The following is a 576716-nucleotide window of genomic DNA, read 5'->3' on the forward strand; positions in this document are numbered from 1 at the left end:
TAAGATTTCTCCAGAGATGTTCAATCGGATTCAAGTCTGGGCTCTGGCTGGGCCACTCAAGAACCTTCACAGAGTTGTCCTGAAGCCACTCCTTTGATATCTGGTCTCTTAGGGTCATTGTCCTGCTGAAAGATGAACCGTCGCCCCAGTCTGAGGTCAAGAGTGCTCTGGAACAGGTTTTCATCCAGTATGTGTCTGTACATTGCTGCATTAATTTTTCCCTCAGTTCCTGCCGCTGAAAAACATCCCCACAGCATGATGCTGCCACCACCATGCTTCACTTTTGAGATTGGTATTGGCTTGGTGATGAGCACTGCCTGGTTTCCTTCAAACATGATGCCTGGCATTCATGCCAAAGAGTTCAATCTTTGTCTCATCAGACCAGAGAATATTGTTTCTCGTGGTCTGAGAGTCCTTCAGGTGCATTTTGGCAAACTCCAGACAGGCTGCCATGTGCTATTTACTAAGGAGTGGCTTCCGTCTGTCCACTCTACCATACAGGCCTGATTGGTGGATTGCTGCAGAGATGGTTGTCCTTCTGGAAGGTTCTGCTCTCTCCACAGAGGAATGCTGTAGCTCTGACAGAGTGACCATCGGGTTCTTGATCACCTCCCTGACTAGGGCCCTTCTCCCCCGATCACTCAGTTTAGATGGCCGGCCAGCTCTAGGAAGAGTCCAGGTGGTTCTGAACTTCTTCCATTTACGAATGATGGAGGCCACTTTGTTCATTGGGACCTTTAAAGCAGCAGGATCCTGTCACTCAGGAGGAGGCAGTAGTACAGGCAGAGTCACCGGGGGCAGCCTAGAGTTATGTAAATGGGGACTCCCTGCAAGGCCATGTCCCATGTATGAGGTCATGCCCCCTTGTGGGCACTTATGGGAGGACTATTAGCCACACTGGGTGTCAGTGATCCTAGTACAGCCACTGCAGATGACTTTGTGATTGGTGAACACCCAAGTGATAAGAAAGTGTGTTGTCTAGATAAATTCCAAGGATTATTCATCCTGCTCATGAAGGTACAAGGATAGACAACCATCTCAGGCACACTGCATAGATTATACTGGATGGAGAAGACAATGCCTCGATGAGATGACAATGGAAGAGCTACAGAATACTAAAGCGAGATACATGATCCTTACAAAATTATCAGATCCATGATTTGTTTTTCCTACCCTCGAGAGTACATGGTGAGGCAGTCATATTGGATGCACTACAATATGTGAGATAATCAATAAATGGAAGTAAGATATACTGAATAAGAGTAAAATTTAAAATAATTAACAAGATAGCCACTAAATAAATTGTTTCATGTGTTGTTCATCCTGCCCATAAAAGTACCAGGCTAAGCAGCCAGTTGGGGCTCACTTCATGGGCTACACTTGGCATGATGAGAAATCTGTAGAAGTGTAATATACAGTGGGGAATCACAGAATAGAAAGAGAGAGAAAAAAAAGGACACAGTTACAGCACCCAGAAGGGGACAGAGTAGTAATGGTTGAGAAGGAACCATGAATATGGAGTGATATAGAAAATAGTCAGCATATTGCATGTACAATTACAGAACATCCATTGACCCTTATTAAGTTAGAGGAGGCTCTTATATCGGACTCCTCTGTGAAAAGCCTGCATCCCGATGGCTTTAGGTTTACCTACTTTAAGACTTTCCAGACCTCCTTAATCTCTAAAATGCTCTTGGTCTTTAATGCAATTACAGGAGACCGTTACTTCTCACCACAAACCTTGGAGGAACACATTATTGTAATTCTTATGGCATGTAAGGGCCAAGCTCAATGTTCCAGCTAATGGCCAATTTCACTAAGTTATATTGGCATTAAATTGTTAGCATAAAACGTATAGTCAACTGGCTTAAGATCTTGCTCCTTACTGTTATACACCCAAGTTATTGACCTTATCCATTTGTCCTCCAGTAGCTCTGTCCCAGTAATCCTGAATTCTACTGATGCCAAAAAGCTTTTCCACAGGATTGACTGGCTTGGGTCGTACTTGCCTCTATGGGATTTTGGTTCTCTATCCTCTTCCCTCACTTCTAGCCTTAAGTATCTTAGGGTCATTCTTAATGAAGATCCCTCCCACTTATATGTGGATAACTTTAGGCCCCTACACCAGACTCTTTGGACATAGCTAAGGAGGGCAAACATATTTTTTTCTTGTCTGTGTAGAGTTAGTGTTGTACTGTAAAAATTAATATTACTATTCTGAGAGTTTTGTATTTATTGCAGATGCTCTCTATCCATATACCTAAGCATTGGTTTTTGGAGTTGCATAATCTAGTGAGGGACTTTGTTTTAAGCATGCTATAACTTTCAGGCGCAGACATATTATGAGCTAGAAATACATTGGGGATAAACCCCTGGTATCCCCCAGCACACCGAGCTGTACCTGTATCAAGACATGAAAGACTATATAGATATATATACATACATATAATAGAAATCCAGAGGTTTTAGTTACATACAGTTTGCAAACGTATGATAAGCCACCAGGCCCTGACAAGGCTCCTCTGATGCTGGTGGTCCCTAACTCTAGGTCTGGGCCTCGGGTGTAGAACCCCACAAACCAGCAAAGGCCATCTAACCCCAGGGCAGCACAATGCAAGAAGGTAAAGTGTTAGTATGTGTTAATAAAGGAAAAACAAAATCTGTATACAAAAATTAATATACTAATGAAAGTGTCATTAAAAGACCAGAAGGTTCTACACCCCAGGCCCAGCACCCCCTTAACACATTTATTAATCCTTCTGGTCTTTTAATTACACTTTCACTAGTATATTAATTTTTGTATATAGATTTTGTTTTTCCTTTATTAACACATACTAACACTTTACCTTCTCGCGTTGTGCTGCCCTGGGGTTAGCTGGCCTTTGCCGGTTTGTGGGGTTCTACACCCCAGGCCCAGACCTAGAGTTAGGGACCACCAGCATCAGAGGAGCCTTGTCGGGCCTGGTGGCTTATCATACATTTGCAAACTATGTAACTAAGACCTCTGGATTTCTATTATATGTATGTATATATATCTATATAGTCTTTCATGTCTTGGTACAGGTACAGCTCGGTGTGCTGGGGGACACCAGGGGTTTATTCCCAATGTATTTCTAGCTCAGACTACCTCCTCCCTTTCATGCACCTGAACTGTATTTCCTAATTGATTTGAGCAACTTACATTTTGTTCTGCAGACATATTATGATGCAGTTATGCTTTGCCAGACCATGCACTGGATGAGGTCGGAGAGTGCTAGTCCATTTGGAGGGCCATTCTGTGCCCTTTCAGCATACATGTGGGGATCCAGGGTGGCCATTTTTGCTCACTCGACAATAGGTCCTACCCTGAATAAATGGAGGAGGCACCCCTGGATATCCTCTTCTTTTTTCACTTCAGACCCCTGCTTTTTGGCAACTCTGACTCCCACTGTTACCCCAAAAGCTTTATATTATATGTGGGTACAACAGCATGTTCTCCGGGTCAGGCAGATGGTGGACTCTGAGAGAGTACTTTCCTCCTTGCAGACTAAATGGGCACTGCTGGATGCCGAGATTTGGCGTTACCTCTAACTCGAGCATTTTGTTCAAAATCGGAAAATACAAATGGCCTGCAGCAGACCATTGACTCTTTTCGAGGATATGTGCCTGGCTCCTTAACGCCAGCCACATTTCCTCTCTATAGGCTATAAACTGCTAATCAAGCATGCATATCCTGAGCCCCTTAAATTTATTAGTAATGGGCAATGAGATTTGCAGGTTTTATCCCCACAGATTGGCATAAGATATTTGTTAATTCGTTTGCTAGCTCTGTCAGTTACCCAGCCGTAGAAACCCAACCCAATACAAGGTGTTTTCATGCTTGCACAGGTGTCCCCAAATTCTAGCCAAAATGTTCTCCAGTGTTCTGACGGTTGTTGGTGATGTAACTCTACAGAGGGCTTGCCGGTACAAATTTGGTGGGAGTGCATAGCTTTGTGCCCCTTCTGGGAGAAGAATATATCCCTTTCTGCATCAATCCTGAGTTGTACAGTACCTCCGGACCCTTCCTTCTGATCCCATGGTTATTTATAAAATATAATCTATCAAATTCCTCAATAGTGCTGCAAAGGCAGTAATTGCAGGTCACTTGAAGTCCATGGCCTAACCTTCCTTGAAAAAATGGTTTTCCAGAGAAGATCTCTATATGGTTATGGAAACCATTGTCTGGGAGTTGAGAAAAATAGGCAATTTAATGTGACCTGGTGTTCAATAGCAGTGGTTGTTTAACTTCTAGGTACACTTGGAATGGTACCTGCCCTGCGCCCCAACCTTCTCTCTCCCATCTCTTTCTCTTCCCCCCTCCTCCCCTGTCTTGTCTTTGTTCTCTTTTTATGGTTTCGTTGTATGCAAATTGTTGATTCAATGGTATGTCCTCAGCTATATCACTTTATATATATATATATGTATATATATATATATATATATATATATATATACACAAGCAAGCTCTTATTTGGGTTGTTGTATCATTATTGGACTTTTGTCTGTAGATTGTTATATGTTAGTCTAAAATCAATATACATATAGTGCAAAAAAAGTACAGAATATGATAACAATAGATTAATGACAAAGTTGACATTCTACAAAATGAGTGAGGATAGATTGCAATAATAATAGTAATTATAATAAAGATTCAAAATGGTATTCAATAATAGGTAGAATTGACAGAGGATGCTGTGGGAGGATGGCGTAACAGCATGCATGGGTTACAGAGTTTGAAAAATTGTTTAACTTGAAACGAGAGATTAAGCCAAAGTCTAAACCAAGATCAACTCCTGTTAAAGCACCTTATGTTTTAGCCAACATGATTCAGATGCAGGTTTAAAGATTATGCAATTACTGAACAGTAAGTAGGTGATACTGATTGCTCTGTGTAAGACCCCTAGAGCCAGTAAGATGGTCTTCTGCCTATAACAGCCAACTGTTGTTCCCTTAGTGTTAGATGTACACACAGGTACTTAGGATGCCATCAGGACCTAAACCTTCAGCAGTAGGTGCTTACACACTTGATTGGAGACTGCAGGAGTAATGACTAGAGTAGTAACTGCAGACACAGTATGGCAAGGAAAGGGTTAACAGGAGAATGACTTTAGGATCCTAGATGTATTCTGGAATCAGGAGCTGGGTGTAGCAAGGTTTTCTCAGTGTAGTGATATGCAGACTGTGGATATGAACTTTACTATAAGAGTAATGTGAATCCTAAAGAGCAGCAAAATGCTTGGATGCAGTTCAAGTACAGGGTCGGACTGGCCCACAGGGGTACAGCGGAAACCCCCGGTGGGCCCCACTGACTGTGGGCCCACCTTCTCCAGGGATCAAGTACTAGACTATGCACTTGAGTTATACATATGTCTATACTGCAGAGGGCTATGATGTATTCACTTCAGAGCATTGCTGCTGTTATTATCATGCTTGCACTAGCAGTATTTACTATATATATTCATAAAGGGAACCATGCACACTCTAATGGCTAGCCAAATTTTCTGGAGTGGCTGACCACACCCGTAAGCATTGGCCCCTATTACTGCATTTCCCCACTCTGACACTGTTTAAGGATATAGCACAATGGCTACTGCTGTTTGTAATGAACATCCACGGTATTGAAATCACTCAGTACTTTTATTAGAGTAGAGTTATAATGTATAAAACACAAACCCACAGTAGTAGTCTAAGGCTGAATGATATACAAAATTTATACAGCAATCCAATGAGAGATTGCAGTGGTAATTAGCCAGGAATCCTAGGCAAGGCACAGGTGAGGTCCACAGCAATAGTTAATGCACTGAGCACATAGCAAATACTTAAAGCCGCAAGGACAAGAAACTGTAATGTATAATAGAATAGGGGAACTTAGCTGAGGAAATCCTTATGAACATGGCTAGGCAAGGCAGGAACTGTTTCTGAAACAGGGACCAGCTGACAAGGCTTTCTAACAAGAAACTAAACACTGGAACAGGCACTAGAATGGAAACAGAAACGGTCACCAGCATGGAGGTGCAGGGCTGGCTGCCTTTTACCAGGAGCATGTGCCAATTGGAGTGCACCAGGCAGGTGAGCTCCCTTAATAAAAATTTGATGCAGCTGAGAAGCTGCATGTATTAACATGCGTCCTGGCTGCTATGCAAACAGCTGGGACCAAGGTTCACAGCAGCTGCCCAGAGTTCCGGTTACAACCACCAGGACCAGCAACCCCTGCGGCTGATATGATGTGGCATCCCGGTCACCTAGTAACAGTCTGGAACAACTACAGGAATGAGCGTGTCAGTGAAAACACGGGAGTGTCTCGCCGAACGCAGGGCGTGTTTGTGGCATCAAATCAGGAACTAAACGGACCGAGCTGATCGCAATCTAGGAGTAGGTCTGGAGCTACTCAGAAACTGCAAGAAAATATTTAGTAGCAATTCTGCTACTCTTTCGTTCGCTATTCTGCTAAACTAAGATACACTCCCAGAGGGCGGCGGCCTAGAGTTTGCAATGCTGCTAAAAGCAGCTAGCGAGCGAACAACTCGGAATGAGGGCCTATGTACTGAGCATTGGGATTCTGACCATCAAGATCCTTACCATTCTGATACCATCCAAAAGATGTAGTCAACCAATTATCCACATTTAAAACCTTTATTAAGATTTTCTCTTTCATCCAATCTGGGGGGCACTGTACCATGGAGATTGCAGGCCGATTGTAGGAACTGGTACTTAATAAACTAGTATAACTCTGAGAGTAGCTCCTTCCCTCTGAGCAAACCATGATCTCCAGTATTTAAGTGCCCATGTACGCTAGTCTCTTTTCATTAGGGCTGGCTGTACTTTAGATTAGTTTTTTATTTATTTGTAATGTTTCTGATTTTTTTTTACATAGTCTGGACCTGTAGCCAGCCGGTGCTTGTGTCCTTCCAGAGAGTAGCAGTTTGCTGGCACAGCATGGCACCGCCATCTTGTGGGTTAATCCGCGGCTTCTCTCTTGATAATATGAGGAGTGCGTGTGAGGACAGGCACCCATAGAATTCCTAGGCAATGTTTTGCTACATTGTAGAGATGGAAACCACAAGGTCACTAGCAGGGCCGTCTTAACAGCAGTGCAGGCCCCTGGGCACAGCAATGCACTGGGCCCCCTACTGATCCTCCAGCGGTAGGGATGGGGGGTTCTATCAGCAGCAGCATTGATGTCCCATGGGCGGTAGGGGGTGTTCTATCTGCCACTCAGTATGTAGGACCTGGAGCAGTAATTTCTGCTAATTACTCCTTTACTACACAGATGGTGTAAGATGGGGTGGGAGAGAGAACACTAAACTGTAGAAGAGGCATTGGGATGAATGAAGGGGCCCTGGTACATAACTTCCAGGGTGGTAGGGGGTGTGTAATACGTAGTGGAGGGGTGGATAGTGGAGTGGACTTAATATTCATCCTTTTCCGGTGGGAGGGTAGCTTGGTTGACTGCAGATATCTCCAGTTCCTGGAAATAGATTTCTTAGCTTTGAATGCGATAAAAAACTAGAGAGTCCCACCTTTCAAGAGGTTCTGGGGACTTGGGGATCAGAGTTCAGGAGCTGGCGCAATCCCCTGGCAAAAATATAAAACTGCAAACCAGATGTGTGGAGCTGGAGCAGGAATCAGCTGCTTGAAGGCTTATATCTCCGGTTCTGGGCATAATAGAGACAAGATGCCAGTGTCCACTGAAAGGGGAGAGTCCCAGCTTTTGGAGAATGCACTTAAAAAAACTCTAAGTCAGACAAAACCCGAGATATCTGGCTGGGAATAGCAATGAACAGTCTTGGATGGGGACCACTGCTTCGAAGTCAGATATCTCCGGGTTCCCGAGGGCCAATTTTAAAAAATCTGGTACCCCTGGAAAGAGGGGACCCTCAGCTATCAGCCTAGGTCCCTTAGACTCCTGGGGCCCTTGGGCAAGAGCCCATTGAGCCCATACGAAAAGACGGCCCTGGTCACTAGAGGTAAAGGTTGTGGTTTTCAAAGGGTACAATGTAGCAGAACTTTCCGTATACTTTCAATGGTGATTTCCCACCATTGAAATATATTGGGATGGGTTTGAGTAACAGCTTAGCTGCAGAACCGGATTAAGGGCCACATGGGCCTGGGGCTGAAAATGTTCAAGGGCCTATACTGATAAGGGGAGGAGCTGTGACCAGTGCTGTGTTGGTGTGGCTAAAGCCATGTGGGTGTGTACATCCGCTCCGCTATCAGCCCCGTTGTCTCCCTTAATACATTAAATAATAAAATTGCATATTTTTTAAAGAAAACTAGATATACAATTTTAATACATATGATTTATGGCCGACTTTGTGACCATCTAGGCAGCCAATCACGGTGCAGCTTTTTACAATGGAGCCCTGGCTGGCATTTTAATGACAGTCACCCAGGTCCCGCTCAGTCATGTAGTAGAAGTAGATGTGGTCACAAATCCACTTCCACATGTCTGGCGGTGTGTGCGTGTATAGTTTCTTTTCTTTTTTAACCCCCTGGATGTCTACTTGGAAAGAAAAGGACTAATCTACACAGGAAATAGATGAGTATTTATTTTTTATTTTTTCTACAAGTGTCGTTGATTTCTACTGGAGAAGAGGACCAAGAGGGCAGCTGGGGATGTAGGTAAGCATGTGTGAGTGTGTGTATGTATGTCAGTGTAAGTGTGCGTGTATACTTTATTAAAGTTGTATTTTGTATGGTTTGCATGTCCTGTGTTTATTGTAAGATTTATTTTACAGCAAGACTGCAGGGACCAGCGTGCCCTTTAATGCCCTACATGCTGGTACCTGTGGTTCTATAAGTACCAGCATGCGGGGGAGGCTTGCTGGGAACTGTAGTTATACCTGTAAAAGACAATATTAAATCCTTTTTTACACTTTAAAGCTATGAACCTGGCATTCCCTGCTAAGGGATGACGGGCATAGCCCTGGTCTTTAGCCCTGGCTTTGGGTGTCCTGGAGGGGGGAGGGCCTCTATTGGGGTGTCCCCACTCCCACAGGATGCCCCAACCAGAGATAACTAGCTGGGGGGGGGGGTAATACTACGGCCACAGGGACTGTCTGGGTGCATAACCTCCTTGGCTAGTGGAGCCTGGTGCTTGTTTCAAAAATATGGTGGACCCCTATTTCTTTTCTCCCCCTGTATTTTTGGAACCAGGAGCCTGGTGCTGGTTGTTAAAATACAGGAGGACCTCAGTCACATTTCCCCCTGTATTTTATCATCCAGGAATAACTGGAAGAGCCCAGTGCTTTTTTTTTTTTTTTTTGGGGGGGGGGGGGGGGGGTAACTCCACATCATCTTTATTTTTTTTATTTTTTTTATTTCTATTAATTTCTATTTTTTTCTTACCTTTCTCAGATGGGATCATGCATGGGTCTCACTGATCTGTGCATGCTTCTGTCAAATTCGCACAATGTAATGAAGCTCACATTACAATGTGCGAGTTTTCATATGAGAAAACTCATACTCATTCACGCAATGTACTAACCTTAAACTTAAAAACTTGCAGGTTATTACATTGAGCGAGTTTTGAAACAAGCTCGCATACTGTAGGTCTTGAAAATCAGCCAAATTGTCTAAGGCCGCCTTCAGGTTTGCAGGCAAACCCAAAAAAGCACACTAATGGGCAAAACCATGTTGCACTGTAGGTGGGTCAGATGTAACATGTGGAATACCAGCGGCGAGCGCAGCGTGTCCGCTCGCCATGCTTCGGGCCCGGTGGCGACCTCATACTCTCACACTCAGGAAATTCATTACAGCCTCCTGCTTCTGTACTCCCCAGTGAGTCTAAACCACTGTTGATCCTAGTGTGCCTGTATGCTACTTATCCTCTCTGCTCAGACATTCTTTATGCTTTGTTATCTTGCTGCGACTGGTTCAACTACCCCACCAGATCTACCAGTGGCTCCAAGCACTTCACTGACATTTGACCCCTGCACACGTCTGGAATTTTGTTGTTGCCAGGCTGCTCTTAATTTCTTTTGCAATACTCTGATAATCTTTCACAGCCTCCTCCACTTTTTTCACTCCCTAGCAGGCCTAATCCTCTTTTGATCCTGGTAAGCCCACATCCCATTTCTCCTTCATGCTTCTAATCCTCCCCAGTACCAGACCTACATCCAACCTAGCATTGACTCTTACAGGTTCTCCTCGCTGCACCAAATTCAGTCACCTCTACAGACCCTCCTGCAACTCCAGGCATTGCACCAACTACTGACACCTGCATATTCCTTGGACATTGCAGGTACCAAGGGCCTAATTCAGACCTGATCGTAGCCGCAACTTTGTTAGCAGATGTGCAAAACCATGTGCACTACAGGGTGGGGCAGATATAACATGTGCAGAGAGAGTTAGATTTGGGTGGGGTGTGTTCAAACTGAAATCTAAATTGCAGTGTAGAAATAAAGCAGCCAGTATTTACCCTGCACAGAAATAAAATAACCCACCCAAATCTAAATTTCTCTGCACATGTTATATCTGCCCCCACCCCCCTCCACAGTGCACATGGTTTTGCCCAACTGCTAACAAATTTGCTGCTGCGATCAACTCTGAATTACCCCCCAAGTCTTCTCCATCCTGCTGTGGTCCTTTAGCTTTATTTTCCAACATCCCTTCAGCAACTTCAGCTACACTCTTCTTCCTATGCTTCAAGATTTTGTCATCCATTTGATCTGGCATCTTTATGCATACCTTCAGCAACTGAGTAGATACCCAACCTCCTGCGAACCTCTACTCACTCAATTCTCCTTTGACTATTCTGCATTTATAACTATTTACTTACCAGTGATCTGTCTAACTTAGTCCCCCTGCATCCCTTCCTTTTTTCTCTTCTAATGGCTTTTCTGCATTTATTTCATACCCTTTTAGCCATTATGCTTTCAACTCGTTGTGCTACACTTCTGATCCTATCTAAATACAGTACCTTCCAAGTACAGGACACCCCCCCCCCCACCCCCCCCAACACCACCACCACCACTCTCATAGAAGACATGTCCTCTCCTTCTTCTCTACCCTTCCAGACCTATTCCTTTCTTACTTCTTCAGCTGTAATGCCTTCATCTACTTCAAATTTACCTTGTTATTCCAATATGCTGCCTTTTCTCTGGATAAAAACCTCCTATCCTTCTTTCATCTTACTGTCTGTCCTCCTTCTTCCCTCCCACATAAATGCTTCCTACTTCAAGGTTAAAATTAATTCCATTCATCACAACATCTGCCTATGCCTCTATCTCCTCCCATTGCCAGCTCTCCTGTCACCCTTTCCTCTTTTTCCTCTTCAACCCATCCCCTTGACCCAGCATCCTCCCATCTCCTTCTACTCTCACTTTCCAGCTTCTAGCCCAACTTTTCAACCTCACCCTCTGCACTGGCACCTTTAGCCTTCAAACACATGCATATCACACCCATTGTCAAGAATCCAACTTGGCACCACTTCTTCTTCAAGCTATCTCTCCATATCCTTCCTTTCCTATCCAGACTTCTCAAACAGTTTAACATGCATTCTCACTGCTCACGTTCTTCTTGATCTTTTACAGTTAGGCCTCTGCCCTCTCCACTCAAAGACTGCCCTCACCAATGTGACATATTATCGAATGATTGCTATGTTGAATTGATGCTTCTTCCTATTCCTACTCCTTGTACTCTCTGCTACTTTTTAAAAACTTGATCTTCCTCTACTCCTTGACATCCTTCATTCCATTAACCTTTCTGGCACTGTCATTTTCTGTATTACCTCATGTGCCTGCTCCCCAGCTCTTTTACTGGGCTGGAGACCCGAAGGCTCTGTTCTTGGACCATTGCTTTTCTCTCAACATCTCATTTGCTTTTTCAGCCTTCACTATCATCTCTGACCTTGTCAAGAAATACTCTTCTACCTGTATTTTGTATTGGATGTATTCAGCATCTTGACATTCATTATATCAGAAGGATTATATTGCCTCACTATGGGGCTAAATCAGACCTGATCGTAGATGTGCTAAATTTAGCACATCTACGATCACTTTCACAGACATGTGGGGGGACGCCCAGCACAGGGCTAATCCGCCCCGCACAGGCACAAAAGCTTAGCTGGCAGGGAGCTACCCGTCGCTCTCCAGGTCACAGCAGCAGCGCGTGATGTCACGCAACCACCACGGACCGCCACCTACACGGTCTGGGTATGCCTACGTTGCACAGACTGCACCCCCAAAACAGCAGCCCAATGCCGCCGGCCCACCCCCTCCCGCCCGCCCAGAGAACGCCTCTGCCTGTCAATCAGGCAGAGGGAATCGCTGGGCTGAGATGCCGATTGCATCTCTGGCATGCGCCGGCATACTGCCGCACCTGCGCATGTGCAGTTCAGACCTGATCGCCCGCTGTGCGAAAATGCATAGCAGCGATCAGGTCTGAATTAGCCCCTATGACAACAAGGTAAGAATGCATCTTAAAGAATTTTAACCGTATCGGCAGTGTAACTGTAAACATGGTGATTTACTTGCATGTTTAGACTTAGACTGACTTTATCGTTAAAATATTCTAACTGCATTTTAACCATGCCTATGACAGATTCCCACCGATTCAGTAACTGAACGTAATTTACAAATGATTTCCACTTTTTATAAATTGACCACTAGGTGAAATTGTTTCTTTTCTATCAACTTACCACAAACATTGGTATATGAGTTGTGTGGAATTTAAAGAAGATAACATTTTTTTGCATTAATAGATTTGCATACAAGGTAAATATCATTACTGATTGCGTCATCAAAATTAGCGTTTGTAAACCATTTCCCTTAATTTCTCCTAAAAGAATAACTTGCTGCATGAGTCAACTGACTCATACCGGCTAATTACTTTTTCTGCAATGTGCTATCTGTACACATTACCACTTATTACAGTAAACCATTTTCACTGCTTTTGCTGTGCACCCAGGGCCGGCAACAGACATCTTGGGGCCCGGTACAGTGATATCTCTGGGGCCCCCTCAGAGCAACGGAATTTGCTGTGCAATATAGTAAACTGTTATTAAATAAATATATATTTATTAATGTACAGTATACAGTTATATAAATATGTATATCTCTCCTTCCCCCCCCCCCCCACAAACACACCACGTTCTGTCTCTCCCCAATAACTCCATGATGATTCCCTGCTCACATCCCTGCCGGACACTAAGTGGCATATACTTGGGGCCCCTCTAATCCTTGGGGCCCAGTACAGGTGTCCCCTTTGACCCCCCCCCCCCCTGTCGCCGGCCCTGTGTGTACCTATTGGGTATGAGAAAAAAACTGCATAGATACATTGCATTGGAGTGCCTTTGGGACCATTTGTGAGGCACATCACAGAGAACTGAATTGCCGCATCATTATAGACACACCCCTTTTTGTTCATTTGACTTTTATAGATGCATTTCCAGTGTAACAGCTTCCACTAGTTAATAACTGTAGAGAACGTTGATTTTGGTTACAAGCTTTAGTAACATTTATTGAAAACTAGAAGAAAAATGCGCTTCTAAATTGAGTATATCCTCTTAAAGGATATTATAGTTGTTAAGTCTGTAGTTGTTGATAACGTAAACTGTCGTCACGTAAATTGAGTTTTGTTGTTTAGCTTTAGCTGTAATTAAATTGGTTATATATTTAGTCTAGTTGGTGATTGTCACAGTATTTATTTCCCTTATATGTGACTCCTATACTAACTGGTAATTAATTGCCCTTTATTGTGTTTGTCTATTGCACTATTAAATACTGATGACTATTAGAGTAAATCCTATAGTCGGTAATTTGTTGTGCTTGTCTGTGCATTTGAAGTTGCCAAAACAGTTTGTTTGTTTATTGTGACAGCCTTGAATGATACTTATGTGTTGTGCCACTGAGATGTCATAATACAGCATAAGCCCCCTCAATTAACGTGTTAGCTTAGTGTCTTGAAAATGGTTGCTTTATAATTGGTGTCACTTTGTTGCACATTTGAATGAAAGCTCTCACATGGAGAACATGTTTTAAGAACTCAGCTGTTATCCAGCAAAATTTTATGTTGGATAATGGCATGATTAGAGCAGCAGTCTCTCAGAGAATAAATCTTCTGAGTAAGGATGAAATAAATGGCACACTAAGGTCAGAAATGTTTCAATTCTGCCTGCATGGTGCTTTTGATTGTCCAAAGATATAAATCCAGAAGGGAATTGACATCTGTACTATAAACCTTCACTGCTCTGGTCAAGACTTGTTTGGTTTATTGAGCTCTTTTGGGAATCTAGATCACAGTCCTCTTGCCATTATATGTAATGATTTCTTCCAGAGAAACCTAATGAAGGTGTTTATGTTTCTGAGGACTATGAAAGGAGACTTCCAGATCTGATATAACCCCCTTTTTAACATTTTTCATGAGAGCAATATTGCAATATACGTCTTGGTTTAACAGTTCCCAATGGCCAAAATCCACAACATGTGAAAATTACTCAAAGACGTTGATTTCGGAAAATGGTTTATTGTGATTGCGTTTTAGAACGGAACATTGACAACTATTAAAATCATGAATTATTTTCCCTTTGATGCCTTTTCATGTGTGATTAATGTCAGGCACATTAAACCAAAGATTTTGTTCTCCCCCTTGGTACTATGTAATGCTACATAATTCAAACGCAATTTAATATCAGCAAGATATAAACCGTGTATATAATCACAGATAAATAATATAGACAACATGGCAATTTAGGTCTTAGGCTGATTAACCACACAGCTTTAGATGTCTCATATCCCATGACACTAGTGTTATAGTAACATTCACAACTCATTTTGATGTGATGCTTCTCTAAAGTAATAACAAAGCCTCATAAGCTGTATAAATATTGGACATATTTTGCTGTGCACTTTTGTATCTTAAGCCCAATTCAATACAATTGAATGGTGGAATACAGCTAAAACTCTAGGTGATTGAAATATCTTAGTTGATATAGGTATTGCTCCTATGGATTGCTGCATATTGTCTTGTAGGGACAACAGTCTTTTACAGGCTTGCTGATTGGAATTTACTAAACCACAAAATCTGCAGGGAAGAAATGTGTGTCTGTATACTGCTTCCTTCTGTAATATCACTTACAGCCATTACTAAATCCCTAGTGGGGTTTCTGGGTTTTTTTTCCCTTGGGAGTGTTTCATAAAAAGTCATTTCAAAAGCTGAATATAGAAAGAAACTGATGATGATTATTATAAACATTTACGCATATAGCACCAGCATATTCTGTTGATGCAATGGGGAACAAAATAGTAATAAAACAAGACTGGTTAATAACAGACAATGAGGTAAGAGGGCCCTGCTTGAAAACTTGCAATCCGTAGGGAAATAGGCATTTATGCACAAGGATAAGTGCTACATATTGCATATTGGTCCAGTCAAGTTGCAGAGGTTCTTGATGGACTGTATGATTCAGTTACACAAGAATGTTGGCCCATGGTCAGCTGGAATTTAAAGTGAAGAAAGGGGAAATATGGACAGTTATGTGAGGACTGTATAGAGGGGAGGTAATAGCTTACGGAGGTTATGTGGGTGGTTCTGCAATTTGATAAACTTGCCTGAAGAGGGTAGTTTTTAGGGAATGCTTGATGATTTGGAAGATAGCAGTAGTTCCCAAAATTTGGGGGACATGTACTAAGCAGTGATGAAAGTGGGGAAGTGAGCCAGTGGAGAAGTTGCCCATGGCAATCAATCAGCATTGACGTAACATTAATACGTTGCATACTATAAACGTATACAGAGCAGCTGACTGGTTGCCATGGACAACTTCTCCACTTTTATCACTGCTTAGTACATGTCCCCCTAAGGGATCTATTTAATAAGCTTTGCATGGAGATAAAGTGGACTGAGATACAGTAAAGTACCAGACAACCAGCTCCTAACTGTCATTTTTCAAACCCAGCCTGTGACATGGCAGTTAGGAGTTGATTGACTGGGTACTTTATCTCCTTCCGCATTATCTCCATCCAAGGCTTAGTAAATATACCCCTTAGCCCTCAAGGAGCACTTCATGTTTTCTAGGTCACTTATGGATTTCTAAAATGTTGATAATACACAGTGCATCTGCTGGATGACCTGGAAAACGTGAACTGTTAGTACTCCTTGAGGACCAAGTCTGGGAACCACTGGGCTAGAGGTAAGTCTTATTGTGCATGGAAGGACATTTCAGAGTGGGTACAGCCCAAAAAAATGTCCAGTAACTATGAAATCACAAGGTTTCAAAAAAAATTTCAAAAGTGTACTTTCCACAATAGTAACAATATCTAACCTTTTATCACATGCCTTAAAAGCATACTTGCCAGCTCTTAGAATGTCCAGTAGAGTCCCAACTTCTATGAGTTCTTTTGAACTCTCAAAAGAGAGGACCAGTCTAATGTAATCACTTCCTGAGTGATTGGCTTCTTTAAAGTGCATTAGATGGGTCTGGTGCACATTAAAGCCCCTCCAACACCAGGATCCAAACAAATGCATATGGTTTTGTCCATGTCCACACATCAGCTGTTTTTTGTAGCATGGTATATTGAAACAACAGCAATCTGGAAGATGTCTTACAAATTTTTAATAATAGTAATGTTATTTATATTGCGATGGTCTTCCACAGGACTCAAAGTCGCTTTACAGTCATCAACAATATGAAACATTATGCAGAGAATTTAGAATTACAGCAAGTACAAAAATACACAGAAATAATGAAGACAAAAATAACCCAGTGAACACTATAGGCATAATTGCAGGGTTTGACGCAGACATTTTTGATAATAGCTTCCATGGGTTATCCATTCCACCCATAAAAGATACTGTACCTGATGGGGCAACAATCTTGTACGCACTACATAGGCTTACCCTGGGTGGAATTGGTAACACCTAGAAGAGATGACACAAAATGGGTGCTTAGTAGGGTCCCAACATTACCATCAGGTCCATGTATTCTCCGGCAGGGTCCACAGGTTATCCACAGGATAACATTGGGATATGATGACACGACATCGGATTTGCACCAAACGGTCAAAGATTTCGACCTCCCAGCATGCAACAGGCCAGTCCATATATCCCCACCTCCTGGCTCAGACAAATCAGTTTTTTGTTTGGTGTGGCAGGAGCCGGACCATGGTCAAGAGGGCTGCTGTTTTTTAGCAGCCATAAGCTGTTTTATTTTATTTTTATAGTCTTACTATTTTTCTTGAGTGATCTTTCTAAAAAGCGTCTTATACATACCTTAGAAAGAGTCGCTCCAACAACTCCCCGCCAGGTCGCAACAACGCTTACCCACGAGTACAATGCTGTTTCGGCGGGTGTCTGTGTCGGATGTACTAGCAAGTCCAGCAGATGTTACCAGGCTGTGGCCAGAGCACGGGGAGAAGGTAAGGCATCGGTTCTGCTTAGAGGGGGATTATGGACACAGCCGCACTGTTTTGGGAGGAGACTACCAAACAGTCGCTGATGTGGCTGCCACCTAGGGTGCACCAGCGCCAGGTCCTAGGGATCATAGGCTCCAGGGGTAGTATGAGGCCACGATCCCTAGGGTTGATGTCAGCAGTGGGGGGTCAGACGCTCCCCTGGTTGCCCCTCCTCCCGGTTCATGACCAGTTTCCTCAGAGTCTCCTGCCATGAACTGATTTCCCGCTTCTGTCTGAGACGCTGTGTATCTTGGGGGACCCAGTCACAGCATAGGCAGCTGTGACACAGGTGTGTCAGTGTTCACTTGGGTGTTGGTGTTCACTGTAGGTTCACAGGGGCAAGTGTGTACACTATCATCCACTCAGTGTTTGCTAACGTATTGATCGGTCCTGGAAGCGGGGTGAGTCTCCCTGTATCCCACTCTACTGAGCACGGGTAATACAGCACTAAGGCCCTCATTCCGAGTTGATCGCTCGCTGCCGATTTTCGCAGCGCAGCGATCAGGTAAAAAAACGGCAAAACTGCGCATGCATATGGGCCGCAGTGCGCACGCGCAACGTACTTTCACACAAAAGTATGTCATTTCACACAAGGTCTAGTGACTCTTTTCCGTCACTCTGTTGATCGGTGAGTGATTGACAGGAAGTGGGTGTTTCTGGGTGGTAACTGACCGTTTTCTGGGAGTGTGCTAAAAAACGCAGACGTGTCAGGTGAAAACGCAGGTGTGCCTGGGGAAATGGGGGAGTGGCTGGCCGAATGCAGGGCGTGTTTGTAACGTCAAAGCAGGAACTAAACAGACTGAAGTGATTGCAAGGAAAGGAGTAGGTCTACAGCCACTCTGAAACTGCATGAAAAAATTTCAGCACTGTTCTGCTAACCTTTCGGTCGCACTTCTGCTAAGCTTATATACACTCCCAGAGGGCAGCGGCTTAGCGTTTGCACTGCTGCTAAAAGCAGCTAGCGAGCGATCAACTCGGAATGAGGGCCTAAGTCTCTATCTACCTTTTGAGCATGAATAGTTGGATAAGTGCCTAATGCATACAAGTCTGATAATTATTATTGTTGTTTTCTTTCTCTGTAGTAATGTTTCTTCTACGTACTTGAAATGTGTTTGTAGTTGATTATGTGCTCATATTGCTTATTATACTAATGTATAACCTGTGACTGATTGCTAGTGTGATTGCTGACTTTACTATAATTATGTCAGTTTTTCTGTCTATTCTGATCCTCAATGCTGGTGCAAAGCAGGGTGGGGTCGGATTGTATGTCACTTTAACAAAATTTAAAGTGATTACAGTCACAAATTGTGTAGTTGCACTGTACAAGTGTGTGATTATTTTTCATGTCTAAGAGCGACAAGGGTGAGGAAAATACACTCACAGTAGCACCAAGACTCATGTCATGTTTATCTTGCAAAGATGGGTTAACCTCTCAGTATCTGGTTCAGAATGGTTTGTATGTAAATTGTTTTAGCTTTCACTAAAATCTCTTGAAAAATCCAAGGCAGACACAGGTGCAAGTTGAACCCCCATGGGCTACGTTTGCACAGACATTATCCAGTATAGCTGAGCGGATAATTCCAACTTCTGTACCAGGGATAGGTTACACTATTAACCCTTACATGCATCTTTCCAGCTGGGGTTTATTACATCCAGCAGGGGAAGCAGCAGTCTCTCAACAAAAACAGGCTGAAAGGCTGGTGGTAAGTAAATCACATAGACATGAAACAACATCTTCACAGTCTACATATGTTTCAGATGAGGATTTGTCGGAGGATGAAGACTCTTTACACTCCGGTTCTGCATACGGAGATGAGGAGGAAGGTCTCAGCTCAGTGGACATATCTGAGTTAATTAATGCGATGAAAGCAATTCTATATTTAGAAGAATCAGCAGAGCCTGTATTAAAATCTAAGGCACTTGTGTTTAAATGTCCCAAAACAGTTAGGACTGAGTTTCCTGGGTCAGAACAGCTGACAGAAATTATGGAAGAGGCTTCGGTTACGCCCAGTAAGAAGTTTAGAATGCCAAGGAAATGGAATTCTAATTACCCTCTTCCGGCTGGGTTCCGTTTAAAGAGGGAGATTGCTCCCAAATTAGATACGCATGTCATTCGATTAGTGCAAAAATCTACATTACCTCTGCCTTCAACATCATTGAATTATGTCATGGATAGGAGATTTGATGCTTTTCTCAAAAATTTTTTTTCCTTGTCTGGGGCAATCATAAGACCAGCCATGCCTTCAGTCTGGATGGTGAAAGCAGTGGCTGCCTGGGCTGATGCATTGGAGAAGGATCTTTCAATGGCTTCTAGAGAGCAAAAATCTCATGTTGCACATATCAAACTAGCAGCAATGTTTTTGGAAGAAGCATCCTTGGATATAGGTACAATTGCCTCTCAGGCATTAGCTTTAGCAGTAGCCGCTTGCAGTGCAGTTTGGCTACGTACATGGGTATCTGATTCAGAATCCAAAAGGTTTTGGAGTCTTTACCTTTTACTGGAGATATTCTTTTTGATAAAGAATTAACCAGTATTTCTTTTTCATCCACTAGGGGTCACTGGAGTACTCTTGGGATATGGACGGCTTCCACCGGAAGAAGGCACTGAATAAATTAATTTTGAGACTACTCCTCCCCTCCATATCCTGCAGCACTTCAGTGTTTTTTCTGTGCTCGACACAGTTAGAAGGCATAGTGGAGCTCGTCCACAAAGTATTGGAATTTTTTCTAAGTTTTTTTTTTTCTTCAATTTCCACGTCCTTTCCCCCCTTCTAACAGGCGTGGGTCAGGGACAGTGGAAGCGGCTGAGTAGCCGTGAGTGTCGGACCTCTCTGTAAAGAGCTCCCTCACTCCACTTGCAGGCTGCCTGCAGGAAAGCTGGACGGAGCTTGGATGAAAGCCCCGTCATAGACTTTTGTCACGGTCCAGGTATGTTGGGTTGGGGCGGTCAGCGCTGGCTGCCGCTCCACTGTTGGGGATTGTTGGGTACTCACCGCTGCCCGGAGCGCGTGTACATGGGCCGCTTCACGGGCCATGCGGCGCGCTCTCACTCTCCGGCTCCCAGCATCCTAAGAGACCGCTGTTCCCTGCGCAGCAGCAGCGCTGCTTGGCTACACAGACACGCCGCTATGCTGTGTGTGGCGGGCGGGAGCACGTGTGCATAGGCCGCTCCACGGCTCTGTGCAGCACGCTCTCTGCTTCCGCCATCCGCCCGCAGCAGCCGAGGAGTTCCGTTGTCCGGGGTCTACAGGACAGGCCGCTCACACGGCCCTTTGCAAAACTTCCACAGGCCCAGACCCGGTGCTGTACACGGAGGTCGTGGGAGTGGGGGGGGGAGACTTTAACAGTATTTGGCACTGTCAAGCTTTTAGGAAAGACTTGGTGCTTAGTATGTTTAATGTTCTCCTGTCTGTTCCAGGTTTCCTATTTTACATCTCGGCTAAGAGTGGTACTAGGGGAATTTTGGGGTCAGTTTTCGTATTGCTGGCAGGCACTGCACTTGCCTAGATATATACCAGGAACTTTGGTGTTATTACTGAGTCGTGCAGTCTGTCTGTGTGGAGTTTGTATTGTCTGTCTTCATAATGAGTAAGACACCAGCAAAATCTAAGAAACATTTGTCATGTCATGTCTGTAAGAGTGTGTTGCCTGATGGATCCACCACATGTACAGCATGTGTTGTTAATACAGCCATAAATACGATTTCCATTCCAGAAGTAAAGCCAGCATCTCAGGACCCTCCATGGGCTTTACTTGCAGATGTATTAGTTGGTTTACAATCAGAGCTGGCCGCCTCTCGTGAAGAAAGAGAGGCGGCAAGATCTGAGTTTAAGATGAGACCATTTGAGTTACCTGGGGAGTCTCAAACTGGTCATAAGTCCACCTTGAGTGGAAAAGATAAGTTTCCTTTTCCTACTAATTTTCCTGTCTCTGGGATACTAGATCTCACTGAACAGGAGTATGAGGAGGGCGAAATAGAACAACAGTCAGAAGGTGACGACTTTGACAGCCCAGGTATTGACAATCTCATCAGAGCAGTTCGTCAGTCGCTGGAGTTTACGGAAACTGAGGAGCCACTGACGAATGATGAAGTAGTCTTTACTAAACGACAGAGATCTCCGATGTGTTTCCCTATCTCGGAATCTCTTAATAAAATGTTACTGGAGTCACGGAAAAATCCGGACAAACGGTTTTCTATTCCTCGTAGATTTAAATCGAGTTACCCGTTTCCAGAGGCCATGACAGCTACATGGGAGAACCCACCATTGGTGGATTCATCCGTATCTAAACTTACGAGGAAGTTAACCATACCAGTACCAACTGCTACTACGCTTAAAGACCCTGCAGATCGTAAAATAGAGGCTATGCTAAGGTCCATGTATACAGCAACTGGAGTGCTGTTAAGACCTGGGTTGGTTGGCATTTGGGTTACTAAAGCCTTAATGGTATGGATAAAAGAGCTCAAATCGGCTCTGCAAGAGGATCATCTTATACTTCTCGCGGATCAAACCTGGGAAGCTGCTGAATATCTATGTACAGCTTCTACTGACGTCTGTCAGCTTACTTCTCGCCTGTCCTCATCGCTAGTCACAGTACGACGAGCACTTTGGCTGCGTTCGTGGCAGGCGGAGACGGAGGTTAAAAAAGGTATAGAGGCATTGCCTTATGATGGCGAGAAACTTTTTGGTCCTGAATTGGACAAATGGATTTCTGAGGCTACTGGAGGGAAGTCTGTTTTTCTTCCATCGCCTACAACTATACCTAAACGGAAATATTCTGGTCCGGCGTTCAAATCCTTTAGAACTCAGCCCTTTCGTGGGCAGGGAGGAGCAGTCACGCCGGGCAGAAGAGGTCGGGGACGTAGTGCCCGACAATCCAATGCACGTCGTCAAGACACCAAGACCACTAACAAACCAGTGGCATGACGGGCTCCCAGCCCATCTTGGATCTCCAATTGTGGGAGCACGCCTTCAGAGCTTTCAGGGGGCGTGGCTGCAGACGTCCACAGATGGGTGGATCCGCAATTTAGTATTAGAGGGTTACAAAATAGAGTTCGATTATCTTCCGACAGGAAGATTTTTCACGACAGGACTGCCTGTGTCGGACGACAAGAAAGCAGTTCTGCAGGTTGCCATTCAGTCTCTGCTGAATGCTGCAGTGATAATTCCGGTCCCTGTGCAGGAACAGGGGCAGGGTTATTATTCCAGTCTGTTTCTGGTACCAAAACCAGATGGCTCAGTCAGGCCAATATTGAACCTAAAAGGTCTCAATCATTACGTCACTTACCACAGATTCAAGATGGAATCTCTCAGGTCAGTAATTGCAGGGTTAGAGCCACAGGAATTCATGATTGCACTAGATCTCAAGGATGCGTATTTGCACATTCCGATCTGGCCACCTCACCAGAGTTTCTTAAGGTTTGCGATAAGGCGAGACCATTACCAATTTCAGGCTCTACCGTTTGGCCTCTCATCAGCGCCTCGGGTATTCACCAAGGTAATGTCCGTGATGACAGCTCATCTCAGGTCCCTAGGGGTAATAATTGTTCCGTATTTAGACGATCTACTCATAAAGGCTCCGTCTCAACAATTGCTTCTCCAACATGCCTTACTAACGTACAATGTACTAGTTCAGCACGGTTGGATAGTCAGTTTAAAGAAATCACATCTAATTCCGTGTCAACGACTTCAATTCCTAGGGATGATTCTCGATACAGTAAAACAAAGGGTTTTCCTGCCACAACAGAAAGTACAGGGCATTCGTCATCTGGTGCAATTAGTGCTCAAGCCACGCACAGTCTCAGTACATTTGTGCATTCGCCTTTTAGGCACAATGGTGGCGGCTTTCGAAGCACTTCAGTTCGGAAGATTTCACTCACGTCCGTTTCAACTGGAGGTGTTAGCACAGTGGTCGGGATCACATCTGCAGCTGCACCACAGGGTGAGGTTGTCACCACAAGTCAGGGTGTCTCTTCTCTGGTGGTTAAAAATACACAATCTATCTGCAGGGAGACGATTCGGCGTCGCGAATTGGATAATTCTGACAACAGACGCAAGTCTCAGAGGTTGGGGAGCTGTAGTTCAGAGTTATCGGCTCCAGGGCCTCTGGGCGGATCACGAAAGATCGCTATCCATAAATGTTCTGGAACTCAGGGCGATTTACAATGCTCTAAGACGAGCGGTGTACATGTTTCGTTTTCAGACTGTTCAGGTGCAGTCAGACAACGCGACGGCAGTCGCATACATAAACAAACAAGGAGGAACGAGAAGCCGCATGGCTATGCGGGAAGTAGCTCGGATCCTCAGATGGGCCGAATATCACCAGGTGATATTATCGGCAGTGTTCATTCCGGGAGTGGACAACTGGGAGGCAGATTTTCTCAGTCGTCGGGATTTTCATCCAGGAGAGTGGGCATTAAATCCAGAAGTATTTCAGATGTTGATCCAGAAGTGGGGTTACCCTCAGGTGGATCTAATGGCATCCCGCCACAATCATCAGGTGTCAAGATATGTGTCCAGAACAAGAGATCCAGGGGCAGTGGCGGTGGATGCTCTCACAGCCACGTGGCCATACAGCCTTGTGTATCTGTTTCCACCGTTTCCGCTGCTCCCGTTGGTGCTAAAACGGATCAAGAGAGGGTTCGTCACAGTCATTCTAATAGCGCCTCATTGGCCTCGGAGGGCTTGGTTCTCGGATCTCCTCGGGTTACTCGCAGACGATCCGTGGCCACTCCCACTACGTCCGGACCTGTTACAACAGGGTCCGTTCCTTTACCCCGATTTAGCGCGGCTGCGTTTGACGGGGTGGCTGTTGAAAAGGCCATCTTAAGGAAAGAGGGCATTCCTGAGTCTGTTATACCAACCATGGTACGAGCTAGGAAGCCGGTTACGGCAGCTCATTATTATAGAATTTGGCGTACTTATATAGGTTGGTGTGAAGCTCGGAAATTTCCGACATCGTCTTTTAAATTATCCCGTCTTTTGTTATTTTTACAAATGGGGTTAGATGGAGGACTACGTCTTTCCACACTAAAGGTGCAGGTATCTGCGTTGTCAATTTATTTTCAAAAGAAATTGGCCTCGTTGCAGTCAATACATACGTTTCTACAGGGTGTAAAGAGGATACAGCCTCCTTTCATTCCACCTACAGCACCATGGGACTTGAATCTGGTTTTAGATTTCTTACAGTCCGATTACTTTGAACCCTTACAACAAGTGGATATTAAATTTCTCACTTGGAAAACGATTTTTCTTTTAGCCTTAGCTTCGGCTAAGCGTGTTTCAGATTTGGGTGCCTTGTCATGCAAGTCACCGTATTTAATTTTTCATGATGACAGAGCGGAACTTCGGACGAATCCCGTTTTTCTACCAAAGGTAGTGTCGTCTTTTCACATCAATCAACCAATAGTAGTTCCTGTGTTAACAGGAGATTCTGGAACGTTGGATGTGGTTCGCGCATTGCGCATCTATGTTTCCCGAACGTCTACTGTGCGTAAGACAGATACGTTGTTTGTTCTCTATGACGCAGCTAAGAGGGGTTGGCCAGCCTCTAAGCAGACCTTATCCAGATGGATCAAACTGACTATACGTCAGGCTTACCTTTATGCTAAGTTACAGCCACCTACTTCAGTAACAGCTCATTCCACACGTTCTGTGGGGACGTCATGGGCAGCGAGTCGTGGGGCTTCTACGACACAGCTTTGCCGTGCGGCTACTTGGTCGTCAGTGCACACGTTTGTGCGCTTTTACAAGTTTGATACGTTCGCGGCATCAGCATCTAGCTTTGGCCGTTTAGTGTTACAAGTGCCAAACAGCTCTCCCGCCACGGAGGAGACTTTGGTACATCCCAAGAGTACTCCAGTGACCCCTAGTGGATGAAAAAGAAAATAGGATTTTGGTACTTACCAGGTAAATCCTTTTCTTTGAATCCATAGGGGGCACTGGACGCCCACCCAGAGCAGTTTACCTGTTTTAGGAGTCCAGTGGTTCTTATGGTAACACACTTTCACGACTGGTTTAAATTTAACAAGGGTTAATCAGTTATGGTGTCAACTGTTTAGTTGTCTGTTACGTTGTGTCAACTTTATTGTTGTCTGTGAGACTATATGTAATTCTCCTTTTGTCAATCTCTCTATCGATCCTGTTCGGCTCAGTAAAAAACACTGAAGTGCTGCAGGATATGGAGGGGAGGAGTAGTCTCAAAATTAATTTATTCAGTGCCTTCTTCCGGTGGAAGCCGTCCATATCCCAAGAGTACTCCAGTGCCCCCTATGGATTCAAAGAAAAGGATTTACCTGGTAAGTACCAAAATCCTATTTTTGGACTCAGAAGCAGACTCCAAGAAAATGAAGTTTCCTTCCACTCACAAATTCAAACCTAAATTTTCAGCTTCTCTGCCTTTCAGTCTCAAGGAAAAGAAAAGGGAAAAGGTGATGGTAAACAGTCCAAATACAACAAGTCTGGTAAGACTAAAAAGCATTGGGCTACCAGAAGACCGACTTTCAAATCAGAAGATAAGCCATCAACCGGATGGTGCAGGCCTCCACCTTCTTCAATTTGCACAGATCTGCCAGCAGTCTACCACAGATACCTGATTGCAAGAAGCGGTATCTCATGGTTATGCATTTGCTTTCAAGAAACACCCTCCTCAAAGGTTTTTTTGTACCAGCCCGTCTTCAGTAGAAACAAAGGCCAGGGCTTTTCAAGAGGCAGTTCAGAAATTGCTTCAGTCCAGAGTAATCATTCCAGTTCCGCCTGCACAATGTGGACAGGGTTTTTACTCCAACCTGTTTCTAGTCCAGAAGCCAAATAGGTCATTCCTGCCCATACTCAATCTCAAAGTGCTGAACAAGTACATTTTCTTGCCTCGGTTTTATATGGAGACTTTGTTTGACCATGGAGCCAGGGAATTTTATGGTATCCCTGAATATCCAGGATGCTTACCTACATGTTCCTATAGCACTGTCCCATCAGCACTATCTCAGGTTCGCTATCCTCCAACAGCATTTCCAGTTCCAGGCCCTTCCATTTGGATTGGCCACAGCCCCCAGAGTATTCACCAAGATTATGGTGGTGATGGCTGCTTATCTCCGCCAGCAGGGGATAAGAATTTTCTCCGGCAGGGTCCACAGGTTATCCACAGGATAACATTGGGATATGCTGGAGCGACAGCGGATTGGCCCCAAACAATCACAAGCTTTCTGGCCTCCCAGGATGCACCGAGCTCATCCATATAATCCCACCCACCGATTCAGTCAAATCAGTTTTTCGTTTGGTGCGACAGGAGCCGGACCATGGTCACAGGGCTGCTGTGTTTTGCCAGCCCTGAGCTTTATTTCATTTATTTTAATAGTCTTACTATGTTTTAAGTGATCTTTCCTAACAGCGTCTTACACACATATTGGAAAGAGTCGCTCCAACAATTCTCTGCCGGGTCGCAACAACGCTTACCCATGGTACAAGTGCTGTCTCGACGGGCGTCTGTGTCGGATGTTGCTAGCAGGTCCAGCAGACGTTACCAGGCTGTGGCCGGAGCACGGGGAGAAGGTAAGGCATCGGTTCCACTTAGAAGGGAAATACAGACACAGCCGCACTGTTTTGGGAGGAGACTACCAAATAGTAGCTGGTGCACCACCACCACCACGGGTGCTCTAGCGCTAGGCTTTAGGGATCATAAGGTGCCAGGATTGGTTTGAGGCTGCGATCCCTAGGGTTGATGTCAGCAGTGGGGAGTCAGATGCTCTCCTGGTCGCCCCTCCCCCCAGTTCATGACCAGTTTCCGTGCGTCTCCCGCCATGAACTGATTGCCTCACTTCTGTCTCAGATGCTACCACGAGGGGACTCGGTCGCAGCATAGGCCACTGCGTCTGTATACGCTAAGGTTTACCGCTAAGAGACTGGGTCGCAGACATGAGCGTCTGCATGCACTAACGTTCACTGAGCGTCTGTGTCCTCTAAAAGTTACCGGAGTGGCAGTGTACATTAGTAGCGTCTGGATCCACTCAGCGGTTGCTTAACGTATTGATCGATCCTGGAAGTGGGGTGAATCTCCCTGTATCCCACTCTACCGAGTAAGGGTTATACAGCACTAAATTTCTATCTACTGTTGTAGTATGAATAGTTAAGTTTAATGCCTATTGCATATGAGTTTTGTACGATACTGTGATTTTCTCCGCAATTGCATCTGAATACATTGAAATAACTGTATAATACAGAAAACAGTAAATGTACGCCTACATACTTGAAATGTGTTTGTAGTTGATAACATGCTCATATGACTAATATATAACATGTGGCTGACTGCTAGTGTGATTGCTGACTTTATATATGTTTGTCAGTGTTTTTTCTGAACCTCAATGCTGGTGCTTGGGTTGGGGTCAGATTGATATCACTTTTATGCATATAAAGTGTTTTCAGTCACAGATTGTGTAGTACTGTAGAAAAGCTGATTGTTTATCATGTCTAAGAGCGGCAAAGGTGACGAGGTTACATTAACACTAACACCAACACTTAAAACATGTTTATCATGCAAGGTGGGGTTAATAATTCAATCTTTGGGAAATGAGGGGTTATGTGCAAATTGTTTTTCGTTCCAGCAGATTACAAGGCAGATCCCTGTTCAACAACAAATAGATCCACCTTGGGCCATATTTGCACAAACTCTATCTAGTATAGCTGACAGGTTGGTCCCTGAAGCTCCAACCACAGGAATAGGGTACACTATTAACCCATACATGCAGCTCCCATCTTATGGTATAGCCCCAACAGCTTCTACAAGTCAACAAGCTGATAAACCAAGGGTAAATATATCATCAAATTCACAGGCTACACAGGATGATGTAACAGATGATGACTCCATATACTCTACTTCACCATATGAAGAATCAAATGGAGGGTTTCAGCTCAGAAGATATAGCTGAATTAATTGGAGCAATGAAGGCTATTCTGTCTCTAGAAGATTCAGCTGAGCCAATAGTTAAAACTAAAGCATCTGTGTTTAAACGTCCCAAAACAGTTAGGGTTGAGTTTCCAGGGTCAGAGGAACTGACGGAAATCATGGAGGAACCTTGGGCTACACCCAATAGGAGATATAGAATAAAAAAAATGGGATTTTTACTACCCTTTTCCAACTGGGGACTGTTTAAAAAGAGAAGTGCCTCCTAAGGTAGATATGCACGTCATTCGACTAGTGGGAAAATCTATTTTACCCTTGCCACCTACATCATTAAATGATGTCACAAACAGAAGAGGGGATGGTTTTTTGAAAAACATATTTTCTCTGTCGGGCAGTCATAAGGCTTGCTATGGCCTCAGCCTGGATGGCAAAAGCGGTTGTTGAATGGGCTAAAGAATTGGAAAATGGGCTCTCAGAACCTACTAGGGAGCAGGAGTCCCATATAGCCAATATGAAACAGGCTGCGCTATTCCTAGAAGAAGCAGCAATGGATATGGGTACAATTGCTTCTAAAACATCAGCCTTAACGGTAGCTGCTCGCAGAGCAATTTGGCTACGTACATGGAAAGCTGATTCAGAATCCAAAAAGGTTCTGGAAGCTTTATCTTTTGTTGGGAACATCCTTTTTGGCAAGGAATTGACAGATATTCTGCAGTCAGAAGCTGAATCCAAGAAAGTCAGGTTTCTTGGCAGCTATAATCCTAAGCCGAAGGGTTCGGGATTTCGGCCATTTCAGTGGCAGGGTAAAACAAAAGGTAAAAATGAATCGAAACAAACCCAGTACAATAAGTCTGGTAAATCAAGGAAGCAGTGGGCCACTAGAGGGCCAGCTTCCAAACCAGAACAGAAACCATCAGCCTGATGGTGCGGGCCTCCACTTGGGGGACTCCAAGGTAGGGGTCCATCGTTTTCAGTTTGCACACATTTGGCAGCAGTCGACAACAGACGCTTGGGTGCAAGAAGTGGTAGCTCAGGGTTATGTTTTCCCTTTCAAGAAGCAGCCTCCTTGAAGGGTTTTTTGTACCAGCCCATCTCACATAGAGGCGAAGGCCAGGGCCCTGCAAGAAGCAGTTCAGAAATTGCTTCAGTCCGGGGTAATTATTCCAGTACCCCCGGCACAACGGGGGCAGGGATTTTACTCCAACCTATTTTTGGTCCAAAAGCCGAATGGGTCGTTTCGGCCCATTCTCAATCTCAAAATGTTAAACAAATACATTTGGGTCCCACAGTTCCACAAGAAGACATTACGCTCCATAGTTTTGGCCATGGAACCAGGGGATTACATGGTATCTCTGGATATACAAGATGCTTACCTGCATGTGCCAATAGCATTGTCCCATCAGTGTTACCTCAGGTTCGCTATCCTCCAGCAACATTTTCAATTCCAGGCATTACCCTTTGGGTTAGCCACAGCCCTCAGAGTATTTACCAAGGGGGTCATTCCGAGTTGTTCGCTCGCAAGCTGCTTTTAGCAGCTTTGCACACGCTAAGCCGCCGCCTACTGGGAGTGAATCTTAGCTTATCAAAATTGCGAACGAAAGATTAGCAGAATTGCGAATAGACACTTCTTAGCAGTTTCTGAGTAGCTCCACACTTACTCGGCATCTGCGATCAGTTCAGTCAGTTTCGTTCCTGGTTTGACGTCACAAACACACCCAGTGTTTGCCCAGACACTCCCAGAAACTGTAGCGTTTTTTCGCACACACCCATAAAACGGCCAGTTTCCGCCCAGAAACACCCACTTCCTGTCAATCACATTACGATCACCAGAACGAAGAAAAAACCTTGTAATGCCGTGAGTAAAATACCTAACTGCATAGCAAATTTACTTGGCGCAGTCGCACTGCGGACATTGCGCATGCGCATTAGCGACTAATCGCTCCGTTGCGACAAAAAAATAACGAGCGAACAACTCGGAATGACCCCCCAAGATCATGGTGGTTATGGCAGCTTATCTCCGCAAGCAGGGGATAAGAATCTTTCCATACCTCGACGATCTTTTAATCCTGGCACAATCCCAGGAATTGCTCTTGAGCCATCTCCAACAGACAATAACTTGTCTACAGAAACACGGATGGCTCATAAATTGGGCAAAGTCGTCTCTGATTCCATCACAATGGATGATTCACTTAGGTGCTGTATTGGATTCAAGTCTGCAGAAAATATTTTTACCTGTGGAAAAGATATCCAAGGTCCAATGATTCAGGAATTGTTGCACAGTCAAACAATATCAGTTCACACGGCAATGCGAGTGATGGTATTGATGGTGTCAACATTCGACATGGTGGAATATGCACAATTACACTCAAGACCTTTACAACATTTGATTCTGACCAAATGGAATGGAGTACATCAGACAATAAAGAAACAAATGATCGTACTTCCAGTAAAGGTAAAAAGGTTGTTAGCCTGGTGGCTACAGACATTCCATCTAGACAAGGGGAGACCCTTTTGGATATCAGATTGGGAGATCCTGACAACGGATGCCAGTCTTCAGGGCTAGGGAGCAGTGTCCGGGAAATCATGGTTCCAGGGACAATGGACCACAGAAGAAAGTTGCCTGCCAATAAACCTGTTGGAACTCCGGGCCATATACATGGCACTGATTCAGGCAAAGGACACTCTTCAAGGAAAACCAGTGCAGATCCGCTCGGACAATGCAATGGCAGTAGCGTACCTCAACCATCAGGGAGGAACTCTCAGCCAAAGAACAATGAAGGAGGTAAGTCACATACTAAAGTGGGCAGAACGCCATCTTTCAGCATTGTCCGCAGAGTTCGTCCCAGGAGTCCTAAACTGGGAAGCAGACTTTCTCAGTCGACACACCATTCAAGCAACTGAATAGGCTCTACATCTGGAAGTATTTTAGACTCTAGTAGACAAATGGGGGTTGCCCGAGATAGATCTCATGGCGTCCCGTCTGAACAACAAAGTTCCGGTATACAGGTCAAGAACAAAAGACTTCGGAGCGATCTTTGTGGACGCTCTGTCAGTGAAATGGGAATTTCATCTGGCTTACCTGTTTCCTCCAATCATCCTGATACCCAGGGTAGTGAGGAAAATAAAACAAGCAAAGAGGACCGTGATTCTAATAGCTCCGGCTTGGCCCAGAAGACATTGGTACATAGATCTGCAGAGGATGTCGATGGATGCTCCAATTCTACTCCCTCAATGTCCAGATCTATTAATGCTGGGTTCCTGTTATCACAGGCATCTGGATCGGCTGTCTTTGAAACCTCTATCCTGAAGTCAAGAGGTTTTTCACAACAGGTAATTCAAACTATGCTTAGAGCAAGGAAACCCTCCTCTGCTCACATATATCACCGAATATGGCAAGCCTACATTCATTGGTGCAGTGAAAGAAATATGGATCCAAGATCTTTCAGAGTATCCAGAATCTTGGATTTCCTTCAGGCAGGAATGGATAAGGGTTTGAAGGTGACTTCCTTGAGAGTTCAAGTTTCATCATTGACTGTATGGTTTCAGAAGAAAATTGCTACTTTACAAGAGGTGCGTACTTTTTTCCAGGGAATGCTGCGCATTCAACCACCTTTTGTTCCTCCTGCTGTACCTTGGGATTTAAGTATGTTCCTCAAAGCCCTTCAAGGGGCGCCGTTTGAGCCACTTATGAAAGTGGATCTTAAATGGTTAACAGCTAAAGTACTCTTTCTACTGACTATGGCATCAGCCAGAAGAGTATCAGATTTAGGAGCACTGTCGTGTAAGTCTCCTTTTCTGATTTTCTATCCAGATAAAGCAGTTCTCAGAACTAAGTCTGGTTATCTTCCAAAGGTCGTCTCAAAGTTTCACCTTAACGAAGAAATTGTAGTCCCGGCTTTTCAGGTATCGGGACTGTCTGCGGGAGAAGCGTCACTGGACGTTGTCTGTGCATTAAGAATCTACGTAGATCATACCAGTGCCATCAGAAAGACAGATTCTCTCTTCATTCTCTACGGATTTCACAAGAGGGGATGGCCTGCTACTAAACAGACGCTAGCAAGATGGCTTCGAATGACTATTTCAGAAGCATACTCTCAAGCTGATCTCCCTGTTCCGGCTAATGTCTCTGCTCACTCTACACATAAGGTAGGTCCTTCATTGGCAGCATAACATGGTGCTTCAACAGAACAGATATGTAGAGCAGCCACATGGTATTCCATTAATACATTCATTAGACATTATGCCTTGGATACTTTTGCCTCTCATGACGCTGAATTCGGGCGAAAGGTTCTCCTGTCTAATCAGGAGCGTCCCCACCACTAAAAATTTGCTTTGGGAAGTCCCAATGTTATCCTGTGGATAACCTGTGGATCCTGCCGGAGAAATATACGTTATGGTAAGAGCTTACCATTTATAACGGTATTTCTCCTATGTCCACAGGTTTCCACAGGGATCTCACCCTGACACACCTGATTTGAGAATCTTTATACTCACTACCCTCTTCCCTCTTGTGTGGAAGGGTGTGCATGTGTGTTCTTCTCGCCTGAATAGGGTTCTACATAATGCTCCTGCCTAAATGCTTTGGAAACAACTGATTTGACTGAGTCGGTGGGTGGGATTATATGGATGAGCCCGGTACATCCTGGGAGGCCAGAAAGCTTGCGATCGTTTGGTGCCAATCCGCTGTCGCTCCAGCGTATCCCAATGTTATCCTGTGGAAACCTGTGGACATAGGAGAAATACCATTATCAACGGTAAGTTCTTACCATAACGTATATTTTCCATACCTTGATGATCTCTTAATCCTGGCACAGTCTCAGGAATTACTTCTGTGTCATCTGCAACAGTAAATAGCTTGTCTGCAGAAGCACGGATGGCTCATAAATTGGGCAAAGTCGTCTCTGGTTCCATCACAGTGGATCATTTGGAGGGCTGTATTGGATTTGAGTCTTCAGAGAGTAACCTTACCTCTGAACAAAATATCCAAAGTTCAGTCAAGGATTTAGGAGCTGCTACACAGTCGAAAGGTATCCATTCATGCAGCAATGTGTGTGATGGGATTGATGGTGTCAACATTCGACATAGTAGCGTATACTCAGTTTCACTCTAGGCCTCTGCAACATCTGATCCTTACCAAATGGAATGGTTTTCATCAGACAATAAAAACGCAGACTATGGTCTTTACTCTGGAAGTAAGGAGGTCATTAGCCTGGTGGCTACAAACATCCCATCTGGACAAAGGGAGACCCTTTTGGATATCAGATTGGGAAATTCTGACAACAGATGCCAGCCTTCATGGCTGGGCAGAGCGGTATCAGGAAGGATTTGTTTCCAGTGGCAGCGGACCAAGGAAGAAAGTTGCCTGCCAATAAATATATTTGAACTTCGGGCCATATACATGGCACTGATTCAGGCAAAGAACATCCTTCAGGGGAAACCAGTTCAGATCCGCTCGGACAATGCAACTGCAGTAGCGTACCTCAACCATCAGGGAGGAACTCGCAGCCAGAAAGCATTGAAGGAGGCAAGTCACACGTTAACGTGGGCAGAAATTCATCCAGCCTTGTCCGCAGTATTTGTTCCGGGAGTCCTAAACTGGGAAGCGGATTTTCTCAGTCGACATTCATGCAAACGAATGGGTTTTATACCCCGAGGTCTTCCAAACCCTGGTAGGCAAGTGGGGGTAGCCAGAGATAGATCTCATGGAATCCCATCAGAACAACAAAGTTCCTGCATACAGGTCAAGAACAAAGGATCCTAGAGCGATCTTTGTGGATGCCCTGTCAGTGAGATGGGACTTTCATCTGGCCTATGTGTTTCCACCAATCGCCCTATTTGACAGCGTGGCTCTTGAGACTTCCATCCTGAAGTCAAGAGGATTCTCACAAAAGGGAATTCAAACAATGCTCAGAGCAAGGAAACCTTCTTCAGCTCGTATTTATCACCAAATATGGTGAGCCTATATTTAATGGTGCAGTGATCAGAAGTTTGACTCTAGGTCTTTGAGTCTCCAGAGTCTTAGCATTCCTTCAGGCAGGAATGGATAAAGGTTTAAGGGTGGCTTCCTTGAGAGTGCTAGTGCCAGCATCATTGACTATATGGTTCCAAAAGAAAATTGCTAACCTACAGGATGTGCGCTTTTTTTTCCAGGAAATGCTGTGCATTCAACCTCCTTTTGTTCATCCTACAGTGCCTTGGGATTTATGTTTAGTCCTAAAGGCCCTTCAGGTTGCCCCATTTGAACCACTTAAAAGAGTGGATCTTAAATGGTTGACAGCTAAAGTTCTCTTTCTACTGGCCATTGCTTCAGCTAGAAGAGTTTCAGATTTAGGGGCATTGTTATGTCATCCTCCATTTCTGATCTTTTATCCAGATAGAGCATTTCTCAGAACTAAATCTGGGTATCTTCCTAAGGTGGTGTCTAAATTCCACCATAACAAAGAAATTGTAGTTCTGGCCTTCCAGGGACCGGACCTTTCTGCGGGAGATGCATTGTTGGACGTAGTCTGTGCCTTAAGGATCTACGAACAGTAGATCATACCAGTGCCATCAGAAAGATAGATTCTCTTTTCATTCTCTATGGATTTCACAAGAGAGGATGGCCTGCTGACAAGCAGACACTGGCGAGGTGGCTTTGTATGACTATTTCAGAAGCATATTCTCAAGCTAATCTCCCTGTTCTGGCTAATGTCTCTGCTCAGTCTACTCGTAAGGTAGGTCCATCATGGACAGCATAACAAGGTGCTTCAGCACAGAACAGAAATGTAAGGCAGCCACATGGTATTTCATTAACACATTCGTTAGACATTATGCCTTTGATACCTTTGCCTCTCAGGACACTGAATTCAGGCGAAGGATTCTACTGTCCAATCAGGAGCATCCCCACCACTAAATTGCTTTGGGACATCCCAATGTTATCCTGTGGATAACATGTGGACCCTGCCGGAGAAATATTTGTTATGCTAAGAACTTACTGTTGATAATAGTATTTCTCCTAAGTCCACAGGGATCCCACCCTGATGCACCTGATTTGAGGATCCTTTTACTCACTAACCTCTTCCTTCTTGTACGTAAGGGTGTGCATGTGTGTTGTTCTTGCCTTAATAGGGCTCTCTATGATGCTCCTGCCTTGAGCTTTGGAAAAACAACTGATTTGCCTGAGCCAGGAGGCGGGGATATTTGGACGGGCCCGTTGCATGCTGGGAGGTCGAAAGCTTTGACCGTTTGGTGCAAATCCGCTGTCGCATCATCATATCCCAATGTTATCCTGTGGATCCTGTGGACTTAGGAGAAATACCATAATCAACGATAAGTTCTTACCATAACAAATATTTTTTTTCATCCAATCTACACAGGCATTACACAGGAATTACACAGGGTGGAAGTACATGGTGAAAAAACAAAACAAAATAAAACTTGGTACGAAACAGTGAACAGCGTATTCAGCAAACAGTGAGGGGAAAGTGGTAAAAATAGGAATGGGCAGTAGGTCAGCAATCCGATCGGTCTCCTCCCCCACAGTGCCAGTTACATTGCACCACTGTGTCAGATACATGCCCCACAGTGCCAGTTACATTGCCTCACTGTGTCAGATACATGCCCCACAGTGCCAGTTACATTGCCCCACAGTGCCAGTTACATTGCCCCACAGTGCCAGTTACATTGCCCCACAGTGCCAGTTACATTGCCCCACAGTGCCAATTACATTTCCCCACAGTGCCAGTTACATTGCCCCACAGTGCCAGATACAATGCCCCACAGTGCCAGTTACATTGCCCCACTGTGCCAGATACATGCCCCACTGTGCCAGATACATGCCCCACTGTGCCAGATACATGCCCCACAGTGCCAGTTACATTGCCCCACTGTGCCAGATACATGCCCCACAGTGCCAGTTACATTGCCCCACTGTGCCGGATACATGCCCCACAGTGCTGGATACATGCCCCACAGTGCCAGTTACATTGCCCCACTGTGCCAGATACATGCCCCACAGTGCCAGTTACATTGCCCCACTGTGTCAGATTCATGCCCCACAGTGCCAGTTACATTGCCTCACTGTGCCAGATACATGCCCCACAGTGCCAGTTACATTGCCCCACTGTGTCAGATACGTGCCCCACAGTGCCAGTTACATTGCCTCACTGTGTCAGATACATGCCCCACAGTGCCAGTTACATTGCCCCACAGTGCCAGTTACATTGCCCCACAGTGCCAATTACATTGCCCCACAGTGCCAGATACAATGCCCCACAGTGCCGGATACATGCCCCACAGTGCCAGTTACATTGCCCCACAGTGCCAGTTACATTGCCCCACAGTGCCAGTTACATTGCCCCACTGTGCCAGTTACATTGCCCCACAGTGCCAGTTACATTGCCCCACAGTGCCAGTTACATTGCCCCACTGTGCCAAATACATGCCCCACAGTGCCAGATACATTGCCCCACAGTGCCAGTTACATTGCCCCACAGTGCCAGATACATGCCCCACAGTGCTGGATACATGCCCCACTGTGCCAGTTACATTGCCCCACAGTGCCAGTTACATTGCCCCACTGTGCCGGATACATGCCCCACTGTGTCAGATACATGCCCCACAGTGCCAGTTACATTGCCTCACTGTGTCAGATACATGCCCCACAGTGCCAGTTACATTGCCCCACAGTGCCAGTTACATTGCCCCACAGTGCCAGTTACATTGCCCCACAGTGCCAGTTACATTGCCCCACAGTGCCAGTTACATTGCCCCACAGTGCCAGTTACATTGCCCCACAGTGCCAGTTACATTGCCCAACTGTGTCAGATACGTGCCCCACAGTGCCAGTTACATTGCCTCACTGTGTCAGATACATGCCCCACAGTGCCAGTTACATTGCCCCACAGTGCCAGTTACATTGCCCCACAGTGCCAGTTACATTGCCCCACAGTGCCAATTACATTGCCCCACAGTGCCGGATACAATGCCCCACAGTGCCGGATACATGCCCCACAGTGCCGGATACATGCCCCACAGTGCCAGTTACATTGCCCCACTGTGCCAGTTACATTGCCCCACTGTGCCAGTTACATTGCCCCACAGTGCCAGTTACATTGCCCCACTGTGCCAGATGCATGCCCCACAGTGCCAGATACATGCCCCACAGTGCCAGTTACATTGCCCCACAGTGCCAGATACATGCCCCACAGTGTTGGATACATGCCCCACTGTGCCAGTTACATTGCCCCACAGTGCCAGTTACATTGCCCCACTGTGCCGGATACATGCCCCACTGTGTCAGATACATGCCCCACAGTGCCAGTTACATTGCCTCACTGTGTCAGATACATGCCCCACAGTGCCAGTTACATTGCCCCACAGTGCCAGTTACATTGCCCCACAGTGCCAGTTACATTGCCCCACAGTGCCAGTTACATTGCCCAACTGTGTCAGATACGTTCCCCACAGTGCCAGTTACATTGCCTCACTGTGTCAGATACATGCCCCACAGTGCCAGTTACATTGCCCCACAGTGCCAATTACATTGCCCCACAGTGCCGGATACAATGCCCCACAGTGCCGGATACATGCCCCACAGTGCCAGTTACATTGCCCCACTGTGCCAGATACATGCCCCACAGTGCCAGTTACATTGCCCCACAGTGCCAGTTACATTGCCCCACTGTGCCAGATACATGCCCCACTGTGCCAGTTACATTGCCCCACTGTGCCAGATACATGCCCCACAGTGCCAGTTACATTGCCCCACTGTGCCAGATACATGCCCCACAGTGCTGGATACATGCCCCACAGTGCCAGTTACATTGCCCCACTGTGCCAGATACATGCCCCACAGTGCCAGTTACATTGCACCACTGTGTCAGATACATGCCCCACAGTGCCAGTTACATTGCCTCACTGTGTCAGATACATGCCCCACAGTGCCAGTTACATTGCCCCACAGTGCCAGTTACATTGCCCCACAGTGCCAGTTACATTGCCCCACAGTGCCAATTACATTTCCCCACAGTGCCAGTTACATTGCCCCACAGTGCCAGATACAATGCCCCACAGTGCCGGATACATGCCCCACTGTGCCAGTTACATTGCCCCACTGTGCCAGATACATGCCCCACAGTGCCAGTTACATTGCCCCACTGTGCCAGATACATGCCCCACAGTGCTGGATACATGCCCCACAGTGCCAGTTACATTGCCCCACTGTGCCAGATACATGCCCCACAGTGCCAGTTACATTGCCCCACTGTGTCAGATTCATGCCCCACAGTGCCAGTTACATTGCCTCACTGTGCCAGATACATGCCCCACAGTGCCAGTTACATTGCCCCACTGTGTCAGATACGTGCCCCACAGTGCCAGTTACATTGCCTCACTGTGTCAGATACATGCCCCACAGTGCCAGTTACATTGCCCCACAGTGCCAGTTACATTGCCCCACAGTGCCAATTACATTGCCCCACGGTGCCAGATACAATGCCCCACAGTGCCGGATACATGCCCCACAGTGCCAGTTACATTGCCCCACTGTGCCAGATACATGCCCCACAGTGCCAGTTACATTGCCCCACTGTGCCAGTTACATTGCCCCACAGTGCCAGTTACATTGCCCCACAGTGCCAGTTACATTGCCCCACTGTGCCAGATACATGCCCCACAGTGCCAGATACATGCCCCACAGTGCCAGATACATGCCCCACAGTGCCAGTTACATTGCCCCACAGTGCCGGATACATGCCCCACAGTGCTGGATACATGCCCCACTGTGCCAGTTACATTGCCCCACAGTGCCAGTTACATTGCCCCACTGTGCCGGATACATGCCCCACTGTGTCAGATACATGCCCCACAGTGCCAGTTACATTGCCTCACTGTGTCAGATACATGCCCCACAGTGCCAGTTACATTGCCTCACTGTGTCAGATACATGCCCCACAGTGCCAGTTACCATGCCCCACAGTGCCAGTTACATTGCCCCACAGTGCCAGTTACATTGCCCCACAGTGCCAGTTACATTGCCCAACTGTGTCAGATACGTTCCCCACAGTGCCAGTTACATTGCCTCACTGTGTCAGATACATGCCCCACAGTGCCAGTTACATTGCCCAACAGTGCCAATTACATTGCCCCACAGTGCCGGATACAATGCCCCACAGTGCCGGATACATGCCCCACAGTGCCAGTTACATTGCCCCACTGTGCCAGATACATGCCCCACAGTGCCAGTTACATTGCCCCACAGTGCCAGTTACATTGCCCCACTGTGCCAGATACATGCCCCACTGTGCCAGTTACATTGCCCCACTGTGCCAGATACATGCCCCACAGTGCCAGTTACATTGCCCCACTGTGCCAGATACATGCCCCACAGTGCTGGATACATGCCCCACAGTGCCAGTTACATTGCCCCACTGTGCCAGATACATGCCCCACAGTGCCAGTTACATTGCACCACTGTGTCAGATACATGCCCCACAGTGCCAGTTACATTGCCTCACTGTGTCAGATACATGCCCCACAGTGCCAGTTACATTGCCCCACAGTGCCAGTTACATTGCCCCACAGTGCCAGTTACATTGCCCCACAGTGCCAATTACATTTCCCCACAGTGCCAGTTACATTGCCCCACAGTGCCAGATACAATGCCCCACAGTGCCGGATACATGCCCCACAGTGCCAGTTACATTGCCCCACTGTGCCAGATACATGCCCCACAGTGCCAGTTACATTGCCCCACTGTGCCAGATACATGCCCCACAGTGCTGGATACATGCCCCACAGTGCCAGTTACATTGCCCCACTGTGCCAGATACATGCCCCACAGTGCCAGTTACATTGCCCCACTGTGTCAGATTCATGCCCCACAGTGCCAGTTACATTGCCTCACTGTGCCAGATACATGCCCCACAGTGCCAGTTACATTGCCCCACTGTGTCAGATACGTGCCCCACAGTGCCAGTTACATTGCCTCACTGTGTCAGATACATGCCCCACAGTGCCAGTTACATTGCCCCACAGTGCCAGTTACATTGCCCCACAGTGCCAATTACATTGCCCCACGGTGCCAGATACAATGCCCCACAGTGCCGGATACATGCCCCACAGTGCCAGTTACATTGCCCCACTGTGCCAGATACATGCCCCACAGTGCCAGTTACATTGCCCCACTGTGCCAGTTACATTGCCCCACAGTGCCAGTTACATTGCCCCACAGTGCCAGTTACATTGCCCCACTGTGCCAGATACATGCCCCACAGTGCCAGATACATGCCCCACAGTGCCAGATACATGCCCCACAGTGCCAGTTACATTGCCCCACAGTGCCAGATACATGCCCCACAGTGCTGGATACATGCCCCACTGTGCCAGTTACATTGCCCCACAGTGCCAGTTACATTGCCCCACTGTGCCGGATACATGCCCCACTGTGTCAGATACATGCCCCACAGTGCCAGTTACATTGCCTCACTGTGTCAGATACATGCCCCACAGTGCCAGTTACATTGCCCCACAGTGCCAGTTACATTGCCCCACAGTGCCAGTTATTTTGCCCCACAGTGCCAGTTACATTGCCCAACTGTGTCAGATACGTGTCCCACAGTGCCAGTTACATTGCCTCACTGTGTCAGATACATGCCCCACAGTGCCAGTTACATTGCCCCACAGTGCCAGTTACATTGCCCCACAGTGCCAATTACATTGCCCCACAGTGCCGGATACAATGCCCCACAGTGCCGGATACATGCCCCACAGTGCCAGTTACATTGCCCCACTGTGCCAGATACATGCCCCACAGTGCCAGTTACATTGCCCCACTGTGCCAGTTACATTGCCCCACTATGCCAGTTACATTGCCCCACAGTGCCAGTTACATTGCCCCAAAGTGCCAGTTACATTGCCCCACTGTGCCAGATGCATGCCCCACAGTGCCAGATACATGCCCCACAGTGCCAGTTACATTGCCCCACAGTGCCAGATACATGCCCCACAGTGCCAGTTACATTGCCCCACTGTGCCGGATACATGCCCCACAGTGCCAGTTACATTGCCCCACTGTGTCAGATACATGCCCCACAGTGCCAGTTACATTGCCTCACTGTGTCAGATACATGCCCCACAGTGCCAGTTACATTGCCCCACAGTGCCAGTTACATTGCCCCACAGTGCCAGTTACATTGCCCCACAGTGCCGGATACAATGCCCCACAGTGCCGGATACATGCCCCACAGTGCCAGTTACATTGCCCCACTGTGCCAGATACATGCCCCACAGTGCCAGTTACATTGCCCCACTGTGCCAGATACATGCCCCACTGTGCCAGTTACATTGCCCCACTGTGCCAGATACATGCCCCACAGTGCCAGTTACATTGCCCCACTGTGCCAGATACATGCCCCACAGTGCAAGTTACATGCCCCACAGTGCCAGTTACATGCCCCACAGTGCCAGATACATGCCCCACAGTGCCAGGCCCCACTCAGTGCCAGTTACATGCCCCATTTGGTGCCAGATACATGCCCCACTGTGCCTGTGCCCGTGCCCCCCCCCCCGTTCACTCACCGGACGCTTATGTGAGGGGAGGAGAGCGCAGCGCCTCTCCTTCCCCTCACCGCCTCTCCTTCCCCTCACCGCTCCGTCCAGGTCTCCCGTCCCGTCTCCGGCGGCTGTGTCTGGCGCCGGTTCACTAGCCAATCAGAGCTCGCGGACCGGCAGCCAATCAGGAGCCGGTCCGCAAGCTCTGATTGGCTAACGCCGGAGACCGGACACAGCAGCGCTGCTGGCAGCGGCGGTGAGGGGAGGGAGAGACACTGCGCTCCCCTCCCCTCACATTTAGGGTTGACGGGGGCGAGTGGGGCATGATGCCCTGGCCGCCGGCGGCGCCCCCTCTCCTGGGCCTGCCAAGGCACCCAGGGCACGTGCCCCACTCGCCCTACCCTAGATAAGCCTCTGGCTCTGACCCCTCTGCTCGTCGATTACCTCTAGAGGTAAGTGATGATGGTCATGCAGGCCCACAGGCTGACCCAGGGTTCTCAGCTTGTTGGGTGGTCCTGTAGCTGGTGTAGGCTCTGTAATGGTGCTTTTCCCTGGAGGCAGTAATGGGATCCAGTCTGGTCAGCTGAGGTGAGCAGAGGTCACAGGGCAGTTGCACCAGCAGATGGAGCATCTCTGGTGCTGTAGGAGGCAATGCAGGCCTCATATTCCGAGTGTTCCTAGTAGTCGCATGAAGGACCCTAGTGGGCAGAAGAGAGGATCTGGCTGGGCTGGCAGGTGGGAGCTGCAACTGCCCATGGAGACCAGTGCACCAGGGTCCGGCAATCAGAGGTTGGGTTCTGGACCACGTAGAGCCTGTGCACTGGCAGCCAGCAGGAGCTGGGCGATGGGACACAGGGGTTGCATGATGCCAGGGCTGCCGGTGAGGTAGCAATGCTGGGGGGGGGGGGTTCAGCTGCCAGAGGATCAGTGCTGCCGGGCTTAGTGCTCGGTGCGGGGCCTTGCTGGGTTGCAGCCAAGGGGGGTGCAGGGATGGCCCCGATAATCATATTGAAAGCTGCATTCCAGGAGAGAGCCCCAGGCACAACTTCTCAAGTTGCAGCTGGACATTGGGATCATTCCGAGTTGATCGCTCGCTGCCGATTTTTGCAGCACAGCGATCAGGCTAAAAATCGGCATTTCTGCGCCAGCGTATGGGCCACAATGCGCACGCGCGACGTACGGGTACAACGAACGATGTGATTTTGCACAGGCTCTAGCGAAGAATTAAGTCGCACTGACGGCCGCAGAGTGATTGACGTGAAGTGGGTGTTTCTGGGTGTCAACTGACCGTTTTCAGGGAGTGTTTGGAAAAACGCAGGCGTGCCAGGGAAAATGCAGGCATGGCTGGGCGAACGCTGGGCGGGTGTGTGATGTCAAAAAAGCCAACCCTCCAACGTTAGAATCAACGCACACGAAGAGTAACTACAGGGCTGGTCTTGTTTTGCACAAAATGTTTTTGCAGGCGCTCTGCTGCACAAGCATTCGCACTTCTGCTAAGCTAAAATACACTCCCCAGTGGGCGGCGGCATAGCGTTTGCACAGCTGCTAAAAACTGCTAGTGAGCGATCAACTCGGAATGACCCCCATTATTACTAGATAAATCATCTTATTGTGACATACTCCGTCATCTTTCACCTTTCAGTCTCAGTTTCCCTGTTCTGCAAATCATACATTTTAAAGGACAAAGCTCCAATACCCCTTTCAGTGGTTATGCTGAATTTTTTGAGCCCAAATTACATATTAATACATAGCTACCCAAACTCAGTCCATATTTAAAGTTATTCATGCTTGATCACAGGCAACTTAATTAGCCATTTTTATTTAACCATCTGTTATCAAGCATGGATGTTCTTAAAACCTGGACTGGTCTTGAGGTCCAAGTTTGGGAAACACTGTATTAATGAATTGATGACCGCCTTACTATATATGGCTCCTCCCACAGACAACAGTAGTTAATACAAAAATTCTGTCATTTTCTTCCTGAAGGACTTCTGAAAAGATTATTAGTGGGAATCTGCCAATTCTATCTGTTATCCCTATCATCCTACCCTTCCTCTTTAGTGTGATATTGAGTTATAATCCAGTAATAGGCTAGACTGCATATATTGACATGGGATAATAAAGTACATATAGTGAATGTAGTGTGTTTGTAATATATATGAAGTGTGAATCTGCATGTAATAATGGAATAATTGTGCGATATGGCAATGAGTATATGTTCCAGTGACATGCAGTGAGGTCAGAGGCTGGGGAGGCACAAGTGGTGGTGGGTCTGTCTCACCCCCTACACAATGTAAGTCTTATGTCCCTGCACTACATCCATGCAAACACAGGGAAAACATACATACAGTAATAGCCAGGTCACAGCCATCACCCACCCTAGTGTTGTGAGTAAACTGGTGGATACTAACTTCTGGTTGAGGTGTACCCCATTGCCCCCTCACCTGCAGAAACAGCCGGCATGGTTGCAGCAGGTTACACAGGGCAATACAGTCATCAGTGATACAGTCAGCAGCACCCAGGGAGGGGGAGCAGGAACATATATGTACACTACGTCTCACCACAGATGCCACACACACACACACTAGTCCCCACACTCACTACAGATGACACACACACAGTCCTGTCCCCACACTCACTACAGATGCCACACACACACGAACACACAGTCCTGTCCCCACACTCACTACAGATGCCACACACACACGAACACACAGTCCTGTCCCCACACTCACTACAGATGCCACACACACACACGAACACACAGTCCTGTCCCCACACTCACTACAGATGCCACACACACACACGAACACACAGTCCTGTCCCCACACTCACTACAGATGCCACACACACAGTCCTGTCCCCACACTCAGTACAGATGCCACACACACACGAACACACAGTCCTGTCCCCACACTCACTACAGATGCCACACACACACGAACACACAGTCCTGTCCCCACACTCACTACAGATGCCACACACACACACGAACACACAGTCCTGTCCCCACACTCACTACAGATGCCACACACACAGTCCTGTCCCCACACTCACTACAGATGCCACACACACACGAACACACAGTCCTGTCCCCACACTCACTACAGATGCCACACACACACACGAACACACAGTCCTGTCCCCACACTCACTACAGATGCCACACACACACACGAACACACAGTCCTGTCCCCACACTCACTACAGATGCCACACACACAGTCCTGCCCCCACACTCAGTACAGATGCCACACACACAGTCCTGTCCCCACACTCACTACAGATGCCACACACACACACGAACACACAGTCCTGTCCCCACACTCACTACAGATGCCACACACACAGTCCTGTCCCCACACTCAGTACAGATGCCACACACACAGTCCTGTCCCCACACTCACTACAGATGACACACACACACACACACACACACACACAGTTCTGTCCCCACACTCACTACAGATGCCACACACACACACACACACACACACACACACACACACACACACACACACACACACACACACACACACACACACAGTGTCCAGGTACTAGCAGCTACTCACCCCTGTCACTGTGCATGGGTGGCTGCTACTGGCACTTTCGGTCCCTGTTTCCCTCCTCCACTGCCATACTGCTCAGCTCCGATCTTCTTGCAGTTCTTGGATTGGTCACATAATCAACCCGAGCTGCCCATCAGAGCTCAAGCACGCCCCCACTGTGAGTCATGCCTTCCATTTCGCTGTTCTGTGCGGTCTGATTGGCCGCTGTGTAGCCCAGTCCCACTGCACAGACAGTGCCTGACAGTTTGTGAGATGAGGCCTCATCTATATCTCTCCCTGCAATTGGATGAGCCCTGCAAATATGTCCATTTTATCTATAATTATGATTGCGTTAATACAAAGAAGATGCTTATAAGTAATACATATCTTCTTTGTATTATCCCAATCATTTTTATAGTGAGCACTCTGAGTATGATTGGGAGCATGACAAGTGAGGCTCTGCCTCTCCTGACTGCACATCCCTGTTATGTTGTAATATTGGGACAGTGTACATGCACAATCTGGGATTGTGGATGTTCAGATGGATAGGTACTGTGTATATAAGATATTACAATTGATGGATATTGTGATATGGAGGCTACTATATGCTGTGACTGCATATAAAGGAATATATGAAGACCTGAGTTTGCGTTGCCATGAAGCATATGGCAGTGTTTTCATATTATGCATAAAAGTGTATTTATATGAGACAGTGGGGCCAATTCAAGACTTGCACAGAAAACTGTCACAATTGCATTTGCATTGTGTACATGAAAGTAAATGTAGACATTCACCCCATGTGAAGACGCTGTGGGGCCCGCACAAGCCTTAATCGGGTCCTGTTGGTGTCTTGTACTGGAAGCAGTGACGTTAGTGCTATGCTGAGCGTTAATAGTGATTCTGTGCATTTGTATTTAGTGTAATCATTGTGTTACTGTGTTTTTGTATTTGAAATGTAAAAAGTAGTTTGTTATTAGGTACCATGTAGTTTGTTGTATACATATTATTGCATAAGTGGAGTAATAGCAGTATAATAGCACTGTACAGTGCATCCGGAAAGTATTCACAGCACTTCACGTTTTCCACATTTTGCTATGTTACAGCCTTATTCCAAACTGGAATAAATTCATTTTTCCCTCAAAATTCTACACACAATACCCCATAATGACCATATGAAAAAAGTGTTTGAGATTTTGCTAATTTATTAAAACTAATAAAACTAAGAAATCACCCCCAGGGGGTAGTGGCTAGGGCTAACCTCCGAGGGTGGCTGCTAAGGCTAACCCTCAGGAGTGTCGGCTAGGGCTACTCCACCTTGTGCCTAACCCTAACCCCCCTTGTGTCTAGCCCAAACACCCCCGTCACCACCCCTAACTCTAAAGTCACCCCGATACTTTCCTTCGTTATGTCGGTGGTTGGTCTTCCAGCGCCGGTCTCCCGTCACATGACCGCATGATACTGAACGCATCCCACATACACTTTGTCAAACAGAGTTATTTCAGAGTAGAAAATGAATGATATTTCTTGGGTAAACTCTAAACTACCTTTGTGAGCGGTTAATCAATTAGTTTATTAAATGGTCATTTGCATATGCAAATCTGCCTTATTAGTCTTTCAGTTCTATTAGCATGTCTTTTAACCATAAGCTACTACTTTTCATATCTGAATGCTAGGGCTTGTCAAATGTCCCTTATCCCTGGGATGGGCTTATAAAATGATTTGAGCAACTTTCATTCTGTTTGTCACTGTATTTTGGTGGCATGGATTGGATCAATAGTTGGAGGGTATTATACCAATCTTTTTAGTGTTATACTGGAGGATCTTGGGGTGTCTCCAGGTTAGATAGCTCTCAATTTAGAAATACATAAATATATGTCCCAGATTGGGTGCTATTATATTGTAGCGTAGAACAGAGCAGTGCAGCAGAAAAGAGAAGCCTTACTGTGGCCTGGTAGCTTTCCATATATTTGCAAATGTATGCAACTGAGATCTCTGCAGTGTGCTGGGGAATTGTCTGCTTTTTTTTCTAGTCTATATTAACCCCTCCCTTACACACACCTGGGATGAGTTTATAAATCGATTCTTGTGCAACTTCCATTCTATTTATCATTTTATGCCTAGCACCAATATTTCACTCCATTCCCTGAGCTGAGTCCTTTTCCAGACTACGTCTGGCATATGTCTTTCCATATCAACAACTCTTTAAAATTAACCGTCCCTTTCCTGGGAGATTGGGGGGGTTAGTATTTCTCAGTTATCTGCATGGAAGAAGGAGGAACATTTAAAATAACTAAGGGGGTACCCCCTAATTGTGTTTTAAGTATCTGATCGGTAAGTAATATGGGAAAATTGTTAGAAATAATCTTCTTAATTTTAGAGGATGAATTGTGAGAAGTGTGGCACTTCCTGCTGAAATCCACAGTTATGTTCTCTATATTCTAAAAGTTCCATCCTGTCAAGCTGATCTACCTGTTTCCAGGCTGAGCTGATAAGAGCCATGAGATAACCCCTATCCTGTAGAGATGAAGATAATTAATCTGCTTGGATCTCATAATTTTGAAGTTCACTGCAGTTGCCCATAGGGATTGTTGTTGACCCACGGTTTATAGTGCAGACTATCATAATGTAAAAAATTAAAGAAATCAACTTCCTTCCTAAAGGTTTTTGTCGAAATAAAACCGTCTATTATGGAAAGGGAGATACCAAGGAAAGATGGAGAACCTGTCCAGAGTGCTAGTGAATTGTAAATTAAAATCATTATTATTAAGACGTGATGCGAAGGCTGAAAAAAGTTTACTTATACAAGCGAATCTGACTGACACCTGCTTGCTGTTATAGCAACTCAATCATTTAATTGCGGTTATCCAGTGAACAACCATATTAATTACCTATTTTCTTACAAATGTTTTAACTGTGTTTTTTTAATTATGCTCATGATTTTCAGTGATATTATTGTGTCTAATTGTTAGACTTATTAAATATTTTCTATCTATCTATCTATCTATCTATCCATCCATCCATCCATCCATCCATCCATCCATCCATCCATCCATCCATCCATCCATGTCAGCTCTCCATTTACTTTGATTAATTTCTGTTCCCACGAGCGCTGCTGCTTTCCTTTTCTTCTTTGTAAAATCATTCAGTGTGTATAGTCAATATCGTTGGCTCTGGACTCTGGGAGCTTCAAGGGGAATTATTAAGCTAAAATCTTTGATAGACAGAATCACACCGTGTGTAGGCCTCTTAAAAACTTTACTAGTGTGAAAAGGTCACTCGCGATCTTAGCATAGAATCTTGTGAACTAATGTATTTTTTTTACCTATTACTATGGTATGTAATGTGCTGCCTTAACAGTTACTGATAACCTACTAAGGGACTGGTTATGCTTTCCATTGATTTACAGTTGTTTCAGTAACTAGCATCAAGTGTAACTGCACAAATCTGATTGCAGGGCAATATACTTAACTAAAGCTGGACATACACCTAAAGATTGATTGTCAAATCTGACTGGTTGGAAGGAAAATCTGGTAATGTATTTGAGCAAATGACAATTGGCCATTTGCTCCCAAAGAATGAAAAACAGACAAAAATGGTCAACCTGACAAATTGGTTAAATCCATTTAATTTAACCAATTTGTATGAACAACAGTTTTTGTCACTTTTACGTCATTTTGGAGCAAATAGTCAATTGTCATTTGCTCCCATACATTACCAGATTTTCATCCAACCAGCCAGATTGGACAATAAATCTTTAGGTGTATGGCCAGCTTACGTTTTCACTGACCATGTAAACCTTCTTTAGACAAATAACTCTGCAGCTGGACAGCAGTTAGGGTCTTCTATAGGTCCCTAGTCTTGATAATTACAGTACATGTGTTTGACATATATCAAGGTTATAGGGAATCTATTAACTTGTCAATGATTCAGCAAATAATCATGATACAAGCTATTACATTTGGAAGCCAAGAACGATGGAAATCGCAGTGATTTGCATCGACTTATAAGTTTGTACATTAGCTATGTAGATGAGTTAGTCCATATGCTATGTTCTAATATTTCACCCATTCAAATGCAAAGTATTTCAAATTGGGACAATGCTATCTTCTCACCATGAGAACACAATCAGCATTATTTAACAAATATCTGGTGGGGGTTTACTAAAAGTGCTGTGAATTACTAGAGTGAATACATTTTTTCAACTACTTAGTAATAACAAGCTAGAGGACGTAGTTATCAAATAATATTAAGGATCTCCAAATGTGGAGGGATCGCAGCAGACACCTGTGATATGTACCACAGTTCATCCATTTTCAAAAGTAGAAGAAGCCCCATAGGATTTATGGCAACTGTTGGGCTGCTGGATTTACCAAGCTCCAGATGCGATATGGTGTCGGCTTCTGTAGCCCATGGACTACAGATTGCATAACTTCCCAGGTCAGGGTTCTTTAGAAACCCTCCCAGGCAATGGCATTTGTGCATGTTCATCCCAATAGAGAGGTCAAGTGATCACATTAGAGATCACTTTGCTTCTTACACATCGCAGAGGCATGCTCCCCTTGTTGCATCTGTCCCTACATGTGTATTATAATACATATGGGGGGTACATCATTTCTTATTGCTGTGAATAGCAGTGATAAGAAATGATAATTATCAGTAAAAGCCTATTTCATAAATATGCCCCATAGTCTTACCATGTATGTGTTCGTTGCCAACTTGTAAATGTTATCTTTTTTAGTATAATTTTGGAATCAAAAACTATGCATTAACCTCAATTTAAGGAGATATATTTCTAAAGTAATAATCACATGACAAGTTATCCGAGCAGAAATACATTTATCCTAAGCTATGCAGTAATCTAATTTTGAAGAATGGAACATAACATGTATGTTCAAAAAGGGGAGCAAAAATGTATTTAAAGCACAATATTAAAATAGTACATGAAATACAGTTTAAGAAGGGGATGTCATCTGAGTGGTGCATTCTTTGGAAGACATCACATTGCCCTAACTCTGCACAAATTCACTGATATGAGAAACTACTAGATTTAATTTCATTTGTAAGTAATCACATCCTTAGTCCTGTAAATTATAATACTGCAAATAATTTAGTGATTCAGTTAAACCAAAAGTCATGTTATTAAAATAAGCACTACTCAAAGAAATAAAATTCAGCAAAACAGTACTTAAAATGATAGTGTTCTCATCCACAGTACTGACTTCCAATGGCTCGTATTAATATGGTTTTGTAATAAACTAAGGGGAACTTAGACAAACAAGCAAAGAATTACAGATATGACAAGTATATACAGTGATGAGGTATATTAACAATTTATAAAGTACAAAAGGCTCCTCTTAATATTAAGTCTGATACAGAGGGGAATGCAATGTCCATGTCAGATGCCATTGAGCATGCACCAAAGCTGAGCTGCACACTTGCAGCGATTGAATAGCACACGTACAGAGAATTTACAGATGGAGCCGGGCTCATCTAGTGCGGCTCCATCGTGATCTGCCACCTAGCCCTGCTATGGGAGTGTACAGAAATGCTCCCATTGTTGTGGATGGGAAAAATGCGCATCTCACACGCATGTGCATCCCATTCACAGTCATAGGCGCGACTAGACGGGCGCGCTGCGGCTCAGACGGAGTCATGATTAGCGTGGCTCCATCTGTATTTGCAAATTGAATTACAAGTAGTCAGCATTTGGAGGAGGTAAAGTGGGTTGTTAAAAAAACACAGGTGTTAGAGACTGTTTTATAGGTGTGCCCTAGTCAATTAGTTCTCTAACAAAGTAGTTTGCTGTTGGAGAGTCTTTGGCATCTCAGGAGAGACACTCGTTCTGAAACATTATAGGCTTGCTCCGAAATCCAAAAGTGCAACCAATGTGTGCCACATGTATTCGCTTATGTACGGGAGTGGCAGATGTGAGATGCCAGCAATGGGCATCTCTGTGCACGAGACGGCGGCTGAGCCATTAGCATATTTTCACAACTTCACTGCGTGCAGAATCACAGCTGCACATGCAACAGCCTGCACCTCTGAATCCGGCCCATTGTCAAGAAACATTCCCCATGTAAAGGAATAGCAGAAATGGCTGCTATTATTTTGAAAATGTATTCTTGAAAACATATACAGCCAGGGTCGGACTGGCCCACAGGGGAACAGGGGAAACCACCGGTGGGCCCCACTGTCTGTGGGTCCTCCTCCTTCTCTAGGGATTAGGTTCCAGACTCTATCCTAGTGCACTTGAATTATGCATTATACTTATGTAACATTATACATCACAAGAATATGGTTTATTATATACAGTATTTACCAAGGGGAACAAAACATGTACTCTGTAACGGTTAGCCATACCTCTGTGATGGCTGGCCACGCCCCAGTGGAGCCTGGCCACACCCTTAAGCATGGCCTCTACTACAGCATCCCCCCGGTGGGCCCTTCATGCCCCAGTCCGACACTGTAAACAGTATGTTCATAACAGTATGCTATAAGCCCAACAAAGTCCACTCAACATTTAAATGTTGAAGACTTACATTTTACCTTTTTTATTTTTTTATTTACTTTTCAAAAATATATAAAGGTACCAAAAGAAAATAAGAGGTAAAAAATATAAGGGAGGTATAGGTATGAGATACAGTATATCAACAAGAACAGGAACGCACAATTGGTTAAAAAGAATATAGAAAAAAAAGAATTGACAATAATCAAATATAAAAATAAAAATAAAAAAAAACAAGCAATGGTCAGTGGACCTGGGAAATGACCACGCTAATGAGCTGAGAAATAGGGGTCCTTGATAGAGAACGCATGCCAAGATAACTACTGTATTTCAACATAGAGAATTTGGCAGAAGTGGAATAAGAGCAAATCAAAGTTTCCATCAGTAAATTGTATTTCATTTTAGAAATAATTAAAGTACAGATGTAGCCATGCGGCATGTTGCATCACGGCATGCTGAATGGCAAATAGTCGCAGCCTGGCATGCCATGCAGTAAGCCAAACTGCACAATGCTGCACCGCAGCAAAGATGAGCATGGATACATACTGTATGTAAGTGATGGAGGCTTGTCATGTTTCCAGTATTGTGCAATAGCTGCCTTCATAGCAATAAAAAAAAAAGACCTAAGAGGCATCTGTAGTGTACTGGTATGTGATCTGGAAAGATGAGTTTAAGGGCCATGACAGGAGACAGAAACAACCACATACCCGTGACTTTCAAAATAAGGGATTCTACCCCCATCCTGGCGTATGGTCAGGCACTCGCAGAAAACGTGAATAATCTAACAGGGGTCAAATAAATATGATGGAACAATTTCATATACATGTTGACTGAGACATGCACTTAGACATTTTGAATACTGAAAGAAAGAATGGAAACCATTTGTTCAGTTCCTAGCACAAGTTTAAGTCTCATTACCATTTTAAATGAGCAGGAATCTTGTCAGGTTGATTTGAGAACAACAGTAGGGAATACCAATAGGATAAGCCACCTTACGTAGACAAAAATAAGTGCAAATGATTTGTGCTGGAATGGTATCGGGGGGGGGGCTCCCAGACTTTTGGGCATCAGGAGATATTTTTAGCAAGTATAGCTCTTTTATTGTTCCAGAAAAATTTGTTAAAAACAAGCGAGGGGGAAAGAAATCAAGGGATGGAACGAAATATATAAATTTTGGGGCGAAACGTACCACTATTCTGCCCAGCCAGGAATCCTCATGGTTAATCCAATTCTTCAATAATGATATAAGTTGTTTCAACAAAGGATGATAGCTAAGTTAAGTTAAGATAACAGAGTCCTCCTAAATGGTCATTGAAATGCCTAGGTATTTAAGGAGAAAGAGACTGACAATTATATTAATACTGAGTTTGCAAAAAGAGCAAAAGATTGGCTCGAACATTCAGAGGCAAGACTTATAATTTATTTACATTTGGCTTAGAAAAGGAGGCAATTGATTATTAGTGGTATCAAGCCCTCTAGGATAGGGAGAGAGGTTTCCAGGTTTGTGACAGAGATGAGGACATTGTTCGCGAAAACCCCCCGATTTTATGTTGCGAACCGTTAATTATAGGGTCGTTTAAGTCAGGAGAGCAACGAATACATTGTGCGAAGAGTTCAATTGCTAAAACTAAATGAAAAAGGGAAAGAAGACATCCCTGTCTAGTGCCATTGGTAGTTGTAAAGAAGGATGAAAAATATACGTTATGGCAAGAACTTACCGTTGATAACGGTATTTCTCCTAAGTCCACAGGATACACACGAGAACTTTGGGATATGATGAAGCGACAGCGGATTTGCACCAATCGGTCAAAGCTTTTCGGCCTCCCAGCATGCAATGGACCCGCCCATATATCCCCGCATCCTGGCTCAGACAAATCAGTTGTTTTCCCAAAGCTTAAGGCAGGAGCATCATAGATAGCCCTAATCAGGCAAGAAGAACACACATGCACACCCTTCCGTACAAGAAGGAAGAGGTTAGTGAGTAAAAGGATCCTCAAATCAGGTGCATCAGGGTGGGATCCCTGTGGATCCTGTGAACTTAGGAGAAATACTGTTATCAACGGTAAGTTCTTACCATAACGTATATATTTCTCCAGCAGGGTCCACAGGTTATCCATAGGATAACATTGGGATTTCCCAAAGGAATTTAGTGGTAGGGACACTCCTGATTGGACAGGAGAATCCTTTGCCCGAATTCAGCATCCTGGGAGGCAAAGGTATCCACTGCATAATGTCTAATGAATGTGAAGACCATGTGGCTGCCTTACATATCTGTTCTGCTGAAGCACCACGCTGTGCTGCCCATGATGGACCTACCTTTTGAGTAGAGTGAGCAGAGACATTATCTGGAACAGGGTGATCAGTGTGAGAATATGCTTCTGAAATCGTCATCTGAAGCCACCTCGCCAGTGTCTGCTTATCAGCAGGCCATCCTCTCTTGTGAAATCCGTAGAGAATGAAGAGAGAATCTGTTTTTCTGATGGCACTGGTATGATCCATGTAGATCCTTAAGGCACAGATCACTTCCAGCGATGCATCTCCTGCAGAAAGGCCCGGTTCCTGGAAAGCCAGGACTACAATTTCTTTGTTAAGGTGAAATGTAGACACCACCTTGGGAACAAACCCAGATTTAGTTCTGAGAACCGCTCTATCTGGATAAAAGATCCGAAATGAAGAACGACATAACAATGCCCCTAAAACTAATACTCTTCTAGCTGACGCCATGGCCAGTAGAAAGAGAACTTTAGCTGTTAACCATTTAAGATCGACTTTATTAAGTGGTTCATATGGGGCAACTTGAAGGGCCTTTAGGACTAAACTTAAGTCCCAAGGCACTGTAGGAGGAACAAAAGGCATTACCCGGAAAAAAGTACACACACCTGTAAGTTGGCAATTATTTTTTTTGGGAACCATACATTCAGTGGTGACACTTGCACTCTCAAGGAAGTCACCTTCAAACCTTTATCCATTCTTGCCTGAAGGAATGCTAAGACCCTGGAACTCTGAAAGACCTAGGGTACATTTTCCATTCACTGCACCAATGAATATAGGTTTGCCATATTCGGTGATAAATTCGAGCTGAGGAAGGTTTCCTTGCTCTGAGCATTGTTTAAATTACCCGTTGTGAGAATCCTCTTGACTTCAGGATAGAGGTCTAAAGAGCCACGCCGTCAAAGACAGTCGATCCAGATGTCTGTGATAACAAGGACCCTGCGTCAGTAGATCTGGACGTTGAGGGAGCAGGAATGGAGCATCCATCGACATTCTCTGCAGATCTGTGTACCAATGTCTTCTGGGCCAAGCCGGAGCTATTAGTATCATGACACCCTTTCCTTACTTTATCTATCTCACCACCCTGGGTAATAAGGTGATTGGAGGAAACACATAGGCGATATGAAAGTCCCATATTACCGATAGGGCATCCACAAAGAGCGCTCTGGGATCCTTTGTTCTTGACCCGTATGCGAGAACTTTGTTGTTCTGACGTGACGCCATGAGATCTATCTCTGGCAACCCCCATTTGTCGACTAGAGTCTGGAAGACATCCGGGTGTAGAGCCCATTCGCTTGCCTGAATGGCGTGTCAATTGAGAAAATCTGCTTCCCAGTTTAGGACTCCCAGAACGAACACTGCGGACAAGGCTGGATGATGAAGTTCTGCCCACTTTAGTGTGTGACTTACTTCCTTCATAGCTTTTTGGCTGTGAGTTCCTCCCTGATGGTTGAGGTATGCTACTGCTGTCGCATTGTCAGAGCGAATCTGAATTGGTTTTCCTCGAAGGATGTCCTTTGCCTGAATCAGTGCCATGTATATAACCTGAAGTTCCAATATATTTATTGGCAGGCATCCTTTTTCCTTGGTCCATTGCCCCTGGAAACAAAACCTTCCTGACACTGCTCCCCAGCCCTGGAGACTGGCATCTGTTGTCAGAATTTCCCAATCTGATATCCAAAAGGGTCTCCCTTTGTCCAGATGGTATGTCTGTAGCCACCAGGCTAACGACCTCCTTACTTCTACCGTAAGGACCATAGTCTGCGTTTTTATCATCTGATGAAACGCATTCCATTTGGCAAGGATCAGATACTGCAGAGGCCTCGAGTGGAACTGAACATACTCCACCCTGTCGAATGTTGACACCATTAATCCCATCACATGCATTGCTGCGTGAATGGATACCCTTTGACTGTGTAGCAGCTCCTGAATCCTTGACTGAACTTTGGAAATCTTGTTCAGAGGTAAAAATACTCTTTGAAGGCTTGAATCCAGTACAGTCCTCAAGTGAGTCATCCGCTGTGATGGAACCAGAGACGATTTTGCCCAATTTATGAGCCACCTGTGCTTCTGTAGAGACGTTATTGTCTGTTGCAGATTACAGAGGAGCAATTCCTGAGACTGTGCCAGGATTAAAAGATCGTCGAGGTATGGAAAAACTCTTATCCCCTGCTGGCGGAAATAAGCTGCCATTACCACCATAATTTTAGTAAATACTCTGGGGGCTGTGGCTAACCCAAAAGGTAGGGCCTGGAACTGAAAATGCTATTGGAGGATAGCAAACCTGAGATAGCACTGATGTGCTATAGGAACATGTAGGCAAGCATCCTGGATATCCAGGGATACCATATAATCCCCTGGCTTCATGAACAAAATGATGGAACGTAAAGTCTCCATGTAAAACCGAGGTACCCAAATGTACTTGTTGAGCACTTTGAGATTGAGTATGGGCCAGAATGAACCATTTGGCTTCTGAACTAAAAACAGGTTGAAGTAAAAACCTTGTCCTCGTTGTGCAGGAGGTACTGGAATGATTACCCCTGACTGAAGCAATTTCTTAACTGCCTCTTGCAAAGCCCTGGCATTTGTCTCTACCCGAGATGGGCTGGTAAAAAAAAACCTTGAAGGCAAATGCATAACCGAGAGATTTCACTTCCTGCACCCAGGCATCTGTTGTAGACTGCTTCCGGATGTGAGCAAACTGAAAAAGTCATCCCCCCACCTTGGAATCCCCCAGATGGAGGTCTGCACCTGCCTGATGGCTTATTTTCTGTTTTACCAACCGGCCCTCTGGTAGCCCAATGCTTTTTAGTCTTACCAGACTTCTTTTATTGGGGCTGTTTGCCATCACTTTTCCCTTTAGCTTTTCCTTGAGACCGAAAGGGACGAAAAGCTGGAACTTTAGGTTTGAATTTGTATGTGGAAGAAAACTTTACTTTCTTGCAGTCTGTTTCTGACTCCAAAATATCTGTAAATTCTTTATCAAAAAGAATATCTCCAGAGAAAGGTAGACTCTAAAACCTTTTTAGATTCTGAATCGGCTTTCCATGTATGTAGCCAAACTGCTCTGCGAGCGGCTACTGTTGAAGCTGATGCCCTGAGGCAATTGTACCCATATCCAAGGCTGCTTCTTCCAAGAACATTGCAGCCTGTTTTATATGTGCCATATGAGATTTTTGCTCTCTAGTTGCCATCGAAAGATCTCCTTCCAATGCATCAGCCCATGCAGCCACTGCTTTTGCCATCCAAGCTGAAGAAATGGCTGGTCTTATGACTGCCCCAGACAAGGAAAAAATGTTTTTTAAAAAACCATCCACTCTTCTATCCGTGACATCATTTAATGATGTTGAAGGCAGAGGTAATGTAGATTTTTTCACTAACTGAATAACATGCATATCTACTTTGGGGGCGACTTCCCTCTTTAAAAAATCCTCAGCTGGAAGAGGATAATTGGAATTTCATTTCCTAGGAATTCTAAACTTCTTACCTGGTGTAGCCCAAGCCTCTTCCATGATTTCCGTCAGCTGATCTGACCCAGGAAACTCAGTCTTAACTGTTTTGGGATGTTTAAAGACAGGTGCCTTGGATTTTAACACAGGCTCTGCTGATTCTTCTAAGGATAGAATGCTATGTCCACGGAGCTGAGGCCTACCTCCTTCTCTTCATATGCAGAACCAGAGCTTAATGAGCCTTCATCCTCCGATGACTCCTCATCTGAAACGTGTAGACTGTGAAGGTGTAGATTTACTTACCACTGGCTTTTCAGCCTGTTTCTTTTGAGAGGCTGCTGCTGGAAGTGATAAACCACTGGTGGGAAGCTGCATGTAAGGGTTAATTGTGTAACCTTTTCCTGGTACAGAAGCTGGAATTATCCGCTCAGCTATACTGGATAATGTTTGTACAAACATAGCCCAAGGAGGATCAACTTGCACCTGTATCTGCCTTGTACTATTCAAGAGACCTTGGTGAAAGCTAAAACAATTTGTAAACAAACCTGGACCAGATCCTGAGAGGTTAACCCAGCTTTGCAAGACAAACATGATATGAGTGTTGATGTTGCTGTGAGTGTATCTTCCTCACCTTTGCTGCTCTTAGACATGATAGATAATCAACACTTACACAGTGTACTACACAATTTGTGGCTGTAATCACTTTAAGACTCATTAAAGTGACATACAATACAACCCGACCCTGCTATACAACAGCATTGAGGATCGGAATAGATAGAAAAAAAACTGACAGAATTATAGTAAAGTCAGCAATCACAGTAGCCATAGGTCACATGTTATACATTAGTATAATAAGCAATATGAGCACATCATCAACTACAGATACATTTCAAGTTTGCAGGAGAAACATATTACTGCATTACTTTATAAAAGTTTTAACCATATTCAGATTCATAGCGAAACAAACCACAGTAATATTATCAGACTCATATGCATTATGCACTTATCCAACTATTTGTACTCAAAAGGTAGATAGAGACTTATTGCTGTATAACCCATACTCAGTAAAGTGGGATATAGGGAGACTTACCCCGCTTCCAGGATAGATCAATACATCTGCGAATGCTGAGTGGATCCAGACGCTATTAGTGTACACTGCCGCTCCATGAACCTATAGTGAAGACAGACACCCAAGTGAACACTGATGCACCAGTCATACAGCCGCCTATGCTGCGACTGTGTCCTTTAGTACACAGCGTCTCAGACAGAAGCGGGAAAATAGTTCACGGTGGGAGACTTGGAGGAAACTTGTCATGAACAGGGGGAAGGGGCGACCAGGAGAGCGTATGACTCCCCACTGCTGACATCAACCATAGAGATCGTGGCCTCATACTACTCCTGGAGCCTATGATCCTTGAGGGCTAGCGCTGGTGCACCCGAGGTGGCAGCCGCGTCAGCGACTGTTTGGTAGTCTCCTCCCAAAGCAGTGCGGCTGTGTCCGTATTCTCCGTCTAAGCGGAACCGATGCCTTACCTTCTCCCCATGCTCTGGCCATAGCCTGGTAACGTCTGCTGGACCTGCTAGTATATCCGACACAGACGCCAGCTGAAACAGCACTGTACTCATGGGTAAGCATTGTCGCAGCCCAGCGGAGAGTTGTTGGAGCGACTCTTTCTAAAGTACGTATTAGACGCTTTTTAGAAAGATCACTCAAAAAAATAGTAAGACTATAAAAATAAAATAAGAAAGCTTGTGACAGCTAAAAACCAGCAGCCCATTGACCGTGGTCCGGCTCCTGCCGCACCAAACAAATAACTGATTTGTCTGAGCCAGGATGCGGGGATATATGGACAGGCCCATTGCATGCTGGGAGGCCAAAAAGATTTGACCGATTGGTGCAAATCTGCTGTCGCTTCATCATATCCCAATGTTATCCTGTGGATAACCTGTGGACCCTGCCGAAGAAAAACCCCATTACAAAATACCCGAGCACTTGGGGCTGAATATAAAGCTAAAATGGTGTCCAAAAACCAACTTGAAAACATAATTTAAGCAGAACCACCTTCATATAATCCCAATCCAGCTGGTCAAAGGCCTTTTCTGCATGTAATGAAAAGGCCAATAGTGGAGTCTCCTTACCTAAAGCATACCCAATTATATTAAGGGCTCAACACATGTTGTCGACCCAAGACAAAGCTCACTTGATCAGGGTTGATCAAGGAGGGCAACAGTGGGTTTAACCTATTGGCCACCATCTTAGCATTTAATTAAATATAATATCAGTATTTGATAAAGCAATGGGCCTATAGTTTTGAACATAAAAGGGGTCTTTTCCTGGTTTAAGGATGGTCATAATATGGGATTCATGCATTTCAGAGGGGATTAAAGCTAAAGACGAGCCTGCCTTAAATGAACAATAAAGTGTACCTCGCTTGCGCAGGAAAAGAGCAGCTAGAAGAAATCACCAGGTGCTATCATCACCTGGATATGGACTAAAAACAATTAATAAAGAAACTTTCAGCGCTCCGCTGATAGATGAACAGTGTGTATGCTATTAACATAGAATCAAAACATACAATACTACCCTGTTGGAATAGAAGAAATGGGTTAATCCTTCTGTGAGGGGTAGTGGGCATGATGTTTTCTCCTTAGGTTCCTTATCAATATTGAACTTCAATGTGGAAGAGTGTAGTCTCTCAGACATTCACATAGAAAAGAAAAGAAATCACACATAGTATAAAATCCGTAAAATATTGTTTGTAGATGTAAAAAATGCTGGTTTACAGTAATCCCGTTTCCTTATGGGTTGATGATATCCCTATGGTATTTAGAGGTTCACCCCGTGTGGTTCAAACAGAAAAGGGACCACTCACTTTATATCTTACTTTTAAAGTGAGACCATCAAACATATAAAGGGATCTTTATAATGTGGTGCTCACATGAATGTTTACTACTTTGCTTAGTGTGGCCTGCGCATCAGGGTTTCTTTATCGTCAAAACTGCTGTTTATCCAATAGCATTAATTATCCAAATTGTGAAAGGCTTTACACAATTTATAAAAAAAAAAGGTATCCAGTTTAATAAGGGACTCCTTGATGTCAAGTGTCCATCTTTATAAGGGACCACAGGTAAAGATGTTTAAAGTCCCAGGAAGAGTCTTACCAGTTGGTCCCAAAGATGAAAGTCCCCAAAAAAGTAACTGGATGTGGTCTGCAAGCACTGCACCAACAAGTTTGACCAGAGGGTCTTTTCCAAGGTGGTGCTCTCTATGTCTCCCAGAAGTGAATTTATTCCATCTGTGGTCCTGCCTCCATCCTCATTGAATAGTGGGAGAATAGGATTTAAGTTACTTTTGTAGATTGCCAATAGACATCTTCTAGGCTTGTATGCAGTCCAGTAATAGCAGTTCAGTGTAGCATTTTACTTTGATACCAGTGTGGATCTATACACATGCTAAACCTCTCAACATTTTCTGTGGAACTCTCTATGGATCTCCAGATATGGCTCCTACAAAAGAGAGATGTACGCCGGACACTTTCCGGGTTTTGGTTTTGGATCTGGATCTCCGTTCGTGTTTTGAATCTGGATTGGTTTTGCCAAAACCACCCTTTCGGGTTTTGGTTTCAGTTCTGGATGTTTAAAAAAAAAAAAAAACCCCCAGCTAAAATCACAGAATTTGGGGGTAATTTTGATTCTACGGTATTATTAACCTCAATAACATTTATTTCTCCTTCATCCACTAGGGGCCACTGGAGCGTAGTTACAATGGGGAAATAGTAGGCAGTAATTGGGAGCTGGCACTTTAAAATTCTCACACTGTGGCTAGCTCCTCCCCTACTATCTCCCCTCCAAGCCAGTCTTAGTTTAGTGCCCGAGGTAGCTGGTTCACTTGGGTTTAGCTGAAGAATTTTTTCTTTTTTCTTTATTATTTTATATTTCTTTCACACACTCACAGACTGGCAGCTCTGCCACTGCCAGTCTGCACCGCGGGAGCTGCCGGCGGGGTCCCATCGCAGCTGCGTGCGGCTCGGGATGGGCCCCGGCTGAGGGAGACACTGAGCTCTCCTGAGTTGGCCGGACACCGCTGCGTGCGGCGCGTGTCGGGGCCACTCCATCCAGCAGAAGATTCCGGCAGCATGGCAGCGGTGAGTATCAAAAATGGCCAGACACCGCTGCGTGCGGCGCGTGTCGGGGCCGCTGGGTCGAAACGCCTGACGGAAGGAAGCTGTGAGTACAATCTCCCCCTCCAGACTGATGTATGTTTTTACATTTTTCAGTTTCAGTGTTTTAATACATGGATGGACAGGCTCCCCTATACTCTCCAGTCAGACAGGCTGGAGTGCATAAAAGGCTTACTAATTTGAAATTGGCGCCATTATGTGGGGGGCGGAGCTTCAGCCCGCTCTGTAAGCGGGCTCCGCGCTCTTCACTCCCCGGCTGCAGCATACAGGCAGCCGGGTGATACATTTACATATATCATATATCTGTGTAATAATTAGCATAGCTCTCATGGCAGAGTGGTAACACCTATGGTTACGATGCCCACGAGCTAGGGTTCGATTCCAGCAAAGGACACACTCTCCCCGGCCGCAGCATACACACTTACAGGCAGCCGGATGATAGTGCGGTTTTAATTTGAAAGTGACCGGAGCAGGGGGGCGGAGCTAACTCCCGCTCCGTTCGGCGGGCTCAGGCTTTCCGCTCCCCGGCCGCACATCGCTCCCCGGCCGCAGCATACAGGCGGCCGGGGGATGCATGGGCGCTTTCCGCTTACTATACAGCGGATTTGAATTTGGCGCCGAAGCGGAGGGGGCGGAGCTAACTCCCGTTCTGTACGGCGGGCTTTCTCCGCTCCCCAGCCGCTGCAGCATGACGAGACGCCGCTCCACAGTCCCCCGCTCCCCGGGCCACTGAAAGCTCTTTTCCTCTCCTGGCTGTGCAGGGAGGATTCTTTACATGTATAAGGTATGAGGGGGGTGAAGCTTATTCCCCCCCCGGTGGAGGCTCCCAGCTCTCATTGTCTCTAGGCAACACACCTGTCTCTGGAGTTTGTAGCTTTTCTGTGTAGTGTGCTGCAGAAATATTGTTACATCTTGCTTTGGCTACATTCCTCCTGCAGGGGAGTCCTCTGCCCCATTTCAGACATTTAGATCAGGGAATCTGCACTATTACAGGAGCTGGGACTCAGCTCATTGATAATTAAAAATCTACTGTGCAGTATTTCTTTACCCTACAAATACACAGTATTTATCTACCCTATTAGGTGCACAGTAATTATCTACCCTATTAGGTGCACAGTATTTATCTGCCCTATTAGGTGCATGGGTTCACTGTGGTGTGTGTATATAGATATATATAGATATGTTTGTATATATATATATTTAAGTGTGTGGGTATGTATATAGATATATCCATACAATACCATATATAGGGGATAAAACAAACACTTCCGCAATGTTTTCTAGAAACAGAATACCCCACCTTGCCACATAACATTTTCACCCATCTTTTCTCACAGGCTGGTCACCATTTTGAAAAGCCAGCGGAACCTCCGAGAAACATCGGGTGCACCTTAATTAGCGGTACACTACATACAGGGCGGGGTGTTGCCTTCCCTTTATTATTCCTTGGTGTCACTAGTTACTAATGCTATTTGTAATTGGGGAATGTGTGTAAGGCATCAGACAAATAGCGCTGTGGCTCAGTACGCTAGTAGCGGGTATCTGAACAGGGGTTTGAATCCAAACAAAACTTTAAGGAGCGCTCCTATAGCCTAGGGCTAAGACTCCTGTCCCACAGCGCAGCGTTACTGGTTCAGGTCTCCGCTGCTCCAGAAAGTTTATTTGAATCGTGTCGGTCACTACACATTATAGTGCAGACCTTACATAGGGCTGTGTTTATTTAACCCACCTTTTCTCCTTTCGTTTGTCTCACCTGGGATAGTCAAAGAATTCCCTCTTAGGTGTGAAGTATGCGGTGGAGCCATCTGCAGAGCCCTCCACGCACCTGCAGGACACTCCTGTTTGAACAGCTCAGATTATACAGGTAATGTCACTGGTAACCAGAGACCTTGTACGTCATTTCACCTCTCCAGGTTTCTAAAGGAACCTTGTTAACCTTCCATGTTACAATACTGATGATGTCTGTTTTCTGTGGAGTCTGAACCTGTGTCTCAGAATATCCAGGTGCATTATACAGCAGTTCGTCTGAGACTGCAGGTAAAGGAGGCGGACACGTCAAGTCCATCAGGGTTCGACGCCGATGACGAAATGACAGCGACTGGTCCAGTTTCGGATGAGCTGGGCAGGCTCCGGTAGACGGCCGGCAGACACCCGAATACACAATTTCAGGTATCAAACAATGTTTGTTTTCCTATCCTTTCCCCGCAGACGGCAGGAAAGGGTATCAGAACCTCTCCAGGGTATACCCCTCGATGTATCGCCGGTCCAACAAGCTGCCGTTTTCCTGAGGCAACCTTGCTCAGGGATCCATCGAAGACATATACGGCAGCAGGGTTCTACCTTGTCCGGAGCAGGTAGGTTGTGGAACAATTGTCCTCTAGGTTACAGGATGTTTCGCATCCGGATCAATTGATACTTTGGTACGGGTCAGAATCACGATTCTGCTTTATGTTCTTTGGAGGTCTCCACGTCTGCAGTCTCGGAACCTGCATTTTCGCTTTGGGCTGTCTTAACCCGACGACCTCTGGGGCTGCAACAGTGACAGGTGAACATGAAATCCTACGGGGCAGATGGTTCAGGGGAAGGAACTTTCTGCAGGATTTCTTGAACCATTGGAGGTAAGTCCACTTTGCTTTCTCCTACTTCTGCCCCAGCTCCAAGACAGACCTTTACCGGTCTTTCCTTTAGATTTTTACCGTGCCCTTTCAGGCTTCCGATTCCACACGGGCGATATCTCTGTCGCCAGGGGATCTCAGAAGAAAAAAAAAAAAGATGAAGCAGAGGTTCAGCATCCTCGGTCCAGTCTGATTTTACATCATCCTATACACACACTAAAGGTCAGACTTTCCTACCACCTGGAGGGTCCCAGGGTAGGCGCAGGTCGGTGGAAGAAGGCTTGGGCGGTTACAGACTAGATTTGGGAGTACAACCGTCTCGGGAGTCCCTCGGCAGGGGTCGACCGATTTACGATGACAAGAGAGTCATAATGCAGGCGCGCTCCATATGCTTCTAACCGCAAAGGGTGTTGATCCCTGTTTTTTACATATCATTTGAATCGGGACAGTTCTCAGGCCTTTGTTTTCTTTTCACGTTCCGAAGCCAGTTGGCTTGGCCAGGCCTATTCTGGCCTTAGAATCCTTTCAGTCTGTGATTGCTAGTTGAACAAGAAAGGGAGTTTTACGCGTCCCTTGTCTTCAGGGATGCCTGTTTACTGATTTCCGTTGGGTTTCCTCATCGGGCTTTACTCAGTCGCATTACAGGATTCTCATTTTCACTGTAAGTCCTTTTCTTTCGGTCTCTCTTCCGCTCCCACAGGGTTCAGGAAGATCACAGAATAACTCTTTTTCAAGGGGTTGACGTTGGTTCCCTAATGGGACAATCTACTGCTACTATCCCACTCTGTACATTACGTGGCTTCTAAAGATCCGATTTATGCTCCTCATAAACGTTTTCTCAACAGGGTCCGTCGGAGGATTTTTCCTTCCTCGGTACCAGGTACTCTATTTCTTCAGTCAAGCTGCGACGCAATGAGTGGTCGCCTACATTCCCCTCTGAGCGGGGGACAACAATCTTCTTTCCAGATCAGGCCACCAGGTCAGACTCCTGGGTGAGGGAACATTCCCCGGAGTTTTGTCAGCTGGTCTGCTGTGGGCGGAGATTTCGAATCGACCTCAGGGCGTTCTGACTGACTCTTTAACCCTTTACTACTCACCGACGTGAGCTCTGGTGGCAGTAGCCGAGGATGCCCTCAGGGCTCCTGGGAGTTTCTGGTTATTCTATCCTGCCTCCTTTTCTATTTCTACCTCACTTTCGGTAACACAGGAAGAGAATATGCGTGCTAGTCCTCTCGGTGGCTCTGGTTGGGCCACCCATGACTTGAAGATACGGCTACAACTGTTGTCGGTAGAGGAGCCTTGGCTCCTACCTCGACTGGACTGTCTACTTCAAGAGGGTCCTTTTCTTTGTTCAATCTTACACTGGTTTCATTTAACCATGTGACTGTTCACGAGCCCTCAGAAGGGAGGAGTTCCCTAGTTCGGTTAGGCCTACTAGGCCCCGATTTCAGAAGTCTGTTACCTCTTCTCGCTTTTGCCACTTTTGGAAAGCTGTATGGGACATAATAAGGATAAAAGGGGGTTTTCCCCTTCTTTCAGTTACCATTCAGCCGTAATCTTTGGTTTCTCTGGGAGGTTTTGCTCCGCTGCGCTTCAAACCACATTGACCTGAATTTTCGGTCCCTGCCTTTTTCGGTTTTCTTCCAAAAGAAATTAGCCTGGCGCCCGTAAGTTCGGGCTCTCTTTCAGGGAGTACTCTATTAGCAACTCCCCCGGCTGAGCTTCGGCCTCAGCGGTCGTTTCTCCCAAAGGGCATGTCCGTTTTTCATATAAATCTGACACTAGTGTTTTTCAGTCCTCTTTGACTGTTGTCAGGGCTCGCTGACTCTCTCTACAGAGGTCTTAGGCTATTCGACGAAGGGTTTTTTCTTCTTTATTCTGTACGATGCTCCCGTACTAAATAGCCAGGGTCCCAGCATATGCTGGGCTGTTGGATACAGTCTTCTTGGCGGTTGCTCGGGAGCCTCCGTTTTCCATTTCAGCGCACTTTACGTGCGTGGTGGGACCTTCGTGGGCAGCTGCCCGTGGGGTCTCCATGAATACTTTATGTCGCGCGGCTACTTGGTCAGACCGACATTCGTTTTGTTAAATTCTACAAGTTTGACACTTTTGCGGCCTCTGCATCTCACTTTGGCCGAGCGTTTTTACAGGACTCTCAGCGCTCTCCCACCCGTTTTGGGAGCTCTGGGACGTCCCCATTGTAACTACGCTCCAGTGGCCCCTAGTGGATGAAGGAGAAATCAGGATTTTGGTACTTACCGATAAATCCCTTTCTCCGATTCCACAGGGGCCACTGGACGCCCGCCCAGCGCTGTTCCTCCTTGTTTTTTGCTTAACGGTTTGCAGATCACCATATGACTGCTTGTTGAGTTCGGGCTAGCCGGTTGTTTGTTAGGCTCTGTTCCAGGTTGGGTTTGTGTTATCCTGGGTTACAGGGCGTCATTAACCTCCTCTACCTTACGGTTTGTTTATTACAGCTCTCCTCGGGCACAGTTTTACGTAGACTGGCTTGGAGGGGAGATGATAGGGGAGGAGCTAGCCACAGTGTGAGAATTTTAAAGTGCCAGCTCCCAATTACTGCCTACTATTTCCCCATTGTAACTACGCTCCAGTGGCCCCTGTGGAATCGGAGAAAGGGATTTATCGGTAAGTACCAAAATCCTGATTTCCACTCATTTCCAGCCTATTCTGAACAACTCACACCTCACAATATTGCTTTTAGGCCAAAAGGTTGCCCCGAGGTCGCTGGATGACTAAGCTAAGCGACGCAAGTAGGCAGCACAAACATGTGGCCCATCTGGGAGTGGCAATGCAGTGGCAGACAGGATGGCAGTTTTAAAAACAAGGTTCCAAAGAGCACATAATGCAAAGAAAAAAAAAGAGGTGCAAGATGGAATTGTCGTTGGGCCCTCCCACCCTTATGTTGTTTAAACAGGACATGCACACTTTAACAAACCAATCATTTCAGCGACAGGGTCTGCCACACGACTGTGGCTGAAATGATTGGTTTGTTTGGGTCCCCACCAAAAAAGACGCAATTAATCTCACCTTGCACAAACTGGCTCTACAGAGGGAAGATGTCGTCCTCATCCTCATCCTCTGATCCCTTACCACGTTCAGTGTTTATATTCTCATCCTCATCCTCACAGAGAAATAATTCCACACTGAAGAGGTGGGTTTTTTGGTATTTTGCCTAGGCCTGACGATGGGCTTTTTCAACCCATGGCCAACAACTGTCTCCACTGGTGCCTTATTCAATCAAACCACATTCCATCAGAATTCTCATGGCCAACTTCCTCCTTGGCGCCAGCTACACCAATATTCTCCTCATCCTGGTGTACTTCTACAGTGACATCCTCAATCTCAATATCAGCAACTGGACTGGCGGTGCTCCTCCCAGCACTTGCAGGGGGTATGCAAATAGAGGTAGGAGCCTCCTCTTTCCATACAGTCTTGGGATTTGTGATATCTCTGAATGCACAGATGTTTTTTCCTGTGCTTTAACAAGCTTAATTTTTTTCATTTTTTGAGAGGGAGGAGTGCTTCCATCCTCATGAGAAGCTGAGCCACCAGTCATGAACATAGGCAAGGCATTAGCCTTTCCTTGCCACTTCATGACATGAATGGCATATTGCCAATTTTATGTTTCTCATCATATAATTTCTTTTTTTTCTGATTATTAATTTTTGCTTCTTGGATTTTTCATGCCCTCTGTGACATTGGGCTTCGACCTTAGCAGACGACGTTGATGGAATTGCATAATCATTGTCATGGCTGGTGGCAGCATCAGCTTCAGCACTAGTACTAGGAACTGGAAGTGATCTTCCACTACTTTTTCCTCCAAACTTTTTTTCTCCATTTCACAGGACAGCACCCCTTTATTATTACAGCACACAGAACAGTGCCCCTTTATTTTCACAGCACCCCTCTATTTTTACAGCATACAGGACCAGTGTACTTTTATTTTAACAACAGCACCCCTGTATTTTGACAGCATACAGGGCCAGTGTACTTTTATTTTAACAACAGAACCCCGGTATTTTTACAGCATACAGGACCAGTGTACTTTTTATTTTAACAGCACCCCTGTATTTTTACAGCATACAGGACCAGTGTACATTTATTTTAACAGCACCCCTGTATTGTTAAGGCATACAGGATCAGTGTACTTTTATTTTAAAAACAGCACCCCCATAATTTTTACAGCATACAGGACCAGTGTACTTTTATTTTAACAGCACCCCTGAATTTTTACAGCATACAGGGTCATTGTACTTTTATTTTAAATACAGCACCCCTGAATTTTTTCAGCATACAAGACAGGGCCAGTGTACAATTATTTTCACTGCACCCCTGAATTTTTACAACATACAAGACAGGGGCAGTGTACATTTATTTTCACTGCATCCCTGAATTTTTACAACATACAAGACAGGGACAGTGTATATTTATTTTCACTGCACCCCTGAATTTTTACAGCATACAAGACAGGGCCAGTGTACATTTATTTTAACAACAGCACCCTTGAATTTTACAGCATAGAAGACAGGGCCAGTGTACATTTATTTTCACAGCACCTCTGAATTTTGACAGCATACAAGACAGGGCCAGCACACCTGTATTTTCACAGCATACAGGAGGACAGTGCCCCTGTCCCCTGTACAACATAGTGACAGACAGAACAGCAACACCCATGTACAGCTGCAGCACCCCTAACAGCACATGAAACACCAGTGACAGCCAGGACAGCACCCCTAACAGCACAGGGACACCACAGTGACAGGAATAGCACCCCTACAGAGCACACACTGACCCCACCTGACACCACCACCCACAGAGAGAGACAGAGGTCTGTCTCCCTCACTCTCCAAGTCTGGAGTGAAAATGGCAGCGATGAGCGGCTGTTTATATGGAACCCAAAATCTGCAAGATTCTGACAGCGGAATGATGATGTTTTGCCTCGTTCTGTTTTCCTAGTCTTGTGGGAAGTTCCGAGCCAGACTCCGAACCGGGCTCGGAACGTGACCTTTTGGGGGGGGGGGGGGGGGGGGGGGTTTGGTTCTCTGAGAACCGAACCCGCTCATCACTACTTCAAAGGACTTAGCAACCAGAACCAGGAGTGAGTAGATCAATAATCACTGCACTGAGTATGGGGGCAGAACCACACATGGAATAAATTCACTTCTGAGAGACATAGAAAGCACCAAATTGACAAAGACCCGCTGGTCAAAACGCGTTGGTGTAGTGCTTGCAGACTACATCCAGTGACTTTTTTGGTGACTTTCATTTTGGGACCAACTTGTAAGACTCTTCCTGGGACTTTAAACATCATTCCCAGTGGTCCCTTATAAAGATGGACACTTGACATCAGGGAGTACCTTGTTAACAAACTGGATGCCTGTTTTTATCATGTGATTTTGTTTTTTTATGTTTTTTAATAAATTGTGTAAATCCTTTCACAATTTGGATAATTAATGCTATTGGATAAACAGCCGTTTTGGCGATAAACAAACCGTGATGCGCGGGCCACACTAAGCAAAGAAGTAAGCATTCATGTGAGCACCACATTATAAAGATATCTTTATACGTTTGATCATCTCACTTTAAAAGTAAGATAGAAAGTGAGTGGCCCTTTTTCCGTTCGAACCACACGGGGTGAACCTCTAAATACCATAGGTATATCAGCACTCCATAAGGAAATGGGTTTACTGTAAACCGGCATTTTTACATCTACAAATGATATCTTAAGGATTTTATACTACACTCTTCCACATTGAAGTTCAAAATTGATAAGGAACCTAAGGAGGAAACATCACGCCCACTACCCCTCACAGAAAGATTAACCCATTTCTTTTAATCCAACAGGAGAGCCTGCCTCAAATGTTTGTAATAGAATCAGTCTATGCTCATCTTGAAAAGTACTATAAAAGGCATTAGAAAAGCCATCTGGGCCCGGTGCTTTGCCTTTTGTTATAAAAGATTTAATAGCAGTTTTAACTTCAGCTTCTGTCAACATTGAAGATCCCGACATTGGAGGGGTTAAGTATTTTTACCCTACCATAACCATAAGGGGGTGGCAGCTAGGCTAACCACCCACTCTTGTTTCTAACCCTAACCCCCCCGCCAGGCCCTAACCCTAAGGTGAGCCCCAATACTTTATAATGTCCATGATATCACGGGGACATTGTTGCAGTGACAGCCTATTACCTACCCCATGTGCATGATGGCTGCGACATTAGCACATCTGACTACTGGACAATTATAAAATAGGGTACCTATATCATATATAATTATTATATATGGTACCTATATCATATTCATCAGTCATATGTTCCTGTTTTAGAATGTTAATGAGAGAGAGATGGTTTCCCCATAAGGCATAGCTGAAGCGCAGACAATAATCAAATAAATGCAATTTGAGAAAATGTCAAATACAAGTTTAAGATGCATTTAAATGTATATAGCATCATTCTATTAGAGCTTTTAGGGATATTTTAAGATACAATATTCTTCCAGATTACAAATGTTCTATTACAGTTAAGCTTCAGCAATTGCATATCATGAAACACATTTGAATAAAAGTAAAACTTCAAAAATATTTTCCTCCAAGTGATTTAAACAGACTCCTAATGTATTTATACATCCTCTTGTTTCTTAAAATCACCAAGCTTTAACAAGCTGCACTTTTATTCAGCTAATAAACCAGGAAAGCTCTTTCAAAAATTGGTTCAATTGGCAATGAACTAAAGGCTAAGTTAGACAATAATGCAAAAAAGTTACAGTTGAGTTAACCTGGTTCTCTCTTTGCACATAATGTATGTATCAATTACTTAGTGATGCATTATATAGTGTAATCTAATTCAACATGTCAAACTTTTCAACCCAATTTATAAATGAAGCTGCATCAGCATGTGCATCATTTGCAGAAGTAATTCTTACCATCTCCAGAAGTCAGTTTCCCTGAACAACTGGATATATTTATTATATCTGCAGCACTGAGGGATTCAGTTTGCTCACTGAGCAAAACAAATGCTTAAGCATCCACATTATAAAACTAGGTTTGCTTGAAACTAATAAGTCAAATAACGTGATATGTGGGCTGGCAGTGTGTATGAGGATTCTGGTCAATGCCCGGCATTTTAATAATTTGTGAGCTTAGTTCTATATCATGATCATTGAAACTGTTCTGTGTTTTTTCATGTCAAAAAATTAAATGAGTTATACTCTTTCCCTGCTATGTACTGTATGATTCAGTTACATAGAATACAGTGTAATTTCATGTATTTCTTAAAAAAAAAACATTACAAATTAGTTAATACAGGTTGAGTATCCCTTATCCAAAATGCTTGGGACCAGAAGTATTTTGGATATCGGATTTTTCTGTATTTTGGAATAATTGCATACCATTATGAGATATCATGACGATAGGTCCCAAGTCTAAGCACAGAATGCATTTATGTTTTATATACATCTTATACACACAGCCTGAAGGTAATTTTAGCCAATATTTTTAATAACTTTGTGCATTAAACAAAGTGTGTGTACATTCACACAATTCATTTATGTTTCATATACACCTTATACACACAGCCTGAAGGTCATTTAATACAATTTTTTAAATAACTTTGTGTATTAAACAAAGTTTGTGTACATTGAGCCATCAGAAAACAAAGGTTTCACTATCTCACTCAAAAAATTCTGTATTTCGGAATATTCCATATTTCGGAATATTTAGATATGGGATACTCAACCTGTATTCTAAAGCTGTTGTCCACATTTGATGTTCTCACGTAGAAATAAACTAGATGCTGTTAAGCCCCATACACACTAGATGAGAAAGTAAAAGATCTCGCTCAGAAGAGCCAATCTGAGTGAGATCTTCTGTGTGTACACTTAATGTTGTTAACGATGTGCACTCCCGTGCATCGTAAATGACCCCCTCCCATAAACATGTACAGATGAGGGAGGCACTTGTTAACGTCAGCCATGCTGCAGATGCAGCATGGTCGTCGTTCCCCCCGCTGCCCCCCCACCGTCGCTCCCTTCAGCGCTGGCATCGGCAAGTGTGTATACACTTGCCTATGCCAGCACCACGCCCGGTCCCTGCCACCGCCATTATCAGCGTCGGTGGGGGCTCCACTAGTGTGTACTGGGCTTCAATGGTGGGGGCTCCACTAGTGTGTACTGGGCTTCAATCTTTTACTCTTTCTGTCTCATGTAGGAGTGTACTAAATATGATTTGTGATTTTATTTATTTGCTTTACACAGAGATCTAGTTTTTTTTAGACAGATCTACTGCCATACAAATTCATCAGCTGAAAATAACATTTACAGGCAAGCACCACTTCTGAGACAAAAAGTAACATTTTGCAGTGAAGTGGCTTCAGTACTTTGGGGCTTCACTGTACATACACCAGCTCCCAGACATAGGGGGTGATTCCGAGTTGTTCGCTCGCTAGCTGCTTGTAGCAGCATAGCACACGCTAAGCCGCCGCCCTCCGGGAGTGTATCTTAGCTTAGCAGAATTGCGAACGAAAGATTAGCAGAATTGCGAAAAGAAATTTCTTAGCAGTTTCTAAGTAGCTCGCGACTTACTCACAAATAGCGATCAGTTCAGTCAGTTTTGTTCCTGGTTTGACGTCACACACACGTCCAGCGTTCGGCCAGCCACTCCCCCATTTCTCCAGACACTCCCGCGTTTTTCCCTGGCACGCCTGCGTTTTTCCGCACACTCCCAGAAAACGTCCAGTTTCCGCCCAGAAACACCCACTTCCTGTCAATCATACTACGATCACTTCAACGATGAAAAATCTTCGTTCGGGCGTGAGTAAATCTACTAAGTTTTGTGTTGAAATACTAACCGCATGCGTATTTTTGCCTTAATCGCTCCGTTGGAAAATCGTCAATGAGCGAACAACTCGGAATGACCCCCATTCTCAGCAGAGTGAGGATCCCAATAGTGTGGACCAGCATACCTTGGGTTTCCCTCTCCTTCAGGCACTGTCACAGTCACACTCCATGAAGTTTTGGTATTTCTGCAAATGGTCTCAAATTAAAATAAACTATCCTGCTCTGTGGGCTGCCCAATGCCAGTCTCTCTCTGGCTAGCATGAGAAGGTGGGCTCTGGCTCACTGGTGTCTCCCATAGGTAAAGCGCAGAACCATATACAGTATAAGCAGCACTGCACAGCACACCAAAGAAGTCAGCATGCTCACTTTCTTGACATACTCATTATGGATCTCAACAGAAACCACTAGAGAGCCATGAACTTCTACAACTACAAGAGTGATTTGCAACACCAGGAGACTTTTGACCAACTGCAAGTTGCTTTTTGGGAGGAAGCACCATCCAGAGCCACTATGTTTAAGAGGTTTGCAGAATTTTGGCACAGGAGATGGTCCCTGGAAGATGAGGCCAGCCTGTGTCCTCCTTCACTGAGGACAATGTTGGTGCTGTGTATGCCATAGTCAAGGTGGATGCCAGGGTGACCATGGCCCAGTTAAAGAGATAGGCATCTCTTAGCAATCCATCCACTTTATACTCCATGAAAAGCTTGGCCTTTGCAAGGTTTCTGTATGCTTGGTGCCCCATTAGCTAACTTGACAGCAAAAGGAGGCTTGTGTGACTTGATGCCACAATATTCTGGCCATGTTTGATGGACTCAAACTCTGTCTGGGAGATTGAGTGGCGATGAATCCTGGATCTACAGTTTTGATTCCGAGACCAAACAGCAGCCAGCACAGTGGACCCCAGTTGGAGGTGTGCTGCCAAATAATTTCCGATGATAGCACAGTGTGGCTGTGCAGATGGTAACTGTTTTTGTGACCAAGACTGGTCATGTAACTATCATACCATTCGTGCAGCAGCACACCATGACTGGGGACAGGTATGCCAACCAAAGCTTGCCGTAAGAGCTGGAAGCCATTTCTATGTGCCGTCCAAGAACTCACCCTTGTGGTACCCTTCTACATCATGACAATATACCTGCCCACAAGTCCAGGAGAGTGGTGGATTTTCTGACCTGTGAACGCATACAGGAGATCCAATGTATAGTCCAGACTTGGCCCCCTGCAACTTCTTCATGTTTCCACAAATCAAGTGCAAGATGCACAGGATTCATTTTGAGTCACCAGAAGCTGACATGGAGAACTTCTTCCAGCATGTAAAAGACATACATGCTTTCGGGCTGGTCCAGCTGCTTTTTCAAGTGGTTTGAGCACATTCAACTTTGTGTAAACTCCTCTGAAAAAATAATAGCATTTTTGTTGCTTTACTGCACATGCACAGCTTGCCTTGTAGTCCATAGAGGAAGGAAAAAGAGGATCAATGCACACAACAGGGGACTGATCAGCGCACAGCAGCAACAGCATACCTGTCTTGGTAAGTTTACTTACCTCAGTACTTGTAAGTGTCCGTGAGGTTTCTGCTTCGATGAGTGGGGTGAAGGCGGCATCGGCAGGGGAATATCCCAGAAGCCGCAGGTGGGTGCACTTGTTGGCTGGAATCCCATATTAGCATTTGTTTGAGCGGGGACTGAGGAGCCAAGATCAGCCAACTTTTTTTGGTGAGTTTATTCAGTAGCGGGCGGGCCCGCCCAATGGGTACCAGCAGTATTACTGATGGCAGCCCGACTCTTTTTTTTAATGTTACAGTATTATTTTCTTTTCTTGGAATGACAGGCTGCCTGAGGGGATGAGCAGAATGCTGCCTGCTGGAGGGGTTAGGAGCTGGGGAGTGGGCATATAATCACCTGCGTTCCGTCAGTTCCAATTGGAGAAAGAATGCAGTTCCATCTCCTCTGGCTCACCTAACCCAGAATGTGAGCCCAGAGCCGCACGGGTATGCCGGGCGCCTGGTGGCCTGGTGAGGTTCTGTTACCAGCGGCCATCAGCACCTTCCCCTCAGCGGCAGCCGGAGCTCACTCCTGAGCTCTGGCTTTCAGCTGTGTGTGGCGCTATGGGAGAGACGTCATGATGTCTCTCCCATAGATCCGAAGAGCAGGCGGCCAGGTGAAGGTCAGCGGTCTGGAAGCAGGAGTGTGGCTGGTGAGTATTGTGGGTTTTTTTTTTGTTTTTTTTTTTGTGTGAAGCCTACTAGGGAGCAGCTTCTACCTGGGGCATCTATACTGGGCATAACTACTGGGGGCATAACTACAGGTGACAACTGTACTGGGGCAGCTTCTACTGGGGGCATCAGATTAGTCACTTTTGAACACTGAAGGCGCAGTAGATTTACCATTGGAACAATATATATATATATATATCCGGCTGGGTCCACAGGTTATCCACAGGATAACATTGGGATATGCCGGAGAGACAGCGGAAATGGCATCAAATAATCACAAGCTTTCTGGACTCCCAGGATGCATCAGAGCTCCTCCATATAATCCCACCCACAGAATCAGTCAAATCAGTTTTTTGTTTGGTGTGGCAGGAGCCGGACCATGGTCACAGGGCTGCTGTTAAGGGCAGCCCTAAGCTTTTATTATTTTATTTTTATAGTCTTACTATGTTTTTGAGTGATCTTTCTTAACAGCGTCTTAAACGCATGCTAGAAAGAGTCTCTCCACCGGGTCGCAACAATGCTTACCTCCGCGGTACAGTGCTGTCTCGGCGGGCGTCTCTGACGGATGTTCTAGCAGGTCCAGCAGATATTACCAGGCTGTGGCCGGAGCATGGGGGGAAGGTAAGTACATTGTTTTCCTCTTTCTAGGTGTTGCTGGCCACAGCCGCACTGTATTGGAGGAGACTACAAACAGTGGTTTATGCGCCGCCACTCTTAAGTGCAAAAGCGCTATGCTTAAAGAATCATAGGCACCAGGACTAGGTTGAGGCCACGATCCCTAGAGTTTATGTCAGCAGGGGGAGTCAGATGCTCTCCTGGCCCCCCAGTTCATGACTAGTTTCTGTGTGTCTCCCGTCCATGAACTGATGACCTCACTTCCGTCTCAGACGCTACCACGAGGGTACTCGGTCGCAGCTTAGGCCGCTGCAGTCATGTACACTAGAGTTGTCGCCGAGACTGGGTCGCAGACAGGAGCGTCTGCATACACTCATCGTTCACTGAGCTTCTGTGTCCGTTATCAGTTACCGGAGCGGCAGTGTACACTAGTAGCGTCTGAATCCACTCAGCATCTTTCGAGCATATTGCTCGATCTTGGAAGTTGGGTGAGTCTCCCTGTATCCCACTCTACTGAGTAAGGGTTATACAGTACTAAGATTCTATCTACTGGAAAGTACGAATAGTTAATTTTGGTACACAATGCATATGAGGCCTGTACAGTACTGTTGTTTTCTGCATATTATGTCTGAAAAACTTGTTGTAATAGCTGTTTAAAAACAGAGATACAGTAATTGTACTCCTACATAGTAGAAAAGTATTTTTGTGGTTGATTATATTCTCATATGACAATTTTTAACATGTGACTGACTGCTAGTATGATTGCTGACTTTTTATATGTTTGTCAGTATTGTTTCTGAACCTCAATTCAGGTGCACAGGTTGTGGTCAGATTGATATCACTACTATATCTATATAGGTGATTTTCAGTCACAGAGAGTGTAGTATTTGTAAAAAAAACTGATTATTTACCATGTCGGTGATTGGCAAAAGTGACGAGGAATCAGGGACTTATACACCCTTAACATGCTTATCTGGTAAAAAGGGTTTTTGCATGGAATAGCCCAGTATCTTACTTATGAGGGGCAACGCCCTGCAAGAAGGGGTGTGGTCGCACAGACCTTGTCTACAATAGCTAACAGATTAGCACCTGCAGTTCCACCCCTGGCAATAGGTTACACTATTAACCCATACATGCAGCTCCCTCCTTATGGTTTGGTTCCAGCAAGTAGCCAGGGTAAAACCAGGGTAGATACATCCATGTTACAGACTACACAAAATGAAACAACAGATGAGGATACAGTGTATTCAAATACCCCATATGATGATCCATCGGAGGGTTTCAGCCCAGAGGATATAGCTGAGCTTATTGATGCCATGAAGGCTATTCTGTCTCTGGAGGAATCAGCCAAAGCAGTGTCAAAATCTAAAGCACCTATGTTTAAATGTCCAAAAACAGTTAGGTCTGAACTTCCAGAGTTAGAAGATCTGATGGAAATTATGGAAGGACCTTGGGCTAAGCCCAATAAAAAGTATAAGATTCCGAAAAATAGGATTCTTACTTTCCTTTTCCAGCTGCGGACTGTTCAAAAAGAGAAGTTCCTCCTAGAGTAGATGCACATGTCGTGCGACTTGTGCGTAAATCTATTTTACCATTGCCATCTACCTCACTGAATGATGTCAGTTAGAAGAGTAGATGGTTTCTTGAAAAATATTTTTTCTCTCTCAGGGGCTGTTGTAAGGCCAGCTATGGCTTCAGCCTGGACGGCGAAAGCAATGGTAGAATGGGTGGAGGAACTAAAGAATGGCCTCTTTGCTTCTACTAGGGAGCAGGAGTCTAATCTAGGCCGTATAAAACAAGCTGCGCAATGTTTGGAAGAAGCAGCAATTGATATAGGTACGATTGCTTCTAAAGCATCAGCCTTGACGGTAGCCGCTCGCAGAGCAATTTGGCTACGTACTTTGAAAGTGGATGCAGAATCACACACACAAAAAATTTTTTTTGGAAGCTTTGCCTTTCACTGGTGATATTCTGTTTGGAAAACAATTGACAGATATTCTAAAATCAGAAGCTGAATCCAAGAAGGTCAGGTTTCTGGCTAGTTATAACCCTAAGCCTAGGGGTTAAAAATTTCGGCCATTTTGATGGCAAGGCAGAGCGAAAGGGAAAGGGGCCAATAGACTGCCAGCTTCCAAATCAGAACAGAAGACATCAGTCTGAGGGTGCGGGCCTCCGCCTGGAGGACTCCAGGGTTGGGGGCCGACTCCTTCACTTTGCACACATATGGCATCAGTCGACGACAAATGCTTGGTTGCAGAAGGTGGTATCTCTCAGTTATGTTTTCCCTTTCAAGAGGCAGCCTCCTCAAAGGTTTTTTTGCACCCACCCGTCTCATATAGAGTCGAAGGCCAACGCCCTGCAAGAAGCAGTTCAGAAATTGCTTCAGTCTGGGATAATTATCCCAGTTCCCCACACACAACGGGGACAGTGTGTTTACTCCAATCTATTTTTGATTCAGAAGCCAAATGGGTCATTCGGACCAATTCTCAATCTCAAAATGTTAAACAAATACATTTGGGTTCCAAGGTTCCACATGGAAACGTTATGTTCCATAGTTTTGGCTATGGAACCAGCAGATTACATGGTATCTTTGGATATACAGGATGCTTACCTACATGTGCCCATAGCACGATCCCATCAGTGTTACTTCAGGTTGGCCATCCTCCAGCAACATTTGCAGTTCCAGGCTTTGCCCTTTGGGCTAGCGACAGCCCCCAGGGTATTAACCAAAATTATGGTGGTTATGGCAGATTATCTCCGTAAACAGGGGATAAGAATTTTTCCATACCTCGACGATCTTTTAATACTGGCATAATCCCAGGAATTACTCTTCAGCCATCTCCAACAGATGATAGTCTGTCTACAAGGACACGGATGGCTCATAAATGGGTAAAAATTGTCTCTGAATCCGTCACAACGGATGGTTCATTTGGGGGCCATATTGGATTCAAGTCTACAAAGAATAATTTTACCTTGGAAAAAGATATCTAAGGTGCAAGAATGACTCAGGAGTTGTTGCACAATATCAGTCCATGCAGCAATGTGACTGATGGGTCTGATGGTGTCAACATTCGACATGGTGGAATATGCACAATTCCACTTCAGACCTCTACAACACCTCATTCTGACCAGATGGAACGGAAGACATCAGACAATAAAAAGACAGACGATAAAGCTTCCAGTAAACGTAAAAAGGTCACTAACCTGGTGACTTCAGACGGACCATCTAGACAAGGGGAGACCCTTTTGGATAGCAGACTGGCAAGTCCTGACAACAGATGCCAGTCTTCAGGGCTGGGGAGCGGTGTTCGAAAGTTTCTGGTTCCAGGGAAAATGGACCATAAGGGAAAGTTGCCTGCCAATAAATCTGTTGGAAATAAGGGCCATATATATATGGCTCTGGTTCAGGCAAAGGACATTCTGCAAGGGAGACCAGTCCAGATCCGCTCAGACAATGCAACAGCAGTAGCGTACCTAAATCATCAGGGAGGAACTCACAGCAAAAGGTTAATGGAGGAAGTAACTCACATACTAAGATGGGCAGAAATCCACCTTCTGGCATTGTCCGCAGTGTTTGTTCCAGGAGTGCTGAACTGGGAAGCAGACTTTCTCAGTCGACACACCATTCAGGAAATTGAATGGGTGTTACACCCCGGAAGTGTTTCAGACTCTAGTAAACAGATGGGGTCTGCCATAGTTAGATCTCATGGCGTCCCATCTGAACAACAAAGTTCCGATATATGGGTCAAAAACAAAGGATCCCGGGGCGATCCTTGTAGACGCACTGTCAGGGAAATGGGAATTTCATCTGGCATATCTGTTTCCTCCAATCTCCCTGTTACCCAGGGTGGTGAGGAAAATAAAGCAAGCTAAGGGTGCTATAATTCTAATAGCTCCAGCTTAGCCCAGAAAGCATTAGTACACAGATCTACTAAGGATGTCCATGGAAGCTCCAATACTGCTCCCTCAACGTCCAGATCTACTAATGCAGGGTCCTTGTTATCACAGCCATCTGGATCGTCTGTCTTTGACGGCATGGCTGTTGAAACCTCTATCCTACAGTCAAGAGGATTTTCACAACAGATAATTCAAACTATGCTTAGAGCAAGAAAACATTCTTCAGCTCGTATTTCTAATCGGATATGGCAAGCCTATATTCATTGGTGTAGTGAAAGGAGTATGGATCCAATATCTTTTAGTATCCAGGATCTTGGATTTCCTTCAAGCAGGATTGAATAAGGGGTTAAAAGTAGCTTCCTTGAGAGTTCAAGTATCATCATTAACTGAATGGTTTCAGAAAAAGATTGCAAACCTACTTTCTTTCAGGGAGTGTTGCACATTCAACCTCCATTTGTTCCTCCTGCAGTTCCCTGGGATTTGAATCTGGTTCTTAAAATCCTTCAGGGGGCTCCATTTGAACCACTTAAGACAGCAAATCTTAAATGGTTGACGGCTTCTCTTTCTACTGACGATGGCATCAGCTAGATGAGTGTCAGATTTAGGAGCACTGTTGTATAAGTCTCCTTTTCTGATCTTTTATCCAGATAAGGCAGTTCTCAGAACTAGATCTGGGTATCTTCCAAAGGTGGTCTCAAAGTTTCACCTTAATGAAGAGATTGTAGTCCCGGCATTTCAGGTATCGGGACTTTCTGCGGGAGAAGCGTCGCTGGACGTGGTCCGTGCGTTAAGAATCTACATAGATCGTACTAGTGCCATCAGAAAGACAGATTCTCTCTTCATTCTCTACGGATATCACAAAAGAGGATGTCCTGCTAGTAAACAGACGCTGGCAAGATGGCTCTGAATGGTAATTTCAGAAGCATATTCTCGTGCTGATCTCCCTGCTCCGGCTAATATCTCTGCGCACTCTACATGTAAGGTAGGTCCTTCATGGGCAGCACAACATGGTGCTTCAGCAGAACAGATTTGCAAGGCAGCCATAGGGTCTTCCATTAACACATACATTAGACATTATGCCTTGGATACTTTTGCCTCTCATGACGTGGAATTCGGGCGAAAGGTTCTCCTGTATAATCAGGAGCATCCCCACCACTAAAAATGGCTTTGGGAATCCCAATGTTATCCTGTGGATAACCTGTGGACCCAGCCGGAGAAATATACGTTATGGTAAGAAGTTACCGTTGATAACGGAATTTCTCCTATGTCCACAGGTATCCACAGGGATCCCACCCTGACGCACCTGATTTGGGGATCTGTACAATCACTAAACCTCTTCCCTCTTGTATGGAAGGGTGTGCATGTGTGTTCTTATCGCCTGAATAGGTTTCTACATAATGCTCCTGCCTAGATTGCTGTGAAAACAACTGATTTGACTGAGTCAATGGGCGGGATTATATGGAGGAGCCCCGATGCATCCTGGGAGGCCAGAAAGCTTGTGACTATTTGGTGCCATTTCCGCTGTCGCTCCGGCATATCCCAATGTTATCCTGTGGATACCTGTGGACATAGGAGAAATTCCGTTATCAACGGTAAGTTCTTACCATAACGTGTATATATATATATATATATATATATATATATATATATATATATATACAAACAGAAAATTCAGCACTCACCATAGCGAGCTCACTTATCCTCACAGTATCAATAAATAATTGATGGGGGTTTAGTTAGTGAACTGGCCAATGCACGGAAGCCTGCAAACCGATCGCCAAGGTACCCCAGCTTCTTTGTGCTTTCATATGAAACTTATATTTCAGTTAATCACTTAAGCCACTTGATCATTGAGTTTCTCCTTTCTTTAACCATTTTTCATTTTACTGGCCTTACAGTTATCAGGCCATTGAATAAATGTGGCTTTTAACATTTTAACTGGTGTGAATGTTTGAAAGAATTTACCTGGTTCAGCCCTTGCTATGTCCTGTCAACGCCTGCAACCCCAAATAGAGAACGCAACTTGGGAGGAGGCAAAGAATTTGAGAAGAGGTGGGAAATGATTCTAACCATGTTTTGTGTGACTGGAGTTATTTTGGTGTAGTTGATTTTGGTCTTGTATTTCTGATGCAGGAATGGTTTGATGTCCCTCACAATTCAGTACAGTGAGATCCAGTGTCGGACTGGGGCATGAAGGGCCCATGCTTAAGGGTGTGGCCAGGCTCCAGTGGGAACGTGGCCAGCCACCACAGAGGTTTGGCTAACCATTACAGAGTACATGTTTTGTGCCCCTTGGTAAATGTATAAAAAACGAATTCTTGTGAAGTATAATGTAACATATGTATAATGCATAATTTAAGTGCACTACGATAGAGTCTGGAACCTGATCCTTAGAGGAGGAGGAGGGCCCACAGGCAGTGGGGCCCACTGGTGGTTTCCTCTGTTCCCCTGTGGGCCAGTCCGACCCTGGTGAGATCTACTCAAGGGGGTAAATTTGCTAAGGTACAGTTTAATGAAACTGACTATTTTTCAACCTTTTTTCAGGTGGTTTCCAAACTATTAGATTTTCATATCACTATGGTACACATCAAAATCTTTTTTTTATTTTTTATTACATGGTAAAAATACAAACTGAAATTTATCAAGCTGTGGTTTGGTCTATGATGCCAAGAAATAATAGACCTGCAAAACTGTTTGACTGTAGTGGGTGGGTCTGTGGAGGCCTCACAGAGTATATAGTTTTATGTCACAATCAGAGACTACACAAATGTTTTCCTCAACTGTGCAATGCTCCTGCATCTTTATGAGCAGATGATTTGGAGTCTTTAACATCACACTACAATACAGTGTCTAAGCTACATCATGGACAGAGTGCAGACAGTGGTCTTTACATGATCGACTGATTTGTAAAATACGGAGGAGGCATTTGGTGGTCAGGTCAGACAGAAAATCAGGTAAGGAATATAAGTGTTGTGTCCCAAAAAACTAAGGAATATAAGTGTTGTGTCCCAAAAAAACTATACTTCCCTGTAAAGAACAAAATGTAAAACATAATAAACTACAGTATTTATCTTTCCCTAGCTTAAAGCATGGCTTATTTGATAGCTGCAGTCAATTGACCACCTGTCAGGATCCCGGCGGTCAGGATACCGATGCCGGAAACCCATCACCAGCTGAAATACCGGCGGTCGGAATCCTGTCCTACCGGCTGGTTATCCCTCTTGGGTGGTGGTCCACGCCGCCATCTGTAGGGGAATAGAAACCTAAGGTTGCCACTGGGCCTGAAGCGTGGCGAGCGGACATGCTTCCTCGCTGTCGGGCTCCCGGCGTCAGTCTCATGACCGCCGGGATCCTGACCACCTGGATCTTGTACTGATCCCACTGTGGTATCTACATCTGCCACTCTTAATGTGTGTGTAGCACATTGGGGGGCATACAGGGGCATGGTGGCATGATGGAGCAGTTGCGTTATCATCATCATGGGCCTGGCCCCTGCTATAAATTGCTGAGATTAGTGTCATTGTAAATCAAAGGGCAAGGCTAGAATGACATGATTCAGCATGAAATGCGGCATGGGCCACACACTGTACTTGGAAGTAAGGTGGTACTGGACAGATGCATGCAGACTTTGGGAGGCTTGAATAATCTTCCAGGTGGTCGATAGTGCCACCCAAGATTCGGAAGCTTCCTGGCCATTCTGGGAGATTAACAAATATGTTGTAGTGTTAATAAGAAAGTCTGTTCTACTGATGTATTATAGCATTGTTCAGATGCAGATTATGCTGATAAAGTGAGATATTAATAATACCAAAAAATTATTTTTGGGTTCTATAGTTTTCTGTTTAACCAAAACACAATAATATTGACTAACCTTTGTCAAAGAGTAGAGCATCCAATTTGCAAAGTTTCCTGAAAGCTAATAAACCATTAATGGCCAAATTATATTCTAATTATTATTATTTTTTTTAAATATCACAAATATATGTTGTTCAATAACATAATCAACTGATCCTCCTTTTCTAATTTAAGAGGTTTGCTCTTCTGTGAGTACCCCAGTCTGGCCACTTCCTCTGCCATTCAAATCCCCATTCCACCATCCCCCATACATACACTCAGTAGCGAATCTTGCCACGGGCAAGCAGGACTTTTGCCCGGGGCGCCGCCTTCCGGAGGGCGCTGGCGCCATCCGGAGGGCGCCGCACCGTGGCAAGATCCGCCACTGCTGCCCGCTGTGTCCCCCGTCCGCCTCCGCTGCCCGCTTCCCGGCCCGCTGTGTCCCCGCCTCCTGTGAAGGGAACTAGACGCTAGTTTCCCTTCGTGGAGAGTACCTTTGCTGAGCGGTGCGCGATGACGTCATCGCGCACCGCACAGCAAAGGTCCTCTCCACGAAGGGAAACTAGACGCGTAGCGTCTAGTTTCCCTTCGTGGAGAGGACCTTTTGCTGTGCGGTGCGCGATGACGTCATCGCGCACCGCTCAGCATTCAAGCGGCGCTAGTAATGTACAGGGGGCGTAACTGACCACGCCCCCTGTATTAGGCCACGCCCCGTTTCCTGCCCGGGGCGCAGAGCGGCCTTGAACCGGCCCTGCATACACTGTGCCTGGAATAACCGTAGCTGAAGTTTAAAGTGGGCTGGCCATACTGCTTCTGTTGAACTGGGGACAACAGGTACAGTAAGTAAGCAAAAAAACTGTGATGTAATTATGAAGCTGGGCTTTGAAAAATTGAGTTTATCTCCCCCATTGAGGCTCAGGGGTATATATACTAAAGGTTGATTTCCATTTGTAGAAATGTCAAATAGATACAAGGCGATGTGGTATTCCAGGGCTTAAAAACACAGTTACTAACTTTTAAAAATTAATATGAAAATAATCTTTTAGTAAATGCGTGTTTTAGTTATTGGAACCCAACATCGATTGATATTGATTTTCATCTATTTGAAATAGATGGAAATCGACCTTTAGTAAATAAACCCCTAAGAGCTTTCCTGCAGAATAATTACACTCTAGCACATACTGTACCAGAGCTATCCTGCAGAATAATTACACTCTAGCACATACAATAGACAGTAGTATACTGTGAGAAAGTACATAGGGCATGAAATGGCTAAATGATGAGGCACAAAATGATAGGATGAGTGGGCAGGGGATATGCTATGATATGACATGGGATTAGAGTTGAGCGGGTTCGGTTCTCAGAGAACCGAACCCTATCGGACTTCACGTCATGAGCCCGGATGGAGTAAGGCTTGCGTTTTCCCACCTGACTCGGAAACCAAAACGAGGCAAAACATCATCATCCCGCTGTCGGATTCTCGCAGGGTTTGGATTCCATATAAACAGCCGCGCGTTGCTGCCATTTTCACTCTGGCATTGTGAGTGTAGAGAGAGGACCTTTCTCCATCCTCAGTGTCCGTGTCTTGTGCTGCATCTGTCCAGTCAGAGTGGGTGTGTCCTCTGCTGCCATAAGTACAGTCCAGTGGTGCTGTGTTGTGCTGCATCAGTCCAGTGGTGGTGTATTGTGCTGCATCAGTCCAGTCACAGTGGTGATGTGTTGTGTTGCTATATGTCCAGTGCTGCTGTATAAGTCCAGTCCATTGCAGTGGTGCTGTGTTGTCCTGCATCAGTCCAGTGGTGGTGTCCCTGTGCTGCCAGCCTGCCATATATGGCCAGTGGTACTGCCGTATATGTCCAGTGATACTGCCGTATATGTTCATTGATACTGCCGTATATGTCCAGCGGTACTGCTGTATAAAACCAGTGACCCTGCTGAATAATACCAGTGATCCTGCCATATAATGACAGTGATCCTACCGTATAAGTTCAGGGATCCTGCCGTATAAGTCCAGTGGTGCTGGCTTATAAATCCAGTCCAGTGATAATGCCGTATATGTCCAGTGATACTGCTGTTTAATTCCAGTGATCCTGCCATATAATTCCAGTGGTACTGGCGTATAAGTCCAGTCCAGTGATAATTCTGTATATGTCCAGTGATACTGCCGTATATGTCCATTGATACTGCCGTATATGTCCAGCGGTACTGCCATATATGTCCATTGATACTGCCGTATATGTCCATTGATACTGCCGTATATGTTTCAGCGGTACTGCCATATATGTCCAGCGGTACTGCTGTATAAATCCAGTGATCCTGCCATATAAGTCCAGTGATCCTGCTGTATAATTACAGTGGTACTGGCATATAAATCCAGTCCAGTGATCCTGCTGTATAATTCCAGTGATCCTGCCGTATAATTCCAGTGGTACTGGCATATAAATCCAGTGATCCTGCCGTATAATTCCAGTGATCCTGCTGTATAATTCCAGTGGTACTGGCATATAAATCTAGTCCAGTGGAACTGGCATATAAATCCAATGATCCTGCCGTATAATTCCAGTGGTACTGGCGTATAAATCCAGTGATCCTGCCATATAATTCCAGTGATCCTGCCGTATAATTCAAGTGATATTGGCATATAAATCCAGTGATCCTGCCATATAATTCCAGTGGTACTGGCGTATAAGTCCAGTGATCTTGCCTTCTAATTACAGTGGTACTGGCGTATAAGTCCAGTCCAGTGATAATTCTGTATATGTCCAGTGATACTGCCATATATGTCCATTGATACTGCTGTATATGTCCAGCGGTACTACCGTATATGTCCATTGATACTGCCATATATGTTTCAGTGGTACTGCCGTATATGTCCAGCGGTACTGCTGTATAAATCCAGTGATCCTGCCTTATAAGTCCAGTGATCCTGCCATATAATTCCAGTGGTACTGGCGTATAAGTCCAGTGATCCTGCCTTCTAATTACAGTGATCCTGCCATATAATTACAGTGGTACTGGTGTATAAATCCAATCCAGTGGTATTGGCGAATAAGTCCAGTGGTACTGGCATATAGTTCCAGTGATACTGCCGTATAATTCCAGTGATCCTGCCGTATAATTCCAGTGATCCTGCCATGTAATTACAGTGATCCTGCCGTATAAGTCCAGTGGTATTGGTGTATAAATCCAGTGATTTTGCCGTATAATTCCAGTGATCCTGCCGTATAATTCCAGTGGTACTGGCATATAAGTACAGTGATCCTGCCGTATAATTACAGTGATCCTGCCGTATAATTACAGTGGTACTGGCGTATAAGTCCATTGATCCTGCCATATAATTCCAGAGGTACTGGTGTATAAGTCCAGTCCAGTGGTACTGCCGTATAGTTCCAGTGGTACTGCCATATAAATCCAGTGATCCTGCAGTATAATTCCATATAAATCCATATATTTCCGTATAAATCCAATCCAGTGGTGCTGCCATATAAGTTCAGTGGTGCTGTCCTGTGTTGTATATTATTTACTCCACATAAAGGGGTTATTAATATTTAATCCAAATAATTTTCACAGGGTTTGCCCTGTGTGGTGTAGAGGTACGATCTCCTTTCCCGCATATTGTTATATAACTCCAGAAAAATAATGGAGAACAAACATTTGAAGAATAACATAGGGATAGATCAAGAAACACTTCCTCCTAGTGCTGAAGCTGCTGCCACTAGTCATGGTATAGACAATGAAATGCCATCAACGTCGTCTGCAAAGGCCGATGCCCAATGTGATAGAGGGCATGTAAAATCCAAAAAGCCAAAGTTCAGTAAAAAGACCCAAAAAAAGAAATTTAAATAGTCTGAGGAGAAAGGTAAACTTGCCAATATGCCATTTACGACACGGAGTGGCAAGGAACGGCTAAGGCCCTGACCTATGTTCATGTCTAGTGGTTCAGCTTCACATGACAATGGAAGCCCTCATCCTCCCACTAGAAAAATGATAAGAGTTAAGCTGGCAAAAGCACAGCAAAGAACTGTGCGTTCTAAGATGGTATCACAAATCCCTAAGGAGAGTCCAAGTGTGTCGGTGGTTGCGATGCCTGTCCTTCCCAACCCTGGACGGGAAGTGAAAGTGCTGGAAGGAGCACCCACAGTCCAGTTTCTGATATTCAAATTGAAGATGTCACTGTTGAAGTACACCAGGATGAGGATATGGGTGTTGCTGGCGCTGAGGAGGAAATTGACAATGAGGATTCTGATGGTGATGTGGTTTGTTTAAATCAGGCATCGGGGAGACACCTGTTGTCCATGGGATGAATAAGCCCATTGTGATGCCTGGGCAAAATACCAAAAAAGCCACCTCTTCGGTGTGGAATTATTTCTCCACAAATCCGGACAACAGGTGTTAAGCCTTGTGTTGCCTCTGTCAATCTGTAATAAGTAGGGGTAAGGACGTTATCCACCTAGGAACATCCTCCCTTATACCCCATGTTTACACTGTAAAAGAGGAGATTAAGAGGGGACATGATCAACATTTACAAATATATAAGGGGACAATATACAGATCTTGCGCAGGACCTGTTTTTGGTTAGATCAACACAGAGAACTCGTGGACACTCGCTCAGGTTAGAGGAGAGGAGATTCCAAACAATACGGCGTAAATGCTTTTTTACGGTAAGGACGATACGTGTTTGGAATTCCCTGCCTGAGGGAGTTGTAATGGCCAACTCAGTCAACACCTTTAAGAATGGGTTAGATAAATTCCTAATGGATAAGGATATCCAGGGTTACGGGGCATAGTCACGCACTATGGTTATTATAAAAAAGAGGGGTTAATCGCAACGGCAGTCAGCAACTTCAGTCAAAATTTTATACAAAATAATCGTGCATAGGAGACCACAAATAGGTTGAACCCGATGGACAATTGTCTTTTTTCAACCTTAGATACTATGTTACTATGTTACTATATGTCACCTGCAGCACATTCATCAGAAGTCAGTGTCAAGTTGTGAAACTTTGGGTAGGAGCGTAAGCAGTCCACTGACACCTAAATCCCTTCTTCCTCTTGTACCCAAGCTCCTGCAAGCCACACCACCAGCTCCCTCAACATCAACTTCCTCCTCAGTCAGGAACATCAGTAGACCTGCAGGCCATGTCACTGGCAAGACTGAGGAGTCCTCTCCTAACCGGGACTCCTCCGGAGGTTTCTTTAGTGGTACGCCTGCTGTTGCTGCCGCTGCTGTTGTTGCTGTTGGAAGTCGATCGTCATCCCAGAGGGGAAGTCAGAAGACCACTTGTACTACTTCAACTAAGCAATTGACTGTCTAACAGTCCTTTGTGAGGATGATGAAATATGACAGCAGTCATCCTTTTGCAAAGCGGATAACTGAGGCCTTGACAGCTATGTTGGTGTTAGACGTGCGTCCTGTTTCCGCCATTAGTTCAGTGGGACTTAGAGAATTGTTTGAGGTACTGTGTCCCCGGTATCAAATCCCATCTAGGTTCCACTTCACTAGGCAGGCGATACCGAGAACGTACAGAGACATCAGAAAAAGTGTCCTCAGTGTCCTAAAAAATGCGTCCACTTAACCACGGACAAGTGGAACAGGGCAGACTAAGGACTATAGGACTGTGACAGCCCACTGGGTAGATGTATGGCCTCCCGCAGCAACAGCAGCAGCGGCACCTGTAGCAGCATCTCACAAACGCCAAATCGTTCCTAGGCAGGCTACGCTATGTATCACCGCTTTCCGTAAGAGGCACACCGCTGACAACCTCTTACGGAAACTGAGGGAAATCATTGCACAATGGCTTACCCCAATTAGACTTTCTTGGGGATTTGTGATATCGAACAACGCCACCAATATTGTACGTGCATTACATCTGGGCAAAATCCAGCACGTCCCATGTTTTGCACGTACAATTAATTTGGTGGTGCAATATTTTTTTTAAAATGACAGGTGTGCAGGAGATGCTGTCGGTGGCCCGAAAAATTGCGGGCCACTTTTAGTATTCAGCCACCTTGTGCCGAAGACTGGAGTGCCATAAAACACACCTGAACCTGCCCTGCCATCACCTGAAGCAAGAGGTGGTAACGAAGTGGAATTCAACACGCTATATGCTTCAGAGGATGGAGGAGCAGCAAAATGCCATTCAAGCCTATACATCCACCTACGATATAGGCAAAGGAGGGGTAATGCACCTGACTCAAGCGCAGTGGAGAATGATTTCCGTCTTGTGCGAGGTTCTCCAATCCTTCGAACTTGCTACACGTGATGTCAATTCAGACACTGCCAGCTTGAGTCAGGTCATTCCCCTCATCAGGCTTTTGCAGAAGTAGCTGGAGAAATTGAAGGAGGAGCTAAGACAGAGCGATTCCGCAAAGTATGTGGGACTTGTGGATGGAGCCCTTCATTTGCTTTGCCAGGATTCAAGGGTGATCAATCTGTTGAAATCAGAGCACTACATTTTGGCCACCGTGCTCGATCCTAGGTTTAAGGCCTACATTGTAGCTCTCTTTCTGGCAGACACAAGTCTGCAGAGGTTCAAAGACCTACTGGTGAGAAAATTGTCAACTCAAGCGGAACGTGACCCGTCAACAGCTCCTCCTTCACTTTCTCTCTCAAATGGGGCTGAGAGGAAAAGGTTAAGATTTCCTAGCCCACCCGCTGGCGGTGATGCAGGGCAGTCAGGAGCGAGTGCTGACATCTCGTCCGGACTGAAGGACCTGCCAACGATTACTGACATGTCTACTGTCACTGCATATGATTCTGTCACCATTGAAAGAATGGTGGAGGATTATATGAGTGACAGCATCCAAGTAGGCATGTCAGACTGTCCATATGTATACTGGCAGGAAAAAGAGGCAATTTGGATGCCCTTGCACAAACTGGCTTTATTTTGCCTAAGTTGCCCCCCCTCCAGTGTGTACTCCGAAAGAGTATTTAGTGCAGCTGGTAACCTTGTCAGCAATCGGCGTAGGAGGTTACTTCCACAAAATGTGGAGAAGATGTTGTTCATCAAAATGAATTATAAATTCCTCCGGGAAGACCTTGACCAGCAATTGCCTCCATAAAGTACCCAGGGACCTGTGATGGTGGATTCCAGTGGGGACAAATTAATACTCTGTGAGGAAGAGGATGTACACAGTGAAGGGGGTGAGGAATCAGAGGATGAGGTCGACATCTTGCCTCTGTAGAGCCAGTTTGTGCAAGGAGAGATTGATTGCTTCTTTTTTGACGGGGGCCCAAACAAACCAGTCATTTCAGCCAAAGTCATGTGGCAGACCCTGTTGCTGAAATGATTGGTTTTTTAAAGTGTGCATGTCCTGTTTATACAACATAAGGGTGGGTGGGAGGGCCCAAGGACAATTCCATCTTGCACCTCTTTTTCTTCTTTGCATCATGTGCTGTTTGGGGCCTAGTTTTTTAAAGTGCCATCCTGTTTGCCGCTGCATTGCCACACCTAGATGGGCCAGGTGTTTTTGTGCCTCACACTTGTGTCGCTTAGGTTAGTAATACAGCTACCTCATTGCACCTATTTTACTTCTTTGCATGATGTGCTGTTTGGGTACTAGTTTATTTAAGTGCCATCCTGTCTGCAACTGCAGTGCCACTCTTAGATGGGCCAGCTCTTTGTGCCGCATACTTGTGTCGCTTAGCTTAGTCATACAGCCACCTCGGTGCAACCTTTTGGCCTAAAAACAATATTGTGAGGTATTCAGAATAGACTGCAAATGAGTGGAAATGAATGTTATTGAGGTTAATAATACCGTAGGATCAAAATTACCCCAAAATTCTGTGATTTTAGCTGTTTTTATGTTTTTTTTTAAAAATCACCAAGATCCAAAACCAAAACATGAAAGGGTGGTTTTGGCAAAAGCAATTCAAAACCAAAACACGAGAGTGCCCGTCGCACATCTCTACTTGGGATGCTCAATGTGTTTTTTTAGCTTGCCCAATGTGTTTTTTTAGCTTGCCCCCCACTTGCTGTCCAGCTCTTTACCACATTTGGCACTTCAGTACTGGGGGAAGTTATAGCTTGTTCTTTCTCCAGTTCCTCAATGCACCTCTGGTTCTGACCAAGACCAACACAAAGCATTTGAATACATACTCATTCCACCCAGCACTGCACGGCACCAACAAGTATTATCTTTTTCCTACAGTAGTTCACTGTCTGAAGGACCAGCATGTTTGTATATGGTTGAATTCCGTAACTGTATCAAGGATGATTATCCCATAAGATTCAATGCCCTTCAAATTGCAGGATATCACATTCATATTTCCAGCACATAATGAAATAAGAATTCTGTTGTTTATACTCTCTGAATAAGCAAGTAGAGCAAAAGTGTTCTTCATTATGTAGTTTTTATGCAAGTACCCTAATAGGCCCTGCTTTTTTAAATCTTACTTATGCACAAATAAATTGATTTAATTCAGTGGGACTGGTTTCCGAGCATGATTTTACACAAAATTCTCACATGATTTTACCTTGAAATCCTCAAACCAGGGGCGTATTAACAGAGGAGGAGGCCTGTGTGCATCTCCCCCATCCGGGCCCCCTCTTCTACTGCCGGCGCCGGCAGCGCAAACTAGTCTGAGCACTAGAGGGGCACAAACTCTATTGTGCATATGCAAATCTCCATGGAAGTGATGCGGTGGCCATTTTCCCATAGTTTTACTTACTGCGCATGCCCAAAACTCCAGGAAAATGGCTTCCATGCCATTTACCCGGAGATTTGTGGAGAGATGCTGCCACTGGCGGGGTACTCCTGAGAGATGAGTACTGAAAAAATTGGTGCAGCTATTATAGATACACTGCTGCCTTATACCGGGTTGGGATTGAAATGCACGCGGGCGGAAATGCTGGCGTTCAGAACACCGACCACGGCATTTCAATGTTGAGAATCCAAACAGGGGGGATGTAAGTATACTTACCTCTCCCCTATGGCCCCTTATCCCTCCCTTTTAGCAGCTTAAACCTAATCCTCTCCCCTCCCCACCGCAGCCTAACCGTAGACCTCCCGGTGGTGCCTAAACCTAACCCCCAATCCCTGCTGCCTAAACCTAACCCTGCCCCTCCCACAGCCTAACCCTCCCCAGTGGTGCCTAAACCTAACCCCCATCCTCGCAGCCTAAACCTAACCCCCCTGCCTGCTGTCTAGCCCTAACCCTCCCCCGCAGTCTAAACCTAACATCCCCCCGCACTGCTTACCTCTCAGACGGACTGGCATGCACTTAATCGGGATCCCGGCGGTTGGGTTTTCAATGCTGGGCTTGTGACCCTATTCGGGATCCCGACCAGGGGCCTAATTCAGATCTGATCTCTGGGCTGTGTTTTTTGCTGCCCTGCGATCAGGTAGTTGCTACTTACAGGGGGAGTGTATTTTCACTGTGCAAGTTTGCGTTCCTATGTGTTAGAGAGCTGCACAAAAATCAGTTTGTGCAGTCTCTGCGCAGCCCAGGACTTACTTATTCACTGTGATTGAATCCTGATAATTGGGACTGGAGCGGACGTCAGATACCCTCCCTCAAAACGCTTGAGCACGCCTGCGTTTTTCTGGACACTCCCGGAAAACAGTCAGTTGCCACCCACAAACGGCCTCTTTCTGTCAATCAGCTTGCGAATGCCCGTGTGAATGAATCCTTCGCATGATCCTGTTGCTGAGCGCCGATGCCAGTTGTAGCCGCCCGACGCGCCTGTGCATGGCGGTGCATACGCAGTTTGGGTCTGATTGCCCGCACTGCAACGATCAGATCTGAACTAGGCCCTAGGTCCCCTCAAATCATCACATTGACTTCCACTGTTTTCTGAACTGAACCTGTATTACAACAGTAATACAATAAGGTATAGGAAAACCCTAATATAGGGCCCAGTGGCGTAACTACTGCCCCCGCAGTCCTCGCGGTGGCTTGGGGGCGAGGGGCTGTGGGGGCGCCACTGATTACAGCAGACTGACATGCGGACGAGCGCCCGCATGTCAGTCTGCTTTCTCCTTCCCGCCGCCGCTTGTTGGAGGGACACGGACGGCACAGCGTGTGCCTCTCCTGTGTCCCTCCTGCATCATCTCCGGCGGCCGCGGGTCTAATAGGGGGAAGTGCCATCCGTGAGCTCTAATTGGCTCACGGACGGCACTTCCCCCTATTAGACCCGCGGCCGCCGGAGATGATGCAGCAGGAGGGACACAGGAGAGGCGATCTGTGCCCTCCGTGTCCCTCCAATAAGCGGCGGCGGCGACGGCGGCACTGGGGGGAATATCTGGCACTGGGGGGGGGGATGTCTGGCACTGGGGAATATATGGCACTGGGGGGGAGATGTCTGGCACTAGGGGGGATATCTGGCACTGGGGCATATATGGCACTGGGGGGGGGGGATGTCTGGCACTGGGGGGGATATCTGGCACTGGGGGGGGGATGTCTGGCACTGGGGCATATATGGCACTGGGGGGGAGATGTCTGGCACTAGGGGGGATATCTGGCACTGGGGCATATATGGCACTGGGGGGGGGATATCTGGCACTGGGGGGGGGATGTCTGGCACTGGGGGGGATGTCTGGCACTAGGGGGGATATCTGGCACTGGGGGAATATCTGGCACTGGGGGCATATGTGGCACTGGGGGGGAATATATGGCACTGGCGGCATATCTGGCACGGGGGGAATATCTGGCACTGGGGTCATATGTGGCACTGGGGGGGGGGTATATGTGTACCTGGCACATGGGGGGGGCTATATTTGGCACCGGGGGCATGTGAGTACCTGGCACCGTGGGGGAATATCTGGCACTGGGGTCATATGTGGCACTGGGAGCACAGCCCTAGCAACAAGGACTACCTCCTAGCAACGAGCATGACACCCAGTGCATGAAACACCTGACAACGAGCATGACACCCAGTGCATGAAACACCTGGCAACGAGCATGACACCCAGTGCATGAAACCCCTGACAACGAGAAGGTAATTGAAAAGTAATTAGAAGCCTTACTGTAGGACTTAATGTGTAATGGGCATTACGGTGTGTGGCATAATGTATCACGGACATTGCGGTGTGTGTCATAATGTGTCACAGGCATTACAGTGTATGGTATACTATATCGCGGGCATTGTGATATGTGGTATAATGTCTCAGGGTCATTGCAGTGTGTGGCATAATGTATCACGGACATTGCGGTGTGTGTCATAATGTGTCACAGGCATTACGGTGTATGGTATACTATATCGCGGGCATTGTGATATGTGGTATAATGTCTCAGGGTCATTGCAGTGTGTGGCATAATGTATCACGGACATTGCGGTGTGTGTCATAATGTGTCAGGCATTACGGTGTGTGGTATACTATATCACGGGCATTGTGGTATGTGGTATAATGTCTCAGAGTCATTGCAGTGTGGCATAATACATAACGGGCATTGCGGTGTGTGGCATAGGGTATAACGGGCAGGGCATTGCGGTATGTGTCACAGGCATTACGGTGTATGGTATACTATATCACGGGCATTGTGGTATAATGTCTCAAGGTCATTGCGGTGTGTGTCATAATGTGTCACAGGCATTGTATGTGCTATAATGTATCAGGGGCATTGCAGTGTGCAGCATAATGTATAACGGGCATTGCGATTCCTGTCATAATGTGTCGGGGGCATTACGGTGTGTGGCATAATGTGTCACAGGCATTACGGTGTGTGGCATAATGTGTCACAGGCATTACGGTGTGTGGCATAATGTGTCGGGGGCATTATGGTGTGTGGCATAATGTGTCATGTGCATTATTGTGTGTGGAATAATGTCTAAGGGCCATTGCAGTATGTGGCATAATGTATACTGGGCATTACTATAAGGAGGAAAAATGACAAATAATGTAAGGGGCATGAATCAGGATTATTTTTCTTTCCTGTGGTGGCTAACGTCTGGGCGTGCAGGTTGCAAAACTGGGGTATAAGGTAGTCTTTTCCTGCAATACCACGCCCCTTTATGAGAAACCACGCCCATTCCAACAAAAGCACGCCCCTTTTTTGCAGCGCGCGCCTTCGGCGCGCGCATATTTATCCCTTTCTTGCTCCCAATTATGCGGCGGGGGGGGGGGGGGGGGGGGCGCCAAAGAATTTTTTGGCTTGGGGGAGAAAAATTTCTAGTTACGCCACTGATAGGGCCTGAGTTCTACGCTAAGGCATTCACAGCTGATAATTTGTACGAAGCTAATGTGTGAAAATGTGCTGCTGCTGCTGTATGGAATTATATTCAGACACTCCCAAACGGCAACAAAAATACAAGCGGCTGCATACAAATGCAGCACTGGTCACAGAACCTACGATATTCAACCAACTGAATAACCATGGGAACAGAGATGCTTGTGCCATGTTTTATATGCATGGGATCACAATCACCACTTGAGACGCCTCCCATAAACTGTTGCTGCCACTTCCCATTACCTCTCCCACATGGTCCCTTACTGTCAATCAATTTGCAAATAAATCCTCACTGCGAGCGACATCGCTAAGGTACCCTGCGCAGTGCGGCTAAGACGCATACAGTATGCCGTTTACTGATAACACCTCAACACCATAAACAACAGCAATGTATACATCTCTGAATCAGGCTCATAGTACACAGGCTACTGATGGTAAGTAAATTTGTGCCTTTATTGTTAAATATTTGTATGTATTTCTGACTCCATGTTTCTGTTCTCTTAGATGATACAGCAGCTGAAATGGTCTACAGCAGTACATAAACACAGAGATTCCACAATGGAATGTTGCTGAAGGTCCCTGAGAACTGGCAAACTGTTATGTTGGATTGGAGCTCGGTTTGGTTTTTGTATTCATACTTCCAATAGATTATTTAATTGCATGTTCTCAGCAGCGATGATGATGTATCACTGGCAGTTCCATGAACATGAAATGAGTTGAAAACAATGACAAGAGCGTGAGAAACACATTGCAAGAATAATGTCACTAAAATGATCACCATTAAGTTATCAATGTCAATAGAATCCATTTAGTTTCAACTTCTATTGATATTCATATCCATTCAGCTACAGTTGTTACTGGCAGATATTCATTATCTGATAATTATCACTTAGAAACATATATTTGGGGTTACATATAAATTAATGACATCTGCTTTAATTACATATAATTTAATGACATATATATGGAATTACATATCCCTTGCAGACATCAGTATAAAGGTAAAGTTGTAAGACAGACATAGATATGCCTCACTTCCCCCAATATGGGTGGCAAATAAAATAAATAAATATATAACTTTTTTTCTACAAAAATCCATACAGTTTTGTCACACTAGACAATAATGCAATATTTATTTGAACAAATGGAAATGTAATAATCTCAGTACGACTCTTAAGGGTGGTACTGATGGGAGAGATGTGTGCTGAGCGATCTTAACTCAGACCGCTCAGCACACATCTCTCCCCCCGCTCAGCACAGTGCGATGTGCTGAGCGAGGGGACGGACGGACGGACGGGCGCTCACTTCACACAACGGTGAAATGAGCGACCCGATAGATTGAGCCTGCATGCAGGCTCAATCTAGCACCGGCGATAGCAATGCGCGGGGCTGCGCATCGCTATCGCTGGGGGGCATACACACGGCAGATCCATGCTTAAAATCTAAGCAATCCAGTCAGATTGCTTAGATTTTAAACACTGATCTCTCCGTGTGTACCCCCTTTGTAGAGTTTTAATCCTGTTATTATTAATTGTTTCATTGTACAGTATTTGTCAATAGACTTTGCTCATTGTGAGTCCAGTGCTTCATTAAAGTAAAACAGAGCGAGTAACTATGGGCCTTATTCAGACCTGATTGCTTCTCTGCAAATTTGCAGATGGCTGCGATCAGATAGTCACCACCCATAGAGAGTGAAAACCTGCCACGTGCAAGTGTGTGAATGCATGTGTATGCCATGCAAATCCGTTTGCAACTCACCATTGAATGATTTCTCCAGTCTGTGTGTAGCTCAGGACTTACTCCTAGAGTGCGATAGAATCAGGCTGATCGGGGCTGGAGCTGACGTCACACACCCTCCCAGAAAACGCTTGGGAACGCCTGCGTTTTTCGTGACACTCCCAGAAAACGGCCAGTTACCACCCACAAACGTCCACTTACTGTCAATCACCTTGTATATGTGGCACCCCACCAAAAGAACCTTCACCCCTTGTGCCCCTTACCCTACTGGATGCAGCCCTGGCTGGACACTATTAATACTACAGCAAGGAAAGGGTTAAATGTGCCTTAAGTGTTGCTTCTGGCACTAGGACACTGACCAATCAGCAAGAGGCGTATGGATCACAAGGAGAGAACCGGCTTGTGCTGTGGCAGTCACAGCCGAGTGCTGGGACAGTTGGCAGTTGAGTGGCGGCCATCTTAGAGAGTTGTACTGACAGGAGGAGCTGAGAGACAAGACCGGTACTGCTGCTGCTGTGATTCCAAGCCAGGGTGGCAGGACAGGTTCCTTGAGCAGGTTAGTTCCGGAGACCCTGGGAGACAGCTCTATAGTGACAGAGCCCACCATACTTTGAGCAGCAATGTGAGTGATAGCAGCCAGCAGGCCCTCTGAGAGAAGTAGCTGGCTGGAGGAAGGAGTAGCCTCATTGACCGTGTCTATAGCGCAAACGTCCAGAGAGGTATTATTGCCATATACCTGACTACCGCACACCACTGCAAGTTAGCACAGATTAATAGAGAGACCGGCCAAATAGAGTGTGGGTGTCGCAACAGCATTTAGAGGATAAGCAGCATATGAATGAGATATTATTCCCCTGTGAAATAGTATTATACCGTGCTGAGGAGTCATAGTTAGCCATCGCAGCATAGAACCCTTGCCTCCCAAATAGACAGACTAATGGGCCCTACACATTGCGCGATCCGTCGCTGAGCTGCCCGACGGCGGATATGGCCGACGGGTGACCCGGCAGCGGGGGGGCAGTGACGGAGGGAGTGAAGTTTCTTCACTCCCCCCGGCTCCATAGCAGTGCAGACAAATATGGATGAGATCGTCCATATTGGCCTGCATGCACAAGCGATGGGGCACCAGCGATGAACGCGCATCGTTCATTGCTGGTGCCTCCACACTCAAAGATATGAACGGTGTCTCGTTCATTAATCAACGAGATCGTTTATATCTTTGAGTATTATTGCCCAATGTGTAGGGCCCATCACCCTCACAGCAGTGCAGAGACTGTAATTAATGGATAACTTCCATCTGTGGATTTGTAGTCATCTAACACGTCCATTCTACTGTTGTTTCATCTTACTCTCAAGTAAAGGAAGCTTTCCATGCAAGTTATAGCAAGCTAAACTGGATACAAATAATTTGTCAGGTCACCGTTAGTACCCATTGTGTTATAGCACAGTACAGCCTAACAGAACTAATTACTGTCATCTTCAGACAAGCGCACCCAATTTGCCTCAGAATAGATTCCTGCTACCAAGAACCTCAGCTAGTGCTTAGATCTATTTGGAATTGGTCAGCATCAGTTAACATTGTGTAATACAGAGTTTGATTCCACCACACCTAATAAAGAATTCCACAGAGGATTTAATCAGGATTACCCCTAACAATATACAAAGAATTTATGCTGACTGTGTATCACATCTAATGCCGTTAATTAACAAAGACTCTATGTGCACCAACATTATGGCCATCTAAAACTGCACAGTATAGACTTTATGGGGAGGTAATATTGATTGGTATAGTTTTCAATATAGATATATATGTATCTATTGACAGCGTCTGCTTCATATAGTATTGTTTTTGTATAAGTTGCTTATTGCAATTGTATCCACTGTTCCTGCTTAATGCTAGTAATTTTGTTGCATTTAACATAAAAGCATGGTCCTCCTCCAGGACAGAAAACTACTGAGACCACCGGTTGCAGTGTAATAAAATATCTTTATTTCTTTGTTGAACAATTAATGTTGAGCTATACCGCTGAACTAATTGCTATTAGAATCAATGTTGTAAATAGCAGATGTTTAGTAAGGGCATTGAACTGACCCCATAGTGTGTATCTTACTTAATTCTCTCTGTACATTTACATCTGCCCCACCTGCAGTTCAACATGGTTTTACCAAGGTACATTGGCCCTAATTCAGACCTGATCACTGTTGTGCGAAATCGTACAGCGGCCAATTATTAAATGACTGCGCATGCCTATGCACCGCAATCCCGCGAGCCCAAACAGCGACAGAATGGTGACAAAATTTTGATTGCTAGGTGTATATGTGATCCTCCCTTGGAGATAATAATATAAGTCCCTTTGTAAGTGTGATGGTGTGTACACTGTGTATTCTGACAGCCCTGGGACAGACTAAGGACTATATGACTGTGACAACCCAAAGGCGAAGATGTATTGCCTCCCGCAGCAACAGCAGCAGCGGCACCTGTAGCAGCATCTCACAAACGCTAACTTGTAACTAGGCAGGCTCAGCTATATATCACCGCTTTCCGTAAGAGGCACCCCGCTGACAACCTCTTACGGAAACTGAGGGACATCTTCGCACAATGGCTACCTCATTTAGACTCTCCTGGGGATTTGTTATATCGGACAATGCCACCAATATTGTGCGTGCATTACATCTGGGCAAATTCCAGCATGTCCCATGTTTTGCACATACAATTAATTTGGTGGTGCAGATTTTTTTTTTAAAATGACAGAGGCATGCAGGAGATGCTGTCGGTGGCCCGAAAAATTGCGGGCCACTTTCGACATTCAGCCACCGCGAGCCAAAGACTGGAGTGCCAGCAAACACTCCTGAACCTGCCCTGCCATCACCTGAAACAAGAGGTGGTAATAAAGTGGAATTCAACACTCTATATGCTTCGGAGGATGGAGGAGCAGCAAAAGGCCATTCAAGCCTATACATCCACCTATGATATAGGCAAAGGAGGGGGAATACACCTGACTCAAGCGCAGTGGAGAATGATTTCCATCTTGTGCAAGGTTCTCCAACCCTTCGAACTTGCTACACGTGAAGTCAGTTCAGACACTGCCAGTTTGTTTCAGGTCATTCCCCTCATCAGGCTTTTGCAGAAGCAGCTGGAGAAATTGAAGGGGGAGCTAAGACGGAGCGATTCCGCAAAGTATGTGGGACTTGTGGATGGAACCCTTCATTTGCTTTGCCAAGATTCAAGGGTGGTCAATCTGTTGAAATCAGAGCACTACATTTTGGCCACCGTGCTCGATACTAGGTTTAAAGTCTACGTTGTCTCTCTCTTTCTGGCAGACACAAGTCTGCAGAGTAAATTTGATATAGTTTGCTGCGCTGTGAAGAAAAAAGCTGCTCAGGTTGTTAATTGGTGATTGTTTGTGCTAATGTATGATGTTCTGTAGAAATACTTAGTAAAATAAAAATATTTAAAAGAAAAAATAAAAATAAAAAAATAAAAAATTGATGAAAAAAAATTAATGAAGAAAAAATTGAAATATTTTTGGTGAAAATAAAAATAAAAAATAAAAATAAAAATAAATAAGACAAAATAAGATAAGAAAAGGGGGGGGGGATGGGGTAAGGGTGAAGTGCAATGTTTACAGCTCCTTTAGGAATAATTTGGAGCTTTAGGACACTTGATCAGAAGGGCACAGTCTCTTGGGGTATAACTATCCCTGACTTACCCTATTCTTCTGGTGTAAGCATAACTGGAGGTTCCGATATTGGTGGCAGCAATTGGGCTGATGGGCAGGCTGGCCTTTCCTGCCTGTTAGGCCGTAGCTGCCTTCCCACGTCCTCCTCCCGCTAGCCGCACTGTAGCCGCTGCTCCGTCTGATCCGCCGTGACCGGAAGTTCGGGTCTTTACTTCCGGTAGTACGAGTGCTAGCGGCGGCGGAGTTAGTGTCCTTAAGGTTGCTTCTTATTTTCTTCTCCAACGCGTTTCAAATCCAAGTTCGGATTCTTTCTCAAGGAGATGTTAAAATCTTTAAGGTTGTTTATCCTTTTTTATATGATAACTTTATTAAAAAAACAGGAAGTGCCCGTGACCGGAAGTGGGTTTCCCGGCGGCATCCTCATGGTAAAAAAGGCGGAAGAGGGGAATATGTATAGATTATTCCCCAATTTTAAAAGGTTTAAAAATATATAAACCATTGCACTTGTAGGAAGGAAAAAGGGGGAAGGTATGTGATGAAAAAAATAAATAAAGATAAAATCAATATAAAATTAAATAAAAAATAAAAATAAATAAGAATAAAAATAAATAAATAAATTATAAATATGAGAAGTTATTAAGTATGTGTGTGTGGAAAATTACAGGAAGACATTTAGTTCTATGTTAATATTTAGACCGTGTGGTTCTAAACTCTTAATTTTGTATATCCATTCAGTTTCTGTTTTCTTTAGTGTTTTTACGATATCCTCTCCTCTCCAATGGGCTTCGATCTTTTGAATCCCAATGAATTTTAACCCAGTGGGATCTTGATTATGTTTTGTCAGAAAATGAGCTGAAACACTGTGTGTTTTCAGTCCTCTTTTTATATTATATACATGCTCTGCTATCCTTATTTTCAGTTTTCGTTTCGTTTGCCCCACGTACTGTTTTCCACATGTACATTCCAGGATGTAAATGACCCCTTCTGTGTAGCATGTTACTTGATTTCTAATTTCAAATTCTTCTTTTGTTATGTTGGATTTGAAAGTGGTTGTAGGTTTGATTGAAGTTTTCTGATTCCTACAACCAATGCAGGTCGTGCAATGGTGGAATCCTTTAGTTTTTGTATGGTTTTTTGACTCTTGTGAAATCGGTAGGAAACTGTGAGTCAGCTGTTGTTTTAAGTTGTTGGCTTTTTTGTAAATTATTTTTGGTTTGATGGGGATAGATTCCTTTAGGTCCTCATCAAGAGAGAGAATATGCCAGTGTTTTTCAAGGATTTTTTCAATGTCTTTATGATTACTATTGAACTGTGTTATGAATGTTACAGGTAGTTCTTTTTTGTCTTTCTGTTTGAAGATGAGTAAGTCTTTTCTTTCCAAGTTTTTGACCTTTTCTAATTGTTGTTTCAAATGATTTTCTTTGTATCCTTTTTGAAGAAATTTGTTTTTCATTTCTTGTGCTTGTTGTCCAAATACTTTTTGATCAGTACAGTTCCTTTTTAGTCGACGAAATTGTCCTCCTGGGATATTTTCTATCCATTGTCTGTGGTGATTGCTGCTATGTGAGAGCATATTGTTTCCGTTCACTTTTTTGAAATGAGTTCTAGTAAGAATTTGATTTGCTTCAATGTAGATTTCCAAATCAAGGAAAATTACTGTATTTTCACTGTGTATGGTGGTGAATTCAAGATTCATATTATTGTTGTTGATGTGCTCTTTGAATTGTAATAGAGCGTCTTGGGTTGTGCCCTTCTGATCAAGTGTCCTAAAGCTCCAAATTATTCCTAAAGGAGCTGTAAACATTGCACTTCACCCTTACCCCATCCCCCCCCCTTTCTTATCTTATTTTGTCTTATTTATTTTTATTTTTTATTTTTATTTTTATTTTCACCAAAAATATTTCAATTTTTTCTTCATTAATTTTTTTTCATCAATTTTTTATTTTTTTATTTTTATTTTTTCTTTTAAATATTTTTATTTTACTAAGTATTTCTACAGAACATCATACATTAGCACACACAAGCGCTCGTTTCAACAAAAATTTCAACAAGTCTGCAGAGGTTCAAAGACCTGCTGGTGAGAAAATTGTCAACTCAATCGGAACGTGACCCATCAACAGCTGCTCCTTCATTTTCTCCCGCAACTGGGGCTGCGAGGAAAACGATAATTATAGATTTCCTAACCCACCCACTGGTGGTGATGCAGGGCAGTCAGGAGTGAGTGCTGACATCTGGTCCAGACTGAAGGACCTGCCAACGATTACTGACATGTCTACTGTCACTGCATATGATTCTGTCACCATTGAAAGAATGGTGGAGGATTATATGAGTGACAGCATCCAAGTAGACATAGTAACATAGTATCTATAGTATCTAAGATTGAAAAAAGACAATTGTCCATCGAGTTCAACCTATTTGTGGTCTCCTATGCATGATTATTTTGTATAAAATTTTGACTGAAGTTGATGACTGCTGTTACGATTTACCCCTCTTTTTTATAATAACCATAGTGCGTGACTATGCCCCGAAACCCTGGATATCCTTATACATTAAGAATGGGTTAGATAAATTCCTAAAGGTGTTGACTGAGTCAGCCATTACAACTCCCTCAGGCAGGGAATTCCAAATACGTATCGTCCTTACCGTAAAAAAGCCTTTACGCCGTATTGTGCGGAAACTCCTCTCCTCTAACCTGAGCGAGTGTCCACGAGTTCTCTATGTTGATCTAACCAAAAACAGGTCCTGCGCAAGATCTGTATATTGTCCCCTTATATATTTGTAAATGTTGATCATGTCCCCTCTTAATCTCCTCTTTTCCTGTGTAAACATGCCTAGTCTTTCAAGCCTTTCCTCGTATTCCAGCGTCTCCATACCCTTAATTAGTTTGGTCGCCCGCCTTTGAACCTTTTCTAGCTCCAGGATATCCTTTTTGTAGTAAGGCGCCAAGAATTGTACACAGTATTCAAGGTGTGGCCTCACAAGTGATTTATATAACGGGAGTATAATACTCTCGTCCCTATCATCAATTCCCCGTTTAATGCATGCTAATATCTTATTAGCCTTCTTTGCTGCAGTCCTACTTTGGGTACTACTGCTTAGTTTGCTATCTATGAGGACACCTAAGTCCTTTTCCAATACAGAATCCCCTAATTTAACCCATTTAGTAGGTAGGTGTTATTTTTGTTCTTGTTACCACGGTGCATTACCTTACACTTGTCTGTATTGAAGCGCATTCTCCATTTCGCTGCCCAAGCTTCTAATTTAACTAAGTCGTTCTGAAGTGACTCAGCATCCCCCTCCGCATTTATAACTTTACACAATTTGGTATCATCTGCAAAAATTGACACCTTGCTCTCTAGACCTTTTGTTAGGTCATTAATGAAAATATTGAACAATAGCGGTCCTAATACTGAGCCTTGCGGCACACCACTTAGTACTTCAGTCCAAGTTGAAAAATATCCATTAACCACAATGCGCTGCTCCCTATTATCTAACCAGTTTTTGACCCAAGTGCATATTGTGCTTCCTAGCCCTGATTCTTGTAGCTTGTAGATAAGTCTCATGTGTGGTACAGTGTTGAATGCTTTGGCAAAATCTAAAAAGATTACATCCACCTCTTTACCCTGATCTAGGTTTGCGCTTACTGTTTCATAAAAGCCAAGTAAGTTGGTTTGACAGGATCTGTCCTTCATAAACCTATGTTGATTCCTTTTAATGACCTTATTGACTTCAAGGAACTTCTGAATACTATCTCTTAGAATACCTTCCAATACTTTCCCCACTATAGATGTTAGACTAACTGGTCTATAATTACCTGGATCAGCTTTACTTCCCTTTTTGAATATAGGCACTACTTCCGCTGTAAGCCAGTCTTTGGGAACATGTCAGACAGTCTGTATGTATACTGGCAGGAAAAAGAGGCAATTTGGATACCCTTACTCAAACTGGCTTTATTTTACCTAAGTTGCTCCCCCTCCAGTGTGTACTTCAAAAGAGTGTTTAGTGCAGCCGGTAACCTTGTCAGCAATCGGTGTAGGAGGTTACTTCCACAAAATGTGGAGAAGATGATGTTCATCAAAATGAATTATAAATTCCTCCGGGAAGACCTTGATCAGCAATTGCCTCCATAAAGTACCCAGGGACCTGTGATGGTGGACTCCAGTGGGGACAAATTAATACTCTGTGAGGAGGAGGATGTACACACTGAAAGGGGTGAGGAATCGGAGGATGAGGATGAGTTTGACATCTTTCCTCTGTAGAGCCAGTTTGTGCAAGGAGAGATTGATTGCTTCTTTTTTGGCGGGGGCCCAAACAAACCAGTCATTTCAGCCACAGTTGTGTGGCAGACCCTGTCACTGAAATTATTGGTTGTTAAAGTGTGCATGTCCTGTTTATACAACATAAGGGTGGGTGGGTGGGAGGACAATTCCACCTTGCACCTCTTTTTCTTCTTTGCATCATGTGCTGTTTGGGAACTAGTCTTTTTAAAGTGCCATCCTGTCTGACACTGCCGTATAAGTCCTGGGGTACTGCCATATAAGTCCAGTCCAGTGGTGCTGTCTTGTGCTGCATCAGTCCAGTGGTGGTGTCTTGTGCTGCCATAAGTCCAGTGGTGGTGTCCTGTTTATTATTTATAATATATTACAGGTTGAGTATCCCTTATCCAAAATGCTTGGGACCAGAGGAATTTTGGATATCGGATTTTTCCGTATTTTGGAATAATTGCATACCATAATGAGATATCATGGCTATAGGACCCAAGTCTAAGCACAGAATACATTTATGTTTCATATACACCTTATACACACAGCCTGAAGGTCATTTTAGCCGATATTTTTTATAACTTTGTGCATTAAACAAAGTGTGTGTACATTCACACAATTCATTTATGTTTCATATACACCTTATACACACAGCCTGAAGGTCATTTAATACAATATTTTTAATAACTTTGAGTGTTAAACAAAGTTTGTGTACATTGAGCCATCAAAAAACAAAGGTTTCACTATCTCAGTCTCACTCAAAAAAGTCCGTATTTTGGAATATTCCGTATTTCGGAATATTTGGATATGGGATACTCAACCTGTATAAATAATATATATTATAATATATAATAATATTTCTTATTTTTACAGGGTTTGCCCTGTCTGGTGTAGAGGTACGCTCACCTGTGCAGCATATTATTATAATAGCTCCAAATAAAATGGTTGCTATTATCCAAATTACTTTTACAGGCTTTGCCATGTGTGTGTGTGGTTGGTTTAGGGGTATGCTCTCCTGTGCCACCAATATTGTGCATGTATTACATCTGGGCAAATTCCAGCACGTCCCATGTTTGTGCCGCACACTTGTGTAGCTTAGCTTAGTCATACAGCTACCTCATTGCACCTCTTTTTCTTCTTTGCATGATGGATGCTTGGGGACTAGTTTTTTTTAAGTGCCATCCTGTCTGCAACTGCAGTGCCACTCCTAGATAGGCCAGGTGTTTGTGCCACACACTTGTGTCACTTAGCTTAGTCATACAGCTACCTCATTGCACCTCTTTTACTTTTTTGCATAATGTGCTGTTTGGGGCCTAGTTTTTTTAAGTGCCATCCTGTCTGCCATTGCAGAGTTACTCCTAGATGGGCCAGGTGTTTGTGCCACACACTTGTGTTTCTTCGCTTAGCCATCCAGCTACCTAATTGCACCTCTCTTTCTTCTTTGCATCATGTGCTGTTTGGAGCCTATTTTTTTAAATCTGCCATCCTGTCTGCCACTGCAGTGCCACTTCCAGATGAGCCAGGTGTTTGTGCCACACACATGTTTCATTTAGCTTAGTCATCCAGCCACCTTGGTGCAACCTTTTGGCCTAAAAACAATATTGTCAGGTGTGAGGTGTTCAGAATAGACTGGAAATGAGTGGAAATTAATGTTATTGATGTTAATAATACCGTAGGATCAAAATTACCCACAAATTATGTGATTTTAGCTGTTTTTATGTTTTAAAAAAAAAATCATTCAGAACCAAAACCAAAACCCGAAAGGGTGGTTTTGGCAAAACCAATCCAGATCCAAAACACGAGCATGGAACCAGAACCAAAACCAAAACACAAAACACGAAAAGTGCCCGCCGCACATCTCTAGTTACTGTAGGTCATCTAAAGAATAGGGAAATGATTATATTTAAACCAGCATCTTGAGATAGATAGGTGTCACATGGCTGGTTACTCCAAGCAGAGAAATATTTGGCTGGAGTAGCTATAAGTCAGATGGCAGAACTGTCCAAGCCGCTTAGTCCTAGAGGACTGGTTGTGAGACACAAAGATGATGTCAACGGAGATGGTTGAATCATCTAGAAATTATTGCACACTGATATAAGTCAGAACTTAATGTCATCCAAAACATCTTTTCTTTGTCTAGATTGGCATGCAATACACTAATTAACAAGCTTTAACTTTCACAGAGATCTTGATCCACCCATGTCATTAACTCTCCCAGTTGTAGACTCTGTTTACATATACATATACTTGTATCTTAGATCCAGTGTTAATGGCTGAAATATCACTTATCAGCACCATAATCTCTTTTTTGTTGCTGTACTTTTACATTTTATATCCTTACTGCTGCACTTTGCTGTGTACAGTACCATAAGTATGTATATCTCTGCTCCCACTTCTGGTCTGGTAGTCATAATAGGTGTGGCAGATCTGGAGCCACATCACACATACCGCCGCGATGGTGGGTGAATTGTGGGTAACATACACACTTGAAACCCATTGGCCATATTAGGACTGATATAGCGTGCTTGCAGTATAGATACAAGCCCCAGTGGCAGTGTTGGGTTTGGCCAAGTAGTATGTTTGAGAGGACAGAAAGAAAGTCCAGGCATTCACTTTCACTTCTGGAAATCACTGAGCGACTTCTGGTTTGGTTCTTGAACAATTTTCTGTAGTTTTATGGTACATATGGTTTATTTTTTAAGCTTTTATGATAACATACATTAATTGAGCACCAATGTATATACTTCTAAGTGTGTGTTGCTGACATTACCTATGGCATAGGGTACTGTATACACCACTTTCAGATTGCAGGATATCCTGTTTTGGCCATTTTCCTTTCCAAAATTGGTAAATAATTATGTTAATAGGTTGCCCGATATATACCCAGTCTGGCTCAAGAGATATCATTACCCTTGAGGAAGTCAGAAGGTTGAGACGTGGTCTTCCCTAGATGCAATGCATTGGGTACTATGGCTACATATGGGTATTCAGATAAGCTATCCTTTCATTAACACAAAGTATAGGCATTTGCTTATGGTCCTGTGTTCTATGTTGTAAACTGTATTTCACTATGCTTGTTTTATGTTTTTTATGTATTTTTGGATGTATATTATAAGTCTTTGAAAAAAACCATCACATGATCGAGGTCTAAGTGGGGATCACGCCAGGATTTGAGATAATCTGTTAAAAATGTATGAGGTAAATATATTATAGCGGCACGGATCGTGCCACTATAACACTTCCTGCTTTGTCTCATTACCGAGGTGAAGCAGGAAGGGACATCGGCAAGATGTACTAACATCTTAGCTGCCAAAGCAGGGGAGCCCGCACAGGATCTCGCTACTCATGCACCAGCGCTGTGTCCCTGCTGTGGTGAATGGGCATCACCACCTGCAGCTGTCAAAGTCGACAGCTGGAGGTGTCGGAATGGTTAGCGATGCTGACCGTTCATACATTGCCCGTGCTTATCAGCCTGCTATCTATTAGAGGAGAGAAGCGGTATAGCGCACATAGAGGCAGATGTATTAACCTGGAGAAGGCATAAGGAAGTGATAAACCAGTTATAAATGCAAGGTGATACATGCACCAGCCAATCAGCTAACTGTTAATTTACATATTGGAGCTGATTGGCTGGTGTGTTTATCACCTACCATTTCTCACTGGTTTATCACTTCCTTATGCCGTCTCCAGGTTAATACATCTGCCCCATAATGTTCACTGATACAGCTTCTCCCCCATAACCACGGGTAATACATTTACCCATATGTTTGGTACAGCTCCACTATTTGAACTTTGCACACATTGGTGGTGTTCATCATCTATTGCACTAGGAGGTGCTCCTGTCATTTTTTTTCATTTTAGATTGGAGGAGAGACAAGGAGATTGGACATCCCATACCAGTGAAGTCTCCTGTGCACTACACACTTTGGATGGACATGTAGATTATTTCTGCTGTTATGCACTATTATAGTGTCAAGATTGTTTGTTTGTTTATATATATATATATATATATATATATATATATACACACATTGATGGGCGGCACTCACAAGTCTTTTACCGGAGAATGATTCAGACGGACAGCGTCACCGTGTTCAACGTTTCAGTCACTTTAAGACTTTTTTTCAAGAACAAGTGTACAAAGCATGTGAACATACCTTAAATAGTATAGTCTGATCCGAGCGCCATGCTCAGCTTCCGGCCGCCGCCAGTCCCCTCTGGATGACGTCATCACAGTGCGCGCTCTCCCATTCACGCCCGCCAGACGGGCCGAGCGTCACCCGACGCAACCTCCACTTCCGGCGCAAGTGGTTGGAATGCATCGCTAGTGGCGCCTCTCTCTGGGGAAGGAGACTTCAGGGAGGGCACCCGAGCGATACTTTGTTTGGTCAGTTATGCGAGTGCCGACTCAATTGCTTGATTTTATATATATATATATATATATATATATATATATATATAAACACCCCCAGGGACCCTTACTGGTTTTATACAAAACCAAGCTACAGAACCTAAATTAGTTCCTTCTGTCTCCCTGGGATTTTTCTAAAGTCTGCTGTAGACATTTTCCAGGTCGTTGCAAAATACGGAACGGATCCCATTTCCTTTTTGGCTGGTCTGGCACTCCACTCCAGACCATCTGGTGTCTCTCTCATCACAATATATATCTATATATCTATATATATATATATATATATCTTAGAGATGAGCGGGTTCGGTTCCCTGAAAACCGAACCCACCTGAACTTCACACTCCGAGTCCGGATCTGAGTCCAGCTCGGGTTGTCCCACCATACTCGGAAACCAGAACGAGGCAAAATGTCATCATCCCGCTGTCGGATTCTCACAGGTTTTGGATTCCATATAAGGAGCCTTGCGTCGCCGCCATTTTCACTCCAGTCCTGGAGAGTGTAGCGAGAGGATGTGTCTCCTCAGTGTCTGTGTGGGACAGTGACGTGGTGCGTGGGGAGGTGATCTGCTCTTTTGTATCATTCCAGTGGTGCTGTCTTGTGCTGCATCAGTTGAGTGGTGGTGTCTTGTGCTGCATCAGTCCAGTTACAGTGATGGTGTCCTGTGCTGCCATAACTCCAATGCTGCTATATAAGTCCAGGCCAGTGGTGCTGTCTTGTGCTGCATCAGTCCAATGGTGGTGTTCTGTGCTGCCATAAGTCCAGTGGTTATGTCATGTGCTGCCATAAGTCCAGTGTTACTGCTGTATAAGTCCAATCCAGTGGTGCTGCTGTGTAAGTCCAGTCCAGTGGTGCTGCCACATAAGTCCAGTCCAGTGGTGCTGACATATAAGTCCAGCGGTACTGCCGTATAAGTCCAGCGGTACTGCCGTATAAGTCCAGCGGTACTGCCGTATAAGTCCAGCGGTACTGCCGTATAAGTCCAGCGGTACAGCCATATAGATCCAGTAGTACTGCCATATAAGTCCAGGGGGTACTGCTGTGTAAGTCCAGCGGTACTGTCGTATAACTCTAGCGGTACTGCCGTATAAGTCCAGTAGTGCTCTCCTGTGCTGTATAATATTTACTCCAAATAAAGGGGTTAATATTTATTCCAAATAAATATTACAGGGTTTGCCATGTGTGTGTGGTTTAGGGGTACGCTTTCCTGTGCTGCATATTATTATAATAACTCCAAATAAAAGGGTTATTATCCAAATAATTATTACAGGCTTTGCCATGTGTGTGTGGTTTAGGGGTACGCTCTCCTGTGCTACATATTATTATAATAACTCCAAATAAAAGGTTTATTATCCAAATCATTTTTACAGGCTTTGCCGTGTGTGTGTGGTTTAGGGGTACGCTCTCCTGTGCTGCATATTATTATATTAACTCCAAATAAAAGGGTTATTATCCAAATAATTATTACAGGCTTTGCCGTGTGTGTGTGGTTTAGGGGTACGCTCTCCTGTGCTGCATATTATTATAATTTAAAATAAAAGGGTTATTATCCAAATAATTTTTACAGGCTTTGCCGTGTGGGTGGTTTAGGGGTACGCTCTCCTGTGCTGCATATTATATAATAACTCCAAATAAAAGGATTATTATCTAAATAATTTTTACAGGGTTTGCCCTGTGTAGTGTAGGGGTATGCTATCCTGTGCTGCATATTGTTATATAACTCCAGAAAAATAATTGAGAACAAAGATATATAAGTCCAGGGGTACTGCCGTATAAATCCAGTGGTACAGCCGTATAGATTTAGTGGTACTGCCATATAAGTCCAGGGTGTACTGCTGTGTAAGTCCAGCGGTACTGCCGTTTAAGTCCAGTGGTGCTGTCCTGTGCTGTATATTATTTACTCCAAATAAAGGGGTTAATATTTATTCCAAATAAATATTACAGGGTTTGCCATGTGTGTGTGGTTTAGGGGTACGCTCTCCTGTGCTGCATATTATTACAATAACTCCAAATGAAATGGTTATTATCCAAATAATTTTTACAGGCTTTGCCCTGTGTGGTTTAGGGGTACGCTCTCCTGTGCTGCATATTATTATAATAACACCAAATAAAAGGGTTATTATCTAAATCATTTTTACAGGCTTTGCCTGTGTGTGGTTTAGGGGTACGGTCTCTTGTGCTGCATATTATTATAATTTAAAATAAAAGGGTTATTATCCAAATAATTTTTACTGGCTTTGCCGTGTGGGTGGTTTAGGGGTACACTCTCCTGTGCTGCATATTATTATAATAACTCCAAATAAAAGGGTTATTATCTAAATAATTTTTACAGGGTTTGTCCTGTGTGGTGTAGGGGTATGCTATCCTGTGCTGCATATTGTTATAGAACGCCAAAAAAATAATTGAGAACAAAAATTTGGAGGATAAAACAGGGAAAGATCAAGAACCACTTCCTCCTAGTGCTGAGGCTGCTGCCACTAGTCATGACATAGACAATGAAATGCCATCAACGTCGTCTGCCAATGTCGATTCCCAATGTCATAGTAGAGGGCATGTAAAATCCAAAAAGCCAAAGTTCAGTAAAATGACCCAAAAAATAAATATAAATCATCTGAGGAGAAACGTAAACTTGTCAATATGCCATTTACGTCACAGAGTAGCAAGGAATGGCTAAGGCCCTGGCTTATATTCATGACTATGTGGTTCAGCTTCACATGATGATGGAAGCTCTCATCCTCCGACTAGAAAAATGATAAGAGTTAAGCTGGCAAAAGCACAGCAAAGACCTGTGCATTCTAAGATGGTATCACAAATCCCCAAGGAGAGTCCAAGTGTGTTGGCAGTTGCGATGCCTGACCTTCCCAACACTGGACGGGAAGAGGTGTCTCCTTCCACCATTTGCACGCCCTCTGCAAGTGCTGGAAGGAGCACCCACAGTCCAGTTTCTGATATTCAAATTGAAGATGTCACTGTTAAAGTACACCAGGGTGAGGATATGGGTGTTGCTGGCACTGAGGAGGATGTTGACGAGGAAGATTTTGATGGTGATGTGGTTTGTTTAAATCAGGTACCGGGGGAGACAGTTGTTGTCCGTGGGATGAATAAGCCGATTGTCATGTCTGGGCAAAATACCAAAAAAGCCACCTCTTCGGTGTGGAATAAGGACGTTAACCACCTTGGAACATCCTCCCTTATACATCACCTGCAGAGCATTCATCATAAGTCATTGTCAAGTTCAGAAACTTTGTGAAATAGCGTAAGCGGTCCACTGACACCCAAATGATGTGGTTTTGTTTGTTTGAATATTATTTCTCTGTGAGGATGAGGTTGTAAACACTGAAGGGGGGAGTGGGGAGTCTGAGGATGAGGACGACATCTTGCCACTGTAGAGCCAGTTTGTGCAAGGAAAGATTAATTGTTTCTTTTTTGGTGGGGGCCCAAACAAACCAATTATTATAGCCACAGTCGTGTCGCTGAAATTATTGGTTTGTTAAAGTGCGCATGTCCTACTTATACAACATAAGGGTGGGTGGGAGGGCCCAAGGCAATTCCATCTTGGACTTCTTTTTCTTTTTTGCATTATGTGCTCTTTGGGGCCTAGTTTTTTAAAGTACAATCCTGTCTGAAACTACAGTGCCACTCCTAGATGGGCCATGTGTTTGTGCCGCCCTCTTGGGTCACTTAGCTTAGTCATCCAGCTACCTCATTACACCTCTTTTTTTTCCTTTGCATTATGTGCTCTTTGGGGCCTAGTTTTTAAAACTGCCATCCTGTCTGCAACTGCTGTGCCACTCCTAGATGGGCCAGGTGTTTGTGCCGCCCACTTGGGTCGCTTAGCTTAGTCATCCAGCGACCTTGGTGCAACCTTTTGGCCTAAAAACAATATTGTGAGGTTTGAGGTGTTCAGAATAGACTGGAAATTAGTGGAAATGAATGTTACTGAGGTTAAAAATACTGTAGGATCAAAATTACCCACAAATTCTGTGATTTTAGCTGTTTTTATGTTTTTTACAAAAATCATCCAGATCCAAAACCCGAAAGGGTGGTTTTGGCAAAACCAATCCAGATTCAAAACACGAGCGGGGATCCAGATCCAAAACCAAAAAACCCATTTGGTGCAGGTTTGGATAGACTATGTACAGTTCTAGCTATTACTACTTGTATCAAAGATAAATATATACTCATGATCATAAAAACATGTCACAATTCCAATTAAAGATGCAATAACCATTCACCCACCATCTTGTGCACATATACTGTAGCAGACCAGGGACACTTACATCCTGGGAACATGAATCATTGTAAAGAGCAGAATAATATCTGTACGAGAACAGAATGTGGTAGTAAACAGCCTTTAAACAAATTTAATGAAGAATGCCATAAATGAATCTGTCTGTCCTCGAGCTTAAACATTTACAAAGCTTTTCTAAATTGACTTGAGAAAGCTTTTAGTTTAGTGTATATGTCCATGAATAAACAATTTTGATTTCTGCTTTGTTTAAGTATTAGTACACATGAATTATGCACTAGTAATATAGAAATATAATAACCAATTCAGTGAGCCAAAAACTGAGAAAGCATTAAATTATCCTAAGACATATTGCTTATAATAGTATCTCTAAAATGGTTATTAATATTTGCTCCATGATAACTAGATCATTTCCCTTGAATGAATATGGTGTGTAATATTATTTATCATATGTGTACTAAATATATTAAAGTAAAACACTTTGTGCATAATAAATGTAAATTACATTTGTAATCATAAAACATTGTAACATACATTTGGAAAGTTCTGATTTTATGTAAAGAGCATATAGTAATGATTTTATTCTGGATAGGGGACTGCTATGTTGGCCATTGTTCTGATTTCTTTATGAACGGAGGGGGGTTCGGCCTGATCCAGCATTGTAGTTCTGCCACTGTTTATACATGTTTAGTAGGTTTACTCTAAAGTAGCCCAGCTCTGGAATTTATCCTGCCTCTACAAACATGCCACAGTCTGTTGGATGTTTGATTACTCTTACCTCCCATCGTATGTTTGGAGCATGTGGTACAAAAAAAGGGGCAGACTAGATATGCCTAGTGGTTCTTATCTGCCCTCAAGTTCTACAGTATGTGTCTAAGTAACCACCACTTTACAGTGGTAAGTGCTAAACAGAACGTACCTCCCAACAGTCCTGACAGCTGGGATAAAAGTTCTACTGACTAGACAGTGAGATGGTCCCTTAGAATTTGGATAAGTGGGAGATGTGCCACTTGCAATTAAAACCATGAAATAAATGTAAATATGTTGGGCTTCTCAGGTAAGTTTTCTATGTATATATTGCCAATGACATTGTCTGTATCTAGCAGACCAGCTATTATTTTCTTCTCAGAACAGGTAAGGTTTTTTTTTCTTTTAGCCTCACATGTAAAAGAAATATGTATAGTCCTCTCATGTTAGGCCAGTGGGGTTTTTTTGTTAACTAAAGGTTAGTTATGCTTGCATGCTCTGATATTAGATCATATTCAGTACTAGATGTATCCCAATTTGTTTAACTACAGTACTTTGAACACCCAAATTTCTAGGTAACATACTGTATATAGAAAAAATATACAAAAATTCACAGAAACATTTTGCTATTTCTCTATAATATGTTAATATATTTTAAACTCTTTACTGGAAACATTCCTTATCTTACTCTTATTAATTATAACGAAAAAACTAGAGATGTGCATGGACCCCCATGTTTTGGTTCTAATTCATCACTGTGTTATGGTTTTGCTAAAACAAAACCACCCTCAAGTATTTTGGTTTATATTTGGTTTTTGGTTTGATAAAAACATCTAAAATCATGTAATTTTTCTAATCCAAAACCTGAAATTTGAATTTAAAATCCAAATTCAGAATCGCTGGAAGAATTGCACATCTAAAAAAACAAACAAAAAAAACTGGGCCTGATGTCAGTGAAGTCCAAGTTGGCCAGAGGTGTGGGTTCCCAGCTGAACTCTTACATTTTTTTAAAGCGGCAAGTATGTACTAGGCAAAACCATGCCTTGTACATGATTGCCTCTTTTAAAAAACGCCAGAGTTTTGCCAGGAACCTGCACCTCTGGCCAACTTCATTACATCTGGCCCAATGAGTTTCACTGAAATTAACTGTAGAATTAATTGCACAACCAAAACTGATGTCAGAAGTGGATTGGCCATATAATTTCCTGGGACATTTCAGGTAGGCCTGTGGCCTCATGGGTCTTTCAGGTGTTTTTGTTTTATAATTGTTATTATTATTTTAATTTTTTTTTCATTTTTCACAAAGGGACAGGTACCTGCCGGGCTGCCCATACTCACTGTGGCAGTCCCTGCTTATTAGTGGCTAGCCCTAGCATTATTCTGCTACCTACTGGTTGCCCTCACCAGATACTAGTCACCTTCTTATGGGTTGGGTATGTGTTACCGGTGGCTGGGATCCCGGCGGTCAGCATCCCAACCCCGAGATCCTGGCCGCAGATTGCTAGCGGGGTGGGTGTGTGTGAGTGCAACAAAGCCCCTTGCAGGCTTACTGCGCTCACCACACCGCAGGCTCGGTGGTGAGCTACGCTTGCTACAGGTTCTATTCCCACTCTATGTGTGTTGTGGACACCAACGAGTGGGAATAGTCCATTTTAGTTGGCGTGCCGACTGTTGGGATTCTCAGTGTTTGGGATGCATGGGGAGGTATTGTAACCGGCGGTCTCCTTACTGCTGGTCACATAACTACATCCCCTTCTTATATGTGGTGTTGATGAGCACTGGGCTGATCCATCCACTCCCACCCCCTCCCGCTCCCAGATTGGTTGTGTGCAAAGAGAGTGTCTGGTACAGGGATTGGCCTACTGCTGGGCTGGCACCTCAATATTGCCATTGTGGCCCAGCACCACAGTAACAATATATGTTAAGCTCCTCAAAGTGGCGCTCAGCAATCACTTATCTCACAATCCGCTTAACATGAATGAGTGTGAGTGATAGCTGAAAGTGGAAGTTGGACTATGGAGGATGTAGAAGGAGAGAATAAAGGTGGATGATAGAGTAGGAAGATATATGAAGGTGGATGAAAAAAAGAGGATGGAAGATTAGGAAGGATAAAGGAAGAAAATAGAGGAGGATAACTTCATGTACATTATGTCCCACAGTTTTTGGTTTCTATTGTATGAAAGAGCCTTGATGAGCACAATCCATAGTGCTGATTGTGATTCTGCAGTGGACTGAACCATCGTAATGGAGAGACCTAATTAAAGCAGACATGAAATGCAGCTTGGTTCAGATATCTCTTGCTGGTAATTAGTTGTATGGATAAGTTACTAGGGGTGGTCTTCTGTATGCCGAATGTAGGGATCCCGGCGCACAGTATACTGGCATACCGACAACTATTCTCCCTCGTGGGGGTCCACGACCCCCCTGGAGGGAGAATAAAATAGTGTGGCGCGCATAGCGCGGCGAGTGCAGCAAGCCCGCAAGGGGCTCCTTTGCGCTCGCCACGCTGTCGGTATGTCGGCGGTCGGGCTCCCGGCACCGGTATGCTGGTCGCCGGGAGCCCGAGCGCCGGCATTCTATACTACACCCAGTTACTAGAACACTTTCTGAATTATGTGTGTTCCTCACTATATTGTTGGCAGTATCTATGGTGCTCTCTGCATTGTATGTGAGTCACTCTGATACTTTCTATATTGTATGTGATATTTTCCCTATTTTATACAGTTACTGGGATGCCCTCTGTATTGTGTGATGGTCTCAGAGGTGCTTTCCATATTGTATTATTGCCATTATTATGCACTGTGTATTCTACATTGGGATGTTCTCTGTATTGCATGACAGTTACTAAGATGCTTCCTGTATAATATGTGTTATCTATCAGTCTGCAGGATGCAATTGCAGAGTTCGGGGTACCTTCTAGGAAATATAGAGTCTACCATTTATAAATTCTGTTTAGCTGATGTTTGAATGGCAGTCTCTAAACTACTATCTATATTGTATATTGGTTATTAGACTTCTCTCTGTTTTGTAGGTCAATAGGATGCTCTATGGTTTTGGTTCGGATGGGACAATGCAATGTGATGTGTTTTTCATTCACACTAATAAGGAAATGTATATAACCCCATCTACTTTTGTGTTGGCCCTGTCTACAGTTGATGTGGTCATGCCTACTACATGAAGCCACTTTCTGAATTTTTTCTAAGTTCCCAGATCCAATGGCTGACTGATGTATACTGTATATTAAATCAATAGCCCTGCAGTACAGTTGTAGGCCCATTAATCGATGGGTTCTTACAATTGCAGTGATTTACATACAGATATATAATTGGCTCATTTTCAAATATTTCCAGCATACCTTCTTTTTAATTTATCAGAAGCATAGAACATATTTTGTTGATGTCCCATTTTTTTATGCTACATGCCTCTAAAGGCCCATACACACTTGACGATAAAATGAACGACGTCGTTCATTTCAGCCCATATCAACGACGTCGCTCATTATATCGTCAAGTGTGTATGCATCCGACGACCACCGATGCGCGGCCCCGCGGGGCGTTAACGACCCTCGCTTATCTGTGGAGCATGTATGCTCAATTTCCACTATGGTCGTTACCGACCAGAGACGTCGTTGAATGTGTATGGTGTGAAAGACCAACGACCAACGACCAAGCCACTGTTCACCAGCCCTGTTCCCAGCTCATTATTTTAATAAACTGTACAGCTTGGATGCTTCAACGATGAATGGTCTATAGGGCCCTACTCACTGGCCGACCCGCCGCCGAGCTGCCCGACGGCGGATACGGCCGACGAGCGACCCGGCGGCGGGGGGGCAGTGACGGGGGGAGTGAAGTTTCTTCACTCCCCCCGTCACGCGGCTGCATTGAAGTGCAGGCAAATATGGACGAGATCGTCCATATTGGCCTGCATGCACAGCCGACGGGAGACCAGCGATGAACGAGCGCGGGGCCGCGCATCGTTCATCGCTGGAGTCTCCACACTGAAAGATATGAACGAGTTCTCGTTCATTTATGAACGAGATCGTTCATATCTTTCAAAAATTCGGCCAGTGTGTAGGGCCCTTACGGTCTTTGGTCTTTCGTCTTTGGTCTTTCGTCGTTGGTAGTGTGTATGCTCATGTCGTTTGCTCAGCTGTTCAAGGGAAGTTCAAGGGAAGTCGTTAACGACGGTCGTTAACGACGTGTGCATCGTCAAGTGTGTATGGGCCTTTACATACATGTTTATCTGAACACAAAATAAAAAAATTCCACACATCAATACAGCAAATGTGATAAAATGCAATTTAAATGCAGTAATTTCCTAATATTCATCAAAATATCTTTTTGAATTCTGCATGCAACTGAATGATGTGCACATATTATTGGAAAAAATATATAGTGTGCAATATATCTAGATAATTTTGAACCCTGCTAATAACTTTAAATCATGTCTAGCAGTTATATGCATTTATATCCACACAAAACATTATAAGATTAAGTCACCGTTCTAAAATGTACCCTTTTATACTAATCCCAGTAAACTTCCATTATCATGCTTTTGATCTCGCAATCAAGCCTCTCTTGCTTGGCCAATTACAATATTTGTAACGGGTTAACCAGTATTATGTTTAAGATGCTTAGGAGGGACAAACAAATATATTTTTCTGTTTGTTACTTACAATGCAGTAAAAAAGAAAAATTAAGCATTCCAGACAAAAGGCGAAACACATTTACAGCACATTATGCATTTATATAAAGGAACATTTTTTCTGAAGATTATGTAAATATTGCACTAATAAGAGGTTTTAGAATTCAAAATGCCACAAAAGGTTATGACCTGAAGCCCTGATAATAGATGACTGAGGGCGTACACTAAGCAGCTCTGAATGACAGCTACCACAGGGTATTTTGCATGTGAAATAACCTCAAATGAAGGACCTATGTTTTTTTCTTTTCAAGTATATGACACTAATGAATGTAAAAAAAGGGAGCTTTTTCTGCAATGAGTGTTATTTACATCTAAACAGAAAATTAGTGGAAATGCCTCATTGTTCTGTTTACAGGCTGTGAAGTGGGGAAAATAAATGTGTTATGTATCTCTATCTGTGTGCCTGTCCATTTCTATAATAAATAGGAATGATGAAACAATATATTACTGTCTCTCTCTTAATGAAGGCTAGACATATAATGTTATTGAAATACATTATGTTTGAGTAATTTTCGGGTTTCATTTCAATCTCTTTATAGTATGATTTTAGCATGTAAAGTTGCAGTCCATGATAAGAAGAAATGAACGTTAGCAGCTTCACCTATCAATTTGATTTGCTAATTATTGGGTATGTGAAAGCTGAATTTCTAATGAGGTTGATGATATGAAATTCTTGATAAATTAAACTGCTATTATATGGAACAGTCTGTGATTGGCACAGTGAGCTTATGGAGTCTAAAGCTACTGTGTAATAGTTATGAAAAAAATAATAAAATATTAAAATTGTCATTACAGCCAACAGCATGTTTAAACCATTCACTTTGCCCACCAAAATGGCCAGTTTTCATTAGTTAAAATAAGTATTTAGAAAAGATGAGCAAAAGCTTTAATATTGCAAGGTGTTTACAGATCACAGTGTTTGGAAGAAAGCTGCTTACCCAGAATAACCTAATATACAATCTATGGCGCTGTGTACTTTTGGAGGTTCTTCTTCATATCAGTCTCTGCTCTGTACCAGGGAATAGGTTCTTCTATTGATAAGGAAGAATAAGATGTCTTGTTTTATTGCTGAGTACTTTGCTCTGCAGTTAATGTGGATCTCCTACTCCAACTAGATCATTAGTTAGTGGAAGCATCAACATTAGCCCTCATATACTATTGACTGAAGGTGACATGCATAAGAGGTGGCACTTGCATTTTGACATAGTGTTGAGTCCCAGTACATTTAACTAGAGATGAGCGGGTTCGGTTCTCCGAGATCCGAACCCCCCCGAACTTCACCTATTTTACACGGTTCCGAGACAGCCTCGGCTCTTACCGCCTTGCTCGGTTAACCCGAATGCGCCCGAATGTCATCATTCCGCTGTCGGATTCTCGCGAGATTCGTATTCTATATAAAGAGCCGCGTGTCGCCTCCATTTTCACTCGTGCATTGGAGATTGAACGGAGAGGACGTGGCTGCGTTCTCTCCCTGAAAATATCTGTATCTGTGCTCAGTGTGCTGCAAATATCTGTGCTCAGTGTGCTGAAAATATCTACGTTCTCTGCCTGAAAACGCTCCATATCTGTGCTCAGTGTGCTGCAAATATCTGTGCTCAGTGTGCTGCATTGTGGGGACCATCAGTATATAATTATAGTAGTACAGTACAGTAGGCGATTGCTGTATCTTGCAGCTCTGTCGAGTATACTATCCATATCTGTGCTGCATTATTGTGAGCAGTATATAGTAGGACAGTGCAGCATTTTGGTGACCAGCAGTATACATATAGTTCAATACAGTAGGCCATTGCTGTATCTTGCAGCTCTGTGTCAAGTATACTATCCATATCTGTGCTGCATTATTGTGAGCAGTATATAGTAGGACAGTGCAGCATTTTGGTGACCAGCAGTATACATATAGTTCAATACAGTAGGCCATTGCTGTATCTTGCAGCTCTGTGTCAAGTATACTATCCATATCTGTGCTGCATTATTGTGAGCAGTATATAGAAGGATAGTGCAGCATTTTGGGGACCAGCAGTATACATATAGTACAGTACAGTAGGCCATTGCTATAGATATATTACTGGCATATAATTCCACACATTAAAAAATGGATAACAAAAATGTGGAGGGTAAAATAGGGAAAGATCAATATCCACTTCCACCTCGTGCTGAAGCTGCTTCCACTAGTCATGGCTGAGATGATGAAATGCCATCAACGTCGTCTGCCAAGGCCGATGCCCAATGTCATAGTAGAGAGCATGTAAAATCCCAAAAAACTAAAGTTCTGTAAAATGACTCAAAAATCTAAATTAAAAGCTTCCGAGGAGAAGCGTAAACTTGCCAATATGCCATTTACGACACGGAGTGGCAAGGAACGGCTGAGGCCCTGGCCTATGTTCATGGCTAGTGGTTCAGCTTTACATGAGGATGGAAGCATTCATTCTCCCGCTAGAAAAATGAAAAGAATTAAGCTGGCAAAAGCACAGCAAAGAACTGTGCATTCTTCTAAATCACAAATCCCCAAGGAGAGCCCAATTGTGTCGGTTGCGATGCCTGACCTTCCCAACACTGGACGGGAAGAGGTGGTGCCTTCCACCATTTGCACGCCCCCTGCAAGTGCTGGAAGGAGCAACCACAGTCCAGTTCCTGATAGTCAAATTGAAGATGTCACTGTTGAAGTACACCAAGATGAGGATATGGGTGTTGCTGGTGCTGAGGAGGAAATTGACAAGGAGGATTCTGATGGTGAGGTGGTTTGTTTAAGTCAGACACCCTGGGAGACACCTGTTGTCCGTGGGAAGAATATGGCCATTGACATCATAAATAAATTTATTATTAAAAAACATATAAAAACTGTCACAATTCAGTGAAATAAGCCCAATATCCTGTATTATAGTAAGCTCATATATTATGTATCAAACAATCATAACACAAATGGTAACAATGTATACGTATATGATAGAAACTCCTTAGGAGAAAGAAAACCACCTATATTCTGGTGGAGACTGCAGCATTTATAATTAGATGACCCTCATTGTGTTAAGCTCCATGCATGGACTATTTAGTCATGTAGATTTTCTTTAGAAGTCCATCCGTTTTTAAATGATGTAGGTGTAGTGTGATTATAATCTAACCACCATTTGATAGAGAGCTTAAATGCTCGCAGTGAGTTACTTCCAACGGAAATTACGGTTTATTGGGTAGCTCTAATGGACATGCTTCCATATGTAGATGACTTTAAGCTGTAATTGCTATTTGAAAAAGTCCCGTATGTACGGCTTACCCAAACCTTTCCGTGATGAGAAGATTGATTGCTATCTCCTGTATATCGGTGGGCGCCGGCTGCCCACACTCAGGTCCTGCTGTGCGTCGATGTCCGGACGCTGATAGGGAACCAGATGGAGATCAACCTTCAAGTGCTGGTGTCGGAGCGTGGATGTAAACCTGTATTGCATAAGCTCGTAGCTCCGTCTGCGGGAGCCGCCGAACACCCTTGTGCACTGATGTAGAAGCGCGGCTTGATGTCCCCAGGCCGTGCGCTTATGTTCTATTAGCGGGAGCCGTTGAACACACTCCTTGTGTGTGGATGCTTTGACGTGGACGTGTGTGGACGCCCGACGTCGATCCGATATCCTGAGCTCCTCAAAGCATCCACACACAAGGAGTGTGTTCAACGGCTCCCGCTAATAGAACATAAGCGCACGGCCTGGGGACATCAAGCCGCGCTTCTACATCAGTGCACAAGGGTGTTCGGCGGCTCCCGCAGACGGAGCTACGAGCTTATGCAATACAGGTTTACATCCACGCTCCGACACCAGCACTTGAAGGTTGATCTCCATCTGGTTCCCTATCAGCGTCCGGACATCGACGCACAGCAGGACCTGAGTGTGGGCAGCCGGCGCCCACCGATATACAGGAGATAGCAATCAATCTTCTCATCACGGAAAGGTTTGGGTAAGCCGTACATACGGGACTTTTTCAAATAGCAATTACAGCTTAAAGTCATCTACATATGGAAGCATGTCCATTAGAGCTACCCAATAAACCGTAATTTCCGTTGGAAGTAACTCACTGCGAGCATTTAAGCTCTCTATCAAATGGTGGTTAGATTATAATCACACTACACCTACATCATTTAAAAACGGATGGACTTCTAAAGAAAATCTACATGACTAAATAGTCCATGCATGGAGCTTAACACAATGAGGGTCATCTAATTATAAATGCTGCAGTCTCCACCAGAATATAGGTGGTTTTCTTTCTCCTAAGGAGTTTCTATCATATACGTATACATTGTTACCATTTGTGTTATGATTGTTTGATACATAATATATGAGCTTACTATAATACAGGATATTGGGCTTATTTCACTGAATTGTGACAGTTTTTATATGTTTTTTAATAATAAATTTATTTATGCTGTTGAATGGTAGCGCTTCACCGAGTATTCTTTGTTCTGCAACTTTTTTTGGTTGAGGATCAGCACCTCAACCTTGGGAAGCCGCAACCAGTACAACAGCACTTATATTTTAGGTGTCCTATAGCCATTAAACTAGCGCCCACCCACTTTTCTTCTTTTTTGTTTGGCCATTGACATGCCTGGTCAAATTACAAAAAAAAATTACCTCTTCGGTGTGGAATTATTTTAACAGAAATGCAGACAACAGGTGTCAAGCCGTGTGTTGCCATTGTCAAGCTGTAATAAGTAGGGGTAAGGATGTTAACCACCTAGGAACATCCTCCCTTATACATCACCTGGAGCGCATTCATCAGAAGTCATTGACAAGTTCAAAAACTTTGGGTGACAGCGGTAGCAGTCCATTGACAACTAAATCCCTTCCTCTTGTACCCAAGCTCCTGCAAACCACACCACCAACTCCCTCAGTGTCAATTTCCTCCTTAGACAGGAACGCCAATAGTCCTGCAGGCCATGTCACTGGTAAGTCTGACGAGTCCTCTCCTGCCTGGGATTCCTCCGATGCATCCTTGAGTGTAACGCCTACTGCTGCTGGCGCTGCTGTTGTTGCTGCTGGGAGTCGATCGTCATCCCAGAGGGGAAGTCGGAAGACCACTTGTACTACTTCCAGTAAGCAATTGACTGCCCAACAGTCCTTTGCGAGGAAGATGAAATATCACAGCAGTCATCCTGCTGCAAAGCGGATAACTCAGGCCATGGCAGCTGTGTTGGTGTTAAACGTGTGTCCTGTATCCTCCGTTAGTTCACAGGGACTTAGAGAATTGCTTGAGGTATTGTGTACCCGATACCAAATACCATCTAGGTTGCACTTCTCTAGCAGGCGATACCGAGAATGTACACAGACATCAGAAAAAGACTCACCAGTGTCCTAAAAAATGCAGTTGTACCCAATGTCCACTTAACCACGGACATGTGGACAAGTGGAGCAGAGCAGACTCAGGACTATATGACTGTGACAGCCCACTGGGTAGATGTATTTCCTCCTGCAGCAAGAACAGCAGCGGCGGCACCAGTAGCAGCATTTAGCAAACGCCAACTCGTTCCTAGGCAGGCTATGCTTTGTATCACCGCTTTCCATAAGAGGCACACAGCTGACAACCTCTTATGGAAACTGAGGAACATCATCGCAGAATGGCTTACCCCAATTGGACTCTCCTGGGGATTTGTGACATCGGACAACGCCACCAATATTGTGCGTGCATTACGTGTGGGCAAATTCCAGCACGTCCCATGCACATACATTGAATTTGGTGGTGCAGAATTTTTTTTAAAAATGACAGGGGTGTGCAAGAGATACTGTTGGTGTCCCGAAGAATTGCTGGCCACTTTCGGAATTCAGCCACCGCGTGCTGAAGACTGGAGCACCAGTAAACACTCCTGAACCTGCCCCGCCATCATCTGAAGCAAGAGGTGGTAACGAGGTGGAATTAAACCCTCTTTATGCTTCAGAGTAATGGAGGAGCAGCAAAAGGCCATTTAAGCCTATATATCTGCCTACGATATAGGCAAAGGAAGGGGGAATGCACCTGACTCAAGCGCAGTGGAGAATGATTTCAACGTGCAAGGTTCTGCAACCTTTTGAACTTGCCACGTGAAGTCAGTTCAGACACTGCCAGTCTGAGTCAGGTCATTCCCCTCATCAGGCTTTTGCAGAAGCAATTGGAGAGATTGAATGAAGAGCTAAAACGGAGCGATTCCGCTAGGCATGTGGGATTTGTGAATGGAGCCCTTCATTCGCTTAACCAGAATTCACGGGTGGTCAATCTGTTGAAATCAGAGCACTACATTTTGGTCACCGTGCTCGATCCTAGGTTTAAAGCCTACGTTGTATCTCTCTTTCTGGCAGACACCAGTCTGCACATGTTCAAAGACCTGCTGGTGAGACACTTGTCAACTCAAACGGAACATGACCCGTCAACAGCTCCTCCTTCACATTCTCCTGCAACTGGGGCTGCGAAGAAAAGGCTAAGAATTCCGATCCCACCTGCTGGCGGTGATGCAGAGCAGTCTGGAGCGAGTGCTGACATCTGGTCCGGACTGAAGGACCTACCAACGATTACTGACATGTCGTCTACTGTCACTGCATATGATTCTGTCACCATTGAAAGAATGGTGGAGGATTATATGAGTGACCACATCCAAGTAGGCACGTCAGACAGTCCGTACATATACTGGCAGGAAAAAGAGGCAATTTGGAGGCCCCTGCACAAACTGGCTTTATTTTACCTAAATTGCCCCCCTCCAGTTTGTACTCCAAATGAGTGTTTAGTGCAGCCGGTCACCTTGTCAGCGATCAGCGTATGAGGTTACTTCCACAAAATGTGGAGAAGATGATGTTCATCAAAATGAATTATAATCAATTCCTCCGTGGAGACATTCACCATCAATTGCCTCCAGAAAGTACAAAAGGACCTGTGATGGTGGATTCCAGTGGGGACGAATTAATACTCTGTGAGGAGGGTGATGAACACAGTGAAAGGGGTGAGGAATCAGAAGATGATGATGAGGTGGACATCTTGCCTCTGTAGAGCCAGTTTGAGCAAGGAGAGATTGATTGCTTCCTTTTTTGGTGGAGGCACAAACCAACCAGTCATTTCAGCCACAGTCGTGTGGCAGACCCTGTGGCTGAAATGATGGGTTTGTTAAAGTGTGCATGTCCTGTTTATACAACATAAGGGTGGGTGGGAGGGCCCAAGGACAATTCCATCTTGCTCCTCTTTTTTTTTTTTATCTTTGCATCGTGTGATGTTTGGGGCCAATTTTTTTAAGTGCCATCCTGTCTGACACTGCAGTGCCACTCCTAGATGGGCCAGGTGTTTGTGCCACCCACTTGGGTCACTTAGCTTAGTCATCCAGCGACCTCGTGCAAATTTTAGGACTAAAAATAATATTGTGAGGTGTTCAGAATAGACTGGAAATGAGTGGAAATTATGGTTATTGAGGTTAATAATAATGTAGGGTCAAAATTACCCCCAAATTCTATGATTTAAGCTGTTTTTGAGGGGTTTTTGAAAAAAAACCACACCCGAATCCAAAACACACCTGAATCCGTCAGGGAGGTTTTGACAAAACGCGTCCAAATCCAAAACACGTCCGCGGAACCGAATCCAAAACCAAAACACAAAACCCGAAAAATTTCCGGTGCACATCTCTACATTTAACATGAAGATGGAATTATGTGGCGTATTTTCTTCTAAAGCTGCTCTGGTCATGCCCCAGTGCTTATTCCTAAGCCATTCATTAGGGATAATGGAACAGTTGTACTATATATAAGGTGTTCTACCTTGAACTTTGACTTACAAATATTATAAAAATATTACTACTTATGGTCTGTAATCATTTGCAAAGGAAATTATTGTAATGAACGTCCTTAATCTCAACATCTCAAAAACTGAAGTCATTATCATTACCCTCTTCCACTATCATTTATTTTATGATTACCTATAGTAAAGAAAAACTCCAGAGAACAGTAATGTATAATAAACATGCTTTCTTCTCTCAACTCGCAGAATCAGCAGAATTATGGATACAAATCTGCAGAATCATGAATCCCCCTCAGTACAGTGGAGACCCTGAGTGGGCCGCAACTATTGATGTACCGTGCACACTCTGACCTGACATCTATCAGATGCGGTGGTGCAAACAATACTGTGATCCTTCTTTATGTGCATGTGTGCTTCTATGTATATTTATTGTGCAGTCCCAATTCAGATTTTGGAAATACCTTTATGCAGTTAAGCTGCACATAATATTTTCGGTTTGAGAGTTCTTTAAAAATGCTCATGGTGATAACAGTAACAATTTTCCATCTTTTACTTTAGAGCCATCCCCACTATTAATTTTAACTTTTCCATTTTTGTCCATTTTGCCTCCTAAGATCATGCTTAGTTTCATTCATGTCTTTAATAATTATATAAGTTAACATACAGTAGGAGTTGTTTTACTAAATGTGTCATTTTTGTGTGTTTGAAGAGCAAATAGAAATGCACTTTCCCACAAAAGTCTCCAAGTCATCATCTTGGCCTACAAATTCATGCGCTATCAAGAAAGAGAGGAGCACTATGAGTACTTGTGCAATTGTAGGAGAGTGAAACAACATGTGATATGAAATACTCCAGATTGCACCCATCCAATCAGATACCTTCAAGTCCTTGAGTTGTTCATCAGGGTTCAGAATGCTTTCATTAAAACACATTCAAAACTATTGTAAACTGTCCAAAAAGGTGCTATTTATAGTAACCAGAGCAACTTTTTCTTAACATTGCTGGCACTGCAACTTCAGGTCCCTTAGAGGGAGTTTCCAGTTGCCAATAACCCCCCATGGTACTGAAAATTATTGTATAGTCTTATGCAGGAACTTCAGCATAAGACTGTGATGACTGGAGACAGAAGAGGCAGAACTATTTCAGAAATAAGCAGAACAGATCAATTGTGTGCAGTGTATCTCCTTTATGTCATCATTAGGCACACAACTTAGAGGCGTGGTTATGCCTGATGCACAGAGAAAACAGTATGAGCACTCATGGGCTTGTCTGATTTGTCAGCCAAGTTTTAACACTAATAATGTGATTGTCCCTAAGTCCTGCCTGTGCTTCTGTCTATTCTGTGCATTCCATTATGTGTGTCCTCTAGTCGTGACATTAGCCCTTTTACAAGCTACAGTAAATTACTTTTATTGCAAAGAGTGGCAGTCCACCACCATGCATAAATATCTCTGTGATATTGGCTGTGATTGTATATTTGTAAGTTTACAGTATTGGTTCCAAGGAACCACTCTACATAACCATGAACACATAAACAATAACATTTTACTTGCTGTCCAATCAGGGGCATCTACCACATGGTGAATGCAGCAAATACTACAGTATATATGGTAAATGTATATTGCTGCATACTTACATACCTGAAACATACATTGTATGGAGGATACAGTTAGCTTCACTGCAGGTAAAATGTTATTTTATAGTATGAAATAAAATATTTGATCATTCTAAATATACTAAATATACTCACCTCTGATGGTGTGATCAAACATGAGCATAAACTGCTACCTCTGGGCTGCTTGTAGGTTGATCATGGGTATTTAATTAATTAGCTCTGGGCAGAACAGACTGTCTGACTCAGCCCGTAGGTAGAATCTGGCCCCGTGAATAAGCAAGACTTTGGGACACAACTATATGCATGTGAAACAATTTAACTACAAAAAAAGTGTCTGTTTTAGCCTTATTGTGGCAGTACTAATGCCCTACATTAAGCATTTGGAAACCTCTGCAGAAATTCTTCATTTGCCCCGTTAACAAACAGATGGGTCCACGGTTATCTTGGCTAGTTTGCTGTGCCTAGGCACAACTTGGTTTATTAACATAAACCCTGCATCTATTGTTCTTAGCTGCAATACAATACAGAGAACAATACAGCAGGGGATTAAATAATTACAGCAGGGGATTAAGTCCGACTGCCCAATCTCAGTTAATCATATTAAAGGTCAAGATAAACATGGACCCATCTGTATACTGTATAATGGGAACAAAAAAGCTCTCAAAAACTAAAAAGTTCCATTATACAGTACAAAAATGCAGTGGTCACTCTCTTAGAAATGTCAGGACCCAGTTAGTGGTTAAACAATAGCAAAAGCTTTAAGACATTGATTTACAATAGAACATTTCATTATGTGGCAATTCAAATATTATCAGCTAAATATTCACTGTAATTACTTGGGCTGAAATCGGTAATTATTCATGTGTTTTACACTGTACTTAAAAGTGGTTAGTTGTAGAAAAAGCGCATTATATGTTAGAAATCTCACTTCTAATATTGGAATATGTAGGTATTTAAACTGAAATGTAATTTTTAAAGACTAATTAATATAAGAAGTACAATGCTATAACTATATTCTCTGAATTGGTGGTAAAATATGGAAAATATTGCTAGCTTAATTAAATCTGCATGATAAAAGTATTGAAGCTTTTAATGTGTCTCAGAGGTTGTCTGGCACATGCTAAGGTGCGAGTTCAAAGAGAGAATAATGAAAATCTTGGCATTAAAACCCTTGCTGCCTTTAGATTTCTTCTTTTCTTCATTCAGTCAGGCCTGCAATTATATCTTTTAATACTGATAATTTCCAGGAAATAATACCACTAAATCTTTAATGTAGTATTTTTTTAAGTAAAAAATACAACCTGTGCATGAACATTTACATGGGTGAGGTTCATGAATCATACACGTCTAAGGGAAGGGCTTTTTAGTGTTGAAAGCAATGCATATACATTCTGGTCCTTGTTATAGATGAGTCATTTCAATGGCGGAGTTTATACCCACAAACCTACTGCTCATTATAACACTGCATTTGTTTAAACTCCTTAAAAGCTAATGACTCATTATACCTGAATGTTAAAGAACATATTCAATATAACAGTAAATAAGAAATAATCACAGACAACAGTGCTTACATTTAAATGTCAATTCATTTATTGACCGTTTAGTATGATGGTGCAAAAGGATGGTAATAAAACTAAAACCCAACTCACACACCAACATTTTATGGGGTACAACTCTACCTTAAACTTGGACCCATCCAGTTAGATGGTGTTACCTTACCCTGTAGGGCAGGCAATAAAAACAATGTAACAGTAAGAGTGAACCCACAACAAAAACACTTATACACAGCAACAAAGCTGTTTAATTCCACCAAGACAAAACCAATTAAACAAATGAGTCAAAAATGGAACCAACTGAAGTGAGAGGTCAAGAGAAATGTCTTGAACAAAGAGACCATACTAATATATTTGATCCCTGCCTATATTAACTACCAAACCCCTAATAACAACTACTAAATCCAGCCCATAACATACATTACAGCACCATTGGCTGCTAAGATTCTAACTTACACCAACACAGACACTACTTAAAGAATACTAACACTGTGTAAAATTGTCGAGAGGCGGAGTCATTCGTTGCTAAGTACAGCCTTCAGCTATTGTTATGTATGTAGCCAGGGCCCATTGAAGGGTACTAGGAACCCTAGTTGCCTCATCCTGTGCTCCACTCTCAGGATTCTTCCCCCAGTATTTGTGCCACTCCCCACTGCCTTATCTTTTGTGGTCTAAGCAGGGGAAGATGAAAAGGCTTTAGGGAGAGAAAGTGTTGCTGCTTCTCCTTGATTATAGCCTTTATAAAGTGTGCTGGGTGTTAGGATTGAGTGCTGAGAGAGAAAAAATGGAGAAGTTGTCCATAGCAACCAATCACCTTAAAACTGTCATATTATAGACTGTGCTAGATAAATTATAGCTGATTGATTGATTGATTGATTGATTGATATGGGCAACTTCTCCACTTTATCTATCTGGAAGGTTTGATACATCTCCCTTTAAGTGACAGAAGACTTTAACTAACTTATGCCACTGATACAATGACAAATGTAATAACTTGCCTCCAAATATTTTGTCAATTATTTTTTCATATACTGTATTAACATCTACAGTTCCACAATGTTGTACTTAATTGTATAAAGTTTATTAAATAAAGATGATCAATTTGCACAATTTAAATCATGAATACATTTCCAGAATGAAAATACTTTTCTAAGAATTCTTTCAATAAACGTTCCAATTAATTTTCATAAACTAATGTGGTGATGCTAGCTCTGAAGTCCAGTAAGGCAAATTTCTATGCACCACAAACTCTGGAAGTGGAATCCTAACGATAATGTCTGGCTTCAGCAATGTTCTCGGTAGCCTTTTAGTTTGATAACTGGTTACCTTTGAAGACAGTGGCATAATTTTAATCGTTTTGAGGATAACTTGTGTGTCTAATAAGTTGTAGATGAGACTAGGTTTCCTATGCAAATTAGCACTGCTGAATTATATGTAAGAGTGACAGAATATTAGATGGCAGCTGGTCTTTTGCTAATTATTTCATAATTAATTTATTAAGAGCATGAAATTGTGAATTCAAATTTCAGCTACTGCTTTGGTCCTGGTGGTTGAAACTATGAATTTAATGAATAAATGTTATTAATATGAATTAGATCAACAAAAAGAAGGAAAAAATACACTGATCTCTATAATATGCAATATTCAATTCTACAACAAAATCTAATTGATGATGCTATCTGCTGAAAACGATCATGGGGAAACATCAAATGTCCATCATAGTTTCAATAAGAACAAAGCTGGATAACTAAACACAGATACTTAAATTATATTTTAGGAATAGATTTAAAGAAAAACACAGCAAAATCAGTGCATTTCCTATAATTAAAAGAAAAAAATAATAATTTCCTATCCAAAACTCCAGCACAGATAATCAAGTACCTAGTTAATTAGAACACAGATAATTGAGGTTTTAGTGTGTTGTAAAAAGGAAAGGAATAGCATTTAATGAATAGTGTACTGGTAAAAACACCAGGCTAGTTGCTCGAATACAGTTTACCAATCAACAACCACATCTATAAATAATCACACAGTCACACTGCATGTTTATCTGGGAAATAGTATGGAAAATGTATATATTATTATTTTATGTATAATGAAAATGAATAAAATGTGTTGTGTTATTGGATATAACGAACAGTCTACAGTGAAGTAAGGGGGTTATTCAAGTTTGTTAGCAAACCAAAAAAGCACACTAATGGGAAAAATCATGTTGCACTGCAAGTGGGGCAGATGTAAGATGTGCAGAGAGATTAAGATTTGGGTGGGTTATATTGTTTTTGTGCAGGGTAAATACTGGCTGCTTTATTTTTACACTGCAATTTAGATTCTATTATTAACATACCCCACCAAAATCTAACTTTCTTTGCATATGTTACATCTGCCCCACTTGCAGTACAATATGGTTTCTCATACGTCCTAAAGGATGCAGGGGTCCACTTCAGTACCATGGGGTAAAGACGGTTCCGCAGGAGCCATGGGCACTTTAAGACTTTTCTAGAGTGTGAACTGGCTCCTCCCTCTATGCCCCTCCTCCAAACCTCAGTTTAGAAAATGTGCCCAGGCAGACTGGTTGCACTCCAGTGGAGCTATACTGAGTTTCACTGAAAAGACTTTGTTAGGTTTTTTATTTTCAGGCAGACTGCTGGCAACAGTTTCCCTGCTTCGTGGGACTTAGGGGGAAGAAGTAGGAACCAACTTCCTGAATAGTTTCATGGCTCTGCTTCTTGCTGACAGGACACCATTAGCTCCTGAAGGGTACTGAACACTAGCTGCGGCTATGTGCTCACTCCCACAGCACGCCGTTACCCCCTAACAGAGCCAGAAGTCAGAACACGCGTGAGTATTATCACCGGAGATCTGCAAGAGGGACCTCCGGTCATCGTGATGGCTCAAGGTACAGCGCAGTGAGTGGGAATGCTGCGCGGACATGCTACTCATACACAGCGCACAGCAGGGTGCAGGGCGGGGGGGTGGGGGGCGCCCTGGGCAGCATGAAAACCTACTCTTACACTGGCAAAAAGTAGCATATTATGCCATGGCACAATCCTACACCACCGCCAGTATAAATATTACCTCATGTTTGCTGAGGAAGAATGTGCAATTGCAGGGGGCAGGGCTTATTCCTCAGGCAGCCAGCACACTGCTCAGCGCCATTTTCTTCCAGCAAAAAGCAAGGGAAGAAACGCTGATCCTCCTCTCAACTTATGATTTTAGTATCGGAGTGCAAAAAGGGGGGGGGAAGTGTATATTGTGGTATTATAACCTATTATTGACAATATATATAGAGCAGAAAGGCTCTGTGTACAAAGTACACGACACAGGGATTTTTTATTTAAGCGCTGAGTTGTGAACTGGCAATGTTTTTTCTGTCTCTCTCTGACAGATTTTACTGTGGGTCTGTCCCCTATAAGCCCTGGAGTGTCTGTGGTGTGATTGTGCACGTGTGTGACATGTCTGAGGCAGGGAGCTCTTCCTCTGTGGGAGCCATGTTAGGGACACAGAGTTATAATGTGACACCAAGAGCCTGACTGGGTGAAAGATTTATGTGATAGTGTGAATCCTATCAGTAAGAGATTGGATAAGTCTGAGTCTCATGCAGAAAACTGAAAATAATCTGTTGAAGATGTGATTTTTAATAGTTCTGCCTTTAATCTACAGGGGACCCCTCTGGGTCACAAACTTTTGCAAGTATGAATTGATACCGACACGGATGCTGATTCCTGTGTCGACACTAGTGATTCCAGGGGAATAAGTCCTAAGTTAGCGAAAAACATTCAAAACATGTTTTTAGCTATAAAGGAGGTATTAGAAGTTACGGGGGCCCCTCCTTTACAACAGGAGCAGGCTTACTTTAGTAAAGAAGTAATGTAACTTTCTCTCCACCTCATGAGCTGAACAGTCTTTTGGAGGGAGTCTGGTTTAACCCGAAAAGAAATTTCAGTTTCCCAAAAGATGCCAGGCAGCTTAGCTTTTTTCCATGCAGAGGACAGGAAAAGGTGGGAGTCACCCCCCATTTTAGACAGTGCCCTGTCATGGTTAAAGGAAAAAGGTGTTTCTCCCTGCGCCTGGGATGGCTTCACTTAAAGAGCCGGCAGACCGCAAATTGGACTCTATGTTGTAATCTATTTATGTGGCCAATGGGACACTACTTAGGCCTACCGTTGCCTGTGCGTGGGTGAGTGGTGCTATTGAAAAGTGGTCAGAAAACTTGTCATTAGACATTGACACAATAGATAGAGACGAGATACTCCTAACGTTAGGTCATATCAAAGACGCTGCTGCGTACATGCTAGAAACCATGAAAGATATTGGTCTCTTGGGATCAAGAGCCGCTACCATGGCAATCTCAGCATGGAGGGCGTTGTGGATTCGCCAATGGAAGGCTGATGCAGATTCCAAAAGGAATATGGAGGCTCTCCCGTATTAAGGTGAGTCCTTATTTGGAGATGGGCTGGATGCTTTAGTTTCTGCGGCTACCGCAGGTAAGTTGACATTCTTGCCTATTGCTCCTGCGCCGGTGAAAAAGACACATCACTCTCAGATGAAGTCATTTAGGCCCAAAAATTACAAAAAAGGGTAAAGGTTCCCCTTTCTTTGTGGGTAAAGAAAGGGGAAAAGGAAATAAAGTCCACAGCGTCTCCAGGATCACAGGAGCAGAAATCAACCCCTGCTTCTGCCAAATCTTCAGCATGACACTGGGGCTTCTTTGCGGGAGTCTGCTCAGGTGGGGGCACGTCTGAAACTCTTCAGTCAGTTCTGGGTTCAATCTGGCCTAGACCCGTGGGTCATACAAATAGAGTCCCACGGGTACAAACTGGAGTTTCAAGACATTTCCCCAGGCTGTATTTTCAAATCGACCTTACCAGCTTCTATCCCAGACAGGGAAGTGGTGTCAGCAGCAATACAAAAATTGTGTCAGGATCAAGCTTTTGTCCTGGTTCCCTTGTTACAACAAGGGAAAGGGTTTTATTGCAACCCTATTCGTGGTTCCGAAGCCGGACTGCTCGGTCATACTGATTCTAAACCTGTATACTCTGAATATCTACCTGCAAAGGTTCTAGTTCAAGATGGAATCCCTGAGGGCAGTGGTTTCCAGTCTGGAGGAGGGAGACTTCATGGTGTCAGTAGACATAAAAGATGCCTACTTACACGTTCCCATTTTTCCTCCACATCAAGCTTATCTGAGATTCGCAATACAGAATTGTCATTACCAATTTCAGACGTTGCCGTTCGGACTCTCCACGGCACCAAGGGTGTTCACCAAGGTGATGGTGGAGATGATGGTCCTCCTTCAACAACAAGGAGTCAATTTAATTCCTGACCTGGAAGATCTCCCGATAAAAGCGAGATCCAGGGAAAGGTTGGTGCAGAACATGGCACTCTCCCTAACAGTACTCCAACATCACGATTGGATCGTAAATTTTGCAAACAATTGGAACCAACAACAAGATTGTCCTTTCTCGGGATGATACTGGACACAGAAGTACAGAGGGTATTTCTTCCAGTAGAAAAGGCTCTGGAAATCCAGAGAATGGTCAAACAAATTCTGAAACCAACAAGAGTGTCGATTAATCAATGCATTCGGTTGTTGGGAAAGATGGTTGCGGCCTATGAGGCCATACAGTTTGGCCGATTCCATGCCAGAGTATTCCAGTGGGACCTATTGGACAAAGTGGTCCGGATCTCAGCTGCACATGCATCAGAGGATAATCCTGTCATCCAAAGCCAGAATTTCACTCCTGTGGTGGCTACACAGTTCTCACCTCCTAGAGGGATGCAGGTTCGGGATTCAAGACTGGATCCTGGTGACCACGAATGCAAGTCTCTGAGGCTGGGAAGCGATCCCACAGGGAGAAAGCTTCCAAGGAAGATGGTCAAGTCAAGAAACTTGTCTTCACATAAACGTTCTAGAGTTGAGAGCCATTTACAACGGCCTTCTACAAGCGGTACATCTTCTTCAAGATCAACCCGTACAGATCCAGTCAGATAATGTAACAGCAGTCGTGTACATAAACTGCCAGGGCGGAACAAAAAGCAGAGCGGCGATGGCAGAGGTGACAATGATCCTCCTCTGGGCAGAAAGACATGCATAAGCTCTGTCGGCAATTTTCATTCTCGGAGTGGACAACTGGGAAGCAGAGTTCCTCAGCAGACACGTTCTCCATCCACGGGAGTGGGGCCTCCACCAAGAAGTCTTCACAGAGTTGACAGGTATTTTGGGAATTCCTCAAATAGACATGATGGCATCTCGACGCAACAAGAAGCTTCAGAGATATTGTTCCAGGTCAAGAGACCCTCAAGCAATAGCAGTGGATGCACTAGTGACCCAGTGGGTGTTTCGGTCGGTATATGTCTTCCCTCCACTTCCACTGATACCAAAAGTTCTCTGAATCATAAGAAGAGCAAGAGTTCGAGCAATCCTAATTGTCCCAGACTGGCCAAGGAGGGCTTGGTATCCAGATCTTCAAGAGTTGATCATAGAAAATCCTCTGCCTCTTCCTCTCTGCGAGGACCTGCTGCAGCAGGGGCCGTACGTGTTTTAAGACTTACCACGGCTAAGTTTGACGGCATGGCTGTTGAGTGCCGAATCCTAGCCCGAAAGGGTATTCCCAAAGAAGTCATTCCCACTCTTATTCAGGCCAGGAAAGGAGTAACGTCTAAACATTACCACCGTATTTGGAGAAAATATGTGTCTTGGTGCGAAACCAAGAAGGCTCCAATGGAAGAGATTCAGTTAGGATGTTTTCTCCATTTTCTCCAGGCGGGTGTGGATGCGGGCCTACGCTTAGGTTCAATCAAGGTCCAGATTTCGGTTTTGTCCATTTTCTTTCAGAAACAATTGGCCTCCTTTCCAGAGGTTCAGACTTTCGTGAAAGGGGTTCTGCACATCCAACCTCTATTTGTGCCTCCTGTGGCACCATGGGATCTTAACGTGCTGTTACAGTTCCTTAAATCAGACTGGTTTGAGCCTATCCAAGAGGTCGAGTTGAAGTTTCTCATTTGGAAAGTGGTCATGCTGTTGGCCTTGGCATTCTCAAGGCTGGTGTCTGAGTTTGGGGCCTTGTCTCACAAGAGCCCTTATTTGATCTTCCATGAAGATAGGGCTGAGTTAAGAACTCGTCAGCAATTTCTTCCAAAGGTGGTTTCTTCTTTCCATATAAACCAACCTATTGTGGTGCCAGTGGCTACTGACTCCTTCGCTGCTTCAAATTCACTGGATGTGGTCAGAGCTTTGAGGATCTATGTCGCAAGAACAGCTAGGATAACGAAAACAGAGGCTCTGTTTGTCCTGTATGCTCCCAACAAGATTGGGTGTCCTGCTTCTAAGCAGACTATTGCGCGCTGGATCAGAGGTACGATTCAGCACACTCATTCTATGGCAGGATTGCCGATGCCGAATTCAGTGAATGCCCATTCTACTTGGAAGGTGGGCACATCCTGTGCGGCTGCCCGGTGGGGTCTCGGCATTACAGCTTTGCCGAGCAGCTACTTGGTCAGGGGCAAACACGTTTGCTAAGTTTTACAAGTTTGACACCTTGGCCGATGAGGACCTACAGTTTGGTCAATCGGTGCTGCAGGGTCATCCGCACTCTCCCGCCCGTACTGGAGCTTTGGTATAACCCCATGGTACTGAAGTGGACCCCAGCATCCTCTAGGACGTATGAGAAAACAGAATTTTAATACCTACAGGTAAATCCTTTTCTCCTAGTCCGTAGAGGATGCTGGGCACCCAGCCCAGTGCGTACTTTACCTGCAGTTGTTATTTTGTTAAAAATGTTTTCAGCATGCTTGCTGTAATGTTAATGCCCGTCGGCATGTGTTTTGTTGAATGCCATGTGTGTGGCATGGTTGAAGTGTGAGCTGGTATGAATCTCACCGTTAATTTAAAAGTCTCACTGGGCACAGTTCCTATACTGAGGTCTGGAGGAGGGACATAGAGGGAGGAGCCAGTTCACACTCTAGAAAAGTCTTAAAGTGCCCATGGCTCCTGCGGAACCATCTATACCGCATGGTACTGAAGTGGACCCCAGCATCCTCTACGGACTAGGAGAAAAGGATTTACCGGCAGGTATTAAAATCCTGTTTTTCCCCAGTAGTGTGCTTTTTTGGACTAGACGATCTTGACACATGCCCCCAAATTGGAAAGTGAGGCGTCTGTCAAGAGTAGACTTTGAAGCAGCTAGAGACCCAAAGGGCTATAAGAATGGACAGTTTTAGCAGTTGGTGAGGTACATGAGGGAGCTGCTGTGGCATCATTGCTGACAGTCAATGGTTTAGCAAGCTGTTGGCTGAGCAATAATTCACCTGTGACACCATTGACTGGATACATGACCACTGATCCAACAAAGAAGATAGGAAATCTCTGTCCTCTGACAGATATCGTGGCCTTGTAACTCCCTGCCAATGGCAGCAACACCCCTCCATTTTGGGAAATAGAGGAAGTCACCATACCCTCCCAAATGGGTATAGATTGTCAGTCACTGACAATCTGCTGCCGATCTGCATCTGACTTTGAAGACCTGTATTGCACATGCGCAGTACGGGTCTGGTGCATGTGCAAAGTACTGAACATCAGTACTTTGCGGCATGCACCACACATGGACCTGAATCAGGCCCTGGGATTGTACAACTTAACCTAGCTGTGTATTAAGTATGTCATGTAAAGATAAAAATACTGTGAGGGGGCTATAATATTTATTGAATAACCAGACATTCCTTTTCACCGGTGAATCTTCTTCTTTCCTGCAGCACCAAAGATGTTGACAAATTTCAAATCATTGTATAAACTCCTTATATTCTAGTGTCTTGGCTGTTTTTATCGCATCTGACCATTTCATTGTGTTAAGTTACTTAAACTTAATTTACTAAAGTGAACCTTTCTACTTACTAATCTGACCTTTGATTTATTAATTCTTCCTTTGTACTTTTGTTATTTAAACACTTTTTTTTTGGAATGTTCTGTTGCCAGGAATTGAAGGATTATTCTTGAAGGGAATATTCACAGTTATTGGTCATGCTTGAACATACAGTAGGTAAGTTTAAAGGACCATCATTGTTTTGACAATAAGGGAAGAATTCAATGAATCTAAATGTGCCACCAGACATCACAAACTATGGACATTACTAGAGATGTGCGGCGGACACTTTTTGGGTTTTGTGTTTTGGATCTGGATCTCCGCTCATGTTTTGGATCTGGATTGGTTTTGCCAAAATCACCCTTGCGGGTTTTGGTTTTGGATCTGGATTTTTTTAAAAAAAACAAACAAACATAAAAGAGCTAAAATTACAGAATTTGGGGATATTATTGATCCTACAGTATAATTAACCTCAATAACATTCATTTCCACACATTTCAACTCTATTCTGAACACCTCAGAATATTGTTTTTAGGCTAAAAGATTGCACCAAGGTAGCTGGATGACTAAACTAAGCAACACAAGTGGGCGGCACAAACACGTGGCCCATCTAGGAGTGGCACTGCAGTGGCAGACAGCATGGCAGTTTTCAAAACTAGACCCCAAAGAGCACATAATGCAAAGAAAAGATGGAACTGTCCTCAGTTCCTCCCACCTACCCTTATGTTGTTTAAACAGGACATGCATGGTTTAATAAACCCATCATTTCAGCGACAGGTGGCTCACCTGGAAAAAGCTCGCCAAGTTCTCCGAATCATAGCTAGCTACAAACATACTACCTCCATATTTGATGATTTTTCACTTTAGGAGAAGACGCAAGAGGAAGAGGACAGTGTCAAAAAGATGATTTAAAATTAGAGAGGCACACGCAATTTTGAACAACACACAGGCTTTCACCTCCACTTTTATATTGGTGTGGAACAGAAAGGACTTTCTCTGACGTCCTAGTGGATGCTGGGAACTCCAAAAGGACCATGGGGATAGCGGCTCTGCAGGAGACTGGGCACAAAAGTAAAAGCTTTAGGACTAGCTGGTGTGCACTGGCTCCTCCCCCTATGACCCTCCTCCAAGCCTCAGTTAGATTTTTGTGCCCGAACGAGAAGGGTGCAATCTAGGTGGCTCTCCTGAGCTGCTTAGAGTAAAAGTTTAAATTAGGTTTTTTATTTTCAGTGAGTCCTGCTGGCAACAGGCTCACTGCATCGAGGGACTAAGGGGAGAAGAAGCGAACTCACCTGTGTGCAGAGTGGATTGGGCTTCTTAGGCTACTGGACATTAGCTCCAGAGGGACGATAACAGGCCCAGCCATGGATGGGTCCCAGAGCCGCGCCGCCGTCCCCCTTACAGAGCCAGAAGAGCAGAAGAGGTCCGGAAAATCGGCGGCAGAAGACGTCCTGTCTTCAATAAGGTAGCGCACAGCACCGCAGCTGTGCGCCATTGCTCTCAGCACACTTCACACTCCGGTCACTGAGGGTGCAGGGCGCTGGGGGGGGCGCCCTGAGACGCAATAAAAATACCTTAGATGGCAAAAAATACATCACATATAGCTCCTGGGCTATATGGATGCATTTAACCCCTGCCAGAATACATAGAAAAACAGGAGATAAGGCCGCCGATAAGGGGGCGGAGCCTATCTCCTCAGCACACTGGCGCCATTTTCCCTCACAGCTCCGTTTGAGGGAAGCTCCCTGGCTCTCCCCTGCAGTCACTACACTACAGAAAGGGTTAAAAAAGAGAGGGGGGGCACTAATTACGCGCAGTATTAAAGATACAGCAGCTATAAGGGGAAAAACACTTATATAAGGTTATCCCTGTATATATATATAGCGCTCTGGTGTGTGCTGGCAAACTCTCCCTCTGTCTCCCCAAAGGGCTAGTGGGGTCCTGTCCTCTATCAGAGCATTCCCTGCGTGTGTGCTGTATGTCGGTACGTTTGTGTCGACATGTATGAGGAGAAAAATGATGTGGAGACGGAGCAGATTGCCTGTAATAGTGATGTCACCCCCTAGGGGGTCGACACCTGAGTGGATGAACTGTTGGAAGGAATTACGTGACAGTGTCAGCTCTGTATAAAAGACAGTGGTTGACATGAGACAGCCGGCTACTCAGTTTGTGCCTGTCCAGACGTCTCATAGGCCGTCAGGGGCTCTAAAGCGCCCGTTACCTCAGATGGCAGATATAGACGCCGACACGGATACTGACTCCAGTGTCGATGGTGAAGAGACAAATGTGACTTCCAGTAGGGCCACACGTTACATGATTGAGGCAATGAAAAATGTTTTACACATTTCTGATAATACGAGTACCACCAAAAAGGGGTATTATGTTCGGTGAGGAAAAACTACCTGTAGTTTTCCTGAATCTGAGAAATAAAATGAGGTGTGTGATGATGCGTGGGTTTCCCCCGATAACAACTGATAATTTCTAAAATGTTATTGGCATTATATCCTTTCCCGCCAGAGGTTAGGGTGCATTGGGAAACACCCCCTAGGGTGGATAAAGCGCTCACACGCTTGTAAGGGCTCTACCCTCTCCTGAGATGGCCGCCCTTAAGGATCCTGCTGATAGAAAGCAGGAGGGTATCCTAAAATGTATTTACACACATACTGGTGTTATACTGCGACCAGCAATCGCCTCAGCCTGGATGTGCAGTGCTGGGTTGGCGTGGTCGGATTCCCTGACTGAAAATATTGATACCCTAGATAGGGACAGTATATTTTTGCCTATAGAGCATTTAAAAGATGCATTTCTATATATGCGTGATGCACAGCGGAATATTTGCCGACTGGCATCAAGTCTAAGTGCGTTGTCCATTTCTACCAGTAGAGGGTAATGGACACGACAGTGGTCAGGTGATGCGGATTTCAAACGGCATTTGGAAGTATTGCCTTATTAAGGGGAGGAGTTATTTGGGGTCGGTTTTTCAGACCTGGTGGCCACGGCAACAGCTGGGAAATCCACGTTTGTACCCCAGGTCGCCTCTCAACACGAGAAGACGCCGTATTATCAGGCGCAGTCTTTTCGTGGACAAGCGGGCAAGAGGTTCCTCATTTCTGCCCCGTGACAGAGGGAGAGGAAAAAGGCTGCAGAAATCAGCCAGTTCCCAGGAACAGAAACCCTCTCCCGCCTCTGCCAAGCCCTCAGTATGACGCTGGGGCTTTACAAGCAGAATCAGGCACGGTGGGGGGCCCGTCTCAATGAATTTCAGCGCGCAGTGGGCTCACTCGCAAGTAGACCCCTGGATCCTTCAGGTGATATCTCAGGGGTACAAATTGGAATTCGAGACGTCTCCCCCTCTCCATTTCCTAAAGTCGGCTTTACCGATGTCTCCTTCTGACAGGGAGACAGTTTTGGAAGCCATTCACAAGCTGTATTCCCAGCAGGTGATAATCAAGGTACTCCTCCTGCAACAGGGAACGGGGTATTATTCCACACTGTTGTGGTACCGAAGCCGGACGGCTCGGTGAGACCGATTCTAAATCTAAAATCTTTGAACACTTACATACAGAGGTTCAAATTCAAGATTGAGTCACTCAGAGCAGTGATTGCGAACCTGGAAGAAAGGGACTACATGATGTCTCGGGACATCAAGGATGCTTACCTTCATGTCCAAATTTACCCTTCTCACCAAGGGTACCTCAGGTTTATGGTACAGAACTGTCACTATCAGTTCAGACGCTGCCGTATGGATGGTCCACGGCACCCCGGGTCTTTACCAAGGTAATGGCCGAAATGATGATATTCCTTCGAAGGAAGGGAATTTTAGTTATCCCTTACTTGGACGATTCCCTGATAAGGGTAAGATCCAGGGAACAGTTGGAGGTCGGTGTAGCACTATCTCAGGTAGTGTTGCGGCAGCACGATTGGATTCTCAATATTCCAAAATCGTAGCTGGTTCCGACGACTCGTCTTCTGTTCCTAGGGATGATCCTGGACACAGTCTAGAAAAAGGTGTTTCTCCCGGAGGAGAAAGCCAGGGAGTTATCCGAGCTAGTCAGGAACCTCCTAAAACCGAGCCAAGTCTCAGTGCATCAATGCACAAGGGTTCTGGGTAAAATGGTGGCTTCCTACGAAGCAATCCCATTCGGCAGATTCCACGCAAGAACTTTCCAGTGGGACCTGCTGGACAAATGGTCCGGGTCGCATCTTCAGATGCATCAGCGGATAACCCTGTCACCAAGAACAAGGGTGTCCCTCCTGTGGTGGTTGCAGAGTGCTCATCTTCTAGAGGGCCGCAGATTCGGCATTCAGGACTGGGTCCTGGTGACCACGGATGCCAGCCTGCGAGGCTGGGGAGCAGTCACACAGGGAAGGAATTTCCAGGGCTTATGGTCAAGCCTGGAGACATCACTTCACATAAATATCCTGAAGCTAAGGGCCATTTACAATGCTCTAAGCTTAGCAAGACCTCTGCTTCAAGGTCAGCCGGTGTTGATCCAGTCGGACAACATCACGGCAGTCACCCACGTAAACAGACAGGGTGGCACAAGAAGCAGGAGGGCAATGGCAGAAGCTGCAAGGATTCTTCGCTGGGCGGAAAATCATGTGATAGCACTGTCAGCAATTCCGGGAGTGGACAACTAGGAAGCAGACTTCCTCAGCAGACACGACCTCCACCAGGGAGAGTGGGGACTTCACCCAGAAGTCTTCCACATGATTATAAACCATTGGGAAAAACTTGACAGGTATTGCGCCAGGTCAAGGGACCCTCAGGCAATAGCTGTAGACGCTCTGGTAACACCGTGGGTGTACCAGTCAGTGTATGTGTTCCCTCATCTGCCTCTCATACCCAAGGTACTGAGATTGATAAGATGGAGAGGAGTAAGCACTATATTCGTGGCTCCGGATTGGCCAAGAAGGACTTGGTAACCGGAACTTCAAAAGATGCTCACGGAGGATCCGTGGCCTCTACCTCTAAGAAGGGACCTGCTTCAGCAAGGACCCTGTCTGTTCCAAGACTTACCACGACTGCGTTTGACGGCATGGCGGTTGAACGCCGGATCCTGAAGGAAAAAAGGCATTCCGGATGAAGTCATCCCTATCCTGATCAAAGCCAGGAAGGATGTAACCGCAAAACATTATCACCGCATTTGGCGAAAATATGTTGCGTGGTGCGAGGCCAGTAAGGCCCGACGGAGGAAATTCAACTGGGTCGATTCCTACATTTCCTGCAAACAGGAGTGTCTATGGGTCTGAAATTGGGGTCCATTAAGGTTCAAATTTCGGCCCTGTCAATTTTCTTCCAAAAAGAACTAGCTTCAGTCCCTGAAGTTCAGACGTTGTAAAAGGGGTACTGCATATACAGCCTCCTTTTGTGCCTCCAGTGGCACCTTGGGATCTCAATGTAGTTTTTGGGTTCCAAAAAGTCACATTGGGTTGAACCACTTAAATCTGTGGAGTTAAAATATCTCACATGGAAAGTGGTCATGCTGTTGGCCCTGGCCTGGGCCAGGCGCGTGTCAGAATTGGCGGCTTTATCCTGTAAAAGCCCTTATCTGATTTTCCATTCGGACAGGGCGGAATTGAGGACTCGTCCTCAGTTTCTCCCTAAGGTGGTTTCAGCGTTTCACCTGAACCAACCTATTGTGGTGCCTGCGGCTACTAGGGACTTGGAGGACTCCAAGTTGCTAGACGTTGTCAGGGCCCTGAAAATATATGTTTCCAGGACGGCTGGAGTCAGAAAATCTGACTCGCTGTTTATCCTGTATGCACCCAACAAGCTGGGTGCTCCTGCTTCTAAGCAGACTATTGCTCGTTGGATTTGTAGTACAATTCAGCTTGCACATTCTGTGGCAGGCCTGCCACAGCCAAAAATCTGTAAATGCCCACTCCACAAGGAAGATGGGCTCATCTTGGGCGGCTGCCCGAGGGGTCTCGGCTTTACAACTTTGCCGAGCAGCTACTTGGTCAGGAGCAAATACGTTTGTAAAATTCTACAAAATTGATACCCTGGCTGAGGAGGACCTGGAGTTCTCTCATTTGGTGCTGCAGAGTCATCCGCACTCTCCCGCCCGTTTGGGAGCTTTGGTATAATCCCCATGGTCCTTTCGGAGTTCCCAGCATCCACTAGGACGTCAGAGAAAATAAGAATTTACTTACCGATAATTCTATTTCTCATAGTCCGTAGTGGATGCTGGGCGCCCATCCCAAGTGCGGATTGTCTGCAATACTTGTACATAGTTACAAAAATCGGGTTATTATTGTTGTGAGCCATCTTTTCAGAGGCTCCTCTGTTATCATGCTGTTAACTGGGTTCAGATCACAGGTTGTACGGTGTGATTGGTGTGGCTGGTATGAGTCTTACCCGGGATTCAAAATCCTTCCTTATTGTGTACGCTCGTCCGGGCACAGTATCCTAACTGAGGCTTGGAGGAGGGTCATAGGGGGAGGAGCCAGTGCACACCAGCTAGTCCTAAAGCTTTTACTTTTGTGCCCAGTCTCCTGCGGAGCCGCTATCCCCATGGTCCTTTCGGAGTTCCCAGCATCCACTACGGACTATGAGAAATAGAATTATCGGTAAGTAAATTCTTATTTTAACCAAGCAAATATATAATCACCACATTACTGTACAAACTGAAAAACTAGGGTCCAACGCCTCCAAATTTGTACCCCTTTCTCAATTTTCAGTGATTAAGATAATCTCAGATTTAATGCTGGGATGCAAATAAACTGGTATATACCACAGGATCAAGATTTGATATTTTCCCCTGCATGGAGTCTGTAGATTTATTTTGTGAAAATCTTGTGGGTTTCTTTTTTTCCATTTTTTTATTGCATTTTTATTTACTTCTTTTGTGTCAGATGCCTTATTTTCATTTTTCACAGCTTCGAGTTACACATGTGTGAGCATACCTGTGTTTCCCAGTTACACGCATGTGAGCATACCTGTGTGCCTTGTTTATTTTATTCATATTTTCTTTTTAAATAAAGCAGCCCTTAGATGTTTTTGCAGCCCCTTGTGAGCCCCCACAGCATCCCAGGCCCAGGCAAGTTGAGTTTGGGTGGGTTCGGTACAGTACTAAGCAGGACTGTGCAGTGAATATTTGTTATTCAGCCCCTGCCTGAGTGGAGCTTACCACTCTACAGTCGAAACTCATTTCATTCTGCAAGTAGGACTGTGAGAGGAAGCAATGCTAACCTCTGTGCCCACAGCATGCCTCAGCCTGGCAAGCCAGACATCTTCCTGGCTGTAAGCCACCCTGAGACTCCATACTGGGCCCTTATTCAGTAACTGTTTGTGCCTCACAGGAGCTCCTGGCTCATCTAGTGCTACAGTGCAATGGAAAGCTGATGCAATGCAAGATCACTGAAACTCTGTTCTTCTAACATCGCAAGGTCTTGCAATAACTGTACGCAGCCTTTGCCTTATACAATTATTAAGGAGAAAACTTTTACAAAATAAAGGAAAAGAACACCGTACAACAAATGCACATCTTGTAAATAATCCCAAAATGTGGAATATTAATCATAAATCAAAATTAAGGTTGACTAATTGGAGCCATTCATTTGAGTCCCTAACATGAAATGATTTAATGAAAGAATCTCTCTCTAATGCTGGGTATACAGTGCACACTAGAAGATATGTCTACTAGAGATGAGCGGGTTCAGACGGGGCACCCCTGGAATTATATGGTAGACATGTAGATATAGGTGTGATTGGAAAATCTAGTTTTCTCTGGCAGTTGCCAGAGAAAATGAAGTAGAGATGTTGCCATGTCACGTTCCGCTGGATTATGATTCTGTCTCTACTGAGTCTGACTGACTTTGGCCACAAATGTGGTCTCTCCCCACTTTATTAAAAAACACTTAGTCAAAATTGCAAATTCCTTTTCCACCTTTGCGGCTATATGTTTTAATAAATCTGTTTGTGATGTTGAAGCTTGTTTCATATTCTGCTCTAGGCTTTAATTTAAACCTAGGATCAAGTACAGCAGCACCCCTGGAATTATACAGCAGTGCCTCTGGACTTATACAGCAGATAGGCAGCACCACTGGACTTATTCAGCAGACAGGCAACACCCCTGGGGAATTACACAGCACAGCAGACAGGAACCACCACCCCTGTACTGATGGGGCAGAGGGGCAGCACTCCTGGAATGATGTGTCAGACAAAGAAAAGACGTGCAAGGATCGCTGGATGACTAAGCTAAGTGACACAAGTGGGCGGCACAAACACATGGCCCATCTAGGAGTGGCACTGCAGTGGCAGATAGAATAGTAGTTTTAAAAACTAGGCCCCAAACAGCACATCATGCAAAGAAAAAAAGAGGTGCACCGAGGTCGCTGGATGACTAAGCTAAGCGACACAAGTGTGTAGCACAAACACCTGGCCCATCTAGGAGTGGCATTGCAGTGGCAGACAGGATGGCAGTTTTAAAAACTAGACCCCAAACAGCACATCATGTAAAGAAAAAAGTGGTGCAAGATGTAATTGTCCTTGGGCCCTCCCACCCACCCTTATGTTGTTTAAACAGGACATGCACACTTTAACAAACCAATCATTTCAGCGACTGGGTCTGCCACACAACTGTGGAAGAAATTATTGCTTTGTTTGGTACCACACCAAAAAAGAAGCAATTAATCTGTCCTTGCACAAACTGGTTCTAGAGAGAATATGTCGTGCTCATCCTCATCCTCTGATGCCTCACCCACCTCAGTGTTTACATTCACAGAGAAATAATTCCATACCGAAGAGGTATTTGCCCAGACATGACAATGGGCTTTTTCATCCCATGGACAACAACTGTCTCCACTGGTGCCTTATTCAAACAAACCACATCGCCATCAGAATCTTCATCGACAACTTCCTCCTCAGCGCCAGCTACACCAATATCCACCTCATCCTGGTGTATTTCTACAGTGACATCCTCAATCTCAATATCAGCAACTGGGCTGCGGTGTTCCTCCCAGCACTTGCAGAGGGCGTGTAAATGGTTGTAGGAGCCTCCTCTTCCCATACAGTCTTGGGAAGGTCAGGCCTAGACATTGCAATTGCAGACATACTTAGACTCTTCTTGGGGATTTGTGATTTCTCTGAATGCACAGTTGCTTTTTCCTGTGCTTTAACAAGATTTTTTTTTTGAGAGGGAGAAGAGTTTCCATCTTCATGAGAAGCTGAACCACCAGTCATGAACATAGGCCAAGGCCTTAGCCTTTCCTTGCCACTTCGATTTTTTTTTTGGTTATTCATTTTTGCTTCTTGGATTTTACATGCCCTCTATGACATTGGGCATCAACCTTAGCAACCAATGTTGATGGAATTGCATCATCAATGTCTTGACTGGTGGGAGCAGCAGCTTCAGGACTAGTACTGGGAACTGGAAGTGGTTCCTGATCTTTCACTATGTTTTCCTACAAATTTTTGTTCTCCATTTCACAGGACAGCACCCCTTTATTATTACAGCACACAGAACAGTGCCCCTTTATTTTCACAGCACCTTTGTATTTTTACAGCATACCAGACAGGGCCAGTGTACATTTATTTTCACAGCACCCTGGTATTTTTACAGCATACAAGACAGGGCCTTTATTTTAAAAACAGCACCCCTGCATTTGTACAGCATACAGAACAGAGCCTGTGTATATTTATTTTTACAGCACCCCTGTATTTTTAAAGCATACAGGACAGGGCTAGTGTACCTTTATTTTCACAGCATAAGGACAGGACCAGTGTACATTTATTTTCACAGCACCCATGTATTTTTACAGCATAAAAGACAAAGCCAGTGTACCTTTATTTTCACAGCACCCCTGTATTTTTACAGCATACAAGGCAGGGCCAGTGCACCTTTATTTTAACAACAGCACCCCTGTATTTTTACAGCATACAGGCCAGGGCCAGTGTATATTTATTTTCACAGCACCCCAGTATTTTTACAGCATACAAGACAGGGCAAGTGTACCGCTACAACACCCCTGTATTTTTTACAGCATAGAGGACAGAACCAGCACCCTGTATTTTTACTGCATACAGGACAGTGTCCCTGTACAGCACAGTGACAGAACAGCAACACCCATGTACAGCTGCAGCACCCCTAACAGCACATGACACCACAGTAACAGGACAGGGCAGCACCCCTAGAGCGCACACACTGACCCCATCCAATCCACCACCCACAGAGAGAGACAGAGGTCTGTCTCCCTCACTCTCCAAGTCCAGAGTGAAAATGGCGGTGACGCGCGGCTCTTTATATGGAATCCAAAACTCACAAGAATCCAACACCGGTATGATGACATTTTGCCTCGTTCTGGGATCAGAATCTGGCAGGAAGACCTGAGCCGGACTCTGATCCGGGCTCAGATCCTGAAGTCCGGGGGAGTTTGGATCTCAGAGATCTGAACCTGCTCATCTCTAGACATTACTATGTTTTATGGTAGACAGTTTTTGCAACCAATATCTTTGCAAAGTGTCTTCGGTCAACTGCTCTAGTGGCACTTCTTTGCTCTAATACAGATTTAAAGACAAAAGTCAACACATTACACCAAGATGGGATGGGGGTGTGTGAAAAATAGACATAGGGGACAAGAGGGAGATAGATGGGAAGGTGGGGAAGGAGGACACTATATACTATATCAACAGCTTGTTGCTAGGCAAATGAGTGATCTTAAATACTAGTATTCATATACCTGAGCATGCTGACAATAGTTTCAAACTAAAGAAAGATATATTCAGTCTTCAAGAAGCATCAATTATCAGAGTGCACCTCAGTTTAAGCTAGAAGACTGCTTAAAGAAAGTAATTAAAATTCAAAGGCAACTTTGATAGAACTACAAATGTGTGTGAATAAATACAGGCCATGTGTATATAGATGATATATTCTCACAAACATTCCATAAATAATGCTTGGATTATAACATAATTGAGTAATTATTCAAAAAGTCTAAAGTAAATCATCTAGAGAGTATAGAAGAATCAAAAGATGCTGAATGTTGACGTATTCCTTTAGTAATTCCAGTATACAGTGAGAATGCCTGTATACATTTATTCTCATTCTTTTTGTTAAAATGTAAAAAAAAATCTGCTGAATTACATTTATTCAGTAAAATATCCTACTCTTTCCCTAAAACAATTTGTTTTAACCAGAACATTCTCCGTATCCTTTCAAATGTGAAATGGATTTCTTTAAAATGCCCTTTTCAACTTACGACTCTACATTCAGATTGGTTTTGTCCATCTTTTCTACAAAAGTAACAGATTAACATTAGCTTTTAATGCCGAACGCATAATACAATGTCAGGAAGAATGGCTAAGTGTGCCATACAATAGTGCATTATGAAAGGTTTTGATGTGTGGTTCAGTTGCAAACTATTTTTTCAACCATATCTCTTTGGTGCATTACCAGTTTGATATACTGTACAATGACTGTAATCCACGTAGTTTTGCTTTAATTGCTCTTCCAATAATTAAGTTACTTTACCTCTGTTTCATTTAAAAGTACAAAAATACAACAGTTTTCAATAGAACCTTTTAGGTACAGTAGCTTAATTGGTAGAATCTCAGTTTTTGTTACCTTGTTGGCCTTTAGGGTATTTTTTGCAATTCTTTATTGGTCAAGATTGCAGAAAATAATGCTATTAGAAGAAAGAAGACCATATTGTATATTATAAAACCAAGACACAAAAGGCCTGAGCTGCACAGTTGTTTTAAGTCTGCACGAGTCGTGCCCAGCGCATGTGTCCTGATTGCTAGTCAAAACAGTAATTGAAACAACACAGAGAAATAGTAGAGTACTCTCAGGTTTAGGGTCACTCTACATCCTGGTATGAGTTAACACTTTACTTTTATTAGTGAAATCTAAGAGCGTCTATGTCTGGACTAACACATGCATATACTGTATCCCAAACACTAATATCAAATGTATAAATAATATTACTGTAATCAGTGATTGATTCCAGAAAAAAAGAGTTACCAAAATCAGAAAAACTCAAAACATGTTGGCAATGTTTTTTTTAAATATAAATATAGTGTTTAATCATCCCGAATAATTGCCTTCTATTGGATCAAACAGAGATACATGCAGTGGCGTAAGTTCGTCACAGTTGCCCGGAGGCAAGATAAATATTGGTGCCCCCCCTATTTCCTATAGTAAGATAAATATATATATATGTGTGTGTGTGTGTGTAGTGTTCTGAAAAAAATGTATATACTGTATTTATACATTTAATTGTGTTTATTTTAAATCACACATTTCTTAGCAGTCATACCCAGGATTAGAACCCATGACCTGTTACACTAACAGCAGACACTTTACTGATGGAGTTATTTGCTCCTGTAGAGGAAGCATGAGAATTCTAACTATATGATGTTACGTGTAATTGTCAGAGAAGTATCTTCATATGGTTAAAATTCTCTTATTTCCTATGCAGGAGCAAACAGCTCCATCAGTAAGGTGTCTGCTTCCAGTGTAGTAGGTTGTGGTTACTAATCCTGGGTATGACACTTGTAAAATGTGTATATTCAGTATAATAAAGAGGGTGTGATTTGTAAGGTGCAGGGACCAGTGAGGAAGTTGGCCACTGAAAAGACAGCAACAGCTATTAATTAACTTAATTCAATGGTGTCACAGAATGGGAGGAGAGGTGCCCCCCTTCAGAGCAGGAGCCCTGCGGCAGATGACTCCGTTGCCTCCCAGAGTTCTGCCTCTGGAAACATGTACACATGCTAATCATATACTGTAGATCACCATAAATCTCAAAAGGATTCAAACAGTGAGGAACCACATATAAAGTAATACTTCAGCAGTTTGGTTAAGGGCCCTTAAGTTGATCGCTCGCTAGCTACTTTTAGCAGCCGTGCAAATGCATAGTCGCCGCCCACCACAGGGGAGTGTATTTTTGCTTTGCAAGTGTGCGAACGCCTGTGCAGCCGAGCGGTACAAAAACATTTTGTGCAGAACAAGACCATCCCTGTAGTTACTTATCCTGTGTGCGATGAATCCAGCAACGGAGGTCCCAGAATTGACGTCAGACACCCGCCCTGCAAACGCCTGGACACGCCTGCGTTTTCCCTACCATTCCCAGAAAACGGTCAGTTGACACCCATAAATGCCCTCTTCCTGTCAATCTCCGTGCGTTCAGCTGTGCAAATGGATTCTTCGCTAAAACCATTGCACAGCAACGATGCTCTTTGTACCTGCACGACACGCGTGCACATTGCGGCGCATACGCATTTGCAGTTTTGTCATTTTTTTACCTGAACGCTGCACTGCAAAAATCATCAGCGAGCAATCAACTCAGAATGAGGGCCAATGTTAGGTAACAAAAACAAAGGATAGCAGTAAATAATTAAGCCCCTGGTGTTATGGGAGGTAGACAGCTGCTGGAGAGCGTGCTGAAATTGCAATGTCCTTTCATACAATGGTCTTAGAAACAGATAGGTAAAATCTTATTGTTCAAGTTATGGGGGAGCCAGGGGTAGGCACTTGAAGGCATATTGGTTCCAGAGTTTGACTGCAAATCTGACCTTTGGTGGGAGAGATGATATGATGGGTCTGTGTGATAAGTTTTAAGCTCCACAGATGTATAAGTCAAATTTTTTTCTGGTTGTTCAATATCTATCCAGGAAATCATACCACGTGGAGCATTAGAGGCCACAATTTGTGAGAAAAAGCCTTAAAAATGGTAAGATTTTACTAGAGAGGAGCAGGTTTGGTTCCCTGAGAACCGAACCCCCCAAACTTCACGTCCTGAGGCCGGATCCAAGCCCGGCTCGTGATTTCCCGCCAGAATTGGAAACCAGAACGAGGCAAAATGTCATCATCCCGCTGTCGGATTCCAGCAGGTTTTGGATTCCATATAAGGAGCAGTGCGACGCCGCAATTTTCACTCCAGTCCTGGAGAGTGTAGCGAGATGACGTCTCCTCAGTGTCTGTCTGTGCGGGAAAGTGGTGTGGCAACCTGCTCTTATGTGTCATTCTGGTGGTGGTGTCTTGTGCTGCATCAGTCCAGTGGTGGTGTCTTGTGCTGCATCAGTCCAGTCACAGTGGTGTGTCCTGTGCTGCCATAAGTTCAGTGCTGCTATATAAGGCCAGTGTAGTGGTGCTGTGTTGTGCTGCATCAGTCCAGTGGTGGTGTCCTGTGCTGCCATAAGTCCAGTGGTGGTGTCCTGTGCGGCCATAAGTCCAGTGCTGCTGCTACATAAGTCCAGTGCAGTGGTGGTGTCCTGTGCTTCAATAAGTCCACTGGTGGTGTCCTGTTCTGCCATAAGTCCAGTGCTGCTGCCATATAAGTCCAGTGGTACTGCCATATAAGTCCAGTCCAGTGATACTGCCATATAAGTCCAGTGGTACTGCCGAATAAGTCCAGTGGTACTGCCATATAAGTCCAGTGGTACTGCCATATAAGTCCAGTGGTACTGCCGTATAAGTCCAGTGGTACTGCCGTATAAGTCCAGTGGTACTGCTGTATAAGTCCAGTGATACTGCCGTATAAGTCCAGTGATACTGCCGTATAAGTCCAGTGATACTGCCGTATAAGTCCAGTGATACTGCCGTATAAGTCCAGTGGTACTTCCGTATAAGTCCAGTGACACTGCCGTATAAATCCAGTGGTACTGCCGTATAAGCCCAGTGGTACTGTCGTATAAATCCAGTCCAGTGGTACTGCCGTATAAGTCCAGTCCAGTGGTGCTGTCTTGTGCTGCATCAGTCCAATGGTGGTGTCCTGTGCTGTATATTATTTACTCCAAATAAAAGGGTTATATACTAATATTATTATCCAAATAATTTTTACAGAGTTTGCCCTGTGTGGTGTTGGGGTATGTTCGCCTGTGCTGCATATTATTATAATAGCTCCAAATAAAAGGGTTATTATTATCCAAATTATTTTTCAGGGTTTGCCCTGTGTGTGTGGTTTAGGGGTACCTCACCTGTGCTGCATATTATTATAATAGCTCCAAATAAAATAATTTTTATTATTCAAATTATTTTTACAGAGTTTGCCCTGTGTGGTGTAGAGGTACGCACGTCTGTGCTGCATATTATTATAATAACTCCAAATAAAAGGGTTATTATTATCCAAATTATTTTTACAGGCTTTGCCGTGTATGGTGTAGAGGTACGCTTGCCTGTGCTGCATATAATTATAATAACTCCAAATAAAAGGGTTATTATTATGCAAATTATTTAAACAGGGTTTGCCCTGTGTGGTTTAGGGGTATGCTCTCCTGTGCCACCAATATTATACATGTATTACATCTGGGCAAATTCCAGCATGTCCCATGTTTTGCACATACAATTAATTTGGTGGTGCAGATTTTTTTGAGAAATGACAGGGGCGTGCAGGAGATGCTGTCGGTGGGCCGAAAAATTGCGGGCCACTTTCGACATTCAGCCACTGCATGCCACTCCTAGATGGGCCAGGTGTTTGTGCTGCACACTTGTGTTGCTTAGCTTAGCCATCCAGCTACCTCATTGCACCTCTTTTTCTTCTTTTCATGATGTGCTGTTTGGGTCCTATTTTTTAAATCTGCCATCCTGTCTGCCACTGCATGCCACTCATAGATGTACAAGGTGTTTGTGCTGCACACTTGTGTCGCTTAGCTTAGCCACCCAGCTACCTCATTGCACCTCTTTTTCTTCTTTGCATGATGAGCTGTTTGGGGCCTAGTTTTTAAAACTGTCATCCTGTCTGCCACTGCAGTGCCACTCCTAGATGGGCCAGGTGTTTGTGCCACACACTTGTGTCGCTTAGCAAAGTCATCCAGCTACCTCGTGCAACCTTTTGGCCTAAAAACAATATTGTGAGATGAGAGGTGTTCAGAATAGACTGAAAATAAGTGGAAATGGATGTTTTTGAGGTTAATAATACAGTAGGATCAAAATTACCCCCAAATTCTGTGATTTTAGCTGATTTTGTGTTTTTTTCAAAAATCATCAAGATCCGAAACCAAGACCAAAACCTGAAAGGGTGTTTAAAAAAAAAAAAAAAAATCCAGATCCAAAACACAAGCGAGGATCCAGATCCAAAACCAAAACACAAAACACGAAAAGTGTCCGCCGCACATCTCTAGATTTTACATCTGGGAGGTCACTCCTTCCTCTGTAAATAGATTTTTTAAATATATTTAGTAATATTTTTGGAGGTCTAGTGCTCTAGATGGCTCTCTGGACCTTAATTAACATATTAAGCAAGACCAGTAACTTTGGAACAGATAAAACTATATGGGCATAATGTTCATTTTGACTGCAATTACCTAGACCAGCCACAACTTAGCTCTACTGTTGTAATTCAGTGAAAATTGTTATATGTCCTAGGGAGAAACATATACAGTATGAGCATGATCTCAATTTTTTTTAGCCACAGATTTCATTATACCAGGGGTTAGGGAACTTTTTAACCTTTTACCCCAAAATATATTTAGATACGCCGACATTGCCCCCTTGATTTGAAAGGAAGGAAATCATATAGTATTGTGCATATATACTGGTTATCACTGTTTATATGGCATTTCTGAGATACTGTGTGTATATATATATATATATATATATATATATATTAGTGATGAGCGGGTTCGGTTCCTCGGAATCCGAACCCGCCCGAACTTCACCTTTTTTTTTACACGGGTCCGAGCGGCTCGGATCCTCCCGCCTTGCTCGGTTAACCCGAGCGCGCCCGAACGTCATCATCCCACTGTCGGATTCTCGCGAGACTCGGATTCTATATAAGGAGCCGCGCGTCGCCGCCATTTTCACACGTGCATTGAGATTGATAGGGAGAGGACGTGGCTGGCGTCCTCTCCGAGTCCGTTGTATTATATTAGAACTTAGTTAGTTATAATTGTGGGGAGGCTTGGGGACGGGGAGCAGCTGTTAGGGAGTACAGTGCAGGGTTTTGAGTTTAATCCGTTGTTTCTCTGCCTGAAAAAAAAACGCTCCACCATATCTGTGCTCACTCAGTGTGCTGCACTGCTGCATGATATATCTGTGCTGAGTGCACTGCTCACACTGCCTAATTGTGGGGACTGGGGAGCAGTTATAGCAGGAGTACAGTGCACAGTTTTGCTGACAGTGACCACCAGTCCAGTATACGTTTGTCTGCCTGAAAAACACTGTGGTGTTTTTTTTTTTCTTTCTTCATGCTAGTTTGTTTAGCAGTCTGCTGACACTGCAGTGTCCACCAGGTCCGTTATACAGTATATTATATATATAATTAAGCACTAAGCAGCAGAACGGTAGGCCACGGCTGTACCTACCTCTGTGTCGTCACTCGTCGTCCATAAGTATAAGTAATACTATACTATCCATCCATCTACATTGTATACCTGTGGTGGCTTTTAGTTGTGCGCAAAATATGGAGAACAAAAATGTGGAGGTTAAAAAAATAGGGAAAGATCAAGATCCACTTCCACCTCGTGCTGAAGCTGCTGCCACTAGTCATGGCCGAGACGATGAAATGCCATCAACGTCGTCTGCCAAGGCCGATGCCCAATGTCATAGTACAGAGCATGTAAAATCCAAAACACAAAAGATCAGTAAAAAAATGACCCAAAAATCAAAATTAAAAGCGTCTGAGGAGAAGCGTAAACTTGCCAATATGCCATTTACGACACGGAGTGGCAAGGAACGGCTGAGGCCCTGGCCTATGTTCATGGCTAGTGGTTCAGCTTCACATGAGGATGGAAGCACTCATCCTCTCGCTAGAAAAAAGAAAAGACTTGCGGCAAAAGCACAGCAAAGAACTGTGCGTTCTTCGAAATCCCAAATCCCAAAGGAGAGTCCAATTGTGTCGGTTGCGATGCCTGACTTTCCCAACACTGGACGGGAAGAGCTTGCGCCTTCCACCATTTGCACGCCCCCTGCAAGTGTTGAAAGGAGCACCCGCAGTCCAGTTCCTGATAGTGAAATTGAAGATGTCAGTGTTGAAGTACACCAGGATGAGGATATGGGTGTTGCTGGCGCTGGGGAGGAAATTGACAAGGAGGATTCTGATGGTGAGGTGGTTTGTTTAAGTCAGGCACCCGGGGAGACACCTGTTGTCCGTGGGAGGAATATGGCCATTGACATGCCTGGTCAAAATACCAAAAAAATCAGGTCTTCAGTGTGGAAGTATTTCAACAGAAATGCGGACAACAGGTGTCAAGCCGTGTGTTGCCTTTGTCAAGCTGTAATAAGTAGGGGTAAGGACGTTAACCACCTCGGAACATCCTCCCGTATACGTCACCTGCAGCGCATTCATAATAAGTCAGTGACAAGTTCAAAAACTTTGGGCGACAGCGGAAGCAGTCCACTGACCAGTAAATCCCTTCCTCTTGTAACCAAGCTCGCGCAAACCACACCACCAACTCCCTCAGTGTCAATTTCCTCCTTACCCAGGAAAGCCAATAGTCCTGCAGGCCATGTCACTGGCAAGTCTGACGAGTCCTCTCCTGCCTGGGATTCCTCCGATGCATCCTTGAGTGTAACGCCTACTGCTGCTGGTGCTGCTGTTGTTGCTGCTGGGAGTCGATCGTCATCCCAGAGGGGAAGTCGGAAGACCACTTGTACTACTTCCAGTAAGCAATTGACTGTCCAACAGTCCTTTGCGAGGAAGATGAAATATCAGAGCAGTCATCCTGTTGCAAAGCGCATAACTGAGGCCTTGACAACTATGTTGGTGTTAGACGTGCGTCCGGTATCCGCCGTTAGTTCACAGGGAACTAGACAATTTCTTGAGGTAGTGTGCCCCCGTTACCAAATACCATCTAGGTTCCACTTCTCTAGGCAGGCGATACCGAGAATGTACACGGACGTCAGAAAAAGACTCCACAGTGTCCTAAAAAATGCAGTTGTACCCAATGTCCACTTAACCACGGACATGTGGACAAGTGGAGCAGGGCAGACTCAGGACTACATGACTGTGACAGCCCACTGGGTAGATGTATTGCCTCCCGCAGCAAGAACAGCAGCGGCGGCACCATTAGCAGCATCTCGCAAACGCCAACTCGTTCCTAGGCAGGCTACGCTTTGTATCACCGCTTTCCAGAATACGCACACAGCTGAAAACCTCTTACGGCAACTGAGGAAGATCATCGCAGAATGGCTTACCCCAATTGGACTCTCCTGGGGATTTGTGGCATCGGACAACGCCAGCAATATTGTGCGTGCATTACATCTGGGCAAATTCCAGCACGTCCCATGTTTTGCACATACCTTGAATTTGGTGGTGCAGAATTATTTAAAAAACGAAAGGGGCGTGCAAGAGATGCTGTCGGTGGCCAGAAGAATTGCGGGCCACTTTCGGCGTGCAGGCACCGCGTACAGAAGACTGGAGCACCACCAAAAAAACCTGAACCTGCCCTGCCATCATCTGAAGCAAGAGGTGGTAACGAGGTGGAATTCAACCCTCTATATGCTTCAGAGGATGGAGGAGCAGCAAAAGGCCATTCAAGCCTATACATCTGCCCACGATATAGGCAAAGGAGGTGGAATGCACCTGTCTCAAGCGCAGTGGAGAATGATTTCAACGTTGTGCAAGGTTCTGCTGCCCTTTGAACTTGCCACACGTGAAGTCAGTTCAGACACTGCCAGCCTGAGTCAGGTCATTCCCCTCATCAGGCTTTTGCAGAAGAAGCTGGAGGCATTGAAGGAGGAGCTAAAACTGAGCGATTCCGCTAGGCATGTGGGACTTGTGGATGGAGCCCTTCATTCGCTTAACCAGGATTCACGTGTGGTCAATCTGTTGAAATCAGAGCACTACATTTTGGCCACCGTGCTCGATCCTAGATTTAAAATCTACGTTGGATCTCTCTTTCCGGCAGACACAAGTCTGCAGGGGTTCAAAGAACTGCTGGTGAGAAAATTGTCAAGTCAAGCGGAAAGCGACCTGTCAACATCTCCTCCTTCACATTCTCCCGCAACTGGGGGTGCGAGGAAAAGGCTACGAATTCCGAGCCCACCCGCTGGCGGTGATGCAGGGCAGTCTGGAGCGACTGCTGATGCTGACATCTGGTCCAGACTGAAGGACCTGCCAACGATTACTGACATGTCGTCTACTGTCACTGCATATGATTCTCTCACCATTGAAAGAATGGTGGAGGATTATATGAGTGACCGCATCCAAGTAGGCACGTCAGACAGTCCGTACGTATACTGGCAGGGAAAAGAGGCAATTTGGAGGCCCTTGCACAAACTGGCTTTATTCTACCTAAGTTGCCCTCCCTCCAGTGTGTACTCCGAAAGAGTGTTTAGTGCCGCCGCTCACCTTGTCAGCAATCGGCGTACGAGGTTACTTCCAGAAAATGTGGAGAAGATGATGTTCATTAAAATGAATTATAATCAATTACTCCATGGAGACATTCACCAGCAGCAATTGCCTCCACAAAGTACACGGGGATCTGAGATGGTGGATTCCAGTGGGGACGAATTAATAATCTGTGAGGAGGGGGATGTACACAGTGAAAGGGGTGATGAATCGGACGATGATGATGAGGTGGACATCTTGCCTCTGTAGAGCCAGTTTGTGCAAGGAGAGATTGAGTGCTTCTTTTTTGGTGGGGGCCCAAACCAACCAGTCATTTCAGTCACAGTTGTGTGGCAGACCCTGTCGCTGAAATGATGGGTTGGTTAAAGTGTGCATGTCCTGTTTATACAACATAAGGGTGGGTGGGAGGGCCCAAGGACAATCCCATCTTGCACCTCTTTTTTCTTTTTTTCTTCTTTGCGTCATGTGCTGTTTGGGGAGTATTTTTTGGAAGGGCCATCCTGCGTGACACTGCAGTGCCACTCCTAGATGGGCCAGGTGTTTGTGTCGGCCACTAGGGTCGCTTAGCTTACTCACACAGCTACCTCATTGCGCCTCTTTTTTTTCTTCTTTGCGTCATGTGCTGTTTGGGGAGTATTTTTTGGAAGGGCCATCCTGCGTGACACTGCAGTGCCACTCCTAGATGGGCCAGGTGTTTGTGTCGGCCACTAGGGTCGCTTAGCTTACTCACACAGCTACCTCATTGCGCCTCTTTTTTTTCTTCTTTGCGTCATGTGCTGTTTGGGGAGTATTTTTTGGAAGGGCCATCCTGCCTGACACTGCAGTGCCACTCCTAGATGGGCCAGGTGTTTGTGTCGCCCACTTGGGTCGCTTAGCTTACTCACACAGCTACCTCATTGCGCCTCTTTTTTTTCTTCTTTGCGTCATGTGCTGTTTGGGGAGTATTTTTTGGAAGGGCCATCCTGCGTGACACTGCAGTGCCACTCCTAGATGGGCCAGGTGTTTGTGTCGCCCACTTGGGTCGCTTAGCTTAGCCATCCAGCGACCTCGGTGCAAATTTTAGGACTAAAAATAATATTGTGAGGTGTGAGGTGTTCAGAATAGACTGAAAATGAGTGGAAATTATGGTTATTGAGGTTAATAATACTATGGGATCAACATGACCCCCAAATTCTATGATTTAAGCTGTTTTTTAGGGTTTTTTGAAAAAAACACCCGAATCCAAAACACACCCGAATCCGACAAAAAAAATTCGGTGAGGTTTTGCCAAAACGCGTTCGAACCCAAAACACGGCCACGGAACCGAACCCAAAACCAAAACACAAAACCCGAAAAATTTCAGGTGCACATCCCTAATATATATATATATATATATAGACAAATATGATATAGCGCTGATTATTGCCTTACAGAGAAAATATAAGATATGTGTATAAAGATACACTAGGCGTGTGTCCATATATTTGAATCACAGCAACTTCATGTGGATGTTGCCAGAAGCACTAGATCCTCGTTATAATAGTGGGACCGCAGCTCCCCTTCCAACAATCCGAACTCCTCCGGAGAAAAAGTATCTGTCAACAAAGCATATATAGGGGGCGCTCCATAGTGCATGAAAGTTTTATTTTAAAAATAATACACAGGGTATTTTAAAACCAATTGTAAATATTCGTACCAGAAGGCAACCAGTGTGGGCTGGTTACCACGTGATTCAAGTAAGAGTGATCAATTGGAAAAGCAGCAGCAAGTGTCAGGCGATCATACCGGATACCTCCACCCGACGACGGCTGGTCTCCCCAGGCTCTCGGGCAGGAATCACACACGTCCCCGACTCCTTGCTCAGCGATACCAACGATCAAGTACGTCACCAGACTCCGCCCCAACGCGTTTCGTCATAGACTTCGTCAGAGGCCCTCTGACGAAGTCTATGACGAAACGCGTTGGGGCGGAGTCTGGTGACGTACTTGATCGTTGGTATCGCTGAGCAAGGAGTCGGGGACGTGTGTGATTCCTGCCCGAGAGCCTGGGGAGACCAGCCGTCGTCGGGTGGAGGTATCCGGTATGATCGCCTGACACTTGCTGCTGCTTTTCCAATTGATCACTCTTACTTGAATCACGTGGTAACCAGCCCACACTGGTTGCCTTCTGGTACGAATATTTACAATTGGTTTTAAAATACCCTGTGTATTATTTTTAAAATAAAACTTTCATGCACTATGGAGCGCCCCCTATATATGCTTTGTTGACATATATATATATATATATATATATATATATAACATTTGTTTTATTATTATTATTATTTTTGCCATTTCTTTTTTGGCAATGAATGGGTTAATTAACACTTTCTCCCCAAAACACCAGAATGAATGTAAGAAAGATGGATGATGGGGGAAGGGGGAGGGACACGACTTTTAGGAGACAGATGGTCACATCCTCACCTCGGTAATGTCAGTGGGAATTTCCTACTGTTATGTAGGCCAATGTCTTATCCTGCGGAACTCTGTTAGCGGTCAGCCACAGAACACTTCAAGTTCTGTGTGTGGGTTGGCGGGCCACGGGTGGGAGGACAGGACAGCGCAGGACGAGCAGGCGTGAGGGAGCATGGTGTCACGTCAGCACATCAGACTGCTGCCAGTAACACAGCACAGGCTGGCCAGGAGCACAGCGCAGGGCGGGCAGGAGGGAGCGCGGTGTGACGTCAGCACGTCACATCGCGAGCTGGCCGGTGCTGGATGGGGGAGTGTCTCGGCAGCGCGACCGTCCATTACTCCCAGGAATTAAATTTTTACCCCATTTGGGGTAATATACCCCTGTTCCCTGACCACTGCATTATACCTATAGATGTGTCCTCTCTCACCTCATATCCATACACAGTTTGGTGCAAAAAAATAGTCGCCTTTTATATGCCCGTAGCTGGTCGCAGGGCAGCGTATTTGGTCAAAAAGTGGTGTATAGTGTCGCAGTTTATGGTACTGAGAATGCAATACCTGTGTTCATCCAGCAGGTGTCTCTTTTAAAAAAAAATCCATTGCGCATGCGTGAAGTTTCTAATAAAGTCAAATGATCCTTGAGGTACAGTAACTACTTTTTTTGGGGGATGTACAGTACATTTATTACCCTGTTTTACTCCTGTCTGCGTTTTTGTTTTTTTTGTTTTACAATTTACAATTGTACTCTGTTATCAATATCAATATTATTTTATGCTGGATATAATGTATAGTATGATACCACGATAACACCTCATTTTATTAAATTCAGTGTCAGTTCGCTGCACTCACACAGTGATGACTGTGTGTCTTCTGCAGCAACCTGAACTGTCTTCTACAGTAGCTCTAAAAAGTAAATGCAGGCTTGGGAAAACAAACAAACAAACAAACAAAAATATTCACTGCAATCAGTGAAATCACTTTTTGTCGCTGCTTGTGTGAAGCACCCTAATACAGTAGGTGGTTGTCTTGGCCTTGTGGTATGGTCATTACTTAGCATATCCGTAGCCTTCAACTTGGGTTTCAAGTCCCATTGAGGACAGAGCAGTACAATTTTGAAAAACAATTTATCATTGTATTCTGTTATCAATATTATATTATGTTTGATATACAGTATTTTTTATTACTGCAAGTATCAGCACGATAACCCCTCATTTTATTAAAGTCAGTGGCGGTCAGTGTGACTTGTATTGTGCACTCTGTTCTGCAAGCGCCTAGAGGCTATTGGGGGTCATTCTGACCCAATTGCACACTGCAGTTTATCGCAGCAGTGCGATTGGGTCAGAACTGCGCATGCGCCAGCGCCGGTGCATGCCAGATGGCCGTTTCGTGGGTGCAGTCCGACCAATGCAGGCATGGCCGGACCATGCGGGGGACATCACACACAGCCGCTGCGGGCCGGGGAGCAACGAGTAGCTCCCGGCCAGCACGCTAAAGCTGCGCTGGCCGGGAGCTACTCCTAAAAGTGCAAAAGCATCGCCGCTGTGCGATGCTTTTGCACTTCTGCGGGGGGGGGGGGGGGCACTGACATGCGGGGCAGGATAGCCCTGTGCTGGGCATCCCCCCGCATGTCTATGATCATGATCGTAGCCCTGCAAAAGTTTGCAGGGCTATGATCAACTCGGAATCACCCCCACACAGTGATAACATGCCTTTGAAATGAACAGTGGGGCTGAAGGGCGGTCTATTATGTGATCATTGAACTACAAGTTTGAGCACAGAAAGAAGTCTGTGTAGTGCTTCTTCTACAGCACACTAGTGACAATAACTTTGTCTATGTGTGCCGATTTACGTCATGTTGATAAAGCTGCTATCGACAATGTCAATAGCATTTTAGCGGCCAAGCTATCTCTATGGCATTGCATAGAAATGAAGGGCGAATTTGTGTCTTAACTACTAAATGTTATACTGTATTGAAGATAATATAACATTGATTATAAAATGACATTGCTCAATGTCTCAGGCTTTAACGGATCAATCCATATGAAGTGGTCCAATCATGAATTTTCTGGTTGCTTGACCATTTTTAAAAAAATATATATATTTTTTGTCAGTAATCTCCCCTATATGCCAATAGTTCAAAACCACTAATATTTTCTTTTTTACATGCTTCCTTTTTAAAATGGTGGCCATCTTTAAATTATGGCAGACAGCGAATGCAAATATCTCAGGACTGGGATGTGGTAGGTCCTTAGGACAAAAACCATTGTTATCAGCCAAGTTTGGGCTACATTTGTGGTGGTTTGATGCATAGATTACCTTATTTCACTTTAATGGTGAAAAAGAAGGCCCAACAAGAACCAAATATTTGTGAAAATATGATTTTTCAGGGTTCCATTATCTCAGCTTGGAAAGTAATATCAGGTTCCAGTTTTTGTGAAAGGTACACACACGGTCAAGTCACATTATTATGACCACCAGCTAATAGCCAGAGTAACCACTTCAAAGCCCCATGTACAGCAGGGTACGCTGAACTGTCATTTTAGACACACATCTGGTAGTCCCCTAGATTCTTTTTGATGGTGAGCTGGTCCACTGTAGCATGTCAGTCGGCCCTCACGCACCTTTTGTAGCCAATGTTTACCTCTCACATCAGTGCACATGGTGCACCGCAGTTGCCATGTTGGTAAGGTGCCATTTGTCCAGTCACAATACACCGTCACCACAGCAGCACATGATCAATTCACAAATTGTGCTGTCTCAGAAATACTGCCATCCTTAATCCGAAAGCCGATCATCCCTCTTTGCAACTTGGATAAATCGCCCCTTTTACCCATGACAGCAATGAGTTATATGTGTGCTGACGGCCTATCACACACCTTATATACCCACCAAGCCAGTGCACGATACGTGGTGTACTTCACGGGTTACGTGCTGCTGACATCAAATGTAGATGGTCACAATAATGTGACTCGACCGTATATATACTAGTAGTTTGTTACCAAAAATGCTGAAGTCTGAGATTTGTGTCCTACTGTTTTTATTAGATTTTGAAAATTATTTTTTTTCTAAATTTTACCAAATTTAAGCCTAAAAATCTTGGTTTGGCAAAATAGGAAAAAAAAATCATTTTTGGCAAGGTCAAGGTGCATATGATTCTAGGCTACTGTGAAACTGAAGTGGAACTTGAGTTATATATTAAATTACTTTCTAGAATATTACATTTTTAAATAAAAAAATGTATTAAATATAATTGTTAAAGAAATATGTATTTTATTTTATTTTGTTCCCGAAATATGATTGATTAGTTTGCTTGGAGGTTATATTGCTGAGTAGGGGACAGCTTTTGCCTGTAGAGACAGGCACAGCGTAGAGCAGGCTGAGAGGATTCGACATGTCTGTGCATGTTGAGGCATGAACTTAGTATTCCAGCTAGTCTGTTTTAGCAAAACTAAATGTCGAATACAAAGACCTGCTTGACATTATGGTTTGTGACATCACAAGTTACAGATGTATGATGGGAGAGTGTGATCAATGCCCAGGAAAGCAAGCTTTACTTGAATTGTTTAGTGAATCTGAAAAAAATGATGGGTTTCTAGAAAACATTTGCTACAAGCAGTGGGTCACTGGTGACAGAACTGAGATGTTAACTTTGATAAAACCTAAAGATAACTCTTGTGAGAATCTTGCAGAGAAGCTTGATGATTTGAAAAAAAAAAACACACTACTACATTTCTAAGTTCAGTCTCAGTATCTGAAAGATAAAAAGTCTAATTAATCCTGATAATAATAGCTGATTGTGTTGAAAACTTCTCTTTTCTCATTAAAGATGAGATTTAATCTCATCACTGGGTAAATTCTCCATCCCTTTGTGTATTACTACCATGAAGAGGGTCAACTGAGGCACTAGTGTGTCTGCATTATTAGTCTACATGGACCACAACATGGTGGCTATACATATGTTCCAAACTAACTTGATCAACCACATCAAAGCAATTGTCCCTGAAGTGAAGATCATCTATTTCTCAGATGGTGCCTCAAGCCTGTACAAGATCAAGAAGGATTTTTGTGAGTTGCACTTCTTTGCCATCTCACAAGGGAATAATACTTGTGGTGGCGTGGGTTGAACCATGAAGAGGGAAGCCACTAAGGCAAGTTTCCAAAGACCAGTAAATAATCAGATTCGAACACCAAATGAATTCTTCAACTTTTGCTCACAAAACATAAAAGGAATGATCTACTTTTATGTTCCAAGTCACAAGGTTCAGCTCGACAGCTGCCAACAAGTTCCTTGGACCACGAGCTACCATTGATTTGATCTTCTGTCAGAGAGCAGGATTAAATACTACTTAACTTCAACCTCTGCAGAGTATGAAGAAGTCCAAGTGAGCAACTCTATCCCTATTAGGGTCAAGACACAGATGCCTGTTTGTGTATGATGGACAGTGGTGGCTGGGGGAAGTGGATGAAATCAGCGTGCAGAAAAAGGACATTCACATGGTTTTCTACATACCAACAGGACCAATGACTCAACCTTGCTTCCTATGAAAAATTTTATGAGGAAACTGAATGCAGTGGAGCAGACAGCATCAACTGGACGATCACACAATATTCAACCTAAATTTTCAAAGATTTCCCACCTGCTGAAACACCAAATGTAATTCCTTTTGAGTACATAAAAATTGATTATTATTAAATATATTAATTAGAGATGTGCACTTGAAATTTTTCGGGTTTTGGGTTTGGTTCCGCGACCGTGTTTTGGGTTCGACCGCGTTTTGGCAAAACCTCACCGAATTTTTTTTGTCGGATTCGGGTGTGTTTTGGATTCGGGTGTTTTTTTCAAAAAACACTAAAAAACAGCTTAAATCATAGAATTTGGGGGTCATTTTGATCCCAAAGTATTATTAACCTCAAAAATCATAATTTCCACTCATTTTCAGTCTATTCTGAACACCTCACACCTCACAATATTATTTTTAGTCCTAAAATTTGCACCGAGGTCGCTGTATGACTAAGCTAAGCGACCCTAGTGGCCGACACAAACACCTGGCCCATCTAGGAGTGGCACTGCAGTGTCACGCAGGATGGCCCTTCCAAAAAACACTCCCCAAACAGCACATGACGCAAAGAAAAAAAGAGGCGCAATGAGGTAGCTGTGTGAGTAAGGTAAGCGACCCTAGTGGCCGACACAAACACCTGGCCCATCTAGGAGTGGCACTGCAGTGTCACGCAGGATGGCCCTTCCAAAAAACACTCCCCAAACAGCACATGACGCAAAGAAAAAAAGAGGCGCAATGAGGTAGCTGTGTGAGTAAGGTAAGCGACCCTAGTGGCCGACACAAACACCTGGCCCATCTTGGAGTGTCACTGCAGTGTCACGCAGGATGGCCCTTCCAAAAAACACTCCCCAAACAGCACATGACGCAAAGAAAAAAAGAGGCGCAATGAGGTAGCTGTGTGAGTAAGATAAGCGACCCTAGTGGCCGACACAAACACCTGGCCCATCTAGGAGTGGCACTGCAGTGTCACGCAGGATGGCCCTTCCAAAAAACACTCCCCAAACAGCACATGACGCAAAGAAAAAAAGAGGCGCAATGAGGTAGCTGTGTGAGTAAGATAAGCGACCCCAGTGGCCGACACAAACACCTGGCCCATCTAGGAGTGGCACTGCAGTGTCACGCAGGATGGCCCTTCCAAAAAACACTCCCCAAACAGCACATGACGCAAAGAAAAAAAGAGGCGCAATGAGGTAGCTGTGTGAGTAAGGTAAGCGACCCTAGTGGCCGACACAAACACCTGGCCCATCTAGGAGTGGCACTGCAGTGTCACGCAGGATGGCCCTTCCAAAAAACACTCCCCAAACAGCACATGACGCAAAAGAAAAAAAGAGGCGCAATGAGGTAGCTGTGTGAGTAAGGTAAGCGACCCTAGTGGCCGACACAAACACCTGGCCCATCTAGGAGTGGCACTGCAGTGTCACGCAGGATGGCCCTTCAAAAAAATACTCCCCAAACAGCACATGACGCAAAGAAAAATTAAAGAAAAAAGAGGTGCAAGATGGAATTGTCCTTGGGCCCTCCCACCCACCCTTATGTTGTATAAACAGGACATGCACACTTTAACCAACCCATCATTTCAGTGACAGGGTCTGCCACACGACTGTGACTGAAATGACGGGTTGGTTTGGACCCCCACCAAAAAAGAAGCAATTAATCTCTCCTTGCACAAACTGGCTCTACAGAGGCAAGATGTCCACCTCATCATCATCCTCCGATATATCACCGTGTACATCCCCCTCCTCACAGATTATCAATTCGTCCCCACTGGAATCCACCATCTCAGCTCCCTGTGTACTTTGTGGAGGCAATTGCTGCTGGTCAATGTCTCCACGGAGGAATTGATTATAATTCATTTTAATGAACATCATCTTCTCCACATTTTCTGGAAGTAACCGCGTACGCCGATTGCTGACAAGGTGAGCGGCGGCACTAAACACTCTTTCGGAGTACACACTTATGGGAGGGCAACTTAGGTAGAATAAAGCCAGTTTGTGCAAGGGCCTCCAAATTGCCTCTTTTTCCTGCCAGTATAAGTACGGACTGTCTGACGTGCCTACTTGGATGCGGTCACTCATATAATCCTCCACCATTCTTTCAATGGGGAGAGAATCATATGCAGTGACAGTAGACGACATGTCCGTAATCGTTGGCAGGTCCTTCAGTCCGGACCAGATGTCAGCATCAGCAGTCGCTCCAGACTGCCCTGCATCACCGCCAGCGGATGGGCTCGGAATTCTGAGCCTTTTCCTCGCACCCCCAGTTGCGGGAGAATGTGAAGGAGGAGATGTTGACAGGTCGCGTTCCGCTTGACTTGACAATTTTCTCACCAGCAGGTCTTTGAACCCCAGCAGACTTGTGTCTGCCGGAAAGAGAGATCCAAGGTAGGTTTTAAATCTAGGATCGAGCACGGTGGCCAAAATGTAGTGATCTGATTTCAACAGATTGACCACCCGTGAATCCTTGTTAAGCGAATTAAGGGCTCCATCCACAAGTCCCACATGCCTAGCGGAATCGCTCAGTGTTAGCTCCTCCTTCAATGTCTCCAGCTTCTTCTGCAAAAGCCTGATGAGGGGAATGACCTGACTCAGGCTGGCAGTGTCTGAACTGACTTCACGTGTGGCAAGTTCAAAGGGCAGCAGAACCTTGCACAACGTTGAAATCATTCTCCACTGCGCTTGAGACAGGTGCATTCCACCTCCTATATCGTGCTCAATTGTATAGGCTTGAATGGCCTTTTGCTGCTCCTCCAACCTCTGAAGCATATATAGGGTTGAATTCCACCTCGTTACCACTTCTTGCTTCAGATGATGGCAGGGCAGGTTCAGGCATTTTTGGTGTTGCTCCAGTCTTCTGTACGTGGTGCCTGTACGCCGAAAGTGTCCCGCAATTCTTCTGGCCACCGACAGCATCTCTTGCACGCCCCTCTCGTTTTTTTAAAAATTCTGCACCACCAAATTCAAGGTATGTGCAAAACATGGGACGTGCTGGAATTTACCCATATTTAATGCACGCACAATATTGCTGGCGTTGTCCGATACCACAAATCCACAGGAGAGTCCAATTGGGGTAAGCCATTCCGCGATGATCTTCCTCAGTTGCCGTAAGAGGTTTTCAGCTGTGTGCGTATTCTGGAAACCGGTGATACAAAGCGTAGCCTGCCTAGGAAAGAGTTGGCGTTTGCGAGATGCTGCTACTGGTGCCGCCGCTGCTGTTCTTGCGGCGAGAGTCCATACATCTACCCAGTGGGCTGTCACAGTCATATAGTCCTGACCCTGCCCTGCTCCACTTGTCCACATGTCCGTGGTTAAGTGGACATTGGGTACAACTGCATTTTTTAGGACACTGGTGAGTCTTTTTCTGACGACCGTGTACATTCTCGGTATCGCCTGCCTAGAGAAGTGGAACCTAGATGGTATTTGGTAACGGGGGCACACTACCTCAAGAAATTGTCTAGTTCCCTGTGAACTAACGGCGGATACCGGACGCACGTCTAACACCAACATAGTTGTCAAGGCCTCAGTTATCCGCTTTGCAACAGGATGACTGCTGTGATATTTCATCTTCCTCGCAAAGGACTGTTGGACAGTCAATTGCTTACTGGAAGTAGTACAAGTGGTCTTCCGACTTCCCCTCTGGGATGACCATCGACTCCCAGCAGCAACAACAGCAGCGCCAGCAGCAGTAGGCGTTACACGCAAGGATGCATCGGAGGAATCCCAGGCAGGAGAGGACTCGTCAGAATTGCCAGTGACATGGCCTGCAGGACTATTGGCATTCCTGGGGAAGGAGGAAATTGACACTGAGGGAGTTGGTGGGGTGGTTTGCGTGAGCTTGGTTACAAGAGGAAGGGATTTACTGGTCAGTGGACTGCTTCCGCTGTCGCCCAAAGTTTTTGAACTTGTCACTGACTTATTATGAATGCGCTGCAGGTGACGTATAAGGGAGGATGTTCCGAGGTGGTTAACGTCCTTACCCCTACTTATTACAGCTTGACAAAGGCAACACACGGCTTGACAAATGTTGTCCTCATTTCTGTTGAAATACTTCCACACCGAAGAGCTGATTTTTTTGGTATTTTGACCAGGCATGTCAATGGCCATATTCCTCCCACGGACAACAGGTGTCTCCCCGGGTGCCTGACTTAAACAAACCACCTCACCATCAGAATCCTCCTTGTCAATTTCCTCCCCAGCGCCAGCAACACCCATATCCTCCTCATCCTGGTGTACTTCAACACTGACATCTTCAATCTGACTATCAGGAACTGGACTGCGGGTGCTCCTTCCAGCACTTGCAGGGGGCGTGCAAATGGTGGAAGGTGCATGCTCTTCACGTCCAGTGTTGGGAAGGTCAGGCATCGCAACCGACACAATTGGACTCTCCTTGTGGATTTGGGATTTCGAAGAACGCACAGTTCTTAGCTGTGCTTTTGCCAGCTTGAGTCTTTTCATTTTTCTAGCGAGAGGCTGAGTGCTTCCATCCTCATGTGAAGCTGAACCACTAGCCATGAACATAGGCCAGGGCCTCAGCCGTTCCTTGCCACTCCGTGTGGTAAATGGTATATTGGCAAGTTTACGCTTCTCCTCCGACGATTTTATTTTAGATTTTTGAGTCCTTTTTTTACTGATATTTGGTGTTTTGGATTTTACTATGACATTGGGCATCAGCCTTGGCAGACGACGTTGCTGGCATTTCATCGTCTCGGCCATGACTAGTGGCAGCAGCTTCAGCACGAGGTGGAAGTCGATCTTGATCTTTCCCTATTTTTGGAACCTCAACATTTTTGTTCTCCATATTTTAATAGGCACAACTAAAAGGCACCTCAGGTAAACAATGGAGATGGATGGATACTAGTATACTTATGGATGACGAGCGACTGCCGACACAGAGGTAGCTACAGCCGTGGACTACCGTACTGTGTCTGCTGCTAATATAGACTGGATGATAATGAGATAAAATTAAAATATATATATATATATCACACTAGTACTGCAGCCGGACAGGTATATATTATGTAATGACGGACCTGCTGGACACTGTCTGTCAGCACTGCAGACTCCTAAAGTAAGCTACTAGTATCAAGAAGATAGAAAAAAAAAAAAACCACGGGTAGGTGGTATACAATTATGGATGGACGAGCGACTGCCGACACAGAGGTAGCTACAGCCGTGGACTACCGTACTGTGTCTGCTGCTAATATAGACTGGATGATAATGAGATAAAATTAAAATATATATATATATCACACTAGTACTGCAGCCGGACAGGTATATATTATGTAATGACGGACCTGCTGGACACTGTCTGTCAGCATTGCAGACTCCTAAAGTAAGCTACTAGTATCAAGAAGATAGAAAAAAAAAAAACCACGGGTAGGTGGTATACAATTATGGATGGACGAGCGACTGCCGACACAGAGGTAGCTACAGCCGTGGACTACCGTACTGTGTCTGCTGCTAATATAGACTGGATGATAATGAGATAAAATTAAAATATATATATATATCACACTAGTACTGCAGCCGGACAGGTATATATTATGTAATGACGGACCTGCTGGACACTGTCTGTCAGCACTGCAGACTCCTAAAGTAAGCTACTAGTATCAAGAAGATAGAAAAAAAAAAACCACGGGTAGGTGGTATACAATTATGGATGGACGAGCGACTGCCAACACAGAGGTAGCTACAGCCGTGGACTACCGTACTGTGTCTGCTGCTAATATAGACTGGATGATAATGAGATAAAATTAAAATATATATATATATCACACTAGTACTGCAGCCGGACAGGTATATATTATGTAATGACGGACCTGCTGGACACTGTCTGTCAGCACTGCAGACTCCTAAAGTAAGCTACTAGTATCAAGAAGATAGAAAAAAAAAAAAAAACACGGGTAGGTGGTATACAATTATGGATGGACGAGCGACTGCCGACACAGAGGTAGCTACAGCCGTGGACTACCGTACTGTGTCTGCTGCTAATATAGACTGGATGATAATGAGATAAAATTAAAATATATATATATATCACATTAGTACTGCAGCCGGACAGGTATATATTATGTAATGACGGACCTGCTGGACACTGTCTGTCAGCACTGCAGACTCCTAAAGTAAGCTACTAGTATCAAGAAGATAGAAGAAAAAAAAACAAACCACGGGTAGGTGGTATACAATTATGGATGGACGAGCGACTGCCGACACAGAGGTAGCTACAGCCGTGGACTACCGTACTGTGTCTGCTGCTAATATAGACTGGATTAATTAAACTGGTGGCACTGGTCACTGGTCACACTATCAGCAGCAAGTAGTACTCCTCCTATATGCTCCCCAAAATTTGTGTCTCTCTCTAGTACTCTAGTCACTCTAAACGGAGAGGACGCCAGCCACGTCCTCTCCCTATCAATCTCAATGCACGTGTGAAAATGGCGGCGACGCGCGGCTCCTTATATAGAATCCGAGTCTCGCGATAGAATCCGAGCCTCGCGAGAATCCGACAGCGGGATGATGACGTTCGGGCGCGCTCGGGTTAACCGAGCAAGGCGGGAAGATCCGAGTCGCTCGGCCCCGTGTAAAAAAACCTGAAGTTCGGGCGGGTTCGGATTCCGAGGAACCGAACCCGCTCATCTCTAATATTAATGCCCTGTTATTGAGAAAAATAATCCTGCAAGTTTAGACATAAAGTCCAGTATTAAAAACGTATATGGAGCCTGTTAAAAATGTTTTTCTATTTTTTGTATCAATAACAACTTCATTCTGCCTTCAGCCTCAAACTTTACATTTTCACAGTAGTTTAGAATAATATGGACCTTGACTTGAGCCAAAAAGAAATTAGAGATATTTGCATTTATGTAAATGTATAGAAACACAAAAATCACTGTCTGCCTAGACTTAAGATGGCCCCCATTTCGAAAAGGAAACAAGAAAAAAATGTTAGTGGTTTAGGCATATAGGAGAGATAACTGACAAAATTATTATTTTTTAAATAGTCAAGCAATTGGATGGATTGACCCTAATCAGGTTCGAACCCCAGGTGATGTCTATGTGAAGTATTCACAATACTCACTAACCCATGCAGGCTAGCCATAAGGCTACTTACACCTGTTATCTACCTTATGTGTACCGATGAGCACCATGTTGTGCAAGTTCCTATCGAACGTCAATGTCCAAGCTGCTAGTTACAATGTGTAATGCATTTTAGAAGCCATGCCATCTCTGTAGCATAGAAATGAAGGGTGAGGGGAGGTGTGGAGTCATGCAGTGAAATAAGCACAGGACCCACAGTCGTAACTAGACTTTTGGTGCCCTGTGCCAGAAAGAGAACTGGCACCTTCTGTTATCCCTGTCACTGAAATGATTGGTTTGTTAAACTGTGCATGTCCTGTTTAATATATACAACATAAGGGTAGGTGGACAAGGACAATTCCATCTTGCACCTTATTTCTTTGCATTACATACTTTTTGGAGCATTTTTTGGGCATAGTTTAAAAGACTGCCATCCTGTCTACCACTGCAGTGCCACTCCTAGATGTGCCATGTGTTTGTGCCACCCACTGTCGCTTAGCTTAGTCATCCAGCTACATCGGTGCAACCTTTTGGGCTAAACTGGATAAAAACAATATTGTGAGCTGTGAGGTGTTTAAAATAGACTGGAACTGAGATGAAATAAATGTTATTGAGGTTAATAATACTGTAGGAACAAAAACAGACCCAAATTATGTGATTTTATCTGTTTTTATGATTTTTTAAAAGAAAATATGAACCAGAACACACACGGGCAGTTTTGGCAAAACCAAAACACAGGAAAATAAAACACCAAAACCCAAAAAATGGCCAGGCACACATCTCTATTGGGTGGGAGGGCCCAAGGACAATTCCATTTTGCACAGCTTTCTTTTTGTTGGTGAATTTTGGAATATTTGCAGCTCTGTTGTGCAGCTATTAATTTCCTATGCTTTGCAAGCCTTTCCTTACCTATTAAAATTGTATTCTTTTTTTGGTTATAAAAAAATGTGTTTCAAATTAGTACTAGTCGGATTAGTACAAATACCCCCAACATTTTTTGTCTATGCAATGAAGACCGTCACCAATGCCCCCAATGATTAATTTAAAATTTTAGACTCAAACAAATTATATGAAATTACTAATTAATCATTCAATCCACTACATACATACATACATACTCTACCTCCCTTAGTCTCCTGATCTAGTGATTGATAAAAGATAGATGAAAAACACCAAAAAAGTGCAAAAGACGGGACTTTTTCTATGTATCCTCACCATGATTGTTAGTTTTTTTTTTTGGCGCCCATTCTCCTGTGGGTGGGTGTGTTCCCATATCCTGTTTAGCTAATTAGCCTCTGGTATAAAAACCAAGTTGTACTGCTTACCACCATGCTTCTGACGAAGGACCCCAGTGGTCCGAAACGCGTAAAGCAGGTGGATTTCTTTTATGCTGCACTTTCTTCCTCTTTGGAACATCGTAAGGATACTGACGTTTCTGGTGTATGGACCGTCTGGTTCCGATTTCCATTGTCGTGAGAGTCATCTATTCCTTCAGAGGTTTTATGTGCCTTATTGCTTTTTGTACATTGTGAGTGTAACCTTGTAATAAATTTTCTTGTTTTAAGAAACAGTGTTGCACTAAATATTTCTCCCTCTTGAGTTACATATACTCCAGTGGAGGAAGAAAAGATTTTTAAGATGTTTCTCTATTTGTTGAGGATGATGAGCAAGCTTATCACTTACCAAATGTGAGTGTGATACTATATGCCAAGGTGACTACTTAGATGTAAACAGTGTTGCACTAAGGGTATTCCTTTTTTCCTGCCCGAGGTACATTCTCTGGAGTAGGAACCTTGAAAGAAAACTACAGCTTTGAAAAGAATCCTTTACCTTTATTGAGAAAAAAGGATTGTGTTGTTTTAGAACATTCTTACCCTATCTGTGCCACTGGGTCTCTCTCTTTTTGTGTATTCTAGTTATTGATAAAGATGTGCGCCAGACCATGAAGATGATTTGGTTTCATTTTTTTTAAAATGTACAAAAAAAGCGAAAATCACATGATTTGGGCCTTTTTTGTACCTAGAGTATTATTAACCCCAATACATTCCCAGGCAATTTTGAACACAGTACAAACAATGTAAAATATAGATACAATATATATTTTTAGATGTTCAATGTAGGATCAGTTTCTGAAAGACTTTTGACCTGGAAAGCAACCTGTGACTCTCCAGCTGAACTACAACAATGGGTGGAACTACAGGATTCATGCTGCTTGCCAGGCCTTCTGGGAGTTGTTTGTCAACAATGGGTGGAGTGCCTCAGGTTGCCTCAGCCAGCTTTATGAAAGGTATGTACCATGTAAATATGTATGTTTTTGACCAATATATCAAACCAATTCTTATTAATTAAACATGTTTCCACTTTTATTTATTATTTATTTATTTCACTTTATTCCTGGCAGGAAGTGAAATTATGCTCCCTGTGACTCCCTGACATGGAATACAAAACCTGCAAGATCTGATGCTTGGATGATGATTGCCTTTGCTCGATTTGGAATCTGAGTCTGGTAGGAAAACCCAAGCCGAGATGCACATGTTTAGCTCTTCCTCCCTCATACATTTGCTTTGGAATAAAAATATTACATTTACTGTTACTAATCAATACTTCCTTCCTACTTTACAGGCCTTCCACTACACACATATTCTATCTCCATTTGTTAAGTGGATACTTGATAGTGGGTGCAGTGGCATTTTGTAGGCCAAGAATGAGCTTTTTTGTAATGTCCTGGTAAAGCCAAGGTATTGTCTTCCTGTCTGCCACTGCAGTGCCATTCTGTTTACTAGATGTGCCATGTTTGAAGTTGAACTGCCATGTGTTTGCTGCTCACTGCTGTCGCTTAGCTTAGTCATACCGCTACCTCAGTGCAACCTTTTGGCCTAAAGTGGATGAAAACAATATTGTGAGCTGGTCAAAATTGACTGGAAATGAGAGGAGATTACTGAATTGTGGCCTGAATTTTTGTTCCTACAGTGTTATTAACACTGTAGGAACAAAAACAGGCAACAATTCAGTGAATTTAGCTGTTTTTATGAATTACAGAAAGTGTAAAAACATACAAAAATAATTAACACCAACTAAAACCTAGAGGCTAAAACCTAGTAATTTTGGGTAATAACTTCTACGGTTTATATATTCCACCCATGAAAGGTTCAGGTGAGGTATTCATGTTGTCCAAACTACGTAGGATTACCCTGGGTGAAATAGGTCTTGCCCAGGAAAAAGTGCACAAAATGGTTAGTTGCAGAATCCTAATGCTATGGGGCATTTCCCAACTTAACCATCTGCTCCAACAATTTTTCATCCCAATCACAAATGTACCAGGAGAGGCAGCCATGTTGGATGCACAACAATGGTTATTTTGTGGGTGAGAAGCAATACAAGTCCCAAAGGCACATATGGGAAAGTTGTCAACTGTTTATTAGTATGAATAGATTTGCATAAAGAATATCTCACCCATGGAGGAACCATCCAAGGCAGCCATCAGGGGTACACTGCGCAGGTTGCATGCACTTTGTTTAGTGTCAGTGTAAATATACAAACTCCACACAGTTAGGGCTATGGTGGGAATCAAACCCATGACCTCAATGCTGGCAGGCAGTAATGCTAACCATTACAACATCCATTGTTGTCCCAGTACCTGAAAAGTCAAAGAAAAATCAGATTTTATAAACCAGATTGATGTTACATACCCATTTTAAAATTAAATTGTTAAAATTCAAAGCTGCAGGTAGATAGAGTCAGGATAAAATCTGTAAGAACATACATAAACAGAATGGAGGTAAACTAACTTTTGGCATGAATAGTCATCACGGTTGCCTACATTCACTTGCCCATTTGGGAAGGCCAACATTGGGGCTAATTCAGTTATTTTAATCATGGCCACCACTAGTTGGTGCCCAACAGCAACAATTAAATTGTTCTGCCATTTGGACATCCAGCAGCCACGTAGCTAACATTTTTTCTTACAGCCTCCTGAGGTGCAAGAAAAAATGTGTGCAAACTTCGCACTTTGAGCATTAGTTTGGACGCCCAAAGCAGTACTTTAGATGAGTTTAGCCATTTTATGTGGCTAAACCTGATCTGTTTGGGTGCGACATGCATGATGTGCATGTGCGCCAAAACAACATTTGAATTGTGAAGAATTTCCCCCAATGTCTTTTAGGATTTGCAGTAGAAGGAAGACTTTTCAATTCAGGTATTTCCTTTTGGATTAGCCACAGTTCCTAGAATTTTTACAAAATACATGGCAGGTTACCTAAGAGCTATGGGAATAAAGGCTGTTCACTATTTAGATGATATGATTTTCAAAGTAGCGTTAAAGGATGCTCATCAGGCATATCTGCAAAAGGGAGTGGACTACCTACAGTCCCATGGCTGGGTTATCAATTAACAAAAGTCCAAGATAATTCCTAATCAGTGCATGACATTTTTAGGCCTTGTGTTCAATATCCAAATACCAAGGGTCTTCTCGCCAAAAGAAAAGATCAGAGACATTAAACATTTAGTTCAAAAACTTTTTAAGGACAGAAGTCTTTCAGTTCTTAGTTGCATGGAGTTACTACGAATAATGGTGTCCTTGTTTGAAGGAGTCCAGTATGCAGGAATGCATTCCAGCATGTTCCAATTAAACATTCTAAAAGCTTGGTTACATTAAAACTATCAGCTATTGTCTCAGTTGATTATCCAAGACAGTCCCTCATATGGTAGATATGCTCAAAAAATTTGAACAAAGGCAGGCATTTCCTCATCCATCATTGGTTAGTTATCATGACCCATGCCAGTCTCTAGAGATGGGGTGGGAGAGTTATACTGATCCATCCTTTTTAGAGACTTTGTTCCAGAAAGGAAACAAGGATTCCAAGCAATGTTCTAATACTAAGAACTCTAAACCCATCAAAGAGCACAATATATTATTCAGCGAGGCTTACAAGAATCCAATCAGACAACGATACAGCAGTAGCATACATAAATCATCAGGGGGTATAAGGAGCTCTGTAGTGATGAGATAATCTTTTCAGATCCTATCCTGCCAGTCCATTCTTCCAAAGGAATGACCTCTACATCCAAAAGTCTTCAGCAGTCTGGTAAAGAAGTTGGATCAACCAGAGATAAACCTAATGGCTTCTTGATTCAACAACAAGGTGGCCAAGTTTTGTTGCAGTCATTTGAATTTCCATGCTTCCTCTAGTTCTTAGAAAGTTAAAAAAAGGAAAAGATTCCAGTAATATTAGTAACACCAGAATGGCGTTACTAATATTAGTTACTCAGGCCTTGAGTTGGGTCTTCCGTTCCTTTAATGCACAGGGATCAGCCTTTTAATCTATTTTTAAAAGAGATTGTCTCTGATCCCAGCAGTTAGACTTTTTTACAGTGCATGTTACAGATACAGTCATCATATAGACATCCCATAGAGCCTTGGGTTCTAAATCTTGTACTGTCAGTGCTTCACTTTCCACCTTTTTTAACCTTTTGCAGAAGTTGGCCCTGAAGTGGGTAACTTGGAAAACATATTTTCTTGTAGCTATTTTGTCAGCTAGGATAGTGTCAGAATTAGGCGCTTTATGTTATAGACCTCCATTTGTGGTAATTCACGAAGATAGGGCAGTTTACGTATGTTACTGTACCTTATTGTCAACATAAAGTAGTGTCTTCATTTCAACATATTCAATATATTGTAATACCAGGTTTTGCTAAATTAAGCAAAACAATGGATCAGGGTCAGTTGTCTCTGTCAGACATTGTAAGAGTGTTAAGAACTAATCTGGAGAAATCAAGTATAAGAAAACCTTATAGTTTGCTTATTCTTAATGAAACTAAGAAAATAGGTTGACCAGCATCCTAGCAGATAGATTTGGGTCACATTTCAGCAGGCATAGGAGAGGGCTAATGACCTTTCTCAGCTAGGATCTCAACTCATACCATTCGCATGGTATGGAGCTTCTGTGGAGCAGTTATGTAGAGCAGATACATGGTCCACTGGGTAAACAGTGATAAGGCAGCAGCAGAGAGAACTCTCTTCGCAACCCTGGCCCTCCTTCCCATAGCAAGGAGTGGGGGTTCAGGAACAATCACCATCTGAAGATGGCATTTGTACTCGCTGGCACACTCCAAAACTTTAGTTTTTCGGAGTTTGCTGAATATTAGATGGCCCTAATAATGAATGGGCTTGTTACATAGAAACATTGAAACATAAAATTTGACAGCAGATAAGAACCACTTGGCCCATCTAGTCTGCCCCTTTTTTTTATCCTTTAGGTAATCTAAACCCTTTTTGAGCCTTAATTCTTTGTAAGGATATTCATATGCCTATCCCAAGCATGTTTAAATTGCTCTACAGTCTTAGCCTCTACCACCTCTGATGGGAGGCTATTCCACTTATCCACTACCCTTTCTGTGAAGTAATTTTTCCTTAAATTTCCCCTGAACCTGCCTCCCTCCAGTTTCAGTGTATGTCCTCGAGTTCTAATACTTCTCTTCCTTTGAAGAATGTTTCCCTCCTGAACTTTGTTAAGACCCTTGGTATATTTGAAAGTTTCTGTCATGTCCCCCCTTCCTTTCTCTCCTCCAAACTATACATGTTAAGATTTTTTAGCCTATCCGGGTAAGTTTTGTGATGTAGGCCATGCACAATTTTAGTTGCCCTTCTTTGTACACTCTCTAATGTATTTATATCCTTCTGGAGATATGATCTCCAGAAATGGACACAGTATTCCAGATGGGGCCATACCAATGACCTATACAGTGGCATTATTACTTATTTTTTCCTGCTACTGATTCCTCTCCCTATGCAACCAAGAATCTGACTTGCCTTTCTCATTGCTTTGTTGCATTGCTTTCCTGCATTTAAGTCACTTGAAATAGTGACTCCTAAATCCCTTTCCTCCTCAGTAGTTTCCATTATAGTACACTTGATACTATAGTTAGCCTTTGGGTTTATGATACCCAAGTGCATGATTTTGCATTTTTTAGCATTAAACTGTAGTTGCCATGTTCTTGACCATTTTTCAAGCCTGCCTAGGTAATCAATCATTTATTTTACCACTCCCAGTGTGTCTACCCTGATGAATATCTTTGTATCATCTGCAAAGGCATACTTTCCCTTCAATACCATTTTCAATGTCACCAAAAAAATATTAAAGAGAAATGGTCCAAGTACGGATCCCTGGGGTACTCCACTAGTAACATTTCCCTCCATAGCTTGCACTTCATTTACTACAACTGTCTGTTTCCTATCCTGCAACCAGGTTCTTATCCATTTAACTGTTTTATAATCCACCCCTATGCTTTCAAGTTTATATAGCAGTCTGTGATGTGGGACAGTGTCAAATGCCTTACTAAAGTTTAGATATGCTAAATCTACAGCTTCCCCTTGATCTATTATTTTTGTCACAGAGTCAAAAAAGTCAATAAGATTTGTTTGGCATGATCTATTTGGCATAATCTATTGGTAAATCCATGCTGTTTTGGATCCTGTAAGTTGTTTGATTTAAGATATTCCACAACTCTTTATTTTAATAGTTTTTCCATTACTTTCCCTTCTACAGATGTAAGGCTTACTGGTCTGTGGTAACTTGCTTCTTCCTTGCTTCCACTTTTGTACAGTGGAACTACATTTGCTCTTTTCAAGTCCTCTGGAATGGCACCTGTATTTAGTGACTGGTTAAATAATTCTGTTAAAGGTGTCACCAGCATATCTTTTAGCTCTTTCAGTATCCTTGGGTGTATCCCATCTGGCCCCATTGATTTATCCACTTTTAGTTTTGAAAGTTCTGTTAGGACCTTCTCCTCTGTAAATGTAATTTCATCTACCTTATTTTTTATGACTGTCCTTGCAACTTAACCGTGGCCCCTTTGCTTCTCCTTCTGTAGAAAATAATGAGCAAAAATAATTATTTAGGTGATCTGTTATTGCCTTGTCTCCCTCCACTAAATGCTTACTCTCTGTCTTAAGTCTTATTATTCCTCCATTTGATTTTCTCCTTTCACTTATATACTTAAAAAAAGTGCACCCTTTATCTACTGACTGGGCCATTTTCTCCTCAGCTGCTGCCTTTGCACGTCTAATCACTTTCTTATCATCCTTCCATCTATCAAGATACACCTCATTGTCGTTATTATTTTGAGTCTGTTTGTATTTTCTAAAAGCCATCTTTTTTGCTTTCACACTAGTTGATACTTCTTTTGTGAACCACATTGAATTCCTTTTCCTGTTGCTTTTCCTAACCCTATTGATACAAAGGTCTGTTGCCCTTAGTATTGCACTTTTCAGTTTTTCCCACCTCTCCTGCACTCCTTCCAAGTTCCTCCAGTCCGCCAATAACTCACTTAAACATCTCCCCATTTTTGCAAAGTCAGCATTTCTAAAATCCAACACCTTTGTTTGTGTGTGACAGGAGTTGGACCTGTCTTTATACTAAACCATACTGCTTGATGATCACTGGATCCCAGGTGCTCACCCACATATATGTCTGATATCCTGTCACCATTTGTAAGAATTAAATCTAACATTGAGTCTTCGCAAGTGGGCTCCCTCACCAATTGCTTGAGAGATGCTCCCGGCGGCCATTTTTCAGAGTCCTGCGCATGCGATGTAGACTCTGGCACTGTGCCAGAGTCTACTGCGCTCAAAGCGCTAGCAGCGGCGCGATGGCTACGGGAGAGGAGGGGGCCCACACACGGAGTCTGCACATGAGTCCCCTCCTCTCTAGAGATGCCCCAGTAAAGTATGTATGCAATATAACATTGTAAAGCAGCGTCATTGTTATAGAAGCGATGTAGTTAGCATCCCAATGTTTAAAATGCTGGCGGTCAGAATACCAGCAGTTTTCCGGAATCCCGAAACCTGTCAGAATCCGACACCGGATACCCAACAGCTGACATCCTGAATGTAAGTACAGTAAATTGGGCGAGATATATTTAGGCTGTGGGGTGCGGGATGGGGGGGTTAGGGTTAGGCATTAGGGGAAGGGGGTTATGCTGTGGGAAGGGGGTTAGGTTGTGGGAAGGGGGGCTAGGCTGTGTGAAGGGAGGGCTAGGGTTAGTATACTTATGGTCGTGTTGTCGGGATGCTAAATGTCGGAATGCTGACATTCTAGCTGCTGGTCTCCCATACCCAACTCGTGAGTGTTAATCTTATTACTTATACCCCTTTCAGATTACAAAACCTGGGTCGCACCTGGGATTTTGTACATGGATCCAACCTGGGTGCGACCCCGCAGAGACCCCTTTCAGACTAGCGATTATCTCCCATGGCCAGCCCTTCCTATGCTGTAAACGGGTCCTGGGTCGTATCGACCAAGATTACCCATTCACACTGCATCACGATTCGTGTTAACCCATGTTCAATCCTGATCGCTACCCGTGTAGAAATACATGGTCGCTTGACCCAGGTTTTTTAATAGGACCCTTTCAGACTAAGCAAAATCCCAGGTTGCTGTGCGTTCACATGTAACCTGGAATATTTTTGCTAGTCAGAAAGAGGTGTATATATTAGAAAGTCATTTTTAACATGAAAATATAATTACAGACACAAATACGATAATAAGATAAAAACGAAATTAAATAAAATACAAATATCTGTTGTCTTTTCCTTTAAAAAGTAAATGAGAATCTTCTAAACTACTGTGGTCTGAATGCAAGTATCAGTTAAATTATTCCTACAGATGGCCACGACTTCATGTAATATAGCAACTACAATAAGGATTTATATAGTATCTGTGGGAAGGTACCAGATGCTGTCAGCCAATCATTACTACACCTGTTTATATGCCTCTATGTTGTGCAAAATGTGCATTATATACAGACAAATGCATACATATTTTTAGGTGTGCATGCTAATCTTATAGATTGAAAACAGTTGATTGTTCCTCTTCTAAATGAGCACCAAACTCATTCTTTTTCCCATATCCTTTGTTGTCACTCTCCTATATCCATTCCTACTGTACCTATCGCACACTAGTGGTCTTCATCTCTGTAGTTTCACGTAGCAGCTGTGAATCAGCTGGTATGCTAAACTAAGGAACAAATGTTGCTGCTATAATAAACATTTGTTTTAAACAGATTAATTATCCAGATTAAGTTCCCTCTCAACCATTTAACCATAAATTTTACCTGTCAGTACAGTCATGTATATTTTAGTGGAAGCTGCTGTCATAAAGTATTCTTAGCTTGGAAAGGAGCCGGAATAGACTCTGCAAGGTTTTACTGTTGCTGTACAACACTGATAGGGAACATGTCACAGTTCAGGGGCCATATCAGGCAGAACTCTAACCTTCAAATGGGCTGTGCATTACCTTTAATCGCAAAGATGCATTAAACCTATCTATCTATCTATCTATCTATCTATCTATCTATCTATCTATCTATCTATCTGGGCCGTAACTAGGGGGGAGGGGGCATGCGCCCCGGGTGCAGGATTTGAGGGGGCGCCGAGGAGTTACAGAGGAACAGGGTTTTATTTTTTACCAGCAGGTCTGTGCTGCTCCAGTGAGACAGCAGATGTCTCCTGGGGCAGTGTCTCTAACACACCTGTCTGTCCACAGCTGTCTCCGATGCTGTGCGGGTGAGCTCCAGTACCTGGGATCTCTCCTATGCTGGCTAGTGTCTTAAACTCTCTTCATTGCCATGCAGTACTGCAACTAGCGTGCAGTGAACTGTGCAAGCTATAGAAGTGAGCTGTTGGTGCTGTGTTTTTAAGCAGGCTATGATCCCGGCTCTAATTAATGAACACAAAAACAAATTTTTTTTTTTAAAACAAAAAGTTTTAACAGGATGCACTGTCCAGTCGTGATAAATAGTTTAAAATATATTTATTTTACAAACAACACATATCTGGCCATTTAGAATAAAAAATAAAATAAACAGTATAATAAAATTGTGATCCAATGATCACCAGTGTATAGCATCCGATGTTAGTGCATCAATAAAGGCATGTTTGATTTTATATATATATATATATATATATATATATATATATCTATCTATCACAAAACAAGAGGTAACCCTTTTTTGCGCTATACCACTAGTCTCAAACCAATAAGAAATACCCTCTGTCAGATAAGGTATCAAAGATAGATATGGAGTAAAAAAGTTCTCATGGGAGCCAATCAGCCTTTAAATTAACAATATTTAAAAGTTTTTATTCATACACAAATAAAAGGTATTTGTAACCTAAAAATTCGTCATTGGTACAATTATCTAAAAATTCAATAAAACAATTTCACAATCTTATACATAGACATTTTTAGTTGATATGAGGAATTTACAGTCAGGTGATCACAATCGGAACTTGAAAAGGACGTGTATCCAACCAGATGCTTGTGGTGGTGGCTTTATTAACCCAATAATGCGAAACCCAACGCGTTTCGTCCGTTAGGACTTCATCAAGGGTTTACAATCCGTTTTTGTGAAAAAATGATTTACCACTGGTTAGGACAGGTTTAAATTCTTAATGTTACATTCAATCACATGTTCTTTTCAGATGATATGGTGTCTAAATAGGCTTCATCAAAACAAAAATTTACAATTAAGTTGAAGTCAGATGTTGTAATTTTCCCTAATTTCCTCAAGGAGAGTGGAACCCTATAGTCCACCTCTGCTCCAATCAATATCACCAAAAATGGGGTTCTTTAGAGATCTCCAATCCTGAACCGCACTATTCCTTTTTCACAGGAACCGGCACAACCTCACAGAAACACACACATATATATATATAGAGAGAGAGAGAGAAAACACGTTAGCACACTCCTATTTTAAACACATCTTGTGGGGTGTATCCTTAATCCCTTGCTAAATACAGGGATAGATAAGACCAAACACAAGCCGCACTCTCCATATAATATTCTTGGAACTCTTTAATCACATCACCTCTCCTTCATTGCAGAGGGATTATTCATTGACTCACATAAATTGCAATATTATCTCAGCAATACTGATTCTTTTCACATATAAGTTACACTAAACATTGCATGGCTTTTACACATCGTATGGCAAGTTGGCAACAATATGATTGATATGCCTCGCAAAGCAAAGCTTATACTCATCCGGAACAAAGTCCTTAGTATCCACCCAGGTAACGTGATATCTGTTGCTGTTTTACAAAAAGTATCTATCACAGTCCATAGTTATGGTGCCTTTAGTTTTATACACCAAGCGGTGTGTGTGTCGGTCGACTTCGGCTGCCATCCGCGCCGTTCAAGACAAGATACCTATTCCCAAAAAGACACAAAGTATACATCTCAATGAACAACTTAAAGCCACCATTTCAGGATACAGCCCTCCTACACTGCCCGCGCTGCCATCACATACCTGTTCAACCTGACCACTGGCGTGCATTCCACACCACTGCGCATGTCTGTGCTGTCTCACTACAAACTCCCAGAGTCTTTTAACTCCCCTCGGTACCGCATGACCGCGCTCGTCAACCTGTAGTTCACTTCCTGTCACCGCTAAACTACAATACCCAGTGTACCATGCGCCATCAGGCACCATTTTACTTACTATTATATGCGTGTCACAGTGCGTTCCACTCACTTTAACAGTTTATAAATGTACTATCGGGGTGTTGTTGCGGCTGCGCGATTAGTGTATACTGGCTGGCTCTGTCCTCCATAGTGGCCTTTACAAAGTGCATATCATACAAAACATACAATTCAGATAAAATCATTACATATATATTAAAATCCTCAGTAAACACAAAACAGATATGGGTGGTCTTCAGTATGCCGGTGCCGGAATCCCGACAGCCGGCATACCGACACTTATTCTCCCTCGTTGAGGTCCACGACCCCCCTGGAGGGAGAATAAAATAGCGTGGTGCGCGGCGCGCGCCACCGAGTCCGCAAGGGGTTCATTTGCACTTGCCACACTGTCGGTATGCCGGCGGTCGGCCTCCCAGTGCCGGTATGCTGGTCGCCGGGAGCCCGACCGCCGGCATACCATACTACACCCAACAGATATATATAGGACTTGGACTAGAATACTATATATATCTGTTTTGTGTTTACCGAGGATTTTAATTATGTGCTTATGTGCTGCGCCATGCGTTCACGCAAAGTGCAAATTGTCTTTCCTATATATTTGAGAATGGGTGGTACACACGGACATCAACAACTTGACTGCAGTAAATAACAGCAAATCACAACACTTTTTATCCAAGAAACCTGGTAACTACCGCTGCCTTGGATGCACTACTTGTAGCTTTTCAGAAACGAGGGACACATTTACACACCCGAGAACAGGAAATAAGTTTAAGATCCGCCATATTCTGACCTGCACCAGTCGCTATATTATTTACTTTATATGCTGCCCTTGCGGTTTGATTTATGTAGGAAAGACAATTTGCACTTTGCGTGAAAGTATCGTGCAGCACAGAAGTGCAATTCACCCGGCATTAGAAGGAAAGCAAATCGACCAGCCTGTCGCCAAACATTTTAAGGAATGCAAACATAACCTCTCGACCCTTCGCTACAAAATGATTGACTATATCCCGGAGAGTCCTAGGGGAGGAGATCGAGCAAAAGTATTGTTACAGCGTGAAACACGTTGGATATACGAGCTCAATACGGTCAAACCTTTTGGACTCAATGACCAACTTAGCTTTAACTGTTTTATTTAGTTTCTGCTATACTGTTGTGGTCGAAGTTCATAGATGTATATTATGTGTCTATGTGCCATATATCCTTATATTTAATGAGTGTATCATATATACTACAGTATTGGCTTGTGCACTGTTTACATATTTGCAAAGCATCTTTCATTGTTACTACGTTTTACTGCAGTGTCAGATGGTGATGGGATTGATTACACTGGCCGCAACGCTTCCCATAACCTGGCAACCTGACGTCAGGAGGCCTGGGACGGGCGCACTCTACTGACATCGGACAAGACCAGCACGGGACGCGTTGGCACGTACTACACAAGTGGTGAAGCTTTATAAGGTGAGCACTTATTTTTAACTATTGTCATGCCGAAAATTTATCAAATAAATTGAAACGTTTACTGCAATACTGTCTCAGTATCTTCTTACTTGAAAAAAATTCCTATGAGTGCCGCCAACACCAGCTACGATTTTCGTCACCCGGGGCAAGGTGGTAAATTTCTGCGCTCACCCATGAAAAAAAAGAAATAATAGACAACAACATGCAAACAAACAAACAAACAAACACTCTCAGACTAAAATAATAAACATATTATTGAAAGAAAAAAAAGGGGATACTATTGGACAATATTACCCTATGTGCCCCAAATGCCCTAAGCATCACGTGCCCCCCCAGCAGCATGTTCCACTACATGCCCCCCTGTGTGTTCCCATGCATTGCACTATATCACTGCACTACATTCCCATATCCACTGCACTGTAACAATATACTACGTCCCCTACATGCTGAACTACATCACTACACTTACAGCGTGTCCTCTCAATGGTGTGTAGGCGGCAGCTTGTTATCTGTTGGTGCTGGGCAGGCAGCTGGGATCATAAACAAAAACACAATATACTTGGCGCCTGATCAAATTACCACTGACAAACGTATAGCTAAAACTGGGCTGCAGCCTCCTGGAAAAAGGGCTATAGCATAGACCCTAATTAATGAACACAAAAACAATTTTATTTTTATTTTTTTAAACAAAAAGTTTTAACAGGAGGCGCTGTACAGTCGTGATAAATAGTTTAAAATATATTTATTTTACAAACAACAACTCTTTGAAATGTTGGGATAATGGGTGGTCTTCGTATTGTTCTTCCTACGTGTGTTTAACACATGGGCATTATATACATCCTCCAATGCCCATGTGTTAAACAATACGTAGGAAGAACAATACGACCACTGAAAGTCAGAATTGGGGAACACGTACGCAACATTAGGAATGGCACAGAAGACCACCCATTATCCCAACATTTCAAAGAGTTTCACAACTTAAACCCTGCTCTACTTAAGTTCACTGGTGTAAAAGAGGTCAAAAAGAACTGGAGAGGAGGTGATTACATCTCCAGAATCAATAAGGAAGAACTGTGCATGATGATTAACTTAGGGACACTGGCCCCCAAAGGGCTCAACATTGACAACGAAATTAGGTCTGTCATATGCAAATGAAGACATATCCCATTTCAAGTCAATTCAACAGCAGCTACATTCACTATTCTATGATATCTTACATCAAAGTAGTGACAGGCATTGGTTAATGCTGTAAAGGGTTAATCATTATTCTCATGCGTTTGAACATAGCCTCAAAATATCCCAAGGTTCATTATTTTGAGTATTAACACCATTCTGCAAGATTGATTCATATAACTGCTATATTGTAACTTTATATATATCCTTTTCACTACGGATATATTTTTCCATTATTTTCCTTTTTTTAATACTGGGCACACTCTAAAGCACTGTGATGATGTCACATCCTCCCATAAACTTCGATTGACAAGCTGTGAGCCAATCACAAAGCCAGATCAGAGGACCAATGGGAATTGATCCCACCCTATCAGGATACCTTAAATTCCTGCAACCTAAACACACAAATGACTCCCAGAGGAAGACCCTAACAGGTCGAAACGCGTTGGAGCTACCCATCTATACTACATTGGACTGAGGACGAATATTCACTACAAAGAAGGACAGTACTGCTAATCCTTTCCGCAAACCATCCGGTCACGTGATCCGGAGTTCTGGAAGCAACCGGTTGCCAGGCGACGGAAGAAGCCCGAGACAGCGGAGAGTGGAAGGCGGAGGGGAAGGGAGAAGGTAAGTCCCTGTAGGAGGAGGAGAGGTGCGGCCAGCCGCTCGGAGAGCTCCGGCCGTGTCCACTTCGCCTCTGTGACAGGCGCACACCCCAGGTCAGCGGCCCCACAGAGCGGGCCTGATTCGGGCGCTCTACTGTGGGACGTGCTGCAGGAGGAATAGCGCCAGTCCAGGGTCCTTATTCTCCACTCTAACCAAAGCATACACTACCACTGTCAACTGTTCATCACTTCACAAGAGAATCCTTCACTTCAGAGCACAGATTAGCGGGACGCCGCAGTCTGTATAGACTTGTAAACCGTTTGGACTTTAGTACATATCATTATTATTTTTTTGTGGCATTTTTCTTTTTCTTTTTTTCTTTTTCTTTTTTTCGACTTTACAAAGATTACAGCATTTGTTCTTTCAATTGAACCTTGCACTTCAGAATTTAAGCTCAAACCAGGAGCGTGCCTCAATCACTGATTGACTTTTAAACCGAATTTATACCTGTTGGGAAAGAAAGTATCTCAGCATCTTAGAATAAACAACCCTAAGTATATTACCTGCTTTTTCATTATTGATTTTAGTTTCACTTTATAACCGTATCATTCACCACTCATTGCCCCCTAAGCCCTTCTCTCTCTCCATATTTCTCTGCACCCCATTCCCCTTAGCAGTCACATTGTCCCCTGAATACCGCTCTCTCCCAATCTTTCTATCCCCATACCATCATAGCAGTCACACTGCCCACTGAGCAGCCCTTCTCCAAATTTTTCTGTCCGCCATCTCACCATAGCAGTCACTTGGCCCCCTGAGCCCCCTTTCTCAATATCTTTGTTTCCTCCCACTACATTTACATTGGTCCCTGGGAAACGCTCTCTTCAAATCTCTGTCCCTCATACCTCACATAGCCATTATATTGCAACCTGATACCCCGCTCTCCAAACCTCTTGGTCCCCCACACCCCCATAGCGGACGCATTGCTCCCTGAGCCCTAGTCCTCTATATTTGTGTTCCTCTCAATGCAGTCACATTGTACCCTGAGAAACAGTGACTCCAAATATTTATGTTAGTGATAAGTGGGTTCGGTTCTCAGAGAACAGAACGCCCCCGAACTTCACGTTCCAAGCCAGAATCCGAGTTAGGCTCGGGACTTCCCACCAGACTCGGAAACCATTGCGAGGCAAAATGTCATCATCCAGCTGTCGAATACTCGAAGGTTTTGGATTCCATATAAACAGCCTCGCGTCACCACCGTTTTCATTTTGGACTTGGAGAGTGAGGGAGACAGACCTCTATCTCTCTCTGTGGGTTGTGGCATTGGGTGGGGTCAGTGTGGGCTCTGTAGGGGTGCTGTTCCTGTCACTGTGGTGTTCCTGTGTTAGGGGTGCTGTCCTGGCTGTCACTGGTGTTTTGTGTGCTGTTAGGGGTGCTGCAGCTGTACATGACTGTTGCTGTCCTGGCTGTCACTGTGTTGTACAGGGGGCAGGGGCACTGTCTTGTATGCTGTAAAAATTCAGGAGTGCAGTGAAAATAATGTTCATTGGCCCTGTCTTGTATGCTGTAAAAAGTCAAGGGTGCAGTGAAAATAAATGTACACTGGCCCTGTCTTGTATGCTGTAAAAATTCAGGGGTGCTGTGAAAATAAACGTACACTGGCCCTGTCTTGTATGCTGTAAAAATTCAGGTTTACAGTGAAAATAAATGTACACTGGTCCTGTCGTGAATGCTGTAAAAATTCAGGGGTGCAGTGAAAATAAATGTACACTGGCCTCGTATGCTGTAAAAATTCAGGGGTGCAGTGAAAATAAATGTACACTGGCCCTGTATGTATTAAAAAATCAGGGGTGCTGTTGTTAAAATAAGAGTACACTGGTCCTGTATGCTGTAAAAATACAGGGGTGCTGTTGTTAAAATAATAGTACACTGGTCCTGTATGCTGTAAAAATACAGTGCTGCTGCTGTTAAAATAAAAGTGCACTAGTCCTGTATGCTGTAAAAATACAGGGGTGCTGCTGTTAAAATAAAGGTACACTGGTCCTGTGTGCTGTAAAAATACAGGGGTGTTGTGAAAATACAGGGGTGCTGGCACTGTCCACGGTTGAGATGTCTAGGCTCCTACCACCATTTGCACGCACTCTCCAAGTGCTGGGAGGAGCACTGCCAGTCCAGTCGCAGATTTTGAGGATGTCAATGTAGAAGTACGCCAGGATGAGGAGGATATTGGTGTAGCTGGCACTGAGGAGGAAGTTGATGATGAGTATTCTGATGGTGATGTGGTTTGTTTGAATAATGCATCAGTGGAGACAGTTGTTGCCCATGGGATGAAAAAGCCCATTGTCATGCCTGGGCAAAATACCAAAAAAGCCACCTCTTTGGTGTGGATTTATTTCTCTACAAATCTGGACAACAGGTGTCAAGCCATCTGTTGCCTTTGTCAATCCACAATAAGTAGGAGTCAGGACGTTAACCACCTAGGAACATCCACCCTTATACGTCACCTGCAGCACATTCATTATAAGTCATTGTTAAGTTCAGAAACTTTGGGAAATAGCGTAAGCAGTCCACTGACACCTAAATGATATGGTTTGTTTGAATATTATTTCTCTGTGAGGATGAGGATGTAAACACTGAAGTAGGGGGGGTGGTGGAATCTGAGGATGAGGATGACATCCTGCCTCTGCAGAGCCAGTTTATGCAAGGAGAGATTGCTCCTTTTTTGGTGGGGGCCCAAACAAACCAATCATTTCAGCCAGTCGTGTGGTAGACCCTGTTGCTGAAATGATTGGTTTGTTAAAGTGTGCATATCCAGTTTATACAACATAAGGCTGGGTGGGAGGTCCCAAGGACAATTCCATCTTGCACCTCTTTTCTTTGCATTATGTGCTCTTTGGGGTCTAGTTTTTAAAACTGCCATCCTGTCTGCCACTGCAGTGCCACTCCTAGATGGGCCAGGTGTTTGTGCCGCCCACTTGTGTCACTTAGCTTAGTCATCCAGCTACCTCGGTGCAATCTTTTGGCCTAAAAACAATATTTAAAGGTGTTTACAGACTGGAAATTAGAGGAAATTAATGTTATTGAGGTTAATAATATCATAGGATTAGAATTACTCCCAAATTCTGTGATTTTAGGTGTTATGTTTTTTAGAAAAAACATCCAGATCCAAAACCAAAACCCGAAAGGGTGGTTTTGGCTAAACCAATCCAGATCCAAAATACGAATGGAGATCCAGATCCAAAACCAAAACACAAAACCCGAAGTGTCCACAGCACATCTCTAATTTTTGTCTCCTACAGCCCCCATAGCAGTCACACTGCCCCCTGAGCCCCTATTTCTCCATATCTTTGTCCCCCCCACAGTACTTACATTGTTCTCCTCTATCCAAACCTTGGTCGCCCACACAGCAATTACATTATTTCATCTAATCACACCTTTGCCTTTGCCACAGCTACACTGTGTCCAGTGTAGCTGTGGCTATATCTGTTGCTTCTCTGCACAGTGTGCTCCATCCGTCATCTTCTGCAATTTACCAGATCCGTAGGCAGCAATTGAACACACTTCCTGGGGCTGAGGCTCTGAGCATTGGGGCTGTGGCTTCTGGGTCCATTCCCTGATGGGCAGAGGAAATAAATCCACAACTGCCAGCGCAAAGGGGGCGCAAGGCTATGGCACTCCGGACGATGACCCTGTCAGCTCATGCTTTGAGCCACCCTCAGATGAGATACATAAATGTTATATGTAATTATTATAAATATAGGAGCATATAGTAAGAAAAATTAAGTATGTTCAAATGCTCCTGTTTTATGCCTTGTTGTAAACAGAACAAACTTGGCAAAAGAATCAGTGATCCTTAGGCTTATTGCATTTTGTTGCCTGTTTCTATCTTGACATCTTTTAATGCATAACTCAACTTTGTTACATGTAGCTGTTTTTAATGTACAGGTTGTCTATAATTAAAGTTCAACTATTCCAAGCAGTCTAAACAAAAACTACTTATTGGAATGGCACTAAATTTCCAATATGTCATAATGAGACCATGGGAAAGAAATTCACAGCAAAAAAGAAATTGTTAAAAAGTCCCCACCAGGGGGCATTTTTTCGCTTGTAAGGTATCAGATATGCAAATTTCCTTTAGCATGTCATCAATAGTATCACTATGTACAGTAAACAACATACAACCTTGTTCATTCTCATTTTGTCTTAAATTCAAAATTACATTAAATTTACAAGAGTTTGCGTTACTGGTGAAATTGTTTTACCAAAATCCGAATTCAGGACAAGAAATTTTGCAGAGATTTAGGTCGCTGAAAGAACTAATTTTTTTGCAGGGAATTTCCTTCCCATGACCTCAGTAATACATACTGAAATTTGGTGACATTGTGATAAGTAGTTTTTGCTGAAGACTGGTTGGAATAGTTGAACTTTAATTATAGACACCCTGTACATATATTGACAACAGCACACTGTCAATTATGCACATCACATTGACCAGTGTAATCTAACAAAGTTGTCTTGTTGTCACTAACAGTTGTTTAATATATGCAAATAAGATGCACATTTTTAGTGAGAAAGACACTCGGTGCAGCAGAGTCACTGAGGACCCTATGCGTCGAGCTGGTCTATTTGACATAACTGAAGGCACAATGTATGACCCATACTTAGAGATGATCGCGTTGGTTTTGTTGGATCACTTTTGGGGATCCGAATGGACCGAGTCACAAGTCGGTTCTTCCCTCAAGCTCTGAAAACAAATTTAAAAAACAAATCTATTGGAAATCACTGGAAAAGAATGTTAATAATACTATAGAAACTAAAACAGGTCCAAGTTACAGGATTTTAGGTGTTTTTATTGATTTTCAAAGAAACCCAGATACAAAACCCACCCCAAAACACAATGATGATTTAGAACTAGTGATGTATGTTTGGTTCTTTAGAAACCTGAACCCACCCGAATTTTGCAGATCCAAACTAAACCGAAGCCCTATTCATGTTTGTAAGTAAAAAGGAAAAAAAAGGAACCTTTGTGTCTCGAACAAACCATGTTGCCATGTGTGGAGGTAAGACATTTATATTTTATCTGTGTAGGGCAAATACTGTCTGCATGTAGCAAACAAATGTTAGAGAGTTTTATTTTTACACTGCAATTAAGATTTCAGTTTGAACACACCTCAGCACATGTTACAGCTGCCCCACCTGCAGTGCAACATCATTTTGCCTAGTTGCTTGCTTTTTCGCTATACAGTACTTACAAATATGAATCAGGCTCCGAGCTGCAGTTAGTAGGAGATCCATACCATTCCGAATCCCGATTTGGACCTTCCTGCGGTCCGTAATTTAGAATTTAAATCCAAATTTTGGATTTTGGCTTGCAAATGTTACATGATTTTAGCTCTTTTTATCCATTTTCAAGAAATCCAAAACTCAAGGTTCTGATTTTAAATTCAAATACCAAAATCAAAACACTTGAGGGTGGTTTTACAAAACACGACAATGAAATTAGAACCTAAACCAAAACATGAGACTCCGCGCACATCTCTATGTGGAACTAATACCAAAACCAAAACACCAGTGATGTGCAGTGAGATGAGGCAGGTGACACAGAGTCTTTCCTGTCATACTAGTGTAAGCGCCATAGTTTTGACAATATAAAGTTTATGAAAAATACAAAGAATATATTAGAAATATCTTCTTTTCATTATTCTAATCATTTTTATAGTAAAAAAATCTAGAGTAAAAAGTCCATGGCAGGTGAGGAACTGCCTCCCCTGCCAACAATGGAATGGTGCAAGTAGAAATGTTTCCTTTGTGGTACTCATAGTAAAAATGAGCATGGTCATGTGTCATGAGGGGTGTGGTCACATAAAACTAGGGCAGTGGCTACATGACAATAGGGGCATGGCCACATTATGCCACACACCGTAATGCCCCTTACACATTATGCCACACACCGTAATGCCCATTACACACTATGCCACACACCATAATGCTCATTACACATTATGCCACATACCGTAATGCCTTACATATTATACCACATACCGTAATGCCTATTACATATTATGCCACACACAGTTATGCCACTGACACCATTTTATGTCCCACACACAAAATGCCCCTTAGAAATTATGCCCCAGCGGTGGGCTGGTGGTACTATGTACCACCACCATATTTCTTAATGGAACCCTGTACCACCCTACTTTTCAGCACTGCCTGCCTATCTATTCTGCACATCTCTGATCAAAACTCACCAAATTTCCAGCAGTATATACTACTGCACCTGTGTATAATGCCTACATGAACCCTGGGGCTCACTTATTGTGTGTAAATCTGGCTCTGGTACTAGCCAATGCCTCCTCAACCATTTACCTCACCGCACATCCCTGCAAAACACGTTTAATCTGTATACCCAGAGACAATGTGCAGTATTCTCGATAAAACAATTGCCTGTTACTAATGATTTCTACCACAAGATGTCACTAGCACTGCTCTAGATCTTAAATAGTTTAACAACTCCATACTGTAAATGTTCTTATCAAATCTCTTTAATTCTTCCAAATATCTACCAGTAAATGTATAAAAAGGTTTTGCCAGTTGTATTGAGTCAAAATAAAATATTAAGTATATGGTCTGCTATGAAAAAAAAGATATTATAGCTAGAGAGTGCTTTTCGGAGACATGAGAATATATTCATATCTTGGTTTACAGCACTAAGTTGTTATTGATGGTTGATTTTAAGTGTATAGTGACCTTGATTATGATATAGAGCAATAAGTGAGTTCAAAGTTAAATGTAATTTATTTAAATTATTTAGATGCATTCATAGATAACATTGTATGCAACTTTTACGGTTTGTCTTTATTGTTTACACAATAGAAAAATACAGTAGATACTTAGAATTAAAAATTGACCCCTGTCTAGCATGAAATTCCAATAGTTATTCTGAAAATCAGAAAGTAGTTTATATTAATATGCCAATGAAATATATTTACATTTACTATGTAGTGCCTCAATTAGTTAATACACATTTTAAATCACATTACATTAACATGTTTTATGTTCTGACAGTCTTTTTATTATTAACAACAACAACAAAAAATGTTGCAAAAGATAGTTGGTTTACAAGTCTTATTATAAGAAAGACTCAATGATTTGATTTTCACCCAAATGTATCTTTAAAAGGACCTATTGGAATGCAGGTAGCATCGTGTGACCCCACTGAAATCACTTACCGAACAGTAATGAATATCTATTTTAATACATATATTTAAAATACAAAAGCGTCAGTCTAAAGGTGCATACACATGGTGCGATGTACCTTGCGATTTGGACTATATAGTCAAAATTGTAGGGACAGTTAGTGCAAATCGCATTGTGTGTACACAGCTTGCAATAATGATGCGCGCTCCCGTGGGGTCGGTATCGCAAGAAAAGATAGACTGTGCAGGCAAGTCAATCTTAACTATATTGTGTACAATCTAGCACACAGTATAGTCAAAATTGGCACTTTGTCAAAATCACACATAGTCAAAATCTCATGTAAAGATAGTCAATATCGGTAGTTCTGGGCTCCAGGGAGTTCAGGGGAAATCGCAAAGTCAAAATCGGAGATAGTCAATATCTCACCATGCGTATGCACCTTCAGTCGTATAGTATAAATTAAAAATAAGTATTATGGTGTGTACACACGGTGAGATTTTTTCTTACGATTTTGACTATATCGTTAGTGCAGATCGCAAGGTGAAAGTCCCGATTCGATGCCGATGCGCAGTCCCTCGTGGTCGGCATCGCAAGAATAGATAGACTGTGCAGGCAAGTCAATTTTGACTATTTCTATAGAAGAAATAGTCAAAATTTACACTATGGGGGATACCCAATTAGCCCCATTTTTTTACCGGGGCTAATTGTCCCGCCGGGGGCTATCTAATTAGCCCTGATAAGCCGCTGCATGCGCCGGCTTTTTGGGGATGCAGAATCCCTGGAAAAAGCCCCGTTTTCATCCGAAAACAGGGCTATTTCACCCGAAAACGCACAGGTTTTACTGAACCTGTGTGTTTTCGTGAGAAAGGTTTTTTGGGTTTTTTACACGCGATTTAACAGGACAGCCTGTAAAAAAAAATCGGTGAAACATCGGAAAAAAGTCAGATAAACGTCCGTTTTTCGGACCCGATGTTTTAACGGGGATAATTGGATATCCCCCTTAGCCAAAATCGCACAAAGGTCCTCATTCCGAGTTGATCGCTCGCTAGCTGCTTCTAGCAGCAATGCAAACGCTAGGCCGCCGCCCTCTGGGAGTGTATCTTAGCTTAGCAGAAGTGCGAACGAAAGATTAGCAGAATTGCACAGGAAAAATTTCATGCCGTTTCTGAGTAGCTCCAGACCTACTCCTATCTTGCGTTGAATGCAGTCTGTTTAGTTCCTGGTTTGACGTCACAAACACGCCCTGCATTCGGCCAGCCACTCCCTAATTTCTCCAGCCACTCCTGTGTTTTTGCCTGTCACACCTGCGGTTTTTAGCACACTCCCTGAAAACGGCGAGTTGCCGCCCAGAAACACCCACTTCCTGTCAATCATACTACGAACACTCGAGCGACTGAAAACCGTCGCTCAAGCTTGGGTAAAAGTACAAAGTTTTGTGTGAAAGTACTTAGTACCATGCGCATGCGCAGAATTGCCGCTTTTTCACTTGATCGCTGCGCTGCGAAAAATGGCAGCGAGCGATCAACTCGGAATGAGGGTCATAGTCAGTATCGCAAGCACACCCATTATGTGCTTGCGATACTGACTATGTGCCGACCTAGCCCCTGTCGCATAGTGAGAATCGGGCATAGCCCGTATCTCACTTTGTGTATGGGTCATTAGACTTTTACTAAACAAATAATAAGACATCTACATAACAATGTGTTCTGCTGCAAAATCTGATCTGCGTGAAGTTCTGCAGCAAATTTACTAATCTTTACTGTGGAGGTGCAAACTTTAATCTTTTGTCTTTTTGTACTCAGGGCCTGATGCAGAGTTGTACGCTAAGCTGATATTTACACAGTGATTATTGGCCCACTGTGTCTGCGCGATGGTAGCACGGCACACGCACCAAGGTATCTTAGAGATGGCACTTGTACACGTATCTGTGATCTTGTACGCAGAAAACATTTTGCCAGCATTTCAGTTACCATGGCCAATAATCCATTTCCAGGCAGCTGCAGCATTAGCACAGTTTCACACATCCGGTGTGTATGGGTCGCAGCCAGGCTTGGACTGGCCCACAGGGGTACAGGGGAAACCACCGGTGGGCCCTTCTGCCTGGAGGGCCCCACCTCCTGCTCTAAGGATCAGGTTCCAGACTGTGCACTTGACTTATACATTATACACAGGGCCGGTTCTAGGGCTTTTTGCGCCCCGGGCGGGAAACAGGGCATGGCTTAATACAGGGGGCGTGGTCAGTTACGCCCCCTGTACAGTAGTAGCGCAGCTGAAATGCTGTGCGGTGCGCGATGATGTCATTGTGCACCGCACAGTAAAGGTCCTCTCCACGAAGGGAAACTAGACGCGACACAGCGGGCAGGGGGGGGCACAGCAGTAGCAGATCTTGCCATGGTGCAGCGCCCTCTGGAAGGCGGCGCCCAGGGCAAAAGTCCCGCTTGCCCGTGGCAAGATCAGCTACTGATGATTATACATGTGTTACCTTATACTGGACTATGGTGTATTTTCTACAGTGCATTGCTGTTATTAATCTGGTATATTATCATGCATGCAGCAGCAGCTGAATTTACTGTATATATTTATGAAGGGGCCCAGACGTTGCACTCTCTAATGGTTAGTCAAACTAATGAGGTGGCAGGCCACACACCCTCTGCAGACTGGCCACACCCTTAACATAGGCCCCTACCACTGCATCAACACGGGGCCCTACATGCCCCAGTCCGACACTGGTCGCAGCTGCTAATGCATTAGTGTACATCTCTGAATATGACCCACAGTCCATGCTCCGAAATCATTGGTGTGCACAGCTCTGTAAAACGTAGGCAGATTAATTTGAACCCTGCATGCCATGTCCAAAGCATTTCTCACTAGTGTAGTGTATGCCAGGATTTCATTTTAAAATGTACTCACCTTAGTTCGCTGCCAGCTAACTGGAAAAAATACTTTGTTACTCTCAATAGCTTTCCTGGAGTTTTCAGTAACAGAGCCGTGACAGCTTTGAGAGATAACAGGGGTTTAGATAAAAACCATATAGCCTGGATATAGTTTGGTTCTTGTGTAAGGATTTGTCATAACTGTTATGTAATATAAACCTTGTCTAAGACTTGTTTATGAATCTACCCTCTATGGGGCACTTGGTCTTCACAGGAAATTGCTTTTCTACTCACAGGATGTCATAAGGGCTGTACATTTTAATAAAAGTACACAAGACCCCTTTCTCAGGCTTCCTGCACAATATTTACCTTCTGGATGTGAATTGTCTAATTTGCTTGGGGAAACCCAACTTTCAGATGAGATGGATCTCAGCCAGTGGACAATACTGAAATCTCTAATTAAAATCATAACAGAAATCAGTGCTAATCACTATTGACATTGACATTTTCTTCATCAGTATCATAGGCATGAACCTCCTCATTGTAATATCAACAATTTCATAATTTCCTTTCCCCAATATTAATCCATTGAAACTGTATTCTATACTTGCATAAGCATTTTGTAAAGGATGACTATGGTGTTCCTCAAACAATTTGTAGTTAATTTTAAATATTTATTTCCCTACTTATTTGGGTAGTATCCTTCTAGGTTAATCACTCACAATGTTCCCTGCTGAGTTAAACACTGGAGGGTGAACAGCATGAGTACACAATAGCTAGTGTACGTAAACAAGTTGCTCCAAATTTCCTTCTTTACCTCCCAAAATTCCAATGGACATTCTGTGATGTTAATTTTCCTATTGGCACTGAAGTATTCCTCTAACAGTCTACAAATTGACATTGCATCACAATGATATGTAGTAGAGCTGTCAATGTCAAAATTGGGCATTTCATTTGAGTCTGCTCAGATGTTATAACATATATATATATATATATATAGATAATAATATTATAAAAAATAATACTATATCAAGGGTGCGCTGTATATATCCAAATATATTGTCTAAATTAAAAACATAAAATTCTCAAAAATTCATCATAACAGAGACAAATGACACATATGACACAAACAATAAAAATAAAAATAAATAAAAAATAACAAATTAAATACTGCCTTTGATGGTGTGACTATTACAAATTACTATTGTAGTCCACCTAAATCGGTGATAACGTGCTTTTATGTCCTTTAATATTAGATTAGATCAATGCACTTCAAATATATGCCTCTGTGTGTCTATTTTTCTTAGACAAAATGACAGACCCAGTTATTGTGTGCACGCTGCTGTTAATTTTTGGCATATGAACGTTGCTTGAGGTAATTAGTCTGATAATACAGACAATATGCTGGTTTCTCCTCCATTCAATCTGTAAAGACAGGGGCAAAGGGAGAGCGCCGGAATCTCCAAGTACCGGAGCCGCGCTGTGCTTCCACCTGTGCCGACAACAGTTATTTCCGTAATTGTATGCAAATGCGATGTGCAATTCAGGGTCTGTCTTACCGGATCTCTGCGTAAATACCACAGCCTTAAATGATGTCAGCGTCCTTGCATAGGGCTCCGTAATGTATCAAAGTCCCGTACGTGGCTGGAAAAATTATTAGCAATGCAGATACCGGTGAGGCAAATGTCCAGAGAGGTATGGGCTTTTGCTTACGCGTTTCTCCACACCTGTACACCTGCGGTTTCGTCAGAGGATAACAGTCATGGTGCCAGAAGCACCTTTTAAACCCAAAGAGTCCAATCGTTCTCAAGAATGGTAATAATCACACCTATTCCATATATACAATCAAGCTTAATATCATCCGTTTTTTGTTTCATATGTGTCCACATTTAAAATTTAAACATTTTATTATTTAATTAATAACATTCAAAACGAGCAGAATGGTGGCCAATAAAGTAATAATAATAATACTTCAATTATAAATGCACAATTATATAGTATCTCATTCTAATTGTCTAAAAATGTATCCTAACAATGGATCAATGAATGCAGATAGAAAAACACAGTATATTACAGCCGTTGTTCACAGCGTAATAGTTAGAGCTATGGGCTTTCATCATGATAGACCCAGGTTCGAGACCCCGCTCACCTAAAGTAAATTTAGTTAGTTCTTTTTTACATTTTTTATTTTGTTACAATATACTAATCTAAATAAATAAACAAATCATATTAAGATTCTAAAACAGCTTCCATATGTAGTTCAGAACTATCATTTCCACACTCTGGTTTTAGTATATTGTGATTTGAATCTAGCTAAATATGCACACTATTCTTACTAATGCTAAATCCTCCATATAAAAGAGGATATATAGCAACGATATGGTGTTATACAGAGACCTCATAAATTTTTGATTGTTTATATTTTTATTTTTTCCTTTTTTATTTAAATATATACCCCCTACATCAATAATAAGGTCATCTTATATTGTTGAGTTCAACATTTTCATTGAGGCCTTCTGGAACCAATGTCCCCAAAGTGAAGATCCAGAAGGCCTCCCTTGTACACAGTTTCCCAAATCTATCACCACCCCTTGCAGTGGGGGCAATTATCTCAATCCCCTGTATTTTCAAATCATTTATATTCCTTCATGTTCATAAAGCATATGTCTAGATACACTGTGATTATTGTTCTTCCTAAGGATGTTCCTCCTATGTTCAAGAAATCTCGTGTTTAGACTTCTTGTGGTTCTACCCACATACTGTTTACCACATCCGCAAATAAGGAGATAGATTAAATATGTTTTCTGACAATTAATAAATGATTCTATTTTATAAGCAATACCTGTGGAGGAGGAGAGAAACTCTATGCTTCTATGCAGAATAAACCCACATGTAATGCAGCGGGTCTTACCACATCGGTAACAACCATTTGGTAAAGAGGACAAAAAACTATTCCCTATTCGAGCATCACCAAAATTAGTTGATTCTTGAAAAAAACTAGGTGAGAGATGATTTTTGAGGTTTTTGGCTTTTTGAAAGACCACCTTAGGTTTATCTTTCAAACAAGGTTTCAAGATCTTATCAAATTTAAGCAATTCAAACTTTTTATATAGAATCTTCTTGATCTCCTCCGCACATCCATTATATTTGCTAATGAACGGGAGAATCTCATTACCCATAATAATATCACATTTCTTGGGGTGTTGATTATAATCTGACTGAGAGAGGAGAGACCTCCTATCTCTCTGACATACTTCCAAAAATGATTTTTTCAATAATGTCTCTGGATACCCTTGTTCTAAGAATGAAACCGTCATGTCTTTAGCCTGTTCATAAAAAGTCAACTCATCCGAACAATTTCTTTTTACCCTAAGGTATTGACCTTTGGGTATGTTATTCTTCCATTTGGAATAATGGCAGCTTCTATAGTTGAGGTAGTTACTACAGTCCACCTCTTTTTTGTAAGTTCTGGTTATTAGTAAATTATCTTTGACGGAGAGAGAAATATCCAAAAAATTAATGTGTGTAGAGTGACAAGTGTGACTAAACTTAAGACCAAACGTGTTGCAATTAATATAAGAGAGAAAAGAATATACAAGTTCAGCCCCATCCCAAATAATAAACAGATCATCAATGTATCTGCCATAGAACACCAGGTTCGCCATATATGGTCCCTCCCAGATGTATTTATATTCGAAGAGACCCATATATAAACTAGCGAAACTAGGGGCGAACCTGGTGCCCATGGCAGTACGGTGCACATGAAGAAAAAACTGTGAATTAAACAAAAAATAGTTGTGCGCTAAAATAAATTTCATTGATTCCAAAATAAACTCGCATTTATCTGATGTAATTGTTGTATCTGTTTCTAAAAAATGGCGGCATGCCTCAACTCCCTGTTGATGGAGAATATTAGTATAAAGTGATTCCACATCACAAGTTAAGCGCACATAGGACTGTCGCCATTCTATATCACTTATTAATTTTAAAAAATGAGTTGTGTCTCGTATGTGGGACTGTAGGTTTATCACATGCGGCTGTAGAAAGGAATCAACGAAAAAAGAAAGATTAGAAGTGAGGGACCCTACACCTGATATAATGGGACGACCAGGGGGTGCTACCAAGGATTTGTGAATTTTTGGAAGGTGATAATAAGTGGGGACAATAGGATAGGGATCATAGAGAAAAGAAAATTCCTCTTTGGTTATAACTCCCTCCGTCAATGCTGAGGTCAACATCGCTTTATAATCATGCAGAAAGACGGTGGTGGGATTGTTAGGTAACTTTTTATAAAACTTGGAATCACTTAGTTGCCTATTGGCTTCTTCCAAGTATACCATTTTATCCTGTACCACAAGCCCACCACCCTTGTCTGCACTTTTAATGATAATCGAGTTGTCTTTCTTGAGCGCTTTTAATGCTATACGTTCATTAAGATGTTATAACAACTTTTCGATTCATTGTCTGAGTATCTCTGTGAAAAATATTTTTTCCTGGCATTATTCTTACTGTAAACCTAGGATCAAGTATGGTTGACAAACTTTAGTAATATTTTGCAAGATCTTGCATACCCTTGGGTAATTGTGAAGGGAATGATTACATTGATCGGGAGCAGTATGCCTAATGTCAGTATACCCACATCGGCATCTCAAGTTGTAGAATGCCAGCAGGGGGGTGAGTGCAACTCACCATGCTGCTGGCTCAGTGGCGAGCTATGCTGGCCACAGGTTCTATTCTCCCTCTATGGGTGTCGTGAACACCCATAGAGGGGGAATCACCTACCTTACTGGTATACCGGCGGTGGTATGGTGCCCCCATCAGGATTCCGGCATCAGCATTGTAACAGCCGGTATCCCAACTAGTGAAATGCTAACCGCATGCCCATTGATCTACTCAGCAAATGCACTTTGCAGAATCACTTGCTTTCATCAATTCCTATTTCAACTTCTCCAAAGCTTTTCCAGTAAGTTAATTAAAGTTATGACTTGAACCAATCAGCTCCCAACTGCCATGTTTCAGGCTGTGTTTGAAAAATGACAGCGAGGAGTGGGTTGGTTGGTACTCTTATCTTTCTCCACTTTATCTCTCTCCAAGGCTAATTAAATATACGAGAGGTATGTTATAAGTTTCCATATGCACAAAAAGTATTAGATTTACAATGATAATGAACATTACATTATATTTGCAAGAAGAGTCTATGCAAAGTTACATGCGCTCAAACCACTTGGTGAAGCAGCTAGACTTGTTCAAACCAGGGATTTCTTCTACATGCTGGATGAAGGTCTGTACTGTGGCGTCTGGTCACTCAAAATTAATCCCACGCATCTTGTGCTTGATTTGTTGGAACACAAAAAAGTTGCAGGGGGCCAGGTCTGGATTGTACAGTGGATGACCAAGTTCCTGGATGTGTTCATGGGCCAGAAAATCCACCGCTTTCCTTGGCTTGTGGGCAAGGAGAATGAGTGAGTGTTGTGATGGAGGAGGAGGAGGAAGAGGAGGAGTGAGATTTCAGGATTTCTTGGACAGCGCATGGAAATGGCTTCCAGCACTTGTGGTAGGCATTTGTTTGCATACCAGTCCTCAGAACCGGTGCACTGCTGCACGAGTGGTATGGTAGCATTGCATGAACAATGTTTGCTCTGTTATCAGATATAAGATTTTAGTGAGATGAGCCACTTGAATATAACATAATGACATTTATGCAACACGTTTACATCAGCATGTGTCTTTGTGAGGCCAATAATACATAAACTAGCTTCCTGTGAATGAGTTGGCACTGGGTGCTGCGGCTGTGGGAAATACACCTATCTAGTGGGCTGGCATACTCATGTAGTCTTTTGTTTGACTAGTGCTGCTTGTCTACATATCCATAGTTAGGTGGATAATGGTTACAAAGTTCTTACTGTTCTAGAGAAATACTGTAGAATCAAGATGGAATTTGCTAGCATGGGCACATGACATGACTTCTGCTAAATGGCTGAAACATGTTGACCTTATTGCAGATTTTGGATGTAGATCAACTGTCAACATGGCTTTGGTGATCTGCTGTACAACAGAATAGTGACTGTCATGCTTACTTTCTCTTTTAAATGTATGTTTGACAGACAGTTGAACTAGACTTACTTTGGTCCCCTTCTGAGATGATAATCCACTCTTAACCACAACTACCCTAGTGCCCAGAGATTCTTCTTGGGCATTATGGAGTGCATTACAGGAGTCAGATTGCATTTGATCCATGATACAGGACTACTGTTCTTAATACTGTTCCTATGGAGGCCAATGATGAGGGTGTTGATGGTGACAATTAAATAAGGAATTTAGCTATGCTGTTAATAGCTGTTACTAGGCTGCTTATTGCATGTGTTTTTGTGATAAACTACTTATGTGATTGGCCTGTAACTGATGTATTAATGAGGAGGTGCCTAGATGTATAACATTCCTACCCCAACTTATTTTGGGGTCACAAAGGCTACTGATAGCTTGCGATACATTGTCTGGGTTGAGGTAGAAATAGTTCCAGACATGAGAGGTGGATTTTTTGCTCTTTTGGCCAGTCACAACAACAACAAACTTATTATGGGCATGAGTTGGGACCACTGATGACTGCCTTCCTTTGACACATACTGTACATCACCATCATCATCATCATCATCATCATCTTTTTCATGTACACAGTCATCATCATCATTTTGCAATAATTAACAGATACAAATGTATCTCAATCATCCGGTTACAGATTAAATCTAAATTTGCATTCTCTATTTCGAAATCTCCCTCAATAATACTCCTCACATTTTCACATCATTTAGAAATTGAGTGAGGAAGCTGCTCAGAACTAATCACAGTCTCCAAATATGATCCATCTGACACACGCTCATGGACATCCTTGGACTCTCCTTTGGATTCTTCCACGAACACTCATTTTGTACTATGGGCTCAGTGTTATTTTTTTAAGTTATGATATGTTTGTTTTGGACGTGACACCAGTCACACTACTAGTACTACACTTAGGGCCTAATTGAGACCTGATAGCTCCTATGCGATTAGATAGCCACTGCGATCAGATAGCCACCACCCATAGAGAGCTGATAGCTCCTCTGCGATCAGATAGCCACCGCCCATAGAGAGTGAAAACTCACCCCATGCAAGTGTGCGAATGCATTTGAAAGCCATGTGAAAACTTCGCCAGACAGCGGACATTTGCAAATCCGTTCACAAATCACTTACCAGCGAATGATTTTTCCAGTCTGTGAAGTCTGTGTGTAACCCAGGACTTACTCCTACAGCGTAATACAAACAGGCTGATCGGGGCTGGAGCTGATGTCACACACCCTCCCTGAAAACGCTTGGGAATCCCGGTGTTTTTCCTGACACTCCCAGAAAACGGGCAGTTACCACACCCAAATGTCTACTTCCTGTCGATCAACTTGCGTACGCGTAGCGATCAAAATTTTGCCATGATTCTTTTGCAGTTTGGACTTGCGCATGCGTATTGCAATCCACATGCATGCGCAGTCATTTGATAATCGTTCGCTGTGCGATTTCGCACAACAGCGATAAGGTCTGAATTAGGCCCTTAGAGTGAGAAAGTAGTGCCTGGGAAGTTGCAGGAGATCCATGACTTTGTTGGCCACGAGCTGAGCAAGATTTATGTGATTTTGATTGGCCTCTCTTAAACTTTCTTCTTCCCACATGAAAATTGGTCCCATGTGTAGAAGAAGTTGATCTACTAGTAGTAGTATTACTAGTGCCTGTGCTGATCCGTTTCTAAATATAATACAGTCTGATTTTATAAAATTAAAATACAACAGGTAAACAGCATGTTATTATACACATAGTGAGATAGGGAAAGTGGAGGCCAATACCTTTCAATTCACACAAATAAAATAGCAGGGTAGTTCCTCAAGCTTTCGAAGCTTCCTAGGTAAATTGTGATATATATCTGCCCACAATGTAAGTACAAGATATTCTGTTGTGTGTTTTTAGAAGTTTTGAAAATGTTAATTTTTTTTTCAAAGACCAGTACCCCAAGCTTTTGACAATTTCTAGGTAAACTCAACCACTCAACCCTGCTCTCTCACTCCTCTGCCTGTCACCTCACCTCTCCTCCACCACTATCATACTGCACTCCCTCCCTGCCTCACTCCTGCAGTCTCCCTTCCTAGCCAAGGCCCCATTACCATCATTACACCCTCTTTATCCCTTCCTTCCAAATCAATCTTACCTCAACGCTACAGCAATCCTGATAATCTCATTCACATCTCTCCCACAAACTCCTACCCCCTATCCTGTGCCCTCTGGAATGCCAGATCAGTTTGCAACAAACTGGCCCATACTCATGACCTTTTCATTTCCAACTTCCTGCATTTCTTAGCCTTTACAGAAACCTGGATTACTCCCTATGACACTACTTCTCCTGCTGCTCTCTCTGCTGGGGGCCTCACATTCACACACACCCTGGCCCGGGGGTCGCCATGGGGGTGGTGTTGGGATCCATTTACCCTCAAGCTACACATACCAACTTATACCTCCAGAACCATCCCTTACATTCTCTACATTTGAGGTCCATGCAATATGCCTCTAGAAACCTACTAATCTTCGAGTTGCTGTCATTTACCATCCACCTGGCATTTCCTCCAAATTCTTCGACAACTTTACTTCCTGCTAAGTCACTTCCTCTCTTCTGACATTCCCTCCATTATCCTAGGTGATTTCAACATCCCTATCAATAACCCCACAAAATCACCTGCCTCTAAACTCCTTAACCTCTCCTCTTCACTTGGTCTCTCCCAGTGGACCACCTCACCCTCCCATGTGAACAAGAGCTCACTGGATCTGGTTTTCACTCACCGCTGATATTTCTGATTTCTCCAATTCCCCTTTTCCCCTCTCTGACCACCACCTGTACTCTGTCAACTTATCTATCTCTGCTTGCCCATCTCTCCCCCCTAAGGCTACCATCACTAAATGTAACATTGAGGCTATTGACACCTCATCCCTATCCTCCCTGTTTGACTCATTTCTCTCTCCTCTTCTCTCTCTCACATGCCCTGAACAAGCCACATCCCTATACAATGCATCTCTTACTTCTGCCCTTGACTCTGTTGCTCCGCCAACCACTATTCACCCTCGCAGATCAACACCTCAACCCTGGCATACCAAATGCACCAGATATCTTCAAAAATGCTCATGTACTGCCGAGCGACAGTGGAGGAAATCGCGCTCTAAAGCAGATTTCCTCCATTTCAAGTGTATGCTCTCATCCTTCAGTACTGCCCTTTCCCTCGCTAAACAATCATACTTCAAAATCTTCATCTCTACCCAGTCTTCCAACCCCCTGCACCTCTTTGCCACTGTTAACTCCCTCCTCTGCCCACCACCACCTCCTCTCCCTTCCTCATTGTCTGCTCTTGACTTTGCCACTTATTTCACATCCAAGATTGACTCCATATGTCAGGACATCACATCACATCCCACCAGACCAGCAACCAGCCACCACCCATCCCTTGCCACCCTTCCCCTTCCCTCTTACCAACTCTGAAATCTTTCTCCCATGTATCTGGTGAGGAAGTCATGCCCCCCCACAACCTCCCCACTTGACCCTATCCCCTCCCACCTCCTCCGCTACCTCTCTCCTTCTGCCTTTTCTCATCTTGCCCACCTTCTCAATCTCTCCCTCTCATCAGGCACTGTCCCCTCTGCCTTCAAGCATGCTCTTGTGTCCCCTATTCTTAGAAAACCTACCCTTGATCCAAACACTCTCTTCCAGCTATCGACCCATCTCTCTCCTCACTTCTTGAGCGTATTGTCTATAATTGCCTATCTGCCCTACTTTCCTCTCATTCACTGCTTGACCCATTCCAGTCTGGTTTCCGTTCTCTCCACTCCACTGAAACTGCCCTCACAAAAGTCTGCAATGACCTACATGCAGCCAAATCTGTGGGCTATTACTCTCTGCTTATTCTTCTTGACCCCTCTGCTGCTTTTGACACTGTGGACCACCCTCTCCTTCTGCAAATTTTTCACTCTCTTGGTCTGCGTGATACTGCCCTCTCCTGGCTGTCCTCCTACCTCTCTGATCGTTCCTAATCTGTCTTCTCTCATGATGCTACCCCCCCCTCCACTTCCACTAACTGTTGGTGTCCACCAAGGCTCTGTTCTTGGTCCTCTCCTTTTCTCTCTCTATGCGTCCTCTTTAGGTGAACTCATTAGTTCTTTTAACTTCCAATACCACCTCTATGAGTATGACACTCAAATCTACCTTTCCTCCCCTGATCTCTACATGGCTCTCCTCACTTGTACCTCCAACTTTCTTTCTGCTATCTCTTCCTGGATGTCCCAGCACTTTCTTAAACTCAACATGTCTAAGACTGAGCTGATCATCTTCCCACCCTCCCGCACAACCTCACCTCCCACAGTCTCATTATCCATTGATGGCACGACTATCTCCTCTAGCCCCCAAGTACACTGTCTTGGCATAATCCTCTCTCTCCTTCAAACCACACATTCAGCACCTCTCACAAACCTTTTCATTTTCATCACAAAAACATTTCCAGGATCAGACCTTTTCTCACCCAGGATGCCACTAAGATCATTATTCACTCACTGATTATTTCCAGACTGGACTACTGTAATCTCCTCCTAACTGGCCTCCCTGACAATTATCTCTCTCCACTCCAATCTATCCTCAATGCTGCTGCCTGGCTCATCTTCCTCACCAAATGCACCACATCCACCTCCCCTCTCCTACATCTCTTCACTGGCTTCCCTTCTCTTTCAGAATCCAATTCAAACTTCTCACACTCACTTACAAAGCACTCACCCACTCCTCTCCCATTTACATCTCTGACCTTATCTCCCTTTACTATCCCACCCGTCCTCTTTGCTCTGCTAATGCATGCCGACTCTCATGTCTTCTGATTACTTCCTCTCACTCCTATCTCCAAGATTTTTCACTTGCTGCTCCCTTTCTCTGGAATTCTTTACCTCTCCCCCTCAGACTCTCAACCTCTCTAAAAAACTTCAAACGGGCTCTTAAGACCCACTTCTTTACCATACCCAGCCAAATCTCTTCCTAACCCTCTGTTCCACGCTCTCTATGTACCCCATCTGTGTCACCCCTGTCTGTCTACCCCACCCTTAGAATGTAAGCTCTCACGAGTAGGGCCCTCTTCCCTCATGTGCTTATCCTTTTGTTACTTTAATAATCCTCAACTGCCCAAATCCTGCAGTTTTTTGGCCACCTTGAAACTTATCTCTATGTTGTTTACTGGTGTAGTTATGCTTAGTTACCCTGTACTTGTCCTATATTGTCTTCAACTGTAAGTCACTGTTTTCCTGTTTTGATTATGTGCATATGTACTCAGTAATTGGGCGCTGCGGAACCCTTGTGGCGCCATATAAAGGATGATAATAATAATAATAATAATAATAATAATAATTATGCAGTTCCATATACAGCATTGGAAACGTTAATGTTTTTTGGTGGTGGATAATTTCACTGACAAATTTCATGGTAGCTGCCATAACTTTTACAAATTCCTAGATAAATTGTGATATAACTCTGCATGCAACATTTTTATCATGTTACAAAGATAAAGCAGTATCTCCAAAACTGTAGGTTTACAGTAAGTACTGTATGTGGCCATAATGAAAGTTTCCTAATTCAGAGATATCATTCATTCTAATAATAGGTGTAATGCCACCAAATTTAGGAAAAACGCCATGAAAAATAACAATCTAAATTCTGCTGATAGTGGAAAATATGGTGTTTACAATTACATACATTAATATAGAATTACTTCACAATTAAAGCAAAATGAAGACATAGTGATACCCATTTTTAACATTACATTTCCAGAATACACATAAAATATTTACACTCTGTCATATATCTCTCTGCTGATAGGAAAAACAGTTAAGGGGGGTACTCACGGGAGAGATGTGTGCTGAGCGATCTTAACACAGACCGCTCAGCACACATCTCTCACCCCGCTCAGCACAGCGCGATGTGCTGAGCGAGGGGGAAAGCCGACGGGGGGCCGCTCACTTCACACAACGGTGAAGTGAGCGACCCGCTAGATTGAGCCTGCATGCAGCTCAATCTAGCATCGGCGATAGCGATGCGCTATCGCTGGAGGGCATACACACGGCAGATCTGTGCTTAAAATCTAAGCAATCTAGCAAGATTGCTTAGATTTTAAGCACGGATCTCTCCGTGTGTACCCCCCTTTACAGTATATTTTAGATTAGGCAAATGTTCTGCTCTCTTAAATGCAGTATGTACACTTTTTATTCTTGTAATTAAATTTAAGACCAGTTGAGGTTCTTTTTGAGTTTTTTTTTAAAAAAAGAGGAAAAGTTTTAAAACTAAATTAGAGGAAAGGTTTTAAAATTAAATTTAGGTTTCTCTTACTTAGGAATTTGTTGGAACCTTTTCATGCATTTACCTTGTATGGTGTCATATATTCTATTGGCTGATTTTACCAGTACATTCTTTTGTCACTGAATCCTTTTCCCCATGCTCTGAATAGGAAAGCCCCACTGAAGAATATAGGTTGAAATATTTCTTATTAATGGTCAGTAATCTGTTGGAAATCACTAACACTGAATAAACACAGATATATCTATCTATTTATATATATATATATATATATATATATATATATAGCTATACATATATATATATATATATATATATATATATATATATATATATATGACACGCTCCACAAGCTGGCACTCCCCGGGTAGCTTCCAGTTAACCTGCCAGGTTGCTCTCACTGGGCCAATGGACTCCCTTCTATATATCCCATAACACAGAGGCACTCCCGGACTTCAAAGTAGGTGAAGCAATGCAGTGATTTAATTCAACGTTTCGGGGTACTGCCCCCCCGTCATCACGATGTGTGTGTGTCCTGATGACGGGGGTCAGTACCCCGAAACGTTGAATTAAATCACCGCATTGCTTCACCTACTTTGAAGTTCGGGAGTGCCTCTGTGTTATGGGATATATATATATATAGAATTGTAAACATCCGCATGAAACTGTACAAGTAGAATCCAATGCAATGGTGCTCAACTCCAAGGAATTGTAAGTTCCAAATAATAGTCTATTGTGAAAGAGGGCATTCACCAATTTTTTTTTTTTAAAGGAAGTCAGAAGGTCATTTATTGGTACATCATCAGGTCGACGTTTCGATCATATCCAAATGATCTTTGTCAAGACAACAAAACAGTGTTGTTGGTGACTTCCTTTAAAAAAAAAATTTGGTGAGTGCCCTCTTTCACAATAGACTATATATATATATATATATATATATATATATATATATACAGCCAAGCTATTGAAAAAGTAGTTTCCAAATATTATTCAGCTATAATTTGTAGAGATGAGCGGATTCGGTTCCCTGAGAATCGAACTCCTCCCCGAACTTCATGCTCCAAGCCAGGATCCAAGTACGGCTCGGGACTTCCCGCCAGACCTGGAAACTAGAATGAGGCAAAACGTCATCATCCCGCTGTCGGATTCTTGCAAGATTTGGATCCTATATAAACAGCCTCTTGTCACTGTCATTTTTACTCTGGACTTGGAGAGTGAGGGAGACAGACCACTGTCTCTCTCTGTGGGTGGTGGCATCAGGTGGGGTTAGTGTGTACTCTGTAGGGGTGCTACTGCAGTCACTGTGGTGTACCTGTGCTGTGTTAGGGGTGCTGTCACTGGTGTTTCATGTGCTGCAGCTGTACATAGGTGTTGCTGTCCTGGCTGTCACTGTGTTGTACAGGGTGCAGGGGCACTGTCCTCCTTTATGCTGGAAAATATAGGGGTGCTGCTGGCCCTGTATGTTGTAAAAAGTCAGAGGTGCAGTTGTTAAACATTAAAAGCACACTGCTGTATGCTGTAAAATATAGGGGTGCTGCTGCTGTTCAAATAACATTACACTGTCCCTGTATGCTGTAAGTATACAGGGGTGCTGTGAAAATAAAGGGGCACTGTTCTGTGTGTTGTAATAATAAAGGGGTGCTGTCCTGTGAAATGGAGAACAACAATTTGGAGGAAAAAATAGTGGAAGATCAGCAACCACTTCCAGTTCCTATTACTAGTGCTGAAGCTGCTGCTGCCACCAGTCATGATAATGATGATGCAATTCCATAAATGTCGTCTGCTAAGGCCGATGCCCAGTATCACAGAGGGCATGTAAAGAAGTCCAAGAAGCAAAAATTAATCAGAATTTTTTTTTGATCTGACGAGAAACATAAAATTTGCAATATGCCATTCACGACACGAAGTGGAAAGGAAAGGCTAAGGCCTTGGCCTATGTTCATGACTGGTGGCTCAGCTTCTCATAAGGATGGAAGCCTCCTCCCTCTCAAAAATGTTAAAACATTAAGCCTGTTAAAGCACAGGAAAATACAACTGTGCGTTCAGAGATATCACAAATCCCCAAGGAGAGTCCAAGTGTGTCTGCAGTTGTGATGTCTAGGCCTGACCTTCGCAAGACTGTATGGAAAGAGGAGGCTCCTACCACCATTTTCACACACCCTGCAAGTGCTAGCAAGAGCACCGGCAGTCCAGTTGCTGATATTGAGATTGAGGATGTCACTGTAGAGGTACACCAGGATGAAGAGGATATAGGTGTTGCTGGCGCTGAGAAGGAAGTTGACGATGAGGATTCTGATGGTGATGTGGTTTGTTTGAATAAGGCACCAGTGGATGCTTGAATAAGGCACCAGTGGAGACAGTTAGCCTATTGTCATGCCTGGGCAAAATACCAAAAACCCACCTCTTCGGTGTGGAATTATTTCTCCACAAATCCGGTGTCAAACCATGTGTTGCCTTTGTCAATCCGTAATGAGTAGGGGTAAGGACATTAACTAACTAGGAACATCCTCCCTTATAAGCACCTGCAGCATATTCATCATAAGTCATTGTCAAGTTCAGAAACTTTGGGTAAGCGCGTAAGCAGTCCACTGACACCTAAATCCCTTCTTCCTCTTGTACCCAAGCTCCTGCAAGCCGCACTACCAACTCCCTCAACGTCAATTTCCTCCTCAGTCAGGAACATCAGTAGTCATGCAGGCCATGTCACTGGAATGACTGACAAGTCCTCTACTAACCGGGATTCCTCTGGAGGATCCTTGAGTGGTACGCCTACTGCTGCTGCTGCCGCTGCTGTTGTTGCTTCTGGGAGTTGTTCGTCATCCCAGAGGGGAAGTTGGAATACCACTTGTACTACTTCAAATAAGCAATTGACTGTACAACAGCCCTTTGTGAGGAAGATGAAATATGACAGCAGTCACCCTTTGCAAAGCGGATTACTGAGGCCATAACAACTATGCCGGTGTTGGACGTGCATCAGGCATCTTCCATTGGTGCAGTGGGATTTAGACAGTTGATGGACGTACTGTGTCCCCGGTACCAAATCCTGTCTAGATTCCACTTCTCTAGGAAAGCGATTCCCGGACTGTACAGGGATATTAAGAAAAGTGTCCTCAGTGTCCTGAAAAATGCGGTTGTACCCACTGTCCACTAAACCACGGACATGTGGACAAGTGGAGCAGGGCAAACTAAGGACTACATGACTGTGACAGCCCACTGGGTAGATGTATTGCCTCCCGCAGCTACAACAGCAGCGGCACCAAGCTACGTTGTGTATCACTGGCTTCCGTAAGAGGCACACCGCTGACAACCTCTTTCGGAGGGACATCATCACACAATGGCTTACCCCACTTAGACTCTCCTGGGGATTTGTGATATCGGACAATGCCACCAATATTGTGAATGCTTTACAACTGGCCAAATTCAAGCACAGCCCTTGTTTTGCAAATACAATTAATTTGGTGGTGCAGATTTTTTTTTAAAATGACAAGGGCATGCAAGAGATGCTGTCGGTGGCCTCAAAATTGCGGCCCACTTTCGACATTCAGCCACTGCGTGCCAAAGACTGGATCACCAGCAAACACTCCTGAACTTACCCTGCCATCACCTGAAGCAAGAGGTGGTAACGAGGTGGAATTCAACACTCTATATCCTTCAGAGGATGGAGGAGCAGAAAAAGGCCATTCAAGCCTATACATCCACCTCTGATATAGGCAAAGGAGGGGGAATGCACCTGATGCAGTACGGATGGTGTAATGGTTAGCATTACTGCCTCACAGCACTGAGGTCATGGGTACAATTCCTACAATGGCCCTAACTGTATGGAGTTTGTATATTCTCCCCGTACCTGCATGGGTTTCCTCCGGGTTCTCCAGTTTCCTCCCACAATCTAAAAATGTACTAGTAGGTTAATTGGCTCCCAACAAAATTAACCCTAGTGAATGCGTCTGTGTGTACATGTCGTAGGGAATCTAGATTGTAAGCTCCACTGGGGCAGGGACTGATGTGAATAGGCAAATATTCTCTGTAAAGCGCTGCGGAATATGCGTGCACTATATAAATAACTGGTAATAAATACAGAATAAATAAATAATTCAAGTGCAGTGGAGAATGATTTCCATGTTTTGCAAGGTTCTCCAACCCTTCGAACTTGCCACACATGAAGTCACTTCAGACACTGCCAGCTTGAGTCAGGTCATTCCCCTCATCAGGCTTTTGCAGAAGCAGATGGAGAAATTGAAGGAGGAGCTAAGACAGAGCGATTCCGCTAAGTATGTGGGACTTGTGGATAGAGCCCTTCATTCATTTTGCCAGGATTCAATGGTGGTCAATCTGTTGAAATCAGAGCAATACATTTTGGCCACCGTGCTCGAAACTAGGTTTAAAGCCTACATTGTATCTCTCTTTCTGGCAGACACAAGTCTGCAGAGGTGCAAAGACATGCTGTTGAGAAAATTGTCAACTCAAGCTCCTCCTTCATTTTCTCCCTCAACTGGGGCTGCGAGGAAAAGGATAAAATTTCCTAGCCCACCCGCTGGTGGTGATTCAGGGAAGTCAGGAGCAAGTGTTGACATCTGGTCCAGACTGAAGGACCTGTCAACGATTACTAACTTGTCTACTGTCACTACATATGATGCTGTCACCATTGAAAGAATGGTGGAGGATTATATCGATGACAGCATCCAAGTAGCCATGTCAGACAGTCCATATGTATACTGGCAGGATAAAGAGGCAATTTGGAGGCCCTTGCTCAAACTGGCTATATTTTACCTAAGTTGCCCCCCCCCCCCCCTCTCAAGTGTGTACTCCAAAAGAGAGTTTAGTGCAGCCGGTAACATTGTCAGCGATCGGCGTAGGAGGTTACTTCCACAAAATGTGGAGAAGATGATGTTCATCAAAATGAATTATAAATTCCTCCAGGAAGACATTTACCAGCAATTGCCTCCAGAAAGTACACAGGAACCTGTGATGGTGGATTCCAGTGGGGACAAATTAATAATCTGTGAGAAGGAGATTGTACACACTGAAAGGGGTGAGGAATCGGAGGATGAGGATGACATCTTGCCTCTGTAGAGCCAGTTTGTGCAAGGAGAGACTAATTTCTTCTTTTGAAGGGGGGATTAGTTGCTTCTTTTTTTGTGTGGGCCCAAACAAACTAATAATTTCAGCCACAGTCGTGTGGCAGACCCTGTCGCTAAAATGATTGGTTTGTTAAAGTGTGCATGTCCTGTTTATACAACATAAGGATGGGTGGGAGGGCCCAAGGACAATTCCATCTTGCACCTCTTATTTTTTATTTGCATTATGTGCTCTTTGGGGCCTAGTTTTTAAAAGTGCCATTCTGTCTGACACTGCAGTGCCACTCCTAGATGGGCCAGGTGTTTGTGCCGCCCACTTGTGTCGCTTAGCTTAGTCATTCAGTGATCTCGTTGCACCTCTTTTTCTTTTTTGCATTATGTGCTCTTTGGGGTCTAATTTTTAAAAGTGCCATTATGTCTGATACTGCAGTGCCACTCCTAGATGGGCCAGGTGTTTGTGCTGCCCACTTGGGTCGCTTAGCTTAGTCATCCAACGACCTCATTGCACCTCTTTTTTTTCTTTGTATTATGTGCTCTTTAAGGCCTAGTTTTTAAAAGTGCCATCCTGTCTGATACTGCAGTGCCACTCCTAGATGGGCCAGGTGTTTGTGCCGCCCACTTGGGTCGCTTAGCTTGGTCATCCAGTGACCTCTGTGCAACCTTTTGGCCTAAAAGCAATATTGTGAGGTGTCAGATGTTCAGAATAGACTGGAAATGAGTGGAAATTAACGTTATTGAGGTTAGTAATACCGTTGGATCAAAATTAACTCCAAATTCTGTGATTTTGGCTGTTTTTTTTTTAATCATCCAGAGCCAAAACAAAAACCAAAACCCGAAAGGGTGGTTTTGGCAAAACCAATCCAGATCTAAAACACAAGCTGGGATCCAGATCCAAAACCAAAACACAAAAAGTGTATAATTATTGTCTGTATAATCAATACTTTGTATACAGTTTTATCATTGTGTATACCAAATGAGGGTCAGTACTGCTTTCTGGGAAAATTGATGAAGAATTTACACTCAGGTGCAATATTCCTAATGTTTGGAGACAGTTGATGATACAGATAACAAGACATGCCATAACCCTGATTTAACACATTTGCTGTTCTAAAAAGGATTTTGTGATGTTTAGAAGTGTTACCATCCTAAAAACAGATAATTATTTTCTATCAGCATCTTACCAAACATACTGGGGACATGATTTTCGAGTAGAGGCTAGTGATTCAAGCATTGGTTTGACAATGTATAAACTGTACATAGTCCATATACTTATTTGTAAATATATTCATTTTATACATTTTTCTATTATGTAATTAATATCTTTTAGGGGCAACCTGGAATTAGGAGTACCTGTTGCTCATTTTTTTCATTGTATACATTCATAAGTTATGAGTAATGTCTGATAAAGGGAGAGTGTTTACATCCCAACACCTCCCTCCCCCTCCCCCCACCACCACCCTCTCCCTCACCCCATTACTTCTGAAAAATACATTAACTTTTTTAGGAAAGCTTTTCATTTAATTTTGCAATGTAATTACTTAAAAGATTCTAAATCCAGTATATGGGACTTTCAATAGGGACATCTACAAAACAAAGCATTAATGTATTAGGATAATGGGGAAAAAAGTTTACATTTGGAACCATGATTCTAATATTTCACTAATAGTTATACAGGTTGAGTATCCCATATCCAAATATTCCGAAATACGGAATATTCCGAAATACGGACTTTTTTGAGTGGGAGTGAGATAGTGAAACCTTTGTTTTTTGATAAATAAATGTACACAAACTTTGTTTAATACACAAAGTTATTAAAAATATTGTATTAAATGACCTTCAGGTTGTGTGTATAAGGTGTATATGAAACATACATGAATTGTGTGAATGTGCACACTTTGTTTAATGTACAAAGTTATAAAAAATATTGACTAAAATAACCTTCAGGCTGTGTGTATAAGGTGTATATGAAACGTACATGAATTGTGTGAATGTACACACACTTTGTTTAATGTACAAAGTTATAAAAAATATTGACTAAAATGACCTTCAGGCTGTGTGTATAAGGTGTATATGAAACATAAATGAATTGTGTGAATGTACACACTTTGTTTAATGTACAAAGATATAAAAAATATTGACTAAAATGACCTTCAGGCTGTGTGTATAAGGTGTATATGAAACATACATGAATTGTGTGAATGTACACACACTTTGTTTAATGTACAAAGATATAAAAAATATTGACTAAAATGACCTTCAGGCTGTGTGTATAAGGTGTATATGTAACATAAATGCATTCTGTGCTTATATTTAGGTCCCATCACCATGATATCTCATTATGGTATGCAATTATTCCAAAATACGGAAAAATCCGATATCCAAAATACCTCTGGTCCCAAGCATTTTGGATAAGGGATACTCAACCTGTAGTAATAATTGGTCTTGGTAATTATATTGCATTCATAAATAATAATAACAACATTATTTGACTTTTAACCCCTACAAATAATAAGCAGATGTTAGTCTTCTTAGACAAATCTGAAAATGAGTTAAGAATTTCCACACATTTTGAAAAGTTGCACAATAATACTTTTTTCAAAAGTGTTCAAAAAAACATCTGATTGAAAGGGATATTAACTAACTACACAGATTCAGAACTGTACTAGCATGCCAGATGTGCAGAAAAACTTCTTAACAAATGGTTTTATAGAAAAAAAAACATGATTCACTTTTTTGTACAAGAGCAAAAGAGAGATTGCCGACACAGATAGGTGTCAACGCCTAAACAATAATAACAAGTTAATACAAAAAACTAAACACATGGCTTACAGTTTTATTAATAGTTCAGCAAACAGTACAGATAAATAGAAAACAAATATACAGTAGTGTAAATAAAATAAATGTCAAGTACAGATTTTAAAGTTTAAACATGATCTCTACATGGTGTCTTGTCACATCAGCTTCTATTAGGAGTAGCTAATTCTGTAAACAGTCAAACTTGAAAAAAGTAGAACAGAAAATGATGGGGACTACACCAATATCCTATGCCAATGACCCACAAAGACAAATACTAACATGCAAAATGTATAATTTATTATTAAAATTATATAAAATTCAACCACATCCACACTTGTTAAAACCATGGTGGTCATTCCGAGTTGATTGCTCGCTAGCAGTTTTTAGCAGCCGTGCAAATGCTATGCCACCTCCCACTGGGAGTGTGTTTTAGCTTAGCAGAAGTGCGAACGAAAGGATCGCAGAGCGGCTACAAAGTTTTTTTTGCAGTTTCTGAGTAGCTCAAAACCTACTCAGCGCTTGCGATCACTTCAGACTGTTCAATTCCTGTTTTGACATCACAAACACACCCTGCGTCCGCCCAGCCACGCTTGCGTTTTTCCTGGCACGCTTGCGTTTTTTCGAACACTCCCTGAAAATGGTCAGTTGCCACCCAGAAATGCTCACTTCATGTCAATCACTCTGCGGCAACCAGTGCGAATGAAAAGCTTAGCTAGACCCTGTGTGAAACTACATAGTTCATTGTAATAGTACATTGCGTGTGCGATTGTGCCGCATACGCATGCGCAGAAATGCAGTTTTTTTGCCTCATCGCTGCACAGCGAACTAATGCAGCTAGCGAACAACTCGGAATGACCACCCATATACAGTAGGGCTAAACTTACTATAGAGAAGCCTTACATTTAAATTAGAAATGAGCGGGTTCGGTTCTCAGAGAACCAAACCCTACCGGACTCCACGTCACGAGCCCGGATCCGAGTCAGTCTCGGGTTTTCCCGCCTGACTCGGAAACCAGAATGAGGCAAAACGTCATCATCCCGCTGTCGGATTCTCATGAGGTTTAGATTCCATATAAGGACCTGCGTGTCGCCGCCATTTTCACTCCGGCATTGGAGAGTGTAGAGAGAGGACGTGTCTCTGTTCTCTCAGTGTCCTCAGTGTCCATGTCTTGTGCTGCATCTGTCCAGTCACAGTGGTTGTGTCCTCTGCTGCCATATGTCCAGTGCTGCTGTATAGGGTGCTGTTTTGTGCTGCATCAGTTCAGTGGTGGTGTATTGTGCTGCATCAGTCCAGTCACAGTGGTGGTGTCCTCTGATGCCATATGTCCAGTGCTGCTGTATAATAAGTCCCTTACAGTGTTGCTGTGTTGTCCTGCATCAGACCAGTGGTAGTGTCCTGTGCATCAGTCAGTCCAGTGACCAGTCACAGTGGTTGTGTCCTCTGCTGCCATATGTCCAGTGCTACTGTGTAGGGTGCTGTGTTGTGCTGCATCAGTTCAGTGGTGGTGTATTGTGCTGCATCAGTCCGGTCACAGTGGTGGCGTCCTCTGCTGTCATATGTCCACTCAGTGCTGCTGTATAATAAGTCCCTTACAGTGTTGCTGTGTTGACCTGCATCAGACCAGTGGTAGTGTCCTGTGCATCAGTCAGTCCAGTGACCAGTCACAGTGGTGGTGTCCTCTGCTGCCATATGTCCAGTGCTGCTGTGTAAATCCAGTCCAGTGGTGCTGTGTTGTGCTGCATCAGTCCAGTGGTGGTGTGTTGTGCTGCATCAGTCCAGTCACAGTGGTTGTGTCCTCTGCAGCCATATGTACAGTGCTGCTGTATAAATCCAGTGCATTGCAGTGGTGCTGTGTTGTCCTGCATCAGTCCAGTGGTGGTGTCCCAGTGCTGCCGTATATGTCCAGTGATCCTGCCGTATATGTCCAGCGGTACTGCCATATATGTCCACCTGGACTGCCGTATATGTCCACCTGGACTGCCGTATAAATCCAGTGATCATGCCGTATAATTTCAGTAATCATGCCGTATAATTGCAGTGGTACTGGTGTATAATTACAGTGATCCTGCCGTATAATTCCAGTAATCCTGCCGTATAATTCCAGTAATCCTGCCGTATAATTACAGTGGTACTGTCGTAAAATTCCAGTGATTCTGCCGTATAATTCCAGTAATCCTGCCGTATAATTCCAGTAATCCTGCCGTATAATTCCAGTAATCCTGCCGTATAATTCCAGTAATCCTGCCGTATAATTCCAGTAATCCTGCCGTATAATTCCAGTAATCCTGCCGTATAATTCCAGTAATCCTGCTGTATAATTCCAGTAATCCTGCCGTATAATTCCAGTGATCCTGCCGTAAAATTCCAGTAATCCTGCCGTATAATTACAGTGAACCTGCCGTATAATTCCAGTAATCCTGCTGTATAATTCCAGTGGTACTGGCGTATAATTCCAGTGATCCTGCCGTATAATTCCAGTAATCCTGCCGTATAATTCCAGTAATTTTGCCGTATAATTCCAGTGATCCTGCTGTATAATTCCAGTAATCCTGCCGTATAATTACAGGGATCCTGCCGTATAATTCCAGTAGTCCTGCCATATAATTCCAGTGATTTTGCCGAATAATTCCAGTAATCCTGCTGTATAATTACAGTGATCTTGCCGTATAATTCCAGTAATCCTGCTGTATAATTACAGTGATCCTGCCGTATAATTACAATGATCCTGCCGTATAATTACAATGATCCTGCCGTATAAATACAGTGATCCTGCTGTATAATTACAGTGGTACTGGCGTATAAATCCAGTCCAATGATACTGCCGTATATATATATATATATATATATATATATATACCCTGTTGCAAAGTGGATTACTGAAGCCATAACAACTATGCTGGTGTTAGACGTGCGTCTGATATCCACCATTAGTGCAGTGGTACTGCAGTGCCAACCCTAGATGGGCCAGGTGTTTGTGCTGCACACTTGTGTCGCTTAGCTTAGTCATACAGCTACATCATTGCCCTCTTTCACTTCTTGGCATGATGTGCTGTTTGGGTACTATTTTTTTTTAAGTGCCCTCCTGTCTGACACTGCAGTGCCACTCCTAGATGGGCCAATTATTTGTGTCACTTAGCTTAGTCATACATCTACCTCATTGCACCTCTTTTACATCTTTGCATGATGTGCTGTTTGGGGCCTTTTTTCATATCTGCCCTCCTGTCTGACACTGCAGTGCCACCCCCAGATGGGCCACTTGTGTTGCTTAGCTTAGTCATACAGCAACCTTGGTGCACCTCTTTTTCATCTTTGCATCATGTGCTGTTTGGGGCATGGTTTTTTGAAGTGCCATCCTGTCTGACACTGCCGTATAAGTCCAAGGGTACTGCTGTATTAATCCAGGGGTACTGCCATATAAGTCCACCAATTGCAGAATGTTTGAAAAATGACAGGGGCGTGCTGGAGATGCTGTCAGTGTACTGAAAAATTGCGGGCCACTTTTGACATTCAGCCACTGCATGCCACTACTAGATGGGCCAGGTGGTTGTGTCGCTTAGCTTAGTCATAATGCAGTCTCGGTGCACTTCTTTTTCTTCTTTGCATGATGTGCTGTTTGGGGCCTATTTTTTAAATCTGCCATCCTGTCTCCCACTGCATGCCACTCCTAGATGGGCCAGGTGTTTGTGCCGCTTAGCTTAGTCATACAGCCACCTTGGTGCAACCTTTTGGCCTAAAAACAATATTGTGAGGTTTGCGGTGTTCAGAATAGACTGGATATGAGTGGAAATGAATGTTATTGAGGTTAATAATACCATAGGATCAAAATTACCCACAAATTCTGTGATTTTAGCTGTTTTTATGTTTTTTCAAAAATCATCCAGATCCAAAACCAAAACACAAAAGGGTGGTTTTGGCTAAACCAAGCCAAAACCAAAACACGAGCAGGGAATTAGAACCAAAACACAAAACACGAGAAGTGCCCGCCGCACATCTCTAATTTAAATGAGACCAGTATTTCTCACCATTTGTCCTGGAGTATATTTTAAAATCCAGCTCCAATCCATTTACAATGAAGCTGAGTGTTGCTCCATTTGCAATGAAGCTGACTATTGCTCAAGGCTGTGGTGAGTTAAGCTTGTATATATTCCGTGATCAATGCTTGTATCTATAGTGTGTTCTCACATGAATCCAATCTGAGATCTGAGTCCTTGAGATTTCAGAACTCTGAAATTTGTACTATGCACTTGCTGTCAGCAATATAATCGAGATAGTTTTCCAATGTAAAGCATTCTGATGTGTTTCTCTGGAGTTTCCAGTTTCATCAGAGAGATGATGGTAAATCCAAATGATCAGACACTGTATTTATAATCTACTCTTGTAGGAACCAATGCATCTAGACTGTAATTTGTCTGGAACCCTTATACTTTTTACTGAAATCCAAATCCTATATGACTTTAAACTTGTTGGAATGACCATGCCCGTTGAACAGCACATTGCTTAACATGGCAGAGAAGAACAAACTTTTTACCACACTTGCTTTAACTGCCAAGTGCAGTTTTCAACCTCAGAGACAGCAGAATTTCTCAGAGTAGAAAAATCATCAGCTGGTACCCATAAACACAGTGGCATCAGAAAGGGTGTGGGGTGTCGCTCGCCCCGGGTGTCACCAGCAGATGGGTGACACCAAAACGCATGCAGCACTCAGCTCCTGTCATAGTGCAGAAGATGAAACTGCAACTAAAGCAGTACCCTGTAGCAGTCCGCATCTCTTGGACCCCCTGAATGACGTAAACGGGGTCCAGAATGCATAACCATGCCCTTTCCTTTGAGGCCACGCCTTCTCATGAGGCCTCATCCCCTTTTTACAAAGCGCACCGGGTGTCACCATGGTAAGTAACGCCTCTGCATAAACATAAAACAATGGGGGTAATTCAGAGTTGATTTTATATGTGATATATTCAGCACATGTACAATCATTTACTCTGACATGCGGGGGGACGCCCAGCACAGGGCTAGTCCACGCCGCATGTCAGGCGCTGCTCCCCCCTGCACAGGTACAAAAGCACCGCACGGCAGCGGAGATGCTTTTGTACCTGACAAGTACCTCCCTGCCAGCGCAGCCCCTGCACTCTGGCAGGGAGCTACTGGCCGTGTCCCGGGTCACAGCGGCTGCATGTGGTGCCACGCAGCTACCGCAGCCCGCCTCACCCAGTGGTCCAGACATGCCTCAATTGTCCGAACTGCACCCCACCAACAGCGTTCTAACGCCATTGTCACGTCCCCTTTTGCCTCTGCCTGTCAATCAGGCAGAAGTGATCGCAGCCAGTTAGATGCTGATAGCATCTCACTGGGCTCCTGGGGTGCGCATGCACAGTGCGGCGCGGCGCGTGCACACTCCACAAAGTAATTAAGACTGCGATCACTGCCGCTGCAGCGATTCAGTCTGAATTACCCCCAGTGTGACACCCTGGAATACAAGTCATCCTACACTGTGAAAAATATAGTACAATGCTCCCTTTTGACACATGCAACTTACAAATAGCAGATCTCTTGGCATCCAGCAATACTGTCAGGGAATTTGCTGCAGCTGTACACTCCTGCTGTTTATCCTGGGTACCACCAGAAGCAGTTGGTTGTTCTCTGGTATTCTCAACACGGTACTCACATACATGTGCAACCTTTGGTTAAGAGAATGTTCATTCCGTATGGGTGTATGTATATATATATATATATATATATATATATTTATTTCTCATACGTCCTAGAGGATGCTGGGGTCCACTTCAGTACCATGGGGTATAGACGGTTCCGCAGGAGCTATGGGCACTTGAAGACTTTTCTAGAATGTGAACTGGCTCCTCCCTCTATGCCCCTCCTCCAGGCCTCAGTTTAGAAAATGTGTCCAGGCAGACTGGTCGCACTCCAGTGGAGCTCTACTGAGTTTCACTGAAAAGACTTTGTTAGGTTTTTTATTTTCAGGGAGACTGCTGGCAACAGTCTCCCTGCTTCGTGGGACTTAGGGGGAAGAAGTAGGAACCAACTTCCTAAATAGTTTCATGGCTCTGCTTCTTGCTGACAGGACACCATTAGCTCCTGAAGGGTACTGAACACTAGCTGCGGCTATGCGCTCACTCCCACAGCACGCCGTCAGAAGACGCGTGAGTATTATTACCAGAGATCTGTAAGAGGGACCTCAAGGTACCGCGCAGCGAGCGGGAACGCTGCGCGGACATGCTACCCATACACCGCGCACAGCAGGGTGCAGGGCGCGGGGGGGGGGGGGGGGGGCGCCCTGGGCAGCATGAAAACCTACTCTTACACTGACAAAAGTAGCATATTATGCCGTGGCACAATCCTACACCCCCGCCAGTATAAATATTACCTCATGTTTGCTGAGGAAAAATGCGCCATTGCAAGGGGCGGGGCTTCTTCCTCAGGCATCCAGCACACTGCTCAGCGCCATTTTCTACCAGCAAAAAGCAAGGGAAGAAACGCTGATCCTCCTCTCAACTTATGATTTTAGTATCAGAGTGCAAAAAGGGGGGGGGGGAGTGTATATTGTGGTATTGTAACCTATTATTGACAATATATATAGAGCGGAAAGTCTCTGTGTACAAAGTACACGACACAGGGATTTTTTATTTAAGCACTGAGTTGCGGACTGGCAATGTTTTTTCTCTGTCCCTCTGACAGATTTTACTGTGGGTCTGTCCCCTATAAGCCCCTATAAGTCTGTAGTGTGATTGTGCATGTGTGTGACATGTCTGAGGCAGGGAGCTCTCCCTCTGTGGGAGCCATGTTAGGGACACAGAGTTGTAATGTGTCACCAAGAGCCTGACTGGGTGAAAGATTTACGTGATAGTGTGAATCATATCAGTAAGAGATTGGATAAGTATGAGTCTCATGCAGACAACTGAAAATAATCTGTTGAAGATGTGATTTTTAATAGTTCTGCTTTTCATCCACAGGGGGCCCCTCTGGGTCACATAAACTTTTGCACGGACGCTGATTCCTGTGTCGACACTAGTGATTCCAGGGGAATAGGTGCTAAGTTAGCGAAAAACATTCAAAACATGTTTTTAGTTATAAAGGAGATATTAGAAGTTACGGGGCCCACACCTTTACCACAGGAGCAGGCTTACTTTAGTAAAGAAGTAATGTAACTTTCCCTCCACCTCATGAGCTGACCAGTCTCTTGGAGGGAGTCTGGTTAACCCGAAAATAAATTTCAGATTCCCAAAAGAAGTCAGGCAGCTTAGCTTTTTCCATGCAGAGGACAGGAAAAGGTGGGAGTCACCCCCCATTTTAGTCAGTGCCCTGTCACGATTAAAGGAAAAAGGTGTTTCTCCCTGCACCTGGGTTGGCTTCACTTGAGGAGCTGGCATACCGCAAATTGGAGTCTACATTGTAATCTATTTATGTGGCCAATGGAACACTACTCAGGCCTACCATTGCCTGTGCGTGGGTGAGTGGTGCTATTGAAAAGTGGTCAGAAAACTTGTCATTAGACATTGACACAATAGATAGAGATGAGATACTCCTAACGTTAGGTCATATCAAAGACGCTGCTGCGTACATGTTAGAAACCATGAAAGATATTGGTCTCTTGGGATCAAGAGCCGCTACCATGCAATCTCAGCACGGAGGGCGTTGTGGGTTCGCCAATGGAAGGCTGATGCAGATTCCAAAAGGAATATGGAGGCTCTCCCGTATTAAGGTGAGTCCTTATTTGGAGATGGGCTGGATGCTTTAGTTTCTGCGGCTACCGCAGGTAAGTCGTCATTCTTGCCTATTGCTCCTGCGCCAGCGAAAAAGACACATCACTCTCAGATGCAGTCATTTTGGCCCAAAAATTACAAAAAAGGGTAAAGGTTCCCCTTTCTTTGTGGGTAAAGAAAGGGGAAAAGGAAATAAAGTCCACAGCATCTCCAGGATCACAGGAGCAGAAATCAACCTCTGCTCCTGCCAAATCTTCAGCATGATGCTGGGGCTCCCTTGCGGGAGTCCGCTCAGGTGGGGGCATGTCTGAAACTCTTCAGTAAGTTCTGGGTTCAATCTGGCCTAGACCCATGGGTCATACAAATAGAGTCCCACGGGTACAAACTGGAGTTTCAAGACATTTCCCCAGGCCGTATTTTCAAATCGACCTTACCAGCTTCTATCCCAGACAGGGAAGTGGTGGCAGCAGCAATACAAAATTGTGTCAGGATCAAGTTTTTGTCCTGGTTCCCTTGTTACAAGAAAGAGAAGGGTTTATTGCAACCCTATTCGTGGTTCCGAAGCCGGACGGCTTGGTCATACCGATTCTAAACCTGTATACTCTGAATCTCTATCTGCAAAGGTTCTAGTTCAAGATGGAATCCCTGAGGGCAATGGTTCCCAGTCTGGAGGAGGGGGACTTCATGGTGTCAGTAGACATAAAAGATGCCTACTTACACGTTCCCATTTATCCTCCACATCAAGCTTATCTGAGATTCGCAATACAGAATTGTCATTACCAATTTCAGACGTTGCCGTTCGGACCTTCCATGGCACCGAGGGTTTTCACCAAGGTGATAGCAGGAGATGATGGTCCTCCTTCGACAACAAGGAGTCAATATAATTCCTGACATGAAAGATCTCCTGATAAAAGCGAGATCCAGGGAAAAGTTGGTGCAGAACATAGCACTCTCCCTGACAGTACTTCAACATCACGGTTGGATCATAAGTTTTCCAAAGTTACAATTGGAATCGACAACAAGATTGTCTTTTCTGGGGATGATACTGAACACAGAAGTACAGAGGGTATTTCTTCCAGCAGAAAAGGCTCTGGAAATTCAGAGAATGGTCAAACAAATTCTGAAACCAACAAGAGTGTCGATTCATCAATGCATTCGGGAGTTGGGGAAGATGGTAGCGGCCTACAAGGCCATACAATTTGGCCGATTACATGCCAGAGTATTCCAATGGGACCTGCTGGACAAGTGGTCTGGATCCCACCTACACATGCACCGAAAGATAATCCTGTCATCCAAAGCCAGAATTTCGCTCCTGTGGTGGCTACACAGTTCTCACCTACTAGAGGGACGCAGGTCTGGGATTCAGGACTGGGTCCTAGTAACCACGGATGCAAGTCTCCGAGGCTGGGGGTCAGTCACACAGGGAGAAAGCTTCCAAGGAAGATGGTCAAGTCAGGAAACTTGTCTTCACATAAACGTTTTTGAGTTGAGAGCCATTTACAACAGTCTTCTACAAGCGGGGCATCTTCTTCAAGATCAACCCGTACAGATCCAGTCGGACAATGTAACAGCAGTCGCGTACATAAACTGTCAGGGCTGAACAAAAAGCAGAGCAGCAATGGCAGAGGTGACAAAGATCCTCATTTGGGCAGAAAGACATGCAAGAGCTCTGTCGGCAATTTTCATTCCGGGAGTGGAGAACTGGGAAGCAGACTTCCTCAGCAGACACGATCTCCATCCAGGAGAATGGGGCCTCCACCAAGAAGTCTTCACAGAGGTGTCAGGTCTTTGGGGAGTTCCTCAAGTAGACATGATGGCATCTCATCTCAACAAGAAGCTTCAGAGATATTGTTCCAGGTCGAGAGACCCTCAAGCAATAGCAGTGGATGCACTGGTGACCCAGTGGGTGTTTCGGTCGGTGTATGTCTTTCCTCCACTTCCACTAATTCCAAAAGTGCTCAAGATCATAAGGAGAACAGGGGTTCGAGCGATCCTCATTGTCCCAGACTGGCCAAGGAGAACTTGGTATCCAGATCTTCAGGAGTTGTTCATAGAAGATCCTCGGCCTCTTCCTCTTCGCGAGGACCTGCTGCAGCAGGGGCCGTGCGTGTATCAAGACTGACTGCGGCTGGCTGCTGAGCGCCGGATCCTAGCCCGAAAGGGTATTCCCAAAGAAGTCATTCCCACTCTGATTCAGGACAGGAAAGGAGAAACGTCTAAACATTACCACCGTATCTGGAGAAAATATGTGTCTTGGTTTGAATCCAAGAAGGCTCCTACGGAAGAGTTTCAGTTAGGATGTTTACTCCATTTTCTGCAGGCAGGTGTGGATGCGGGCCTAAAATTGAGTTCAATCAAGGTCCAGATTTCGGCTTTGTCCGTTTTCTTTCAGAAACAATTGGCCTCCCTTCCAGAAGTTCAGACATTCGTGAAAGGGGTTCTGCACATCCAACCTCCATTTGTGCCTCCAGTGTCACCATGGGATCTTAATGTGGTGTTGCAGTTCCTTCAATCGGATTGGTTTGAACCTCTACAGGAGATGGAGCTGAAGTTTCTCACTTGGAAAGTGGTCATGCTGTTGGCCTTGGCATCCGCAAGGAGGGTGTCTGAGTTAGGGGCCTTGTCTCACAAGAGTCCTTACTTGATCTTCCATGAAGATAGGGCTGAGTTAAGAACTCGTCAGCAATTTCTTCCGAAGGTGGTTTCTTCTTTCCATATAAACCAACCGATTGTGGTGCCAGTGGCTACTGACACCTTCGCTGCATCAAAGTCTCTGGATGTGGTCAGAGCTTTGAAAATTTATATCGCATGAACAGCTCGGATACGGAAAACAGAGGCTCTGTTTGTCCTGTATGCTCCCAACAAGATTGGGTGACCTGCTTCTAAGCAGACCATTGCGTGCTGGATCAGAGGTACGATTCAGCATGCTCATTCCACGGCAGGATTGCCGATACCGAATTTGGTGGATGCCCTTTCTACTAGAAAGGTGGGCTCATCCTGTGCGGCTGCCCGGGGGGTCTCGGCGTTACAACTTTGCCAAGCAGCTACTTGGTCAGGGGCAAACACGTTTGCTAAGTTTTACAAGTTTGACACCTTGGCCGATGAGGACCTCAAGTTTGGTCAATCGGTGCTGCAGGGTCATCCGCACTCTCCTGCCCATACTGGAGCTTTGGTATAACCCCATGGTACTGAAGTGGACCCCAGCATCCTCTGGGACATATGAGAAAACAGGATTTTAAGACCTACCGGTAAATCTTTTTCTCCTAGTCCATAGAGGATGCTGGGCACCCAACCCAGTGCGTACTTTACCTGCAGTTGTTATTTTATTAAAAATGTTTTCAGCACGGTTGCTGTACTGTTCATGCCCGTTAGCATGTGTTTTTTTGAATGCCATGTGTGCGGCATGGTTGAAGTGTGAGCTAGTATGAATCTCACCATTAACTTAAAAGTAAATCCTTTCCTCGAAATGTCCGTCTCCCTGGGCACAGTTCCTATACTGAGGTCTGGAGGAGGGGCATATAGGGAGGAGCCAGTTCACACTCTAGAAAAGTCTGAAAGTGCCCATGGCTCCTGCGGAACCGTCTATACCCCATGGTATTGAAATGGACCCCAGCATCCTCTACGGACTAGGAGTAAAGGATTTACCGGTAGGTATTAAAATCCTGTTATTTATATATATATATATATATCTATATCTATATATATATATATATACTGTGTATATATATATATATATATACATTGTAAAACAGGTACTGGAAATAAGGACTCAGTAGGCAGGTTTTCTGGTAAAACACTATGGGGTCCCTTTACTAAGCTTTGGATGGAGATAAAGTACCAGCCAATCAGCTCCTTACTGCCATGTCACAGATTGGGTTTGAAAAATGACAGTTAGGAGCCGATTGACTGGTACTTTATCTCCATCCACTTTATCTCCATCCAAGGCTTAGTAAATAGACCCCAGTGTCTTTACTGGCATCCGACACTATATATAGAATACACAGGCTTAAACCTGAAAATACACAGGATTAAACAGAAAATAAGAACACAAACATAAAAAGTGCTAACACTCGTTGTACTCAGTAATCAGTCTGCAGCAATGGCTTGCAGCCACACTTTCGAGTTAGAGAAACTCCCGCACCAGGTTTTAAATAAATGATATTATATAGGGAATATAAATGGCATAACAATTTGTGTTGACTAAACAAATATTTTAACACAAATGCATATAAGTGGTGCTGCTTGTTGATTTAGATATACATATATCTGCTGCTACCTAAAGTTGATTTACTTTTTCTTCTTTAAATCCACATTGCAGCCACACTTGCCATGCTCTCTTGGTACAGCCGACATCCAAAGTCCCTGGCACTATAAAACTGCAGCCTACTTGATGGCCTCTAAAAGACATCAGCGCAATGTGCAGTGGGTGTATCGGAGTTTTAAACTTCTCTCCTGCTTCTGACTTCCTGCTGGCTATGGGTGAGCTGGAATTCCCGGACTTCTATTTTTTCACTCGGAGTTGTGCAATTCATATAATTCCGGAGTTCCAAACTACTAATGCAGGTGCAGAATGTGCAGGTCTTGTTTTCCTCTCTCTTGAAGGAGCTGATCCCACAGAAATGTGGGCAATTGTGGTGAGACACAAGCCCTCTCACCACTATATATATATATATAATCTCCTATATAATAGCCCAGATCTGTAACTCTGTGGATAACACAGGGTGTGGCTAGGAGCTCTCATTGCGTTAGCAGCAGGTCTATCACACCCAGTCCACAGCTGATTGGGAGAGACATGCCCTCCCACACAGGTTACATCCAATGGGAGGCTCTGCCCTTTGGCTGCTGTGTGTTCCCAGAGTAGGATTAACAATGGGTCTGATGGAGCTGCAGCTCCAGTCCACACCTCAAAATAGGCCCACTGACTCTGCAGCAACATACCCTCCAACAATTTGCACATAAAAATCACTACAAATTCAATAAGGGGACATGGCAATGCCCCTTTTTCTATACTTTCAATGGAGGTTTGGAAGAGCCAAAAATCGGTAGACCATAAAAAAAAGGTACTGTACCTGCCAAAAAGGTACAGTTGGAGGGTATGCTACTGCATCTGCAGCAAGTCTCTGTGCTGCAACAATCCCCACTCCCTAGCCACGGCGCAGGTGGAACAAAAGCTGCTGCGGCCACCGGCATAGATGTGTATGAAAGCGGCACAGTGGAAGGCTTTCAAAGCTTTCCCTGTGGCATGTACTCTCTGAGCCCCGGAGCCTCCTCTGCACGTGATGTCACAGAAGTGCCTCCCCCCACAGCCACGCCCAGATCCCCAGAACCCCTGACTCCACAACTCAGCACCTGGTCTGCCGGCCTGGAAGCTCCGAGATGGCTAATGTAATGGACAGAGTGAGTGATATCGCGGAGGGTAATGTCTGGACGTTGAATCAATGTAAAAGGTGACAGTACTCTGCAGTGCAGTGGGTGTGCAGTGTCACTGACACTGCACAGCACTCTCACCTTTTACATTTATTCAGCAAGTCAGTCAGTTCTGCCAGCCAGTCACTATTGTTGGTGCCGGTGTCCCAACACACCTCATTACAGGGAAGTAGACGCAATAAATAAACTACAGCTCCCAGCAGCCCTTAGCGCCGGAATGCATCTTCTTCCCTGTAATGCAGTGCGTTGAGACACCAGCACTAGCAATAGTGACTGTCTGCTGTGCGAGTCTCCGGGAGAGCCACTGCCAAAAGGAGGACAGCAGCTTAGCTGCTTCCAGGAGGAGAAGCAGGAGAAGCATTTACCGCCCCTTCCCCACTCTCAGTATCTCCGGCCCCATCCGCGGCACCTCCACTCCTCCCCTCCACAACCTGCGGTGGCTCAGGACCCCCTTCACCACAAGGGCGTGCAAGAGTTAAGGGGGCGTAGCCCCTTACGACGGTGTGAAGAGTGCCCGTAGGGCGTGATGAATCACCTAGTATATAGATATTTAGTTGCCAATACTGCACTTTTGTTTGCTCCCACAGGTATTTTGAAGGGGTATCTAAGGGGGGTTTCCTTATATTTATTAGCTTAGAGTATGGTAGCAAAGCCCCAAAGAATGGTTCTCTGCCAGAGGGGAACCTATTTGAAAGGTATCTGAATGGTGTTTCTCAGGGGGCGCCTATACTTATCAATTGTTGTTTAAATACTTATTCTATAACCTTCATGTAGGTACAGTAGATGATGAGGGTATTATATATAACATTGAGTACAACCAAATAAAATGTAATTAAAATGTATAACAGTTTATTTTAAACATTTATAGCAATAAAATAACAGCCTATTGTGGCATAAAAAATGACTGTAACACAGGTAAACCTTTGTTGCAGTTCATTCTCAAACAGTATATCACCCAACACTTTTCATCGGCAAAGACTTTATCAGGGGTTTTCAAAATCATTTACAGACTTCAAATATTATGTAGTTCCTCTATTGGTGTCACCTTTTGGTGGGCCTATTGTTTACAGTTGATACTTGTTAATTCAGAGCTTTTACTTATCCAACTTTAGACTTACTTCAGGATTGTGCGACCTTATTTGGTTGTACTCAGTGTTATACTGTATATGATACCCTCATTATCTACATACACAAAGGTTATGTAGATTGTTTTGCTTCTTCTTTATTCCTTTTTTGCTTCCCTTCTGTTGAGAGTAACAGGGAGTTAGACTTACAAACACTATGGGTGGGGCTGTGATTGGGGACCTCACTCAGTGCATGTCGCGCAAAATGTACGCACACATGGAGCAACCATCCCAGTGTGATTACATCTGCACGAGGTGTGAGCGTACGGTTGCCCTGGAAGCCCAGGTAACGGATCTAGAGCAAACCGTCACGCGACTGAGGGAGATTCACAATCTCGAGCAAGAACTAGATAGAACGGTGGAGGAGCTGCGGGAAGGGTCACTGGTAGAAGAGGAAAATTAGGGAGCTAGCTGGGTCACAGTTAGAAGGAAGAAAAAGAGGGGGAGGCTCGACATCTCTGGACTATCAAACCCAAATAAATTTGCACGACTGGACGAGGATTCGGAGGATGATAGTGAAGAAATGTCGGTGCCGGAGGGGACCGTTTCCTCTAGCATCCAGAGGAGCGGCCCCTCTGGCACAGTTGGGACAAAAGATAGTGAGTTACCTAGTCAGAATGTGGTGGTAGGGGACTCTATCATCAGGAAGGCAGATAGGGATATCTGCTACCGGGACCGTGATCGCCGTACAGTCTGTTGTCTCCCGGGTGCTCGGATGCATCACATCGCGGACCGGGTAGACAGATTGTTCGGAGTGGCTGGGAAAGACCCGGTGGTCTTGGTGCATGTTGGCACCAATGACAAAGTCAGCGGAAGGTGGGATGTCCTTAAGAAAGACTATAGGGAATTAGGCAAGAAGCTTAAGGCAAGGACATCTAAGGTAATATTCTCTGATATATTACCCGTGCCACTCGCTTGTCCAGGGAGGCAGAGGGAGATTAGGGAGGTAAATGTGTGGTTTAGAGACTGGTGCAGAAAAGAGGGGTTCGTGTTCCTGGAACACTGGGCGGACTTCTCAGTCAGGCGCCATCTTTTTTGTCATGATGGATTGCACCTGAATGAGGAAGGGGCAGCGGTGCTGGGGGGAAGGATGGTTAAAAGATTGGTGGAGATTTTAAACTAGGAGCCTGGGGGGAGGGTTTAGCTAGAAACTACGGGGCGTGCAGTGAGAATAGTGGGGATGGCGGTAGTAAACGAAATGGGGGAGAAGAAGAAGAAAAACAATAGGAAAGCGCTAATTTAATCTGTAGTAGATTTTATTATTAAATTGTTAATTATAAAAATTAGTACCGGCCAGTATCAATAAAATTAACCTACATTTTAGTAAAACACATATACATTACACCAATCCATATAGACAGTGACCTGCAAAAGCTGTATTATAAATGCAAACCAAGTCTTTGTTTAAAAGTCCTTGAATGATACTTTCTGTTTTGGCTACAAGTTTACTGTTTAGTAAATAGATTATCTCAGCATATTATGGCATATTGTTTATGGATCAGTCATCAAACCTATTTCACCGCAGTTGGATGATTACCCTCCCGGCTGCAGCTCTCTTATTCAGCCTTATCTGGAGTCCGTAGATCACCTCTATAGCAGCGATGTTCCTCCCGGCCACATTGAGGAAGCTGCCGAGGTCCAAAGGCGGGGAAACGCGTCTGTTTCGTCTCCCACATACACGGTATAGCGGAGATACATTTACCAGCCGGCTGGTCAACAATACACCCCAGTGCAAAGAGGGGCACAAGTTGGAGAAGTGACCACATACTCCCGAGAAAGCTGATGGTGAGCAAGCAGCCGGGAGGAACATCGCTGCTATAGAGGTGATCTACGGACTCCAGATAAGGCTGAATAAGAGAGCTGCAGCCGGGAGGGTAATCATCCAACTGCGGTGAAATAGGTTTGCTGACTGATCCATAAACAATATGCTATAATATGCTGAGATATTCTATCTGCTAACAACAGCTCTGGATTTAGCATAGATTTTTTTGCATGGCCATGCATGACTGCTTTCTATCAAACTAATTTGGCAGTTAAAACTAACAAAAAGCGATTAATTGCATTATTAAAGCAACAGGCATTTATCAACCGCAAAGAAAGAAGCTTTCAAGTGCATGCGTTTATTGCTATATTGGATATGTGGACTAAACAGTAAACTTGTAGCCAAAACAGAAAGTATCATTCAAGGACTTTTAAACAGAGACTTGGTTTGCATTTATAATACAGCTTTTGCAGGTCACTGTCTATATGGATTGGTGTAATGTATATGTGTTTTACTAAAATGTGAGTTAATTTTATTGATACTGGCCGGTACTAATTTTTATAATTAACAATTTAATAATAAAATCTACTACAGATTAAATTAGCGCTTTCCTAATGTTTTTCTTGTTCTATTGATTTTAGGGGTTTTTAAACCAATTACCCCTGGGAAAGCAGCAATTTCTTCTGTGTAATAAAGGCGCCTGTGGTTTTTTGGTTTTGTAAATGGGGGAGAAGTTGGGGGGAGGGTAAGAGCAGCCGGTAAAGGTATCAACATGGGTACTAAAAGGGGTTTTACCAACGCACTAACTAATGACGATTACAGGTCATCGTTGCTCCATAAGGTGAAAGATGTCCCTAACGCAAAGGGAAATTCTTATCTTAGTTGTATGTATGTGAACGCTAGAAGCCTTACTGGTAAAAAGGGCGAACTAGAAATAATTGCAGCAAGTAAACAGTATGATATTATAGGCATTACTGAAACTTGGTGGGACGAATCTCATGACTGGACAGTCAACCTAGAAGGCTATATGTTGTTTAGGAGAGACAGACTAAATAAAAGGGGTGGAGGATGTGTCTTTACGTAAAACCATTTTTAAAACTTGATATACAGGAGGATTTGCAGGAGGGGACTGTAGATACGGTCGAGACGCTGTGGGTAGAAATTGCATGTGACGAAAAGGGAATAGAAAAGTTAGTTTTGGGGGTATGCTACAGGCCGCCTGGTATTAATGTATCTGACAAGGAATTGTTACTGAAGCAGATTGAAAAAGCAGCAGGAGTAGTAGACATAGTTGTGATGGGAGATTTTAACTATCCAAAGATAAACTGGAAAAATGATTCATGTGATACTGCTAGGGGTAATAGGTTTTTAAACACACTTAATGATAACTACTTAGTTCAACTAATTGAGGAACCCACCAGGTACAATGCAATCTTAGACCTGGTATTAACAAACAATGGGGAATTAGTATCAGATATTAAAGTGGGGGAGCCCATAGGAAACAACGACCACAATATGGTCACATTCAATATAAGTTTTCAGAAACTATACTGGCTCAACTAGGACTCTAAACTTTAGCAAAGCCAACTTTGTTTCTAGAAAAAAATACTACAGAGAAATGAGATGTATTAAAATCACTACTAGCTAAAAATACTCTCAAATTTATTCCGACGAGCAGCAAAAAAAGGATTAATAATAATAAACCAATGTGGCTTAATAAAAAAATAAAGGAACTTATGGGCAAGAAAAGGCGAACATTTAAAAAATACAAATCTGATGGGAATGCAGAATCATTTCAGCACTATAAAGACTGTAACAAAATATGCAAGAAAGAAATAAGAGCGGCTAAAGTAGAAACAGAAAAACTAGTAGCTAAGGAAAGCAAATCAAATCCCAAAAAATTCTTTAAATACATTAATAGCAAGAGATTAAAGAAGGAGAGTATAGGCCCTGTAAAAGACAAGTTGGGAGTCTTAATAAAAAATGATAATGACATAGCGGACATACTTAATGAATTTTTTTCAACAGTATTTACTAGAGAGGACCCAATTCAGGGACTGACACACAATCTCAATAATGAGAATATCCCATTGATAGGTACTTATTTAAGTGAGGAGGTAGTCTGTGACCGATTAAAACATTTAAAGATTAATAAATTACCAGGGCCTGATGGAATTCACCCAAGGGTTCTAATGGAGCTTCACTTTGAACTGGCAAAACCGCTATTTTTGATCTTTAAGGATTCAGTTATATCAGGTATAGTTCCCAAAGACTGGCGTATAGCAGCAGTAGTGCCTATATTCAAAAAGGGAAGTAAAGCGGAACCGGGTAACTATAGACCAGTAAGTCTTACATCTATAGTGGGGAAAGTACTGGAAGGTATTCTAAGGGATAGTATTCAGAAGTTCCTTGAAGCCAATAAAATCATTAAAAGGAATCAACATGGATTCGTGAAGGACAGATCCTGTCAAACCAACTTACTTGGTTTTTACGAAACAGTAAGTGCAAACCTCGATCAGGGTAAAGACGTGGATGTAATCTTTTTAGACTTTGCCAAAGCTTTCGACACAGTACCACACATGCAATTTATCTATAAGCTACGAGAATTAGGGCTAGGAGGCACTATATACACTTGGGTCAAGAATTGGTTAGATAACAGAGAGCAGCGTGTTGTGGTTAATGGATCTTTCTCAAATTGGACTGAAGTGTTAACTGGTGTGCCACAAGGCTCGGTATTAGTAAAAGACAAGTTGGGAGTCTTAATAAAAAATGATAATGACATAGCGGACATACTTAATGAATTTTTTTCAACAGTATTTACTAGAGAGGACCCAATTCAGGGACTGACACACAATCTCAATAATGAGAATATCCCATTGATAGGTACTTATTTAAGTGAGGAGGTAGTCTGTGACCGATTAAAACATTTAAAGATTAATAAATCACCAGGGCCTGATGGAATTCACCCAAGGGTTCTAATGGAGCTTCACTTTGAACTGTCAAAACCGCTATTTTTGATCTTTAAGGATTCAGTTATATCAGGTATAGTTCCCAAAGACTGGCGTATAGCAGCAGTAGTGCCTATATTCAAAAAGGGAAGTAAAGCGGAACCGGGTAACTATAGACCAGTAAGTCTTACATCTATAGTGGGGAAAGTACTGGAAGGTATTCTAAGGGATAGTATTCAGAAGTTCCTTGAAGCCAATAAAATCATTAAAAGGAATCAACATGGATTCGTGAAGGACAGATCCTGTCAAACCAACTTACTTGGTTTTTACGAAACAGTAAGTGCAAACCTCGATCAGGGTAAAGACGTGGATGTAATCTTTTTAGACTTTGCCAAAGCTTTCGACACAGTACCACACATGCAATTTATCTATAAGCTACGAGAATTAGGGCTAGGAGGCACTATATACACTTGGGTCAAGAATTGGTTAGATAACAGAGAGCAGCGTGTTGTGGTTAATGGATCTTTCTCAAATTGGACTGAAGTGTTAACTGGTGTGCCACAAGGCTCGGTATTAGGACCGCTATAGTTCAACATTTTCATTAACGACCTAACAGAAGATCTGGGGGTATATTTCCAAAGATTCGTGTTTTGGCCGTTTTGAAGGGTGTTTGAACTCGAATGGTATCGGGTGCATTTTACTGCAACTTTTTGAATCCTGATACGATCATTCACTAAGCTGCCGAGTTTTGCACATTCGTTTTTTCCGTTGTCGATGTGATTCGTAATATCAGGCAGTGTTTTACGGGAGTGATGAGTAAAACACTGCCTGACAAAACACAAGGAATCCCGTCCGGATCTGTGAGATCCATGCAGGGCTTCATTGTGTACCTTAAAAAGTTGTTTAAAGTCTTAAAAAATCAGAAAAAAATTGTGTGGGGTCCCCCCTCCTAAGCACAAACAGCCTCTGGCTCTTTGAGCCGGTCCTGGTTGAAAAAATATGGGGGAAAAAATGACAGGGGTTCCCCCATATTTAATAAACCAGCACCGGGCTCTGCGCCTGGTCCTGGTTCCCAAAATACAGGGGACAAAAAGCGTAGGGGTCCCCCGTATTTTTGAAACCAGCTCCGGGCTCCACTAGCCAGGGACATAATGCCACAGCCGGGGGACACTTTTATACTGGTCCCTGCGGCCCTGCGGCCCTGGCATTACATACCAAACTAGTCACCCCTGGCCGCGGTACCCTGGAGAAGTGGGAACCCCTTAAATCAAGGGGTCCCCCCCTCCAGCCACCCAAGGGCCAGAGGTGAAGCCCGAGGCTGTCACCCCCCATCCAAGGGCGGCGGATGGGGGGCTGATAGCCTTTTGTAAAAATGTGAATATTGTTTTTAGTAGCAGTACTACAAGTCCCAGCAAGCCTCCCCCGCAAGCTGGTACTTGGAGTACCAGCATGCGGTGGAAAACCGGGCCCGCTGGTACCTGTAGTACTACTACTAAAAAAATACCCCCCAAAAAACAGGACACACACACCGTGAAAGTATAATTTTATTACATACATGCACACCTCCAAACATACATACTTACCTATGTTCACACGAGGCTCTGTCCTCTTGTCCCTGTAGAATCCTTGGGGTACCTGTGAAAAAAATTATACTCACATAATCCAGTGTAGAATCAGATCTTTGTATAATCCACGTACTTGGCAAAATAATAAAATGGAAACCCGACCACGCACTGAAAGGGGCCCCATGTTTACACATGGGACCCCTTTCCCCGACTGCCAGGACCCCCCCTGACTCCTGTCAAAGAGGGTCCCTTCAGCCAATCAGGGAGCGCCACGTCGTGGCACTCTCCTGATTGGCTGTGTGCTCCTGTAGTGTCTGTCAGGCTGAACACGGCAGAGATACAATGTAGCGCCTATGCGCTCCATTGTAGCCAATGGTGGGAACTTTGCAGTCAGCGGTGAGGTTACTTTCGGTCAACCGCTGACTGCAAAGTTCCAAAAATACGGGGGACCCCTACACTTTTTCTTCCCCGTATTTTTGGAACCAGTACAAGGCGCAGATCCCGGTGCTGGTTGATTAAATACGGGGGAACCCCTGTCATTTTTTACCCCATATTTTTTCAACCAGGACCGGCTCAAAGAGCCCGAGGCTGGTTGTGCTTAGGAGGGGGGACCCCACGCAATTTGTTTTTCAGTTTTTACACAAAACAGACCCTTTCCCATAGATAACCATGCAAAGATCTCACTGATCCGTGCATGGTTATCCAAACTCGACTGGAAAAAGCAGGTCTATTTTTTTGCTGCTTTTTTTAACGAATCGAAAAAAAACAGACCCGCACTTGAGCACTCAGAAACTAACACCCAAATACAAATGAATAGTGAATGCCCGTATTGTATGAAATAACAGCCGCGTTTGACAGATGGTCTATTCATTCGTATTTCGGAACTTTGCAAATCAAACCATTACGAATAGTCCAAACACTGCCGAGATTAACTTAGTTAAATTAGAAGTATGGGCAGCCAAATGGAGAATGCGCTTCAACACAGACAAGTGTAAGGTAATGCACTGTGGTAGCAAGAACAAAAATAACACCTACAAACTGAATGGGGTAACATTAGGGGATACTGTCCTGGAAAAAGACTTAGGTGTTCTCATAGATAGTAAACTAAGCAGCAGTTCCCAAAGTAGGATGGCAGCAAAAAAGGCTAATAAGATACTAGCATGCATAAAAAGGGGAATTGATGCAAGGGACGAGGGTGTTATACTCCCGTTATATAAATCACTAGTGAGGCCACACCTTGAATACTGTGTACAATTCTGGGCAACGTACTACAAAAAGGATATTCTGGAGCTAGAAAAGGTTCAGAGGAGGGCAACTAAACTAATTAAGGGCATGGAGATGATGGAATACAAGGAAAGTGTTAGGGTCTCCTGCCCTGTGCTGCCACGTCATCATGGCAACCGGGAGACAAGTGCTAGCGGAGTGACCTGAGCGCAGCTGATACTCCGGTTCGGGTCTTTTGCTGTGCAGTGGTTATAGGCTCTGTGCATAGCAGGGGATCCGGTGCTGGTTTTTGTGCTCACAGTCTGTGAGGTCTGAGTGGGGCGTGGACAGCACCTGCTTTATAAGGCCTCTTCTCAGGGTAAGCAGATGCTGCTGAATCTTTGTTGGTTAGTCAGTTTCTGAAAGTTAGCCAGTACTGTGTAGCTTTGTATTTGTTTGTTGCTTACTGCTATTAGGCCTGGGGATTTGGTATTACACTCTGCCAATCCAGACCTAGCAGTAAGACTGGAGTCAGTTGTTTAGCTTGCTGGGGTTCTGTTACTACTCTGTGAACTTAGCAAGTTTGCGTCTGTATTCTAAGACTTGCCTGTCTAATCCTGTCTCACTGTGCTAGGTGTCAGGGGTCAGTTTAGTGGCAGTAAGCTGAACCTGTGCACTGCAAGTGAGAATTAGGATTGTGGAGACTCTCCTTGTGTCTATCATTCCATCTCTGACCAAGGAGTTTACTGCCACACCCGTTGGTAACCCTTTAGGGTTTTGCTGTTGCCCTTAGCAACAGCATTTCGGGTTCTCTACGTATTAAAACACAACATCTTGCTTTTCCCATCTGAGCAGTTCTAATACAAGGGAGATACCCAGTTCCTTAGCCTCTGGGCTTCTCTGTTCACTTTGTGTGTATTTTGTTACCCTATCACCTTCTGTGTACGTTATGTCATATTCCCCAGTCTGTCTGTAAGTCCATTTGTTTTGCATAACAGTTCAAACACCAGTACATTCCTGCAGGCACTGGAGTGCATAACAGTCCTGACACCAGTACTTTCCTGCAGGCACTGGTGTGCATAACATATTCAGCAGCCTAATACTCCTGTTGAAATTTTGTGGGAATATGGAGCATACCCCTCAAAATACGTTGCAACAGGTGGTCGATCAGGTGCAGGTCCTGACTCGACAATTTAATGATTTGTCCATTAAAATGCACACCTCCCAGGCTGCTGGCGGAGCTCCCGCAGCAGCAGCACCTGCAGGGGTTAAGGAGCCGAAAGTAAATCTCCCGGATCGTTTTTCTGGAGATCGCTCGCAGTTCTTTTGTTTCAAGGAGAGCTGCAAGCTATACTTCCGGCTTAGGCCTCAGTCTTCTGGGTCGGAGATTCAGCGGGTGGGCATAGTGATTTCCTTGCTACAAGGAGACCCACAGGTCTGGGCATATGGGTTGCAGCCTGACTGTCCGTCGCTTAAAAGTGTTGATGCTTTTTTTACGGCACTGGGCATGTTGTATGATGACCCTGACAAGACGGCCTCAGCCGAGGCTCAGATTTCGATCCTTAAGCAAGGGCGAAGGCCAGTTGAGGTTTACTGTACGGAGTTTCGGAGGTTGGCCCATGATACCCAGTGGAATGACCCAGCCCTGAGACACCAGTACCGAAGAGGTCTTTCTAACCAGATAAAGGACCAACTGGTACAATATCCCTTGCCTGATAGCTTGGATCAGCTCATGCAGTTATCCATCCGGGTGGATAGACGGCTGAGAGAGCGTAGGCTTGAAAGGGAGACTGAGATTTCCTTCCTTCCCAAGGGAACCTCAGACTCTGAGGAATTTTCCGAGGAGCCTATGCAGATTGGGGCTACCCGCCTCTCCTCGCGTGAGAAGACGCGGAGGAGACAGCAGGGGTTGTGTTTGAACTGTGGGAATAAAGGTCATGTGGTAGTATCATGCCCAGAAAAGCCGGAAAACTTCAGGGCCTGAGGGTGATGGGAAATATCCTGTCAGGCCAGAAGTCAGAATTTCCCAAGAAGACTTTTATCATTCCGGTGACCTTGAAGATCCTCGGTCAAACTGTCAAGACTGAGGCCTTTGTGGACAGTGGGGCCGACGGGGTTTTTATGGACCGCCAATTCGCCCTGAAACACTCTGTTCCCTTAGTACCCTTGGCATCGGAAATTGAGATTTGTGGGTTAAACGGGGAACCATTATCCAAAGGTAAAATTACCTCTTGCACTAGCCAGATTTCTTTGTTTATTGGAGCCACACACTCTGAAAAATTGTCCTTTTATGTGACTGTCTGTACTTTTGCCCCATTGGTGTTGGGGTTACCCTGGTTAAGGGCCCACAATCCTCAATTTGACTGGGTCTCTGGGGAGATTCTTAGTTGGGGTACTGATTGTTTCAGGAGTTGCTTGAGCCTTCCAGTCAGGCTCTCGCAGCTAAGTTTGCCAGGATTGCCAGGGTGTTATGCAGATTTTGCGGACGTGTTCTCCAAAAAAGTTGCAGAGGTACTACCTCCCCATCGCCCCTATGACTGTGCCATTGATTTGTTGCCAAATGCTAAGCTTCCCAAGAGCAGGTTGTACTCCCTGTCACGTCCTGAGACTCAGGCTATGGCAGAGTACATTCAGGAGAACTTGGCTAAGGGATTTATCAGACCTTCACAGTCTCCAGTTGGGTCGGGGTTCTTCTTCGTGGGTAAAAAGGACGGTTCGTTGCGACCCTGCATCGACTTCAGGGAATTGAACCGTATCACGATTAAAAACTCATACCCACTGCCTCTCATTTCGGTCTTGTTTGACCAGCTTCGTACTGCCACCATTTTTTCTAAGATTGACCTACGCGGTGCGTACAATCTAATCCGAATAAGAGAGGGGGATGAATGGAAGACTGCCTTTAATACCCACTCAGGGCATTATGAATATTTGGTGATGCCTTTTGGGCTCTGTAATGCCCCGGCAGTCTTCCAGGATTTCATGAATGATGTGCTCAGGGAATATTTGGATAGATTCTTAGTTGTATACTTAGATGACATCCTAATCTTCTCCCATTCCCTGGAGGAACATCGGAAGCATGTACGCTTAGTCCTCCAGAAACTCAGAGACCACCGGCTTGGGGCGAAGCTGGAGAAGTGCGAATTTGAAGTTCAGCAAATCGCATTTCTAGGATATATTATCTCCCCAGAAGGTTTCCAAATGGAGGGTTCCAAGGTACAGGCAGTCCTGGATTGGGTGCAGCCCACTAGTTTGAAGGCGCTTCAGCGTTTCCTGGGCTTTGCGAATTTTTATAGACGATTTATCGCTGGATTTTCGTCTATAGTGGCGCCCTTGGTGGCACTCACTAAGAAAGGGGCGGATGTTGCTCACTGGTCTTGTGAGGCTAAAGCGGCTTTTGCCCGTCTCAAAAGGGCATTTGTTTCGGCCAAGGTGCTGCGACACCCAGATCCAGAGCGTCCTTTTGTGGTGGAGGTGGATGCCTCTGAGATGGGTATTGGGGCAGTGCTTTCTCAGATGGGAGTGTCTGATAATCGCCTTCATCCCTGTGCTTACTTTTCCCGTAAATTTTCGCCTGCCGAGATGAATTATGACGTGGGTAACCGGGAATTGTTGGCTATTAAGGATGCACTCGAGGAGTGGAGACACTGGCTTGAGGGGGCTAAGTTTGTGGTCTCAATTCTCACTGACCATAAGAATCTGGCATATTAAGAGTCAGCGAAGCGTCTCAATGCCAGGCAGGCACGATGGGCTTTGTTTTTTGCTCGCTTTAATTTTTTGATAACATATCGCCCTGGGTCAAAAAACATCAAGGCTGATGCGCTCTCGCTGAGTTTTGCTCCAATCCAGGAGACCACCGAGGAGCCGTTGCCCATTGTTTCCCCATCATGTATTAAAGTGGGCATTACCCAGGACCTCTTATCATTAGTCCTTAGAGCACAGGAGCAGGCTCCTCCAGACCTTCCGGTAGGTCTTTTGTTTGTGCCTCCTAGGTTAAGACAGCGAGTGTTCCTGGAATTCCATGCCAAGAAGTCTGCAGGTCACCCGGGTATTGCCAGAACTTGGGAGTTGCTATCTAGGGCGGTGTGGTGGCCCTCGGTGGCTAAGGATGTGGATCAGTGGGTTTGGGCATGTGACATCTGTGCCCGAAATAAGACTCCTAGAGGGGTTCCTGTTGGCCCATTACATCCACTCTCTATCCCATCAAAGCCATGGACCCACATTTCAATGGATTTTGTGGTGGACTTGCCCAAATCCTCGGGGATGACAGCCATCTGGGTTGTCGTTGACAGGTTTTCGAAGATGGCGCACTTCGTTCCACTGGTTGGGCTGCCATCGGCCAGACGCCTGTCTGAATTATTTATGCTGCATGTTGTGCGTCTCCACGGGTTGCCACTTGATGTGGTCTCTGACCGCGGATCCCAGTTTGTGGCCAAATTCTGGAGGGCATTTTGTTCCGATCTCCAGATTTCTGTCAGCTTGTCGTCGGGCTACCATCCGCAGTCTAATGGGCAGACTGAAAGGGTGAACCAGTCCTTGGAGCAGTTCCTCAGGTGTTATGTCTCCAAGTGTCAGACTGATTGGGTTGCTCATCTGTCCATGGCGGAGTTTGCCTATAACAACGCGGCTCACTCTGCTACAGGGATCTCTCCCTTCCTTTGTGTGTATGGGCATCATCCTAAGGCCAATTCTTTTGACCCCCTGGACTCCACGCCTGGTGGTTCCTCTGTGGTTTCGGTCCTTAGAGGTTTTTGGCGGAAAGTGAAGAAAGCCCTTGTGTCTGTGTCATTAGTGACCAAAAGGGTTTTTGATAAGCGGAAAAGACCCTGCAGCTTCAAATTAGGAGACTTCGTCTGGTTGTCTACCAAGAATTTGAAGTTGAGACAGCCATCTCATAAGTTAGGCCCCCGGTTCATCGGCCCTTATAAGATCACCAGGGTTATCAATCCGGTGGCATTTCAGTTAGATCTGCCCCGTTCTTTGGGTATCAATAAAACATTTCATTGTTCCCTTTTAAAACGGGCGATTAGTAATCCTTCTTCCAGTGAAAGACCTTCCCCTCTTCTGATACGTGGCCAGAGGGAGTTTGTTGTTGAAAGGATTCTTGACTCCAAGGTGGTTCGGGGTCGGCTGTCATTTTTGGTGCACTGGAAGGGGTATGGCCCGGAGGAGCGGTCGTGGGTGCGCAGTTGTGATCTTCATGCCCCCAGACTGATACGCTCTTTCTTCTCGCAGTTCCCCGATAAACCCGGTGGTAGGGGTTCTTTGACCCCTCGTCAGAGGGGGGGTACTGTTAGGGTCTCCTGCCCTGTGCTGCCACGTCGTCATGGCAACCGGGAGACAAGTGCTAGCGGAGTGACCTGAGCGCAGCTGATACTCTGGTTCGGGTCTTTTGCTGTGCAGTGGTTATAGGCTCTGTGCATAGCAGGGGATCCGGTGCTGGTTTTTGTGCTCACAGTCTGTGAGGTCTGAGTGGGGCGTGGACAGCACCTGCTTTATAAGGCCTCTTCTCAGGGTAAGCAGATGCTGCTGAATCTTTGTTGGTTAGTCAGTTTCTGAAAGTTAGCCAGTACTGTGTAGCTTTGTATTTGTTTGTTGCTTACTGCTATTAGGCCTGGGGATTTGGTATTACACTCTGCCAATCCAGACCTAGCAGTAAGACTGGAGTCAGTCGTTTAGCTTGCTGGGGTTCTGTTACTACTCTGTGAACTTAGCAAGTTTGCGGCTGTATTCTAAGACTTGCCTGTCTAATCCTGTCTCACTGTGCTAGGTGTCAGGGGTCAGTTTAGTGGCAGTAAGCTGAACCTGTGCACTGCAAGTGAGAATTAGGATTGTGGAGACTCTCCTTGTGTCTATCATTCCATCTCTGACCAAGGAGTTTACTGCCACACCCGTTGGTAACCCTTTAGGGTTTTGCTGTTGCCCTTAGCAACAGCATTTCGGGTTCTCTACGTATTAAAAGACAACATCTTGCTTTTCCCATCTGAGCAGTTCTAATACAAGGGAGATACCCAGTTCCTTAGCCTCTGGGCTTCTCTGTTCACTTTGTGTGTATTTTGTTACCCTATCACCTTCTGTGTACGTTATGTCATATTCCCCAGTCTGTCTGTAAGTCCATTTGTTTTGCATAACAGTTCAAACACCAGTACATTCCTGCAGGCACTGGAGTGCATAACAGTCCTGACACCAGTACTTTCCTGCAGGCACTGGTGTGCATAACAGAAAGGCTTGAAAGACTAGGCATGTTTACATTGGAAAAGAGGAGACTAAGAGGGGATATGATCAACATCTACAAGTATATAAGGGGACAATACACAGAGCTTGCGTGGGACCTGTTTTTGGCTAGATCAACACATAGGACTTGTGGACACTCGCTCAGGTTAGAGGAGAGGAGATTCCGCACAATACGTCGTAAAGGCTTTTTCACGGTAAGGACAATACGTGTTTGGAATTCCCTGCCTGAGGGAGTTGTAGTGGCGGAATCTGTCAACACCTTTAAGAATGGGTTAGATAAATTCCTAATGGATAAGGATATCCATGGTTATGGTGCATAGTCATGCATTATAGTTACTACAAAAAGGGATAAAATGCAACGGCTGACATCAGCATCAGTCATAAATTTTAGTCAAATCATCATGCATAGGAGACCACAAATAGGTTGAACTCGATGGACAATTGTCTTTTTTCAACCTCAGATACTATGTTACTATTGGGGTCATTCCGAGTTGTTCGCTCGTTGCCGATTTTCGCTATACTGCGATTAGCCGCTAACTGCGCATGCGCATGTTACGCAGGGCGCATGTGCTAAGTATTTTAGCTCAGAACTTAGTAGATTTACTCACGTCCGAACTAAGAGTTTTCATCGTTGAAGTGTTCGGAGTGTGATTGACAGGAAGTGGGTGTTTCTGGGCGGAAACTGGCCGTTTCTGGGAGTGTGCGGAAAAACACAGGCGTGCCAGGATAAAATGTGGGAGTGTCTGGAGAGACGGGGGAGTGGCTGGCTGAATGCAGGGCATGTTTGTGATGTCAAACCAGGAACGAAACGGGCTGAGCTGATCGCAGTGTTAGGAGTAAGTCTCGAGCTACTCAGAAACTGATAAGAATTTTCTATTCGCAATTCCGCTAATCTTTCGCTCGCAATTCTGCTAAGCTAAGATACACTCCCAGAGGGCGGCGGCCTAGCGTGTGCAATGCTGCTAAAATCTGCAAGCGAGCGAACAGCTCGGAATCACCTCCTATGTTACTATGTTACTATATTATAGAATGAGTATTTTAACAACAATTGATAAGAATAGGTGCCCCCTGAGAAACACTATATATATATATGCGGATAAGGGAGGGGCAATTGTCCTACAAGATTTCGTTGATTACAACAAGGAGGCACAGAAACAACTATCTGATAATAGTATTTATCTTAAATTACAATCCAATCCCACAGGTCTCTGTAAGAAAAAATTGGAAATAATTTTACAACAAGCGCTAGCAGTGAATTTAATAACGGAAGATATAAGAAAAATTTTAGTGCCGGAACACCCTTTAGTCCCCATTTTTTATTTAATTCCCAAAATTCATAAAGGCATTAATCCCCCACCTGGTCGCCCCATAGTATCGGCCAGGGGTGCATTATTGCAACCATCAGCATGTTTATTGGATGCTCTATTACAACCGCTAATTCGCAATGAACCGAGCTTCCTACTAGATACAACTAGTTTGTTAAATAATTTGAACAAGGTTACTACGATTACGGAAGATACTTGGTTAGTAACCGTTGATGTAGTTAGTCTGTACACATCAATTCCGCACCAGTTTGGTCTGGCGGCGGTCAAAAGGTTTTTATTGAGAAAGGATGCCTTTAATTTATCAAAGATTGATGTTATTTTACAACTGCTAGAATTAATTTTGACTATGAATTTTTTCTTGTATGACAAGCAGTTTTACATGCAAATTCAAGGGTGTGCGATGGGTTCTTCTGTGGCGCCAGTCTATGCAAATATAGTCATGTTTGGAGTAGAGGAGGATTTGTTCTACAATAATCCTTTATTTTCTTCCCAGGCGCTGTTATTTAACAGGTACATAGATGATCTTATCATCCTGTGGAAAGGTAATCATATAGAGTTGGAAAATCTGTTGAACGACTATAATGCCACAGAAGGACCCATCAAATTCACCTTCAAGATGAATCAAAACATTATTAGCTTCCTTGATGTACAGATTCAGATTACAGGCTCAAGTTTGACTACCACTTTATTTGTAAAACCTACGGATAAACAACAACTTTTACATGCTAACAGCTGCCATCCTAAATCAATGACGAGGGGACTTCCTTACTCTCAGATGATTAGGATTAGGCGAATAAACAGCAACAATGATATAGCGGAGTTACAAATAGACTCTCTCATTGATAAATTGTTAATTAGAGGCTATTCGTTAAAAGCATTAAAGTGCTCTAAAAACAAGGTAATGTCTCTAGATAGAGAGACACTTCTATCCAGTACCAAAAAAACTAGTGGGACTAAATCTGTTCTACCATGGGTAAACAAATTTCACACTAAATCTTCCCAGATTAATACGATAACCAAAAAACACTGGCCTATTATCACCTCAGATGATAACCTAAATTTGAAGGACACCAATTTAATGCCGTGTTATTCACGCGGCAGAAATCTGCGAGATTGGTTAGTCAAGACAGATGTAGCTAAATTAAAAAGAGAATCCTCAGCTAAGACCTTTTTAGGTAAGAATCCCAAGCTTGGAAATATTAAATGTGCATGTGTAACGTGTCAATACCTGCTCACGGGAGACAGTTTCAACCATCCCCAGACAGGGCAAAAAATCCCTATCCATTACCAACTGACTTGTAATTCCAATTTTATTATTTATCAAATTATATGCCCCTGTGGTCTTAGCTATATCGGCAAGACCGAACGTAAATTCAAAGAGAGGATGTCTGCCCATCGTTCAGCTATTCGAAATGCCTTAGATACTGGCACCAGTGAACAGCCGGTTGCCAGGCACTTCGCTCATTTTAAACACCCAATACATAGTATAAGGTACAGAATGATTGATCATATACCAGCAGATATGAGAGGAGGAAATAGAGGTGCCAAACTATTACAATTAGAATCTAAATGGATTCTGCGCCTTGGGGTAATACACCCACGGGGGCTTAATGAATCAATCTCTTATTCATGCTTTTTTAAATAATATAGCTATTGATGTCCTCAATGAGTATCCTATATATAATATTGTTGCAGCTTGTGTACTGATTATGATTAATCTATTACAAAGTTGTGTTTGAATTGTAATGATTATTACATTCCATATGCTTTCAGCACACACAGTTCTCCGCTGCATTGCTTACATTTGTTACCATGGTGAAGGGTACGTCACGGCGTCGTCGCTTGTTGATGACGTCATTCCCTGCACGGCTCGGCGGGTGAGTGGTCCCGGGGCGAGCTGGCGGGATTGCACGAGGTGATGATATAAAGGTATGTACATGTTTTTATTTGATATTAAAGCCTGACGACAGTAGGTTGGTCTACTGAAACGTTGCAAAGCAAGAAGTTGTTGCTGTGTATTTTTCAAAAGCCCTGAGTGCCGCATCTTTGTCTCCTGTGATTACCCTTTATGAAGGCACCGGCTGCAGCTAAGTACATGTCTGACGAGTGCCAAACTTCATCTATGTTATATATATATATATATATATATATACACTGCTCAAAAGAATAAAGGGAACACTTAAACAACACATCCTAGATCTGAATGAATTAAATATTCTTATTAAATACTTTGTTCTTTACATAGTTGAATGTGCTGACAACAAAATCACATAAAAATTATCAATGGAAATCAAATTTATTAACCCATGGAGGTCTGGATTTGGAGTCACACTCAAAATTAAAGTGGAAAAACACACTACAGGCTGATCCAACTTTGATGTAATGTCCTTAAAACAAGTCAAAATGAGGCTCAGTAGTGTGTGTGGCCTCCACGTGCCTGTATGACCTCCCTACAATGCCTGGGCATGCTCCTGATGAGGTGGCGGATGGTCTCCTGAGGGATCTCTTCCCAGACCTGGACTAAAGCATCCGCCAATTCCTGGACAGTCTGTGGTGCAATGTGGCATTGGTGGATGGAGCGAGACATGATGTCCCAGATGTGCTCAATTGGATTCAGGTCTGGGGAATGGGCGGGCCAGTCCATAGCATCAATGCCTTCATCTTGCAGGAACTGCTGACACACTACAGCCACATGAGGTCTAGCATTGTCTTGCATTAGGAGGAACCCAGGGCTAACCGTACCAGCATATGGTCTCACAAGGGGTCTGAGGATCTCATCTCGGTACCTAATGGCAGTCAGGCTACCTCTGGCGAGCACATGGAGGGCTGTGTGGCCCCCCAAAGATATGCAACCCCACACCATTACTGACCGCTGCATAACCGGTCATGCTGGAGGATGTTGCAGGCAGCAGAACGTTCTCCTTGGCGTCTCCAGACTCTGTCACGTCTGTCACATGTGCTCAGTGAGAACCTGCTTTCATCTATGAAGAGCACAGGGTGCCAGTGGCAAATTTGCAATCTTGGTGTTTTCTGGCAAATGCCAGATGTCCTGCACGGTGTTGGGCTGTAAGCACAACCCCCACCTGTGGACGTCGGGCCCTCATACCACCCTCATGGAGTCTGTTTCTGATCATTTGAGTAGACACATGCACATTTGTGGCTTGCTGGAGGTCAATTTGCAGGGCTCTGGCAGTGCTCCTCCTGTTCCTCCTTGCACAAAGGCGGAGGTAGCGGTCCTGCTGCTTGGTTGTTGCCCTCCTACGGCCTCCTCCACGTCTCCTGATGTACTGGCCTGTCTCCTGGTAGCGCCTCCATGCTCTGGACACTACGCTGAAAGACACAGCAAACCTTCTTGCCACAGCTCGCATTGATGTGCCATCCTGGATGAGCTGCACTACCTAAGTCACGTGTGTGGGTTGTAGGGAGGTCATACATGCACATGGAGGCCACACACACTACTGAGCCTCATTTTGACTTGTTTTAAGGACATTACATCAAAGTTGGATCAGCCTGTAGTGTGTTTTTCCACTTTAATTTTGAGTGTGACTCCAAATCCAGACCTCCATGGGTTAATAAATTTGATTTCCATTGATAATTTTTGTGTGATTTTGTTGTCCGCACATTCAACTATGTAAAGAACAAAGTATTTAATAAGAATATTTCATTCATTCAGATCTAGGATGTGTTATTTTAGTGTTTCCTTTATTTTTTTGAGCAGTGTATATATATATATATATATTTTATATATATATATATATATATATATACACATATATATATATATACTGTATACGGGACACACAATAGCATAAATGTGTGGCACAATTTCTAGAAAATATCTATATATATATATATATATCTATATATAGATATATATAATTGCATAATATACAATGTTTCCTCAATCGGGTTGCAAAACATGTTGCAACCACAAAACTAGTATGACTTTTTAAATCTCCTTTTTTACTTTACTTTTATTGCCTGTTACTAATGTTTTTTTTATATACATCTACATTATCCTTTATGATCGTTTATCCTGCCGTTTTATTATATATATATATATATATATATATATATATATATATATAAATATATATATATATATACACTATATATATAATACATACTAGCTGTTCTACCTATTCTTTGCATTGGAGATAGTAATTTTCACGGTTGGAAATATAAATGAGTGTTAAAAATTTGGTAAATCTATAGAGGTAAATATTAATCCATGGTTTTGGTATTACCCGAGGAGCACCCATACTAGAGACGGTAAAAAGTGACAGGACCATTTTTGTAGTTTATTAAATTCTACCCACTGGAGGTGCAATCCAAATTTTGATCCGATTGTCTGAGCGTAATAGTTTATGCAACACAGGCCACGCATCGGTGATGATGTCATGTCAACCCCCTTTTCATCCCCTTAGGGGAGGTTTATTAAATTCTAATTACATAGTTTAAATATTTATCTATGTTAAATTTCAGCTTCCTAACATATCGGTTAGAAAGAGAATTAGTGATGAGTCAGTCAGTCAGTCAGTCAGTGAGTGACTGAGGGCTTTAGCATTTACATGATTATTCAGAAGTTGCAGTACACCCTTTTGTTTCAAAAACTGTGCAGGAAATGGGAAAACTGAAAACTCCAGTAAGGTATGGGTGAGGTGGGCTATCTTATAGGGTATGTACCGAACATGGGCACCATATTGAAATCAGCCATCTTGAATCTAAGTCAGTTTTTTCAAATGGAAAGCGGGTCATGTAACATGTCAAACGACATCAGAATTGACCATTCATTGGACCGGTTAAGGTAATCAAAGAATCCTGGCTCTTCAATAGATATAATTTGGAATAATCAGATAATTGGTCAATCAGACTTGGTAGATAAATTCTGCCTGGCTCTTCGGTAGAAATAGTATGGAATAATCAAATAATTGGTCAATCGGGTTAGTTGTCATTTCTGATTCCTGGGTACAGCTAGGAGGATAGCAGCACAACTAATGTGGGCAGAATTCACTGTTTGGAGTAGTCCACTGAACCCAATTGACCAATTATCTGATTATACCAAACTATATCTACTGAAGAGTCAGGCAGAAATCACTGTTTGGAGTTAGATACTGAGTCTGATTGACCAATTACGGATGCACCGTATGCAATAAATATTGCTTTATTCAGCAAGACTCCTGAGTGCCACCTGTAATGTTCTTATATATATATATATATATATATATATATATATACGGTCAGGTCCATAAATATTGGGACGTCGACACAATTCTCATATTTTGGGCTCTATACACCACCACAATGGATTTGAAATGAAACAAACAAGATGATCTTTAACTGCTGACTTTCCGCTTTAATTTGAGGGTATTTACATCCAAATCAGGTGAACGGTGTAGGAATTACAACGGTTTCTATATGTGCCTCCCACTTTTTAAGGGACCAAAAGTAATGGGACAAACTAAACAATCCTAAATCAAACTTTCACTTTTTAATACTTTGTGGCAAATCCTTTGCAGTCAATTATAGCCTGAAGTCTGGAACGCATAGACATCACCAGACGTTTGGTTTCATCCCTGGTGATGCTCTGCCAGGCCTCTACTGCAAATGTTTTCAGTTCCTGCTTGTTCTTGGGGCATTTTCCCTTCAGTTTTGTCTTCATCAATTGAAATGCATGTTCAATCGGAATCAGGTCAGGTGATTGACTTGGCTATTGCATAACGTTCCACTTATTTACCTTAAAAAACTATTTGGTTGCTTTTGCAGAATGCTTCGGGTCATTGTCCATCTGCACTGTGAAGCACCGTTCAATGAGTTCTGAAGCATTTGCCTGAATATGAGCAGATAATATTGCCCTAAACACTTTAGAATTCATCCTGCTGCTTTTGTCAGTAGTCACATTATCAATAAATACAAGGGAACCAGTTCCATTGGCAGCCATACATGCCCACGCCATGACACTAGCATCACCATGCTTCACTGATGAGGTGGTATGTTTTGGATCATGAGCAGTTCCTTTCCTTCTCCATACTCTTCCCATCACTATGGTACAAGTTGATCTTTGTCTCATCTGTCCATAGGATGTTGTTTCAGAACTGTAAAGGCTTTTTTAGATGTTGTTTGGAAACTCTAATCTGGTCTTCCTGTTTTCGTGGCTCACCAATGGTTTACATCTTGTGGTGAATCCTCTATATTCACTCTTTTGAAGTCTTCTCTTGATTGTTGACTTTGACACACATACACCTACCTCCTGGAGAGTGTTCTTGATCTGGGCAACTGTTGTGAAGGGGTTTTTCTTCACCAGAGAAATAATTCTTCTGTCATCCACCACAGTTGTTTTCCGTGGTCTTCCGGGTCTTTTGGTGTTGCTGAGCTGTCCGGTGCATTCTTTTTTTTGAGATTCCAGCAGTTTTGGTCTTTCAACCATACTAGTTCTGGTGATGGCTTTTTTAAGATGGTGTCAGGATATTCCTTTTGCTTGAATCTGCTAGTGTACAGTTCCAACTGTGCCTCACAGTCCTCTCAGGCACAGTTTGGTTGAAAGACCAAAACTGCTGGAATACAAAACAAGGGAGAAAACGAAAGACTCCACGGCCTTCATAACTACCTTCAACCGGCATGAAAAAATCCATCAGAGAATCATTTAGGAATCACTGGCGAATACTGCTCATGGATCCTATTCTTAAGGAAATCCTCCCTCCTCACCCCGAGATAGTTTTTAAAAAATCACGGAACCTGAAGGACATTTTAGCCCCAAGCATGCTGAGGAATGACCAAGACAAAGATCACATCTGGCCCAAATGTGTAAGCTCCTATAAGTGCGGGCGATGCAATGTATGTAGATACCTACACCCCAACAGTAAAACCTTCACGGACATGGAGAAGAAAAAGGAATACAGAATTAAGGAATACATGAATTGCAATACTCAATTGGTCATATACCTCCTAGAATGTGACTGTGGTAAACAATATATTGGGAAGACAAAGAGGCCATTAAATTTGAGGATACAGGAACACGTGAGGAATATCAGGAACAAAGTGGAGAGCCACGCTGTCTCCCAACACTTTACCTCAACACATAACTCCAATCCAGAAGCCTTGACATTCAAAGCCATAGAACTGGTGAATTTGGGAGAGAGAGGAGGAGATCTCGCTAACAAACTGTCATGCAGAGAGATGTTTTGGGTATTTCAATTACAGACACTACAGCCAAAAGGATTCAACGACAATTACGAGATCGCTCCTTTCTTGTAAAAAACGGTACAAAAACCTCATTCATTCATTCCCAATTCCTTACCCTATCATTCCCTTCCAATATGCGGGCTTCCCTTTCCTTCCCCCCTCTCTCCCCCACCCCCTTTCTCCCTCCCCCTCCCACCAAGAGTCAGTTCACAATCACTAATGTTCACCATTTCAAAATGAAATTAGTAAAGTAGTAAATATGTAAAGGTTGGAGTGTGAATCGATAAGGCACAACGTCGTTACAGTCATACCACGCTGGAAATGCCCAAACACGTCTGATCTTGGAAGCCAAGCAGCATTGGGCCTGATCAGTACCAGTAGGGGAGACCATCTGGGAAGATCAGGGACTGTGTGGTACAGTAATTAATAGTGGCCAGGAGAAAGGTACACACTATATCTACCCTGAGCATTGAGTAAAAATATCACGAGTCATATCAACACCAATATATACTGCACTTGTGCATTTACTACCCATATCACTAATGCATAGGCACTTTATATTAAATGCGAATATTAGCATTGCTAGCTAAAAATTAATCCCTAGTCACTATAAATAAACACTTGCACCTGTACGTTTAATGCACAAGCACTTTAATATGCGAACCATAGCATTTCTAGTTATAAATTAATCCTGAGTCTCCATGCACTTTATTATTAATTTAAGTCACCAATACAATATAAATAAACACCTGCACCTGCACGTGTATTTTCTGTCCAGTATCATGAGATTAATACTATGTTATGTCACCACCCATCTGTAAGTTGTTAATACATGATTCTGAACTGATAAAAGTATGTATTCCTGATGCATCTATCTTTATTTTATGTATGGAACGGTCACCATGGATACCGGAGCAAGGATATGTATGATACACTATAAAATGGCCACCGCTGCCTAAAATCCTATGGACAAAGTCCCATCTAATATGGCCGCCAGGAGAGGACATAACACAAGACTCCCTCCTTTTCCCTGGATCACAGACACTTGTAGAAGGCACTGAGGACTGTACTGTAACATCGCGCCGCCGCAGACGGCAGCGGAAGTGGGGCGGAAGTGACGTCTCGCGTCTTCCGTCACCGGAAGTGTGGCGGAAGTGCCGCGATTACAATGCCTAAGACGATTTTAAACCTTTTTACTTCTTATAAAATGTTGTGACTCACTCGTTTTTATTGTCCTGTAGCTCCTAATAACCTGATACCTTTCAGACTGCTTTTTGTATTAGATTGAATGCATTTAATATATAATTGTATCACATGATTCCCTGCAAAGCTGGGACCCTCCCACCATGCTATAACTGCTATAAATAGACTTGTAGGTCCATTATACCCCTACCCCTTGAAGAAGTCTCATCAGACGAAACGCGTTGGGAACCTTCACCTACCTCATTTAAGATAAGGAAAAAACCTTAATACTTGCTTTTACTGTAGTTTTATTTGATTCATTTAAGTGCTTTTAGTTCAGTTGTGCTTTTATTGTTGTCCCATTTTTTTAAATGTTTCTTTTATGCTTAATTGTACGTTAATAAATACCTTTTATTGTATAGAATTGGCAATTTTATACTTATTGCACTGACACCGTGGTCGCTATATATCCCTCACCCCCCCCCTTTTTTTCATAAATTCTATTCAGGGAATCGCTATCCCTGTACATATTTTAGGGATCCAGCTGACGCCCCAGTAGCAGCATAGGGGAGTGTCATTTTAGCTTACCAACATTCTTTATACAACACATCTGTTTTTATCACAAGGGGCGCAATATCAATCTCTGTTCCATATATATATATATATATGTGTTGAATATTTTTAAAACTGGTTGCTTTTTTATAATATCCATATGGAATGGACATTCTCTTATTTAGAAGTAACACATTATTGAGTAAGGAGTACTGCCTGAAAAAAAATATTAGCATACGATATTAGTTGTTTAAAAACACCCTAGCTAGCACAGGAGAAATAACTTATTACTACAGAAATTTGATGGGGTTGTTGGGAAGCTCTTATTTTTCTCCTTTACTGCAAACAAAGGTAACAATGGTTGTCATATGATGTAAATGTTACCTCCTCTGCTTGGTTTTACATTATCAGTCATATGGTTGAGCTGGCATGTCCATCAATAAGGTATTTGCAGTAGAGATGAGCGGGTTCGGTTTCTCTGAATCCGAACCCGCACGAACTTCATGTTTTTTTCACGGGTCCGAGCGACTCGGATCTTCCCGCCTTGCTCGGTTAACCCGAGCGCGCCCGAACGTCATCATGACGCTGTCGGATTCTCGCGAGACTCGGATTCTATATAAGGAGCCGCGCGTCGCCGCCATTTTCACACGTGCATTGAGATTGATAGGGAGAGGACGTGGCTGGCGTCCTCTCCGTTATAGTAGAAAAGAGTAAAGAAAGACTGAGTGACTTAGTTATAATTGTGGGGAGGATTGGGGACGGGGAGCAGCTGTTAGGGAGTACAGTGATTTAGATTAGGAGAGAGAGAGAGAGAGATTGACCTGATTTACTGGAGCTTAGGAGTACTGTAGAAGAGAGTGCAGAGTTTACTAGTGACTGACCACAGTGACCACCAGACAGTGCAGTTTTATTTAATATATCCGTTCTCTGCCTGAAAAAAACGATACACACAGTGACTCAGTCACATACCATATCTGTGTGCACTGCTCAGCCCAGTGTGCTGCATCATCTATGTATATATTATATATCTGACTGTGCTCAGCTCACACAGCTTATAATTGTGGGGGAGACTGGGGAGCACTGCAGTGCCAGTTATAGGTTATAGCAGGAGCCAGGAGTACAAGACAGTCACATACCATATCTGTGTGCACTGCTCAGCCCAGTGTGCTGCATCATCTATGTATATATTATATATCTGACTGTGCTCAGCTCACACAGCTTATAATTGTGGGGGAGACTGGGGAGCACTGCAGTGCCAGTTATAGGTTATAGCAGGAGCCAGGAGTACATATTATATTAAAATTAAACAGTGCACACTTTTGCTGCAGGAGTGCCACTGCCAGTGTGACTGACCAGTGACCTGACCACACTGACCACCAGTATAGTTAGTAGTATACTATATTGTGATTGCCTGAAAAAGTTAAACACTCGTCGTGTGACTTCACTTGTGTGGTGTTTTTTTTTTTTATTCTATAAAAAACTCATTCTGCTGACAGACAGTGTCCAGCAGGTCCGTCATTATATAATATATATACCTGTCCGGCTGCAGTAGTGATATATATATATTTTTTATATCATTATTTATCATCCAGTCGCAGCAGACACAGTACGGTAGTTCACGGCTGTAGCTACCTCTGTGTCGGCACTCGGCAGTCCGTCCATAATTGTATACCACCTAACCGTGGTTTTTTTTTTCTTTCTTCTTTATACATACATACTACGACATCTCTTTATCAACCAGTCTATATTAGCAGCAGACACAGTACAGTACGGTAGTTCACGGCTGTGGCTACCTCTGTGTCGGCACTCGGCAGTCCGTCCATAATTGTATACCACCTAACCGTGGTTTTTTTTTCTTTCTTCTTTATACATACATACTACGACATCTCTTTATCAACCAGTCTATATTAGCAGCAGACACAGTACAGTACGGTAGTTCACGGCTGTGGCTACCTCTGTGTCGGCACTCGGCAGTCCGTCCATAATTGTATACCACCTAACCGTGGTTTTTTTTTCTTTCTTCTTTATACGTACATACTACGACATCTCTTTATCAACCAGTCTATATTAGCAGCAGACACAGTACAGTACGGTAGTTCACGGCTGTGGCTACCTCTGTGTCGGCACTCGGCAGTCCGTCCATAATTGTATACCACCTACCCATGGTTTTTCTTTCTTTCTTTTTTATACATACTGTACATACTACGACATCTCTTTATCAACCAGTCTATATTAGCAGCAGACACAGTACAGTACGGTAGTTCACGGCTGTGGCTACCTCTGTGTCGGCACTCGGCAGTCCGTCCATAATTGTATACCACCTAACCGTGGTTTTTTTTTCTTTCTTCTTTATACGTACATACTACGACATCTCTTTATCAACCAGTCTATATTAGCAGCAGACACAGTACAGTACGGTAGTTCACGGCTGTGGCTACCTCTGTGTCGGCACTCGGCAGTCCGTCCATAATTGTATACCACCTAACCGTGGTTTTTTTTTCTTTCTTCTTTATACATACATACTACGACATCTCTTTATCAACCAGTCTATATTAGCAGCAGACACAGTACAGTACGGTAGTTCACGGCTGTGGCTACCTCTGTGTCGGCACTCGGCAGTCCGTCCATAATTGTATACCACCTACCCGTGGTTTTTTTTTCTTTCTTCTTTATACATACATACTACGACATCTCTTTATCAACCAGTCTATATTAGCAGCAGACACAGTACAGTACGGTAGTTCATGGCTGTGGCTACCTCTGTGTCGGCACTCGGCAGTCCGTCCATAATTGTATACCACCTACCCGTGGTTTTTTTTTCTTTCTTCTTTATACATACATACTACGACATCTCTTTATCAACCAGTCTATATTAGCAGCAGACACAGTACAGTACGGTAGTTCACGGCTGTGGCTACCTCTGTGTCAGCACTCGGCAGTCCGTCCATAATTGTATACTAGTATCCATCCATCTCCATTGTTTACCTGAGGTGCCTTTTAGTTGTGCCTATTAAAATATGGAGAACAAAAATGTTGAGGTTCCAAAATTAGGGAAAGATCAAGATCCACTTCCACCTCGTGCTGAAGCTGCTGCCACTAGTCATGGCCGAGACGATGAAATGCCAGCAACGTCGTCTGCCAAGGCCGATGCCCAATGTCATAGTACAGAGCATGTCAAATCCAAAACACCAAATATCAGTAAAAAAAGGACTCCAAAACCTAAAATAAAATTGTCGGAGGAGAAGCGTAAACTTGCCAATATGCCATTTACCACACGGAGTGGCAAGGAACGGCTGAGGCCCTGGCCTATGTTCATGGCTAGTGGTTCAGCTTCACATGAGGATGGAAGCAATCAGCCTCTCGCTAGAAAAATGAAAAGACTCAAGCTGGCAAAAGCACAGCAAAGAACTGTGCATTCTTCGAAATCCCAAATCCACAAGGAGAGTCCAATTGTGTCGGTTGCGATGCCTGACCTTCCCAACACTGGACGTGAAGAGCATGCGCCTTCCACCATTTGCACGCCCCCTGCAAGTGCTGGAAGGAGCACCCACAGTCCAGTTCCTGATAGTCAGATTGAAGATGTCAGTGTTGAAGTACACCAGGATGAGGAGGATATGGGTGTTGCTGGCGCTGGGGAGGAAATTGACCAGGAGGATTCTGATGGTGAGGTGGTTTGTTTAAGTCAGGCACCCGGGGAGACACCTGTTGTCCGTGGGAGGAATATGGCCGTTGACATGCCAGGTGAAAATACCAAAAAAATCAGCTCTTCGGTGTGGAGGTATTTCAACAGAAATGCGGACAACAGGTGTCAAGCCGTGTGTTCCCTTTGTCAAGCTGTAATAAGTAGGGGTAAGGACGTTAACCACCTCGGAACATCCTCCCTTATACGTCACCTGCAGCGCATTCATAATAAGTCAGTGACAAGTTCAAAAACTTTGGGTGACAGCGGAAGCAGTCCACTGACCAGTAAATCCCTTCCTCTTGTAACCAAGCTCACGCAAACCACCCCACCAACTCCCTCAGTGTCAATTTCCTCCTTCCCCAGGAATGCCAATAGTCCTGCAGGCCATGTCACTGGCAATTCTGACGATTCCTCTCCTGCCTGGGATTCCTCCGATGCATCCTTGCGTGTAACGCCTACTGCTGCTGGCGCTGCTGTTGTTGCTGCTGGGAGTCGATGGTCATCCCAGAGGGGAAGTCGTAAGACCACTTTTACTACTTCCACCAAGCAATTGACTGTCCAACAGTCCTTTGCGAGGAAGATGAAATATCACAGCAGTCATCCTACTGCAAAGCGGATAACTGAGGCCTTGGCATCCTGGGTGGTGAGAACCGTGGTTCCGGTATCCATCATTACTGCAGAGCCAACTAGAGACTTGTTGGAGGTACTGTGTCCCCGGTACCAAATACCATCTAGGTTCCATTTCTCTAGGCAGGCGATACCGAAAATTTACACAGACCTCAGAAAAAGAGTCACCAGTGTCCTAAAAAATGCAGCTGTACCCAATGTCCACTTAACCACGGACATGTGGACAAGTGGAGCAGGGCAGGGTCAGGACTATATGACTGTGACAGCCCACTGGGTAGATGTATGGACTCCCGCCGCAAGAACAGCAGCGGCGGCACCAGTAGCAGCATCTCGCAAACGCCAACTCTTTCCTAGGCAGGCTACGCTTTGTATCACCGGTTTCCAGAATACGCACACAGCTGAAAACCTCTTACGGCAACTGAGGAAGATCATCGCGGAATGGCTTACCCCAATTGGACTCTCCTGTGGATTTGTGGCATCGGACAACGCCAGCAATATTGTGTGTGCATTAAATATGGGCAAATTCCAGCACGTCCCATGTTTTGCACATACCTTGAATTTGGTGGTGCAGAATTATTTAAAAAACGACAGGGGCGTGCAAGAGATGCTGTCGGTGGCCAGAAGAATTGCGGGACACTTTCGGCGTACAGGCACCACGTACAGAAGACTGGAGCACCACCAAAAACTACTGAACCTGCCCTGCCATCATCTGAAGCAAGAAGTGGTAACGAGGTGGAATTCAACCCTCTATATGCTTCAGAGGTTGGAGGAGCAGCAAAAGGCCATTCAAGCCTATACAATTGAGCACGATATAGGAGGTGGAATGCACCTGTCTCAAGCGCAGTGGAGAATGATTTCAACGTTGTGCAAGGTTCTGATGCCCTTTGAACTTGCCACACGTGAAGTCAGTTCAGACACTGCCAGCCTGAGTCAGGTCATTCCCCTCATCAGGCTTTTGCAGAAGAAGCTGGAGACATTGAAGGAGGAGCTAACACGGAGCGATTCGGCTAGGCATGTGGGACTTGTGGATGGAGCCCTTAATTCGCTTAACAAGGATTCACGGGTGGTCAATCTGTTGAAATCAGAGCACTACATTTTGGCCACCGTGCTCGATCCTAGATTTAAAGCCTACCTTGGATCTCTCTTTCCGGCTGACACAAGTCTGCTGGGGTTGAAAGACCTGCTGGTGAGAAAATTGTCAAGTCAAGCGGAACGCGACCTGTCAACATCTCCTCCTTCACATTCTCCCGCAATTGGGGGTGCGAGGAAAAGGCTCAGAATTCCGAGCCCACCCGCTGGCGGTGATGCAGGGCAGTCTGGAGCGACTGCTGATGCTGACATCTGGTCCAGACTGAAGGACCTGACAACGATTACGGATACGGACATGTCGTCTACTGGCACTGCATATGATTCTCTCCCCATTGAAAGAATGGTGGAGGATTATATGAGTGACCGCATCCAAGTAGGCACGTCACACAGTCCGTACTTATACTGGCAGGAAAAAGAGGCAATTTGGAGGCCCTTGCACAAACTGGCTTTATTCTACCTAAGTTGCCCTCCCACAAGTGTGTACTCCGAAAGAGTGTTTAGTGCCGCCGCTCACCTTGTCAGCAATCGGCGTACGAGGTTACATCCAGAAAATGTGGAGAAGATGATGTTCATTAAAATGAATTATAATCAATTCCTCCGCGGAGACATTGACCAGCAGCAATTGCCTCCACAAAGTACACAGGGAGCTGAGATGGTGGATTCCAGTGGGGACGAATTGATAATCTGTGAGGAGGGGGATGTACACGGTGATATATCGGAGGATGATGATGAGGTGGACATCTTGCCTCTGTAGAGCCAGTTTGTGCAAGGAGAGATTAATTGCTTCTTTTTTGGTGGGGGTCCAAACCATCCCGTCATTTCAGTCACAGTCGTGTGGCAGACCCTGTCACTGAAATGATGGGTTGGTTAAAGTGTGCATGTCCTGTTTATACAACATAAGGGTGGGTGGGAGGGCCCAAGGACAATTCCATCTTGCACCTCTTTTTTCTTTTATTTTTCTTTGCGTCATGTGCTGTTTGGGGAGGGTTTTTTGGAAGGGACATCCTGCGTGACACTGCAGTGCCACTCCTAAATGGGCCCGGTGTTTGTGTCGGCCACTAGGGTCGCTAATCTTACTCACACAGCTACCTCATTGCGCCTCTTTTTTTCTTTGCGTCATGTGCTGATTGGGGAGGGTTTTTTGGAAGGGACATCCTGCGTGACACTGCAGTGCCACTCCTAAATGGGCCCGGTGTTTGTGTCGGCCACTAGGGTCGCTAATCTTACTCACACAGTCAGCTACCTCATTGCGCCTCTTTTTTTCTTTGCGTCATGTGCTGATTGGGGAGGGTTTTTTGGAAGGGACATCCTGCGTGACACTGCAGTGCCACTCCTAAATGGGCCCGGTGTTTGTGTCGGCCACTAGGGTCGCTAATCTTACTCACACAGCTACCTCATTGCGCCTCTTTTTTTCTTTGCGTCATGTGCTGATTGGGGAGGGTTTTTTGGAAGGGACATCCTGCGTGACACTGCAGTGCCACTCCTAAATGGGCCCGGTGTTTGTGTCGGCCACTAGGGTCGCTTATCTTACTCACACAGTCAGCTACCTCATTGCGCCTCTTTTTTTCTTTGCGTCATGTGCTGTTTGGGGAGGGTTTTTTGGAAGGGACATCCTGCGTGACACTGCAGTGCCACTCCTAAATGGGCCCGGTGTTTGTGTCGGCCACTAGGGTCGCTTATCTTACTCACACAGTCAGCTACCTCATTGCGCCTCTTTTTTTCTTTGCGTCATGTGCTGTTTGGGGAGGGTTTTTTGGAAGGGACATCCTGCGTGACACTGCAGTGCCACTCCTAAATGGGCCCGGTGTTTGTGTCGGCCACTAGGGTCGCTCATCTTACTCACACAGTCAGCTACCTCATTGCGCCTCTTTTTTTCTTTGCGTCATGTGCTGTTTGGGGAGGGTTTTTTGGAAGGGACATCCTGCGTGACACTGCAGTGCCACTCCTAAATGGGCCCGGTGTTTGTGTCGGCCACTAGGGTCGCTTATCTTACTCACACAGTCAGCTACCTCATTGCGCCTCTTTTTTTCTTTGCGTCATGTGCTGTTTGGGGAGGGTTTTTTGGAAGGGACATCCTGCGTGACACTGCAGTGCCACTCCTAGATGGGCCAGGTGTTTGTGTCGGCCACTAGGGTCGCTTAGCTTAGTCATCCAGCGACCTCGGTGCAAATTTTAGGACTAAAAATAATATTGTGAGGTGTGAGGTATTCAGAATAGACTGAAAATGAGTGGAAATTATGGTTTTTGAGGTTAATAATAATATGGGATCAAAATGACCCCCAAATTCTATGATTTAAGCTGTTTTTTAGGGTTTTTTGAAAAAAACACCCGAATCCAAAACACACCCGAATCCGACAAAAAAAATTCGGTGAGGTTTTGCCAAAACGCGGTCGAACCCAAAACACGGCCGCGGAACCGAACCCAAAACCAAAACACAAAACCCGAAAAATTTCAGGCGCTCATCTCTAATTTGCAGTGGTCCAGCGAAGAAATCACATTTCTATATGTGGGCATGTAAGAACACAAAGACTATGGATGCTTGATCATAGCATGGCTTCACCAATCCATCAGGAGTATACTCTAAGTAATCCAAAGAAAGCTAGTCAACAAGGACAGAAATGGTCTGCCATCCCTTGATCCTTGGCTAGTTTGGGCCCTGCAAAGTCTGTAAAGTTATCCCCCTAGATGATGGAGAACAAACATAGGAAACAATAACTTAACAGACTTGTTTGCCGGACTATGTTACCTGTAATAGTTTAATTTCTGAGTGGACTTCTGAGTCACTAGAAGCATCCTAAATATTTATACATTGCCATCTTACATACAGCACATTAGGCACATGAATTTCATAAAGGTGAAAGTTATTTTGCTCTTCAAGGAGAACGTAAAAATAAACATTAGCATCATACCTAGGGAATTTAGGGCTAAACTACTCGTGTCAAGTGAGGTAGTTGGGGAATAGAAGATTCTCATTCCCTGGCTTCATTAGTGGTGACATTTGTTACAATATGACTTATTTGAAAATAGCAAAATAAATTCAAGAAATGTTACAATTAAATTCTCTAAATATTCAGCATATGCATTTTACCATGCAGCTTACTAGTAATGACACATTTAAGTTTCAAGACAAACTTCAGCAATTAAACTTGAGCAAGCATATGGAAGTATGTGGAAAGCACATTATGTATATGGTAATAGAGCAGGGTTGATTTTAACATCTACTGTAGTTACAATTTTATTCTGAAACCTACTAAAGTGGGTTTTCAATTCAATTCTAACAACAGTAGCAGCAACAACAATATTTAAATGCCATGGAGCACATTATACAATTTCTCTAATTAAAAGAACTACTGTATACTTTTATTGTATTACTGTATAAGGGGGTGGTCTTCAGGTTGTCAGCAGCCGGGCTCCCGATGACCACCATACCGGTGCTGGAATCCCGACCGCCGGCATACCGACAAATTTTCTCCCTCTTGGGGGTCCACGACCCCCCTGGAGGGAGAATAGATAGCCTCCTGAATAAGTTTAACATCTCTAAGTTGTCTAAAGCCCAATTGCATAAGTTATTTGTATCGAACCTCTGTTTAAGTTTTCTGAGCAATTCATTTCCTTTAAAAGTATGTGATCTGACTCTAATGGGTTTCCAATGAATATTATCAATTCATTAAAACCAACTTTTATCTTACAGTAAAATACTGCAAACTTAGCCCCCTATTTTCCCACTGAAATGCTTAATGCCACGTTTACCATTTCCAGGGATGGGCAGTCAGGGGAGGCAGAACCTCTCATCATACTGAAATGAAAATAACTGGTTTTTCCACTGATCTGTGGAAAAATCTGCTCTTTTCGTTGGCGTATGAATTAGCAGCACTCAGCTGCAAATGCAGAAAGACAGAGGATAGGCAGTGATAAGTTCAGCCTCCCCTCTGGTACTGTATTCAGAAACTGCATGAAGCTGGGGGTGGAGATCTGTCTTAAGGCTGCTACACATGGGGATGTGTGCCCCGAGATGTGTGCTGAGCGATCTAGCACGAACACTCAGCACACATCTCTCCCCTAACTCAGCGCGATGTGTGCTGAGCAAGTGGGGAGGACCGCTCATTTCACTAAGTGGTGAAATGAGCGACCTCATTAGATTCGGCATGTATGCATGCCAAATCTAGTGCCGGCGATAGCAAAGCACGGGACCACGCACCGCTGTCGCTGGCACCCTACACACGGAGAGATCCATGCTGAAATTCTAAGCAATCTAGTCAGATTTCTTAGAATTTCAGCTTGGATCAGTCCATGTGTACCACCCTTTAGGCACTAATACTGCATTGTAAAAAGTACCAGGGGAGGCAGAAATTACATGCGTCCCGTGACATAGGCAGATGGCATGCCCCCTCAGTGATGCAGATGTAATAGTTACCTCCCACTGGAATTATTCTCTCCCCATTCCCATATGCTGTACTTAATGTTGGATACAACCAAAAGAGAAAGAGAAGCTATGTCTCACCCCATGCTATGTATAAGTTCTACAGCAGCACATCAGTACAGAGGGAAAGTGGCTGGGCTTTCTCTCTATCAAATGCAAGGACCCCCATTTCCCTGCTAAAAATAGAGGTTAAAATTGTTAGGAAAAAAAAAATAGACTACTGTCAGTACATTTCTACAAATCACAGAATAACTGTGTAGAGTTTGTATGTTCCCCTCTTGCAATTTCCTTTGGATGCTCTGGTTTCCTCGTACAATCCAAAAATATACTGGTAGTTTAATAGGCTTATGACAAAAAGATTAACTGTAGTGTGTGTGTGTGCTTTATAGAGATGAGCGCCTGAAATTTTTCGGGTTTTGTGTTTTGGTTTTGGGTTCGGTTCCGCGGACGTGTTTTGGGTTCGAACGCGTTTTGGCAAAACCTCACCGAATTATTTTTGTCGGATTCGGGTGTGTTTTGGATTCGGGTGTTTTTTTCAAAAAACCCTAAAAAACAGCTTAAATCATAGAATTTGGGGGTAATTTTGATCCCAAAGTATTATTAACCTCAAAAAACATAATTTACACTCATTTTCAGCCTATTCTGAACACATCACACCTCACAATATTATTTTTAGTCCTAAAATTTGCACCGAGGTCGCTGTGTGAGTAAGATAAGCGACCCTAGTGGCCGACACAAACACCGGGCCCATCTAGGAGTGGCACTGCAGTGTCACGCAGGATGTCCCTTCCAAAAAACCCTCCCCAAACAGCACATGACGCAAAGAAAAAAAGAGGCGCAATGAGGTAGCTGTGTGAGTAAGATTAGCGACCCTAGTGGCCGACACAAACACCGGGCCCATCTAGGAGTGGCACTGCAGTGTCACGCAGGATGGCCCTTCCAAAAAACCCTCCCCAAACAGCACATGACGCAAAGAAAAAAAGAGGCGCAATGAGGTAGCTGTGTGAGTAAGATTAGCGACCCTAGTGGCCGACACAAACACCGGGCCCATCTAGGAGTGGCACTGCAGTGTCACGCAGGATGGCCCTTCCAAAAAACCCTCCCCAAACAGCACATGACGCAAAGAAAAAAAGAGGCGCAATGAGGTAGCTGACTGTGTGAGTAAGATTAGCGACCCTAGTGGCCGACACAAACACCAGGCACATCTAGGAGTGGCACTGCAGTGTCACGCAGGAAGTCCCTTCCAAAAAACCCTCCCCAAACAGCACATGACGCAAAGAAAAAAAGAGGCGCAATGAGGTAGCTGTGTGAGTAAGATTAGCGACCCTAGTGGCCGACACAAACACCGGGCCCATCTAGGAGTGGCACTGCAGTGTCACGCAGGATGTCCCTTCCAAAAAACCCTCCCCAATCAGCACATGATGCAAAGAAAAAGAAAAGAAAAAAGAGGTGCAAGATGGAATTATCCTTGGGCCCTCCCACCCACCCTTATGTTGTATAAACAAAACAGGACATGCACACTTTAACCAACCCATCATTTCAGTGACAGGGTCTGCCACACGACTGTGACTGATATGACGGGTTGGTTTGGACCCCCCCCAAAAAAGAAGCAATTAATCTCTCCTTGCACAAACTGGCTCTACAGAGGCAAGATGTCCACCTCATCTTCACCCTCCGATATATCACCGTGTACATCCCCCTCCTCACAGATTATCAATTCGTCCCCACTGGAATCCACCATCTCAGCTCCCTGTGTACTTTGTGGAGGCAATTGCTGCTGGTCAATGTCTCCGCGGAGGAATTGATTATAATTCATTTTAATGAACATCATCTTCTCCACATTTTCTGGATGTAACCTCGTACGCCGATTGCTGACAAGGTGAGCGGCGGCACTAAACACTCTTTCGGAGTACACACTTGTGGGAGGGCAACTTAGGTAGAATAAAGCCAGTTTGTGCAAGGGCCTCCAAATTGCCTCTTTTTCCTGCCAGTATAAGTACGGACTGTGTGACGTGCCTACTTGGATGCGGTCACTCATATAATCCTCCACCATTCTATCAATGTTGAGAGAATCATATGCAGTGACAGTAGACGACATGTCCGTAATCGTTGTCAGGTCCTTCAGTCCGGACCAGATGTCAGCATCAGCAGTCGCTCCAGACTGCCCTGCATCACCGCCAGCGGGTGGGCTCGGAATTCTGAGCCTTTTCCTCGCACCCCCAGTTGCGGGAGAATGTGAAGGAGGAGATGTTGACAGGTCGCGTTCCGCTTGACTTGACAATTTTGTCACCAGCAGGTCTTTCAACCCCAGCAGACCTGTGTCTGCCGGAAAGAGAGATCCAAGGTAGGCTTTAAATCTAGGATCGAGCACGGTGGCCAAAATGTAGTGCTCTGATTTCAACAGATTGACCACCCGTGAATCCTTGTTAAGCGAATTAAGGGCTGCATCCACAAGTCCCACATGCCTAGCGGAATCGCTCCCTTTTAGCTCCTTCTTCAATGCCTCCAGCTTCTTCTGCAAAAGCCTGATGAGGGGAATGACCTGACTCAGGCTGGCAGTGTCTGAACTGACTTCACGTGTGGCAAGTTCAAAGGGCATCAGAACCTTGCACAACGTTGAAATCATTCTCCACTGCACTTGAGACAGGTGCATTCCATCTCCTATATCGTGCTCAATTGTATAGGCTTGAATGGCCTTTTGCTGCTCCTCCAACCTCTGAAGCATATAGAGGGTTGAATTCCACCTCGTTACCACTTCTTGCTTCAGATGATGGCAGGGCAGGTTCAGTAGTTTTTGGTGGTGCTCCAGTCTTCTGTACGTGGTGCCTGTACGCCGAAAGTGTCCCGCAATTTTTCTGGCCACCGACAGCATCTCTTGCACGCCCCTGTCGTTTTTTAAAAAATTCTGCACCACCAAATTCAAGGTATGTGCAAAACATGGGACGTGCTGGAATTTGCCCATATTTAATGCACACACAATATTGCTGGCGTTGTCCGATGCCACAAATCCACAGGAGAGTCCAATTGGGGTAAGCCATTCCGCGATGATCTTCCTCAGTTGCCGTAAGAGGTTTTCAGCTGTGTGCGTATTCTGGAAAGCGGTGATACAAAGCGTAGCCTGCCTAGGAAAGAGTTGGCGTTTGCGAGATGCTGCTACTGGTGCCGCCGCTGCTGTTCTTGCGGCGGGAGTCCATACATCTACCCAGTGGGCTGTCACAGTCATATAGTCCTGACCCTGCCCTGCTCCACTTGTCCACATGTCCGTGGTTAAGTGGACATTGGGTACAACTGCATTTTTTAGGACACTGGTGAGTCTTTTTCTGACGTCCGTGTACATTCTCGGTATCGCCTGCCTAGAGAAGTGGAACCTAGATGGTATTTGGTAACGGGGGCACACTGCCTCAATAAATTGTCTAGTTCCCTGTGAACTAACGGCGGATACCGGACGCACGTCTAACACCAACATAGTTGTCAAGGACTCAGTTATCCGCTTTGCAGTAGGATGACTGCTGTGATATTTCATCTTCCTCGCAAAGGACTGTTGAACAGTCAATTGCTTACTGGAAGTAGTACAAGTGGGCTTACGACTTCCCCTCTGGGATGACCATCGACTCCCAGCGGCAACAACAGCAGCGCCAGCAGCAGTAGGCGTTACACGCAAGGATGCATCGGAGGAATCCCAGGCAGGAAAGGACTCGTCAGACTTGCCAGTGACATGGCCTGCAGGACTATTGGCATTCCTGGGGAAGGAGGAAATTGACACTGAGGGAGTTGGTGGGGTGGTTTGCGTGAGCTTGGTTACAAGAGGAAGGGATTTACTGGTCAGTGGACTGCTTCCGCTGTCACCCAAAGTTTTTGAACTTGTCACTGACTTATTATGAATGCGCTGCAGGTGACGTATAAGGGAGGATGTTCCGAGGTGGTTAACGTCCTTACCCCTACTTATTACAGCTTGACAAAGGGAACACACGGCTTGACACCTGTTGTCCGCATTTCTGGTGAAATACCTCCACACCGAAGAGCTGATTTTTTTGGTATTTTCACCTGGCATGTCAACGGCCATATTCCTCCCACGGACAACAGGTGTCTCCCCGGGTGCCTGACTTAAACAAACCACCTCACCATCAGAATCCTCCTGGTCAATTTCCTCCCCAGCGCCAGCAACACCCATATCCTCCTCATCCTGGTGTACTTCAACACTGACATCTTCAATCTGACTATCAGGAACTGGACTGCGGGTGCTCCTTCCAGCACTTGCAGGGGGCATGCAAATAGTGGAAGGCGCATGCTCTTCACGTCCAGTGTTGGGAAGGTCAGGCATCGCAAACGACACAATTGGACTCTCCTTGTGGATTTGGGATTTCAAAGAACGCACAGTTCTTTGCGGTGCTTTTGCCAGCTTGAGTCTTTTCAGTTTTCTAGCGAGAGGCTGAGTGCTTCCATCCTCATGTGAAGCTGAACCACTAGCCATGAACATAGGCCAGGGCCTCAGCCGTTCCTTGCCACTCCGTGTGGTAAATGGCATATTGGCAAGTTTACGCTTCTCCTCCGACAATTTTATTTTAGGTTTTGGAGTCCTTTTTTTTCTGATATTTGGTGTTTTGGATTTGACATGCTCTGTACTATGACATTGGGCATCGGCCTTGGCAGACGACGTTGCTGGCATTTCATCGTCTCGGCCATGACTAGTGGCAGCAGCTTCAGCACGAGGTGGAAGTGGATCTTGATCTTTCCCTAATTTTGGAACCTCAACTTTTTTGTTCTCCATATTTTATAGGCAGAACTAAAAGGCACCTCAGGTAAACAATGGAGATGGATGGATTGGATAGTTTACTAGTATACAATTATGGACGGACTGCCACGGTTAGGTGGTATAAAAAAACCACGGTTAGGTGGTATATATTATAATAATAATACAATTATGGATGGACGGACTGCCTGCCGACTGCCGACACAGAGGTAGCCACAGCCGTGAACTACCGCACTGTACACTGGTTGATAAAGAGATAGTAGTATACTCGTAACAATTAGGATGACACTATGACGGTATAAAGAATGAAAAAAAAACCACGGTTAGGTGGTAGGTATATAATAATAAATAATACAATTCTGGTCGGACGGACTGCCTGCCGTGTGCCGACACAGAGGTAGCCACAGCCGTGAACTACCGCACTGTACACTGGTTGATAAAGAGATAGTAGTATACTCGTAACAATTAGGATGACACTATGACGGTATAAAGAATGAAAAAAAAACCACGGTTAGGTGGTAGGTATATAATAATAAATAATACAATTCTGGTCGGACGGACTGCCTGCCGTGTGCCGACACAGAGGTAGCCACAGCCGTGAACTACCGCACTGTACACTGGTTGATAAAGAGATAGTAGTATACTCGTAACAATTAGGATGACACTATGACGGTATAAAGAATGAAAAAAAAACCACGGTTAGGTGGTAGGTATATAATAATAAATAATACAATTCTGGTCGGACGGACTGCCTGCCGTGTGCCGACACAGAGGTAGCCACAGCCGTGAACTACCGCACTGTACACTGGTTGATAAAGAGATAGTAGTATACTCGTAACAATTAGGATGACACTATGACGGTATAAAGAATGAAAAAAAAACCACGGTTAGGTGGTAGGTATATAATAATAAATAATACAATTCTGGTCGGACGGACTGCCTGCCGTGTGCCGACACAGAGGTAGCCACAGCCGTGAACTACCGCACTGTACACTGGTTGATAAAGAGATAGTAGTATACTCGTAACAATTAGGATGACACTATGACGGTATAAAGAATGAAAAAAAAACCACGGTTAGGTGGTAGGTATATAATAATAAATAATACAATTCTGGTCGGACGGACTGCCTGCCGTGTGCCGACACAGAGGTAGCCACAGCCGTGAACTACCGCACTGTACACTGGTTGATAAAGAGATAGTAGTATACTCGTAACAATTAGGATGACACTATGACGGTATAAAGAATGAAAAAAAAACCACGGTTAGGTGGTAGGTATATAATAATAAATAATACAATTCTGGTCGGACGGACTGCCTGCCGTGTGCCGACACAGAGGTAGCCACAGCCGTGAACTACCGCACTGTACACTGGTTGATAAAGAGATAGTAGTATACTCGTAACAATTAGGATGACACTATGACGGTATAAAGAATGAAAAAAAAACCACGGTTAGGTGGTAGGTATATAATAATAAATAATACAATTCTGGTCGGACGGACTGCCTGCCGTGTGCCGACACAGAGGTAGCCACAGCCGTGAACTACCGCACTGTACACTGGTTGATAAAGAGATAGTAGTATACTCGTAACAATTAGGATGACACTATGACGGTATAAAGAATGAAAAAAAAACCACGGTTAGGTGGTAGGTATATAATAATAAATAATACAATTCTGGTCGGACGGACTGCCTGCCGTGTGCCGACACAGAGGTAGCCACAGCCGTGAACTACCGCACTGTACTGTGTCTGCTGCTAATATAGACTGGTTGATATTTAAAGAGATATTAGTAGTATACAACAATACTATACTGGTGGTCAGGCACTGGTCACCACTCCTGCAGCAAAAGTGTGCACTGTTAATTAATATAATTGTACTCCTGGCTCCTGCTAACAACCTGCAGTGCTCCCCAGTCTCCCCCACAATTAATTATAAGCTTTTAATTTATACATTGATGACTGTGCAGCACACTGGGCTGAGCTGAGTGCACACAGACTGAGTCACACTGTGTGACTGACTGTGCTGTGTATCGTTTTTTTTTTCAGGCAGAGAACGGATATAGCAGAGAGAACTGAACGGATATATTATATTAAATAAAAGTTAACTAGCAACTGCACTGGTCACTGACTGTGGTAAACTAACTCTGTCTGCGACTCTGCACAATCTCTCTCTATCTAATCTATCTATCTCTATTCTAATGGAGAGGACGCCAGACACGTCCTCTCCCTATCAATCTCAATGCACGAGTGAAAATGGCGGCGACGCGCGGCTCCTTATATAGAATCCGAGTCTCGCGATAGAATCCGAGCCTCGCGAGAATCCGACAGCGTCATGATGACGTTCGGGCGCGCTCGGGTTAACCGAGCAAGGCGGGAAGATCCGAGTCGCTCGGACCCGTGGAAAAAAAAGTGAAGTTCGTGCGGGTTCGGATTCAAAGAAACCGAACCCGCTCATCTCTAGTGCTTTAGCTGGGTTAAGTGGTTCTTATCTGCTGTCAAATGCTAAACTAATCCTTCTTTCTTTCTTTACAGCAACTGAGCAGAGAAAAGGCTCATGAAAGAAAAATGTTTGAGCATTACGGCCATGAAAGAAGAATTTTCGATCATTATCATCCCCAATGCCCCCACTGATTAAAGTTTTCTTAAACAAACAATTATATTAAATTATCTTATTTAACAATTCTTCTGATATAGGCCCTCATTCCGAGTTGTTCGCTCGCTAGCTGCTTTTAGCAGCATTGCAAACGTTAGGCCGCCGCCCTCTGGGAGTGTATCTTAACTTAGCAGAATAGCGAACGAAAGATTAGCAGAACTGCTACTAAATAATTTGCTGCAGTCTCTGAGTAGCAACAGACCTACTCCTAGACTACGATCACCTCAGTCCGTTTAGTTCCTGTGTTCGGCCAGCCACTCCCCCGTTTCTCCAGCCACTCCCCCGTTTCTCCAGCCACTCCTGCGTTTTTACCTGGCACGCCTGCGTTTTTTAGCACACTCCCTGAAAATGGGCAGTTTCCGCCCAGAAACACCCACTTCCTGTCAATCACACTACGATCACTCGAGCGATGGAAAAACATCGCTCGAGCTTGTGTAAATCTACAAAGTCTTGTGTGAAAGTACTTAGCGCATGCGCGCTGCGTACCATGAGCATGCACATTTTTGCCATTCTTTTACTTAATTGCTGCACTGCGAAAATCGGCAACGAGCGATCAACTCGGAATGACCCCCATAGTTCTTGATTTACACTATGAAAACATTCTTAATTACTTTCATGGAGTTGTATATTTTTATTAAACTAACATCCTGTCAGCCACTGCAGTGCCACTCTGTTTCCTAGATGTGCCATGTTTGAAGTTGAACTGCCATGTGTTTGGGCCACCCACTGATATATCTTAGCTTAGTTAGCCACCTAGTTTGGTGAAACCTTTTCACCTAAACTAGACAAAAAATGATATTGTGAGCTGTGAGATAGTCAAACTTGACTGGAAATGCCTGGCAATTAATGTTATTGTGGTTAATAATACTGTAGGATTAAAAAAGGTCCAAATTATGTGATTTTAGCTATTTTTATAAATGTTAAAAAAAAATACAGATCCATAACCAAAACATGTAAGGGCAGTTTTGGCAAAACCAAAACATAACGTTAATACAGATTCAAAACATGGGGGTTGGTGCACATCTCTAGTGTACATTTGGCTCCGATACTAGCCAGTGCCTTACTGGAAATTATGGGATGTAAACATGTTTCTGCATATATGTTGAAAATGAAAAAGCATTGTTTTCGAAGTGATGCTTTTAAAAATGTAAAATAAATGTATGATTAGGGCTAGCAATAAATTGAGTATATTGTAGCTAGCCAACAAAAGGCTACTAAAGCACCCCGTTCGCTGAAAAGTTATATAAATTGTCAATGGCTTAATGATGCCCCATTTTATGCCCTCACATTTTATTAAATAACCCTAAGTTTCCAAAAACAATTGGTTCATTTGTTGGAATGAGAACACAAACAATAACCAGTTGGCATTCCACTTATTTATAAAAAAATATAACGTTGATTATCTTACTCATGTCAGAAAACCAAATAAGAAACAAATGCTTGTTACATAACTACAAATGGGTTGAGTATGATTTGCCAGCGTTTGGGATCCCGCCTGTAATAATACCGACGCCGGGATCCTGATAAATAATATACCGTCAGGGCTAAAAAAGGACTATTCTTCCCTCTCCCATATACCATAACCCTAACCCACCCTTCCTGTAGCCTAACTCTCTAACCTTCCACTATTAGTGCCTAAACCTAACCCCCCTCCCTGCAGCATAAACCTAACCCTCCCTCCCCTGCTGCCTAACCTTAACCCTCTGAACTGGTGCCTAACCCTAATAACCCCTCCCCGCAGCCTAACCCTAACATCTCCCGTGCCACAGCCTAATCTTAACTAGTGATGAGCGGGTTCGGTTTCTCGGAAACCGAACCCCCCCGAACTTCACCCTTTTTACATGGGTCCAAGGCATACTCAGATTCTCCCATATGGCTTGGTTAACCCGAGCGTGCCCGAACGTCATCATCCCGCTGTCGGATTCTCGCGAGATTCGGATTCTATATAAGCAGCCGCACGTCGCCGCCATTTTCACTCGTGCATTGGAAATGTTAGGGAGAGGACGTGGCTGGCGTCCTCTCCGTTTATTCATTGTTGAGTTGATACAAATATTTGTGCTTGCTTATATCATTGTGGGGACTGGGGACAGCTTTATATTAATATAGGAGGAGTACAGTGCAGAGTTTTGCTGATCAGTGACCACCAGTTTTATCCGTTTTCTGCCTGAAAAAAACGCTCCTTATCTGTGCTCAGTGTGCTGCATATATCTGTGCTCACACTGCTTAATTGTGGGGACTGGGGAGCAGCTGTATTATATAGCAGGAGTACAGTGTAGAGTTTTGCTGACAGTAACCACCAGTATACGTTGTCTGCCTTTAAAACACTCCATATCTGTGCTCAGTGTGCTGCTTTATTTTGGGGACTGGGGAACACCAGTATAATATATATATAGGAGGAGTACAGTGCAGAGTTTTGCTGACCAGTGACCACCAGTATATAATATATAACATTACGGTACAGTAGGCCACTGCTGTACCTACCTCTGTGTCGTCAAGTATACTATCCACCTAGATTCTATACCTGTGGTGCATTTTAGTTTTGCAGTTTGCTGACACAGTGTCCACCAGTATATATAGCAGTACGGTACGGAAGGCCACTGCTGTACCTACCTCTGTGTCGTCAAGTATACTATCCATCTAGATTCTATACCTGTGGTGCATTTTAGTTTTGCAGTTTGCTGACACAGTGACCACCAGTATATATAGCAGTACGGTACGGAAGGCCACTGCTGTACCTACCTCTGTGTCGTCAAGTATACTATCCATCTAGATTCTATACCTGTGGTGCATTTTAGTTTTGTAGTTTGCTGACACAGTGACCACCAGTATATATAGCAGTACGGAAGGCCACTGCTGTACCTACCTCTGTGTCGTCAAGTATACTATCCATCTACATTCTATACCTGTGGTACGACCTTGGTGCGCCTCTTTTTTTCTTTGCATCATGTGCTGTTTGGGGACAATTTTTTAGAAGTGCCATCCTGCCTGACACTGCAGTGCCACTCCTAGATGGGCCAGGTGTTTGTGTCAGCCACTTGTGTCGCTTAGCTTAGTCACACAGCGACCTTGGTGCGCCTCTTTTTTTCTTTGCATCATGTGCTGTTTGGGGACAATTTTTTTGAAGTGCCATCCTGCCTGACACTGCAGTGCCACTCCTAGATGGGCCAAGTGTTTGTGTCGGCCACTTGTGTCGCTTAGCTTAGTCACACAGCGACCTTGGTGCGCCTCTTTTTTTCTTTGCATCATGTGCTGTTTTTTGGGACAATTTTTTTGAAGTGCCATCCTGCCTGACACTGCAGTGCCACTCCTAGATGGGCCAGGTGTTTGTGTCGGCCACTTGTGTCGCTTAGCTTAGCCATCCAGCGACCTTGGTGCACCTCTTTTTTTCTTTGCATCATGTGCTGTTGGGGACAATTTTTTTTAAGTGCCATCCTGCCTGACACTGCAGTGCCACTCCAAGATGGGCCAGGTGTTTGTGTCGGCCACTTGTGTCGCTTAGCTTAGTCACACAGCGCCCTTGGTGCACCTCTTTTTTTCTTTGCATCATGTGCTGTTTGGGGACAATTTTTTTGAAGTGCCATCCTGCCTGACACTGCAGTGCCACTCCTAGATGGGCCAGGTGTTTGTGTCGGCCACTTGTGTCGCTTAGCTTAGCCATCCAGCGACCTTGGTGCACCTCTTTTTTCTTTGCATCATGTGCCGTTTGGGGACAATTTTTTTGAAGTGCCATCCTGTCTGACACTGCAGTGCCACTCCTAGATGGGCCAGGTGTTTGTGTTGGCCACTTGGGTCGCTTAGCTTAGTCACACAGCTACCTCATTGCGCCTCTTTTTTTCTTTGCATCATGTGCTGTTTGGGGACTATTTTTTTGAAGTGCCATCCTGTCTGACACTGCAGTGCCACTCCTAGATGGGCCAGGTGTTTGTGTCGGCCACTTGGGTCGCTTAGCTTAGTCATCCAGCGACCTCGGTTCAAATTTTAGGACTGAAAATAATACTGTGAGGTGTTCAGAATAGACTGAAAATGAGTGGAAATTATGGTTATTGAGGTTAATAATACTATGGGATCAAAATTACCCCAAAATTCTATGATTTAAGCTGTTTTTGAGGGGTTTTTGTAAAAAAACACCCCAATCCAAAACACACCCGAATCCGATAAATTTTCAGGGAGGTTTTGCCAAAACGCATCCGAATCCAAAACACGGCCGCGGAACCGAATCCAAAACCAAAACACAAAACCCGAAAAATGTCCGGCGCACATCACTAATCTTAACCTACCCAGGTGGCACCTAAACTAACACACACCACCGGTCCTAAACTTAATACGCGCTATACTTACTATGGTCAGGATGCCAGCTGTCAGGATTCTGTGTTCTGTGTTCTGACCTTTTTGGAATTCTGACATTGGCATTCTGATGGGTGTCAGGATTCAGGCATCGGTATTCCGACTGGTGGGATTCTGACAGCTGGCATATTAACCAGATCCCCTACAAATTAATATGTCATCTTTAGAAGTAATATTTGTTTATATGAAAAATCAAAATACTATTGAACTGAAGCATTTTAATAGGGAGACACATATGTTAGAAAAACTTTATCAAGCTACCTAATACCAATACAGTATATAAAGTCAAGAGGAATTTGCAGTAAATCAAATGCTATTTACAGCACAGTTTAAAATGTAAACACTGGAAAATGCTTATGAAAGATTTTGCGTTTGTGATAGTATAATATTACAAATAAAAATAGGGTGAGAAGTGGGACTTGATTTGTTTGTGTTCCTGGACTTGGGTCAAAGCATGTTTGTGGTGAGAAAGCTACGTGAAGAAAGCTTGGCAACTTGATAAAGTTTCTGCGCATGTGCAGGAGTCAGAGACACTACTTGCATAATGGTTGATGCTGTAAGCAAAAAGTCTAGAGGGATTAGAAACTGGACTCCGTGTTGGCACCAAATAGTGTGAGCTGGAAAGATACTGTGATACAGGAGCCAGACACTATATACAGTAGGTACTGAAGATCAGGGAACTGAACTGAGACTGCAGTATAATGGATGGTGCCAGACAGGTACTGGAGATTACAGAGCTGTGGCTGGACTCTGGAGTGGTATAGGTAGTTTGTAACTGAATAGCGGATAGATGTCAACGGTACTGATACAGAACTGGTACCGGTGATCTTTGGCTAGCCACTGGACTGGAATTCATGGTGCTTTGGTTTGACACTGGGAAAGTTCAGTGAGCCTCAATCTGAACTCTGGACTAGTATCGATGGAAATTAGGTTGGACACCGGGCTGGACCGAAGAGACTCTGGCTGGACACCAGGTTGATGTTGGTTAGGTTTTAAAAGGACACTGGGCTTGCACTGATGAGACTTTAACTGGACACAGGCTGGTACCAATGAGGCTTTAGCTGGACACCAGGCTATCAGTGATGTGCGGTGAGGTGAGGCAGGTGAGACAGATCCTTTCCTGTTCTACTAATGTATACGCCAGAGATTTTTATACACTATACAAAGTATATGAAAAATGCAAAGAATATATTAGAAATATCTTCTTTGTATTATTCTAATCATTGCTATAATAAAAACTCATGAGAAAAAAGTTTATGACAGGTAAGGCAATGCCTTCCCTGCCTATCTTTTTTGCACATTTCTGATCAAAACTCACCAAATTTCCATCAGTAGATACTGCTGCATCTTTGTATAATGCCCACATGAACCCTTTGGCTCATATATTCTGTGTAAATCTGGCTCTGGTACTACACAGTGCCTCCTGAGCCATTTACCTCACTGCACATCCCTGCAGGCTGGTATCAGTGAGGCTTTAGCTGGACACCAGGCATGTACAAGTTAGGCTTTAGCTGGACACTGAGCTGGTTCCTTGTGAGGATTTAACTGGACAATGGGCTGGTACAGGTGAGGTTTTCACTGGACAACAGGCTTATCGGGTGAGGCTTTAGATGAGCACTGTGCTGGTACCAGAGAGACTTTAACTGGATACTGGGCTGGTACCAGTGAGGATTTAGCTGGACATCAGGCTGGTAGCAGTGAGGTCTGAACTGAACTGAACAGGAATCTCCAGTGAGAATCTCAGAAGAAACACATTGAGGTGTGTTGGTACTGAACTCAACTGAGAGCTGTGAAACTTGTTGCACTGGCAGCTTGCCAACTCAACAGGGAGTTCCATTATAGGGACTTCAGGAAGCAAATTGGACAGGAGGACTGGGACTGATTCCCCATTGGTGGTGTAATAGCCAGCTGATGATCTAACCAAACATGGTGGCACACATACTCCAGGGCCAATGGGAGACTCTGCACATGGAATGCAAGGCATGTCTGCAACATCAGCATGCAAATGCCAGTGGGGTCAAGAAGAGTGAACCGCCACAGGCAGAGACACAGAGGACAAGGTACCCACAGCAGCCACAGCAACAACAGAGACCAGTTGCTGGCAGACCCTTGGCACACTGCGGAAAAGTGCCAGCAGTGTCCGAACAGTTAAGCAGTGGGGTCTGCATCTGGGGTCTCTGGGAGCTGTGACAATACCCCCCTTTTGCAAGCAGCCTATGGACACTTCCCGAGTTTGTGTGGAGGCTTGGAATGGAAGACCCAAATTAAATATGGAGTATGAACATTAAAAACTCTTTCTTCTGGACCATATCTCTCCCAGTAATTTAAATGTTGAAGACATCCACAGTGACAACATGTAAAATGTTCTCAACTTCAAATTCCACCCCATATTGAGTATGCACTTTAGAACCCCTGGTAAGCATGGTTCAGAATTTGTTCAAAATCAAAGCTCTCAGAAGGGAGATGTGAAAAGAATTTGTTATACTAAAATAGGTTGGAAGTTGCAGTTTGTAAGCCACAGGGTTAATGACTTTCACTTTGAGAAAGGGGCCAATGAAGTGTGGCTCAAACTTCATTGATGGAGTCCAAAGTCTCAGATTATGTGTTTATAGCCACACTTTATCCCCTGGCTTTAAGCTGGGAACAGCTCGCTAATTCGATAAATGAAAATCTTGTACCATGTTGATGACCTTAACAAGGTAGAAAGTATCTCCTTCGAGTTCGTACTGAAGCGTTGGAGAGAGGAATTAGCTGCTGGGACGTCAAAGACTGGTTACAACTGAAAATGTAGAGGATGGAGTTGGTAAAATGTCATAAATGGCGTAGAATTCATATTATAGCAATTATTGTGGGTTAATTTGGCCCAGCGCAATAGTTCAATAAAATCATCTTGAAACGAAGAGACAAATAGTTATAAGAAAGTATTGAGGTCCTAGTTCACACATTCATTTGCCTGTTGGTCTGTGGATGGTAAACCGAAGAGAATTTCAATTTTATTTGCAGTAAAGAACAGAGAGACCTCCAGAACTTTGCTACAAACTGTATCGTTCAGTCAGAGATGATTTCAGTGGGAAGACTATGGAGCCTAAAGATGTCACGGATAACTAAATGAGGAGCTGATGGAAGGCCATTGAGTAGGATGAAATGGTCCATCTTTGAAATCGGTCCACGATAACCCAGGTGGTGTTATAACTTTTAGATGGTGGAAGATCGGTGATAAAGTTTATTGATTGATGAGACCAAGGACAATGTGGAACAGAAAGTGGTTGTATCTGTCTGGCAGGAGACTGATGAGAAATGTTATGCTGAGGATATCCTACACAGGAAGATACAAAATCTCAAACATCAGATTTTAATGTGGACCACCAATAGGACCGCTGAATGAATTCTAAAGTTTTCTGGACTCCAGAGTGGCTTTAGAAAAGGGAAGCATGTGCCCATTGGAGAAGTTTCTTCTGAAGATGAGGACCTACAAATACCATTCCATGAAGAGGAGATACATTCACAGTGGCAATAGCTGCAGGATCGAGAATTGGAGATTTCTGTGAGATTAAGGAATCATCTTCTGAATACATGCGCTGGACAAACTTACACAACCTCGCACATTTAAATGTGTAAGTTTGTCCCGGACTCGCACATTTTAATGTGCAAGTTTGTCCCGCAACTCGCACAGTGTATAGGTTGCAAGTTTTCAGGTAAAAACGTAACTCGCATGTGACTTCTCACAAGATTTCACACTAGGAAGCATGTGATTTTTTTAGACCAAATGGAATGTGAGTTTTAGTATGCGAGTTGCACAGTTTAAGAAAAAGTCTCCCATTGGCACTCAAAAGTCATCTGACTTCTACCTCACACATCTATATAAATCCCATCTCAGCCATTTTGCCCTTTGATTGGTTTATGTGGGAATATAGGAAGGAGAGGAGCTTTGTTCTGTGAGAGATTGTGAGTTATTATAGCATTCAGAGTTGTGATACAGCAGAGGATGGGGCAGGAGGAGGAGGAGGAGGTGATGGCTGTGGAGGAACAAGAGAAGAGGAAGGCTGAGGTAGAGGAGAGGGAGGCTGAGGAGAAGAGTGAGGAGGAGACTGAGGTGGAAAGTGAGGAGGAGACTGAGGTGGAAAGTGAGGAGGAGCCAGCTGCAGCTGCACCTGGCAATACAAGGTCAGGGCGGAATGTGCACTTCTCATTTGCTGAGAACGATATACTGGTCCATGCTGTGGTGCAGGTTTTTCCACATCTGCTAGGTGGGCAGGCACGCCACACCCTTCTGGCCACAAAGAAAGGTTTGTGGCTGAAGGTTATGGAGGGTGTCAATACATGGAGCTCCTGCCAGCAGGGCCTCAAATACATAAAGAAAGGTTTTGCCAGCATAAAGCCGGCTTAGAAAGTAAAGCTGGCAAAAGAGCACCAGAAGGAATTGCTTGCAGCACTACTGAAATATCATGCCTATGAAGTTCAACCTAGAAAGTAAACCAACAAATGTCTCCCTTTTAACTGTACCAACCTAAATCAGTGTTAAAAGTTCCTTAATTAAACTCTTCTGGAACAAATTAATGTAACTGAAAATTAAAATTTTTACAGTAATAATTTAAACTATTTTGCATGTTCTTTTTTTAAAATTTTGATTATATTAACAGTTTTAGTAATAAAAATTTTTCAAAGTAAAAAAGTAAATCCAAATAACTATTTTTTTTAAATTACTAAAATGTGTACACATATGTGGCAGTACCCCTGAAGAAGGGAATGCAGTCAATTTGCAGGTGGTCAGGATCCTGGCGTTCATGATACCGAAGCCGAACTCACGACAGCTGACAATGGCGCCAGCTGGATTCCCAGCGCACCAGGGCTATTTCCAGAGAGCCACCGATCTGCAAGGGGACTCATACCGCTCGCCCAGTTGCTGACATTGTGGCTGGCGGGATGCCGCTGTTGAGATATGGACAGCCGGCATCCCGTCCGCCGGTAATACATACCAAACCCTGAAGAAGTTTAGTTTGTAACTATAAATCATGCAAATGTGATGCCTTCAATCTGTTAAGTGTGAGCCATCCTAGCAGAGTAAGGGACATTTGCAAATGTGCGGAATTTACGTCCTAAAACAAAGTATTATTTTTGTAGGAAAATCCATTAGCACATAATGATGGCATTTAATATCCTATATAATGTGTATTTAACAATACTTATATGTATTATAAACCATTAAACACCACTGTTTTGTTTAATTTTTTGTTTCGTCAGCAGTAAAACAAAGGAGGAAGGTGCCAGTAAAAAAAGGCGGTGATCAACATCAGATGAGGAGGAAGCTGGTGAGTAATAAGCAGAAAAAACACACATTACAGCCATACCTCTGTAATATAGCTGTAATGTCACATAACATTTATTAAAAAAACAAAAACATGCTTACAGTACTTTGTAGTATTTTGATTTATTTAATGAAGGGCCTAATGAATGCACCTGTGCTCAAGCATGGATATCGTTAACACATGCATTGTTAGGTGTCCTAAATTACTTGTAACAGTATAGTAAAAACAGTGCATCTGTTTATTTACCAATATTTTTATCTTTTCAAGAAAATCTCATTTTAGAGTACAGTACCTCTGCCGGTTCTCAAAGTTGTTGGCCGGATGGCCTATTCAGAATCTGAGGAGGAGGATGAGGCCACAACCATAGCCATGGAGCCACCAGTCCCAGCCGAATCAACCCTGCAGCATCCAGCAAGTCTGGTGGAAGAAATCAGTTCACACCACAGCTTCTGCAAGCAGCAAATGGTCTTTATGCAGCCCCATACCATCCAAATCAAGACAATCAGCCAGCAGCTAATGAAGCTGAATAAGACCACCATAGTGGCTCATGGGAAGACAAACCCAGGCCTTCAAAAAGAACTGGTGGCCCAAAGGGCAGTCAGCGAAGGGGTATCATCATCACCCCCCAAGCTCTGCACCAAGCACCTCACAGACTGCCTTGCTGGTTACTCCTCAGAGGTATGGTGGACATACCCGGAGGGGGGGGGGTACCTAAAAGTGTAGGGATGGGAAGAGGCAATTCTGCCTAATGAATATTTTGCTGACTTTTATCACTTAACTTCATTTATTTATATCAATGTTAATATTTTTTTTATTAATTAATGAAGTTCAAATTTGTGTCTGTATTTCTTTTTAAAGTAAGTTATTAGCGATAGTTGCTTTGTCATTTTTGAAAATGTGTTTTTTATTTGTAGATTTACTGTAGGTACACTATTTAGGCAGTAGATTAATGTATTTGTTTTTTCTTACATTAACATATACTGTAGCTACACTATTGGGGGGTTTATTACAGGTAATCGGTTTATGTAATGGATTTTTTACACTTACATTGTAGGTACACTGTTTTAGGGGTTAAAATTATTTTAAATGGGTTTTTAAAGTTAGCTATACATTTAGAATGTTTATTGATTGAAAATATGGTTTTACAATGTATTTTAATTCCCCACCCCCCAAAAAAAAATTGTCACATACAATTTGTCTGTCTGGACCAGGTTTATTTTTTGTTTTATGTGCCAGTTTAGAACTAGCACCCTATTACACTAGACAAGTTGTATGTTTAAAATGGGAAAACAGTTGGATCAAAGTTTAAACTTTGCAAGTTCTGAAACATGCAAGTTTGCATGTACTCGCACACTGCTACAATTGGTTGACTTTTCAAAATGTGCAAGTTTAGCACAAAACTTGCACATTTTGAAAACTTGGACCCTGTTACATTTGGTCCCGTGGGTGGAAAGTCCATTTAAAATTAAAACTTAAGAAGAACATTGTCCACCGGGCCTGTCTCGGATTAAGACATTGAGCAGACTTCAAATATTCTAGCAGGTTCTTGTAGTCCATGAATACGGTTGTTGGGAACTTTGCTTCCATGAGTACATACCGACATTCTGAAAGAGCTAACTTAATAACAAGTAATTCTTGTTTGCCAATAGAGTAGTACCTTTTGGCCAGGAGAAACTTTTGAGAGAAGTACCTTCAGGGATGAGCTTTACCATCCTCAAATCTTTGGGAGAGAGCTGCCCTTACTCCATCAGTGGATGCATCTACTTCAAAAACTAATGGTTGGCTGACATAAAGTTGCCTTAAGACTGGAGCGATGATGAACTTTTGTTTCAGTAATTGAAGAATGGAATGAGCCACTTTAGAACATTGGATAGTGTCGGCACCTTTGCGTGTGAGTGCTGTGATGGTAGCCGCAAGCGTAGAGAAACCTTTAATGAACTTCCTATAGTATTTGGCGAAACCGAGAAATCTTTGAATGGCTTTCAATGAAGTAGGCAAGGACCAATTGAGAATTCCCTGTACCTTTTCCAGATCCATCTACAGACCTATTCCAGAGATGATGTACTCCAAGAAAGAAATGGACAGGATTTCAAAAATACATTTTCCAATTTACAATAAAGCTGATTGGAGCACAATCAACTTCTTTCACCTGCTGACAGTGAGTTTCCAGATTTAAAAATAAAATAAAATATTGTCTAGATAGACAACAATAGAATTGTAGAGGAGATTGCAGAAAATGTCACTTAATAATTGCTGGAACACTGCTGTAGCATTAAATATGCCAAAGGGCACTACCAGGTATTTATAGTGCCCATTCCTAGTGTTAAAGGCTATTTTCCATTCATTGCCAGCTCGATTCATGTTGAGATTATATGCTCCTCACAAATCCTCTCAAATTTTTGTTTGCCAATAGAGTAGTTTCCCTCGGCCGGGAGAAACTTTTGAAAGAAGTACCCCCAGGGATGAACTTTACCGTCCTCAAATCTTTGGGAGAGAGCTGCCCTTACTCCATCAACGGATGCATCTACTTCAAAAACAAATGGTCGGCTGACATAAGGTTGCTTTAAGACTGGAGCAATGATAAATTGATAAATGATGAGTAGAATTTGATTGGTTGCTATGGGCAGCATCTCCACTTCTATAAACCGGCACGTTGGTAAATATACCCCTTAATAATAGACATGTCAGTTAACACCTTTTGACTGATCTTGATTTGTGTAGATATTTACTAGGGATGCGCGGGTTCGGTTCTCTGAGAACCGAACTCCCCCAGACTTTAAGATCCGAGCCCAGATCCGAGTCAGGCTCGGTTTTTCGTGCCTAAGTCAGATCCAAAAACGAGGCAAAATGTCATCATCCTGTTGTTGGATCTCGTGGGTTTTGGATTCTATATATAGTCCCGGTGATAGGCGCCATATTAACTCTGGACTTGGAGAGTGCACAGTAAGGATGTGTTCCTTCTGTGCTGTATTCTGTGCTGTAATCAGATAGGCAAGTTAGGAAAGGGGGGCAGGAGACAGCAGAGGGGTTGCAGCAGGAGAGTTGAGTTAACCTGGGGTGCTGCTTGTGTAGGTGTGCTGTGAATGTCACTGTGTTAGGGCTCTGCATAGTAGACAGTGCACTACATATAGCATACTGTGGCTGTGTATAGGACCAGGTATTGTTCTCTGTCTATAAGGGGCTGTGTACTGCCTTAAACTACTGCTATATATCCTCTGTATGTGATCCAAAGCAAAAATATATTTCTATTGGTGCATCACTCAGTAACGACTACCAGTACTGCCATACACTACTGCTTCTGGATAATGGACTTCCTGTCAGACAGAAGCCAGGTGGTTAAAGCTGGGAAATTGTTGTCAAGCGTGTGCACGATCAGCACCGGGGCTCCCCAGGGATGTATACTCTCCCCCCTGCTCTTCTCCCTGTAGACCAATGACTGCTCCTCGGAGGAGCAATCGGTAAAAATCCTAAAATTTGATGATGACACCATCATCATTGGTCTAATCAGGGGTGGGGAGGAGTCTGCCTTCCAATGGGAGGTGGACCGGCTGGCCCTGTGGTGCGGCAACAACAACCTTGTTGTAGAAATAGTGGTGGACTTTAGAAGGAAACCAACTGTCATGCTCCCACTCATGATTGCCAGCAGCGCAGTCCCATTGGTGGACTTCTTCAAGTTCTTAGGCTCTAAAATCTCCTGAGACCTAAAATAGGGGTCCAACACCGATACTATCACAGGAAAGGCGCACCAGAGGCTGTTCTTCCTGAGGCAACTCAGGAAATTCAATGTCCCAGAAAAAATGCTGCTCCTCTTCTCTGCAATCGTTGAGTCAGTAGTAAGCTTCTTAATCATAGTCTGGTACAGCTCCATCAGCGAAAGAGAGATACTCAGGCTCCAAAGGGTGGTGAGGATGACAAAAAGATCATCGGAACCGACCTACCCTCTGTTCAGGACCTGTACTAATCCAGGCTCAAGAAATGCACAGAGAACATTTCAGGTGACCAGCTGCATCCAGGACAGGACCTGTTCAAACTGCTACCATCGGGCAGGCACTAGAGTACCATCCCGGCCAAGTCTACTAGTTGCTCAAAAAGCTTCTTTCCCAAAGCAGTCCACCAGCTGAACAAAGACTAGCATGCCCAAACAAATAAACTGATAAAGTAACACTACTCTGTGCCCATGGAATTATGTATATTGTGTGTTATATAATATGCTGTATGATGATATGCTATATGCCCCCCCTCTCATGTTGTTACTCAGCTGCTGCAAGGTAAACCAGAAGCAAATTCCTAGTATATGCAAGTATACCTGGCCAATAAAGCTGATTCTGATATATCCTGTGTGTGATCCAGAGCAAAAAATATATTTCTATTGGTGTGTCACTCAGTGATGACTACCAGTACTGCCGTAAACTACTGCTATATATCCTCTGTGTGTGATTCAGAGTAAAAAATATATTTCTATTGGTGTGTCACTCAGTGACAACTACCAGTACTACCGTACATTACTGCTATATATCCTCTGTGTGTGATCCAGAGCAAAATATATATTTCTATTGGTGCGTCACTCAGTGACGACAATACTACTGTACTCTACTGCTATAAATCCTCTGTGTGTGATCCAGAGCAAAATATATATTTCTATTGGTGCGTCTCTCAGTGACGACAACTAGTACTGCCGTACACTACTGCTATATATCTGTATGTGATCGAAAGCAAAAAATTTATTTCTAATGGTGCATCACTCTGGCTACTAGTACTGCGGCTGCCATACATTACTGCTATATATCCTCTGTGTGTGAACCAAAGCAAAAAATATATTTCTATTGGTGCATCACTCAGTGACGACTACCAGTGCTGCTGTACACTATTGCATTATATCCTCTGTGTGTGAGCCAGAGCAAAAAATATATTTTTATTGGTGCGTCACTCAGTGATGACTACCAGTACTGCCATATACTACTGCTATATATCCCCTTTGTGATCCAGAGCAAAAAATATATTTCTGTTGGTGCATCACTCAAAGATGACTACCAGTACTGTGGAACACTACTGCTATATATCTGTGTGTGATCCAAAGCAAAAAATGTATTTGGTGTGTCACTCAGTGACGACTACTAGTACTGCTGTACACTTCTGCTATATATCTGTGTGTGAGCCAAAGCAAAAAATATATTTCTATTGGTGCATCACTCTGACTACTATTACAGCGGGTGCCATACACTACTGCTATACAGTGTATCCTCTGTGTGTTATCCAGAGCAAAAAATATATTTCTATTGGTGCGTCACCCAGTGAATACTACCAGTACTGCCGTACACTACTGCTATATATCCTCTGTGTGTGATCCAGAGCAAAAAATATATTTCTAATGCTGCATCACTCAGTGACAACTACCTGTACTGCTGTACACTACTATCTGTGTGTGATCCAAAGCAAAAATTATATTTCTGTTGGTGCATCACTCAGTGACTACTAGTACTGCCGTACACTACTGCTATATATCCTCACTCAGTGCATGAGAAATGGAGGTAAAACAAATGAAAGATCAGGAACCACTTACTACTACTAGTGCTGAAACTGCTGCCAATAGTCATGACGACAACAGTGCAATTCTGTTAATGTCATCGGCTAAGGCCGATGCCCATTGGCGTACAGAGCATGTAAAATCAAAGAAGAAATATTTTACGGTAACATCCAAAAAAAACAACAACATTCAAATTAGCTGAAGAGAAATGGAAAATTGGCAATATGCCATTCACTACACGAAGTGGCAAGGAAAGGCTAAGGTCTTTGCCTGTGTTATTACTGGTGATTATAGTGATCATGTAAGCCTTCCTCCGTGTAGTAGAGTTAAAAAAATAAAATTTGTTATGGCACAGGAACCAACTGTGCATTTAGAAATATCAGCAACCCCAAACGGAGAGTGCAAGTGTTTCCGCGGTTGTGATGTATAAGCCTGACTTTTCCACGCCCTCTGCAAGTGTTGGGAGGAGCAGCGCCATACAACGTGCAGACATTGAGATTAAGGATGCTTCTCTGGAATTGCACCAGGATGAGTATTATCAATCCTTTGGAAGGGGGATGAAGTATGACAGCAGTCACCCAGTTGCACATATTAGACAAGCATCCAGTATCCACTATTAATGCAGTGGGGTTTAGAAAGCTGATTGAGGTCCTGTGTTCCTGGTACCAAATCCCATCTAGATTTCATTTCACTAGTAATGCAATTCCCAGCTATGCTGATGGCAATGGCAACATCTTGCCTATGTAGAGTCAATTTGTGCACTGCTCATTGCCAGCTTGTTTTTGTGGGGGCCCAAACAGACCAATCATTTGAGCCACAAGTGGCAGTCCCTATCGCTGGAATGATTGGTTTGTTAAACTGTGCATGTCCTGTTTAATATATACAGCATAAAGTTGGGTGGGAGGTCCCACATTATCTGCTCTTTGGAGCATTTTTTGGGCATAGTTTATAAAACTGCAATCCTGTCTGCCACTGCAGTGCCACTCCTAGATGTGCCACGTGTTTCATTGGCAGTGTCCCTGGGTCTCAGTATCTTCACAGTGCTACTTGTTGAGGGCTAGTAAACCACATATCCGATACATTGATTTATCTACCCATCTGTAAACTGTTCTTAGAAATTTATCAACAAAAACATTAGATTGGTATGTTTCAATATTGGCTTTTTTAGTTTTACCAAAACACCAGACTTGTTTGGAAAGTTTTTTTTGTTAATTATGTTACTATTTTACTGTACGCCAAACTACAGTAAATCTCTTGCTTGATGGCCATAAAGCATACCTCCCAACAGGAGGGACACAATGCTCTGTTTCTGGGCTTCCCTCTTAATTTATGATTGCCATCACCTGTGCTGAAACACCTTTCTTATCCATTAACCTGATCAAAACAGGTGCAGACAATCATATATTAAGAGAAAAGTCCAGAAGCAGAGCATTCTGTCCCTCCTGAAGAGGGTCATGTAGGGAGGTATGAAAAAGCTATATAAGGGATTTTGGTTCAGTACACATCTGTACATTTTGAGAAAATATGATTGGAATACTTAGATGACAATGAAAGGAGACGTGTTAATGTAAACAATGTGGGACTGAAGGGGTATATTTGCTTTGCTTGTGAATCACATTGTTTCCAGTATATCCTTCTGCTAAAGCGTGCAAACTGTGGGATTAAAAAAACACCCTCCTCATTTATCACCTGGAATCAGCTGTGACAGGCATTGATCATATACTAGCTGAGAGACTGCTACGCTCCTGTCCCTAGAAAGTTAAACAGCTTCGGCAGCAAAAATTATCTCTTTTCAAAAAATCAGGGGGTGTTCACCAAGGCTATTAATCAAAATCATTTAAGATAAAGTTAATGTATAAATAGATGTCTTTTGAACAATAGATGTTAAGTCCTAACTGATCATTCTGCCTGCCTTCTATTCTGTTCCAGAAGGAGACAAGAAAGGAGAAAGCGTTGACTATTAAGATGTTGAGAATGTAGCATACATGTACTATTTTTAAGTCTCATGTATGAGTAGGGAAAATAGGTAAAGTTTGGTTTATATAAACTTTTATTTTTCCAAATGTGTAATTTTTACATGTTTTATAAAGATGAATACATATAACAAAACACACAACTTCTGTAATGGTTAAATATAGGGGGAAGTGTGAATTGCAGCAGCATTAAAAGTAACAACTTATAGAGAAAGGTAAAATTGCATTTGTTTATTAATTAGCCAGCAACTAGAAGAAAGGTGTAAATGAGCCAGTGAAAACCAATCAGCATTGAAGTAACATTTATAATTTGCATACTGTATAATCATACGGAGCAGCTGATTGGTTGCAATGGGCAACTTCTCCGCTAGCTCATTTCTCCATTCTTTTCACTGTTTAGTACATCTCCCCCTTGTTGCCTTTTTATTGCTTTTCTGTTATCTACAAATTACTGTCGATGAGAATTCTGAAATGATTCACTAATATGAAAATTTGAGATTTCAACAAATATATTTTAAAATTGTTTATGAATATTGTTATTAGATAGTATGACACATTACTTTTGTAATAAGGAGGATTACAGCAACCTGTCTTCAAAAGTTTGACAATGTATATTCTAAGTCACAATCCGTGGGTTAAGTAGAAGTGATATAGGAGGAACTTCAGTGGATTGGGCTGAAGGGCAACTTTTCTAGGGAGAATACTAGACTGGGAACATGTACAATATGGCAGCTCTGTCTTTTTATTCTGTTATGTTCTCTTAATTAACACAGCTCAATGCCACACAACAGTGATAATTAACAGAAATAATGCTTGACGTATAATAAAATGACTTACAGCAGATAGATAGAAATAAAAAACAAACAAAAAAAGCAAACTAAATAACAATCATGTTAAAATGTGCCAGCATCAAGTGACCCTAAAAAACACATTTATTCAAAATAACATGAATTTTAAGAATTGAATCCTCTTCCCTGGTAACATAGTTTTCACTTGACAATTTTCATCATTTATAGTTTTTAAGAATTGCTTTTCAAAATGTTAATGAGCAATTAATTTGTAGCCCCTTGATGCTTGGAAAAAATAGTCAGAAATACATTTTCACCGTATTGTTTTAGGATATAATGAAATATATGCTACTTGCATATAGTGCTACATGTTTACCTTACCCCATACATAATAATTATATTTATCAATATTATGGAACTTTTTTTGTTATAATTTGCAAAATAATAGATTTTGTCCATATTATTAAAGATATTGTGAGATTGCAGTCTATAGGGAATTCAGATGATTCCCCCAATAACTCCTATGTTTTCACCTTGTCAGCTGGGAATTTAAATAATTAAACTTTTAATGAGAATAACAAATACACACCTTCATTTTAGGAATTTATTGAATGAAGTAATGGTCCTTTAGCCTTCAAAATTAATGAGCAAACACAACTGTCCATACCACTCTGACCATTCATTGTACAGTATGTGACAGAATATGAAAAAAAAATCTAAATCACGATTGAATCATGCAAAACGTAAGATCAGGTTGGAAAATTCCCTCTCTTGGCACACAGTATGTGCACTTTTAAATTGGAGGATGGCACGTACAGTAAATGTCAGTTGTATTTCCTTTGTATTTTATCAGTACTATTTGGTCAGGTATTTACTTTTTGGTAGACCACATGGGGCCAAATTGTAAAGAAGTCCACTTGGATTGCTATTATGTAATCTGTTTAGTTTGAGATACAATAAGCATGGCCAAATGTCAACAAGAAGATTGTTCTTGTCTAAGTATGCCAGTTTGAATAGAATTATGATGCTGGCATGGCACAACATCTGCCATTAAAGCTTTTTCATATCAGTTAAGCAATTAGGCAAATTTGAGAACAATAATGAAGCAGAGATGCTTTATTAGCAGCAGCATGACATAATATCTGCAATGGATGGTTTGGGGCAGTCAGAGGTGTTAAAAGATTTAAAATGCTCCTCCGCTGGGGCATCATGAAGGGGCCAAAGCAAAATGGCAGTTGTTAGAGTTGATAATGAAATAAGCAATATAAGGGAATTTAATGGTCAAACTAGCAAACTTGGAGAATTAATTCACAGAGTAAGTAAGCTTATTTTTGCCCATAGCTGCCCCCCTGGAACAGTGGATGGACACATTGGGCCAAATGTAATATCCTCCAGGTTGCCAAAGGTGCTGATGTTTTAGCTTTAAAAATATGCTTTTTGTACCTCCTTATATTCTTTTAATTGAGAAATTCAATCAAAATTGTTTAAATAAATATGTTTTTTTTAAATCTGGCAGCTAAATCACCAAGACAATGGAATTTTCAGTAGCTCAGAGGCTATCACATTTGGTATTTTGTTTGGAATCATATGGCCTTGAATCTCTTTTATTTAGATGTAAAGAGTGCTGTAATAAGAACAGTCTTACCTCAAAGGTGTTTTTGGAACCAGTTGGAGTGGACAATATGTGATAGTAAAAATCCAAAGTGATCAATACAAATTCAAATATGTATGGTGCCATTTTTTTAACAGTGATATGGGGGCATATCTCCTATATAATAGCCCAGATCTGTCACTCTGTGACTGTGTGGATAACGCTGGGCATGGCTAGGAGCTCTCATTGGGTTAGCAGCAGGTTTATAACACCCAGTCCACAGCTGATTGGACGAGAAACGCCCTCCCACACAGGTTACATCCAATGGGAGGCTCTGCCCTTTGGCTGCTGTGTGTTCCCAGAGCAGGATTAACAATGGGGCTGATGGAGCTGCATCTCCAGGTCCACACCCCAAAATAGGCCCACAGCATCTGCAGCAACATAACCTCCAACAATTTCCACCTAAAAATCGGTACAAATTTGAAAAGGGGGCGTTGCCATGGGTAAAGGGATGTGGCCAAGCCCCCTTTCCTATACTTTCAATGGAAGTTTGGAGAGCCAGAAATCGGTACAGACCATAAAAAAAGGTACTGTGCCTGCCAAAAAGGTAAAGTTGCAGGGTATGCCACGGTATCTGCAGCAAGTCTGCACAGTAGATAGGGAAAACAAAATCCTTTCACTGCAGCATCCTATGTCCTGCTGCCAGTCCGTCTGCCCCCTCCGACATCAACAATCCCCACTCCCTAGCCATGGTGCATGTGGAACAAAAGCTGCTGCGGACACCGGCATAGATGTGTATGAAAGCAGCGCAGCGGAAGGCTTTCATAGCCCTCCCTGTGCCGCATACTCTCTAAACCCAGGAGCCTTCTCTGCACGTGATGTCACAGAAGAACCTCCCCGCCATAGCCATGCCCAGATCCCCAGAGGCCTTGACTCCGCAACACAGCACCTGGGCTGCCAGCCTGGAAGTCCCGAGATGGCTAATGTAACGGATAGAATGGGTGATATCGCGGAGGGTAATATCTATACACTGAATCAATGTAAAAGGTGACAGTGCTGTGCAGTGCACTGGCGCTAAGGGCTGCTGGGAGCTGTAGTTTATTGAGTGCATCTTCTTCCCTGTAATGTGGCACGTTGGGACACTGATGCTAACAATAGTGACTGGCTACTTGGATGCTCTGGGAGAGCCACTGCCAAAGGGAGGACAGCAGCTTAGCTGCTTCCAGGAGGAGAAGCATTACCCACCCCTCCCCCACTCACAGTACCTCCGGGTCCCATCCACAGCACCCCCACAACCCCCCTCCACCACCTGTGGTGGCTCCGGATTCCCCACCCACCCAAGGCACCCCGGACCCGACACTCCCCCAACCACAGCACCTACTAGGTGATTCATCAGGCCCTGCGTGCACTGTTCACGCCGTTGCAAGGGGCTACAACCCTTTAACCATTGCATGCCCTTTGTCCGTGCAATATTTATCCACTCACACAATTATGATTGGAGGTAATACTCCATATAATAATAATACACAAGGGTGTGCAAGGGTTAAGGGGGCATAGCCCCTTACGATGGTGTGAAGAGCGATGAATCACCTACAGTAGTGTATCAATGTTTAGAGAGTGATAAAGTGGAGATGTTAGAGAAATTACTCTCGCTCTCATTACTCTCTCTCTCTTTCTCTGTCTCTCTCTAACCTCCTCACTCAGCCTTTTGTAATGGACTGATTCTTCTACTCATCAGGAGGTCCACTGCCTTGATCTTGTGTTCACCAGACTACTGTATGCTCAGTTTCTGAATTCACTAACTCCTTTCCCTCTCTTAGATCACACCCTTATCACCTGCATGCACTCCTCCATTACTTCAAACTCAATGTCACTGAAGTCCTCCAATCCTCCTCAAACAGCAGAAATATTAACACAAATTATTTTCAATTTCCATTTCTCTGCAACAACTGCTCTCACCTATTTCTGGATTCACTTCTGAGATGGCTATATCACACCTGAACCAGGCTCTAGAAATATCCCTTGATTAAGTGGCTCCAGTTACCCATCACACACTATGTAGGCCTAGATGTAAACCGTGGCCCTCTACATTTACAAGGCACTTACAAAAACTCTCAAGTAAAGTTGAATGTCAGTGGCATAAATCTCGTACTCCAAGAAACTTCCTCACGTATATCTACCAATCCTATCTACCAATCCTATTGTAATGCCCTACTCCAAACAAACATATTTCCAAACTCTAATCTCTGCTCAAGTTTCTAACCACAAGTGACTTTTCAATACATTTAAATCACTTCTAAACCCTTCCTTACCCAACCCTCCAGCCACTATCAATGCACAAGATCTCGCTTCCTACTTCAAGGACAAAATTGATAAGATCCAAGATGAAATGGTATGCTCTTCCGCAGTCAGTGACCTGCTAAATTCCCTACCTAAACCCTCTGTCACCTTCTCTTCATTTGATCCCACAAATGAAGATGAAGTATCAACACTCTTCTTATCCTCCTCTACTACCTCTCCTCTTGATCCTTGACTCACAAGTAAGTAAAGCTCTGACTTCTTTGCTCTTCCCAACCTTAGCTAAAATCTGTAATCTCTCTCTTTCTCTCGCTCTCTACTGGAATCTTTCTTTCTTTTTCATCCACTAGGGGTCACTGGAGTACTCTTGGGATATGGACGGTTCCACAGGAACTAGGCACTGAATAAATTAAAATTTGAGACTACTCCTCCCCTCCATATCCCAGAGTACCTCAGTGTTTTTTCGCTGCTCACTGAGCAACAAGGCTTGTGGAGTTGGTCCACAATTATAGAATTTTTTAATTTTATCAAGGATCCACATTCCTTTCCCCCCTCCAGAAAGTGGAGGGTCCGGGATAGTGGAAGCTGCTTAAGCAGCTGTTGGTGTCGGGCCTCTCGGAAAGAGCTCCCTCACCACCACGTGCAGGATGCCTGCAGAAAAGGCTGACGGAGCTTACAGAAGAAGCCCCGTCATAGCCCTCACCACAAGGTCCAGGTATGTTGGGAAGGGGCGGTCAGCTCACGCTGCCGCCCCGCTGTGTGGGGATACTGTGTGTGTGTGTGGCCGCCCGCCGCTGGGTTCAGCCGCCCGCCACCGCTTCCAGCGCCGCTGATTTCACTGCCTCCCCACCGCTCTGGTAAAGGATAAGAAATACCCACTTATTTACTACAGCAGCTGGAAGGGGTTTGTCAGACCCCACAAAAATATAAACAATATAAAGAGAGTTACCAGCGCTATGAGTTGTATTAGCAATTCAATTCAATAAACCACTTGGATCAGTTGGATAAAAATTAATTTTTTAATTCATCTAAAAAGCCGCATATGCCTAAATATTCAATCAATACATATAAACAAAAAAGTTTAAAATAAATTGTAAACATTGGCTCTGAGATGTTAGTATTTCAATTTGCTGGTAGGAACCAAACCATTATTTAATGATCCTGGACTTTATATGCATAAGGATTCCCTCCACCTTGTATGGCAATTGCACAGTCAGCTGGTATTAACCTGATGTTACCTCATACACAGTTCCACAGAATGGTGGTTAGTTGTTAATCTGCGTAGAGAGTTCAAGGTGTTTCCATGAATTGCTGGACGTATAAAGCACAGGAGAGGGTTGTTTCCTATTTCTTGGAAATCCAAATTGGAAAGATGAAAAAAAGTCCTTATCTGGATCAGTCTCAGAATGGTGTAGATTTAGGTTTCCCAGTGGTATCTTAACGCGTTTCTCTGAGCTAGGTCGCTCAGCTTCCTCAGAAGTCAATCTCAGAGTGCCTAAGAGCCATTTTTATACCTTTAGCCCTCACCACAAGGTCCAGGTATGTTGGGAGGGGGCGGTCAGCTCACGCTGCCGCCTCGCTGTGTGGGGATACGGTGTGTGTGTATGGCCACCCACCGCTGGTTTCAGCTGCCCGCTGCCGCTTCCAGCGCCGCTGATTTCACTGCCTCCCCACCGCTCTGAGCCGCGCCGGCCACGTGCATAGGCCGCTCCACGGCTCTATGCAGCACGCTCCCCAGCTCCGAGGCCGCTTCCGGCTCCACTCTCCACCATAGCCCGGCTGCCGTGTATAGTGAGACGGTACACAGAGCACGGGGGGGGGGGGGGGGGGTGAGGCACACAAGTAAAAGTCTCATGTTCAGGCAGCGCTGCATATGTATACAATAGGCTATTAAGCTTTTGTTTAACAGGGGATGTGCAGGTTTTAATGCAATATAAGACGTTCATTAAATCTGCTTACATAAGTATAAGCTACACTTTGTGTTATACTGTGAGCATGGGGACATATTAACCATGCTTCCTGTTTTTCCTGTTGTATTTCGATAATTTCCTGTATTACATCTCTCCTCAATTGAAGGTGCAGGGGTGTTATGGGGAATTTGAGATCAGGCATATTGCTGGCATGCACTGCACTTGGCCAGATATATATTTATAGAGACACCTTTGTGCTATTTACTGAGTCGCGCAAGTTGTCTGTCTTTGTATTTTGTCTTGTCTGTCTGCATAATGAGTAAGACACCAGCAAAGTCCAAAAAGCAGTTTCACTGCAATGTCTGTAAGGGTGTATTACCGGATGGATCTGCTACATGTAAAGTATGTTATGTAAATTCAGAAACAATTACAATTTCTGCTCCGGTTTCAAATCCAATTTCAACCCCGGACCCGCCATGGGCTATGTTAGCAGATGTCCTAGCTGGATTGCAATCAGAATTGGCCACCTCTCGGCAAGAGCGAGAGGCGGCAAGATCTGAATCTAGGGTGAGACCGCTAGAACTACCGGAGAGGTCTCAGCCTTACCAAAAGTCCAAATCCTCTTTGGGTAAGATGGATAAGTTTCATTTTTCTTATAATTTACCGATTTCTGCTATGTTACTTTCTGACGATTCTAGGCCTGACCTCACTGTACAAGATGAGGTTGAGGAGGGCGAACTAGACCAGCAGTCAGAGGGTGACGATTTTGACAGCCCGGGCATTGATAATCTCATCAGAGCAGTGCGTCAGTCTCTGAAGTTTACAGAAACTGAGGAGCCTCTGACAAATGATGAGGTCGTCTTTACTAAATGACAGAGAACTCCAATGTGTTTTCCTGTTTCGGAATCTCTTAATAAAATGTTACTAGAAACAAGAAAGAATCCGGATAAACGGTTTTCTATACCTCACAGATTTAGGTCTAGTTATCCGTTTCCAGACTCAGTAACAACTACATGGGAGAATCCGCCATTGGTGGATTCATCTGTGTCTAAACTTACAAAGAAATTAACCATACCAGTACCAACTGCTACTACACTTAAGGACCCTTCGGACCGTAAAATAGAAGTTATGCTAAAGTCCATGTATACAGCAGCAGGAGTGCTGCTTTGACCTGGGTTGGGTGGCATTTGGGTAACTAAGGCGCTAATGGTATGGATAACAGAACTCAAGTCTGCCTTAACTGATGATCACCTTTTACTTCTCGCTGATCAGATCTGGGAAGCTGCTGACTATTTATGTACAGCTTCTACTTACGTCTGTCAGCTCACTTCTCGCCTTTCATCATCGCTAGTTACAGCACGACGAGCGCTCTGGCTAGGTTCTTGGCAAGTGGAGGCAGAGGTCAAAAAAGGTATAGAAGCATTTCCTTACAGGGGCGAGAAGTTATTTGGTCCTGAATTGGACAAATGGATTTCTGAGGCCACGGGAGGAAAGTCGGTTTTCTTACCATTACCTCCAACAGTACCTAGAAGGAGATATTCTGGACCGGCGTTCAAATCCTTTAGACCTCAGTCCTTTCACGGGCATGGCAGGGGAACGGCCACACCTGGTAGACGAGGTCGGGGACGTGGTTTCCAACAAACCAATACCACTCGTCAGGATACTAAAGTCACCGGCAAGCCAGTGGCATGACGGGCTCCCAGCCCATCTCGGATCTCCTATTGTGGGAGCACGCCTTCAGTCATTCCAGTTGGCGTGGCTTCATACGTCCACAGATGGGTGGATCCGCAATTTAGTTTTAAAAGGTTACAAAATAGAGTTCGACTGTCTCCCGCCAATGCTGCTTTTCAGGACAGGACTGCCTGTGTCGGACGACAAGAAGGCTGTTCTGCAGATTGCCATTCAGTCTCTGCTGGATGCAGCAGTGTTGATTCCGGTCCCTGTACACCAACAGGGTCAGGGTTATTATTCCAGTCTGTTTGTGGTACCAAAGCCGGATGGCTCAGTCAGGCCAATATTGAACTTAAAGGGTCTCAATCAGTACGTCACTTACTACAGATTCAAGATGGAATCTCTGCGGTCAGTAATTGCAGGCCTAGAGCCACAGGAATTCATGATTGCGCTGGATCTCAAGGATGCGTACTTACACATTCCGATTTGGCCACCTCATCAAAGGTTCTTGCAGTTTGCAATACGGCAGAACCATTACCAGTTTCAGGCTCTACCGTTTGGCCTCTCGTCAGCACCTCGGGTATTCACCAAAGTGATGTCTGTGATGATAGCTCATCTCAGATCCCTGGGAGTGATAATAGTTCCGTACTTGGACGATTTACTCATCAAAGCTCCGTCTCAACAAATCCTCCTTCAACAGGCGTTGCTGACATAAAATGTACTTGTTCACCACGGTTGGATTGTCAACTTCAAGAAATCACATCTAATTCCATCTCAACGACTTCAATTCCTAGGTATGATTCTCGATACGGTAAATCAAAGAATTTACCTACCAGAACAGAAAGTACAGGTCATTCGTCATCTGGTACAATTAGTGCTCAAGCCATGCACAGTCTCGGTTCATTTGTGCATTCGCCTCTTAGGCACAATGGTGGCGGCTTTCGAAGCACTTCAGTTCGGAAGACTTCACTCACGTCCTTTTCAACTGGATGTGCTCACACAGTGGTCGGGCTCACATCTGCAGATTCACCACAGAGTGAGGTTGTCTTCAAGGGCCAGAGTGTCTCTACTCTGGTGGCTCAAAGTACAGAATCTAACCGCAGGGAAACGGTTCGGCGCCTGGAATTGGATAATTCTCACGGCGGACGCGAGTCTCAGAGGTTGTGGAGCTGTAGTTCAAAATTATCAGCTCCAGGGTCTCTGGGCGGATCACGAAAGATTGCTGTCTATAAATGTCCTGGAACTCTGGGCAATTTACAGTGCGCTATGACAAGCAGTGCACATGCTGCAGGCTCAGGCTGTTCAGGTGCAGTCAGACAATGTGACGGCGGTCGCATACATCAATAAACAAGGAGGAACGAAAAGTCGCATGGCAATGCGGGAAGTAGCTCGAATCCTCAATTGGGCCGAGTATCTCCAAGTGATATTGTCGGCAGTATTCATTCCGGGAGTGGACAACTGGGAGGCGGATTATCTCAGCCGTCGGGATTTTAATCCAGGAGAATGGGCATTAAATCCAGAAGTGTTTCACATGCTGGTCCAGAAGTGGGGTTACCCGCAAGTGGACCTGATGGCATCTCGCCACAATCATCAAACACCCCAGTACGTGTCCAGAACGAGAGATCCAAAGGCAGTGGCGGTGGATGCTCTCACAATCACGTGGCCAAACAGTCTCGTGTATCTGTTTCCACCGTTTCCGCTGCTCCCTCTATTGCTAAAACGGATCAAAAGAGAGTCCGTCACAGTCATACTAGTGGCGCCTCATTGGCCTCGGAGAGCTTGGTTTTCGGATCTCCGCGGTCTACTCGCAGATGATCCTTGGCCGCTCCCACTACGTCCGGACCTGTTACAACAGGGTCCGTTCCTTTACCCCGATTTAGCGCGGCTGCGTTTGACGGGGTGGCTGTTGAGACAGCCCTCTTAAGAAGAGAGGGCATTCCAGAATCGGTTATACCAACCATGTTACAAGCTAGGAAGCTGGTTACGGCAGCTCATTATTACAGAATTTGGCGTACCTATAAAGGTTGGTGTGAAGCTCGGAAGTTTCCAACATCATATTTTAAGTTATCCCGTCTTTTGTTATTTCTACAGATGGGGTTAGATGGAGGTCTGCGTTTATCCACACTAAAGGTGCAGATATCTGCATTGTCAATTTATTTTCAAAGAAGATTGGCTCTATTGCCGTTGGTACACACCTTTATGCAGGGTGTCCTCAGAGTACAGCCTCCATTCACTCCACCTACTGCACCATGGGACTTGAATCTGGTTTTAGATTTCTTGCAGTCTTTTTATTTTGAACCCTTACAACAAGTGGATATTAAGTTTCTCACTTGGAAAACTATTTTTCTCCTAGCCTTGGCTTCGGCAAGGCGTGTTTCAGATTTGAGTGCCTTGTCATGCAAGCCACCGTATTTAGTGTTTCATGATGATAGAGCGGAACTTCGGACGAATCCCGCTTTCCTACCAAAAGTAGTGTCCTCTTTTCACATCAATCAACCAATAGTAGTTCATGTGTTAACAGGAGATTCTGGAACCTTGGATGTGGTACGCGCACTACGCGTTTATGTATCCTGAACGTCTACAGTTCGTAAGACGGATACGTTGTTTATCCTCTATGATGCGGCCAAGTTGGGTTGGCCAGCTTCTAAGCAGACCTTATCCAGATGGATAAAACTGACCATACGTCAGGCTTACCTTCATGCTAGGTTACAGCCGCCTACATCAGTAACAGCTCATTCCACACGTTCTGTAGGAACGTCATGGGCAGCTGGTCGTGGAGCTTCTACGAAACAGCTTTGCCATGTGGCTACATGGTCTTCAGTGCACACGTTTGTGTGCTTTTACAAGTTTGATACTTTTGCGGCATCAGCGTCTAGCTTTGGCCGTCTAGTGTTACAGGTGCCAGACAGCTCTTCCGCCCACGGGGGAAACTTTGGTACGTACCAAGAGTACTCCAGTGACCCCTAGTGGATGAAAAAGAAAATAGGATTTTGGTACTTACCAGGTAAATCCTTTTCTTTGAATCCATAGGGGGCACTGGACGCCCACCCAGAGCAGTTTTACCTGGTGTGGTAGGTTCAGAAAATCTTATGGTAACACACTCTCACCGACTGTTTCAAATTAGCAAGTTCTATCGGGTTGGTGTCAACTGTTAGTTGTCAGTAACGTTATGTGTCAACTTTATTGTTGTCCGTTTTTGTTATATGTAATTCTCCATTGTCAACCTCGGGTCTGGGACTCCAGGTCGACAACAAGAAGGTCGACACACCTTAGGTCGACGCGAATTTGTCGACACACCTTAGGTCGACATGGACAAAAGGTCGACATGAACAAGGTCGACGTGGAAAAAGGTCGACATGAGTTTTTTTATGTTTTTTTGGTGTCGTTTTCTTCGTAGAGTGACCGGGAACCCCAATTAGTGCACCGCGTCCCCTCGCATGGTTCGCTTCGCTCACCATGCTTCGGGCATGGTGCCTTCACTCCGCTCCGCTTCGCTCGGCACAGATTACCGTTCCAATCGTAGTCCACGTGGATCGTTAAGTATGAAAAGGTTCCAAAAAAGATTTTTTTTTTAAAAAAAAAAAACTCATGTCGACCTTTTTCCATGTCGACCTTGTTCCTGTCGACCTTTTGTCCATGTCGACCTTTTGTCCATGTCGACCTAAGGTGTGTCGACCAATTGGCGTCGACCTAAGGTATGTCGACCTTTTTGTTGTCGACCTGGAGTCCGGATACCGTCAACCTCTATAGCTCCTGTTCGGCTCAGTAAAAAATACTGAGGTACTCTGGGATATGGAGGGAAGGAGTAGTCTCAAATTTTTATTTATTCAGTGCCTAGTTCCTGTGGAACCATTCATATCCCAAGAGTACTCCAGTGCCTCCTATGGATTCAAAGAAAAGGATTTACCTGGTAAGTACCAAAATCCTATTTTCACTGTTCAAGCATGCAGTGATTACTCTTTCAGTGAAAAAAAATCTGACCCTAACTCTCTCAAACTACCATTCCATCTCTCAGCTCCCATGCCCCCACAAGCTACTTGAGAAACTTGCTGCCACAACCAGCCGACCGATTCTCCAGAAATGTCAATCTGAGAATCGCCGCCAGTGATTTACGGGTTACTTCCGACACAGTATTTGCCGCCACCTAGAGTTTTGCATCTCTTCAGTTACGCTTTACCAGAATACACTTTAAAAACAGTAGTGTGGACCTCACAAGGCGCAGGCATCAGAACACAAAAATCAGAATGAGACATTAAGATTTTAATTTCAAGAATAAGAATACTTCAGAGCTTACAGTTACAAAAAAGATAGTTACAAAGTATAATAGATTATATTTAAAAATACACAGAGTTTACGATTCCCGTAAGTAAAAAGATAAAGTTTCAGAACCCTAAGTTAACTTATATGGAGACTTAAGTGATCTGGGGGAAATTGACTCCAGGAAGCAGAAACTCATCCTTCTTTCTCAGCCCAAAGCTAGTCTCTTCCAGAATGAACACCGAGTAGTTTCAGTTGCTGGGGGTTATAGTGCTACAAGCCACTCCTTACTCAGTGGCCCCCACCCTTGCCACTTTGAAAAAAGAAAGGACTCTCTTTTGTCCTCATCCAAATCTTGCTTGTGTCGAAATACCTGAAGGGCTTCTTGGTCAAGTGAGCAGTGGTTTAATTACTTTAAAGTCTGTTTAGAAACGTAGACAAGGCTCTTGCTCTGGGCAAACTGATCATGTCTTACTTCAATGGACATAGCTGAACAGACACATTTATGTCAGGGGGATAACACTTTACTGGACAGTGTGTTTCTACCTTGGCCATAGCACGGCCCCCTGCAGGGAAAACAAATACTTGACTCAGGAAATTCATCCTTCAAAGACTCCAGTTCACACCTTGTCCAGTGACTTATATAATACATATGATACAGTTTGAAAATCAGCAAGTTAAATATAACAGATGTTCAAGACATGTACAGTTTTGGGGAGGATTAATAGTAATTCACCTCAGGGTCACAGTGCCCAATGTACACAGTCATGATACATGACTGCAAGGCATGCTGTAACCCATGGCGACTGCCACACTTGCCTATACTCACCTCACACTCTTTCTTAATTTACACAATTTATTGGACCCACCACAGTCAGGCTTTCTTTCCCAACACCCACAGAGATAGCATTGGCTAAAGTAGTGAATGATCTATTCGCTGCTAAATCTAAAGACCATTATTCAATTCTTATTCTTCTAGATCTCCCTGCTGCTTTTGACAATGTTGATTACTCTCTTCTAATCCAAACATTACAATCCCTAGGTCTTCAGGACACTGCCCTTTCTGGCTCTCATCCTACCTATCTAATCACTCTTTCAGTGTCAGCTTCTCTGTATCCACCTCTTTTTTATTACCTCTATCAGTTAGAGTAACACAAGACTCATTCTTAGGGCCTCTGCTTTTCTCAATCTATACCTCATCTCTTGGAAAACGAATCAGCTCTTTTGGATTTCAGTATCATCTGTAAATTGCTGATACTCAAATCGACCTATCCTCCCCATATTTATCACCATCTGTATTGGTCCGTGTTACTGAATTCTCTCAGATGTCATGTCATCATCTCAAACTTAATATTTCCAAAACAGATTTAGTTATATTTCCACTGACCAATAGTAGTTACCAACCTGAAATCTCTATCATTGTTGAGAACTCGACAATCAATCCTACCCCACAAGCTCACTGCCTAGGCGTCAATCTTGACTCTGAACTGTTCTTTGTTCCCCACATTCAATCTGTCTCAAAATAATGTTACATGCATCTAAAAATATATCCTAAACACGACCATACCTTACACAAGACACTGCTAAAACTGTAATCCACGCTCTTATTATCTCCCACATTGATTATTGCAATAGTCTTCTTACTGGTCTTACCAAAAAGAGACTCTCACCACTACCATCCATTCTGAATACAGCTGTGAGGCTAATCTTCCTTGCTAGATGTTCATTGTTTGTGGATCCACTCTGTCAGTCTCTCTATTGGTTACCTGTATTCTACCATATTTAATATAAAACACCTTTACTCACACACAAGGTCATTAAGCAAACTACACCAACTTACACGTCTCTTCGATTATCTCAACATATCTCCCAACCCGACCTCTTTGCTGTTCACAAGATCTTCGTCTATCATCCACCATTATTATTTTCTATCATTCAGGATTGCAGGTCTCTCGTCAGGCTGCATCCACTCTGTGGAATGCCCTCCCACACACAATAAGACTCTCCTCTAGTCTTCAAACCTTCAAGCATTCCCTGAAAACTCACCTCTTCAGGCCAGCTTATTAAATTCCATAACTGCACACATTACATTCATAAACTTTCCTTTCCAATTACATACCCACTGTGCAGTCCACACATATATTTTCTCTTTCTTCACTTTCCCATCCTCCAGACCTCATGACAACATTTCTGTGTGACCATATAATACAGTCCACCAAGAACCTTTGAAATCTCGTAGACTATTATGCAATAGATAGCACCTTTCCTTGTGTACTGTACAATGCCTTTTTCCTTATAGATTGTAAGCTTACAAGCAGGGACTTCCTACCTCTATGACTATCTGTTATTACGCAGGTTTGATTTATAACTGTTGTTTCCAATTGCAAAGCGCAAAGGAATTTGCTGTGCTATATAAGAAACTGTTAATAATAAATAAAATTATAATCTAGAGGTTTATGTACTAAGCCTTGGAGAGAGATAAAGTGGAGAGAGATAAAGTTTCTTCCAACCAGCTCCTGTCATTTTTCAAACACAGCAGCAGTAAGGATATGAATTGCTGGTAATTTATCTCTTTACAACTTATCTATCCTCAAGTGTTTATGTATATGCCCCCATGAAGTTAATTTTTTATCTTTTAATTCACAAAAAGATTATATTGGCTGATGCAGAGTGTTATGCCTATTTTGCATGAATTTGCACTGCACATGACCAAAACTATAGGTGTATGGATAATTATTTGATGTACATACCTGCAACTGGAATGATAATAGAGGCAAAACAGGGGTTGTAACATAACATAAGACAGGTACATTAAAGATTTGTTTTTGCAATGCAACACAAACGTGCAGAACCTGAAAAAGCTCCCTCTATACTTTGGAAAGCTGTGGTATTTTAAGGTGGCCAGGGGCATGTGTAAATAGCGGTTAATGAAGATAACAGTTGCATAAACTAGCACATTTCTTCTGATTGGCTGTGAACTCTCAACTAACAATGGTTTGTGCTTTCCACGGAGCAAGATGTAGTTTACACTTTTATCAGCGTTTTTAAGGAACCTTCATTCTTTCTTTTTTTTTTCTTTATGCTATATTAAAGAGTTTTTTGTAGGTTAATTGATAACTAATAGCAAATGCAACTGTTGCCCATAAAATAAATGATTTACAACATGGTCTAAGTGCAAATACACATGTTACTTTAGCCAACTGTGGTACATCTTGATCTATGCATATGGGTGAAATATGCTTTTTTTTGCACTTGCTAATGTTTACAGTCAGCTATGCACATTTTGTGACTAACTCTACATGAGTAAAATATGAATGTATGCAAATCAGTGCTGATGATAACGATTTACTGAAAAAGAAATCAGACCAAAACAACACGGAGAGATGGGCACACACTGTGACAAAATGCATTTGAATAAATATTTCATTATTTTGTTTTCAGAATTTCTTTAATTATTACGATAGTTATTTATATAGAAAGGTCCTACAAAGGTACTATAGCATGTAGAAGGAGAAAAACAAAACAAATACATAAGTACAGACTAATACAGACACTACATAAATTTGCATAAAGTATATACTTTTAGAGTGCAGTTAGCATAGTTATGTAGTGAAGCTGAAGGGGCAAGGACCTGGATAGTGGTGCGGAATGCATGCGATACCAGGCTCTCTAGTGATGATGTTAAGGCAGAAATGACAGGTCTCTCTCAGGCAAAGTGGAAGACATCTGTGTCCCAGGGTGGCACTGTGGCAAGGTGCCGCACATGCGTTGTCATAGGGTTAGGTGGCCATTTTGGTTAGGGATATGAAGCCCCCCTGTTGGAATATAAGCATGGAGTATCGCAGTAGTGTTCTCCAACACCTGGTGTCGCCTTTCTTGTTGCTATTGCATGGCAACTTGGGCAGTCTGGGTTTCAGCATTGGTTGCTAGATGACCACAGTCAGCATAACTTTTCTCTTTCTTCTAATAAAATCTGTCACAGCTACTGAAACTTATTCCTTAGAAAGCTTGTTCTTTTGGCTGGATCATGTGACTAGGATGCTGGCTCTTCAGAAGTCATCCTATTGGATACTCATTCTTTATTAAGCTTTTTTATTCATGTGCTGGTAATAGTTTAGTCTGACCCAGTGTGCTGGACCTACATTTCTGTGAGTTTTTCCATGCTGCGACCCAAACAGTTTATGGATTCTTTTTCTGTCTCCTGTCCTGTCTGCTATTATTTGACATTTAGAGGTAGGACATAACAGTTTAGATTAATGATTAGCAAACATATTATAAAATTTAATTTGTGCTACTGTTGGCACTCTTTGATATATGTACACTTTTATTGTATTTTATAAACACATACATACAGATAGATAGATAGATAGATAGACAGACAGATAGATAGATAGATAGATAGATAGATAGTTAGTTGATAGCTAAATATATAGATAGATTACATTGTATTTTGTTATATTTTGCTTTTCTTTTACTTGTGCTAAGTGTTGTCTTTTTGATTGTCCATTTCATTGCTAGGCTTCTGGCCAAAAGAATCCAAAGTGTAAATAACAGACAAGTGCCAGTTTGCAGAAGGACAATACCAGTGCAATGACCTTGTGATGTTAATTGGAAAGAAAAGAAAGACCATAAGCATAAACTGTGTTGCACTATATAACTCTTCATTAATAATCCTTTGAATGCACTTACAGTATATCAAAGCTGTAGGATAGCTAATGAATCAATCTGAGCATGAGGAAAATGTCACTTCAGCTACACATTTACTACTTAGCAAATGGATAGCTAAGAAAGCTGTGTGGTCTGATACTGTATGTATCCTGCAAAGTAAACTCTTCTTCCATTAATGTGTTTAAGTCTGCTAATACATAAATGAATATTTATATGCTACAGTATGTATCTAATGTTTTAAAGACATCCTAAAATAGAACATACGGAAGAGAAATCTTGTGTATTTAAAAGTGGGTATTAAATGTAAGTGAACACTGTCATGAATTTTACTGTATGCAGAATTTAATTATAATTGAGCAGTCAGGCTATTCGTGCATTTAGTTTTGAGAAGTTTTTTTTTTTTATTATTATTATTATTATTGTTATTTATTAATAGTTATTTATATAGCACACACAGTGCTTTACAGAGAATATTTGACCATTCACATAATTTCCTGCCCCAGTGGAGCTTACAATGTATGGGGTAGATGTATTAAGCCTGGAGAAGGGTTAAAGAAGTGATGAAGCAGTGATAAGTGCAGGGTTATAATGCTATAATGCACCAGCCAGTAGGCTTTTAACTGTAATTTTTCAAATCTGGAATGATTGGCTGGTGTGTTATTGTTGGCAGAGTGTTCTAGGCTATCTGGTGCAATGACGTTAGTCCACACACTTTGTTACTTAAATAGTAGCACAGGTTTATTTAGTGTACACAGTTAACTCAGATGTAACACTGATAGTGGTAATCAGGAGCCCATATATCACACAAGGTAACAGCATTTGGTAGTGGTACTTATCAGGAGATGTATGTGGTGGTAAAGCATGGAGGACTGTGCAGCCATGCAGTCTGACTCGGACTGCAGAGAAGATGATGCATGCACTGGAACACTGTGAGTCTCTGTAGCTGAGATCTGCTCCCAGTCTCAGCTCTGCACACTTGTACACGGGACTCTGCCTCTCAGTCTGTGTGTGTGTGTCACACTCTCCTCAGTCTCTCTGAGAGATGGAGGAACAGGAACCTACATCATATTACTCTGACTCCGAGCGACTCCTGGCACTAGAGGTCTAACACTAGGGGATGCACCCATAGTCTGATACACAGAAGGAGATAGGTTCAGAGTGCACCATATCCTAACACTCCCCCGCGCTCAAGCCTGTTTCCAGTCATAAGTTTCAAAAAAATGACATTTTATCAAACAAATCAATAAAGTCACTCCTGTAACCAAAAACATAATGTGAAGCAAAAACAGTAAGAATAAATCAACATTAACCATATTCTAGTCCACATTCCATCAGAAATGTAAGTAGCAAGTGTGATGACAGTCCTTTTGTCAACATGTCAGCAATATTTTCTTCATTTGCAACATATTGCACATTGACGGACTTGTTTTCCACCAACTCACAAATGAAATTATGTCTTATAACAAAGTGCTTAGACCATCCATGATGCTTTGTGCTACAAGAAAGATCAATTGCTCCCTTGTTATCACACTTTATGTTGATGATCTCACTGTGGTAAAGAAGACCTAATTCGCATAAAGTCTCTTTTATCCAAAGCGCTTCTTTCAAAGTTTCTTTGAGCACCATGTACTCTGCCTCTGTTGTAGAAAGAGCAACCGTGGGTTGTTTCCTACTTGCCCAGCTTATGGCTGCTATTGCAAACAGGTATCCAGTATAAGAATATCTATCATCCTCATCTGATCCCCAGTCGGCATCACAGAATACTTTGAAGCTGGTATCTGATGATCTTGTAAATTTCAGCTTTAGTGAACTTGTATCTTTGAGGTACCTTAGTATTCTCTTTACTGCAATCCAGTGTTGTCTCCCAGGATTATTTGCAAACTGACTTGCCCGACTCAATGCATGTGTGATGTCTGGACATGTCCCAATGCTTGCATACATCAAACTACCAATGGTATTTTGATAAGGGATTTCTTGCATTTCCTCTATCTCCCCTTTGCTCCTTGGTGACATGGCCTTGACCATCTTTGTACTTTTATCAATGGGAGTACTTACTGGTTTTGCATCTGTCATTCCGTATTTGGAAATTATTGCATATAGTTCAGGTGGTTCCATATATTTTTTCTCAATCAATTCTCCATTAAGGAATGTGGAATCAAAGTCTAGTTGATACAACAGTAGATCATGTAGTGTAGCAACCGCAATCACTAACCTTAAGGTGCTATATCTTGTGACTGGTGAGTAGATCTCTACGTAATCGATTCCATACTTCTGGGTATATCCCTTGGCAATAAAGCGGGCTTTGTAATGAGCTACTGTCCCGTCCTGTGTTCAACTTCTTGCAGAAATCCCACTTATTCTTAATCATTTTACGGTCGCTTGGTCTATCAACCATAGTCCATGTACTTTTATAATTTAGTGCTGACAGTTCTGTTTCAATTGCTGACTTCCACTCTGTCCAATAACTACTTGACTTTGCTTCCTGTATGTTTTGAGGTAAGCTATGTTTGCATACTCGTCACTGTATTTCTTGGATGGAATACCTTTGTTGCTCCTCGTGGAACTTCTGTTCTCTGACTTGTCTGCTTTGACACTCTCAGATTCAGACACGCTTTCTGCTGCCTGTACATCCAATAATACATTTTGTTGTTTCTCCACTGCTCCAGTTAGTGGTGCTGTCTTGTAGAATACCACGCCTCTGGATTTAAGAAGTTTACTTGTATCATCCCAAAGTCTGTATCCTCTGCTTTCGTCACAGTAGCCGAGCATTATACATTCTTTTTTTTTAAAAACATTTCTTTTATTGAGGCATTATAAAAGAGAAACAAAACAGTAAGAAATTACAAACAATAGATTGATGGGTCATGTCATTCAATACATGTGATTGTTGAAAATTGTCTGAATTAAAAAACAAAACAAAAAAAACAACGGAGAGTGCAAGGAAAAATATACTTAAACATGTCATTATTTGCAAAAGAGGCCAGTGAAGCTAAGATTCGGTATGGATATACAATGCAGTATAAATTTGTATAGTACAAGTTGCACCCGGAGCCCGGGGGGAGTTAAAGTAAAGAAATAGGCGGATCCTGTACCGCCAACCTTGTGAGATACCATACAGTATTCTTTAAGCTATGATGAAGTTGCATTCTAGTAGAAAGAGGTAATGTAGCTATATAGGATTCCCACATTAGAAAGAATTTTTCCACCATTTTGTCTTTATGCAACAGTGTCTCCATCCAGTCCATCCTAAAAATGAAGTTAAGTTTAGTTAAGAATAAAGGTATTTGTGGTGGTGTACTATCTAACCAGCCTTGTAATATAGTTTTCTTCCCAGCTGCACTAAGGGCGAGTAGGAGTTTCTTACATTCCGGAGCTATTCGTTGATTAGGGTCAAATATCCCTAGGATCGCCCATTCCGGAGTGAAGGGGACATGGTTAACTAATTTAGCCTCCGCATATCTGCGGATTAGGTGCCAAAAATACTGTATTATGTGGCAGGCCCATAAGCAGTGAAAAGTGTCTGCTTCTTCTTGATGGCAGTGTAAGAAAGTATGACTCTCTGAGGTGCCTATGCGAAAATGTTTTAAAGGCGATAGATATGTATTATGATAGATGTTTAAGAATAATTCAGTATACATGCTAGCCGACAAGGTTTTTTGAGAAAACACTAAAGCTTTCTCCAAAGTCGGCATTGTTAGGGTCGGGAAATGAAGTAGCCATTTTGACATTCCCTCCGGTATATCAGCATTATTCAGAATTTCCCTTAAGAAATTGTAATGAATGGATTAAGCTTTGCGTTGAGGTGGTGGGTGAGTCAAAAGGATATCCAAGGGATTATTCCAATCCATAGTAGAGAAATGTTTCAAGACATGGGTAGTATAAAATCGTGATTGTAAGAGTGCCAGAGGATAAGGGTTCAACACGGGGTATTCAGTCGATAGCTCACTGGGTGTTAGGGTGCATTTTTGGGTGACAGAAACAAATGATCTTAGGGTGTACCAGCCTGCCACACTCCAGATAGTGAAAGGGTGAGCAGCCATGTCATCAAGGAAGTTGGGGTTTCTGAGCAAGGGCAGGTGGAGGGAGTGATATGAATTAAGGCTTTTTTATGGCGCAATATGTGCCATAGCCGCCTAGTGGACCATAATAATGGATTTGATCGTATCAGCTCCGAAACTTCCTGGTCATGAAGGTGGAGGAAACAAGTGAGATCGCAATCAGCCAAAAAGTTTGCTCCAGGGGCGTATTAGTATATGTTGACGTCTTAGAGATCCATCTCTCAAGTGACGCAGGAGGGCCGCATGGTTGTGATTTAAAATGTCTGGAAAATTTATATCTCCATTATGCTTTGGTAGTTGTAGTTTTCGCAAGGCGATTCTGGCTCTAGTACCATTCCAAATAAACTTACGAATTGTTGAGTTAATGTGGAGAGAGTCGGTTTTTGTTAGAAGAATTGGTAATGATTGGATGGGGTAAAGTAGGCGTGGGATCGCAATCATTTTAAGGAGATTAGCTCTGCCCAAAAATGATAGTTGTAAGCGATTCCATGATTTTACGTCCTCGTCGAGCGCAGCGATCGTTTTGGTGACATTTAATCTGTATAAGGAATGTAAATTAGAAGGCAATAGAATGCCTAAATAGGGGATATAATGTGTTGCCCATATGAACGAGAACCGCTGGGCCCAATGAGGGCGCCCAGCCATGCCTCCCAATGACATTGCAGTGGACTTGTCCATGTCGATGTATAGGCCCAAAATGGAGCTGAAGTGGTCAATTTTGTGTAAAATGGAAGGGAGGGATGTTTCCGAATTACCAATGTAAAGGAGAATGTCGTCAGCAAATGCAGAAATTTTTATTTCCTGGTTTCCGAGTTTAATGCCTTGAAAAGTTTGGTCTAGTTGCAGGGATCGTAATAAGGGGTCCAAGGCCAAGTTAAATAATAAGGGGGATAGTGGGCATCCCTGATGCGTGCCCCTTTCTAAAGTAAATTGAGATCCTACCAGGCCATTAAGTAGCAAAGATGCTGAGGGGGTTAGATAGAGGTAATGTATTAAATCTATAAATCCTGTGTCAAAAGCCCTCCCTTCCAGTATTCTAAATAGATGTGGCCATAAAACCATATCAAATGCTTTATGGATGTCCAGACTTAAAAGCATATTCGTTTCTCTGGCGGAATTATTTGCCATAGCGACCGCTGCTATTGCCGTTCATATTTGGTAGCATGACGACCTCGGACAAATCCCATTTGGTTATCAGTTAGTAGGTCGGGGAGAATGGTCTGAAGGTGTGTGGCTAAAATTTTGGCTAAGATCTTGTAGTCGACGTTCAACAGGCTTATTGGTCTGTAGGATGTCAGTAAAGCTGGATCTTTGTTAGGTTTAGGCTGAAGGATAACGTGAGCGGCATTAACGGTAAAATAAGATAGTTTGCGTGTCTGAATGCCTTTGAACAATTCCAATAGAGTAGGGGTTAAATGGGGTTGTAATATACGGTAGTATTCCCCCGAGAAACCATCGGGGCCAGCGGTTTTATTATGAGGGAGGTTAGAAATGACAGAGTTAAGTTCCTCCATTGTGACGTCTCCTGTCAGGACTTCTCTTTGCTCTGAAGTTAATTTTGGTAATGTGTCATCAGTAAAGAAGGTGTCTTGTAAAATGTTGTCAATAGGAGAAGAGTGGAACAAGGATTCAAAGTGTGTCTGGAATTGTAATAATATGTCTTTGGATTTGATTAGTACAGTTCCAGATGAAGGATGTTTCAAAGAGGTGATTGTGGAGCAAGGGTTAGGTGGCTTGGAAAGAGAAGCTAAAAGTTTGCCTGCCTTATTTCCCCAGCGATAAAACTTATGTTTTGTGTATTCCAGGGAATGACGGGCTTGAGTTGCTAGGTAGGATTCAAGCAATTGTCTAGTTTGTTTATACGCAGCTAGCGTGTCCTAAGAGGGGTTCGTAGTGTGTAGTAGAAGTGAGTCGTGTACTGCTGCCTTGAGATTGTCATATTCAATTTTAGATTCCTTCCTTTTACGGGAAATATAACTAATGATATGTCCCCTCATCACTGCCTTGGAGGCATCCCAGAAGAGAACTGGGCGGTCCCAATAATCTAGATCAGAGGTTCTCAAACTCGGTCCTCGGGGGCACACACAGTGCATGTTTTGCAGGTAACCCAGCAGGTGCACAGGTGTATTAATTACTCACTGACACATTTTAAAAGGTCCACAGGTGGAGCTAATTATTTCACTTGCGATTCTGTGAGGAAACCTGCAAAACATGCACTGTGTATGCCCCCGAGGACCGAGTTTGAGAACCTCTGATCTAGATTGTTGTCAATATAGTTGTTCCAGTGGTGGATGAGATATGCCTTAAAATCATCTGAGTGGGCCAGGTAATGGGGTAAACGCCAGATGCGGTCAGTAGGTTGCATCTGAGGGTAAGAAAGGGCCAGAAGTACGGGGGCATGGTCCGATATAATAATGTCGGAAATATCAACCTGTCGAATGGCCGTCATCTCAGTCATCAGAGACATAGAGTTTATCTATACGGGAAAGGGAGCCGTGAACCAGCGACAAATGGGTGTGGGTCCTGTCCGTGGGGTTTAACAACCGCCATGGGTCTGATAGGTGTAAATCATGTCTAAATGTAGTGAGGTGCCTGTGTAATGTGCTCACCCATCGCGAGAGTGGGGGAGACTTGTCGAGGGAAGGATCCTCCACCATATTAAAGTCTCCAAGGATTAAAGAGTAATTGCATCTACTGCGTAAAAGGTGTCCTAGGTCTTGAAGGAAATGATGCGTGTTGATGTTCGGGGCATAGATATTGACAAGGGTGTATCTGGAATGGTACAGTTCGACGTCTAAAATGATGTATCTACCCTCAGGGTCTATGGTAGCATTATACATTCTATTGCTTTTGGATCTAGCTTTCTCCCTTTTTCCTTTGGTATATGTGCAAAAGCTTTGCTCCCGAAGACACAAAGATGACTGATACTTGGCTTTTTCCTGGACCACGCCTCCTGTGGTGTTTTACCTTTGATGACCACTATAGGTGCACAATTCTTTAGGTATACTGCTGTTGATACTGCTTCTGCCCAAACTTCTTTTCTAGGTCAGCATCACTTAACATAGTCCGTGCTCTCTCAACAATTGTGTGGTTTGCACGCTCACTCACGCCATTCTGTTCCGGTGTGTGGGCAATTGTTAGCTGATGCTTTATGCCATATTTTCAAAGGAATGCAGCTAAGCCTTTGTTATCATACTCTCCACCATTGTCTGATATCAGGATCTTTAGTTTCAAACCTGTCTGATTCTCCACTAGGTTTTTGTACTCAACAAGTTTGTTGACAACTTCACTCTTCTCCATAAGAAAGTACACATGTGTCATTCTTGTGGCATCATCAGTGAGAGTCATGAAATACCTGTAGCCACTGATTAATTCTTCCTCCATTGGACCACACACATCTGTGTGCACTTGAGCTAACGGTGTCTCTGCTCTACTAACTGACTTTGGAAATGGGTTGCGAGTTTACTTGCTTTTTATGCAACTCTCACACATGGGTCTTTCAGCGTTGCTCACTGTGATCTCTGTTACCATTCCATCTAGCAGTTTCTGGACATTGTCATATCCGATATGATCCAAGCATTTGTGCACAGCTCCATTGACTTTTTTTCCTCAGTAGCCATCATTGCAGTACACTCCTCAGTGTCCAGGACATATAGTTGATTGCACCGGGTTGCTGAAGCAATAACAGTGCCTCTTTTATTACGCATCATACATTTGCCCTTTCTGAAATTGGACTTTGTAGCCTCTTTTCTCTAGGATGCTGATAGCAATGAGATTACTTCCTAAATCAGGCATGTACAACACATCTTGGATATCTGTAACAACTGTCTCACCTCTAATTCTTAAACGTACTGTGATTGTCCCAGCTTGTAATACATTAAGGGCCTTATTTCCAATCCCTGTAACTGTAGTGGGAACACATGGTGTTAAAGAATGGAACCAATACTTATTGCAACTGAAATGTCTAGTGGCCTCTGAGTCCATGTACTAGCAATCCTTCCTGTGACTGTCTGCTACATTCAGTGCTGACTTGTTTGGTTTGTCACTCTGCTTCTGCACACCACTGGAATTTCTCATTCTGCAATCTGAAGCTTTATGTCCTATCTTGTGACATACAAAACAATTGAATTTGTGCTTTCTGGACTTTCCCTCAGCTATGGTGTCGACGGGAACACATTCTTGGGACTGCAGCAACTTGGCTCTTACAATCTCTGCTGTCAGTTTAGTGTCATTTGACTCTAACGCTACCACCAAAAAAATCAAATTCTGGCATCAGATTTTGTAACATAGCCATTGCTACTTCTTTCTTGTCCACCTGTGCCCCCACAGATGCCAACTGCTGAGCTATCAACAATAACTTACTAATGTAATCATTCATGTCCTTGCAGGAACTCAGTTTCATTCCATATAGCATGCAATATGAATTTTGCAGAGCTGTCCACATGTCCCACTGACTATTGAATAGACATGCTGCTCCACCGCTAAACCTATCGTCATGATGGCTTTGTCTATGTCATCTGGGTTTGGACCTGCTCCCGGGTCTATAGTAACATTCCACAACTTCTCCCGCTTCAGCTGCATCTCCATGGCAAACTTCCATGTAGCATAGTTCTCTGAACCTTTCAGCTTAGCAAAGTTCATGCTGTGTCTTGTGCTCTACATCCTTTCTGCACTTGTATAAAATGTCACTTTAAACTGTGTCACTGTGATTATTCAACAGCACTCAGGGGGTTAATCTCCAAGTACACACGGGTCTGGGCATTGGATTGGGCCTATAACCTGTTGGCAGAGTGTTCTGGGTTATCTGGTGCAGTATCGTCAGTCCACACACGTAGTGACTTAAACACAGGTTTATTTAGTGTACACAAGTGACTCAGATGTGACACTGATAGCGCTTTTAAGGAGCCCATATATCACACAAGGTAACAGCATTTGGTAGTGGTACTTATCAGGAGATGTCTGTGGTGGTAAAGCATGGAGGACTGCACAGCCATGCAGTCTGACTCCCACTGCAGAGAAGATTATGCATGCACTGTAGCACTGTGAGTCTCTGTAGCTGAGATCTGCTCCCAGTCTCAGCTCTGCACACTTGTACACAGGACTCTAGGCCTAATTCAGACCTTGCTAGGGGTTTTTTGCACTGCTGAGAACAGATAGTCGCCGCCCATAGGGGAGTGTATATTTGCTTTGCAAGTGTGCGATCGCATGTGTAGCAGAGATGTACAAACAGATCTTGTCCAGTCTCTGAGTAGCCCAGGACTAAATCAGCAGCTGCAAACATTTCAGCCTATCCGGGACCGGAATTGAGGTCTGGAACCCTCCCTGCAAACGCATGGACATGCCTGTGTTTTTCCAACCATTCCCAGAAAATGGTCAGTTACCACCCACAAACGGCTTCTTCCTGTCAATCTCCTTGTGATCGCCTGTGTAAATGGATTCTTTGCACAAACCCATCGTTGAGCGGCAATCCATTTTGTACCTGTGTGATGTGCCGGCGCATTGCAGTGCATACGCATGCGCAGTTCTGACCTGATTGCAGTGCTGCAAAACATGCTAGCGAGCGATCAGGTCTGAATTACCCCCTCCGTCTCTCAGTCTCTGTGTGTCACACTCTCCTCACTCTCTCTGAGAGATGGAGCAACAGGAACCTACATCATATAACTCTGCCTCCGAGTGACTCCTGGCACTAGAGGTCTAGTAGTACTAGGGGATGCACCCATAGACTTATACACAGAAGAAGACAGGTACAGAGCGCACCATATCCTAACAGTTATCACCTTGCACTTTCCACTGATTTATTACTTCTTTATCCCTTCTCAAGGTTAATACATCTGCCCCTATATTCCTATATCACATGGACACACACATGCACTAAGTATCATTTTTTTTAATCAGAATCCAATTCTACCTACCTGCATGATTTTACAGAGGAAACTGGAGCACCTGAAGGAAACACATGTAAACATGGGAAGCTCATACAAACTTCACTTAGTTAGGGCCTTCATGGGATTCGAGCCCAAAACTGCAGTGCTATCAGGGAAGTATGCTAACCAGTACACCAGCTGTGATGCATTTTGATTACAAAAAGGGTCTGTATTTAGACTGTACTTATCAGGGTAGTGGCTCTTGTGATTTCTTTCTCCTATTTCTTCCATCAGGTTGAGCATACCCACAATAACGTTGGTTATAAAACCATGAGTATGCACTATCAGAAGAGCCCACTTCTGCCACCTAACAAATAACCATGCCAACTACAATCATTTAAGGTATTTAAAAGCCACTGTTAACATTCAGTCCTGGCTTGGAGATCGTTACATATTGTATCCTGCTAGAGACACACCATGCCTCACAAGTGGCCAGATAAGCGAGAACATTAAAGATTAACTATGCTGATAACTAGGACTGTCACTGGGTAATCTGTGATGAAGGGTATAACAACCTTGAACCGACTTTTCAAAACAAAATGAAATATGATGAGTGACTAACTAAGGCATACTATTCTATTGCTAACCAGGACAGAGAGAGGAAAGGTCATGATGTTTTGACAGTCTGCTTTACAGTACTACATTCTTTTGATGTAAGTAAAATTGTTTAAATTATGTTGATGGGTTACTACCATAAGATGGATGGATTTCCTTAAAGTCATTTAAAGGAGATTGTAACATTAGAAAATCTCTGCTGATTAACTTGTAAGACAAGGATTCACTTCACCAAGTGCAAAAACTATTTTACCATGGACTCTAAATGATTGATGTTAGCAATTTAAGGCAGTGGGAGGGGACATGGGAAATGAGGTTTATAAATAATGAGGAATGTACACCAATTTAAAGCACTTCAACCAACATAAAGCTTCAGACTAAGGGGCCCATTTATTAACTACCAGGTTTTTGACCAGATAATTATAATTTCTTATCACGGCAATAAGACATTCTGTACCACTGACATATATATACTGTACATTTAGGGAATACTTAATATTCACATGTACCACCGAACCTCCACTCAACCCAAAAATAAGTGGTTTTGGGAAATATTTGATTAATAGGCCCCTTTAACTTAATGGATGTCACCAGATGTCACAAACAAGACAAAAAAATAAAAAAGCAGTCTGATAGTGCAAAATGTTCACAATGCGTAATAAAAAAGTCTCCTCCCAGTTTTCATCAAAGTAAAAATGGTCCAGGTGTCCTGTGATCCTTCAACGTGTTTCAATTCTATCTTATTCATTGTTGTGTCAATGGGTGGTATTAAAATGATATATCACACCCAATCTCCTTTCTAAATGATCCCCGTTATTGCACATATTGTGCCCAATGTAATCAGGTTTAGCTGCGTAAAGGGTTGGGTGCCTTGCTACCCCAGGGGTAGCAAGCTGAAATGATGATACCATGCCCGTCAGCAGAAACAGAACAGGTGTGAAAGGGGGTAGAAAGAATTGAATACCACCCAATGTGTATCTTCAATGACCAGTGTTTATACCGGTAGCAGATGAAAATGGGGAATGTAATGCAATACAGAAAGAGTATATGTCTAATGCAATTCATAATGATAGCTTACCATTTACATAGTGGCTGACTTGAAAACCAGGCTTGTAACACATCATAGAATGGAGGAAACATTACTTTAAATTATTTTCCTGCATTCCTAATAGTCTTGTATTTCCAGAAATAAGGTTCATCTGTAATATACATAAAATATATATATACAAATTAATGTATGTATAAAACAAGAATGACATTGTAAATCTTCATTCAGTAATTAAACGATTAATACCATGATAGCAATTAATACCAGTTTAAAATAATATTAACCCTATGTGAGAATACATTTTAACTCAAAATTGTCATTGAGTCCTTTAAGGATTAGAGTTTTTTAATTTGAAAACTCATTGCATTTTTGCCTTATCCAAATTTTGTTTTTCCCACATATTGGTAATTTATTCAATGCCCCAAAAGTCAACAATTGAAAATTGATGTATATTTTTAAAATAAGAGGGAACTGAATGTGTGGCCATTCCTTCTTGAATATTATAAATATGCTTGAAATGTGGGTTTTAAGTGCACTTGTTGTTTTCCCTACAGTACATAGGGAAAACTACAACTGTATTCCAGGGCATAAATTACAGTTTTGGAATCCCAGGTTATAAAATGATTGATATATTTTTGCCATTGTCTTCAAATTGCATAAAATATTTACCTGATTGTTTATTTTTAACTGTTTTATTTTTACCTACACAGAAGGCAATTCTCACACCTATAGAAGCCCTTAGAACATACACTTCCTCTTCCTTCCTCATAAAGACTATGGGTGGGATTCAGAGATGGATGCAGTGCAGCAGCAGCTGTGACACTTGCCACAGCTGCTACTGCTAAATGATGCAAATGCACCAGAAGGTGTCATGTGTAAATAGATGCCTCCTGTATGTATCTGTGATGTGATCTACTGCTGTATCTGAAGATGCAAGATCGGATCACTTGCGTGAACATCAGCCATCTGAATAATCCTCAGGTTACTCAGGATGGCCAACTGTTTATGCTGCTGGGGCCAGGAACTATGCATCAGAAGATGCACACCCTGGATTCTGCATGCCTACAACATGTGGGAGAAAAACCCTCATTGTGTAGAATGCTGCCCCGTCTCCACACCCTTCCTGTCCCAAAATGGCCTGAGCCACTCAGCTGAGCATGGGGACACTGTGTGCACTCATGCAGGACTTGTTTCTATACATGCACAGAACAGGTCCTGCACAAGCACAGTCCCACAATCATTGGATATGTTCTTTGTAGTTATGTACATGGCTAGATCAGGCCCTATATGCTTATTGTGGACCTTCCAATCTGTCCCTAGGTAGGGGACAAAGATGAGAGAGAAACACATTAGGGAGGGGGAAGGATGGGCAGATAGAGGGAAACATTGAGGAAGAGTACAGAGATAAAAGAGATGGGGGAAAGAGATAGTAGAGAGAGACAAGGAGGGGGGGGGGCAGAGATAATAGGCCCAGGGAGGGTCTGTCCCACACAGATAATAGGGAGAGAGAAGTTGGTAGTAGAGGGGGCAGAGATGGGACAGAGGTAGATAGGAGGCGCAAAGATTAGAGCAAGAGGTAGAGGTGGGCAGAAATGTGAGAGAGTTACAGGGGACAGAATTGAGAGAGAGGTGGAGGACAGAAAAAAAAGAGATAGAGACAAATAGAGGGAGGGGGTCAGAGATGAGAGAGAACAGATTGAAGAATGGGGGCAAAGAAGAAAGAGAGAGGGACTTGAGACAGAGATGGGATGATGGGGGAGGGATGGAAGACAGAGGACACTCCCCCCCCCCCCCACACACACACGCACGCAAACACACACCCAAACACACACACACGCAAACACAAAAAAAACTGCTGGCAAGATAGATAGACAGACAGACAGATAGACAGACAGACAGACAGACAGATAGATAGATAGATAGATAGATAGATAGATAGATAGATAGATAGATAGATAGATAGATATTGATATAGAGGTTGTCTGGAAACACTTCAGGAACAGTGATAAGGTGGGACATTTTCCAATGCTCAAAGGACAGCCAAATCTTGAAGCGACTTTTCAAAACAAGAAAATTTGTATTCAATTCAATATCCTCTGGAATTATGCCTAGCATTTCAACAGAAACATCCATCTCACGCAAAAGTGGATAAGAAGAAATACATCTAATCTTTCTTGTTGCATGATAGTGGCATGTATAAATAGAGATGAGATTGTGCAAACCTTTTTGTAACCTGGTCATGTAAATATCGAACATTGTGAGTTAAACTGTAAAATAAATATTGCTCTTTAAATTTTGCCTCCTGTTAAGTACAAAAACCCTTAATTAGTGTTATCAAACCCAGACTCAGAATTGTTTAATATTGAAATCTCTGACAAGCTGCGATAACTCAAAATAATTTGTTAAATGCTGTGTGCTGGTACAGTATTTCTTCTTAGAAGCTACAAGCCCCGGGGATCAGAGACCCATACTGCACCCATTATTTTTAATACTTACCCATCGGAGTCCCGCGTTGCAGCAGCAGCACTGCAGAAATCATAGAGAAAATGGCGCGGCACATTTTCCCGGTGTTCTGAGCATGCACAGTAGGAAAATTTCTCAGAAAATGGCCACTGCACCATTTTCCCGGAGATTTGTGCATGCACTCTAGATTCTGGGACCTTAATGCCCAGAGCTCTACATTGCTGCCGGCTAGAGAGGAGGGGGCCCCAACGTAGCCTGCACATGGGTCTCCTCCTCTCTAGATATGACCCCTTATCTAAAGCAAGATTTTAAAATGCCAAAAGTACACTCTATGGGCCAAATGTAATAGAGTGAGAGTTTCAAAAAATTAGAGATTTGGTAAGGTTTTGCAGTTTTTTTTAAAGTGGCAATCACAGCAAGATAAACCTGGTTTTGCAGAGTAATTGATTGCCACTTTAAAAAAAACTGAAACACCTTACCAAATCTCTCACTTTCTGAAACTCTCACTCTATTACATTTTGCCCTATGACTGATTCCTATGACTGACTAGTGGTGACATGAGTGGCATTGTATGCTTATTTGTGGTCTGTGGCAGATTGTAATAAAGAAGCCAGTGGAATATAGGGTATGCACTATATTCCAAAAAGGTAAAGAAACAAAGGATTTGGTTAGAGGTATGTGTTTAAAAAAATTTAATTTACAAATATAATTAATTCAGTGTCATAGAGGAGACACTATCCTTTAACAGTGGTTTGAATAGGTTTCAAACAGCACCAATCACCAAATTTCATTGATATGGGCATCCAAATGTACATAGGCATGGAGCACTGTCAACTGTAAGTTCTAATTAGATTTTAATAATTATATTTTTTACATATTACTGATTGATAATAAATAGCAAGAGTGTAATGCAAGAGTTACATTATAATATGAAACAATTGCTGTTTTGTGAACAAGATCACTTATCGAATCAACATAAAGTCCAATCAGTTGCCGGTATTTTAGACTTACAGAATGCACATTTTTTGAAGGATTTGACAAAATAAATAATCATCTAATGAAATGGGTGGTGCAGAACTGATTTATTTGCTTTTTTGCTACTTGCCGTATGTGCTGGACCTAGGGAGAGCACTTTACATGATCAACCTTTAAGGCAGTACAGCGGTACATATTTATGCTATAGGGATGGGTTCTAATTAGCTGGTATGATACCAGCATAAGTAGATTTGGGACCAAATACTTTATTCACTGGGCTTTTGCAATAATACAAGAGGAGCAGGTACTGTTTCTGTATTGTGATATGCTTATAGAATACATTGTTATTAGCCTTTTAAGTTGTTGGTCAACTGAAAACTGGCCATCACCTTAAGATATGGAGCTTCTCCATTCAGCATTGAAATAACATTTATAATTTGCATACTATACAATTGTAGGGAGCAGCTGATTGGTTGCCATGGGCAACTTCTCCACAGGCTCACATCTACACACTTTTCACTGCTTCAGGAGTAGACCCCTAAATCCTTTCAAATCAGCATCCTTGATGTCCCACACATGGTGTGATATTGCAACTGATTGGGGCATTTACCCACTATAAAATTGTTTATGGGTTGACAGTTATGACAATCTCCAATAATAATCCTCTTGAAAGCAAGAGGATCATTATCAAGTATGGTAAAGACATTAGTCCAAAGATAGCTGCTGCTAGTCTGTAAGCAATCATCCATAGAACAGTTTGCAACAAAGTGATCCAGAAGATTGGCCATTCTCGACTGTTCTGGTCATGTATGTGTTTAGCAAAACTGGAAGATATTCTTTCAGAGCATCTGTTCTAAAGCAGTGACAGTGTGCTGGTGTAATGTTTTAAATTCTCCATCAAGATCTCAGCATTAGCTTTTTTACTACTGTACATTCTGTAGTACAAACAATATTTGTCAACAGTATAATTTAACCTGTTAAATGATTAGAGTTATGACAAAGCAGGTGACGTGTGCCCAAGATTCAGTTAAATAGCTTGCTCTTCCTTCTTTACCGTCTTTTGGACAAATGTTTCTATAAAATATTTTTTAGCATGTTCATTGCATAGAGAGCTTTTGAATGCTATCTTTGTGACTTGCAATATAACTGAAGTTCATTTAGACACCAAGTTCTTTATTTCAACAAAGTCCTCACTGATATACAAGTCAAATCTGCCTTTTTTCATTGTGCAATGATTTATTTCCCTTTTAAATTGGCTGGAGCGGTTAGTTTTTTATTTTTATTAAGTCACACCATTCTTAAATGAAACTATTGATTTAAAGTCAGCTTAGTGAGGATTTAATTTGTTTTCAGGGGATTAAAGCAGGTAACATGGGATAATTTTACAATAAAGTGGAATAGAAACATTCCTTCAAATTACCCTCAACTTTTTTTCTGCCAAGTTGCACAGACATTACACATTTCCAACTAGATTGTGGAAATACATTCATAAATCAGACCCAACTCTTCTAAGTGTTTTAGGGTTGAAGGAAGAAATAGTTTTCTTTTGACCTTGTGCTGTACTTTTGGAGATACCACAACCCAAAATGTATGGTAAATATTTTTCAATGTATAACTTTAGTTTCTTAGTTTATTAATGTACCTAATGCTCTATGATCAGGCAGCAAATAAGAAAGTCTGATTATGTTATAGTACCATTACAGTACACATTTCAAGTGATTATGTATTTGTTTGTGCTAAGAAAGAGTATGTTTAGACTATGTGCATTTAAAATAACAAAAAGTTCATAATGATTTTTGCTAAATATTTATAAAATTTAAAGAAATTGTGCACCTTCAGTTTACTTTATTTTGCTAGATTGTAGTATGACTTAATATATGTACAGCGTAATAATACTGGATTCCTCCTGTGCTTTTCATCCATATATTAATGTATTCCGGCAGTTAGTTAGTTTTGTTACCACAGAAATCACAAGCCGAAGTGCATGATTTTAGGATGTGTAATGGTATGTCTAAAATCTAAAAGCTATAGATGACTATGAGCAAAAGCAAGAATATACTGTATGTTTTATGGCACCTTTCCCATCTTACATTTCTCATTTTCTTTTAATATATGTTTTGCAAACATATATTTCTCTGACGTCCTAGTGGATGCTGGGAACTCCGAAAGGACCATGGGGAATAGCGGCTCCGCAGGAGACTGGGCACAACTAAAGAAAGCTTTTAGGTCACCTGGTGTGCACTGGCTCCTCCCACTATGACCCTCCTCCAAGCCTCAGTTAGATTTTGTGCCCGGCCGAGGTTGGATGCACACTAGGGGCTCTCCTGAGCTTCTAAAAAGAAAGTATATAATTAGGTTTTTTATTTTACAGTGAGACCTGCTGGCAACAGGCTCACTGCAGCGAGGGACTAAGGGGAGAAGAAGCGAACCTACCTGCTTGCAGCTAGCTTGGGCTTCTTAGGCTACTGGACACCATTAGCTCCAGAGGGATCGACCGCATGGAACTGGCCTTGGTGTTTGGTCCCGGTGCCGCGCCGCCGTCCCCCTTACAGAGCCAGAAGCAAGAAGAGGTCCGGAAAATCGGCGGCAGAAGACATCAGTCTTCACCAAGGTAGCGCACAGCACGTGCGCCATTGCTCCTCATACACACTTTACACTCCGGTCACTGAGGGTGCAGGGCGCTAGGGGGGGGGGCGCCCTGAGCAGCAATAAAAACACCTTGGCTGGCAAAAATACCACAATATATTGCCCCAGAGGCTATATATGTGATAATTACCCCTGCCAGAATCCATAAAAAGCGGGAGAATAGTCCGCAAAAAAGGGGCGGAGCTATCTCCTTCAGCACACTGGCGCCATTTCTCCCTCACAGCTCCGCTGGAAGGAAGCTCCCTGGCTCTCCCCTGCAGTCTACACTACAGAAAAGGGTAAAAAAGAGAGAGGGGGCACTAAATTTAGGCGCAGTATATATAACAGCAGCTATAGGGGACATAATTCAGTTAGTCCCTGCATTATATAGCGCTCTGGTGTGTGCTGGCATACTCTCACTCTGTCTCCCCAAAGGGCTTTTGTGGGTCCTGTCCTCTGTTAGAGCATTCCCTGTGTGTGTGCGGTGTGTCGGTACGGCTGTGTCGACATGTTTGATGAGGATAATGATGTGGAGGCGGAGCAGATGCCTATAGAAGGGATGTCACCCCCTGCGGGGCAGACACCTGAGTGGATGGACTTATGGAAGGAATTGCGTGCACGTGTCGACTCCTTACACAAAAAATTTGACGACATGCCAAATGCGGGACAGCCGGCTTCTCAGCTCGTGCCTGTCCAGGCGTCTCAAAGGCCATCGGGGGCTCTAAAACGCCCGCTACCTCAGATGGCAGACGCGGATGTCGACACGGATACTGACACCAGTGTCGACGACGATGAGTCTAGTCTAATGTCCACTAAGGCCATTCGTTGCATGATTGAAGCAATGAAAGAGGTGTTACAAATTTCTGATATAAACCCAGGTACCACTAAAAAGGGTATTATGTTTGGGGAGAAAAAACTACCCGTAGTTTTTCCCCCATCAGAAGAATTAAATGAAGTGTGTGAAGAAGCGTGGGCTTTCCCTGATAAAAGATTGGTAATCTCTAAGAAGTTACTAATGGCGTTCCCTTTCCTGCCAGAGGATAGGTCACGTTGGGAGACACCCCCTAGGGTGGATAAAGCGCTCACACGTTTGTCTAAAAAGGTGGCACTACCGTCTCCGGATACGGCCGCCCTCAAGGAACCTGCTGATAGAAAGCAGGAGGCGATCCTGAAGTCTGTATATACACACTCAGGCATTATACTTAGACAAGCTATTGCGTCAGCATGGATGTGCAGTGCTGCCGCTGCGTGGTCAGATTCCCTGTCAGAAAATATTGACACCCTAGACAGGGACACTATTCTGCTAACCATAGAGCATATAAAAGACTCAGTCTTATACATGAGAGATGCACAGAGGGAGATCTGCCGGCTGGCATCTAAAATAAGTGCATTGTCCATTTCTGCTAGGAGAGGCTTATGGACTCGCCAGTTGACAGGGGATGCAGATTCAAAAAGGCACATGGAAGTTTTGCCTTATAAGGGTGAGGAGTTATTTGGGGATGGTCTCTCGGACCTAGTTTCCACAGCAACTGCTGGGAAGTCAGCATTTTTACCCCATGTTCCCTCACAGCCTAAAAAGGCGCCGTTTTATCAGGTACAGTCCTTTCGGACTCAGAAAAACAGGCGTGGAAAAGGCGGGTCCTTTCTGTCCAGAGGCAGAGGTAGGGGAAAAAACCTGCAACAAACAGCAGGTTCCCAGGAGCAAAAGTCCTCCCCCGCTTCTTCCAAGTCCGCCGCATGACGGTGGGGCTCCACAGGCGGAGCCAGGTACGGTGGGGGGCCGCCTCAAAAATTTCAGCGATCAGTGGGCTCGCTCACAGGTGGATCCCTGGATCCTGCAAATAGTATCTCAAGGGTACAAACTGGAATTCGAGGCGTCTCCACCCCACCGGTTCCTAAAATCTGCCTTGCCGATTACTCCTTCAGACAGGGAGGCTGTGCTAGCGGCAATTCACAAGCTGTATTCCCAGCAGGTTATAATCAAGGTGCCCCTACTTCAACAAGGACGGGGTTACTATTCCACACTATTTGTGGTACCGAAACCGGACGGTTCGGTGAGACCCATTTTTAATTTTAAATCCTTGAACACATACATAAAAAAATTCAAGTTCAAGATGGAATCGCTCAGGGCGGTTATTGCAAGCCTGGACGAGGGGGATTACATGGTATCCCTGGACATCAAGGATGCTTACCTGCATGTCCCCATTTACTATCCTCACCAGGAGTACCTCAGATTTGTGGTACAGGATTGCCATTACCAATTCCAGACGCTGCCGTTTGGACTCTCCACGGCACCGAGGGTGTTTACCAAGGTAATGGCGGAAATGATGATACTCCTTCGAAGAAAGGGAGTTTTAATTATCCCGTACTTGGACGATCTCCTAATAAAGGCGAGGTCCAAGGAGCAGTTATTGGTGGGAGTAGCACTATCTCAGGAGGTGCTACCCCAGCACGGTTGGATTCTGAATATTCCAAAATCACAGCTGGTTCCGACGACACGTCTACTGTTCCTGGGTATGATTCTGGATACAGGAACTAAGGGCCATTTACAATGCCCTAAGTCAGGCAAAATCCCTGCTTCTACACCAGCCGGTACTGATCCAGTCAGACAACATCACGGCAGTCGCCCATGTAAATCGACAGGGCGGCACAAGAAGCAGGATGGCAATGGCAGAAGCCACATTGATTCTCCGATGGGCGGAAAATCACGTACTAGCACTGTCAGCAGTGTTCATTCCGGGAGTGGACAACTGGGAAGCAGACTTTCTCAGCAGGCACGACCTCCACCCGGGAGAGTGGGGACTTCATCCAGAAGTCTTCACGCTGATTGTAAATCGATGGGAACGACCACAGGTGGACATGATGGCGTCCCGCCTAAACAAAAAACTAGAGAGATATTGCGCCAGGTCAAGGGACCCTCAGGCGATAGCTGTGGACGCTCTAGTGACACCGTGGGTGTACCAGTCAGTTTATGTGTTCCCTCCTCTGCCTCTCATACCAAGGGTACTGAGAATAATAAGAAAACGAGGAGTAAGAACAATACTCGTGGTTCCGGATTGGCCAAGATGAGCGTGGTACCCGGAACTTCAAGAGATGACCTCAGAGGACCCATGGCCTCTGCCGCTCAGACAGGACCTGCTGCAGCAGGGGCCCTGTCTGTTCCAAGACTTACCGCGGCTGCGTTTGACGGCATGGCGGTTGAACGCCGGATCCTGAAGGAAAAGGGCATTCCGGAGGAAGTCATTCCTACGCTGATTAAAGCCAGGAAAGATGTAACTGCAAAGCATTATCACCGCATATGGCGGAAATATGTTGCTTGGTGTGAGGCCAAAAAGGCCCCAACAGAGGAATTTCAACTAGGTCGATTTCTGCATTTCCTACAAGCAGGAGTGACTATGGGCCTGAAATTAGGCTCCATTAAGGTACAGATCTTGGCTCTGTCGATTTTCTTCCAGAAAGAACTAGCTTCACTACCTGAAGTTCAGACTTTTGTGAAAGGAGTGCTGCATATTCAGCCCCCGTTTGTGCCTCCAGTGGCGCCTTGGGATCTCAACGTGGTGTTGAGTTTCTTAAAATCACATTGGTTTGAGCCACTTAAAACCGTGGATCTAAAATATCTCACGTGGAAAGTGGTCATGTTATTGGCCTTGGCTTCAGCCAGGCGTGTGTCAGTATTGGCAGCTTTGTCATGTAAAAGCCCTTATCTGATTTTCCATATGGATAGGGCGGAATTGAGGACTCGTCCTCAGTTTCTCCCTAAGGTGGTATCAGCTTTTCACTTGAACCAACCTATTGTGGTGCCTGCGGCTACTAGGGACTTGGAGGATTCCAAGTTACTGGACGTAGTCAGGGCCTTGAAAATTTATGTTTCCAGGACGGCTAGAGTCAGGAAAACTGACTCGCTATTTATCCTGTATGCACCCAACAAACTGGGTGCTCCTGCTTCTAAGCAGACTATTGCTCGCTGGATTTGTAGCACAATTGAGCTGGCGCATTCTGCGGCTGGACTGCCGCATCCTAAATCAGTAAAAGCCCATTCCACAAGGAAGGTGGGCTCATCTTGGGCGGCTGCCCAAAGGGGTCTCGGCTTTACCACTTTGCCGAGCTGCTACTTGGTCAGGGGCAAACACATTTGCAAAATTCTACAAATTTGATACCCTGGCTGAGGAGGACCTTGAGTTCTCTCATTCGGTGCTGCAGAGTCATCCGCACTCTCCCGCCCGTTTGGGAGCTTTGGTATAATCCCCATGGTCCTTTCGGAGTTCCCAGCATCCACTAGGACGTCAGAGAAAATAAGATTTCACTCACCGGTAAATCTATTTCTCGTAGTCCGTAGTGGATGCTGGGCGCCCATCCCAAGTGCGGATTGTCTGCAATACTTGTACATAGTTATTGTTAACTAAAGGGTTATTGTTGAGCCATCTGTTGAGAGGCTCAGTTGTTTTCATACTGTTAAACTGGGTATAGTATCACGAGTTATACGGTGTGATTGGTGTGGCTGGTAGGAGTCTTACCCGGGATTCAAAATCCTTCCTTATTGTGTCAGCTCGTCCGGGCACAGTGTCCTAACTGAGGCTTGGAGGAGGGTCATAGTGGGAGGAGCCAGTGCACACCAGGTGACCTAAAAGCTTTCTTTAGTTGTGCCCAGTCTCCTGCGGAGCCGCTATTCCCCATGGTCCTTTCTGAGTTCCCAGCATCCACTACGGACTACGAGAAATAGATTTACCGGTGAGTAAAATCTTATTTATAATCACATGTACGGTATATAAATCCTGCCCTGGTATAATATACAAATTGCATTATGAAGAATACATGGTTTGAAAGCATCTACCTCAGCTGGGGGAAATATGTAGTCATGCTGTTTGCTTACAGTTTACCATACTGTGGACATATATTGGCTTGTATGCATTTGACATATCTTTAACCCCATAAACATTGCAGTTTGGCACCACTATACCATATGCATTGAATACATTTATGATCATCGGGGCATAGCAGGAGAGAATTTTAGATGCACAGTATACTGTATGTGGATTGCATAATTTCTATCCTCCACTCGTCATACAGGAAAAATTTGGTACACAGGAAGTTTTTGTTATACAGGAATGGCTGTAGCCATTGTTCAGTATGATTTGCAGGTAGTGAAGACACACTTCTGCAACTCTTCAGAGACCTGTGGTGCTCTGCACACAGGCCAATTTACATGGTGTCAGAATTCTGGCTGTGATGGTACAAGGTCTCTGAAGCATAGATCCTCTAGTTTTTGACAAGGCCATAGCAGACGCATGTCTCAAGTTTAAGAAGGAATGGCGTGTATACTGCTGTACAGAACACAGGCAAGTTAGAAAAGATACAGGCATATATATTGTGCAACCTAGCTGAGGCTAAGGCTGTAACAAAGCTTCCACATTTGTCTGTTTGGAGGGGGAGGATCAAGAGTATACAGAGACACTGAGATTTGCTTACCAGTAATTTTTTTTATTTTGGACAGACATTCTTTTAACACTGCTGCACAGAGCCCCACTGCGAGTGTCCAGTTATATGCTGACATATTGAAACTACTTGCAAAGAAATGTGTCTTAGCAAGTGAGCTCATCGGGGACAGGATTGTGTGTGGAACTTATGAAGATGTTACTAGTGCACTATTATTATGTTTGAAGGAATTAACACTGGATACTGCTACAGTATGCATGGTATCTGGACTCCAGGTCGACACAAAAAAGGCCGACGCACCTTAGGTTGACACCAATTGGTCAACACACCTTAGGATGACATGAACAAAAGGTCGACATGAACAATGTCGACATGGAAAAAGGTCGACATGAGTTTTTCACATTTTTTCTTCATTTTTTTAACTTTTTCATACTTTATGATCCACGTGGACTACAATTGGAAACGGTAACCCATGAGGAGCGCAGCGAAGCACCTTGCCCGAAGCATGGCGAGCGAAGCGGTGCACTAATTGGGGTTCCCGGTCACTCTATGAAGAAAACTACACCAAAAAAACATTAAAAACTAATGTCGACCTTTTTCCATGTCGACCTTTTGCCCATGTCAACATTTTGCCCATGTCGACCTAAGGTGTGTCGCTCAACTGGTGTCAACCTAAGGTGTGTCAACCTTAGGTTGACACCAGTTGAGCGACCAAGTTGATCACAGCAGGAATTCTGTTAGCAATTGGGCAAAACCATGTGCACTGCAGGGGAGGCAGATATAACGTGCAGAGAGAGTTAGATTTGGGTGTGGTGTGTTCAATCTGCAATCTAATTTGCAGTGTAAAAATAAAGCAGCCAGTATTTACCCTGCACAGAAACAAAATAACCCACCCAAATCTAACTCTCTCTGCACATGTTATATCTGCCTCCCCTGCAGTGCACATGGTTTTGCCCAATTGCTAACAAAGTTCCTGCTGCGATCAACTCAGAATTACCCCCATGGTTAAACCCAACTGCTAACAAAATTCCTGCTGCGATCAACTTGGAATTACCCCCCATGTGCACTGCATGAGGAGCAGATATAACATATGCAGAGAGAGTTAGATTTGGGTGTGGTGTGTTCAAACTGAAATCTAAATTGCAGTGTAAAAATAAAGCAGCCAGTATTTACCCTGCACAGAAACAATATAACCCACCCAAATCTAACTCTCTCTGCAAATGTTATATCTGGCCCCCCTGCAGTGCACATGGTTTTGCCCAACTGCTAACAAATTTGCTGCTGTTATCAACTCTGAATTACCACCATTGTCCTGAATGGCTGGCCTTCTTCATCCAGGGAACTGTCTCATGAACTTAATTATTTCTTCATATTCTGTGATGATTTAACTAATTAATGTTTCACATTAGACGCTCCACCAGAAAACACCCCAGACACCACTGTGAAAATATTGGCATCAAATAAAAATTTACGCTGGCGCCAAATGTGATATCATGTCACCGCATCACCCTGTCATAAATGTGGGGCAAGTAATAGCTGCAAAACTAAATGTAAAGATATTTACCACTCTAGAGGTGGAATTCTGGCAGATCACATTGGACAAGGAATCATCTATGCTCACCACATTCATCAGAGCCGGCCATAGGCATAGGTAAACTAGGCAATTGCCTAGGGCATTTGATATGCCTAGGGGCATCAGCAGCTTCTGCTGATTAAAATGATATGCGGCATGCCTATATTCTGTGTGTAGCACTTCATATGCAGATACAGCCACAGTCTCACACAGTATATAGGCATGCTGCATATCATTTTAATCGGCAGAAGCGGCTTGTGCATCCTAGCCACATAGCAATGCAAATAAGATGCATTTTCATTAAAAAAAAGGTGCCCGACGTTAGCATTGAGGCAAGATTTATGAGGACACATCTGTATCCAAGCAGAGGCAGAGGTCACAGGGTTAGTGGCAGTGTTAGTGCTGTGTGCATGTGAGTGGGTTGGTTGTGCAGTAGTGGCTGGAATATGTGTAAGGAGCATTAAGTGTGTCATGTAAAAATGCATTAATAATGTGCAACATATGTGTAAAGGGCACTATGTGTGTCATTATGTGTATAAGGGCATTAATAATGTGCGGCATATGTGTAACAGGGTACTACTGTATGTGTGTCATTATGTGTATAGGGGCACTAATAATGTGCAGCAAATGTGTAGGTGGCACTATGTGTGTCATGTGTATAAGGGCATTATTATTGTGCGGTATATGTGTAAGGGACTTTATGTGTAAAAGGGCATTAATAAAGGTTGTCATAATGTGTAAGGCGCATTATGTTTATAAGGACATTAATAATGTGTCTCATATGTGTAAGGGGCATTACTGTCTGGAATTATGTGTATAAATGCATTACTAATGTGTGGCATTATGTGTATAATGTGCTCTACTATGTGGTATTGCGTATAGAAATGGCACCACTACTGTGTCGTCTAATGTGAATAAAGAGTAGTAGGGTGTGGTGTAATGTGAATAAGGAGCAATTCAGTGTGATGTGATGTGAATAAGGGGCTCTACTGTGAGGAGTAACGTTTATAAGGTAAAGTGATACTACCGTGGGATGTAATATCAATTATGTACACTATTGCATGATCAAATGTGAATAAAGTTGCAGTACTGTGTGGCGTAATTGGAATTGGGGTTACTATTGTGTGGCCATACCACTTACCAGCAAAAACACACCCCTTTTTGGGCTGTGTGCCAAATGTGCGAACTGTTTCTTTTTAAACTATAGGGGGTACAAACACCAAAATAAGGACTGCTATGGGTGAGGGGTGATGGTGCTGGGAAAGAGGTGCAAGGTCAGAGGCGGAACCAGCTGTGGTGCTAGGGGGCACCAGCCAAAATCTTGCCTAGGGCATCATATTGGTTAGGGCTGGCTCTGAAATTCATGATACCTGGGGGCAAGTATGCATTCCTCCTAATGCAATACAGCACATGAACTGGTAGTAAAGTATTGCAACATTGCATGGAGTATGAGGGATACCCATATGGGATCATAATGGATGACATCCTCATTTAGGCTGTACCACAGAAGAACACTCAAACCAGTAAAATCAATATGCAGTTAAACCACGTCAAGTGTTGTTTCAAAATCACTGTTAGCCATCTTCTAACTTCAGCAGGATCCTGCCAAGACACAGGCTATCCAACACGTGCCTACCCTCACAGATATGTTGTGTCTGCAGCATTTTTTGGGTATGCCTAACCACCTTTAAATTTTTTTTGCCACACTACAGTGTGTATGGTATAGAAGATCTACATTCAGTAGGTCTACAGTCATTAGGCCTACCCCATATGGTCTACAGGCACAAGTTTAACATGGACAAAGGTAGACATGGACTAAATGTCATCATGTGATATTTCAACACTGGATAAGTTGACAAATACAAAAGTTTGATAGGGTCAAAAGGGCGACATGACAATGGTCTACACATAAATGGTCAACACACTTTGTTTGCATTTTTGGTGTTAGTGTGGAAAGTTTTGTTATCTAGGACCACCACTTATAGAAACACATCCCATTGCAGGCACGTTGTCTCACTTTGCTAACACAAGTTTACTAAAAGTTATGTCTGTGACATGGATAGTCAAAGAAGGAAAAAGTCTAAAAACATGAACCCCCTCACCCAAAACATGTGTTGATCATATGTATGTTGACCATATGACCCTGTCGACCTTTTGAACCTCTTAACTCTTTGTCCCTGTCAACCATATTGGGTTGACCTAATAACTGTTGCCCTAATGAATGTCAATCTACAGTCCAGATCCCACTACAGTGAAGTTACTGCTCCACTACACCAGCTTCTGCACAACAATGCTGAATGGTCTTGGTTGAACTGCCATTATTTCTTGCCTCAGAAAATGCTCACCCCCAGCCTAGTGCTTCAATTTTTTGATGTGCATTTTCCTGTTTTGATATCTCCCAATGTCTCCCAGCATAGTCTGCTGTCTGCAGCATAACAAAACTATCAGTTTTGCTTCCAGGTCCCTTACTGAAACTTAGGGGGTAATTCAGACCTGATCGCTAGGGTGTGTTTTTTGCAGCCCTGCGATCAGATAGTCGCCGCATACAGGGGGATGGAATAATGCTGTGCAAGTGTGCATTCGCTTCATTAGTAGAGCTGCACAAACATCAGTTTGTGCAGCCTCTGCTCAGCCCAGGACTTACTCTGCCGCTGCAATTGTATCCTCCTGATTGGGGCCGGAGCTGACGTCAGACACCATCCCTGAAAATGCCAGATCCCGACTGCGTTTTTCTGGACACGGTGCATAGGCATGCGCAGTTCATATCTGATTGCACGCTGTGCAAAAACGCACAGCAGTGATCAGGTCTGAATTACCCCGTTAGTCACATTACGCTCATATTGAAATGGAACTGTTGGCTCTTGTCTTTGCTTGTCTGCAGTTTTATGAGTTCATCTGTGGGCATTCAGTGCTGGTTGAGACAGACCACTAACCTCTATTTACCATTCTCTGCAAACCCGTGCATACTGCCTCAGCACAAATTCAACTTGTCCTGCTCAAGCTCCAAAGGTAGCATCTGAATGTGGTGTACAAACATACAATGGCTTTATTCCATGCCAAGTCCCACTGTGCTTCATATACAGACTCAGTCACATATACTGTAGATATTCAAGTGTTACATATCAACTTAATCATCCTTGTTCCATAATGTTGTGACAGAGATGCACCTTCAGCAAAAAAGACGCCTGGTGCCAGCAGAGTTGCATGGGACCTGGTGACTCAATCGTGCCAGGCATCTCGTGCTGCATGGATTATTGAGGATAGATTTATAAGGACACATTAGTGCACTAAGGAAGGGGTATGGTTCATTAGATCTACAGTGAAAAAAAAGACAGTCAAGACTACAAATGGTCAACACGCAAAAGGAAGACAGGGTGAAAAGGTCGACATGAAAATGTCACAACTGAGGGCCTGAGCTGACGGGAGGCAGCCTCAGTTGTAGGGGCTGAGATGTAACGGAACCTGGGAGGTTGTATCAGACCCCTAGACATGTAAGTAACATGTAGAATAACTGCCCGAAGGCGTGACCACGACAACCAGGATAAAAGTCAATGATGTTTATTATGACAAACTCCGTAACACAGCAGCAGTAAAAGGAAACATAAAAGTCAACAGAGGATAAATACAATTCCTGGGTACTACAGGGTGGCAAGGGCCACAGGCACTGGTAGTGTGAGACAGTTCTTATAATCTTCTAGTTGGAAAGTCCTTACCAGGCCTGACTGTAGCAATGGAGAGAACCCAGGATCGTACCAGCTGATGTTCCAGGAAAGGCTGGGCTGCTGAAGGTAAACGGCTGCTGTGGATACTGGCTGGAACCAGACTGTTGTTGGTACGGAGTGGATACTGGCTGGAACCAGTTAAATAATAAACGAACTTGAGAGCGATGGAATAATAATGAAGTTTGGAGTTTGAGAGCGGTGAAATAATAATACCGGTGGAGAGTGGTAAACTGCAGAAAAGGACACCGGCCCTTTAAGAGAAGCTATACACTGCTGGAAGCTGGGCTGGAAGCAGGTGATTGTTTGAGAGCGGTGAAATAATAATACCGGTGGAGAGTGGTAAACTGCAGAAAGGACACCGGCCCTTTAAGAGAAGCTGTACACTGCTGGAAGCTGGGCTGGAAGCAGGTGATTGTTGTAGCTGGAAACAGGTGAGTCCAGAATGGATCGGAGAGTCAGGCTACACCGCAGATGGAATGCTGGTGCGGGTCTCTATAGCAGAAGTCTGGAGACAGGAGCTGGAACCTGGAAGACAACCACAGGAGAGAGACAAACTGGAACTAGGTTAGACAACCAAAGCACTGACGCCTTCCTTGCTCAGGCACAGCTTACTTATACCTGCAGCAAGGAAGGGGTTGGCTAGGCAATTATGCAAATCAACAATACAGACAGCAGATTGGTGGAAATGATCAGATGACAAAATCCAAGATGGCTGCGCCCATGCAGACACTTGGAGGGAAGTTTGGTTTGTAATCCATGTGAGAATTGAAACAGTAATGGCGACGCCGGCCACAGGAGACAGGAGACGCCAGACTGACAAGCGCACATTTAACCACGCGGGCACAGCGGAGGCCGCGGCTGATGAAATCACCACTCTGACATTCTGCATGTGGAAACTCAGGAACAGCGGGATCCGGTCCTGGAACGCTGAGCCAGCCTTAGGAGGCATCTGAAGGGTAAGTAATGGCGTCCAGATACCCGGATCGTGACAGCACCCCCCCCTTTAGGAGTGGCCCCAGGACACTTCTTAGGCTTTAAAGGAAACTTTGCGTGGAAATTTCGGACCAAGGCAGGAGCATGGACGTCTGAGGCATTGGTCCAAGAGCGTTCTTCAGGACCATAGCCCTTCCAGTCAATGAGGTATTGTAACTGACCGTAACGGAAACGTGAGTCCAAAATCTTGGCCACCTCGTACTCGACTCCCCGTTGAGTCTGAACTTTGGGAGCTGGAGGAAGTGCGGAATGAAACCGATTCAGGATCAGCGGTTTCAACAAAGAAACATGAAATGTCCTGGGTATTTTCAAGAAGGATGGTAACTGTAACCTGTAGGCAACAGGATTGATGACTTGTTCAATCTTGAAGGGTCCGATGTAGCGAGGTGCAAATTTCATGCTGGGAACTCTCAACCTCAAATTCTTCGTGGACAGCCACACACGATCACCCACCTTGAGAGCAGGAACCGCTCTACGCTTCCTATCGGCAAACTTCTTATACCTGAATGAGGCTTTAAGCAGGGCTGCGCGGACGTTCCTCCAGTTATTTGAAAACTGACGCAAGGTGACATCCACTGCTGGGACAGAAGTTGCGGGAAGCGGTTGGAATTCTGGGACTTTAGGGTGGAATCCATAATTAATGAAGAATGGTGTAGAAGAAGATGAGGAATGGTATTGATTGCTGTGGCTGAACTCGGCCCAAGGAAGGAGCTGAACCCAGTCATCTTGAGAGGAAGACACATATATACGGAGGAAGGCCTCCAAGTCCTGATTCACCCTCTCGGTTTGACCATTGGTCTGGGGATGGTAAGCCGTGGAAAACTTTAACTTGACTTGGAGGGCTTGACACAAACTTCGCCAAAATTCGGCTACAAATTGTACTCCACGATCCGAGATGATCTCTTCAGGAAGACCGTGAAGTCGGAAGATCTCTTATATAAACACTTGAGCCAACTTGGAAGCTGACGGAAGACCGGTGAGAGGGATGAAATGTGCCATCTTGGTGAACCGGTCAACTACCACCCAGATGGTATTAAACTTGTTGCAGATAGGTAGATCGGAAACAAAGTCCATCGACAAATGGGTCCAAGGTCGACGGGGAACAGATAATGGAACCAGTTGCCCCGCAGGCGACTGGCGGGAGACTTTGTGTTGGGCACACTTTGGGCAGGAGGCAATAAATTCCATAACGTCCTTCTTCAGAGTTGGCCACCAGTAGGACCTAGAAATAAATTCAAGGGTTTTCTGAATGCCTGTATGTCCAGCAAAACGGGAAGCATGGGCCCAATGCATGAGCTTCTTCCTTAGAACTGGCTTAACAAAACTTTTCCCTGGTGGAGGCGTAGAGTCCATCCCTACCATGGAGAATGCCAACGGATTAATAATAGGATGCTTGTCTGCAGACTCGGACTCATTTTCTTGCTCCCATGAGCGGGAAAGGGCATCGGCCTTACGATTCTGAGAACCCGGACAGAACTGGAGTTTAAAGTCAAACCTAGAGAAGAAAAGTGCCCATCTGGCCTGACGAGGATTCAGACATTGTGCGCCTTTGAGATATAAAAGATTTTTGTGGTCGGTAAGTATGGTGATTGAGTGGGAAGCTCCCTCCAACAGGTATCTCCACTCCTCCAGAGCGAGCTTGATGGCTAGCAACTCCTGATCGCCAATGGCATAGTTGCGCTCAGCTGGGGAGAACTTCCGGGAGAAGAAACTGCAAGGATGTAGATGTCCATCTTTGGCCCTCTGGGATAACACTGCTCCTACTCCAACGGAGGAGGCATCTACCTCTAAGATAAAAGGAGAGTCGGTGTCGGGCTGTTTCAGAACTGGTGCAGAGATGAACCGTTGCTTCAGAAGGTGAAAGGCCTGTGTAGCTTCCTCGGACCACTTGGACGGATTAGCACCCTTCTTGGTTAATGCAGTGATAGGCGCCACAATGGTGGAAAAGTCTCGTATAAATTTTCTATAATAATTGGCGACCCCTAAGAACCTCTGGACCCCTTTGAGGCTTAAGGGTATAGGCCAATTCTGAATTGCTTGGAGTTTCTCAGGATCCATCTCTAGTCCGGAACCGGACACAATGTAACCTAGAAACGGAATGGTTTTAACTTCAAACACACACTTTTCCAATTTACAATAGAGGTGATTGACACGGAGACGGGAAAGAACCTCTTTTACCCAGAAACGATGATCTTCAAGATTATTAGCAAAGATGAGGATGTCGTCTAGATAAACCACGACATGGCGGTACAAGATGTCCCTGAAAATCTCATTCACGAAGTGCTGGAAGACTGCTGGAGCGTTGCTCAATCCGAAGGGCATGACGAGGTACTCATAATGTCCGTCACGGGTGTTAAAGGCGGTCTTCCACTCGTCACCCTCACGGATTCGGATGAGATTGTAGGCACCCCTCAAGTCCAGCTTTGTGAAAATAGTTGCACCACTAACTCTATCAAAGAGCTCGGTAATCAGGGGTAAAGGGTATCGGTTCTTGACGGTAATATCGTTCAGACCTCTGTAGTCGATGCACGGACGCAGACCACCGTCTTTCTTCTTAACGAAGAAGAAGCCTGCGCCGGCTGGAGAAGAAGATGGTCGGATGAAACCCTTCGCCAGGTTCTCTTTGATGTACTCTTCCATGCAGTGTGTCTCAGGCAGAGACAACGGATAAGTTCGGCCTCGCGGTGGAACCTTCCCTGGAATGAGGTCGATTGGGCAGTCCCATTCTCTATGAGGAGGAAGGATATCAGCAGAGGCTTTACTGAACACGTCCGTGAAGTCTTGATATGGAGGAGGCGGAACATCAGATGACCTGGGGAAGGAAGAACAAACAGGAAGAACTTTGGCTAAACAAGTCTCAGCACAGGAGGGACCCCATGCCAGTATTTGCGTAGTCGTCCAGTCAATTGATGGGTTGTGGAGACGGAGCCATGGAAGGCCTAAAACCACTGGATGTGTGGCTCTTGGAATCACTAAAAAAGAAATATACTCAGAATGAAGAACTCCCACTCTCAGACGAACTGGAAGAGTCCTTAAGGAAATGACTGCGTCAAAAATCTTGCTGCCATCCACGGCAGTCAAAGAGATGGACGAGGACAGTCTCTCGGTGGGTAGGGACCACCGTTTAACATAAGCTTCGGTTATGAAATTCCCAGCTGCTCCGGAATCAAGGAGGGCAATGACGTTCCTGTAACGTTGAGCAATTTGGAGCGACACTGGGAGGTTACAGTCATGAGGAGATGGAGAGGAGATCATTACTCCTAGCCGGCCCTCTCCTTGGCGAGCTAGGATCTGGAGTTTCCCGGACGTTTGGGACAGGCATTGATAGTGTGCGACGGAGCTGCACAGTAGAGACAGAGAGACTCAGAGAGACGTCTTCGGCGCTCAGCGGGAGATAGACGGGAGCGACTAATTTGCATAGGCTCATCCTTGGATGGAGATGGTTGACGAGGAGGAGGAGCAGAAGATTTAGGAGTAGATGATCTTCCTCGCTCAGTTGCTCTCTCTCTGAAACGTAGATCAACCTTCGTGCAAAGAGAAATTAGCTCATCCAACTTAGAGGGCAAGTCTCTGGTAGCTAACTCATCCTTGATGCGTTCTGATAAGCCATGCCAGAATGCAGCATACAGGGCCTCGTCGTTCCATGCCAGTTCGGATGCCAGGATTTTAAACTGTATAAGATACTGTCCCACAGTACGTGTTCCCTGGCGTAAACGGAGAATCTCAGATGAAGCAGATGTTATCCGGCCTGGCTCGTCGAAGAAGCGCCTGAATGTAGCTACAAAGTCAGTATAGGAGGATAGCAGGGGATCAGACTTCTCCCATAAAGGTGATGCCCAGTCAAGGGCTGAGCCACTGAGAAGGGAGATGATATAGGCAATTTTGGTACGGTCACTGAAGAAATTGCCAGGTAGAAGCTCAAAGTGGATTTCACATTGATTGAGAAATCCCCTGCAGAACCTTGGAGATCCATCAAATTTTGCTGGCGTTGGAAGATGAAGATGTGGACTGGAAATGGGTAAGGTGGGTGGGGTTACAGCTGGTGTCACTGTAGTGGACGCACCGGACGTGCCAGGTCCACGGAGGGTCGTTTGAATCCCATCCAGCCGTGTAGAGAGATCCTGGAGACAGCGGATGATGTGGCCCTGTGCAGCCTCCTGATGTTCAAGTCGGGCTGCCAGTTCTTGCATTGGCCTGGCCGCTTGATCCTGGTCTCCGGCTGGATTCATTAGGTCAGTGCTTACTGTCACAACTGAGGGCCTGAGCTGACGGGAGGCAGCCTCAGTTGTAGGGGCTGAGATGTAACGGAACCTGGGAGGTTGTATCAGACCCCTAGACATGTAAGTAACATGTAGAATAACTGCCCGAAGGCGTGACCACGACAACCAGGATAAAAGTCAATGATGTTTATTATGACAAACTCCGTAACACAGCAGCAGTAAAAGGAAACATAAAAGTCAACAGAGGATAAATACAATTCCTGGGTACTACAGGGTGGCAAGGGCCACAGGCACTGGTAGTGTGAGACAGTTCTTATAATCTTCTAGTTGGAAAGTCCTTACCAGGCCTGACTGTAGCAATGGAGAGAACCCAGGATCGTACCAGCTGATGTTCCAGGAAAGGCTGGGCTGCTGAAGGTAAACGGCTGCTGTGGATACTGGCTGGAACCAGACTGTTGTTGGTACGGAGAGGATACTGGCTGGAACCAGTTAAATAATAAACGAACTTGAGAGCGATGGAATAATAATGAAGTTTGGAGTTTGAGAGCGGTGAAATAATAATACCGGTGGAGAGTGGTAAACTGCAGAAAAGGACACCGGCCCTTTAAGAGAAGCTATACACTGCTGGAAGCTGGGCTGGAAGCAGGTGATTGTTTGAGAGCGGTGAAATAATAATACCGGTGGAGAGTGGTAAACTGCAGAAAGGACACCGGCCCTTTAAGAGAAGCTGTACACTGCTGGAAGCTGGGCTGGAAGCAGGTGATTGTTGTAGCTGGAAACAGGTGAGTCCAGAATGGATCGGAGAGTCAGGCTACACCGCAGATGGAATGCTGGTGCGGGTCTCTATAGCAGAAGTCTGGAGACAGGAGCTGGAACCTGGAAGACAACCACAGGAGAGAGACAAACTGGAACTAGGTTAGACAACCAAAGCACTGACGCCTTCCTTGCTCAGGCACAGCTTACTTATACCTGCAGCAAGGAAGGGGTTGGCTAGGCAATTATGCAAATCAACAATACAGACAGCAGATTGGTGGAAATGATCAGATGACAAAATCCAAGATGGCTGCGCCCATGCAGACACTTGGAGGGAAGTTTGGTTTGTAATCCATGTGAGAATTGAAACAGTAATGGCGACGCCGGCCACAGGAGACAGGAGACGCCAGACTGACAAGCGCACATTTAACCACGCGGGCACAGCGGAGGCCGCGGCTGATGAAATCACCACTCTGACATTCTGCATGTGGAAACTCAGGAACAGCGGGATCCGGTCCTGGAACGCTGAGCCAGCCTTAGGAGGCATCTGAAGGGTAAGTAATGGCGTCCAGATACCCGGATCGTGACAGAAAATGGTCGACACAATTTTTTTTTTTTTTTTTTTGTGTGCCATTTTATGTGTTTCACCATATCGGAGCCAAATTAGTGGGAATGTGTACCCTCATGTGTGGTGTACGGTAGCAACAGCCACAACTGAGAGAAGTACAGTACTGTAGATGGCTCTGTGTCTTAGATTGTAAAATGAAATTCTATTAGAATAAAATGACTGGCAGCTCAGAACTTACTGTGTCTATGAGTAGCTAAATTGAATAATGATAATCGTCAGCTGTAAACATTTAAAGCTAAGTTCTTTTAGCTTGTAAGCTCGCAAGAGCAGGGCCTTCTCCCCTTATGTGCCTTTCCTCCTCTTACTTATACTTTTCACATCCGTACTTGTCCTATATTGTCTTGAATTGTAAGTGCTGTTTTCTCGTTTTGCTCATTTGTTTATGTACTCTGTAATAAGTACAAATCCTTTGTGGCACAATATAAATAAAGGATAATAATAATGAGGGAATATAGAGATTACTTGTCAAGTTTACTACTAGAGACAGACCACAGTTTAATAATCAAGTATGGAATAAGAAAAATGGAAAAATGAATAAATGAGACATGGCAAAGGAAAGGAAATACAGGTGCAATCAATATAATTCTATAGACAGTAGCACAACTCTGGTCAACAGTTAAGTACATAAAGGGAGTTTTAAGGGAGTGGCATGCGCTTACAATGCACAGTTACAGTACATGCATGACTCCAAGGAAAAATCTGTGATGTTGTGGCCTGTGCTGCCAAATGGCCTAAATGACAGAAGCTTGTGGCCATCACACTGAACTGAATTATGTAGCAAAATAGGGATTCAGTATGATATCCCGGCTGACGGAATCCTGACAGCAGCATCCTATCAGCCAGAATACCGGCGGGTTCTATTCTCCCTTGGGTGGTTGCGGCACCCGAGTAGGAATACAGGGGAGCGGTCGGTATTCCGACCGCCAGCATTTTACCATCTGTTGGGATTCTGGTGTCGGGATCCTGAATGCCGGGATCCCGACAGCCAGTGTATTAACTACATCCTCAAAAGAGAAGTCATACATCTGTGCAGTCTTTCTGACAGTGCACTGTTTAACATTATAGAAACAAGCAGAATTAGCACTAGCCTTTGTGAAAAGTAGACTAATAGATCAACAATAATAAGGAGGAGAAAAAGGTAAATGACCTAAATAATTAAGTTACTTAAATAATACAGTGCTGTATATCAGTAGATGTCTACTGCTTCATCCATGAAGTTACTGATACCTTCAGAATAGAATGAACATCATACAAAAAACACTAATGTGGAAGCTACGAAAAATAGGAATCTGTGATTTATATAAAATAATCACCTTAACACAAATGGTACAAATGTTAGAACATCAAAATATAGAAAATAAAAAAAACCTTTTAAGAGGTCTGAATATTAACCTCCATATAAACTAAACAATACAAAATCAACAATTTATCAGTAACAATTAGGCAGCAGTTTTTTCTTTTTATATCATTAACACTTTCCTATATCAGTCAAATCCTAGTATATAGATTTAAATTAGCTCAATATATTCAAAATAGGGAAAAGTAGAGGAGATGGGAAGTGGGGTTGGTGTGTATATTCAAAGTAATAAGATCTCCTCTTTAGACATGTTGAGCTCTACAGTGTAATCAAGAACTTGTGGACACAGTGGGCCTAATTCAGAGTTGCACTCTGTTGGGACTGCATTAAACTCTTTTGCCATTGTGCATCTGAATACCCAGTCACAGCCCAGGGATACCAAATTCCAATACATTTCTGATACTGTGCATTTCAATAGCAAATTCACCAGAATTAGGCCCAGTGTTTCAAACTGGCATATCCAGAAGGCTTCTCTTCTACACAAATCAAATCTTTATTCATTCTAGTAGCAGCTGCTGCTTTAGATGACTCGGGTGGTCTGTCATTGTGCGCTTGCCGGACAGCTTCTAGGGACTGTATCAGCTGCAGCCCCAAGAAGCTGCAAAGGGCTGCCATATCAGCAGGGGATGGTTTCCCATTGAAAGTGCTCTCTCTGCTTTTGCTGTCCAGACTGGCAGCCCCAGGGGAGAAAAAGCCTCCCCTGGGGATGCCTGTCCAGCTGTGATTAGCAGGGAACACTTCCAATGGGAAGCCTTTAAGTAAAATTCGCTATTGCTCCCCTCCCCTTTTTGTTATCTTAATTTTTTTAATAGCTTTAATTGCAATGTCATTGACATCACCCCCTTTTAGAACTAGATATTTGTTTTGGCACATTATGTGACCTAATTTAATGTTTCAAGAAACATGTCTTGAGGTCACAGTTGTTTGCCCTACATTTCATACATATTACATATTGTATTCCACATTTATAGATGAACTCTGCCATGAAGCAGGTTCACCTAAAGAAAGACTGCAAAATGTAGAAAGCAGAGCAACAGAGAATATTTCCAAATGTTGCCAAGCAGAAAGCTGAAACCACACTCAATGACACATGCACATATTCTCCGAAATATTACACATGCCATGCACTAGCCCTGGGAGGCAGAGGGAGATTAGGGAGGTAAATGTGTGGCTTAGGGATTGGTGCAGGATAGAGGGGTTTGTGTTCCTGGAACACTGGGCAGACTTCTCAGTCAGGCGCCATCTTTTTTGTCATGATGGATTGCACCTGAATGAGGAGGGCACAGCGGTGCTGGGGGGAAGGATGGTTAGAAGGATGGAGGAGATTTTAAACTAGGTGCCGGGAGGGAGGGTTTAGTTAGAAACTAAGAGTCATGCAGTGAGAATAATAAGGATGGTGGTAGTGAACCAATTGGGGGTGGAGAAGGGGAAGGGAAAGCGCAGACTCAATGGCCATTAACATGGGTACTAATGAAGGTATTACCAAGGGTATTTCCTAAACACTGACTGGTGACAATTATGGATAATCATTACTGGATACAAAAAATGATGTCACTTGTGCAAGGGGAAATACTTTTCTTACTTGTATGTATGTAAATGCCAGAAGCCTAACAGGTAAAAAGGGGGAACTAGAAGTCCTTGCCGCAAGCAAACAGTACAATATTATAGGCATTACTGAAACCTGGTGGGACGAACCTGATATATGGGAAGATATTAATGAGGAAACTGTAAATACTATTGAGACGTTATGGGTTGAAATTTCATGTGGGGGAAAGGGAAAGAAAAAGATAGTATTGGGGCTATGCTACAAGCCCCCTGGTATTAATGTGTTTGACGAGAAAATGTTGCTGAAGCAAATTGATAAAGCGGCAGGAGTAGGTGATGTAATATTGATGGGGAATTTCAACTATCCGGAGATAAATTGGACAAACGATTCATGTGATACTGCTGGGGTAATATGTTTTTAAACACACTAAAAAATAACTACTTACTTCAACTAATCGAGGAGCCAACTAGGTACAATGCAATCTTAGACCTGTTGTTGACAAACAATGGGGATTTGATATCAAATATTATTGTAGGGGAGCCCATAGGAAACAGCGACCACAATATGTTCACATTCAATATCAATTTTCATAAGCAGTCCTATATAAGTTCAACTAGGACTCTGAACTTTAGCAAAGCCAACTTTGATATGATGAGGGAAGCTTTAACCACTTAACTGATGATTTATTTTGGCAAAAACCACTCCGAAATTGTCGGGGGGTTTTATGAGTGAATTAGGTGAAGAACATGAATTTAACCCTATCCCAAATGATTTTAGTTAAAAAAAGGAAAAAATATATATATATATTTTTTAAATATATTTTTCCAAACATCAAAACATCGAGACCATCGGAACATCGGGAACATCGCGGCTTTCATTTTGAATGCCGGGACAGCCTGCAGGTATACAGGTGAGGGGGCCTGGGGGTGGCTTGGGAGGGTTAATTTACACTCCCCAGCGGCTGCCATTGTCTGCAGCCGCTGGGCGGGGGGAAGGATCCTGCTGTGCTGACCGATCAGCAGTGATCGGCAGCACAGCAATCAGTGGGGGAGAGTGCATGGAGGCAGAGGGACCTTCCGGTCCTTCTGACAGCAGCAGCAGAGGGAAGTTTATCTTCCCTGCCGCTGCTAACACTATCTGACTGGTCTCATCCTGTGTGACCAGGTTAGATAGAGTACTTGCAGGCATGGTCACATCTGATGCGACCATGCCAGGCAAGTGGTTAAGGGACACTGAATGGGAATTTTTGTTTCAGGGAAAAAAACACTACAGAGAAATGGAGGTGTTAAAATTGCTGCTCGATGAGATTAATCGTAAATTTATTAATCAGCAAAGGACTAAAAACTCCAAACCAATGTGGCTTAACAAAAATATCAAGGAACTAATGGGCAAAAAAAGGCGAGCATTCAAAAAATACATATCAGACGGAAGGCGGAGTCATTCTAGTACTATAAGGTTTCCAACAAAATATACAAAAAAGAAATAAGAGCGGCTAAAGTAGAAACTGAAAAGCTAGTAGCAAAGTAAAGTAAATCAAACCCCCAAATTTGTTTTTAAATATATCAACAGCAAAAGATTAAAGAAGTAGAGTATAGACCCTTTAAAGGACAAACTGGGAGTCTAATAAAAAATTATAACAACATAGTGGATAAATTAAACAAGTTTTTCTCATCGGTATTTACAATAGAGGACCAGATACATGAGATGCATGAACTTACATCCAACCTCAATAAGTATAATGTTCCACTGATAACTACTTATTTAAGTGAGGAGGAAGTCTGTGACCAATTGAAAAAAAATAAGATTAACAAGTCACCTGGTCCAGATGGTATTCACTCAAGGGTTCTCAAGGGTTCTACACTCCGAATTAACAAGACCTATTTTTAATCTTCAATGATTCACTTTCAACAGGTATGGTTCCCAAAGACTGGCGTATAGCGGAAGTAGTGCAGATCTGCAAAAAGGGAAGTAAAGCTGAACCAGGCAATTATAGACCAGTTAGTCTTACATCTATAGAGGGGAAAGTGCTAGAAAGAATTCCAAGTGATAGTGTACAGAAGATCCTTGAAGCCAAAAATATTATTATTAGGAACCAACATGGATTTGTGAAGTATAGATCATGTCAAACAAACTTAGTAGGCTTTTCTGAAAAAGTTAGTGCGAACCTTGATCAGGGTAAGGTGGTGGATGTAATCTTTTTAGACTTTGCTAAGGCTTTGACACAGTGGCACACATGAGACTTATCTATAAGTTACAAAAATTGGGGCTAAGGAGCACAATATACACTTGGGTTACAAATAGGTTGGATAATAGGGAGCAGCGCGATGTGGTAATCTTTTTCAAATTGGACTGAAGTACTAAGTGGTGTTCTACTAGGGTCTGTACTTGGACCACTATTGTTCAACATTTTCATTAACAATCTAGGACAAGGTCTAGAGAGCATGGTGTCAATTTTTGCAGACGATACCAAACTATGTAAGGTTATAAATTCGGAGGGAGATGCTGATTCTCTTCAGAACAATTTATTCAAACTGGAGTCATGAGCAGCAAAATGGAGAATGAGTTTCAATACCAACAAGTGCAAGGTAATGTATCTTGGTAGCAAGAACAAAAATAACACCTACATACTAAATGGAGTGGTGTTAGGGGACTCCGTACTGGAAAAATACTTTGGTGTTCACATAGATAACAAACTTAGCATCAGCACCCAATGTAGGATCGCAGCAAAAAAGGCAAACAAAGTACTAGCATGCATAAAGAGGGGTACTGATGCAAGGGATGAGAGTGTCATACTCCCACTATATAAAGCCCTAGTGAGGTCCTATCTGGAATACTGCACAAAATTTTGGGCACCTTGCTACAAAAAGGATATCCTGGAACTAGAAAAGGTTCAGAGACGGGCGACCAAACTAAATAAGTCGATGGAGATGCTGGAATACCAGGAAAGACTTGCAAGGCTTGACATGTTCACACTGGAAAAGAGGAGATTGAGAGGAGACATGATCAACATTTATAAATATTTAAGGGGACAATTCACAGATCTTGCGGGGGATCTGTTTTTGGTAAGATCAACACAGAAGACACATGGACACCCACTTAGGTTAGAGGAGAGGAGATTCCGCACACAGAGGTGAAAAGTTTTTTTCACATTAAGGACAATACGAGTTTGGAATTCCCTGCCTGAGAGAGTAGTGATGGCAGACTCGGTCAATACTTTTAAGAATGGGCTAGATAAATTCCTAATGGATAAGACTATACAGGGTTATGGAGGATATATCACATACTATAGCTATAATAAAATGTGGAAATACAACACAAAGGCCGACTTTATCAAACAGATAAAACTAGTCATGCAAATAATACAGAGTAGGAGAACACTAATAGGTTGAACTCAATAGACAAATTAACTTTTTTCAACCTCATAAACAATGTTACTACAGTATGTTATGTAGTGTAGCTGAGCTTTAAATCCACTGAAGTCATATGTCGAATAATTGGCCACATAATGAACAATATAAACTTTTCAGAACTTGACCTGCATCCAAAGAGCTAACTTTTACTAATTATGGAAGTAGACTCACTGTTGAAGGAGATGGGAATAATTAAATTATTACAATACAGTACAAGTAAAAAATGTGCTGTGTGCTCCAACTTGGAAGGTTGACTCTTGTCTATAAGGTGCATAACTAATAAAGTCACCGTCAAAATCAAAGACAAAATCCAAATGTGGATTTTTATTAGCCAATTAATCACCTCAGTAAGCTGCCTATATAAAAAATTTAGATACAGTATCCCTTTTTTAGTGTTTGGGAATATAACCCTTCTGTCTGAAGACGTTTAGCCTTTACTGCATTCAGAAGCAGAAGAGTGGTAGGGGACCATTTGGGTAACATTGCCTTATTGCATTATAAGCAAATCTCAAAATTAACATAAGTATATACTTTCTGTACTCTAATAGGGTTTGGTATGAAATACCGCTGGTTATGATGCCGGCGGTCATATGACCATCAGTGAAGATCCCAACATAGGAGGAGGTACATATTTTTACCCTCCCTTGTCCCATACACAAACCATGACCTTCGCGGGTGGCAGCTTTGGCTAACTCTCGGAGGGTGATGGCTAGGGCTATCCCTCGGGGGATGGAGGCCATGGCTAACCACCTCCTAGTGCCTAACCCCCCTTAGTGCCTAACCCTAACACTCCCACTCTGGGCCCTAATACTAGCTTGTACAACTGATACTTACTTTCGGGATGTCGGCTATTAGTGGTATTGCACCGGTCTCCCTATTGTTGTCAGGATTCCGGCTGTAGTCACATGACCGCGGCATCCCTTCAACTGGGATGCTAAATGCATCCCTGCTAATGCTGAGTATGACACATCAAAAAGACAACATAACATACAGCAGGGAAGCTTCTCTCTTCAAACTATTTTGTAGGACTGAGTTCAATATACTAATATTTTATTCCAAGTTTTTAAATGTTTCTTCATTTGTAGAGGTTATGATAAAAGGAACCTTGGATTGTCTTACAGTTAAGACAAAAATCCATTTTCATTTGTACAAGAAGTAAGTTATATTATCTCTGGATACCAGCATGGGCTCTGCTTTGAATATTGCTTACTAGAACATTGTTGATCTGCCTCCAGAATTTGCTATGCTTATTATATTGCTAATCAGAATGGATTCTGCTTTGCATATTAGTGTCACAGTCCAAATAATAAAACTGTCAAGAACATGGACTAACTTTCAGTAGACAAACAAATAAAGGTAACTTGAACAGAAAAAAAGACGGAGTAAAACCACAAAAACATCAGGATAACAAATAACAATAAATAAGTTATAAATCAAATAATCCTGACAGGGCTAGCCCTGGTCATAGGCAATCTAGGCACTTTCCTGGGGCGATCTAACTAGTGACAGGGTAGGTACTGAGACCCAAGATTCTGAGGGGCACCAGCAACCCACCACCCAAAGAACCAAGGCCAGTCCATGTTTTGGTAGTCAAGGAGGGGCCAGTAAGCTCCTTCACTGGCATCTCCTGAAGGAACATTAAAGCATGTTTTTTATCAGTGCAGTGAGCATAACATCATGATGTCTGTGGTGTTGAAGGACAGAAGCGAGTGGAGCCACCACTGTTCCAAAGATGATCAAGCTGAAGTTCTAGAGATAGCAAATAATAATTTTGGGTGGCAGAAACCCCTGGAAAGACATGGGAAGAGGGGAGATGGGGCTATGGAGAGGCACAGTAAACTAAGCTGAGGTTTCTGGAGAGATATAGTGGGGGAGGAGCTGATACTATGGGAAAAACATGAGGCTAAACTGAGGCTGCTGGAGAGGACCTGGCGGGGCAGGGGGTGGGGTGGTGGGGCTGAGGCTAATGAGAGATGCAGGAGGCTAAGCTGAAACTGCTGGAAAGACATGGGGGATGCTGAGGATATGGAGAATTATAGGAGGCTAAGCTGAGGCTGCTGGATAGATTCAGAGAACAGCTATAAGCTATGGAGAGACACAGGAGGCTGCTGGAGATACAGGGTTGTTGTGAAGCTGAGTGGGATGATCTTGCTGGAGAGACACGGCAGGGTCCAAGGGCTATTCCCACTTGTGGGTGTCCACAACACTCATAGAGTGGGAATAGAACCTGTGCGAGCACAGCGAGCCACCGAGCCAGCAGCGTAGCGAATCCAGCAAGCCCACCAGGGCTTCGTTTCGCTCACCCCCCTTAGTCCGCAGCGTGGTGAGCACAGCAAGCCCACAAGGGCTTCGTTATACTTGCCCCTCTGCCGGCATTCTGGCAGCTGGGATTCCGGCGTCGGCATGCTGACGCTGGGATACCGACTGCCAGTATCCCGAACCCAACCCAAAGGTGACTAAACTGAAAAAAATATTTACTTACTGTACATTAATGCTTCTATGACATTTCTCAATGTAGCGCATCATCTATATACATTGGTGTTTATTTACATTTTTTTTATAAAATTACATTTTACCAATTTCAAAGGAGAATTATAAAATATCTTTTTGGACACAACTTTGTTTTATTTTTGGTAAGTCAGGTTGTTGCTAATCGTGTGGCCGGAGCCATAGGACTGGATAAAACTGTTTTTGTTTTCTGTGGATTAAACACTGGAAGATGTTTCAGTAGTAAATCACCGTTCTGGCGCATGTAATAATATGAAAGTGCAGGCATGGATCTGACTTACATTAATCAATCTAGCATGAGAGACAAAAACCCCAGAACAACATTTTTTTCCCCACATAAGAATCAATGCATAATATCAGGGGATTTTAGTTTATTGTCCCGGTGAGCCTCTCCCTAAAAGGATTTAGATAGCAAAAGAATGTAAGAAAAATCAGCTTCATATTTTCTGTATGCAGAGAAAGAAAAACATAATAAATTAGATGGGGGGAAGGAGTGAAATAAAGGCCAGGGGTAAACGGAGTTTAATTGTGTGAGCTGTACTTCCCCTTATGGTTCCTGCCAGCTGCTGCTGTTATTGCTACCTTCTTGTTTTAAGCTGAAAGCAGTGATGGATAGACATATGCAGACACACAAAAGAACCTATTTGGACTGGCATGTCAGCTCATCTTTATCAAATGTTGCACAGGTATATTTTGCTGCCATGGTCCATTACCTCAGAATGGCGTGCCTGAAATGTTTGTCTGCTGTGTTGTCTCAGCTCCCTCTTTTGTTATAGCCTGTGAGTCGTAAGAGGGCAACCTAAATGTTGTCAACTGTTATAAATTTGGGGAGAGAAAGAGTTGGGTGTACAAGATATTAAAGGATGAAGATGAGAAGAAGAGCTAGGGGAAGTATAAAACACAAGGTTTGTACTCCCTTTGATAACACAGAGAAGTAACACCTTGGAGTGTGACTGATCGGTATTATTATAAGACAGTTGTAGCTCAGGGCAGGTGAGTGGTGTGTTAATGAGACGCCACCTCCTGTTTTCTGACAGATGACTGTCATTGTGCGACTGCTGCCATCATACTGATTGATCGCAGGGTTATTCTGCCCTGCAGTTGAAGCATGCTGTCTTCTTTCTTGAGCTGATGTGTCTAATCTGTTGACCTGAAGATGACCCAGCAGAGGTGGAGCTGACAATTAGCATGCAATTTCCCCAAGTTAAATTAAAAACTGAAATGTACAATGCGCTGAACTTGGCATTAATAAATAAATAGAAGTTCTATGCTATGAAACTTGTCTGTGGAGTAAACAGTAACTATTAGGCTTCATGAAAGCATGCACACAGTATACAGTACAAAATAAAATGTTAGTAATAGGATTATTTTTAGTTACTTGTTTGCTATGTATTTTGAAACAAAAAAAAAACAGATTTCTGTAAGATTTAAACACATATTTTTTCATAGTTTTATGTTTTTTCTTCATCAGCATTTTTGTGAATATTAATCATTATTATATTGTAATGAAATTGTACATATAAATAAAAATGATATTATATATATATATATATATATATATATATATATATATATAGCAAAATTCTAATTGCACTGTAAAAAATGTTGCAAAAATAACACAGTATTAAGTCACTGAAATGTTAGAGGTATATTATAAAATGTGTACTTTTATCATGTTAGCTCGTCAGATTTAGGTATTCAGTGTATCCTTGCACAGTAAATGGATTTGCTGGTGGGCCTTCTGTCAATCATTGACTGTCTAAGATTACTAAATTAACATGATGATGATGATGATTATTATTATTATTATTATTATTATTATTATCCTTTACATGGCACCACAAGGGGTTTGCAGCACTGTACAAAGTACATAAAAAGTATGACTAAAACAAGAACAGTGCAGGACAAGGTTTATAAACATTTGTTTAATCAGCAGTCATAATACCCAAATACGCCACAGGAAAGTAGAAACCAAGTGTTTGGTGCTGTGGTAGGCAGTGGGGAGGAAATAATGGTATCAGTGTGGGAAGGAAAGAAACATGAGGGTAGCAGAGGGTTGGTATGGGAACTAGAAGGCTTTGAGAAAGAAGTGAACCATGTGAGCACGTTTGAAGTAGAGAGGAGATAAGCATTCCAGTGGTAAGGAGCAGCTCGGACAAAATCTTGGAGGCAGGCGTAGGAGGAGGTAATCAGTTGGGAGGGTAGGCAGCATTCATTGGGGAGTGAAGTGGGCAGGTCGGGGTGTAAAGGGGGATAAAGTCACAGATGTAACTAGGAGAGGATTGGGTGAGGGTTTTTGTAAGTGAATGTGAGAAAGTTTAATTGTGTTCTGAAAGTGAAGGGGAGCCAGTGTAGTGCTTGTATGAGAGGGGAGGCATATATTATATACTGTTATTGGAAAGGAAGATGAGCCAGACAGCAGCATTGAGGACAGATTGGAGTGGAGAGAGGTGGGAGACAGGGAGGACAGTTAAGAGGAGGTTACAGTAGTCCAGTTGGGAAATCCCCAGTGAGTGGATGAGGGTCTTAGTTGCCTCCAGTTTGAGAGAGGGTCCGATACTGGAGATATTTTTTAAATGAAAATGGCAGGACTTGAAAAGGTACAGATGTAGCCATGCTCATCCAGCCTGTAGTTTACCATATTCATCTAAGTACACACACCCATAGGAATACATGGGTGTCATACTAAGCCCCAGGTTGGCGTACTGATTAGCACCTGCACCTAGGCATGGGGAATGTGCCCATGCAGACAAGCTCCAGGCTGGATGAGTGTGGCTACATTTGTACTGAATGTGTGGTTTGAGGGAGAGGGAAGAGTCAAGAATAACTGCAAGACAGCTAGAGGAGATGGCGGTGCTGTCAATATATAATGAAATTATGGCAGGTATGGTTATTCTGGAGGGTGAGAAGGGGATGTAATCAAAATCCCAGCACTCAGCATGCCGACGTTCAAAATCCCAGCACTCAAAGTCCCGCCAGATCTCAAAGGTAAGTATTGGGTTCAGTGTTAAGTTTAGGGTTAGGCACTAGGGAAGGGTTAGGCTGCACAAGGGGATGGTTAGGGTTAGGCTGTGCAAGGAGATGGTTAGGGTTAGACTGCAGAAGGTGTGGGTTAGGGTTAGAGCTGGAATACTTACCAAAATCCATTAGGATTTTGAAATTTGGGTATGTGCTGCCCGGATTATGACTGTCCGCATGAATAAGCACTGGGATATCATGCCCAACCAGGTGAGAAAATAATCCCCTCAGTCTTAAACATGTTTGGGACATCAAGGAGGAAATAGCAGATAGACAGCTGTACATACAAGTGAGGAGAGAGGGGGAATGGTCGATCTAAGTGTCATCATCCTAGAGATGATATTGGAGAGCTGACTAACTAATCTAAAGAGAGAATAATTGTAAATTATTTATGTGCAGGTTGGCATGAGCACTATGTCTCAATAAAAAGGCACGTCACTCAATTTACATTGTATTTCCATATGTATAGCACCATACCATCATAAGGCGGCGGCAGGAACCTTCCATTTAGGAAAGGTCCAGGGATCAGAGGGGACATTGATAGGGATATTGAAGTCACCTAAGATGAAGGAGGGGAGGTCTGAAGAGAGGAAGTGAGAAAGCTAGGAAGAAAAGTTGTCAAAGAATTTGGAGATGAACCTCAAATGTAAAGGTATGGATCTGAGAGTATGAGTTGGTACGACCAGGCGGAGGATAGAAGGAGGACAGAAGAAGCCCTACATCACCACCATGGCAACCCCCAGGGCAGGGGGTATTAGAGAATGTGGGCCCCAGAGGAGAATGCAGTGAGAGAAGTGTTGCCTGAAGGGGATATTCAGGATTCGGTGATGGCTAGGAGATTTAGGGAGATGGAAATTAAGAGGTTCTGGGTGAGCATCAGTTTATAAAGACAGATCTGGCATTCCAGAGGTCATAGGAGAGAGGGTCAGAGTTATGGGAATAGGTGTAGTTATATTGCAATCTCCTGAGTAAGGTAGGGAAACTGCAGGTGCTTGGCATGGAGGAAGTGTAGTATGATGGGAATGGAGGTCATGAGAGGTGAGTAGGAGAGAAGGGAAGGAGAAGGGCTAATTGGTGGAGTAGCAGGACCACGATGATAGAGAAGTGATTAAAAATGGAAGAACAGGAGATGTTGGGGAGGGAAGCAGATGGGTTGGAAGGGAAACAGAGGAATGGAGACAGGGGAAGAAGAAGGTGGAGGAGACTAGGAAGGGAATGATAGAGGTGGGAACAGGTGGTAGAAGAAAGGATTACGTAGCTGCTGACTGAGGAGGGGGAGTTGCAAAAAAAGGGAGATGGTATGTATAAGGGAAATATGGAGAGTATAACTGGATAACTGGAAGTAATAATGGAGAAGGTATTATATACAGTAGAATGAGTGCATTAAAATTGTCAAAAAATAAGTTAAAAGGACAGTACTGGTAAATATATAAACAATAGTGTAATATATTGCAGGAGTAAAATTCTAAAATAAACAATGTTAAAAGTGCATAGATGTAAAAACATGGTAAAAAGCAGTGGAAATGCAGATACAGATGAGTCTTTTTATATCTTGCGATGCAGCATGCTGCGGTATGTATGCCATGAAAAAGGGGCCCACCAGTAGGTGTGTGTGCGACGTTCACACTCACAATCCCATAGGATTACATAGCGAGAAAGGTGCTACAGCATGGGGCTTACTGTGTCGGGCACATGCATGAAAATTTGCATGCAGTGCCACACTGCCAGCAACAACAGAAGTGGACTCATCTTAGAAACTTCCAGGGTACAAAGGAGAGATTACTGCTTGCAGTGTCCAATCAGGGAATTCAGCAAGGAATGTCCAGGATATGCAGAGAGCAGGTGTTTGAGGTGGAGAGTCACCTAACTCACAGTAGTTTGATAAAAGTAGTCCTTCTGAAGTAAAGATGTGTGAGATATTGTTCTCCTACTCTTTTCCACCTGCTTAATACTGGTGTAAATGTGAATTAAGGTACAGATATCTAATAACACTTTGAACAAAACACACTGCACCCAAAACGGCTTTGCAGCCTAAGATACACTAATAAGTATGGCTACAAACGTGTGCTCAAACCACCCCCAGTACCCTCATCCCACTACAAAGGGTGGCAATTAAATTATAAAACTAACACACTGTGAGAGGGCAGCATACCATCACAGATATACATTACATTCCTATCTTAATTCAGATTTTTAACTACTTTTATAAATTATTGACAATTTACTCCAAAAAATATTTTTCCAATATTGTACTTTAGAAACAATAGCATCAGCAGTTGAAAAGTGCAATATTGAAATTACCTTTGGATGAGAAAACATTAGTCACTTCACAGTCCCTCAATACCTGGTGTTAATATAGCTAATAAAAACTCTAGTGTAACTCCAAATTACTCTTTGAACAAAATGGGTTTATTTGCTAAGTGTCGGATTGACGGCTCTGTGCGGGTCCCCTCCTCTCTGGCAGTGCAGTGGACTCGGTGCGTGCACATCAATCACACTAGAGTATGCTGCACATCTGTATAACCACCTCCCAGTCACTGCTCAGTAACCCCCAGCACATTTCCAATACATTTCTTGTACCATGTGTCTCAATTGCAACTGTTCCTCTGTGTGTAAGTTTTTAATGATTTACGTGCATACGCAGTAGCAAAATATCACTCAACTCCATGAAATCAGCATTGCGTGCAACTTGAAATCAGGCTCAGTGCATCTAATAGGTAATAATTGGTGACTGTGTCTTTGTTAGTGTGTGTTTTTTCGGGCTTTCTTCTATTTCTTTTTCTTTTTCCTCTTCTTCTACTTCTTCCTCTTCTCCTTCCTCTTCTTCTTCCTCTTTCTTCTGGTGTCCCCTTCAACAGCACCCACTGCAGCTATGTGAATGGGTAAGTATACTCTGGGGGCAGGATTAGGGATAACCAAGGTGATCTGGCACCTGCTGGCTGTGTGGCATTGTACAGCCTGAGGCCTGTCCGGCTCACCTGTCTGGTGGGCATCGGGCTCAGGTGGAGGGTAGCTGCCAGCTGCATAACATTGTGGGCAGTCACTAAGGAGGCACAGAAAGTCCTGGCATATACGATCAGGTTTAGCAGCAGTGTGGATGCTATGTGTCACAGCAGGGAGTTAAGGTACTCTCTTCTGTGGTGATGTTGGTGAGGATAGCATCTCCAGCTCTGAGTCCTGTCTGGGAAAATTGGACTCTGCAGGTGAGCTGGGGACTATGCTGCCTCAGGGGGTTGTGCACAGGAACAGGCAAAGGAGTGTTGCCAGCATCCCTCCATTAGGAGGGTTCAGATGTCTATGGAGAAATTACATGTCCTGATGTGTTTAAGGCAGTCTGGGGAGCAGACTGTGTCACATGTCTTGCCTGTGGCTAATACAGATGGGCCCTTGGCAGGTATGTCTCTGATGTACAGTATGCACAGGTGGTAGTTGTGGTGTCTTTGGATTCTTCTCTGGGTCCAACTGTGCCTCCCCCTCTTCCTTCATTGTCGGTTGCTAGCATGTGGTTCCTGCCAGTGGCTATGGAAGTCTCCATGCCAATTATGTCAGCTGATACATTGCCCATGGCTACCATTTTGGTGGTTATGGCATCTGCAGTTGCTCCTTTGTTAGCTGCCTGAATGGATGATGTGAGTCTGGGTGTACCAGCTGTAGCACCTGCTTCTCAGAGACCGAATCTGCAGCAGCTGTATGCCCTGCAGTTTATGCAAATTTTTGCAAAAGTGCTGAGTCATCATGGCACCCCTAGTGCAGCAGTGAGTGCAGTGACAGGTATTACTGGGCCCTCCAATGTCAATGATATGGTTCTGTGTTGTCTCTGGCTTCTGTTTCTCTTTCAAGTGCTGCAATCATGGTTCCAGATACTGGCATTCCCACTGGGAATGGAGGTGTGCATTCAATGTCTGGGGATAAGGAGCAGCTGAGTCCCTCCAGTGAGTCAGCATCCACATTTGATGTGGGATGGGGGGGGGGTGTCTGCATGTAGTCCTCCATTCCTTCCAGCAGCAACATTTAAGGGTGCTGACTTATGGCATCTGGGGTCTTTTGGTTCATGGAGGCATTGCGCAAGTGCTGGAGGCAAGGACAGCACTCTGGCTGGGGTAAGTGGAGCAAGTCTCCATCCTCATCATCTACGGGGTCCTTATCTGGATTGACAAGTTTGCAGAAAGCAGCTGCGAAGCACCAGCTAAATCAATGATCCAGTAGCTTTAGCTTGTCTGACCTGGAGGAACCAAAGGATGCTGTGCATTGTGCTAATATAGACCAAAGAAAAGAATGACTGTTTGCGCTATAATGTTATAAGGTGCATATATGAATAAAAACACTTGTATAATAAACAACCATCTGATTTTATTTCAATTATATCTATATCAAAATATCAATTAAAAAACATATATAGATATCATTGAAATAAAACCAGATGGTTGTTTATTATAGAAGTGTTTTCATTCATACAGTGGGGATTGAAAGTTTGGGCACCCCAGGCAAAAAAATCATTTTAATGTGCAAAAAGAAGCCAAGGAAAGATGGAAAAATCTCCAAAAGGCATCAAATTACAGATTAGACATTCTTATAACATGTCAAAAAAGTTTGATTTTACTTCCATCATTTACACTTTCAGAAGAACAGAAAACAAAAAATTGCGTCTGCAAAAGTTTGGGCACCCTGCAGAGTTAATACCTCGTACTGCCCCATTTGGACAGCTGAGACCTGGCAGTGTCATGGATTGTTCTCAATCATCATCTGGAAAGACCAGGTGATGTCAATCTCAAAGGTTTTAAAAGCCCAGACTCATCTGACCTTGCTCCAACAATCAGCACCATGGGTTCCTCTAAGCAGTTGTGTAGAACACTGAAACTGAGAATAGTTGACGCTCACAAAGCAGGAGAAGGCTATAAGAAGATAGCAAAGCATTATCAGATGCCCATATCCTCTGTTCAGAATGTAATTAAGAAATGGCAGTCATCAGGAACAGTGGAAGTTAAAGCAAGATCTGGAAGACCAAGAAAAATATCAGACAGAACAGCTCGCAGGATTGGGAGAAAAGCAAGTCAAAATCCACGTTTGACTGCACGATCCCTCCAGGAAGATCTGGCAGACACTGGAGTTGTGGTACACTATTCCACTATAAAGAGATACTTGTACAAATATGGTCTTCATGGAAGAGTCATCAGAAGAAAACCTCTTCTACGTCCTCACCACAAAAATCAGCGTTTGAAGTTTGCAAATGAACATATAGACAAGCCTGATGCATTTTGGAATAAAGTTCTGTGGACCGATGAGGTTAAAATAGAACTTTTTGGCCGCAATGAGCAAAGGTACGTTTGGAGAAGGAAGGGTACAGAATTTAATGAAAAGACCCTCTGTCCAACTGTTAAGCATGGGGGTGGATCAATCATGCTTTGGGGTTGTATTGCAGCCAGTGGCACAGGGAACATTTCACGAGTAGAAGGAAAAATGGATTTAATAAGATTCCAGCAAATTTTGGACGCTAACTTGATGCCATCTGTGAAAAAGCTGAAGTTAAAGAGAGGCTGGCTTCTACAAATGGATAATGATCCTAAACACACCTAAAAATCCACGATGGATTACATCAAGAGGCGTAAACTGAAGGTTTTGCCATGGCCTTCACAATCTCCTGACCTCAACATAATTGAAAATCTATGGATAGACCTTAAAAGAGCAGTGCGTCACAGACAGGCCAGGAATCTCAAAGAACTGGAAGACTTTTGTAAGGAAGAATGGGCAAAGATACCTCAATCAAGAATTGAAAGACTCATGGCTGGCTACAAAAAGCGTTTAACAAGCTGTGATACTTGCCAAAGTGGGCAGTACAAGGTATTAACTCTGCAGGGTGCCCAAACTTTTGCAGACTCCATTTTTTTTTTCTGTTCTTTTGAAAGTGTAAATGATGGAAATAAAATCAAACTTATTTTGGCATGTTATAAGAATGTCTAATCTGTAATTTGATGCCTTTTGGAGATTTTTCCATCTTTCCTTGGCTTCTTTTTGCACATTAAAATGAATTTTTGCCTGGGGTGCCAAAACTTTCAATCCCCACTGTATATGCACCTTGTAACATTATAGCGCAAACAGTCATTCTTTTCTTTGGTCTATTTTCATTTTGAAGTGAGGAACTGTAGTTCCTCAGCTTCATCATTAAATAGCTGTGTGAACACAGACGCAGCTTGACTGGGTTGCAGCTCGGATTATAGCGAGAAACAATTGATTGTGTATAGAATATAACAGTTTATAGCGCCTGAATTGTTTTTTTCTGTAGTTCTACATTGTGCTAATATGGCTGTACTTCTGGGTCTTTGCTTACGGATTTGTGAGCGTATTCTTGTGGGCCACTATGTGGATGTCTATGCCTTAACAATGAAAGTGAATGGACAGGATGAGGATGCATATGAGTCCTAAACGAGTTGGCTTAGTGGATTTTATGTGTACATGGTGTGTTACTTGCAGCTGTGTCCTGATGAACACAAGAATATACATTAGTGTGATATTTGCACTTAATACATAGTCTGTCTCAATCAGCTAAGGGCAACGTTTGGTACTTGCATGATGAACAATTTTATCATGGCTAATGAAATTCGGATTGAAAGACATTGAGGTTTGGTTGACAGCCACCCAACCTCAGCATTTGGGAGTGTATCCTGTGGGGCTCATCCATCGGGAAAGGGCATGTCAGCCACAGTGGTAAAAAGGCAGTGCTTCGTTATCAATAACAAACAGTGTCCCTTTGTGTTGAAATGTCATTTTTGGCACCAATATCTCTGTTGTGGGGGTGTGTACCCAGCCACAGAGAGTAGCCATGAGGCAGGGGGTGGCCGTTCGGGTCCCTCGGATTGCTAGTTCTAAGACTCAAGACAATAAGCCACCACATAATCCTGGAAAACGTGATGTTTGTGATCACATACACATAAAAAGAGAACAATATAAAAACAATCATAGGTTACTGAGGTTTGGTGCTCACAATACTATAAAGACAAATGTAATAGGGTCCGAGTTTACCATGTGGGATATACTTGCACAAACTCGGACTTATAATGTGTGAGTTTATCCCGCAACTTGGGCAATGTAATAGAGTCTGAGTTTTTAGTACCAAACGAAACTCACATGTGACTTCCCATGAGATTTCATACAAGTCCATGAAGCATACACGTTTTTATACCAACCAAAATGCAAGTTTCATTATGTGAGTTGCACAGTGAGAAAGAAAGTCACTCACTGACATACAAAAGTCCCCTGATTTAAGCATTACACATACTATATAAAACCCTGGTTCCCCCATTTTGTCCTTTGATAGATAGTAGGCATTTTTGAGCGGAGGAGGTGGTTTCAGAGAAATAGAGAGATAGAGAGAAAGAGAGAGAGAGGGGGGGGAGAGAGCTTGTTTTGGAAATTTTAGGGTGTTTTTTTGGAAAGTTGAAGCAGACATGACATCCAGGCAGGAGAGTTGGTAAAGGAGGATAGAGGAGGAGTCATGTCCTAGCAGCAGCATGAGTCTTACACAGAGCAGGAAGAGAGTGAGGAGCAGGAGGTGCAGGACAGTGCTGTAGAGGAAATTGATGAGGAGGAAGAGAAGACTATTGCACCTGTACCTGGCAAAAAGAGGATAGGGCACAATGCCAGATTCTCATACGAGAACTGCGCCCTGATCCATGTCACGGTGCAGGTATTCCCATGCCTGCAGGGTACTCAGGTGCACAAGACCTGTGTGTCCCAGAAGAAGGCCATGTGGAGGTCAGTCCAGGATGCATGGTGAGCTCCTACCTCTAGAACTTTTATAATGTCAAGAAGAGATTTAGGAAAATCAAGAGGGCCCTGAAAGGCAAGATGGCAGAGGAGCGCCACAAGGGACACAGGACAGGAAGAGTACATGCAGCACCGGTCCACTACACATCATTCAGGGAGGAATTGAAACAGACAATGCCTCCAGAAGTGTATCCCACCTCGTCCTGGTAAGTAAACACAAAAAAATTCCCCCTAACTGTAACAACCTAAATGAGTGTTAATTGTTAATTTTTTAACCTTTATATAGACAAAATGATATGTGGAATATAATTTTTTATTATTTTTCAAACATATTTTTTTCTTTTTATCCTATAAACATAGTTTTGTTATTTAAAAAGTGGACCATGTTATTTAAAGTATTGTTTGAAAAGGTGAGAAAAAATGCATTTAAAAGTACAGTACTTATAAATGTTTGCTTTTCAAAATTATGTGGCACTATCTCTGAAAAGGTTAAAAGTTTGTGTATGTAAATCCTGTAAATGTTACATTTACTAATGTACGACTGTGTAACATCCTGAGCAGAGTAAGTACGGGTCATTTGGCAATGTGTGCTATGTGAGGACTACAACCCAACAATCAGTATTTGTGTTTCCAAAGCCATTAGCACATTATGCGGAAAGTTTATTTAGGTTTGTTAGCAAGGTTGGGGAGAGTCTAATAGAGTGAGGGAACTCATTCCAGTGAAGGGGGCAGTGCAGGTAAAAGCTTAGATTTGCTCATGGAATGCAGTGACCAGGGTATAGGAGAGGCGACAGTCATTGGCCGACTGTAGTGGGCGGGAGGGAGTATTTAGGGAGATGAGGTTGTAAATGTAGCAGTGGAGTTAGAGAGGGCCTTGTACGTGAGGGTGAGGAGTTTGAAGGGGATTCTGTAGGGGAATGGGAACTAGTGCAGATTTTGTTGAAAGGGGAGTGTCAGATGTGGAGCAGCAGGAGATGAAGATAAGTATAGATGCTGAGTTGAAAACAGATTGGAGATGAGAGCATGGGATGTCAGTGAGGAGAATGTTGCAGTAGTCAAGCAGTGAGATGACCAGTGAGTGGATAAAAAGTTTAGTTGCACTCTATGAAAGGAACGGCCTGATCCAAGTAATGTTGTGTAGGTAGAACCTCCAGGATTGAGCCAGAGATTGGATGTGGGGGGCAAAGGAGAGAGAGGAGTCACCACCCCAGGGAGCAGTGACACCCAAGCAGCAGAGTTGGGGAACAGGGAAGATGATGGCATTGTCAACAGTGATAGAGATATTAGGGGGGTGGAGACTCTGGATGGGGGAAAGATGATGAGTTTGGTTTTGTTCATGTTGAGCTTCAGGAAGTGATCAGACATCCAGGAGGAGATGGTCAAGAGGCAGCTGGCTACCCAAGAGAGTACCAAGGGGGAGAGGTCAGGAGAGGAGAGGTATAGTTGCATATCGTCGGCATAGATGTGGTATTGAAAGCCGAAGGAGCTTATGAGTGCACCTAGGGAAGAGGTGTACAGGGAGAGGGCCAAGGACAGAGCCCTGTGGGACAACAACAGGGAGGATGGAAGGGGTTGAGTTGGAGTCAGAGGCAGATCCCGAGAAGGAGCCGTTAGTGAGGTAAGTTGTGAACCAGGCAAGGACAGTGCTGGAGAGGCCAATGGTCTGGAGGGTGTGGAGAAAGAGAGGATGATTCACAGTGTCAAAGGCAGCAGAGAGGTCCAGGAGGATGAGCAGAGATAAGTTACCCCTGGATTTTGCCAAATGCAGGTCATTGGTGACTTTGACAAGGGCAGTTTCACTGGAGTGGAGGGGGCGAAAGCCAGATTGAAGAGGATCAAGGAAGGAGATTGCTGGTGATCCAGCTGTATAACAGATGTTCAAAATATTTGGAGTTGAAAGGGAGAAGAGAGATGGGGTGGTAGCTAGCTGGTGAGGAAGGGTCAAGGTTGTTTTTTTTTTAAGAATACGTCAGATAAGAGCATGTTTGAATGGCTATGGGAAAATGCCAGTAGAGAGTGATATGTTGAAGAAATGAGCATGGTGGTAGCAGGATGTAGGGGAGAGAGAGTGGAGGGGGCAGGTGGAGGGGGGAGAGGATAAGATGAGGGAGTGGACTTCTTTGTCTGTGGTGGGGTGGAAGAAACACAAGGTGGGATGGCTGGAGGTAAAGGATGGTGGGGGCAGCAGGGCTGATGTCAGGAGATGGGAGGAGCTTTCTTGATGGATTGCTTCAATTTTGGAGAAGTCAAAGTCAGCGGCAGTGAGGGAGAATGGGAGGGGAGGAGGGGGGTGAAGGAGAGTGTTGAAAGTATCAAAGAGGTGGTGGGGGCTGGATGACTAAGAAGAGATGATATTGGAAAAAGGATTGCTTGGCAAGGGAGAAGGCAGAGCTGTGGGAAGAGAAAATACACCTAAAATGTGGGAAGTCATGCAAAGAGCAAGATTTTCTCCAGAGATGCTCAGCAGTGCATGAGCATTTGTGCAGGAATCAGGCCAGTTTGTAATGCAAGGTTGGGGTTTAGAATGGTCGATGGGGACAGAGGAGATGGGGGCAACAGAATGGAGTGCAAATTGTGGGCCACGGATTGTGAATCACGTGAACCCATTTGCATTCCAGGTCCCAAAATGCGGGAATTGTTTAATATGAAATTTAAATAAGTATTTGTATCATCAAAGAAATCAGATGACCTATGTTATGACCTATGCCTCTGAGTCTATATACCAATAAGTTACTAATACACCAAAATGTTTTTTTTTGTTATAATGAAGTTTTTAATAGATGGATTGTCCTAATCATGTGACCCTGATTGACCAATTAGGTTAGGTATAAATATACTGCCAGCTCACTTTATGAGGCACCTTTGAAAAAGTAACAGGTTTGGGCTGCAAAACGTGTCAGGTGTGCTCTCTGGTCAACCCACTTCATTGGATGGACTTCATCTTTGCCTGAACCAACTGGACTCTTTCTAATTCCACTGAATTCTTACAAGGGATTGGACTACACCTAAAAGCCACCATAGCTTTGGTGAGGACCCTACAGTCAATACAGCTTTTATTGTGGGACTACTATTCCTCCAACGGTGCCAGTGTATTGTCTACCTCTCCCCAGACTGCGCTGTCAGTCACATCAATTACCAGTGGAACTTGCACATATTTATGTCTGGGACATTATAGGAACAGGCACAAGTCAAAAAACATCCTAGGGTGACTATTAGCATCATTGTTTTTTATTGTATGTATTTTACCAATTTTAGATTAAATTTTATCAATTTTTGACAATCCATTTGTGTTATTAGTCCAGACCCGGGATTGCACCTGGTGGTGGTGGATCTGGATGTGGGGAGGATAGGAGGAGATGAGAGGATAAAGGAGAGTAGATGATGATCAGAGAGGCGGAAGGGAGAGTTGGAGATGTCAGTTAGATCACACTGCTGGGTGAAGACAAGGTCAAGGGAGTGGCCGAGACTGTGAGTTGGTGGAAGGAAGAAGAGAGGGCAAGAAGATTAGTGGAAGCTGGCTTAGTGATGTCAATAGGGATGTTAAAGTCCTCGAGGATAATAGAGGCAAAGTCAGAGGATAAGAAGTGGGGAAGCCAGGCAGAAAAGTTGTAGAGGAATGGGGAGGAGCAGCCGGGCGGTCGGTAGATGACCACCACATGGAGTTGGATGGGGTAGAAGAGGTGAATAGAGTGGATCTCAAAGGTGTAGATAATGAGGGAGGGTTCAGGTGGGATGATACGAAAGGTGCAGATTGGGGAGAGGAGCATTCCCACTCCATCTCCTTGGCTGTTGTCTAGTCTGACAGAGTGGGTCAAGGAGAAGCCCCCATAGTAGAGGCCAGCAGAGGAGGTGGGGTCAGAGGAGGAGAGCCAGGAATAGGTGATGGTGAGAAAGTTAAGAGAGTGGGAGATGAAGAGGTCATGGATCGTGAACAGCTTGTTTCAGATTGATCTGGCATTCCAGACTGCATAGGAGAAGGGGATGGAAGGGACAGGGGAGATGTGGATCAGGATGGCTGGGTTGTGGGTGCGGGTCTGGTGGTCGGGAACGGTGGGTGGGGTGAGAGCTGGCTAAGTGGATTGACATGGGACAGGGTCTAGGAGCCATAGCTCCGATACAGTACATAGTGGCGATCAGAGGAAGATTGTGAGAATGGAGTGGGTGAAAATACTAACAAAAAAGAAAGCAAATGTTAAAAACAAATGTACTAAAAGCAAAAGCAGTGTAGACAGGACTTGTGGGGAATAACAGCAAACTGAAATTGATAAAGAGTATAGTGATATTTTGAAGAATAGAAAGCAATGGTTGTGATCACTGAGATTAAAAGGGAGTTCTAAAAGCGGTGTTCAAGTTGTGCATTCAGCAGGTGTTAGAGGTGGTGAATTAGTTAACTCATTGTTGTTTGTTGATAGCAGTCTGTTTGGTGGAGGCATACAAATAAGTGTGTTGTCCTACTGTTTTTCTCTTTTTTATCTCCGGTATATCTCCGTACTTCATATAAAAAATTGATTTGCACTTTACACTAACACACTTCACAGCCTAGACTATCCTGATTAAATAGAACATACAGACCTGAGTAGATGCTTAATTGGAAGCCCCCACCCTCAGAAATCTCCACCCAAAGCAAAAAGTAAATAACAAAGTGTGAACATAAGAGCCGATTCAGATGTGCAAAAATCGCTATGAAGTAATTGCTGCACATCTGCACATGCGCGTATGCCTGTACGTGTTTGTGCAAGGTCCGAAATTGTGTTCTCTTCAGAATGCAATTTAATTCCTGGAGGGGCGGGAATGGGGCGTCAATGTCACGTTTTGTGGGCGCCGATGCTCCATTTTAGGGGTGCGGTCCGGACAACGCAGGCATGTCTGGACCGTTTGTGGGGCAGGGTAATATGGCGGGTAGCCGTCTGCCTTTGCAGCTAGGCTGTGCAGGCAGAGGGCTACTCTAAACATGCGAAAGCATCACCGCCAGTCGGGGGCTGGATCCGTCATGCGGATCGGACTTGCCCTGAGCTGGGCATCCCCCCTCATGTCAAAGAAATTGATCGTAGATGTCACATCAGCTGAAGGATCTCCGGTATATTATATCTCTGTAATTTATGTTAAAAATGTCAGCACACTTTACACTAACATATTTCACAGCCTAACACAGCTTCAGAGCTTAGAATATCTGTTCCATCAGCAGTGCAACATGGTTTTACCCATTAGTGTGCTTTTTTGGTTTGCAAACAAACCTGAATAAAGCCCTATGTAAGGAGTACTGTACACTGTAGAGTGTATCTTCATTAATGCTTTTGGATACTAATACCTTTTAAACATCCCTAAATGTTTTCATTTATTTTTCCTCAGCTGCTGCACCATGGCATATGGCTTTACACAGGGCCGGATCTAGCCCTTGTGGCACCCTGGGCGAAAAAAATAGGGACGTGGCTTCATGAAGGGGTGTGGTCAGTTATGCCCCCAGTAGTAATGCCCCAGTAGAGTTGTTGTGCCCCCTAGTTTGTGCCCCTAGTAGTATTGCCCCCAGTAGAGTTGTGCTCCCTAGTTTGTGCCCCCAGTAGTATTGCCCCCAGTAGAGTTGTGCCCCCTAGTTTGTGCCGCTTACAAAAAAATAAATTTATACTCACCATCCCCGCTCCTGATTCCCGACCGCTGCTGCCCTGGGTGTCCGGCCGCCGCCGCTCCTCTGATCCATGGGAGTGACGTCATGACGTCTCTCCCAAAGCACCGCATAGACACTAGAGGTCAATCGTGTCTATGTGCCACTCCCACAATGCAATGTGCACTGCACAGTCAGCACCGCACAGCACCAGGGGGCACCACCAGTAGCGGATCTTGCCACGGCGGCGGCGCACTCCGGAAGGCGGTGCCCCGGGCAAAAATCCTGCGTGCCCATAGCAAGATCCGCTACTGGGTGTACAGAAAGGGCAGACACAGAGGAGGTTGATAAGTGTGGACAAAACACACACACATTTACATGGTTCTGCAGGCATATGTAAGCAAAGTGTATTGTCACATAACCTTAATTAAATTCCAATTGAGACATATTAAGGCCTGCAACCAATGCATTAAACAATTTTGACACAGCTATATCAGTGAATATTTTGTAGCGTACTACTTAAAATACAGATCTGTGAAGTAGTATTTTAAAATAAAAGGGCCCCTTAAAAGTAGAGGTGAGCGGGTTCAGGTCTCAGAGAACCGAACCGTACCGAACTTCACGCTCTGAACGCGGTTCCGAGTCCGGCTTGGGTTTTCCCGCCTGACTTGGAAACCCGAACGAGGCAAAATGTCATCATCCCGCTGTCGGATTCTCGCAGGATTTGGATTCCATATAAGGAGCCGCGCGTCGTGACCATTTTCACTCCAGTCTCGGAGAGTGTAGTGAGAGGATGTGTCTCCGTCCTCAGTGTCTGTGTGGGGGAGGGAATGTGGGGTGGTGAGTCTTGTGCTGTGTTGTGCTGCTCAGTCCAGTCCTGTGTAGTCAATGTATTGTGCTGCATCAGTCCAGCCAGTCACAGTGTTGGTGTCCTCTGCTGCTATATGTCCCCAGTGCTGCTGGCTGCTGTATAAGTCCCTTGCATTTTTGCTGTGTTGTCTTTCATCAGACCAGGGGTAGTGTCTTGTGCAGCATCAGTCCAGTGACCAGTCACAGTGGAGTTTTCCTCTGCTGCCATATAGCCAGTGTAGCTGTATAAGTCCCTTTTAGTGGTGCTGTGTTGTCCTGCATTAGACCAGGGGTAGTGTCTTGTGCAGCATCAGTCCAGTGACCAGTCACAGTGGTGGTGTCCTCTGCTGCCATATATCCAATATAGCTGTATAAGTCCCTTTCAGTGGTGCTGTGTTGTCCTGTATTAGACCAGTGGTAGTGTCTTGGACATCAGTCATTCTAGTGACCAGGCAGTCACAGTGGTATACGCTGCTGCTATATGTCCACTGCTGACGTATAATAATAACAACAACAACAAGTCCCTCACAGTGTTGCTGTGTTGTGCTGCATCAGACCAGTGGTAGTGTCCTGGCCATCAGTCATTCCAGTGACCAGGCAGTCACAGTGGTATACGCTGCTGCTATATGTCCACTGCTGACGTATAATAATAATAACAACAAGTCCCTCACAGTGTTGCTGTGTTGTCCTGCATCAGATGAGTGGTAGTGTCCTGTGCATCAGCCATCAGTCATTCCTGTGCCGCATATTGTGTTATATAACTCCAGAAAAATAATGGAGAACAAAAATTTGGAGGATAAAATAGGGAAAGATCAAGAACCACTTCCTCCTAGTGCTGAAGCTGCTGCCACTAGCCATGACATAGACGATGAAATGCCATCGTCGTCTGCCAAGGCCGATGCCCAATGTGATAGAAGAGGGCATGTAAAATCCAAAAAGCCAAAGTTCAGTAAAAAAAACTCAAAAAAAGAAATGTAAATGGTTTGGGGAGAAACGTAAACTTGCCAATATGCCATTTACGACAAGGAGTGGCAAGGAACGGCTGAGGCCCTGGCCTATGTTCATGACTAGTGGTTCAGCTTCACACGATGATGGAAGCCCTTATAACTGAAGCCTTGACACTTATGTTGGTGATAGATGTGCGTCCGGTATCCGCCATTAGTGCAGTGGGATTTAGACAATTGAAGTAGGTATTGTGTCCCCGGAACGAAATCCCATCTAGATTCCACTTCACTAGGCAGGCGATACCGAGATTTTGTCATTTAATTCCAGTGATTTGGACATAAAATTAATAACTACAGTGATTTTGCCAATTAATTCCAGTGATTTGGATGTATAATTCCAGTGATTTTGCCAATTAATTACAGTGATTTGGACGTATAATTATTAATTACAGTGATCTTGCCAATTAATTACAGTGATTTGGACATATAATTACAGTGATTTTGCAGTATAATTACAGTGATTTGGACGTATAATTATTAATTACAGTGATTTTGGCAATTAATTCCAGTGATTTGGATGTATAATTATTAATTACAGTGATTTTGCCAATTAATTCCAGTGATTTGGATGTATAATTATTAATTACAGTGATCTTGCCAATTAATTCCAGTGATTTTGCCATTTAATTCCAGTGATTTTGCCATTTAAGTCATACAACTACCTCATTGCAATTATTTTTCTTCTTTGCATGATGTGCTGTTTGTGGCCCTTTTTTTATACCTGCCCTCCTGTCTGCCACTGCAGTGCCACGCCTAGATGGGCCAATTGTTTGTGTCGCTTGGCTTAGTCATACAACTACCTCATTACAATTCTTTTTCTTCTTTGCATGATGTGCTGTTTGTGGCCTTTTTTTATACCTGCCCTCCTGTCTGCCACTGCAGTGCCACGCCTAGATGGGCCAATTGTTTGTGTCGCTTGGCTTAGTCATACAACTACCTCATTGCAATTCTTTTTCTTCTTTGCATGATGTGCTGTTTGGGGCCTTTTTTTTTATATCTGCCCTCCTGTCCATGGCCGGATTAACAATGGGGCGGATGGAGCTGCAGCTCCAAGCCTCCCATTGACAATAGGCCCACAGACCTCCCTGCAGTGCAGGTAATAGCCAGTGCTGACAGGAAAATTTTTTTTTCCTGTCAGCACATACAGCAGATCCCTCACCTCCGGCTGCACATTCACCCCCACCCCAAACTGTGTAACCTGTGCCCTGACCTCTTCGTGTTGCAAGGGGGCGGGGCTTCGGACGGTCACGGGGGCGGAGCCTCGGAAATAGCTCCGAAACAGCAGCCTCCTGTCAAGACCCTTCCCCTCTTGCATGAGGCATGTTATTGTTGGGAAGCTGCAGCAGGAAAGGTAAGCTGCAGCAAAAGCATTTATGTTTTGATGGGCGAGGGGGCGGGCCTTCGGACGGGCATGGGGGCGGAGCCTCGGAGATAGCTCCGAGGCTCCGCCCTTGTGTCCGTCCGAAGCCCCGCTCCCTTGTCCATCAAAACATAAATGCTTTTGCTGCAGCTTACCTTTCCTGCTGCAGCTTCCCAACAATAACATGCCTCATGCAAGAGGGGAAGGGTCTTGACAGGAGGCTGCTGTCTTCTAGGAGAGCTGGGTCCCTGGATGTCAGAGCTGAGAGGGCATGCAAAACCATGTGAGTAGCAGCCCACACCAGACCCTGAGGTCTCCTATGTAAGTGGTGTCTATGTCAGTAAGTTTTGAGGGGTGTGTGTGTGTGTCACTGAGTAAGTAGTGTCTGTCAGTAAGTAGTGTCAGTGTCAGTAGGTTTTGCGTTGTGTATGTGTCAGTAAGTAGTGTCAGTGTCAGTAAGTTTTGTATTGTGTCTGTGTCAGTAAGTTTTGCAGTGTGTGTGTGTGTGTGTGTGTGTGTGTCAGTAAGTAGTGTCTGTCAGTAAGTGGTGTCTGTGTAAGTTTTGTGTTGTGCCGTGTGTGTCAGTATGTTTTGCGTTGTGTGTGTCAGTCAGTCCTGCAAGTGTGGCGGTACGCTCCGGTACGGCGTACCATTAAGAATGTGTCCGCCAGTATGCCATACCCCCGCCACACTGTAAAACACCACCACCAAGCTCTTAGATCTTGCTCGGAGGCGCCACCAGCACCTTCTTCCTTTTCCAGGAATAGGACTGCTGCGAGCATGAAAGTGATGTCATCACCCTCCCGCACCTGGCAGACTGGCAGAGAAAAAGGGACGGTGGGGTGCCGGGCCAGCGGTGTGTGGGTGGTATTCAGTATACCAGTTGTTGAGATCCCGGCGCACAGTATACCGGCGCCGGAATCCCGACAACCGGCATACCGACACCTTTTCTCCCTCTTGGGGGTCCACGACCCCCCTGGAGGGAGGATAGCGTGGCGCTTACGCACGCCACCGTGCCCGCAGCATGGCAAGCGCAGCGAGCCCTCAAGGGGCTCATTTGCGCTCGCCCTGCTGTTGGGAAGCCGGCGGTCGGGATCCCGGCGCTGGTATGCCGGCCGCCAAGGACCCGGCCGCCGGCAACTCTTACTACACCCCGGTGAGTAACTCTAATGGTCGGGACCCCTCCTCACAAGTACAATGAGGCGACACTCCCGAGTTTTGCTGGTGCAGTAAGATTTATTGATCCATAATCTTACTTAATAAATCTTACTGCACCAGCAAGACTCGGGAGTGCTGCCTCATTGTACTCTGTCCACAGCTTGAAAAACCGAAGGAGGGAACTGGAGCAAATATTCACATTATAACAGGATGAGTGCTGGGTACACATCTTATATATAATATTTTTTATTCTATAACCAGTGTCACATCCTGCTGTCCTTGTCTCAGTAGTCCGCAGGGACAGGCGGTGTCTGTGCCATGGATTCACATAATATATAACCACTCCACCTAGTGTCACATGGTCACATCCCTTAATGGCATGTGACCACGCCCACGGCGCGCAGGCACAGTACCACTGAGAAAAAAATTCTGTGTGCAGCACTGGTGTCAGTAAGAAGTGTCTGTCAGTAAGTAGTGTTTGTGTCAGTACATTTTGCATGGTGTCTGTGTCAGTAAGTTTTTTGTTGTGTTTGTGTGTCAGTAAGTAGTATTTTTGTCAGTATGTTTTGCATTGTGTGTGTGTGTCTGTCAGTAAGTGGTGTCTATGTCAGTTAGTTTTGTGTTGTGTGTGTGTGTGTGTGTGTCAGTAAGTAGTGTCTGTCAGTAGGTTTTGTACTGTGTGTGTCAGTAAGTAGTGTCTGTCAGTAAGTGGTGGGTGTCTGTGTCAGTAATACCCCTTTCACACCGCAAAAATAACCTGGTATAGACCGGGTATATTGCCGGGTCGACAAGTTTCGATGTGCGTTGTGAAAGGGGTCATGGGCGAATTCCGGGTTGCCTGACCCGGTAATTCAACCCGGGAATAAAGCAACCCGGGACCCGTTCACTGCATAGGGAGTGGCGGCGCGGAGATGATCTCATCTCCCAGCACCGCCTCCGCACCCGCTCCTGATGCCGACTCCATCTCCGCCCACGGATGGCAACCCGACCCAGCAAATTGCCAGGTCAAGTTGGCGGTGTGTAGGGTCCAATGCCGGGTCCCACCCAGGAATGGACCCATTTTCAATTCCCAGGTGGGACCCGGCATTGTGATGTGAGAGCGGTATAAGTATTGTGTTGTGTGTGTGTGTCAGTAAGTAATGTCTGAGTCAGTAAGTTTATCTGTGTTGTGCGTGTGTGTCAGTCAGTAATATCTATCAGTAAGTGGTGTCTGTGTCGGTAAGTTTTGTGTTGTGCGTGTTAGTAAGTAGTGTCTGTCAGTAAGTGGTGATTGTGTCAGTAAGCTTTGTGTTGTGTGTGCGTGTGTGTCAGTAAGTAGTGTCTGTCAGTAAGTGGTGACTGTGTTACTCACATGGCATAGGCCACACCCCCTATTTAGACCACACCCACACCACACTGATCACACCACCACATCACTAGTCACACCACTGCAGCGCTTCACACCTCCTGCCGAGGCACACAATAGGCCCTTCCTAAATTTCAGCTCCAGGCCCATATGGACCTTAATCTGGCACTGCTCCTGTCTGACACTGCAGTGCCACTCCTAGATGGGCCAGGTGTTTGTGTTGTCCACTTGTGTCGCTTAGCTTAGTCATCCAGCAACCTCAGTGCAACCTTTTGGCCTAAAAACAATATTGTGAGGAGTGAGGTGTTCAGAATAGACTGGAAATGAGTGGAAATGATTGTTACTGAGGTTAATAATACTGTAGGAACAAAATTACCCCCAAATTCTGTGATTTTCGCTGTTTTTATGTTTTTTTCAAAAATCATCCAGATCCAAAACCAAGCCAAAACCAAAACACGAAGGTGGAATTAGAACCAAAACCAAAACACAAAACATGAAAAGTGCCAGCCGCATATCTCTATTTAAAAGACACTTGAAAAACCATGCATACATTGTATTTTTTAACTTCAGTCTTCATTTAATTCTGCCCCCACAGAAAGAACCTGTCAGCTGCTGCAGAATGGATTTATTGAACATGTGCATTGGTAGGTGAGCAGGGGCAAATGCAGAATTTATTTTGGGGGGTTTCCAAATGTAACACTATATATATATATATATATATATATATATATATACACTGCTCAAAAAAATAAAGGGAACACTTAACACATCCTAGATCTGAATGAATTAAATATTCTTATTAAATACTTTTTTCTTTACATAGTTGAATGTGCTGACAACAAAATCACACAAAAATTATCAATAGAAATCAAATTTATTAACCCATGGAGGTCTGGATTTGGAGTCACACTCAAAATTAAAGTGGAAAAACACACTACAGGCTGATCCAACTTTGATGTAATGTCCTTAAAACAAGTCAAAAAGAGGCTAAGTAGTGTGTGTGGCCTCCACGCGCCTGTATGACCTCCCTACAATGCCTGGGCATGCACCTGATGAAGTGGCGGATGGTCTCCTGAGGGATCTCCTCCCAGACCTGGACTAAAGCATCTGCCAACTCCTGGACAGTCTGTGGTGCAACGTGGCGTTGGTGGATGGAACGAGACATGATGTCCCCGAAGTGCTCAGTTGGATTCAGGTCTGGGGAACAGGCGGGCCAGTCCATAGCATCAATGCCTTCGTCTTGCAGGAACTGTTGACACACTCCAGCCACATGAGGTCTAGCATTGTCTTGCATTAGGAAGAACCCAGGGCCAACCGCACCAGCATATGGTCTCACAAGGGGTCTGAGGATCTCATCTCAGTACCTAATGGCAGTCATGCTACCTCTGGAGAGCACATGGAGGGCTGTGCGGCCCCCCAAAGAAATTCCACCCCACACCATTACTGACCCACTGCCAAACCGGTCATGCTGGAGGATGTTGCAGGCAGCAGAACGTTCTCCTTGGCGTCTCCAGACTCTGTCACGTCTGTCACATTTGCTCAGTGAGAACCTGCTTTCATCTGTGAAGAGCACAGGGCGCCAGTGGTGAATTTGCCAATCTTGGTGTTCTCTGGCAAATTCCAAACGTCCTGCACAGTGTTGGGCTGTAAGCACAACCCCCACCTGTGGATGTCAGGCCCTCATACCACCCTCATGGAGTCTGTTTCTGATCATTTGAGTAGACACATGCACATTTGTGGCTTGCTTGAGGTCATTTTGCAGGGCTCTGGCAGTGCTCCTCCTGTTCCTCCTTGCACAAAGGCGGAGGTAGCAGTCCTGCTGCTGGGTTGTTGCCCTCCTACGGCCTCCTCCACATCTCCTGATGTACTGGCCTGTCTCCTGGTAGCGCCTCCATGCTCTGGACACTATGCTGACAGACACAGCAAACCTTCTTGTCACAGCTCGCATTGATGTGCCATCCTGGATGAGCTGCACTACCTGAGCCACTTGTGTGGGTTGTAGACTCCGTCTCATGCTACCACTAGAGTGAAAGCATCGCCAGCTTTCAAAAGTGACCAAAACATCAGCCAGAAAGCATAGGAGCTGAGAAGTGTTCTGTGGTCACCACCTGCAGAACAACTCCTTTATTGGGGGTGTCTTGCTAATTGCCTATAATTACCATCTGTTGTCTATTCCATTTGCACAACAGCATGTGAAATTGATTGTCAATCAGTGTTGCTTCCTAAGTGGACAGTTTGATTTCACAGAAGTGTGATTGACTTGGAGTTACATTGTGTTGTTTAAGTGTTCCTTTTATTTTTTTGAGCAGTGTCTATATATAGTGTATATATATATATATATATATATATATATATATAGATCAAAAACGTGGCGGTACTCAGAGATTTGTTAAAAAGCAAACAGGTGTGTATTCAAATCATCACATCACATCAACGTTTCGGGGGACAAATCCCCTTCATCAGGATGAACAAACAGTGCAGAAAGTGAAATATATATAGAAAAACTCACCCAAGGAAACTTACCACTGCACATCAGTGCAGTCCCACCATCCCTGACAAAACGGGTCCCTGGTTGGTAACCACGGTGATGCTGTAAACAAAACAGAGGATCATCAAGGGAACCAAACATTCCCCGAAACATTGATGTGCTGTGATGATTTGAATACACACCTGTTTGCTTTTCAGCAAATCTCTGAGTGCCGCCTCATTTTTGATCTACATATGGGGGTTTCCAAACTAGAGATGAGCGGGTTCGGTTTCTTTGAATCCGAACCCGCACGAACTTCACTTTTTTTTCCACGGGTCCGAGCGACTCGGATCTTCCCGCCTTGCTCGGTTAACCCGAGCGCGCCCGAACGTCATCATGACGCTGTCGGATTCTCGCGAGGCTCGGATTCTATCGCGAGACTCGGATTCTATATAAGGAGCCGCGCGTCGCCGCCATTTTCACTCGTGCATTGAGATTGATAGGGAGAGGACGTGTCTGGCGTCCTCTCCATTAGAATAGAGATAGATAGATTAGATAGAGAGAGATTGTGCAGAGTCGCAGACAGAGTTAGTTTACCACAGTCAGTGACCAGTGCAGTTGCTAGTTAACTTTTATTTAATATAATATATCCGTTCAGTTCTCTCTGCTATATCCGTTCTCTGCCTGAAAAAAAAAACGATACACAGCACAGTCAGTCACACAGTGTGACTCAGTCTGTGTGCACTCAGCTCAGCCCAGTGTGCTGCACAGTCATCAATGTATAAATTAAAAGCTTATAATTAATTGTGGGGGAGACTGGGGAGCACTGCAGGTTGTTAGCAGGAGCCAGGAGTACAATTATATTAATTAACAGTGCACACTTTTGCTGCAGGAGTGGTGACCAGTGCCTGACCACCAGTATAGTATTGTTGTATACTACTAATATCTCTTTAAATATCAACCAGTCTATATTAGCAGCAGACACAGTACAGTGCGGTAGTTCACGGCTGTGGCTACCTCTGTGTCGGCACACGGCAGGCAGTCCGTCCGACCAGAATTGTATTATTTATTATTATATACCTACCACCTAACCGTGGTTTTTTTTTCATTCTTTATACCGTCATAGTGTCATCCTAATTGTTACGAGTATACTACTATCTCTTTATCAACCAGTGTACAGTGCGGTAGTTCACGGCTGTGGCTACCTCTGTGTCGGCACACGGCAGGCAGTCCGTCCGACCAGAATTGTATTATTTATTATTATATACCTACCACCTAACCGTGGTTTTTTTTTCATTCTTTATACCGTCATAGTGTCATCCTAATTGTTACGAGTATACTACTATCTCTTTATCAACCAGTGTACAGTGCGGTAGTTCACGGCTGTGGCTACCTCTGTGTCGGCACACGGCAGGCAGTCCGTCCGACCAGAATTGTATTATTTATTATTATATACCTACCACCTAACCGTGGTTTTTTTTTCATTCTTTATACCGTCATAGTGTCATCCTAATTGTTACGAGTATACTACTATCTCTTTATCAACCAGTGTACAGTGCGGTAGTTCACGGCTGTGGCTACCTCTGTGTCGGCACACGGCAGGCAGTCCGTCCGACCAGAATTGTATTATTTATTATTATATACCTACCACCTAACCGTGGTTTTTTTTTCATTCTTTATACCGTCATAGTGTCATCCTAATTGTTACGAGTATACTACTATCTCTTTATCAACCAGTGTACAGTGCGGTAGTTCATGGCTGTGGCTACCTCTGTGTCGGCACACGGCAGGCAGTCCGTCCGACCAGAATTGTATTATTTATTATTATATACCTACCACCTAACCGTGGTTTTTTTTTCATTCTTTATACCGTCATAGTGTCATCCTAATTGTTACGAGTATACTACTATCTCTTTATCAACCAGTGTACAGTGCGGTAGTTCACGGCTGTGGCTACCTCTGTGTCGGCACACGGCAGGCAGTCCGTCCGACCAGAATTGTATTATTTATTATTATATACCTACCACCTAACCGTGGTTTTTTTTTCATTCTTTATACCGTCATAGTGTCATCCTAATTGTTACGAGTATACTACTATCTCTTTATCAACCAGTGTACAGTGCGGTAGTTCACGGCTGTGGCTACCTCTGTGTCGGCACACGGCAGGCAGTCCGTCCGACCAGAATTGTATTATTTATTATTATATACCTACCACCTAACCGTGGTTTTTTTTTCATTCTTTATACCGTCATAGTGTCATCCTAATTGTTACGAGTATACTACTATCTCTTTATCAACCAGTGTACAGTGCGGTAGTTCACGGCTGTGGCTACCTCTGTGTCGGCACACGGCAGGCAGTCCGTCCGACCAGAATTGTATTATTTATTATTATATACCTACCACCTAACCGTGGTTTTTTTTTCATTCTTTATACCGTCATAGTGTCATCCTAATTGTTACGAGTATACTACTATCTCTTTATCAACCAGTGTACAGTGCGGTAGTTCACGGCTGTGGCTACCTCTGTGTCGGCACACGGCAGGCAGTCCGTCCGACCAGAATTGTATTATTTATTATTATATACCTACCACCTAACCGTGGTTTTTTTTTCATTCTTTATACCGTCATAGTGTCATCCTAATTGTTACGAGTATACTACTATCTCTTTATCAACCAGTGTACAGTGCGGTAGTTCACGGCTGTGGCTACCTCTGTGTCGGCACACGGCAGGCAGTCCGTCCGACCAGAATTGTATTATTTATTATTATATACCTACCACCTAACCGTGGTTTTTTTTTCATTCTTTATACCGTCATAGTGTCATCCTAATTGTTACGAGTATACTACTATCTCTTTATCAACCAGTGTACAGTGCGGTAGTTCACGGCTGTGGCTACCTCTGTGTCGGCAGTCGGCAGGCAGTCCGTCCATCCATAATTGTATTATTATTATAATATATACCACCTAACCGTGGTTTTTTTATACCACCTAACCGTGGCAGTCCGTCCATAATTGTATACTAGTAAACTATCCAATCCATCCATCTCCATTGTTTACCTGAGGTGCCTTTTAGTTCTGCCTATAAAATATGGAGAACAAAAAAGTTGAGGTTCCAAAATTAGGGAAAGATCAAGATCCACTTCCACCTCGTGCTGAAGCTGCTGCCACTAGTCATGGCCGAGACGATGAAATGCCAGCAACGTCGTCTGCCAAGGCCGATGCCCAATGTCATAGTACAGAGCATGTCAAATCCAAAACACCAAATATCAGAAAAAAAAGGACTCCAAAACCTAAAATAAAATTGTCGGAGGAGAAGCGTAAACTTGCCAATATGCCATTTACCACACGGAGTGGCAAGGAACGGCTGAGGCCCTGGCCTATGTTCATGGCTAGTGGTTCAGCTTCACATGAGGATGGAAGCACTCAGCCTCTCGCTAGAAAACTGAAAAGACTCAAGCTGGCAAAAGCACCGCAAAGAACTGTGCGTTCTTTGAAATCCCAAATCCACAAGGAGAGTCCAATTGTGTCGTTTGCGATGCCTGACCTTCCCAACACTGGACGTGAAGAGCATGCGCCTTCCACTATTTGCATGCCCCCTGCAAGTGCTGGAAGGAGCACCCGCAGTCCAGTTCCTGATAGTCAGATTGAAGATGTCAGTGTTGAAGTACACCAGGATGAGGAGGATATGGGTGTTGCTGGCGCTGGGGAGGAAATTGACCAGGAGGATTCTGATGGTGAGGTGGTTTGTTTAAGTCAGGCACCCGGGGAGACACCTGTTGTCCGTGGGAGGAATATGGCCGTTGACATGCCAGGTGAAAATACCAAAAAAATCAGCTCTTCGGTGTGGAGGTATTTCACCAGAAATGCGGACAACAGGTGTCAAGCCGTGTGTTCCCTTTGTCAAGCTGTAATAAGTAGGGGTAAGGACGTTAACCACCTCGGAACATCCTCCCTTATACGTCACCTGCAGCGCATTCATAATAAGTCAGTGACAAGTTCAAAAACTTTGGGTGACAGCGGAAGCAGTCCACTGACCAGTAAATCCCTTCCTCTTGTAACCAAGCTCACGCAAACCACCCCACCAACTCCCTCAGTGTCAATTTCCTCCTTCCCCAGGAATGCCAATAGTCCTGCAGGCCATGTCACTGGCAAGTCTGACGAGTCCTTTCCTGCCTGGGATTCCTCCGATGCATCCTTGCGTGTAACGCCTACTGCTGCTGGCGCTGCTGTTGTTGCCGCTGGGAGTCGATGGTCATCCCAGAGGGGAAGTCGTAAGCCCACTTGTACTACTTCCAGTAAGCAATTGACTGTTCAACAGTCCTTTGCGAGGAAGATGAAATATCACAGCAGTCATCCTACTGCAAAGCGGATAACTGAGTCCTTGACAACTATGTTGGTGTTAGACGTGCGTCCGGTATCCGCCGTTAGTTCACAGGGAACTAGACAATTTATTGAGGCAGTGTGCCCCCGTTACCAAATACCATCTAGGTTCCACTTCTCTAGGCAGGCGATACCGAGAATGTACACGGACGTCAGAAAAAGACTCACCAGTGTCCTAAAAAATGCAGTTGTACCCAATGTCCACTTAACCACGGACATGTGGACAAGTGGAGCAGGGCAGGGTCAGGACTATATGACTGTGACAGCCCACTGGGTAGATGTATGGACTCCCGCCGCAAGAACAGCAGCGGCGGCACCAGTAGCAGCATCTCGCAAACGCCAACTCTTTCCTAGGCAGGCTACGCTTTGTATCACCGCTTTCCAGAATACGCACACAGCTGAAAACCTCTTACGGCAACTGAGGAAGATCATCGCGGAATGGCTTACCCCAATTGGACTCTCCTGTGGATTTGTGGCATCGGACAACGCCAGCAATATTGTGTGTGCATTAAATATGGGCAAATTCCAGCACGTCCCATGTTTTGCACATACCTTGAATTTGGTGGTGCAGAATTTTTTAAAAAACGACAGGGGCGTGCAAGAGATGCTGTCGGTGGCCAGAAAAATTGCGGGACACTTTCGGCGTACAGGCACCACGTACAGAAGACTGGAGCACCACCAAAAACTACTGAACCTGCCCTGCCATCATCTGAAGCAAGAAGTGGTAACGAGGTGGAATTCAACCCTCTATATGCTTCAGAGGTTGGAGGAGCAGCAAAAGGCCATTCAAGCCTATACAATTGAGCACGATATAGGAGATGGAATGCACCTGTCTCAAGTGCAGTGGAGAATGATTTCAACGTTGTGCAAGGTTCTGATGCCCTTTGAACTTGCCACACGTGAAGTCAGTTCAGACACTGCCAGCCTGAGTCAGGTCATTCCCCTCATCAGGCTTTTGCAGAAGAAGCTGGAGGCATTGAAGAAGGAGCTAACACGGAGCGATTCCGCTAGGCATGTGGGACTTGTGGATGCAGCCCTTAATTCGCTTAACAAGGATTCACGGGTGGTCAATCTGTTGAAATCAGAGCACTACATTTTGGCCACCGTGCTCGATCCTAGATTTAAAGCCTACCTTGGATCTCTCTTTCCGGCAGACACAGGTCTGCTGGGGTTGAAAGACCTGCTGGTGACAAAATTGTCAAGTCAAGCGGAACGCGACCTGTCAACATCTCCTCCTTCACATTCTCCCGCAACTGGGGGTGCGAGGAAAAGGCTCAGAATTCCGAGCCCACCCGCTGGCGGTGATGCAGGGCAGTCTGGAGCGACTGCTGATGCTGACATCTGGTCCGGACTGAAGGACCTGACAACGATTACGGACATGTCGTCTACTGTCACTGCATATGATTCTCTCAACATTGATAGAATGGTGGAGGATTATATGAGTGACCGCATCCAAGTAGGCACGTCACACAGTCCGTACTTATACTGGCAGGAAAAAGAGGCAATTTGGAGGCCCTTGCACAAACTGGCTTTATTCTACCTAAGTTGCCCTCCCACAAGTGTGTACTCCGAAAGAGTGTTTAGTGCCGCCGCTCACCTTGTCAGCAATCGGCGTACGAGGTTACATCCAGAAAATGTGGAGAAGATGATGTTCATTAAAATGAATTATAATCAATTCCTCCGCGGAGACATTGACCAGCAGCAATTGCCTCCACAAAGTACACAGGGAGCTGAGATGGTGGATTCCAGTGGGGACGAATTGATAATCTGTGAGGAGGGGGATGTACACGGTGATATATCGGAGGGTGAAGATGAGGTGGACATCTTGCCTCTGTAGAGCCAGTTTGTGCAAGGAGAGATTAATTGCTTCTTTTTTGGGGGGGGTCCAAACCAACCCGTCATATCAGTCACAGTCGTGTGGCAGACCCTGTCACTGAAATGATGGGTTGGTTAAAGTGTGCATGTCCTGTTTTGTTTATACAACATAAGGGTGGGTGGGAGGGCCCAAGGATAATTCCATCTTGCACCTCTTTTTTCTTTTCTTTTTCTTTGCATCATGTGCTGATTGGGGAGGGTTTTTTGGAAGGGACATCCTGCGTGACACTGCAGTGCCACTCCTAGATGGGCCCGGTGTTTGTGTCGGCCACTAGGGTCGCTAATCTTACTCACACAGCTACCTCATTGCGCCTCTTTTTTTCTTTGCGTCATGTGCTGTTTGGGGAGGGTTTTTTGGAAGGGACATCCTGCGTGACACTGCAGTGCCACTCCTAGATGTGCCCGGTGTTTGTGTCGGCCACTAGGGTCGCTAATCTTACTCACACAGTCAGCTACCTCATTGCGCCTCTTTTTTTCTTTGCGTCATGTGCTGTTTGGGGAGGGTTTTTTGGAAGGGCCATCCTGCGTGACACTGCAGTGCCACTCCTAGATGGGCCCGGTGTTTGTGTCGGCCACTAGGGTCGCTAATCTTACTCACACAGCTACCTCATTGCGCCTCTTTTTTTCTTTGCGTCATGTGCTGTTTGGGGAGGGTTTTTTGGAAGGGCCATCCTGCGTGACACTGCAGTGCCACTCCTAGATGGGCCCGGTGTTTGTGTCGGCCACTAGGGTCGCTAATCTTACTCACACAGCTACCTCATTGCGCCTCTTTTTTTCTTTGCGTCATGTGCTGTTTGGGGAGGGTTTTTTGGAAGGGACATCCTGCGTGACACTGCAGTGCCACTCCTAGATGGGCCCGGTGTTTGTGTCGGCCACTAGGGTCGCTTATCTTACTCACACAGCGACCTCGGTGCAAATTTTAGGACTAAAAATAATATTGTGAGGTGTGATGTGTTCAGAATAGGCTGAAAATGAGTGTAAATTATGTTTTTTGAGGTTAATAATACTTTGGGATCAAAATTACCCCCAAATTCTATGATTTAAGCTGTTTTTTAGGGTTTTTTGAAAAAAACACCCGAATCCAAAACACACCCGAATCCGACAAAAATAATTCGGTGAGGTTTTGCCAAAACGCGTTCGAACCCAAAACACGGCCGCGGAACCGAACCCAAAACCAAAACACAAAACCCGAAAAATTTCAGGCGCTCATCTCTATTCCAAACCCAGATGGAGGGCACCAGAGTAAGCAAGCCCTAGGGGGCATCCAGAGTGCCGACGTTACGCTGTATGGATATATATATATATATATATACATACATACGGGTTCACTACGATATGCCGGCGGTCGGGCTCCCGGCGACCAGCATACCGGCGCCGGGAGCCATACCACCGGCTAACCGACAGTGTGGCGAGCGCAAATGAGCCCCTTGCAAGCTCGCTGTGCTCACCACGCTACGGGCACAGTGGCGCGCTACGTGCGCCACACTATTTTATTCTCCCTCCAGGGGGGTCGTGGACCCCCACGAGGGAGAATAAGTGTCGGTATGCCGGCTGTCGGGATCCCGGTGCCGGTATACTGTGCGCCGGGATCCCGTCAGTCGGCATACAGAAGACCACCCCATACATACATATTCCGGTACACATTTTGGCATTGGTGGAGGGCACATGAGACCTTTTCAGTGACGGGACATTCTGTATATATATATATATATATATATATTCCACAGAATGTATGAATGCGTGTATATATGTATATTTATATATACATATATAGCACACACACACATTCGCACATACATACAGTTCACAAATACATAGACAATCACACACATACATAAATAAACAAGCAAACACACACACACACACACACACACACACACACACACACAAACATACATACTACATACACACACTTACATAAGGTACAGTACTACATATATACTGTACACACCAGCCCAGGGGCTTGCAGGAGACATGCGCCACTAAGAAGAAGGAGGGAGCTGCTGTGGTTGAGCATGCCCAGCCAGCAGCTTCCTCCGGACAATCTGTTTGTAGAGAGCTATGTAGCTCTCTGATGTTGCTGCCCCATGACTGCGATCGCGGCTTTTGCTGAGACGGAGACAGAGCTGTCTCCATCTCTAAAACATTAAACTCAGGTCATCAGGGGGGGTTTCCAGGTACTCAGAAACCCCAACTGCGTGCACCACTGGTGAGCCTCATTAGTGTGGAAAGTATTTATTGTGTAGTACAAGTATATATTTTTTCCTTTTGTTTGCTTTTTAGGTGGCTTCTCATGTGTGATCAGCAAGGTGGCTCATTCATCAGGGGGAGGAGGAGGATACTATCATCCTCACTACCATGGAGCCTACACTACATGTGCTACCAATACTGCAGCCACAGCCACCACGGTATCCGGACTCCAGGTTGACACCACTTAGGTCGACACCACTTAGGTCAGCACCAATTGGTCGACACGCCTTAGGTTGCACCTGAAATAAGTCGACGTGGACAAAAGGTCGACATGACCAAGGGTGACATGGGAAAAGGGTCAACATGAATTTCTTACTTTTTTCATTTTTTGAACTTTTTCATACTTTATGATCCACGTGGACTACAATTGGGAATGGTAACCTGTGCTGAGCGCAGTGCTAGCAGAGCAAGGCACCTTGCCCAAAGCCTCGAGCCATGTGAGGGGACATGGTGCACTAATTGGGGTTCCCGGTCACATTACGGAGAAAATAACACCCAAAAAAATTAAAAACCTCATGTCGGCCCTTTTCTATGTCGACCTTGTTCATGTCGACGTTTTGTCCATGGCAACCTATTTCAGGTGTCGATCTTTGGTGTGTCGACCAATTGGTGTAGACCTAACTGGTGTCGACCTGGAGTCTCATACCCACCACCACCACCCACGCCACAGGCTAGTGTTCCCAGTGTAGAGGACCTCTTCACACTGGGAATTTTTAAATAGAAAGTACTGCTGTGTGTTTGTGCCGCTGCTCTGCTGCTTAGTTTAGCTAGCCATTGTGAGCTGTGAGATGGTCAAAATTGACTAGAAATGACTGGACAGCAATGTTATTGAGGTTAATAATAATGTAGGAACAAAAATGTAATGTTAGCAGCTTTTATAAATTAAAATAAAAATAAAGATGGAAAAACCAAAGCACGTGAGAGTGGTTTTGGTAAAACCAGACATATTACTAAAACATGAAGTTAATACAGCTCCAAAACCAAAACGTGGGGGTCGACGCACATCTCTAGTAATTAGGTTTTAAAACATATGTAGGAACACTATTTAGGAATATATTTTAGGTAATATGGGTTAGTGTAATGTGCTCTTACACATACATGTACATAGACTAGTTTTAGGGGTAAAATTATAATGATTTTTTTTTCAGTTAGAAATATTTTAAAAAATACATATATATTTATTGTAAAGGTGTTTGTGTACTTCTAATTCCCTTCCCACATTGACACATATAGCTCACCTAAAAAAAAAACAGTTTAAAAATCCCACCCTATTGCATTGGGTAATAGAGAGTTTAAATCGTAAAAGTTGTGAGAGTTTGAAAACGTGCGTTTGCATGGTCTTGGACCCTATTACATTATGTAAGTTTGAAAAATGTAAACTCAAACATTTTACAATCTCGGATCCTATTACATTTGGCCCAAATACTCATAAAATTAATAACGTCTATAAAAAGTTCATAGGTCATGAAGGGAAATGTCTGTCCAATATTCACCATATATTTAGCAGTTTCCATATGATTCAGCACATAAAAAAGAGCAATAGTCTCTTCGTCACATATACTGTTGGATTCTTGGGTTTGGTGTGTAAGAGCAACAAAGCCAGATCACATCTCCGATATCCACTTTTACCAGGTCTGCATTAAAAGTAGCAGCAGGAAACTTCTAATAGTTTTATTATAACATATGAAATTAAATTGAGTAACACAGCCAACTAGGAGCATATACCGTAAGTCTGTTTTTAAGTACAGTCCATGAATCCTTCCTGGGAATGCAAAGTTCCATTAGGGGGTTCTCCTTACTCCATATGAGTAGATGGTATCCCAGTGTCTGTGCCTCATTTTTCCAAATATACAATATTTGGCAGACATTTTCCTTTATGACCTCTATGAACTTTTTATGGACTTTAGTTATTTTGTGAATATTTATGTCTATGTTAGAATACCTTTTCCTCCTTATTCCTGCATCTCCAGGTGGCATACTGTATGTGCCGGAATCATCCAAATCTGTATAAGTGTCATTGCAAGCGCAAACTTTCCTAAGATACACTATGCTAAATGGCATATTACCCACTCTGCATCAGGATTGTATCTATATAATAATTCTACAAAGTCTTTCCTGAGTTACACATGCACAGTGAGAGAACGTCTGACTTAGAACAGACTTGTGCCCAGCCTCCATGGCGCATGTGAAACCCCCTTGACGGATGAAATGTTTTCCTGTCCTTCTACCTGCATTTGAAGCCCCACCACTCATGGCCTTTGGACATGCCCATTTTTTAAAGGCACACAAACTACGTCACGTTAGTGTCTTAAGTTATTATAGAACAAGATTGCTAAACTCAGATCTAAAATGTTAATTCATAGGCAATTTAGAACTGCAAACAGAAAACCAGGTTGAAGTGCCTTACAGTAAATTAATATTGTGGGTTGTCACTGACTAGCAGCATAAAAACTAAACATAAAAAAACTCCAAAAAAACCTTTATTCCTTTTAAGAGATTGCTGGCAAACAGCTTTACTTTATGAAGGTTCTAAACAAAGATCAAATATTTTAGTAATGCCTTTGGGTGTTATATTATGTCTAAATAACCTCTATTGGATAACAGTTTTCTATTTAAACCTTTAAGCATCACAACATAGTGGTGGTGGGTGGAGGGGTACATTAAAGTATACGCTAGACTGAGGGGTCTATTTACTAAGCCCTAGATGGAGATAAAGTTCATGGAGATAAAGTACCAGCCAATCCGCTCTTACCTGCCATGTCGCAGACTGGGCTTAAAAAATGACAGTTAGGAGTGGATTGGCTGGTACTTTATCTCCGTTGACTTTATCTCCATCCATGCTTAGTAAATAGACCCCAAAGTAGTATAATAGCCAGGGCAGCCATCAGGGGGGGACTGAGGGGACTGGTGTCCCGGGCCCTTGGAGAGAGGGGGCCCCATCCCTGGCTCCAACCATCAATACCTGGAGAGCTGCACCAAGCTATGATACAACAGTAGGCTGATGCCCAGGGAGGACTTCTTAAAACAAGCCTTCCCTGCACATCAGCTCTCTGAACCGTTCCTGTAGGTCCACCTATATGTAATACTGCATAGGGGTGCAGTGGTGCCACATAATACCTTTTTTTGGGGGGTTGGTCCTAGGCCCTACAATTTCTGATGGCAGCCCTGATAATAGCTACCGGGGGGCATCTGTGTTTGGTGCCTCTCACCTCCGTGCCGTGCCTACATTTGTTTTCTACCTGCAGTACCATCTTCCCAGTGATATCTGTGAATATATCACATACATTGTGCAAAAGATAGCAAAGCTTCTGGCACAGTGCCAGGGTACAGACTATGGCTATGCAGTAGTATTTTTCCAAAGATATGACCTGAAAGATGACACCGCTGCTACCTTACATGCTGTATAGAACCTGAGGCTTTTAGTTTACGAGTGTAAAAATTCTGAACTCATTCTAGATGGGGTAGAGCAGGGCTGTCCAAACCAGTCCTCGAGATCTACCAACAGTTCACATTTTACAGACCACCTAGCTAGTGCACAGGTGTAGTAATTACTAATTAAGATGTGCTGCATTCATTCTTAACTGACAATTCTACAGATCTCCAGGAGACCTGGAAAACATGAACTGTTGGTAGAGCTCGAGGACTGGTTTGAAAAGCCCTGGGGTAGAGGAAGTAGGAATGGTGTCCACTGCACAGAAGATCATATACAGGTACTAATTTTATTATTAAATATAATTATTGGCCGAAATGTATTAAACCTTAATAAGGGATCAATTGGAGATGAATAAAGAGAGATAAATGACTAGCCAATCAGCTTCCTAACTGCCATGTCACAGGCTGTGTTTGAAAAATGATGTTAGGAGATGATTCGCTGGTCATTTATCTCTCTTTATTCATCTCCACTTAAGGATAAAAAATAAGCGTGGCTTCGCAGGACGGGGGTGGGGCTTCACGGGGCGGGGCTTTGCATCCCTACCCCCGTTTTTGACACATCGGGGGTCCAGGAGATGCGGCCTGGCCCAAGAGACTGGAATTTCTTCAGTGCCAGCTTCAACATGGTGACAGGAGCTGGGTAGCTGCATGTAATATTACAGTGAAGCACCTGGCTTCTGTCATTGAGCAGGAGCTGCCACTTTGGTGTCAACCCTCGGCGGGTGACACCTGGGTGCGGGCCGCACAACCCGCACCCACCTTCTGACGCCACTGCATTTGGGCCATAATGTCTTTTACAGGAAGGTGCTCCCAGGAGTAAAAGTATGGTATACAGGTGTCAGAAACAAGCATAAAGCACTCCTACATACTGTATGTATGTGGGGCACACTTTCAACTTAAAGTAAAACATAACCTCTATTAATAAAACTAAAATTATACCAGCACTGTAATGTAGGTAATATGCATGCGCTGAGAGTACATATATATGTCAAAGTAAACAATATTCAATGTATAGGCTCAATACAATTAATAGAAGAAATTAAAAATCGAGAAACAAAGTTAGAAAAGTATATGTGTGAAATAGTGCGCACCATAATGGTTGAGCGAAAAACAGAAAGGAAAAAGAGTGATGAAAAGTGTAAACACAGATTAAAATAGTAACCGCGAACCTCTTATTAGTCTAATCAATTATAACCACATTGGAAATACCTGAGGCATCCCTCAGTGTCAAGGGAAGGTAGGCACATTGAATGCTCATTAGTAGTATCAATTAAGGAAATAACAAGACCTGTGTGCTTACCTACTGTAGATAGGGATCTGCTTTCCCCTGTCATACTCAGGCAGTGGATGAGGAATGAGCCATAGTAGCAGCACAGTGAAGGAATATAGGGCTTTCTGTACTGTCAGCGCTATCTGCCAGTCATCCCCTGATGCTAGGCAGTGCAGAGTAGTGACATGGTGGAGCAGCTGATTAGAGGACAGCTGGATGGTAGAAAAGTACCTGTGACAGATCTTTCCTGCTGGACTGAGGTTCATGGTGTGGAGGTCCCTTCGAAAGTGCATAGATATCCCTGCAAATCTAATCTACATCCCCCAGCGGTAACCATCAGCACACATGTGCAGTGCTTCTCGGGTGCGTGCGCAGAAGTGAAACCTCAGACACTTGCACCCAATGTTTTATTTGCACCCACTGTTCTTAACCACCCCCAAAGTCACAATAAACCACAAATTGTCAGATTAAAAGCACAGTCAGGAGTTTTAGACAATATCAGCAGTGCCAGCCACAGGAAAGCAGAGTTAGTTGATCAAAGTTAATAAGCAGGCTGTGTTAGCAACATGTAGAAATAGACAAACAAACATTAGTATTATGTTGCACCATATTGTTCCTGTGGAGGACTCACTGCTCAATAGGCTTGAGGTGTTACTGGTGCGATGGCTGTCTGCACAGGTTTCTATGGCCTGGATCGTAAAGTGGTAGTCAGTGGCTCCTTTGCTGTTACCCCCCACTGGCACCTCTGATACTGTATAAAATTCCAGACTGTTTTCAGTCTGACAATTTGTGGTTTAAAATGCCTTTTTTCTATATGGTCCCATATTAATGGTTCTGAGGACATAAAAATCTAAATTATGGCATATTTAAGTAATAATTTATTTTCATGTTATCATCAGCATTCACAAGCATGGGGATAGGAATAGCCACCTTAAAACTGAATTATCTCCACCACTGTTATCAAGTTGGTGGTCAGATGCAGGCCACGGTCATTTGGAAGTGGCCTTAATGCTCTTTCATCTAAAGGCACTGTCCAGCCATAGGAAAGAAGCAGGAGGAGCAGCAGCAGCAGAGGGAGAGTGGAAACAGTAATGCACGTGTACAGCTCTGGTGGCTGTGTCTGTGGAAATGGTGGTGCGCTGCCACTCTAATGCAACAGGCAGCTAATGAATATGGAACCAGCTTTAGAGCTATGTATGTCCCCCTGCTTGTTGGGATATCTATTGCACCATATTTAACTGCTGTATTAAAAAAAAATGTATTATAAATACTTTTCCACTTTTACAGTACCCTCATTTACTGTACATCATCTAATTCCTGCATTGCAGGGTGTTCCTCTTCTTCTGCTTTGTTTGACAATCAAAGACAATCAGAAAACTCCAGCACTTGCTCCACAGGAGTCAGGAGCCATAAGTAGAATGAGCCTCAATTCAGTTCTATTTCGCACGTCAGACCATGGGAAAACCTCACAGTAATAAACAGAAGTGATAAGGCAATTCAATGTCATTCTCTTTCTGTCAGAACAAGTACAGTATTAGGCATTGGATGAGGATATTTTACTTTTAATCCTACAAACCAGATGTTTGTTTGTCAACAGTTCCAGAGGTGAAAGTGAAATATATGTTATATGTCCTGATTTACAAAAAAGGCCTTAATATGGTTTGTATCAAGATTTAAAAAAAATATCATATACTGTATATATATATACACATATATATATATATATATATATATATACACTGCAGTTCAGGCGGCACTCTGGAGACTCAAACATAGTGCAAACAGCGGCGTTTTAATATATCAACGTTTCGGGTTACCCCGTCATCAGGAAACACACAGTGTAAAGTGCAACACAAATCAAATACTCACTCAAAGGCCTCCCCCAGCCGCCATCCATGCATCTCAGCCCGGTTTCCACTTCTGGCACTTCTGGACCGGCTCCCGGTCACATGACCGGGAGAGTTTTCACAGCAGGCCGTCCGGCAGGAGTCACGGATTGTTGTCAAGGCAACCCATACACAATATAAAAAAACAACAAAGTCACGGGTTGTCTTCAGTTTGCAGGCTGTCGGGATCCCGGTGCACAGTATACCGGTGCCAAAATCCCGTCAGCCGGCATACCGGCACTTTTTCTGGAGAGAGAATAGATAGCGTGCCACCATGCCTGCAGCGTGGCGAGCGCAGCGAGCAAGAAATGGGCTCTTTTGCACTCGCCACACTGTCGGTATGCCGGCCGCCGGCATACCCTACTACACCCCAAAGTCACATAGTTTACAAAAGTGCAATATCCAACACGATAAATAGCAACATGATAAAAAAAAAACAGTGTTAATGTCTAGGTGGGATATCCCCACAGGGATGCCATAAGTATACCGGTAAGTGTTAGTAGTACAACATATCAACAAATCATAAAACTGCACTTATGTCATGTTTAAATAAAGAAAGGAGGATCACAAATTACATGTGATCTAAGGGGTGTGATTGCCTGCAAAAATTATCACCAATAATGTTTTCAAGTGACTGTTTATATATAATTTTGTATTCTTTCAGCTTAGATGTGACAAAATGGCTCACAGGCGATGCATCTAGGCTGGGGGGAGATCTACAGACCATAATGTTTGGGATGAAAGCAATGACCAGACCAGAGGTTATAAATACTTATAAGAGGGAGATGTCAGGGAAATCACAATTTCTCCTGTGAGCTGACCTCAGAGTTGTATATTGTCCAAAATATACATTATCTGTGGTCTGGGACTCTGACATGACGTTGTAAAAGGGGATTGCATTTCTACATCAAAAGCATGTGTTCAAAGCAGATATTTTGGGTCATTCCGAGTTGATTGCTCGCTAGCAACTTTTTGCAGCGCTGCAATTATATAGTTGCCGCCTATGGGGGAGTGTATTTTAGCTTTGTAAGTGTGCAAACCCTTTTGCAGCCGGCAGCACAAAAAAGTTTTTTGCAGTTTCTGAGTAGCTCTGGAATTACTCTGCTGCTGCGATCACTTCAAATACAAAAATAGTACAGATATTGTATTTTGCGCTTCCGTAATACAAAGGTTTTATCCGTAAAAATCAATGTAGAAATCACAATGAACAGTGATATATGAGTTACGTTCCTGTAGTATATAGATCAGCCGGCGTGTAAGGGCATCTTTCAACTGCTCCTCCTCTTAAGTGTTGTCTCCAAAGTTTCAGTGGCGATATTCATAAAAAATAAAAAAATACCGGTATCTCATGCAATACGTCTTTAATGATGACCACAGATAAAAACACTCAAAAAATAAAAATACTGTTCATAAAATATGAATTCCATATACATATATACAATGGTGAACACACAAGGTGCAGGGAAAATCCACAAGTGGTAAAGATGAAAAAATTACCGTAAGGTTTGAGAACCAAAACTAGTTCTCAAATAAATGTAAACAAACAGCCAGATAGCCACCCAGGAAGCATTAATCTGGACTCCAGCAATCAGATCCTCTGGATACTGCAGCGGGGCTCACCTGCACCAGACCAACGCGTTTCAAACCTATTCCAGGTTCTTTTGCAAGGTAAGTTTGCTCACCCTAACATTAAAATCCTTAAATACTCACATCCTCCAATCCTAATGAAAACCACATATGTGTAACACCTGTTACAATATGCCTTTGGGCTACACCCCCTCCCCCTGACTGTTGCCAAGCACCAAGTATGTAAAAATGGTGTGTGTTTAGTGTCCAGCAGGGAAGTAGTTAAAAATCCCAAGGGTGAGGGCCTGCTGGAGCTAAAGACTATGGGGGTCATTCCGAGTTGATCGCTCGCTAGCTAGTTTTAGCATCCGTGCAAACGCTATGCCGCCGCCCACTGGGGAGTGTATTTTAGCTTAGCAGAAGTGCAAACGCTTGTGCAGCCGAGCTCTGCAAAAACAGTTTGTGCAGTTTCAGAGTAGCTCTGAACCTACTCAGCGCTTGCGATCACTTCAGCCTATTTGTGTCCAGATTTGACGTCATACACCCGCCCAGTGAACGCCCAGCCACGACTGCATTATTTCAGACACGCCTGCATTTTTGCAAACCCTCCCTGAAAACGGTTAGTTGACACCCAGAAATGCCCCCTTCCTGTCAATCTTCTTGCGGCCATCAGTGAAACGAAAAACTTTGCTAGAACCTGAGCACAACCATAAAGGGTTTTGTACCTGTACGTTGCGCGTGCGCATTGCGGGGCATACGTATGCACATAAATGCCATTTTATCACCTGATCGCTGAGCTGCAAAAAACGTCAGCGAGCAATCAACTTTGAATGACCCCCAATATATGTCTCCCTCACTGGGTCAGAGAGTGCATCTCTTGGGGACTCAACTCTATGTTGGAGATAAAAAAAAAGAAATGTAAATTGTTCTCCCTTTGTGCTCCCCAGGTGCAGGCAGGTGGCTAAGACACGGAAGGAGCACCCTCTCCCAACAAGTCAGTGTAAAATAAAAAAAATGGTGACCAGTCTTTTGCGCTCCCGGGTAAATTCTTAGTAATATCACACACCAATTTAATAAGTGTGTATTTGGCACACAGCAGGCTATGGAGATGAACTTACATATCAGTTCAGTCCGCCATTCACGTAATGGTTTCTTTTAAACATCAGCCTCTTAGATCAAAGATAAACTTACATTCTGTTTTACTCTGGCGTGCACACAAAGGTTTCTTTCTCCTCTTTTTGGCTAAAAGACATCCTTTTCGAGTACGAAGGTAATTAGAAAATGTTTTATTTAAAAAAAACCTGATACCGCCAACAGTATTACAGGCAGCATTAAAACAACATGCATATGCCAGTAGATAAATTCAGAATCTCACAAAAAACTCTTTCTACCAGGAAGGTAAGTGTCGGGAAAACCTCTGCAGCGGTAATGGCCCCACTGTCCGCTTCCTCTCCAAGATCCTGGGTGGATGTCTGATCTGCTGGCAGGTGAACGGCACACAAAGATGCGTTTCGGAGACCTCCTGCTCCTTTTTCAGATTGTGCCGTTTGTTCCAAATCCAAGGTATTTAAGCTTGTTAGTCCTTCCCCCCTTGCAAATGAACCAATCGCTCACCCTAGTTTAGGTGTAGTAACTAAAATTCATTATAACATAATCAGCTGTTCGCAGATAGCACATACACATACTTTCATTAAAAATCCATAATTCCATCAACAATATACAATTAAAATACATAATCTAACATGCAGTCATAGTATTTATTCAAAAGTTGGTGTTTTCAATTATGATATGTTACAAATGTGGCTACTCCTACCCAATTAGTGGATAACATATCACAGTTTCCTAATCACTTCAGTATAAGCAAAAGGACAATTTGCCGTTAGTTTTAACTTTGATGGAATTATGGATTTTTAATGAAAGTATGCGTATGTGCTATCTGCGAACAGCTGATTATGTTATAATGAATTTTAGTTAGCACACCTGATCTAGGGTGACCGATTGGTTCATCTGCAAGGGGGGAAGGACTGACAAGCTTAAATACCTTGGATTTGGAACAAACGGCACAATCTGAAAAAGGAGCAGAAGGGCTCCGAAACGCATCTTTGTTTGCCGTTCACCTGCCAGCAGATCAGACGTCCACTCGGGATCTTGGAGATGAAGCGGACAGTGGGGCCATTACCACTGCAAAGGTTTTCCCAACACTAACCTTCCTTATAGAACCTGTTTTTTTGTGAGACTCTGAATTTATCTACTGGCATATGCATGTTGTTTTAATGCTCCCTGTAATACTGTTGGAGGTATCAGTTTTTTTTTTAAATAAAACATTTTTTAATTACCTTCGTACTCAAAAAGGATGTCTTTTACCCAAAAGGAGGAGAAAGAAACCTTTGTGTGCACGTGAGAGTGAAATAGAATGTAAGTTTATCTTTGATCTCTGAGGCTGATGTTTAAAAGAAACCATTACGTGAATGCGGGACTGAACTGATATGTAAGTTTGCCTCTATTTTGGAGATGACCATGCTTTTCTGTGAAACACCCCCACAACAGAACCACCTAAGTTAATTTGAGTGAGTTAGGTTTTCTGTCTTTTATTTCTTTTCATTTGTTGAGATTGCTGTATTCTGTGTGTGTATTTAAAGTTTTCTTAATAATCTTTGTAACATATTTTTGTAACTAAAGCTCTGAAGTATTCTTGAAATTAAATATCTAATTTTTAGTTATGATCCTGTGACCTTTATGAACCAAGACCTCGTGTGGCCCACGTCTACCTACTTTTCTAAGTATTGCAGTGTGTGTGTGACAGATAGAAGTGAAGGCTACCTTGCGTTTGGACACTAAACCCCTCTTGCTGGTGGCAGATAAGGTGTTTGATTAATCCCATGTGTCAAAAATGACCCCCACGTCGCATGTGGCAATTCTCAAATTGGCGTATTTGTAGAATTGGCCAGAAGCGTTGTGAAAATTTATATGAACTGTTTGTAAAATAGCTGATTACAAAAGCTTAAATGCATGTTTTCTCTAAAGATCTTGTGAACTGCTCGCTGTTAATATACTGTAATGCCTATTATTTATAAAAACAAATATTTTAAAGACACCATACAACCGGAGAGAATACATACAAACCCTCAATTCATATTGTTTTAATTTTCACTAGAGCAAATAACCCCTGACCATTTTATGTAAATGATAACTGATTACTTTACACAAATTAACTTCATTCTGAGCTGATCAAACTGTATTTTAAGACCTAAACAAACTAAGAATTACGGCTCATAAAACAATGTTTTAGAAAAAATTATTAAGACATAGTATTTCATTAAGGTCCCTGGGACTGAATGTATCTGATAGCAAGATCCAACATGACTCTAATTGTAGCAGTTTATTTGCCTTATCCCCCCTCTCAATGATAAGGGGACCTGATCTATAATCCTGCAGCACAAAGTTGCCAGGCTGTGCTTTGCTGCAGCAAAATGCCTGGCAACAGGTTGCTCACTCGTCCCAGTATATAATATTTACCAAGAGGGCACAAAAGATAATACTGTCATGGAAATATCACGCAGCATAATGTCTTGTGTGGGAGTTGATTAGAATTTGATTTATCACGTGGTTACATGAATTCATTGAAGAGAAGACATTTGAAATGTAGCATGACATGACAATGGGAGAAGTACTCTCGGTCTACTCATCAAAAAACAGTCATTTGTAGAACACTGACAGAAATACAAAAGCTGAAATAACAAATGAATGCAATGTACTGCATATACTATACATTAACAATAACCAAGTTCTAAATTTCTAATTAAACTATATTCAAAAAACATCTTGCACAGAAAACAGTGTGTCTTTGCAAAATGTGTTACTGTATAAAAAAATAATTTTCACCTTAATCTGCAGTTACCATGCAAAAAAAAAATGGAGTCTACACTTTACTCATTTTCTACATTTGATGATACTACAATTTCCACTGATCCCATTTCTTGTGTTTCTTTTGGAGGACAAAAACATCTGGCACTTGTCACATGTTTTCGGAATACAATATTTAGTGAACATAACAAGTACATAAAAGAACATATTGACTCCATTTACTAACCTTGCCCCAAACCCAGCCACCCAACATGATAGCAGCTCCTTAATCTTGACCACATCTCTTATCAAATCACCATATCTTCACTCTCTTCTTTCCTCTGGAATGCCAGGCAAGTCTGCAGCAAGCTGACAGCAATCCTTTATTTTTCATCTCAAACTCCTTCAACCTCCTCATTACCACTGAGATTGGCTATCTATGACTGACACCACCTCTCCTACTGCTCTCTCCTATGGGGGCCTTTTCCTCTTCTATACTACCAAAACTGTCTCCCCAATTTCTCTCCTCGGAAGTCTCCTCTATCATCCTGGGAGACTAACAATGGTGCAATGCTGCTTCCAAACATCTCTCCCTTTTTTCCACATTTGTGGGAGCTACTGTATATCAAACCATGGATAGAAATACAGTGAAGACGTTGCTGTTATGAATGCAACAGAGGTTATTTGCGGGACTGTATGAATGCAACTGAGGTTCTTTGCAGGAGTTGAGGTTGTAGATTGTCTTCTAGGCAGTGACCCCTGTACACCCATAGTTGACAATCATAGAAGACACCAGCAGGTCATCTAGTCTATAAGAGCTGCTTTTCCCATAAGGCATTATGCGCCTACCAGTACTGGAATTCCCACCAGGACTTACGCCACTGGCGGTAGTGTGAGCTTAACCCTCGAGTGACCTGAATCAGTGCCAGTAGAAAAGACAACAAAGACAAGACCAATAAAAAAAGAAGACAAGAACAAAACAAGAGAACAGTGAATAAATAATAAAGAATAGTAATATGGTAAAGGTACTAATGAGATACCTGGGTATTGAGAGATACAGAAAGAGTGGTGCACCATTGGTAATATCATGAGGAAGTAGCCTGGAGAGATGGCAATAACTGACTAACATACAGGGTAAACTACAGATGGAGCCTTCCTCATCATTGCAGTTTCTATAGCTTAAGTTGTTGAGTTTATGCATGGATAGGCGCGTTGAGGCACGACTACATACTCAGCATGCAAGACACATCTCCACCACTGAGTGGCTAATGCTCCACTAATCCAGTACTGTAGAGCGAATAGCGGCTGATTGATCTACAAGCTCTGGCAAATGGTCAGTGGCAACTGTACACACAGACCAATGGTCAGATGGAGAAAGTCAATAAAAAAATAGTTTATACAGATGCAAACAAACGTGTTAAAGCAATGGTCCATTGTTGTGTTACTGTATGTGAGCATCCAAGTCCATTAGACTAAACAATATATAAAAATATTGTATACAGGCACAACTAACGTGTTAAAGCAATACTGTAGTTCATTGACATTGACAAATCAATAAATAAAAATAGTGTACACAGTCGCAACTGAAGTGTTAAAGTAATACTGTAGTTCATTGATGTCAGAGATACTGTACTGTATGTGAGCATCCAAGTCCCATATTTGTCATGAGAAGTCGTGGCGAGCGGTGAAGTGTATCACTCCCCTTGCTCAGAGATCCGGGTTCGATTCCCAAAGTGTGAATGACAATTTATTATTTTTTTCCATTGTAATATACCTTCACATTCAATAGAAATATGCAGATAGGGTCTACATGAACCAGGGCAATGCTGTAGGAGCATCTCATTCTGCTATCTAAAATACACAGGGGCTATGGGGATAAGTGAGGTCTATGCACTGTACAGTACACATACAGTACTGTAGCAGGCCAGACTCGATCGCAGAACAGGTTCACAAAATGGCTGCCACATCGTGGAAGCACACAGCTATGGAGCGAGCGATGGCATAAATTTTACAAGAATCAGGGCAATGCTAAAGGAGCGTCTCAATACACTAGTTAAAATACACAGCGGCAATGAGGTCCCGTAGAATGAGCAATTAATAAAAATAGTGTATATCGATGCAAATGAACATGTTAGAACTACAGCTATAGAACATGTTAAAACTATGGTCTATTGACATTAGGGATATACTGAATTGTACAGTATGAGCATCCAAGTCCCGTAGTCATTATGGCATGATCAAAACCAATGGGAACGGATCACTGTTTACATTTACATATGAGCTTGTGTATCCATCACCAGGCATCGTGACCAAGCAGTGAAGTTTGCCACTTCCCATGCTTAGAGTCCCAGTTTCCATTCCCAAAGTGTGAACACCAGTATTTTTTTGACACTGTAATAATGTTAATGTTTTTATTCATATTAACATACTGTACCTTCACATTCAATAGAAGTGTGCACACAGATTTCACATGAATGAGGGCAATCTTGTAGGAGCGTCTCATTTCACCATCTAAAATACACAGCAGCAATAAGGTCCTGTAGACAAAACAATAACTAAAAATAGTGTATACAGACACCACTAACATGTTCAAACAATACTGTAGTTCATTGATGTTAGAGATACTGTGCTGTACTGTATGTGAGCGTACAAGTCCCATAGCTACAGCACTGTAATACAGCATAAGCAAAACCAATGAGAAGGGATCACTGCTAACATTTACACATGAGCTTGTGTCTCCATCAAAGCAACTGCAGTTCTTTATCAGCCCTTCATTTACATAGAGTACTGTGTTATCAATTTAATGTAACATAACCTCCCTCCCTGTCTGTAAAATGAGCAGGCTCCCAGGGAAGGGGGAAGGAGGAAGGGGGAGGTGGTGGCTAAATACCATGTTCAAAGACACTTCAGAAAATATTCATTCTCTGTTGGCACCCAAAAAAGAAACCAATAAATCAATAAAAATAGTGTATAGAGACGCAAGCAAACATGGTAAAACAAAGGTTCTTTTGACATTAGGATTGTGTGAGTGTCTAATTCCCATAGAATGAGCAATTAATAAAAACATAGTGCATACAGACACACATGAACATGTTAGAGCTACAGCTATAGAACGTGTTAAAAATATGGTCCAATGATGTTAGGGATATACTGTATGAGCGTCCAACTCCCATAGCCATTATGGCATAATCAAAACCAACCAATCATGTATATGATTATGCGCAGAGGAAAAGAACAGTTTATTTACAATTATTTTATGCAATAAAAAAGAATTTGAGAACTTTGCACAATTGTACTGAGTGCTTCCTTTATGCAGTGGATAATTTTTGTCCACACATATTCTGTTGGTTCATACAGTACAGTAGTTGCCTACCCTCACGGATATTGCAGGAGTCTCTAATTTGCAATTCATCTGCATCATACAGTACAGTAAATCAAATCTCCCAGAATGTTTACCGCAGCCTGGGTTACAACAAGGAATTTGTAAGGACAGTGATGTACTGCAGTCAATACAGGTACAGTATGACTGCTACTGTACAATATTTGTGCAAAGCAGTCCTGACTCTAAGCAACCCACTCCTAGTCCCCAGTGTGGTAGAGAACACATCCTGTGTACCAGCAAGCTTCTTACTGTACTGTACAGTATCTCAATGTCTACTAATACTGTGAAGTGTGAGGTGCAAATGTTTTATTAGTAATACAGTAGGTACTGTACTGTACAAAGAAACATAGATTTTGATGGAAGATACTGTAAGAACCACTTGGACCATCTAGTCTTCAGTTAGACAGACAAAACATACTATACAGTATAGTATACAGTAGTACTGTAAGATTTTGGATAAGGTTAGTGTAAATTGCATTTGGAATTTAATGCATACAGTAGAGATATGTCCACACACAGTACTGTACTGTACATACAGTATTTCCTTTATCCTGACAAGTACAGTATGGCATGGCTTGAAATGTCATAGACTATGAGATTTACAGTACAGTAGCCATGCTTTGTCATTTTTCTTAAATTGCTACTTTAATATGGTACTTTATGCATATTCTATAATGACAAAAAATGTTTTTGGGTGTACAGTAGGTTGGTCTGTAAAATACTGTACAGTACAGTAAGTCAGTTTCCAAAGAAACACTGTTCAATACATTGTGAAGTTAAAAAAAAATGGATCAGTAAAGAAAATGCTCAATGTACAGTACTGTACCTGTCATTTTTACATTATTTTCCACAGGAAATGTGTATTAGAGGTATATAAATGTACTGTACTACAGTAAGTCGCACAAGCAATTCCTGCTGAATCCTATGATACAGTACAGTATGTGAGATGCTTAGATTCTGTGTATTATTTCAAAGTACAGTACTGTATTACACTTACAGTACTACTGTATACTGTACAGATTTAAAAAAAACACACACAAATACATCCCAGATGCAAATGCATGTACTGTACAGTACAGCAGACAGCTTATGGTGACAGGACTCGCTTATCCCCATAACGCTGTATATTTTAGATAGCATAATGAGATGCTCCTGCAGCATTGCCCTGATTCATGTAAAACATGTGTGCATATTTCTATTGAATGTGAAGGTGCAGTATATTGCAATATAAAAAAAATAATAAACTTAGCTTTAACAGTTCTTTTGTGTATGTATACTCTATTTTTATTTAAAACCAATGCCATCACTCGCTCCATAGCTGTGGGCTTCAACGAGGTGCTGGGTCATGAGCGGCAACCATTTTGTGAACCCGCTCTGTGCTCGAGTCTGGCCTGGTACAGTACTGTATGTGTACCTTGTGGTGCATAGATCTTGCATATCCCCATAGCCGCTGTGTATTTTAGATAGTGGAATGAGATGCTCCTACAGCATTGCCCTGATTCATGTAGAGCCTGTGTGCATATTTCTATTGAATGTGAAGGTATATTACAATAGAAAAAAATAATAATAATGTGTCAGAAAAAAACAGGCATTTGCACTTTGGGAATCGAACCTGGGACTCTGAGCATGGGGAGAGACACACTTCACCATGCGGACACGAATCCTCATGGCAGATACACAAGCTCATGTGTAAATGTAAGCAGTGATCCCTTCCCATTGGTTTTTGATTATGCCCTAATGGCTAAGGCACTTGGACGCTCACATTCTGTAATGTATAACTAACTTCAATGGACCATAACTTTAACATGTTCTTTTGCATCTGTATACACTATATTTATTAATTGCTCATTCTACAGGACCTTATTGCCACTGTGTATTTTAACTAGTGTATTGAGACGCTCCTTCAGCATTGCCCTGATTCTTGCAAAACTGATGTCATAGCTCGCTTCATAGCTGTGGGCTTCCATGAGGTGCTGGGTCACAAGAGGCAGCCATTTTGTGAACCTACTCTGCGATCAAATCTGGCCTGCTACAGTACTGTGGGGGTCATTCCGAGTTGTTCGCTCGCAAGCTGCTTTTAGCAGCTTTGCACACGCTAAGCCGCCGCCTACTGGGAGTAATTCTTAGCTTAGCAAAATTGCGAACGAAAGATTAGCAGAATTGCGAATAGACACTTCTTAGCAGTTTCTGAGTAGCTCCACACTTACTCGGCATCTGCGATCAGTTCAGTCAGTTTCGTTCCTGGTTTGACGTCACAAACACACCCAGCGTTCGCCCAGACACTCCTCCGTTTCTCCAACCACTCCCGCGTTTTTCCCAGAAATGGTAGCCTTTTTTCGCACACACCCATAAAACGGCCAGTTTCCGCCCAGAAACACCCACTTCCTGTCAATCACATTACGATCACCAGAACGAAGAAAAAACCTTGTAATGCCGTGAGTAAAAAACCTAACTGCATAGCAAATTTACTTGGCGCAGTCGCACTGCGGACATTGCGCATGCGCATTAGCGACTAATCGCTCCGTTGCGAGAAAAAAATACTGAGCGAACAACTCGGAATGACCCCCAGTATGTGTACCGTACAGTGCATAGAGCTCACTTATCCCCATAGCCGCTGTGTATTGTAGATAGTGGAATGAGATGCTCCTACAGCATTGCCCTGATTTATGTAGAACCTGTGTGCATATTTCTTTTGAATGTGAAGGTATATTACAATAGAAAAAAATAATAATAAAGTGTCAGAAAAAAACAGGCATTTACACTTTGGGAATCGAACCCGGGACACTTCACCATTCAGCCACAACGCCTCATGACAGATACACAAGCTCATGTGTAAATGTAAGCAGTGATCCTTTCCCATTGGTTTTGATTATGCTTTAATGGCTACCATAGCTGTAACATGTTTGTTTGCATCTGTATACACTACTAATTTTATTTGTTGGTTTGTCTGTGGGATTTGGAAGCTCACATATCCCTAACATCAATGGACTATAGCTTTATCACGTTCGTTTGCGTCTGTATATACTGTACTACTTCTATTTATTGGTTTGTCTATGGGACTTCATTGCCACAGTGTGTTTTAAATATTGTAGTGTAATGAGATGCTCCCGTAAAGTAGTTTTTGCAATGTAGTGTACAGTACTGTATTTCAATGGAGACCACAAGCATGCACAATGGTGATTTTAAAAAGCGACATCTGGTTGATGATCACTGGTATTACACTCACCGGTAACGCCAAATGCATTGTGCACCTCCCTACAACTAGCCAATCCTCCTTATGCCCAGGCACCCTGTGAATCAGTGATTGCGTCTCACGCCACAGACAGCATAGATGAGCGCGGCTCCATCTGTAATTACAGAGAAAGGCAGGGAACATAAATCAACTGGTGCATAAATGACAAGGAATGCTCTGACACAGCAGTAGTTGCTACTGGCAACAACAGAAGTGCATGACAATAGAGTCCAGACAGGAAAAGCAGAACAGATACACTATTAACACAGAATGCTGCAGTCAAGTGGATGTTACTCCTGGCAACCGCAGTAACCAACACAAAGGAGCAATACTACTGCTAGGAAATTATTAGACAAGGACAGAGAAAGATTGAGATCAGGAATTGGTCTGAGGACAAACTAATAGGGCTGTGACTATGTACATGGTTAAAGAGGCCAGAGAGAGAGACTGTAGTGGAATGGGACTGTTGCAATAGAGACAAATGTGGTTATGTGTAAAGCAGCTATATACAAATAAAATGATAATGGATATCAAGCAGAAAGACCAAAGATGCAGACAAGACAAAGAAACAAGTATTGTGTGGAAGAATCCACACTGTAGCTGATGCTAAGGCAGACAGGACTGGATCTAGCAAAGATACTTTAGCATGAGAGCTCACAGGACTGGTAATTTCTCACAAGAATCAAGAACTATACAATGATCTCCTACAAACAGCACATGAAACAGGGACACAAACAATGGATAAATTGCTGGGACAAACAAACAAGGATTCTGCAGAGCTGTAGCTATGAAAGAATTGAAGCAGTGTTCCAACAGGCCTGGGATTGGACACAAAGGGACAAAGGCTTCCGCTGCAACCCAGCTCTATGACCAGAAAGCAGTGCAAGGCAGTTTCAGGAGATAGAGGGAACAGGAGCCAATCAACAGCCTCCTGCAGCCAATCCTCCAAAGATCACTAATCTCATGCAGCTGCTACAGCAATTAAGCAGGCAGAACAGAGCTGCAATTAAGCAGACATAACAGAACTGCAGCAGCACATGTAACAGTTGCCTAGCAATTATCTTCTAGATATCATTTATCTAGCTCAGCCTATTAAATGACAGAATCTGTTTGCTTGCTTTGGGAAACCTCTCTCTCAAGGTTTGATACATTTCCCCATAGCAACTCTTACCTCTTCCCACTCTCACAACTGTAACCATACCCCTCTTTATCCTCAAACTAATTTGCCGACATTATTTTCATCTCTCACACCCACTTCCGCCAGTCTCTCCACTGATCCACTGTGCTAAATATAATATCTCACTCACCTAAAAATTCTTGAATCACTTCTCTCCCCACTACATCTCCAATCACATTTCTACACACATTTCTACACACATTTTGTCCCAATCATTCACCCTGCCAATGTTTGCTGGCTCACGTTTTCCCTGATTACCTCTTTCTACTACCATCTTCAGGATTTCTCTAGCTCTGCCCCAAGCTCTGGAACACCCTCCCATGCTCAATAAAACTTTCAACCAGTCTCCAAATCTATGAGCATACCCTTAAAAATTAAATTATAATTCAAGTCTATTAACCATAACAGCTCTTCTCCTATATCTCCAGTCTCAGCATTCCTACTCTGCTCCATCACTTCCTCATAGGGTTTATCCTTAGTCCCTCTAGAATGTAAGATTTCATAAATAGGGTCCTCATCTATTTTTTCTCCATACAATTTAGAAGTAATATGTGTAATTATATGTTTTATTTGTGTTCATATTAATTGTTCTCCTATTTACTTATATAATTTTGTTTTATCCCATGTGTACAGTGATACAGGAACCTTATGGTTCCATTTAAAATAGATTAACATAATAATAATAATAATAATAATAATAATAATTAGTGATGAGCGGGTTCGGTTCCTCTGAAACCGAACCCCCCTGAACTTCACCCATTTTACACGGGTCCGAGGCATACTCGGATTCTCCCGTATAGCTCGGTTAACCCGAGCGCGCCCGAACGTCATCATCCCGCTGTCGGATTCTCGCGAGATTCGGATTCTATATAAGGAGCCGCGCGTCGCCGCCATTTTTCACTCGTGCACTAGAAATGTTAGGTAGAGGACGTGGCTGAGGTCCTCTCCGTTTATTAATGTTGCTGCAAATATTTGTGCTTATTGCTTAATTGTGGGGACTGGGGAGCAGCTGTATTATATAGGAGGAGTACAGTGTAGAGTTTTGCTGATCAGTGACCACCAGTTTTATCCGTTCTCTGCCTGAAAAACGCTCAATATCTGTGCTCAGTGTGCTGCATATATCTGTGCTCACACTGCTTTATTGTGGGGACTGGGGACCACCAGTATTATATAGGAGGAGGAGTACAGTGCAGAGTTTTGCTGACCAGTGACCACCAGTATACGTTGTCTGCCTGAAAAACGCTCCATATCTGTGCTCAGTGTGCTGCATATATCTGTGCTCACACTGCTTTATTGTGGGGACTGGGGACCAGCAGTATTATATAGGAGGAGTACAGTGCAGAGTTTTGCTGACCAGTGACCACCAGTATACGTTGTCTGCCTGAAAAACGCTCCATATCTGTGCTCAGTGTGCTGCATATATCTGTGCTCACACTGCTTTATTGTGGGGACTGGGGACCAGCAGTATTATATAGGAGGAGTACAGTGCAGAGTTTTGCTGACAGTGACCACCAGTATATATAGCAGTACGGTACGGAAGGCCACTGCTCTACCTACCTCTGTGTCGTCAAGTATACTATCCATCTAGATTCTATACCTGTGGTGCATTTTAGTTTTGCAGTTTGCTGACAGTGACCACCAGTATATATAGCAGTACGGTACGGAAGGCCACTGCTCTACCTACCTCTGTGTCGTCAAGTATACTATCCATCTAGATTCTATACCTGTGGTGCATTTTAGTTTTGCAGTTTGCTGACAGTGACCACCAGTATATATAGCAGTACGGTACGGAAGGCCACTGCTCTACCTACCTCTGTGTCGTCAAGTATACTATCCATCTAGATTCTATACCTGTGGTGCATTTTAGTTTTGCAGTTTGCTGACAGTGACCACCAGTATATATAGCAGTACGGTACGGAAGGCCACTGCTCTACCTACCTCTGTGTCGTCAAGTATACTATCCATCTAGATTCTATACCTGTGGTGCATTTTAGTTTTGCAGTTTGCGGACAGTGACCACCAGTATATATAGCAGTACGGTACGGAAGGCCACTGCTCTACCTACCTCTGTGTCGTCAAGTATACTATCCATCTAGATTCTATACCTGTGGTGCATTTTAGTTTTGCAGTTTGATGAAAGTGACCACCAGTATATATAGCAGTACGGTACGGAAGGCCACTGCTCTACCTACCTCTGTGTCATCAAGTATACTATCCATCTAGATTCTATACCTGTGGTGTATTTTAGTTTTGCAGTTTGCTGACAGTGACCACCAGTATATATAGCAGTACGGTACGGAAGGCCACTGCTCTACCTACCTCTGTGTCGTCAAGTATACTATCCATCTAGATTCTATACCTGTGGTGCATTTTAGTTTTGCAGTTTGCTGACAGTGACCACCAGTATATATTGCAGTATGGTACGGAAGGCCACTGCTCTACCTACCTCTGTGTCGTCAAATATACTATCCATCTAGATTCTATACCTGTGGTGCATTTTAGTTTTGCAGTTTGCTGACAGTGACCACCAGTATATATAGCAGTATGGTACGGAAGGCCACTGTTCTACCTACATTTGTGTCGTCAAGTATACTATTCATCTAGATTCTATACCTGTGGTGCATTTTAGTTTTGCAGTTTGCTGACAGTGACCACCAGTATATATAGCAGTACGGTACAGAAGGCCACTGCTCTACCTACCTCTGTGTCGTCAAGTATACTATCCATCTAGATTCTATACCTGTGGTGCATTTTAGTTTTGCAGTTTGCTGACAGTGACCACCAGTATATATAGCAGTACGGTACGGAGGGCCACTGCTCTACCTACCTATGTGTCGTCAAGTATACTATCCATCTAGATTCTATACCTGTGGTGCATTTTAGTTTTACAGTTTGCTGACAGTGACCACCAGTATATATAGCAGTACGGTACGGAAGGCCACTGCTCTACCTACCTCTGTGTCGTCAAGTATACTATCCATCTAGATTCTATACCTGTGGTGCATTTTAGTTTTGCAGTTTGCTGACAGTGACCACCAGTATATATAGCAGTACGGTACGGAAGGCCACTGCTCTACCTACCTCTGTGTCGTCAAGTATACTATCCATCTAGATTCTATACCTGTGGTGCATTTTAGTTTTGCAGTTTGCTGACAGTGACCACCAGTATATATAGCAGTACGGTACGGAAGGCCACTGCTCTACCTACCTCTGTGTCGTCAACTATACTATCCATCTAGATTCTATACCTGTGGTGCATTTTAGTTTTGCAGTTTGCTGACAGTGACCACCAGTATATATAGCAGTACGGTACGGAAGGCCACTGCTCTACCTACCTTTGTGTCATCAAGTATACTATCCATCTAGATTCTATACCTGTGGTGCATTTTAGTTTTGCAGTTTGCTGACAGTGACCACCAGTATATATAGCAGTACGGTACGGAAGGCCACTCCTCTACCTACCTCTGTGTCGTCAAGTATACTATCCATCTAGATTCTATACCTGTGGTGCATTTTAGTTTTGCAGTTTGCTGACAGTGACCACCAGTATATATAGCAGTATGGTACGGAAGGCCACTGCTCTACCTACCTCTGTGTCATCAAGTATACTATCCATCTAGATTCTATACCTGTGGTGCATTTTAGTTTTGCAGTTTGCTGACATTGACAACCAGTATATATAGCAGTACGGTACGGAAGGCTACTGCTCTACCTACCTCTGTGTTGTCAAGTATACTATCCATCTAGATTCTATACCTGTGGTGCATTTTAGTTTTGCAGTTTGCTGACAGTGACCACCAGTACATATAGCAGTACGGTACGGAAGGCCACTGCTCTACCTACCTCTGTGTCGTCAAGTATACTATCCATCCATACCTGTGGTGCATTTCAGTTGTGCGCAGTTTATATAGTAGTAGGCCATTGCTATTGATACTGGCATATAATTCCACACATTAAAAAATGGAGAACAAAAATGTGGAGGTTAAAATAGGGAAAGAACAAGAACCACTTCCACCTCGTGCTGAAGCTGCTGCCACTAGTCATGGCCAAGACGATGAAATGCCATCAACGTCGTCTGCCAAGGCCGATGCCCAATGTCATAGTAGAGAGCATGTAAAATCCAAAAAACAAAAGTTAAGTAAAATTACCCAAAAATCAAAATTGAAAGCGTCTGATGAGAATCGTAAACTTGCCAATATGCCATTTACGACACGGAGTGGCAAGGAACGGGTGAGGACTAGAGATGAGCGCCTGAAATTTTTCGGGTTTTGTGTTTTGGTTTTGGGTTCGGTTCCGCGGCCGTGTTTTGGGTTCGAACGCGTTTTGGCAAAACCTCACCGAATTATTTTTGTCGGATTCGGGTGTGTTTTGGATTCGGGTGTTTTTTTCCAAAAACACTAAAAAACAGCTTAAATCATAGAATTTGGGGGTCATTTTGATCCCAAAGTATTATTAACCTCAAAAACCATAATTTACACTCATTTTAAGTCTATTCTGAATACCTCACACCTCACAATATTATTTTTAGTCCTAAAATTTGCACCGAGGTCGCTGTGTGAGTAAGATAAGCGACCCTAGTGGCCGACACAAACACCGGGCCCATCTAGGAGTGGCACTGCAGTGTCACGCAGGATGTCCCTTCCAAAAAACCCTCCCCAAACAGCACATGACGCAAAGAAAAAAAGAGGCGCAATGAGGTAGCTGTGTGAGTAAGATTAGCGACCCTAGTGGCCGACACAAACACCGGGCCCATCTAGGAGTGGCACTGCAGTGTCACGCAGGATGGCCCTTCCAAAAAACCCTCCCCAAACAGCACATGACGCAAAGAAAAAAAGAGGCGCAATGAGGTAGCTGTGTGAGTAAGATTAGCGACCCTAGTGGCCGACACAAACACCGGGCCCATCTAGGAGTGGCACTGCAGTGTCACGCAGGATGGCCCTTCCAAAAAACCCTCCCCAAACAGCACATGACGCAAAGAAAAAAAGAGGCGCAATGAGGTAGCTGACTGTGTGAGTAAGATTAGCGACCCTAGTGGCCGACACAAACACCGGGCCCATCTAGGAGTGGCACTGCAGTGTCACGCAGGATGTCCCTTCCAAAAAACCCTCCCCAAACAGCACATGACGCAAAGAAAAAAAGAGGCGCAATGAGGTAGCTGTGTGAGTAAGATTAGCGACCCTAGTGGCCGACACAAACACCGGGCCCATCTAGGAGTAGCACTGCAGTGTCACGCAGGATGTCCCTTCCAAAAAACCCTCCCCAATCAGCACATGATGCAAAGAAAAAGAAAAGAAAAAAGAGGTGCAAGATGGAATTATCCTTGGGCCCTCCCACCCACCCTTATGTTGTATAAACAAAACAGGACATGCACACTTTAACCAACCCATCATTTCAGTGACAGGGTCTGCCACACGACTGTGACTGATATGACGGGTTGGTTTGGACCCCCCCCAAAAAAGAAGCAATTAATCTCTCCTTGCACAAACTGGCTCTACAGAGGCAAGATGTCCACCTCATCTTCACCCTCCGATATATCACCGTGTACATCCCCCTCCTCACAGATTATCAATTCGTCCCCACTGGAATCCACCATCTCAGCTCCCTGTGTACTTTGTGGAGGCAATTGCTGCTGGTCAATGTCTCCGCGGAGGAATTGATTATAATTCATTTTAATGAACATCATCTTCTCCACATTTTCTGGATGTAACCTCGTACGCCGATTGCTGACAAGGTGAGCGGCGGCACTAAACACTCTTTCGGAGTACACACTTGTGGGAGGGCAACTTAGGTAGAATAAAGCCAGTTTGTGCAAGGGCCTCCAAATTGCCTCTTTTTCCTGCCAGTATAAGTACGGACTGTGTGACGTGCCTACTTGGATGCGGTCACTCATATAATCCTCCACCATTCTATCAATGTTGAGAGAATCATATGCAGTGACAGTAGACGACATGTCCGTAATCGTTGTCAGGTCCTTCAGTCCGGACCAGATGTCAGCATCAGCAGTCGCTCCAGACTGCCCTGCATCACCGCCAGCGGGTGGGCTCGGAATTCTGAGCCTTTTCCTCGCACCCCCAGTTGCGGGAGAATGTGAAGGAGGAGATGTTGACAGGTCGCGTTCCGCTTGACTTGACAATTTTGTCACCAGCAGGTCTTTCAACCCCAGCAGACCTGTGTCTGCCGGAAAGAGAGATCCAAGGTAGGCTTTAAATCTAGGATCGAGCACGGTGGCCAAAATGTAGTGCTCTGATTTCAACAGATTGACCACCCGTGAATCCTTGTTAAGCGAATTAAGGGCTGCATCCACAAGTCCCACATGCCTAGCGGAATCGCTCCGTGTTAGCTCCTTCTTCAATGCCTCCAGCTTCTTCTGCAAAAGCCTGATGAGGGGAATGACCTGACTCAGGCTGGCAGTGTCTGAACTGACTTCACGTGTGGCAAGTTCAAAGGGCATCAGAACCTTGCACAACGTTGAAATCATTCTCCACTGCACTTGAGACAGGTGCATTCCATCTCCTATATCGTGCTCAATTGTATAGGCTTGAATGGCCTTTTGCTGCTCCTCCAACCTCTGAAGCATATAGAGGGTTGAATTCCACCTCGTTACCACTTCTTGCTTCAGATGATGGCAGGGCAGGTTCAGTAGTTTTTGGTGGTGCTCCAGTCTTCTGTACGTGGTGCCTGTACGCCGAAAGTGTCCCGCAATTTTTCTGGCCACCGACAGCATCTCTTGCACGCCCCTGTCGTTTTTTAAAAAATTCTGCACCACCAAATTCAAGGTATGTGCAAAACATGGGACGTGCTGGAATTTGCCCATATTTAATGCACACACAATATTGCTGGCGTTGTCCGATGCCACAAATCCACAGGAGAGTCCAATTGGGGTAAGCCATTCCGCGATGATCTTCCTCAGTTGCCGTAAGAGGTTTTCAGCTGTGTGCGTATTCTGGAAAGCGGTGATACAAAGCGTAGCCTGCCTAGGAAAGAGTTGGCGTTTGCGAGATGCTGCTACTGGTGCCGCCGCTGCTGTTCTTGCGGCGGGAGTCCATACATCTACCCAGTGGGCTGTCACAGTCATATAGTCCTGACCCTGCCCTGCTCCACTTGTCCACATGTCCGTGGTTAAGTGGACATTGGGTACAACTGCATTTTTTAGGAGACTGGTGAGTCTTTTTCTGACGTCCGTGTACATTCTCGGTATCGCCTGCCTAGAGAAGTGGAACCTAGATGGTATTTGGTAACGGGGGCACACTGCCTCAATAAATTGTCTAGTTCCCTGTGAACTAACGGCGGATACCGGACGCACGTCTAACACCAACATAGTTGTCAAGGACTCAGTTATCCGCTTTGCAGTAGGATGACTGCTGTGATATTTCATCTTCCTCGCAAAGGACTGTTGAACAGTCAATTGCTTACTGGAAGTAGTACAAGTGGGCTTACGACTTCCCCTCTGGGATGACCATCGACTCCCAGCGGCAACAACAGCAGCGCCAGCAGCAGTAGGCGTTACACGCAAGGATGCATCGGAGGAATCCCAGGCAGGAGAGGACTCGTCAGACTTGCCAGTGACATGGCCTGCAGGACTATTGGCATTCCTGGGGAAGGAGGAAATTGACACTGAGGGAGTTGGTGGGGTGGTTTGCGTGAGCTTGGTTACAAGAGGAAGGGATTTACTGGTCAGTGGACTGCTTCCGCTGTCACCCAAAGTTTTTGAACTTGTCACTGACTTATTATGAATGCGCTGCAGGTGACGTATAAGGGAGGATGTTCCGAGGTGGTTAACGTCCTTACCCCTACTTATTACAGCTTGACAAAGGGAACACACGGCTTGACACCTGTTGTCCGCATTTCTGGTGAAATACCTCCACACCGAAGAGCTGATTTTTTTGGTATTTTCACCTGGCATGTCAACGGCCATATTCCTCCCACGGACAACAGGTGTCTCCCCGGGTGCCTGACTTAAACAAACCACCTCACCATCAGAATCCTTCTGGTCAATTTCCTCCCCAGCGCCAGCAACACCCATATCCTCCTCATCCTGGTGTACTTCAACACTGACATCTTCAATCTGACTATCAGGAACTGGACTGCGGGTGCTCCTTCCAGCACTTGCAGGGGGCATGCAAATAGTGGAAGGCGCATGCTCTTCACGTCCAGTGTTGGGAAGGTCAGGCATCGCAACCGACACAATTGGACTCTCCTTGTGGATTTGGGATTTCAAAGAACGCACAGTTCTTTGCGGTGCTTTTGCCAGCTTGAGTCTTTTCAGTTTTCTAGCGAGAGGCTGAGTGCTTCCATCCTCATGTGAAGCTGAACCACTAGCCATGAACATAGGCCAGGGCCTCAGCCGTTCCTTGCCACTCCGTGTGGTAAATGGCATATTGGCAAGTTTACGCTTCTCCTCCGACAATTTTATTTTAGGTTTTGGAGTCCTTTTTTTTCTGATATTTGGTGTTTTGGATTTGACATGCTCTGTACTATGACATTGGGCATCGGCCTTGGCAGACGACGTTGCTGGCATTTCATCGTCTCGGCCATGACTAGTGGCAGCAGCTTCAGCACGAGGTGGAAGTGGATCTTGATCTTTCCCTAATTTTGGAACCTCAACTTTTTTGTTCTCCATATTTTATAGGCAGAACTAAAAGGCACCTCAGGTAAACAATGGAGATGGATGGATTGGATACTAGTATACAATTATGGACGGACTGCCACGGTTAGGTGGTATAAAAAAACCACGGTTAGGTGGTATATATTGTAATACAATTATGGATGGACGGACTGCCTGCCGAGTGCCGACACAGAGGTAGCCACAGCCGTGAACTACCGCACTGTACACTGGTTGATAAAGAGATAGTAGTATACTCGTAACAACTAGTATGACTGACTATGACGGTATAAAGAATGAAAAAAAAACCACGGTTAGGTGGTATATATTGTAATACAATTATGGATGGACGGACTGCCTGCCGAGTTCCGACACAGAGGTAGCCACAGCCGTGAACTACCGCACTGTACACTGGTTGATAAAGAGATAGTAGTATACTCGTAACAACTAGTATGACTGACTATGACGGTATAAAGAATGAAAAAAAAACCACGGTTAGGTGGTATATATTGTAATACAATTATGGATGGACGGACTGCCTGCCGAGTTCCGACACAGAGGTAGCCACAGCCGTGAACTACCGCACTGTACACTGGTTGATAAAGAGATAGTAGTATACTCGTAACAACTAGTATGACTGACTATGACGGTATAAAGAATGAAAAAAAAACCACGGTTAGGTGGTATATATTATAATACAATTATGGATGGACGGACTGCCTGCCGACTGCCGACACAGAGGTAGCCACAGCCGTGAACTACCGCACTGTACACTGGTTGATAAAGAGATAGTAGTATACTCGTAACAACTAGTATGACACTATGACGGTATAAAGAATGAAAAAAAAACCACGGTTAGGTGGTATATATTATAATACAATTATGGATGGACGGACTGCCTGCCGACTGCCGACACAGAGGTAGCCACAGCCGTGAACTACCGCACTGTACACTGGTTGATAAAGAGATAGTAGTATACTCGTAACAACTAGTATGACACTATGACGGTATAAAGAATGAAAAAAAACCACGGTTAGGTGGTATATATTATAATACAATTATGGATGGACGGACTGCCTGCCGAGTGCCGACACAGAGGTAGCCACAGCCGTGAACTACCGCACTGTACACTGGTTGATAAAGAGATAGTAGTATACTCGTAACAACTAGTATGACTGACTATGACGGTATAAAGAATGAAAAAAAAAACCACGGTTAGGTGGTATATATTATAATACAATTATGGATGGACGGACTGCCTGCCGACTGCCGACACAGAGGTAGCCACAGCCGTGAACTACCGCACTGTACACTGGTTGATAAAGAGATAGTAGTATACTCGTAACAACTAGTATGACACTATGACGGTATAAAGAATGAAAAAAAAACCACGGTTAGGTGGTATATATTATAATACAATTATGGATGGACGGACTGCCTGCCAACTGCCGACACAGAGGTAGCCACAGCCGTGAACTACCGCACTGTACACTGGTTGATAAAGAGATAGTAGTATACTCGTAACAACTAGTATGACACTATGACGGTATAAAGAATGAAAAAAAAACCACGGTTAGGTGGTATATATTATAATAATACAATTATGGATGGACGGACTGCCTGCCGACTGCCGACACAGAGGTAGCCACAGCCGTGAACTACCGCACTGTACACTGGTTGATAAAGAGATAGTAGTATACTCGTAACAACTAGTATGACTATGACGACGGTATAAAGAAAGAAAAAAAAATACCACGGTTAGGTGGTATATAATTATACAATTATGGATGGACGGACTGCCTGCCGAGTGCCGACTGCCGACACAGAGGTAGCCACAGCCGTGAACTACCGCACTGTACTGTGTCTGCTGCTAATATAGACTGGTTGATAAAGAGATAGTATACAACAATATACTACTATACTGGTGGTCAGGCACTGGTCACCACTAGTCACACTGGCAGTGGCACTCCTGCAGCAAAAGTGTGCACTGTTTAATTTTAAATTAATATAATATTATGTACTCCTGGCTCCTGCTATAACAACCTGCAGTGCTCCCCAGTCTCCCCCACAATTATTATAAGCTTTTATACATTGATGTGCAGCACACTGGGCTGAGCTGAGTGCACACAGACTGAGTCACACTGTGTGACTGCTGTGTATCGTTTTTTTCAGGCAGAGAACGGATATAGCAGAGAACGGATATATTAAATAAAAGTTAACTTAACAACAACTGCACTGGTCACTGTGGTAAACTCTGTCTGCACAATCTCTCTCTCTCTCTCTCTCTTCTAATCTATTCTAATGGAGAGGACGCCAGCCACGTCCTCTCCCTATCAATCTCAATGCACGTGTGAAAATGGCGGCGACGCGCGGCTCCTTATATAGAATCCGAGTCTCGCGAGAATCCGACAGCGTCATGATGACGTTCGGGCGCGCTCGGGTTAACCGAGCAAGGCGGGAAGATCCGAGTCGCTCGGACCCGTGAAAAAAAAAGTGAAGTTCGTGCGGGTTCGGATTCAAAGAAACCGAACCCGCTCATCTCTAGTGAGGACCTGGCCTATGTTCATGGCTAGTGGTTCAGATTCACATGAGGATGGAAGCACTCTTCCTCTCGCTAGAAAAATGAAAAGACTTAAGCTGGCAAAAGCACAGCAAAGAACTGTGCGTTCTTCTAAATCACAATCCCCAAGGAGAGTCCAATTGTGTCGGTTGCGATGCCTGACCTTCCCAACACTGGACAGGAAGAGCTTGCGCCTTCCACCATTTGCACGCCCCCTGCAAGTGCTGGAAGGAGCACCCGCAGTCCAGTTCCTGATAGTCAAATTGAAGATGTCACTGTTGAAGTACACCAGGATGAGGATATGGGTAATAATAACAAAACAAAAAGGACTAGAAAATAGCGCTTGATGGAAAAAAGCAGCCTAGATATATTCTAGTGATTCCCAATCACCAATATAGAACTAAAGAGAAATAAGTAATAGAAAATATCTTTGGCGCTACCACCTTTATATTGATTAATAATGGAAAAGTCTATAGGAATGTCCCATGAGCTTTCTCTGTAACTGAATTTTGATCTTGCTGTCTTCCAAATTTCTTCAGATCTTGAAATTCCTTATGGATAGGTGTATATATAAACAGAGGAAAGAAGAATATATAGTGTAGTATTTTTTTAAAATAAGTTCAAATTTATTTTAGATAACACGAAAGGTAAAAAACATTTAAAAAGAATTTTTCTTCCATCCAATAAAATTCTGTGTTTTATGTATATGATTGGAACCGTACCGTGTCAAGCTCCCAGCATGGAGCAATGGAAAGAGCACAAAATTGGAGTCTCCGGAATTCCTCCTTACTCCCTCCAGGCAAAACACCGGCAGCTGGACCAGGCAGGCTCCCTTCCAAAATTTGGATGCAGGTAGGTGGATTCAATAGCCGCCAACGCGTTTCGAGTTCTAATAAACTCTTCCTCAAGGCAGAATGATCCCTACCTGCATGCATCCCTTTTTATATTAAAAATAACCCGGAAGTGAAACATCAGTTCCTGTTTTACAAATCAAAATATTTTCATAGAAACAATTAAACAAATCCATATAACAGTTTCTTATATCTGTACAGATATTATGTCTTATAGTGTTTTACATATTCATATATAATTTATATCTTAATGTTAAGTTCTTTCTGTGGGTCGCCTATAGTACACACCAATTCAGATCATTGTCAGAGCAAAGATTTCTGATCATCCCATGACTATTCTAGATTAAGTGTGGAATGTGGATATTGTAAATCCTCAGATATAAATATAAATAAATATCTTTGGTTGGGCTGTTATGTTCTAAATCGGAACGCTATGCGTTCCACTGCGGACTTTCCGGAAGTCCTGTGCGTTCCACCGGCCTTTGCGGTGACGCACTTCCGGTTATTTGTAAATCGGAACGCTATGCGTTCCACTACCGCTCTTCCGGAAGTCTCATGCGTTCCACCGTACTTAGCGGTGACACACTTCCGGTTATCTGTGAATCGGAACGCTATGCGTTCCACTGCCGCTCTTCCGGAAGTCTCATGCGTTCCACCGTACTTAGCGGTGACGCACTTCCGCCCAGAACCTTGTTGTTTATCGATATATTTCTTATATTACAGTGAATACACATTATCTTTATGTTATACAATAATAAATACTTATGCAAGATTTCATAGGAATATAACAATATTAAACTTAATACCTTCCATCAATATAATTTCAATTCTTAATCGTGCATGACAACATCAAAAAAATTCCCAAATAATATACCACCTTACTTCAATAATAGTAATTAGTATTAAACCAAATAAAATTCATTCTTTTCCTTAAAGCACCTTAAAAAATAGTTATTTATTTTTATTATTCTTTTGTTGGGGAACTTTTGTGTGTATATAGAATATTAGAGAAACCATTTTATTTCAAATTCTTTGTTTAATCCCTCAGGGGCAATGGTTTTTAAGTTGTAAATCCACTTCATCTCCGCCCTAGCCAACATGCCTTCTGAATCCCTATCTTTCCAATTTATCTTCACATGCTGGATCCCTAAAAAGCGTTTTACTGCATTTATCTTGCATTTATGTTTTAATTTGAAATGATTTGACAAATTGTGGGTTTCTAGTCCCTTGCCAATATTTCTAACGTGTTCTCCCATGCGAGTTTTTAGTGCTCTTGATGTGCGGCCTATATAGAATAATCCTCAATCACATTCAATCAGATAAATTACATTACTGGTGTGGCATGTTATGAAATTCCGAATCTTATATTCTTTGTTTCCTATTTGGAAGCTCGTGATTTTTTGATTGTTGCCTGGGACTAGTTTGCACATAGTGCAAGTTCCACATCTATAAAAGCCTTCTGATCTTATGGGGTTTACTTGATGTTGGGGCAATGCACTTCTCACTAAATTGGATTTTAGATTATCTGATCGTCGATAGATAAATTTTGGGATATCCGGGATAATCTCCCTCAATACTGGGTCTTTTCTAAGGATACACCAATGTTTTCGGATGATTGATTCTACTTTTTTATAATTGGCTCCAAAGGTGGTAATGAAAGCCAAATTATATTTATCCTTTTCTTGATGGTTTGGTTTCCTTTTTTGTAGTAAATCCCTTCTGTTCATTGCTTCCACTTCTTCCTTTGCTTTTCTTAGATGTTCTTCTGTATAGCCCTGTGACCGAAAGTTGTCCATCATGGCCTCACTTTGTTGAATATATTCTTCTGGGCTGTTGCAGTTTCTTTTTATGCGTATCAATTGACTTTTTGGTATGCCTTTAATCCAGTTTGGATGATGTTGACTTTCCTTATTTATATACTGTTGGCAATCAGTTGGTTTCGTGTACCCTTTGGTGTTCAGCCGGTTGTTTTCCTTATAGATGGTAATATCCAAAAAATGTATACTTGTCTTGCTGATATCAAAGGTCAAATGAATGCCTGCATCGGTCATATTGAAATCATGACATAATGTCAATAGGTCATCTTCTGGACCTTCCCATAGCAGGATCTATGTTGGCTGTTGGGGCGAACTTAAGTCCTTTCTCCAGAATTTTTTCTTCTGGTTCAGTAAGGTTTTTTTTACTTATATTAAAAATTTTGCATTTCTTTGGGGAGATGTGACTTTGTGGTTTCTTCTTTTTTAGACGTAATTTCTGTTTCGATTGTTTCCCCCTGTTTCTTTGAAGGAGAATATTATATACAACTGATGGGGACTGCCATGGGGACCAAGTTCGCGCCCAGCTACGCCAACCTCTTCATGGCGCATTGGGAAAATGCCCATGTTTGGGGAAATATGGCTGTGGCGTCGAACTTGGTCCTCTGGCAGAGATTCATCGACGATATCATACTGCTATGGGAAGGTCCAGAAGATGACCTATTGACATTTGGCTTTCATTACCACCTTTGGAGCCAATTATAAAAAAGTAGAATCAATCATCCGAAAACATTGGTGTATCCTTAGAAAAGACCCAGTATTGAGGGAGATTATCCCGGATATCCCAAAATTTATCTATCGACGATCAGATAATCTAAAATCCAATTTAGTGAGAAGTGCATTGCCCCAACATCAAGTAAACCCCATAAGATCAGAAGGCTTTTATAGATGTGGAACTTGCACTATGTGCAAACTAGTCCCAGGCAACAATCAAAAAATCACGAGCTTCCAAATAGGAAACAAAGAATATAAGATTCGGAATTTCATAACATGCCACACCAGTAATGTAATTTATCTGATTGAATGTGATTGCGGATTATTCTATATAGGCCGCACATCAAGAGCACTAAAAACTCGCATGGGAGAACACGTTAGAAATATTGGAAAGATAGGGATTCAGAAGGCATGTTGGCTAGGGCGGAGATGAAGTGGATTTACAACTTAAAATTCCGGAGACTCCAATTTTGTGCTCTTTCCATTGCTCCATGCTGGGAGCTTGACACGGTACGGTTCCAATCATATACATAAAACACAGAATTTTATTGGATGGAAGAAAAAAAATTTTTTAAATGTTTTTTACCTTTCGTGTTATCTAAAATAAATTTGAACTTATTTTAAAAAAATACTACACTATATATTCTTCTTTCCTCTGTTTATATATACACCTATCCATAAGGAATTTCAAGATCTGAAGAAATTTGGAAGACAGCAAGATCAAAATTCAGTTACAGAGAAAGCTCATGGGACATTCCTATAGACTTTTCCATTATTAATCAATATAAAGGTGGTAGCGCCAAAGATATTTTCTATTACTTATTTCTCTTTAGAGGATATGGGTGTTGCTGGCGCTGGGGAGGAAATTGACAAGGAGGATTCTGATGGTGAGGTGGTTTGTTTAAGTCAGGCACCCGGGGAGACACCTGTTGTCCGTGGGACGAATATGGCCATTGACATGCCTGGTCAAAATACAAAAAAAATCACCTCTTCGGTGTGGAATTATTTCAACACAAATGCGGACAACAGGTGTCAAGCCATGTGTTGCCTTTGTCAAGCTGTAATAAGTAGGGGTAAGGACGTTAATACCTAGAAACATCCTCCCTTATGCGTCACCTGGACCGCATTCATCAGAAGTCAGTGACAAGTTCAAAAACTTTGGATGACAGCGGAAGCAGTCCACTGACCACTAAATCCTTTCCTCTTGTAACCAAGCTCCTGCAAACCACACCACCAACTCCCTCAGTGTCAATTTCCACCTTACACAGGAAAGCCAGTAGTCCTGCAGGCCATGTCACTGGCAAGTCTGACGAGTCCTCTCCTGCCTGGGATTCCTCCGATGCATCCTTGAGTGTAACGCCTACTGCTGCTGGCGCTGCTGTAGTTGCTGCTGGGAGTCGATCGTCATCCCAGAGGGGAAGTCGGAAGACCACTTGTACTACTTCCAGTAACCAATTGACTGTCCAACAGTCCTTTGCGAGGAAGATGAAATATCACAGCAGTCATCCTGACAACACCACCAATATTGTGCGTGCATTACATCTGGGCAAATTCCAGCACATCCCATGTTTTGCACATACATTGAATTTGGTGGTGCAGAATTATTTTAAAAATGACAGGGGCGTGCAAGAGATGCTGTCGGTGGCACGAAGAATTGCGGGCCACTTTCGGTATTCAGCCACCGCGTGCCGAAGACTGGAGCACCAGCAAACAGTTTTGAACCTGCCCTGCCATCATCTGAAGCAAGAGGTGGTAACGAGGTGGAATTCAACCCTCTATATGCTTCAGAGGATGGAGGAGCAGCAAAAGGCCATTCAAACCTATACATCTGCCCACGATATAGGCAAAGGAGGGGGAATGCACCTGACTCAAGCGCAGTGGAGAATGATTTCAATGTTGTGCAAGGTTCTGCAACCCTTTGAACTTGCCAAACGTGAAGTCAGTTCAGACACTGCCAGCCTGAGTCAGGTCATTCCCCTCATCAGGCTTTTGCAGAAGAAGCTGGAGGCATTGAAGGAGGAGCTAAAACAGAGCGATTCCGCTAGGCATGTGGGACTTGTGGATGGAGCCCTTAATTCGCTTAACCAGGATTCACGGGTGGTCAATCTGTTGAAATCAGAGCACTACATTTTGGCCACCGTGCTCGATCCTAGATTTAAAACCTACGTTGTATCTCTCTTTCCAGCAGACACAAGTCTGCAGAGGTTCAAAGACCTGCTGGTGAGAAAATTGTCAAGTCAAGCGGAACGTGACCCGTCAACAGCTCCTCCTTCACATTCTCCCGCAACTGGGGGTGCGAGGAAAAGGCTAAGAATTCCGAGCCCACCCACCGGCGGTGATGCAGAGCAGTCTGGAGCGAGTGCTGACATCTGGTCCGGACTGAAGGACCTGCCAACGATTACTGACATGTCGTCTACTGTCACTGCATATAATTCTGTCACCATTGAAAGAATGGTGGAGGATTATATGAGTGACCGCATCCAAGTAGGCACGTCAGACAGTCCGTACGTATACTGGCAGGAAAAAGAGGCAATTTGGAGGCCCTTGCACAAACTGGCTTTATTCTACCTAAGTTGCCCTCCCTCCAGTGTGTACTCCGAAAGAGTGTTTAGTGCAGCCGCTCACCTTGTCAGCAAACGGCTTACGAGGTTTCTACCAGAAAATGTGGAGAGGATGATGTTCATCAAAATTAATTATAATCAATTCCTCCGTGGAGACATTCACCAGCAATTGCCTCCAGAAAGTACACAGGGATCTGAGATGGTGGATTCCAGTGGGGATGAATTAATAATCTGTGAGGAGGGGGATGTACACAGTGAAAGGGGTGAGGAATCGGAGGATGATGATGAGGTGGACATCTTGCCTCTGTAGAGCCAGTTTGTGCAAGGAGAGATTGATTGCTTCTTTTTTGGTGGGGGCCCAAACCAACCAGTCATTTCAGTCACAGTCGTGTGGCAGACCCTGTCGCTGAAATGATGGGTTCGTTAAAGTGTGCATGTCCTCTTTATACAACATAAGGGTGGGTGGGAGGGCCCAAGGACAATTCCATCTTGCACCTCTTTTTTCTTTCATTTTTCTTTGCATCATGTGCTGTTTGGGGACTATTTTTTTATGTGCCATCTTGTCTGACACTGCAGTGCCACTCCTAGATGGGCCAGGTGTTTGTGTCGGCCACTTGTGTCGCTTAGCTTAGTCACACAGCGACCTTGGTGCGCCTCTTTTTTTCTTTGCATCATGTGCTGTTTGGGGACAATTTTTTTTTAAGTGCCATCCTGTCTGACACTGCAGTGCCACTCCTAGATGGGCCAGGTGTTTGTGTCGGCCACTTGTGTCGCTTAGCTTAGTCACACAGCGACCTTGGTGCACCTCTTTTTTTCTTTGCACCATGTGCTGTTTGGGGACTATTTTTTTGAAGTGCCATCCTGTCTGACACTGCAGTGCCACTCCTTGATGGGCCAGGTGTTTGTGTCGGCCACTTGTGTCGCTTAGCTTAGTCACACAGCGACCTTGGTGCGCCTCTTTTTTTCTTTCCATCATGTGCTGTTTGGGAACTATTTTTTTGAAGTACCATCCTGCCTGACACTGCAGTGCCACTCCTAGATGGGCCAGGTGTTTGTGTCGGCCACTTGTGTCGCTTAGCTTAGCCATCCAGCGACCTCGGTGCAAATTTTAGGACTTAAAATAATATTGTGAGGTGTTAAGAATAGACTGAAAATGAGTGTAAATTATGGTTATTGAGGTTAATAATACTATGGGATCAAAATGACCCCCAAATTCTATGATTTAAGCTGTTTTTGAGGTTTTTTTGTAAAAAAACACCCGAATCCAAAACACACCCAAATCCGACAAAAAATTTACAGGGAGGGATTGGCAAAACGCGTCCGAATCCAAAACACGGCCATGGAACCGAATCCAAAACCAAAACACAAAACCCAAAAAATTTCCGGTGCACATCTCTAATAATAATACTCTTTATAACATTACTCAACAAATTAAAACAAAAACTCAGCATCTGGCATTTGACCATGTGTTTTCGCCTAATTTAGGGATGCTGAATTCAGTGGAAAAAGCTGAAATTTTCTGTCATGTCCCAATTATTAGATACACAAAAATAACAAAAGCACCAATAACTATATCTAAAAAAAATTAAGATAAGTGAAAATTTAAATTTCTATAGAATTTAAATATTCTCAACGTATTAATTTATAAAATACCAATAAAACTACAGAAACACTTAAAAACTGTAGAAACTAAAAACTTTAGAAACCCTTAACAATCCAACTTAACCGTAATGTGATTGTTAAGAAAAGATAAACTGTAAAGTCACTTTGCTTGGGATGGTATCTGCATCTCTGTGCTTGGGATGCCAGCAGTCAGAATACTGATAGCGGCATCTTGACACTCAGGATCCCAACACTTACTAGGTAAGTATGCTACCCCTAATCCCTAACCTCCCTAACCCTAACACTCTATACCTGCAGCCTGACCCTAACTGCCCCCATGGCATAACCCTAACCCTCCCCGGTGGTGCCTAACCAACCCTTCCTGCAGAAAAAAACTAACCCTCCCTCCCCCTCAACCTAACCCTCCCCCCACAGCCTAAACCCACCCCCACCCTTCCCCATAGCTTATCTCTCTGCAGTCCTGGCAGACCTTTATTTGTAATCCCTGCAATTGGGAAACCAGTGTCGACCTTGCGATCCATGTGGGGATCCTGACGTTAGTTTATTCCAAACAGTGTTTGGATTCTGGTGTCGGTATTCTGACTGCCGGGATCCCAAACAGCAGGATCCTGACCTGATCTCCTTTGCTTAGGGAAATTGGATGTTGATGCTTTCTGTTTGTACAGTATCTTATTGATCTCTCTAAAAAAGAACCAGTAGTAGTTCCCCATCATTGCAGGTTCCCAGTGTCCTTGGTAGCAATGCTCTATTGTCAGAATGTCTTGGTGAAAACATTCCCCATGTTCTTCACTTACACCACCCAGGTTGTCATGGAAAAAGTCTAGATGGATTTTAAGTTACATTCTACAACCTATATTCTTGCCAATAGTTCATTCATGGTGAACTTGGAGTTGGCCTTTTTTCTGATCTCTAACAATCCATGCACAGCAGCCTTGAAGGAGAACTTAGAAACAGAATCAATTTCTGTCAATTTAACGTTAAATGTTTCAGCTATAAGCCATTTCCTTATGTGGGGGCCAGGGGTGTCAGAACGTTTTTAGGTTGGGGGGGGGGCAAGATATAATTTCAGTTTGGCGCCCCTAGCTTCCCAGCACACTGCAACAGTGGTGACATGCTAATCATATGTGTGGGTGCATCATTACTGTATAATTATCATTACCTGCAGCATGGTGACCACATTCAGCAGGTATATGACAGTTTTGGTGGCAAATTCAAAGCCAACCTCCACTCCAAACATCAGGCAGAGCAGCACCAGCAGCAGGTTCTTGCCCAGGCTATCCAGGCGGGCAGCGTCTGCCAGAAGGTCCCTGTTGCCTGGCTTCCCCCGGCAGTCCTACGCAGAAAAAAACCCGAGCTCCAGTCGTGACACCAGTAGCAGGACCAGGCTCTCACTAAGCTGCTCTTCTGTGGACAGGAAGGACGCGCACTCCGGGCCCACATTGCTGGCCTGGAGTCCAGACCTCCATACAACCAGTCGGAGTAGTAGGACATGATTTTCTTCTCGGTCAGCAGCAAACTGCCCCACCCCCTGCTGCCTCCTTCCTGTCAGAACATGATCAAATGCATGGCCCTTGTGTCTAAGTCAGTCGCCGGGAGCAGGGTGCATAAGTTTATGCCTGGAGGCAAAATAGTCAATGGTGCCCCGTCCCCACCAGTGGCTCCAGCTGACACATGTGCCTAACCCTAACCTTCCCTTCATGCAGCCTAACCCTACCACCCTTCCCTCCGGCCGTGGGATCCTGTAAGCTGGGATGTCAATGGGAGGCAATCAGTTTGCCGGCTGTTGGGATCCCAACGGTTAGGATACCAACGCTGGAATCCCGACAGCCAACAGCTGGAATACCGGCTCACAGGGGCTATACCCACTCGTTGGTGTCCACGACACTCACAGAGTAGGAATAGATCCTGTGGCGAGCGCAGTGAGCCACTAAGCCCGCAAAGGGCTTCATAGCGCTCGCCCCCTGCCAGCATTCTGACTGGCAGGATGCCGCTGTCGGGATATTGACAGCCGGCTTCCCACCCACTGGTAATACATATGTATTCCATGTCAATTACATCCCATATCTATATATATTCATAAATTAAAACAATGCTTACCTGGCATTCTTAAGTGGTGGTGAACGTGGTTGGTCATCCATTCCGTCATGCATCTTCTGATCGGCAGCCAGCAAAGCCATTTTGTGAGGCAGCAGAGGCACACATGGATAAAGGGGCAAAGGCACACAGGTGACAGGCATATAGGGAGAGAGCAGGGGCACAGATGAGGAGGGGCAGAGGCACACATATGAGGGTGGGGCAGAGGCACAGATATGAGCGGGGGCAGAGTCATGGATATGGGGAGGGGGCAAAGGAAAGATGGGAAAGGGCAAAAGCACATATAGAGAGGGCACAGGCACAGATATGGGGCAGGGGCACACAGACAGGGATTGGCCAGAGGAACAGAAGTGAGAGGGGGCAGAGGTACAGATATGGGGAAGGGGCAGAGGCAGGAATGGTAAGGAGGACAGTGACAGAGTCTGTATAGCAGAGAAGGGATGGGGAACCTGTGTGCTCTGCAGTGCTGTCCCACTCACAATGGCATTTACTGTGTGTCTGAAGTGTTGCACATTATGCCTGGGGAATTTGGAGCAGTGGGGAGGAGTGAAGGAGAGCAGGGGCGGGCCGGGCAACTGAGACAGAGCTGAAGGGATCCGTTTTGATTCCTGAGAGTGCAGCGGTGATGCAGCGGAGGAGGCAGAGGGCGGCAGTGATGCAGTGGAGGAGGCAGAGGGTGGTGGCGGTGCAACAGAGGAGGCGGCTGTGGTTGGCAACCTTTGGTGCGGTTCCTATGACCGCCACTACTATTTCAAATCTGCCACGGACCGCTAGCCAATCAGGAGCGGCTGCGTGGCTGCTCCTGATTGGCTGCAAGTTCGAGAGAGGTCTGTGACATGCAGATGCGGTGGTGGGGTTCTTCTTCATTCAGTGCTCAAAGTGCCGGCCCATTTTGAGCTATATATATATATATATATATATAGCCAGGAGGAAACAGACAGCTGCACTCAAGAGACTCATTTAAAGTGGATAAATTGCTAAAATATTTAATCCATGATGGAATCGGGTCACGTTTTTTTTTTAATGATGTACATATAAGGATCCCCCCACCCCTTACAAATCCTACATTAGCCATTGGAGAGGGAGAGAGAGAGAGGGAGTGGGAGCGGGCGGGAGAGTCTCTTACCTGACTCAACCCAGTCCCAGCCACAGCAGGTCTCTAATGAAGGGAAGGCAGGAACTTCTCTGCATTAGGCCATGCCCCCTTTAACACCCGCTAATCGCGGCACTTCTCCGTGCCGTGAGCCAGCCTTGGTAAGGGGAGGGGGGAAAGGGCGGCGGGCAGCCACGTTGAACTGGGTCTGGGAGGTGGAGAGTCTGCACACAGCCGCATCCTGCCGCTGCTGCTCAGTCCCTGCATGGAGGTTGTGATGTGCGGTCTTTCAGCTGACCGCACATCGCTCCTCCTTTATATTGGTGGCGGTGACTCTCCTATTTTGGGGGGGGCGAAGCTGCCCCATTGCCCCCCCAGTTCCGACGCCTCTGGTGGGGGCCAACAAATATGCCTTCTTTTAGTTTTGCTTGGCTTAACTTCATAAATTTTTCCTTCAGATAACTGAAAGCCTGGCTATATAAAGATGTTTAATCAATTTCTTCATTAGGCCCAACCTAATGTGAAGCAGAGGTAAAATGATTTTATGCAGCTCAACCAATGGAGAGTACTTGACTATTTTTTCTCCAGCAACATAGGTTACTCTCTCTGGCCACTTCTTTGCAATATAGCAATTAGGGAAGCCAATCCGGGGCCGTTTTTTCAATCCAGGGATTCGGGATTAAAAAACGGTCAATCCCGGGATTCCCGGGATCCCGGGATTGCAGTAGGGATCAGAGAAAGTTGTAAGGAGCAGCGCTGGAGGGAGGGTGTAGGTAGCGGTGCGGGAGGTAGGGAGCGGTGCGGTGTAGGTAGCGGTGCGGGAGGTAGGGAGAGTGTAGGTAGCGGTGCGGGAGGTAGGGAGGGTGTAGGTAGCGGTGCGGGAGGTAGGGAGAGTGTAGGTAGCGGTGCGGGAGGTAGGGAGGGTGTAGGTAGCGGTGCGGGAGGTAGGGAGTGTGTAGGTAGCGGTACGGGAGGTAGGGATGGTGTAGGTAGCGTTGCGGGAGGTAGGGAGGGTGTAGGTAGCGGTGCGGGACTCAGAAGGGAGGGTGTAGGTCGCGGCAGGGAGGGTTGGTAGCGGTGCGGGAGGGAGGCTGTAGGGAGCACCACTGAATGCACGGAGGGAGAGAGGGTGGGTGTAAGTAATAGTACTTACTATTAGACAGGCGGCAACCATTAACACACTGAACGCGGCGGCATTTCAAATGAAGCGCCGGCTGCCAGCCAACCAGAGCTGGCGGACCGGCAGCCAATCAGGGAAGCGGCCGCAGCAGTCGCTCCTGATTGGCTACCGCTGCAGCTTCCCTTATTGGCTGCCGGTCTGCCAGCTCTGATTGGCTGGCGGCCGGCGCTACATTTGAAGTGACGCCGAGTTCAACTTATTCATGGCTGCCGCCTGCCTAATATTAGTAAGTACTATTACTTACACACCCACCCTCCTGCCGCCGCGCATGCGCAGTTTAATCCCGTGAATCCCGGGATTGGATGCTCCAATCCAGGGATTCAAATCTCTGCATTTTTGGGCCCAAATCCCGGGATCTCGCCGATCCCGATCCCGGGATTGGCCTCCCTAATAGCAATATATAGAGTTTCTGCTGTCACATAAACACGGAAAACCCACATTTTTTTTAAATATCTCAGAAACCTTGGATGATTTAAAATTTCGGATGGTAGACTTGGATACTACACACAAAGTTAAATGGTAATTAATATATATCCGATCATATGCAAAATGGCTGAAGAGTAGTGTAATCATGATAATAAGAAAAAAAATCTCTAAATTTTGATTTCTAGGGCTCTAAACAAATAATATGTAGGAAGTATGACATTAAAGCACAAACATCTAGTTTGGTGGCTAATAGCAAATCTAAGACCAGCCTAATTGGAAGACAATAGTTCTAGTAGGTCTGACTTCTTCAGTTAACTTATCAAGTGGTCTCATTAATCTGTACAGTATATCTAAACTCCTTCACATGTCTTTTAGACCCATCATAGCTTGGTGTACAGTAATTTATATGGGACAAATTCTATCTGGAAAGATTTCAAGCTTACCTATAAGGTTGCTTTTCCTACAGTTCCTATTAATTCATTGAGGTGTGGCTTTGATATCTCTGATCGCAATAACATATACAGTAAGTTGGATAATAGGTTTGTATCCAATGTTGTTGTAACTAATTCTAGGTATGTGTATGTGTGGGTCAAAGAGTATTCTGCATATGTGGTTTATAAGTGAGTAGTTAAGAAAGGGATATTTACCACTGAGGTTTCTGGGGAGTTGCTAAATACCTCTGTATGAGTTAATGTAAATTTCTGAACTGAAAACATTGAACACTACTAGTTTGTAATTGTACAAAAGTTAAATTCGAGCAAAAATGTAAAAAAAAAACATTAAAATATGAAACAGCTGTGCACATTTTTACATACATTTTTATGTTAAATTTACAATTTCAGTATTATTTCTATATTAAGAACATAAAATCCAAAAACATATAATTTCACAACACACCTAATATTATTTCATTATATTGTTAATCATACAGTATATACGCACTTTAGATATTCTCTCTTTACTATAGTAACTTGAGAATCAATTATGCAAATTGTCCTTTTTGTTCACTTGGAGATCATACTGTATGTATATAGGTTAATGACAACCGTTTTTCCAAAATGGTATGAAAGGTGATTTATGGATTTGAAAACACTGTCGACAATATATAAGATTGCCCCCTGGAATCAATTTGTGACCAATTTGAATAATGTGCATTCTTTTCTGCTATAAGATACAATGTTACACCCTGTGTTTGTAGAATGCATTAAGCGCTACTCTCCTCAGCAGGAACATTTATCACGGAAGAGTGAATGTCAGAACATTGGGGGTAATTCCAAGTTGATCGCAGTAGGAATTTTTTTAGCAGTTGGGCAAAACCATGTGCACTGCAGGGGAGGCAGATATAACATTTGCAGAGAGAGTTAGATTTGGGTGGGTTATTTTGTTTCTGTGCAGGGTAAATACTGGCTGCTTTATTTTTACACTGCAATTTAGATTGCAGATTGAACACACCACACCCAAATGTAACTCTCTCTGCACATGTTATATCTGCCTCCCCTGCACTGCACATGGTTTTGCCCAACTGCTAAAAAATTTCCTGCTGCGATCAACTTGGAATTACTCCCATTGTGTGATTTGACCAATAATCATGTATGGGTGGTGTTATGTAGAAATTTGCATATATAATAAAATGTAAGCATATTCAGTCATTCGTGAGTCTCTGTCCCTTGTACTGTATATTGCAAATTCATTTTTTCACATCTAAAGTACTTTCTTTACTTGTATTATATGGGTGCATTGTTATTTATTGACAGACAAAAGCCCATAATTAGCATTTGCTTTGAGAAGTACAAGCAAATATATCTATTAGTCCGATTAGTGATGTAATCATGGATACATTTACAGTACATAAACATCTTCTTGCTTTCCTACTGCTCTTCTGCTGTTGCTTGTGTGCTTGTTATGTACATTTCTGCAGCATGTTGCAAACACTGCAGTGTCATGGAGGTTAGTGCTGTCTTTAGCACTCGCTGGTCTTCGTGAATTACGACTTCAAACATGACCATTTTCTACAGAGTTTAGAGATGATCTCTTCCCGATGTAGCAAGCTATATATCTCTGTGAAGGTTGAGTATAGGAAACCTCTTCAACTTATGATAATGTGTAGGGTCATCTGTGCGATGCACCTACACAGAAATGCCATTTATCTATCCCAATTTACTTTAAGCAATTCAAAATCTTTAGAAGATGCAGTGTCCACTTAAGGATTTTGTTTTATTTTGTGTTCTCTGCATTACTGTAACATGAGAGATCTCATTACAGGAGACCAATGTTAGAATATTATTATTGTTAACATTACAATAAACAACTAACAAGCAGCGGTACTCGAAGGCTTAAAGCAAAAAGCGTGTATTTATTTACATACATCACATAACAGTCCATGTGTTATGTGATGTATGTAAATACACACTTTTTGCTTTAAGCCTTCGAATGCTGCTGCTTGTTAGTTGTTTATTGTATCCATCTGATCCAGAGGGCACCAGTTCATTCCAATTCAGGAGAGTACCGGTCCAAACATATCCTTTTATCTATCTATCTATCTATCTATCTATCTATCTATCTATCTATCTATCTATCTATCTATCTATATGTTGTGCTTTGCAAATGGGGATACAGTAATAAAACAAAACCGAATGTCAACAGACAGACAGAGGGCCTTACTTGCAAGCATATTGTGATTATTTATTAACAGTTTCTTATATAGCGCAGCAACCTCTGTTGCACTTTACAATTGGAAACAACAGTGATAAAACAAAAGTGGGTTATAACAGACAGTCATAGAGGTAGGAAGGCCCTGCTCGCAAGCTTATAATCTATATGGAAGTTGGCATTGACACACAAGGATAGGTATTATCTATTGCATAATGGTCCACCAAATTGCAAAGGTTCTTGGTGGGCTATATGATATGGTCACACGGCAATTTGGCCTGGGGTCAGAAGAATAGGAAAGTGAAGAAAGAGAAAATATGTGAGGATATATGTGGACTCTACAGTGGGGATGTAATTAGATAGAAAAGTTTATGAAGGTTATGTAGGTGGTTCTGTAATTTGATAAGCTTACCTGAAGAGGTGAATTTTCAGGCAGGGCCAGATTAATACTTGGGTGGGCTTGGGGAACTTAAGAGAAGGAGGTCCAGGTAAAAGGGGGGTGTATATTAGATTGTGCATACCACCCATCATGACCTATTCCAGGTGGGACAGGATTATCTCTACCTGGACTTTCCTCTTAATATATGTTTGGTGTCACCTGTGTTGATCTATTTAATTGATAAGAAAGCTATTTCAACAAGGGTGATTGCAATGATAAATTAAGGGGGGAGTTCAGGTAGAGAGCATTTTATCCCTTTTGGAATGGGTCATGTTGAGAGGTATGGGTTGTGTATATCAAATTTAAACCAATGGTGTATATTAGATTTAAACAAATTGTTTAATAATCCCTGGGAATAGATCCACCTAATTGAGAGAAATCATTTTATAAAGTTTCCCGTAGTGGAACAAAGACAGCTTAACCTTAAAATACCCATAGAAAAAAAATTCTATAATTTATCATGCAACAATGCAAAAGCAGCAGCCTCTGTGCTACTTACAGAGTGGGACATGACTCAGGAGGACTCTATGTGTGTATGTCTCTTTCTACACCCAAATTCTCTCATTACATAACAGGTTACACAGGACCCAGATGCCCAGACAGGAAGGAGGTGAGCTGGAATCCCAAGTTGACTTACAGCTCTCTCTCCCCCTCCTATTTCTCCTCTGGTCAGGATGCTCTGTCATTATCATATGAAACCTGATACTCCTGAGTCTCTGCCTGCACTGCATACAGCTCTGCTCACAAACTGGCTGCCTGATTCTGCTTCTGCACAAGAGAGAGAGCTAGTGATGTCAGTGTTCTGCATCCAGATGACTCTCTGCACCCCCCCACCTTAATCTGGCTATGGTTTTCAGGGAAGCTTGAAGGTTTGGAAACTAGAAGAGAGGATAAGTGTGTATGGGAGGGCATTCCACAGAGTAGGTGCAGTCTGAAGAAAGTCCTGCAATCATCAATGGAAGAGAATAATGAGTGTGGTTGATAGACATAGATCGTGTGAAGAGTGAAGAGATTAGGTTGGGAGATATTTTGAGATAAGCAAAGAGATGTACATTGGGGAAGTTTGGTTAGTTGCCTTGTGTGTGAGTAAAAGTATTTGATATTGAATACGATAAATATACTTAACTAATCAAGGAACTGATGGAATGGAACTGCAGGCAATTAATATTTATCAAGGAAGATTACCCTACAGTAGCAGCTGCACCATGACCAGTAAGTAGACTATTACAATAATTAATGCAGTAATGACAGCAGTGTTTTTGCAATGTCTTGTGTATGGTATAGTCATATATTGAATATGTTTTTTTAGATGCACGTAGCAATATATAGAGACAGATTGAGTGTGGGGAACAAAGGACAGTTCAGAGTCAATACATAGGCAGCGAACTTGTGGGGTAGGATTGATTGTCCTAGAGATATCAGATTTGTAACCACTGGAAATATAATAAATTCTGTTTTGGAAATATTACATTTGAGGTGGCAAGATGACATCCAAGAGGAAACTGCAGAAAGGCATTCAGTCACACTGAACCATACGGATGGTGACAAATCTGGGGCGGATAGGTAGACTTGAGTATTATCCATATGCTGAAATCCAACAGAGCTGATTATCTTGCCAAGATATGTGGTATAGATTAAGAAAAGCATGGATCATAAGACTGAGCCAACTGAGTGGTAGCACAGAGGAGGTGTACTCAGAGAAACTGACACTGAAAAAGCAATTAGATAGGTAGAATGAGAACTAAGAAAGGGATGTGTCCTACAGAACTAGGGATTGTAGTGTTTGAGTGCGATTAGAGTGGTCAACAGTGTCAAAAGCAACAGAGAGATCTAGAAGAATAAGAAGTGAGTAGTGGCCTTAGGATTTAGCAGTGACCAGATCATTCACTACTTTAGTTAGTGCTGTCTCTGTGAAATGTGGGAAACAAAAGTGTGGCAAGTGGGACATTCACTTGCATCCAGTGATATAAGACTTGTATGTAATGTCTATGTGTATATTGTAAAGGAGTCTGTGACACAACATGGCTGCCAGCCTGTTATCTAAGTGAACTCCTAGCTACCCAGATATGGGAGTAGAGGACACTGATGTATAGTGGGGAGTCAGAGGTTAGTTTATGGCCCTTACCTTATCTAAGAAGCTATAAACTAGTTAGGAAGAACATCACAGGTCAAGAAACCTGGCCTCTTGAAACGTAAAAGAAAGACAGCTGTTGAAAGTGAAACCAAAGTAAATCTAGTTTCTCACTGCCCAGATACACGGCATTGAGAATTAAGGAAATGGTGGGGGGCGCAGCTGTGAGGGGGCTTTATCTGCCCCTCTCACACATACTGTATTGTTCATTTCTGTGGGAACAGCCAAGAGCTGGGAATGCATCATATCTCTTACATTGTGAAAAGCTCTGAAGATATTCTTGAAATTAAACATCTAATTTTTAATTCTGGTCTGTGTTCTTATGCCCAAAGCCCTCATGGTCCATGCTATTATTTTGTGTTGTATTAATAATTGTGTATGTAGACCAAAGTGAAAATGACCTTGCCATAAAGTCACTAAACCTTCTTGCTGTTGGCAGTTTCAGGTTTAAAGTAATCCAGTAGTCATGCACAACGATTCTCGGATTGGTGTATCTTGAGAATCGGCCGGTGGTCATGACAAAGTGACTGGCAGTTGTGGGATTGATAATTGTTTTCTTTATAAGAACTTAAGTGAATTTGGGAATAATTCCTTGATGGGAAAACCCACTTCGCCAGAACCAGAACTCAGAGCTTTATAATCATTTTAAAAGTCACACCGTGAAGGGCAATTTCTGTTCCCCTTCCCTTCTCTCATTTTTCTTTTCTATCTGTTTATTTGGCAAAAAATGAGGTCCAAGATGTCCAAGTATAAGCAAATGAGGAAGGATGTCCTTGTGGAGCTATGCAAGGACAGAGGGATTGCCAGCACCAAGCATACAAAGGATCAGCTGGTTCAAGCACTCCAAGAAGCCGACTAGAGGCAGTATGAGGGGAGGGATCAGACTGAGACAAATGCTGTAGGGGGAAATCCTCTGTCCCTGGATATTACAATAGATACTGGTACCATTGCTAGGAGGAGGTCGGAGCCCTCTACTAGTTCCAGTGAAGATAGTGCCTTAGACCAATATTTGCAAACTGCCCTCAGCTGTAGGAGGGATACAGATGATGTGTCACCTCTACAACTGATACAGCAGTAACGTGAGGCTGCAGAGTGCAAAAACCGAATGAGAGGCTGCAGAGCGCAAAACCAAATGAGAAGCTGCAGAGTGCAAAGCTAAATGAGAGGTTACAGAGCGCAAAGCTGAACATGAGTACCAGCTAGAGCTTGAGAAGCTCTGAGGCCAGAGTGCTGTTCCTGAACTGGGTTGGAAAAAGCCCCGGCATGATCAATTTCCAGTGCTGGAGATAGATGGTGACCTGGATACTTGCCGTCAGTTTGCACTGGACTCCAGTCAATGGGAGAGCTATTAAATCCCTAGGCTGAGGGGAAAAGCCTTGGAAGCATGTGCAGATCTTCCCCAGGAGCTGGATGGTGATTATGCTGCAATTAAGAAAGCATTGCTAAAGCATTTCAACATCACCCCTGAGGCTTACAGACAGAAGTTCAGAGACTCAAAGCTCAGTACCTCCGATACCTATGTGGGACTGTTAGTGCAATTGTCAACCCTGTTGCATCAATGGGTTGAGGGCTTGCAAGTGAAGGACTATGATAAACGGAAAGATCTCATACTCCAGGAGCAGTACATTGCACTCTGCCCAGCTGAGGTCAAAGAGTGGGTCCTGGATATGAATCCTAAGACATCTGAAGAGGCTTCCACCCTGGCAGACCAAAAAACCAGCACCAGGGATTCCGTGGCAAAGAAGGTCTGGGAAGCATCGGGGCAAGATGGGTGGAGAGGACGGGGACCCACAGGGTCACCCCCACGGTCTTTCCCAACTAAACCAGTGGCCACTACATTTGTTGGGGGGTGGTGGAAAAACCTGTTTTGGCAACTGGCCGCAGGTGTTTTAATTTTGGTGAAGTGGGGCACATCAGTTTTACTTGCCCCAAAGAGAAGAAATCTCCTGCAGGGAAACATGTGCCCACTGTCCTGTGTGTGGAAGGACTCCCAGATCGGCCCAGAGGTAACCTGCAAGCAGTTATGGTAGGAACGCAATTAACACTTGGTTTACTGGACTCTGGTGCATACCTGACACTGGTGTATCTGGCACTAGTGGACCCTGAGAGCATTATTTTAGGAAAGACTATTGCTGTAAGGGGAGAGGGTGGGCTGCACCCAGAGGTGCCTATGGCTCAGGTGTACCTGGACTGTGGAGTTAGGAGAGGCATTTGGGATGTTGAGGTGCTGGACAATTTACCTGCTACCGTACTGTTGGAGATTTGGGAAAGATGCACACTGTATATATAACTGAGAGTGATGTTGTTAAGGATGCAATGGTACAATCTAACCCTGTTTTTTCCAAGGTAACCCCTGGTGACCAACCCAGCGTGAGTACAAATGTTTGTAATTTGCAAAGTGATGACAATGTGGGTGTGCGAGACAATAACTCTTTGCATTTCTACAGGAAAGGAATGGGTCAGGCAGAAGTGGGTCAAATTGCAAATGTACCAATATCAGGGGTTGAGCCAAATACTATATGTACAATGTGTTAGCTGTTACAACCAGCAGATCTGCCTGCAGAGGTCCTGTCTCACTAGAAAGTGATTCCCTTCTGCCCCCTCCTCTCCTGTACAATCTGCTAGCACAGAGTCCAGTCTAAGGGGCAGTGAAACACAAACGTTGTTCCCTCACCTTGATCAGCTAATGAGAAGTGATGCTTTCAAAGCTGAGGAGTGCACTGACCATAATCTAGCTTCTGTTAGGGAGAGGCTCAATCAGGCTGGCATGAAAGGGGGGTCAGATCAAATTTTTATGGAAAATGGACTGTTGTACAGAAAGGGAAATGTCCAAGGTGAAGATCCAGATGGGGGTCCTAGTAAGCAGCTGGTTGTACCATGGAGGAATAGGGAAGGACTGCTGAAAGTTGCCCACGAGATTCCCTTAGCAGGACATATGGGTAAGCGCAAAACCCAAGCACGTTTGGCACACAATTTTTTCTGGCCCTGCTTGGGGAATGACATACGTTATTACTGTTGCTCCTGTCATGCCTGCCAGTTTATTCGGAAATCTGGGGATGTGGGGAAGGCCCCTCTGATCTCCTCACCAGTTATCTCAGGGCCTTTTGAACAGGTTGCTGTAGACCTCATATGGCCCCTAGCTATTCCCAGCAGCTCCAGGAAGAAGTACATATTGACAGTAGTGGATTATGCTACCCGGTATCCGGAAGCAGTGGCTCTGTCATCCATCTGGGCAGATAAGGTTGCTGATGCCCTCATATACATCTTTTCCAGGGTAGGGTTCCCGCAAGAGATGTTAACTGACCAATTTACCCAGTTTGTGTCAGATCTCATGCAGAGCCTCTGTAAACGGATGCACGTGAATCACCTCATTGTGACGCCTTATCACCTGCAGACAAATGGACTGGTGGAGAGATTTAATGGGTCCATGAAACAAATGTTGAGGACCTTCGTGGAGTCCCAGGGGAGAGGTTCAGAGAGGTTCCTGCCGCACCTGCTGTTTGCATATCGCAAGGCATCTCAAGAATCCATGGGATTCTTGCCCTTTGAACTCCTCTATGCAAGGCGGGTGCGAGGACCCTTAGACTTAGTCAGGGAAGAATGGGAAGGAAAGTTGATCACCTCTGAAACATCAGTACTGCACTATGGGGGTCATTCCGACCCGATCGCTTGCTGCAGTTTGTCACAGCGCAGCGATCTGGTCGGAACTGCGCATGCACCAGTGCTGCAGTGTGCCAGTGCATGGCAGTCGTCGCTGCCTAGCGATCGCCTCTGAAACAGTGGTGGTCACTGGGTGGGAGGGGGCTGAACGGCGGCGTTAAGCCGCCATTTAGTAGGTGCGGTCCGGCCAACGCAGGCGTGGCCGGGCCATTGGGGGGGCATGCCGTGGTGGCTGCATGACGTCTCATGTAGCCGCTGCGGCCAGCGCCAGCGACACACGACTCCCGGCCAGCCGCAGGAGCTGCGAGGGGGCCGGCACTGACATGTGGGGCGGACTAGCCCTGTGCTGGGCGTCCCAACGCATGTCTAAGTTCATGATCGTAGCTGTTCTAAATTTAGCACAGCTACGATCAACTCAGAATGACACCCTATGTCATGCAGTTCATGGAAAAAAATGCAGTCCCTCATGGGAATGGCGCAGAGCAACCTGAAGGCTCCACAGACAAGACAGAAACTTTGGTATGACCGCATTGCTAGATAACGCATATTTGAGGTGGGCCAAAAGGTCCTAGTGCTTATCCCTATGCGGAAGAACAAGTTACAGGCTGCCTGGGAGGGCCCGTATACCATACTGCAGTGCCTGAATGATGTAAATTATCTAGTATAATTGGACAAGGGAAGCAAGATGCAGAAGGTGTACCACATCAATATGCTTAAACAGTATCATTACAGATGTACATGTGTGCTAGCTTTGTGTAGCTTGCCTGAGAGTGAGCAGGAGCCTGACCCCTTAATGGATTAAGCATCTGCTGCAAAGGAAGGGGTGTCACTGGCCCATGCTCACTATGGTACATAACTGACAGAAGTGCAGCTGAAACAGCTTTTTGACACTCTACAGCCTTAACAGTCCCACTTTGCAGGGAAACCTGGGAAGATAAGCTTGGTTACCCATAGTGTGAACACAGGTGATCAGACTCCCCTCAGACAGACAGCCTATAGTGCTTCCTTGGAAGTGCCGGAAGCAATTAAATATTATATTGATCTTATGTTACGTCTGAGTGCTATACAGAAGTCTCACAGTTCTTGGGCTGCACCAGTGGTACTGGTCCCAAAGAAGTGTGGTAGTACCAGGTTCTGTGAAGACTACAGGAGGTTAAAAGACACAACTGTATTTGATGCCTACCCCATGCATAGGAAAGATGAATTGCTCGGTCAGCTTGCACAGGCACAATGCATCACCATCATGGATCTCAGTAGGGGGTATTGGCAGATCCCACTGTCACCTGAGACCTATGAGGGGTCCACATTAATCACCCCATTTGGGCTGTTTGAGTTTCTGATCATGCCTTTTGAGAAGAAGAATGCCCTTGCGTCCTATCAGTGCCTTGTTAATGACCTGCTGGAATGCCAGGAGGGACACGCAGTTGCCTATCTGGATGATATTGCAGTGTTCAGCCAGACCTGGGAGGAACACCTGGTCCACCTGGAGAGTGTATTAGGCCAAATCACTGGGGCAGGTTTAACAATTAATCCAGAGAAGTGCCAACTTGGCATGAGAGAGGTGCAATATCTAGGGCACCGGGTAGGGGGTGGTATCATCCATCCAGAGCTAGACAAAGTAGAGGCTATTGCTGCTTGGCCTACCACTCAGACTAAAAAGCAGGTTATGTAATTTTTAGGAACTGCGGGGAACTACAGCACATTAGCCAAACCCTTGACAGATTTGATGAAAAAGAAATTCCCCGAGTGGTTAACTGGATAGAGAAGGCCTTTGTAGCTCTAAAAGCTGCATTAGCCCAGTCACCTGTGCTACAGGCCCCAGATTTTAAAAGGAGGTTCATTGTACAGACTGATGCCTCTAACTACGGTTTAGGTGCTGCACTCAGTCAGGTCAGTCAGAGCAGGGGGACGAACATCCTGAATTTTTTTAAAGCAAGAAATTGCTTCCCCGGGAAGTGGCCTATGCCACCATTGAAAAGGAATGTTTGACAATTGTGTGAGCTCTCCAAAAACTACAGCCATATCTGTATGGACAAGACTTCATTATAATCACGGACAACAATCCACTCGTTTGGTTGAATAGAGTTTCTGGAGATAATGGCAAACTCCTAAAGTGTAGTCTGGTGCTCCAACAATTCAATTTCACTATTCAGCATTGAAAGGGTGCGCAGCACGGAAATGCTGCTGGGCTTTCATGCCAAAATGAACAGGTGGTCAGTGGTGCACAGGTAAGACTGTGATGTGTGTCACTGGTCCTCTTAGGCTTCAATTTAGTATTTACAGGTGGAAATGTGGCAAATGAAACATTCACTTGCATCCAGCGATATAAGACTTGTATTTAATGTCTATGTGTATATTGTAATGGAGTCTGTGACACAACATGGCTGCCAGCCTGTCCTCTAATTGAACTCCTAGCTACCCAGATATGGGAGTAGAGGACACTGATGTATAGTGGGGAGTCAGAGGTTAGTTTATGGCCCTTACCTTATCTAAGAAGCTATAAACTAGTTAGGATGAACATCACAGGTCAAGAAACCTGGCCTCTTGAAACTTAAAAGAAAGACAGCTGTTGAAAGTGAAACCAAAGTAAATCTGGTTTCTCACTGCCCAGGTACACAGCATTGAGAGAGTTAAGGAAACGGTGGGGGCTGCAGCTGTGAGGGGGCTTTATCTTCCCCTCTCACACATACTGTGTTGTTCATTTCTGTGGGAACAGCCAACAGCTGGAAATGCATCATATCTCTTACATTGTAAAATCCCTCCACACAGAAGGCTCACCTACTGCTGAGTAAGTTAGGTTTCTGAAATTATCCTCCATTTTGTTTTATTTGAAATTGTATCCTGATCTATGTGTACTTTTAAAATATTTATCATAATCTTTGTAACTCTTTTTTGTAACTAAAGCTCTGAAGATATTGTTGAAATTAAACATCTAATGTTTTATTCTGGTCTGGGTTCTTTTGCCCAAAGGCCTCATGGTCCATGCTATTATTTTGTGACATATTAATAATTGTGTATGTAGGCCAAAGCGAAGACAGCCTTGCGTTTAGTCGCTAAACCTTCTTGCTGGTGGCAGTTTTGGGTTTAAAGTAATCCAGTAGTCATGCACGGCGATTCTCAGATTGGTATATCTGGAGAATTGGCCGGTGGTTGTGACAGAAAGCCTTATGAAGTGCTTCCAATAAGTTGTGTGCGTTAAGAAAGTGTGTGAGGCATGTGTGATGTGAGAGTAGGCAAGTCTCTCAAGTATCTTGTGAGGGCACGGGAGCTGAGAGATGGGATGGTAGTTTGAGAGAGAGTTAGGATCAGAAGTGTGTTTTTTTCAGAATGGGAGTAATCACTGCATGCTTGACCAGTGAAGGAAAGATACCAATAGAGAGAGAGATTACAGATTTTAGTTAATGTTGGGATGAGCACAGGAGACAGAGCTTTATCTATTTGTGAGGGTACAGGATCATGAGAAGAGTGTTGATACTTCATCTTCATTTCTGGAATCAAATGAAGAGAAAGTGCCAGAGGGTTCAGGTAGGGAATTGAGCAGGTCACTGAAAGAGGAAGAGCATACCATTTCATCTCATATCTTATCAATCTTGTCCTTGAAGTGGAAAGCAAGATCTTGCACATTTATAGTGGCTAGTGGGTTGGGTGAGGGAGGGGTACAAAGTAATTTAAATGTATTAAAAAGTTGCTTGGGGTTAGAGGCGTGAACAGAGATGGGAGTTTGGAAATATGTTTGTTTGGCAGGGTCCAGGGCATTATTATAAGAGTGATAGACAGTCTTATGTCTTGGGAAGTCACTTGGTGTATGAGATTTATGCCATTGATGTCCAACTTTACGTGAGAATTTTTGTAGAAAGGAGCGCAAATCCTGATAGAATGTACTTCAAATGATGTGAATGTGAGTGATGGAACCTGTGGTAAAACTGTGTATGTGTAAGATTGGGATAGTAATAATCCAAGCTAACCTCCTTTACTTTTACCTGGCTTGGAGGTGTGAGTGTGAAGTATAGAATCTTTAGGGAAATAGGAACTGGACACTGTGGCGTAAGTTCATCCCAGTCACCCAAAGGCAAGTTGGAGCTTGGTCCCCCCCCCCCCTCATTTAAAGGGAAAACAAACATGATGTGTGTGCACATGCAGACTCTACAAGCAGCTGTAATGGTCGGTATGTCAAAGTTAGACTCATGAGATTCAGCCTTCTGCAACATGGTACATACTGAGCAGTACAAGATGGGACCATCCTGTTCCCCTATGAAAGTGTTAGCAGGGCTCCTGGGAAAAAGCCGATTAACTCTGCATCAGCAGCAGGGTGCACTGTAGAGCTCCATTGGAAAAGCAGCAGTCACAATTAGATCCCACTGTGAACCACACAGGTGCTGCTGTACATGAGGGACCCCTTTAGGGCTTGGAGCCCGGAGACATGCGTCTCCAATGCTTCTGGCAGTTACACCCCTGATTGGACATAAGGATAAGTGGTACATGAGACAACATAAATGAACAGATATACTCTTTTGAATGACCCACATTAATTTGCAGTTTACTGTTATACTTTATACAGTGGTAACATAATTGGCAGTGCTATACCCTCAAAAACTAATTTTTGAACATAACATGGTTAATGTAGAGGGGGGGGGAACTTTTTTTCAATGCAAATTATTTTTTATGTAGTAGATGTAGTAGACACGTGCACAAAAAATCCCTACACTTCTATTCATACTGTATGTAGTTTCAGACATAGTTTGCACTTACCTCACCTAACTTTTAGATATGCAGGATAGAAGGGGCATGCATGCATTATCCACGTACAGTAAAAGGGCATGATCAGACCAGAAGAATGATGGGTGTGTGCCTGTCAGGAGAACTAGGTGCTACACCCTTGCTGCAAAATACATATTGATGATGATGATTATTGGCAGCAACATCTGATTGACTTAATGCGTCTTTATATCTCCCACTGATACTATAAATACAGTTAGCATGACAGCTGCTATTTATTTGCATTATTTATTTGAAATTTGTAATCCTTCTATTGCATGAAAGCAGATTCCCATTTGATGTTTTAAAAGGAAGACAACAGATTTTTGTATTTCATTAAACTTAATTAGTATTATTTCTGTATTACTACTACCACTGTCAAGCTATATCTCCTGGATAAAACAACCATATATACCATCAGCCTGTCCGTTATACATCTGTTTTATTCTGTTCTGTCGTAAAACTAATACATATGGTAAACCTGCAGAGCTGGACACATTATGAGATGCATCCAGTTCTGCAACTTGCTCAAGGTGCATCATTTTTTGGATGTACAGTATCTCACACTTGATTTTGTTTTGGTGCAAAAACATGTCTTCCAAGATACAGCTGTACATCCTGCATAGGGTCTACTGGACTCCTTGTGTTTGTTTAAGTTTGGAGGCTCGGCTTCTGATACATGTCCGAAATGTTCTGCTCCGGATGCTGGGTTCTGGCACTTGCTTTGGCAGTGCCCACGGGTGCATGCCTTCTGGGAGGATGTCACTGCCTCTGTGAGTCACACAGGAATACAGATTCCGCTGAATACCCCGCATATTTGTAATTTTGGCCTTGATTTACAGGAATCACTCCCGCTTCACTCTCGTCTTTAGGTCAACACAGCTTTAACATTGGCCAGAGTGTGTATAGCCCGCAACTGGATGACTCATGCCCCTCCGTCGTCTGCTGAATTGGTTGCCTTGGTGAATACTACTCTCTCTCATGAGCATTTTATGTACACTAAACGTAACTGTCTACTGAAATTTGATAAGATATGGGGCTCTTGGAGGAACTCTCTGCACTTTATTGATCCTCCATCTTAAATATTGTGTGAATGTGTTGTGTACAGCGCAGTATTGTTCCCGGCATGGTCCAGTCTTCCTCCCAAGCATCTCGGCATGTAATTTAACCCGATTCTCTTCTTTTTTATCTTTCTATATCCTAACTATTCTGATGAATGGTATTAGTGTGTCTCTTTTATTTATTGAGGATATAATATCTTTATTATACTGCTGTTGGCTGTCATAGTTTAAAACCCTTTATATTCTATGTTTACAGATTGTATTGATACTAGGTGGCCATACGCTTGATGTTTGGTGAAGATGTCTGAAAAGCACAAGTAACTGTTTATTTGTAAATTTTGTATTGTTTTATGTTGTTCTGTTCTTGAAAAGCAATAAAAAACACTTGATTTAAAAAAAAAAAACGTCTACCAGGCTTTTAACTAGAGGAGTGTGAGCAGTGCCAGCAACCAGGGCGTAGGAGAGTTGCTGCCCTGTGACACCTGCATTTAGCATGCAGGATGTCTGGAGCTGTTGCAGAGCTGCCTGGAGCACCTTTTGGATGTTCTTGTCATGCGCATGTATGCAGGGCCGGTGCAAGGCTTCTCGGCACCCTAGGCAAAACTTCTGCCTGCTGCCCCCCCCCTACCCTCCTCACACTACACACACCCACCCGCTCCTCAGATAAAAGTGTGGCAGTGGCTTCTTAGAAGTTCCACAGCTGTCAAAAAAGAAATCGTCCCCTAAAAAAAAAAAATGTAAAAAAAGACACGCTTACTGACACAGATTCCGCTGACACATACACACTTACTGAAACAGATACACTACCACCACTTACTGACACAGACATCACTTGTTGGCACATACATACTTACTGACAGACACCCCCTAACTGATATAGACACTAGTTACTGGCAGATACCCCTTACTGACACAGATGCCCCTTACTGACAAATACCCCTGACATAGACACCAGTTATTGGCACATACAGTACATACCCAGACATACCTTACTGACACAAAAATGTACTGACACAGATACTTACTGACATATACCCTTTACTGACACACAGTACTTAGTGATATACAGTATACCCCTTACTGACACCACTTACTGGCATGTACTGTACATGGACACCCCTTGCTGACAAAGATACAACTTACTGACACACACTACGACACAAATGCTTACTGACCTACACACTACTAATTCACACAAACACACTACTTACTGACACACACACACACACACACACACACCACTTACTGACACACACACACACACACACACACACACACACACACACACACACACACACCACTTACTGACACAAACACACATAGACACCACTTTCTGACACAAACTACACAGACACCACTTACTGACACACACAAACTACACAGACACTACTTTTTGTATCAGATGTAATCTTTGATGTATGTCCATCATGTAATCTTTGATGTATGCATGTTGAACTTAGTTATAAAATTGTCCAACCACTTTTCTTAATAGTATTAAGGATGAAAACAAGGCAGAAGCAGAAGCTCAAGAGGTAACGAGTGGGGGGGCAGCGGGAGTCCAATTGCGGGGGGGGGGATGAACCAAGTAGGAACAAGCTGCAGGAGGAGAGGGGGGGAGGGGGCAGCGGGAGCCAAATATAGCTGTGGGGGAGCTGGTAACAAGAGGCAGCAGCAGGTGCCATTCGCTGAGTGCCAGTGCTCATCACGGGAGCCAGTCGCGGGATTGGGGGGGTGGGGTGGGGGGAGCGCAGATGACAAGTTGCAGGCGATCGTAGTGGGGAGGAGACGCCGGAGCAGTAACACAATGCGGCAGCGGAGCGGACCAGGCGAGCGGGTGACTACTTCATGATGTGCCCAAATGCAGGGGGGATGGGGGGGGGACTCCGGAGCGGGCATCATGACGCGGGCGGCGGGAGACCATCGCGTGGGGGAGCTGCGCCGGTGAGAGCTCTCATAATGATAATGTGGGACCCCGGACTCAGGAGCACTGCGGCAGACAGGCGGCAGCAGCCTGAACACAACACATTCCACACTATACGGGCTATCGCAGAGGTGGGGGGGCAGGTTTGCTGAATCAATCAGGGACAGACTCACACATAGTCAGTCAACTCACTCGTTAGACAGACGTGGTGGGCGCCCACGAGCTGCTCCTCTGTCTCTTAAAGAATAGGAGGAGTTTGGCTGGGTTGAGGCGAGGTAGATGATAAAGAAGGCATTCTCTTTCATTCACTAAGCGGTGCCGCCCTCCAGTGGTCGCCGCCCATAGGCAGCTGCCTAAAGCTGCCTAGTGGTAGCGCCGGCCCTGCATGTATGTAGAGTCACCCAGAGCAACACAGCTCTTATTTCCATACCCTTTGGCATCACTTAGGAAGTAGGAGAGTTGACTTTCTGCCTTTCTACAGCATTAGTGTCCACATCTATGCATCAACCACATGACAAAATGTAGTGAAACATTATGAGTTTAACTCTTAAAATTCTGTGAAGAATTATAACTTATGGCAAAAAGGACAAAAATGTGTTTTAGACATTTTCATGTCTAAAAGATTTAGGCAAACTGTACTGTTTACATTGCATACTTGGGGGTAAATTTGCTAAGGTAGGAGTTTTTTTAGAACTTTGATGTCACTCGTAGTAACCAATCAGATTATACTTAACATTTATCTAGCTACTTCTAGAAGATAATAGCATCTGATTGGTTACTATGGGCAACATCACGAGTTCTAAAAAAAAACCTCCCACCTTAGTAAATGTTCCCCTTGGTTCCTAACTTAAATATTCAGATTTGTAAAATCAGGGCAGAGGTTTGTGCCTCAGTTGTGAGCAAAGGAAAACAGAGGCGAGTGAACGACTGGGATATTAACATAAATGCTGGAGAGAATAATCAAAAAAAAGTTTCTAACTTGTTCTGCTTTTATCTTATTAAACGTTCCACAATGCGCTTACATTGCCCACATAGAGAATGTGGCTCTTATTTGTAAACTGATTTCTATGCTGATGACAAATCCTGTTCAATAAATATAAATATTATTTGCATTGATGCAGTATCCTTAACTTTATGAAAATATACATTAGAAATCTATACTAACTTATTCCTAGCAGTAGTGGTGAATGGAACAGCTTGAAGGGTCAAATCAAATCTTTACGCTAGATGCTACTTATCCATAAAGCATTATATCATATGAGAGGTTGAAAGCACTAGCCTAGTCATTTTTTTCATTGAGGATTCATAAATAAATAAATAAATAAATAAAAGAAAAATATACAGTTAATTTATGTGTCGTACAATCACAATATAATCCTTTGGTTCAATGTGTAATTCAACATATATTATGTTCTAATGACAGGCATTACACTTACAGAAAGCATAAATCAAGTTTTGAGGCATTTTAAATAGTCTTCAGATGCATGAGGAAACACTATAAGTGGCATACTGCCATTATGAATAAAACAGAAAAAAGGGACAGCTTCCAGCTGCAAATAAATCTGATAGCAAACACTACACAGGGTCTTCTTCCTATCTACTTTTGTTTGACTCTAGAAAACATATTAGATTTTCTGCAGACAAGTGAAAGTCTGGAACACAGTTAACAACCTTTTTAACCCCCTCCTTTAAATGCTAAGCCACAAAATGCTTTTAAAAGTTAATGTACGTAGAGGCCTGCAATTACAGTTTCCCATTTTCACTGTGAAAACTTTGTAAGAGCTATGAAGAAAAATCTTCTTCTTCCCTCCCACTCCTTCTTAGAGAACAAAAAATCCATCAAATTAACACATCAATGAGTTGATTGTAATCTCCAGGGTTCAGTGTAGCACTTTCTAGCCCCTCAGATAGGAGTCCAGCATGATTTATCAATGCAAACCTAATAGCATCAATATGAATCTAACTAAAAATCAATATTTCATTACCAAATTGTTAGTGAGAATGAAGAAAAATTGCCAGAGTCAGAGCATTCTCCAGGGTAGGAGCATCTGGAGTTCAATGTGACAAGATGAGTGATGCATGACTTCAGGCCTGTGGAAGGACACTGAGAGGACAGGCCACAACGCAGGCCTGAGACTCATGGTGTAAGCTATCAGTACTTTCCTTTTCAGTTTTTCTTCTAAGATCCAGAAAGAAAAAAAAAATTCTGCAGCAACAATGATGGAATACACCAGTCCGTTTACTGAAACTGATGCAAAGCTGTGGAATTTATGTATAGAACTGATAATTACTCTTCAAAAAGCAAACACTAAACCTTTCAGGATTCGTGAAAAATGGGTTTTCTCCTCATGCAGCCAAACTTAAGCAACAAAGTTTCTACTGTCAATTTCCAGCTAATTGTTGTTTCTCAGCACATTTGTGTTTGTCCTTAAATTAATATCCTGTATTCAGTAGTATATTAATTGCTACAAATTAGAACAACGCCCCCATCATAAATCACAATGGATGTTTCACATAAGTAACAGGAATGCAACCAGACGGCCTGAAATTATTAAAAGCAAAGTGAGCAGGCACATTTCATATTGTGATTATAATGTATAACAAGTGCTGTAACACAATTCACTGGTGCTGTCTTAACGATTCTTATGTTTATATCAAACTGGAATTCTTATACGCTCAATTAAAATGTACTTTTTGCAAATTAAAAAAATATATGGTTAGAAAAACATGTACTGGCAGAACAGAACAGTGACATTATAAAATTATACTTTATACTATTTCTAAGTGACTTGCTGCGTACTATAGACTATTTACTTTTTTACTACTTCATTTTTCACATTTCAATTACTGTGTATATTAGGTTCTACAGAAATCCAAATCCACACAAAATTTGTGGATCTGAACTGAACCAAAATACAGTCCGGATCTCCCAAGGAGATCTGTTTTGAACTGAGTCATTGTTCAGAACTTGCCGTGGTTCAGAATTCAAATTTTAAATCCGAATTTCGGGTTTTGGATTGCACAAATTGCAGTTTTAGTTGTTTTCATCAACTTGCATCAATTTATATTAATTATTAATTTTTTCATTGATTTTTAACCAAATGAAAAAAAGAAATCTGAACCAAAGCACTTGAGGGTTGTTTTGCCAAAACAAACATTTTCTGATAAATTAGAGCCAAAACTAAACACAGGGGTCAGTGCGTGTCTCTAGTAAAAATATCTAGATTTATTGTCAGTTATTGAAAAAGTTACATTAGAAAGATTAGATGCATCTAGAGGAATCCATGTTATCATGGCCATAAAATCATAAAATATGTATTCAGTCAGTGGTCAGAACATGACAACATGTAACAGCAATAGTAGTATATAACCTACTATAACTGAATCCAAATATGTAATTCTTTCTCTGTCCAGATGGGGGAGGGTTTAGAATGACAAATTTAGTTTGCAGAAGTGGCACACAGTGTAGAGTATATACTGGATAATTATGTTACAGGTTAAACATGTAACTAATACAACACTTCTTTCTTCTTTCCTTCCTAAAGCATATGAAAAAAAACTGTTATCCTTTAAGCAAGTACTCAGGTATAGCGCTGTTAAATGTTACAGTTGTAACAATGTTTAAGGTGTGTGTAACTTAAGCTGGGTACACACTATAAAATATATTGTGTGATATATTGTACTTAAGCTGGGTACACACTATAAAATATATTGTGTGATATATTGTACTTAAGCTGGGTACACACTATAAAATATATTGTGTGATATATTGTTCCAATGCAGATCGGAATGATGTATCGCAAACACTGTTTAGTGTGTACCCCCAATCTGTAATTCGCGACCATTGTTAATTGAATCACCCTATTGGATGTACTGCATGATGTTGTTACATGCAACAGGGGGTTGGGATTGGGTGACCGGCAGTCGGGATCCCAACGGCCAGCATACCGATGCTGGGATCCCGGCCGCCGGAATACCGGTGGGGGGTGTGCGCAATGAAGCTCATTGCAGGCTAGCTGCGCTCGCCACGATATGGTCTCATTGGCTCGCTGCACTCGCCACATGTTCTATTCCCACTCTATGGGTGTCATGGACACCCACGAGTGGGAATAGTCCTGGGCCCCTTGCCAGCATTCTGGCGGCCGGGATCCCGTCATGGGTATGCTGACCGCCGGGATCCCGACCACCGGGATCATAACTACATCCTGCAGTAGGTAATGATACAACGTGCTGGCATATAGATTGTTTAGTGTGTACAGCAGATGTGATGTATCATTACATCGCATTTCCTCATCGCTGAATTGCACCATCGCATGGTGTGTACCCAGCATAGGATAAAGCAATGCAAAATCATCATCTCCGCTTATTGACACATTTGCTGAAGAAAAGTTGGTACACATAGACCCAATGGAACAATGTTTTATAAAAGAATAAACACCAGGTTTTATCTGTCATCACTATGAACACTGTTTTACAGTATTATGTATAATTACCACCTTGCATGGTGGACGACTGGAAGTACTGGGTACAAATCCTATCATACATTATTAAATATGTTTCAAACCAGTTTATAAGTAATAACAAAGCATTAGTTACAACCAGGCTCGGTGGCTACTAGGGGCGTCAGAATGTTCAGAGGTTGGGGGAGAATAGAAAAAAATAATATTTTGGTGCTCCCCACAAAGCGGCCCACCCCCACCACCCAGTGCGGTAGAAGGGCACTTATCACTGGGAGACTCCTCCTGTTAAAAAAGTGTGCTGTCACAGCCTGCTGTGCCCCATGTTCTGTCCTAGCACAGATGAATTACTTGGTGGAGGCATGGATGTCCCAGCAGGCTCAGCGTGGCCATGCCTCCTCCCAGTAATGCATCTGTGAAGAGCCGGCTAGGACAAGACACGGGGCATAGCAGGCTGCGGCAGCACACTTTTCAAAGGAGGAGTCACGCGCAGGGATCTGGGGTAAGCGCTCCCCCTATCCCGCACCTGCTCCTCTGTTTGGGGGAGGGCATGCTGCTCCTTTGCCCCCCTTCCCCAGTTCCAACACCTCTGGTGGCCAAATATGAATGCTTAGTACAAATCATGCTTCTTGTTGTTTAGTGTATTACAACATCGTCTGAGAATACGGTTATGGTATAATAGTTCGACAGAGAAAAGGTTGACAGTGTCTAGGCTGACACCATATGGTTGATATGCACAAAGTCAACATGGGCAAAAGGTCGACACAGGAAAAAGGTTGGCCTTAAAATGGATCACACATGAAAAGGTCGACAAGTTTTTTTATTTTTTTGAGTGTCAATTAGTAGGTTTCGGCACATGAATCCTCAATTAGTATACTGTGTCACTGTGCATTTGGCTCAATTTTCTTGTCATGATTCGGGCAAGGTGCCTCGCTATGCTATTGCTGTAGCACAAGTCACCATTCCCAATCGCAATCCACATGGATGATAAAGTATGAAAAAGTTGAAAAAAATGCCCAAAACCTTGTCGACTATATGTCGTGTCGTCCATTGTCAGGTTGTGTCGACCATTTGAACTATCGATCTTTTGACCACTTCAACCATATGCATGTATCAACCTTCTGACTGTCGACCTATGGACCAGATACCTTAGAATACAAGGGGTTGTAAGTAGTAAAAATTACCATTTAATGAACAGACATATGTCATTATGGGTGGTCTTCAGGTTGCCGACTGTAGGGATACGCCGGAAACCCGACAGCCGGCATACCAACAGTTTTTCTCCCTCGTGGGGGTCCGCGACCCCCCTGGAGGGAGAATAAATAGCATGGCGCACGTAGCACGCCACCGTGCCCGCAGAGTGGCGAGCGCAGCGAGCCCGCAAGGGGCTCATTTGCGCTCGCCACGCTGTCGGTATGCCAGCGGTTGGGATTCCGGCGCCGGTATGCTGGTCGCCAGGAGTCCGGCCGCCGGCATACCATACCACACCCGTAATTATCATTCAATAATAGCACAGGTATATCAGTTGTAACATGTACAAAAAAAAAAAAAAGCACTAAATGCATCTCAATCTCTGTAAAGGTGTGTACACATACTGGCCGATATATCGGCTATTCTATTGAACAGCTAATATATTACATGTCCGTCAGCCAGTGTCCTGCAGCACACATGATGTCTAATATATCTACAGATATATGCTGCACCAGCGGGCGGTGATTGAGATGGCTCAACTGGTCGGGGACATATAAATGCCGGCCAAGTTCGTGATGTCAGTCACGACGGATCAGGCAGTGTGTATCCATTGATCTGCAGATATATATATCTGTGTGTACCCAGTTTAAGAGAGTTGGCTCTAAACCCTGCTTTTATTTATACTATACAACATTGGTGGTGATTCAGACCTGTTCGCTGGGCTGCTAACTTTGCTGTCCTGCGTTCAGACAGTCGCCACCTCCAGGGGGAGTGTAAATTTGCCTTGCAAGTGTGTACGCCAAGCTGCAAAAATCCACTGTATGCAGTCTCTGCGCAGCCCAGGACTTACTCCTACAGTGCGATGAGAACAGGCTGATCGGGGCTGGAGCTGATGTCAGACACCCTCCCTGAAAACGCTTGGGAACGCCTGCATTTTTCCAGACACTCCCAATAAGCGGTCAGTTACAACCAACAAACGGCCTCCTCCTGTCAGTCACCTTGCAAACGCCCGTGCAATTGGAGTTTTCGCAACATCCCATCACTGACCGATGATGCCCGTTGTTGTCTGACGCACGTGTGCATTGCGGTGCATATGAATGCACAGTTAGGACCTGATGCTAAAACGCACAGCAGCGATCAGGAATGAATCAACCCATTGTTTCATTGTGTCTATCTGTATCACACATCAATTTGCAACTTAACCTACAGTATGTAGTGATTGTTACTACTTTCTAATAATGAATCATTACAAATAAATAACACTTTATAACAGTGGTTTCCAAACTGTGTGCCTAGGCACCCTGGGGAGCTGTGAGGCTCTTGTAGAGGTGTCTTGAGTTGGTGGTCCAAGACAAAATCAAATTATTTAAGGTCGAAGTGATAGTAAAAAAACAGTCCTAGTCACTGCAGTCATGCAACGTGGACAATCAGAAGCACAACTCACCATAACTGAACCTAAGGATGACAGGTAGGCACAATTTACTTATTGATTTCCCCCCCCCAAATATACAAATAATAAACTTTTATCTTACAGTAGGGGTGCTGTGAAAAAAATGCTGATACTTTAAGGCACCGTCATTGAAGAAAGTTTGGTAACCAATACTTTATAACATTAATCTAGAAGAACATACAATACCAAATATTGTTATTTATTAAGATTGTAAGAAGAAACATAAGTTTGCATTAATCTGTAATGTACTACAGCCATGTGTTTCACTTTTTAACATTACACACTAATTTCCCTACCACCACTTCTTCACTTAAGGTTTTTATATTTAGCTTGTTTTAACAAAACTAATAAAGTTGACATTTTATGGTTTATGCTGCAAATGTAAATGCCAAACCTTAGAATACTTTGTTCCTCCCCCATGCTACATATGTAAATAATATTGGGAGTACACTCCTTCCTTTTTTTGTGTATTGATGTTGACATATCACAAACAAGGGTCAGCAAAAGATATATTCTGTTTCAATTATCATATACTCCTGTTCAGTCCAGCAGGGGTGTCCTGTCTCCCACCACATGCTCTGCAGTGTTAATTTCCCTGCATCTCCTAAAAATACATCCCTATCAACTGTCCTCTTTCATGCAGGGACCCCATTTGATGACTGAGGCTGCATCTACCTTAACTTGAATAGTCTTTTAGATTACTCACTCCTCTGCCCACCTCCACCTCATCTCCCCTCCTCGCTCTCTGCTCTTGACTTTGCCACTTACTCCTCATCCAAAATTGACTCCCTACGTCAGGACATCACATCACACCAGACCATCAGCAACCAGCTTTCTCCCATAACTTACCACCCCTCCCCATCCCTCTCACCAACTTTTACATCTTTCTCCCATGCATATGGTGAGGAAGCCATGGCCCTCATTTGTTCCTCTCCCCTTACCACCTCCCCTCTTGACCCTGTACCCTCCCACCTCCTCCCCTACCTCTCTCCTTCTGCCTGTTCCCATCTTTCCCACCTTCTCAATCTTTCCCTCTCATCTGGCACTGTGTCCTTTGCCTTCAAGCATGCACTCATCTCTCCTATTCTTAAAAAACCTACCCTTGATCCAAACACTCTCTGAAACTACCAACCCATCTCTCTACTCCCTTTTGCCTCCAAATTCCTTGAGTGTATTGTCTACAACCGCCTTACTTCCTTTCTTTCTTCCTTCACACTTACTGCTTGACCCATTCCAGTCTGACTTCTGTCCTCTCCACTTCACTAAAACTGCCCTTACAAAAGTCTGCAATGACCTCCATGCTGCTAAATCTAAGAGCCACTACTCTCTATTTATTCTTCTTGATCTCTCTGCTGCTTTTGACACTGTGGACTATCCTCTCCTACTGCAAATCCTTCAGTCCATTGGTCTGCATGATACTGCCCTCTCTTGGCTGTCTTTCTACCTCTCTGACCGTTCATTTTCTCTCTCATGACTCCACCTCCCCCTCACTTCCACTAACTGTAGGTGTACCACAAGGCTCTATCCTTGGTCCACTTCTTTTCTTTCTCTATACATCCTCACTAGGTAAGCTCATTAGCTCTTTTGATTTCCAATATCATCTCTATGCTGATGACACTCAAATCTATCTTTCCTCTCCGGACCTCTCCCCTGCTCTCCTCACTCGAATCTCCAACTGTCTCTCTGCTATCTCTGTTTGGATGTCCCAGCTCTTTCTTAAACTCAACATGTCTAAGACTGAGCTGATCATCTTCCCTCCCTCCCGCATAACCTCACCTCCCACAATCTCATTATCTATTGTTGGCACTACTATCTCTAAAAAATGTGGTTCCTGTATAGTACAGGAGCCAAAAAGAAAAAAGAAAGACTATGTGTCTCTTCTGGGGCACACTTTTCTTGAAAATTATGTGGTCTTGTAATACTTAAAATATAACTTTTATTAGTAACCCTCTTAAAATAATGGCTATAAGGCAAGAGAAAAAATAATAATAATGACAACAATTAAATAGAATTGTCTATCCAAATGAACATCAAATGTTGTGATACAGGTTTGACATAATGGCTCTTTGAGCGAAAATGTGTGTGTGTGTCTCTGATGTTTGAGAAAATAATGTCTTCTTCCGAATTTATAACAAAATAAACTATGACTGAAATAGAAATAGAAAAATACCGGAAGGAAAAGGGTATTATTCAATATAATATATGCCAGGCTCCACCCTGATTGCTAAATGTATGTGAAATTCCAAAATTTGGATGGTGAATAATACTTTGGTTCTAGGTCCTGTGTCCTGGATTTGGATAAAAATACCTGCAGTACCCGGTATTCTCTGGTGGTCTCCCACCCAGGTACTGACCTGGCCCACAGTGCTTGGCTTCCAAGATCAGACGAGGTTGGGCATACTCAGTGTGGTTTGACCGCAGGTAGATATATCACACCTGGTGACACCTGGAACGACCCAGGGGGGTATCCCACCCCTCTACCTATTAGCAGGTTACAGGACTTTCCTGACTCTCCATCGGACCCATTCTTTCTGGTAAACTGTTTTTTTGCTCCAGTTATTCACTCTCTCATTAACCATTTGTGTGACTATATATATATTTTTTGATAAGTGAACTAACCAAGGAGAGATACAAATATTGTTAACCAGGGACATATGGCAACAATGGGAATATACCAGTTTTACCAGCAAGCCGCACCAATATCCAGGACTCATTATTAATTTAATTTAGCAATACCCACTAACAACTAATATATGGTTCCTAATAGGTTCAGTCCTGCGTTTTTGGTTTTTGGTTTTTGTGGTTCTTTATAAGAACAGTGGTTACATCTTCCTTGATAGTGACTTTCTCTGACACACTGCAATAACTGAAATTGACTTTTTTGCTGACTGTATTGAGCAGTCGTGAATCAAATACGTGATTTATCACACATTATTTTCAAAGTATTTGTATCAAACACGTGATTAATCACAAATGATCATCTGAATATTTTTCTATATAGAAACAGTTAAAGAAACATTTTCATTCATATGAAATTTCTGGAACTCCCTCTCATTCTGTTTAAACAATCTGGGTGGCTCTGCAATGCATCATGTAAACAGAGCACCATTTTGCTACAAAACAGGACAGTAGAAGTGTTCCTCTATCTTTTTTCTGTCTCAGTGTCGTTTCTCACCACCCTCTCATTTTTTCATTCGATGCCCAGGCAGATGATCAAAAAGCAGAAGTGGTGTTTAACTCAGACCTGATTCTCTTTTTCTCCTATACTCAATTTCCTTCACAGCAGTGTTACACTATCACCCACTCAGCACTCCTCTCAAAATTTGGGGAGTCCCCACATACACCTCAGATCAGACCCAATCAGCCCCCAGCCAATTTTAGTTCCCTATTGATTTCCAATAGCCTTTAGGTGCTATTTATCCACCCAAGGTCAACAATACGGAAGAGGCCCAACCTCATCTGATTTCTTTGAAGTTTAGCCCAGGGGGCCGGTTCAGCACCTGTTTTTGGAGACCATCAGCGAATACCAGGTACCACCAGTATCTCGATTCAGGAGCACCCAGTAATTCTCACCTAAAACTTTGGGATTTCTCTCAGAGCCTTCAATACATGGTTCCAGGTGTCACCAGGTGTGATATATCTACCTGCGGTCAAACCACACTGAGTATGCCCAATTTCACATACATTTAGCAATCAGGGTGGAGCCTGGCATATATTATATTGAATAAGACCCTTTTCCTTCCGGTATTTTTCTATTTCTATTTCAGTCATAGTTTATTTTGTTATAAATTCGGAAGAAGACATTATCTTCTCAAACATCAGAGACACACACACATTTTCGCTCAAAGAGCCATTATGTCAAACCTGTATCACAACATTTGATGTTCATTTGGATAGACAATTCTATTTAATTGTTGTCATTATTATTATTTTTTCTCTTGCCTTATAGCCATTATTTTAAGAGGGTTACTAATAAAAGTTATATTTCAAGTATTACAAGACCACATAATTTTCAAGAAAAGTGTGCCCCAGAAGAGACACATAGTCTTTCTTTTTTCTTTTTGGCTCCTGTACTATACAGGAACCACATTTTTTACAAAAAGTTTACTGAACTATTTCTGGGAGCTCTGGCTCAAACTCTGGATTCCATCCGGAGTCCTTCTCCAAGGTAATTGATGTGGTGTGTAATATCATTTTTTGATAGACATAAGAAGTATTACCAGCAGATAATACATACAGCGTCTGCAAGATTTAACTCAACAATTAGGTGCACTCCCAGCCGGGTGTTGTATGTTAGGTAGATTAGAGTTAGGTTGACAGTGTCTAGGTCGACCACCATTGGTCGACAGTAAGTAGGTCTACATGGTTTCTAGGTCGACAGGGACTCTAGGTTGACATGTACTAGGTCGACATGAGAAAAGGTCAACATGAGTTTTTTTTTACTTTTTTTGGTGTAATTTTTTCCGTACAGTGACCGGGAACCCCAAATAGTGCACCGTGTCCCCTCGCATGGCTCACTTAGCTCACCATGCTTCGGGCAAGGTGCCTTACTCTGCTACCGCTGCGCTTGGCACAGGTTACTGTTCCCAATTGTAGTTCACGTGGATCGCAAAGTATGAAAAAGTTAAAAAATGGGAAACAATTTAAAAAACTCATGTCGACCTTTTGTCATGTCGACCAAGAACATTTCGACTTAGAGTCCCTGTCGACCTACTTACTGTAGACCAATAGTGGTTGACCTAGACAGTGTTGACCTACTTACTGTCGATCACCTCCCAGCCATGGGCAATCCCAATGTACAATGGCCCTCATTCCGAGTTGTTCGCTCGGTAATTTTCTTCGCATCGCAGCGATTTTCCGCTAATTGCGCATGCGCAATGTTCACACTGCGACTGCACCAAGTAAATTTGCTAAGAAGTTTGGTATTTTACTCACGGCATTACAAGGTTTTTTCTTCGTTCTGTGATCGGAGTGTGATTGACAGGAAGTGGGTGTTTCTGGGCGGAAACTGGCCGTTTTATGGGTGTGTGTGAAAAAACGCTGCCGTTTCTGGGAAAAACTCGGGAGTGGCTGGAGAAACAGGGGAGTGTCTGGGCGAACGCTGGGTGTGTTTGTGACGTCAAACCAGGAACGAAACTGACTGAACTGATCGCAGTGGCAGAGTAAGTATCGAGCTACTCAGAAACTGCTTAGAAATTTCTATTCGCAATTTTGAGAATCTTGCGTTTGCAATTTTGCTAAGCTAAGATTCACTCCCAGTAGGCGGCGGCTTAGCGTGTGCAATGCTGCTAAAAGCAGCTTGAGAGCGAACAACTCGGAATGAGGGCCAATATCTGTTGCTTTGCCTGCAGTACAGTCTGTGCCAACTCAGTATTTAACTCAGTCCCAGGTTCCAGATCCATCAAGCAGTGTTTTATACACTTTTAATTGCTAAGAGAAGGCAAAGGTGGCATTTATCTTAATCCTGTGTGGTCAAATTCAGGCCTGGGTCTACCCCTTGTGGGAGTGCAACAATGTCTACATAATTGGCCTGCCTTTCATTAACCTTTGGTGAACAAGGCTGGGTGTCATCTGCAACTTCCAGTCTAGCATATATGTCAAGACTATACCTCTGTGAGTCAATATGCAGTTGACTTTGCATAATGAAGCATTAGTTTTTACTTTTTGGCAAGGTATGGCTGACAAGATAAAATATGAATAAGTATCCAGAGATATACCAGACACTATTTGATTTAAAATTGCTGACTGTTTCGGTGAACGTGCTATGGAATAACAAGTTGGCCAATGGTCAGTTTTTAAGCTAACTGGTTGATTTCCTGATCTTGCTCCATCTCCAGATTACTGTATGCAGCTGCAAATACCACAATTAATCCATGATGGATACAATTTTTTTTAAATAGCAATCTATGTCTGTATTGTGTGAAACTCAGTTATATAGTTGCATCCTGCCTTGGAAAGTGACGAAACACCAGAGCCTAGATGGTACAGGGAAGATCATACTAGGTTCCCTTTAAAGGAATTATATTATTTATCATATTGAAATGCATTAGGTCAAAATGAGCATGTTTACATTCATCATTTCTACATGGAAGATATGACAATATTAAAGAATTTTGACTTGGTCCCTTGTGGCCCAGTGGTCACTTACCTGTTCCCAGTGGATGCTGCAGCTCCTGTGTTCCGGCAGAGAGCTGTGCCGAGCAGCATTCCAGTAAGTACACTGGTGAAATCCCTAACCCTAATCCTTACGCTAACCCTAACATTCCCCCTAGTGCTTAACCCTAAAACCCACCCCCAGCACCAGGGCTGTAACTATGGTGGTGTGGGTAGTGCACAGCACACAGCGTACTTGCCCAGTGAAATGCAGGAAAGCAGGTACTGGATCGGCAGCTGGTATTAAGCCAGAACTGGGATTTTTATACCTGCTGTCACACCAACTTCCCGCAGCCGCACTGAACTGCAGGGACTTGGGTTACAGGGGACTTCGCTATTACAGGAGGTAGGCTGTAAGGGTCCTGTCCACCATGTTCGGAGCCACAACTGTGAGTGTGGGAAGGTAATAGCTACTGCCTATTCAGCCTCTACAGGAAGGACTACACTTGCTGCTGGACTGCCTCCCCTACTGCCCTTTCTGCAACTCCAGTATGCTAGGCTACATCAATGTGCACCTAACCGCTCCCTCCCCTGTCTGGTGCCTTCCCTGCTGTTTGTGGTTCTGGAAAGGGGGTCCTCTGCCGGCTGAGGGACAGCCAGGTGTTCATGGTGGTAGTACTGCATGCTGGTTGAGTGGAACCAGAGGTGGCAGAAGCTGAAGAAGGAGAGCCCTGGTTGTGATCAATACCCTGAACTAGCCTGAGATGCTCCAGCTCTCTCTCCCCCTCTCCCTCTCTCTCTCTATATATATGTATAAATATATATATATATATATATATGTGTGTGTTTTATCTATCCACCAGCTCCAAATATATTTGTGTACAGCCCCCATCTTTCTCTCTCTATACCATTAGAAATACAACCTTTTTTTATTACAATTGTCAAATGTTAATAGACAAATAGAACACTAAAAGCAGATAGCTGTAAAATAACAAAGAATGGGGGTAATTCCAAGTTGATCGCAGCAGGAAATTTTTTAGCAGTTGGGCAAAACCATGTACACTGCAGGGGAGGCAGATATAACATGTGCAGAGATAGATAGATTTGGGTGTGGTGAGTTCAATCTGCAATCTAAATTGCAGTGTAAAAATAAAGCAGCCAGTATTTACCCTGCACAGAAACAAAATAACCCACCCAAATCTAACTCTTTCTGCACATGTTATATCTGCCCCCCCCCCCCCCCCCCCCTGCAGTGCACATGGTTTTGCCCAACTGCTAAAAAATTTCCTGCTGTGATCAACTTGGAATTACCTCCAATATGTGGTACAGTATATGTGGTAAATAAGTGGTTAAAACAGGAGAAGACCTTTATCTCACAGCAAAATGGCTTATGTTTAGGTTTGGTCTAGACAAAAAATATATAAACACACATAGTTATTCAATAAAATATGTAAAAAGTTGCTCTTTGTATTTCAAGCTGTCTCTGTGCTTATTTTTATTCAGGTACTGGTTCTATATAAAGTAAGTGATATCCATGTACCCAAGTGACTGTGGCCTGTAGAGCATAACACTTTAGTAATGCGACTAGTTTCAAGTTATTTTATGTAAACTGATAGATACTCCAAATCTGTCCATTTTTTGTGGTAAGTAAAACTCGCTCTTATCGAGACACCTGTTGGCATGTATCTTATTTAAACAATTATTTTATTTGAGATGCATACATGTTACACCATGACGTACATAGTAGTTGGCAGAGTTTATTAAATGAAATGCATACGGCCTATGTAAAGATAGCTAAACTGGGAAATCTATGTTAATGACCAGATATTTTTTTGTTCGCATTTGTTGCTTGCGGTTACCCACCTCTATTTCTAGAGCAGGGTTTGTCAATGAATAACATAAGTAATTTGATCACCAAATTCCATCACATGGTTTAATAATCTCAGTTACATTCCTAACCAGCATCTGCACATTAATTCATCTTTTTATGCAATGTTAACAGAATTAGCATGTTAGAATAGTATTATTGTATATATATATATATATATATATATATAAATATTTCCTTGCAGGTTTTTATTGGAATTTGATCAATATTGGCTGCTGCAAACATATGGCAGATATTCTTGGTTACTGTATCATTTAAATAGATACTCTAGATACTGCGAAATTAGTATGATACTTTTTAAAAGAAAAAAAAATCACAGAAATGAAGATAATTATTCTTTGTTTTAATTGATTCAGTGTACAATGTTCTGTCATTTTATTGTGCTTAATACAATGAACGCTTAGAGCTATTATTGACAGAACCTGACTTTACTTCCTTACCTTGAACAGCCATCTCCTTTGTCCCAATTCCTAATGCTGTCACAGACTCTTTGTCCTGCTCACATGTTGTTTGTCCCCAGCTAAGCTTGGCTATCTGTTACAGCTGTCAAACTACTGAAATTCAGCTGTTCAGCCAGGCTGTATAAACAACACTTTGGACTAGCTTGATATTCTTTTAATATACCACCTTTATTTCTTGATATATTGCTGTGAAGGAGTAATAGAACAAAAGTAATCCAGACGATCATGCCTTTGAAGTTGGCCGTGCACAAATCGGTAGCATCAATCATTTACTAAACTCTTAATTTGGAGCATTTTTCAGTTCTTTTTATTCAATTTTAAATGACTGGTTAGCAAGTAATGTTAACATTGCAAAACAGTCTACTGGTTCTTTCACATGCTTAAAAATTGTTCTTAGTTCTTGGTTTATGGTCAGTTTTGGCCAGGTAACTCAGAAAAGCGCAGTGTGAAAGCACACATTGATCAACCATTGATTGTACTATATTTGCTGGTCACACCTGTCCAAAATCCAGTCCAGTGCATTTGTATCGAAATTACACATATAAGTACATATAAAGCATAAAGTGACAGGCTCCTTTTTTTTTGCTTAGACATCAATCACAAGCATCCAGGTTTATGTATATTTGTAAAGATATTATAAGAATTAGTTGGCACAGGGCAAAATTTATATCAATGGGCAACCATTCTATAGAGTAATAAGACTGAGGTACAGTAAATTCATATGAGCTAGGTCTATGTAGAGTTTACAATAAAGGTGAGTGTAGAAATGTTTTCTTCTTTTTTTGTTTTATCTGACCCACATTACTTCAAAGATCAGCTTTTCCTCTCTTTTTAAGTAGTAGGTTTCTTGTTATCCTAAGACTACGAGGGGCTGTCAAAGTTCCAGTAGAAAGTGTAATTGAGGAACCTCTCTTATAATAGGCCCAGAACACTCACACTTTTTGGGCCAGATTCTTAGTTGGACAGATCTCACAGCACAGCTGCAAATTGTGTTTTTTTGCATGCAGTGCATGTACAGATCCAATTACATATAGTTTGAGAATGTCTGTCCTATTCTGAGTCAGAAGGAACTTGGCCGGATGACTTTGCACAAAACAAAGCATTTAGGGGTGGGAACTTGGCAGTGACAAAGCACTCGCTTTTAATCACCATGGTTTGTGGGAGTGTCATGGGAAGTTCATGGGAGTGTCATGGGAGTTTCATGAGAGTGTCATGGCTATGTATCAAAAGCTCATGGGTGTGGGCAAGGGAAGTCTATTTCTGACAGATTATTTACACCTGACATGTGGCTGGAGAAAGTGCAGATGGTAATGATGACAGTTGAGGATGGAATAAAAGTAATGGGTGGCTCGGGATTCCAGAACTCCACTTGCACATGCATGAACCCTCATATTAATTGAATAGAATCTCTCATTACCGTAAAGTAGTAAATCAGGCTTTTGCAGCTGCCCGAAACTACAGCCACCTTGCATAGAACTCATAATCAGCCCTTTTGGTCCTTTATTAAAACTTTGTGTTCTCCATGTGGAATACATGTTCATATCATATCACTACAGGGGGTGTAGTATGGTATGCCGGCAGCCGGGCTCCCGGCTCACGGCATACCGACAGCGTGGCGAGCACAAATGAGCCCCTTGCGGGCTCGCTGTGCTTGACACGCTGCGGGCACAGTGGCGCGCTATGCGCACCATGCTATTTATTCTTTCTCCAGGGGGGTCATGGACCCCCACGAGGGAGAATATCTGTCGGTATGCCGGGTGTCGAGATCCCAGCGCCGGTATACTGTGCACCGGGATCCCGACATTCGGCAACCTGAAGACCACCCAACTACAGGTCTGCCTAATATTCTACAGATTTTTATATATTATTTTAATTTCCAAAGTAATGGCACTCAGAAGCTTTTTCAAATGCAACAACGTGTATTGAAAATGTCAAACTATTTCGGGACCTACATTCCGTCGTCAGGACAATACGTACGGTACAGAGTGTGTCTACTTACCCACATAAATACCAGCACCCTGCACCCATTCCCGCTCACCGTCGCATCCCAGAGTTCCTTCAACTGGAAATCACCCAAGCCGCACTTCCGGATCCACGGCCATTGTTACCATAGAAACCGCTATAGCTGCGTTCCACCAGCCGGCTTCCTGCTTTCCACATGATGAACAAGGGGTCCCGGGTCTGGAAACTCTATGTGCTGCAGTGAAAAGGATACTTATACAGCAAATTGAACAATAATAACCAACATAATATAGTAATAACCAACATAAAATAAACTAACATATTGTTAGGAACATGCCATATAGTCCCATAATGTTACAATAATAACATAATACATTACATAAGACTATTCCAGTTAATCTTATAATTCAGGCCAGCAGGTTTAATGGTGCCCAACCATATTATCCACTGAGATTCTTTCAAAAGTAATTTTTTAGCCCTATCGGCCCTACATAGGGACTCGGGATATGATCAATCATAAAATATTTCAATAATTCTAACGAATGTCCCACCTCTTTGAAATGCTGTGATACCGGCTGATCAATATCCTTTCCGTTTAATGTCATGTTGATGGCAGACCTGTCGGCATTCATTCTTTCTTTAAATTTACGGGTTGTTTGACTGATATAATACAAGTCACAGGGGCAAACAATTACATAAATTACATGGGTCGTATTGCACGTTAAGACAAATCTGATATCGTAAAAAGTTTATCACTATGGGGATGCTTATATTTTTTGCAAGCCAACATAAAATAGTGCAACTACATGTAACTACAACTACATATTAGGCTGCAAAGTCGCTTAGCTGTGAAGTATGTTAGAGTAAAGTATGAGGATAATATTAATATGAACATCGGAGATATACGGAGATGCTTCAGCTGATGTGACCCCTATCTTTTCTTTGTCTTCCTCAGGTAACTGCAACTTTATCTCTCACTACTGCAACAATCTCTCACTCCTGCAACTTTTACATGCATATATGAATTATCTTAGGTAACTGCAACTATACTTTTAATTAGCTATTCCTAGCCTCTACTAAAGTAGGAAATCACTGTGTATTAGTGGGGGTGTATTGGTCTGTTGATGTTCCCACCTAGGGCTAACCTTTTGTTGTGGGTAGAGTTTTAGAGGGTTGGTGCTGCTAGCAATCAAGCCTGTATTCATGTGTGCTTTTCTATTTAATCAGTATATATTAGGCTGCAAAGTCGCTTAGCTGGGAAGTATGTTAGTGTAAAGTATGAGGATAATATTAATATGAACATCGGAGATATACAGAGATAAACAGGAGAGAAACAGAAGGACAGCAGACTATCTTTCCCACCTCCACAAAAGAACTGCACTCAACATACTACAGTGAGTTACCTAATCCACTACTACCAATGCCTGCAGCCTGCACAGCCTGGACACTGAAGTCCCTGTCTGATTAACTAACAGCCCTATTGCTCTCACACATTGCTTTCTGCTCCTCAGTTATACTATCTGCATCCACTGTATTACAATTCCAGCCTTTCCATTCCTTCCATTATTTCCCAAAAATTCCTGTCTGCACTGTCTTTGTTTTTACTACACCCTCCTTATCATTGTTCATTCTATATTACACCCACTCCATTCTATATTATTCCTCTGAACAACACTACTGTATTGGAATTATGGCACCTCGATCCTGTCCCATACCAATCCTCACTGCTAGGTCACACCCCTCCCCAATTTCCAGACCACCCACATGCATTCACAACCCAGCCAACCTGATCCCCATCTACCCTGTCCCCTCCCTTCCTTTCTCCTGTGCACTCTGGAATGCTAGATCAATCTGCAACAAGCTGCCAACTATCCACAACCTCTTCATCTCCCACTCTTTTAACCTTCTCGCCATCACTGAAACCTGGTGCTCCTCCTCTGACACCACCTCCCCTGCTGCCCTCTCCTACGGAGGCTTCTCCTTTACCCACTCGGCCAGAACTGATGACCGCCAGGGTGGAGGCGTGGGCATCCTTCTCTCCCCAAACTACACCTTTCGTGTCATCCCTCCTGAGCCTTCCCTCACCTTCTCCACCTTTGAGGTCCACACTATCTGCCTCTTCTACCCCACTGACCTCCTTGTGGCAGTGATCTACCACCCCCTGGTCACTGTTCACCTTTCCTTGACAACTTTGCTGCCTGGCTTCCCCATTTTCTCTCCTCCGACCTCCTATCATCCTCTGTGACTTTAACATCCCTATTGACATCACTAATGCTGCTTCCTCTAATCTTCTTGCCATTTCTACCTCCTTTGGACTTTCTCAATGGTCCTCCACCCCAACTCACAATCTCGGCCACTCCCTTGACCTTGTCTTCTCCCACTGATGTGATCTTCCTGACTTCTCAAACTCTTCCTTTCCTCTCTCTGACCACCATCTGCTTTCTTTCACCCTCTCGTCTTCCCTTCTCTCCATGCCCAGACCCACCATAACCAGATGCAATCTTGGATCTCTCGACCCCACTATCCTGTCCTCCCGTGAGACTTTCCTCTCTCCTCTTTCCACTATGACTTGTCCCAACCAGGCAGCCTCCTTCTATAACTCTTCCCTAGCTGCTGCTCTCGACTCTGTGGCCCCCCTCTCCTCTACCCCCTCCGCCGCTCCAAACCCCAACCCTGGCACATCAAACTAACACGATTCTTACAAAAATGATCATGCTCCACTGAACACTCCTGGAGGAAATCTCACTCTCTGGTGGACTCCTCCATTTCAAGTTTATTTTCTCCTCCTACAGGTCTGCTCTTTCCCTCACCAAGCAATCCTTTTTCCAAGTACTCATCTCTTCTCAGTCCTCCAGTCCAAGCCATCACTTTGAAACTTTCAACACTCTCCTTCACCCCCCTCCTCCTCCCCTCCCATCCTCCCTCACTGCCACTGACTTTGCCTCCTTCTTCATCTCTAAAATTGAGGATATCCAACACGATAACTCCTCCCATTACCCCTCTGCTGCCACCCTGTCCCCATCATCCCTCCCCTCCATCTATCCCACCCTTTCCTCCTTGCAACCCACTACACACAAGGAAGTCAACTCCCTCATCTTATCTTCCCCCTTCAACCTGCCCCCTGGACCTCCTCCCCTCCCATTTTCTCTGCTCGCTCTCCCCCACTGCCTGCTCCCACCTTGCTCACCTCTTTTACCTATCGCTCTCTACCGGCATCTTTCCCTCACCATTCAAACATGCTCTGGTCTCATCTATTCTAAAAAAAAAAAACAACCTCGACCCCTCATCACCCACTATCTACCGCCCCATCTCTCTTCTCCCATTTGCCTCCAAACTACTTGAACGACTGGTCTACAGCCATCTCACAAGCTACCTCTCTGACAACTCCATACTTGATCTACTAAAATCTGGCTTTCACCCACTCCACTCCATTGAGACTGCCCTGGTGAAAGTCACCAATTACCTGCTTTCATCCAAATCCAGGGGCCACTTCTCTTTGCTCACCCATCTGGACCACTCTGCTGCCTTTGACACCATGGATCATCCTCTCCTCCTCTGCACACTCCAAAACGTTGGCCTCTCTAGCACTGTCCTTGACTGGTTTAGCTCTTACCTCACTAACCGCTCCTTCTCTGTCTCTGGCACCACCTCACACCCTTCCATCCTTCCTGTTGGTGTCCCTCAGGCTTCTGTCCTAGGCCCAATTCTGTTCTCCCTGTACACCTCTTCCCTAGGTGCACCTATTAACTCCTTTGGCCTTCAATACCACCTCTATGCTGATGACACACAACTCTACCTCTCCTGTCCCCCTCTGTCCTCTCTCAGGTTTCCAGCTGCCTCTCCGCAATCTCCTCCTGGATGTGTGAGCGCTCTCTGAAGCTCAACATGGACAAAACTGAACTCATTATCTTTCCCCCAGCCAGAGTAACACCCCCTACCAATATCTCTATCACTGTTGACAACACCATTATCTCCCCTGTTCCCCAACTCCACTGCTTGGGCATCACTCTTGACTCCTCCCTCTCCTTTTCACCCCACATCCAAGCTCTGGCACAATCCTGTCAGTTCCAGCTATGCAACATTGCTTGAATCAGGCCATTTTTCTCCCAGAGTGCAACTAAACTTATCATCCACTCACTGGTCATCTCACGACTCGACTACTGCAATGTTCTCCTCACTGGCCTCGCTTGCTCCCATCTTGCTCCCCTTCAATCTGTCCTCAACTCCGCAGCTAGGCTTATCTTCCTTTCCCACTGCTCCACATCTGCCACCCCACTTTGACAAAATCTGCACTGGCTCCCATTCCCCCACAGAATCCTCTTCAAACTCCTCATCCTCACATACAAGGTCATCTCTAATTCCATTGTTCCCTACATCTCCAACCTTCACTCCCTTCATACTCCCTCCCGTCCCCTAAGGTCGGCCAATGACCATCGCTTCTCCTCTACCCTGGTCACTGCTTCCCATGCTCGAGTTCAAGATTTTGCCCGTGCTGCACCCCTTCAGTGGAATGCACTCCCCCGCTACATTAGACTCTCCCCGACCTTGCAAAGCTTCAAACGGGCACTGAAAACCCACCTTTTTATCAAACTATAGCCTTCCGATGCATAACCAAGTCCTGAGGTTGCTCTTCCATCCCCCTGCCTCATGCCTTGAACATCTCTGCTTTGCTTACATACTGCCATCAGGCTACCTCCCAGTTGCTTGCACCTCATGTCATCTGTCTGTTGCCCCTTCCCACTAGATTGTTAGCTCTTCAGAGCAGGGCCCTCTTTCCTCTTGTTGTCAAAGCCCTCTTCTCGACACATTTCACTCACAGCTCTCTCCTACTCAGCGACCATCTTTACCCGCTTTTTCTCCTGCTGGTAAAGGCTCATCTCTATCTATGGCTGCCAGCCCCAAGTAGTATGATGATCAATCCCTCTCTACTTACATCTTAGCTGTATTATGTTTTGAGACTTGAGGTGCTCTTTGTTATCTGTACTGTTTTTTTGTTATTTATTTACTGTAATGCTAAGTTTTGTCTCCCTGTACTGTCCATTGTACAGCGCTGTGAAACAATTGTGGCACCGTATAAATAAAATGTAATAATAATAATAAAATAATAACCCAGGAGGTTTAATGTACGTGTTGATTTGCCTAGTTATATTCAAATCTGAGATGTCCGTACGTACTAATCTATCTCGAAGATTAATATCTCGTATAAAGGCAGATAAAGGTTTTTTTATTACTAAGTACCGGAAGATCTTTATCGGTTCTTACAATAGGCCATAATGCTGATATGGCCCGTCGTATAATAGGGCTAGCCGTGGTGAAATCACTCACCCATGGTATCACATTGTCAACTTTACGTTTTCTGGGTTTAACAAATTGGCTCTATCCATCTCTAGGTCCTTTGTTCAGTAAGGATAGAAGGATTATAACCTTTGTCAATAAACTTCACTATTAGTTTGCCTCGTGACACGGGCATACCACATCATCTGTGACAAAGGGAGACCATTCTTAAGTGCTGGAGGGTGATGGCTAGAAGCCCTCAAAAAGGTATTCCTATCTGTAATTTTAAAAAATACCCCAGTTACAATTTTACCATCAATCTCAGTCATCGATACATCCAGAAAATTAGCACTGCTAGTACTGTAATTATAAGTAAATTTGATAGGTGATTCAAATTCATTTAAATCAGACATCAGCTTAATGAACCTTTCTTCACCTCCAGTCCATAACAGAAATACAGCATCTATAAAGTGGGTAAACCACATAATATGTCTGCTGATGTCAGGGCCACCAAAAAACATATTTACTTTCTGAAAGTGGGGGCCACAGGAGACCCTCTTAATTGAAGAAAAAAGAAGTATCAAAAAGAAAATAGTTCCGTCTCAAGGTGAGTTCTAGAAGACTCAAAAAAAGAGCATGATCAAAACTTGTAGGCAGATTCTGGTCCAGGAACATTCTCATCGCTAAAATACCACCTTCGTGCAGAATTGATGTGTATAAACTACAGACATCCAAGCAGCATAGCCATGTTCCTATTGGTATGTTTCCAATCTCCAGTAATTTTTTTCAAGAATGTCGTAGTATATTTGAGGAAGGTTTCCTGTTTACACCCTGGTTGAAGGATACTATCCAAAAGTTGTGATGTAGGCTGCAGAAGTGAGTCCTGAGCCGATATAATCAGCCTACCTGGAGGGCAGGTAGGGTTCTTGTGAACTTTTGGAAGTGTACAGTATATAATATTCGTACTTTGGGTTGTTGGACACACAAAGTCTTTGAGGTATCTTATTCTCATTCTGCGCTTTTCCCAATATCTCAAAAAGCTGTTATTAGTATATGATGGTAGGGTCTTTCCTCAATTTCATAAAAAAGTCACCGTCATTAAGTTGGTTAACAATTTCAGATCTATATTGTTCCAGATCTTGAATCAGATTGGCCCCGTCTTTATTGGCGGGCCTGATGACTATGTCCTTAGAAGACTCCAAATCTTTTAGGGCCATATATTCCATTTTATAAAGGTTAGGTCGTACCTGGCATGGAGTGGCCACATATCTGTTAACCGACTCGTCCAACAATCTGTTAAAAGATCTCAAAGACGTGTTTGTAGAAACAGGATCAAAATTCGACCTTGAAGCTGCTTTAAAAAATGTACTATAGATATGATGATCACTCCATGGAGCAGTATGTTGAAAGTGTTCTTTCAATCTCAGCTGTCATGAAAACTTATGCAAATTTATTTTCCAATTAAATGTATTATGCTTATTAAATGGCCCAAAACTTAGTCCCATATTAAGGACTCTCATTTCAGTAGGAGTCAGGGTTCTCTGAGACAAATTAAAAATTATGTCTTCTTGTGGTTGGTGACTTTTCTTAGCTCTCTTATGACCACCCCTGTGGCTGGGAGTGCCTCTTGTGCATTTACCACCTCCTTGTCTTGTTGACCTAAAGGGGTCACGGTGTCACCATCTGGAGTCTTACCTCCGGATCTGGTCCCTGTGGCGTTCCTTTTAGCCAGCTGGTGTGGCTGCAGTGGATAGGAGCTGTGGCAGCGATGTCCTCCGATGTGGCTGCCGGGTGCCTGGAGGCTGGGGTCCGGGTCCTGGGGAGCGGAGCATGGCAGCCGGAGGTGTCTGTTTCCAAGTGTGCTGGAGTGCGGCGTCTGGGAGGCTGAGGCCTGAGGTAGTGGCTGTGTGCTGGTTCCACATGTGTCCTCTGTGCAAGGGGGCCACCATGTGGGAGACCAAGCCAAGCCAATAGATAGCCCAGTTCACATCCAGCCAATCTGGTTCAGTCTTCCCTTATAAAAAGGGGTTGATGCTTAGTCATGGTGCCAGTGCTTCAAGTTACTTGCTGCTGTAAGGTGCTCAAGCTCTGTGCTCCCAGGTAAACCCCTGGCACCCTGGTTCTGTTGCGGCCGCCCGGTGGTCAGTTCTGTTATTGCAGTCCTTTGCTCCCAGTCTACCTGCTCTTGCGGTTTAACCATTGTGTCTTCTATCTGGTAGAGGGTCTCCATTTATTGACGGTGCTCACAGCGATCCTCTCTTTAACATCATTCTTCAAATCATCTCTTCATTCAGTGTTCTTCAGCATCATTTACAAGTCACAAGTCATCTCTTCATTCAGTGTTCTTCAGCATCGTTTACAAATCACAAGTCATCTCTTCATTCAGTGTCCTTCAGCATTGTTTACAAATCACAAGTCATCTCTTCATTCAGTGTTCTTCAGCATCGTTTACAAATCACAAGTCATCTCTTAATTCGGTGTTCTTCAGCACCGTTTACAAATCACAAGTCATCTCTTCATTCAGAGTTCTTCAGCATTGTTTACAAATCACAAGTCACTTCTTCATTCAGTATTCTTCATCATTTACAAGTCACGGACATTTCATCTTTCAGAATTCACTCAGACTTATCTCCTAGTCGTTGTGTATTATTGTGGTCTCAGTAAAGCTGAATTAATCTTTCTTCAGTGTATCATTCTCGTTCATTGTCCACATGGCCTACCCCTCTACATCTTCGGGCCTAAGTCTTCAATCCATGAGTAAGAACTACATTCAGCTATCTCGTTTCCTTCTTTTGCCAAAAGCTGCTCCCTCAATCAATTGTCAGTTGTCAGATCCTCAACTCAAGCCAAGCGTGACACACTGCATATCTGCCAGAGTCTTCTGATTCAGATACTCTGAAATCACTACAGGTTGAGTATCACTTATCCAAAATTCAAAATCGTACATTTTTGGTTCCCCTACCGAGATAATGACACACACATATATATATATATATATATATATATATATATATATATATATACATATATACACTGCTCAAAAAAATAAAGGGAACACTAAAATAACACATCCTTGATCTGAATGAATGAAATATTCTTATTAAATACTTTGTTCTTTACATAGATGAATGTGCTGACAACAAAATCACACAAAAATGATCAATGGAAATCAAATTTATTAACCCATGGAGGTCTGGATTTGGAGTCACCCTCAAAATTAAAGTAGAAAAACACACTACAGGCTGATCCAACTTTGATGTAATGTCCTTAAAACAAGTCAAAATGAGGCTCAGTAGTGTGTGTGGACTCCACGTGCCTGTATGACCTCCCTACAACCCACACAAGTGGCTCAGGTAGTGCAGCTCATCCAGGATGGCACATCAATGCGAGCTGTGGCAAGAAGGTTTGCTGTGTCTGTCAGCGTAGTGTCCAGAGCATGGAGGTACTACCAGGACACAGGCCAGTACATCAGGAGACGTGGAAGAGGCCATAGGAGGGCAACAACCCAGCAGCAGGACCGCTACCTCCGCCTTTGTGCAAGGAGGAACAGGAGGAGCACTGCCAGAGCCCTGCAAAATGACCTCCAGCAAGCCACAAATGTGCATGTGTTTACTAAAACAATCAGAAACAGACTCCATTAGGGTGGTATGAGGGCCCGACGTCCACAGGTGGGGGTTGTGCTTACAGCCCAACACCGTGCAGGATGTTTGGCATTTGCCAGAGAACACCAAGATTGGCAAATTCACCACTGACGCCCTGTACTGTCACAGATGAAAGCAGGTTCTCACTGAGCACATGTGACAGACTTGACAGAGTCTGGAGACGCCAAGGAGAATGTTCTGCTGCCTGCAACATCCTCCAGCATGACCGGTTTGGCAGTGGGTCAGTAATGGTGTGGGGTGGCATTTCTTTGGGGGGCCACACAGCCCTCCATGTGCTCACCAGAGGTAGCCTGACTGCCATTAGGTACTGAGATAAGATCCTCAGACCCCTTGTGAGACCATATGCTGGTGCGGTTGGCCCTGGGTTCCTCCTAATGCAAGACAATGCTATACCTCATGTGGCTGGAGTGTGTCAGCAGTTCCTGCAAGACGAAGGCATTGATGCTATGGACTGGCCCGCTCGTTCCCCAGACCTGAATCCAATTGAGCACATCTGGGACATCATGTCTCGCTCCATCCACCAACGCCACGTTGCATCACAGACTGTCCAGGAGTTGGCGGATGCTTTAGTCCAGGTCTGGGAGGAGATTCCTCAGGAGACCATCCACCACCTCATCAGGAGCATGCCCAGGCATTGTAGGGAGGTCATACAGGCACGTGGAGGCCACACACACTACTGAGCCTCATTTTGACTTGTTTTAAGGACATTACATCAAAGTTGGATCAGCCTGTAGTGTGTTTTTCCACTTTAATTTTGAGTGTGACTCCAAATCCAGACCTCCATGGGTTAATAAATTTGATTTCCATTGATAATTTTTGTGTGATTTTGTTGTCAGCACATTCATCTATGTAAAGAACAAAGTATTTAATAAGAATATTTCATTCATTCAGATCTAGGATGTGTTATTTCAGTGTTCCCTTTATTTTTTTGAGCAGTGTATATATATATATATATATATATATATACACACACACACACATATACACATGAGATTTTGAATTTTGGATAAGGGATACTCAACCTGTATCACTACTGGATTGATGAGGATCAATTGGACCTCGCTGGTTTCTTTTATGCCAAGGTCTGCATCTTCTTATGGGGTTTTTACTAGAGATGAGCGGGTTCGGTTCCTCGGAATCCGAACCCGCCCGAACTTCAGGTTTTTTTACACGGGGCCGAGCGACTCGGATCTTCCTGCCTTGCTCGGTTAACCCGAGCGCGCCCGAACGTCATCATCCCGCTGTCGGATTCTCGCGAGGCTCGGATTCTATCGCGAGACTCGGATTCTATATAAGGAGCCGCGTGTCGCCGCCATTTTCACACGTGCATTGAGATTGATAGGGAGAGGACGTGGCTGGCGTCCTCTCCGTTTAGACTAGAGTACTAGAGAGAGACACAAATTTTGGGGAGCATATTATTAGGAGGAGTACTACTTGCTGCTGATAGTGTGACCAGTGACCACCAGTTTAATTAATCCGTTCTCTGCCTGAAAAAAAACGATACACAGTGTGACACAGTCACATACCATATCTGTGCTCAGCCCAGTGTGCTGCATCATATGTAATACTGTATATCATTATCTGACTGTGCTGAGTGCTCACTGCTCACACAGCTTAATTGTGGTGGAGACTGGGGAGCAGTTATAGCAGGAGTACATATTTTAAGTACAGTGCACACTTTTGCTGCCAGAGTGCCACTGCCAGTGTGACTGACCAGTGACCACTGACCACCAGTATTGTGATTGTCTGCTGACCACCAGTATAACTGTGATTGTCTGCCTGAAAAAGTTAAACACTCGTCGTGTGGTGTTTTTATAAACGCATTCTGCAGACAGTGTCCAGCAGGTCCGTCATTACATAATATATACCTGTCCGGCTGCAGTACTAGTGTGATATATATATATATTTTAATTTTATCTCATTATCATCCAGTCTATATTAGCAGCAGACACAGTACGGTAGTCCACGGCTGTAGCTACCTCTGTGTCGGCAGTCGCTCGTCCATCCATAATTGTATACCACCTACCCGTGTTTTTTTTTTTTTCTATCTTCTTGATACTAGTAGCTTACTTTAGGAGTCTGCAGTACTGACAGACAGTGTCCAGCAGGTCCGTCATTACATAATATATACCTGTCCGGCTGCAGTACTAGTGTGATATATATATATTTTAATTTTATCTCATTATCATCCAGTCTATATCAGCAGCAGACACAGTACGGTAGTCCACGGCTGTAGCTACCTCTGTGTCGGCAGTCGCTCGTCCATCCATAATTGTATACCACCTACCCATGTGTTTTTTTTTTTTCTATCTTCTTGATACTAGTAGCTTACTTTAGGAGTCTGCAGTGCTGACAGACAGTGTCCAGCAGGTCCGTCATTACATAATATATACCTGTCCGGCTGCAGTACTAGTGTGATATATATATATTTTAATTTTATCTCATTATCATCCAGTCTATATTAGCAGCAGACACAGTACGGTAGTCCACGGCTGTAGCTACCTCTGTGTCGGCAGTCGCTCGTCCATCCATAATTGTATACCACCTACCCGTGGGTTTTTTTTTTCTATCTTCTTGATACTAGTAGCTTACTTTAGGAGTCTGCAGTGCTGACAGACAGTGTCCAGCAGGTCCATCATTACATAATATATACCTGTCCGGCTGCAGTACTAGTGTGATATATATATATATATTTTAATTTTATCTCATTATCATCCAGTCTATATTAGCAGCAGACACAGTACGGTAGTCCACGGCTGTAGCTACCTCTGTGTCGGCAGTCGCTCGTCCATCCATAATTGTATACCACCTACCCGTGTTTTTTTTTTTTTCTATCTTCTTGATACTAGTAGCTTACTTTAGGAGTCTGCAGTGCTGAGTCTGACAGACAGTGTCCAGCAGGTCCGTCATTACATAATATATACCTGTCCGGCTGCAGTACTAGTGTGATATATATATATATTTTAATTTTATCTCATTATCATCCAGTCTATATTAGCAGCAGACACAGTACGGTAGTCCACGGCTGTAGCTACCTCTGTGTCGGCAGTCGCTCGTCCATCCATAATTGTATACCACCTACCCGTGGTTTTTTTTTTTCTATCTTCTTGATACTAGTAGCTTACTTTAGGAGTCTGCAGTGCTGACAGACAGTGTCCAGCAGGTCCGTCATTACATAATATATACCTGTCCGGCTGCAGTACTAGTGTGATATATATATATATATTTTAATTTTATCTCATTATCATCCAGTCTATATTAGCAGCAGACACAGTACGGTAGTCCACGGCTGTAGCTACCTCTGTGTCGGCAGTCGCTCGTCATCCATAAGTATACTAGTATCCATCCATCTCCATTGTTTACCTGAGGTGCCTTTTAGTTGTGCCTATTAAAATATGGAGAACAAAAATGTTGAGGTTCCAAAAATAGGGAAAGATCAAGATCTGCAGTGCCACTCCTAGATGGGCCAGGTGTTTGTGTCGGCCACTAGGGTCGCTTATCTTACTCACACAGCTACCTCATTGCGCCTCTTTTATTCTTTGCGTCATGTGCTGTTTGGGGAGTGTTTTTTGGAAGGGCCATCCTGCGTGACACTGCAGTGCCACTCCTAGATGGGCCAGGTGTTTGTGTCGGCCACTAGGGTCGCTTATCTTACTCACACAGCTACCTCATTGCGCCTCTTTTTTTCTTTGCGTCATGTGCTGTTTGGGGAGTGTTTTTTGGAAGGGCCATCCTGCGTGACACTGCAGTGCCACTCCTAGATGGGCCAGGTGTTTGTGTCGGCTACTAGGGTCGCTTAGCTTAGTCATCCAGCGACCTCGGTGCAAATTTTAGGACTAAAAATAATATTGTGAGGTGTGAGGTGTTCAGAATAGACTGAAAATGAGTGGAAATTATGGTTTTTGAGGTTAATAATACTTTGGGATCAAAATGACCCCCAAATTCTATGATTTAAGCTGTTTTTTAGTGTTTTTTGAAAAAAACACCCGAATCCAAAACACACCCGAATCCGACAAAAAAAATTCGGTGAGGTTTTGCCAAAACGCGGTCGAACCCAAAACACGGCCGCGGAACCGAACCCAAAACCAAAACACAAAACCCGAAAAATTTCAAGTGCACATCTCTAGTTTTTACTAGATTGAGAAGCATCCCCACCATACAGCCATTTATACGGGTGTAGTATGGCTGACCGGCGGTCTCCTGACCGCCGGTCAGCTTACCGACGCTGGGATCCCGGCAGCATACCGACGCCGGGATCCCGGCGGGGAGGGGTGAGTGCAGCAAGCCCCTTGCGAGCTCGCTGCGCTCGCCATGCTGCGGGCTCGGTGGCGACCTATGGGCGCCACGGGTCCTATTCCCACTCTATGGGTGTTGTGGACACCCACGAGTGGAAGTAGTCCCTGTTGGTCGGCATGCCGACCATCGGGATAGAGGGGGTCGGGATACTGGAGGAGGCCATGTGACCGTCAGTATCCCGACCGTCGGTCACATGAATACCACCCATTTATACACCTGGTTTTCTTCATAGTTAGTGTCAACTAGAGATGAGCGGGTTTGGTTCGTCGAGATCCGAGCCCCCTCGAACTTCACCTATTTTACACGGGTCCGAGGCAGCCTCAGATCTTCCCGCCTTGCTCGGTTAATCTGAACGCGGCCGAACGTCATCATCCCGCTGTCAGATTCTCGCGAGATTCGTTTTCTATATAAAGAGCCGCGCGTTGCTGCCACTTTCACTCGTGCATTGGAGATTGAACGGAGAGGACGTGGCTGCGTTCTCTGCCTGAAATGCTCTGTATCTGTGCTCAGTGTGCTGCAAATATCTGTGCTCAGTGTGCTGCAAATATCTATGTTCTCTGCCTGAAAATGCTCCATATATGTGCTCAGTGTGCTGCAAATATCTGTGCTCAGTGTGCTGCATTGTGGGGACCACCAGTATATAATTATAGTAGTACAGTACAGTAGGCCATTGCTGTATCTTGCAGCTCTGTGTCAAGTATACTATCCATATCTGTGCTGCATTATTGTGAGCAATATATAGTAGTACAGTGCAGCATTTTGGTGACAAGCAGTATACATATAGTACAGTACAGTAGGCCATTGCTGTATCTTGCAGCTCTGTGTCAAGTATACTATCCATATCTGTGCTGTATTATTGTGAGCAGTATATAGTAAGACAGTGCATCATTTTGGTGACCAGCAGTATACATATAGTACAGTACAGTAGGCCATTGCTGTATCTTGCAGCTCTTTGTCAAGTATACTATCTCTGTGCTGCATTATTGTGAGCAGAATATAGTAGGACTGTGCAGCATTTTGGTGACCAGCAGTATACTTATAGTACAGTACAGTAGGCCATTGCTGTATCTTGCAGCTCTGTGTCAAGTATAATATCCATATCTGTGCTGCATTGTTGTTGTGAGCAGTATATAGTAAGACAGTGCAGCATTGTGGTGACCACCAGTATACATATACAGTAGTACAGTACAGTAGGCCATTGCTGTATCTTGCAGCTCTGTATCACTTCAAGTATCCATATCTGTGTTGTATTGTTGTGAGCAGTATATAGTAGGACAGTGCAGCATTTTGGTTACCAACAGTAGTAGTACAGACAGTACAGTAGGCCATAGTTATTGATATAGTACTGGCATATAATTCCACACATTAAAAAATGGAGAACAAAAATGTGGAGGGTAAAATAGGGAAAGATCAAGATCCACTTCCACCTCGTGCTGAAGCTGCTGCCACTAGTCATGGCCGAGACGATGAAATGCCATCAACGTCGTCTGCCAAGGCCGATGCCCAATGTCATAGTAGAGAGCATGTAAAATCCAAAAAACAAAAGTTCAGTTAAATGACCCAAAAATCAAAATTAAAGCATCTGAGGAGAAGCGTAAACTTGTCAATATGCCATTTACGACACGGAGTGGCAAGGAACGGCCGAGGCCCTGGCCTATGTTCATGGCTAGTGGTTCAGCTTCACATGAGGATGGAAGCACTCATCCTCCCACTAGAAAAATAAAAAGACTTAAGCTGGCAAAAGCACAGCAAAGAACTGTGCGTTTTTCTAAATCACAAATCCCCAAGGAGAGTCCAATTGTGTCAGTTGCGGTGCCTGACCTTCCCAACAATGGACGGGATGAGGTGGCGCCTTCCACCATTTGCACGCCACCTGCAAGTGCTGGAAGGAGCACCCACAGTCTAGTTCCTGATAGTCAAATTGAAGATGTCACTGTTGAAGTACACCAGGATGAGGATATGGGTGTTGCTGGCGCTGAGGAGGAAATTGACAAGGAGGATTCTGATGGTGAGGTGGTTTAGTTTAAGTCAAGCACCCGGGAAGACACCTGTTGTCCGTGGGATGAATATGGCCATTGACATGCCTGATCAAATTACAAAAAAAAATCACCTCTTCGGTGTGGAATTATTTTAATAGAAATGCGGACAACAGGTGTCAAGCCGTGTGTTGCCTTTGTCAAGCTGTAATAAGTAGGGGTAAGGACGTTAACCACCTAGGAACATCCTCCCTTATACGTCACCTGGAGCGCATACATCAGAAGGCATTGACAAGTTCAAAAACTTTGGGTGACAGCGGAAGCAGTCCATTGACAACTAAATCCCTTCCTCTTGTACCCAATCTCCTGCAAACCACACCACCAACTCCCTCAGTGTCAATTTCCTCCTTAGACAGGAAAGCCAATAGTCCTGCAGGCCATGTCACTGGCAAGTCTGACGAGTCCTCTCCTGCCTGGGATTCCTCCGATGGAGCCTTGAGTGTAACGCCTACTGCTCCTGGCTCCGCTATTGTTGCTGCTGGGAGTCGATCATCATCCCAGAGGGGAAGTCGGAAGACCACTTGTACTACTTCCAGTAAGCAATTGACTGTCCAAAAGTCCTTTGCGAGGAAGATGAAATATCACAGTAGTCATCCTGTTGCAAAGCGGATAACTCAGGCCTTGGCAGCTGCATTGGTGTTAGACGTGTGTCCGGTATCCGCCGTTAGTTCACAGGCAAATAGAGAATTTCTTGAGGTAGTGTGTCCACGGTACCAAATACCATCTGGGTTCCACTTCTCTAGGCAGGAGATACCGAGAATGAACACAGATGTCAGAAAAAGACTCACCAGTGTCCTAAAAAATGCAGTTGTACCCAATGTCCACTTAACCACGGACATGTGGACAAATGGAGCAGGGCAGACTCAGGACTATATGACTGTGACAGCCCACTGGGTAGATGTATTGCCTCCCGCAGCAAGAACAGCAGCGGCGGCACCAGTAGCAGCATCTTGAAAATGCATACTCATTCCTAGGCAGGCTACGCTTTGTATCACCGCTTTCCATAAGAGGCATACAGCTGACAACCTCTTACGGAAACTGAGGAACATTATCGCAGAATGGCTTACCCCATTTGGACTCTCCTGGGTATTTGTGACATCGGACAATGCCACCAATATTGTGCGTGCATTACATGTGGGCAAATTCCAGCACGTCCCATGTTTTGCACATACATTGAATTTGGTGGTGCAGAATTATTTAAAAAATGACAGGGGCGTGCAAGAGATGCTGTCGGTGGCCCGAAGAATTGTGGGCCAATTTCGGCATTCAGCCACCGCATGCCGAAGACTGGAGCACCAGAAACACTCCTGAACCTGCCCCGACATCAACTGAAGCAAGAGGTGGTAACGAGGTGGAATTCAACCCTCTATATGCTTCAGAGGATGGAGGAGCAGCAAAAGGCCATTCAAGCCTATACATAAGCCTACGATATAGGCAAAGGAGGGGGAATGCACCTGACTCAAGCGCAGTGGAGAATGATTTCAATGTTGTGCAAGGTTCTGCAACCCTTTGAACTTGCCACACGTGAAGTCAGTTCAGACACTGCCAGCCTGAGTCAGGTCATTCCCCTCATCAGGCTTTTGCAGAAGCAGCTGGAGAGATTGAAGGAGGAGGTAAAACAGAGTGATTCAATCTAGGCATGTGGGACTTGTGGATGGAGCCCTTCATTCGCTTAACAAGGATTCACGGGTGGTCAATCTGTTGAAATCAGAGCACTACATTTTGGCCACCGTGCTCGATCCTAGGTTTAAAGCCTACGTTGGATCTCTCTTTCCGGCAGACACAAGTCTGCAGAGGTTCAAAGACCTGCTGGTGAGACACTTGTCAAGTCAAGCGGAATGTGATCCGTCAACAGCTCCTCCTTCACATTCTCCCACAACTTGGGCTGTGAGGAAAAGGCTAAGAATTCCGAGCCCCCCCGCTGGCGGTGATGCAGGGCAGTCTGGAGCGAGTGCTGACATCTGGTCCGAACTGAAGGACCTACCAACGATTACTGACATGTCGTCTACTGTCACTGCATTTGATTCTGTCACCATTGAAAGAATGGTGGAGGATTATATGAGTGACAGCATCCAAGTAGGCACGTCAGACAGTCCGTACGTATACTGGCAGGAAAAAGGCAATTTGGAGGCCCTTGCACAAACTGGCTTTATTTTACCTAAGTTGCCCCCCCTCCAGTGTATACTTCGAAAGAGTGTTTAGTGCAGCCAGTCACCTTGTCAGCGATTAGCCTACGAGGTTACTTCCTCAAAATGTGGAGAAGATAATGTTCATCAAAATTAATTATAATCAATTCCTCCATGGAGACATTCACCAGCAATTGCCTCCAGAAAGTACACAGGGACCTGTGATGGTGGATTCCAGTGGGGACAAATTAATACTCTGTGAGGAGGGGGATGTACACAGTGAAAGGGGTGATGAATCGGATGATGAGGAGGAGGTGGACATCTTGCCTCTGTAGAGCCAGTTTGTGCAAGGAGAGATTGATTGCTTCTTTTTTGGTGGGGGCCCAAACCAACCAGTCATTTCAGCCACAGTCGTGTGGCAGACCCTGTCGCTGAAATAATGGGTTTGTTAAAGTGTGCATGTCCTGTTTGCCCAAGGACAATTCCATCTTGCACCTCTTTTTTTTTTTAATCTTTGCATCATGTGATGTTTGGGGCTAATTTTTTAAGTGCCATCCTGTCTGACACTGCAGTGCCACTCCTAGATGGGCCAGGTGTTTGTGCCGCCCACTTGGGTCGCTTAGCTTAGTCATCCAGCGACCTCGGTGCAAATTTTAGGACTAAAAATAATATTGTGAGGTGTGAGGTGTTCAGAATAGACTGGAAATGAGTGGAAATTATGGTTATTGAAGTTAATAATACTATAGGATCAAAATTACCCCAAAATTCTATGATTTAAGTTGTTTTTGAGTTTTTGTTTTTTTAAAACACCCGAATCCAAAACTCACCTGAATCCGACAAAAAATTTTCAGGGAGGTTTTGCCAAAGTGCGTCCGAATCCAAAACACGGCCGCGGAACCGAATTCAAAACCAAAACACAAAACCCTGAAAAATTTCCGGTGCACATCTCTAGTGTCAAATGAAAATTTCTTGTTCCGTTTGAATTTAGCAAGTCTTTGGGATAGTGTTCACACTGGGTTTCAAGTTTGTGTAACCACTTCTGGCTGGTATCCTCCATTTAGTAATGCCTACTGTCGAAGTAAAAAAATATTACATAAAGAGAACATACAAACTACACACATTTAAGTCGCTATACTTGCAAATACGCACAGCGAGCACAGCCATATATGGTAACACACGCATTTACACACGCATTGCCACATAGATGGATTCGACACTTATTTCATACAGTACATAATTATAATAATATCAAGCGTCAGACATCATGATGATTTAAAATTACCTAATGAATTAATGTAATGAATGTGTATTATTTGAACGGAACCAGATACACCTGTCATGTTTACTATTAAAACAAGCAGATTGGTGTGTAGATTAATTTGATACTTGTTTTTAAGTTGTGGGACATTGCAGCGGATAATTATGATTACATGTATAAAAGCTAAAATCACTTCTATTAGAATAGAAGCTCCAAACAGGTAATGAACAGGAAACTCAGGCCAGCCCATTTGGATGTCTTCAAGGCTGAATCTGATCAGCATATACAAAGAGAATAGTGACTCATCATGAACCCCTCCCCCAGAAACTAGCTAATACATTTTGCTGGTCACACAGGAAGGTAGTTCCTGTTTCTTTTGGTCTCAGAGTTAGTTGCTTTTTGGTCTCAGAAGAAGATGAAGTCTCAGCATGATTTTACAGAGGAAAGAGAGAGAGAGAGAGTCATATGGAGACATAAACTTATATAAGAAAGATATGGTATTGTATCGCTGGCATGTAACTGAAACTGCATATAACTGTATGTAATTGCATGTTCTAACTGTTTACTGTGTGAGTTGTATTCATGTAACTATAGGTATACTGTACTTTGTAATATATATTGAATCCATATCCTTTTAACAACAAATATATACATCAATGAGCTTTGGAACTCAGATAACGTGTGGGTGTATTGTTTTCTCTTATGGGATGCAGTGTTGTGCGATGTACAGCGCACATTCATGGGATATGGTAATAAGAGTTGCAGGCATTTACAATATATATTAGAGCGGGCATTTTAAATATTTGTGAGAAATCAAAATGGCATTCTTTGATGAGGGCTCTTACGGGATATCAGGGTCTTAATAATGCACTGTACATTACAAATGTGGCTGTAATTGACCGGCTCCAATGGACGCATTGAGAAGCTGATGAAAATAACATTCACGTTAATGTATTTTTGTGTTATCAGTAAGCCAATGATATGAAATTCAAGGGACAATGCGTTTCTCATAATATTTAAGATGCTAAAATGTATTTTTATTGTTGCAAAACAAGGTTCAAATAAGTCATATTGTGTTTGATTCAGATTGGATTGTTTTTCTGTTTAAGTCGGTTTAAAAGTATATTTAAAAAGTTGCTGCATAGCCTTGATATAGTGTTTTTTTTAACTCAGGCCTAAAATAACTTCAGGTGCTTGTATGATGTGTGATTTCTTTGTGAGAAAGGAAGCCGCATGGTCTGTCCTCCATTTTGGACTAACCACATGGCCTGTCCACCATTTTGTGTAACCCTCATGGATGTGGAAGGGGGAGGAGCAGCGGCCATTTTGGGAAGGTAATTTTTCTAAATGGCTGATTTTCAATCTGCTCAGAATAATCAGCTTTCCTTGGTCACATGAAACACGATTTATGCGTTACCAATGCATTTATTTAACCCATGCCATAGTCAATTACAAATAGTTTCAATGGGGCCTAGTAAAAGTTAATTGTGAGATGAATACTTGATGTAAGAATTACACACAGATATAAACAAAGTTTTTTTTTCTTTTACCTCTAGGATTTTGTTAAATCTGCTTGCTAGTTTAGGATAGCCATTGAAATGTTAATTAACCTGTCCCACTACCCTCTTGAACAGGCATATGAATCTCTGTTGATATGCAAATTAGAGACTTTAAAGGAAATGCATTCATTCAAGTAGGTGTGTACTGTGTGGGGGTTCTATGAGAGTCAAGTGATATATATTATATAAATATATATTATATATAATATTATTGTAATTATGTGTATATTTATATCAGTATATGTTCTGCAGGATAGCTATCCAATCTGAATCATATCATTTAAATTATTGATTATTGCTAGAGTCATTATAGATCTGTGTGAAATAGGATACATTTGTTGCTATATAGTTAAAACTAAAATAAATATTTAAGGAAGTAAGTGTAAAGCACAAACACAGTCTGGCCTAGTTGTAAAGGTTTATACGGAACAAGTGTGTGTTGTGTTTAGTGGGCAATAGTAGTTTTTATTGCTCACATTTATAGAAGCTGTGTGATTTGTTTTATTACAGACGCAGGGTTTTGTACACGTGTCTCGGGCAAAGTAAAGGACTATGCACGCAGCGTAAGAGACATGCACGGTCGCGTGTTTGCGCAAAGTGCGTAAGAAGTACGGTCGCTAAGTACAAATTACACAATAGTTCTTCTAGTTTAAAGGTGGGACAGTAGCCACGCGACAATAGCACCAAACTACCTGGTTTCTAAAGAAATTTAATATAAAAACAAAATTTAGTATAAATAATTTTTTTAAATTGCCTCTGGGGGTAAAGCTGCCAACATGAATGAATCCTAACTTTCTGTACAGAAAAATAAAGTGTATTTGAGTGAGCGAATGTAGGAGTGAGTGGATACTGAACCCAAGAACTGAAGTGGTCTAGGTGGTCTGAGCTAGGTGGTCTAGGTGGACACACTGGGTTAGTAGAGGCCCGGTGGTGTAGGGTTCGCAACCCTGCGTTATTAACTAGGTGGTCTTAGTGGACTGAGTGGTATCCCATACAACTCTTAGTGGTCTGAAGTGGTCTAGGCTAGGTGGTCTACAGCAATCGTAGGGCATATAGATAACTAGTATCTATAGGCTGTGCTATTGCATCACATGTCCATTTGTTCTGCACAGCGCAACGTGATATTATTGTGTCATATGCGCTGTGGAAGAGCATACGCAGACGTGATTGTATAGACAAAGGGGTTTTTCTTTGATAACTTCAGGAAATCTCCCTTGTGGGCTTCACTGGAAAGGGTGAAAGATAGTTATCTAATTTCTCTGTTTTTCACCCTACAAACAATTCCAGTTGAAAGATACCGAAAAGGAAATTTTCACTGCCTCTCTCAGGAAAATATTCCAAACAGAACTTCCACCGAAAGAAATTACGGTGTTGTAAGGTCTGATAGTAGCCCTAGGTTGGGTACATTGCCTTCGCTATCGACAGTGTATGGTAGTACTGGCCAACGTGGGCGGTGAGCGGGTGGAAGCGCTCGGAGAACTTTCACCGTCGCCTTATATTGAGTATTTTGGTGTTTGTGGGAAAAGGCCCACAATTATGGGAGCCAGTTGCTCAAGTAAGGGACGTTTAACCAGGGTTCAGGTTGAAGAGCCGCGGCCCAGGGGGTCAGCGAAGTTTAAAGGAAAAAGTATTATGTGTGGGAAATATGGTCCACATGCTGAAGACTTTTTGTCTGAATGGGAACGTATGACTGACAAAGATAGGAAACCATTCCCTAGGGTGAGCAGCTTTGAACCAGAGGTATTGCAGAACTTAAGGATAAGAATATGTCTGATAAAATCCCGAAAACAAAGGATCAGACATACAAATTGTTTAAACCTGTGACAGCAAGAGGGGTTGTCGAGTTTGATCCTACGGTATTGCAGGTGGTATGTCTAACCAAAGTCATATAAGACAAGAATGGAAATATAAGAACTGTTTGAACTTGTAGCAACAATAATTAAGTAGGAAGAAAAAAAAAAAGAGACTGCAAGTACACCGCCATATGTAGATGTGGAAGCAGTTACGGCCAGCATACAAACTATAGAAAATAATAAAAATATGAAAAATATGACTGTAACCTATATATGTACTAATGAATGTTGAAGTTTTATTTAGGAGGAGAAGGTGACCTGATCGTTTTCAGCAATTTATCATGCACCCAGAGGAGTATCCAACCGGTAAAAGAAGAGCAGTAGCCTGTGGGGGAAGTGGCTGAGACAAGTGGAACAGGTAAGTATGGTATCATTCGTGTACATATATAGTAAAACCCAAAAATAAAACAAAAAATTTAAGAAAGTAACGTCAGAAATGGAGAAAAACCTGTCCGCACATTAGTATTTGCCAGTAGGAAAGCGTACAGAGACAAGGTAACCCCAGGGTATTTCATTCAGTTACCATACAAAAGGTATGCATTCCTAGTAATGCCTCTAGTAAAGATGAGCTTGGAAATGTTTGTTGGACCATGTACAGACCCTTAATACGGGATGAGAAGGATTGAATGAAATACTTCGCATGATCTAGAAGCTTGTTAAACTTTTTTTTTGTTTTTGTCTCTTGCAGAAATAGAAAACTCTCCATCTCGATAAGATCACTGGTAAACACTAATTCGGCAAATGGGAGGTGGCTGTCTCTGTGCAAATAGACTAGCTCAATAAGGCATTGATTGTCAGGGTGCAGACTTCTTTGCAAAATTGGAAAGGTCACAGTAGCTAATCTTAGATAGTGTGCTATTGAACATCACAAGAATAGTGTTAGGCGCAGAGAACAACAGGTGGAGAGGTTGAGGACGGTAAATATACTGGCACATACAGGAAAGACCCATCAGTCCAAACCCCAGATCCCAAATGGTCAATAATATGTTACTTTTGTAGGAAGGAAGGGCATTTTGACAGAGATTGTAGGAGTAGTAGGACACATAGTCAATATAGAACCCCTAGACAGAAAACACAAGCCACATTATTAAACACATAGACGGGACCAAGGGACATATGGTAAGGAATCACGAGCCATATAGAAAACACAGATTCGGCTAATGGGAAGAACAGAATAAATGCAACCTACTAATGTTACATTTCGCTGTTCTAGATGCATGTCCATCACAGGTAGAGAAAATTAACTCACAGATACCGGGTTCCCTATGAACTTAGGATGGACAGGACACTGGATTGATGGCTGTGATAGTCCCAGTAGAGATAAGACACACAGAATTTTTTTTTTAAGGGGAGTAGACCAAGTAGAGAATAACTTCCCCATAGTGCCCAATCCAGTTGTCAAATTTTGATAAAATCTTCTTCACCTCTACAAACTCATCTGCCACCAACCTCTATTCTGTTTCTCTACAGTTTTCCTCTTCATCTTTTGCGTTCACACAGGGTGGTACAATACATGGACCCAAGTACAGTTCAAACTCCACATGCCTAGGTCCTTCAGAGTTCTGCCCAAACCCAGTATATCTCAACAGCACGATGACACCAGTATTAATGCAGTGTGCCTTGTCATGCACAAAGGGTGGAGAATGGGAATACTGGTGAAGGGAAATTTTGTATAGACACTGATATGCCTGTTGGTGAATGGCAAACCTGACATTTTCTTTTTCATTTTCTTCTTCTTTCTCTCCTCTAGAGATGTTTCTTTTTTTTTGAGTTATGCTCATGGTACTCTACATTGCAAACACACGATAGTTAAATTAAGATACAAAAATTTGTGTTCCCTGCCAGGAGTCTTCAGGACTGTGGGCAGGTGGACATGGTAAGCCAGTAGCCCCCAGAGCATACCTTCCAAGTCTAGCTGAGGTGGCAAACGGACTGACTCATCTAGGCAAAGAGGGTAGGTGCAGGCTGGTGAGAGCCTACTGGTGTGTGCCAGGATTCTATTCTCATGCAGGTAAGAGAGCAATGACCTGCTTTGCTTGCTTGAGAAAGAATATTGGTAAAGCAATACCAATAGAGCCATCCCATATCCCTGCTGCAGACGGATCTTTTCAGGAAATACAAATCGACTTCGTACAGTTAACACCCTTTAGGAATTATTGTTATGTATTGGTGTACACTGATGTTTTCTCAAACTGGGTAGAGGCATTTCCTGCCGCCACGGATGCTGCTGTGTTTACCGCAAAGAAAAATTGCGCAGAAATTTGTGTGTAGATAATGGTACCCCTAAAGGTTTAGTAAAGCTTGAAATTGTACTATTGTGATCATAGATACTGCCACTAGTATTATGTAGCTTTGGAACCACTCACAGGTCTTCACTTGATGAATCACCCTCTTCGAAATGTGTTTTTGTTTTGGTATTTGTGTCTTTTTTGGTTGTTTTTGGAAGACAACCTCATGTCATGATTGATCCGCACAATGATCAGAAATACACCAATGAGGTTACAGTACAGTACCTTGTTGAGATGAGACAGCATTTGAGAACTTTACAAAAGAACTTGAAACTGTTGATTGCTGGTATGCCAAATGCTAACTGTCTTGATTATGAACCAAGAGACTGTGTGATTGCCCTTACGCTCAGGTTGCCTAATAGACAGGTGGGAAGGACCATACCAAGATTTGTTGACAGCACTAAAGGTCGCCGAAAGAGAGATTTGGGTCCACTCGTCCCACTGCAAGAAGGTCGCCTACCCGGAGAGAACTCGTGACAAAGTAGTTTATTGCTCACATTCATCGAGTTTGTGTGTTTGAAGTGAACTGTGTGTTCCAAGTGAACTGTGTGTTCAAAGAGCAAGGTGGAGAGCAAAGTGAACTGTGTGTTCCAAGTGAACTGTGTTTTCGAAGAGCAAGGCAAAGAGATCGCAAAAGTATCACCAGAGACTGGTTCTGTAGGAAGAAGTGATCTCCTTATAGGATCCCAGGATTAGCCGATCAGTTTGTTAAAATCATAGAAAAATCAAAGTTCTAGTAGTTATGGAGTTCAGAGGTAATCAGGAACAGTCAGACAATGGCTATTCACACATTGCAGATAAAGAACTCATTAATATATGTGGAAGAAAGGTTTATGAGTAGCTCTCCCCGAACTCCGAAGGTTTATGTTATTTAGGAAGGACACTACTTATAACCCTTGTTCAATGATTAAACAGACCTAGCATACGTTCCAGAAATGGAAACACAGAAAATTATAGGAATATGTAGATCATGAAAATTTTATATGTCACTGTCACGATTTGTTTGTGTCTTCTTCATCTACCCAGCAGAACCTCAATTGAATCCAAACATCAGTGTACAAAGACGTAGGTACATGTATGTGTGAAATGTTCGTTGCAAATCAGACATTATAGGCCAAAGCACTGTCCCAGCATACTCTATAGGTTGAATGTTGTCCCACACCCAACCAGTGGTCCCGTGACCGCCGAGTGCATATAGAGGATGTCTCGTCCTCCTCCCTGTCTTCCCCAAATATAGTCAAGTGTCTGATTTGCGAAATGCATACATACTTGTGTCTAGGTCACCGATTATGGTATGAAATATTTTTTTCTTATGTTAATAATTGATGGCAGTTATTGTTTACTACCAAAGGGTGGACTGTCAAAGTAAAAACATATTACATAAAGAGAACATACAAACTACACACATTTAAGTCGCTATAATTGCAAATACGAGCAGCGAGCACAGCCATATATGGTAACACACGCATTTACACTAGTGATGAGCACCGGAATTTTTTCGGGTTTTGTGTTTTGGTTTTGGGTTCGGTTCCGCGGCCGTGTTTTGGGTTCGAACGCGTTTTGGCAAAACCTCACCAAATTTTTTTTGTCGGATTCGGGTGTGTTTTGGATTCGGGTGTTTTTTTCAAAAAACCCTAAAAAACAGCTTAAATCATAGAATTTGGGGGTCATTTTGATCCCAAAGTATTATTAACCTCAATAACCATAATTTCCACTCATTTTCAGTCTATTCTGAACACCTCACACCTCACAATATTATTTTTAGTCCTAAAATTTGCACCGAGGTCGCTGGATGACTAAGCTCAGCGACCCAAGTGGCCGACACAAACACCTGGCCCATCTAGGAGTGTCACTGCAGTGTCACGCAGGATGGCCCTTCCAAAAAACACCCCCCAAACAGCACATGACGCAAAGAAGAAAAAAAAGAGGCGCAATGAGGTAGCTGTGTGAGTAAGCTAAGCGACCCTAGTGGCCGACACAAACACCTGGACCATCTAGGAGTGGCACTGCAGTGTCACGCAGGATGGCCCTTCCAAAAAACACCCCCCAAACAGCACATGATGCAAAGAAAAAAAGAGGCGCAATGAGGTAGCTGTGTGACTAAGATAAGCGACCCAAGTGGCCGACACAAACACCTGGCCCATCTAGGAGTGGCACTGCAGTGTCACGCAGGATGGCCCTTCCAAAAACTACTCCCCAAACAGCACATGACGCAAAGAAAAATGAAAGAAAAAAGAGGTGCAAGATGGAATTGTCCTTGGGCCCTCCCACCCACCCTTATGTTGTATAAACAGGACATGCACACTTTAACCAACCCATCATTTCAGTGACAGGGTCTGCCACACGACTGTGACTGAAATGACGGGTTGGTTTGGACCCCCACCAAAAAAGAAGCAATTAATCTCTCCTTGCACAAACTGGCTCTACAGAGGCAAGATGTCCACCTCATCATCATCCTCCGATATATCACCGTGTACATCCCCCTCCTCACAGATTATCAATTCGTCCCCACTGGAATCCACCATCTCAGCTCCCTGTGTACTTTGTGGAGGCAATTGCTGCTGGTCAATGTCTCCACGGAGGAATTGATTATAATTCATTTTAATGAACATCATGTTCTCCACATTTTCTGGATGTAACCTCGTACGCCGATTGCTGACAAGGTGAGCGGCGGCACTAAACACTCTTTCGGAGTACACACTTGTGGGAGGGCAACTTAGGTAGAATAAAGCCAGTTTGTGCAAGGGCCTCCAAATTGCCTCTTTTTCCTGCCAGTATAAGTACGGACTGTCTGACGTGCCTACTTGGATGCGGTCACTCATATAATCCTCCACCATTCTTTCAATGGGGAGAGAATCATATGCAGTGACAGTAGACGACATGTCCGTAATCGTTGTCAGGTCCTTCAGTCCGGACCAGATGTCAGCATCAGCAGTCGCTCCAGACTGCCCTGCATCACCGCAAGCGGGTGGGCTCGGAATTCTGAGCCTTTTCCTCGCACCCCCAGTTGCGGGAGAATGTGAAGGAGGAGATGTTGACAGGTCGCGTTCCGCTTGACTTGACAATTTTCTCACCAGCAGTTCTTTGAACCACTGCAGACTTGTGTCTGCCGGAAAGAGAGATCCAAGGTAGGTTTTAAATCTAGGATCGAGCACGGTGGCCAAAATGTAGTGCTCTGATTTCAACAGATTGACCACCCGTGAATCCTTGTTAAGCGAATTAAGGGCTCCATCCACAAGTCCCACATGCCTAGCGGAATCGCTCTGTGTTAGCTCCTCCTTCAATGTCTCCAGCTTCTTCTGCAAAAGCCTGATGAGGGGAATGACCTGACTCAGGCTGGCAGTGTCTGAACTGACTTCACGTGTGGCAAGTTCAAAAGGTTGCAGAACCTTGCACAACGTTGAAATCATTCTCCACTGCGCTTGAGACAGGTGCATTCCACCTCCTATATCGTGCTCTGTTGTATAGGCTTGAATGGCCTTTTGCTGCTCCTCCAACCTCTGAAGCATATAGAGGGTTGAATTCCACCTCGTTACCACTTCTTGCTTCAGATGATGGCAGGGCAGGTTCAGGCGTTTTTGGTGGTGCTCCAGTCTTCTGTACGTGGTGCCTGTACGTCGAAAGTGTGCCGCAATTCTTCTGGCCACCGACAGCATCTCTTGCACGCCCCTCTCGTTTTTTAAATAATTCTGCACCACCAAATTCAAGGTATGTGCAAAACATGGGACGTGCTGGAATTTGCCCAGATTTAATGCACACACAATAATGCTGGCGTTGTCCGATGCCACAAATCCACAATAGAGTCCAATTGGGGTAAGCCATTCTGCGATGATCTTCCTCAGTTGCCGTAAGAGGTTTTCAGCTGTGTGCGTATTCTGGAAAGCGGTGATACAAAGCGTAGCCTGCCTAGGAAAGAGTTGGTGTTTGCGAGATGCTGCTACTGGTGCCGCCGCTGCTGTTCTTGCGGCGGGAGTCAATACATCTACCCAGTGGGCTGTCACAGTCATATAGTCCTGAGTCTGCCCTGCTCCACTTGTCCACATGTCCGTGGTTAAGTGGACATTGGGTACAACTGCATTTTTTAGGACACTGGTGAGTCTTTTTCTGAGGTCTGTGTACATTTTCGGTATCGCCTGCCTAGAGAAATGGAACCTAGATGGTATTTGGTACCGGGGACACAGTACCTCAAACAAGTCTATAGTTGGCTCTGCAGTAATGATGGATACCGGAACCACGGTTCTCACCGCCCAGGATGCCAAGGCCTCAGTTATCCGCTTTGCAGCAGGATGACTGCTGTGATATTTCATCTTCCTCGCAAAGGACTGTTGGACAGTCAATTTCTTGGTGGAAGTAGTAAAAGTGGTCTTACGACTTCCCCTCTGGGATGACCATCGACTCCCAGCAGCAACAACAGCAGCGCCATCAGCAGTTGGCGTTACACGCAAGGATGCATCGGAGGAATCCCAGGCAGGAGAGGACTTGTCAGAATTGCCAGTGACATGGCCTGCAGGACTATTGGCATTCCTGGGGAAGGAGGAAATTCACACTGAGGGAGTTGGTGGGGTGGTTTGCGTGAGCTTGGTTACAAAAGGAAGGGATTTACTGGTCAGTGGACTGCTTCCGCTGTCGCCCAAAGTTTTTGAACTTGTCACTGACTTATGATGAATGCGCTGCAGGTGACGTATAAGGGAGGATGTTCCGAGGTGGTTAACGTCCTTACCCCTACTTATTACAGCTTGACAAAGGCAACACACGGCTTGACAAATGTTGTCCGCATTTCTGTTGAAATACTTCCACACCGAAGAGCTGATTTTTTTGGTATTTTCACCAGGCATGTCAATGGCCATATTCCTCCCACGGACAACAGGTGTCTCCCCGGGTGCCTGACTTAAACAAACCACCTCACCATCAGAATCCTCCTGGTCAATTTCCTCCCCAGCGCCAGCAACACCCATATCCTCCTCATCCTGGTGTACTTCAACACTGACATCTTCAATCTGACTATCAGGAACTGGACTGCGGGTGCTCCTTCCAGCACTTGCAGGGGGCGTGCAAATGGTGGAAGGCGCATGCTCTTCACGTCCAGTGTTGGGAAGGTCAGGCATCGCAACCGACACAATTGGACTCTCCTTGTGGATTTGTGATTTCGAAAGAACGCACAGTTCTTTGCTGTGCTTTTGCCAGCTTAAGTCTTTTCATTTTTCTAGCGAGAGGCTGAGTGCTTCCATCCTCATGTGAAGCTGAACCACTAGCCATGAACATAGGCCAGGGCCTCAGCCATTCCTTGCCACTCCGTGTGGTAAATGGCATATTGGCAAGTTTACGCTTCTCCTCCGACGATTTTATTTTAGATTTTTGAGTCCTTTTTTTACTGATATTTGGTGTTTTGGATTTTACATGCTCTGTACTATGACATTGGGCATCGGCCTTGGCAGACGACGTTGATGGCATTTCATCGTCTCGGCCATGACTAGTGGCAGCAGCTTCAGCACGAGGTGAAAGTGGATCTTGATCTTTCCCTATTTTTGGAACCTCAACATTTTTGTTCTCCATATTTTAATAGGCACAACTAAAAGGCACCTCAGGTAAACAATGGAGATGGATGGATACTAGTATACTTATGGATGACGAGCGACTGCCGACACAGAGCTAGCTACAGCCGTGGACTACCGTACTGCGTCTGCTAGTATAGACTGGATGATAATGATATAAAAAATATATATATATCACTACTGCAGGACAGGTATATATTGTATAATGACGGACCTGCTGGACACTGTCAGCACTGCAGACTTCTAAACTACTAGTATGAAGAAGATAGAAAAAAAAACCCACCACAGGTAGGTATACAATTATGGACGAGCGACTGCCAGTGCCGACACAGAGGTAGCTACAGCCGTGGACTACCGTACTGCGTCTGCTAGTATAGACTGGATGATAATGATATAAAAAAAAATATATATATCACTACTGCAGGACAGGTATATATTGTATAATGACGGACCTGCTGGACACTGTCAGCACTGCAGACTCCTAAACGACTAGTATGAAGAAGATAGAAGAAAAAAAAACCACTACAGGTAGGTATACAATTATGGACGAGCGACTGCCGACACAGAGGTAGCTACAGACGTGGACTACCGTACTGCGTCTGCTAGTATAGACTGGATGATAATGATATAAAAAATATATATATATCACTACTGCAGGACAGGTATATATTGTATAATGACGGACCTGCTGGACACTGTCAGCACTGCAGACTCCTAAACTACTAGTATGAAGAAGATAGAAAAAAAAAACACCACAGGTAGGTATACAATTATGGACGAGCGACTGCCGACACAGAGGTAGCTACAGCCGTGGACTACCGTACTGCGTCTGCTAGTATAGACTGGATGATAATGATATAAAATTTATATATATATCACTACTGCAGGACAGGTATATATTGTATAATGACGGACCTGCTGGACACTGTCAGCACTGCAGACTCCTAAACTACTAGTATGAAGAAGATAGAAAAAAAAAAACCACCACAGGTAGGTATACAATTATGGACGAGCGACTGCCGACACAGAGGTAGCTACAGCCGTGGACTACCGTACTGCGTCTGCTAGTATAGACTGGATGATAATGATATAAAAATATATATATATCACTACTGCAGGACAGGTATATATTGTATAATGACAGACCTGCTGGACACTGTCAGCACTGCAGACTCCTAAACTACTAGTATGAAGAAGATAGAAAAAAAAAAACCCACCACAGGTAGGTATACAATTATGGACGAGCGACTGCCGACACAGAGGTAGCTACAGCCGTGGACTACCGTACTGCGTCTGCTAGTATAGACTGGATGATAATGATATAAAAAATATATATATATCACTACTGCAGGACAGGTATATATTATATAATGACGGACCTGCTGGACACTGTCAGCACTGCAGACTCCTAAACTACTAGTATGAAGAAGATAGAAAAAAAAAACCCACCACAGGTAGGTATACAATTATGGACGAGTGACTGCCAGTGCTGACACAGAGGTAGCTACAGCCGTGGACTACCGTACTGCGTCTGCTAGTATAGACTGGATGATAATGATATAAAAAATATATATATATCACTACTGCAGGACAGGTATATATTATATAATGACGGACCTGCTGGACACTGTCAGCACTGCAGACTCCTAAACTACTAGTATGAAGAAGATAGAAAAAAAAAAAACCCACCACAGGTAGGTATACAATTATGGACGAGCGACTGCCGACACAGAGGTAGCTACAGCCGTGGACTACCGTACTGCGTCTGCTAGTATAGACTGGATGATAATGATATAAAAAATATATATATATCACTACTGCAGGACAGGTATATATTATATAATGACGGACCTGCTGGACACTGTCAGCACTGCAGACTCCTAAACTACTAGTATGAAGAAGATAGAAATATAATGAATGACGGACCTGCTGGACACTTTTAGCAGAATGCGTTTATAGAATAAAAAAAAAAAACACCACACGAGTGTTTAACTTTTTCAGGCAGACAATATACTGGTGGTCACTGCTGGTCAGTCACACTGGCACTCTGGCAGCAAAAGTGTGCACTGTTAAATATGTACTCCTGCTATAAATGCTCCCCAGTCTCCCCCACAATTAAGCTGTGTGAGCAGTGAGCACTACTCAGCACAGTCAGATATACATAGATGATATTATCATGCAGCACACTGAGGCTGAGCACAGATATGGTATGTGACTGTGTATCGTTTTTTTTTCAGGCAGAGAACGGATTATATTAAATAATAAATAAAACTGGTGATCACTAGTATAACTATCAGCAAAACTCTGCACTCTCTGAGTACTCCTAATGCTCCAGTAAATCAAGTGTCTCACTCTCTATCTAAACGGAGAGGACGCCAGCCACGTCCTCTCCCTATCAATCTCAATGCACGTGTGAAAATGGCGGCGACGCGCGGCTCCTTATATAGAATCCGAGTCTCGCGATAGAATTCGAGCCTCGCGAGAATCCGACAGCGGGATGATGACGTTCGGGCACGCTCGGGTTAGCCGAGCAAGGCGGGAAGATCCGAGTCTGCCTCGGACCCGTGTAAAAAGGCTGAAGTTCGGGGGGGTTCGGTTTCCAAGAAACCGAACCCGCTCATCACTAATTTACACGGACATGCCACAGAGATGGATTCGACACTTATTTCATACAGTACATAATTATAATAATATCAAGCGTCAGACATCATGATGATTTAAAATTACCTAATGAATTAATGTCATGAATGTGTATTATTTGAACGGAACCAGATACACCTGTCATGTTTACTATTAAAACAAGCAGATTGGTGTGTAGATTAATTTGATACTTGTTATTAAGTTGTGGGACATTGCAGCGGATAATTTTGATTACATGTATAAAAGCTAAAATCACTTCTATTAGAACAATAGAAGCTCCAAACAGGTAATGAACAGGAAACTCAGGCCAGCCCCTTTGGATGTCTTCAAGGCTGAATCTGATCAGCATATACAAAGAGAATAGTGACTCATCATGAACCCCTCCCCCAGAAACTAGTTAACACATTTTGCTGGTCACACAGGAAGGTAGTTCCTGTTTCTTTTGGTCTCAGAGTTAGTTGCTTTTTGGTCTCAGAAGAAGATGAAGTCTCAGCATGATTTTACAGAGGAAAGAGAGAGAGAGAGAGAGAGTCATATGGAGACATAAACTTATATAAGAAAGATATGGTATTGTATCGCTGGCATGTAACTGAAACTGCATATAACTGTATGTAATTGTATGTTCTAACTGTTTACTGTGTGAGTTGTATTCATGTAACTATAGGTATACTGTACTTTGTAATATATATTGAATCCATATCCTTTTAACAACAAATATCAATGAGCTTTGGAACTCAGATAACGTGTGGGTGTATTGTTTTCTCTTATGGGATGCAGTGTTGTGCGATGTACAGCGCACATTCATGGGATATGGTAATAAGAGTTGCAGGCATTTACAATATATATTAGAGCGGGCATTTTAAATATTTGTGAGAAATCAAAATGGCATTCTTACTACATATGTTCCAGAGGGCAGATTTATCAATGTGCACTTTTACAAAAATCCCATTCTTTTGTGAAAAATGCACAGTATTATGTTTATCATTATGCACTTTGTCAAACTGGCGGAAGAAAAGGCTAAACATAAAAATGGCAGAAAATAGTGGTTGTAGTTGCTTGGTATTTCTTTCATTGTGTGCAGTAATGCATGATATATTTTAAAGCAAGCTGCAAAAAATAATGGTGCTAATGTGAGTGCTTTATTCTTGCAATTGACACAGCCCCATAAATGTAAAGTTTTCTACAGTCAAAAGTCCACTTTTGTGGGTGACCCAGTGAAGAGAATATAGGGCATGTTAGGGTATTGTAGAAAGGAAAATATCTTCCCTTAATGATAATTCAGCTATGGCTCAAATGATAACTATACTGTGTATATGAACTCCTTTTGTAAATGCTGGGCAATGGGCAATCCTTTTGGTCACTCAAACAGGATGTTACAGGAAGTTGGAGCTCTGCCAGTGACACCAGCATGGGAGATTTGTACGCTGGACCCACAGCATAAGCTAGTACTGCCTTATTAGCAGTTATGTATATACATTTTATCATATATACAGACATACCAAACCAAGGTGATGGTTCTTGGAAATTGAATAACTGAATGCCGCAAAATCTAACAAACAAATTACATATTATTCCTGTGCTTTGGTGTATATCTCTCATTTTATATATCTCTATCTATCTATCTATCTATCTATCTATCTATCTATCTATCTATATATATATATATATATATATATATAAAAAAAAGAAATGCCTCCTAGTGCAAATAGCGTAGTATAATCACCGATTGTGTGAACAAAAAGGTATAAGTGTACCCGTGGGTATCCATGACTGGTTGAGACTATTTTGATAAGCAAAAACCCTTTTAAATCAATGGGGGTCATTCCGAGTTGTTCGCTCGCTAGCAGATTTTAGCAGCATTGCACATGCTAGGCCGCCGCCTTCTGGGAGTGTATCTTAGCTTAGCAGAATTGCAAACGAAAGATTAGCAGAATTGCGAATAGAAAATTCTTAGCAGTTTCTGAGTAGCTCCAGACCTACTCACAGATTGCGATCAGCTCAGTCCGTTTCGTTCCTGGTTTGACGTCACAAACACGCCCTGCGTTCGGCCAGCCACTCCCCCGTTTCTCCAGACACTCCCGCGTTTTATCCTGGCACGCCTGCATTTTTCCGCACACTCCCAGAAAACGGCCAGTTTCCGCCCAGAAACACCCACTTCCTGTCAATCACACTCCGATCACTTCAACGATGAAAATTCTTCATTCGGACGTGAGTAAATCTACTAAGTTTTGTGCTAAAATACTTAGCGCATGCGCACTGCGTACCATGCGCATGCGCATTTTTGCTTTAATCGCTCCGTTGCGAAAATCGGCAACGAGCGAACAACTCGGAATGACCCCCAATATACGGGCAACTACAAACTTGTGTGTAGTGCTCAAATTTTTTTTTTATTGTTTTACACTATGTTTGTCCTTTCTTGTTTTTTACAACTTCTATGCATTTTGGATCTACAATAAATATATGAAAAAACCCTGATGATGCCAACTAATCTCTGTGGATAAAGAGTTTGAGATAAGCCAGTTTTAATTGATTATATGGTATGGGTTCACTTATACCTTTTTGTTCACACAAGCAGTGATTATACTACGCGATTTGCACTAGAAGGCACTTCTTGTTTATATATTTTTTTCACAGATTTAAGGAATGCGTGCGCTGAACAGACAAGGAGCTTGGCCGTCTCTTGTGGATTTTCCTAGGCACTTCAGTTCTTTGGACTCACGTGAAAGATTGTTTCTTAACTTTAAAACACTCACTTATATATTTGAAGTGGTAAACATATATAATATTTGTATACACTGTGTATTAGAGCAATAGTATTTTTCTTTAAATATATATATATATATATATATATATATATATCAGAGATGAGCGGGTACGGTTCGTCGAGATCCGAACCCCCCCGAACTTCATGTATTTTACACGGGTCCGAGGCAGCCTCGGATCTTCCCGCCTTGCTCAGTTAACCTGAACGATGCAAAAGTCCTTATCCTGCTGTCGGATTCTCGCGAGATTCAGATTCTATATAAAGAGCCGCGCGTCGCCGCCATTTTCACTCGTGCATTGGAGATTGAACAGAGAGGACGTGGCTACGTTCTCTGCCTGAAAAGCTCCATATCTGTGCTCAGTGTGCTGCAAATATCTGTGCTCAGTGTGCTGCAAATATCTACGTTCTCTGCCTGAAAAGCTCCATATCTGTGCTCAGTATGCTGCAAATATCTACGTTCTCTGCCTGAAAAGCTCCATATCTGTGCTCAGTGTGCTGCAAATATCTGTGCTCAGTGTGCTGCATTGTGGGGACCACCAGTATATAATTATAGTAGTACAGTACAGTACAGTACAGTAGGTCACTGCTGTATCTTGCAGCTCTGTGTCAGACTCAGTTCTAGACAGTATCCTGATTATCAGTGCTCATTATCTGCTGCATTGTCGTGTGACCAGTATATAGTATACTATATATATATATATAGTAGTACAGTGCAGCATTTTGGTGACCACCAGTATAGTAGTACAGTACAGTAGGCCATTGCTGTATCTTGCAGCTCCATGTCACTTCAAGTATCCATATCTGTGCCGCATTGTTGTGAGCAGTATATATAGTACAGTGCAGCATTTTGGTGACCAACAGTATAGTAGTACAGTACAGTAGGCCATTGCTGTATCTTGCAGCTCCGTGTCACTTCAAGTATCCATATCTGTGTTGCATTGTTGTGAGCAGTATATATATATATATATATATATATATAGCACAGTGCAGCATTTTGGTGACCAACAGTATAGTAGTACAGTACAGTAGGCCATTGCTGTATCTTGCAGCTCTGTGTCACTTCAAGTGTCCATATCTGTGCTGCATTGTTGTGAGCAGTATATATATATATATGTAGTACAGTGCAGCATTTTGGTGACCAACAGTATATAGTTGTACAGTACGCCATTGCTGTATCTTGCAGCTCCGTGTCACTTCAAGTATCCATATCTGTGCTGCATTGTTGTGAGCAGAATACATAGTAGTACAGTGCAGCATTTTGGTGACCACCAGTATAGAGTTGTACAGTACAGTAGACCATTGCTGTACCTTGCAGCTCCGTGTCACTTCAAGTATCCATATCTGTGCTGCATTGTTGTGAGCAGTATACTGTATATATAAAGTACAGTGCAGCATTTTGGTGACCACCAGTATAGTAGTACAGTACAGTAGGCCATTGCTGTATCTTGCAGCTCCGTGTCACTTCAAGTATCCATATCTGTGCTGCATTGTTGTGAGCAGTATACTGTATATATAAAGTACAGTGCAGCATTTTGGTGACCACCAGTATAGTAGTACAGTACAGTAGGCCATTGCTGTATCTTGCAGCTCTGTGTCACTTCAAGTATCCATATCTGTGTTGCATTGTTGTGAGCAGTATATATATATGTATATATATATATAGTACAGTGCAGCATTTTGGTGACCACCAGTATAGTAGTACAGTACAGTAGGCCATTGCTGTATCTTGCAGCTTCATGTCACTTCAAGTATCCATATCTGTGCTGCATTGTTGTGAGCAGTACATATATATAGTACAGTGCAGCATTTTGGTGACCAACAGTATATAGTTGTACAGTACAGTAGGCCATTGCTGTATCTTGCAGATCCGTGTCACTTCAAGTATCCATATCTGTGCTGCATTGTTGTGAGCAGTATATATAGTAGTACAGTGCAGCATTTTGGTGACCACCAGTATATAGTTGTACAGTACAGTAGACCATTTCTGTATCTTGCAGCTCCGTGTCACTTCAAGTATCCATATCTGTGCTGCATTGTTGTGAGCAGTATATATATATATATATATATAGTAGTACAGTGCAGCATTTTGGTGACCAACAGTATATAGTTGTACAGTACAGTAGGCCATTGCTGTATCTTGCAGCTCTGTGTCACTTCAAGTATCCATATCTGTGCTGCATTGTTGTGAGCAGTATATAGTAGTATAGTGCAGCATTGTGGTGACCAGTATACTACAGTACAATAGTCCATTGCTGTTCTTGCTGCTCAGTGTCAGTTCTCCGTAGTATCATCAGTGCTCAGTAAAATTAGTGCTCAGAATAATCAGTGATTGATCAGTATAATCAGTTCTCAGTATAATCAGTGCACTGTTAGATGCGCACCCGTTTTCCACCATTAGTGCATTGGGATTTAGACAATTGATGAAGTTATTGTGTCCCCGGTACAAAATCCCATCTAGATTTCACTTCACTAGGCAGGCGATAGCGAGATTTTACCAATTAATATCAGGGATTTATAATCAATTATTAATTACAGTGATCTTGCCAAATGATTCCAGTGATCTTGTCATTTTCTTCCAGTGATTTGGACCAATAATACCATTGATTAGAGCAAATAATTCCTGTGATTTTGTCATTTTCTTCCAGTGATTTGGACCAATAATACCATTGATTAGAACGAATAATTCCATTGATTTTGTCATTTTCTTCCAGTGATTTGGACCAATAATACCACTGATTAGAACGAATAATTCCTGTGATTTTGTTATTTTCTTCTAGTGATTTGGACCAATAATAGCATTGATTAGAACAAATAATTCCTGTCATATTGAGGTGTTTGTGTCGCTTAGCTTAGCCATCCAGCGACCACAGTGCACCTCTCTTTCTCTTTTCTTTGCATCATGTGCTGTTTGGGGACTATTTTTTTAAGTGCCATCCTGTCTGACACTTCCGTATATGTCCAGTGGTACTGCCATTTGATATAATTCCCGACATTACTGCCATTTAATTCCAGTGATATTGTCATTTTCTCCCAGTGATTTGGACCAATAATACCATTGATTAGAACAAATAATTCCTGTGATATTGAGGTGTTTGTGTCGCTTAGCTTAGCTGTCCAGCGACCACAGTGCACCTCTTTTTCTCTTTTCTTTGCATCATGTGATGTTTGGGGCCAATTTTTTAAGTGCCATTCTGTCTGACACTGCAGTGCCACTCCTAGATGGGCCAGGTGTTTGTGCTGCCCTCTTGGGTCGCTTAGCTTAGTCATCCAGCGACCTTGGTGCAAATTTTAGGACTAAAAATAGTATTGTGAGGTGTGAGGTGTTCAGAATAGACTGGAAATGAGTGGAAATTATGGTTATTGAGGTTAATAATACTATAGGAACAAAATTACCCCCAAATTCTATGATTTAAGCTGTTTTTGAGGGTTTTTTGAAAAAAATACCCGAATCCAAAACACACCCGAATCAGACAAAAAATTTTCAGGGAGGTTTTGCCAAAACGCGTCCGAATCCAAAACACGGCTGCGGAACCGAATCCAAAACCAAAACACAAGACCCGAAAATTTTCCGGTGCACATCTCTAATATATATATATATACATATATACACACATTATCTTTATTTGGGGCTTGTGCCAGGACTGGCTTCTGAGCTGGGGTTGTCTTGTTGGTGTCCGTTGCTCTAGGAAGCAGATACTGATATATGGCCATAGTTGCTGCTGGAGGTGTTTTGTTTAGAATGTTTGTACTCAGTGAGATCAGTGATGGCTTAGACAGCAATAAGGAAAGACCTAGGTACCTGCTTCATATATGAATAGAAGTGAGTCCATGGATTGCCACAAATATGGGAAACTGGCAGACTCAGCTCCACTCTCTGTTATCTGTGGCCTCTAAAGTGTGTTAGGCAATCATAAACAATTTAATAGGGAATAGTACAGCATCCTGAAGAGATAGAATATGTGGGTAATACACAGTTTATCACCATCAGACAGATGCAGGAATGGGGCTCTCTTGGTTGGCTTTGCTCGCATCTTTGTGGTCTGTCCATCACTGTCTATAAGCTTGCTTTGTTAATCATCATCATCTCCTTCATTAGCTGAACATAATTATTTTGTGTAATCCCAGATCTTCAAAATGTCCTGTTTTGACCTTATATAACCTTACAACATTGTTTCCTTTTCTACAACTGGGATTATTCATTGTCCACAGATATTGTAATTTCAAAAACATTGTCTTCACAGATTTACAGAACTGTATATGTGAGAGAAGTAGACATTCCTCTTTAAAACATAGAACCTTTAAATTCAGCAATAATGTTTCTTTAAAACACAAAATTAAGCACATGAACTGCACTTTATAGATATTAATTTCTCTAAAAAAGTAAAACTAACCTAAGAAATTTATTTTTAAAACATACAATACCTGTTATTTCAGAAATACTGTTTCTTTAATTCTGACTGCAACAAATACATAAGAGGCATACTGTTAGCAGCATTTAATCAACAGCCCTCAATTTATCATTTTCACTGTTTTAGTGAGCAGCTATGAATCACAAAAATCACAGGTATTGTAGCTGCAGTGCTGAGCCACTATCATTAACAAATACGCAGTGCACAGAGGGATGACTTGGTAATTGAGTGGGACTAATAAGAATACATCATTTAGCTGTGTGTGACAAACAGCGCCTCGAAACACAAGCACTGAAAATTCACGTTTTGCTTAATAAATAAATCACACAGTTGATATATTATACATAATGCAAGTCCTCGTGGATTTGAGTGATATATAATGTATGTTTCAAGTCATTTATTTATTAAGACTAAGTATATCTACTGTAGGTGCTTGATTTAAAATTGCATGGTAGACCCCTGCCTGTATAATTGTTAAAGCTGGCAATTTTGACTGGGCTGTAAATTAGGTTGTATTGTACTGTATGTATGGTGGGCTCAGGATACAGAGCATTTGGTAGCTTTGTAACAAACACCATTTGATTTCCATGAATTATTCTAACAGAAAAAAACTTTCATTTTTAATATAAAGGAAAATGGTGCACGAACAATTAACAAAATAGATGCCTGAGATGCAATTAATACCATGTACCCCAATATATCTACGGTACTTAATGAAGCAAGCCACAAACTAAACTACTGTTTAGGTAATCTGTTATTAAAAAAAAATATGAACCCCTCCCCCAAAAAAAACTATAGTATGTAAAGTACTGTATTCAATCTTATCACATTCTAATTACATTATAGTTTTCCATAGGTTATAGCCAGCATAAAGGTAATTTATTTATATACATTTATAGAAATGTGTTCTTCTATAATAGTTAAAATTAGGCAAAATAACATATAGACACTACTCTATGTTGTATATTTAAAAAATTGCGGCTTTCTAAAGTTGATATTCGGCAACGCTTTTTCCTGCAGAGTTTAACATGTCAGTAATATGTAAAGCAAAACACAACAGTTTTGTATTTTATATTATTGCAAAAAGTATTGCTTATTAAATATACCCCTGTAGTTTTTACAAGAAGAAAGAACTAGATTAGACTTTGACACCTTTCTAAAATACAATATTGAATAACAAACACAATATTATCATTTACACATTAAAGGTTTTTTTAATAGGTGAATGCTTTTCATAGTGTGCACAAGGAAATAACTAACAGGTAGCAGCAATTTTGTTAGTGTCCAGTGTTTTAGGGCAAAATAAAGGTCTCAGGCCAGAGGTTGAACATAAGAGTACCTCAATTATCTGCATTAAAGAGCTCTAGAATATTAAACATCAAGCCAAATCCAGGCAGTACCTCACTTCTTAGGGGAGGCAGTCAATTTGCTGGCTGTTGGGATACTGGCAGTCAGGATACCGACGCTAGAATCCTTACACCCGGTGAAATGCCGGCAGATAGAATACCGACCGCTGCCTAGAATCCCCACCCTAATAGATTAGTGTGGTGACCTAAGGTCACCACCGGGCCTGAAACACGTGGCAAGCGCAGCGAGCTCGCGAGGGGACACGATGTACTTGCGACCGGTATTCCAGCTGTCATGATTCTGGAGTCGGTCTGTTGACTGCCAGGATCCCAACAGTCCACATATCATACTGATCCCCTTCTTAGCCGCTCTCTAATCAGTGGGCAGGAAGCCACTTACCACTCTCTTTGGAGGCTGCAAACACAAAATACTTCCTGTAGATCTGAGGATCTATCATAAATCACTTACTTTTTTCTTTCCTGGCATACCTGCAATATAGATCTGTCCCATTGATGAAAAGTTTTCTGGGTTTATGACCCAAGAGTGCTAATGTGCATGTACGACCATCAGCCTGCAAATACTCAAGCCATGGGGTACTGAGGGGGAATCCCTTTCTGATGTTTTCTTTGTGTTAAGAACCTCAGATGCTTCTATATTGGGAACAAGTTCTGAAAATATTCTCTTTCTTGAGCTTGAAGCATGTGGTAACATTGCAGCCTCATAGAATGCTCTCTGAGATATCTACTGTGGACCTTTCTAATACATTACATATGGAGATCCATATGTATTGCTGTAAACCTCTGAAAATGGCACTTAGCGTCTACTCTGAGATGTTGCTGTATTTTATACTCTCCACACCAACTGCTTCCCCAAACACTGCTATACATTGCAGCTGATGATAAATAACGTCAAGAAATTATGTCTGAATGAGAGGGATGTCATATCACCCAAGCTTGGAAAAAACTCAATATTTAGGAGGCATTGTGAGCCTCGTTTAGAGGTCTGTGCATGCATCTCAGTCATTCTATGCATGTGTCCTGAATGTTACTCCTCATAGGCACAGTATAGAATCAGACGCAGGGTCTGTGGATTTTAGTTGGCATTCTTGGGAGGTAACAGGAGGTGGCTAAGCCAAGACAGGCATGACAAGGTATAGTGCACATTTCAGTGGTGCATCTAAAGATGCTCTGAGATGAAAAGCACCATTTCAAAATGCTACAAGTGGGCATCTCAGTATAGAGAGAACTGTCCATTCCATTAGCATAAGGGTATCCGGACTCCAGGTCGACAGCAAAAAGGTCGACACACCTTAGGTCGACGCCAATTAGTCGACACACCTTATGACGACATGGACAAAAGGTCGACAGGAACAAGGTCGACATGGAAAAAGGTCGACATGAGTTTTTCACTATTGTTTTCTTTTTTGGAACCTTTTCATACTTAATGATCCACGTGGACTACGATTGGAACGGTAATCTGTGCCGAGCGAAGAGGTAGCGGAATGAAGGCACCATGCGAGGGGATGCGGTGCACTAATTGGGGTTCCCGGTCACTCTACGAAGAAAACGACACCAAAAAAACATAAAAAACTCATGTCGACCTTTTTCCATGTCGACCTTGTTCCTGTCGACCTTTTGTCCATATCAACCTTTTGTCCATGTCGACCTAAGGTGTGTCGACCAATTGGTGTCGACCTAAGGTGTGTCGACCTTTTTGCTGTCGACCCTGAGTCCCAGACCCAGCATAAGAAGGTGCTGTGACAAAAGATGCAGCCACAGCACATCTGCATCCAACTCAGAATCAGGCCCTATATTCTATTACTTTTTTACATGATAATTAAAATGCAATGACAATGATGTAAGCTGTAAGCGATGCAGGGATGTTGAGCACTGTACACACTTGCCCTCTCTGAGTACAGAACCCTGCTAGATATGCTCCTGTACAGGTTATATTAACAGTTAGTAAAAATGTAATGTTTATGGGTATAATAGAAAACATATTACCAAACAGAAAACTCCACAAAGAAGTTTAAACCCTTAACTAAAAAGCTTTTTAAATTGTATCTTGTTTTCCCCTCAGCTTTATTTTGACAGCAATATGCTAACAACTGAATTACAGAGATGTACTTTACTTATAAAGCAGCAAAAACCAACATCATTGTGAATAACGGAAATCATTTAGTGGAAAAGATTTTGACAGCTCTGCCCTGGCAAAATAAATTATACTTAATGGGAAATTAGAGATCATTAGTTTTAATGGGTGTATTAATCGTTCCCTTCCACCAATGAAAAATCTTGTCCAATTCCTAACCAGCCATCTCTATATAATCTGTGCACCCCTTGCCAAAGTTTACATTTACTGTTTAATTTTAAAAAAAATATGACGTTTATGAATGCCAGTGCATAAGGTAGTCTCTCAATACACAGGAAAACTGATTGACAGAATAAAGTGGACTGAGCAACGTAATTTGTGGTAAGATATTTTTATGTCGAGCTTGTATACCCAATTGACAGAATGTTCCAGGCCTGCAACATGTCACATGATGACTACCATCTTTAAGCTAATGATGATGATGCTAACAGTGAGTATCAACATCCTTCTAGCAATACTTTTCCCAAGCACCTGCCTACCACTAACAATAGTCAGCCTAAGCATCTTCCACAAACTTTTCATCAGTGATACCTGCTACAAGCAAACAATTCCTTTATTAAATGCTATTCCCATTTTAGCCATGCTGCTAGACACATGTGTATGTCAAAATTAATCTATGGAAAATTCATATATTTGGCACAATGTGGTTTTCCCAAATGTGCAGTTTGACCCAAAACATCACACAGATATTCTAGAGAGCTCATCTGAAAATTGTGCCAGCTTCCCTCAGACAGTCTATTTTACCAAGTAACAATATAAATGTAACTAAAAATGCATTTTGTTCATCTTTAAAACTGCTTCAAAAAGTTGCCGATAACAGTCACTTTGTTGATTTAAAAGCAGTCAAAAGCAGTTCATCTAATGCTTTCTGAGTACGTGAACCAACTTATTTGACCCACAATGGCAGCAGTATAATTTAAATGATGTAGACATTCCACCCACCCAATTATCACCATTACAGTGCTTTAATGCATCAGCAATACTGATCTTACTCTGGCCTTTTCACGTCCTCTACCATTCTTTAAACCCATACACTGTCATTTAATATACTAGAATAAAATGTCAGTTACTTGCCTTTACCTGCAAAGTCCTTTACAACAACACCCCTTCCCACACATCAAATATATCCGCAAATACTGTGCCAACTGTGTTTTTTTTTGTTCTGCGCATTACCTATTTTCCACTTTCACTGTTACTCCCACCTACAAGACATCTTCCATGTTTCTGCCCACTTATTGAACTCCCTGCCACACCTGACCTGGACTTACAGGACTTAAAAAATCTGCTGATAATGTCTTGGTGCTAGATACCACAAGACACCTTCTGAGGTCTTTTGGTGTCCATGCCTCGATGGGTAAGAGCTGTTGTGGCAGCATGAGGGGGACCTTAACAATATTAAGTAGGTGGTTTTAATGTTTTGGCTGATGGGTGTACAGTGCCTTGCTAAAGTATTCACCCCCCTTTGCATTTTTCATGTTTTGTTGCCTCACAACCTGGAATAAAATGGATTGTTTGAAGGTTTGCATCATTTCATTCAAAGAACATGGCTACAACTTTGAAGATATTTTTTTTATTGTTAAGCAAACAGCAAATAGGACAAAATAACAGAACACTTCAGCGTGCATAACTATTCACCCCCTTAAAGTCAGTACTTTGTAGAGCCACCTTTTGCAGCAATTACAGCTATAAGTCGCATTGGATAAGTCTCTATGAGTTTGCCACATCTTGCCACTGGGATTTTTGCCCATTCCTCAAGGCAAAACTGCTCCAGCTCCTTCATGTTGGATAGTTTCTGCTTGTGAACAGCAATCTTCAAGTCTGACCACAGATTCTCAATTGGATTAAGATCTGGTCTTTGACTAGGCCATTCCAATACATTTAAACGTTTCCTCTTAAACCACTCAAGTGTTGCTTTAGCAGTATGTTTCGGGTCATTGTCCTGCTGGAAGGTGAACCTCTGTCCCAGTCTCAAATCACAGGCAGACTGAAACAGATTTTGCTTAAGAATATCCCTGTATTTAGCACCATCCATCTTTCCCTCGACTCGATGCAGTTTCCCAGTCCCTGCTACTGGTGTTCTTGGGGTGATGGGAAGTGTTGGGTTTGCGCTAGACATAGCGATTTCCTTGGTGGCCAAAAAGTTAAATTTTAGTTTCATCTGACCAGAGCACCTTCCATTTGGGGAGTTGTCCACGTGCCTTTTGGCAAACTCAAAATGCACCTTCTTATTTTTAACACTAAGTAATGTTTTTTTTTTCTGGCCTCTCTTCCATAAAGACCAGCTCTATGGAGTTATTGTGGTCACATGCGCAGATACACCAGTCTCTGCTGTGGAACTCTGCAGTTCCTTCAGGGTTACCTTCTGGTCTCTGTGCTGCCTCTCTGATTAATGCCCTTCTTGCCCGGTCTGTGAGTTTTGGTGGCCGGCCCTCTCTTGGCAGGTTTGTTGTGGTACCATGTTCTTTCCATTTGAAGATGATGGATTTGATGGTGCTCCGGGGGATCATTAAAGATTTGGATATTTTTTTTTAACCCAAGCCTGACTTGTGCTTCTCAACAACTGTGTCCCTGACTTGTTTGGAGAGCTCCTTGGTCTTCATGGTGTGTTGCCTACACAACGCAACTGCCAATGCCAATGCAATATTGCAGTCTCAGTGTTGGGGGGAGACCACCGCTTGTGTCTCATCAAAGGGGAAGAAGCAGAGAGGAGGCTCCGATGTTGTGTCTGAGAGCAGAACATCGACATTGATAACCTGTGGCCAATTCATATGAAAACTGTATGGAAAAGATACCTTTATGAGCATTCTCAACACATTTCTCACATGAGTACGGTGCGTACTTTTGGAAATCAACCATCAACTTCAGAATCCTCTTAATGGCGTGACCACTTATATGACTAGTGATTTATGAATACGATATCTTTGAAACCATAATTCGAGAACTATGAAATTTTGATCTCGTGGACTCCGTCATCTCATAAAGATTGAACAACTGTTGGACTTATGAACAATACACTATTATTGAACGCTTCACACATTATTTGTCTATTTAGGTAATGCAAAGAGAGGTTGTATTTTATTTTTTCTTGATTACATACTGGAGATAGAGTGACATCTCCTTATACATACCCATTGTAGCTACCTACTAGCGCAGCAGTTTTTCCCTCCCCATTTTCTCTTTCAGTGGCGGATTTTACCTAGGTGCTGCAGGAAGGTGACTCATGCAGTAAAATCTGCCACCCGCAGGGACATGTTATCAGTGGCAGTAACTTCCCATAGGAAGCACTCCTTGCAAATCACAACCAGACAGCCAGTCCCAGATGGATGTGTTTTCTCCCCCTGGAACTGTCAGTCTGCATGCAACAGCAAATAGCGCAATTCCCATGGTAAGCCACTCCCCTGCTGTACTGTAAGCTCTATCTGGTTTCTATGGGCTTATGCAGTTCCTAGAAGCCAGCCTGTTTAGCAGAGGCAGAGTTAAGCCCCACCCCATACCTAAGCCTCTCCCCACCTGACATAAGGCCCATCTACCATTGATTTCAGATGTCAATCACTGGGAGAGCATTAAGGATAGTGCTGCAGACCCCCTGCAGCCAGACAGGTAATGAGGCGCCACTAATCCTTGCTGTTTGTTTACTTGTCTGCATTTTTTTGTCTATCTTGTATGTTTATGGTTTATGTACTGTATGTACTGTTTTTCTCACTTGCAGAGTGGAGTGCTGTGGCACCATACAAATCAAAAGTAATGATGATGCAGGCATTTAAAGGTGTCAGAGAGAGGTTAATTTTTTTACTTTTCAATATTTTGCTTAAAGTAGGAAACATAAGTTTGGACAAAAATTGTGATCTAAGGTAAAAATAAAATTTATTAAATGATGAGATTGGAAATGGAATGTTGATGAGAAATGAAAGTATATTTGTTTGTCAGTCTCCATAATATTTTGTCAAGTGTTTTACACCACAGTATAGTATAATGTATTTAAAAAACTCATGAACAAAATTAAATTTTTTGCCAAATGACATTTTACTTTGCATGAGAGTTTGCTGAGGTCAGCATATTCCTTTTGTGTTTTTACTGCTAAATTCATGGTCAGGATGAATTGTGTAGGCTGTATTCAATATTTGGAGCTATCAGATTAACATAAGACTTGTGGCAGAAAGTTAGAAAATATGTGAAAATAGGTTCTATGAAAAAAGCCCACAGGAACATTGCACACAGAAAAAAAAAACCCACTGTCATAAATGCTCACAAGAAAATTGCTCACTTGGAAAATTACCCACACAGAAAAATGTCCACACAAAAAATTGCCCACATGGAAAAGGCATGCATGAAAAAATTCCCACATAGAGTAGTTTTCATGTATTGTTATTTATTTATTTATTAACAGTTTCTTATATAGCACAGCATATTCCATTGCGCTTTAGAAATAGAACAACAGTAATAGAACAAAACTGGGTAATAACTAGAGAAGTGCGGTGGGCATTTTTCATGTTTTGTGTTTTGGTTTTGGTTCTGGTGCCATCCTTGTGTTTTGGATCTGGATTAGTTTTACCAAAACCACCCTTTCGTGTTTTGGTTTTGGATCTGGATGATTTTTGAAAAATACATCAAAACAGCTAAAATAACAGAATTTGGGGGTAATTTTGATCCTACAGTATTATTAACTTCAATAACATTCATTTACACTCATTTCCAGTCTATTCTGAACACCTCACACCTCACAATATTATTTTAGGCCTAAAAGTTGCACAGAGGTAGCTGTATGACTAAGCTAAGTGACACAAGTGTGTGGCACAAACACCTGGCCCATCTAGGAGTGGCACTGCAGTGGCAGACAGGATGGCAGACTTAAAAAATAGGCCCCAAACAGCACATCATGCAAAGAAGAAAAAGAGGTGCAATGAGGTAGCTGTCTGACTAAGCTAAGCGACACAACCACCTGGCCCATCTAGTAGTGGCATGCAGTGGCTGAATGTCGAAAGTGGCCCGCAATTTTTCAGTCCACTGACAGCATCTCCTGCACGCCCCTGTCATTTTTCAAAAAATCTGCAATTGGTGGACTTATATGGCAGTATCCCTGGACTAATACAGCAGTACCCCATGACTTATATGGCAGTGGCAGACATGATGGCACTTAAAAAAAACTAGGCCCCAAACAGCACATCATGCAAAGAAGAAAAAGAGGTGCAATGAGGTAGCTGTATGACTAAGCTAAGCGACACAAACAATTGGCCCATCTAGGAGTGGCACTGCAGTGTCAGGCAGGAGGGCAGATAAAAAAAAGGCCACAAACAGCACATCATGAAAAAATGAAAAAGAGGTGCAATGAGGTAGCTGTATGACTAAGCTAAGCGACACAAAAAATTGGCCCATCTAGGAGTGGCATTGCAGTATCAGACAGGATGGCACTTAAAAAAAAATAGTACCCAAACAGCACATCATGCCAAGAAGTAAGACAGGGCGATGAGGTAGCTGCATGACTAAGCTAAGCGACACAAGTGTGCGGCACAAACACCTGGCCCATCTAGGGTTGGCACTGCAGTCCCACTACACTAATGGTGGACACCGGACGTACGTCTAACACCAGCATAGTTGTTATGGCTTCAGTAATCCGCTTTGCAACAGGTTATATATATATATATATATATATATATGTAGAAAGAATAGAGGCGGCACTCACGCAGACTTTTGCAGGTGTAGAAAGGGCAGTTTATTGTACCGACATGTTTCGGGGACTAGCCCCGTCCTCAGGGCCTTCTGTTAAGGCCCTGAGGACGGGGCTAGTCCCCGAAACATGTCGGTACATTAAACTGACCTTTCTACACCTGCAAAAGTCTGCGTGAGTGCCGCCTCTATTCTTTCTACATGTGTATGAGGTAACACCTTTGGGAGGGCACCGCAGCTTCATTACTTTTACAGAGGAGTGCCGGGACTTTCTGTATATATATATATATATATATATATACAGCAGTATCACTGGAATAATATGCCAGTACCACTGGACATATACGGCAGGATCACTGGAATTATACGACAGTACCACTGTAATTATACGGCAGGATCACTGGACTTATACGCCAGTACTACTGGAATTATACGACAGGATCACTGGAATTATATGGCAGGATCACTGGATTTATACGGCAGTACCGCTGGACATATACGGCAGTATCAATGGACATATACGGCAGTATAACTGGACATATATACGGCAGTATAACAGGACTGCACTTATACGCCAGTACCACTGGAATTATATGGCAGGATCACTGGAATTATACAGCAGGATCACTGGATTTATACGGCAGTACCGCTGGACATTTACGGCAGTATCAATGGACATATACGGCAGTATCGCTGGACATATACGGCAGTACCACTGGACATATACGACAGCACAGGGACACCACCACTGGACTGATGCAGGAAAACACAGCACCACTGCAATGGACTGGACTTACACAGTAGCACTGGACATATGGCAGCAGAGGACACCACCACTGTGACTGGTCACTGGACTGATGCTGCACAAGACACTTCCCCTGGTCTAATGCAGGACAACACAGCACCACTGAAAGGGACTTATACAGCTACACTGGATATATGACAGCAGAGGACACCACTACTGTGACCTGTCACTGGACTGATGCTGCACAAGACACTACCCCTGGTCTGATGCAAGACAACACAGTAAAAATGCAAGGGACTTATACAGCAGCCAGCAACACTGGGGACATATGGCAGCAGAGGACACCACCACTGTGACTGGACTGATGCAGCACAATACACCACCATTGAACTGATGCAGCACAACACAGCACCACTGGACTGGACTTATACAGCAGCACTGGACATATGGCAGCAGAGGACACCACCACTGTGACTAGACTGATGCAGCACAATACACCACCATTGAACTGATGCAGCACAACACAGCACCACTGGACTGGACTTATACAGCAACACTGGACATAGGGCAGCAGAGGACACCACCACTGTGACTGGACTGATGCAGCACAAGACACCACCGCTGGACTGATGCAGCACAACACAGCACCACTGGACTGGACTTATACAGCAGCACTGGACATCTAGCAGCAGAGGACACAACCACTGTGACTGTACTAATGCAGCACAAGACACTAACACTGAACTGATGCAGGACACTGAGGACGGAGACACGTCCTCTCTCTACACTCTCCAATGCCGGAGTGAAAATGGCGGCGACATCGGCTCCTTATATGGAATCCAAACCCAGCGAGAATCTGACAGCGGGATGATGAAGTTTTGACTCATTCTGGTTTCCGAGTCAGGTGGGAAAACCCGAGCCTGACTCAGCTTCAGGCTCGGGCAGTGAAGGGTTCAGTTCAGGGTTCAGTGTAGGGATCAGTTCAGTGTAGGGTTCAGTTCTCAGGCAACCAAAATCGCTCATCTCTAGTAATAACATACAGATACAAAGGTAGGAAGGCCCTGCTCACAAGATTACAATCTATAATAACAACATTGCCAACATTGGTAAGGTCAACATTAGTAGTCAGACAGTACTGTTAAATCGACTAAAACCATGTCGGCAGTGTATTAATGGATTAGGCAAATTACCATCTGTTCTGTGATAGAGAAGACTTATTGCTAGAGAAGATTGATTGGGCATATGGGCCAATATATCATTATCTAACCCTGACAATACATTTCCCATCACAGTGCAAGGAGTAGCACTTATTGGCCCTCATTCCGAGTTGATCGCTCGCTAGCTGCTTTTAGCAGCAGTGCACAAGCTAAGCCGCCGCCCTCTGGGAGTGTATCTTAGCTTAGCAGAAGTGCGAACGAAAGGTTAGCAGAACAGTCCTAAAATTTTTTCAAGCAGTTTCAGAGTAGCTGCAGACCTACTCCTTCCTTGCGATCACTTCAGTATGTTTAGTTCCTGCTTTGATGTCACAAACACGCCCTGTGTTCGGCCAGCCACTCCCCCGTTTCCCCAGGCACGCCTGCGTTATTACCTGACACGCCTGTGTTTTTTAGCACACTCCCGGAAAACGGTCAGTTACCACCCAGAAACACCCACTTCCTGTCAATCACTCACCGATCAGCAGAGCGACTGAAAAGCGTCGCTCGACCTTGTGTAAAACTCATATTTTTTTGTGAAAGTACTTTGCGCGTGCGCACTGCGGCCCATACGCATGAGCAGAAATGCCAATTTTTAGCCTGATTGCTATGCTGCGAACAATGGCAGCTAGCAATCAACTCAGAATGACCCCCATTGTTCCCACGTCTTACCTCATTTAGCTTCTGGCAACGTCTGCTGCTGCTTTTTGAGGACAGGCGTTATGAAAATGTTCTGTTGGTTCTTGAACTATGTGGGTAATTCTGAGTTGATCGCAGCAGCAAGTTTGTTAGCAGTTGGGCAAAACCATGTGCACTGCAGGGGGGGCAGATATAACATTTGCAGAGAGAGTTAGATTTGGGTGGATTATTTTGTTTCTGTGCAGGGTAAATACTGGCTGCTTTATTTTTACACTGCAATTTAGATTTCAGTTTGAACTCACCACACCCAAATCTAACTCTCTCTGCAAATGATATATCTGCCACACCTGCAGTGAAAATGGTTTTGCCCAACTGCTAACAAATTTGCTGCTGTGATCAACTCGGAATTATCCCCTATGTTGCCATCTAGGGATGTGCACCAGGACATTTTTGCTTGATTTGGATTTGGTTCTGATTCGTCGGTCAGCTTTGGATTTGGGTTTGGACTTGCCAAACCGCCGTGACTTGCTTTGGATTTGGATTTTTTTTCAAAAATTGCAAAAAAAGTTAAAATCACTTAATTTGGGCCTTTTTTGTCCCTAGAGTATTATTAACATCAACAATATTAATTTGCAGACAATTCTGACCACCTTAAAGCTAACAATGTTGTTTTAATCCACTTTGGGAAAAAGTCTGCAGTGAGCTGGCTGGTTCACTAAGCGACAGAGCAGCAGCACAAACAGATGGCAGTTTATAGTATATCTGTGAAACACTGACACACAACAGTGGGAGAAATGAAATGTGGTGCAAGATGGAATTGTCCTTGGGCCCTTTCCACTCACCCTTATTAAAAAAGGACATGCACAGTTTAACAAACCAAGCCGTCCAGTGACAATCACAGGGTTAGATACATGTGCAGAACAGTGCACCAAATAGTACAAACAATAGAAATAAACAATATATTTTATATAACTTGCAGCTTCTTTTAAACTGCGTGAATCACAGGATTAGATGTATGTGAAGAAAGTGCACTAGGGTACAGCGCACCAAATAGTACAAACAATAGAACTTTATGATATATTTTTTATTTTTTTTAATACCTTGCAGCTCCTTTCAAACTGTGTGAATTACAGGGTTAGATGCATGTGTATAAAGCGTACTAGGGTACAGCGCACCAATTAGTACAAACATTAGAAATGAACAATATATTTTATATAACTTGAAGCTCCTTTCAAATTGCGTGAATCACAGGGTTAGATGCACGTGAAGAAAATGCACTAGGGTACAGCGCACCCCCTTGTGAGACTCTGAGTCTGGAGTAGACACAGCACAGTTGACAGCAGAGTCAACACAGCATTCAGTGTACCCCCTACAGTTACACACACTATTGGACACAGCAAGACTCTGGACACAGCAGTGGCAGGCTTGCAGCAGTGTATCCCCTATACATATATACTTTATATACTGACAGTCTAGTATATGGTTCATGTTCAGCTTACCTTCCTATACAGAAATAAATTCGTTTTCACCCCTAAATATATATATTTTTTAATGTATAGTTAGTGCAGAATGTTCCCTCCTATAATATATGTTTTTTTATTGCAGAGTTAGTGCAGCACACATAAGCTGCTATCTCCAGGAAATGACGTCAAGTGCCGGCCATGGCGCCTTTAATAGAATCCAAGGCCCGCGAGAATTCAACGCTGGGACGATGACATTTGTACTTGCGCTGGGATCTTCCCTGAGGTAAAACAGATCGAAAAACCCAAGGGTTAAAGCGACAGTTTATAGGCCAGAATTGCCTTAAGGACAGACACTAAATAAATAGATATTGTGTTGTATGCTAATAGGCAAAACCCCTTTTGTCAATTGTACTGGAGGTCCTAAAGAAATCAATGGACGTAAAGTTTGGTGGTTAAAGGAGTACTCCGAGGAGAGGGGATGTGTGGGTTTGCAGACCAAGAGAGAGTGTGTGGCTGGACCTCAGTGGGGAGAGATGAGAAGCCATTCCTGCCGCTGCTGACAAGACATTGGTGCCCGGGAAGGGGTTTGCAGACCAAGAGAGAGTGTGTGGCCGGACCTCAGTGGGGAGAGATGAAAAGCCATTCCTGCCGCTGCTGACAAGACACTGGTGCCCAGGAAGGGGAGGCATCTGAACCAGGAGGTGAATGGTCAGACGCTAAAGCTGCTGGTGCTGCTGGATGTGCTGAGCAGAATCCACTGTCGCCGCCGTCACCATGGAAAGGGGAAGACGCGTTTCGCCCATACTGCCGGGCTTGGTCACTCTGAAGTTGACCCATAAACTGTCGCCTTAACCCTTGTTTTTTTTTAATCTGTTATACCACATGTAGTATATAGCTGATAATCTGTGCATTATATGCTTGACTCCAATGCTAATATACTGCAGATGCAATATATGTTTGACTTCAATGTTAATATAGATTTATCCCCTCTATATAAGTTCAGCGCAAGCTGCTCTTAGAATTTTGAGTGGTAAAACTTGGTGCCTGATTCATTTGGAAATATTTTTCTCATATTTGTGCTCTGATGCTGTACAACTCTCGTTCAGAATAGACCACAAAGTGGTAACATTGTTGCAAATAAGGGTTTGATCTGGCAGAAGCCTGATTATTTGATTTATTCTTGGTATTAACATTGTATAATTTCCCCAGAAATAGGGAAATCTCTTCACCTCCTATACTCATTTCCATGTTCTGGACTGTCATTGGTGATTCATTGGACTCATTTCCCCACGGCAATTTTCAACTGGTGGGACATTTGCTCACTGTCTAACACCAAAAGCAGATCCGCTTTATTCTCTGCTTAAATCTCACTTTTTCATGAACTCTCATCAATGATTCAGGAGATGGACACACGGAAACATTGATGACCTACTATCATACCTCACTGCTTATGCCCAATCTCGTCGGATCTTGGTGAGCCATACAGTAGAGGGTCGAGGCAATACCTGGTGGGGGACCCCCAGGGAATACTCTGTGTAGTAGGTTTGGGCCAATTATCAACTCCAGTCTAACACTGACAGCAGATTTACTCTAGCTATGACTTTTTGTTTCAGCCATCTAAGGCACGCTTTACCAAGATCCCTATCCCTTTGTTATTCTGAGGTTGTTTCACGTTAAAAGTTTGTAGCTGTACTTAACCAAGCATTGTCAGTGAATTAGAATGAGCTGAGCACCCATTATTTTGACATACATTGTGCTTCTTCCGCTAGGAAACCCCTATTACTGGAAATAATTTGTGTAAATCTCAATTTACTGTCCGCCGAACCTAACATATATTTGTGTTTTTAATAGACCACTTTTTAAGTGATTTAAATAAAGGTTATATTTTAGTTGTGCCATTGTAACATTTAAGTACAAATTTCTAAGATTGCACCTAAAAAGATGTCTTCTTTCTTCTTCTCTGTAACTTTATAGAGCGACTCTGCCTACATCTCCAAGTCACCACTCCATAGTGCGAAAAGCAAGATATTTAAACCCCAAATAATCATAACTTTGCTGTTCTTTTGGTTTCTTGAAAAGTCCATTGTTTACACTATTTGAAGATATAGGGTTTGCAGATTACTTAGACACAGAGTTATATTCAGAATTCATTACAGCAGCAGGTTCCACGATAGAGGATAAAGTCCAAATAATTACACTCTGCTGTATTCAGGGCCAGATTAAGGCCTGTGGGGGCCCCTGGGCATCCAACTTGTGGGGGTCCCTATCAATAAAACGATCATATATATATTGTATATATATATATGTATATATATAAATATATATATATATATATGTATATATATATATATATATATACTGTGTATATATATATACAGCTAGAGATGTGTGCGGCTGGCACTTTTCGTGTTTTCTGTTTTCGTTTTGGTTCTAATTCCACTTTCGTGTTTTGGTTTCGGCTTGTTTTTGCCAAAACCACCCTTTCGGGTTTTGGTTTTGGATCTGGATGATTTAAAAAAAAAAAAAAAAAAAAGGCTAAAATCACACAATTTGGGGGTAATTTTGCTCCTACGGTATTATTAACCTCAATAACATTAATTTCCACTCATTTCCATTCTATTCTGAACACCTCACTCCTCACAATATTGTTTTTAGGCCAAAAGGTTGCACCGAGGTTGCTGGATGACTAAGCTAAGTGACACAAATGGACAACACAAACAACTGGCCCATCTAGGAGTGTCAGTGTCAGACAGGAATGCACTTTTCAAAAACTAGGCCCCAAACAGCACCTCATGCAAAGATGTAGAAGAGGAGCAATCAGGTAGCTGTATGACTAAGCCAAGTGACACAAACAATTCCCACTGGAATTATACAGGAATATCACTGGAATCATACGGCAATATCACTGGAATTATACGGCAGTACCACTGGACATATACGGAAGTCTCAGACAGGATAGCACTTTAAAAGATTAGTTCCCAAACAGTACGTGATGCAAAGAAGAAAAAGAGGTGCAAGATGGAATTGTCCTATGTTGTATAAACAGGACATGCACACTTTAACAAACCAATCATTTCAGCGACAGGGTCTGCCACACGACAGTGGCTAAAATTACTGGTCTGTTTGGGCCCCCACCAAAACAGAAGCAATCAATCTCTCCTTGCACAAACTGGCTCTACAGAGGCAAGATGTCGCCCTCATACTCATCCTCCGAATCCTCACCCCTTTCACTGTGTACATCCCCTTCCTCACAGAGTATTAATTCATCCCCACTGGAATACACCATCACAGGTCCCTGTGTACTTACCGGAGACAATTGCTGGTCAAGGTCTTCCAGGAGGAATTTATAATTAATTTTGATGAACATCACCTTCTCCACATTTTGTGTAAGTAACCTCCTACGCCGATCGCTGACAAGGTTACCAGCTGCACTAAACACTCTTTCGGAGTACACACTTGAGGGGGGGGGGGCAACTTAGGTAAAATAAAGCCAGTTTGTGCAAGGGCATCCAAATTGCCTCTTTTTCCTTTCAGTATACATACGGACTGTCTGACATGCCTACTTGGATGCTGTCACTCATATAATCCTCCACCATTCTTTGAATGGTGACTGAATCATAAGCAGTGACAGTAGACATATCAGTAATCATTGGCAGGTCCTTCAGTCCAGATCAGATGTCAGCTTTCGCTCCTGACTGCCCTGCATCAGCACCAGCAGGTGGGCTAGGAAATCTTATCCTTTCCCTTGCAGCCGCAGTGGTGGTAGAAATGAAGGAGGAGCTATTGACAGGTCACATTCCGCTTGAGTTGACAATTTACTCACCAGCAGGTCTTTGCACCTCTGCACACTTGTGTCTGCCGGAAAGAGAGATACAACATAGGCTTTAAACCTAGGATCGAGCACGGTGGCCAAAATGTAGTGCACTGATTTCAACAGATTGACCACCCTTGAATCCTGGCAAAGTGAATAAAGGGCTCCATCCACAAGTCCCCCATACTTTGCAGAATCGCTCCGTCTTAGCTCCTCCTTCAATTTCTCCAGCTGCTTCTGCAAAAGCCTGATGAGGGGAATGACCTGACTCAAGCTGGTAGTGTCTGAACTGACTTCACGTGTGGCAATTTCGAAGGGTTGAAGAACCTTGCACAAGACGGAAATCATTCTCCACTGCACTTGAGTCAGGTGTAATTCCCCTCCTTTGCCTATATTGTAGGTGAATGTATAGGCTTCAATGGCCTTTTGCTGCTCCTCCATCCTCTGAAGCATATAAAGTGTTGTATTCCATGTCGTTACCACCTCTTGCTTCAGTTGAATGCAGGGCAGGTTCAGGAGTGTTTGCTGGTGTTCCAGTCTTCGGCATGCAGTGGCAGAATGTCGAATGTGGTCCGCAATTTTTCGCAGCATCTTCTGTACACCCCTGTCATTTTTCAAAAAATTCTGCACTACCAAATTAAAACATCGGACGTGCTGGAATTTGCCCAGTTGTAATGCACGCACAATATTGGTGGCATTGTCCGCTATCACAAATCACCAGAAGAGTCTAAGTGGGGTACGCCAATGCGTGATGATGTCCCTCAGTTTCCGTAAGAGGTTCTCAGTGGTGTGCCTCTTACGGAAAGCGGTGATACACAGCATAGCCTGCCTAGAAACGAGTTTGGATTTGCGAGATGCTGCTACTGGTGCCGCTGCTGCTGTTGTTGCAATACAATACATCTACCCAGTGGGCTGTCACAGTCATATAGTCCTTATTCTGCCCTGTTCCACTTGTCCACATGTCCATGGTTAATTGGACACTGGATGCAACTGCATTTTTTAGGACACTGAGGACACTTTTTCTGACATCTCTGTACATTCTCGGTATCGCCTGCCTAGTGAAGTGGAACCTAAATGGGATTTGGTACAGGGGACACAATACCTCCATCAATTCTCTAAATCCCACTGCACTAATGGCGGATACCAGATGCATGTCTAACACCAACATAAGTGTCAAGGACTCAGTTATCCGCTTTGCAACAGGATGACTGCTGTCATATTTCATCTTCCTCACAAAGGACTGTTGGACAGTCATTTGCTTAGTTAAAGTAGTACAAGTGGTCTTCCGACTTCCCCTCTGGGATGATGATCGATTCCCAGCAGCAACAACAGCAGTGGCAGCAACAGCAGGCGTACCACTCAAAGATCCTCCGGAGGAATGTCTGTTAGGAGAGGACTCCTCAGTCTTGCCAGGGACATGGCACTACTACTACTGACGTTCATGGCTGATGAAAAAGTTGACATTGAGGGAGTTGCTGGTGTGGCTTGCAGGAGCTTGGGTACAAGAGGAAGAAGGGATGTAGGTGTCAGTGGACTGCTTACGCTCTTACCCAAAGTTTCACAACGTGACACTGACTTCTGATGAATGCGCTGCAGGTGACGTATAAGGGAGGATGTTCCTAGGTGGTTAACGTCCTTACCCCTACTTATTACAGATTGACAGAGGCAAACACATGGCTTGACACCTGTTGTCCAGATTTGTGGAGAAATAATTCCACACTGAAGAGGTGGCTTTTTTGGTATTTTGCGCAGGCATCACAATGGGCTTCTTCATCCCATGGACAATAGGTGTAGTTACTCTTCGTCTGCATTGATTCTAACGATAGAGGGTCGGCTTTTGACGTTACACACCCGCCCAGCGTTCGCCCAGGCATGCCTGTGTTTTCCCAGGCACGCCTGCGTTTTTCTAAGCACTCCCTGAAAATGGTCGGTTGACACCCAGAAATGCCCACTTCATGTCAATCTTTCTGCGTTCGGACGAGCGACTGAAAGCTTCACTAGAACCTGTGCAAAACCACAATGCTCTTTGTACCCGTACATTGCGCATGCACATGCGCAGATTAGCCATTTTTTTCACTGATCGCTACGCAGCGAACAACGGCAGCTAGCGATCAACTCGGAATGACCCCCAAAGTGTGGTACAAAGTGGTTAAAGTGGTGGCTGAGATAATTCAGAGGTTTAAGAGACTGATAAGAAAATGAACAAAATTGTTAACAAAATAAAGTCAATGGCGATCATAATTATGAGAAGAGTCAGTCAATTTGGAAAGCCTGAAAGGAGGTCACAGAGAGTCAGTCAGGTGAGGTGGAGGCTCACAAATGCCTAGGAGGTGTTACCTGTTGCGCTCATGCAAAACACCACATAGCTGTTGATCTTTTTTGGAAGATCCCTGCACATTTCTGACTCTGTTAACCTGAGAAGGGTCTGGATGTGGACGATCTGCCTTGGGAACAATGTTACGTGATGGGTTGTTTTATCATGAGTTGCTTGCATGTTGTTTTATGTTGTTCTCATCTTGTAGTTTAAGGGGATTATTGAGAGGTGAATGCTATTTTGCAAACAGTCAATTTTCAGCTATCTGAGAATGCACCGCGATCACATCACACCACACATGTGTGGGCGGTCACAATGCGATCGCATCTCAGAAGGATGTGATCGCAATGTGATTAAAAGGCATCAGGTGGTTGGTGGCGGTTATGGGGCGTTGGGGGGAGAGTGGTGCAAGAAACGCTGATGTGTCATGGCCATTTTTGGAGTGGCTGGATGATGTCGCCTGTGTTTTCTGTGGCGTATAAAGGCAGCAGTTCGCCTGTATACACAGCATGGCTGTGGATACAGGGGTCGACCTCTATTTGGTACTTTCCAACGTGTACAATCCCAGGTGCAGTCGCCAAAGCGTCTGTCAATGAATCAGTCCAAAGATTAATAATACTCTAATACCCCACCATTGGAGACATTCTCAAACCAAAATTAGAAGAACTGGCTTCTTGCATGTGATATGTTTTGTCCAGTAGAAATAGAGCGGGAAGTGTTTGTTCTATTTCATTCGATTTTATATTCAATTATACAGGTGATTTTATGATGGATTATGAAATAAATATTCTAAACCGGACACAAAATCACTATTCAAAATTGAGCAGCATCGAATTTGATTTATAAATCGATTTCAAAATTGAATCTTAGTAAATGTGTGATTTGATGAGTAAAAAGTATGTTGATTTGAGTTTAGTCAATTTAAATTGAACTTAAAATCTAATACATAATTGAAAATAGAGTAGATAGAGTTGAATAATATAGAGTTTTTTTGTTTTGTTTTTTTAAATCTTAGGTTTTTTTGTTTTGTTTTTTTAAATCTCAGGGTATACATATAGCTAATTATACACACAAGTTAACTTGTTCCTCGATAAAGCAATGGAATTAGGATTGGTCAATGGGGGTAATTCTGAGTTGATTGCAGCAGGATTTTTGATAGCAGATGGGCAAAACCATGTGCACTGCAGGGAGGCAGATATAACATGTGCAGAGAGAGTTAGATTTGGGTGTGGTGTGTTCAATCTGCAATCTAAATTGCAGTGTAAAAATAAAGCAGCCAGTATTTACCCTGCACAGAAACAAAATAACCCACCCAAATCTTACTCTCTCTGCAAATGTTATATCTGCCCCCCCCCCCCCTGCAGTGCACATGGTTTTGCCCAACTGCTAAAAAAATTCCTGCTGCGATCAACTTGGAATTACCCCCAATGTCTGAAGCTCAGACCGTAGCATTATACACTTGCTTGTGGTGTCCTTAGATTTAGTAGCAATTAATATGCCTACAATATCTGATAGGTATTCTGAGAATCACAATGTATCCTGAAAGGAATCATCATTATTCTGTCCTAGTCTTATAAAACAAGAACAAACAACCATAATGTGACAAATCAGGTATATGAATTACATAAAATATTTGATTATAGAAAAGAAAAATATTTTCAACAGATACACTATAAACATACAGGAAAAACACATTTGCTATACTCTTCAATTCCCCACTTTGATGTTAACCCTAATAAAATCAGATATAGGGTGGTAGAGTCAGTAAATATGTATTCTCAGAAGAACAGACCTATTGCTCATGGAGATAAAGGAAACAAATCTAGTCGGATAGCCACAGAAAGATAAATTAAACAATATAAAGTGACCTAGGGGCTTGCATGTAGAATAATCCCTTGCATAGATGACCCAACGACTCTAAACTCATTTCTGAATCTGTATTCAGTCATTTTGAACATGTTAATGTCCCTGTATTACAGCAGGCTAGATATACTTATGCTTTTCATACCCAAATAACCAGGCAATGATTTTATTATTCATACTTTTTTTTCACCTGAAGTAATAGTGCATGTAGTCACAGTTATTATTTCCTAATCTTTTTTAGAATTTTTAGCCTGAGGTCTACACTCCTTTACATCTGAAAGTATTATATTCCCTGTGTTTATTTAAATCTGTTTTTCAAAACCGTAGAAAAACAACCAGACTGTAAACTGAAGCAGGCGTACAGATGCTTATTGATGCAGAGACTCAGTTACTAACTTTTCATTTACATGAAAATTTGACCCAAATTATAACTTGCGCTAGATAAATAAAAGCTAATTGCTGATAAGTGGCCGCTTTGTTGCTGTCGTTAGTAAATTAATAAATGAGCCTGACTGACATGTACAGTACTGTACAGGGTAAACGTGATAGGGTTCAACTTGCAGGCATCTGCAAATTTCCGGCAAGTCTTGCATTATTTTAAAGGTGCAATTATTTAAAGGGCAAAATCAAGTTAGTTTTGCTTTTTAAATGATTGTACTAGATCTGGAGAACATTTTGTTGTTGTTTTTCATACTTTAATATAATGTATTACAATGTTATATTATGTTTATTTATTACATTTCTTTTATTACACCTTTGGGTGAATATTATATTTTTTCTAGCCTTCACAAGCAGTGTTCATTTTAGTGAATATTATGCACTTTTGTTTGTTCTGTCACCAAATGAATTCATATTTATTTTTTGCAGTGGTAAAGGTAAGAGTTGTTGGTGGAAGTAATAGGAACTACAGGATGGCATAATGAATTGATTTAGGGGAGCAGGAAAGACTAAGGGGCCTACACACGGTGCAATATTTCTTCAGATATGGACTATATAGTCCATATCGGAAGAAAATATAATGTGTATCGCACTGTGTGGGACCTCCTTGCAATGCCGATGCGCGGTCACACGGGGTCAGCATTGCAAGCAAAAATAGACTGTGCAGGCAGCCCAACATTGACTATATCGGTGGTGCCGGACTCCGGCCACATCGAATAGTCAATGTCGGGCATTTCCTGCATTGCGCCGTGTGTACCCGGCATTACATTGGAGGAGAGGAAATTAAGGCAAATTAATTGCATGGAGTCACAGAAAGTGGGGGAAGTTAATTGAACTGGAGGAGAGGGGTAGACATCTATTTACAGGGTGGGAGGACTTCTAGGACAGACACCAACATAATAAATTGTAGTGTACACAGTATTACAAGGTAAAATGGATGGGGCAGGAATCGGACTATGAATGGCCATGAATACTGTATCTATGGTCACACCCTCTCAGGTGGCAGGCCACCACATACTATTCCTTCTAAAGCAACATAGTTTTCCAAATGGAGGGTCCTACAAGTGGATGACTGCTTCAGTAGCATTCTCAGCTATAGTTCTGATTTTTTTTTTACACTCTTTAAAATAAAAATAAAAAGCACAGCATGCTCTCCCAAATTCCTCTACTGCTACCCAGTAGACCCGAAGACCACCTACTTTTTAGACCAAATTTTAAATATAAAACAGTTTTTTCTACTTCTTGATCAAAGCTGGTATTTATCTGCAGAATTTTGGTAAAATAGTAACAATTGTTTTACTCATTTCTGTCTACAGTACTTACAGCTTGTAATGTCAGGAATAGAAACAGCAAGGTGTAAAAGCCTGTTTGCGGCAAGTAATGACATCCCAAAAGAAATTATTAAAAAATAATTAGATGCTAGTAGGGTTTATTTGCAAAGTTTTGCCAGGCTATATGATAGTGTAAGAAAAAAACAGTCTGGTTACACACTGGAATGATGTGTATCCAGATGATATGCCTGCCAAGGGGCCAACAAATCATATCCATGTTACACATCACAAAGATGTAATGAAAGGACAGAAAGACATTGCGTTCCATCCTTCATTACACTGCACAGCGCCACACGTGATATCGTCATGCAGCATTGCCAACTGGACAGTGGGGTAATTCAGACTTGATCGCTAGGGTTTTTTGCATCCATGCGATCAGGTAGTTGCCGCCTACAAGGGGAGGGTATGGTGTGTGTGCAGGGGTGCGATCGCATGTGTAGCAGAACTGCACAAACATAAGTTTGTGCCGTTTCTGCTCAGCCCAGGGCTTAGTCAGCTGCTGCGATGATCAGGGCCAGAGCTGACGTCAGAAACTCTCCCTCCAAACACCTGGTTCCTCCTGATTATTCCCGGACACTCCTTTAAAACGGTCAGTTGCCACCCACAAACTCCCTCTTCCTGTCAATCTCCTTGCGATCGCTGGTGGTTTAGGAATTTTCGCACCATCCTGTCGCTGACCGGAGATCCCCGTTGCTGCAGCCCATTGCGCAGTTCAGATGTGATCACAGGCTGTGAGAAATGCAGCCTAGCGATCAGGTCTGAATCGGCCCCAATATTGCATGCAACCGCTTGTGTGCACAGATACGGAATATACACTGAGCAATCCACCAATATGTGGTTCCAATTCGACATATCGGGCAAGATCATTCTAGAGTTTTACATGGTTATGTTCTGATCAGTGGTCGAAGTGGGCGGTATGGCATACCGGCACTTCTCCACAGACCCTGAAATTTTTATTTTCTAATTAGCAGTAACACCGTGGTTGTGTTTATGCTCCCTTCGTGATCAGGACCTGGAACTTCCACCCTTACAGCACCTAAATGTTTTGTCCGTTCTCCGTTCGTTTGAAGTTATTTCTTTTTCTATGAACCATTGGAAGCTTGCCACGCTTCGGGCTTGGTGTCTTGCTTTGCTCGCCACAGATTACTATTCCAAATAGTTTGTGACATGGATCCAGGGGTTTATGGGAAAGGTCCTCTCCACGAAGGGAAACTAGATGCTACCGTAACACCGCTGCCGGCCTGGAACTACTGCATGAATACATAAGGTTATAAAAAATGCATTGTTGTTTAATAATAGTCCAAATAGCAAAATTATTCAGACAAGGAAAACCCTGTGTTATTAAAATTAATTGTTTCCAAATCAAGGTGCAAGTTTCTATGAGTGAAGTTAATCCCACATGCTATTGTAGATAAATTATCATCTTTAAACCTTCCTGTTATGCTGATGTCCAGCCTTCCTGTTATGCTGATGTCCAACCTTCCTGTTATGCTGATGTAAATATGTGTGCAAATCCTGTACTGTATATTCTGTAATGGTCTTTCAGTATGGGTAGTAAGCAGTGGTGGTTCCAGATGTGGGGCTGCAGAACAATCCAACATTGAAATAGAGGAGCCACACCAACTGCCACTCCTATCACTGCCAAACATCGCCAGATTGGACTCATTGCTGGTTGGCGGGCTCCCCTATTTGAATTTTGGATGACACTGCAGCCCCACCTCTGGAGCCGCCACTGGTATTAAGTGTTTAAGGGATCTATTCATTAATAATATGGATGGTGCAGCACAAATTTAGGATCTAAGGGGCCTATTTACTAAGCCTTGGATGGAGATAAAGTTGCTGGAGATAAAGTACCAGCCAATCGGCTCCTAACTGCCATGTCACAGGCTCTATTTTAAAAATGACAGTTAGAAGCCGATTGGCTGGTACTTTATCTCCAGCGACTTTATCTCCATCCAAGGCTTAGTAAATAGACCCCTAACTCACCAAGACTTGTGTCAGATCCAAATCTACCAGAGAAATTCTGCTGAAAACCAGTTGTAAGCTCCTCAGAGCAGAGCCCTCTTTCCTCTTGTTGTCAGAACCCTCTTCTCGACACATTTCACTCACAACCCTCTCCTACTCAGCGACCATCTTGACCCACTTTTTGGCCTGCCAGTAAAGGCTCATCTCTATCTATGGCCACCAGATCCTAGCAGTCTACTGATCACTCTATCGCTACTTACTTCTAAGCTGTATTATGTTTTGAGAATTGTGGTGCTCTTTGTTACCTATACTCTATTTTTGATATTTATTTACTGTAATATTAAGTTTTGTATCCTTGTGATGTCCTATGGGGATCATTCCAACCCGATCGCACGCAGCGGTTTGACGCTGCGGTGCGAACGGGTCTGGAATGCGCATGCGCGGCCCTGACTCCCTGGCTGCCTGGCTCCAGCACGCTGACAGCAGCAGAGAAGGGGAAGCAGGACTTCCCGGCTGTGTGCCCGCCCCCCTGACTCCCTGGCTCCCCGGCTTCAGCACACTGACATTAGCAGAGAAAGGAAGACGGAGCAACTGGTGAGTAGAGGGACTGAAGGTGGGGAGAGTGCTGAGACAGAGACAATGGCTTTGTGTGTGTTTGTGGTTATGTTTGTTTAGATATTGCTGTGTGTATATGTGGTGTGTGTGTGTGTGTGTGTGTGTGTGTGTGTGTGTGTGAATATGTGGCTATGTGTATAAATATATGTGTGTATGTGTCTGTGTGGGTATATGTGGTTATGTGTGCATACTGTGGCGGGAATTCAATTGTTATCATGGGTCCCCGCACCCACACGCGCCTGCTGGCAACTATTTTAATGTTTCTGCCGGTGGGCACAATACCTTAATTTAAGTTCGCTACTCCCCAGGGTGGTGAGCTGAAATGTGCAAGAAGTGACCCGTTTGACCGCCCAAATGGGACTTTTTGCGTCGGACCCAATCGTTTAGTCAGGTTTTGTCATTTTACACGGCTAAACCCAACTGATATGGGCGTGATCAGCATTATAACGGGGCAATTGAGTATCGTCCCGCGATCTCCTGTCACTTTAGAATTGAATTCCCCCTGTATGTGTGAATAAATGTGTGTATAACAGCTGTAGGTCTTATACCTCAATAATCAGTACACAATCACAAAGCAATGTGCGTAGCTCCTCCGCTTGTCACGATAGGACCTTTATCATTGTCTGCCCCAGGCCCATGTGACACTTAATCCGACCCTGGATGTCAGGGTTTGGTGGTGAAAGTAGGGGGGGGGCCGCCATCGCCTATCTCGCCTCTGGGTATTGAGTATAAACTTACGCCACTGCACAGCAGTTACTGTGTATGTAGAACCTTAGATCATGCATACAGGATCGGTATGATATACCGCCGCTCGGGATGCCGAACGTCAGGATCCTGACATCGGCATCCCGAGTGGTTGAATGTAAGCAGGGTGGCGATTGCAATGAAGCCCATTGCAGACTCGTGGTGAGCGTAGCTTGCCATAGGTTCTATTCTCCTTCTATGGGTGTCCTATGACCTACATCGCCAGTATACCGGCGGCGGTATGGTACCCCTGTCTGGATCCCAGCATCGGTATTGTGACAGCCGGGATCCCGACGAGCGGTATGTTAACTGCATACCACACAAACACACTGTAAGAACGAAACATAACTGCCTTTGCAATCCAGACCTCTGAATAGAGCAGTTTCACGTTGGCTATCTTGGACTAAAAATAAGGGAGGGTGAGTTAGTTTAGGTGAACAGGTGGGGGTTGTATAGTTGATGTTTTGATGAATGGAGCTGTCAATTAGTCTATGTCCTGAGGGTGGGGGACGGCAACATCATTGCTCACATCAATGATTTACAGTAAGGGGTCTATTCATGAAGCAGTGAAAAGAGTGGAGAAGTGAGCCTGTGGAGAAGTTGCCCATGGCAACCAATCAGCTTCACCATACAATTGTATAGTATGCAAATTATAAAAATGTTATTTCAATGCTAATTGGTTGTCATGGGCAGCTTCTCCACTGGTTTACTGCTCCACCCTTTTCACTGCATCATATATGATAGACTCCTAAATTTGAAGAGGAAATTTTTGCAGCCACTTTAAATACCCATTCTGCCCTTGATTATAGTGTATAGGTGTATAGTGGTTAGCTATTACATTTTAATTCTTATCATTTATGACAACCATGTGACCAGCTTGACAGTTATTCATCATCTTGCCATTATGGTGATGGGCCTATTTTAATCTGGGGCCTGGAGATCAATCTGCCCCAGTGTTAATATGGCCCTGGCTGTCAATCATTATAAATGTATTGGTGGGTTGGGGTGATCCTGCACCACTAGAAAGTAATAATTTTTAGTATCAACCATTTGCGTAGTTGAAGGATAAAACTACCCTTGTCGGGTAAGGGTTGGTAGTGTTCCCCTGGGGCAAAATAACAGTTACATCATTGGGGGCTGTTTTGCAAAGGAGCAAGAAAATAGGAAGTTAGCCTCTTTTTGGGGGCACTCTTCAACATTGTTGTGTGTTGTTAAAAGGTAACCTATATTAGATATATATTAACAATGTTTTTTCCTCTGTTGTCTGCTTTAAATGGCAGACATCTACTATATGTACTCAAAGGAGTTCAACAATGAAAATCATTATATTGCTGTAATTGAGCAATACAGTTATTATTTTATATTAGAGGTGATCAATATCGGTAGCCTCTATATCGGTTTATCAACCAGGTGAGACTATATAGAAAAATGTGAGACAGTGGCTAACACAAATGAAAGGTGATCATTACCTATTGCCATTTTCGGGCAAAAGGCAATTTCTTATCACTTGGTTATAAAGGTCATATCACAGGGATTCACCAGCAATTTCATAATACCAGAAGTGATTTTTTGGAGAGAAGCACTAGCAGCGTGTCATTATTAGTTCAATTTAACACTTGAAAAATATTACTGCTTGAGGATTCAATCTAGACATTCCTATCAATTCAGAGACAAAATGACATAATAGGAGAGTCCAATAATAAGCTTAAAGCAATATTATCTGGCCTGTTAATCAAACAAATCACTCTTAAACACAATTAGTCTATCTCAATCAATATGTCAGAATGGTCACTCAATGTGTCCACGCTTGCAGTGGCAATATATAAAAGAATAAAAAAAATGCAGTTGTTTATAATGTTATTTAGCAGAGGTAATGCATTTGCTGTGTAGTGTGAGAGATATAATAATCCCTTCTCCGATTGTCCAGTGACTTCTACTTCCTTCCCATGTGTTAGAACAGTGAATGGGAGGTGAGGAAGCTCGACTGAAGAGAGTAGTGGCATATCTGCTGTCAGAGGCTGCTGGGTTTGGCTGCCCTGATGACCTGGCGGTTATTGCAGAGCAGCCTCTGCAACTGCACCCTGATGAGAGGACGCCGGCACTGCTCCCTGATTAGAGGACGCCGGCAGTGGTGCCAAGAGATGGCGGAGAGGGAACAAATTACCCGGCCTAGGTCTGATGGAGGGGCCCAGTTAGGGTCCAGTAGGGGCCCAGGCCACCTCCCCTTTACCTTTCAGCCCTTTTCCTCAGCCCATCATACGCCGCTGTGTACTGGGCTGCAGTGTGGCCATGGAGGTGCTTAAAATACTATTTTTTTCAGTATATTTTTCTAAGGGTACATGACCACACCTCCTGTGATTAGGCCATGCCCCTTTAAAAGTACCTGGGCCCATCCTGGCTCTCGACTGCGCTGGACGCCGGAGGTACCTACGTGTTAAGAGGAGTGTGTATCACTGGACCCTCTGCACTGCTGGCTTTGTTCCCTGTGCCCAATGCTGGGTCCTGTGTGCTCTGCAAGGGATACCAGAAGTGACAGCAGGTATGACATCAGCTGCCGGATGTACATTTCACCCAGAGGAGGGGCTTGTTCACCGTTGTGCCTTACTACACATGTCAATCAATATAAATGTTAAAAATCAGTTTCTGACTTTGTCTACTTAAATGAATATAGAGAATAGTGTTCACATAAATATTATCAGACCATTGAACCCCCAAAATTAAATATTCTGTTATGAAACAGGAATGTAAAATCCATTCATTAACCTGAAATAATATTGTGACTCTCTCAAAAAGTCGATATTACCTAATCATCAGAGGAGTCGGAATGGGGGGAACAAGGGGGCAGCTCGCCCCCCTCAAAATATGACAGGCGCCGCCGCCGATATACAGGAGGAGCGATGTGCTGCTGCTGCTGCCCTTCCCCCCCTCTTACCAGGGCTGGCTCACGGCCCCAGAGAAGTGCCGAGATTCGCGAGTGTGTAGGGGGCGTGGCCTAATGTAGAGAAGTGCCTGCCTTCCCTTCATTAGAGACCTGTGGCTGACTTGTGACCGGTAAGAGTCTCCACAGCTCCCTCCCGCTCCCTCTCTCTCTCTCTCTCTCTCACCCACTCCAATGGCAAATGCAGGGTTTGTAGGGGAGGGTGGGGGGTTCCATATACTGTATGTACGTCATATAAAAAAAAATATATATATTATATACAGTATATATCTATGTGTAAAATGCACATATATGGAAACCCCTGACCCCCTGCAAATATTGTGTGTGTATACAGTATATATATATATATATATATATATATATACACACACATATATATATATATATATATATATATATATACACATATATATATATACACATATATATATATATATATATATATATATATACATATTCATACAGCATGTACGTCAAAATGCTAGCAGGGGGGAGCGCAATAAAGCGTTGCCACAGGTTCTATTCCCACCCTATGGGTGTCGTGGACACCAACGAGTGGGAAAAGCCCCTGTGAGCCGGTTTTCCGGCTGTCGGTATAGTTGGCAGTCGGGTTTCCGGCGTCGGTATCCTGACCGCCGGGATAGCGACAGCTGGCAAACTGATTACCTCATATTATATATGAGGTACTCAGAACCCCCATGCGTGCGCGTATGCTCTCTCTCCCTAACACACTCTCTCTCCTCTTGCACCTCTCTCTCTGACACTCTCTCCCTTTTTCTCCTCTCTTTCTCCCTAACACTTTCTCCTCTTGCTCCTCTCTCTCTCGCCGATGGGGGACTATGATTTCCCGGCTGTCAGAATCCCAGCGCCCAGCATACCGGCGCCGGGATCCTGACTGCCGGAAGTGGGGTGAGTGCAAAAGAGCCCCTTGTGGGCTCACTGCGCTCGCCACGCTGCGGGCATGGTGGCATTCTATTTATTCTCCTTCCAGGGGTGTTGTGGACACCCCAAGAGGGAGAAAAGTTGTCGGTATCCTGGCGGTCGGGATTCTAGTGCCGGTATGCTGAATGCCGGGATCCCCACAGCTGGGATATCAAATGCTTCCCCTCGCTGACACCCTCTTTGTTTCTCTCTCACTCCCCTGTCTTCTGCTCCCCTAAGGGGAATTGTAGTGGCAGTGGATGGGGATGTATAGGGTCGAGGTAGGGAAGGGGGCCAAGAGATATCTGCATACTGTTCCCCAATATTTCTGTTGCCGTCCCTGCCTGCTCCCCGGAGGTCCCGGGGGCCAGCCTCACCTACACAATGGTGCTTGCCAGCGCAGTGCTGCAGTCCCAGGCTCCTCCTTCCCCCATCACAGCACCTCCGTCAGAGGGAGTCCCGACCTCCATCTACATAGTGCGTCTCCTCCTCCACCATGGGGGTGGCTCCGCCCCCAGGGGCGCCAAAATGAGGATCTATCTTGCCCCCCCCAACCTATAAATGTTCTGACGCCCCTGCTAATCAGCTAAAAATGTGTGGCTGTGATATCCATAAATCAACATTCCTACAGAGTGAATCTTCACAAGACAAGTTTGTAAATCTGTTAATCATTGTGTGTCTGCTGTGTTATCAACTCCCTCCTAACATGACCCCTGCAGCAGAGGGCTGTGAGATGGAGAGAAAGATGATAGACATATTTAGTTAAGTGTAACTACTCCAGTTTTTTTATGTATAGCATTGTTTAGTAGTACACATTCTGTGGCATATATCAATGTCAAATAATAGTTTGCTCTTTAAACAAAAAACAGCATCAAAAGCCTTGAACAGAACTTTACAAGACAGCTATAACATTTTGTTGTTTTTTTTCTGGCATATTAAAATCCATTTCCATTTCATGTGAGGCCAAGTAAATGCAAAAATATATATATTTTATATTCTCGTAAAGAGAGTTCATATGGTTAATGTCCATTAAATAATAAAGAACCGTAAAATAATAATGGTGAACTAAAGTGCTCCAATGCAAGCCTTTTTCTAATCTTTTCATTTATCCTGATACAAAAACATAGGACACATACATGTGATTTTGCATTTACTGTGAGCAAAAAGTGCTAATTTAAAGCAAACTTTGTTTTCAAAGCATGACAACCTTCAATTTCATTTGTGAATCATCAAATCATTCATTATTATTGAGAATCACATTAGTTAAAACCTATATTTATTATTAGTGATGTGCACCGGAAATTTTTAGGGTTTTGTGTTTTGGTTTTGGATTCGGTTCCGTGGCCGTGTTTTGGATTCGGACGCGTTTTGGCAAAACCTCCCTGAAAATTTTTTGTCGGATTCGGGTGTGTTTTGGATTCGGGTGTTTTTTTACAAAAAACCCTCAAAAACAGCTTAAATTTAAATGAATTTGGGGGTAATTTTGATCCCATAGTATTATTAACCTCAATAACCATAATTTACACTCATTTTCAGTCTATTCTGAACACCTCACAATATTATTTTTAGTCCTAAAATTTGCACCGAGGACGCTGGATGGCTAAGCTAAGCGACACAAGTGGCCGACACAAACACCTGGCCCATCTAGGCAGGGCCGTCTTTTCGTATGGGCTCAATGGGCTCTTGCCCAAGGGCCCCAGGAGTAAAAGGGCCCTAGGCTGATAGCTGAGGGTCCCCTCTTTCCAGGGGTACCAGATTTATGAAAATCGGCTCTGGGGAACCGGAGATATCCCACTTCAAAGCAGTGGTCCCCATCCAAGCCTGTTAATTGCTCTTACCAGACAGATATCTCTGGTTCTGTCTGATTTAGAGTTTTTATGAGGATATACTCCAAAATCTGTGACTCTCCCCTTTCAGTGGACACTGGCATCTTGTCTCTACTATGCCCAGAACAAGAGATATCAGGCTTCCAGCAGCTGATCCCTGCGACAGCTCCACACGCCTAATATGCAGTTTTATATTTTTGTTGGTGGATTGCTCTGGCTCCTGAAGTCTGATCCCCAAGTACCCAGTGCCCGCTGAAAGGGGGGACTCTCTAGTTTTTTTTATCCCATTAAAGCTAAGAAATCTTTTTCCAGGAACTGGAGATATCTGCAGTCAAGCAAGCTGCCCTCCCACCAGAAAATGATGAATATTAAGCCCACTCTACTATCCACCCCTCCCCTGTGTATTAAACACCGCCGACCACCCAGGATGTCATGTACCAGGGCCCCTTCATTCAGCACAATGTCCCCTTCTACAGTTAAGTGTTCTCCCTCCCACCCCATCTGTGCAGTAAAGGAGTAATTAATTAGCAGAAATAATTTCTCCAGGTCCTTAATGCTGTGCGGAAGATAGAATACCCCCTACCACCTGCGGGACATCAAAGCTGCCACTGATAGCACCCCCCACCCCTACCGCTGATGGGTGGGTAGGGGCCCCAGTGCATTGCTGTGCCCAGGGGCCTACACTGCTGTTAAGACGGCTCTGCATCTAGGAGTGGCACTGCAGTGTCAGGCAGGATGGCACTTCAAAAAAATTGTCCCCAAACAGCACATGATGCAAAGAAAAAAAGAGGCGCAATGAGGTAGCTCTGTGACTAAGCTAAGCGACCCAAGTGGCCGACACAAACACCTGGCCCATCTAGGAGTGGCACTGCAGTGTCAGACAGGATGGCACTTCAAAAAAATAGTCCCCAAACAGCACATGATGCAAAGAAAAAAAGAGGCGCACCAAGGTCGCTGTGTGACTAAGCTAAGCGACCCAAGTGGCCGACACAAACACCTGGCCCATCTAGGAGTGGCACTGCAGTGTCAGACAGGATGGCACTTCAAAAAAATAATCCCCAAACAGCACATGATGCAAAGAAAAAAAGAGGCGCACCAAGGTCGCTGTGTGACTAAGCTAAGCGACACAAGTGGCCGACACAAACACCTGGCCCATCTAGGAGTGGCACTGCAGTGTCAGACAGGATGGCACTTCAAAAAAATTGTCCCCAAACAGCACATGATGCAAAGAAAAATGAAAGAAAAAAGAGGTGCAAGATGGAATTGTCCTTGGGCCCTCCCACCCACCCTTATGTTGTATAAACAGGACATGCACACTTTAACGAACCCATCATTTCAGCGACAGGGTCTGCCACACGACTGTGACTGAAATGACTGGTTGGTTTGGGCCCCCACCAAAAAAGAAGTAATCAATCTCTCCTTGCACAAACTTGCTCTACAGAGGCAAGATGTCCACCTCATCATCATCCTCCGATTCCTCACCCCTTTCACTGTGTACATCCCCCTCCTCACTTAATTCGTCCCCACTGGAATCCACCATCTCAGATCCCTGTGTACTTTCTGGAGGCAATTGCTGGTGAATGTCTCCAGGGAGGAATTGATTATAATTAATTTTGATGAACATCATCTTCTCCACATTTTCTGGAAGCAACCTCGTACGCCGATTGCTGACAAGGTGAGCGGCTGCACTAAACACTCTTTCGGAGTACACACTGGAGGGAGGGCAACTTAGGTAGAATAAAGCCAGTTTGTGCAAGGGCCTCCAAATTGCCTCTTTTTCCTGCCAGTATACATACGGACTGTCTGACGTGCCTACTTGGATGCGGTCACTCATATAATCCTCCACCATTCTTTCAATGGTGAGAGAATCATATGCAGTGACAGTAGACGACATGTCAGTAATCGTTGCCAGGTCCTTCAGTCCGGACCAGATGTCAGTCCTCGCTCCAGACTGCCCTGCATCACCGCCAGCGGGTGGGCTCGGAATTCTTAGCCTTTTCCTTGCACCCTCAGTTGCGGGAGAATGTGAAGGAGGAGCTGTTGACGGGTCACGTTCTGCTTGACTTGACAATTTTCTCACCAGCAGGTCTTTGAACCTCTGCAGACTTGTGTCTGCTGGAAAGAGAGATACAACGTAGGTTTTAAATCTAGAATCGAGCACGGTGGCCAAAATGTAGTGCTCTGATTTCAACAGATTGACCACCTGTGAATCCTGGCTAAGCGAATGAAGGGCTCCATCCACAAGTCCCACATGCCTAGCGGAATTGCTCTGTTTTAGCTCCTCCTTCAATGTCTCCAGTTTCTTCTGCAAAAGCCTGATGAGGGGAATGACCTGACTCAGGCTGGCAGTGTCTGAACTGACTTCACGTGTGGCAAGTTCAAAGGGTTGCAGTACCTTGCATAACGTTGAAATCATTCTCCACTGCGCTTGAGTCAGGTGCATTCCCCCTTCTTTGCCTATATCGCGGGCAGATGTATAGGCTTGAATGGCCTTTTGCTGCTCCTCCATCCTCTGAAGCATATAGATGGTTGAATTCCACCTCGTTACCACCTTTTGCTTCAGATGATGGCAGGGCAGGTTCAGGACTGTTTGCTGGTGCTCCAGTCTTCGGCACGCGGTGGCTGAATGCCGAAAGTGGCCCGCAATTCTTCGGGCCACCGACAGCATCTCTTGCACGCCCCTGTCATTTTTTAAATAATTCTGCACCACCAAATTCAATGTATGTGCAAAACATGGGACGTGCTGGAATTTGCCCAGATGTAATGCACGCACAATATTGGTGGCATTGTCCAAATCCCCAGGAGAGTCCAATTGGGGTAAGCCATTCTGCGATGATGTTCCTCAGTTTCCGTAAGAGGTTGTCAGCTGTGTGCCTCTTATGGAAAGCTGTGATACAAAGCGTAGCCTGCCTAGGAACGAGTTGGCGTTTGCGAGATGCTGCTACTGGTGCCGCCGCTGCTGTTCTTGCTGCGGGAGGCAATACATCTACCCAGTGGGCTGTCACAATCATATAGTCCTGAGTCTGCCCTGCTCCACTTGTCCACATGTCCGTGGTTAAGTGGACATTGGGTACAACTGCATTTTTTAGGACACTGGTGACTCTTTTTCTGACGTCTGTGTACATTTTCGGTATCGCCTGCCTAGAGAAATGGAACCTAGATGGAATTTGGTACCAGGGACACAGTACCTCAAACAAGTCTCTAGTTGCCTCTGAATTAACGGTGGATACCGGAACCACGTTTCTCACCACCCAGGCTGACAAGACCTGAGTTATCCGCTTTGCAGCAGGATGACTGCTGTGATATTTCATCTTCCTCGCAAAGGACTGTTGGACAGTCAATTGCTTACTGGAAGTAGTACAAGTGGTCTTCCGACTTCCCCTCCGGGATGACGATTGACTCCCAGCAGCAACAACAGCAGCGCCAGCAGCAGTAGACGTTACACTCAAGGATGCATCGGAGGAATCCCAGGCAGGAGAGGACTCGTCAGACTTGCCAGTGACATGGCCTGCAGGACTATTGGCTTTCCTGTGTAAGGTGGAAATTGACACTGAGGGAGTTGGTGGTGTGGTTTCAGGAGCTTGGTTACAAGAGGAAGGGATTTAGTGGTCAGTGGACTGCTTCCGCTGTCATCCAAAGTTTTTGAACTTGTCACTGACTTCTGATGAATGCGGACCAGGTGACGTATAAGGGAGGATGTTCCTAGGTGGTTAACGTCCTTACCCCTACTTATTACAGCTTGACAAAGGCAACACACGGCTTGACACCTGTTGTCCGCATTTGTGTTGAAATAATTCAACACCGAAGAGGTGATTTTTTTTTGTATTTTGACCGGGCATGTCAATGGCCATATTCGTCCCACGGACAACAGGTGTCTCCCCCGGTGCCTGACTTAAACAAACCACCTCACCATCAGAATCCTCCTTGTCAATTTCCTCCCCAGCGCCAGCAACACCCATATCCTCATCCTGGTGTACTTCAACAGTGACATCTTCAATTTGACTATCAGGAACTGGACTGCGGGTGCTCCTTCCAGCACTTGCAGGGGGCGTGCAAATGGTGGAAGGCGCAAGCTCTTCCCGACCAGTGTTGGGAAGGTCAGGTATTGCAACCGACACAATTGGACTCTCCTTGGGGATTTGTGATTTAGAAGAATGCACAGTTCTTTGCTGTGCTTTTGCCAGCTTAAGTCTTTTAATTTTTCTAGCGAGAGGATGAGTGCTTCCATCCTCATGTGAATTTGAACCACTAGCCATGAACATAGGCCAGGGCCTCAGCCGTTCCTTGCCACTCCGTGTTGTAAATGGCATATTGGCAAGTTTACGCTTCTCATCAGACGCTTTCAATTTTGATTTTTGGGTCATTTTACTGAGCTTTTGTTTTTTGGATTTTACATGCTCTCTACTATGACATTGGGCATCGGCCTTGGCAGACAACGTTGATGGCATTTCATCGTCTCGGCCATGACTAGTGGCAGCAGCTTCAGCACGAGGTGGAAGTGGATCTTGATCTTTCCCTATTTTAACCTCCACATTTTTGTTCTCCATTCTTTAATGTGTGGAATTATATGCCAGTATCAATAGCAATGGCCTACTACTATATATACTGCGCACAACTGAAATGCACCACAGGTATGGATGGATAGTATACTTGACGACACAGAGGTAGGTAGAGCAGTGGCCTTCCGTACCGTACTGCTATAAATACTGGTGGTCACTGTCAGCAAACTGCAAAACTAAAATGCACCACAGGTATAGAATCTAGATGGATAGTATACTTGACGACACAGAGGTAGGTAGAGCAGTGGCCTTCTGTACCGTACTGCTATATATACTGGTGGTCACTGTCAGCAAACTGCAAAACTAAAATGCACCACAGGTATAGAATGTAGATGGATAGAATACTTGACGACACAGAGGTAGGTAGAGCAGTGGCCTTCCGTACCGTACTGCTATATATACTGGTGTTCACTGTCAGCAAACTGCAAAACTAAAATGCACCACAGGTATAGAATGTAGATGGATAGTATACTTGACGACACAGAGGTAGGTAGAGCAGTGGCCTTCCGTACCGTACTGCTATATATACTGGTGGTCACTGTCAGCAAACTGCAAAACTAAAATGCACCACAGGTATAGAATCTAGATGGATAGTATACTTGACGACACAGAGGTAGGTAGTGCAGTGGCCTTCCGTACCGTACTGCTATATATTGTCAAAGTCAGAAAAATATCTCTATGCACACTGCCATATTTGCACCTCACACAGGTCTGCGCTGCTCATGCGTGCGCTCTCCCGTGCGTGCGCATACTCGCTGTTGCGGGCACCCGCGGGCGCGCGGTATGTGCATTTACGGTAGAGTTCATGTGTTCGTAGCGTGCGACTCAATCGTTACATATTTCCACTATATAATGTATTTTGTAGATCATGGTCCCTTTGATAGAATCTGAAAGTTTGGTTAATGTAGAATGTTCATGAACAGAGAAATTCCCCTTTGTTTGATACGAAGGGTCAGACAGGAGTAATACAGTGGTGTTTAGTACCCATCGGAAGAGTATTTAATTAGCAATATTCCGGTGTTGGTTTGAAGCGGATTAATCGCTCGTGCGAATAGTTATGGACATAAGAAGTTTATGAACATTTACTGTATTTGCACTTACTTATCCATGCGGCGGGAAACCCAGTTTCCCTCCCACCTGAGCTGTTGGAAATAGTCACAGCCCACCTGTATGAATCAACCTATGACCTTTTGTTATAATGCGAGGAGGAATTCCTGTGTCCAATGAACAATGAGATTGTAGGGACCATTGAATTGTATTGTGTGTGGGGCATAAATAGACAAGCCGATCACATCCAGCTCTCACTCTTCAACGGTTATCATTGCTGAAAATCGGGAGCTGGATGTCCAGAGGCGCATGCGATCGTTTCCTTTGTGCGTAAGTTTTCTCCGCAATCATATTGTCTTTCTTGTTGTTATGGGCCATATCTCTCTCTCTCTCTCTTCTCCTTTTTCTCTCGTAGTCTCTTAAACGTAATAGTATTGTATTGTATTTCATGTGTAGTTATCTGGTTAGGTAGTCTATGTTATATTGTAGTGTATGACTTGTATTGTATTAATTCTTTTGCAAGTATAACATTCATAATATATATATTAGGCGTTGGACCCTAAGCACGGTATCTGTGTATTTCTTATAGTGTTAAGTATTCCCTGAGCGTCGGTGACGCTCAAACAGCTTTTAAGTTAACAAGGTTACACTGTGTTGCATCTACACCCTATCTCTACACTAAGGTTTTACAGCATATTACATTGTTTATGGTTTAGATATAAAGGTTTAACATTGTGAGCGTCTGCGCCGCTCGTGATCTCCTCGTGGTCTCGAGCGTCCGCTACGCTGATAGCGTAGCATTACGGTAGTCGCTCACCTATAAGTGTGCCCGATACCAACAGCATATTCTCGTGAGCGTCTGTATCGCTCGAGCAGCCCGCTCCCGATACAGCGTCCGTTACGCTATAGCGAATCATTACGTTAGTCGGCAGCCAATAGCGTGCCTGCCTGTGATCTCTTTGCCGTGAGCGAACATGACGCTTGAGCGTCTCGACCACGGCTAAGCGATTGTTACGCAACGAGCGTACCCTTACGGTACTCCATACGTAAATAGCGTACAGTGTTCTTAGACCTCATAAAGGGTTTTATATAAGATAAATATTTAGCTTTATCAATTGGCGGCTCGTCCTGTCCTTCACATATCTCTGCTAGGTAATTTCAGCAGACATTATCCATCAGCAAAGGGCGGGAGATCATATTCTTCGCAGTGCTGACGGGATAAGCGTCTGCTTCGCTTAGTAAAGGGTGCTGAAGGAATCCGGAACCGGAGGTAAGAACAACACGCTAGTGTCTTTTCAAACTGTTTATTTCTGTCTTGCGTACACACGCACATATCTGCATTTCTTTTTCATTCGTGTATTTTCATATATCACTCTCCTGTTTGCCATTTTATAATTGATAAAACGTGCTAAGAGAGATTTGTCGCTATTTCATAGTTAAAGTGTAAAAGTAATGCGTTAAGGGATAAAGTGTAAAGCACACACAGCTCTACCTAAAGGTAAAAGGAGAGATTGGTGTGTTGCGCGGTAGACGATCGAGGATCATCTACATTGATAAAACGTGTTAGTTGTGTTACGGTGGACATTGGCTTTGTGTACACGTGTCTCTAACAAAGGGCTGAGACTCGCGTACGCAAAGGCCGACGCACGCAGCGTAAATTACGCAACGGAGCGTCTGGGTACGCCCACGTAACTCAAGTCACACGATAGTGTTGATTTTTAAGTAGCGCAAAAGGCGATAAGTAACGCAACAGGCGATAAGTAACGTAGCGCAACAGGCGATAAGTAACGCAACAGGCGATAAGTAACGCAACAAGCGATAAATAGCGCATCAGGCGATAAATAGCGCAAATCTATTTTAAATCCGAAATTTAAATTAACAGATCCTTCTCCAAAATTTACAACACATCTGGTCTAAAGAAAAATTTCTGCGCAGAAATAGAAATAGAAACAAAAGTGTGTATGTGATGAGTGAGTGTTTTTAAGTTTTACAATTTTGGGGATTGAACCAAAGAAATCATCGAGTTCTCGTGAAGGTACATACGTGTAAGTGACATACACGGTGGCTAGGGAGGCATCTCTGGTTAAACATATATAAAATTTGAGCATTAGAGTGTAGCAGACCAGGAGGTCATACTGTAACAGACCAGGAGGTCAGACCAGGAGGTCGCATAACAGACCAGGAGGTCCAGGTACAGCAGACAAGGAAGTCCGCTATAGAGACAAGGCACAACACCAAAGAAGGGTTGGTGCGACACCCATATAGGAAAATAAAGCTCAGGCTGAAGGAATTCGCAGCTGCTGAATGTCGATTCCACTGGTCTCTCCGTACATAAGATTAGTTGCTTATGTACTGAACGATTGAACCGCACGTAATTGTGTGCATTAGTTAGTAACCTGACCAGTACCATTTGTGTACAAACCCGGTCATAAACGCTATTTGTACATTCTAACGTGATTTGTGTAATTTTTTATTTTAACCAAAAAAGGAAATTCTCTGGTCACTCAGGAATTATCCGACAACCCCACCTTTACTGGAAAGGGTTAATGCTCTTCGGATCACACCCACATGTTCCAGTAAACTCAGGTTAATAGGGGCCCTGGGTCGAGTACGCCAGCACTATATCAGTGTGTGGGCATATTGGTCGGCGTGGGCGAGTGAGTGAGGTGCTCGGTAAACTTCACCGTCAACCTATCTTTGAATATTTTGGTTTTTTAAGGGTTATCAACACCTGCAAATTATGGGGGCCAGTTGTTCAAGAAGGGGGCGATCAACCTCGGTTCGGGTTGATTCTGTAAACCGACCAGTCGGGTCGGCAAGGTACGTAATGTGTGAAAAATACGGAAGGCACACAGAAATTTTATGTGATGAATGGGAGAAAATGACTGTACATGACGGGGAGAAATTCCCAAGAGTAGGTAGCTTCAGCCCAGAAGTGTTAACGAATTTAAGGAGAAGGATATGTCTCATTAAATCAGCAAAGAGACGAATCCAACATTATGATTATTTGCAGCTATGGCAACAGGAGGGTGAAATACAGAGCGGATTGGCTCAGGCGGCGGGATCTGGCCCTATCAGAAAACTGATAGCCACGGCCCCGCCGCCACCATACATATCAGGAGAGAAATTGGTTGCGGAGAATGACGCATCAGGGGGTAACAAACAGGCACTTAGCAACTGTATAAATGTTAAGGATAATGTTAATAAGTTAACCCATGCAAGTATTAACCCGTGCAAGTTGTACCCTGTTTTGAACTTTCCCCAGGAGTGTGATCAGGAAGACGAATCGGCAACAATATCGGCGCTCTCTCTAGCAGCCACCATATCAGAAACGACAGTAGGCACGGCCCAACCCATAAGATTAGTAACAAAGCCCCCTAGCGGAGGGACAGGTGAGGTCGTATCAACGGGTAAGTACGGCACCATACACTATGCTGAGACTATTTCACCACAGACTGTAGAACCTACACAGAATGATGTTGTTAGAATTAATCCTGTTAAGGTAATAGTAGTGCCAAATGGGAAAACGGACACTTCAGGAGTCACTCCTGTTAGGAACATTGCCATGTACAGCCCGTTTTCCCGAATGGAATTAAGGACCATAGTGTCTGAATTCCCTGACCCCAGAAAAGACTTAGTTGCTAGCCAAAAATACATCAGAGACCTAGGAAACACTTTAGAGCCCAATAACAAAGATTGGCAGGTATTGCTGAGGGCATGTTTACCCTCCAATGTCGACACAGCTCAATTTTTAGCTGACTGTGGACTGGATCAGGATGTACCTCTTACAGATGTGTACAACAAAGATAACGTAAAAAGAATAAATTTACAGTTAAAGGAGTATTTCCCAGCTGTAGCCAAATGGAATAGAATTTTTTCCATTAAACAAAAAGAGTCAGAAACAGCTGCAGAATATTTTCACCGGGCATTATTAAAAATGGCAAAGTACACTGGCATAGAGGACATTAGGACCAATGCAAATCACCAAGAAGTAGCAGTATCTGTGCTAATGGATGGTTTAAAAGAGGCATTAAAGACTAGGGTACAGACCACACAACCATGTTGGCGAGGTCTGTCGGTGGCTACTTTGAGAGAGGCTGCTATTGATCACGACCGGAATATCACCAGACACAGGGAGTCGCAAAGTGATAAGTTAATGTCAGTAAGTATACAGGCCCTGACCACAAAACAGCCTGTGTTTATATCACCAAACCCTGTGGGTAAGTCAAAAGTGGTAACATGTTATTTTTGTCATAAACAGGGACACATAGCACGAGACTGTAGAGCGAAAAATTCGCAAAGATCATACCAACCCCCTAGACAACGACACGACACACGACATTGGGAGCAAGGTCCGCAGAGACGGAGTTATGAGCCACATACAGGGGAAACAAAAAGATACCCCCCGAACAGAGACTGGCAACCCACTGGTAGTTCCCATTTCACCCCTTCACAAGTAGTTGCTGCCAGCGGGATTCAGGGAGGTCACCATACCCAATAGGGGTGTGGCCATACCTGTAATCTGCAGCCAGTAAAATTGATTGCAAGTCTTGGGAGTGAACCAGAAATTGCAATCAATGTAGCTGGTAAATCATTAAACTTTCTTGTAGACACAGGGGCGGCCAAATCAGTGATAAATTCGACAGTGGGCATGAGAACCACTGGTAAGACAATTCCAGCCATAGGAGTAACAGGAGTAGTCCAGCACTACCCCATTAGCAAACCAGCCGAGATTACAGTAGGGCCGTTACATACCAAGCATTCCTTTTTGCTGGCTGCATCGGCACCGACTAATCTCCTGGGAAGAGATTTATTGTGCAAAATGGGGTGCGTCATTTATTGTACTCCTGAAGGTGTATTCTTGGACATACCTGAGAATCGCGCTCAGGAAGTGCGAGACATGTTAGACTCCCCGTCAAAATTAATGTCACATACCATTATGACAAATAGGACTCCATCCCAAGTAGAGGAAATGACATCCCAGATACCAGAGTCACTTTGGACTAAAGATGGACAGGACACTGGATTAATGGCAAACGTAGCTCCGGTAGTTGTACAAGTAAAAGATGGTAGGATAGCTCCAAAAATCCCACAGTACCCTCTGAAGCCAGAGGTGGAGTTAGGAGTGTACCCCGTAATAGAGCGCTTGCTACAACAGGGCATTCTGGTAAGAACGTCCAGCACTGCCAATAGTCCCATCTTCCCTGTTAAAAAGAGTGGGGGGAGGGGTTACCGGCTAGTGCAGGATCTAAGGGGGATTAACAAAATAGTTGAGAGTCAGTTCCCCGTAGTGCCAAATACAGCTGTCATCCTTATGCAAATCCCTCCCACTGCGAAACTTTTCACTGTTATTGACCTCTGCTCCGCTTTCTTTTCGGTACCTCTGCACCCTGACAGTCAATATTTGTTTGCATTCACATACAGAGGAGTCCAATACACATGGACTCGATTACCACAAGGTTTCATAGACAGTCCAAGTATCTTTTCCCAGGCTTTGCATGATTGTTTACAGTCTTTCCAACCAGAGAGTGGATCAGTATTAATACAGTACGTGGATGATCTACTACTGTGTTCTGATTCATTGGAAGCATCCCTGAAGGATACGAAACAGCTCCTGTTTCATCTTTCAGACACAGGACACAAGGTTTCCAAAGACAAGTTGCAATTATGCCAAACTAAGGTAAAATATTTGGGACACTGTCTAACACAAGGACTGAGACACCTGACCGCTGATAGAATTCAAGCAATTAGAGACATGACTCTGCCAAAAACCCAGCAACAGATCAGAACATTTTTAGGAATGTGTGGGTATTGCCGTAACTGGATCCCAGGATTCTCCATTCTAGCGTTACCTTTGCAGGAGATGGTCTCCTCAAACAAACCTGATCGGATTTCGCACACAGACGAGTCCGAGATGGCATTTGAGAGACTTAAACAGTGCCTAACGCAGGCACCAGCATTAGGTATGCCAGACTATGGGAAACCCTTTGAGCTGTACGGAACAGAAAGTGCGGGTTGCGCGGCAGGCGTCTTAACCCAAAAGCACGGTGATGCCAGCAGGCCAGTAGCATACTACAGCGCTCAGCTAGATACGGTAGCGCGATCCCTCCCCACATGCTTGCGAAGCGTTGCTGCGATAGCATTGCTAGTAACGAAAAGCGAAGATGTAGTGCTAGGCCACAACCTCACAATTCATACACCACATGCAGTGTCAGCCTTGCTAAATTCTGCCCAAACCAGGCACGTCTCATCAGCACGGTTTACAAGATGGGAATTGGCACTAATGGCCCCCGTAAACATCACCATAAGGAGATGCAGTGCATTAAATCCTGCAACATATCTCCCAGGTGTGCCTGGACAGGCACAAAGTGTGGAGGATGAGAGTGGTGGGGAAGGAGAATTTAACACAAAGGAAGACACACATGATTGTATGGAATATTTGACCCAAAATTTTACCGCAAGGCCTGACATCAGTGACAACCCACTGGAAGATGTAGATCTAACTTTCTACACGGACGGTAGTTGTCACAGACAGTCAGACTCGGGAGACTTGTGTACTGGATACGCAGTCGTAGATGACCAAGGCACCATAGAAGCGGAACCGCTAGGCCCACCTCACTCAGCCCAGGTTGCTGAACTGGTCGCCCTAACCAGAGCATGTGAATTGGCTAAGGGCAAATCAGCCAATATCTACACCGATTCTAGATACGCATTCGGGGTAGTCCATGATTTCGGAGCCCTATGGCGCCTCAGAAATTTCATGATGGCAGCTGGTACACCGATAGCGCATGCAGCTCACATCAAAAGGCTTCTAACAGCGATACAGGAACCCGACAGAGTGGCTGTTATCAAGTGTAAAGCACACACATATAGCCAAGACCCAGTATCACTTGGTAACAGCCGAGCAGACGAAGCAGCTAAGTTAGCAGCTGGTACCCCCAGACAGACAGACACCACACAACTGATGGTATTTAATACCATCAACACACAGAAGTTGTGTGAGATGCAAAATTTGTGTTCCACACAGGAAAAGGCAGTTTGGAAGGCAAAGGGATATGGCCAGGAGTCCTCAGGACTCTTGACGGATGGACAAGGTAAACCGGTGGCCCCCAGAGCATATCTTCCACGTTTAGCTGAGGCAGCACACGGGCTGACTCATCTGGGCAAGGAGGGAATGTGCAAGTTGGTAAGAGCATATTGGTGCGCCCCAGGATTTTCATCTCATGCAAGTAAGAGAGCAATGTCATGCCTTACCTGTTTGAGAAAGAACATCGGAAAGGCAATACCAACAGAACCATCTCATATCCCACCTACAGACGGTCCTTTCCAAGTAATACAGATTGACTTCATTCAATTACCCCCTTGTCGAAATTTGAAATATGTACTTGTTTGTATAGATGTTTTCTCAAATTGGGTCGAAGCATTTCCTGCGGCCACAAATACCGCTATGTATACTGCTAAGAAAATTGTGCAGGAATTTGTATGTAGATATGGTATCCCTAGAATAATTGAAAGCGATAGGGGTACCCATTTTACAGGTGATGTCTTTCAAGGAATGTGTAAGTTGATGGGAATTGATAGCAAGCTGCACACTCCATACCGTCCACAGGCGAGTGCAAAGGTGGAAAGAGTGAACAGCACTATTAAAAATAAACTGAGCAAAGTTATGGCAGAGACAGGATTGACATGGCCAGAAGCTCTACCCATTGTACTATACAGCATCAGAACCACTCCCAGGTCCCCTCTTAATCTGTCTCCCTTTGAAATCTTGTTTGGTCGACAACCGCATGTTATGATTAACCCTCAGGATGATTTGAAGTGTAACAATGAAGTGACTGTAAAGTACTTGATTAACATGAGTAAACAGCTAAGGAATCAAAATGATAATTTGAAGTTGGTGATTCCTGATTTACCAGATAGTAATTGTCATGACATTGAACCTGGGGATTATGTAATGATACGGAATTTTCTACGCTCAGGTTGCCTTATTGACAGATGGGAAGGACCATACCAAGTCTTATTGACTAGCACTACAGCATTGAAAGTTGCCGAGAGAGAGACTTGGGTTCATTCGTCCCATTGTAAGAAGGTTGCTGATCCAGAGAGGTCCCGTGATAAGGAACAGACGGTAGAGGACGTTGTATCACTGGAGTGTCTGTTCCAGGAGGACTGAGGCGGCACCTGAGCATCGAGAATCACAAGATCAAAAGCAGTTGTCGATTCCCCGTTTCCCTTTTATTGTTTTTCTCCACTTCCCATCCCCTCTCCCTCAAATTATTTTTTCCCCCTTCTCATTCTTCTTCGTTTCCTCCTATAAGATGGACTTGCCCCAAGAGACTGTGATCCGGATTTTCCTGTTGACCATGATGTTGACCAGAGCAGTCTGTTCCGGCGAGAGTACCATGGAGGTCGAGAGAGGTTCTGGAATGGGTTCTGATGACAGAGATGGAAGCGTAGTTTTCCGAGAACAACATAATCAACAAGCAAAGGCGAGTATCAGAAAACGATCCGATAGCATTGATCATAGAAGGAATTGTGAAGGATTGTTAGCTGAAGAAAACTGTATCTGTAGGCTCTGTGACAACGTAGTTGAGGATGGGTGCATTAAGAAATGCCAATCCAGTTTTAATATCCACATGGACCGGCATCCATTGAGTGACTATCACTCCTTAGTGGGTAGTGTGTTAAATCAAACAGATTGTTGGGTATGCTCTCAAGTACCTCAAGGTCATAGCAAATCAGGACTAGTACCATTTCCTTTAACGATAGGGGAGGTACTTGAGCTAAGTGGTGGGAGGGCGGTGGACAGGAGGTTTAATATATCCAGTCCTCCTAGTTTGAAGCTCCACCAATATCATGTGGATAGATCCCTCATATGTTTTAACATTTCCAATCCCCGAAAGCCGGGAAATTGGGAAGTGTTATGGAGTAACCAAACCATGACCTTTTCATATAGAGCAGATAGAATGCTGACAGATACAGAACTTATACGCCACATAGCCAGTAGAGGAAAATCTTTCCGATATAGGTATACCCTAGGAAATAGGATTACGAGAGTTGGAGAGGTATCACCAGGATACTGTGCACATATCGTACAAGCTGATACGTGTACTAGACAGATGGGAGAATTAGGGTTAGGAGATTTCACATGGAAGATGTGTAATATGGTTATGTCCTACTCCGTCCCATATGTTCTCCCCGATGATGCGTATTTCATATGCGGGAGGAAGGCGTATAAGTGGCTTGCCCCAAACTCTGAAGGATTGTGTTATATTGGAAAAGTATTGCCTGAAGTAATGACTGTATCACATGCCAAAATGAAAGATATACACCGTGTTGCCCAAGCTCCTTATACTCACACCCATTACGAGCACGTAGTTAAACGGCACCTGATAGAAAGAACAGAGCATCCGGCCTCTGACATGATCCATGAATCCACCGGGATTCAGGTTCTAATCGCGTTAGATTTCACTCGCACCGCCAGAGGAGTGTTGAATTATAAATACATATCTGCGCTCGCAAATTTGTTAGACAATATCACAGAAATGTATGATGACACGTTTAGGTATACTGGAAGAGAACTTCAAGCTTATAAAACAGAACTAGTTCAGCATAGAATGATTCTCAATTATCTCACGGCAGTGACAGGTGGATATTGTGTCACACTGGCAACGCAGTACGGCGTGAAATGTTGCACATATATTACAAATAGTACCGAGGACCCGGTCGAGGTCATAGACCAAAAGATGGACGATATTCTCCAACTGAAGTGGGAATTTCGCAGGAGACACAATCTCACCCTTGCTGCTGTGAGTAATGAGCTGACTGGTTGGGTGTCATGGTTGAACCCGCGAAATTGGTTCTCCGGTTTAGGAGAATGGGCTCAAGGAGTCATAATGGATGTAGGGAAGTTTCTCCTATGTATCTTAGGTGTTATCATAACGATTGGCTTGATATTTAGATGCGGTCAGGCTTTAACGAAGTGCAAACGAAGTACCAGGGTGATGAGTTTAAGGAGTGAGGAAATTGTAATTCCAATGGATTTGATTTATGACCCAAATGTAGAAACAATGATGTGATGAAAATGCGATTTCTACGGTCCGTTTCTTTCACCTGTTTTTCCGTTTTCTCCAAGGTAAAAAGACCCACTTGGACGAGGAATTTGATGAGCCGATATACAGACAACAAATGGATTAAAGAAGAAGTTTTGACAACCTGATACACAGATTTTTGATGAACTTTGCCATAGATCCCCAGTTTCCCTAAAAATTTTAAAATTACGCTAGCCCAACACTTTTGTAAATCTATGGACATTGACAAAGCTTTTGCTCGCACCTTATGGGCAAAAGCACAAAGAAGACTGCATTCAACAGACACCGAACAAGACTTCAACCGACAAATGTTAATTTACCTGACATAGAATACCACTGCATTTACCGTAATTATGTCTTTTCTTCATCTCTACAACCTTCAGGTAATTACACACATAGTATAGGGAATACAGGCACAGATATCAGCAATCACATATTCCCCCATTCATGTATCATCAACTAAAATGTGCTCCCCATTTTGTTACAACCACAGCCGAAAAGAGCTCGGTAAAGTTTGACAGCCCATCCACAGACCCGTACCGCGGGATAAGAAGGAATTCAAATGTATACTTCGCAATGCCTCGAAGCTTGATTTAAAACACGTACGGCACGATGATACATGACCCCCAAACACGGATTCATACACACATGCTTCTGCTATCTCACTAGGTCATACCCTTTTCCTACCTTCTCCTCTCCTCCCCTACCCAACCATGTAAATGTATTAACCCCTGACATATATTTTTCTCTTTTTGAAATGTTTTAGGAAGTGGCAGTTATTGTTGACTGCCAAAGGGTGGACTGTCAAAGTCAGAAAAATATCTCTATGCACACTGCCATATTTGCACCTCACACAGGTCTGCGCTGCGCATGCGTGCGCTCTCCCGTGCGTGCGCATACTCGCTGTTGCGGGCACCCGCGGGCGCGCGGTATGTGCATTTACGGTAGAGTTCATGTGTTCGTAGCGTGCGACTCAATCGTTACATATTTCCACTATATAATGTATTTTGTAGATCATGGTCCCTTTGATAGAATCTGAAAGTTTGGTTAATGTAGAATGTTCATGAACAGAGAAATCCCCCTTTGTTTGATACGAAGGGTCAGACAGGAGTAATACAGTGGTGTTTAGTACCCATCGGAAGAGTATTTAATTAGCAATATTCCGGTGTTGGTGTGAAGCGGATTAATCGCTCGTGCGAATAGTTATGGACATAAGAAGTTTATGAACATTTACTGTATTTGCACTTACTTATCCATGCGGCGGGAAACCCAGTTTCCCTCCCACCTGAGCTGTTGGAAATAGTCACAGCCCACCTGTATGAATCAACCTATGACCTTTTGTTATAATGCGAGGAGGAATTCCTGTGTCCAATGAACAATGAGATTGTTGGGACCATTGAATTGTATTGTGTGTGGGGCATAAATAGACAAGCCGATCACATCCAGCTCTCACTCTTCAACGGTTATCATTGCTGAAAATCGGGAGCTGGATGTCCAGAGGCGCATGCGATCGTTTCCTTTGTGCGTAAGTTTTCTCCGCAATCATATTGTCTTTCTTGTTGTTATGGGCCATATCTCTCTCTCTCTCTCTTCTCCTTTTTCTCTCGTAGTCTCTTAAACGTAATAGTATTGTATTGTATTTCATGTGTAGTTATCTGGTTAGGTAGTCTATGTTATATTGTAGTGTATGACTTGTATTGTATTAATTCTTTTGCAAGTATAACATTCATAATATATATATTAGGCGTTGGACCCTAAGCACGGTATCTGTGTATTTCTTATAGTGTTAAGTATTCCCTGAGCGTCGGTGACGCTCAAACAGCTTTTAAGTTAACAAGGTTACACTGTGTTGCATCTACACCCTATCTCTACACTAAGGTTTTACAGCATATTACATTGTTTATGGTTTAGATATAAAGGTTTAACATTGTGAGCGTCTGCGCCGCTCGTGATCTCCTCGTGGTCTCGAGCGTCCGCTACGCTGATAGCGTAGCATTACGGTAGTCGCTCACCTATAAGTGTGCCCGATACCAACAGCGTATTCTCGTGAGCGTCTGTATCGCTCGAGCAGCCCGCTCCCGATACAGCGTCCGTTACGCTATAGCGAATCATTACGTTAGTCGGCCGCCAATAGCGTGCCTGCCTGTGATCTCTTTGCCGTGAGCGAACGTGATGCTTGAGCGTCTCGACCACGGCTAAGCGATTGTTACGCAACGAGCGTACCCTTACGGTACTCCATACGTAAATAGCGTACAGTGTTCTTAGACCTCATAAAGGGTTTTATATAAGATAAATATTTAGCTTTATCAATATACTGGTGGTCACTGTCAGCAAACTGCAAAACTAAAATGCACCACAGGTATATAATCTAGATGGATAGTATACTTGACGACACAGAGGTAGGTAGAGCAGTGGCCTTCCGTACCGTACTGCTATATATACTGGTGGTCACTGTCAGCAAACTGCAAAACTAAAATGCACCACAGGTATAGAATCTAGATGGATAGTATACTTGACGACACAGAGGTAGGTAGAGCAGAGGCCTTCCGTACCGTACTGCTATATATACTGGTGGTCACTGTCAGCAAACTGCAAAACTAAAATGCACCACATGTATAGAATCTAGATGGATAGTATACTTGACGACACAGAGGTAGGTAGAGCAGTGGCCTTCCGTACCGTACTGCTATATATACTGGTAGTCACTGTCAGCAAACTGCAAAACTAAAATGCACCCCAGGTATAGAATCTAGATGGATAGTATACTTGACGACACAGAGGTAGGTAGAGCAGTGGCCTTCCGTACCGTACTGCTATATATACTGGTGGTCACTGTCAGCAAACTGCAAAACTAAAATGCACCACAGGTATAGAATCTAGATGGATAGTATACTTGACGACACAGAGGAAGGTAGAGCAGTGGCCTTCCGTACCGTACTGCTATATATACTGGTGGTCACTGTCAGCAAAACTCTGCACTGTACTCCTCCTATATAATACTGCTGGTCCCCAGTCCCGACAATAAAGCAGTGTGAGCACAGATATATGCAGCACACTGAGCACAGATATGGAGCGTTTTTCAGGCAGAGAACGTATAATACTGGTGGTCACTGGTCAGCAAAACTCTGCACTGTACTCCTCCTATATAATACTGCTGGTCCCCAGTCCCCACAATAAAGCAGCGTGAGCACAGATATATGCAGCACACTGAGCACAGATATGGAGCGTTTTTCATGCAGAGAACGTATAATACTGGTGGTCACTGGTCAGCAAAACTCTGCACTGTACTCCTCCTATATAATACTGCTGGTCCCCAGTCCCCACAATTAAGCAGTGTGAGCACAGATATATGCAGCACACTGAGCACAGATATGGAGCGTTTTTCAGGCAGACAACGTATAATACTGGTGGTCACTGGTCAGCAAAACTCTGCACTGTACTCCTCCTATATAATACTGCTGGTCCCCAGTCCCCACAATAAAGCAGTGTGAGCACAGATATATGCAGCACACTGAGCACAGATATGGAGCGTTTTTTAGCAGAGAAAGTATAATACTGGTGGTCACTGATCAGCAAAACTCTACACTGTACTCCTCCTATATAATACAGCTGCTCCCCAGTCCCCACAATTAAGCAATAAGCACAAATATTTGCATCAACATTAATAAACGGAGAGGACGCCAGCCACGTCCTCTCCCTAACAATTCCAATGCACGAGTGAAAATGGCGGCGACGCGCGGCTCCTTATATAGAATCCGAATCTCGCGAGAATCCGACAGCGGGATGATGACGTTCGGAAACGCTCGGGTTAACCGAGCCATACGGGAGAATCCGAGTATGCCTCGGACCCGTGTAAAATGGGTGAAGTTCGGGGGGGTTCGGTTTCCGAGGAACCGAACCCGCTCATCACTATTTATTATCAGCATGTATTTTACATTGACACTAAGTAGTGGCACATTTTCTTGTCCTGATAAAGTATGCAGGAAGAGCAGATAAATGTTTTTCATAAATGATTTCTCTCCCTATCATGAGCTACCGGCATAGATAATACATTGAAGTACAATGGGGGTAATTCTGAGTTGATCGCAGCAGGAAATTTTTTAGCAGTTGTGCAAAACCATGTGCACTGCAGGGGAGGCAGATATAACATCTGCAGAGAGAAATAGATTTGGGTGTGGTGAGTTAAATCTGCAATCTAAATTGCAGTGTAAAAATAAAGCAGCCAGTATTTACCCTGCACAGAAACAAAATAACCCACCCAAATCTAACTCTCTCTGCAAATGTTATATCTGACCCCCCTGCAGTGCACATGGTTTTGCCCAACTGCTAAAATATTTCCTGCTGCGATCAACTTGGAATCACCCCCAATATTCCCTTCCTGTAGCTGCTCACAAGGCCACATGGCAATATTCTTACTTTATGTTTGGCCACTAAGTGTAATAGATAAAGAAGCAGTACCTTTGCAAACTGTCTGGAAAAAAAAGAAGAAAATCTATATCTGCCAAATGTCCTGGATTTCAAAGGACAGCTGTAAAAATGACTTTTCTCTGTTTATTCGATGCATTCCTGCTATGCGTTTCTATTGGGCAGGTTCAACTAAGTGTAAGGTTCTGAACTTTGTGCTGTGCACTTTATGGTTCATTACGTGAATTAAAACCTATTTTTTTGCTGGTACATCTGTAGCTATATGTTGTATAAATTTAGGTATAAGGAAAAATAAGAATTTACTTACCGATAATTCTATTTCTCGTAGTCCGTAGTGGATGCTGGGGACTCCGTCAGGACCATGGGGAATAGCGGCTCCGCAGGAGACAGGGCACAAAAGCAAGCTTTTAGGATCACATGGTGTGTACTGGCTCCTCCCCCTATGACCCTCCTCCAAGCCTCAGTTAGGTACTGTGCCCGGACAAGCGTACACAATAAGGAAGGATCTTGAATCCCGGGTAAGACTCATACCAGCCACACCAATCACACCGTACAACTTGTGATCTGAACCCAGTTAACAGTATGATAACAAAGAAGTAGCCTCTTAAAAAGATGGCTCACAACAATAATAACCCGATTTTTGTAACAATAACTATGTACAAGTAATGCAGACAATCCGCACTTGGGATGGGCGCCCAGCATCCACTACGGACTACGAGAAATAGAATTATCGGTAAGTAAATTCTTATTTTCTCTAACGTCCTAGTGGATGCTGGGGACTCCGTCAGGACCATGGGGATTATACCAAAGCTCCCAAACGGGCGGGAGAGTGCGGATGACTCTGCAGCACCGAATGAGAGAACTCCAAGTCCTCTTTAGCCAGAGTATCAAATTTGTAAAATTTTACAAACGTGTTCTCCCCTGACCACGTAGCTGCTCGGCAAAGTTGTAATGCCGAGACCCCTCGGGCAGCCGCCCAAGATGAGCCCACCTTCCTTGTGGAGTGGGCTTTTACAGTTTTAGGCTGTGGCAGGCCTGCCACAGAATGTGCAAGTTGAATTGTGCTACAGATCCAACGAGCAATCGTCTGCTTAGACGCAGGAGCACCCATCTTGTTGGGTGCATACAAGATAAACAACGAGTCAGATTTTCTGACTCCAGCTGTCCTTGAAATATATATTTTCAATGCTCTGACAACGTCCAGTAACTTGGAGTCCTCCAAGTCGCTAGTAGCCGCAGGCACCACAATAGGCTGGTTCAAGTGAAAAGCTGAAACCACCTTAGGGAGAAAATGAGGACGTGTCCGCAGTTCTGCCCTGTCCGAATGGAAAATCAGATATGGGCTTTTGTACGATAAAGCCGCCAACTCTGAAACTCTCCTGGCTGAAGCCAGGGCCAATAGCATGGTTACTTTCCATGTAAGATACTTCAAATCTACCGATTTGAGAGGCTCAAACCAATGAGATTTGAGAAATTCCAAAACTACGTTTAGATCCCACGGTGCCACTGGAGGCACAATTGGGGGTTGTATATGTAGTACACCCTTGACAAAAGTTTGTACTTCAGGCACTGAAGCCAATTCTTTCTGGAAGAAGATTGATAAGGCCGAAATTTGAACTTTAATAGACCCCAATTTGAGGCCCATAGACAATCCTGCCTGCAGGAAATGTAGGAATCGACCCAATTGAAATTCTTCCGTTGGGGCCTTCTTGGCCTCACACCACGCAACATATTTTCTCCAAATGCGGTGATAATGTTGTGCGGTCACTTCCTTCCTAGCTTTAATCAAGGTAGGAATAACTTCCTCTGTAATGCCCTTTTCTTTTAGAATCCGGCGTTCAACCGCCATGCCGTCAAACGCAGTCGCGGTAAGTCTTGGAACATACAAGGTCCCTGCTGAAGCAGATCCCTTCTTAGAGGTAGAGGCCACGGATCTTCCGTGAGCATCTCTTGAAGTTCCGGATACCAAGTTCTTCTTGGCCAATCCGGAGCCACTAGTATTGTTCTTACTCCCCTTTTCCGTATAATTCTCAGTACCTTTGGTATGAGAGGCAGAGGAGGAAACACATACACTGACTGGTACACCCACGGTGTTACCAGAGCGTCCACAGCTATTGCCTGAGGGTCTCTTGACCTGGCGCAATATCTGTCCAGTTTTTTGTTGAGGCGAGACGCCATCATGTCCACCTTTGGTTTTTCCCAATGGTTCACAATCATGTGGAAAACTTCCGGATGAAGTCCCCACTCTCCCGGGTGAAGGTCGTGTCTGCTGAGGAAGTCTGCTTCCCAGTTGTCCACTCCCGGGATGAACACTGCTGACAGTGCTATGACATGATTTTCCGCCCAGCGAAGAATCCTTGCAGCTTCTGTCATTGCTCTTCTGCTTCTCGTGCCGCCTTGTCTGTTTACGTGGGCGACTGCCGTGATGTTGTCCGACTGGATCAACACCGGCTGACCCTGAAGCAGCGGTTTCGCCAAGCTTAGAGCATTGTAGATCGCTCTTAGCTCTAGTATATTTATGTGAAGAGACGTCTCCAGGTTTGACCATACACCCTGGAAGTTTCTTCCCTGTGTGACTGCTCCCCAGCCCCGTAGGCTGGCATCCGTAGTCACCAGGACCCAGTCCTGTATGCCGAACCTGCGGCCCTCTAACAGATGGGCACTCTGCAACCACCACAGGAGAGACAACCTTGTCCTTGGTGACAGTGTTATCCGCTGATGCATGTGCAGATGCGATCCGGACCATTTGTCCAGCAGATCCCACTGAAATATTCGTGCATGGAATCTGCCGAATGGAATTGCTTCGTAAGAAGCCACCATCTTTCCCAGGACTCTTGTGCATTGATGTACTGACACATTTCCTGGTTTTAGGAGGTTCCTGACAAGTTCGGATAACTCCCTTGCTTTCTCCTCCGGGAGAAACACCTTTTTCTGAACCGTGTCCAGAATCATTCCCAGGAACAGCAGACGTGTTGTCGGGGACAATTGAGATTTTGGAAGATTCAGAATCCACCCGTGTTGTTGAAGCACTACTTGGGTTAGTGCTACACCGACTTCCAGCTGTTCTCTGGACTTTGCCCTTATCAGGAGATCGTCCAAGTAAGGGATAATTAATACGCCTTTTCTTCGTAGAAGAACCATCATTTCGGTCATTACCTTGGTAAAGACCCGAGGTGCCGTGGACAAACCAAACGGCAGCGTTTGAAACTGATAATGACAGTCTTGTATCACGAACCTGAGATACCCTTGGTGTGAGGGGTAAATTGGGACATGCAGATAAGCATCTTTTATGTCCAGGGACACCATGAAGTCCCCTTCTTTCAGATTCGCTATCACTGCTCTTAGTGACTCCATCTTGAACTTGAATTTCTGTATGTACAGGTTCAAGGATTTCAGATTTAGAATAGGTCTTACCGAACCGTCCGGCTTCGGTACCACAAATAGTGTGGAATAATACCCCTTTCCCTGTTGTAGGAGGGGTACCTTGACTATCACCTGCTGAGAATACAGCTTGTGAATGGCTTCCAATACCGTCGCCCTTTCTGAGGGAGACGTTGGTAAAGCAGACTTTAGGAAGCGGCGAGGGGGAGATCTTTCGAATTCCAACATGTAACCCTGAGATACTATCTGCAGGATCCACGGGTCCACCTGTGAGCGAGCCCACTGATTGCTGAAAATCTTTAGTCGACCCCCCACCGCTCCTGAGTCCGCTTGTAAAGCCCCAGCGTCATGCTGATGGCTTTGTAGAACCCGGGGTGGGCTTCTGGTCCTGGGCAGGGGCTGCTTGCTGCCCTCTCTTACCCTTTCCTCTGCCTCGTGGCAGATAAGACTGTCCTTTTGCCCGCTTGTTTTTATAGGAGCGAAAGGACTGCGGCTGAAAAGACGGTGTCTTTTTCTGTTGGGAGGGGGTCTGAGGTAAAAAAGTGGATTTGCCGGCAGTTGCCGTGGCCACCAGATCCGATAGACCAACCCCAAATAATTCCTCTCCTTTATATGGCAATACTTCCATATGCCTTTTGGAATCCGCATCACCTGACCACTGTCGCGTCCATAAACTTCTTCTGGCAGATATGGACATCGCACTTACTCTCGATGCCAGAGTGCAAACATCCCTCTGAGCATCTCGCATATAAAGAAACGCATCCTTTAATTGCTCTAGAGTCAATAAAATACTGTCCCTATCCAGGGTATCAATATTTTCAGTCAGGGAATCCAACCACACTACCCCAGCACTGCACATCCAGGCTGAGGCTATTGCTGGTCGGAGTATAACACCAGTATGCGTGTATATACTCTTCAGGGTAGTTTCCAGCCTCCTATCTGCTGGATCCTTGAGGGCGGCCGTATCTGGAGACGGCAACGCCACTTGTTTTGATAAACGTGTGAGCGCTTTATCCACCCTAGGGGGTGTTTCCCAGCGCGCCCTAACCTCTGGTGGGAAAGGGTATAATGCCAATAACTTCTTAGAAATTAGCAGTTTTCTATCTTGGTTAACCCACGCTTCATCACACACGTCATTCAATTCCTCTGATTCTGGAAAAGCTACAGGTAGTTTTTTCACCCCCCACATAATACCCCTTTTTGAGGTACCTGCAGTATCAGAGATCTGCAAAGCCTCCTTCATTGCCGTGATCATATAACGTGTGGCCCTATTGGAAAATACGTTTGTTTCTTCACCGTCGACACTAGATTCATCTGTGTCGGTACCTGTGTCGACTGACTGAGGTAAGGGACGTTTTACAGCCCCTGACGGTGTCTGAGACGCCTGAGCAGGTACTAACTGGTTTTCCGGCCGTCTCATTTCGTCAACTGACTTTTGTAATGTACTAACATTATCACGTAATTCCATAATTAAAGCCATCCATTCCGGTGTCGACTCCCTAGGGGGTGACATCACCATTACCGGCAATTGCTCTGCCTCCACACCAACATCGTCCTCATACATGTCGACACACACGTACCGACACACAGCAGACACACAGGGAATGCTCTTATCGAAGACAGGACCCCACTAGCCCTTTGGGGAGACAGAGGGAGAGTTTGCCAGCACACACCAAAAGCGCTATAAAATGTATATAAACAACCCTAAAAGGTGTTGTTTTTGTTATATGCGCTTTAAATATATAAATATCGCCAAAATATGCCCCCCTTCTCTTTGTTACCCTGTTTCTGTAGTGCAGTGCAGGGGAGAGTCCTGGGAGCCTTCCTCACAGCGGAGCTGAGCAGGAAAATGGCGCTGTGTGCTGAGGAGAATAAGCCCCGCCCCCTATCCGGCGGGCTTTTCTCCCGGGTTTTGAGATATCTGGCCTGGGTTAAATACATACATATAGCCTCAATGGCTATATGTGATGTATTCTTTGCCATCAAAGGTATTAAATATTGCTGCCCAGGGCGCCCCCAGCAGCGCCCTGCACCCTCCGTGACCGTTCAGTGTGAAGTGTGTAGCAACAATGGCGCACAGCTGCAGTGCTGTGCGCTACCTTCATGAAGGCTGAAGAGCCTTCTGCCGCCTGTTTCCGGACCCTCGATCTTCAGCATCTGTAAGGGGGATCGGCGGCGCGGCTCCGGGACGAACCCCAGGGTGACCTGTGTTCCGACTCCCTCTGAAGCTATGTCCAGTAGCCTAAGACTCCAATCCATCCTGCACGCAGGTGAGTTGAAAATCTCTCCCCTAAGTCCCTCGATGCAGTGAGCCTGTTGCCAGCAGGACTCACTGAAAATAATAAACCTAAAAACTTTTTCTAAGCAGCTCTTTAGGAGAGCCACCTAGATTGCACCCTGCTCGGACGGGCACAAAAACCTAACTGAGGCTTGGAGGAGGGTCATAGGGGGAGGAGCCAGTACACACCATGTGATCCTAAAAGCTTGCTTTTGTGCCCTGTCTCCTGCAGAGCCGCTATTCCCCATGGTCCTGACGGAGTCCCCAGCATCCACTAGGACGTTAGAGAAAATAACTGACACACTGGGGTCATTCCGAGTTGATCGCACGTAACTACTTTTTGCTGCCCGTGCGATCAACTAGACGCCGCCTATGGGGGAGTGTATATCTGCATAGCAGGGCTACGAACGCTTGTGCAGCCCTGCTATGCAAAAAAGTTTCCGGTAAAAGAAGACCACGGTAAGCGTTACTTACCCTGTGCAATCGTTCCAGCGATGCAGGTCCCGGAATTGACGTCAGACATCCACCCTCCAAACGCCTGGACACACCTGCGTTCACCAAACCACTCCCGGAAAAAGGTCAGATGACGCCCAGGAACACCTTCCTCCTGTCAATCTTCTTGCGGTTGCCGCTATGACCGCTTTTGTGTGCGACAAACAGCAGCGTGCGAACAGGTCGGAATGACCTCCCACTGTACAATAAACTTGCTATATACCCAAAAGGAGAGGAGAATAATAATAATTAAAAAAAATACAAATGTACTATAAGAAAATATCATCTTTTTCTTATATCCATGTAATTTAGGAGGTATGTGTGGAACTAAATCACACAAATACATATAACTATTAATAACAATGAAATTGTAAATAAGATATAATTACTGTATATGCCATTAAAACCACAATTAGAAATTACAATATGTAAAAATTTAGATATTTCAAGTAAATACAAAATCTAAACATAGACAGTTCAGACAAAACAATAATATACTTTTACATTGAAATCTCTGTATACCGCTCCCTTGGGTGCTATTAAAATATTGTTCCCTAAACCCAGTGCTTTGGTCCTAATCACAATGAAAAGAGGCAGTTAGTGATCACATAGGTGGTCATTCCGGGTTGATCGCAGCCAGCAACTTTTTGCTGCTGCTGCGATCAACTAGTACACTCCTATGGGGGAGTGTATTTTAGCTTAGCAGGGCTGCGATCGCTTGTGCAGCCCTGCTAAGTTAAAAAATTTCCAAGCAGAACAAGAGTAGCCCTATACCTACTTACCCTGTGCGACGATCTCTGCGATGCTGGAGCCGACTTTGACGTCAGACATCCACCCTCCATTCTCCTGGACACGCCTGCATTTTCCTTACCACTCCCCGAAAACGTCAGCCAACGGTCCGGATCCGCCCAGAACGCCTTCTCCTTGTCAATCTTCTTGCGGTCGGCTCTGCGACCGCTTTCTTCATAGGATGCAACGTAACCCGGCGACCCCTGTCGCAAGGCAACGTAGCGCACAAGCATTGCGGCTGCCGCGCATGCGCATTCCAGACCCATTCGCACCACAGCGATAAACCTTTGCGTGCGAACGGGTCAGAATGACCCCCATAGTTCCTTTAGGGCTATTCCTGGATCAGTGTTCTCCTTCTCTGCTGCCTGTTTCTCCATTTATTATGTTATCTTTTACAGGTTTATGCTCTTTTGGACTATAGATTTTCTGGATCTGGATACTGTGATGTTCTCAGAGGCGTAGCGTTGAGACATGACACCTGAAGCAGGGCCATGTCACGGCGGCCCCACCCACCACCACCACCACCACCACCACACATACATACATACATACATACATACAAACATACATACATAGATTCATACATACATACATAGATTCACACACATTTAGGCACAGACATACATAAACACACACATATACACAGATATATACACATATACAGATATATATATACACACATAAATACACAAATGGGGGTCATTCCGAGTTGTTCGCTCGGTAAAAATCTTCGCATCGCAGCGATTTTCCGCTTAATGCGCATGCGCAATGTCCGCACTGCGACTGCGCCAAGTAAATTTGCTATGCACTTAGGAATTTTACTCACGGCATTTTCATCGTTCTGGCGATCGTAATGTGATTGACAGGAAATGGGTGTTACTGGGCGAAAACAGGCCGTTTTATTGGCGTGTGGGAAAAAACGCTACCGTTTCCGGAAAAAACGCAGGAGTGGCCGGAGAAACGGGGGAGTGTCTGGGCGAACGCTGGGTGTGTTTGTGACGTCAAACCAGGAACGACAAGCACTGAAATGATCGCAGATGCCGAGTAAGTCTGGAGCTACTCAGAAACTGCTACGAGGAGTCTAATCGCAATATTGCGAATACTTCGTTCGCAATTTTAAGATGCTAAGATTCACTCCCAGTAGGCGGCGGCTTAGCATGAGCAAATCTGCTAAAATCCGCTTGCGAGCGAACAACTCGGAATGACCCCCATTATACACACAGATATACAGAAATATATATACACACACACAAATATACACAGACATACATAAACACACTCATACACAGATATATACACACACTCCTATATACAAACACACACACACAAATATACACACAGATATACACAGACATACATAAACACACACATACACAGATATATATACACACACAAACACAAATATACACACATCTACTGTATACAAAGATATATACACATAAACACACACATACATGTATACACATAAACACACATATGCACACAGACATACTATATACACACATTTACAAACAAATGCATTTACACACACAAACACAGACATATACACATAAACACACAGTATACACAGACATAAACATATACACACACATTAATTCTCACCAAATGTGCAGCAGCTCCTCGTTCTAGCCTGGAGGGGAGGAGCTTCAATGTGATTGACAGGCTGGGCCTCTGTGGGTAGAAGGAAAGGACTGAGGAAAGAGCAGGGGTGGCCACCACACTGCCTGCATGTTCCAGATCACTAAATGCATATACCTGACAGCCAGGAAGCTTCTTCTGACAACCCTCCAAACCTCCCCTCTTCCCTAACTACACAACACACCACACTACACTGCACTGGACTCTCTGCACTGTGCAATCAGTGACATGGAACATGCAGGCAGTGTGGTGGCCACCCCTTCCCTCTCTTCTAGTCATCTCCTCCTAGCTCCTCCTACCCCTGCCCGAGATCCCGGCTGTCAGCACTGCTACAAGGAGCCGGCGCCTTCTCTCTCCAGCGGCGCGTGGAGCTTGAGCTCCACTTGCTCCACCCTCCCTACGCCCCTGGATGTTCTTTGCATTATATGGTGGTCACACGGATGTTCTCTGCATTATATGGTGGCACTGAGATTTTCTCTGCATTATATGAAGGTCACTGTGATTTCTCTAACGTCCTTGAGGATGCTGGGGACTCCGTAAGGACCATGGGGATAGACGGGCTCCGCAGGAGACATGGGCACTTTAAGAAAGACTTTAGTTCTGGGTGTGCACTGGCTCCTCCCTCTATGCCCCTCCTCCAGACCTCAGTTTGATACTGTGCCCAGTGGAGACTGGGTGCTTTTTAGGAGCTCTCCTGAGCTTTCTGACAGAAAGTATTTTGTTAGGTTTTTTATTTTCAGGGAGCACTGCTGGCAACAGACTCCCTGCATCGAGGGACTGGGGGGAGAGAAGCAGCCCTACTCTCTGAGTTGCAAGGTCCTGCTTCTTAGGCTACTGGACACCATTAGCTCCAGAGGGATTGGTACGCAGGATCTCACCCTCGCCGTCCGTATCAGAGTCGCGCCGCCGTCCCCCTCGCAGAGCCGGAAGATAGAAGCCGGGTGAGTATGAGAAGAAAAGAAGACTTCAGAGGCGGCAGAAGACTTCATGATCTTCACTGAGGTAACGCACAGCATTGCAGCTGTGCGCCATTGCTCCCATACACACCTCACATACTCCGGTCACTGTAAGGGTGCAGGGCGCAGGGGGGGCGCTCTGGGCAGCAATATAAACCTGGCAAAAATAAACATATACACAGCTGGGCACTGTATATATGTATGAGCCCCCGCAAATTTTACAGTTTAAGCGGGACAGAAGCCCACCGCCGAGGGGGCGGGGCTTCTCCCTCAGCACTCACCAGCGCCATTTTTTCTCCACAGCACCGCTGAGAGGAAGCTCCCCGGACTCTCCCCTGCTTATACCACGGTAGACAAGAGGGTTGAAAAGAGAGGGGGGGCACATAATTCAGCGCAAATTACATACAGCAGCGCTACTGGGTAAACATTAAGTTACTGTGTTATTCCTGGGTTATATAGCGCTGGGGTGTGTGCTGGCATACTCTCTCTCTGTCTCTCCAAAGGGCCTTGTGGGGGAACTGTCTTCAGAAAGAGCATTCCCTGTGTGTGTGGTGTGTCGGTACGCGTGTGTTGACATGTCTGAGGAAGAAGGCTATGTTAGAGAGGAGCGGGAGCAAATGAATGTGGTGTCTCCGCCGACAGCGCCGACACCTGACTGGATGGATATGTGGAATGTTTTAAATGCTAGTGTAAACTCATTGCAAAAAAGATTAGACAAGGCTGAAGCTTTGGGACAGTCAGGGTCTCAACCCATGCCTGATCCTATGTCGCAGGGGCCGTCAGGGTCTCATAAGCGCCCACTATCCCAGGTTGTTGACACAGATACAGACACGGATTCTGACTCCAGTGTCGATTACGATGATGCAAAGTTACAGCCAAAATTGGCAAAATCCATTCGATATATGATTATGGCAATAAAAGATGTTTTGCACATCACAGAGGAACCCCCTGTCCCTGACAAGAGGGTACATATGTACAAGGGAAAGAAGCCTGAGGTAACCTTTCCCCCCTCACACGAGCTGAACGAGTTATGTGAAAAAGCTTGGGAATCTCCAGATAAAAGGCAGATTTCCAAAAGGATTCTTATGGCGTATCCTTTCCCGTCAACGGACAGGTTACGATGGGAATCCTCCCCTAGGGTGGACAAAGCATTAACACGCTTATCCAAGAAGGTGGCCCTCCCGTCCCAGGATACGGCTACCCTCAAAGATTCTGCTGACCGCAAACAGGAGATTGCCCTGAAGTCCATTTATACACATTCAGGTACCTTACTCAGACCGGCAATTGCGTCGGCCTGGTTGTGTAGTGCTGTAGCGGCATGGACGGATACCTTATCTGAGGGGATGGATACCCTAGATTAGGATACTATTTTATTGACCCTGGGGCATATAAGAGATGCTGTCCTATATATGAGAGATGCTCAAAGAGACATTAGTCTACTGGGTTCTAGAATAAACGCTATGTCGATTTCTGCCAGAAGAGTCTTATGGACACGGCAATGGACAGGTGATGCCGACTCAAAAAGGTATATGGAGGTTTTACCTTACAGGGGTGAGGAATTGTTTGGGGAAGGTCTCTCGGACCTAGTCTCCACAGCTACGGCTGGAAAATCAAATTTTTTACCTTATGTTCCCTCACAGCATAAGAAAGCTCCGCATTATCAAATGCAGTCCTTTCGGTCACAAAGAAACAAGAAAGTGCGAGGTGCGTCCTTTCTTGCCAGAGGTAGGGGCAGAGGAAAAAAGCTGCACAACACAGCTAGTTCCCAGGAACAGAAGTCCTCCACGGCCTCTACAAAATCTACCGCATGACGCTGGGGCTCCACTGGCGGAGTCCGGCCCAGTGGGGGCACGTCTTTGACTTTTCAGCCACATCTGGGTTCACTCCAAGGTGGATCCCTGGGCAATAGAAATTGTTTCTCAGGGTTACAAGCTGGAATTCGAAGAAGTGCTTCCTCGACGATTTTTCAAATTGGCCCTACCAACTTCTCCCCAGGAAAGGGAGATAGTGTTATATGCAATACAAAAATTGTATCTTCAACAGGTGGTGGTCAAGGTTCCCCTCCTCCAACAAGGAAAGGGATATTATTCGACCATGTTTGTAGTCCCGAAACCGGACGGTTCGGTCAGACCCATACTAAATTTGAAATCCCTGAACCTATACTTGAAAAGGTTCAAGTTCAAGATGGAATCGCTAAGAGCGGTCATCGCAAGCCTGGAAGGGGGGGATTTTATGGTGTCCCTGGACATAAAGGATGCATACCTTCATGTCCCCATTTATCCACCTCATCAGGCGTACCTCAGATTTGCGGTACAGGACTGTCATTACCAATTTCAGACGTTGCCGTTTGGTCTCTCCACGGCCCCGAGAATTTTCACCAAGGTAATGGCGGAAATGATGGTGCTCCTGCGCAAGCAAGGTGTCACAATTATCCCGTACTTGGACGATCTCCTCATAAAAGCAAGATCAAGAGAGCAGTTGCTGAACAGCGTATCACTTTCACTGAAAGTGTTACAGCAACACGGCTGGATTCTCAATATCCCGAAGTCGCAGTTGGTTTCTTGGGCATGATTCTGGACACGGACCAGAAGAGGGTTTATCTCCCGATAGAAAAGGCCCAGGAACTCAAGACTCTTGTCAGGAACCTATTGAAACAAAAACAGGTGTCAGTGCATCACTGCACTCGAGTCCTGGGAAAGATGGTGGCATCATACGAGGCCATTCCCTTCGGCAGGTTCCATGCGAGGACTTTCCAATGGGACCTACTGGACAAGTGGTCCGGGTCACATTTACAAATGCATCGGTTGATCACCCTGTCCCCCCGGGCCAGGGTATCACTCCTGTGGTGGCTGCAGAGTGCTCACCTTCTAGAGGGCCGCAGATTCGGCATTCAGGGCTGGCTCCTGGTGACCACAGATGCAAGCCTCCGAGGTTGGGGAGCAGTCACACAGGGAAGAAATTTCCAAGGTCTTTGGTCAAGTCAAGAGACTTGTCTTCACATCAACATCCTGGAACTAAGGGCCATATACAATGCCCTACGTCAAGCGGAGACCTTACTTCGCGACCAACCGGTTCTGATCCAGTCAGACAACGTCACCGCAGTGGCTCATGTAAACCGCCAAGGCGGCACAAGGAGCAGAGTGGCGATGGCAGAAGCCACCAGAATTCTTCGCTGGGCGGAGAATCACGTAAGCGCACTGTCCGCAGTGTTCATTCCGGGAGTGGACAACTGGGAAGCAGACTTCCTCAGCAGACACGACCTACATCCGGGAGAGTGGGGACTTCATCAGGAAGTCATCGCACAGATTTCAAGTCGGTGGGAACTGCCACAGATAGACATGATGGCGTCCTGCCTCAACAAAAATCTACAGAGGTATTGCGCAAGGTCAAGAGACCCTCAGGCAGTAGCTGTAGACGCCCTATTGACACCGTGGGTGTTCCGGTTGGTCTATGTATTTCCTCCTCTTCCTCTCATACCCAACGTGTTGAGGATAATAAGATGAAGAGAAGTGAGAACAATCCTCCTTGTTCCAGATTGGCCACGGAGGACCTGGTATCCGGATCTGCAGGAAATGCTCACAGAAGATCCGTTGCCTCTTCCTCTAAGACGGGACCTGTTGCAGCAGGGGCCCTGTTTATTCCAAGACTTACCGCGGCTGCGTTTGACGGCATGGCGGTTGAATGCCGGATCCTAGCAGAGAAAGGCATCCCGGTTGAGGTCATCCCTACGCTGATAAAGGCTAGGAAGGATGTAACGTCAAAACATGATCACCGTATATGGCGAAAATATGTTTCTTGGTGTGAGGCCAGGAATGCTTCTACGGAAGAATTCCATCTTGGCCGTTTCCTTCACTTCCTACAAACTGGAGTGAATTTGGGCCTAAAATTAGGCTCTATTAAGGTCCAGATTTCGGCCTTATCCATTTTCTTTCAAAAAGAATTGGCTTCTATTCCAGAAGTTCAGACTTTTGTAAAAGGAGTGCTGCATATTCAGCCTCCTTTTGTGCCTCCGGTGGCACCTTGGGACCTTAACGTGGTGTTAAGTTTTCTAAAATCACACTGGTTTGAACCACTTAAAACGGTGGAGTTGAAATATCTCACGTGGAAGGTGTTCATGTTGTTAGCCTTGGCTTCGGCTAGGCGAGTTTCGGAATTGGCGGCTTTATCACATAAAAGCCCATATCTGGTTTTCCATATGGATAGAGCGGAGTTGCGGACCCTTCCTCAATTCCTACCTAAGGTGGTCTCATCCTTTCATATGAACCAACCTATTGTGGTGCATGTGGCTACGCGTGACTTGGAGAATACACCCCAGAACCATAGAATAAATGCAGAAGGCACTGACAGCTTAACGTCATAAGACTACAATTGTTTTGTCCTCACTCTGCAAACATTTAATTGTTTACAATGTTGATGTCTGTATTCAAGCAAGCTAAGGGTGACTACTATCTATTATGGTGTAAGGGTGCCAAGCTGGTATTGTTTGGGATGTAGTTGGAATCCCCGGCAGTCGGAATCCCGATGGTCAAAATACCGACGCCGGAATCACGACCGCCAGAATGCCGGCAGCACCGCCACAGCTATTCCCACTCCTGGGTGTCCACGAAACCCATGGAGTGGAAATAGAACTTGTGGTGAGCAAAGCGAGCCACCGAGCCTGCAGCGTGGCTAGCGTAGTGAGCCCGCAAGGGGCTTCGTTCCGCTTGCCCTCCTGCTGGCATTTTGATGGTCGGGATTCCTGCATCTGTATTTTTACCGCCGGTATTCCGACCGCTGGAAGCCCATACCCAACCTTATTTTTTACCCTGGTGAGAATCATAACTTCACCCTTGGTATTAGGTGTAATAATAATATCATGTCATAATTCAATCAGATACCCATGGACTTTGGCCAGCTCTATATCTTTATAATCAATGCTTTATGTGACTATATCATTTGCAGATAATATTCTATATGTTTGACTCTATATTTAACCTTGTTGATTACCTTTTTGCCACTGTTAAACTCCCTCCTCTGCCCACCCCCACCTTATCTCCACTCCTCACTCTCTTCCCTTGACTTTGCTACTTACTTCACATCCAAAATTGACTCCATACAGATATTTCCATGCTCATCTTTGCTGCGATGCAGCATGCTGCAACATGACTTGCTGCATGGCATGTCAGGCTGTGACTATTCGAAGTCGGCAATTGCTTTATTAATTCCCAAAGGAATGATAGGAAATCACACCTAGGCATCAGCAACCAGCTACCTCCATTCCCCTACCACCCTTCCCTATACCTCTGACCAACTCTGACATCTTTCTCCCATGTATCTGGTGAGAAAGTCATGGCCCTCATTCGCTTCTACCTCCCCTCTACCTCATCTCATGACCCTATCCCCTCCCACCTACTCTGCTACCTCTCTAATTCTGCCTGCTCTCATCTTTTCTACCTCCTCAATCTCTCCTTTTATAAAGCAGTCTTCCCTATTTTTAAAACCCTTGATCCTAACACCCTCTGCAACTACCAACCCATTTCTCTCCTCCTTTTTGCCTCCAAATTCCTTGAGCGTATTGTCTACAACCACCTTAGCACCTTTCTTTCCTCCCACTCACCGCTTGACACATTCCAGTCTGGCCCTCTCCACTCCACTGAATCTGCCATCACAAAAGTCTGCAATGACCTCCTTGCTGCTAAATCTAAGGGCCACTACTCTCTGCTTATTCTCCTTGACCTCTCTGCTGCTTTGACACAGTGTCTCCTTCTGCAAGTCCATCAGTCCTACCTCTCTGATCGTTCCTTCTGTCCCATCTCATGACTCCAAATCTCCACCCACTTTCACTAACAGTTTGTGTCCCCCAAAGTTCTTTTGTTGGTCCTCTCCTTTTCTCCTTCTCTATATCCTCTTTAGGTGAGCTCATTAGCTCATTTGACTTACAATATCATCTCAATGCTGATGATACTGAAATCTACCTTTCCTCCACTAACCTCTCCCCTGCTCTCCTCACTTGTATCTCCAACTGTGTCTCTGCTATCTCTTCTTGGATATGCCAGTGCTTTCTTAAAATCAACATATTTAAGACTGAGCTGATCATCCTCTTACAATTTCTATCTCTATTGATGGCACTAGTATCTCATCTAGCCCACAAGTGCACTGTCTTGGAGTAATCTTTTAACTATTCCCTCTCCTTCAAACTACAGATTCAGCACCTTTCACAAACCTTCCATTTTCATCTCAAAAATATTTCCAGGATCAGGCTCTATCTCACCCAAGATGTTACTAAAACTCCTATCCACTCACTGGTCATCTCCAGACTGGACTACTGTAATCTCCTATGTGGCAACCCTGACAAATGCGTCTCTGTACTCCAATCTATCCTCAGTACTGCAGACAAGCTCATCCTCCTCACCAAATGTACTACATCCATCTCCCATCTCTTACAAGCCCTTCACTGGCTCCCCTTCCCCTTCAGAATCCAATTCAAACTTCTCTCAATCATTTACAAAGCCCTCACCCATTCCTCATGATTTATATCTTTGACCTTATCTCCCTTTATACTCCCACCTGTACTCTTCGCTCCAATAAGCACGCCTCTCCTGCCTACTGATCACTTCCTCCCACTCTTATCTGCAAGATTTTTCATGTGCTGCTCCCTAAATCTGGATTTTTCTACCTCTCCCTATCAGACTCTTCACCTCTCTACAAAACTTTAATTGGGCCGTCAAGACCCACTTCTTCACCAAATCCAGCCACCTCTCATCGTAACCCACTCTTGCTGTCTACCCCATCTGTGGGGTCTATTTACTATGCCTTGGATTGAGATAAAGTGGACGGAGATAAAGTACCAGCCAATCAGCTCCTAACTGCCATGTTATAGACTGTGTTTGAAAAATGACAGTTAGGAGCTTATTGGCTGGGACATTATCTCCATCCACTTTATCTCCGTCCAAGGCTTAGTAAATAGACCGCTGTGTCACTACTGTCTGTCTGCCCCTTCAGGCCTTCTTCCCTCATGTGCCTTTCCTTCTCTTACTTAATCTATCTTCTACTCCATACTCCCTTCAAAGGCACAAAATCCCTAGGTTTTCTGCCACCCTAATACTTATTTCAGTACCGCCTGCTGACGCAGTTATGTATGTACCCTGTACTTGTCCTAAATTGTCTTGTACAGTAAGTCACTGTTTTCTTGTTTTGCTTATTTGTTTATGTACTCTGTAACTGGGCTCTGCAGATCCCTTGATGCACTTTATAAATAAAGGATAATAATAACAATAATAATACTAATAATAGTAGTAATAATAATAATAATAATAATAATAATAATAATAATGTATGGATTGCTTTGAATATAGTGTGGTGTATGGGAATGCAGTGAATGATTAATACTGAGGCTACAGTGAGTGTAGGTGATATCCAGATGATAGGTCGACAGTCAAAAGGTCGACAGTCAATAGTTTGACACCAAATTATCGACATGCATATAGTTGACATGGTCAAACGGTCAATATGTTTAAATGGTCGACATGACAATGTTCGACACAACATATGGTTGGCATGAGGTTTTTTTTTTTTTCAACCCCTTCTAAAAGATACAAAGTTAATCCTAAAGAAACAAAAGTTAGTTTTCAGTTACAGTAGGTATCAGGTGCATACTCTGATAAGAACAGGGTTTACAAAATTATACCTCAAGGTTGCTGATACACATTGTGGTTCACTGACAAATATAACAAAAGTTATTTACATGCTTTGTAAATTGAAACAGAGCAGCTACTCTCATCATTGAAAATAGTATGTACAATAAGGGTCATTCTGACCCGTTCACTCTCTGCTTTTTATCGCAGCCGAGCGAACGGGTACCCACTGCGCATGCACCATAATGTGCCAGCGCATGCCAGACGGCCGAAGGCCGTAGCTGGGCTGTGATCGCCTCTGCCTGATTGACAGGCAGAGGCGGTCGCTGGGTGGGAGGGGGCGGAACGGTGGTGTTTGGCCGCCGTTTTGTGGGCGTGGTCCATCCAACGTAGGCGTGGCTGGACTGTGCGGGGAGCGGCCCAAAGTGGCTGCGTGATGTCATACGCAGTAGCTGCAGGCCAGGGAACGACGAGTAGCTCCCGGCCAGCACGCTAAAGCTACGCTGGTCGGAAGCTACTCTTGAAGTGCAAAGGCATCGCTGCTGTGTGATGCCTTTGCACTTCTGCGGGGGGGGGGGGGGCTGCACTGACATGCGGGGCGGACTAGCCCTGTGCTGGGCATCCCCCCGCATGTCAGTGTGAATGATCGTAGATGTGCTAAATTTAGCACAGCTATGATCATCTCGGAATGAGGGCCAATATGTATAGTTGCCACCCATCCTGTATTATACAGGATCATTGTGTAATTGACAGGGACATGCTGCGTCCTGTATTGATTCAATACGGGATGCAGTTTGTCCTGTTTCTGGGTCTGGTACACTTCTGGTCTCACATACTTGTGCAGTTACGGCACCCGGCAGTGAATGGAGTGTCTGTGTGTGAGGTGACACCTGAAATGTTGCTGGACTGAGTCACACACTGCACTGCCAGACACACATAATCAGCAGACCACAGGCTGTGTAATGTTGAGTGCGGTCGGCGCCTTGTGGAGTGCCGATGCCGGATGCATAGTTGGCTTGTCCCTGGCCCCTACTTTATGCTGCCTCTCTGCCTGCCTTGTAGATGAACAGTTACACAACATTTGGTACTGTCCCGCCCAGGCCGAGCAGCTCTTAGTCTGAGTGTGAAAGCTTGAGGCTGCCACTGACTGCAGAGGACATAGGCTGAGAGTACATGAGGTCTCCAGGCCCTGGGCCTGTAGATAGGACTAACAAGGTGAGACACTGGAATCTGCGGTTATGGGGCAGGAGGCTGGAGTGACATGGAGGCAGGAGATTAGTGTGACAGGGAGGCAGGAGGCTGCAGTGACAGAGGCAGGAGTGATGTGTCTGGAGAGGCAGGAGGCTGGATTGACTGGGAGGCAAGAGCCTGGAGTGATGGAGAGAGAGTCTGGAGGGAGCACATGTCTAGTTGAATCTCTATGATGATGACATTGGTTATTTCTCTTACATCCTAGAGGATGCTGGGGTCCATTTTAGTACCATGGGGTATAGACGGTTCCGCAGGAGCCTTCGACACTTTAAGACTTTTTAACAGTGTGAACTGGCCCCTCCCTCTATGCCCCTCCTCCAGACCTCATTTTAGAAAATGTGCCCGGGAGACTGGATGTACACCAGTGGAGCTCTACAGAGTTCTGCTGGAAAATACTTTGTTAGGTTTTATATTTTACAGGGAAGCTGCTGGCAACAGATTCCCTGCTTCGTGGGACTTAGGAGGGGAAGTAGGAACCAACTTCTCAGTTAGTTTAATGGCTCTGCTTCCGCTGACAGGACACCATTAGCTCCTGAAGGGTACTAAACACAGCCCTTGCCTGGCTGCTGCTCACTCCCACAGCACTGCCGCCACCCTCTATCAGAGCCAGAAGTCAGAAGGCTGGTGAGTATTAACCGGAGACCTGCAGAGAGGGGCCCTCCGGTCATCATGGCGCATAAAGGCACCAGGTAGCGCGGGACACTGTGCAGAAACATGTCTTTCAGCACAGGATGCAGGGCACGCGCAGGGGAGGGGGCGCACTCTGAGGGACATGATAAATCCTTACTCTCACTGGCAAAATGTACATACATGTGAGACGCTGATGTACACTACCTCCGCCAGTATAAATATTACTTTGGCTGAACTGCGCCATTACAGGGGTCAGGGCTTCACCTCAGAATTGCTTGTAACACTCATTTGGTGCCATTTTCTCCTCACAGAGACGCTGGAGCGCTGATCATGCAGGCTGCTTCTCCTCACACGTCGCTGATACAAGTACCAGGGTGTTATAGAAGGGGAGGGGAGCACATAATTTATTGAAGTCTGCGGGCTTCACATTGGATATAAAGTGCTGTTTTGGTATATATGTATATTCATTGTATGTAATACATATAGGGGGTAATTCTGAGTTGATCGCAGCAGGAACTTTGATAGCAGTTGGGCAAAACCAAGTGTAAAAATAAAGCAGCCAGTATTTACCCTGCACAGAAACAAAATAACCCACCCAAATCTAACTCTTTCTGCACATGTTACATCTGCCTCCCCTGCAGTGCACATGGTTTTGCCCAACTGCTAAAAAATTTCCTGCTGCGATCAACTTGGAATTACCCCCATAGGGAGCGTGGTGTGGACTTGCAATTCCCTCTGGGTCCCTCTGACAGACATTAGTGTAGGTCTGTCCCCATTAGCTCCCGTGTGTGTGAGTGGTGTGACTGTACATGCGTGTACCATGTCTAGAGAAAAGTAGTTCCCCAGAGGAACCCATTTTGGAGGCACAAGAGTGTTCTGAGCCTGTGTGGGTGAGAAAGCTGCAGTGTAATATGGCTAAACTAGCAAGGAAATTCTCTGAGTCTGAAGAACAGACAAAGCATTGGAGACAGTCTGTGGAAGATGCTATATTTGCTGATTCCTCCACATTATCCACTCGGGACCCCTCCAGTTCCGAGAAGAAGAGAGTATTGACTGCATAGGAGAGGAAAGGGTTAAACATCTGGGGAGGGGTGGACATAGCTGTAAGGAAAGTACAGCCTTCTTTAAGGGGGAGGGCTTGATATATATAGGGAAGGTGAAGCCATTTTAAGTCTCTTGGTGACTCGGTTTGGTGAGTGCTGCAGTGCCAGCAAAAAATCAATTATTTATTTGCCTGCTGTTATCAGTGACATCCTGCCTTTTTAGTGCTCCTCTCCAATAAGCCCAGGGTGTCCCTTGCTTATATTAAGGGTTGCAAAATGTCCTCTCGCCCCCAGCGCTTCTTAAGGGCCCCGGCTCGGTTCCGACGAGCGGGCCCTGACGTTGCAGTGAGTGGTGGGGGGGACGGGGCTCCGTCCCCTAGGGCCTCATCAGATACCCCCCCTGGCATCGATGGCGGGGCCCGGGCGGACTCGTCGCCGGGTGCTGTGCCGGTCACCCCAGCCAGACGAGGGCGGCGTGGGGGACCAGGGGTCCCTGCAGGCCGCTCAAGCGTTGGCGGGCGGCGGCCGTCCCCGCCGGGAGCCGCCGAGACCGGCGGCATGGCGGGCGCCCGCGGGCGCGCGCGTGCGCGCGGTGGGGGACACCAGGGCGCAGCGGAGGTGGTCTCTCCTTCCCCGCCCCGGGCGGCTGTTCGGGTCGGACGGGACGTGGAGAGGCCACAGGGAGCTGGCGGTCGCCGCGCGGGGTCTAGTCAAGCACCTCGCACGGCGGGCAGACAGGAGGAGCAGGCCGGGAGGCAGCTGGCGGTTGGGCGTGGGGCGCGCGCTCGTGGTGCGCGCGCGCCCACGCTCGCTCCGGGCACCGCTAGCCGCGCACGTGTGCGCGCAGCGGCGCCAGCTGAGCACACGGCGGCCTCTTCTTCTCCCCGGCTGCCGGACGTCGGCAGGGGGAGAGATAGGTTGAGGGGGG

At 43.7% G+C, this 576716-nt stretch overlaps 2 long non-coding RNA genes and 2 pseudogenes across 4 annotated transcripts; 2 read left to right on the plus strand and 2 right to left on the minus strand.

Moving 5' to 3' along the window:
• The first annotated feature begins 98097 nt into the window (after positions 1-98097).
• Positions 98098-275265, plus strand: LOC134928068 (uncharacterized). Of its 2 annotated transcripts, none has more exons than XR_010177820.1 (3): positions 98098-98276; positions 250936-251091; positions 275179-275265. It is a non-coding gene; the product is annotated as an uncharacterized LOC134928068 (long non-coding RNA). The 2 variants fall into 2 exon arrangements; XR_010177821.1 differs by lacking the exons at positions 250936-251091; positions 275179-275265 and adding exons at positions 175925-176104; positions 176219-176379.
• On the minus strand, positions 177272-462164 carry LOC134928067 (uncharacterized). Of its 2 annotated transcripts, none has more exons than XR_010177818.1 (7): positions 461928-462164; positions 405092-405212; positions 400918-400994; positions 350356-350474; positions 349319-349456; positions 321245-321365; positions 177272-177454 (listed from the first exon to the last, which is right to left on the minus strand). It is a non-coding gene; the product is annotated as an uncharacterized LOC134928067 (long non-coding RNA). The 2 variants fall into 2 exon arrangements; XR_010177819.1 differs by lacking the exon at positions 177272-177454 and adding an exon at positions 305071-305527.
• On the plus strand, positions 256642-256760 carry LOC134930052 (5S ribosomal RNA; annotated as a pseudogene).
• Positions 455812-455929, minus strand: LOC134930087 (5S ribosomal RNA; annotated as a pseudogene).
• Positions 462165-576716: the final 114552 nt, after the last annotated feature.

Source organism: Pseudophryne corroboree, chromosome 5 (assembly GCF_028390025.1).
Source record: "Pseudophryne corroboree isolate aPseCor3 chromosome 5, aPseCor3.hap2, whole genome shotgun sequence".
NCBI classification, from domain to species: Eukaryota; Metazoa; Chordata; class Amphibia; order Anura; family Myobatrachidae; genus Pseudophryne; species Pseudophryne corroboree.